At 40.0% G+C, this 576,716-nt stretch overlaps 3 protein-coding genes and 1 long non-coding RNA gene across 10 annotated transcripts; 3 read left to right on the plus strand and 1 right to left on the minus strand.

Annotated features, from left to right (window-relative positions):
- Positions 1–231: 231 nt before the first annotated feature.
- Positions 232–55,518, plus strand: PRMT3 (protein arginine methyltransferase 3). Its single transcript, XM_069016455.1, has 15 exons — positions 232–371; positions 1,003–1,085; positions 2,156–2,205; positions 3,353–3,455; positions 3,878–4,031; positions 7,294–7,435; positions 10,517–10,582; positions 15,911–16,032; positions 18,889–18,988; positions 27,063–27,141; positions 32,012–32,199; positions 34,204–34,290; positions 45,323–45,373; positions 45,577–45,664; positions 54,881–55,518. Exons 1-15 carry the CDS (start codon positions 232–234, stop codon positions 54,988–54,990), a joined length of 1,563 nt encoding a protein of 520 aa, XP_068872556.1. The 3' UTR covers positions 54,991–55,518.
- A 21,256-nt stretch (positions 55,519–76,774) lies between these two features.
- SLC6A5 (solute carrier family 6 member 5) lies at positions 76,775–103,924 on the plus strand. 3 transcript variants are annotated; one of them, XM_069018809.1, is made up of 16 exons: positions 76,775–76,943; positions 77,190–77,197; positions 77,998–78,136; positions 79,375–79,506; positions 79,805–79,978; positions 80,656–80,797; positions 81,221–81,353; positions 83,579–83,713; positions 84,225–84,328; positions 86,862–86,986; positions 90,209–90,321; positions 90,595–90,726; positions 91,978–92,077; positions 98,312–98,412; positions 101,322–101,489; positions 103,769–103,924. In XM_069018809.1, the coding sequence occupies exons 3-16, from the start codon at positions 78,067–78,069 to the stop codon at positions 103,922–103,924; spliced, it is 1,785 nt and encodes a 594-aa protein (XP_068874910.1). In that variant the 5' UTR covers positions 76,775–76,943; positions 77,190–77,197; positions 77,998–78,066. The 3 variants fall into 3 exon arrangements, with proteins under 3 accessions (XP_068874910.1, XP_068874911.1, XP_068874912.1); XM_069018810.1 differs by lacking the exon at positions 77,190–77,197 and having other exon boundaries at positions 76,775–76,949; positions 77,996–78,136; XM_069018811.1 differs by lacking the exon at positions 77,190–77,197 and having other exon boundaries at positions 76,850–76,978.
- A 7,929-nt stretch (positions 103,925–111,853) lies between these two features.
- On the plus strand, positions 111,854–410,142 carry NELL1 (neural EGFL like 1). Of its 4 annotated transcripts, none has more exons than XM_069016456.1 (20): positions 111,854–112,475; positions 117,371–117,499; positions 138,644–138,794; positions 159,374–159,544; positions 177,827–177,923; positions 184,772–184,844; positions 185,085–185,167; positions 188,457–188,591; positions 189,414–189,516; positions 192,866–192,939; positions 200,135–200,234; positions 209,028–209,156; positions 257,776–257,901; positions 290,724–290,846; positions 341,285–341,380; positions 391,047–391,187; positions 399,870–400,063; positions 404,955–405,131; positions 406,772–406,996; positions 408,228–410,142. In XM_069016456.1, the coding sequence occupies exons 1-20, from the start codon at positions 112,361–112,363 to the stop codon at positions 408,276–408,278; spliced, it is 2,493 nt and encodes an 830-aa protein (XP_068872557.1). In that variant the 5' UTR covers positions 111,854–112,360; the 3' UTR covers positions 408,279–410,142. The 4 variants fall into 4 exon arrangements, with proteins under 4 accessions (XP_068872557.1, XP_068872559.1, XP_068872558.1 ...); XM_069016459.1 differs by lacking the exon at positions 111,854–112,475 and adding an exon at positions 113,195–113,358; XM_069016458.1 differs by lacking the exon at positions 391,047–391,187.
- Positions 410,143–495,329: 85,187 nt separating this feature from the next.
- LOC138112124 (uncharacterized) lies at positions 495,330–532,962 on the minus strand. Of its 2 annotated transcripts, none has more exons than XR_011151557.1 (4): positions 532,813–532,962; positions 503,209–503,274; positions 496,656–496,797; positions 495,330–495,883 (listed from the first exon to the last, which is right to left on the minus strand). It is a non-coding gene; the product is annotated as an uncharacterized lncRNA (long non-coding RNA). The 2 variants fall into 2 exon arrangements; XR_011151558.1 differs by lacking the exon at positions 532,813–532,962 and adding an exon at positions 516,341–516,407.
- Positions 532,963–576,716: the final 43,754 nt, after the last annotated feature.

The following is a 576,716-nucleotide window of genomic DNA, read 5'->3' on the forward strand; positions in this document are numbered from 1 at the left end:
CGCTGAAACAAGGAGCACCCTCCCGTGCCGGGAGATGGCCGAGGGACGCTCCTGCGTCCCTGCGTCCCGCTGTCCCTGCGTCCCGCTGCCCCGCTGCCCCTCTCTCCCGCAAGATGGCGCCGGGCTGGCCCCTCAGCCCGGGAGCCGCGGCCGGAGGCTGCGCCAGGGGGCGCGCGAGGCCCCGCTCCGTCCCCGCCGCCGGAAGCGGCGCGCGCGGGGCGGTGGCGGGATATGGATCCCGAGGAGGAGATGCCCGAGCTGTCCGACGGCGAGGGGGCCTGGGACGACGAGGAGGAGGAGGAGGAGGAGGAGGAGGAGGAGGAGGAAGGCGCTGCCGTGGCCCAGAGGACCCGCTGCCTCTTCTGCGACAGGTGGGGGGGCCCATGAGGAGCCCGCTGCGCTGGGTGCGCTGCGCTGCGAGCGCCCGGGCTCGGCCCGCGGGAGGGAGATGATGAATTCCGGGCTTGTAGCCTCGCTCTGTAGCTTGTTGATCGCTCACACGGCCTCTGTGGAGCCAAAGGTGGGTTAGATTCAGACTGAAGGAAGGAAGAACGTGGAAAGAAGGTAACCCCCTTCCCTCGAGCTGAAGCAGTGTGGAGGATTTTCTCTATTCTTTTTATTTTAGTCTTTTTTACTTCGCCAGTATGGAGATGAGAGTTTTGATTTCGATGCTGCAGATCAAGCTGTTCCACCCACGTTGTGTTGGTGTGGTTTTTAGGTTTCAGGTTTAACGCAGTCTTTGCTCTCAAGGAATGTTTGGAAGTCCACAGGAGCTGTGGGTTTGTCAAACAAAATTTTTGTCTTCATTGGCTTTGGTTTCAAAATGCTTGACAAACAAGGTAAAAGCTTCTATGTGAGGCATATAAGCCAGTGCCTGGTCATCCTTTCTCAAAAGCAGGAAATGTGTCTAAATTGCCCAGTAAGTCAGAACAGAGCATATAGCACTAATAAGTTGGAAGTTAACATGTCAGTATTGCATATTTAACAGTTTGTTATTTACAGGTTGTTTAGTTCTGCTGAAGCTGTGTTCTCCCACTGCAAGACAGAGCATCAGTTTGATATTAGTAATGTGATCCAGAAACACGGTAAGTTTTTGTCATGACTTATCACTTCCTTTTGTGTGTAAGTATCTCATTTAAAATACATTGCAAATATTAATTGGTTTCTAACTGATCTCTCTAGCTGAAGCTTCCAAGATTGGATAAGATGAGCTATTGTGGAAAAATGCTTATACATTTTCTTGATGCTGGCTGCTTCCTGTATGCTTTTTTTTACTGGTAAAGCTCTGAGCCAGTGACAAAACTAAAATTGATCTCTGCTGGCTTGTGCTGATTCCTCACTGCCTACTTGATCGACCTGAGTCAGATACTACCTGATTGATCTAGTCTGCTATGATTGATCTGATCTGATCTGCTGGGAGCTCTTGCCTGAGCAGTGATGCTGCAGTTGGGCTCAGTATTTAGCAGAGCCCCATGGCTTGTGTCCGTCAGGTGATCACAGGAAGGCATATCCTCCCATATCTGTTTAATTCTTTCTAGTCAAGCTTAAGCTAAGCTTTCACTTGAAGCTGTCACTATAGATTATATATTGTAAGGTATGGTCTGGTCTGTTTTCTGTCTAAAATCCAGAAAAAAGTATTTTGGGTTTATCTTTGCTGTTCCTGGGGCGAGAACACAGTTAAACTACTATTACTTTGGCCAAGGTGGCAATTTTAAATCAATATTGGTAGGTATTCTTGATGCATAGCATCAATTTACGTTCTCTTAAGCAGAAAGCTAAGAATATGAACAGGGGAGCACAACAGCCTAAAATAACAGGTAGCTAGTAGGAGATAAAAGAGTGGCTGTCCTGATGTACTTGCTTGCCAAATGAGTGAAATCCCTGTTCATAGTCCCCGTTTGAAAGTGTTCCATTCTTAATTTGTGGCAAATGTATTTGTCCTTTTGAGGGTGAGGATTTCCTGGTTCAGTCCTAAGGAGAAGAAAAACATAGATGGGAAACTTAAGATAGGAAGTCTGCTCTAGATAGTGATGTACACCCCAAGGGGAAGTTTGAACCAATTACCAAGTGAACAGGTAATTAGTATTCACATAATTATAAAATATGTGTGCTTTTCTGTAATACAAATGCTCTCTCCCTTTTTTTTCCCTCTCAGGACTCGATTTTTATGGATACATTAAACTAATAAACTTTGTCAGATTAAAGGTAGGTGTGCCACATACTACTTCTGTATTCTGATTCTGGAGAATAGGAAGTCAAAGTGCTGTGCTTTCAGTTTGCCCTTTTCTAATAATTGCATGAGATTTTGTATTGTAGTTTTAGAAAAAGAAATCACAGAAATTAAAATAGCTGTTGTTTGGTTTATCTAGATATGAGGCTGTTTTAATTCTAAATATGTTTAATTAATGTGAAGTTTTGTTTTCAGAAGGGAATGTTGAGACTTGCACAAAGCCTCCATGCTATGTAGTATCATCTTGTTTTGTTAGTTTTTCTTGGCCTTTGACTCTGCTGTCTCACTTCAGAAATGGGTTCACTTCTTAGTAACTGAAGTTTCTCAGTCCTTGCATCTGTGTTGGTGTAAAGCCTTTCCTGAGGGTGTGAGCTGGCCAGACCCCTATGCAGTAAGGACGATACCTGATCTCTTAAGTTACAGAACTTCAAACTCTCCTAAAAAGATACCTGAGTCAGGAAAGCTAATGGGAACCTACAGTTTCAAGATAGGCCTCGGTATGTTTTGTGTGTCTTGTGACTTTGTTCCTTTGTAATTCCCTAGAAGTTTAGGTTAAAATACAATACCATCTTACCTTATTAAGTATTTTTTTTACTCCAGTCTTCAAATTTTAAATCCTCAAGTAGTTATTTAATGCATAACTACCTATGCAGAGTAAATACAGAAAGGCAAAAACTGAAGTCCAAATCTGACTTCTTTTTTCCTAAGAAAGTATTAACTGGATGCAAACAGGGGAGAATACAGTGTGTCTGACATTTGTCCCTACAGCACTGTTCATGTAAAGAACACCTGATGGGATCAGTATCTTGGATTTATTGATTAGCTCTGTTGTAAACTGTGGGTCTGACACAGCCAAACACCTGAGTGAACTTGGTTCCTGAGAGCAGTGTAATCCTGCAAGTATCCTTCAGTATCTATCAATGTGCTGTGCATTACTGCTTGTCCTGAATTCCTTGATCCTGGGGCTGCCTGGGCTTTCCCAGGCTTTGCTACAGAGCTCCTTTGATAATACCCTGCATATTTTACTGTGTGAAAGAACAGGTCTTTGCCTATTTTCTTGAATGAAATTGAAGGGCTAGTGTTTTCAAAGAAACTCAGCTTACATGTTCTTCTCCTGTCTAGAAACCAACTGGAGCATATTTGAGTTCTCTCAGCAGCCCACTGCCTTGGGAAGGAGAGGAATATTTGAAACCAGAACTAGAAGATGATCTCCTGCTTCAGTTTGGTAAATAACTGCTTCAGTATGACTCCTGCTTTGTGGGATAAATGTGGTATTGTCAGAGTTCATGTCATGTGAAGCCTTGTCACTGTTACTCAAGTGATGTATGTACCTGAGAAAGTCCACATACTAACTATATCTAATTTAATTATATCTAAACCATATATGTCTTCTGGAAATAATCAAACACTGGTATTTAAGAGAGCTTGAATTCTGGATTTATTTGCCTTAACTTAGAGCTTGCTTCTAGGATATTTGCTTTTTCTGCCTAGTCTTGTGTTCTGTAGTTAGTCCTGTCAATTTCAGTTGTGCCTTTTTGTAAATCAACCTGCTTGTACAAAGCATCCAGAAATAGCATTAAATGTTTATGATCTGCTGTGAAGCCATACATGATTGGTAGGTATTCTTTTTCCTCCTTGTTTCATCAGATATAGAAGATCTTTGTGAACCTGTAAAAGTTTTGCCTTCTAATGGTTTAAATGATACCATGGTGCTCCTTGAACAATTAAAACGTGCGGAACACAGAGCCAGAGCCGCAGAAGCAGCCTTGGCTAGAGCACAGGATGATCTGCAAAAAATGAAGTAAGTGTCTGAACTGAAGTTTTGGGATGTTTTTATTTGATGTGTTTTAGAGGAGATGTTCATGTTCAAAGACCAATAGAAATTGAAAGAAGTAGTAGAATGTAACTATGGAACAAACCTTGTGGTGGGACTGTAGGTTTGACTTTGTTGTAGGTGATTAGTAAATGTCTTGTAGATGGTTAGCAAAAACTGCACAAAACCTGCACAGATTGAAAGAACAAAGTATGCTTAGGATAGCTAAGCAAACACATGACTCAGAAACAGGTATTTTCCTTCAGACTACTCTTTGTTTATGCGACACCTTTCTGTTAGTCCTTTAGATAGGAATTTGAACACTGAGGATGTACACACTGGAGAATAGGGAGAAACTGACAAATCCAGGACTCCAGATATATTCAGAGTTGGCTTCAAACAATAGTTGTTAGTAGAGTTCAGTTACACTTTGGAGAAACTCTTAGTGAAATTAATAAATCAACTTTTTTCAGCCAATTTTGTTTTCAGTGTCAGATGAGGGTTCTGGTGGTAAGAACATTCAGTGCATCACAGTCAGGAATCAGGACATCCTGATTTAGATAAGCAATTTCTAAATCTTGAAGTCTGTAAAATATGGATTGATGATGCTCATGGATAACATGGAAATACAAACTTCATTTAAATCCTCTAAAAACATGTCATTTCAAGATCACACTGACTGGGCACTGAGGAACTGAAATGGCATTTAAGAGACTTGGAAAAATAATTCATGTTCTTTTGTGTGAGAAGTTAGTCAGCAAAAAAACTTGTGTTGTATAATACATTTGAGGGTTTGTTGTACATTTTGACAGTACACACTTGGTGCTACAGGTAACACAGGTAAGTGCACCAAAATAAATTCATGTATTCAAACCCTCTCAGCTGTGAACAATTATTTATGCCAAAAGTGGTCAGTTTTGTCTTCAGGTGAGTTTGAATTTTGCAAATTGTACTTTATAGCATACAGTGCTTTTCTGGTATCTCTGTGTACATAATGCATTCATTGATCATAAACAGTAAGAATGAAAGAAATTCGTCAGTGTGCTTCAAAAACTTGGGCATATTTTCTGTGTGTCTTTTTGCCTTCCTCGTGTTCCATTCATTTTCATTTAAAAAAAAAAACCTTCTCAGGTCATCAGTAGCCATTTCTTTTGAGCTCTCTAAACATCAGTGAGGCTTACAGAGTTTTGATTTTTTTGGAAGTTAGTCTATCAAGTTATCTGCTCTTGTAAGAGGGAGCCTTTAATTTTTCTTTGTCCATGCAGCCTCTTCAATTCAGCAGGGATTGGCTGGCAGCAGAAATACCCAGATGTAGATCTGATGAAGCAGCACAGTTTTAAATTATGGACAGATGAGCCAGTTGCATTGTAGTAGTCTAAATGCTGTATTTCAGTGGTTTGTGCTGGAGGTTATTCCACAGAAAGAGATCATCTTCTCCCTTTCAGGTAAACCTCTGTGAAAGAAAGACGGTAACAGTTCTATAAATCAGGTCGCCTCTAGCGTTAGATGTAACTTAGAGATGTAAGAGCACAGCTTGTCTATGTTGAGTTTTTTAATCTGTCACCCATTTAGAGGTGATGGCTTTTGTTTTAACTTGTCTTTTTTCTTGATTAAAAAGACAGTAGGGCAGCTCTGTCTCTGGAGTTTCTTTGGTGCTTCTGTTGCGTGCATGGGTTAGAGGAACTATTGGCTTAAAGAATTTTAAATTAAATCATTTATGTCTCACACAGTGCTAATTATACTTAATTGTGTCTCATAGAATCTATTTTATTAAATTTTAAAATTTTATCATGTAGATATTTGTATAAAAGTAAAGAAAATGCAAAGTACTATAGTAAAGAGCAATATTAAAAATAAGATCCTGACAGTTTCTGTGTAGGCAAACACAGGAAATTTCTGAAACTGACAAAATGTCAGTACAAAATCCCTTACCATATTCTCTTCCCCATCCAAACTAGCTGAGCAGGGAAGTATTTGAAATGTCAGGAATGAAACAGTAGTTTTGGTTTTGTTGTTCCATAAGGAGGGTACTGGTAATGAGACTGTTACCTACAGTTTCTATATGTGAAGTTCCCATTTAAGAAAATATGATTGCTGTTAAAGGTGTCAGTGGTCTAGGATGCAACTTTTGTTGCTGTTGGACTGTAGACCTTGGAGGAATATTGTCTGGCTGAAGTGTGTTTGCTATTTCACTTCATTGTGGGTGTAGTATGATCTGTTTGTTAACATCTAATAGTGTTTTCATTATAAACCCCTGGTGTATTTTGTCATCAAACCTGCTTTGAGGAATGAGAACATGGAATCATGGAATGGTTGGGTTGGAAGAGACCTTAAAGCTCATCCAGTTCCATCTCCCCTGCCGTGGGCAGGAACACCTCCCACTAAACCAGGTTGCTCCGAGCCCCATCCAGCCTGGCCTTGAGCACTTCCAGGGATGGGGCATCCACAGCTTCTCTGGACAACCTGTGCCAGGGCCTCACTGCCCTCACAGTAAAAAATTTCTTCCTAATATCTAGTCTAAACCTACTGTTTTTCTGTTTAAAAGCCATTTGTCCTTGCCCTATCATCCCATGTCCTTGTCCAAAGACCCCCTCCATATTTCTTGTAGCCCTTTTAGGTACTGGAGGGACACAGCGGGGTCACCCTGGAGGCTTCTTTTCTCTAGGCTGAACAATCCCAGCTCTCCCATCCTTTCTTTATGTGTTGTAGGGAGTGCAACACCAGGGAGGAGGGAAAATAAGCAGCCTGAAATTAAAGTAATAAATTGAATTTTAACCTCTCTTTTCTTTTCACCCGGATGCCTCAGTTTTAAAATGCTTTCTTCTACCTTCCAGTGGTCACCCAGTGTTATGTGGACTGCAGTTCTTGTGCTCTTTGTATCAGAGTCCATATCTGCAGTACACAGCCTGAAACACCTTGACCACTGCAGTGCTGGCTTTTGTACCAGCAAGTGCAAAATAGATAATTCTGCCTTAAAAATAGAAACTACCCCCCAGTATTTCACTGCTAATAGTTGCTTGCTGTAAGCAGAAAGCCAGGCTTGCAGGATGGTGCTGGAGGGAGTGCGGAGGTGCAGCAGCCCCGAGGAGCCTGCAGAGGGAGGATGTGCACACCCAAAGCTGGTCCCATTGTTGCCAAAGCCCCTGGCAGCCTGGATTCCTTCCCTCTCCCAAGCCCTTTCTCCCCCCGGCCAGCCTCCTTTTCATGGTCCCATAAACACGTCTCAAGGGTATATTTCAATTGATTACAGACAATTTGCTCAGGATTTTGTGATGAACACAGATGTCAGGAGCAGCTCGTCATCCAGCGCCATTGCAGACCTTCAGGAGGACGAGGATGGCGTTTACTTCAGCTCCTATGGGCATTATGGGATACACGAAGAGATGCTAAAGGTTAGAAAGTCATCTCCACTGCATCTTGGTAGGACTAAAGAGGAGAGGTGGAATGAAGTGGGCCGTGTGCCTGTAAATATACTGCAGAGCAGCTGCATTTTTAACCCTTTCTGTCCAGGAGAGCTTTTTGGTGGCAGTTGAACTGAGAGATCATTTTTTCAGTTTTATTTCCTTTGTATAAATTCTCTTTACAGGAAGCATTAGGAACATAAAATCATTTATAGTTATGCTTGATATTACAATACCTGTACCACAGCTCTACTTTGCCAAAAGTAGCTTTTTCCTGTTTGTTTAAAACTTGAAGGATAAAACATAGTACAGACAGTGAATATTTTTCTTTAGTTTTATATTTTCCTCACAATTTAAATTTGTTAGGCAAGACCATTTCTCAAATATTGCAGTTTTCTCTTGCACTGGGTAAACAGAAATTGTTACTTGTGCACAGTTCAGTGTATTAATAACGTGACATTGAACAGCTGGAACAGTATGCTCCTTTTATATGCTAAAGATGAAAAAAAAGTGATGCTTAAAACTTCTCAAAGGGAAACCTATGCATGCCCTTTTAACTTTAAAATAAGAAAAAACAAGCACAAAGCCCAACAGCTTCAAATTAACTTGTAAATGAAAATCTCTTAATGCTTCCTTTCAGAGAAAATGTCACAGTTGTGAAAGTTATGAGCAGTTCTATCATTTTAAGGCATAAATAAATAAAATTCCTGTCTAACGTAGAGTAGAATACAGAGTTGTGAAGTGACTTTGTCCCTGCAGCTAGCATATAAAGCTTTCAGCTTTGTAAATCATTTAGTTGCCCCAGTACAGAAATACACATGAATCTGTGTTAAGAACAGTGTGAGTGTGAGGTTAATATTAAGGGGAGGGGATTTTACAGAAGCGCAGAAATGGCTGCAGAAGTAGAAGAATGTTTTCCAAAACGTATGGTTATAAAAATACAACTGAAGTCTTGAAGATAAATAAAAATGATAGGTGTTTGGTTTTGCAGCTGTATAAAGCTGTCATTTGACCTGATGTAAGCTATAGGATGAGGAAGCCTTTCTGCTGGCTAATAAAGTTTACAATAAATCTGCATCTCTGCACGAGGAAATTGGTACAAAATTGCATTTTACTGATTTCAGGGTATGTTTGTCAGAATGCTTTTAAGAAGACTTTTGACTTTTTAAAACATAGGAAAACGATTGTTTTTATTCTGTGCACATTGAAATTTTTTCTTTTTGCTAGGCATTCACTTTGATTTTTTTTTTCCTGTTTACCATATTTACATAAATATAGTGGCTTACTACATGAACATTTTATAGAAAGCAGTCTTGCTGTCTGAATTGTAAGCCCATTTCTGAAACTGTTCAGTCTCAAAACCTTTTTTTTCCTTATGCCTGGTAGTGGTAGAGACAGAGTTTCAATTTTGTTTTTTTTTCTGCAAATACTTCAGAGGTGGAGCAAGAATATTGTTACTTCACAGTGGTCAAGTGACTGGTGTTTCCTTTTTTCTACCTTTTTGCTTGAGAATTTCGTAGATGACATCTTAATAAATTTTTTTTATTAAATATAATAAATTATTTTAAAATGATATTTTTAAAAATTAAAAATAAATATAATGAACCAAGAAATCATCACATGGAGGTGTTGAGTAGGAGAAGGGGACTGATGAATAGACACCTGAAGTGCTTGGCTGTGGCTACAACTGCAATGAGTTGGGGCAGTGCTGATGCAGTGTGAGGGGCAGAATGCAGGGCTGAAAGCTTTCCAGCTGGCTGCTTTCTCAATTGATTATTTATTTTTAAACTTTTTTGGTCCTTTCAGCAAATCCTATTATATACTGCAGTAGAGGTGAAGTACTAAAAATAGTTGCTCTGAATATAATACCGTAGCAAATGCAATATGGTTTTAAAGGATTGGGGTTTCTGTTATTAATATTAATTATGTAGGATTTTAAAGTAGAATTTTCTGAAATAAACCCCAGCTGCTTCTCTGGGTCGTGTGTGTGTGATAGTACTTTCACACCTAAAGATGGATTTTAACATTTTCAAGCCTCAAAATAAATTTTTGTCTCCAGAATTTTTATTATCATATCCTTTGTTTTCAGTCACTGTTTTCGATCTCGTTCTTTTATCAAAATAGGCTTTGTTCTTTCTCACTGTAGAAAATTTCTGTTTCTCTGTTGTTTCTAGAAATTCTTAACTTGCTGTAGTAGAAAAAGACTAGATTTAATAAAAGCACTGGGATTTTATACTTCAGCATTATTTGCACTAGACAAAAAATTGCTGAAATTTTTTTTTACATTTTCTGCAACACTTGAACTGCAACAGCAACTCCAAAACGTGTATTTGGCTGTCAATTTGTGGACCTGCTGATGCATGTTAAGAGAATCAATGTTTTAATAGATTACCTTGCTGGTAAACTGAGCTATGCTGCTGGCTTTGATATACTAAGTACCATATATGTTTTGTTCTATGCTTGAAAATATTCCAGCTTCTCTGGCCCTGTTGTATTTCAGTTAAACTTATTTACTGTGTTGGACTTTCATAAAATGGGCTGTACAGCTTTAACTACTAGCTTGTCATCAGATTGCGAATTTGCAGCTTGTTCAAAAGGAAAAACAAGTTAATTTGATGCTGAACGGGTTTTTTTAAAGAAATCTTGGTGTCACAGGGGTGTCAGAGAACAAAATATGATGCAAAACATTTTATGAGCTTGTGATTCAAATTTTCACCATTGTATGGGAGTTTCTATGTAAAGTTGGTGTAGCATTCTCATTCTGTTACTGCTGTTCCTGGATAATGATGAACAGGTATTAAGAACTTTGAAACATTGAAAAAAGACAAAAACAGAATCAGGAAACCACAAAATAGTTTCTTATTTTTCCTCCAGCTGAGGCAACTGGCTTCATTTGCCACAGTAAATTCTGAAATATTATCATATGGAAGTGTCACGATTGCAGGGGCCATGTAAGTACAGTATGCACAAAACATCCTTAGGCCAAGTTAAAAAGCAAGGTGTTCAGCATTTTTGAGTTTTATGCTGTACCTACGTAGAAGAAGTGAACCCTCTTTGTTCTTTGACTAATAGGATAAAGTCCGTACAGAGAGCTATCGTGACTTCATCTATCAAAACCCACATATCTTCAAGGACAAGGTGGGTAAAACTGCTCAGAAGATACAGTAATTTCTGTGGTTTATTTTGTCTCAAGTGGTAGAAAACCTGCAGGTTAGCTACTCTGTAGCTCTGGGAATGGAGAGTCGCAGTGCCAGGATTTGATTTAATGTGCGCTGGCTTTATTAGGTGGTGGAGAGCTGTTGAGCTGCTGGAGGGTGCAGCATGCTGATAAGAGCAGTGGTGATCTCTATTGTCATTGTGCTGTGTGCCATGGCGGGGGGTTCATTAATTATCTTGGTGGGGTGAAGTTGGGCCTCTCTTGTGGAGGATATTAGGTGGAATTTCTCTGAGGGCTCTTTACCAGGATTAAGTGAATTTCTGTATATGCCTGATACAGTAAAAATGTCCTGGAAGCCCAGGAAAGAATTCATATGTAACTGATTTTTTTGAATTAGTGCTGTTTCGTGTCTCCAGACTGGGCTGTTGTTATTACAGGGCTTGGAACTGTGAGCTAGTATTTCATTTGCAGTGAGGAGGGATTTCACTAGGATCTTACAGTGGTTATGACCCCTGTACAGTAATGATCCTCTTCTTGTCTTTTGTATTTCTGCTGTCTGTTTCTCATGAGTTCGTTGTGTTTTGAGTTCACAGAACCGTAGAATAGTTTGAGTTGGAAGGGGCCTGCAGGATCATCCAGTTCCAGCCCTTCTGGCCTGGGCAGGGACACCTTCCACTAGATTAAAGTTGCTCAGAGCCTCATCCAGCCTGGCCTTGAATGGTTTTTTTCAGGGATGGGGCATTCACACCTTGTCTAGGCAACCTGTGCTGGGGCGTCACCACTCTCACGGGGAAGAATTTTTTCCTAGTATCCTATCTAAGCCTACTCTCTTTGATTTAAATCCATTCCCTCTTGTTCTGTCGCTCCAGGCCCTTGTAAAGAGTCTCTCTTCATCCTACTTTTAGGTTCCTTTTAGATACTGGAAGGCCACAATTAGGTCACCCCAAAGCCTCTTCCAGGCTGAGCAATCCCAATCCTCTCAGCCTTTCTTTGTAGGAAAGGTGAGAGAGATACAGTTCTGTCCTGGCAGGAAGTATTTCAGTGTTTGATAATGCCTGTTCTTTGTATGGTCTACCTCAGTTTTCAATTGGCAACTACAGCAGGAAAAAAAAAAACAGTTTTCTTCCCTTTTTTGCCTGAATTCATGTCATAAGCCTGTTCCTACTAAACATTTCTACACCCTTTGATTATAGTGAGAGAACAAGCAAAAATGTTCTAGAATTATGCCGCCAGCTGCCTAAAGGATGCAGGTGAGTGCGTAGGTGGGCAGCTCATCTAACAAAGCAGAAAGATCAATAAAGGAAAGAAAACTTTCCTGAGAGAAATTTAGTTTCACAGATGCCCCTAAAATTGATAACTGCAGGTTTTCACAGGGTAAGACTGATCTGAAGTTACACAAAATGTGAGGCCTTGTGGAACAGTAATTTTTCATGATTGATAGTGTTTCTCCTGTGCTGTATGGACACGCTGGGAACATTCAAAGCAAAAAGTAGATTAGCTGTTAGAGTTGATGTTGTTTAACCCCCGGAGTAGATACACATGCTCAGGAAACAGCTTAGACAATGTGTGCACTTACTCTGTTGTAAAAGCATTCAACTTCTCTGAAGAAAATCTCAGTTATTGCAACATCTGCAAACTGATTTCTGAACATGGTTTTTGCAGCAGTTTCTCGATCAAGGTTACCTCAAATTCATGGTGTATCCAAACTCATCATGGTGTGTTGAGGTTGAACTGAAAGGCAGATTCTCAGTTGCGTTGAGTTCCCAATATCCCCCATCCATGTGACCAGTGCCTTGCTTAACTTCCTTGTCTGGCCAAATGATGTAACTCTCTTGGTACCCTGATATGGAGAATATATGGAGTTTTCTGCAGAAATCTGGCTTTGAAGTGACATCTGTTACACACTTCTGCTGAAGGAGCTGTGTAAGATACTTTGCTAACTTAATGTATTGTATAATGCTTTCAGAACCATACTAATGAGTGGAAATTCCAACTTAAAGAAAAAGGCTGTTTTCACTTCAATTTTAATTACAATTAAAAAAAAAAAAGAAAAAGTCTGATACTGTATTTCCTGGAACTCTCTTATGGTATTCCTCCCTGGAAAACACATGATGATGCTGCTGCTTGGTTTTTTCTGAATGGAGAATTGTGAGGTAGTTCAGGAGAAGCTTTTTCAAAGAGTTGAATTTGTATATCCACTTTTGATGCAAGTCTGCATCCTAACCTTTAGGATACTAAAGAGGATTGCATGGTGATAGATGATAACAGAGTATCTAGGATTGTTTATTGTGCCATGTGTGCCATTGTGCATATTGTATTCAGAAGCAGCCAATTTGTTTGTTCTCTGTCAGCTTTCAAAATAAATAATTAAAACTTGAATGAATCCTTCTTGCTTCCTTTGTTTTCAACCTGTCAAATGTATTTGAGATGAGAATGGGACAATTCAGGTTACCTGACAGGAGTAATGAAGGTGGATGTACTCAGCAAAAGGAAATGTGGTCCATTTTACAATGAGATTATTTTTAGGTGGAAAAATAACTGTTTAGTAAAGCATGTTGCCATACTTAGTTTTTGTTGAAGGACTGAAGTCTGAGGCAAGCATCAATGCCACATTCAGGGAATAAAATGAGCTTTTAAACCACTGTGCTACTAAGAGTTCATTGATGAAATTAATTTAATTGGCCAAAGTCCCTGGCCTCCTGTTTTTCTGAGTTTAAAGTAATTTTTTCTGTCACTGAAAGTAGGATATCAGTTTTGCTTGGACTGCAGAGGAGGATGTGAAGCTGCCATGTGTTGTGGTGCAGTCAAATTGCCAGTCCAGCTGCTCCAGGTCTTTGGTGAGAGGCCATATGTGATCACTGCAAGAATGTGTGAGCTATAGACCCTTGTCCTTAGGCTAATTGATGATCACTCTGCTTGTCTTTCCCTTCCTCACACCTATTCCAGCTTGTATATTTTCTCTCCAGTGCCTCTTTCTCCACCCCATCCCCTGCCTAAGGCTAGATGAGTTCCATCTGGGTTTTTAAGTGACCAGGGCATCTGTCCAAAGTGGTGTCTGTTTTGATTTTTTTCCAATTTGTGGTGATTGCTCTCTTTCATGCAACTGTACATCAAGATCATTCTTTCACAGTGGTTTATTTTTGGCTGTGGCTTCCAGCTGTCATGGCTCAGTAATTTTGTTAACTACCATAGGTGAAATGTTAGAATAGGTGATGTTGGGGGGTGTGAGATGTCAGCAGCTGCAAGAATACTGATTTTTATTTTCTATTCCTGTCTCCAGCAGATTCAACTTAGGGATTTCTGTAGCCATAGCATGTTCTCATGTAACTTCTGAGTTGTAGAGTTGACTCCTTTTGAAACATAGCTGCAAAAGAGTTGCAGGTGGAACAAGTAACTCGATCAACAACTTACCTTCTTTCTGCTCAAGCTGCTGTAAAAAGTCATCATACTGATGCTTTTTAGTCTGTTTCCAGGTTGTAAATGGCTCTACCAAGACAGGTGGCAGTCAATTCTTCAGTCACTGCTTCCCAGACCGCCACAGCAGAGGCTCCTTTACACTGTACTGCTAGGGATATACAGCTGGTTTCATTCATGCTGGCTTCAGGATCGTTGTTCTGTGTCCTTCATTGGAATGTATAAAATTGTATGCAAGGAAGACAAGCAGACCTGAGGTGCAGAGCCCTCTGGTATTTGCTTTGCTGCTCTTTGTCAGGTGAAATGCAAGGTTTTGTTGGGCCAAAGCAAGAATGATCAGTAGCTTGTAAGCTGGAAGGTGCATCAGCAGCAGGGTGCATTATTGCCTTGAAACATTTTGTAAAATGGGGTTATAGTTCTCAAATGTGGGATTGATTACTGAGGGATTTGATGCCTTCTTTGGAAAAATGCTTAATGTAATGAAAGCTGTGAGGGCAGATTTTACAGCACTGTGCTCTGAGGAGAAGAGACAGTGAAATCAGTTTTCCTTTCTAATAAATTTTTGCTATCACTGTTAATTCTGACTCAGTATTCTTGTCAACTTCAGTTGTACTTAAGTTGTATTTGCTCTCATGTTTAGGTCTCACGTATGGGAAAGGAAGTCTGTCTTTACAGTTCTGATTCTGTTCACGCTTAAATGCTGTACATGATGTGAGTGCTTAGGAAACTTGTTTTGATTTTCAGACTTCAGCACATTTTTTGGTTTAGTGCTTAGGGTTTTTTAACGCCGTTAGTAAAGCTTAGCTGTATTAGATAGGAGTCTAACAATAAGACCACTGATGATCTGGCCAATTCAATAAAATACACCCTCAGAATGTCCAGAGATGTCTTTCAGCCCCCGTAATTCTGTGAAAACATCAAGCCTGGAACTCAGCTTAAAAATGTACTGTAACACATTTATTGTGTTTTTAGCTGTTGAGAAGTTTCCAGCCCTTAGAAGAAATACACTGTTACGATAGCAAGGCCTGGAAAAGGCTACTTGGTGAAATCTCTCTTGATGAAGCTTAAAACTGCTGGCAGCTCAACTCTACTTAGTAATAAACACAGTACTCTTTTCTTAGTTGCTTCACATTTTTTCAGTCTTCCTGTAGTAGCTAATATGTGATATACAAAAACCCAGGGATTTTCATGGATCTTGTTGGGCTGAGTGTACTTTTTGCAACTCTAGTGGTGAAATTTACTCTTTCATGAAAGCTCTAGGGATTCCATCTTAACTGGATTTTTTTTAGCTCTATTTTGATTATAAATAGTGTCAGACAGAAAGTATTTCTAGGTGTTAAACTGTGCCAGTGGCCATTTTAAAAATTAGTCATCTTGAGCCATAGCTGTTTTGAGGCACTGTGGCCATGTCTGGCAGAGAATTCCTAAATAAAGTTTCTGAATAGACTGTTAATTAAAAACTGCAGCTAGAATATGTTTTTCCAGTGCCAGTGCTAAGTTCAGTTATCAGTGATTCAGTGATTAAAATTGCTCAAGCTATAATTTCCTTTTTCTCCTGTTCGTGTAACATTTTAGGTGTTTCCCACATAATTGCTTGCTGTTGTTTCCCATGTGACTGGGTTAATCTGCAGTTGGAATTAGTGTGCTTCATTGCCTGTCTGGGAAAGGTGGTAGAGGGTGGAGTTAGAACTGCAGTTTGACTTGGATATCTCTGCAGTGGAGTAACAAATATTTATTGGAATACTAAACAACATGTTTACATTGTTACTGCAATAAAGTAAGACTTTATTCCTTCTGTTGGAATATGGTATCCATATCTATATGATGTAGAAAGAGGTGTAGAAAAATCATAGCAAGGGAAATAAGATGGTTTTGCTTTCATTTATTCGTTTCAGGTGGTTTTGGATGTTGGCTGTGGAACTGGAATCCTCTCCATGTTTGCTGCCAAAGCAGGCGCGAAGAAGGTGATTGGAGTTGACCAATCTGAAATCATCTATCAGGCCATGGACATCATTAGGTAGGAAAAGTTGTGGTTGTTAGTTTTCTGTTTCTTTCTAGGAATTTTAAGTAATTTCTGTATTTTGTCTGTGTTACAGAAAATAAAAGCCTCACGCTGTCAGCTGCTCTCCCCTAATTCAGCATTGCTGAAGGTGCATTCTGTCCTCTTCATTAGTATCAGAACTAGCACTGAACCCTAAGAGACACCTCTGGTACCTGGCTACCAGTTGGGATTTGTACTCCTCCTATCAACTCTTGAGCCTTATGGTATAGACCCATCTCCTGGTTCATTTATCCACTCCATGTGTCACTAATTTGACTAGGGAGGATATGTAGGGAGGCTGAGCATAGGTAAAAAGCAAGCAATGACATCTGAAGACTTGCAAAGGATTTCCTAGGGTGAGGTAGGAGGAGTGTAGGTGTACATGTGCACTGTTGATACCTGAAGCCTATAGGTTTTTTCATTTAGGTTGATTTTGTAAGAGCAACTGTGAAAAAGAAAATTCAGGTAGATGCTGAAGAATTTGGGAGTGACAGGTTTTTTTTGTGCAAGCTCAAGTGGTACAGAAGTAATGTTGTCTGTGCAGAATTTGTTAGGTACCAGTTACACATTGGTGGTGCAGCACTGCACACTTGGATGCTGTAAAATTATGTTATTATGCTGTAAAATAAATATCTGCTTGGGAAAAGCACCATGTTAAACATTAAGTGCATTTTGACTAAAATGCTTTTCTAGCACAAGAACTCATTCCTTAAAGAGAACTTTTCCCATGAGTCCCTGACATTTTCAGAATGGTTGCAAATGTGAAATAGTGTTTTATATCTAATGTACTAGATAACAAATTCAGGGCTGTTACAACTTGCAACAAGTGCACAAAGTCCTTTGAGTGTTATTTATACTTAAGGGAGAGTAGAAGTAACAGTCAATATGTATTGTCTTTGGGGAGGAGAAGGGCAGGCCTCTAAGAAAAACAATGAATCAAAGCTCTTAAACTCTTAAGAGTGATGAATTGCCACTTGAAGTACACAGCAAGTCATCAGTAAGGCTGCACATTTATAGGTACCTTCTGCTATAAAAGGTTCAATTCACAATAAAGTCTCCAGTTCACATCAAAACAATTTATATTTGTCTGGTTAAACCTACTTTTGCTAAAGGAATAAAGCTGACAAAGTTGCAGTGGAGTAACAAATATTTATTGGAATACTAAACAACTGTAGCTTAAAAAATGACTGCTGGGGTGTGCTTCCACCTGTGGCTCAAGTATGTGCTCAAGAGCTTTTGTCCCTCCCAGAATTCAGGTTAATTTCTAGCATGCTAATTACTGGAAACAGTGCAACCCATGTGTGTAAGTAAACCAGAATACATAGCCTGAGTAGCCTTAAAAATAAACTTATTTTAAACTAAATGATTGCCTTTTCTTTTTCTTGCTGTGAATAGTCCCTGTAAAATTTCTAGCACAGTGAGTGACTTGATTTTTGTCACTCATCACTGTTAAGCTAGAATAGAAAGTTGAAGCAGACTTCCTAAATAGCATCTCAGTTTTTCCTACAATGTGTAAATTGCCTTGGTTGGTTTGGGGTTTTTTGAACATTATAATTGAAAACAAGTATGTAGTAAATTAATCCTTTTCCTCTCTGTTGTTTTAAATCATGTCCTTGGATGTGGTTGTTTAGAAAGTTATCTTTAGATCTCTTTTAGTCCTTCTTAAATTATTGTTGTGGGTGGTAGCTCTTTAACATTTCTCACTTTGAACTTCTGGTTCAAATGCTCTAACTTCTGTTTAGAGCATTAAATAGGATATTAGTAATGAACTGCTGCCTTCTAACAGAGGACTGTCTTGTGTAGAGGATTTAATTGATCTTTACAGCAGCCCACGTGTTCAAGGAGACCTTTGACCCTTTCCTTTCCCTCCCTTCATACTGATCGTTCTTCCATTGTCTTTTAGATGGAATTTTTAATGTCATTACTGGTCTGTATTGAAAACCAGACAGAATGTAAGAGCAAGATATCAGGATAGGGAGGGAAGGGGCAGAGATAAGAACTGCAGGGGGAAGATAAATTTCTGTGGTGAGAATACTTTCCTGTCCTCTGTAAGAATAGCCATGGTAATAAAGATAAGTGCAAGAAAGACTAATATGATTTGCCAGGAAGAAAACCAGTACATTTCAAGCATTTACACACTTAGTGATTTCACTGTCGTGCAGTTCTTGTTTCAAAACCTGTCGTCCTGTCACAGTCCCTCCCTCCTTATGCAGGATGGTTGTGCCATGACGTGCATGTGAGGTAGTACCTGATCACTGCAGGTACTGAACATTGCAGATGCTTTTGCCCAAATCACAGTGGGGAGGGTGCCTTTATTGTGAAATAACTGTAGTACTGATTTAGAGGGATTTGTTCTCAGTGACTTTGCAGCTGGTTTGGTTAAATAAAAAACCAAGTCGTGCAAAACAGCTTTGTAAGGAAGTTAATTTCCATTGCTATCCTGGTGTGGTGAGTAGGCTCTGATTGCTGTGGAGGTCAGAGGAGGAGAAATGGGAATAAGCAGCTTGTAAATGAAGAGGACTAGCAGTTTTAAATTGTCCTCTTCTCCATTTTCCTGGTTTCTGAAGCTTGCACATTTGCATGCATGGCATGTTGGAGGTATACAGATCTATTGTCTACCATCTTCTCCTGGCACTAAATCTGCTGCAATTTTTAGCTACTTGGAGATGTTCCCTCTGAAATAAAACCAAGGAATAGTACATTCCAGTGATTCTTGATTAGTTAAACCAAAAAGTTTGTGAAGGGAGAAACATGAAATACAGACGTCAGTATATCTCTCTTGACAGCATAAATTGGAAATAGAAACTAATTTGTTTATGTTTTGACTTATAGATTAAATAAACTTGAAAACATTATTACATTAGTCAAAGGAAGAATCGAGGAAGTTGATCTGCCTTTGGAAAAAGTGGATGTAATCGTATCTGAGTGGATGGTAAGGTGCATGACTGTTCTTTTAAAGTTATTTTCAGGAAGAAGATGTGTTTAATTTAATTTGAAAAGTTATTCTATGAGTGATGCTATTTTTTTTAACCAGAGCATCTATCATGCTTTCAACAGTGTCACTGACAATGTTAGAGATGGGATGGCAGTCCTGATTATGTGGTACTTGGACACAATTCCTGATCCCTCTTGTTCAAGCTCTTTCAAGTCAAGCTTCTCTGAGTACAGTTGAGCTGCTGTAGGTGCACCAAATTTCTGTTATGTGGTTGGTTTGCAAATCCAAATAAAGTGCAAATAAAGCACTCAGTCATACTGTTCTGGCTGCTCAGGTGAAAGTAATGGAGAAATATTGTATTAGTCATCTAGCCAGCTCATTCTGATGGGTAAAATACCTTCAGTCTGCAAATTCAGCTAGGGACTGTCCTGACTGTGCAGGAAAGGTGATACGGAGGGGAGGTGGTGCCTCTGGAAATCTGCAGATACTAGGAGAGCTTGAAAACAGCATTGCTTTTCATTGCTGGGTTTTAGTATAACAGTAAAAACACTGATTTTAAAAGTACAAAATAAGTGTGATGAACAGCAGGAAATGCAGTGTCTGAATGAGCCATCTCCTGGAATCCACTGGGTTTCAGCTGTTGGCCTGTTACCTTTTTCATGTGGTGGCTGATAACTGTTACACACCTGTCCTTGCTACCTGCTGTTAATCCTAATAAAGAAATCTGTGTTGCAAAAGCCAGTGCCAGCCTGAGTTTCACAGTGACATAGGAATGCCTGTTCCTTTCAAAAATGTGGTAGGAAACTTCTCTTGGAACTTGTTTTTGGTAAACTTCTGCTATTCGGTATGCTCATATCACAGGCCTTCAAAAAGCACTTCGAAACACAGGTTTTCTTCATGCTAATTCCATCTGTTGGGACTTAAAAATGCCTTTCTGCCTAAAATTTAAGATCAGTTATGAAAACTTATATTCAAGGTTACTTGTTTCTTTGTGGGGTTTGTTTTTTAACAAACTGTGGCTATTCTGCTATATACAAGGGCCTTTGGGGGGCTGCGCTCACTGTGGATCCACACGTATCTACCTGTTTTTCAGGGAAAGATGAAAATAAATTGGTTTGCTTTTTTTTAAATCTTTATTTAATATTACATATATCAGTGAACTAGAAATCTGCAGTTTTTCCTCCACTGCTATAATGTACATTATTTGAAGCATGAGCTTAATTTAGTGTTGAGGTCGCTAGTTTCAAGGATAGATTAAGCCAATGGCTTAAACCAGTGATTTAAAAATAGCACATTATGGTTGGTGATTTCTGACAGTATGGTGGCCTCACTAGAAATGTAATTATAGTCTTTCAGGGAAACTTCTGATCAGCTGCCTAATACATGCACCAAGATTAATGTTCCCAAAATCATATTTCTCCTTCTGGAGCCCAAGATTTGGTTTTAAAGGGAACCTGGGCAAGTAAGCTGAAGACATGTTGTAAATCAGTGCCTCTAAGGTGAAGTAAAGGATTTCAAAACTCAGCTCTTCTAAGAAATGATGTATTTAATGTTGCATATTTTTCATTTGTGTGCTAATTTACCTTTTTATGTTGTAGTTACACTGCCATGTGCATTTCACTTAATTAGGTATTATAAATATTTAGGAATGTTAGGATAGTTATAGGTTGCTGCAATACAGAGATAAAGAGGACAATTCTGTGGAAGTAAGATTGATAGCTGGACAGTGTGCACACTGTTCCAACACTGTCCAGAAAGGAACATTATGTTACCTGTATGCAGATGAAGATTCCTCTTCGTCTCTCTTTCTTGGGTGAATTTGCTTTTTCATTTCCTTCCCTACATGATACAGTGTGAAATCTGTTCTTACTATGTGAATGTAAGTGCTTGGAAATGTTGGAAATACTGATTCATGAGAGCAAAAAAGAATTCAGTATATGTCAGGCTTTGGCTCTTTATGTAGAGAATCTCTATGGAATGGCAGAAAAATTCTCATGTTTTGCTTTGTAAGAAGAATATGAAAAGTTGCAGTGCAGTTTAGAAAACAAACTACTTCTAGATTAAGTAATGTCAAACCCTTTTGTGGAGCCATAGCTTTGTTTTGCTTGGTACAGAGTGCTGCTTAAGACCAGTACACAATAAGCTTTTTTTTTTGCTGTTTAGAGCTGTGTCTGGAACATTAGAAAATTAAAAACAAGTATGAGGCAACAGAGAGGAAAAATACTGCATTCTCCCAGGATTGTTTCTAGATTAGGCTTTCTGAAAAAGCTGTCACATAGAGCAGTGTCTTGTAAAAGGTACAGCATTGCATTATGAGCATCTCAGTGTGATGGTTTCTGATGATCATTTACTTAATTGCAGAAGTGACCTATGACTGCCACAAACTGCTTGCTATTCTTCCCTCTCTTTTCATTTGTAAATTTGTTCCCTTAAATTATGGAAAAATGGGAGAAGCATCTTAAATATTAAACAGTGGGCAGGTGTATGTGAGTGCATGTGTGTCTATGTAGAAATTTATATTTCAAATGCATACTTATCATTTTCCAAAATAATATTTTCCCCATTTAAATTCCTCTGGATATGTTTTTTTCATGCTCCAGGGTTTAGAGGCTGAATGAAGAGCAACTGTCTCTTCAGTGGTTTTATTTAAGCCTGTGGAAGAAATGAGCAGTGAACTTGTTTGTAAAGTACTAAATGCAGTTTGAGGCATCTGAAGTATGTGTGTTTGACATGTTACCATCAGACCCAGACATTGCTGTGATAGTGTTCAACTAAACCCAGTGTGTAAAACACAGAGAAAGGCAGTGGGAGGTGTGATGAGCTATGAGCTGTTCTCTTGCTGTCCAGAAGGCAGGTTGCTGAAGATGGAGGGCCTGTTGGATTTCCAAAGGCCCAGATAAAGCTGTTCAGACTTTCACTCCAAAGACAGCTGGACTTTCTTTTTAGCAAAACTTTGGTGAAGTCTGCAACCTGACACAAGGGATTTCTTGTGTGCTGTGAGCCGGGAGCACAAGGGAGAGCGGGGGGGCTGAAGGGCCACTTCACCCAGCAAACCACATTGCCTTGGGAAAGAATACAAGAATGGCTGAGTAACAGCCCATTCTAATAACCAAACAGGTTCTCTAAGGAGAAAGTCTTTCAGTTCTTGGAGAAAGGTTATTTGGATGGAAGAATGTGTGGATTTTATATAAAATACCACTCTTAACCTTGTTTTTGTGGAGGTTTCCCTGTCCAGGATTGTTTGATGGTCTGTATCGGGGCTGCAAGGGCTTCTGATGCATCATCCTGCTTGCCTGCCTAGAGCTCTGATGTGTGAAACCTTAAAAAACCTTAATTTGTGTAAATAAAAATTTGTTTACTACTACCAGGCTCTAGTATTTTGTTACTTGTCTGCTTGTAATAAGTCACCTACAGATAAATCCCTTATTCAGGCTGTCAACTTACACGCATTCCTGGGCAGGAAAATACAGCATACAAAGGTGACTGTGTTACTGTTCACATACTTAGGCAGGGTAAACTCATTGAAAAGATGAGTGCAGAAAGAAACAAAATGTATGTAATGCTTTACTGGAATGTTCTTGCACAGCTGCATCTGTGTGCAGATTTTTTTGCCATCAGTATTGCTTTTGCATCCTTTCTCTAGTAAAACTATAAAGCTAAAGGTTGCAAGTTTTATTCACTTGAGAATATCTGCATTTCTTGTTTGTAAAGGGGCTTTACTGTGAGAGACAATTGCCTGAGATGGTTGTCTCAAATGTAGTGTTAGTGTACAACATGTACTCATAAGTTGGGGTTTTTTATGCAGTGCTTTATGGTACTGAATGTGCAGTAGGGTTTTATACAAGATACACCTGGGGAAGAGATGTACTGTCAGATTAAAATACACTGACGATACAACCCAGTACTTGTCTTTAAATCATATCTTTGGTCAGATAGCTAATATTTTCTTTTCTGCTTTTTGTTTTCTTACTTTTTATTTCTTTCTCTTTTTTAAAAATAATTTTGGAATTATGTGAGGATAGGCTGTGAACAGAGGCATTCAGGACCTAGGGAAAAGGACAAGGAAGTGAGCATATCTGAAACACTGGAAACCATCTTTTCTCTCCTTCCTCCTTTCCCCTGTTTCTGTGAGAGATACACAGTTATTTCCTTGCATGGTTTTTTTTTTGTAAACACCAGTAATGGGTATCACCTTTCTGCTCTTCACATCTTCCCATTTGCTGTTCTCACTTTTGTTTAAGGAAACAACAGGGTGTGCATAATGAAAAAGTCAAACTGTGATTCTGAAATTTATGAGCTTGCTTTGTCAGTAATTAATTATTTCCTTTTTTTCTTTTTTTAATTAAATCATACATGAGAGAACAGCATGAAGGCAAACTTAGCATGTGGGAGATGGTGCTGCAGCAGAGCATGCTGAAGAATTTATGTGTAGCTGCTGCTTGTCATTTAAATGTGCTGCAGGTTTGGAGGGAATTTGGTTAAATAAAATGTAATTTTTCATGACACTGAGTGGGCCACATCAGTTCTGTGCATCTGTTAATGCCAGAGTAAATTTTGTATTAGAAATCAGAATCTGTTGTCCAGTCTGTGTTGCATACCTTCTGTAACTTGTTCTACTCTGTAGGCCAGTGGAAATCTTGTAGTTAGAAACTTCAGTTTAAGAAAATAATGCACTTTTTTATACCCCTGGGGATTAAAAAAGATAAAGTCGACTCTCTGGGCCAGTGATTTGATAGTTTTTTTTATCTCATTAAATATTCAGTATTGGGGCTTACTGAATCTGGAGAACCAGACCAGGTTCAGTAATGTTACAAAAAATAATAAAATGCATCTTTGATAGCAGGCAGAGGGGAAACACAATGCTTACTCCAGTAGTTAAACATTTCTTCTCAGTTCTATCTTTACACATTTTTTTTCTGCTGTACCAAAAATTCTGCTAATTCTTGCTGTTGTAAACACACTGATGCCACTTTTTGATGCTTTGAAAGAGCTTAAACTCTTTTTCTCCACAAAGATTATCATGATAAATACTGAAGCACTAAAGCTGAAAGAACTTGCAATACTTTACATTTTGATCAATTGGTAAAATATTTTTATGTAGCTTTGCATTAAAATGAAAGTAAATATGAGAATGCTTTAGTATATTTGCATAATAGGAAAAAATCAACAGCACAGGATATTAAGGCATCAAAGATTTACGAGCCTGATATAATTCTGTAAGGAATACAGATATAAAGGACATATAAGAAATGTAGCAATATTCACATTCCTGTGGATTCAGTAGGTGTCTCCTTGGGCAGACATGAGGCAGGGCAGGTGTGTGCTTGGACAGAGTAACTCCACAATGCTGTGTACTTCTGTTCTTGTCCAGATCTGTTTACATGGGGCTTTGTTGTTAGCTGGAGAACATTTTGTTTCAGCTTTGCAAATACAAGAAATAAGGATCTTCACGTTCCTTTTGAGAAGGAAATGGCCAGCTTTTTAGTAGGAAATGCATAATGCTACAGCATAAAATTTAAGGTGTTCTGTGCATTTGGGTTGTCTTTAACAGAGAAAGTGTCACCTTTTATATGTCTTAGTTTAGCCACCATCAAGATTGTACTAATAATATGCAGCTCACAGATTTGTATCCTAGAGATCCAGAGATCTCTGATTGATTTTGAGGGTGTCACTACATGCTTAAGAAAAAATAAACCCTTGACCATTTTTGGGGGCGAGGCAAGAGTCTCCCATAGCATCACGGGGAGAAGGTGTCAGGTGTAATTCTCCTTCCGGAAGGCTCCCCTACAGGTGGGGCAGCAGGCTGGGAAGTTGCATTCTAATTTACACTACAGATGAGCACAGCACACTGAGCAAAATGCTTTGGTCTAAGTAGTAAATGATTTGATTCAGTACCATTGATGCCTTATGTAACTTACAGGAATGCTGTAATGAATTGGGGGGTGAGAAAACTGGGACTGGGGAGAGAGCCAACAGTGCCAAAGTGGAAAGGTCAGGGAAAGGACGGTGAGAATTTTTCTGTGTTTCTCATGAGAGAGTGCCTCCTAGCTCTACTTCTTGCACAGGTTGGCAGCCATAGTTAGTGGGCAGAAAGAAGGAAGTAAAGAGCTGAACCATAAAAATGTCACTTTGGGAGTTATTGACTCTTGCTGGTGACTAGTCTTAAATATGTCCTAGAGGTTAGTTTTAAAATACTGTGAAAACAACTAATTTTCAGTTAAAGGCGTCTAAAAATACTTTTTGTGAGCTAAACATGTTCTATTTTTAAGCCATAGGAATAATAGTATAAAAAACAAAACTGTGGTTCCACGCTGTGCTTTTGGCTTGCTGTGGGCATTGAATTATCCCTGCCTGACGCAACTGGAGCTCCTGGCCTTTTCAGCTGTTAAGCAAAGCTTGCTAACTAACAACCCTATTGCTCACAAAGCAGTAGTCTTCCTTCTGGGACTTATTCTAAGGATGTACAGAAGTTGGGCAGTAAAGTGGAAGAACAGGCAAGACTGGGAAGAAAAGTTTTCAGTGGAGCGCTATTACCAGAAGAAACAGGCTGAGAAAAGGACGTGGCCATTATTTTCACACTGTGTTCTTGTTGAATACAAATATGTCATGCTTCAGGTTTCTGGGGTTTTCAGTTTTGTTTTTCGTTCTCAAGGCTGCAGATGGTGGCATTTATAAGCAATTCTGAACTTCAAGCATTTTTTTAAGATCATTGAGTCCAACCATTTACCCAGCACTTCAACGTCCAGCACTAAACCATGTCCCCAGGTGCCACATTCACATGACTCTTAAATCCCTCCAGGGATGGTGACTCCACCACTGTCCTGGGCAAGCCTATTCCAGTACTTGATAACCATTTCAGTGAAGAAATTTTTCCTAATATCCAATCTGGAACTTCCTGGTGCAGCTTCCTAGCTTTCCTTTGTTAAATTACTGCTGACTGGGCTTGCAGGACTGCAGGTCCGAAGTCTGGACTTCAGTTGTCCATTTTGTTCTTGCCTACTGGCAGTCAGTGTATAAATTAAGCCATGTGGCTAAGCTGTGTTTTAAGCAAATTGAAAATTAGGATGCTAAAGGAAAATTCAAAATCTTTGTTAGTATTTGTCTCGATTTGATCTTGTGAGGATGTAGATGAAATATGTTACAGTATTGAGTAACAATGATACTCAGACTTGGAGGACAGGAAAGGTATAAAATCAGTAAGTAAACTGGAAAACAAAGGGCTGTATATCTCATAAATCTGCAGTTTGTTTAGAAGTAGTTGAGAAAGTGGATGTTCTCTATAAAATGCTAGTTTTATTTAATACTGCTATATGGTTTTTTTTAATTTCTCAAATATTTAAATAAGTAATGCTTCCCTGTTTCAGAAAACGACTCACTGAAGTTTACAATAAGTTACTCTAAACACCAATAGCAGTATGATTAACCTGCCATAAAATTAATTCCAACACAAAAAAGCCCTATGCAAATCTAGTTCTAACCAGTTTTATCCTGGAAATTTGGCGAGTCTGGGTGCTGCTAAATGATACGGAACACCCAGAGAACCGATGTCTTTGGTACATGATTTATTTCCACCTCTCTTAGTGAGCACTGTCCAGGGTGATACCGGGCACCACGAGGTTGCAAGTATGAAGAAGCAAAGGTGCATACCATTTGGCCTTTCTCTGACAATAGTTTTACTGTTACTTGCAGATGTGAAGGGGAAGGGATTTTTATTATTATTTATTTTTATTTTTCTTGGAACTCCACAGTTATTACTAAAAAATCAATACATGCAGCTTTCCACTTGGTCTGAGTTGAATTTGATGTCTTTTGATGTTGTAGGACCCTTGTTGGGTAATTATTGGTGTAGCTGGCATATTTATTCTCTCTGTGTGCTACATACTTGCAGTTTGGGAAATTAAAGATGATACTTTATATAACAAGTTTTGAAGTGACAGTGCTGTTGTTGAGAAACTCTGGGTGTATGGGCTTAAAATGTTCTTAAACTGTGTTGATAAAGTCTATCTGTAACAGGACTAAGTAGGCTGCCTAAGAAACACAATGATTTCTAAGTTTTCTTTTCTATAAACAGGGTTACTTCCTTCTCTTTGAGTCAATGCTGGATTCTGTCATCTATGCAAAGGACAAGTACCTGGCACAGGGAGGCTCAGGTTGGTGCTCAATTCTTTTAATAAATTTAGCTCTGGGGGGAAGCTAAATGAACTCGGAGACTTGGAATAAGCTATGCATGGATGAGAAAGTTGCCAGTCTCAGTGAAAAATGTTTCCATTAGTGGAAGCTTCAAGGCATTAATTTACTGTATGGGTAATAGAAGAACATTAGATGGGGTACCAAGGTCTCAAGCTAATGGTGTTTTTAAGAATAGAGGGGGCTATTTATTCTTAAGTACAGACTAAATTTTTCCTCCCTAATTCTTCCCACACATATGGGCATTTGTTTTCCTCTCCTGAAATCCAAGTTTCTGCATAACTAGGAACAGAGGAAAATAAGTTTTACCTTGTAAGATGTGATACTGTTCGAGCAAGCTACTGTGGATTAGAAGAAAAGTGGATAGGGTGTTTTTCTGAAGGAGGGAAATTGTGTGGGGAGGACATAGCTTCAAACACATGAAATAACTAATGGAATTACACTGTTACAGTTCAGCATATTTATCCTGATGGTAATATGCTCTTTATTTTTAGGGCTTGAGGGTAGGGTTGTGAGAAAACAAAAGGGTTTGCTTTGAAGTAGAGTTCTTTTGCCCATTTAAGTAGCTTAGATAGTGTTGTCTTAAGCAGTGTTTAAATGCCTGTAAATATTTATTCCTCTTGTGATGCAGCTTTGTGCACGAGTTCTGCATGTGCTTAATTCCTTTGTCAGTATTGTATTTCATACTGACCTTTTCAATTGTAGTCTTCAGTCTGGGGTTTTTTTCCCCTTTTGTGCTAACCATGCACACTGTTTCATGACACTGACCTAATGATTGGATTAATGACTGTGTCACACTGCTTGCTGCAGTGCTTCCCTCTGATTGCAGTGAGCTTTTGTATACTACAGAGCGGAGCAGGAAAAATGGGGCTTTATGCAGTTGTTCACAAAGCTGAATATACAAGCAAGAGATGTCTTAGAATATTTAGTAGCCACTTGAGCAAGGCACAGAATAAGAGCTTTTTTGTTTTCGGTAATGTAGAATAGTCCAGCACATCAGGAACACAGGTGTGTGCTCTGTGTAGCTATATGCTGATAATTTTACACTGCAATACAGTTAAATCCAGGGACAGTAGTTATGTTTAACTACTACTTCCAAAGCTTTCTGAAAAGGGCCAAAAATTTTCAACTTCTGTTTAAACTCTATTGTTGGTAGGTTTGCTATTGGTTTGTAACTCCCAGAGATTCCTTTGAGAGATGGGGTATCCTGGTTCTGCAGTACACTCATCCTTTGGGGTCTGTCAATGGTCTTGGGCACTTCACTGATTCTTGACAAAGCACACAGTGTTGTACAGGCGCTGATGGGATTTTCAGTTCTGTTAACAGTATCATTAAGGTGCTTGCAGTTGCTGCTCCTCAGCCAGCTTGTCCAGCAGGTGAATTGGCTGTCCTCTGGGTCCATGAGAAGGGTGCTCAGCAACACAGACTCTTCTGCAGTGTAGCTGAATTGCACATCCAAAGCCACATGAGCCAGAACTAAGAGTTCACTCTGAGGTGAAGCCTTACCAGAGAAACTCCTGAATCTGCTTAATTTTGTCTAAAGCCACTTGGTACTATTGAGCCCAAAATCATTATTACAGAGAATGTTTGAAACCTGGAAAAAGCAATAGCAGCAGCTGCAATTTGACCAGATCTTTCAGTGACTGAGCCGGGAATAGAATCCAAATTTCCAGATACGTGTTCAGTCAGTCATATCGTCATTACTTCAGTTCAGCCTATTGGCATGCTGGAGTGGATTGTGCCAAACTATCTAGGGTAATGTGTACGGTATAGAATAGCTTTATTTGGGAACATAACATTTTTGCTGCCCAGGGCCCATCTGTTTGTTCTTTAGAGCTGTTGCTCAAGTATAGATTTTTTCACACACTTGAGTCCAGCTCACATTGGCAAGGGGTGACAAAGGTGAGGAAGGTGTCATTCAAAACATAATACATTCAAAGCATAATGCTCGTTCACATCAAAATGATGATGGTATTCACATGGAGTAATTTCTCTGTATCTGGAGGATTGCTGTCTTACCCTTCAGCGTCCTGAAGTTTGTGAGGCATTGCTAAGGGCTGAAGGATTTCCCATCATATTCTCCCCACCACGTGAGCTGTTCCTGGTGACGGATGGCTCATGGGCACCGAGTCGAGAAGGACACAGATGGTCAAAGCGATGAATCTGGGAGAGCTCTGAGGAGTGTGTGCTTTTGTCCAATCAGCATTTTGCTCATTTCACCTGTGAGAAGGAATAATTATTGAATTATAGGCTTAATGGGAAAAAAAATGACCAGTCTGTCAGGATTGCACAGGAAAATGTTACCGGGTTGCAGATAGAGCAGAGGATTTCCAGGGAGATCAAGGATAACGGGGAAACGGCAATTGCATATTTATGCAGATGCTTTTAAACATGTACAAAACTCCTCAGTGTTTAGATGATTTAGGCTGATCTTCAGAAAGCATTGCTTACGTTTTCAGTCAAATCTCAGTACAGTGTATAGGACATGGGTGGGTCTGTAAATTTGGAAGTTAATGAATCGCTGTAGTCTTGTGCCTGAGCCCTGTTGGTGAAACACAGATTTCTTTTTGTGAAGTCTGAATAGACATTGTCTACGTTTGTGGCTATTAATAGTAAAAATGCAGATTAAATTGGAGCATTTTGTGTTTACATTTTCCCTTGTTCTTAAGCACATTGTATAATCCATCATGAGTTCCAATGCTGATTTAAGGATTTGCCGTGAGAACAAAGATTTAATGAAAACCGATTATGATCCAGTTCAAATATTTTATGCTTGATAGAGGTGATTAAATTTCTCTTTGGTTTACAGAATGTCCCAGAAATTTGGGCTAGTTAGAGGAAGGAAGTTTATAAAGTAGTTGATCACGTTTTGTTGTGGGTTTCATTTTCATTTCCAGTAGCACTGCAATGCTCCTGTGTGTTTCTGTAACCAGGGACTGCCAGTCTTTTCATCTCTCTACCATTGCGTCCTATGAAACCTATTCCCCTAAAAAATAATCCCTCAAAGGCTGTTGTCCCTTGCTTTTGTTGTCTGTATCACACTGTCTTTTAATTCTTGGAGCATCAGTGGTTGCTGTTGAAGGTGTGAAATGCTGTGAGGTAAAGGCAAGTGTAGTACACACACACAGTTAAACAGCAATGGGAAAGCTTGGAGAAACACACTTCACTTAGAGATGGCTCCAGAAACTACCTGCAGATATTCCCACTGCCAGATGGTGATGTTTAGTGCTTGTGTGACAGCTGTCAGGTGTGCTGGAACCGAGTGATTTGTTTGGGACAGGACAGTTTGAATGCCTTCCTGTTTGGATTCTCCTCAAACTGCCTTTGTATTGCTGGGTTAATTGTAGGCTGTTCCTGGAGAAATGCTTCAAAGTAGGGGTGATGATAGTTTTACCAATGGGATTCCAGTTTAAGCTTGCTGCTACTTATTTATTCTGCTTTAAACAGTCAGCAAGTGAGAAAAATGTCAGCGTGCTTACTTTACTGTCTTTATATAACAAAAAAAATTAGAGAAGGTTATTCTTTATAATCACTATTTGTAAGAATATTTCCTTTGGGCTAAAGCTATTCTCACTATATGAAAGGTCTGATTTCAATTTGCTGCTTCTATCTTTGGTATTTTGCAAGATAGAAAGTACTGCTTTTCTGACCTACCATGCTATACCAATGATTTCTCCATATTCATTTTGATAAACTATAATTTCAAATAGAGCTGAAGACAAAATTATTTTTACAGTTCACCAGATTTTGGGGAGGAAGAGAGAAACTTGGCTTCAGTTGTATTAACACTGCCCCTTTCATGTATTAATATAAAATAAAATTAAATAGGGTGTTTTAGTTGGCATTTTGCTCTGAAACCAGGTCAAGAATTCAATGTATATGGCTTTAGAGCCTTTAAAACTCTGAAGAACAAAACATGGGAATTTCTTTGTGAAAAGAAACCCAGCTAAATATAAATTGAGCTCCTTTTACTATTTGTTAGGGTTATAGACAGCCATGTACATACCAGCTGTTCTTTGTAGGTTTTCCAGTCAGTTGAGGTTGCCAAGAGGTTGACTAACTTTGTTGGCAGCTGTTAAAAAGGCAAATGTCAGTCTTCCACTACTATTTGTAAAGGCTGTAAATAGTTACTTGTTCTGAAGATGTTCTTGGGAGAAGGAAAAGCGCAAATGTGAAAGTAGTGTAAGAATGATAGCTGTTATCCTGAAAGTGGGAGAGAGGGAATCAATGAGGTTCTCTTCTCTCTGTTGGGTCACTTCCTACTCTTCAGGTGCAGACAGAAAAGTGGTTATTTCCAGTACCCAGAAATAATTTTTTAGGTTGTAAGGTAAGAATCAGCCAGAGCTGATGGCAAACAGGAATAAAATTCTTGAGTAAGAATACTTGCTCTTTTCAGAAAATGAGGTCTTTTCACAGAGACTTCTTGTTATTACAAAGCCCTCACCTGAATTTCTGTTTGGGTGTCTGTCTCCAGTTATGAAATATATTTTTAGTCTCTGTATAGAAGCCAGAATAGGCTGTTCCAAATTATTTTCTTCAGTCATCAAGTTTCCAATCATTTCCTGGTAGTGGGATTCAACTGCAAAGAGATTTTGTCATGAATAGGAAATACCAGAGTAGTGTGTGAAAATTAAATTTTTGTGTCTAGTCTCTTCTGTGGATAAATGGGACTCTAAAAAGTAAAGTAGTAGAAAAAGTGTCTTGTCCAAGAGATAAAAAAATTCTTTTGTTTATTCTTTTAAGATGTTAATCCCTTTAAGACAAAAGAAAAAAACCCAGTCCTCTTTATTGTGTCTAAAATAAAATTCCACTACTCTGTTTCTGTTGTTACAGTTTATCCTGACTTGTGCACCATCAGTCTAGTAGCTGTTGGGGATATGAATAAACATGTGGACAAGCTACTTTTCTGGGAAGATGTGTATGGCTTTGACATGTCTTGTATGAAGAAGGCTGTCATTCCAGAAGCTGTTGTGGAGGTGCTGGATCCAAACACACTGATATCTACAGCCAGTGTCATTAAGGTACCATATTACCTAATACTTAGTAGGCAGATTAGAAGTTTCCTTGGTTTATGGAGGAGGGGCAAAAATTCACATGGCACACAAACTTTGGTATCTTCAAAATTATAGAAGTGCAGTAAGGTTCTTGCTGTTAAGACTGGAAGGTTTGTATCAATTGCTTTTTTTGCCAACTTTGAGCCTTTAGTAAGGTAATTTTCCCACATTTAGACTGTTCTGTTCTATGATTTCTTCTATCCAAAACCAAATTTACTTTATGCTGTACTGGTAATAGTGCATGCATGTCCCTTTCTAATACATGCTGTCACAAGCAGTCACTGTTCAGCTCAGGTGTAGGTGCTTATCAGATTTTGTCATCATGCAGAATGTAGCATAACTGTTGTGCTGAATGGCTTTATACTCATTTGTTCTCATTTAGCCATCATGGTTTTTAAAATAACTTAAAATCAATGCATGTGCTCGTTTGCTGGAGTTACAGTACAAAGTAGTAAAATTAATGAGTTGAGGAACAGTGGCATTATAGGTAAATTGTTTTAATCAATAGCTATCCCACAGAACAAACGGATTATATTTTGTAGGGAAAGTTTTTAAATGTTCCAATTCATCATTATGATTATTACAAAAGGTACTTTTGTGTATTTGCTCAGATCAGGTGCTGCTTGTTCTGTATAGTTCATAATGTAACTTTTCAGGAAGGAAAACATTCCCTAAAGAAAGACAAGGCAGCATGAAAAATCGTAAAAGGCTTTGGGTTAAAGATCATCCAGTTCCAACTCCCCTGCTGTGGGCAGGGACATCTTCCACTAGACCAGGTTGCTCAGACCTCCCTCCAGTGTGGCCTCAAACACTTCCAGGGATGGGGCAGCCACAGCTTATCTGGGCAGCCTGTGCCAGGGCCTCACCTCCCTCACAGGGAAGAATTTCTTCCTAATATCAAATCTAAACCTGCTGTCTTTTAGTTTAAATCCATTCCCCCTTGTCACTCCATGCTCTTTTTAAAAGTCTCCCTCCATCTTTCATGTAGGCTCTGTTCAGGTGCTGGAGGTCACAGTTAGATTACCCTTAAGCCTTCTCTTTTCCAAGCTGACCAATTCCAATTCTCTCAGCCTTTCCTCACAGGAGAGGTGCTGCATCATCTTGGTGGCCTCCTCTGGACTCACTCCAACAGGTCCATGTCCTTCTTGTGCTGAGAACCCCAGAGCTGGATTCAGAAATCCTGCAGAGAGGAGGACGGAATAACCCCATGTACTAAAAGAGGCTGGGGGCCTACTGGCTGGAAAGCAGCTTTGCAGAGAGGAGTCTGGGGGTGCTGCTTGATGTCAAGCTGACCATGAGCCAGTAACTCACACCCTTGTGGCAGAGGCATCCAGCAGCATCCTAGGCTGCTTTAGGAAGAGGACTTATCACCAGCAGCTCATGAGAGATGCATCTCTTGCATCCCAGGGAGATGACTTTTGGAGTGCTGTGTCCAATCTTGGGTTCCCCAGTGTGGGAGTGAGATGACTCTCCTGGAGTGAGTCCAGTGAATGACTGCAAAGGTCTCTTTCTTTTCCAAAGGTCTCTTTCAAACTCAGTTATTCTGTGATAGATATAAAGCCAATTTGGCAAATCAAAACCCCCCAGTTTTAACCCATACCAGTTTCTGCTGTAGTTTACCATGTGACTACATGAACAAGGTCAAGATGCCTGTGAAAGCTGCTCCTCTCAACAAGGGGCAGCTGCCATCAAGAAGCAACTTTCCTGAACAGACTGAGCTACTATGTGTAGTACCATACCACTACTACTCAAACTGTCTACTTGTGCATGTGAGGAAGAAGAGTTTCAGGTGTTTTGTCACATGGGATAAGGTAGTTTTTTAGTCTCTTCCCATTTTATGGAAAGCTGAAATAGTATTGCCGTATAGAAGTTGTCTCATAATGAGAACAATTGAACAACCTTCATCTAAAGGGAGATCTGAATTGACATTCCTCACTGTCACTGACAGAATTTTATTACCCTTTTTAACAGCATATCAACTGTAATACTGCATCCACTCCAGACTTGGAATTCTCTTCAGATTTCACCCTGAGCATTACAATGAGCACACAGTGTACGGTAAGACAACCTTAGTTTCTTCATACGTGGTCAGTATCACATTGGACTAAGAGACAATGTATTAATTATCCTTAATTTATCATCAGTCCTTGCCTTGAAACATTAATTTCTGCAGTATAGAAGTGTCAAATGAGCTCTTTCTATAGAGATGGATGTAAAATTCCAGTAATGGTGTTAAGGGATAATGCAGGTAGCTGAGAAAAGGGAAGGATAAGAAGCCTTAACACTGGGATCTTTCTGTTTTGTTCTCTAGCCCATTTTCTGAAATACAAGAAAGTATGGTGTTAGCTTGGCTAAGTAATGCATTGAGTTTTCCAACACTGCATTATAAGCAAAGGCAGGATGGCCTAATTTTTACAGTAATTTCACTAATTTGCTTCTATATTAAATACAAATTATAAGTGCTTTCTACCAATTTATTAAAATACCATCGTCAGATTTGACAAAAGTTTGCATTACACTCTGAAATCTATAGTAAAAACTGAAATTTTTGCAGTCTGGAGTATTCTGAAACTTTTGGGAGTTTCATGCTTAAGTCACATAACAAAATCAAGTGTAAAGGGGTAATTTTAAACCTACTTCTAATATATTGAGATTAAGTCTGCTTGAGCAGGTTTATTGTGCTTTTGCACGAGCATACAAAGAAGAGCTGCAGGCTTCCTCTGACATGGACACAAAGAATATGTTTCTGTATGATATAAATTGCTTAGGCTGATGACAAAATCTTGGATGCCTGCATCAGGCAATGTAATTCCTGGTTTGGATGTTAGTTCATGCTGCTGCGTTTGCCAGCGTTTTTGCAGTGTAACAGTCTGCATAAGAGTCTGCTGGTGTTACAAAGTGGAATTTTCCAATGTGTATCATTTCAATCATTAGCATTTTTAATTAGTAGGTGTGTACAGATACTTAATATTTATTTGTCAGTTATCACCAAATTAAGTAAATACACAGTAACATTTTCTGTTTTATTAAATGGAAGTATGTATATTTTATTGTGCATGCAGAAAAAACCCCTCCTGTTCCAAGATATCATAGGATAATCTAGTTGCCTCAGGGCAGGGTCAGATTTGATTTGAGATCAAGCTCCCCTGCAACCCTGGTTTAATTTTCTTAATATGGCCACATTTGAGTAACTGATTAAGCAGAGATCTTTACACAATGTTGGCCGTCTTTCTGATGTTGGGTAAAGCAAAATAGCTTATTTTAGAAATATTGTTTTCCCCAGCACTAGGCTCTTACAAAAACTTCATTTCTGTTCTGTGATTCTGTGGTATCATTGGCATATAAATCAAGATGTATACCTGCATTTTATGACTTCCAAGAATAAGGGGAGGGAAGGGGGGGAAGAGCAGTGTTTCTGAAATTTTGCAGCGAATGCAGGTTCTAAAAAATGATCAGAATGCTGTAAAGTATTTTGCAGTTCATAATTTAGGTTTATTGACACTTAGAGTGAAATTTCCACAGTTTCTATGATGGATTGTAGAAGTTTAGTTGAGGGTTGACAGTTCATCCATCATATCAAGCTGCCTAACCTTGCAGTAAATGAACAATAAAAGTCCATTATTTATGTTGAGAATTTTTGAGGAGATGCTTTAAGATTGCAATTTGTCCTTTGAAAATAATATTTGATGTTTTTCTTATTTGCATATGTGTTTTGTTGTTCTGCTGGCTTTTCATTTTCTGCACAAAAAAAGAAAGTTGCCTACATTTCCCAAAATTCTAGGATTTTGTACTTGTCTGTTACGATTTTTGGGGGAGAGGGGGGTGTTTAAATATGAACATTTTAAAATATCTCTGCTTTGTTTACAAAAAATATTCTACAAAAACAGCAATTTGGAAATCCATCTTTATATGCTTGTATTTCATTTCAAAGCAGCTTTTCCTCAGCCATGGAAGTGTGGAAGCAGATTTGGTTGTCGTGTTCCTCCTCTTGTTGCCATCAACATTGCTGATACCAGAGCAGTGCTACCATCAGAGCTAGGACTGGTTCTGTTGAATAATCTGTCCTTAGAAACCAGGCAGCTGGAAAATGTAGGGGCACATAGTTCTGTTATTTGCTCTGGGGATCCTACTGCAGACCAGCTCCTGGTTTGCAGTGTCCCTGGCTGTGGGGGGTGGGTTTCCATGCTCCCTCCCACGGCACTGTGTGCATGCCGAGCAGTGTGAGGGAGACATTGCTACACTGAGGTGTGTCAGCAGCATGGAATGCAGGGCTGCTGTTGCTGAACTTGTTTTTGCAGGAGCTTTGCACTGATGGGATTTAGCAAGCAGTTAGAAAAGAGAGCTGTGGGCTCTTCTGGTTGGAGTGTGCAACATAATGGTTGAAGAGCTGAACTCTCAGCTGGCATCTCTGGAAGTAACAGCCACATCAGGGTGTGCTGCTTCTTCCATCAGCCTGTTTGCGTGTCTGTGCTAACAGGACAGGATGCTGGAAAAGCTGGCAGGAGACAGAACCATAATGTAGTTGTTTTAGCAACTCATTACCACATTTGCTCTGATCATGACTTGGAACACCCCCAGGATCCCTCAGTCAGGAGAGGCTGCACTTCATGTTTCTGTGGCAAAATCATAGAATGCTTTGACTTGAAAGGGACCCTATAGATCATCTAGTTCCAACCCCCTGCCATGCCCAGGGATCCCACCCCCTGGATCAGATTGCTCCAAGCACCGACCAGCCTGGCCTTGAACACTTCCAGGGATGGGGCAGCCACAGCTTCCCTGTGCAGCCTGTGCCAGGGCCTCACTATCTTCACAGTAATAATTTCTCCTAGTAACTAATCTAAATCTGTCCTCTTTTAGTTTAAAACCATTCCCCCTTGTCCTAGCACTATCTGCCCACATAAAACAATGTTAAATTCTTCTAAAATCTGTCCTTAGTTTTTCCTCAGCTGTCTGTTTTCTGGATTTGAATTGAGTGTACTAAGGACACTGAATTCCCAGCCATCATGGTGAGCTTGTGTAAAATAGAAAAGCTGTGCAGTTCACAAAACTAAGAGCATAGCATCGATGCATCTGATTTGCTTGTCCTTCCACCTATTTGAAACTACTGTCATACTTTTTTATGACCAAAAAACAAAAAAAACCCCTAGCAGAGTATTAAGTCGTGCTCATAAGAGATCAGCCTCATGTCTTACTGTAGGTGCATCTTGAGTGTATTGCAGATGATCCTGTAATACATTGAGTCATAGCCTAAAAAATTACTTAGGCTCTAAATAGTTTTTTTCTTCCAGATGTTCAAGAAAATAAATAAGTCTTCAAAAAAAAAAAGTGTATAAGAAATACAAAATGATTAAGCAAAAATAAATGTTTTAAAATGACCTTGTATATGCTAGTTAGTCTTTTAGAAGTCCTGGGACAGGGTGGGGTAGGTAAGGCTTTTTTTAGAGCACATACTGCTTCTGTGAATTTTTCCTTTATTCCTCACATGCTTTGCCACAAAGAAGTATTTTCTAGCATTAATTTTATCTATCATTATTTTAGCTTTCAAAGATTGAAGATTTTCAAAGCGTGAAACGTTTGCATGGAATCATTATATGAAATTGTTCCAAAGCACTTTTATTGCAAGTTGACTTGATTTCAGTCCTACAAAGATAATAGCAAAAAAAAAAAAAAAAAATTAATTAGCCTGCAGAAGTTCATTTTCCTAATAAAGAGCTAGGGTTTGTCACTGCTGATTTTAATGAGACATCTGGCTAATATCAGTTAGTAGATGCTGCTAGAAAAATACTCCATTAATTGTATTCTAAGTTGATCACTGTGTGAGCTTTTGAGATAAAATATAATGGTGATTACCCTCAGTATAGAAATCAATTGACAAACTTTCTCTTTTGTTTGCAAGCGTTTCCCCTGTGAGTCCATCAAGGTTGATCTTTCCTAGCTGAATAACAATATCCCCTGAGAGGAAAATGGCAGTATCTCTTCATTGCTCCCAGGAGATGTTGTCAAAGAGCAGGGGATGTGTATAAAAAGTGGGAGGGAGGAAGGGGGTGAAAGAAGGATAGTGAACTAGAGGACGTGACTGATGTATTAAAATCTTCAGGAGGAAAAAGGAAGTTGAGTTGACTAGAGAAAATTATTCTGACTAAGGAAAAATCTTTGCTTGTTAAAATTTAAGTGTTAGGCAGTTTCATTTCTTAATATCTGGTCTTCTACTTGGGAGCCAACAAGAAGTATTAACATAGGAATCTTTGGTTCCAACCTTATGTGAGAAACTAAATTTTTTAAGCTAGAAGTTGGAAATCTGGTTTGGGTACCACAGTTAAACCCAGCTCAAATGCCTTCTTTCTAAGTAAAGGAAATACTACTCTACCATGTTACACAGCAGGTTTAGTCCTTCTCATCTGTTTACTTACCTGTAGCCTCCTCTGCAGTGATCTCCAGATTATTAATCTTGAAAACACAAAATCACTGGGTTTTAATTGCCAGGGGTTTCTTTTCCCTGTGATAAAACCGCAGCAACTCTGCTGCATGGATGACAAACATTCCATCTCCATGCTTGGATAAACTCCATCAAAAGCACATTATCTCCCACTTCTGTGGCCAGCTGTCTAATTGTATTTGTTGTAGCCACTCACTGTTGGTACATGATACTACTGAAGAGCAAGAATGATAAATTACTCACTGTAGGTGATAGTGATGATGATAATTTTTAATTTCCTGGTTCCTAAGTGAATTGGTAAGGTTGCCTGTGAGTTCTCATAAGGAATTGAGCAGTCTCATTTGTTTTGTCCTGTTAAAATGCTGCACGTACAGCCAGCCATTTTCTTTAGGAAAAAAGCCTTAGTATTCAGATGTATTTGAACTAAAATTTAGACTTTTCTTTGTGCTTCTAAAGGCTCTGAATGGAGGAGTGTAAATAATATGTACCAGTACTCATTTATTGTATGTTAAAGCTTTTTGTGGTTTTATTATATTTGGTGTATGTTACGTAAATAAATGGGGAGGAAAAATAGTCTTGAAATCATTTATCTGGGAGGGAAGAAAAACAGTTTGAAGACAGGTGAATCTTAGTGGGAGGACCTGCTTAATTTACAGGTTTTTCATATGTTTGCGTGGACACCTTAGAAACCCTCAGTGATGGATGAAGACCTTAAACTGCATGAACTCTTCATGAAAATGTGTGGTCGACAAAATTGGGTGGGAGTTCATGGCTGCTATTTTAATTTCGGGAATATTTTATTCTTAGTTGAGGGAACTCTTTTTTGACCTTTATAGGATGTTGCTGTGCAGTCTCAGTAATGTATATCTATTAATGTATATCTGATCCTAAATGTTTCTTTCATTCCTTATTTGGCCACCTTAGTTCCCTGGGTAAATATATTGGCTTTGTTCTGGGGTTGGAGTTTTTGTCCTCGTAGCTCAGCTTTTCTCCTGGCAAGTTATTTGAGAACAAGAAAAATAATATTTTGGTAGTGTTTCCCAATATTTACTGTCTTTTGAGGCTCAAGCATGTGTCAGGCTGGTGTTGTAGTTATTTATTACCAGTTTAGAAGTCTTTTTTTTTGTTTTCCTCTTTCATGGTATTCAGGAGACTGGCACTTGAAAGATTTTTCCAGAGAAGATTTAAGTTCTTACTGATTAGTTGTAGGTGAAGTTGTAAATGAGCTGTCAAAGGTAGCAAAAAGATGAGAGAAATTGCAGTAGGAGAAATAACTGTTATCATTATCCTTTAAAAAAATTAAAAACAAGAAGAAAAGAATCCTAGGCAGTAGTTGTAAAGCATCATTTAGAATTTATGGGGAAGTTATTTGCTTGTTCCTTTTCTTTAGTTTGACTTCTTGTAAAAGAAACCTTTAATGAAAATCTGGCCAGCCCTATGTTTCATTTTAATATGCACGTGTCTGTGATTGCTTCGAGTGTGCCACTTGTGATTTTTTTTCCTTATATTTTGCTGCATGTGATAAATTATACAAGAGGGGAGGACCTAATCTTCCTTCAAGTTGTAAGCATTGGAAATCTCTTTGTTTGTAGTATTGCATATTTAATAGATGCTTGTGATTATTATAGCTACTGCAGTTTGGGATAGTGTTCAAAAGTGAAATGAAAGGAAAGTATTTTGGACTTCACTTTTACAGAAGTGTTTTTCTGAAATGCACTCAAACATAAAAGATACATAATTGTGCATTTAGACATAAAACACCAAGTTACAAAAAGAAAGAAGGTATCAATTCCTTAAAAGAAGATTGTAAACAAGCCCACCATTTTACAGCTAGTTTTTTATTTTCAAGTATTTCAACTGTGATCTGTGGCGGTTTTTAGATTCATGAGATCTTGTTTTTAAATTTACAGGACTAGCAATTGTAGATAAAATTGAAGAAAGCATCATCTACATGTACTTTACTTCTACCTTCTTTTTCTTCTTTTCCCCAATACATCAGTGTGGGATACCAGATCATTTCTGATGTGGTGCAGTGCATACACTAACACACTGTAAGAGTGGTGCTGGTTGTTTTGGTTTAGGGGTTTTTGGAGTGTGTTGAAACAGACCTGTGTGATGCTGTCAGAGATTTTAGTTTTGCACAGCTCTTTCAAGGAAGACTGAACCATTGGCTCAGTTGGTCAGAGCATGGTGCTAATAATGCCGAGGCTGAGGCATCAATCCCATATGGGCCATGAACTCAATGATCCTTGTGTGTCCCTTGCAACCCAGAATATCCTGTGACTCCCACGGCTTCGTGCAAAACCAGAAATCAAGCCTTTTGCAAAACACCAAGAGGACAAATAATTTGAACTGTGTTGCCCCTTGTATCCTTCAATACTTTTCCAGAGGCACAGAATTGTTTAGATTGGAAAACATCTTTAAGATCATTGAGTCCAACCACTAACCCAGCATTTCTAAGTCCAGCACTAAGCCATGTCCCCAGGTGCTGCATTCACATGACTTAAATCACTCCAGTGATGGTGACTCCACTGCTTCCCTGGACAGTCTGTTCCAATGCCTGACAGCCCTTTCGGTGAAGAAATTTTTCCTCATATCCAGTCTAAACCTCCCTTGGTGCCACTTGAGGCCGTTTTCTCAAGGCCTCTTTTCAGGGAGTTGTAGAGATTGAGAATGTCCCCTCTAAGCCTCCTTTTCTCCAGACTAAACACCCCCAGCCCCCTCAGCTGCTCCTCATCAGGTTTGTGCTCCAGACCCTGCTCCAGCTCCATTCTCTTCTCTGAAGCCTCTTCAGCACCTCCAAGTCTTTCTTTTGTCATTTTACAGAATCACCTGGCAGGTTTTAGGAAGGCTGGGTGTGCTCTTTGTAAGGAGTCTGCAGGCATCTGTGTAGCTGGCTTGAGATCCCTTTGGCCTGGGGCACACAAAATATGACAAAACAGCTCAAAAGCAGAAATATCTCAAAACACGAACAATATAATTAAAATGTTAAGCATAGCATTGTGTTTGAATGAGCATATGAATGTACAACAAACTGTGGAGGACCATACAAAACATGAGAACAGCTGGTGAATTTATTATTTCCTATAGGGTGTCTGTTCAGAAATAAAACTGAACTTACCTAATGAAAATAATGTCTTATTTGGATAAATTGAGTGCCTTTCAAAGTGATGTTACTGGCAGGGTGACACATGCAGTCTAACACTTGAAATCTTCCATATGAAATCAGGGAGAGGAAAAGGAGGTAGTTAATGTAGGCTGGAGTTACTGGGAGGCTTTGGCATAGAGTTGAGATGGATGTTATTACCTGGATATATGCAAATAACTGTTTCTGTTGAACAGAAGGTTTAAACTTTTTCAGTTTCTTATTTTAAAAGGGTGAGCCACAGGCTATGTGTATCAAAGCGAGATATATTTATTCTGTGCTTTTTTGCTTTCTGTAGTTCCTCAGCTGTAATTGGCTTGTAGAATAGCTGTCATAAGGGAGTATTAGACAAATTTTGCAGGTGGTCAGTAACTGCTGGGTTTGGTATTAGACTTCTAATTTTCCCAAAGGTTTAAAATATGAGAGAAGAGTTGGAGATTAAACGCACTGTTGGTAAAAACCAATTACATAGTTGTTTTCAGAAAGATCATCAAACCATGTATGTGTGTGTGGTTGCTTCTTTTAGTTGGCTCAAAAACATTTTGAAAATTATTAATGAAAGATACTCATTAGATTTCTCAATTGCAATAGGTGCTCTTACAGTTAGTTTTCAAAATGTCATTTAAACTCTCTCCTCAATGTATTTAACTTTAAAAATATAATTTCTGTCTAGCTAAGCAGGGCTGGGGTTGCCTCTTTACACAACTCACCAGAGTGTGTGGTGTGGTTTTGGGGTGCCTCCACTGCCCAGTTTTTAACTGACAGAATTTTGGGGAATGCCCAGAGCTGTTCACAGGAGCATATCCTCAGGAACTTGAGCAATAATATTTTTCTAGTTTTGGTTTCTTTTGGCTCAATGATTATTTCAGTGTTCAATATTGAAGGACATCTATCCATTTTAGAACATAACAAGAAGAAATTAATGGATCAATGTAGAACTCTTGTTCTTTGTAATCCCTGGAGCTCTGATTAAGGCAATCTTTGTGATGTGTAATAATTATTATTACTACTCTGGATTAGCTATTCAAAGTCGGTGTTTCAGGTTGTTTCAGATAGGGAAACCACTGATATTATAAAGAATAAAATAGTTATTCATCCTAGTCATTTACAAAAGGTACAAATCCTGTTTCCCTTAATGCAGGGGAGGCGGCAGGGAACGCTTTCTTTGCTTGTAGCTGAGTTTCTTTTCAACCTGAACTTGACCCCAAAAAATAGTTATCTGGGGCCTTTTCTCAGGGTAGCATGTAGGGTGTTTCTGTCACCTCTTGTTACCAAGTGTATGGATAATTGCATCCACTTTAGCTATGGTCTGTCTACTTGGAGCTTTTGGCTTTTTCATCCAAGATGTAGCTTAATTGTTTAGTTTTCTCTGGAAGCCAGATTTTTTTTCTCCTCCATGTATTTTTGTTGTCACAACCTTGTTTTCCTGCAGTAATCATATCCTAGGTGTTATATGTAAGTATACCAGCAGTATTGAGCTGATGATTGAAAAATATTTTTATGACTTGGTAGATCTCTGACTAATGTCCAGAAAAGATTGTGCATCAATGAAAGTAGTCTGATGGGTCAATAGAACTTTGTCAAAACCTTCTCAGTCTTTACTCAAAAGGCATATTAGAGACAAGGCTTTAATTCGCTTGGGAATGAGATTCTCAGATTGAGTGATAGGACTTTACTAAAGGGTTGGAAGAGTCACTCTTTCCACTGTCTGATGCTCATTTGTCATGAAGGGCTCTCAGTGTCTTCATAGGTTTTGTATTTTAACTCTTTAGCCACTCTGGAATTTGGAACTTGCCAGGCTTGTCTGGAGTGCCCTTCATTGAAAAGCAGGTGCTTTAGCATAGTTTTACTGCTTTAACGCATAGTATTCTCCACTGTGTTGGCAACATCTGGTTTGGATTTATACTGGAGAGGAAAAATACCAGAATTACTTACTCATATTATGTATTTAATGATAAAACCCTATACCCTAATTTTGTAAGCATGTTTGACTTTTTTTTCCATCACAATCTGTGTGTGAATCTGTATGAAGAGTGTGCTATAGAACTTGTCCTTTTTAACTCTTCAGAGCAACCAGTTTCCTGGTCCTGGACTAGGAGAAAACCCCTGGTGCAGTAAGAGGGAGGTTATAATAGGTTGTTTGCAGTGAGTGTTCATGGAACAGGCTTGCCATCATTGCACTGGTACATACTTTGTTTGAATGCTCTCCAGCTGATGTGGGGAGAGTCCCTTCCTTCCAGCACAGGGACAGAGTCCCCAGCTGAGTAACTTCAGCTCAGCTGTGGAGCTGTGGTTACTCAAAAGCTCTGTTCTGGGTCATTTCTTCAGGCTGATGTGATAGAAAAGCCCAACTTGGCCTTGGCACCAAGGTCTGATGTGCTTTAGCCTTTCCATAGGACAGGAGAAAGCAAATAAAGGTGAACATGGACAGGATTTCACAGGTGGAACTGGAGTGGATATTTTATTATCATCTTCCAACTATTTATTTGGGCTTTCTTGGACTCTCACAAGCCACTTTTTGTCCAAAAAGCAGTCCAGCATTAAAAGGCTGAGTGACTAAAAGTGTCGATATACTGCTTTGTGTGTGAACATTTTGTATCTATTAGGTATTAGGAAAAAATTCTTCCCTGAGAGGGTGATGAGGCCCTGGCACAGGTTGCCCAGAGAAGCTGTGGTTGCCCCACCCCTGGAAATGTTCAAGGCCAGGTTGGATGGGGTTGGAGCAACCTGGTCTAGTGGAAGGTGTCCCTGCCCATGGCAGGGGGTTGGAACAAGATGACCTTCCAACCCAAACCAGTCTATGTTTTCTTTTCATATTCAAACTGGAAGAAAAGTCCCACTAATAAATTAGGCACTGAAGAGAGGGGTTGTTGAGGTTAGGAGTGGGATGGCAGGAGGGACAGAGAAGGAATCATATGAAGAGTTACAAACTATTAGCTGCTGGAAGGGCCAGCAGGAAGCATTTGTGAATGTTTTTCCTTATCTGTGCGTGTAGAAGAGGAAGAAAAGTACTCCCTGCCTGCTTTTGCTCTGCCTCTGTTTGCAGGGAGCTCCTGTGGAAATTCTGTTTAGCCACACAGCGAGTGAGCAAATCATGCAGAATCCCTCGTACTTGGTGTGTGTTTACTGAGGGTCATGGGCAGGACAAGGACTGAGTTTTGTGCTTGTGGGTTTGCACATCTGAAAGGCTGTTTTCTCATATATGATTCTGGTTGCAGTTAAGGTGTGTGGGTTGTTTTGGAAACTGATAATAAAATCTGGTATGAAATAAAATGCAGTTACAGTGGGCTGAATATTCTCAAGTAGAGCAAAGGTGTGATGGCAGCTTTTTTTTTTTTTTTTTTTACTTAGGATTACTAGCATACTTGAAACCATAAATATAAGCTTGTTCCTCTTGGTAAACACTTGAAAAGGAGTAGAAATTCCAGTAAATGCATATATGAATCACAGAATTTGAGTGTCACTATTATTCCTTTATTGTATTTACATTTTCACCTCTTTTTTTATAGGCAATTGCTGGTTACTTTGATGTATTTTTTGAGAAGAACTGCCACAACAAGGTGGGTATTTGGGGTTATGCATTTTAAAAATATCATTGAGAGATGATGATGGTGGTGTATTTTATTTTGCCTCAAGGTGTTTGACAGTGGGTCTGTTTTGCTGTAAGAAAGACTTCATATGCATTTGTGTTTGGTAATTGATTGATGTGGTGTGATATGAAAAAGGTTGTTTTTAATCAAACTCTTGAACTCTCCCATTGCAGGTCTTGTTTTCAACTGGTCCCCAGTGTACCAAAACACACTGGAAACAGACAGTTTTTCTCCTGGAGAAGCCAATTCCTGTAGAAGCAGGTATATTTAAATTCAGTTGTGGTGCAACAATGGTTGTGTTACAGTGCTGTTACCATTAAATCTAGATACAAAATACTTCCAAAATTACATATGTGTCAAAAAGAACTAGTAAATAAATCTTTCAGCTGCTCTTGGAGGAATGTTTTTGTCTCAGCAAAGCGGGGAAGTGTCTGTGTACAAAATTCTTGTTTAAAATTACGCATAAGTGTATGCATAAGTACCTTGTAAGTGGGCATATATCTTATACTTGTATAGCTCCATACTGTAAATTTGGTGAGAAAAGTTCTGTATCAAAGCATTTCTGACGCAGAAAATCATAAGACCAGAACACTGCTATTGACATTGTCTTAATTTTGACATTGCTAATATTCTGAAGTGTCAAATTTGTCAAGTGGTTGAACAGGATTTCTTGTAGCCCTCCTGAACTGTCCTGTGTTTAAAAGGATCATGAATATATGCATAGGTTGTATCTGTCATGGCGGGGTTACTCTGTAAAATGAAAACAGTTTAAAGAACTCACAGCCATGAACTTGAGCTGTTGAAGTATTGAATAGGTTAGTTTGATACACTGTGAATTTTTATAAATTGGTTAAGTACTGTAATAAGTTTCACCTTGAATTTGATGCAAGTAAAAAGGTTTTTGTTGTCATCAGGGATAAACAGAATTCGGATGATAAACTGTTGAGGTGAGGTATTGAAGACTAAAGTGATGCTTGTTAGTGGTTTAATTAGTTCTATTTGTGAAGTCTTGAAAGCACATTTTATACAAGTAGTGAAGTATTCCTTGCTTTAGAGACCTGTATCCATGACCCTCATACAATGGTCATGCAAGAGGATGGACGTACAAGTCAAGAATTATAAGCCTTAACCTCTTACTCCTGTAGAACTTTTTTTCAGACTCTCACAGTCTTTTTATAATCAAAGGAAATTCAGTAGTTAAATTTTTATGCTGTTATTTTGTTTTTGTCCACTTGGCCACTAGATATTTACTCACCACTGTTGAACTCTCACCCAGTGATGAATCACTTGTCTTTGAGGGCCATTTTTCTTCACAGACTAGCAGGACCAAAGGAGGAGCCTCAGAATGGGGCTCATTTCTGCTGGGCAGTTAATAAAGTGGTGGTAATAAGTGGTCCTGACCTGAACAGTTCATAAATAGATCAGACATATTGGGGGAAAGGAATAGAAGTTGTGTGGATGCTTCTGCACTCAGTTGAACTTCCACAGTTGCCTCTTCCAGCTATCAGACATGCCAACTTTTTACCAGGAGCTTCTTTCCTAGAGGCACTGAGGTCTGTGATATCTGACAAATCATTTCTGTCTTTCATGCTTTGACTTTATATTCTTAAACAATTTTTATTTGCGCTTTCTTAGGTCCTATCACTTCTTGGGGTGCACCCGTGCTTTTGTGCATTCATTGGTGGCTTGTGTTCTCTTCAGATTCTGTTTCTAGACAAGGCTGACTAAGATCCCCTTGCTTCTCCTCATTAAATCTCAATGTCATAGAGTGAATTTTTTTTTTAAGTGCAATGACATTTGTTAAAATATGCACATTATTTCATATTACAGAGATCATTTGACATTTTTCAGATCTGTGAAATTACTGGGAGGTGTGCCCCAGCCTAGAGTTCTAGTCTAGGTGTGGTGACTTTCTGAAGGCAGCTGCAGAAACAATGTGCTCTGAAGCAGTGAACACAACCAAGCTGACCTTCAAGATCACTTGTGCTGTAACTCCCTCCTTCCTATTTTTTAGCTCATATTTCTTGACATTATTCCCATAACAAATCTTGTTACAGCTATGTTTCTCTTTCTTTCTGCCTGTCTCCTTCTCTTTGTTGTTTTTTGAGTTCCCCTTTCCCATCCTTTTGCCCATTCTGTCTGGTTTTATATCTTATATGAAATTACCACTTAAATCTAGGATTGTCTGCCTTTTGCTTCTAGTGTTAGAGAAGATTCTGAGAGAAACTCCTGATGTAATTTCCTTTTCTTTTGTAATCCCAGTCTTAATTTCTGTGGGATATTTGTTGCTCATGGGTGACATAAACCCATCAAGCAGAAGGTGCTTCCTGATACTTACATAGGAATGTATGTTAATTTATGTGATTTTTCTGGAAAAGCCATTCCCTCTGACTTTGATCCTTCTCCTTCATTGTTCCAAAAATTTTTTTCCCTCAAGACATGTTGTTATAAGTACAGATTTCCCTATCTTACTTTTTTATATTCTTTTCTTTGTCAAAATAGTGACTTGAATATTCATCTGGATAGTTTGTGGTTAGCCATATTTTGTTTCTTCAGTCTTTCCATTTTATCAACTAAGCCAACTGTTCAAACTCCTTTTGCAGTCTATTTGAAGTTGCACTTCCAGCTGTTTCTCTTGTCCCACTTGTTAATGAATTAGCACTGCTTATTACCACTTCTCATTCAGCCTGGTGTGTTGAACTGAGCTCCACTCTGAGTGCACTGAGCTTTTGAGGAAACTTTCTGTCTTCAGAAGGGCTTTCCTCGATGCAGGTTACCTGGAGGCAAAAGTAACTGTATTAGATTAAACGCATTGGCATCATTTGAAGCTTTTACATCCATCCCTGTGTTTACCAGCATTCATCAGCCCTCTGTCTAAATTCTTAGATTCAGAAATACATTATGGCAATGGGAGAAACAGCAAAGAAGATGCACTTGTGACTAAATATATTCATAGAACCATTAAGGTTGGAAAAGACCTTTAGGATCATCAAGTCAAACCATTAACCCAGCACTTCCAAGGGCACCACTAAACCATGTCACTGGGTGCCACATCTACACTTCCCTGGGCAGCCTGTTCCAGTACTTTACAACCCTTTCCATGAAGAAATTTTTCCTAATGTCCAAGTTAAACCTCCCCTGGTGCAACTTGAGGCCATTTCTTCTTGTCCTGTTGCTCATTACCTGGGAGAAGACCAACTCTCACCTGGCTACAGCCTCCTTCCAGGGAGTTGTAGAGAAGCCAGAAGGCTGCAGAGAGCCCTGAGCCTTCTTTTCTTCAGGCTGAGCCCCCCCAGCTCCCTCAGCTGCTTCTCCTCAGACTTGTGCTCCAGAGTCTGCCCCAGCTCAGTTCCCTTCTCTGGACATGCTCCAGCACCTCAAAGTCTTTCTTGCAGTGAGGGACCCAAAACTGACCCCACGATTGGAGGTGGGGCCTCAGCGGTGCCCAAAACTGGGGGACAGTCACTGCCCTGGTCCTTTGTCCACCCTATTGCAGATCCAAGCCAGAATGCCATTGGTCAAGATAAACTCTTCTTTTTTCTGATAAATATGGGGAAATAAACAGAAATAATGCAATTGGACTCTTGCAATAATCTGACCAGTGTTCCCATGATGGCATTTGCTTGTAGCTTTTTAATAGGTTGTGAAAGAGAAATTTGCTGGTAGAAAACACATTTTGTATGTTCTTTTGAAAGGATCTTTCAGATAGGGCAGTGGCTGTTTTTCCCCAGCGAAGAAAAATTGTTCCCTCAGATTTTTAATTCCGAGTAAAATAGTAAGGCTGACTAAAAGTCAGATGCTTTATAGCTTTTGGGGCTCTGCCTGGAGTGGTTATAAAGCACTGATTGTATTTGGTTTTGCTCTGTAAAAGAGGTTGAGCTTACAGATATCCAAACCTGCTGGGTATTTAACTGGAAAATGCTCCTTTATGCCATGGCAAAATTGTTTTGTTCTGCAGTGTGAACTAGCTAATTTTCTCAGCTGTTTGATGCCAGGTTATTTGTTGTAAAAATAGATCTATTTTCTCAGCCATAAAAAATACTGGATGTTTTGATCTATCCTAATGATAACAGAATCAAGACAGATGCAAGCCAAAGGATGGGCCTTGGAGCTCATCCTGCTTTCTTTGCCAGTCCTGCTGCAGCCTATATTCCATGTTCGATGTTTATACATCTCTGGGATAAAGTGGGAGAGGTTAATTGTGGAGAGTGAGGCAATAAAATCTACACCTAATTAATACTTATGATTTGCTGCTGAGTTTCAGCTTGATACCTGTGGTAGATAGCTTTGTATATAGTGGATATATTTAATGGATAATTTCTGTTCATTTAATTTAGATTTAACGTGTGAGTGGGGGATAGCCTCTTACTACTCATGTTCTGAAAAGCCAGTTTTCTTCTCATGGACTGTGACAAGAGAATTGAAACTGATTTTCAGTCAAGTAAAACAAAATAGCATCAGCATGTTGGATATGCTTTAACTGTTTAGCAAGCAATTAAAATTAAAGAAACTGGAGAAAGAAGCAATATATCTTGGGTTTTCTCAGACAAAACAGTGATGTATTATAGACTCCCCACAGAGTACCACCCTTCTCTTAGAGCCTTTTTAATAGCTTGAACATGTCTTTATTTTGAAGATTGAAATTGAGATGCCAAAGCAGTATCTTTTCTCGTTAATGGTCCAAAAATGAGTCCCTTCCTTTTGTTGTTTGTTGAAATATTCCTGTTAAGCAAACAAAACATTACATCATTCTTGTTTGGTTGTCTCAAGAATTTAGTAAATAAATCAAATGCTTACAAAAACTATTTTTAAAAGCCCACAGAATCTTTTCAATAACAATGCATTAAGTTAAAACCCAGCTCTGTATGCAGGCAAATTCTATTAGCAATAAAACAGCCTATTGTCGGCATTTCCTGTTCTTGATATTGCCTTGCAGTGAAAATAAAACCTTGATTTGTTTTTCTGTGGTGTTAAAGGGGCTAGCACGGCAAAGCTGGAGCAGAACTCACATGACTAAGCTCCTTTAAAATCCTTGATTGTCTTTAACTCCCCAGTTTCTGTAATTGGAAAGCTGTTTGTAAATTTACAGACTGAAAAAATGATGATTTGTCTACTTAGACAGCACTATTAAAAGTAGGAAAACAATGCCGGCACGATTAATCTGTCTGAACGTTTTGATCCTATACTGAAATACTTCAATATTGTGCATCCCAGTTGGATAATTTGGTTCCTAATTAAGATTTTAGTGTCTGTTTTGCCTGTCTCCAGCTGCAACATGGTGTCTATAGAATTCTGTCTCTTGTTTATTTACAAGTGGCACCTCCAAAAGTGATGCTGGCTTTTAAAATCTAGTAAATGTTAAAACCTTAATTTTGAGGTCACACTAAGTCTGGCAAGTCTTATGTTGTATTTATCAAAATCTGCATTTTAAAATGATCCTGCTGACTTTTCAGAAACATTTTTAGGTGTTTTAGTGAGTTTCAGGCACTAAATTGAGAGAATCTCTTCCCATGGCTGTTCTGTCTCATTGAAGGATAATAGAAATTCCATATTTAGACAGGAAAACTGGGATGGACTGAGGACACAGATGCCATTCTGTGTGCCTCCCTTTGCAAGTTCTGCAGCTGTAAGGGAATATGGTTCAAAGAGCAACAGCAATCTGGTTTTCTCGGAATTTTGTCACATTGCTGAGAGGAAGCTTGGGACAAGGCTATACAGTTTAGAATCTCCACTACAAAAAGTGGTGAATTAAGCCTAGTTCTAGGTGAGTGAGTTTGGCCACTGCAGCTCTACATTGAGGAGAACCTTGCATTCATCATTCATGTGGCAACTCTTTGTGGTACCTGAGCTGTCTGGGATTCTCTGTCACCTGCAGTGCACACAGGTTACCTCAGGCAGCCACACCAGCCTGCCTTGCCTTGCTCAGCTGGCAGTGCAGACTTCTTCACAGCAGCCTCATTCCTAGGTTGTCTTGAGCAGTTGCAACACATCAGTTTGGTGCAAAAACTCTTCAGAAAATATACTCAGAGCGTGAAAGGAAAAGACAGAACCTCAGGATAGTTTCAGCAGAGGGTGAACAGTGATGCAACAGAAAGGATTTGGCAAACAAAAGTAACTTTTATAAAAGTAGCCAGCCCAGCAGAAGGGTATCACAGATCAGATGGATGATACCAAAAGGCAATGGCTGCTGCTCAGAACAGAAACTGCTCGCTGGATCACACTGGGTTGGAGATGGAGTAGAAGTGGCCAAAGGGGAAGGTGGCAGTCTCTGCACAGCTGCAGGTGCCTGCAGGTTAAGAAGATGAATGGGAGGATTAAGGATAAGTTCCTGAGTTTAAGGGAAATGCTCTTGGTCCCACCACAAACTGTTTCAGTCTTTTCTTGTTTTCCATTTTCAGAAGATAGATGGTATCTGGAAACTCCCTTCTACCCAGCTCTTCCATACTCTTTTGAGACTTGCTGGTTTTTCTGTTGCATGCTAGAGCTCAGTGTTGCATTAGATAGCAGGTCCGGTTATTTCAACTAGATTGTGTTTAAATTGTCAGCCTCCAGCAAGGACAACCTCACTGTGAAGAGTGGTATCAAATCTTCCTGCTTTGTGACTGGGAGGGCACAAACCCACTCAGTGGTTCTTTACAGTGTAGGGGATTTGTAAGGGTACTTTTCACCAGCAGTTCAGTAGTTAAGGTGTCTTTAGCCCAAAGCCACTGCAGTTTTCTATAAGCTCTCTGAAACAATTCCAGTGAGCTCTTTCATAAGTTTCTTAAATTCAGAATTTAATAATTTAATTTCTGGGGTTCAGAATAAATAATGGTTGGAGTACTGTGTTCTTACTTGTCCCACTGTTAGCTTCATCAAACTCCTCCATGGGAAGAAAAGAAGGAAACCTGAAAGACCTTGATTGCTGGCTGCCTTTGGTAACTCTTTGAGTCTTTTTCGTGATCGAAGAGGGAGAAGACACCAAGTTGTATTGGAAGGCAGGGTAGCTCCTCACGTTACATGCCATGGGGCATTTCAAGCTTTAAGTGCATGTTATGGATATGCATGCAAGGGACTGTAGAATCTTTGGTTTTGATCAAATCCTTTATAGACTGAAAAAACATGATTTGTTGGGCCTGAACACTCTTGGTGATCCCGGGATCTCTGCACTGAGAGAGACCTTGGCTTACAGACTGCAGGCTGGCCCCATGTGTGATGGTATTGCACAAACATGAGTGACAGATGCAATTGCTTACAGTTTTACTGGTGGTAAAAGTCAGAACCAAAATAAACTGGTTTGAGTGTCCAGAGCACGTGCACTGCAACCAGACATGCATTATGCGACAGGGAGTCAGTATGGACATAGGGGTGTATTTTTCCTGCACTTGCCAAGCTTATACAGCACTTCTCCTGAACTCTTGTGCTTTTTCCATTTGGGGAAAAATTTCAAGCCTCCCCAGGGGATAATAAAAATGCAGGGAGGGGATGGTAATGGATTCAGTTTTGTCCTAATCAAGCTGCAATGGCACTGTGTGGTTTACTTGCATTCAGCTGAGCGTGATAAGAGCAAGGTGATGCAGCTGAGTCCCAGAGACAGCTTCCTCCAGGCAGCTCCTAGGACAGAGAATGGGGGAAAACATCCGTCATTTTCTATCTACATGACATTGATTAATTGTTCAGAACTGCCTTTCTGTTACTGCTGTTGTTTGCTTCAGCCCTCGGAAAAGGCTGCTCAGAAAAGCAGATTTAATGTGGTTACAGCATAAGGAATAGCTGGGGAAAATTGAATGGAATGCTTTGTTTCATTAACTGTTTTTGCAAGCAGAATCTGGGGGTTCTGTCCTATGAAGTCAGCTATTTATAAAAATTGCATTTAAGTTTTTGCTTTGTTTGTTTTATTGTTTTGTATTAATGTTTTAAATGGGAAAATTGAAGTATGGATTAATTGAAATAATAGAATTTTAGTTCTCAGAGGCTCTTTACTCTTACTGAATTGTTATCACAGGATGTTAAAATAAGTCAAGTAGGTAATTTTGTAGCGGTTTTGAAAATCCTTGTCTTCAAATTAGGTTAAATTTCCTAGCTGGAGTGAGACTATAATGCCCTTTTTGCTTTATCTTGTCCTTATGTCTGGCAAACCTGTCTCTGTTTAAATAATCTGTGAAACCATTTTCACAATTCTCTGCAAATTGCATTGTGTGATGTCAGTCTTTTGATTCCTCATAACAAAACTGCACAGGAATTGTAGTGGAATCTCCAGCTAACTGTCACATGAGGAAAAAAAACCCAAAATGATAAAAAAATTTTTTTCTCCTCATCCTTGGTACTACAGTCATTCTTGCTGATAAGCCTTCTTTGATATTTGTACTGCAGCCTTTGACAAAATGTCCTGCATTTATAGTTCATAATTTGAACTCTGACAGTTTACTGTTTGTGGATGCAACTGAGAATTCTGCCAAATGGAGCCCTCCAAAATTCTTCCTGAATTTGAAACCAGCTTAGTTTTGAAATTACTATTTGTTTTCATTTTTGCAGTAAGGAAGCTTTTTAGCAGGATATTAGCAATGGCTTTTAAAATCACAGTGAGTAATGAACAGCTGGAAAATACTTTGGATCCAGTGAGATAGAAAAGTAGCAGCAGTGGATGTGGCTGGTGTGAGGGATGAAGATGAATGGGGGCGAGGGAGGCCTGATGGGAGAGGAGCAGGGAACTTACTGCTGTAGATTGGGATCATGGCCTGCTGTAATGTGTTCAGCAAATCATCTGTTAGGATGTAGCTCTTCTGGGTATGAAATGATGGGATGAGGTGGCTCAGCAGTGGACTTCCTGAATGTACAAATTTACAAATGTGTGTGTGTATATTTTATGGGTTCCTAATTTACAAATATTCCTTAAATGAAAGGTCTTAGTAAGGACTGAAAAGGAATTGAGAGTAAGTTTTTAAAAGCATTTGCTCTGGATGTAACTGAAGGACATACCTATCAACTCAGGACACTGACACTTTGTAAAACAAAACCTGCAATTAATAATGTATATACTTGAAATGCCACAGAGATTTCTGTGGTAGTTTCCTGCCAGATAAAAAAGTACCCAGTCAGAACTTAAATGAAATGCAGTGCAAATACAAACCACATGGCCTATACAGTAGGAAGGGAATAGGTTTCTGTGCCTGCATGGTTTCACCCCGAGATGGTGAATATATCCAAGGGATACAGTGGCTTTCCCCAGCCACGAGTGAAATATTTGGCATATCAGCAATTTGGGTGAACCTCTGAGAAGTGAAGCATCCAACACAACTCAGCACCTCTCCATGTTTAACTGCAGTTAGTTTGACTTAGGTTTGTTATCAAGAGCTTCGAAAACTTAAACTTCTGTAGACTTTAAAATTCTGATTAATTGGGAACAGCTTCTCATGCAACATGGATGCAATGCATCTTTGTTGTTACTGTGAGTCATTCAATGCTGTAACCAGAGCAATTTCCTTCTTACTTTTGCAGGAGAGGCCCTGAGAGGAAAGATCACAGTCCGCAAGAACAGAAAGGATCCGCGGTCCCTCTTCATCACCCTTTCAGTGAAGGACACACAGCAGACCTACAGCCTTCAGTGAAACTCTGTCCATGTCTGGGAAGTGTTCAATTCAAATGCTATGTTTGACTGCTGATAAGTGTTTTGAAAGATCCAAAAATGGTACTCTTTGGTTTGTGTGTGTGTGCACACACAAGGATATGGAAAAGTTACCTAGAACCGAGATTTACGACAAAAGCAGATTCTGCTGCTTCACATGATGTGAGGAAAGCAAGAAAGATGGGTTTGGGTTACCTGAGACTGCTGGGTGAGGAAAAATGAGCTTAAAGTCTTGCTGTAAGGAACAATAAATATGATCTCTCAGTAGTGTTTTATTCTTCCACTGGCAAAATCCTTGTATAGTATTTTTTTATGAAAGAAGCAGCTAAATCATGTGTCAGTGCACTTCAACAGTAGCTGGAAAATCCCAGTGGGAATAATTTTGGAATTCCAACTGCAAGACAGCAGCAACAAAGAAGATATTTTTATTACACTTCTGCAATTTAAAAGTTGTACACATTTCAGATACATTTGTCTAAATAAATGAACCCAGTGTGATATATATAATGCAGTTGCTGCTTTCCTTGTGTTCTGTGTAATTGGAAATTCTGTCTATCCTGTGATGGCTCATTTATTTGTGCCTACAGTTTTTTCTCTACTAACCTGTTGGGGCATAGGTGGATGGAAGTGTGTATTTTAGCAGCTTTAGGAAAAACACAACAAACAAATAGCAGTTGCTGGAAGGGTGGGTTTGGTTTCACTCCTGTGGACAGTCAGGGGTTGACTTCAAGGGAGGGGGGTGCATGTAGATATTCATTCCTATGTGAAAGCTGTTGAATTCCCTTTAGACCACTTAAATGCCCTGATTAACATGTGGATGTTCAGGAGCTCAACTCACATAGCAGGAATGCTCAGGTACTGAGCACCTGGCCTGGGCAGGTCATTCCAGAGGTGTGAGGCAGAGCTCAGCCACCGTGTGGGCACCTTGGCTGTTGTGTTCACCCAGTAGTGAGTGTGAATTCATTGCTCACACTGATTTTAGATCCCTAAGTTTATGCAAGTGAGACTGCACACAGTTTATAAATTCTATTTTCAGGATAGGCTTTAGTATAAAAAAACCTCATAAAAAATGAGACAGTTGCACACACAGAAAAAACCAAAGATGCAAGTTTTATTTCCCAGTAGTCTCTGAGAATGCTCTACAGTGATAAACACATGTGAGTCTCAGTGAGCTGCTAACATTTTTCCTGCTTGGTGACATATATCCATTTTGGTCTTGTTCAGGGCTCTTCCAGTTTGAATTTTTTTATACATCTGCAGATTCTATGTTTGTGTAAATGCTGCCATAGAAGGCAAGAAAGGAAGAAAAAGAATGAAAAGGGATAGCAGTGCAAAGCCTGGTAGAGAGTTTGTGTAGCCTTGGGTTGCAGGGCTAAAAATGAAGACAAAAAAAGCTTGAAAATGTGTAAAAGAAAAAGGTAAATGCTATTATAAAATAAATAAATAAACCCCCAAAAACCCAAACTCTGCCAAGAACAGAGGATTTGGTATCATCTAACCAGCAGGAAAATGTTCTGAAAAGACTTTCATTAATGTAAAGCCTGAGGAGGGTCATTTGATAAAGGCACTGGATTTTCAAAGAATTTCAAATACAGAAGTGAACGTTGATCTAATAGCCAGTGTCTCACAGCATGCTGTGGAAATAACCCATCAATTATAGGGGGCTTTTGTCAGTCTAGCACTTGAATAATATGGGATTCATCTGACAGCACAATCAGTTATTTACATTTCCTAATTGTTACTCAAAGAATTGAATATTGTGGGAAATGTGATCAATAACTACTCTCTTAAAGGAATTTTAATGATTGAATCTGAGGCAGAAAAGTGGAAAGTAACTACTTAGAGTAGAAATGCCCTTGAATTTATCCAGTAAGAGATGGTAATCCTTCATACAAATGTGATCCTTTATTCTAAGGCACATGGTCAATGTGGCCAAAGATGCAAATAATCTGTAGTCGAATTAAAAATTAATAAATAAACAAAATAGTGTGAAAATGGCTGGAATTCTGCATAACTCATGGAAACATTTCTTCCTCCAGGTGGTAGGAACAACTTGTTCGTCAGTCACTGGTGTTTCAAATTTTTAAATATTTTTTAGCAATTAGGGTAGTCACAATTTCAGACCTCAGTTTATTACTTCAGTGTGTGCTCCTGTATTGAGAGCAGAAGGAAAAAAGTAAACTGCAGAAAATCTGAATTTCACTTATCTGACAGCATTTGTCTGTTACACCAACTGATATAAATGGAGCTGGTTTACCACACAGGTTTTATTTTCTTAGCAGCAACATCTTACATGACAAAGTCTTTTCTTCTTCCTGACTAGGAAGTATCAAAATTATATATCCTATGGGTTAGATCTCTAACTTTGAAATTCAAGTGAGGCATTTATTTACCTGCCTCTCTTAGAGGTCTGCTTTCTCCTGTTTCTTCCCTCTCCTTCCCCAGTACTGCTATGGACAGATGCAGGTTTTGATGCAGAAGCAAAAACCCCATTGGAGGTGGCTGCTCTCCCCTGGATTCTTGTCTGACATGATGCACAGAGCTGTTTGCTATTGGCTCCTTTCCAGAGCATCTCTCTTGTCCCTGGCCTTTGGCTTTGTCCTGCTCTGGATTTGGTGCTGGTTTTCATTTTGTTTGAACTTCTAACATGCCCTGACAGCATTCCCTGATTTCTGATGACCAGGTCTCTCCCATCCTAGGCTGCTCCTCTTCTCCCTGATCCTTTTCATTTGAAATGTTGAATGTGCAGCTGATTCTTGGGAGGTGCAACAACCCCTGTACAAATTTAATCCTTGCTTCAGCAACCAGGGCTGCCCAGAGCATGCTTGATTTGCAGGCACAGCAGAAATGGGATGCAGATGCAATAAGGCAGATACAAAGGATTGTCACAGGCCTTGAAATGTATGAGTAAGTTGTTGTTGCTAGTGGAGACCTGCTAAAGCACATTAAAAAATGTGGGTCTATGATGCATGTCTAGGAAGATACAAAGAAAAAATGAATACAACGATGGGTAATTTCAGGTCAGTTGTCAGGTGCGTGAAGAAATACAAGATGGAATTATGATACCTTCCTTAATGTGTAATTTTATGCATAAACAGAGCCTTTTCTTCTACATCAGAAAATTTAGGACCCTTAATTCACTTTATATAAATTCATTTTGGGAAACTTGCACTCAGCAAAAGACAAATGAATACATGGGGGTAACGGCGTGTCTTTTCCAAGAGGATAAAATTTGCCTGCCCCAAATTGCAGGTGGCAACTACAAATTTAATGTTCAAGTGCCTTCATTTGCAAAACCAGGGAACCTGCATGGTAGGAATTAGCAGTGTCATGTAAGTTTGTATATGTGAGTGGTTTTGGGGGGTTCAGGTTTTTTTTTTTTTTTTGAAAGTGTGTTTTTGCTGTGCTTAACAATGAAGTCCAGCACTTCTGAAGAGCATTGCAGGGACAGAAGTTTTGAATGTTTAGTCCCATAGTTAACCTTTTTCTCAAGGAGTGTTCTTAACTAGCAGTTATCAATCTCTATTCATGCTGAAGCAATTTACATTATACTTAGCCCAAAGTCAGAGGAGTTAGATTGACCAGTGATTCATAAAAGTTCTCTTATTATTCAGATAAAAACTGAAGGTTGGCCTGCCACCTTCTTGCAAATCTGTGCCCAGAGTCTGTGTACTTGAAGATAAATAACCCACCTGAAAACGGTGTGAATGCTCACAGCTCTGCTTCTTATTTAGATGTTAATGATATGTTGTTTTTTGGTTTGTTTTTAATCTTGTCTTCTGCGGTGCTTTTAAATGTTTAGCTAAGCTGTAAAATTATCTTGCTGCTTCTACCCATCAGAGAGCAGCTGAGCAAGACTGACAAACTTGGAAGCTTCTGGTCCTTGGTTACTGAATGACTCTTCAGTGAGCACCATGCTGGGGGCTCTTAATAGGATTTTTGTGTGTACACCTCAGTTTGACCTTCTAAATTCTGTCCTGTGGGGTGTGCTGTAATGAGACAGATCCAGCTTCTGTGATCCAGAGAAAAGCAAAGCCTCAATTTCAAATAAAGCTCTACAGAGGATTCGGAGAGCTGGTTTGGGAGATATAGCCTCTAACTAAAAATGTAGGCTGCCAGCAAGGTTTGAAGAGTTTTATTTCAAGGATGTTTCTCTGCTCTCTGTTTAATAGTGCCTGAAGTCCCCAGTAGTAATGACTCTTAGCATTTTCTGTCCCTGGTTTAAATTATCTGAAGGAAAAATTGCAGAAGTGTCTTCCCCGAGGTTTGTGGAATGACACAGCCCAGCTATGGCTGGCTGGAAAAGGTAGGAGGGGGAGTTGGAAGATGAAGGGTTGACAGTAAAGGCTTCTCTGAAGACTAAAGTGATGATTTTATTTTTAGAAACCAGGTTTAAAGACATGGTTTGCTTCTGCTTTTACTACATTGATTACCTGCATAGTAATGGCACTTAGGAGTTTTCAAAGGCAACCAAAAATAAAGTCATCGGCATGTATCTGAATATACAAACTTTGCAAGAGATGGCAAAGACATTTTACATTATTTTGTTTATCCAGGCATTGACAGATGTTAAAGCTGGTGAAGCAGTGACATCTAATTGAAAGACAAATACCTTGAAACATGGAAAGGCAAGGGAAATTAGAGGGAAAATCTGGCTTCTTAGTGTTATGAGCACTGCAGACAAATTTGCAGAAGGACTTACATGATTAAATAGGTGTAGAAAACATGCAGTTTGAATTGCTTTTATATAATTGGGCAGAAACCTGAAGATGGTTCAGTTTTCCAAGTTTAGTAAAAGTTTAAACAGATGCTGTTTGATTTTTTTTTTTTTGACCTTATATAAAATTCATAGGTAGATAATTAACTTCACAGGAAAAAGCGGTATTTTTAATGATATTGCTGAGCAGCAAAGACAAAAGGAGAAGCCTTCCTGCTAGTGAGGTACCATGCACACAGAAATTGTTAATAGGGTACTTAAAAAGCTCGTGCTTTTTCAGCACCTGAATGTGTGTCTGTTTCCCAGTGCCCACTTGGCTCAGAATTTTTATCTGCTTTGCTTAGTCCCATATATCAAAATAGAAACAAACTTCATTTCTATCCCTTTCTGAATGGCAAGGGTATTACTGGGTTTCTTTGAAATACTAATGCCTCCAGGTTCCAGCACTCTCTGAACTCCTCCATGATGAATGAAAAGGACTCACTCATCCCATGGAAAAACTCTACCATGAAACAAAACAATCAATTTCCAGATTTATAACATTTCTGTTGCTGTTCCTCTAACAATTAACCGAAGTAAAATAAAAGACTCTTAATGACAGCGATAACAAATTAAAGAGGAATAAAGCTTACTCAACATGTTAATTCTATTTTCCACTTGGGTACTACTCAAAACATCAGTGCAAACAGAGTGAGAGCAAATATGTCCCATGGAAAGCAGACTGGCTGAAGTTAGCCTTTCACAAGTAAGAACTACAACCCAAATAAAATTATTCTCCTTGGATTCAATTGGCAGATGCTAAAATAATCCCCCTTCACATGGTGATTTGTGAGGCTTTCCAAATTATTTTGTTTTCTTCCAAGGAGAAATGGGTGAAACAGGGGGTACCCATTTTTTCAGGGTTTTTTTGCTTACCTTTTTGGCATTTTGATACATGATCCCTTCCTATACAAAAGAAGGGATAGATTTTTCCAAAGTGAATTGCATTAACTGAGAGAGATCACATCTGCACCCCAGAGCAATATGCAGTGAGGAACAAATTGTGAGTGATTCAAGTACTTAGAGGATGCTCACATCTGGGAAGTTACCTCTGGTGAAAACCCTTCTCATGGACATAATGCCAGTGCTACTACAATATAATCTGTGCCAGGTGTGCTCCTCTTGGGATCACTGCACCTGGCTTAATTTGTTTAACACTTGAGCAGGTGATATTCATAGACTAGAATTAGAAATAAACAAATAAACAAATAAATAAATGTAAATCTGTAAAATTGACACAGTTCATCCAGTATTGTCCAAACTAATTAATAGACATTTGCTTCACCCTTCAGAACAGTCGCTCTCTAGTACCTCTGATTGCAGTACTTTTCATTATAAAGTCAGTCTTGCTAAGAATTTTAGCTTTTGCTTCTATTTCCCTGAGCGTTGCAGGCTGCCTGGATGAAAGAAGGAGCTCTAGGGTGGCAGGAGGGAAAGTGAGCTGGTGGGAGACACACCAGAAGACCAAAGGTCCTGGGTGGCACAAGGAGCTCCCTTGAAGGAGTGTTGATCCACTTTGGGTAATGATGATTTAGGTAATTAAACCTGAAATACAAGTAGGATTCTGTAAGTAGAATTGAATTTTGATTTAACCTTCTGATGGGTTATGCAAAGAGAGGAGCACTGAAAAGAGGGAATTTCTTAATAATATTGACTCCTGTCACAGCACTGGACATTCTTGGAACAAAGGCTACTCAACTGGAAAATTGGATATGAGGAGGAGGAGGAGGAGGACTTCTCTGTGAGTCAGATGTTAAACTGTGCTGTACTGCTTGCTTGGGAATTAATACAAAGCCTTGCACTGAGGAGAAAAAGCAGTGCAAAGTTAAGTTTCTTGCCTCATACTAATACGTGCACTGATGTTAATTTGGGGAGCATTGTGCCTGTAGAACAGTCACAGCTCTTGTGTTTGTGGAGACCCCAAAATGGATTTAGCTTAGAGAATAACAGATGTTATGGGGTGTCCCTAGAGGTAGAAATAATGCTGTTACCATTGGTTTGCAGTGAGTTTGAGCTCCTTTGGGGTGCCAGGTGACAATGACCTGGGCTGAGCAGCCTAACTGGGACAGGTATCCCAAATCTTTTTAACTTCTCACCTGGAATAAACCGACATCCTTTGCAAATGACAGCAAATTGCAGCAGGGAACACACTGCCAGCTGAGGAAAATGGAAGGAGAGGAGTTTGGTTAACCCAGGAAGGTGAATGTTGTCAGAAATAGAGGATGTTGAGGTAAAAATGCTAAGATCCTTCTTTAATTATCAAACTATTCAGCTCTGATCAAAATTTTCTGAACTGACTAGGGATTTTAATTCTCTTTTTGTTTTATTGCTCTGATGAAACTGAGATTTATATTTTTACAAAAGTTTGCCTTTCTGAATGCAAGCTCCTCAAAAACCTGAAGGCAACCTCCTTTGTAGTGCCTTTAGTGACAGATAGTTTAAAATTTTTTCCTCTAAAACAGACTTCCTGAATGCAATTTCTTCAGAAAAGGTTGATCTATGTTCTATATTTAAAAGATGTCATGCTTTTTCTCATCTTCCTATGTTGAAAAAGCCCCACAAGCAGATGACATGCTATAAGGGTGGGAGTAAATACTCAATCTTTCATGGCTTTCAGATGTCCTTTTAATCCATTGTTTTGGTCAATTCTTAAGTTAAAACCTAAATGCAACATCTGGCTAAGGAATAACCATGGAGTTAAGTTTGTGGCTGAGCCCAGCCCTTAATGGAATTTTGTGGTTTTCACACAAAACTACTTTTCTGAATCAGATGTTTCATGCCTGACTTATTCATCCATGTGACAGTTAATTACTTTTGAAGTAATTGAGACGTTATTGAAGGAAGTGGGTAAGAGAGCTGTCAGCAGGAAAACCTCCACAAAATCAATATTATAACATCATCTGGCACAGGCTGCCCAGAAAAGTTGAGGATGCCCCATCCCTGGAAGTGTCCAAGGCCAGGCTGGATGGGGCTTGGAGTAACCTGATTTAGGGGAAGGTGTCCCTGGCAGGGGGGTTGGAACAAGATTAGCTTTAGGATCCCTTCCACAGCAAACAATGCTGTGACTCTCTGATCCTGTAGTCTGCTTTTGTAGCTGCCATCTGAAAACTCTGCTTCAGTCAGTGGAATAAACAAGCAATGGCTGAGCTGTAACCACAGTGTTACCACATTTCTCTGCTCACATGGATTTATTCCCACAAGAAATTGTGATGGCAGTCTACAGAGTTGAGAAAAGACTTTCCATGAACTTACAGGGGAGTTTTTTAGGTTTTGATAAAAGGCTGCTCTTTGATATGCCTGCCAGGACATGGGTGCTTTTCCTGATTCTGTTATTGCTCCTCTGGCACTGCTCTGTGCTTGAATGTTTTTAATAAATTCCTGTGTTTGTACCTCATGTTACAGAACTGAGAGCAAAATGAAGCCATTCCCATTAGTCAGAATGCCCAGCTAATATATTACCAATAAACCTTGTTTTCAGTAGGTCATGGCTAGTCAATCTGCTCTTCAGCATGTTCTGAGGTTGCTGACTGTATTTTTAAATCACTGAAGTGTTCCTTTGGAAGAGGACAAATACATCTTTTCAAATCTCCTTCCCCATCTGCATTCACAGTGGGATATGTGCAGCTGTTGTTATCTGGGGAGGAGGGGAAGGGGTCAAGCATCAAACTTTGATTTGTTTGACATGTGCTATGCATTAAGCAACACTTCACCAATCTCTTTGAAAAGGTGGTATGGTGGGGAAACAGAGAAGCTGAGGCACTGGGTAGATCTGTCATGTGCTTTTTTACATAAAATATTTTAAACATATAATCTCTTTCCAGAGTGCCTTGTCTCTACCTGTCTTCCATAAGGAATAAAATCTTAGATGGGGTTAGCCAAGTGTAATTTACCATTTCTCTAGAGATGAAACTGGATTAAGGAGAGGAATGCATAATCCTAGCTGGTAACAACAGTGTAGGTGACAGGAAATGTTAATAAAAGGCAATAAAACGCCTTCCTGCAACTTGGTAATTACCTCAACCTAGAGCAGCGTGTGGTTTAAGAAAACATCACCAGATCCTATTACATTTTTCTGTGCTTCACAGAAGCCTCTGCAGGTCATATTTCTCTTTCCTGCTCACTCCCTGCAGCCTGTTGCAGCTCACACTGTGAAGCTATTTTTCATGCTCAGTAGCATGGAAACAGAAGGGAGAGAGATGAGCTATCACCTGGAGGATCTTTGCAGGGGTTACGCGTGGATCTGATGAAGGGCCAGGGGAGATGGTGCAGATGACATTTCATCTTTCTGCACTACATTCCAGGAACTACGGTTTGCTCTAGCTTGCTTCCTTCTGATTGTGTGGGATTTGAGAGGGACAAATAAACCACAGGTGTTAATACCATGCTGCCATGGGTGTTAATCCTATTCTGGCTCCACATATGAGCTTTCCAGGCTTGTACGCTCAGCGGTAATCACACCAAAAGTAAATACTGAGCATGCACATGCCCCTCTTCCTCTGCCCCTCTGTCCAAGGGGAAGCCATATGTTCAAGCCCTCCTGCCTGTTGTATCTAGATCTGAGTTTTCAAGCAGGTTGTGGTGACCTTGCTAGCCTAAAAAAAATAATTAGAGATCTGGATCAGCCCTGTTTGAACACTGATGACTCTGTCAGCTGATATCAGGAGCTGCTGGTAGTTTTCAGATCATCTCTGCAGAGGAAACAGTTCTGGTTTGCAGACCTTATTACTGCTTCTCCTTGGAGTGTACATTCATTTCCAGTCTGGTTCTGGTTTTTTTGTTTCTTTCCCTGTATCTCACACCTGCTCCCAAATTGTGATTGTCTCAAAGTTGAAGTGTGTGTCTGTATGCTCCTTCACTTTCTTGGGGGTTCTTTGCTTTTCCCCAGGATCAGTGCTGTGTGGTACATGGAATTTGCTTCTCTGCCTGCTACAGACCAAGCTGACTTCTTTTCTCTATGCCTGAAGAGTAACCACTAATAATTGTCAATCCCAGCAGAAAGTTGGAGAAAGGAACATATGGCCAAGTTCTGTGAAATTCTCCAGGCTAAAGTCTCCAGAAATCAAAATCAATTTAGTTTGTCTGTCTAAATGTTTTTACTCCAAGTTGAGTAATGATGTGTTCCTTGAAGATGAACAAATTGGGTAGAAAGAGGCAGGAGCCCTCCTCTGGATCTAAGATACCTCTTTGTTGTCAGTTGTGTAACAATTCCTGTAAAGCAGTGAAAAATTTCCTCTGGCACAGAAGAGATGAGAGAGCTGACATTGAAATAATTGGTAGGTCCAGGTGGTTATACTGCAGATATCTGGGCAGGCATAACTTGTCTCTGGGGTTTGACCCTCTGGCTCATCATCCCCATGGCCATTCCCTTGTTGGGGACTGGAGTGGGGAGAAGGCAGCTCAGCCCACCTCATCCCACCTGACTGCACCCGACATCCAATGATGAGGCAGCAGAATGGAAAAGCAAATATTGCCACTGTCAAGAAGTCTCTTCAAAGGATATCATCTCACTAAACATGTCTTTCCCATCCATCTGCCCTGTTGCAATTAAAGGGGAATGTGTTTATGATTGTAAGGGAGATGTCACTGTCACACTGCAGGTATGTGAACAAGGGCTTCTCTCAGATTTTTGTATCAGCTTGAAGAGAACTGAGGGGTCAGTCTCAAAGCACTTTAAACAGACAAGCAGAGTAAGAAAAGGAGAAGGGAAATAAAAATGCCTAAGAAAATTCTTCAGAGTGTCACACAGTGAACCACCATTGGTACATCTGGTAGCTGTAATCCAAAAAGTTACAGTTCTGCAGGAAGGACACCTGGAGATGCTCAGATGCCAAGTTTCAGCAAAGTCCTGAATGTGTAAGCTCCAACAAAGAAGAATTTGATGCACTTAGAAACTGTGCAAGGTGGACTGGAAGTAATCATAACCCCTGCATCATACCTTGTCAGGGGACAAAGGTGTATTAAATCATTATTTTTGGTTGAAACATTTATTTAAATGTTAGGAATATCTCCCATGGAAATAACTGGAAGTTTGGACTAAATTATTGCAGCTACTTTAAAAAGTATTATGTAAAATTCTATTTACAAATTTCTATTCTGTAAATTCTATTATGTAAAATTTCTATTTACAAATATTTTGGATTGTCTTTCAAAAATTATAAGATTCTTTTGCTTTTATAGCATCTGAAATGGAGAATACATATGCAGAGGTACATGAAAGATTAAACCAATCACCATACTGCACACCAAGCCAATGGTGCCTGTCAAACATGTCACCAAGCAAGATTTTTCTAACTTTAGAACAAAATCATACAGAAAAAGTAAACCTCATAAGGTATTAGCTATATTAAAATGAAGAGTGCAGTAACAAGGGCAATCATACTGATGAAATATGAGAATTATGCTTCAAATATGTGAGTTTTGACTTATATTTTAGTATGTTTAAATAATACAAAAACTGGTAGTTGGCAATGGATAGTGCTACCATCTTCCCAAGACCCAGTAAACTGATTTGCTTATAAATCTGATAAGTTCAAACTAAAAATACACAGTTAGTTTTCTGGCTCATGTTACTGCATGTATTTTAAAAAGACAGATATCTAAAATAATAAATTAGAGGGAGAGTTTTTTAATATGATTTCAAGTTTCATTGTAAAGCTTTGTTTGGAATTAAGATGGATTTTTAAAATTTCTAAGGAGGGTAGGCATCTAACGTAGCACTGTTTGATCCTAACCCCACTCAAAAACCTTTAAATGCTTTAGAAGTCGTATTTAATTTTGTGGTTTTAGGTAGTGATGTGTAAGTGTCTTGGGACATATTTCAGGAAAAGATGGAATGGGGAGTGTGGATAAAGAAATATAAGCAGAGACCTGGGAAAGCTGAACACTAAGGAAGGAAGCAAGGAGTAGGGTGAGGCTGTTATTTTAGTGTAGGGAAGAGCAAGGGACATGAAACTTCTCCCATGACTTGAAAAAAAACCCCAAACCAAGCATAAAAATTAATACAAATCCATGAAAGTTTGAGGGCCTGTTTGGGGGTGTTTGGAATGGAGAAATCTTGCTTTCTGTGTGTCTCTTGGTTTTTGCATAGATGTCTTTTGTGTCAGTGAGCCATATGTTTCCACTTTTTTAAAAGGGAGTCGGTGTGAGCAGTGGCAGGACAGCATGGCAAAGCCATGGAGATCCCTCCATAACTGATGTGTTTATTGAGGAAAGGGGGGCAGGAAGCTGGGAGTGCCTGAGCCCAAAGGTATTGGTAAGAGATGCTTAACCACTTTCTCTTGGTTCAGCTACTTAACCATGTGGAACCTCCCCCTGGCTGCCAGCATAACCATATCCTCCTGCTTTTGCCTAAAATGATGATATCTAATAGGTTTTAAAGTTAGTTACTTAAATGCTTTTATCCCAGACTGTTGGGGTCCACTGAGAGGTCACACAAGGGGATATGAAATTGCATGAAGCCCGCGGAATCAGACCTGATCTCAGAGGAGATATTGCTGAGCAGGAGCAGAAAGAATGGAGGTTGCTGCCCATGTTCACTCAAATTCTCAGGTGAAGTGATGTGCCTGAGGTCGCCTGGGGGCTTTGGCAGCACTATGGTCCAGTCTCACATCATCCTGGGTAGGTTCTTCCCTTCTCCAGTTCATCCTCTGCCTGCCCAAGCTGGGCCTGTTTGTCTGCTTCTTTAGCTGCAAAAGAGAAATGGTGCTATTTAGCTGTATTTTGTTAAGTCCTTTGCAATGTGATGAGAAAACATCTTTTGAGTGTCCCAGATAAATGGGGCTTTATTAGGAAAGGGCAAAGAAAAAATAAATGAAAAAGGTGCTTGGGACAAGCTGATGACTGAAGTACCTCTGGTGATTATTTTTTTGCATCTCTTACCATCTCACTAACAAGGATAGGAGTGGGCTGAGAATCTTGATAAGAAAATGATCTTGACACTGTAGTCAGGGTTCAGTTTTCCATTATCTTAGATAGTGGAACACCTTGAATTTTTCATATGACAAAGGCATCAAGTACATTAGGAACTCATTGTTGAAGCTACATAGAAAATGAAGCACAGAAATTAACAATGTGAGCATTTAAACAATGAATCTAGTACCTTGGGAGAACAGTGTCATTCTAGCTGGAAATTTTTGCTCAAGGGAATGCTTAAACCAGATGTCAGTATATAAACTGGTAGAGGCTTACTTGCCTTTTCAATTTTTAAGCAATTCAATGTCTTTGATTCAAACCAAATACCCTAAGTGAAATGCACAGATCATCCAAGGATATTTGACTTTTTCTGTTGTGAATAATGTTGGAGTTGTCTCTCCAGAATTAAAGTTGAAGGGATGCTGCAAGTCAGGTTTAGTTCAGCATGACCAGATCAGCACGAGGGATTAGAGAGATGGTTCTGTGGGATTCCGGAGCTCTGACAAACAGCTGAGGAGGCTGTGAGTAACAGCCACATGTGCACGAGCTGTAAGCCAGATTCTCTGCTGCGATGCCACAGCCCCTCTGAGCCATCTGACAGTGTAATGGAGCTGAAAAGTGGCTGTGTAATGCATCCCTATCTCCTGCTCCTCAGCTGTGGGGATGTTCCCAGCTGCGAAGTGCTGGCATTCCTGGCACTCTCAGAGCTGAGGCTCAGACCCCAGGATAGGGGCTCTCTCTGGATTTACACTGGGACTCTGCTGAGGAGGGTTGGAAGTGTTTGTACCAGTATATTCCCACTGACCTGTTCCAAGTATACTGGGACAAATTTGCTTCTGAAAGGGGAGTGATTATTAATGCCCTTTGAATAGGTAGCCCAGAGAGAGAAGCTGTAGCTGAAAGTTTGCCCTCAGCACTTGTTCTTCAGCCAAAATAATGCTATATTTAACTTATGACCTGAAGAGTTCACTGCCTTTGAACATCCTACAAACCACTCACTGATTTAGCCTTTCATCCTAGTACTGGGTTGACTTATCAGCCCTGATGGGTTTCTTCAACTGGCACTCTGCAAGATGAAGGGTGGGATTTTTCCATGCTGACAGAGGATCACAGTTTTGTTATCCCTTATGACAATCACCATACCCACTTCACTGTGTTGGGGCATTTCCCCTTTCACAGTGAAAGAGGAAAAAATTTAATTGAAGAACTTGAGTCTACACAATGCTAGAATTTCTCATGAGAGACCACGGAAATAGTTTCAGGGGTTTTTTTCCCGATCAGAACCCAAATGACTGTCACGACTTGCCTTGTGAAATACTAAAGTAGGTACATCACTAGGTTTGTTATGTTTTTTCTTAAAATGGGACCATGTAGTCAATGCTGCTGACCCTGGAGAAATCTCAGCCTCACAGAGGTGCATGCTGTGATTTTTCCTTTTGACTCAGCAGTCAGAAGTGAAAAAGGCAGTGGGTGAATGATGTTAAAATGCACTGGCTATCTGCTAGAATCTGGTCTGTGGGGTGGGTACTCATGGTGTCCTCCCAGGGAATCTGCTTAGAAAATCAGCTTTCTCTTGTTTTGTGATATTTGTGATATTTTCTTTCCAAATTTCTGACCAGGAGTTCAAACCTTAATGGTACAAGTGAGCAAGATACCACAGTTTGAAGAGCTGCTCTTTTCAGGTGGTGTTGTTCAGAGTGTTAATCTCTATTAATATTGAAATTTGGCTGAGTTGATGCTTGATGGCTCAACACTGAGTCAGTGTGCCAAGCAAACCCACCTCTGCAGGTGGTTTGGATGCTTTTCTGCAGGTGAACCTTCCCTGTGAATGTGCTATGATCGAATGTCCCCCCCATGTCCAGTTCTTTGTCCCCATTTCCCTGTCCTGCTCTGTCTGGCATCAGGGCTGCTGCCACACTGAGCCAGGATCTGCTGCTGCCCCAGCCTCTCTGTCCCACGGTTGCCACAGCCACTGTCCATCCCCCCTCTCAGGTTTGTGCTGAGACTGAGATAAAGTGACCTGGCTGATGACATCCAGAAAGCACTTGGATGGCTCTGCAAAGCTTTCCTGGGTGTGTTGCTTCTGCAGCTCTCCCTGCATGCAGCCAGCATGGATTCAAGGGGTCTTCTCTGTCTGTTCTTGGTCCTAACACAACTTACTGTGTATTAGTACGGTTGGAAGAAACTGCTGCTCTTAATCCAGTTTTGAGCACCACTAGGACAAAAAGACGCATTTTTATTTTGTTTGCAGTATAGGGACAGGGGCAATTTTTCCTGAAGAGGGGGATGTGTTAAGTTCAGTGACTGGACTAGGATCAGTGTGGAGTTTACTGTGGCACCAGAAAAAGCCATCCTTGACTTGCTTGCTTATGGGTAAATCATGGAAATCTATTTAGAGGTCTAAATAGCATCTACTTATCTTTTCCTTCATTAAATATATGTTGTGGCTTTTTTAAATGCTGTGTTCTATTGCAAAGTGAAAGTTCAGGGCTGTGGTTATCATGTCCTATATTGAGCTCATGCCCTGTGATTAAGGCAAATGTCTGGACAAATGAAGAAACATGTATATCTGGGGGAAATAGCTGTTAGGAGCATAAATGCCTGGCCAGTGGTGCAGAAATTTCCTCCAGATGCTTCTGCTTTCCCCCCACCTGATCCCCCTTTCTTTTGAATCTGTTATTCACAGTGGTCTCCAGAGAAGAAGTTAAACCTCTCAGGGAAGCAACTCCTTTTACAATCAGGATACCAGACTTCAATAATTATCTGCAAATCCAGGGGCTATTCAGTGAGTTATGTGAGCTAAGACAATTGGAAAGTGTACAGGAGAGCTAATAAATAACAGGATGAGCCTGAGGCATTTCACAGGATGAAAATAACAGGTAATTATCACTTGAAAGATTTTTACAGTCTCTTCATTATTTGAATATAATTAACTGAGAGAGGCAAAATATTGCAGCCTGGTAAGGTGAATCTCTGCCTTAAGAAAGGGGCCGTGCTCTTTGCTTGGGAAAACTGTTTGATGGAATTAAGGCTATACAATTTTTTGTATATAGATAGAATTTAAAGGGAAATACAAGAAATTGAAGGTGAAGTGTCCCTTGGCAAGGTCTGGCTTATTGATATCTGCTTTTGCTGGCGTATATGTGTAACTCAGCTGAGTGAATACAATATTGTTCTTGGCTTTGCTTTATGGATTGCTATGTCACAATGGTTTAAGACCATTTTTGGTTATGAGAAAAGACATAACCCTTTTTATACATACATTAACTCCTCCCTGTTATCCAAAGCTGTAATTTCTCTGCAAGATCCCCAAGCCCTGGGTGAGGGCAGGTTTATTCACTGGGGAGAGCTGTGCATCCTCAGAGCAGCGATGGGGACCTGCCCATTTCTTGGACTCCTGAGCTGCAGCGAGAGCCCTTCGCACTTGCTGAGGACTTGCCTGAATTCATCGTCCTTTCCCCATGGGAGGGGCATGAACAGTTGAGAACCACGTTTGACTGCAAGTCAGCTCCACAAGGTCCTTGGTCCGGACTGAATCAGAGCATTTCACAGCTATCGTTTAACGCCTCTAATCTGATTGCCTTTAGCCTGTTCGTTCGCACTCAAGTGGATGTTTAAAGGCATTCCCCGGGGTCTTCACACTCATCTTCATCCTCACTATTGTATTTGCCTTTTAGGTTTAAGGGAGCCAAGAGTGTAAATGGCCGTCCGCTATGGAGAACTCCAGACAATGCTGTATTTCTTTGGATTTGCCACGATTTCCCTGCCGCAAAAACAACAAAAAAAGAGCCCGAGGAGAGGAGGGAAGAGGGAAACCTCTCCTCCCGCGAGGTGCACGGATTAATGTGCCGTGGGAATTGCTTCCCGGGACAGGCTGTGACTTCAGAGGGTGGCACTTGCGGAGGTCGCAAAGGCTGCGGCCGGGGGTCGTGGGAGAAAACAGCAGGGAAGAGGGTGGAGGTTCTTGCTGCAGCTGTCTCCACCCCTTTTAGGCAAACTTTCCAGCGGGAAGGGAGGAGAAAGATTTAAGATCAATAGCTGCAATGCTTAACTCCGTCATAAAGAAGACAGGAGGGGGGATTTTAGCTCCGGGATTGAAACTGCATGGGTGCCGGTGGGCGTGTTTGGGGTGTTTGTGGAGAGGTGTCATCGCTTGCTCCTGTCGTGACTTGGCTTTTTTCCACTGAGGCACGAATGCGGCATAAAGCCGGGAAAGTGCCTGTGATGAGGGAACGGGGAGGCGAGGGAGTCAGCGAGCGTCTTCCGAGCCCGCGGGGCCGGGGACGCGGTACAGCCCCGGACCCTCTCCCGGGGGTTCAGCTCCTCCGCCTTCGTTCGTGTATTTGTTCATCTGCGAAGATAAGCAGGGGAAGAGGAAAGATGGCCAGCGAGGGGAGAAAAATAAATCAATTGCTATTTTTCATCTTTGACAAAGTAATTAAGACTCGTTCGTCTGCTCCACGGGCCGCGGAGGGCTCGGTACACGGGCAGCCCTTCCCCCGAGGGGGAGGCACCGCTCGCAGGGGTCCCGAGGGGCTCCTCCGGGGAAGGGAGGGGCTGTCTTCCCGTCTTTTGGAAAAAGTGCGACCCCCGCCCTGGAGCAGCCTCCGTCCCTCCCAGCTATTCCCTTCGGGAAGAAAACAGGGATCCCTCCAGGCACAAGGGTCTCACGTCGAGGGTGGGAGACTTCCCCAGAGCCCCCGAGGGAGGGGTGGGCGGTGTCTGGTGTGAGCTGCAGACAGGTGCTGTTCCTTAATCCCTTGGTACACCATGTGGGCTGGGAGGGTGGTTCGCCTGCGGGACAGGCGTTCGGGGGGGACGGTGAGAAGGAGCTCAGAAAAATCATTTGAATGACCCTGACGGCTGCTAGTTGGGGCGCTAAACCCCCATATTGGAGGGATTTGATTTGGTTTTCAAAGGAACCGTAAATCCAAACTCGGAGTTTGGACTAAAGCAGGTGTTTCCATCCCAAACCGCGTGTGAGAAGGCGGGGGTGGTGGGGAGCTGGGCTGTGCGGCCCCGAGGGCCGGCCACGGACGGGGAGGACAAAGGAGAATGTTTGCAAACCGAGCCGTGTTTCTGCGTGGGTCTCCCTCTTGACCAAGAATGGATCCTTGGCTCCGGTGCTCAGCGAGAGCCTCCGGCCGTGCCCCTCCGAGGGCTTTCCCCGGGGTACAGGGGAAAGAGGGGTGCTCTTGCCTTTTCAGAAAGTAAAGGAGATCGATTCCCTTTTCCAGGGGTGAAACTTCGATTTCACGTTTCAACGCTGATAGAGAAAGCAAAAATAGAGCTTGGAAAAGAACGAGAAGAGTGACTTTTCCTATTTTTGAGAAAACAAAATCAGCCAACCCAGTGACTCTAGACGTTTAGGGGTCTTCCCGACCAAAATACCTCTTGGACTACTGCCTTGTCACTTTTAATTCGGCCCGTGCCTTTAGAGGCATTAACGTAAACTGGAGGTCAGCATAGCTGAGCTAACAACAGATCTCTCTGCGTTTGGAGGATGCCTCGAGAAGGGAACACTGCAAAACACCACCAGCTTCTCCCCCTCCCCGCTAATGCCAGCTTCTGTGACCGCCCCTCGATTTCTAAATAGACCCGCGGAGAGGACATGGAATCACAGAAAGGCTTGGCTTGGAAGGGATCTTAAAGTTCATCCAGTTCCACTCCACTCCTGCCGTGGGCCGGGACACCTCCCTCGAGACCAGGCTACTGTTCTGCATGACAGAACAGAGGCAGAAAAGTGACTTTAAAGATAGGAACGTACAACAGTCTACAGACAGTGTGTGTGAAGGTGTGTGCGTGTAAAAATACCTATACGTGCGTGCTGTAATTATACACCTACGGCACAGGGAACCCCCACGCTCGAAGGAAGATGTGCGAAGCACCATCGTGGGTTAACGACAGCTGTGCTGCAAACGTGCTCTGCCGCTCTGCTGGGAGGCAAAAGCATTTTTCAGCTGCGAGACTGACTGATCTTTTCGGCGAAAACCGATTTTCGCCGTTCTGCTTTGCTGGCCCCTCGCTCCTCGGCTTTCGTGGGGCTGTCAATAATTCTGGCGAGTGAGTTTCAGCTGCCACCGCAGTGCCGAGGTGTGACGGAGGGAGCCGGGGCCGCAGCCGGGCGCTGCGGGCAGCTCGGCCGCCTGGGCTGGAACAAAGCTGCCCTGTCCCTGCCGGGCGCTCCTGCTGGCACCGCGCAGCCCGCGGCTCTGCAGCGCTGTCCGGGCTACCGCGAATTTTTTATTCACTTCGTCCGCCGAAACAAACGCTCGTAACCCGTGTAAAAGCAAGGACGCAGAAGAAACGCGTGTGGTGCTGGCGAGTTCAGCCCCCGCCTCCCTTCCCTTCCCCTCCCCTGCATAGGCGCACGCTCCACTCTGCTTACGCTAAAATGTGAAATATTCTCCGAAGAAGCTGACACCAGCAGGGTCTATGCGGATGAACAGCGTCTCTGACGCTGAAACGACTGGGAAGGTTGCGTAGGGAGCATTTTTTTGTCAGCGTGAATAAAATTATCTTGTGCTCAAGAAATCTTTGAGAAAGCCCCTCAAGTAGCAAATCACACCTACGAGAGGTGATTAGGTGTGAATTACTTCGTTGCAAAAACGATTCTCAGCTAACACCTGACTTTTAATGAGGAATAGTTCCCCCCCCCAATAATCAAACATAATCGCCTTCATGGGTGAGGGAACAACACCAGCAACTTCAGGGCTGTTGCCGTCATCTTTTCTCCCACTTGACTGCTCTTCGGACAGTTTTGATGAAAGAGAAGTTTGCTTTATTGTGTGTATCGTTTAAGTTTAATTGGAGTTTCCCCCATGAGGCACAGTAAAAATAGACGATATAATGCAATTTTCTGCAACGAGACCAAGAAAGACAATTTAAATGTGTTTTTGTGCTTTACACATAGTGGACTTCTCACTCCGTGTATGGGAATGTGGTTAGATACAAAATTGATCATCTCTATATTTTTATTTTTATATCCACGTATATGGATATATAAAATGATAACATATATAAACAAGCTGTTATAATATCTGATCTGCGAATTGCAGAAATGCAGATTTTTAAAAAAGGGAGCTGGATCACACTACAATAAGAGGGAGGAGGAAGAGGAGTAGAAATGGAAGGTTTCTCCTCATTTCTCTCTTGCCTTGGGTGCAGGAGTACGTGTTTCTCACATGTTCCCTCTCATTATCAGCAAGAAAGTTCTTCCGTGCCCCGGCTGGCTGCGGTTTAGTAATCAGCCCCCATATGAGTCACAGGGAACACGCAATGCCACTGCCGCGTGAGTGACAGCCAGCCGGCGCTCCGGCTTCTCGGTGTCCCTTTAAAATCTGAAACCAAGGGTAATGATTTATCAAACTCTTATTATCAAGAAAATGTCACACGAAGGGCACCTCGCTATGCACTGACGCAAACTCAGTCTTTCCCAAGGAAGTATAGAAAGCTTTGCTCTGAACTGGGCAAAATCCAGTCTGACAATCGCCTGTGCCGCTGTTTTTACCTCTATCGACTCGATCTGTGGCTATTTAAGACATGGTAAGTGCTTGATTTCTTCTCTTCCATACCGAGACGGGCTGGAGGAGCAGAGCTGGGGCGGAGGGGGAGCTGTCCGCGGTGCTGCCGGCGGAGCCAGCGCGGAGCCTCCCGCGGACGGGGTAGGGATGCTGCGGGGGAGGGGGCGAGCACGGGGAAAGCGGTGATACCCCAAACCGCACTCATTTAGTGACCGAGTCCTTGCAGATCTTGTCCCTGGTGCCGGGAGAGTGGGACTACGATGGAGAGAAAACTTGTGGCCGAAATGGTGACGGGGGTTTTGTGAAACACTCTGAAAAAAGAAAGTGTATTTGTAAAGCTAACATTAAACTGATGGGAAGGTAGGGTTTGCCTGCAGGTTGCTTAATGTATAAAAAGAAGATACATTTTAAACTGTAGTTTTAGGCTGGAGGGAAAGGTAGAGGTGAGTGTGGGAGTGTCTTCAGAAACCTATTTAATGATTAGGGGACACTTAAATAAAATCTTTAGCATTGTGTGAGTCGGAAACACAAGAAAAAGAATAGGAGAAAGCTACTGTTAGTGGCGTTAATCTCTCTGTGGCAGTGCGGTTATATTTCGGGTTTTTTTTTGCATTTCGCTGTCTTGCTGATGGGCTTTGAAGCGTGGCAGCCAGCTCAGAAATGTTCACCAGCACTATTTCACTTGTTTTTTAACATCCCCGGCTGCCTACAGGGCAGCTTGTTTCCTGCTCATATATATTAAAAAAAAAAAAAAAAAAAAAAAAGTCGATGTGCATTGTTGAATGACAGAAAGGAAATGGGGCGTAAAATTAAAGAATCTTTCTACACTGGTGATAGGGAAGGGAGCATCCTACAGTCGTGATGTGAAATCTAACGAGGTCTGGCGGCGCAGTGCTGTAGAAACACTTATTTAAACTTGAATTACGGGTTTGCAGATGCTGGTGTTGTTATTTGTTTGAGGTTTGTTGTTTGGGTTTTTTTTGGGGGGGGGGGGGGGAATTGTGTACCGTACTCTTTTTTCCCCCAGAGTATTAACGCTGAATGGGAGGGCAAGCAGGCGAGCCGTGGCTCCTCGAAATTCTGCAACACTCCTGTATCCCGGTTTTCTGGCGCATGCGTTTCCTGCACGAGGACAAAAATTCGTAGAATCACCGCAGCGCCAACAGTTTTTTTCTCTTCTTCTTTTGGTAAAATATGTGACGTTCTCATTTTAGGATTACGCCAGTCAAAGGGATATGAGCAAGCAGCTTGTGAACAATCCTGAAGCGGTGGCTCCCGGACCCAATGAAGGTGCGGGAGTTGTAAGAATCAGCCCCGAAAATGAGCCGCAGAACGCCCCTCCGCAAGCCCCCGCCGCGACGGTCAGGCTTTCCCGGTCACTCTCTAACGACAGCAAACCCCTTCCCTCCGAAGAAGCGAAACCAAACGATTTTGAGAGGACCAAAGTCGGGATCTGCAAGCTCAGCAGCACCCCGGTGCAAGCCAACTCCACCCTCCGGAGGGAATCTGTGGAAACCTTTCCCTGCAAGCCTAGCCCCGGGGCAGGGATCGCCGGGCAAGCTGCTATCCCTCATTGCAAAATTCCCGCTTTGCAAAGCACAGACGGGGACGCTACCCTAAGCCTTGGTAAGAGCACGCTGGAGCAAAACAACGCCAAGGGCGCCTGGGTGACCTTGAGCCAGAGTACCGTGGTGCTGGGCACAGATGGCAACACTTCTGTTCTTCCTGGCAGAGTGGAGGGGGTGAGTTGTCCCCTTACAGGCTTTCTTTCCCCCGCTTCAGCTCGTGCGAGGTCTTTGCCACTCAGCACCGATTTGGGGTGGAAGTTTTAAAACCAGGTGCAGATGAGTCGGGGATGGGGCTGTGCCGCGGGGAGGAGGGAAGCAAGAAGGGGAGAAAGGATCTTAGACCCAGTGCCGTAGTGATGGCGAGTGCTAATTATGTAACAGCGGTACAAATGAGCATTCTGTGTAATTCCAGTTGGTTCCCGAGCCCTGCCTGTAGGTGTACCCCGGCTCTGACCCGCCGTGCGCGGGTGCGCACGTCCTTACACCTCCCAGCCTGAGGTCTGGTCCTGTCCCCAGCGTCAGCCGTGAAGGGTGCCTGTCCCTTCCCCTCCTCAGGCTTGTCCGCCCGCCCAAACCCCCGGGGACTGCGTGCCTCGGACCCTGTAACCAAAAACAGGCCGAAATAAATCAGCCCAGTGCCATCAGAGGTCCCCGGAAGGGGATGCCGCCGGTGGGTGCGAGGCCGGGAAGGTGCCGCTTCCCGCTCCCGACGCTGTGCCCGTCCTCCTGCCTATCTGCATTTTCCCTGGGAGCGGGCTGGTGGCGGTGGGGGCTGTTCCTTCGGTAAAAGCGGTTTTCACTTCGCCTGGATGTGCTGGGAACCGCGGTCGGTCCTGACCCTCCCGAGGGCACCGAGGGCTTCCCATCCCCAGGGGAGGCGGGGGCTTCCATCCCTTGCAGCGGGGGATCAGGAGCCGGGCGATCCACCCCGAGCGCTCTGTGGAGGGCCATGATTTAAATCCCTCTTTCGTGGTATTTTTTGTTGTTGTTTTTTTGGGTGGTGGTTTTTTTTGGTTTTTTGTTTGGGTTTTTTTTTTTTTTTTTTTGATAAAGGAGAGACCTGGCAGCGGCGGCGGGGGCTGCAGGGGAGAGGGCCGGGAGGGTCTCCCGGCCCGGCCGCTGCTCGCCGGCTCTCCCTCTGGTGAAGCCGGCAGCACTGCCGTGCTTGTTTGCTAAAGTGGCTGGTTTCCCATCTCTCTCTCTTCCCCCCTCCTTTTTTTCCCCCCTTTTAGGAAGACGATGTGGGGGATGAAAATAAAGCCCGAGGGAACTGGTCTAGCAAGCTGGATTTCATCCTCTCCATGGTGGGTTATGCAGTGGGGCTGGGCAATGTCTGGAGGTTCCCGTACCTGGCCTTTAAGAATGGGGGAGGTATGATGGCTTTTTCCTGTCTCTCTACCTGCAGTACCGTACGGGTCTGAGCCAGTCCCTGCCTTTTTGGCGGGGACAAACACGAGGGAAGCGGGGGCCGGCGGCTTCCTATTGCCCGGCAGCCAGCCCCGGGCTGAGCCGAGGTGCGGGGGCATCTTCAGACCGTCAGGCACCTGGTGAAACATCTGCCTGGGTTGTTTTTTTTTTTTTTTTTTTTTTTTTGTTGGTTGTTTTTTTGTTGTTGTTTTGTTTTGGTTTTGGTTTTGGTTTGGGCTTTTTTTTTTGTTTGTTTGTTTTTTTTTTTTTTTTTTTTTTTTTTTGATGGTCACCTCTGAAAGCAGGAAAGCCCTGACGAGATTTCCTTAAAAGGGAGCGCTTTCCTTAAAAACACCTGCAATTGGTGCTGGTGGGAGAGGGAGGAAAATGAAGAGGCGTGTTGATCACAGAGGCAGGGCTCCGGACGCCTCAGTTACACACAGTCGGGTTTGAATCCGCAATCGGTGCGATGGGGAAAGAGGAGGGACTTTAGAGTCGGGATAGTGACAAGAGGACGTTTGACCCCCAGTCGAGACATTCCGCTATTTCGTGAGGTTTGGGGAAATTGTTTCAATGATCCGATTGAAAAATAATCGTTGGAAATAGAGTGAATGTCGATCAGTTGAATAGAGGCGACGAGAAGTTGGAAGAGGGGTTATGCTGTTAATAGTTTAAAAGGGGAAGAAGAAGAAGTTTATTTGCAGGGGTTCTCCTACCGGAGGCCCTTCTTGAAACGGAGAACCGGTGGATGATACTGGATGCAAACCCTTGCTGCTGTAAGCCGCATCCCTCTTCGAAAGGGCTCTCAGCAGAGGATAGTGGTGCTGTGATCATCGAAAACAGTCGTGTAGAGCCCGTAAGAGCCGTTTTCTGTGAGGGAAGAGGCAATTTTAAAGATTTATTTTAAATTGTGAGCTTTTTATTTTTACCCTTTTCATTTTACATGTAAAAACTTTCAAGTGGGAGGTGTTAAATACTGATTTAGCAAAATGAGTATTTAATGTCTGTAGCAAACGCTGGAAATGTAGAAAACTGCCGCCCATTTTCTCCCCCACCCCCCTTCCTCCTGCCTGTCGAGGCTGGAGGCACCGGGAATCGGTAACAAACCGAAAAATTTTAGTAGAAAAATGTCTTGACGAAGTTGTCCCCAGTATCACGGGGTGATTCAGGTTGCTCTCTCTTCTCTCCCCCTGCCCCCTAAGGTGCGTTTCTCATCCCCTATTTGATGATGTTGGCTCTAGCTGGGATCCCCATTTTCTTCCTGGAAGTCTCCCTGGGGCAGTTTGCTAGTCAGGGCCCCGTGTCGGTCTGGAAAGCCATCCCCGCCTTGCAAGGTGAGCGGAGCAGGCTCCGGCCCGGTTTTGGGGAGCATGACCTGCGCTCCGTCTCTTGCATGGCTTCAGCCGCCTCCCTGCGCCCCGCTCCGCCGCATGCCACGGGCGCTCCGCGGGCTCCGCCGCTCAGCGCGCAGCTTGCGCGGCCCTTGCGGGGCCGCCCCCGTCCCACAGCGGGGCTGTCCCCGTCCCTGTCCCTGTGCCAGAGGAAGCCCATGCTTTGCAGCCGCCGGGCCCCGCTGCTCCCACCGCCCCAGGGACTAATGGCTTTTCCTCCTGTCTCCCTGTCTGCCCGCAGGCTGCGGCATCGCCATGCTGATCATCTCGGTTCTGATAGCCATATATTACAATATTATTCTGTGCTACACACTTTTCTACCTTTTCGCCTCCTTTGTACCCGTGCTCCCTTGGGCTTCCTGTAACAACCCCTGGAACACGCCAGACTGTAAAGATAAAAACAAACTTTTGCTAGGTAAGTCGGGACATTCTTACACTCGGCTTTAATTTTTTTTTTTTTTTTTAATTTGTGGCCATGGTGGTTTTCCAGAGCTTTCTGCAGCTCAGCTGCGCCCCTGGGAGATGTCAGAGGAGACTGCGGATGACCGTGGCCGGGAGAGGTTCCCGGCACGGAGGAACGGTCTCTTCTCAAGTCACTTTGAAGTGATCTGTATCCCATGGGCACTTCCCCCTACTTTTATTTAAATTTTTCCTCTCCAATTTTTCCTCACCAAGGATAAATGAGATTTGTCAATTTAAATGCTACAAAAGTCCTATTTTTTTCCTTCTCTCTCTCTCTCTCTTTTTTTTCCCCCTCGGAGGAAAACTCTGTGCATGCAAGAAAGCACAGAACAAAATACCACAGCTGGGAGCCTGGGGTGTCTGCTAAAGACGAATTATTTGTCTATAGAAAAGCTTCTCTTTAACGAAAAAATCCAAACCCGTTTCTGCAAACGGCTCCAAACACACAATGACATGAAAACGGAAAAAGCAAACCTAGTAAATGACCTTTGGAAAAAGGTGTCGGCACCTGAACAAAAGTTCAAGAAACTAGGCGTGATCTAATGCATTCTTGTCATTTTACAACCAAACTAAAAAGAAAAAAAATCTCTACACTTTATTTTTCTATTCCCCCACCTCATTTCTTCCTAGATTCCTGCATTGTCGGCGACCACCCAAAAATACAAATCAAGAACTCTACTTTCTGTATGAGTGCCTATCCAAACTTAACCATGGTTAACTTCACCAGGGAAGGAAACAAAACGTTTGTCAGTGGGAGTGAAGAATATTTCAAGTAAGATCTTTCTTTGTTTAGAGAAATTACGTTAATCTTCCTGTAAAATCCACAGGCAACAAATCACTGCTTGGAAAACCAGAAATACAGTAGTCAAGGGCAGTGAATGATGCTCATTTTTTATGCTTAGGAATGATGAGAGCTGAATTCAAACACTGGATTACTTGTTTTCTGTTCCTGTGGTGCTTAGCACAGCTGGGGTGTTGGCCCATGCCCGGCAGTTTTATCTACTACTGCAATGCAGATAAATAAAATAATACACGGTGAGAATCACTGGAACCTTCTAGAGAAACTGCTGAGGATGCTGAAGCAAAGCAAAAAAGGAATTTGAGCTGAATTACTGCCTGTGGTTGCTGTCGTTATTTCCTGGCCCCCCTTTCCCCCCCAATTTTTTAAATTTCTTTTTTTTTTCCTTATTTTTAGGTACTTTGTATTGAAGATTTCAGCAGGGATTGAATATCCTGGTGAGATTAGATGGCCCTTGGCTCTATCTCTTTTCCTAGCTTGGGTGATTGTTTATGCCTCCCTTGCTAAAGGAATCAAGTCATCAGGAAAAGTAAGAACAGTATTTGTGATTGTACACTCACAAGAGAGCAGGGTGCTGTTTTTAGAGACTCACACTCTCATTTAAGGCTGTGAATTATTGAAAATACTTCCAGTAAATTACTAAGTATTAATTGAAATGCCTTTTTCCTGTCTGTGTTTTCCTTTCTTGCCAAAACAGAAACAATTTTTGTGACTTTTTTTCTCCGATCTTCAATAAATTTAAAATGAGCTTTTAAGCTGCACTCAGCAGTGGGATGGCAAAAATGGTACTTTCCAGCCTTCCCTATTCTGTGTGGTGTTCATCAAAATTCTGCAATCATCTCACATTTCACTGGGAACTTGTGATGTAAATCAAGATGTTAAGTAACATATTTTAAAATCAGAACTGAACCTTAAAAAAGCTCAGTGTGTGTGTGAGGAAAATAAGTATTCCTGGGATAAAGATAGTGGAAATGGAGACATGAATTTCCTAGAACTGGTCACAGAGCTCCAATTCCAAGCCATCCCTTTGCTTCTAGAAGCTGACTTCACCTGTTGGGAGGTCACTTGGCAGTTTACAGAAAGTCCTAGAGACTCAGAGTGCCAGGGGAAAGTTGCGATATTTTTTTCCCCTTACCTTAGTGGGATAGATAAAAATATTTCATGAAAGGCAAGAGACTGGATAATAATGTGGGTTTGGATGTGGCAGTGGATATTTCTCTAAGTGACTCTTGCTGGCCAAGAAAAATACTGACTGATGTCAGAGACAAAATTATTGACTCCTTGGTATTAGAGATAGAAATCCTGTATTTATGTAGAGATTAGGTCAGTATATTGACTGCACAGAAATTCATCAGGGCAACTTGTTGAAATACCTCTTGAAACAAGAAAAGCTCAAGAAGCAGTTTCAAAAGTCACTTCAGCTCAGACCACAGGCTGAGGGAGGTGATTCTCCCCCTCTTTTGCTGTGAGAAGCAACCTGGAGTCCTGTGTCTAGCTCTGGAGCCCACAACATAAGAAGGATATAAATCTCTTGGAGCAAGTCCACAGGAGGCCACAAAGATGCTCAGAGGGCTGGAGCCCCTCTGCTATGGAGACAGGCTGAGAGAGCTGGGTCTGTTCAGTCTGGAGAAGAGAAATGTCCTAGGAGACCTTCTAGCACCTTCCACTCCCTAAAGGGGCCACAAGACAGCTGGAGAGGGGCTTGGGACAAGGACATGGAGTGACAGGACAAGGAAAAATGGTTTCAAACTGGCAAAGGGAAGGTTTAGATTTGATATTATAAAGAAAGTCATCTCTGTAAAGGTGATGAGGCCCTGGTACAGGTTGCCCAGAGAAGCTGTGGCTGCCCCATCCCTGGAGATGTCCAAGGACGGGTTGGGCTGGGTTTGGATCAGCTGGGTCTAGCAGAGGGTGTCCCTGCCCATGGCAGGGGTTGGAATGAGATGATCTTTCAGGTCCCTTCCAACCCAAACCATTCTGTGGTAGAATCCCACAATGTGTTATGATATGATTCTGTTTTGTTTAACACCCAGATGCTAATGTGAAAAATATTTGAAGTGATTTTGTGTTGAATGTAAAGCTCATAATGGCCATAATCCAACCGTTTTATTTGACCACAGAGAGACCTGTGTTCTATATAATTATTAAAGCATTAAACATACAACCACTGTTGTGTATTTAGACCTTGTGATGATTAGGTCTGTCTAGATAATTTCACAGACTTACCTTTTTTTGAATTTGGACCAGAACTATCATCATGGTGATATGTAGTTATTAAGAGGTACAAAAAGTGATAAGAATTCTTTAGTCTTTTTTTTTTTTAGTTAAATACAGAAAAATATAGAAGAAAACTACAGAATTGTAAGTGTTATTGAGTGGCACTTCTCATTTCATTTCCACTGAACTGTGATAGCTCACTCTGGGCAACTATCAAAAGTGGTATTTTTCCTTTAGCTCTAAATTCCTGTTGTTCCTCTCCAGACAGAGAGAGGAACCCTCTTCCCTTCTCTGTCTAGAATCCCAGCTCTTACCTCTGTTGTTGTTGATGTTATTCCTGTTTCCAGCAGCAAGAAGAGCTGTAAAATTTCAAATTTCCTGGGAAATAACCCTGTTGTTTTCTTAGTTTATCCCCCGACTGTTGTCTCTGAGCCTGAGTTGTTGCCTTCTTCAGGCAATGGTGTAGCACTTAGATTTCCCCTCCTCTCTCCTTATCCAGTTTAGCCCTTTCAGTAACCTTTTCTCTGCTCTGTGCAGGTTGTGTACTTCACAGCTACATTCCCCTACGTAGTTCTCATCATCCTTCTCGTAAGAGGAGTAACTCTACCTGGAGCTGGAGATGGGATCTGGTACTTCATCACACCCAAGTGGGAGAAGCTGATCGATGCTATGGTGGGTTTGCTACTGCACTTAAAGCTGCTGGGGTGAATAAATCATACAGATCTCTTGGGGTCTGCTGCAAGCATTTTCCATGTGCAGAGGCAGCGTTGTCATCTGTGGAAACTTGTTCTTTGTCTTATGTGGGTAAAGTATTGTTTAGGGTCACTGGCAGATAAAACATCAGTATCTGAAGCAGATTTTCCCTCCTGGTTTGTATTTTTTGTTTCTGAATGTATTTGAACTGATATGTATCAGACAATACAGTTTTTGTATTTGTGCCTTCCACATACAGCAAGGTTTATATTGTCCTTTTATATGGGCTCAGCAAGAACAGTGCTCCTTATCAAATGGGCCTGATGTATTTCCTGGCAGGATTTTGCTTTTAAATATTCTATTGACATCCATCAGTCTAAAGTTCATTTAAAGTAATTAGGTGTTAATCCCCTCACAGCAATATTTAATAGTGCTACTGAACTTTCTAACATTCTTTCCTAAAGCTGATGCTATTTTCTTTCCTACTTAGGTTTGGAAGGATGCTGCCACTCAGATTTTCTTCTCCTTATCTGCAGCATGGGGAGGTCTAATTACCCTCTCTTCATACAACAAATTCCATAATAACTGCTACAGGTGTGTAAGAGTGCAATGTATTTGTTTCATTAAACAGGTTTGTCCAAAACCAGTTGTCCTTCATCTTGCAGAAATCTGGTTTATAAGACCCTTATCTCTTGAGTTTTTTACCCTTGTCCTTTTTTTCCCCTCTTGTCCTTTTGCCCTTTTTTTTCCTCATCTTTTTTTTTTTCACTTTTCCTCTCTTCTGTTTCCATTCTTTTTCTTTCCTTTTTTATTTGTGTGTGGATTTTGTTTACATTTAGCCCTTCCTGGTTTTGTATATTTTCTCTTCTCCCCAGGTCCTAATCTACTAGTCTCAAAATGAGCATTTTGGTTTGTTAAAGTTCCTACTGGCTCCTCAATTTCAGAATCAGGAGGTTGAAGTGCAATCTGGGAAGTGTCAAGAGCTGTGAGCAGTGAAACAGTCACTTGGCAGTCTCTGCTGAAGGACAGCCCATGTGTAGAGTGGGCTGAAGTTTGCATTGTGAAGCATGCAGGACTTTAACTTGCAGCTTCCATATACGTGATTCTTACATCTCCTAAATGTTCTTTCTTTTTCCAATTACTCCCACTGTGGTTTTACGTGTACAAAGTTATTTCATGTTGCGAAATTTGAAACCACTTTTATTTGAAATCACTGAAAGCAATTTTTGCAAGGAAAACCACCAGTGTATAGCTTTTCATCCAAAAGCCTGCCAGCTGAAATGTCTGCAGATGGAAAACACAAAAGCAAGTGGCATTAGTGGAGTGCTTCCCTGTACAGTCTTTAAAGCCAGTCTGGAGCAAACCTTTGCCGATTCCTGCAGTGCCAGAGGTGCTGATTCAGGACAGTCAGCAGCATGCACAGGGGGTGCTCAAAAACTTTCCCAGATCAAGACTTCAAAGCAAACACTCCTTGGGATTTCCACTGCCATGTCCTATGACTTCCAAGGAGAGAATACAAAATACTTAACTTTAAAAAGAACCGTGATCAGAATCTTAAAAAGGAATCTCAAAAACATTTTTACTAGCGCTCAAAAGTAATTTAATACAATTATCCCAAAACGTGGATGAAAAGTAATATTGTTACATAGTCAGCAACTCCCACCCAGCAATCCTTTGGGTCCTATTTGTGAAAATCCTATTCCCGGGCTGTGATTTTTTTTTTTGTTGATGAATGAATACAATCAGAATATCAGGGGAAAAAATGGCAGAAGAATCATGTTACCTTTCTGCGTTAATTTAAAAATGTTTTGTGGAGTTTGGAAGATGTTAATGAAAATTTTGAAGGGACTACATGGTAATGAAGTATAAAAATCTTACAGTTCTAATACCAAATACATGCTTTATCTGTGTTAGGGAGAGATATGGGAGACTGAAGTAGAAGTAATTAGAAAAGCTTAGTTACTTCTAATATTTTTAATTTTACAACACAACCTTGAATACTGAAATGAAGCATGACTATTTTCTCTTTCAATTTTTATATTCATTACATTTTAATGCTGCAATTGTACTTTTCAGTTACACGTTAATTTTAAACATAGTCAAAAATCTGTAATTGCAGTAAATTTACATAAATTGATTTCATAATGAATACCTGAAATATTTCAAACCTATCTACGTTTTGGAAGAAGGTTAACACATGATGATTCCAAACAGCACATTGTCATTTTTTTCTGTAGACCCAAAGAATTAACAAAATCATTCCTGTTAAGAGATGCTCTGTTGGAAACTCTTGAAGTTTGCCAGCTCAGTGAGGTTCTTTGACAGCTTTTCAGGTTGTATTTCATTCTGTTCCTGACAAATGAATAGCAGTAGGAATAAGCAATTCTAGCCAACATAAAATGCCCAAACATTTAAAGTGAGTGACCTGTTTTTTCTAAAGTTGTAGTGTTTTATGGGGGAGCTCTCTGGACACACATATTGTTAAAAAAAAATCCTATCAAGAATGTAATAACTATGGATGGGGTTCATAAGGGCTGGTTTCCTGTCAAGTCTTGACATACCCACCACAGTAAGACATTCAGCTATAGATTTCTTGAGATTCTGTTGACAATAACAATGGAAAAATGTACCAAGGAATCCTCCCTCTGCAGATGGAAAGTGTTTGAGTGAGTTCTGCAAGGTACAGAGAGCTTAACCCTGAAATTCTGCATACAAGAAAGATGCAGACAAAAACCATCTTACCTGGACAGCAGTGGTCAGCCCATACCTCACATGGAGAGCAGATGTCCTCATGAGGCAAAGAGTTAAAAAATGTGTTACAAATCATGTCACCGTGACTGCCTCTCTTCTTCAGAGAGGCCAAGAGCAGATGTGCTTGCCCTCCTGCATGCCCTGTGGTTCCTACATGGCACATGGGTGATGGAAGCTTGCAGAGCTGATTACTGGTGGTGCTGTGAAGACTTCTGTGCTCCCTGATCAGCATCCAATGCACCTGATGAGTATAAAAGTGTGCCTTCACCAGCATTCCTACAAGATGTGTGTGCTCGTGAGAGACTCCTGAAATATATGTGTATAAAAATGTGTTCCTTGTGTGTATCCCAACAAGCTTCTTGTGTTTTCTTCGCAGGGACACATTGATAGTCACGTGTACCAACAGTGCCACAAGTATATTTGCAGGCTTTGTCATCTTCTCAGTTATTGGCTTCATGGCAAACGAACTCAAAGTGAATATTGAAGCTGTGGCAGACCAAGGTAGGGCTCACTGGCATTTCATTGCTTAGGCAGGCACCCCGTGGCACTTCCAGCTCTGTTGTTAATGCTAACATTGATGTTGGAGGTGGGAATGATGGCTTCAAACTGGTGTGGACCAGTAAACCACATGTGGGCATTTCTGTACAGGAGAAGGTACCCTGGGAAGTGAAGATTTTAGTTAAAGGCTGTTAATCACTTGTTTGGTAAGAGAAGGAAGGAGGTTGAGACTCATTTAACTCTTTGTGTAAATGGCTGATGGAGGGTAGGGTGGGATGGTCCCTTCACATAGTCTAAGGGATTATTGGTTTTCTCATTTGTCTCTGCTGCTGTTTGTCAACTTCTCTTCAAGGTAAAAGTTATCTCTGGTGGTGGCACTTTTGGATGAGAGGAGGGTGGGAGAAATCTGGTATGAGGGGTGGATTGTGCTTCTGAACTGTGGGGAGCAAGGAGATGTCTCCATGGAGGAGTAAAACATTTCTGAAGAGCTGATTAGAATCTTGGTTAGTGAAGAGAGAAGGTCATTAGTGGGGATATGAAAGGTCTTAATTGGTAGAGCTGAGCACCACTATGCCAACTAAACCATACCTCTAAGTGCCAGTCATTGCTTGAACAACTCCAGGGGTGAGGACTCCACCAGCTCCCTGGGCAGCCCAATCCAAAGTTTAAACACCCATTCAGTGAATAAATTCTTCCTGATTTCCAGCCTGAACCTCCCCTGGTGCAGCTTGAGGCTGTGTCCTCTTGTCCTGTCCCTTGTTCCCTGGGAGCAGAGCCTGACCCCACCTGGCTGCACCCTCTTCTCAGGGAGTTGTAGGAGCTTGTAGGAGTAATGTTTACATCAATATTTTTATTTTAGACTCCACCTCCATTCTGGAACAAACAACACAAGCAGCCCCAAAATCTAAACCACACTGCACTCACCAAAATTATTTGTGAGGAGTTAGAGCCAAAGATGCTGTGCTTGAGTGGAGCTGCAGTGGAAGCTCCAAGGAGATGGAGAGAGGTGGGATGAGTGACGTGACTGTCAGGGATGGTGGAGGGAGCACTTGGCTCAGCTGGTACATCTCTCGTCCTCAGCACAGGAGGTCAAAAACCCTTCTCTGCTGAGTGCTTGCTGGTGGTCTTGGAGTGAGCAACTAGTGCCAGGCTGGAGCTCTCTGCTCCCAGATGTTCCAGGGGTGTGGAAACAGCTGTGAGTGCACTTGTCAGAGCCTGTTCAGACTGTCCAAAATTATTTCATGAGGGTGAGGCTTTGCTGCTCTCCATGACAGAGGGAAACGAAGTTTAATGAAGTAATAGAAGATGAATTTGCAATAGGAAGAGAGTGAAGATTAAGGATAATTGTGGACTGAGGCAGTGCATTGCATAACCATAGTTAAAAAGCAGACTCAAGAATTGGTGAAAAGAACCAGTTCTTGCCATTGCCCCATTTTAATTTTAATTTTAAAGTTGTATTTCTTTCCTCAGCAAAGGAGAAAAAAGCAAAAATGATGATGAAACATAATCTCCCTTCAAGTTTTCAAAACCTTGAATGAAAATGTTAATGGAAATAAGAAGGGGCTTTTCCCTTTTCCCCCCCTTTTTTTTTTCTCCTAAAATATTAATCCGAAAAACATAGAATGTTTTTTTGTTTAGAATTTTCATTTCAGGAAAACCTCATCTATCTGATGAACAATTAAAACACCATGAAGGGAAAGACAGAACAATCTCTTTTGTTTCTACTCTCTGATTAAGAACATAGTGCAGTTGAAAAATGTTAGTAATTTAAAATGAAAGTTCATTTGAACTTTAAAATTTTAACACATATAAAATATATGGAGTTTTCCTGGCTTTAATAGACTTTTATAAAGAGTTCATACTAACCTAAGTCTCCAAAGATGGAAAGGATGGGAGCCAGCCTCCCTGTGACTGTTGTCCTGTGGTTGGATGCTACCAGGCATGTGTTACCTAGGAGAGTTATGAGGGGCTGACATGGAGACATGTGAAGTTTCACATTCCATAATTTAACTTCTCCTAAAAGTGTGATTAATGGGAACTCATTACTCTGAGACTTAATTAAACTTCTATATGCAGGCAGCAAGTGTAAACAGAGCCCCTATCTCCAACAGTCAAGAAAAAATCTTTAATCAAGAGATTAAAGAGGTGTTTGTAAATAAAATAGTAGTTCTACATGGAAAAAGTAATGTTTTTTGCAGCACATTTTAAAGGCAGCAGCACTTACTGAGTGTTTTTTACTGTGTTTTAACTCCTGCATTTGACTTTTGTTTAGAAGAAACCCCAAGCACTTCACAAGTTGCCCAAGGAGACGATTTTTATGCTGCTGAAACTGTATTTTTCTCAGTACATGAGCAAGCAGGAGTTTTCTCTTGAACAGAAGCAGCATGTGCAGCTGGAGGAACTGGGGTACAATGATCTAAATTAGAAATGTCCAGGGCAGAGCGAGTGGGGAGCCCATTCTCTTGGCATGAGGGCAACGTGGCTCTCATTTGTATCTCACCTGGCAGGAGGCATCTTTCAGAGTGCTTGGAGTGGGCGTTCCTATAGCTGGGATAAGTAGAGAAGAAGTGCCACCTACTGTAATGCTGTCACCACAGCCCTGCAGCCTTCGCTCCCAGGCAAATCCAAGCACTTAGAAAAATACATTTCCTTTAAAGCAAATAGAAATTAAAGCCCAATATATCAAACAACAACAACAAAACAATGGAAAATTCCTAATTTAGGCTTTAAAAGATTCCATCTCCTTATTTCTGGTGCTCTGCATTATTTCAGGTTTTCCTGTGGATTTGTTTAGAATTGCAGCAGTTATTACCTTCTGTCTGGTGTCAGGTCTGGGCATCTTTTATATTCTCTCCTCATTTAACAGCGTGGCAATGAGTTGAAGAAGAGTATTTGCATTTCCATTCATCCTTGTAGCACAGAGGTGTGGGTGTTTGCCATGGGTTGCTAATTGGCAGGGAAGTGGCAGGAATTTGATCACAGAGCAGGACAGAAACATGGATGCAGTACACAATTCTTGCTAATTTTTTTTTGTTTTTAATTTGGATCAGTGTGTTGGTATACTGGTTGAATGTGTGTTCTGCTTGGAAAGTTGGAGTAAATAAGTGATTTGAAATTTGCAGTGTAAATAGAAATTAATCAGGTAAGGCTAAACTCTGTAATGGTTAAGCCTTTCTGTAAATAAGAAAGATCAGATCTGATAACCTTTATTTTTCTTATTTCCAGGTCCTGGGATTGCTTTTGTGGTTTATCCAGAAGCCTTAACTAGGCTGCCCCTCTCTCCCTTCTGGGCTATAATATTCTTTTTGATGCTTCTAACCCTTGGATTAGACACTATGGTAAACTGCTTTTGTGTCCCATTCTTTTCCTTTTGATTTTCCTATTTATTTGCCTGGAGGACCATGCAATAATTGCTATTTCCCATGTGGGCAGTGAGTCATGAAAAAAGAGGAATGAAGTAAGGCCATCAATGCTGAAATAATTTTTGCAGAGCTTTGGTGCTGCCATCCAAGCATTTAACACCTAGGATTCAAAATACTCTCTCCTCTTGTTTAATATCCAGCTGGACCACTCTGTGTGCACTGAAATGAACCCTTTATTTTGTCTTTCAGTTCGCCACCATCGAGACTATCGTGACCTCTGTGTCAGATGAGTTCCCCAAGTACTTACGCACGCACAAGGCACTGTTCACTCTCGGGTGCTGCGTGTCCTTCTTCATCATGGGATTTCCTATGATCACTCAGGTAATGACACAGTCTTTGAGCATCACTGTCTGTCCCCAGTCCCCCTCTGGTGGCTGCTTTCCTCCTGCACAAGCTGCAAAAGCTTCAGCTGAGTTTTGCCACGTGTGACACCTGGTGTGTCTGAAAACCCTTTTTCTAAAATTTTTTTTAATGGATGCTCTGACTGAGATATTCTTAAAAGAGTTTGCTGTTCAAATCTTTCTGAGAATCAGGCCTTTAAAATTTTCTCTAGTCAAACATCTCCAAAATAGTGATATAAATTAAATATTCAACCCACACTGACAGGGAGCAGGGGTAGATTGGATATTAGGAAGAAATTCTTCCCTGCAAGGGTGATGAGGCCGTGGCACAGGTTTCCCAGAGAAGCTGTGGCTTCCCCATCCCTGGAAATGTTCAAGGCCAGGTTGGATGGGGCTCTGAGTAACTTGGGATAGTGGGAGGTGTCCCTGCCCATGGCAGGAGGGTTGGAACAAAATAATCTTTAATGTTCCTTCCAAACCAACCCAGTCTATGAATTAAGGAAAAAACCCCAAAAATCTGATTATCATATAAACATCCACACCTGTTTTGAGTGCCTTTCCTTTGGGATTAGCCATGTTATGATGGTCTTGGCAAACTGCAGACTTAACACTGGAATTCCCGTCTACCAGTGATAATCTTCAGTATCTTCTCTCCACTAATACCTCCAGCATTTTAAACTCTCAGCAATTTCAAGATGAGACAGTAAAAATCTTAATATTTTATCCATCCTTTCACCCCTTTTTTCTTTCTTTTCTTCCCTCTTACCTCATCACCACCAGCCCAACTTTCCTGTTCTAAAGCCCAGGATGCATTCAGTCCTTTATTCACTTGAATTATGCTGCTTAACTGTGTCATGAAGACAGGATATTAAATCCTTTCCAGACAGATGAACTGGACTCATTATTATGGTATTTCTGCTTTCAATGGTGATTTTGCCTTTGCCATAGTATTATGTAGTTGGAGACACTGCAGGTGGAAGGTCTGATCACATTTCAGTCCTTAATCTTAAAGGACTGAATTCAAAGTCTTCCCAAGCTGTCCTAGCTACCAGAATCAGGTGTACCTCTGCTTTTTTCTTGTTGGATTTGATATTCATTCAGCCAGGAGGAAGAAGCTATAGTGCAACATGACTTTGTGTCCAGTTGATGTTTGGATGCTTACTTGGGTCCTGTTCCTCTTCACTCTGACTGCCTCAATGCCACAAGTAATCTTTTATCTTTCTTTCCTCAGGGTGGAATGTATATGTTACAGCTTGTGGACACTTATGCAGCCTCTTACTCTCTTGTCATTATTGCCATCTTTGAGCTTGTTGGAGTTTCCTATATCTATGGTAAGAAAAAATATTGTTATTGGACAGCCTATACCAAAGCAACATTTTAGCATATGATAAAGTGAAATTCTTAAGGAAAGAAGTAGTTTTTCTTTGTAATAAAAAGGCTCAAAATTATCTTATTTTGGACATAAGCATGATAGGACTTCAGGATACCTTTAAATGCATGTATTCAAGAGACTTTCATACCGTCTCAAGACATTTTCCACTAATGGCTCAAAGATATGAGTATGAAAACAGACCAAACATTTGGTGACACTTTTCCAGGGGTGCTTTTGTTCTTCAACAGTTTTAGGGACAGAGACCTCCTGAGCCAATAGAGGTATTTTTGCATTTTCAGTGGGTGACCCTGGCTGGATGCCAGGCACTCACCAGAGCTGCTCTATCACTGCCTTCTGCAACTGGACAGGGGAGAGAAAATATAACAAATGTTCATGGGTTGAGATAAGGACTGGGACAGATCACTCAACAAACACTGTCATGGGCAAAACAGACTCAGCTTGGGGATATTAACTGCATTTATTGCTAAGAAAAACAGAGCAGGATAATGAGATATAAAATAAACCTTAAAAACACCTTACCGTCACCCCTCCCTCCTTCCCAGCTCTATCTCCTCCCCACAGAAGTGCAGGGAGATGGGGAATGGGGGTCATGGTCAGTCATCAGAGGTTGTTCCTGCCACTGCTCAGGAGAGGAGTCCTGTCCCTGCTCCAGTGTGGGGTACCTCCCATGGAGACAGTTCTTCATGAACTTCTCTAATATGAGTCCATTTCATGAGCAACAGTTGTCCATGAATGTCTGTAATGTGGGTCACTCTTCCATGGGGTGCAGTCCTTCAAGGACAGGCTGCTGCAGTGTGGGTCCCTCACAGGGTCACAAGTCCTACCACGAAACCTGCTCCAGTGTGAACTCTTTCCACAGGTCTCCAGCTCCCTGCCAGGACCCTGCTCCAGCACAGGTTTTCCACAGGTTCAGAGCCCTCTTTTGAGCATCCACCTGCCCCAGTGTGGGCTCTTCCATGGGCTGCAGGTGGACCTGTGCATCCCTGTGCCCCTCCATGTGCTGCAGGGACACAGCTGCCTCACCACGGGCTGCAGGGGAATCTCAGCTCCAGCACCTGGAGCAGCTCCTGCCCCTCCTTCTGCACTGACCTGGGTGTCTGCAGGGCTGTTCCCCTCCCATACTCTCACTCCTCTCTTCTCTGCTGGAATAACGCCTGTGCAATAACTTTTTTGTCCTTTTTAAATCCGTTATCAGAAATGTTGCTATCATTCCTGATTGGTCTGTCCTGGAGCCTCCAGGGATTGCCTCTGCCAGACATGGGGGAAGCTTTTACAGCTTCTTACAGAAGCCACTCCTGTAGCCCCACTGCTACCAAAACTTGTCCCTGCAAACCCAACACAGCATTTAACAACTTTTGAAGGCCTTTTTTTCCATGTACACATCCAACCTTCCCTTTTCCCTATTTGTCCATAACATAGACTCAAGATTCTGCAGCTACTTGGAATGATTAATTATCCACAGGGGTAACACCAGTTATATTGACCCATGCTGATGTACATTAAACTGTGAGGGAGTTCCTCAGTTAGTATAGAACAGTGCAATTGCCACAAAGCTGCAGTAGTTACAACTGATACCAGCCAGTGATGTGCTTCCAAACTTGCCCAAAGTGTTTTCAGGAGACTGATTCTTGGAAATGAGAAGATCTTTCCACATACCAGATGATTAATTTATGGCTGGAGTGTGAGGCTGTTTCTGCTATTGCTGTGGACAGGAATGAATTATATAGCTTAATCAGCTAGGCATAAATATCCAAGATGTTCTGCTGAAGGTGCTTGTGTAGCCACATGACCTTGGGTTTTGGTCCTTTTCACTGAATACTTGTATCTGCCTGTGTTGTGGAGTCCACTCTGTAACATGAGTGCTTTAAAATATAGTACAGGTTTCAAATCATGCAGAATTCAGTGCTCTTGCTTGAGAAATGAATGTTATAGACAGGACAGGGAATCAGCCATTCCTTGTCCTCTCACATTTCATGGAAATTCAGCAGTGTATTTCACCTCCACTGACATCCAATTCAGTGAGTATGCCTGAGAGATTGACTGGTAAGCCAGACATGACCTAGTGAGGAAATGTTACAGAATATGATGGAAAAAGTCAAAATACAGAGAGAAAAGTTGATTTAGGCCAGTTGTGTTTTGGTTGATCAAAATTCTTGGCTATTTTTTATGTCCCTGAAATGTAAGTAATTCAATTACAGTTGGTTTAGAAGTGACATGAAAGGCAGCTTCTTTAAAATCAATACAATTTCATAAGAGGTGATGAGTGGGGAGGCTTAAGAAGAGTTTAAGGGTTTGTTGGGGATTTTTTTTCCTTCCTTCTCCTCCTCACTTTGCTGACAGCATGCCTGAACAACGCTGTACTAGATGTTTTCACTGACCACTCACGTGGTCAGTGCCAAAGATTTCCCCCTTTAAAACCATTACCATCAGTGTGCAAAATAAATATTTTGTGTTTAAAATATTTTTAGTATTTTAAAAACGACGTAAATCTGTAAAATTTCTTTGCTCTGCATGATTTTAAGTAAGGATGAAGGTAAATAGGGGAGAAAATACAGGCTCTGTTCCTCCTCTGAACACTGTGTGGCAGAAGCACTGCAAACCAGCCTTTGTGGAATGACATTAGCTTTGGAAGAAAAAACTGCTCTGGCCAGTGTCTGCTTTCCCCAGCAATTCCAGTATCTCTTAAAACATTAACATTTAAGAAAAACATAAAATAATACAGAAATAATAATAGCTCTGCAAAGGAAGGACCTGAATAGAGGAGAAGGCTTTTTAAAATTTAGCTATTACTATAGTGTAATCAGATGTGGAAAAGATTTGACAAATTACAAATCATTCTTTTTATGCTTTCTGTACAATTGATTGTTCATCAACAGCTGTTGGTAAAGCCTTTGCTGTAATCTATTTCAAAGACTGTTCCCTGGAATTAAACTTTTGCTAGAATAAGGAGCTTCCAATCTTTCAAATGAAAAAGGAAAGACTTACTTTAAAATCATTACCTGTTTGACTAATATACCAGAGCTACTTTTACTGTGCTAAAGCTACTTTTGTAAGGACTGTTCATAAAAATACATCTTGTGCATTTGTGATTTGTGTGTCGTAAATATAAGCGAGGCTGCTGCTCTGGTTATATTCCTTCAAGCAGTGCTTAAAATTGGCACAATAAATTTTCAAGGTTGGGCAACTGCTGTTTGACACTCCACTGACACCTTTCTCTGTGTACTTGTACTATTCATGGCAGGCAGGTTGGCACAACAGTGGCAGGCACTTTTATGATGAAATAAATTTGTCTTTAGTTCTTGTTACACGTTCTGCTTGCTGAGCTTGCTGAGATTTTTAAATGAAAAAGAGACACGTGGTTATTTCCTTGTAATCACTTATTTTTCAGTAGAGTCAGTGCTCCATAATCCAGTCAAATGCACCTTTTTATTTCACATGCTGTCTCAGATGTTTATTCTCCAGTTGTTTAGATTATGACAAATGATTAGTAAAGAACAGCTCAGAGGTGGGGATATTAATTTAATCATCAGCATAATTCCCACTGTTGCATTTTGTAGCATGAAGCTAAAGACAAAAATCCCTCTGTTTGAGTGAAACACTGCTGGAAACTGAAAATATATGATGGTAACTTTGTTCATGCTCCTTCCAGATCTGTTTTTTGACAGTTTGTTTTCGGGAAGGTTCATTGTCAGACTGAGTGGTAACTGCTGCTGTCTATTTGTAGAAAACATTAGTAGTTTTGAACATTTTACCTGTGGCAGAATGGTGAAGTAGTTGTCTGGCTAGGTTTGCAGTCTCCTTTTTAATGGATTTTATATCTCCACACTTACGAATACATCATTTTACTTTGGAGAGGGAAAAATCATATATGGAATATCATGTGTTGTTTATTTCCCTAAGTTATTCAGCAGGCCTGACTGATCTAAGAGGGAGACTAGATTTACTAAGATATGGAAAAAAAATTGGTGTACTGTTAATTAAAATATCCTTTGCATTTTTCTGTGGAACTTTTGCTGGAAAGAGATAAGTAGTGTGTAATCCCTTTATCTGTTTACATGCATTTGACTCTTAAATTGCTAATATTTAAGAGTGCTTTAAACTGTGAATATCTACTGACCATTCCAGAAAGGAACTAGTTTTTAAAATTGCAGTTTCAAACAAATCTGTGCAGGTTTACATGAAGGTGGAATGAATTTTGGAGGCAGAAACCCCTGGTAATTATCCAGTTAGGTATCCCTCCCTTGCAGCAGCAAGTGTGACTGAAGTAGACACTTTAAACAAGATTTAAACTTTGTGCAAATAGCCATCAACCTATACTTTGTGCTGCTGCAATTAGTTTAAGACCAGCTTTGTTCCCAGCACAGCACAGGGCTGGCTGCTGTGTGAGCATCTCCCCTGAGCTCACTGCAGGTGCTGCACAGGTAAATAAAACACAGAAAAATCTTTCAGTAGCAGCAAAAATCTCCTTTCAGGTCCATCACACAATGACCTTGGAGGTTATATTTTGTCCAGACATACAAACTTCTATTACAAAATGGAGAAGAACCCAATGAGTCAGACTGGTGCTGAAGTACAGTGATTCCATGAGCCATAAAAATTACATGTATTTTGCAGAGAGGAGGCTTTCTGAAGAAGAACACTTGTGGTAGTCAGTAGAAAAGAGAAAAAGAGGGAAAGAAATTACAGTTACAGAAGAAAAATGTGATCTCTGGGTCACCTTGGCTCAGTTTTCTGAGCTTACATTCACTGCAGGTTTTAACTTTTCCCCTTCCCTAAATACAGTACTTGCAGTAACTTTTTCCTGTTTAATTTCTCTATTTTTCTTCTCTATTCCTTATCATAACATGGTTCTTTAGCTTTTCTCTCACAGCCTGAGCTGGCTTACTGTGTGCTCACCCCCTGGGCTGGGCCTTCAGGGCTGCCAAACACCCAGCCCTGCTCCTTCCTTCAAGATGCATCAGAAGGCACTGGGTGATGAACCAGTGCTATTCTTTTACCTTCTTAATTCTTGCAACAATCAGGTGGATAGATTTATTTCTACTTGATATCAACAGGAAGGCTCCCAAATTAGGTGGATCATGCCTGGGGATTATCCCTTCTTATACTCAGCAGCTGCAGCAGCTGACTCTATACAATAAGAAGTAAAGTAGTTTATTACTTTTGTTCCAAGTATTTCTTCCCTTACTCAACACATTTTCTCCAGTATTGAAGCTTTCCCCACATCATGCAAGTTGGACAGAATGCTGCAGAATAATGCTTTGCAAAATTTAGATAAAATTGGCCCAATTTCTTAACATTTGTGTGACAGATCAGCTCAGACCTCTCTCTTCTTATTACAATTAGAAAAGCTGGAATCAATTTTAGTTTTGTTTTTATGACTTTTGGATAAATTACTAGTAATGAAATTACTAATAGCTAAATTACTAATAACCAACAGGGAATAGCAGCTGCTGACCAACACACCTTTTCCTGTCACATGGCATGGCCAGGGAAGGAGCTGCAGAGTGACAGGAATACCATTTTCCAGTCTTGCATGTTTTATTAACTCAAGTAACTTTACAGATGCAATCAATGCAATAATCTGAAGAACTAACACATCAGTTGATCTTTTTTGTTCAGACAACATTGAATATAATTTAAAATACTTACAGGTGTTCTCTAGCAATTTTAAATATCACTTATGTATCAGATGAAAAATAACAGGACATCACCAGTTTCAGTGCTAAGGGGTACAGCTGTAATCCAGTCATGTAGCAGGTACAGAGAAGCTGAAATATTGCCTGTGCTGAAGCAGATATACAGATATTAATAAGGCTGATCTTCACAGGGAAATAAAACAAATAAAACAAATAAAACAAATAATTGCAGCTGCCCAGTACATATTATTAATGTTTTTACACAGAACACACTAAACATCTAATCTCAATGTAAAAGCTCAATTACTTTAATCCTTAAGAAGGAAATATTTTATTGGAATGGTTCCCACCCTATCAGTCCCATTTTTTACTGTGTAGTTAGATCCTCCATGGAAGTTTTCAACCAAAAAGTCAGAGTTTGTTTTTGTTGTTAGACACAATTTTGTAGTTAGACACAAGGGAGGGCACCAGAGCTCTGTTGCAGACTGCAGCTGGTTTCTTTCACACCTAATTGCTTTTCCATTTGCCGTTTACAGGATTGCAAAGATTTTGTGAAGATATAGAAATGATGATTGGATTCCAGCCAAGTAAATTCTGGAGAGTCTGTTGGGCATTTGTGACCCCAACTATTTTAACAGTAAGCAAAAAAAAAAGAAAAAAGAAAAAAAAAAATTATGTCTTCTCCAAAGAGTTTTGTTGTTGTATGTTCATTATTGTTCATATGGTGATTCTGGGTGCTAGTAGCTAGGACTTGGATGCAGATACTTAAACACAATGCATGTGTTCTTGCCATGGGTATGTAGTAGAAACAGTGTAAATAATGGTGGTTTTGGTGGGGAGGGATGGCGAGTCTACCAGGAAAATGGTGTCCTTTTCCTGGCCATGCAATATGCTGCTATGGCATGCCACTGCACAGCAGCATTATGGATTATTTTATTTTTTATGTGTATATATTTATGTGCGCGTGTGTGTGAGTGATACTTATGTATGCACAGGGAAAAGACATGATCCTCCTGTCTGCTGTCAGATTGAGCTAGCGAAAAAAACATTTTATTGACACATAAACTGATGTGAGAGGGATGCTTTGGAAAGGCTGAGGTGGAAACGCGGGCGAAAAAGAGGGGAAGACAGGAGGAGCGGGACTCTCCCGTCCCCAAATCCCCGGGCCCCGGGAGGTGGCGCTGCGGGCCCGCGCCGCGTCCAGGGGGAAGTGTAGGAGCCCTGAAATGCAAAAACTGAGCGTGTTCGGTTTATTTTTGTTATTCTTCCTATCTCTCTGTCATTTTCATTTCCTCCCCAACACCTTCCTTCGAATTTAGTTAGTATTTACTTCACCTTTAGGTCTCAATTTAATAAAAAAAAGTCACAGTCTCAATTTCACCATTGCTATGAAAGTTTTTTCAAGTCCAGGGGTCCAAATCCAATAACTGTATCTACATTTGCTATCTAGGTTTCTAACACAGTGCTTCCTTCACATTTTAACCGAAGTGCAGATAAAATCTGCAATCACATATAATTTCTTTGACGCAAGAATGAAATAATTCCAGCCATTTCAAAAGCTTTCAGCTTGACAAATCAGCACAAAACAACAGAGCCTTCTTTCCCCAGTATTTTCTGTCTGAGACCACGTACCTCCACTTGGATGTCCTCAAGCCTGAACCACAGGTGCAGCAAGATTCTGTATTTGTGTAGAGTTTTAAATACTCATCATTTCACAGCTAAATAGTTCCTACAAGTCACACAATCACAGAATGGTTGGGGTTGGAAGGGACCTTAAAGCTCATCTCATTCCACTCCCCTGCCATGGGCAGGGACACCTTCCACTATCCCAGGTTGCTCAGGGCCCCATCCAACCTGGCCTTGAACACTTCCAGGGATGGGGCAGCCATAGCTCCTCTGGGTGAGTATTTTTGGCTGTTGAGGTACAAGATAAGTAAAGTTTCTGGAATTTCTGAAAAGACACACATTTTGAAACAGTAAGTATGAGCTCAGCTGGTGGGTGGAGAAGCAAAGCAGTGACTCTCCAGTCCTTTGCAGTAACTCCTTCCAGAGAAGGTATATTTCAGGTCATGTGCTGGGAAGTTCCTGTGTGTGCTGTTCTTTAGTGAAGTGTAAGCTTTGGCAAATCTTTCTCTTCCTGGAGGGGGAAGAAAAAGGCACTGGATGAAGTTAACAACTTCTTTTCAGTATTGCTAATTCAGGAATGAGGACATTTATTTCTGAAAACTGGAAAAGGTTTAGTTTTCGCAGACAGGAATACCTGTGTGAAGGGACCAATGAGTTTTGGTGAGCTCAATAAAATCCTGACTTGTGAAGAAACGAAATTTTCTATGGTGAGAATAATTTCTCCAATGGGTAAAATGAAGTTAGTCTACTTTTCTCACTCTCACGTAGGTTTTCTTTACCAATTGTCTTCACTGCACTACAGTATTGCTGTGTGGGAAAACCAGGTAGATCTGTCTTAACTACCTGCTGTTTGGTTGTGGCAATGTATGGCTATAGTTTGCAAATCACTCTAAAAAGTTTGAAGACATAGTCCAGTTTGTAGTGTTAGGATGACATCGTGGTATTTCTCTTCTCTTGGTGACCTTGTTAAAAATGAAGGCATGTGCACATGGGACGTTTTAGCTCCTTTTTTTTTTTTTTCCCAGTGGTTATTTTCAAGATGCTGCCTTAGACCCTGTTTTATGCTTCTGAAGGGAATTGTAAGGCTTTTCTGCAAATTGCTCAGATCCTTTATTAATCAGACTTGTGCTCGTAGCTACTGTCAGTAATCACAACCAGGGAATAGGAAATTATGTTGTTTGTTAAAGAAAACAAATTTGAACTGACCGTGTTTACTCTCTAAACTTGCATGTTCTGTTGTTGTTCCCTCCAAATGCAATATTTAGTGAGCTTACAGTGAGAAATAAATTGACACTGATCAGTCATAATTCAATCTTTATGCAATGGAAACAGACAAAGCAAAACCAAGCAATGAATTCTTTTCTATTATTGCCTCTGTAAAGCTAATATTTGATACATTTGGATAGCCTAATATTAGACTTTCATTAGACTCCACATCTCTGGAACTAAAGCTGATCATTTTTGTATGTGCCTTCACCTAGTTATAGTTCTATAAATCTTCTGTGTGCAATTATTGCAAGCACAGGCATTTCTCAAAAGTTACTGAATTATGCACAAATGTAAGCAGATGTATTGCTGTTCATACAGTAAGTGAAATGGAGTAACTTAGCATAATCACATTAGGTAAAACTGCCAATAGACCATGTAATAAAGCATGTTACTCTAGGGACAAGATTCTAATTTCAATTATTCTGGCACGAATACAGTGATTTTTGTGGGATTTTGCAAGATTTCCTTGAAACTCATTAGATTCAGGCTCTGACCCATTTATTACAGCTGGTGGCAGCACCCTGCCTTAGGTGTACTCACTTTTATCTGTGTTCCATATACACCAACTCTGTGTGTGGATACTCACCATTTGTTGCATAGCAGGCTTGTTTTGCTTATTCAAACATATTTGTTTTCCTTTCTTGTTCCCAGTTTATTCTCTGCTTCAGTTTTTACCAGTGGGAACCCATGACTTATGGAGCTTACCACTACCCAGGCTGGTCCATGGTGCTCGGGTGGTTGATGCTGGCCTGCTCAGTCATCTGGATCCCAGTTATGTTTGTGATAAAAATGCATCTAGCCCCAGGCAAATTTATTGAGGTAATTCTTCTGGTTTTTTGCTGTTCAAAAATATGGCCTCAGGAGACTGTCTTTTATTTTACATTGATTTTTGTGATATTGAATGTCTAATACTGCTAAGATTACTTTCTGGTAAACTAGTTATTGTGTTGCAAAGAGATGCTCAGTTGATTCAAAATGCAGACCTTCTACTCCTAGTTTCTCAAAAAACACAATCCTGAATTGTGGAGTGGCTTGTTTCATGAGATCTAGAAAAATTTCATGAGGTTTTGCATGGCTTTCTTGGAAGAAAGTTGTTCTAGCTTTGTTGGCCTTCTTGCAAAAGCAGCGTGTAGCCATAGGAAGCATCAGCAGCTGGTGTGTATGGTGCCCAGGGAGCCTGGCAATCAGCACTAGGAGAGGTCAGTCAGGAGTTGCCTGTGTGCAAAGTACACACAGGTGGTTGGGCACTGGAGTCATCCAGGATGTGCTTCACGAGGCTGTGCCACTTGCTGAAGTCCAGGAATAAGATGTAGAGCAAGAAGTCCTTTCATGCATCTCAAGCTACTCATTATAAAACCTAGCTGGCAATCTTTGCTTTCACCCTTCATCTCTTTATTCTTCTAGAATAAGCTGATCCTTTCTGGCACCCGGGCTTAAAATAATTCCAGGTGGCAATTTATTTTTAATTTAAGTTTCTTTTGTTTATTTTGCTAATTGGGTTCCTGACACTTCCGCCCACTGCTTCAGAAACGTGGTGGTCACCTTCTTCTCCCCATCCCTGTGTTCTGTCTCTGCCTGTCACCCCCACCTTTCCCTGGCTGTTCCCATCCTGCTGGCTCCGCAGTCCCTGGCAGGGTGTGGCACAGCAATGTCAGCATTTCATCCCTTCCTTGCCTTGCTCCTGTCTTCTGGAGAAGCTCAGTGCCCTTTTTTAGGTCTTTGAGCCTTTCTCGGTTCTGCCTTCTCATCACTGCCTGCCGCTTGTGCTGCTCCCACCTTGAGAGAAGGAACAGACACTCACTCCCCTTTTTGTAGCTGCTTTTGCAGTTCAGCTTCCCTGCAAATCCCACCGGGGCTGTTTCCTGCTTCAAAAATGAAAAGGAGAGAAAATGTACTAAAATAGTATAATCTTTTTGGTCTCCCAATATGTCACACTACACATGCCTAAGGGAAAAGACCACGCTTCTCTGCTTCCCATAGAGCAAAGGAATTTCATAGGAGAGGAATTTTCACAGTGGTGGGACACCCTAGGGAGTGCATCCAAGCACGTGGTTGGCAGTAGGCAATGAGGCCACTTGTCTAAAGGGCCATTCAGCCCTTGTGTAGAGCAGATTGGAGTGTCCGGGTCAGGAGACAACTGCTCCTACTGGGAATGAGCTAATGTGGGACTAGATTTACTTGGTCCTTGTCTCATAAGCTTCTCTTGCTGAGACAAATGGTTCTGCTCCAGAACTTCTAACATGTAAAAGTGGCATACATATTGTCACAAAAATGGGGTGCTTTCCTTACTGCCTCTCCAGGTGTGCACCCAAAGAAACACCCAAGAGCTGGATGTGTTTTGAAAGGGCTTCTGCTGAACCTATTTCTGGTAGTTTGGTATCTCCTCAATACTGAGTCTGCTGCATAAAATTATTATGGTTGATTTGGGAGGTAAAAGTTGCAAACTGGTAATTAAGCAGAAATTAAAATAACTGATCGAGAGGTCTGATTCACTTTATTAGGTAATAAACATATAATTATTCCCTCTTAAGTCATCAGAAATATGTTTTCTTTCCTTTTTATCTGTGAATGCACCGATCAAATTATATATTCAATAAAGAACTCAGTGGAAAGATCAGAAAATTTTCATTGTTTGCCAGGTTGACATTCTCCTCTTTCTTTATTCCTGCAGATAGAAATGAAATATTTTGTCTCTCAAAATTAAAATCTTTGTTTACTCATAGTGATGTACTACTTTTTGGTCATTTGTATACTTTTGGGAAATATGCTAAATAGAAATCCAATTATTTTAATGCATTTAGCCACTGCTTAGACCATTGGGCTAAGTAATTGTGCACGTGTCCTTCAGTAAGAGAGCCTCACAGTCTGTAGCAGTGGTTCTGAGCTCCCCTCACACGGTGTGGGGGAGAATGTATAATTAAAACCTGGGCACTTTATCCTCTATTAATCTTGAAAACTTTGTGCAAAACAAATGCTGAGCAGTGGAGCATTGCTGGGCCGTCATCAATAATCTTAAATGAGCCTATTCTCACTTCTTCTGCATTGTAATTCTGCTCCATGGCACCAAATGAGACTCTCTTTTCTCTCCCCCACTGCAGCGGCTCAAGCTGGTGTGCTCTCCACAGCCTGACTGGGGCCCGTTTCTGGCCAAGCACCGCGGTGAACGTTACAGGAACATGATTGATCCGCTGGGAACCTCCTCCCTGGGACTTAAACTGCCAGTGAAGGATATGGAATTGGGGACCCAGTGCTAATAATTATTACAAAAGGGTGGCAACAACATTGTCAGCCTTCTCTGATTTTTTTCCCCCCACTGTTTCTTCTTTTCTTTTCCGCAGTGCCTGAAAGTGGTTGCTTAGGAAAGCAGGATTTACTGTTGCATGCTGTAGGGAAGGCCTAACTAGACCACTTCCAGGTGTAGGTGATGCCCATGACGTGTTCTGTACCTGGTGACACAGCAAAAGCCCTGTGTGGGACAGGTGACATAACCAGGTGTTGTCAGGTGATGTAGGAATAAACAAAACCAAACCTAAAAATCTTAAGAGAAAATGATGTGCGCAGTTTGACCCATTTCCCACAAGCACCCTTGTAGCAGGTGGCTGTGATGGAACTAGGCTTTTGCTACCAGTGTGTTCCAAGGAAGGTTCAGCCCTCAAATATGATGGAAGTGAGCAAGGATCTCCTGAAGCCCTGATGTAAATCCAGCATAAGGCTCCTATAGCAATGGGGTTGCTTTTTCTACACTGACAGACAACCTTGGCCCATCAGGTCTGCGCACCTCCTTTATGATTTATACTAACTTGGAGAGATTGTTAAGTTAATTAAACAAGTGGAGACCCTTGAAACAGCACACCAGGAAGCAATATGTGGGGTGAGAACAGAAGCAGGATAATCCATTTGATCTTTTCAAGTAGAAAAATAAGAACAAAATCTTTAAAAATGATCAACTGAGACCGGGACTAAACTGCATTTGAGTCTAGAAGTGGTTTGGAAATGGTGCCAGAATTAGTTGTATGGGCATCACTGCTTAAAGTCCTGTCATATGTTTCATTTGATAATTTGATATCTGTCATTTCAACTAGGAATGCCTCAGTTATACAAAGTGTCTGAAAACTTGCTCCACTCCAAGTGCACCTGTGGTTTTACTCACTTTACTCCAATACTCTGAACATAATTTTCCTTGTTTCTCTGCTTTTGTTTACAGTATCTCCTCAAGAAGCCATCATATAATTTGTGCCTAACTTTGTATTCTTACAGTGGTAAGTGTAGTCTAGTTACCACCTGAAAACAGTTATTAGAAGTTAGATGTGCTGTTCAACTTTGTGACTCCCCATTAATTTGCCTATAAGCATCTTTATATAACCTGTAACCTTTAGATGGTGTATTCTTCTCTTTCAACCAATGGGGAAATAGCAGGACCCCACTTGTCTATATATTATATATATAGCACGTAAATTCTTCAAAGCAGTATTCTCTCTGAAACGTGCATAGGGTATTTTTTCCATTAAAACATTTGCATTAAATAAAAACCCCCAAATCCACAATAATTAACCACTACAGTCATCCATACAGATGCAACATTAGATCTAGAAAATGCAAGGGTTGGGGGGAGAGGACAATTTAGTAGATGGCCATCATAACATTGCATAGCACTAGGACATCCTAAATCATTACATTTTAGAAATCAGATATAAGCAGTCATATGAATATTAGACTTATATAGTTTTGTTACCTATTGGGCAGAGTAAAAAATAGAGCTTTTTAAGAGTACATTTATTTACCTAAATAGAAAATCAGCCCAACTTATTGTAAATGCACTAGAATGAGGGAGAAAAATATATCTTCAATAATTGGCAAAATTAACATTTATTATCTTGTTATATCCTATACATACATATACGATATTTTTTAACAGTGATCAGTGTTCATGCAGTGTGTGCTAGTGATGTTTTTGTCCCTATAAATATCTTACCAATCAGTGTAGAAATGATGAGCTTAGTAGTTTAGCCAGTTTTTTCCTCCCCACAGACACTACTGTAGTAGCCTGTAAATGTTCTTTCCTTTCAGGGGCTGTTTTTATCCCGTTCTTTTGTCTGTCTGTCTTCATATTACAGGGTCTCAGGTAAATCCTCAGTTCATGTGTGTCCGTAGATCAGTAGGTGTGTTGTTTCATCCCGTTGAAGAAAACAAAAAACTAAACTTTACAGTAACACTTCCACAAATTGTTAACTCCTTTTCTCTGTGTGTGTGTATATATATATGTATATGAAATATATTACTCATTTTGCTGAACTTCCTCTTTCATGGGGCAATTAGTGTTGCCAGTTCTAGGCACTGCTGGAGACCTTTAATCCTCACACAGGACAAGTGAAGCACTAGCAGGGGTTGTCACCCAGGGCAGGGAGGGCAGATTCCACAATATTTTACACTGACGCCTGAATCTCTGCTCCACGGGCTCTTGTTGGTCCCTGTCTCACACAGCAGCAAGACAGGACCCTCCTGTGAGCTTCTCTGCCTTAAAGCTGTTCCCCCTTCCTTCAGCTTTGCCTGCTGTTTTAGTAAAAGACATGCTATTCTTCTGGCTTTAATTTTCCTGACAGAGGCAGGTTTGAGAAGCCGTGCTCTGTTTGACCTCATGAAGGTCTACAAGGATGAGCTGGAAATTTGGTTACCACATCTAGGTGGGGCTGAGGGACCTTCCCTGGGTGCAGAAAGGAACCTAATGATTCCATGATTCTAAGTCAGCACCTCTCTTGGGAATTACTCATTTCTGTTGGGATAAATCACTTTGGGTCTCTCTTGACCAATATTGACTCGCACCTCGGTTTGATTTTTGGAGTCCAAGCCAGTTTGCCTTCGCCACTGCTGTCACTAAAACCCAACAACAAATATAACAAATACCCATAGGTTTGGTCCTCTTTGAAAAAGAGAAAACACAGTCGAATAGTTTGAGAGTACTGAATCCTTTCACTTAGCAGCTTGTCTCAAGGCTTGCACTGGAACTGGGATTAACTCATTGCCATAAAGTTCCCTCAGTGTAAGGATGTCAGTTACTGCCTACCTGAATTATGAAAGAGATATCATTTGAAATAATACTGCTGGGGTATGATATCTTTTGGCTTGGATTACCAAACCAGACTGCATGTGAAATTGCAACTGAATTGCTTTCCATGATTTATGTAATTAATCTGCTTGCTTTTAATTTAGATGTTGTTCCTGTGCCTGCTAAGTCATTAGCACAGGATTAAGCTTGAATTTGAAACTCTGTAAACAGATGATAGTGATTTTTTTGCTAGCTGATCTTTGTCTTCAGCTTTGACCCCATAGCTAGGCTTGCAAAAACCTTTGGAAAAGGGGAGAAATGCATATAAAAATCACAGAAGATGTGAAGTCTTCACTGTACGTGAAAAGCAGGGGTTTTTTTTGGTCACATGAGACTTTTTCTAAAGTATTTTACTGTTCAAATCTGAAAGTTGAGATTAAATTAACCAGCAGTGTCTTCTTTAACTGAGATGTTACCTTGAAGTTTGGGAATGCACTTCACTTACCATGTTCTAAGGAAAGTTTGCATGTACTTTGATAATTTTCTAAAAATAAATTTAGTAACTAATAGCATAACAGTAAAGATCTTTAAAAGAAAAAAAAGGAGGGGAAAAAGCCATATTAGTAAAAATGTGATGTATGTACTTTCAGATCTATCTATCTTGTGAGTAAAAAATGTTTAAATTTGGTGAAATTATGATGCCTATTTTTTCTTTGAAATTAAATTGAATTTCTGGATGAGCTGAGATGCATTATTGTATGCATTAAAGATTATACCTAATGCAAATGCTTGCCATCTTCAAATTCTTTGGGGTCTTCCTAGTGTTTTTAATATGCAATGTTCAAAACCTGTGTTTCAGCTAGACAAGGCAGCACTTTGTTTCCAAAAGAAGGGTTTAACAAAATGACCTTTAATTGAGAAAGACTTGGATTGTCTTTATATGATGTTTCAATTGAGTCCAAGTAGTCTTTTGATTCGTTTCTGCTCCACTGACCACATTAGATGTGCCTCCACACTGAAGATCATTGCTTCTGATACACTGTGTGACTAGCTCTTGCCATCAAATTCCAACACTGATTTTAAATACCTTTGGTCTTTTTGTTATGTACAGTTGTATGGATAATATGACTTCTTTTTGCCTGTGTTAAAGCAATGTTTATGCATGGCAGTCATTGGTCTCCTGTTTTTTTCTTATTCTGCAGCTCCAATTCTTCTTGCAATCAAGGACAGACTTGTAGGAACTGTGGGTTGCAGACAGCAGAGCTTTCTGACCAGAGGCATCCCAGAAAGCTTCTCTGTTCTGCTGTTGCAAGACACACTTGTTGCTTGGTTTGTAGTTAGATGGTGTGCACATAAGGTACCTGTAAGATGATCAGAGCTTGATATTCTTGACGGGCTCAGGTTGGTGACTTGAGGCGGGAGGGGATTTCTGCCTTTGTCACCCTCAGGCAGCCTATCACTAAAGGGAGAAGGTTTTCCTGAGGGGTTTATCATAGTGTGAGAACTAGGTTGGATCTTAATGCTTGCAATATTTTTATTTGCCCATAACATTTAAATACATCTTCAGGTAACCATTTGCCTTATAGCTATCTTCCATTATTAGGAAAATTGACTAAAACATGTTGTTATCCGTCCTTTATATTATGTAGTATTACCTTGTAAGGTAGATGCTTGGCTGGTATAAACTGTCACAGCTTTGTCTGGAGCTGTGACAATTTACACCAGCTGAGAATTTGCTCCCTGTGTCCTATGGCACTTTATTACAGACCCATCGCTGATGGGTTAAATCTTAATTACTTGCGTAATGTCATATATAAATATATATATATATATTTACAGGCATTCTATGGGGTACTGCTGCCTATGGATAAAGATTTGTACCCTAACCAGATCATTAAAATTTTTGCATTAGCTGTATGTGCAAAAGATATATTGTTACAAAGAATGCATCATATATATCTCATGTAGTACATATTATGTTGCTGTATGTTGTTAATTTCAGATATCATTACTCTTGAGGCCCTACCTCAAATTTTGTATTTATGTGTACAAATGCAATTTATTGTATTATATATTTGCCTAATATATTTGGATGTGATAAATTAAAATTATTCAATAATGTATGGGCTCTAAAGACTCTAAATAAATGTCCAGTGTTTAAAACAGAAATTACATCAACTTTTCTGGTGAATGAAATGTCTCTTTTTCCACCACCTCCTTCTCCACCCAACACACACCACAAACATCATTCTTACTTAACACACAGCCTTAAGGTATCTGCAGAATTGATCCATTTGATTGTTAGAAACATTGAGCAGCAACTGGAAACAGCCCTCCTGGGAAATGGGGATGTTGCACAGCTGCAGAAACAAGTATCATTTAAATGACTGGTTTCTTAGCTATTGAGTGTTCTGTACCTTGTGGAACAATTGATTGCTTAACAGAGGACCAACTGGATTTGCTTAAATCCTTCTTATCCTATCAATTCAATCATCCCAAACGTTGTTAACTGTTAAAAACAGGAGAGGTTCATATCTACTGGAGATGTAAATGGAAGGCTGAAAGGAGGAGCAAGTGAAGAAGGAAAGTGTAAGGAACAGTTTCGGGTGTTATCGTACCTTGTGTTTGAAGTTGAATTCCTGCCATGTGGTGAGGGCCATGTGCCACAACACTGATTTGGAAAGCAGATTCTTTCCTTCCCACCCTGCTATGGAAATGGTACTTGTCCAACCTGTTTCACTGTCGGCAGACACGAGCTTTAGAGAAACTTTCCCCAAATACAGTAGCTGAAGCACGATGTCAGGACGTGCCATCAAAAGTGGTAACACAAGAGATACCTGTGCCAAGTGCATGATTCATTTCAGGCGAGGGTCTGAGCCTGAAGACTCTAAGCTACATAAGACTCTGCTGTATAGCTAAGTGGCAGGACTGTTTCACCACTTCTGGTACTTTGTGCCTGCGTGGGTAAAGGAGCTGGTAGGACCTGGTGATGGGAGACTACAGTCACTCTTTGCACGTTATCTGTGGAGGTGGATTTCATTTTGGGGAAGTCCAAAGTTACCAGCGAGCATCATGAGAGTCCTGAGAGAAAGCTAAGTGCCATTAATACCCTTTTCAGGAGGAAAAACTGAGGCATATGGAATGTGTCAAACACCCAAAATCAACCAGCGTAAGTCAATGATACAACACACTGATTTTGGGAGTAAGAGACAGTCATTTGCTGTCACCATTAGGCATCTACTGCATCAAATCTTTAAACTCATGGGAACAGATAAAAATCCATGTCCTTTTAACTTGGTTGTATGGATTTACCATGGCTACAATTTAAACCAACGCATGTTACTTAACAACTGCAAGAAAGGCACGTGTTCTACTACAGTGCTCACAGGTCTGCTTAGTCTGAAATAGTTGTACTCTTTTGGTGCTGAAATTCCTATGGTCAGTGTGGAGGTTGAAGGACACATCTTACACCAAATAGATTATTCAGCTGTAAAGTTTAGTTTAGACTTTTCAGTCTTCGAACATTAGCTAGCCATGTGTTTGGGAATTAAAAATAGTAAAAAAAATGAGCAGTAGGTATTGCTCCATGACTGTGTACAGAAGTAGAAAAATGATTTCTCTTTGTAACGTTTCGCTCTGATGGATTTGTTAGTTACTTATGTAATTATAAACTCTAACGTGGATACTTTTAGCCTGCTGAACTGATTCTATAGTCCCTTACAAGTATTTGTCAGTGGGTAAGGCAAACACGGCGCGTAGTAATCCCCCCTCCCTTTCCACCTATTCCTCTTCACAGCAATTGGGTGTAAGCGCTGCTAATTCTTGCCCTCTACTGGCGGCAAAGCAAACTTGGCTCTTACGGATCTCAAGTATCCCCGTGCGGCCAGGCTTTCCAGGGACGCAAGCCTTATTTGTGAATCGAGGAGGTTTTCTACCCCATGAGCTACAGGCGGTGGGCTTTGTTTTTCTTTTATTTTTCTTATTTTTCTTATATATATATTATCTTTTTCCCAGGTGGAAGCACTGCTGTCTCCCAGCGTTTGCAGTGCAGCTGGCAACTGAGCCCACACGTGCTAAGGTACCCGTGAAGTAATAGTGCTTTTAATTGCATTTTAGCTGTGGCACACAGACAGCCCTGCAACTGCTCAGAGAGACACTGGGCCCGCCCAAAAATCCTTCCTCAAACTACAAAATGTCACAAGCTTTGTGGCTGGCAGGACTAGTGGTTTAACACCACACAGTTAGCAACTTCACAATAATTTAGGTCAAAACCAAGATGCATTCAATGACCAACGGAGAGTGCAAGAACAATATTCACAGGAGTATTATCTGAGCTGAAATCCAGCTCAGTTTCCAGGACAAACGTTTCACTATTGCAAAAGTACCTTCAGATTTTTTTTTATTGCTATGAATATTCAGGAACACAGTTTTAATTCTTATCTGGAAGTCAGGCTTTTCAGCTATTTATACTTCCCATAAGAACATATCAGAAGGTCAGATTTTCTGGCCATAAAGGAAGATGATTTGCTGCCATTAGGGGAGGTGTAAGAATAGTGTTGGCTGTAAAAGGGGATTTTTTGTTTTCCATCCATTTTCCCTATACTTTCTCCATATGAACAGCTGAACATACGTGCTCTCCAAATGCTCTCCAAATGTGTGATCATTTGGGCATTGAGCTGGACTACAGGAAGAGCCACAACTGTGGGACCAGCCTTTTTCAGAGCACTCACTTTTTACCAAGCTGCTTGTGCTACTTGTGCAGTACCTGTGGGCTTTTGGATGCTTATGGTGAACAGAAGAACAAACCAGCAATGGTTAGGATATTCTTTATCCATGAGATTGCTCAAGATGTGTTTGAAACTGGGCTTTACAGCTGATACCATGGTGCAAATTTTTGCATGTACCCACAGTAATTTTTTTATAAACGACATTTAATCCAGACTTAGGTTAAACAGATCTGTCTGAGAATCATCTACAACCAGTTTAAATTGTATATCCACTTAAGACTCTGCATCAAGTGGAAAATGGAAAACTTGAATTAGATTCAATTTGGTGTCTAGATAGACACAGGTTTTACTACCAGATAAGCACAAACAGATCTAAGCTAATAAGAATTTGATATACAGACCTGTTCCACAAAAAGAAATCTCTAGAATCAGATAGTAGCTGCTATGCAGAGCACTGATGTTTCCAGGATGGAATAGAGGGGTGTGTCTTCACGTGCTGAGGTACCATTGCCTCTTTGTCTTGTTGCTATGGTTATGTAGAGTGTCGGTGTATATCCACACACACTTGTACACCATGTGTGTCAGCCCCGTGGCTGACAACAGAGCACCCTAGCCAAAGGGAAGAAGCTGCAAAGTTACAGTCGAAGAAAAAAAGTTGTTTTGGTACACTGGAGATAAATTACTGAGGTGCTTTCTGAGTGGCCACCCCAGAGGTTTCCTGGAGTGCATTACCTTGCTGGCAGCCAGGAACAGCTGTTTCCAGACATCTCACTAATTAAGTAATTAGGCAACCAAGTCAGACTGTTTGCTCTTGCCAATGTAAATGTGTATAAATGCAACTGCACCCTTAAGATGGGCATGATTTTTATGGTATCATCCTAACTTTGTCCAAATGTACAGCTTATTATTTAACGTTTAAGATGGCTGGAATCTGCACTGTGCAGCACAAAATCACGATGAGGGGAAGCAGCAGAGAGGATGATCCTGGGGCTTTGAACTGTACATCAACTGGAAATCTCACTCTGCTCCTGTTCGGTAGGGTGGGAACATCATCTGGGGCCAGTAAATTGTCCTTCAAAATTAAATGAGGTGTTCTGCAGGGAAGAGTCATTGCATAAAACTGAGGCATGTGGTACGCTGCTCCTTGCCAAGGACCGAGCCAAATTAAAAGGCTGGAACGAAGAAATATTTGAAGACAGGTTTTAGAACAGCTATCAGAGCAGATTCTCATATGGCTCACGAGTATCTTTAAATACTTTACCTCCCTTTTACACGTTAGAGACATGAAAGCGCAGTTACAGGAGTTCAGCAAGGACATGCAAGAAGCCGAGGAATGGCACAGGTTTCTGTATTATATCTCAGAACTTCTTTGTGTTTATTCATACGTGGCATAAATTATTACTAAGAGTAAATAGTTAATGAAGGTTGATTCTTACGCCGAGAAGAAGGGGAAGGTGCCCTGGAGCCGCTGGCGGAGCTGCGCGGCCGCACCTCGCACCCGCCTGGGCCGCGGGACGTGCCGCAGCGGGCGGCGGGCACCTCTCGCTCGGGGGGTTCCCGTTCCGGGGGAGCGGGGCCGGGTGCGCCGCGCGGGGCTCCCCCGCTCCGCTCTGTGCGCGGCCGTGGCCGGGCGGCGGCGCTGGCGAGGCCCGGGGGGGCCGCGCGTCACGGCGGGGGGCGGGCGGGGAGCCCCCGCTGCGGGGGCGTCGGGGCCGCGCCTGGGCAGCGGGCGGAGCCGCCGCCGCCTCCTGCCGGAGCCGCTCCGCGCGTCGGAGGCTGCGCTCGGCTCCGCTGGGCTCGGTGCGGCTCCGCAGCAGCTGCCGGCGGGCGGGGAGGGAGCGAGCGGGCGCCGCCGCCCGCGCCGCGCCGATGGGTCTCCTCCTGCTCCTCTGGGCGTGTGCGGCCGCCGCCGGGGCAGGTGAGGGGCTGGGCCGGGGTCCGTGGCGGGGCAGGTGTCCGCCCCGGCCGCCTCCCCGGGGAGCGAGGGCCGGGCTGCCGCCCGGAGTGTGCCGGCGGCGGGCGGAAACTTTGCGGGGAGGCGGCGGGGAGCGGGAGCCGCCCCGGCCGTGCCGGCAGGCGCCGCGGCGGGGCCGGGCATCCCCCGCTGCGCCGAGCGGGGCGGGCGCGGGGCTCCGCGGGGCGCAGCCGGGCTCGGCCCCGGCGGGGCGGGCGCTCCGCGGGGCTGGGGGCAGGCGTGGGAAAGTTTTGCGAGAGCGGCGTGCGGGCTGCGCCCCGCGGGGAGCGGGAGAGCGGCGGGCGGCGCGGGGTCCGGGCGGGCGGAGCGCGGTGGCGGCCCCGGGCTCTGTCTGGGCGGTGCGCGGAGCTGCCCGCGGTACCGGGCGGGGGGCGCGGCGGTACGGGCGGGATGCGGCTGCGAGCGCGTTATTCCAGCCGGTGCCGTGCCGGCTCCGGTATCTCTCCAGCCTTGCGCGACCCAAGTACCGCTTCTTGTTCCTTGCGAAGGCTTTGTTCTTGGTCCCCGGGTACCGCTCCTCCTCGGTTGGAGCTGCTGAGGGGCACGTTTCGCCGTGGCGCTTGTAGCTATTCTCAAGGAAATCACCCGGCACAATTATCAGAAGTGCAAAGGAATTAATGTTTTATAATTAAATCCTTATAGTAATTATAACCTCATCAAAACCTACAGAGACATGCGGCGTAAAAATAGTTGGAAGAAAATACCGCCCGTCCCTTTCATAGTGGTGTTACCCCTGATAGTGCACACAGAGACTTTAAATGGTCAACAGGACCCAAAACTCTACTACTCGGAAAGTTCTTTGTATGCAACAATTGCCACTGAAGTTGTGAGAGGAAAGAGCAAAATGCCTCTTCTTTACCATTTGAATGTTTTCACGTGGGTACGTGCAAATGGCTTGGTTGTGTTGAGTGTGCTTTAAGTAAAAGTTTTTCCATCCCCAAATAGCACGTTACACATGTCGAGGAGATTATAAATGTGCTCCATATGTTGCATGGCTGCACATTAGCTAGATGGAGCGTGGCATGATTGCTGGTGCTTGGGTGTAGGTGATAAAGGCAGAAGCAGAGAATAAAAGCTGTCAGAGCTGTAAGGCAGAATTAATTTCTTTTAGGGATTTCCTAGTGACATCATTCATAATTATATGGCTTAATCCTCTAATCTACTGTAGTGCCTTCAGTTCACATTGGGCCGAATCCACCAAGTCCTGAGATGATTTTTACTCCCGCCCACCTGCCTGAAGCATTTGGAGTGTTGCTTGTGTAAGCCACTGATTGAAGGGAAATGGCCCAATTACTTTAAATAGGAATTGAAAGCAACATCATCCAGAATCGGGCCCAGGCGTTGCACAGCTCTCCAGTGAGAGCAGACGGCTTGATGCTTAATTTTTACTTCAGAAAGAGATGGTAATTCCAGCTGCTTGTTCCCCTGAAGAGAGACAGCATAAAATACTAGATGCAAGTGTGGTTGATATGCCTGTGGTATCTGTCTGATAGACTGGGGGAGACCACAGGGGAAAAGGAGACTTGGTTATCATACTGAAGCTGCTGATTTGTTGTTTATTAATTATTAACTAGGTTTTTGAGTGCCTGCTGCCGTTTGAAGACCCAGCTCAGGAAAATGATTAGGTATTTAAAGCAGTGTAGACTCTTGCTAAATAGTTACTGTGACATTAGAAATGGTCTCTTTTTTCGAAAGTATTTTAAAAGCTGGGAGGGAGAACACCGAAGCTGTCACACAAGGTCCTTCACTGGCATAAATTGAAACCTGTGGAGCTACAGTGATGTATACTTGTTGAGCCTTGGGTATTCAGGCTGGAATGAACAGCTTTAATAGAGCAGTGAAGCTACTGTGATTTATGGGAGTGCCTATACTTGCTCGCTGTGGTTTCTGTCCCCACCCTGTTGATGGCTGTGACAGAGCTTTCACTTAAATGGGGTTGAGATTTGTCTTACTGAACACAGCTTGTCCTTTCTGTTGAGCAAGTTTTAGTACCTACTTGACCTCCCTTCATATTAGTAGATTATTGCTGATCTGAATAGATGTAACCCCTTTCTAATGAGGGACAGCATACCCTTGTTTCTCACAGGGACGGCAAACACTTGTCTTTGCTGATAGGTAAGTTCACACCATTTACATTGTGCTGCTTTTCTGTTGAATGAAAACCTTAGAAGAATAACAAGTCCTTTCTTGTTTTGGTGCTGGTCTTTATTCCAGGAGGGAAAGGTGTTCTTGGTGCACCAATGTGGACAGTATCAGTTGTGGTCATTCAGTGCCTGAGTGTCTAGGGTGGAAGTCAAAGATAGTACTAAAAGCCTGATGATGTTGCTGATTATCTGGGAAGCTTTTACCTTTGGAGAAGTTTATCTGGGTTCTCTAATATTCTCCAATTCCAATTTTCTAAAAAAGGTGTTTATCCCCATATCCTTATGAAAGCACTGTGTATGTATGGATGCGTCAACACTCTTGGAGCTTCAGTTCCATCAGATGCCTCTAGATGTTAATTTTCTTTCTAGAGTAAGGTTGCTAGAGACCTCCTAAAGCTGTGTTTTCAGTATTTTTTACTGCTCTGTCTCTTGTGGAGTAGAATCCTCTATGTTAGCACAACATGTTATTCCAACAACTTTTAATCCTTGAGAAAAAGAAAAAGTGCTGGAGTACAGAAGATTTATGAGTAGTATATGTAACTTCTTGTTCGTTCTGTACACCTCAGTAGTTTCTCAGAGCCTTTCAAAGAATCGAACTAGATTACTTGCTGCTTAAATGATCCAGAAGTATAGTCCTGGAATAACAAATCAATCAATTTAGACCTAAGTGTGAAGTCTACTTAGTGGAAATCAATCTGGACATGCCTTACAGGTAATGTCCTTGCTCCATGGAAGTCAATGGGACTTTTACCATTGACTTCAGCTGTGTCAGGATTTCATTCTTGGAGCCTGTTCCTGTTACTAACGATGTTACTGAAAAATTTCATTTAGGAAAGTGTTTGGATTCCACATGAGGTGTTTGACCTGTGTCTCAGGCAGATCTCACGTCCCTCTTAACTGCTGTGTTGAGAGAAACACTGAGGTCAGGCTGACCTCTTCCCATCCCTGGAAAAAAGGAGGTATGTTTGATGAATTTGGTGTGCTAACCATTAAGCTGCCCTGAGCTCATCAACATGGCATTTTCAAACTTGTGGAGTTTGTGTCTTTTCTGCCCATCCCATCAGGTCCCTACCAGATTGAAGAGTACTCAGGCATTTCCTGGGCATAAGCCTTTTATGAATTTCAGGTTTAGGTTTGTACTTTTCCAGTAGGCTCTCCCACAGCCCAGAGGTGCTGCAGCTGGTTTGGGTCAGTGAATATCTGCTGTTTGTAGGTAGGCTTTGGCAACAACAGAGGTGTGCTCCAGAAGCAATATCAAACACTTTGGTGAGTCACCCAAGGCTCTTAGTCTACAGGATGGTGTTATTTGCCCTGCTACCATATCTCCTCCAGGGTCCTTTGGTCCAGCTGGGAAAATGGATTACATTTAGGCTATGAGCTGTGGCCTGGTCAGTTGGTTGCAGCTAGGTAGGAAATGTGAGAGGAATTTTCAGTCCTTACATTTCCCTGGAAATAGTGTGGCCAATAGATGAATGCAGCAAATCTCTCTCATCGTTTTACATAGGTGGTTATGTTTTCCTTTATTTATTACTCTTTCACCTTATGAAGATACTGGATAAATATATCAGTTTTAGAATGTTTTAACACGTGTGTAGTAAGAATCTCTGGGAAGGAAATAGTTTAATTGAAAGACTTGGAATAGAATATATTCTCTTTCCTGCAGCAGAGCCACTGTCTTATAAGTAATTACTGTGTACAGTGTGTGTGTGAGTGGGAAGGTACTAGAAATGTCTGTGCTAGGTACTCTTCTCTGTTCTTTGCATTACGTGATTTGAAATAAAAATTGATCTAACGCTCTCTGCCTCCAACAGCTGTAGGATTTGGAATGGATCCTGACTTACAAATTGATATCATCACAGAGCTGGATCTGGTGAACACAACCCTGGGGGTAACACAAGTGTCAGGACTACACAATGCCAGCAAAGCATTTTTATTCCAAGGTGAGAGAAATATCTTCAATTTTCTTATCTCGCTTCTGTCTGCATGAGGTCATAAGAGCTTTGATGTTTAACTGATTCCCTGTAATGGTGGTCTTACTTAACTGGTGCTTTCTTTCATTTCTATTTATTTGATTTAGTTCTTGAAGTACAGATGATACTCTTGTCTGTGTGTGTTGTCAGGTAGTTGCAAGGAATATTTAGGGAAATATTTCTGGGTAGGTTTTCAATGCTGCCCAATATTTATTTCTCACTAAATATGTCTGAGTGGTTCCAAGGGATGGACTTCGTTGTGTTCTTTTGTTTTTTTCCTCTGTGATCATATACATGCAGAGAGACACACAGTAAAGCTGTGTAACTATGAGAAGGCATTTAATGTGTTGACACTGATTGGTAATGTAGCAGGTCTTTCATCAACTTTGTGAAAACTGCTAAAGTGGCCAAATAGAACGCTTTTGTATTTAACTGTCCAAGCTGAGTATCAAGGACAGGATAAGTCACTTTGAATTGTGATTTTTTTTTTTTTTCTTCTCCCTTCATTAAATCTTCTAACATAAAGTTTGTGAAATGTTTTAAAGTGACATTGGTTTTGTTTGTATTTTTACTGAGTGAAATTCTGGATGTAGTTTTACAATGTATTTAAGTAAGGTCTAGATTAAGGGACAATGTCCCAAGGAGTGGAAGCAGTGAGTTGCTACGATATACTGATTAGGCAAGAAGGACATTTCTATGACTTGAGATTAACATGGGAATTAAAGCACAATTGGGAACATTTTTATTGTGGAGACTTCCTATGTTTTTTCTTTACTGTGCTTTTCTCAGTGTTGAAATGTGCATGTTAGTGTCTCCCTTTTTCATATCTATCTTCTGTAGCTGTTTTTAGAGGCAAATGATTATGATCTCATTTAGCTTCAGTTCTGGATCTGCAGTCCAAGCTGACTTTACTGTAAGTAATAAAGGAAGTGGGTCTCTAATCTTAGTTCATTCTTTATCTGGCCAAGACCAGTTTAGGAGTCAGAGCAGAGAGACTTCTGGAGAACACCTCAGGATTTGTTTCCTGTCTTTTATGATACAAGGAGCTTAATTTTCACTGATTCCCAAATTAGTGTCCAGAAGAGCAGCATTGACTCCTTTCATTTAAAGATATCAGTTGTTTTTCTTTTGATACCCTGACTCCAGGTTTGTGTATTATGTACAAACAGTATTAAAGTATAGTCATTCCTCTAAGAACTGCAGTGGCCTAAATATGTTAATAATTCCAATTGCTGTTCCATGCAGTTAATTGCAACCATGCTGATGAGCTGTTGTGGTGAGTTTTCAGACTGGTGGTCAGAGCTGTAGGGAAGAAGTCCAAGATGTGTTTGTCAGGACTTGGATTGAGACCATTGCGACTGAAAGCAGCTTTGAAAGGTTAATGGCGAAGATGTTTTGTTTATTCTCTTATTTTCTCCTTGGAGTTGCCCACCTGTAGTTTAGGAACTGGTGTAAAAAAGGTGGAACTTACAAAATTCATATGAACAGGTAAACTGAAAGATAAATGTTCATGGGAAGCAATAAACAAACATTCACTGTATGAAATGAATAAACAATGTGAAGACTGTAGTTAGGTAAATAAAGCTTTTTTAAATTCCCAGAACAGAAGCTCTTCTTGCGCGGAACAGCCCTGTGCTTGAGTATCACCTCTAGTGTAAAACTTCCTGGAAGGTGGCTCAGGAAAATGACTCTTCAGTAAAGCTCATCAGCCCTTGGGTCGTGAAAAGACTGAAGGCCTTTGCTGTCAGCTGGGATGGAAGTCTGAGGCTGCCCTGTTGTCTTCTTCCCTTCTTGTTCCTATCTGTTATTTGTTAAATGTCAGCTGTATGTTGGCAGCTGCATGCATTCCCTTTTTAAGTCACAGAGGTGACTTACTGTACAACTACAGTCTGGCTGTGTGCCAGGTCCTTTGGCTGGAACCAGGAGATACTCCTGGTTTGATTTTTACCTTGCCATACAGTAAAACCAATATAGAACTCGGAGCAATGTATGGACGATTGCTATGTTGAAGTTAGAAGTAATACTTTCTCCCTTTACAAAAAAACCCCTTGTCCAACATGACACTCCCAGAGGAGAGGAGAGTCTAGAAGTCAGTGCTTAGTTTCAGAATTACTGTATCCTCTTGGACCAGCTATTCCTGCCTGGAAGATGTGGTCCTCTCAGCACAGCTCTGCTCTGGTTTGTCCTTACCACGTGTGAGCAGGTCATGTGTGCTGTGCCTTGCTGTGCCTTGCTGTGCCCCACTGCTGCAGTGTGCCCTTGGAGCCTCTGGGCAGGGCTGGACCTGGTTCACCTGGCAGCACGATTACTGCACATGGAGCGACATTACAAGACCTCTTCCCTAGCAGGCTTTCACTGCTGAGGATTCCCTAGTTTAGGAAATAAAAAGAGTTTGTATGTTCTTTGGCATGTGGTTTTTACAGTGACAGTTTTGCCTGCTACCTTTGACAACAATGTATCAGGGCTCTGAGCTTACATAAAAGTTCCCCATGGAATATTTTCTGTCTTGTGAGATGGCTATACTGGAGCTGTTAAAACTGAAGGTGTTCTTTTGCATGTCCCAGCAAGTTTACATCTTTGAGGTAGAGAAATGGTAATTTTTCCCCAACCCGGACAGTTACATGTCCAGGGTAAGTGAAAATATGGAATGTTCTCCTAAGTGAGATTCTTTTTCTGTGAATTAAACTATTTGAAAGAGAAAGCTCTATAAGTTTTGAGCATTCTTTCAGTTGCCTTTAGAGGCAAAAAGAGGAAATGAAAAAGGGGCATGATATGAAGATATGCACAAAAGAAAGAGTAACTATTATTTTTAATTAGGCTTTTGATCTCTTACAGTAAGTGACATACTGTTTGTTATGTAGTTTCTGGGGAGTGATGTCATGATTTAATTTATCCTAGAGAAAATGTAGAAAGACTCTTTTCCCTGGAGAGTTTGTGATTTCAGTCTGAGACCATCCCAGTGAAGCTGGTGAAGTATTCTGATTTTTTAGTAATATTGATACTAACAGCCAAACCTCAGATTTCTGTGTGAAGCAGCTTTATAGGCAAAGAAACAAATTCAGCTCTGTTGCAAATTGTGTGACAGCGTGGTAGAACCAAAGTGGCAATTGAGAGATGTGGGCTGCCTTTGGGCAAGCAAATCTGTTCCTAATTCAGAAAACCATAGAAACCTATAATTAAGTGTGGTCATCTGAGTGGTCCTGCTGGGCATGGACTTTGATTGTTAGAGTATTTCAGCTGGATTTTTGATTGTTCAGTTCCGTTATTTGTATGTTTCAGTTCAAATGGGGATGAAGAAATTTAAAAAAGCAGTGTAAGTGCTGACAGTGTGAATTAGAGGAAATGTAGAAATGTAAGTCATAATTGCAACTCTGCAAACAGTCTGATTCTTAAGATCCCTAACATTGTGGGGTCTTAATTATGTGTGTTTTATACACACAAGAGTGGGGAAAAATGTCTTTGTGGGCAGATGAGTTGCTCTAGCATGAAGGGACAAAGGAGAGCAAGTGGAGATGCTTGACCAGAGTGCTCTTGGGGAATGGGGCACCCAGGATCCTGATGTCTGACCCCTATCTCCGACCATGAGGCCAGTGAATTCAAGGAAATGGTTCTGGGGGTGGGTGGAAAATCTGCCTCAAAGAAACATATGGGAAATATGAATTTTTCGCCTAATGCCTTACAATAACATCTTGCAAACATTGAACGTAAGACATCTGTAAATAGTATCTTAGAGACATGACAAATTTACAGGATCAGAACAGGATTATCATGTAAATTGTAGTACATTGAGAAACCCTGAGCTATGGCTCCTTTGATGGGGCTCAGTCCTGTTCTCTGTTTCAGATAGCAGGGAAGTAGGGCTTGTCCCGACTCTGACTTATCAGGCTCTTGAGGTCAGTGGCAGAGGAAAGCTCTGATGATAAATAACGCAAGAGGATGTTAAGTGGTCATCTTGTTTCTAGATAGACTGAGACCAGTTTCTAGCCTAGTTGTTAAATTATGTGATTACTTTAACCCATCTAACTTTTGTTCCATGTTCAGTTCCTGTTGTGGAAGTAAAATTTTTGCAACCTGCCAGCTCTGCCTATTTCTTTTTAATTCTTCCTGCAACATCTCTTTTGAGCTAACAGACACTTAAAGCCTTTACTTAAAAAACAGTTTCCCCCCACCCCCGAAAGTTTATTAAGGCTTTGCTGTTTCCTTTCCTAGCAATCTGGCAGTATTTTTCAACTTAGCCTTTAAATTAGGAATGGTCTTTTTACTATGTATACTATGTTTAGCACTCAGCAAAAGGAACCACCAAGTACTGTTCAAAGTCTAGAGATACACAGTGCTTTGTTCTTGACCGTTTCTTGACTTGTATTAAACACCCACTGGATTTCTAAGAGAAACACCTGGCCTGGAGCTCCTGCAGCACAGAGTTCAGTCATGTTCCTTATTCCCACTTTGTACTAGAGACTGCTGAGTTCTTTTCTGTGCCATCACGGCTCCAACAGGAGAGGTGAAAAAATAACAAGTATCTTAAAGCACAGGGAAAGGCAGTGTTTTTGTGCAAAGAAGAGTGAAACTTGCTGAGTTCCTGAAACAAAAGGACTGTCCTGCTTCAGGCCAAAAGAGAGATCAAAGCTGCACTTCTAAGATGGGTAGAGGTGCCTCCCGGAAGACTCTCCTGAGCTTCCAGATGAAGTGCAGTCCTCTCTGTTGGTGTTTTCCTTCAGTGTTTTATGAATCCTGACTTTTTCTAGACTAATTCCTCACTTAGAGAGTAGAAGTGTTTCCAGATCCCACTCCAGGAATCTCAGTCCAAGAAGTCAAGTTTTGCAGTGCCAAACTGAAAGAGGTTTGAATGCTGGCCAGCTCTGCCATGTTTTGGTGGATAAGAGCAATTGCCTAAGTTGATCTTATCATCAGGAGTGGGCACATATCCTTTATTTCAGGCATGCTAGCTCTGCTTCTGGTAGGATAGTCCTCAGCATATGTTTGTGCCCTGGTGATGTGCTTGGGGCAGCAGCTCAGCACTGAGCTGTGCTCACTGAATTCCAAGGCCAGGTGAAGGCTGCTGCCTTTGTCCATCTGTGCTGAACTTCTCACCCTCAGTCTCAGTGGCCTGGGTACTATGGCCAAAGTTTTAATCCACTTCAAGTGTTAAACTCTGTTATGCCAGCATAATGTGCAAGGTGTGTGAGCTGCAGAGCTCAGAAAATAGCCAAGGACTGGATGAGAGGGAGCAGATAACAGCTGAGGGAGGAAACATGTCATTACTCTTCCTGGGGCAGGTGGTGGGAGGTCTGCAGTGAGCAGGAGAGATAAACTTTTAATTTTGGAATTCAGGCGTCAGTCCCTCTTTATGTGAGATAATGAGACAAGAGTCATTGCTTTCCGTGGGATCTCTCCTGCTATGTTTATAGGAAATATTAAGTATCAGCAGTGTTGTTTTTACAGAGCAGAAATATTGCAGTAGCAGAAAAATTAGGAAGGCACAACATGGGTGGCTGGAAATCTTAGTTCTGCTTTCAGCTGTCACAGGAGAGAGTAGCTCTAGTATCTTTTGCCATGATGGTGTATCTGGATATCCCACCTTGTGGGAGTGCTGGGGCTTTTGGGGCAGACTCTCTGGGCACACCTGAGGCTGCTGGCAGCCCCTTCCTTCATGTGCTTTGGGACAGTTGGCAAAGCAGCTGATGACCCTTGCACTGTTGGAAAGGAGTGTCTGTTTATTATTTTTTTTTTTTTTTTAACCAGGTATTACCCACTGTCACTTGGACTTGTGGCTGTGTGCCTGCGCAGCTGCTCCCCTCCAGCTGGACAAGATTTTTTTTTTTTTCCCTTTTAAAATACACTTTCCCTGAGTTACTCCTGGCCTGGGCGAGGGACTGGACTGTTCTCTGAGGTGGGTCTGGCCAGAACCAGCAGTACATCCCCTCACAGGGGTGTCCTGCAGCTCATCACACCACACAGGTTTATCTTCATGGAAACTCTGCAAGCTCCTTGAACTTGTGAGCTTTTATTTTATTTTTGAAATGTCAGAGTGAGGTATTTTGCCATTGCTGCGTCATGCTGTGTAGGCCTACTCTGGTTCCTACAGGGGTGAGTAAATTTGGGGTTTTACTCCATGTTGCCTGTGGGATGCCTGTCCTGGGCCTCCTGGGAGTTCATGAGGGAGAGGCAGCTGCCATCAGATAAAAAGCTTTTGTATGTGTCAGTAAAAACGCCTTGACACCTGAGGTGTGGATCAGCCTCTTGCCCCCGTCATGCGGTAACATTCCTTGGTGCTTAATTTTGGCTGTTTCTCTTGTCTTCCACTGAGGTGTCCCTTCTGAGAATCCCTCTCTCACCTGGGCATGGCAGAATTGGTGGTTTACTCAAAGCTGATCTGCTTTCAGGGCTGGCTGGCTCTGAAGGCAGCCATGGGCACCTCTCTTACCAGTGTGCGTCTGGTAATGATGGAGACTTGTGGGGTTGTGAGAAATAGGGCCCAGCCCATCCTTTGGAGAGTGATATCCTCACTGGTGCTTCACACCCATCCCTTGAGATGTTCCCTTGTTTTACCAAGCTCCAGCCTGGTCCTTAGGAGCCATGGCAGCTGCCTACCATCCCAGAGTGTTGACAGAGGCATTAGCCCTTTGTCAGAGCTGCTCTGTGAAGCACAGCTAAAATGAGAATTTAAATAGGATGCCAACAGCTGGGCTGACTGCACCCAGCAGGATGGAGGAAACTGTGACTTCTCTGATGGAGATGGTTTCTGGGCTTGTGTCCACCAGCAGGCCTTGATCTCTTCTTGGGGTCTTGAGTGCTTGTCTTGCTTTCACCCCTTCCTTCCCTGCTTTTCACCCCTTCTTCCCTCTGTAGAAGCTGGGAATGAGGGGGGTGAAAGCTGGAGGTCTAGGGACGAGGACTGAGTGACAATGACATGGTTGGGATGAACAGGCTCCCCTGAGAGCCAGGAGTGACACAGGCTGGTGCTGGGCACATGGGTGGAAGCAGCTGGATGAGGTGAACTCTGAGAGGCAGGGCAAGGAAATGGCCTCAGATGGGCGTGGGGAGGGGAGAGGTGAGAAAGAGCTGTATGGAGGAGCTGCAGGCCAAGAAGGAAGCAGGTGATGGCCAGGCAGGAAAATTGTGACAAGGATGATACAAGGACTTTAACTTGAGGAAGAAGGGAGAGAGGTGCAGGCATCAAGAGCATGGTAAGGGGAGCTGTGCACAGCAGCTAGGAGAAGCAGCCTGGAGAGAGAGAGGCAGTGGCCTGGATGGGAAACACAAAGACTGCAGCCTTGGACCAGGGGAGTAGAGTTAGGTAAAGGTTTGCTTATGGTACAGGCTGCATTAGGGCAGCATGATCGGGAAAAACACAGAAAGTTTAGGTTTGATGTGGCTGTAAAGCACCCGTGGTATTTGACAAGTGTGCTGCTATTTAACAAGTGTTTTTGGAGGATGCAGCTTGGATAGTGTGGGGGTTTGTGTTGGTGAATTAGAACCTTACTTTTGCTGTGTCGCTCACCTGTAAAATTGAGGTGCTAATGCCCTTTTCTCTAACAACAGTGGTATGGAGAATTCATTAATATTTGTAGAAGGCTCAGATACTGTGCTGGAATAATTAGCTTGGTCATGGTGTGTTCTGCCTTCAGAGGAGGATTTGAATATGGTAGATTTACTGTTCAAGGTGAGCCTTGAACAATAAAAATAAAGCAAAACTTAGGATCCTTGTTTGTTAAATAGTTTTTACTTTGTTCTTTCCTTTGTGCACTGACTGTGAGACAGGAGCCCCCTGGAAAAAGGTGTGTGATGCAGTAATTAAGAAAGGTTTTGGAATATTCATCCCCAGAGGGTTGAGCAAGGTTTGCTTGTGATACTTTAATTCAAACATCTGCCTAACTTATATAAGTTATATATATATATTTTAATATAGCTAATATTTTAATGTGTTTTGTATACACAATGTAATTTTTTTTCTTTCAGTGAAGCCATTAGTCTACGTGTGGGTTTTTACCTTTGCAAAAACCATTTTCAGAACAGACAAATGATCTGGAATTGAATACAGTGAGCTTGGAGGGGTTGAGTGAGATGAATCATCTTCAGTGGAGAAAATTAAAGATCACCTGAGACACAATTATTAAACAATGCTTTGAGGCTTTGAAGATACATAAACTACTATTAACTTTGTCAGTTCCCAGAGGTAGTTTTTAAAATACTCTTATATACCCATCCTGTCTTTGGCTGTTTCTTGTTTAATGTTTGAATTGTTAGAAACTTGTCTAGGTGTAAAATTTATCCAGTGTATTGATATGAAGGTACAACTTGTAAATCATTTCAGAGTTTCTCATTCTGTATTCTCTTGTTTAAAACACCCCTGCCCCCTGCTTCGGAGTAAGTTTAGACTAAAATAGAAACCTAGTCACACTAAACAACAGTGACCAATTTCTACTTTTCCTTTTTTTCCCTCGTCCTGAATGCTGTCATGCTGCCTTCTGTTACTTGACATTTTTTGAATTTCCCATCATGTCTGTAATGATTAGGAGAGAATTCTGAGCACACAGCACACTGCCTCTGTCCTTGACAGTTATTTTTGCTTTCCTGGGAGGCAATAATTGTGCTACTTGTCTTGTCTTCATTTGCCACAATGGTGAGTACAGAGGGGAAGTGGGATAAGCACTTCAGTACTTCTGTGGTGTGCTAAAAGCCTTGAATGCTTCTGGCTACCTGTTGACAAAGTCCTATCATAAAGATAAGCAGAAAGGAAACAAAAGTTCTTTGCTCTTTAATGGGCTGAGAGGGGGATGCAGAAATTAGTTTCTGATGCTGCTAGTAAGGGTGTTCCACACCATGTGAACATCTAAGTCCTTAAAATGAAAGTAGCTCAGATGAAAGTAAGAATAACAGTTTGAGTTTCTTGTATCTTCATCAGAATAGGAATGCAACAAAAATTCTTTCTCGTGCAACAATTTTGGCAAATGGATACTCTTAAGTCATATCATACTGTAATTAGCTCCTTGTTTAGTAAACAAGTATTAAAGTGGAGTAAGAATATTCGATAGCATCTTGTCAGATGGGCCCATGTGCTTGTGAGAGCTGTGGGAAGTTGGAGTGGAGCAGAGTTGGCACTGGGGTTGTGCTGCTTTGGGGCAAGTCCCTGAGTAGTGTGGGTAAAGAATCCTGCCCAAGCCCCTGCACCTCATATTGCAGCTCTGGGTTGCTGGACAGGTGCTGGGTTAAAAGAGGACAGAACTGGAGCATTAGTAGGAACTGCTGAGCTAAAACTGCTTGAAATGCAGAGGATGGGAAAAGCAATGCTCAAGAATTGAGTTCTTACTGTAGGCAATGAAACAAAGTGGCCCATTATGGTGTATTTTGACCCCAAGGGTGAAATCTTTAATTTTAAACCAATTTTAGCAGAAACTTGTTAATAACTGAGAAAAATATTTACACTCGGCCAACTTGATTAAATTACTTCTAAACACAGCTACATCTTCTGCCTAAAAGGAAGTGGTGTTATTTGAAATTACTATCACATGAGATTTTTTTTTAAGATTTTGTACCTTAAAGAAGTACACAAGGGCAGATACAACCAGACCTTATGAAGGAGCCAGGCATGGACCATTTCCTGTGGTGAAAAATCCTGCTGTCTTGAACTATCAAGAATAAAGATTAGATGCTACTTGAGACCTCAACCTACTTCTTCTATGCCAAATTGTAGAATAATCCAGCCACCTGCCATGTGGGTGTATAAATGACACAGAAGGGGAACGTTTTTTCTGTTATTTTTTCATTTTCACCACATAAATGGCATGAAGCATTCATGTCATACTGTGCTGGTTTTGTGGCATTATATCATGTGATTGCCTTGCTTTTTGTGGCCTATTCAATGATACAAAGTGCAGAACATTAGGTTTTTATTTTTTCTAATATAATGGGCAAAAATTGGTTTTGGCACCTGATGCCCATTCTAACATGGGATGAAATGCTTAGTTATAGGTTGTGTATCTGCTAAAATAGCAAAGTTGGTCCTGTAATTCTGACAACAGGGATCTGGGAATCACTGTTTTAGAGCAGTAAGTACTGTAGCTCAGAATTGATTTTGCTTCCTAAAAACCTCTCATTGCAGCTTTTCTGTCCCCCATCGTCCCTCGTTTGTGGCAACATTTCTTACATTACAGCAGAGTTTGCTGTGGGTCCCCCATGCTGTAAATAGGAAAAATAGTATAGGATCACACAGATGCAGGGACTGTTTTAGTCTGTCTTCCCTTGCACATACAGGTGACTCCTCCCTCTGCCCTCTGAAGCTGTGAGTTTTCCATTTGGTATCGGTGGGAACAGATGCTTCCAAAGGAGATAAATTTGTGTTGTAAAGCTTAGCCCTCTATTGTGTAGCCCCCTTCTTTTATTTTTTAATTTTCATTTAAAAAAAAAAATTTGTAAACTGGAACATAGCAAGGATCTTCTAAGAGCGAAACACACATAAAACTGGATCTTGGAGTTTAAATACTTGTTGCTTCTATGATGGGCTGTCTACAGATGGCATTAATATCCCTTTCTACTTCAGCTCATTGAGAATAATAATTTTGAAATTTTACAGCCTCTTCCTGGAGACTGGGGAAAATAACAAAGCCAAGATGTGTGGGTGGAGAGTGGGATTTGTGTGTGTATGTGTCATAATTTTTCTTCGTCTGTGGAGGTCTCTACAGATGCTCATCATGCTTTTTGGAAAGTGAAGCAGCACAGCCTTGAAACATGGTATTTGTGGAATAATTTGGTAAATGCTGATGATTTGGAAACCTCGTGTATTGCTCTTACCCCAAGCCTTCCTTTTAAGGAAATGTACTGACAAGCTGTGGTAGGACAACCCTGCAGTATTAGGTACAGCGATCTTGTTTGGGAAATGGTGGAAGTAATTTAGGTTTCCTTCATTGTAACTAATTATGGAGCCAGAAAAAAAAGTTTCTCTTTTGTAATAGCATTGCTCACATATTTAAGTTATGTCCTCTGCTTTAGCTTTTTGTTCTCTGATACTGGCACTGCTTTTAATGTTTTTTGATATCATGTGAGGGCCAGCTTTCAGACGGGATATTCTGCTCGTCTTGCTTCGTGCCATCCTAATCGCTTCGAAATGTAGTCATTAAAAAAAAGAGTAAACATTATTGCTGGTGTTACTGCTAATGGCAAGAAACACAGAAAAGGGGGGACACATGTGGCAGTTCTATTTAAATAAAAGCTTACTTTCAGAAACAAAGGCTTATGGAGAAAAAGGGAGCTCTTAGTACCCCAATCACGTTTTCTGTTACGGATGAACCCACAGCAATGGATGCTATCAAAGTTGTCATATTTTATTCATGAGTTGTGGTATGCTTGGGTGAAATAAGAAAAGCAATGCTCCAAATCATAATTATGGTGTAAAAAGATAAAACAGTTATTATTGTGACTTTTTAAAAGAAATTATTAAATCTCTCAAATAAATCATATAAAACTCATGGAGAATGACTAAGTATGTTAGCTATTTATGGTTCTTTGTTGTGGGTGTTGTGAAACACTTCACCAATAGCGTTTATACTTATTCTGGGAGAAAAATATAAATGTGTGCTTATGTATGTTCCAAGAAACAAAGACATCTAGAATATTGAGTATAAACATAAAGAGGCCGACAGCAGAAATTATACTTCAGTAGAGAAGGGCTCTGACAAATGTTATGCCTCATGCTATTATCATGCAGTTAATAAATAAAACAGACACCCAGGATTTAATTTGCTTTAGCAATAACACGAAGGGATTTTTTCCTCAGGGAAAGAAAAAAGGGAGAATTAGTTCGTAAAACACGTGTTGTTTAATGCTTGTATAAATCATATATAGAGTATAAAAAAACCCCAAATCATAACATTTTAGCAATACATGACCTGTGCTTTAAAAGTAATTAAAAAACTGTTTAGACTGTCAAGTCTTAGGGAGTTTTTGAACCGAGAGAGCACTTCAGCATATGCTTGCTCAAACTCTAGGATAATTTCATTGTCTTTAGTTGGATTATTCATGTGATAAAATGACTGGAAATGAAAACCTGTGTGTAGGTGTACCCAGGTCTGTTAGCTGCATTAGGCATAGTAACCTCTCTCCACAGTGAAGAAACCAAGTCAGATTTCTGCTTAGCTGAAACGTCCCTTTTAATGAACTATTTCAAGTAGTATTTTGGTTTACACATTTAAGAATTCAGGTTTTCACCAGGGAGGCAAATTGTAATTTCTGTGTGGCCTCACTGAAGCTAGACTGGGATTTTCAGCGAAGTCAGTGTCATTTAGGCATTCAGCTTCTCTCCTGCTCCAGTGGAGTCTGGTACTTAACATTTTTTTGAAATGTGTTACCTGTTGGCTGTATCTCCATAAAGCACTTCAGAAGTACTTGTGATTATTTTTTTAAAATATTGTTGCCATGAATTATGAGCAGTATTTATTATTACCTGGAAGAAAGAAGAGTGCTAAATGAGAAATCAGAATGATTACATATTGCTTACAAATATAAATGGATCAATCTCTCTGCATGTTCTATTAAGCTTATATTTTATTTCTGGATTGCCAACACACTTGGAGTTATAGTGGAAGGAAGTAAGACCAAACCTACAGTTAGTACTTATTTGCAAAACTTGCCTTCTGCGTCTGATTTTTAGTTCTAGGGGCTCCTCACCTTCTGGTACCACCTTAAGTTTCCTTTAAACAAATGCAGAACATGCTTTGCAAGTTTTGGTATATATTATTATAATTTTTAAAAGCAACCTCTAATATTTTTGTGTGACTTCAAGCATACTTGAAAATGCTTTGTAGAAGGTAAAGAAAAAAGTTGGTTAGCTTGCTTTTGCATGAAGCCATATTTTTGAGTGGCTCATTATTTGTGTGTGACATTAGTATTTATTATACCCTTGAAATAGATCCCTGAAGTGGCCAGTACTCCTCCTGCAAACTGGACAGCACACTGGGAATGATTCTTGGCAATTACTCCATTTTCCTGGTGTTGCCACTGGCTCTGTTCACAGTGTTGCTGGTATAAATCCATGTTCTTTCTGTTAAAATGTTTTAATTTTCCAAATTTTCAAAGAGCAATCTTTATAGGCACAATAACGTGATACCTTATCTAATGTAGGTAAAGAGCGGAAAAGATGATACAGTCAGTGACTCCTGAACTAATTAACTAACAACACATGTAATTTGATTAACTCACATGATTTAAGAGCAGATTATGTACTTTTAGTGATAGTGAACTTCTGGAGCATTTCAACGAAGAATTTAATTTAAGGGATCAACCATTTGTAAACAGTCTTGATTTCAGCATGAATCCCTTGAGGAAACAACAGGGCCTACTTGAGAAGACGAGCTCAGCAGCCACTTAAAATGCTTGGAGTAAGTTCAAGGAGCTGCCTTGAGTAACAGGTGATGTGTAGCCTCAGCAAGGTGATGTCTGTTGTTGACAGCAGGAAACCTGCCCCAAAGCCCCTTGGCTGGGCGCAGGTTTCTGATTTTGGTCCATAGCAGCCAATTAGTTTGATGACAATGTCAGTCACTGGGCTTTGAGTGTAACCAGGCTACTGCTTCTCCTTGTGCTGCCAGAGAGGTGACTCCAGTGCTTTCCTTGGTCATTCTGCCCATGTGGGTGGAAAAGACAAGGAAAAGCCCTGGGGGCAGGAAACCACTATGAATTTTCACGATACAGGATTTGCTACAGCTCTCTGCCGCTGTGGTTTCTCTGCCACTGAAGGCACCTTTGGCTGGCTGGGGCTGGAGAAGCAGAGGTGGCTTCCTTCACTGTTGGCATGTGTTCATTTCCAGGTCTTGTGCAGTATCTGCTGCTCTGTTTGTTCCAGAGTACTCAATTGCCAGGGTTCAGTTTGAAACGCTGATAAAGCAAACAGAGGACTTAAGACTCTCTGATCATACTTAATTAGCATGAGTGTGGTCATTCCAGCTGGTGCTCAAGTCAAGGCAATTTTCAAGAAGTGAAGAGTCTGACACTAAGCCATTAAATCAGCTAAATTAATGGATGAGGAGAAACTGTGATTTGATAAGTATTCTCTCATTTCTTCAGTGACTCAAAATGCTCCTGCCCCTGGCATGTGGAGTTCTAGGACTGGGTTTGCAATGGCTTTCTGAAAGGATTTTTATTTATATGTATATATAATTTTAAATGCTACATGAATTTTGTTAGGAGAGACCTATTTGTAAACTAGTTTACAAACATGTATATCAAAATGACAGCAATATATGAGCATGTATAGCCAAGGGTAGTTTTGCATGATGCAAAAGTAGAGTTTACATTGAATTACTATTTTTCCACCTTCTCTAGCAGAACTGCTTTTGCTGTATAGTCATGGGAACTTACCTTTGTGACATTAGCTGTTCACCCTGGTAATTGCTCCATCCTCTAATTTAATGAAAACCCATTAAACCAAAACAATAATTAAAATGAGACATCATCTCTGTAGGAGGCTTGCATATTAAAATCACCAAACATTTCACTGCAGACGGATCTTATTCTTGAGAAACACTGTTTGAAGCAACATGTAAAAAGTGATTTACAATGAATAATCAGAATTTAGAAAGCTGTGCTGTTGAACATGATTTCCTACAGTTTATTACTGACTCTGAGTGGAGCTAGCAAGGCAAAAACATTTACAGTGTCTTCTCATGCTGGTGAGAATACACAGGAGCAGAGATGTGCTTATGAGAATACATCATGCCCTCTTTGGTCCTCCCTGGCAACATAGTTTTTCAGAGGAGGGTAAGGTGTTTTGACCCCTCTCTTTGGGTTGCTGGCAAGTAGAACAGATGGTCCTGGTCCCCACTGTTCCCGTGCAGGGGCCCCAGAGAGCAACAAAGTGCTGGCTTAGCACCTTAACATAAATTTACATTTATTTTCCCTTGGCAGTACCCCCAGCTTACTGAACCCCATCATTTAGCTTGGGTGGAAGCAGTGCAGGCAAGTGGGTCTCTGCAGCACGGTGGGGGCTGTCTGCAGCCTTAGTGCTTATGGCTCAACTGAGCTCCCAAAATGCTCAGAGGGATGTGCATGGCTTTGTGCCTGTGCTAGTTTGAAAACAAACCAGTGAGAGGCACCAAGCCAGAATAACAATTTAATGGAAATTAAAGAAAAGGAAAAGGAAGTAAAAGAAAATACTGACAGAGTCAAGATACAACCTGAGTCCCTATTAGGCAGGGTAGTGGTAGCAGTCTGGTGGAATGGTGACTGCAGTCCTCTGAAGTGGTGATCCTGTAGTAGAAGGGGTCTGCTCTTCCTCGGAAAATCCAGCGGTGGCTGTGTAGCTCCTGTCCTCTGGAAATCCAGTGGAGTCCCCCGTCCGTTTGATGCTCAGAGTCCCAGTTATATCCATGATGGGATGCTTGGTTCCTCCCTCTGGGTGGAGCATCTCACAATGAGGTAATGAGTCATGAGGCCAGGTGTTGATTAGGCTCGTTAACAGAAGATAGTCCGGAGGGAGTTATCTCTGAGTCATGCAGCAGGGCAATGATGGGCCATTAACAGAAAGATAGTCTGGGGGGAGGAGGCAAGGAAAACACTGCCCCACCTGATTTCAACAGCTCATGAGGATGGTAATAGAATACACCTCAACCCAGGACAGTGCCTTTTCCTGCAACAGAAGCATGTTGTGAAGTTTTCTATTTTCTTTGCAAATAAAGAGAAATTTATGTGAATTTGTCCCCATAGCTTAAAATAAAAAATTGGTGGTATCTGCAAATATCTGCATTTTACTCTTGATAAGTAGGGAGGGACAAGTACCTGAAGCATTTCTCTGCTTGGCAGTGAAATGATTAGTTTTGGAGAAGATCCCCATAATTAGTGTTAGCATCCCTTCTGGAAATTTTTGTGACTTGTGTAGACTGAGGAATGCTTCTAGGAGGGTGGAAACGAGTGGGAATGGGCATTTATCCCTGGTGTTTTGTGTTGTTGGTTGGTGGATTTTTTGTTGTTGCTTTTTTGTGTGTGATTTTTTTGTTGTTGTTATTGTGGTTGGGTTTTTTTTTTTTGGTGGTGGTGTTTTTTTTTTTTTTTTTTTTTTAACCAGTTCTTCAAAAGACATTTTTTCAGACCAGTGTGCGGGGGCGGGGGAAGTAGGTCCACCGGATCCCACTTGACTCAGAGGCTTTGGTGAAGCAACTGCTTCAGTGGACAAGAATGGTTTTGTGATGCTGTTGTGTGTTTTCATCCTCAGCAACTGTTAGGAACTGCCTACACTGAGAGTTGCTAGTTTTGGATCATGCTTCTAATCTTGGTTTCATTTTTGTAAAGCTGGTGAATTAAAAAAGTGGGGCACTGGGTGATTTTTTTGTTTGTTTTATTTTTTTAAGTACAGTTTTCAGTTTTATTGGATTTTGCCCATAGCAAGGTAAAAGCCAAAAAGCTGTAATATTCAATTCTTTAATTGCTACAGCTTAAATCCAGATTCTCTGTTGTTGCAGGATTAATTTCTACTTGCTTGTCCAGAGTGACTGTTCAGAGGTTCTTCTGAAAGCATGTTGAAGCAAATAGCTTTAAAATGATTGAAGTTACCAATAAAGCAATATGTTCTGCAGTATGTTCTCTGCCAAGGGAAGTAAAAGGTATTCAAGCAGGCTAGTGAATGATAAAATGTACCTATTGCTTTAGCAAATTAGTTGATTCAGAACTGAATTTTAGTATTTTTACTCTAATGGAGGCATGTCGTCAAGAAAAATTATTCCCCAGATGGATTAGGATTCAGCATTTAACAACTGGTGAACATTTTTCATCACTTAAAATTCCATCCCAAATGGTCATGTATTTCCCTTTGTACCGTGGATTGTTGTCACTGTCAAAGGAAGCTTGGCAAGACCTTTGCTTTCTTCCCTAGCATTATCCTTTTCCTTCTTTAACTCATTTTGTCTGCTTCTGTGTGGTGGTGATTTTCTTACACTGTTTCTAATGGAGCTGATGCCAACTCCTCCATTTCTCTTATCTGGGACTTCTAATATGTTCAGGGTTATAAATGGCAAAAGCCTGAGGTTTTAATTTTTAGTTGCTAGAGCTGGTGATGCATAGAACATTGAATCCACACAGGAAGATGTGACTTGAGGGTCTAAATCAGGTTGGGTAAGGACTGATGGTGACCCTGAGTTATTGTACCAAATTCCATTTGTCATTTAGGGCTAGTGTGCGCTGAAATACCTGCACAGTTCATAGATATGAGGTAAAGCCAGGCCTTACATCGTTGGCCCCAGAGCAGCATCGCCATTCATTTGGTTTTAAGGTGAGGTGAAAACACCTATGTTAAAATATAAGTTTGAGACTTATATGGAAGGTGCTGATAGTGAGTGTTGTGAGTAGTTACGGGCATGGGTAAGATTTCTCAGGGTGTAAGAGCTTGCTGCAACTGGGCAGGGTGCTGTGGTGTGCTCTGCAGCCAGAGCTGTGCTGTCAGTGTTGGCCTGGGTGCTGCTTCCTCTTGCAGCTCTTTTTGGCTTGGCAGGGCTGTGCTGGTCAGGGTCTGAATGGGCTCTCAGGGGACAAGGCATCCAGGAGAAGGCAAGGTGGCATCTCTGGGTGTGGGGGAGATTGGGCCAGGGAGGGGGGGGATGGTAGTGACTAAATGGCTATTGTTGTCTGTCCTGGCAAACTGGACCATTGGTTTGTGTTTGGCACTTCTTCCTTGGACGCACAGCTTAAAGAAAAAAGAATTAAAATCAAGCAACAGATATGCTCTCTCTGACATAGGTGTGTCTTGTGCTTTTGTTTTGCTGAAGGTAGAAAGTTGCCTTTACTTGGTACTCTGAGATGATTTGTGTCTCTTGGACTTGCCTATAACTGAGTATGCTTTCTTTCTTTCCTTGTTTAATTTTAGAAACAGTCTGGTATGTTTTAAAAAACCCTCCAGACAGTCACTATTTCAAATTAAGAAAATATAATCACATAGAAGGGCATATGAAAGTCGTATCTGTGTTTGTTTATTTTGCTGAGATTGCATTATCATTCAAGCATGAAGCAATGTTTCAGTGAAGATTGCTGTATAAACCTATGTTGTTCTATATTATGTAGGAAATATGACATTTCATTACAAGCAGACAGTTATTTTTATAGAGAGCATAAAAAGTATTTTGCCTTTCAGGCACCTGTGGTGAGGGGGTGTATGTATTCTCAATTTTTCTTCTTCTTTTTCTTTGTTGAAGTGTGAAAATCTACCTGGAAATAGAAGGCTCTTATTCTAAATGGATTCTACTCCCAGTTCATTTGTATGGTATTTTCTGCAGAAATCAAACAAAACACAAACACGACGTTCCTGGGGAAGGTGTGTGTGAGGGCAGACACCGCCAGAGAGGCGTGGGGGGCTGTGCCATGTGGGCAGGAGCTGGGTGATGTAGTGTTGTCTGCAAAGCTCCTCCTTCCCAGCAGCTGGGTTCCAGGTTGCAAGCTCAGCACTGGGACAGTCTCAGCTCCAAAATCCCAGGCTGTGTGCCCTCTCCATCCCCACCAGCCTTGCTGGGCTTCTCAGCTTACCAGTCCAGTTGCATTTGCCATCTCACCGTGGAACTAATGGGAGAGTTGCCTTGTAGTTACTGAGATTGGGCTGTGAAAAGCAGCATTTCTGTAGACATTTTTGCTCCTGCAAGTAAACTTTTCACCTGGCTTGTAGTAGGGATGCCTCAAGGTGCTGGTAATGACTGGACTTGCTCCCCAAATACATAGCACTGTACTTAGAAGTGTGTTAGTTTCCAAAAGCCTGCAAACTTTGGTACAAACTTTGTTTGTACCAATTACACTAGCACAGCATTGCAAAGCAGTCTGTCAATACTATTTGTTACCCAGTAGTTTGGACCCAACACTCTGGAATTTCAGAACTTTGGATTTTACTGGTTTTAATCAATAGTGAACAAATATCAGTGTTTCATGTGGTTTTGGTATACTCATATCTAGGAAGAGGTGGTAGAGACTAGCAAAATATTTCCAAGTATGTTTCTAGCTGAAGTAATCAGTGCAGTGATGAACGAACCATGGATGATTCTGAGCAAGGAGCCTTATATTTTTGTATAAAATTTGATGGATAGGTGGTGGGATGTGGCCCTTCCTATAATGGGAAACTGATGTACTTTGCAAGGCTTGACTGAAGTTTAAACATATATGTTCCACTGACAGCACTGCCTGTGCTTTCATGTTAAAGAATTTTTGAAAGCTTTGTTAAAGCATATTTTATTTCTGGTAATTGTGACACCTTTAAGAAAAAAAAATTGTAAGATATGAAGGTTTTAACCTTCAAAAAGTGATAATTATCTTCATCTGTCACTTCTTGGACATTTTACCTCTGAGTCTTACTTGTGCCTTGGAACTTGCTACCAGTGGGTTGTCTGTTTTTGTAGATACCAGACTGGATATTGGCCAGTTTATGGGTCTGTGGGAGACATAGTTCTGTATCTCTTGCATCAGCTTTTTAAAAGGAAAATACATGATATTTATGACCAGTAATAACACCTGCTAGGTGAAGGTAATTATACAGATAATGAAAGCTAATAGATAAGGACAAAATCTGGTATTCTATGCTGGATTGTTTATTCTTCTATTCCACTATGTGATGGCAGTGGAGATGATTTCTGCTCTTAGAAGCTTTATCCTCTGCTATGATAAAAGTGGCACTGGACAGACGAATAGTTTATTGCTGTAAAATGGGCACTGTATTTATTCATCAGGGGAACTCGAGCCCCTAGCAAAGATTTTTAAAAGATGACTAGTGTTTTGGATGTCTGATCTGTAGTATTTCTCAGTGGTGAGCCTTTCAGAGTGCAAGCATGTTACGAGTCTGGGTGTGTAAGCTCATTTGGAGGGCTTTAAGTGGCACAGGAAAAACTGAGACACCCAATTACTAAACATGCTTGAATACCTTTTCCTTGGAGTTTGGTTTCAGTCCATGGCATTCCCTCAGTAGTTGTGTGTTTGAGGTTTTAGGTTGTTTTCCAAGCCAGTCTGTCTCCTCTCAGTCAGCAAAGCCTCATTTAATGACACAATGGGGCCTTTTTGTAGTGTTGTTTTGTTGTGTTTTTTTTTTTTTTTTCCCCTGCAGTGAAATTCTGAATTGTAATTTTCATCACTCCTTTGTGTGTTACATCATGCATGCTGGGCTGGATTCTCAGCATTCAGTGGAGTTATCTGGTTTTTCACCAGCTGAGAATTTGTGCCAGCATTTTTGGCTTCAAAGTAAAACCTTTGGAAAGGAAGCACACTGGGTTTCTAATTGGTTGTGACATCCAGGAACTGCAAGTGTGTGACAAAGGCCCAGCATGAGAGACATGGCAATGGGCGGGAAGGTGAAATGCCATGATTTCTCTGTTTTGTTGTTAATTGTCTTTCATAATGATGATGTATAGTGAATAAAAGGATGAGTTAAAAAAGAATATGGTGGGAGATGATGCATTTGAGTCTTAGAAGATCAACTATGAGAAGGTATGCTGCTTGGACATCATCAGGATTAGTGAGGCTGGAATGCTTCTGCATATGTCTGGTCAGGCTGTGGTTTAATAAATATTGTATGAGCTGTCATACTTTGCTTGTTTAAACTGAGAAATCCCTGAAACGGCAGTGGATTGCAAGTGTGTCTTGTATTTATTTCTCGGGCAGGAGCGCAGCCGTATAGCATTATTAGCAATAATACATCTCTGCCTTACACTGTGCAAGGACGGGTTTCCTGTGATGTACGAGGGAGAGGTGGTAACAGAGTCAGTGGTAAAAGCTGAAATTGGAGCTTGGTGAATTGTGTTGGGAGAGGCAGTGCCTGAGATTTCTCAGAATTTAGGAGCCTATTTATCTGGCTGCAGCAGAACTTATTTACAGCAACTTAATCTGCTCGCAGCAGACACAAATGGCTCAGCATCCTGTCAAAAAATCCATCAGAAAATCAGTAGCTGACCAGTTGTGAACTTGTCAAAGTGACAAGTGGGCATGCTGACAGAGATGGCATTTAGGTTTTTCATTGAAAAAATGCAGTGGTGGACCATGGTAGATGACTCTCAAAAATGAAAAATATTGATGTGAAAATGAAAAATGTGATCTGAATCTTTCTGACTTAGCATTTTTACTAGACTGTTATTTCCCTTTTTTTTTTTTTTCTTTTAAAAATAAAATTCTTAGATACAGAAAGAGAAATCCACGCAGCACCCCATGTGAGTGAGAAGTTAATTCAGCTCTTCCGGAATAAAAGTGAGTTCACGTTTCTGGCCACTCTGCAACAAAAGGCATCGACTTCTGGAGTTATATTGTCCATCCGAGAGTTAGAGCACAGGTAAGAGGAATTTGTTTCTCTCTTGCAGCAGCAGCAACATAAAAGATACTGAGTGCTCAGTGGTCTGTTTGGACAATGTGTTGAAATGGTAGATGGAAAATCTAACATACAAGTTAGAGCCTTTCTTCATAGTTTGCAATTTGCTACTTTTTTCTAGTTCTTTTTTGTTAGAGGAGGAATTCATTATTTATGTGTCCCAGTCTGTAAAATAACTTAAACAGAAAGATCAAAGCCAATGTAGTATAGATGCAATGCACTTTGGAAGTTACAAACCTTGTAATGCAATTTTCCTTACTAGTTTATTAAATGTGCTTTGGAGTTTGCTTTTTCATAAAAGTTAAACTTGCACGTTTCTTGCTTCACTATGTTTTATAACATTGTAAAATAATACGTTTTCTTTGAGATTCAGCAACTACGCTATTAAACAATTAAGCTACTTGTGCTTCCATATAATACTGTGTATGTTTTCTTCCCAACATAAATACATTGTATTCCTATTTCATGTATGTCTCTTCCCCCCCTTTTTTTTTTCTGGTTGTCAGTGTAGGAAGAAAAAGAGGTCTCTTTGATTATCTGTTTCAGTGGCAGTCATCAGTTTACAAAAAAAGGTGTACTTTGTATTATGGTCCATAATACAATTCCAATGACGTTTTGATGTTTCAAAGTCTGTGTTGCATCAAACAGTCTCCTATTTGTAACTCTGTGAATGCTTTTTTAATAATTTCTTCGGTCTTGAAGGACCTTTATGTCTAGTCTGACACAAAATACTCGTGCAGGTCTTTCCTGTTGTAATACAAGTAATGGGACATTCTTTGGTTGCTCCCATTTCAAATCTAATACCAGTTATTCTGCAGCACTTCTATTAAAAAAATCCTATTGGTATTTGTTGTAATCATGTATGTCGCAGTGACTGCTCTCTTCAGCCCGGCCAGCACCTGCAGTGTGCGGCAGGAGTGGGGAGCAGCCGAAGGCTCGAGGCTTTAAAGCTGCTCCTCTGGAGTTCAGCTCTGCCCAGGGGAGCTGAAGCTCCAGGTGCTGTGGCTGTCAGCAGCCCTGATGAGGGAGAGGATAAAAAGTTGCAGGGAGGCCTGCCTTTGGATACAGTTTCAGGTTTATTGCCCGAAGGGAGTCCAGGGAGAACAAGCACAGAGTAACGGTGTGCAACAACTTATAAAGGAAAGTTACAAGGGGGAATGGCCCGGCCATGGGCCAATAGGGATTTCTGCGGGAGGGATATGGATAGGGATGGACATTCACACAGATCAATGGTCTTAAGGGGCAGAGGGAAAGGGATCACATGCCCCAATGGGGCTTCGAGGTTTAGGGGATTTCCAGAGGGGAGGTATCAGGGGCAGGATCCCAGGGGATTGACAAGGGCCATACAAGGATAAACCGGGAGGGCTGAGGTGATGGACACCAAACTTTCTGGAATAATGGGAGGAGTTTGAGTGATTGATGGAGAACTGACTAGGCAAGGAGAGGAGAACAACCATGTAGGGAGCACTGGGGGAGTGGCTAGAGTTTGGGGTGTACCAGCTGGGAATGGGGACAAAGGAGTAACCGGGTTAAACCATTGAAACATATGAAACATATCAGCATATCATAAAACACCACATCACCACATCGCCCCCTTTTTTGTTTTTTCAAAAAAAATTTTTTTAAAACTGTCTCTCAGTCTCACATATCCACTCCAGCGGAGGTACTTCCACATTTTCTCTGCTGTCTTCTTTGATTTGGATGTGGTTCACTTGAGGGGATGCGGTGGTGATAACCGAGAAGCAAAGTCTTTTTAATAAACTGAACATAAATAAAACTACCAGAATGATGAAAACAACCCAAAGGAGATCCCTGACAATTGAAGAAGTCCACCCGGAGAGTCCCCACTGGTCCAGCAGATTCTCTAGCCAGCCCTTGGATTCGATCTTGATTTGCTGGACTAGATTCTGCATCTTTTTCAGCGTCACTCTCACATCTGGGACTTGGGATGACAGGTTCATGCAGCAAAGACCCTCAAATTTGGTGTCCTCATGGTGGTGGATGAGGAGCAGGTAGTCAATGGCAGCCCAGTTCTGCACTGTCGCCTTTCTGGTGATATCCTCGTCTTTGAAGAGGTTACTGATGGCAGTTGAGGTCAAGTTGGCTTGCTTAGCCACCCAACACTCTAGGGTGCCCAATTCCCCTAGAGCCTTCGCTGCAGCTACCCAGGGTAAGAAAAGGGAGGCGGAAGAGTGTTTTAGATGGGACCAATGAAAAATTTCAGAGTTGCAATTTTCATCCAATTGCTCCATGCTTCTCCTTTTGCGAGCCAATCCGGTTTTATTCTACCAGTTCTCAATTTGAAGCAGGTTGGGGGTAAACAGCGACAACCACCCAAGTGTACATGGCCCTCCGAGAAGGCGAGAGGGGATGCCAGCCCAAGTGCAATCGCCGCAGTTTAGGAACACCCCCTTTGGTAGCTGCCAGGGTGATCCATCCAGGGTGGATGCCATTTTTACATGACCTATCTTTTTGCACCACTGGGCGGCCTGATATTTTGGATTGTGCTGGGCAACAGAAATATTAAGTTGTTTATGGGTTGGAGGGTTAAACATAAATTGAACACAATAAGGGGCAGATGAGGTACTTATAATATTGAACTCAGCAGGCTCATCGGGTAGCTTCGGGAGGTCTCCCACCCAGTCCCGCCAAAGGACTAGGGGGTTCCTCACTGGGACTTTCACGGTCTGAATAGCGAAGGACTGGGCTACCTGATGAGTCTGCTGCTTCCAGTTGTTTTGGATGGAAACTAAAAGGGGAGGGTATTCTGAAACATTTAGAGGGATCCCCACCAGGCAGGTCGGCATGGGCTCATCTGTGGCTGTCTTGCTCAGGCAAATGTGGTCCTGCTTGAGGGTCTTTGCTAGGAGTACCCAGATGTTGGCCTTCCGCTGTGGAATTATCCACGGTGACTCTGAAAGGACCAGGGTGAGCAAGATGACCAGTTGGCTCATGTCTGACATTCTTTGGGTGGTGACTTCTTAACTGAGGATTAAAATTAGAAATCATTACCAAAGAAATCAAAACATAAGCAAGAAAACTCAGGGAGAAAAGGTGATTTGGGGAAGTCTTGGGGATGGTGGTGCTGCTTCTTCTTCCCGGTGCAGATGTCCACCTGGGGGTCTGGGGATCTCACTGGATGTTTCGGAATATAAGGCTTCACCCACTTTTGTGGGATCTACCTCACACCCAGGGGTGTGGACACGCATGCATATCCATGGCCCTACATGACTAGCTTGTATGGCCCCTCACTTTACCACTCTCCGGGTCTTTGATCAGGACTGGTGCATGTTCTCTTAGAGGGTGGTTGTTTTGTGGTCCAAAATGCCGTATCAGTGGTGGGTTCAAGTTGTCAAAAGAGCAGTTCAAAAAATTGATGGTAAAGAGAGCCTTGCACAAATGGTTTTGTGGGGATGACTCTCTACTATCTGCCCACTGATGTCTCAGAGTGGCTTTGAGCATCTGATGGGCACGCTCAATCACAGCTTGACCAGTGGGGGAATAAGGGATGCCTTTCTTGTGTCTTATTCCCCATTCATCCATAAAACTTTCAAACTCCCTGGCACGATATGTAGGGTCCTTATCTGTTTTGATTTCTTTGGGGACCCTCAAGACAGCAAATGCCTGCAGTTGGTGTTTTTTAGTGTGTGTTGCTGCCTCCCCTGCATAGGCGGAAGCATAGACTGCTCCGAAAAAGGTGCCAATAGTGACATGTACATATTTTAGACAGCTGAATTCAGGAATATGGGTGACATCTGTCTGCCACACCTCGCCAGCCCTCTGGGGTTTACCCCAGTGCCTAATGAGGGGAGGGCTGACCGCTGACAATTCGGACACATGTTCACAATAGCCTTGGCTGACTACGCATCAGGTGGAACTGACGGACCAGTCTGGGCACATTTTGATGAAACATTTGATGGTTCAGTTTTGCCTGTTGGAATACCTTGGGCATCCTGGCCATCTCTGCGGGGGCGGCGAGGGCATCTGCTCTTTGGTTGCCCTCAGCTATCGGGCCTGGTAGGTCTGTGTGTGACCTCATGTGCATTACAAAGAACAGGTGCTCTCTGTGGGAGACAAGATACACTAATCTCAAGAGCAGCCAGAAGAGGTGGTCGTTGGAAGCCTCCTTCAAGATAGCATTTTCTGCTCTTGCTACTACTCCTCATACATAAGCTGAATCAGTAACCAAATCAAACGGTTCAGGAAGCCTCTCAAAAGCCCTGACGACAGCGGCCAACTCAGCAACTTGAGGGGAGTCCTCAACATACTCAATATCTGTCTTCCACTCCTGAGTTTGAGGATCCTTCCAGGTCATCACAGATCTATAAGATGCTCTGGACGTGTCTGTAAAAACTGTTATGACTTCTAGAGGTCTTCTGCTTCTTATATCTTTTGGTACCAGGACAAACTGTTCCTGGAACAATTTATGGGCAGGAGCATGGACTGAAATTTGGTGTAGCTATCCAAGGCTACCCGAATGATGTCATTTTCAGCCATAAGCTGTTCGAACATCTCTTTGGTCAGCGTGGCGGAGGACAATTTGTCCTGCTTCAAGCAGACTGGCAAGTGAATACATGCAAAGTCACACCCAGCCAATTCCCGAAGCTTGCCTGAGCCTTCCGGATCAACTGGGCCATCAGTTCCTGGGGCTTGGTGATAGTTTTGAACCTGGTGTTGCTCAGGAAGACCCACTCTATAATCAAGAGGTGGTCTTTCTGGCCTTGGTCCCATTGGAAAATGAGTCTGTTGAGGTGATGCAATTTTCCCATAACAATGAATTTAAAAGGCAGACCTAATTTACATCAATGCGCCTGCCTCTCGCACATCTTCACCTCCACCTTTTCCAGGGAGGCCCTTGCCTCCGGGGTAAGAGTCCTAGGAGAACTCAGCTCCTCTCTCCCCTTCAATAAATTGAAGAGGGGGGCTATGTCTTCTGTTGTAATCCCTAGCCAGGCTCTTACCCAACCTAAAGCACCACACAGGGAATGGAGGTCTGCTAATGTCTATGGATTATGATTAATGGCCAGTTTTTGAGGAACAGTGGTCTTCTTCGTGATCTCCAGCCCCAGATATCGCCAAGGGGGCATCCTCTGGACTTTATCTTCTTGCAGGGTAAACCCTGCTTTGGTTAAAACGCTGACAACCTGGTCAAGTGTGTCTCTAAGTAAATGATCATTGGGCGTGCACACTAGCACATCATCCATATAGTGTAGGATGATGGCTTTCCCCATGGTGGCACGGATCGGGGACAGCAATGATACGATATACCACTGGCAGATTGCTGGGGAGTTCTTCATCCCTTGTGGGAGAACATGCCAGTGGTAATGCCTCATTGGGGCTTCTCAGTTATTGGTGGGAACTGAGAAGGCAAACTGTGGAGTGTCGTCGGGATTGAGGGGAATTTTGAAAAAGCAAGCTTTTATACCAATTATGGCCGGATTTCAATTTTGGGGGAGCATTGCTGGGGAAGGCATCCCTGGTTGAAGGGGCCCCATGTCCACAATGATTTTATTAATCTCATTAAGGTTGTGGAGGAGCCGCCACTTGTCTCTCCCCGGCTTCTTGATAACAAAGATCGGAGAGTTCCAAGGGCTGAAAGTTGGCTCGATGTTTCCTTGAGCCAACTGCTCCTCAACGAGTTTGTTGAGCGCCTTTGTCTCCACTTAGCGGCCACTGATCCACCCAAACAGGCGAATCAGTTGTCCAATCAAGCTTTTGAGTGGGGCTCTCCACAGTGGCCGTAATTAAAAATCCTGAGGGGTTTTCGGGATCTCCAGTCTCATCCCCCATTGTGACATGACATCCCGTCCCCACAGGGGTGCTTGATAGTCTGTTACAAACGGGCGTAAGTTGGCCAAGTTTCTGTCCGGTCCCTCAATTTGCACAATGCTCTTTGAGATCTTTGCCAATTTTGTCCCTCTGATTCCCTGGATACATCCAGCCATGGGTTGCAACTCCCAGTGTGACAGCCGTTCCCTGCAGGGAACGATTGTGACATCTGCGCCTGTGTCCAGCAGGCCTTTGAGACAAATAGCTTCATTGCCTTGCTGGACATTGAAATAAATAATTGGTTTGTTTTCACCCACCACTTCTGCCCAGTAGACACCTGGTGCCTTATGATCTACTGGGATTCCTGATGGTATGGGGATGGCTTGGGCGATGATCTGCCCTTTGGCCAAATAGAAGGGAGGGTTCATGCACCGTGCCACAATTAGAAGTCCTGCCAGGTCATTCGTGAGAATGGCTGGGCATACCTCTAACTCTTGGGGTGTGTGCTTGGTATCTCCGATGGCCATGCACTTACAGGTGATCTCTGGAGACATCAATCTTCCTCCCAGTGGGTCCACTGCAACCACCGTCCATCAATCCGTTCGAAACCACTGGGCTCTGTCAGTTCCACCACCAGTGGTGGTTGAGGGTGCCATATATCTTTGGGGTCCCTAGAAATAGAAAGAGACCCTCCATCTGAGTCATGGTTTGGTGTCCTGTCATGTCCGGTAGTGTATGTCCTCCTTCTACTTCTCCCTTTCCCCGCAGGTCCTGCCTCATTTTTGTCCTCACGCAAGGCTGGACTGTGCTGCGCTCCTAGATTTTTTTTTGGAGCATTTTTTTTTTTTTTTGGCGCTGGTGGTGGTGGCGCTCCCCCCCTTTCCTGTACTGCGTCCATCGGTGCACTTGTGCAAAACCGAGCAATGTGCCCCACCCCCTGACATTTAAAACATATGATTCCTGGAGTTCCCCCCCTTTGCTGCTGTCTCGGCTGCGCCGGTCTCAGGGACGTCTGTGGGGGGGGGCTGGCTGATGGGCGGCCAAAGCTGCAGGTGGAGCTGGTCTTCTCGATGGAGGCCTGGCATCTATTGCAGTAGCCTTTTTCATGCAGGCCTCCACCAATGCAGGGAGCGATGGTTCTGGGTAGACCGGCATCCCGGCGATTACCCTCTTACACGCCTTGTTGGCATTCTCCTTGGCCACTTTGAGGATGATCGTCGGGTGCATTGTCTGGTCCACAACCTCCCTCTCCACCTGTGCTCTAATTTTGTCAACAAACTCAATGAAAGATTCATTGGGGCTTGTCTTATGTTAATAAAGCTTTTAGAGGCCTCTGCGTCGGGTGTGGGAAGGGAAAGGAAGGCCTTCTCTGCTGCCCCCATGACCCTTGAAAGAACGGCCTTGGGTATTACTCAGGCCTGTTCTCTGGGTTCTCTCCAGTCCCCCTCGCCGCACAGGTGGTCAAGTGTTATCACCGATTGGTCGGCATCAACAGCCGTGTCTCGGTTTCTGCAGAGCTCAATAAGGAGTGGCTGCAAGGACCGTTTCCACGTCTGCTCCCACAACAGGTATTAGGTTGGGGTAAGCAGGCATGCAAACAGGTCCTTTATGTCCCAAGGGACAAGCTCGTTAGAGGAAAAGGTGGCCTTGAGAAGACCCTTGAAATACTCACTTTTCCTGCCAAACTCCCTTTGAGCCTTGCAGAGCTCCTTTTTGTTTTGGTAGGAGAAAGGCTTCCATCCTCGAAGGCCTCCCCCTACCCCACCATAAGTAACTGGTGGGGCGTGGTAGACTGGCTCAGGTTCCAGGTTCCGGGCCCCAGGCCCATCACATCTGGCTCCGATGGTGTGGGAACCAGAAGTTGGGAACGGGTAGGCGGGGTCAACAGAGAAGTGGGAGGGGTCAGGGGCAGGACTGGTATTCCCCTCGGAAAAGGCACACTGGTCGTGGAGGACATCCCATGAAGGAGGAGGAAGGGGATCAGGGTCCTGGGAAAAGGGGTGTGGCTTCATTATGACCAAATTGTCAGTGATGCCAGTGCCACAGCAGAGATGTCCAGACAAGGCTCCCCAGTTAAGGGGAGGACTTTGCTATTTCCCTATTCTTTACTCTTCTGTCACCTCTACTTTCTTATTGTTCTTTCTTTTACTTTATTCCTTTTTGCATTTTTCGGGCCATTGTCTCACACTAGAAGAATATCGTTTTGCATTACAGAAGGATCCCTCCCTCCATCTCTTCCCATTTTCCTTCTCTTACTCTATCATTCCTTTTGCATTACTTTTCAATTTCTCCAAGCTTTTCCAGGCTGTTGTAGCTCTTTGAAGTCATGGTTAACAGGATCAGTTTGCCATGTTAAGAGTTTGTTTATTATTTATTTGAGAAAGAGGACATTGAGGACAGTCACTGAACAGAAAAATGCTGTCACATGCTTGCACTTAGCAAAATCCAAGGTCAAACTAGGCAGGCAGTGATGATTATACAATGCAAGGCACACGGATTTTTAGATATGGCATCTATGCAGCTCCTTGAGTCCTCTATCTTGGCAGGCAGAGGCCTGTAGTGAGATGTGCTGTGCAGGAGTAATCTTGGTTGAACAAAATACACTGAGGCTATCTATAATATTTAAAATGATGACATCTGCTTAAAAATATGAGTTGAAGGATTGCCTGCTAGTCTCGGTTAAACCTTTGTAGCTCTGTGTAGTAACTGAGGAAGTTTCAGTCTCTGTAATTCCATGCAGGAATCAGAACAGGCATGTCTGGTGTTGCTCCTGCTGTTACTTCAGATGGATTACTTGTGGGTATTCTTCTTTTTTGGACTCTCTGTGTATCCCTTAAAGCCATTGCTTGTTTCTCAAGTTGCTGCTCAGACCATGGTAAGGATCCTGCTTTCAGTGCCCCAGGTCTGTGATGACAGATAATAAAGTGGAAGACAATGGAGAAGGAACTTTTTCACATGATGAGAAGTAGAGAACAAATATTTGGGCCACTACTGAAGAGGACCCTGCTTACATTAGATCAATGTAATAGCAGAACTTTCAGGTTGATAATTTTTGATGTTTTCTCTAACAGCTCTACTCACTCTATAGCTTTGCATGGGAACTGAAATGGGTGCAGACCCATGTCACAGGGGAAGCCTTTTATTAATTGTTGCTCCTACTAAGCTTTTGATCATTATCATAGTTCTGTTTGTGATGACATCCACTTTTTTAGTCAAGCTTTTGCAATTTCCCCTGTGTCTATGAAAACAGACACTGCAAAGAGAATAATAAAGAGCATCTTTTTTTTCATCATGAGTAAGATGTGTGGGAACAAGTATAAGGGTACAACTGTTACTTAACCAATATAGTTTTTGACTATGGAAAAACCAAGAACTCTCCTCAGTTTCTTCTGTTTGCACAAAATAGGAGATGTTCTAGTTAAAGGCTTGCTTTTTTAACTTACCAGAAGAGGCCGAGTTAAAAGTTCAAGCCTTCATCCTTGACCTCATACAGGAGGTCAACAACAACGGGAAAAAAGAAGCTGTGTTAGCTGTTGGTACCAGAGTTCATATTTCTATGGCAAATGTCTTTTTTTTGTTGTGCACAGATTTAATAGATGAGAAATAGGTGTTATTCCAGGCAATGAAAAGGTGTGTGTATATATTCTGCCTTTTGATGTAGTGGAGATGATTGTCCTAAGGTAGTAACGCATAGAGTGCCCGGTTTAAATTTCATTTCTTCAGTAAGTTTTAGCAGGTTTCTGTTTTCCAATAGAATGGAGCTCTTAAACTGAAGATAATAAAATAAGGTTAATACCATTTTTTCTTGGAGTCATTAATTTAGATATACTATTTTGTTATTCTAAATGGATATTTCCTAGCAATTAGAGATTTGCTGTTAATTTATATCATCATTTGGTGGACAGGATTTATACTACAGTGATGAGAATGCATCTTTGTTAACATTTTGTTGAATCAGTTTAATGATAATAAAGACTTTGTTTTCATGCTTCGAATGTATTAAAGTAAATCTTGGAAAATGGAAATCTTCATTAACACAGGTAAGTTCTAATTGGACAGTCTGATAGTTTGTGCAGTCTGTGTATATAGTTATCGGTGTACAGTGGTAAATCTGAAGATTATATTTTCTTTCCTAAATTAGAGATGATAAAAAATAGTGTAGGATGGACAGACATGTGACTTGGGGATGCAGAAGGTAGAAACTATTTTCTTCATTGGAGAATTATGCTAGCCAATTCTTCCTAGATGACCTTTGTGAGCTATTTTGCTCACAACCTTTGACTCTTTAGACCACTAAAACACTTAGAAAAGGCCATCAAGATATCTAAAATCCCACCCACAATGAATTCCTCATTTCAACAGTGATTTAATACAGTTTCACCTGAAGCTCTCTGCCTGCTCCTTACCTGCTCTGGCCTTGCATGGTCCAGAGCCCAAGAACATAAATTAGATGGAATCAGCATTGCCTTTCAGCTGTTTTTTCTCTGGGTTTGAGATAGGTTGATGGTTCTTCTCCACCACTGGCCAAGATCAGCATCTGGAGAAATATGTCAAGGAATGTTCAGGTACCTATATGTCATTCTTTCTGAAGAGTGTTTCATAATGGGAGATCTCACCATTATAGAACACAGGACGGAGTCATAAGATGATTGTTTCAAAGATTTTCTTACAGGAAGTATTGAAAACTTAAATTTTTTTTTCTAATTTTTTTTTTTTTAATATGCTTGTAACCTATGTCTAGGAGCTGAACTTCAGAACTTTATGCCATGCCAAATATTTGGAAATATGTAAGCTGATTGTACTGCTATAGTGAAACGGATTTACTGAGTCGAAAATCTGCCCCTTCACTATGTAGCAGCAAGCTGTGTTGATATAAATATTCAGGGAGATTCTGATAAATGTGTCAGGCTCATAGTGAAAGACTTCTATTCCTTGCAGGTCAGTTTTGGGTAGGGAGGTAAAACAGGTATGGAACTCTCCAGTCCATTGTTGGTACTTCCCCCCAGGTGACACCGTAAACAGCTCCTGAGGCTCTTGAGCAGCAGATAGAAAGCTGTGTGTTCACAAATAACAGTGGGAAGGCTACCGGGCCATTATATGTTTAATTAAAAACACAAAGGGGTAATAAGCTAGTTAAATTTACTGAAACCTAGCTGATGAAAAGGAGCCTGAGCCAAGTGAATTCTGACCCTAGTTGTAAACCTGAAAAATTGGATTTACTCCCTGCTATGTTTTAGATTACTCTATGCAAGATGGGCATACACATATTGGATTCCAAGATGCCCAGGATTCAGAAAGGGAAGGAAAAACTCTGCAGATGTATCCATTAACCTTTCTCTTTTAGGGTAAAGGGCACATCTTTATGAATATTTATATGTTGAATTGCTAAACTGGAAAGCTGTAAAGAGCATATAAAGATTGAGCCTTACTTCCACCTCTCTGAATGAGGTCATGTGAAATATGTGTGGCATCTGCATGTTTTTTTCCTTCTCAAAAGGTCTTTAGAGATGCAAATGCGAATAGAATTGTGCCCACCTGCTTCTGTTCTTGGGGTTAAAGTACGCAAAGAGTAAAGTGAAGAAGAGCTTTACATAAATCTTCCACTGATTTAAGCATTGTGAGAGAGGAGCTACTACTGGAGGAGTTACCTTCCATCCTGTGGCTTCCTGCTGAGAGCAGGTGTTTTATGTACACTAGGCTGACAATTGTTGTCTCTCTGAAGCATTAACATGCTGCTCATAACCAGCTGTTGAAACACATTCATTGGGCCACGTTGGCAATTGGAGGAGACTGGCTGACAGTTTGAAACTCTTTAAACCCAAATTTGGACAGTGCAGAAATGTTATGGTCAGCCAGGAGCAGGATGTGTGGGTCCCCCAGGAGTCTGCTCCGACATGCTGAGTTATTCTGTTTGATTGTTTTATGACCTTCTGATACAGGCAAAGAACCAGAATGTCTCAAACTTCCACTAAATGCAACTTTCTGAAAACTGTCTGCTGAATTTGGGCTGCTCATTAAGAATGTAACTTCCCTAGTTAATAAGACAGATGTCTACAACATGTTATTAATGTTCATTTTCATGGTTTTTGGTAGTCTGGGTGATGTGTCCATTTTTTTGGGCTTTGTTTGCAGTTTTGTAACAATGCCTGTGTGCTTTCTTTGTTCCAGGCACTGTCTCCAGAAAGGGAGGGGGCTGGCAGTGCCTGCCCTGATGGTTGCTGGCTGTGGAAAGCTGCCACAGCGTGTGGCAGTGGGGCAGGGAAGAAGGTGGAGGCTGCCTGGGACTGAGGGCATACGGATGGAGCAGACGTGTACTGGGCCTTGGGAGAGGGCAAAGGAGAAAATTTTTTTTTTTTCCTGAGAATCTAGGAGAAATGTGTTTGTGTGTGTTACCCAGTGTGCAACAAGTCAATAATTACACACTTGAGAGGAACATCAGTTATTTGTTTCAGATCTGCACAAGCCTGGGTGCTCGGTGGTTTCACACAAAGCAAGCACACCAACAGGACTTTCCACACCATTATTTAGACACAGAAGTTCAGAGTTGATAACTTTCCAAGTACAGCCCCCTCTATTACTACTGGTTAGTAGTTTCCATACAAGTTTTGTAGTCACAGCTAACTTGTGTGCAATGCCCAAGGGAAGGGTCCTCACCTGGGCAAGGGGTCTTTTTGACCTATAGGTGTGATGTTTTATGTTGTAATGGAGATAGTTCAGCTAAGGGATGCACAGACCTTGAGTTTTTTGCCAAGTTGGCAGTGTATAAATAGACATACAAGGACATATTGATTTACTATATCCTTACAGTTTATTAGTTCCAGGATGCTCTTCACTAAGGGATGGTAACTGTTCCACTGATTAAGTGCCCTTTCTTGCTGATTAGAAAAGTCTTAATTAGCCAACTTAAAGTATCTAAAGAATACTGACCAGTCCAGACCTAAGATGATTTTGGCATATTCCACATTTTGCAACATGTGGAATTTGTCATAATGTAAGAAATCACTGAAAAGCTGCTGAATTTGAGAGATTAGAGGGAAGAACCTTTCTTCTAAAGACACTGCAATTAGGGTAATTTGTTTTCAAATACTGTAGTTTCACTCAGGTGGCAGACCTCATTAGTCTAAAAAGCTGTTATCCTCTTGTTTTATTAAAATCTGGTATTTAGAGACTCTGGATTTGGGGATCCCCTGAGCTGAGCTGTTGCTGCAGTGATGAGCATGCAGGAGGGAGGGTGGAACTGGACCGGGCTGTGCTTTGGTTACAGCTCTGCTGGGGGCTGTCTGGTCACACTGGCATCTCTAGGCTTCCACATACCCACAAAGATCCCTGGGCTAATGCCAGCTCAGAGTCCCAGGTTAGCCTTAAAAAGTAGCCAGCCCCCACACAGAAAGTCCTCAGAAACCAATGCTTTGTGGATTGCAAATGGTCCACTGGGGAAACAAACCTTTGGCCAAGAGTTGTGGGTGATGAGCCCTGCAAGGACCCCTGCAGGATGGAACTGCAGGATGTGAGTGTACAAGGTGACTTGGTTTTGGAGTGGTAATATGCCAAGGAATGAAGTTTTTCTTTTGTCAGGTTACTTTTCAGTAAAGTTAAGACAGTGTTTCTTGTGAGGGTGGTTTTTCTGTTGTTTTTGTGTGGGTTTGTCGGGACTTTTTTGAGGTACATTTAAGGAGTCATAACTTCACCTTACTACCAGGTGATACTCTTTTCTGTCTTGCTGGCTGTGCTAACTCTGAAACCTGCAAAGATGCTGTACTATTTTTAGGTGCAGTGTGGTACTGCCTACTTGGTTTATTAGGACTAGGAGAGAAAACAGGCATTTTTTCAGATAGTAGGCAGGTTGCAGCCATGGTGAAGGTAGATTTTTAGACATATGAAATGGAAACAAAAATGCTTAAGGTCAATCCTTACAACACATGCCATGGAAATACGTAGCTGCTTTGTACCAGCTCTGAGTCCAGCTGTCATTTACCTGGCAGGCAGATGTTGGGGTTACTTTTTTCTTTATATGATCAAAGAGGAAAGTAAATTTACTAGGATGACCTTTGCCTAGTTGCAGGTACACAAACACATCATAAATGCTTAATGCCTTGCAGCTTGCGTGCCCAGCTGCCATGTAGAAGATGTGTGGAACAATAGACAAAATGTTAATAAATATTCTACTAATAGAAATGTCAGTGTGGGAGTGTTTATTGTTAAATGTTTCAAGGTAGGCTGGTAGAATGCAATTACTGTTGTTCTCAGAGTGGTCTGAATAGAAAAAGAAAGTCATTTAATTGACTAGATTTAGTTCCTTTTGCTTGAAATGAAAGGATAGAAATGTTTGGAAGAATCTTATTTAGGTAGTCAGTAGCACAGTGATGTTGAACTTTCAGGCTTTTACTTGAGAAGTTTGAAAATGTTTAGTATTACATTTTGGTTATACTGGATTTGCTTGCATAGAAGGAATACTTTTGGAATAGAGTAGGTGGTCAATATACGGGATTCGGCTTTTGTGTTTCCCTTTGCAGAAAGTTAATTTGATTTTTCAGCAAGATATTTCATTGTCACAGGTGATCCTTCTGTTCACACCTTTTGTGCTGCCTGGTGTCAGTCTGACTTTGGTGATATCAGTGTGTAATCTCTGCCACAGCAGTGAGTCTTTAGTGCCGCATGAGCGATGATTTGCCATGTGTGGTTTTGCTGTGCAGCCTCTGGGTCTGTCTTTATTTAAACCAGCTGTAAAAAGTAGCTTTGGATGGTTTGTAAGTATGGATATTAAGGAAGCTTTCCTGTCTTACCATCCAGGGCCACTCTGGCACTCACAGTTGCACCACACGAGACTTTCAGTGCACCAAACGTATTCCTCAAGATGCACATGTGGTGGAGGAGTAGATCTGTGCACTTGAGCATGTTAAGAGCATTTCTTCAAAGTCCCATGTTTCACAATGCTTAATGCCTCAGAGCTTGGGATCTTGCCGTGTCACTTTATAGTAACTAGGGTACAAGAGCAGTGCCCATGGAAGCGACTGAAATATTTGCCTTGACAGCTGTAACTTGTTCTAGTTTTGCACCCACATAGAACTGCGGTGGCAACTGCAAAGTGAGTGTTTCCTTTCGTTTGAAGAGATGTATTTTTTCTTTCAGAGGCACTGCTTTTCCTCACCATGGCTTCATCACTGACAGGGGCAGTGCCTTGGGCAGATGCCTGCCATCTTATCTGCAGCACAGTGCCCAGTGCCTGCTCCTGGCCTGATTTGCTTTGCACCGAGATCTGCTAAAACAAGATCTCAGTTACTTTCATGTCGCTGTCCAGACTGAGCCGCTTGGCAGCACACCCAGCACAGTGTATCCCACTGTGCACACAGATTCACTTGGTGGTAAGGGACAGCAAAAGGCCAGAGGAGTAATGGCCCGTGATTCATCACAAAATCCCTGTAGATTGAAAATCCTGAAATCTGTGTGATAATGGATGCAGATTTGTTGCCTGTCTCTAAATGCAGCAAGAAGTGTTTCTACAAAGATGCTAAAGCACAGTCTTGCCTGAAGCCATTTTTATCATGAAATAGCACAATGCTACTGTGAAATGAAAAAGCTATGTGCACAAACATAGTCCAGATAGACTGATTTGTGCAGAAGCTTGCTGAATTTATAGTTTCTAGCTGATGACATCAAAATGACTGATCTCTAGACTTTTCCTGAATTTGCATTGTTATTAAGAAAAATTAAAAGTTGTGCCTTGGCCAGACTCACAGATACTTTCCAGAAGTTTCTGTGCAGTAACAGTTTGTTTTTTATGGCAGTGATTTTTTTCCCCAGCATTTGAGAGGCCTGGCATCGTCGTGTTGCTGCAGCATGTGCAAGGTGAATGGGGCTTCCATCCTTGGACTCCTGTGGTTTTGTGACCTTCTCCCATACAATGTTAAGCAGATGCACAATGTTTTGACTAGATGGCAACCCCAAGTTTGTACATATTTGCAGGGATGCCATCTGTGCCTGCTGCTTTGCCCTGGGACATCTGTTCAGTAGCTCTAAGAGCATCTGCTATAAGTGCTGGTGCTGCTCCTTGAAAGAGGCTGTGGGGCTTCATTTGGCACTTGATCAAGGATGACGGAAGTTGTAAAGTTAGAATGATAACTCTGCTTTATTTATGTTTGAATATGATAAGGAGGAAGGTTGCCAGAATTGAATGCAAAAAGTAGTTCCGCTTTAGTTCCTAGAGCTCTTATAGGAGCATTTAATCTGCTTACCCGATTGTGCTGCTGTCTTCATTGTGGGATATTTTAGTGTTTGGTGATAGGTGTTGGGTTGGTAAAGATAAATAAAATAAAGTGCTGTGTACCCTAAGGATATTCTGGAGGACACCTATCCCACAGTTCTTCTTGGGGCCATGTCTTGGGATGCTATAGTCTGTGAGCTGTCCTTCCTTTGGCCACTTGCATAATCTGACAGCAGTAAAATCTTTGAATGAAACATGGTGGTGTTTGCCACAGGATAAGATCACTTCTGTGGGTTGAGATGATGAGTAGGTGAATATGTTTCTTTAATGCAGATGGTGGATTAAGCCAACTCACCTTATAGAAATACTTTGCCTTTTCTGCTTCAGGTGTCGTACGTGTTCTTATTTAATATTGATAGTGACTTTTCCAATTTTCTGTGGTCATTATATCCACAGCAGGTGTTTCCAACTGAAAGTGTACTTTAAGGAACCTTTCTATCCTGATCTGGAAGTGAAATGAGCAGTCAAATGTATGGTTTAGACACTATGGTGGTGACTAAAAGAAAGGGGGAAGAAAAAAAAGTCATGAAACATAACTGTGTCAAGCTTTATCCTCTCCTAACAATATTTGTATGTGAGGTACATAGGGGTTGCAAAAACTGTCTGAAAGAATTGTAAAACATCTTGAGTCAATTGTGGAATAATACTGTCCTTCTGTGAAGTACATTACATGACCTTAAAATATCCCAACTTTTTTTTGATATGCATAAAATCAGTCTGAATTTAGCAATGTTTTCCTCTTATACACTGGGATTTGAATGAGAGACTGCAGATAGACCTATAAAAAGCATTTGGATTCTATAATTGTACAAAAGAAGCCAGCAGTAATTTACATGCTTAGCAAATAGGGAAATTCTTCTAGTGGGAAAATTTCAGCCAAGGTCAAATTGTATTGCTATTTCCTAAAACACAAGCTTTCTTAATACATGCATTCTGAGAACTTTATCTGTCAAAATACATGTTAACTTTTGATCATGCCTTATTTAAAACATATGAAAGTATAAATTGTTGCTGAAATATAACAAATAAAACAAGAAACCATCACTCAGTGCTAAGAAGTTGACAAGGAGATTGCTGTCTCGCACCTTTCTTCCTTTAAAAAGGTCTGGAGGAGGGTAGCAGGGCCCTATCTGTAGGACAGGCTGAAACAGGCTTCATGCAGACGTGATGCAGAATCAGAGATTGTCACAATACTCAGGGATCTCTCTTGGGCTTTTGGTATGGATCTCATGGCAGTGTTGAAAGTTCACACTGAGCGGTGATACATATATTCAGATGGTCCCAGATACTGCAATCTTTTCAGGAACCCTGATTCATTCTAATCCTTTCAGTTTCTAACAAAATATTGGAAAGTACCTTCAAAACACCTGTTAGAGATCAGTTCATTTTCCTGCCTCTTGTATGGTAGCTTCTATTAACTTCCCCTCTCCCCATTTTTACCTGTTGTTTTATCATAGATAAAAACTTGTGCAATGGCATTTGAAATTGAAGATGAGATAGTGATTAAAAAAAAATCCATTTATTTCCTCTGGCTTGACTAATTATTTTCTCACTGGTTGATGATTTCATGCCTGAGTTTGTTTTCCCCCTCATTCGTCTTCCATTCCCCAATTTGCAGAGTAGAACTCTGAAACAGAGCAGGTGCACTTATTTCCAAGAGTGAATGGCCTTCGTGTCATTGCTTTGGAAGAGGCTTCTTTCCCCCAGAGTCTAGTAGAAGGAGGAAAGAAAAGATGTTTGCTACTTAGAAAGCTGTTTGCATGTGACTTACATTCTGGTGGAGAAAAGACAACTTCTGAACTGAGAACATCATGGAGTGTGTATGTAATCAAGGTCTCAGTGTGAATTTCTGCATCTTAAAAGAGTAAAATCAATGCAAGAGTGTTGGTTTACATTGCCTTGTGTTTTTTAAATACTTGAGAGAGAGATGTGTTGGGGCAACCCAGCTAGTTTCTGCTGTTGGGATATTCTTAACTGGTGTTTACTGATGTTTGTCTACGTGTAACTGTTTGAGATTTGCACTTGTTGAAGGGTGATGAAGAATAGGTGCAGAATTTGTCTGTCACCCTCCTTTCCTGCCACTGAAGAGGTAAAACATGGTGTTTAATACAGTCCTGTGGCCCTTACTGCATTAGGTGCACATGTATAAAAATGTTAGCACTGGCTATTACATGAAATTTGAAGTAATCTGTTCTGTGCTATATAAATTAGTCAGGAGATTGGCAACAAGCTCGATGCCTAAGCACCCAGCTGTTCTCAGTCCTGAGGTAACTATTGACACTAAAGCTTGTCAGGTGAGAAGCTTTGCAATTCCCTATGCTGTACCAATAACAGAGCACAGATGTGATTAAGTGCAGTATCTGACTGACCTTTCCACGGCTGCACTGTTGCCTTTACATTAACAAAGAAATCATTGTGTGGAGAGTGATTAGCTCGGTGGCTATTGGAGATTATGAAGAATGACCTCAGGAAGCAATTTGCTTCCTGCAGCAGGAGCTTGTCTTGTTTTTGGGCTCTTAAGCCTCTGTGATCAACCATATATATGTGTGTCTGTATATATATATATATGTATGTACACACAAATACTTTGTGTGTGAGGTACTAGAATGTTATGTACCTTTCCCTCAATTTATTTTTTTGTTAAGTTTTCTGTCTCACTTTCTTTTGTGCTGTGACAGCAGATGGAAATCACAAAATGTTTAAGTATGACATCACTGACAGTACTTGTGCTAGCGCTTTTATGGCTTGGGAACACCAGCAGCAGTATCTTCTGGATATTGACTATATTGTTACTGAGCATCAAAATAAAGTAACAAATCTTCTCCAGATGTTGTGTGATGAATGTAATTTAGGTATTTTAATGGGTGTTGGCTACAATTAATCAACATTCTCCATTACTATTTAGAAAACCCCTCTTTCACTGCCCTCCTTGTGCCATTATGTGCATGGAACAGGCCAGTTCCTTCACAACAGAAGCCTGATTTTTTTTTCACTCTGTACTGCATGTATTTATGCCTGCTGTGTTTTTATTCAGTGTTGGTTTTCCCTTTACCTCCTTGTGTTTTTCACTTTGTTGCTTGAGTCTTTGATTCATGTGACCCAATAATACTTTTATGTTGCATGAAAAATACGATGACAGGGCATTGGCAGGATGGAGGAGGGCTTGAATTTCGCTTTTGGTGAAGACTTACTGTCTTTGTGTTCCCCCTCCCAGCCTGTTGTGACCTCTTGCACATGTTCCCAGCTAGTGTTTTATGTCATAAGTTTTCTCCCAAGGAACTCTGTTTTTTGGTTATGTTCAAAAACTTCGACTTCATTGGTAAGATCTAACCTTGAAAAGGTGCACAACCCCCATGTAGTGCTTGTGCACACAGGCTGTTAGGGCCTGTGTACTGCCAAGCAGTGTAAAATGCTTATGGGGAAATGAAAATTGGCACTCCAATATTTGTTGGTTTGTGCTGCATTTATGTTTTGGAAGTGGATTTAATTCCTGCAATTTTCACCACCCTATCCCAAATCAGCACCTAGTTCTCAAATGCCATGTTAAGTTGGTGTTGGCCAATAGGGGAAAAGGTAACACTGTGGAGGTAGATGGGGCAAAGGGCTATCTGGACAATCTAACATCTTCACTTTCTTGTAGAGCTATTTCTACTATAAAGGGAGGTCTGCATCACCCTGTTTCTGTATACACAGCTTCATTTTGGCAGGAAAGAGGTGCAAATACTTGGTGAGGTCAAAGAGGAGACATCACTATTTACACTGTCAGTGTGCCCTGGAATTCATCCTAGAGAAGGAATTGGCTCCCCCCACACCCCTGAGAGGCCAGTGAATAGCCACACTTCGTTAGCTCTCCTGTGAGTCTGACAGCTGTATGAAGGTTTTGATTGTTGGATGCTTTATTCCAGATGTGGAGACACCTAATCCAGCCAGGAGGTTTTGTCCTTCCCTTGTAAAGCTGAACAATCATGGCAGTAACAATAAAAGTCAGAAAATGAGTTAAGCACAATTGCATATAGGGGAGTCCTAAAAATAAACAGTTGTGGTTTTTAAACTGGATTTGCAAGTAGTAAATACAAATTTAATGACTACCTGATGGTTTCTTACCTTACTGGCTTTTTATTTGTTTGTGGTAGTGATGTATGTGCCATTCTTTATTTTTCAATTTCTTACAAAGCCTGCAGTCATACAAAATATTTTGGTGAAAAGAATAAGGTTTGGTTTCTTGTAGTTGCACCTGCTCTATGGGTGAAAAGAGGACTTCAGTTTCCTGAGCTAACAAGTGGTACTTTGAACTGTTTTCACCTAATTAGTATTGCTGGTTTTGTACTGCTCTGAATGTATAGTCTTATCTCTCTATTTCTTTTAAAAAAATTAATTAGTAGCTAATCCATGCTGAGTAACCTTTTTAGATTGTGGTGTTTGCTTAAAGAAGTCTATCAATTAAGAAGAAAGTGACAGAGACAGTGATTATATCCAAAAGTGGAACTGGTTCTTCTTAATGTTTTCAATACAGCTATTTTGAACTGGAGAGCAGTGGCCTGCGGGATGAGATCAGGTATCACTACAGGTTTAATGGGAAGACAAGAACAGAGGTGTTCCCGTACCGCCTGGCAGATGGACAGTGGCATAAGATTGCTGTGTCACTTAGTGCATCCCATCTTCTGCTCCACGTGGACTGCAACAGGTAAGAAAATATCTTCTCTAATTTATACGTCTTTAAAAAATAATCTCTATTTACACCCAGGAATAAAATTGGAAAAGGAGATTTTTTTTCCCCCTATAAATACCTCGTTCAAGAAGCATGCTAAACTGCCATAGGATAAGAAAAGGAAAACAAAGTATTAAAATGGAACAATTCATTGTGATTATGAACAAATGTGGAAAAGGTTGATTGCTGACTGGGGAGTATTAAATGCATCTCTGTAGTTTAGGCAGTAGCTGATGTTATGTTTGCCAGTGATTGCATTTAAGTGTGATGGATGGGTGTGCAGTCTGTTCTGTTGTGAACTGCTTCACTCAGCATACCTGAGAACTTGGAGACTAGATAGATACATCAGAGACGTTTTAATTTTATTTTAGATAATCAGGCAGTGCACTTGTACTGATTTTTTCCCACATGCTGCCCCATTTGGAAACTTCTGAAAGCTGGAAGCTTCTTTTTGCATGTCTGGAACCAGTGCTTTTTATTTTCTGCAGGGTATTCTGTCTGTCTTTTCCATTAGAAGTTGTGAAGACTGTGAGATGGCACATTGCCAGGATTTCAAGAAATGAAAAGCAGCAAACCTAGAATCTATCCTCCCTAGAATCTCTCTTGCCTTGGGACTTGATCTCACAATGTATTGTAGACTTCAAACATAGTGGCTGATGAGGAAATTCAGAGAGCTTGAAACTGGGACTTTCAAAATAGTCTTTATGAATGAGGAAAACAAACCATTACTTTTGTACCTTATTGCACCAAAATGAATGAAAAAAATATCCTTCTCATTCAGTGAGAGGATCAGCAAATGCATTTTGGTATCGTGGCACTTAAATGGATTGGGTGATGATAGCAGATATTTTTTCGGAAGTCTTCATGTTGTTCAGACAGGCAGAATAAAGTTAGATGAGTATTATAGGAGTCTGCAGTTACTGGAACGTTTGAAAAAGTTTAAATTTTGACCCAAGTAATTATGAGATACTGTTTTGAGATGAATGTTACAATTGTTTTCTGCAACTCCATTAACTACTGAAAAATCTAATCTGAAGGAGTGTTGCTTATTGGACCTTATTTCGACCTCAGAAGCAATTAAATCTTTAGAGTAATTTTAATTTCATTGAGGCATGAAATCTACAGTTTGCAAAGATTGTCTGAATTTCAGTAATTTGATTTATTTATCTTCCCATTATTTATCTGTTATACTGTTTCTTCGTCTTCAACAGAATGCCCTTTTTTATTGTTTACTGGGTTTTGGGACAGGTTCTTTGTTATCTACTTTGAGTTGTTTGTTTGTTTGGTTTTTTTTCCATGAACAGCAAATGTATTTTAGGAAGACCCTTTTTAGCAGATTGTTTAGCTGGCTGCTTTCTTGCACAGAATGTAAAATGAAGACAACACAAAACGACTGCCTGGTGCAGAATTCTATCCAGGGACAGGAGAACTGCACAGAGTCATGGTTGTGACCTGATTTTCTCCACAGTAACAGGCAGAAATAGATAAATACAATTATGGAATGAGCTGTGCTGTCATATGAGGTGACAGATAGATACAGCCATCTCTGTCAGGTAGCCCTAAACAGGCCTGATCCATCTAACCATGTCCCTTAAGGTGGTACATCTTAAGGTTGCTTCCAGCATAAATCCATACTGAGATGTCTCTATTTGGCTGTGTATTTGTGGTGTTTTATGACAACTCCTGTGGAAAAGTAATGGAAATAGTTCTGAAAGCATGACTTGAGGACAGATCATAGTAGAAGTTTAAATGAGAGGGGGAAAAAAAAAGGAAGTCTCTAAGTTCCTGAGTCAGCAGTGGCATCACTGTTCAGTTAATCAGAGAATTTTGTGAATGTTGGTGTTAGTTTGATTATATCTTAACCTTTTCTGTTTTTGCACTCAGAAAAGGAGTCATGTTCAAGTCAGTCTTGTTCATCTTGGCATTTTCCTATGACAATGCAGTAAATGTTGAAGCTGTGAAAATAAAGAGCAAGTCAATGAGGGGAACTTCTGAGCACTACTGGAAACCCTAAGCCTTCCTCATGTTAGTGTTAGGGAAGCTGCAGCTGATAAAGTGTGAACAGAGTCTAGCGTGAAGAGCTGTGGACTCTACGTGTAAACACCACCATTTTAGGCTGGGGTGGTGTCTGGCTCTTGGCCAAGTGCAGGATGCCCAGTGAGAAGTGATGCTTCTGCAGACTTGAATGAAAAGGAGGAAACAAGATATGAGTGCAGTCAATATATTCACCTGTCCCACCTCCTGCAGAGGTTTGGTGTCATCAGAACAAGAATTTAGCTTCCTGTGTACCTATCTCTAGTTAAAGAAGTTCTCAGCTTTTTGTTTAATATTTTTGCCAGCAAAGCAAAGCAAAAAGGGAAAAGAAAAAAAAATGACTGCCAAAATGAATCCCGTGAATTTCTACTGTATTTCTTTAGGAGTTTGCAACATTGCTTCCTTACAGTCATGCCTGAATTTGCGTAAATGCATTACTACTTCTGTTTAGGGCTGTGGTAATGTGTTATATATTTGGACGGCTTTTGTGAGCGAGCGATTTGCTAATGTAGTGTTATTAAAGTTAATCTGTACCTGAGAGTGCACTGCAAGCGTTTGCTTTGGGAAAAATATCCAGTCACAACCTAGTTTTGCTACAGGATTCCTGCTGTGATACCCAAAGCTAGTCTCTGGCCTCCAAAAAATGCAGTTGATCAGAAAGCATTGGAGACAAAGCTTTTAATTTGTAAACAGATAGTCAAATCTACTTTTATTCTTCCCAGCCCTATCGCCCACATTACTCTGATTTGTAAAATTGCTTTGACATTTGTACTTGATTATCGTTTGGATTGAATTCAAAGTCAGCTTGGTTCTTCAGACCTGGATAGGCTAGGGAAAAGTACTTGAGAACTAGCAAAAACCTGTACTGCTTTAAAGCATCACCTTTAAAACAGTGCAATTGCCTTTGTTCTAATGAGATGTCATATGGAGGGGGAAGCATATGTATCAAAGGAGGTTTATTTGCCCAAGTACATGTCCTTTTGAAATCGGCTCCTGCTGCTCTTACTTGCTCCTTTTAGTGCTCCTTCAAGAATAAGGAGTGGGAATTGTAGCTGAGTTTGGTGTTAGAGCTTAGAGCTGCTGACTCAGGAATCATAGAATGATTTGGGTTGGAAGGGATCTCAATGATGCTCTCATTCCAATCCCCTGCCATGGGCAGGGACACCTTCCACCAGACCAGATTGCTCCAAGCCCTGTCCAACGTGGCCTTGAACACTTCCAGGGATGGGGAAGCCACAGCTTCTCAGGGCAACCTGTGCCAGGGCCTCACCTCCCTCACAGGGAAGAATTTCTTCCTAGTATCTAATCTAAACCCACCCCTCTTCAATTTGAAGCTATTTTCCCTTGTCCTATTGCTTTCCTTGTCCAGAGTCCCTCTCCTGCTCTCTTGTGGCCCCTTTAGGTACTGGAAGGTGCTAGAAGGTCATCCTGGAGCCTTCTCAAGGCTGAACAGCCCCAAATTTCTTGGCCCATCTTCATGGAAGAGAAGAAAGATACTTCAAAGTCCAGACTGAAAACCTGCTGAATGTCACTGGACTCTCCTCACTGACTTGAAGAGCTTTTGTGCTGGGCCTAGACCGTAACCTCTAGCCAGGGATGTGTCTCAGAAAACTGACATAAGAAGCCACAGGTGCACTTGCTCGCATGCTTTTAACATTTCAGTAAGGTTCTGAAAGCTTAGAAAAACGAAAAAACTGCATTAATTATAAATGTACTACTGATGCACAAGTAAAACCTGTGCTCAAAGTAACATGGAAATGAACTTTCCTGCTCTTGGTAGGATCTGTGCCCCCCTGCTCTAGGCAAAAAGGAGTTGTCAGGGATTTTCTGGAGAATGTTTAGATTCAGCTCAAGCAACTGTGTCATTGTCCTTAAATAACCAGTGGTACTAATAAATACTTATATATATGTGTGTGTATGATCAAATAAACTCTGCCGTGCATCTTCCCAGATTGGGCCTCTGTTCGTGCCTGTGCTGTCGGGAGATTTGCAACCCCTAGAGGCTGTCAAGTCCTGCAAGATCTGATGTTTGTCTTCTCTAGGAATTAGTTTCAGCTGTAGAGTCTGTGTTGTTTCCCATGGCACCTGACTGTCCCCTGGGATGCTTGCCCCCTATGACAGTGGCAGCACAGAAATATGTTGCATTTAATTGTGTTGAGAAGAGTAAGGGAATAGCATGGAGCCTACAGTTTATGAGGTGGCAGGTACTGTATCAAAATGTATTTATTGACAATTTATTTGCAAAATAGAGATTCCAAGTTGTTCTCTGTGTGTCTGATTAATCTGGAGAGGCAAGCCTGAAAGGTGTTTTATTTTTTTATTCTTTTATTTATCACCAACCATAGGTACTCGCCTATTCAGACAGTATCCATATTCCTTTACTTGAACTCTGTCTGTGGGCATAGAAGGGAGAAAGGCGCTTTGATGAAAAAATTAATGTTCTTCAGTGAAAATCTGTGCTGGAGTGCCTTTTGCTGTGAATACAGCCTGTGGTTTTGATGGATACTCTTAGCTGTTTGATGGAGGGGGTTGGTAAGAGCATAAGAGAATAGATTATAAAACTGGAGCAGGCTTGGAAGTAGTCTCCAACTGAAAAAACATCTTGTCTTCTTCTTTTATGTTAGAACAGCGCATTAGGGAATAAAAAATGCATGAGCAGTGAGAACTTTTTAATTGGAAAAATAAATAAATTAAAGTAACATCCTCCAAATATGGGAATCCAAGACCTCTGAGTTCTTATAAATAAGATATCCTGGCTGCCAACCTGAGGTTTTCAACTGATCTAAACAAAGTTCTATGACTTTAATTAAAATGTAATAAATTTAAAGAAGGTTAAGGGATATATTTAAAAGAGGGATTTGCTGCTTTAGTTACTGTAAAACAATTCCTCTTGAGAGGGAAAATGGTGTGGTGGCAGTGCTATGCAGCTGGGTAATTTAGTTTTGCTATTTGAATATGAGTTTGTGACCCAGATTGCTTGTCTGCTCTCCAAGCTGTAGCAGAAGCTGTCAGAGAAATGGCTGCTTGGGTAGAGTGGTGTAATTGTGCATCATGGGTGCACCCAACTTTAGATCTGTGGTATTGTGGACTGGAAGTTAATTTTCACCTACCAGTTTTCCCTTTTGTTTGGGAGAAGGGCTGTAAACTGTTTAGCATGAGAGAGATCTCCAGCTGGCATACCACATCAGCTGCCATCAGTCTCTATCATTACAGTTACGGCAGTTAACTGCAAGGAAATGTTGAGGATACATTCAGCATTATTTTCTTTTTAAAGAAGCTTTTAAATAGCCAGGGTTTTTCACTGAATAGCTAATGCATCAGCAGAACCGTAGGACAGGTGTGACCAAAGCCTGAATGATATGTTTTAATCCAGTCCCCAATTACAATGAAAATTTATTTTTTTATCCTAAAAAAATCACTTGAACTCCTTTGTGTACTGCATTGAGAGAATTGTGAGAATGCATGAGTGTTTATGAAAATGCTGAAAAAGTACTACAGAAAAAAAAGGTAACATTCCATATGTGTGCCTGCCTTAGAGCCTTTGACCACCCCTAGAAGGCAGCAGTCACTTGTAGAGGTACCTGGGCACTGAGCTTCAGCAGAGAGGCCTCACAAAGCTCCTGCCCAGTATGGAATCTGCACCTGCTTTGGGCTCCTTCTGGGAGCTGATCCAGGTGCTGCTGATGTCGGTAGAAGAGGAGCAGAAGTCATTCTCCAGGAGTTTGATTACCGGTCTTCCGTAGGAGCTTGGGGCAGAGTTTTAGGGACCTGTGGATCCAGAGTTTGGTACCTGCAAAGCCCAACTACTGCTGAATATAGACTCAACAAAGGTTTTTGTTTTTGTTTTCCAGCCCCCCCCCCCCCCCCCCCCCAAAGTCAGAACTGGGGACCTGTGGTGCTTTGTGGTGAATTGTAAATGTTGGCAGACAGGTCGATGGCTTCAATAGGATAGGAATATTATGTTGTGCTTTACCATTAGCATCTTGCATTTCTTCTATTTTTATGCTCTGGGTGTGTCAGAGAGAGAGGATGGATAATGGTAGAGGGAATGATCTTAAAACAAGACTGGGAAGCCTCAGATAATTTAGTAATTTCCCAAAGTGTGTGGCTAGGTGTCTTATCAAATTCTCAAGTATTTCTGCATTGGTCCAATATACATGTGGATGTTTTTAATGTTAAAAGAAATAAATCCTTAAATTGGTGTGGTTAGTTACAAGAGCAGTCTCTGAAAATTTAGCTTGCATATGAAATATATCTGGATATTTTTCGATGATTATTTTTTCAGGAAACATTTCCTGTTACTTGGGTCTATTTTCTTTTTATTTGTTGGTGTGGGGGTCATATGGACAGAGAGGTGGTCATAGTAATTTAAGGGTAAACCAGATAAAGCAAATGTTTTGAGCTTTTTCCTTTCAGATTGTAAAAACAATTATCTTGCTCCAGCCAAGCAGATTAACCGAGATCTAAGAAATAAATGAACTCTTCCATTTGAAGTGGTTAGCTAAACTCTGGAGTTTAGAACTGCAAGTCACATAGGATAATACTGGAGCTGAATTGAGAAAATGATAGCATAATTCTAGTTAAATACTTTTGTAAAAACATTAGATCTTTGCCAAAGAGCAGGTGAGAACCCCTCTGAACTATTAAACAGCAGACTTGAGATTTGAGTCTTCATATAGCAAGTAGTACAGAGTCTTTCCACAAGATCTGAAACCTCCTGAGTGTGGTGGGGCATGAGAGGGCGATTGGGCAAACAGGGTGGAGACTGTTGAGATCTGAAACCAGCCCAGAGTTTTATGAAGGGATTTAATACTTGAGGTGTCTTCCTTTGGCAGTTTAGCACAGTTACCCAGAAGGTAATTACTTTAGGAATCCAATCTTTACAAAATCCTCAAGTTGACTGCTGGGACATAGAGACTGCTTGACTGCATTTCTTAATACCCCAAAACCTGACAGTTCTCACTAGTTCACTATGATTTGGTGACAGAAAACTGACAGCACTCTTAAGGGCTGTGGTGCAGGATCAGTCACATTTGTTCCTTGGGTGTGAGGAGCTGGAGGCAGGTGGGCTGCTCAGAGGTGGAAGGTGTCAAAGCTTGGAAACACCGAGTGGGGCTCTGAGGTGCCACGCAGTGGCACGAGGCTCACTGCAGCAGTGGTGTGTGAACAGGTCCAGCCAGGTCTCTGTGGTGTTTGGATGGTCCTGCAGTATGTAAGGGGGTCAGGTAGGCTCAGTGCTGAGTGTGGGGACAACAGAGTTTCTGGTTCTGTGTCGTGGGCATGAGCTGCTTGGCTAATGTGCCAGCTGAGGGAATGGCAAAGGCAGTCCAGCGTCATGCTTCAGAAGGGGAGGTGTTTCTGTGAGTTGAGGAATGCTCCATTTCTACCCAGGTAAGTGTTTAGTGAGCTGGTTGGTGTAGTTTTTTGGTGGTGTGGGTTTTTTAATGGGGAAAAAAAGGTCAGATATTAGCATCGGCTTCCACTTGAAACATTTTAATGATATGAAGAATCCTTGTTGTGATCTGTGTTAGCAATGTAATGATACATTGAAGAAGCACTAAGGAGGAAGATGGTAGTTTGATCCTCAGCACAGGAACAAGGTAACATGCAATTGCCAGTCCTGTAACTTGTCCTTGTATCTGAGACAAGACAGTACATGAAAGAATCAGTGAAACTGCATTACTTAATTGTGCTGCAAATTTAGAGACATGCTCTTCAGCACATCAACAGTGAAAGCAAGTAACTAATAGCTACCACTGTGCCAACTAAGGCAACTCAGACTTTCTCAGCCCAAGATGAATTTTTCTGTGTCACACCAGCTACTTACCTTAAACTTCTCTGAAAGATGTGCCATTCAGTATCCCTGGGGGACAACCCAGTGCAGTCTGCAGTGGGAACTCTCACTGACTAGAGGGGAACCATGCTTTCACCTCCCCAGTGTGTCAGATGTTGTGAGAAATGTGCTGTCCCTGCAGAGTGCTTTTCTGCCTGTCTGCTGGCAGTTCCCATCTAAATTTAATTTCATAACCAATATAATGGCTTGTTCTATGTTTACTGTATGTTTCATACACCTCCCCAGTCACGGCCAATTAGTTATTTATTAGTTATTAGTGGAGAGAGTGTAATGTTACCTTTCAAACAACCAAGACTAAACTGGACAGTTGGAAAATACCATGGGAAAAGGGAGGTGTGGGTTATCTGATGAACCTGCAGGAAGAACTGAGGAACAGGAATGAGGCCATGGCTTTAGTGTTACAGAGGCAGTGGCTAATGGGGAGGAGGTGTGGCAGCTCCAGGGAGAGCCGAGTGCCTTTGCGCAGTGCTGAGACAACACCAGGGCACTGGCATGACTGTGGCAGCAAAGGCAAAGCAAGCGATCCTCAGCCTGCAGTTGCCTTCAGTCACTGCAGCAAATTGGCTCTGGAATATGGATGAGGTTATTTTATGATTATATACAAATCCTTTAGTGGTGACATGAACCCCTTGATGAGATGATCCTGTGACAAGATACACTGTAAAGCAATTAACTTCTCGGCAGATGTGTTTTTGGAAGGGGGGAAGAAGCTGTTCAGTAGAAAGGTTTCTTGTGGCTGACTGAATTTTAAATTTATCTTTTGTAGCAGTGCAGAAAGAGTTGAAATCAAAAGCCTGGTTCTTCTCACAATTGCACCTATCTTATTGTACTAGATAAATCAACTTTGGGGTTGAGAGGAGCCTGAGACAAAGGAAAAACAAAAGGAAAGACAAAGGCTGCATATATTTTGTGAAGAGGGGCTGTTCCAAAGCTGTAAAAGCTTATCATGCCTCAGGTTCTGCTGTAACTGCCAGAGTGAAGATCCGTGTGCTGCGGGTCTTGGGCCAGGGATCAGCACACCCCTTTATGTGGCAGGCAGATGAAATAGAAGCAAAGTTTCAGCGCTGCCAGTTCTCATTCAATAAATGCCTTGTGACAAACCCCAAAAGAAATCTTAGATTTTTTTTTATTTTTTCATGACAAAATGGAGATGGAATAAGCCATTTAATCGTGGTTTTACCTCTTTGTTCTTGCAGAATTTTATTTTGGGGTTTGTTTTGCTGCACGACCTTCTTTGTGCCATTATTTTGATGCACATTCTTCCTCTTTTGCTTTCTGATGTAAGATAGGCTTAATTGGTTACTACTTGTTTCATAGATACTCTAATACAGTTTTTTTATCTCAGATGTATCTTGCTCTAAGGGTTTCTTGTTTAATTTGTGGGAGAGGAGCTTTTCTTCTTTTTATATCTTGAAAGAACCCATTGAATTAATTTGTTCCTCTTATTTCTAGAATCTGCTTTTAATTGCTTAGACTTGTTTTGATGATATTTTGCATCTGGGATGTACTTGGAACATTTGGTTCATCTGAGATGAGGTTTTGGTATGATATTTGGTATGGTAACAAATGAGTGTGCTGTGCTTTTAGCTTTCTTGTTAACAGTTTGCTTTATTCAGTGTTCTGGTTTAGAACCTGAGCTTCAAAGCTTGCTGAGGTTAAAGGGTGTCTTTTAGGGACCCTGTGAATTTTAGTATTGTCTCATTTATAAGTGTATTTGTCTCCTTGATTGTAGTGGTGTAGTGGTTTGGTCTAAAATAGTCATTACTGTTTCTGTCAGGTCACAGAGGAAGCTGTAAGCACCCCTTTGCAAGAACATAACTTCTGGGACTGTGCTTGCTAACCCATAACAAATGGATATTTGTGTGCACCATAAAAACCCTACTGCTATGTGTTTTATGCTCCAGTAGCCAGATAGTGATAGTTGCTCACAAGTGGTTAAAGAGATGTTAAAATGCCTTTGGAGAGTCAGATATTTGTTTGAAAAGTGGCATTTGATCTATGTAGCTCTCTGCTCTGTTATAGAGATGTTTAAAGTCCTGAATTCACATTAATCCGTAGAAGTTGTGCACACTGATTTTTATAAGAAAAGTCTGTATGTGTAGATGACATTCACCTCAGCACTTCAGAGGAGAATTCTTTTGACCTTAAGTTCTGCTGAATATGGCAAAAATCATCATCTTCACCAAAACCTGTGACAAGGACACTGCTCTTGTGCTTCTATTACCTGTAGATTATGAACAAGTTTTATGGGCAATGCCAGGACCAGGAGCCACATGCTATTGAGCTCAGATTTACCTGAAAGAAAAAGGTTGCTGTGTGGTTTAGTGCTGTTAGGCAGCTGAGGACCACACAGCTGCTACCTCTGCAGTGGGATGGGGAAGAGATTCAGAAGGATGAAAGTGCAGGGGGGGAAAGGTGTGTTGAAATAAAGCCAATTTAACAGGTAAAGCAAAGCAAAATAAAGAATTAATTCACATCTCCTATCAGCTGGCAGGTGTTTAGCTGTTTTCCTGGAAAAAGCAGGGCTTTGTCTCACATCGTGGTTACTTGGGAAGACAAATGCCATAACTCCAAACATCCCCATCCCCCTTCTGTTTTCCTCCAGCTTGTATTGCTAAGTGTGATGTGGTATGGCATGGGGTATCCCTTGGGTCAGCTGGGGTCTGCTGTCCTGGCTGTGTGCCCTCCCAGGTTCTTGTGTGCTCCCAGCCCCATTGCTGGTGGGGCAGTGTGAGGAGCAGAAAAAGCCCTGACACTGTGCAAGCACTGCTGAACATCAGGTAGAACCATGGGTGTGGTACCCACACTGTTTTGGTCACAAATCCAACACATGGCACTATACCAGCTGCTTTGAAGAAAATGAACTCTGTCCTAGCCAAAAGCAGCAGTTGCCAAAGCTGAGAAGTGTGATAACCTTTTGGGTATCAAACCAGCTGTCTTGACACTAAAATCCCTGCTCTGGATCCATCACATGTAAGATACAGTTGACCTCATAGTTTGGCTATTTTTTTTTTCTCTACAACTCTTGACAACCCTAAACAAATGGCCAAATTTCATCTCTGCTTAGTGTCTCACTCAACCTATTTTCTGGGTTTTTTGCACTTTCAGAAGTGCTGTTTTTGTTATATGAAGATGGGTAAACACTCCAGCCTTGTAGACAGGCTGTTAGGGCATAGACACTCTTTACACTGTTGTTGTCAGGAACCATTTGTATCTGTTTTGTCATTTGCAAAAAAGTTCATAATATTGACCTTGTTTGTAAAGGTGTTGCAATCTGCCTCAGGTTCTCCAGATGAAAGCTGCCATAGAGGCAACAGATGCATTTCTGTCCTTCATGGGGCCACTGCTGCGTCATATAATGGGTCCAGTCCTCTGCTTTGGGGAGATGATGATTTGTTTTAGTTTAGTGCTTAAGAAATGCTGATCAAATTCATGGGTATATTTATAGGAAACTAAGGAGCATAATATATTTTGTAATGAAAGCCCCACACAGGCAGATAATACATCTGTGAATTCACCCTTACTTAATTGATGTGTGGAGAATAAACGGCTAAACTTGACGGTGAAACGTGTTGTAACCATTGTCACTTGCGTTTGTGTCATTTCCATTTTGTTAGTTACTCTGCATTTTTCTTGAATGAGAAAAAGGAGATTTTTTTAAAATAGAATTTTATTTAGGTGAATTTTTATTTTTAAATTTGGATTTGTATTTGGAATAATTAAAGTGAAAAATAGAGTACATTAACTTTTCTCTGTTATTATACAGGAAAATCAATGAAATCATTTGGGTGACAGACCTTGAAGAGAACGTAAACTGAGTATGCACTCTTGAGTCTTTTACCTAACATATGCTGTTACTGGAGACCTGTTTTTTTTCTCCGAAAGCTGTACAATAACTTGATTAAATAGCTGGCAGTTACTATTGTATATTCAGAATTTAATAAGAAAAGGCTTTCCTCATACCCCAAGATTTTAATCTAAATTGCTTTCCTCTGTTAAGTGATTGTGAACTCCTATACTATGGCAGAGGAGATAGCACCAAAAAAATCAAAATTTCTCTCAGGAAGTTTATTTTTCTGAAAAAAACCCACTGGAAACAGAGTGAATAATTCAGTTAAAGTTTTTCCAGAACTGAAGGCATGTCAAATAATGCATCCTATCTGTAAACACTATCGAGAAAATCCAATCACATTGGTATTGACACATTTTCATTGGGAAGCATATAGAAAATGGGTTGAAAGAGAAATACATAAAGATACCCTAGTATTTATTTTTAGAATAAATTCTTAATCTCTTTGGAAGAACAGATAGAAAGACAAATGCCAATATTGCACCTTAAAGCTAGGAACTGATACAGTCAATCAGTTTCTCTGTGCAGGTGGGTTTGGAGAACATGTTGGACAAACTGCTTGAAGCTGCTGATTTTTTTTATACAATGGGCTGTGTTAGGAGGCCTCAATTGCTATTTCAGAGGCATACTGTGTTTTTGCAGGCTCACCTGGAGATGATAGCAAGGGTCAAAGGTGGTCAACACCCCTGCAAATCAGTTCAGGAGAAAGATTGATGCAAAACAGGGAGAACTTCCTTCTCTCCTCTGACTTTCTTTACAGAAGTTGAGAGTGCTGTTTCAAAGACTGCCATGAACAGAACTTTTCTATACCCTTCAGTACATTTAAAGGATCTGAAGATCCAGATGGATGTATACAGGGTAATGAATGGTTGCAAGAGAGTGTAATTTTTGAGCATCAGGCTTTGAATTGCAAAAGTCTGTTTTGATGATTCACCCTGATGTCAGGAGGGGCTCCTGTGCAGCTGTTGGAGGGGCCTTCAGAGAGTGATTCATTTACTGTGAGATGAATCACACCCTAGAAACACTTCATTAAATAAGTGAGCCTAGAGAACTAGCTCCACTGTAGGTATGAACTTTTGAGACATTTAAAATTGGGTGTGATGAATTCAACACCTGTTTTCTACATGGAAATTTATAGCTTCCCTCTGAGGAGGGACCCCAAAAAAGGGAACCCCTGGGCTTTTATACCCTCACAGTCTAAACCTCTGCTTTAAGCCTGATTAATGCAGTTCAGGGCTGTGTGTGTTCACAAATTCCACAGAATATTCTGAGTTGGAAGGGACCCGCAAGGACCGGAGTCCAGCTCTTAAGTGAATGGCCCATAAGAGGATCAAACCTTCAACTCTGGTGTTATTTAGCACCATGCTCTAACCAACTGGGCTAATCTCAGGGTTTTCATATGCAGCCTGCAAGTAGAAGAAGGCATGTTCCTATTTTAGTAACCTACTCATATTTTAGACATGGAAGAATTTGAAGACGTCAGGATTTGGTGTGGTGCTTTGTAGTGGCTGTTGAGTTGCAGTCTATTTTATGGTTCAGAATTTTAGGCAGTGGCACCTCCTGATCAGTCCATGTTGGCTGATGTATCCTAATGTGAGCAGACATAAAGTTTATTTTCATGTTCTGCATGAATATTGCAGCAATTTCAAAAATGCTTCTGGCATGACAAATACTGTATGTGTGACATAGAGCTGCATCTCCACAAAAGTGGAAATACTCTTCAAGGGTTAACTTTTGCTTGTGAAAGTTGTGTGTAAGAAGTCATCTCCACTGCAAGAGACAATTCCATGTCACATTTTTTCCAGAGGGAGTGTGACCCAGTGTGTGAGGCAATGAAGAAGCCTCAGTCATGGCCAGTCTAAAGGCTTAGATCTTGGGCCGAGACTCCGTCTTTGTGATCTTGGTTAATCAGCCTGTCTATGTTTCAGTCTGCACATGATAAAATGAGGGTATTTCCCTTTTTTTCTATATTAGATATATACCTTTATACCTTTGTATATTTACACAGTACAAAGATGCTAAAAATAATTTATATTGAGTATGTGGAAGGGAGCTGTCTCCTTGTCCAACAGAGCTTGATTTCTAGAGAAGTTCTTCCTCTATGCAGACCAAGATATGTGTGTGTATATTAGGATGCAAATATTTTAATTAGGCCTTCTTTCAGGAATCCACTGATTATTTTATAGATTTTCTATTTTCTGCATATTGTCCTCATTATGGCAGAGACGCCTGTTTGGAATGTGTCCATGAGAGAGGTGTTTCTGGTGATTGCACAAGAATACTTAATGAATCAAAGCGTGCAGATAGGGTAGAAATACAGAAACAAACCATGAGAATATAATGGGCATTTTTTGATTAACAGGTGTTTTTCTTACTATATTTTGCTAATCTGGTCAGTGGTTAGTGAATGTATTCTGAGTATGAGTGTTTCAAGACAGTAGGATTGGTTCATTGTTCTATTAGCCAGGTTCTATGGTTTAGCTTCTTTGAAATATGTTGGCACAAAGTAGGGGCAAATCAAGCTTTCTCCTGGAAAGTGAGTGCAGCAATCATAAATCTGAAAGCCTGAAGTATGTAGTAGAGCTTCCATTAACCTGGAGACCTGGGTCTCCTCATGTTGGAGGGGCTATTCAGTCTGCAGCAGTTTTAGTGACCACAGTTCCCCTGAGCCCTCTTTCTGAGCATTCCTTTTCTTGTGAAGTGTATTGTGCATTTCTCTGTGTTGGTATCAAAGCCAAATGTGTTGGAAATTGGTCTCCAAGGAGCTCTAGACCAGTGCTTCATAAGCTGAAGTGTATAATTTAGCTATTCATATGCCAAATACAGAGTATTGGTCACACAGGTATAAAGCCATAGAAGGTGACACACCTCAGCCCAGAAAGTCAAGTAAGGGAAAGTGAGTGATGTGGAAGCTTAATGTGGGGGGGTTTTTTGTTTTGTTTGTTTGGAGTTTCTTTGTTTTGTTTTGATTTTTTTTAAATTTTTTTTTAACTGATGTGCTTTTTGACCTTTTCAATTTCCCAAGAGTATAGAGGGGCTTACAGGAGTAGCAATATGTTGTGTGTGTACTTGCCAGGGCTTTTTTTTTTGCTGATATTTAACAGTACACAATAATAAAGTAAATTCACATAGTTTGTAAATCAAATGGTGTCAACCAGAAAATCTTTTGACATAAAAAGATAATCAAGGACTGATCTACATCTGATGCCCTCTCTTGACTCCTAAGACTGTTACTTCATGGGCACATCTACGGAAAAGAAAACAAACCGGCCTTGTCGATGTATGTGGAATAAGGCACAAACTAACTTTAATTAAGCCTTTAATTTCAGGTAAGTACTGGCTTCAGAAATGTAATTTGAATTAGAGTAGAACAGTAGAGGAATCTTGAGCTTTCGTGTCTTACTGATGACACTTTGTGAAGAGACTAGGAAGAAGGTCACTACAGCCCTTTCCACGTAGGTTGAAAGAGTGTTAAATCATCAGAAAAGACAAGATAAGCCACATTTAACCTGTCTCTGATTTGTCTTCCTAACTTGCTATTGTTGAACTGTCATATAACAATGTCAGGTTTTGATTTTTTTTTTTAATATGCAATTGCAGATAGATATTGTAGAGTTCCTTTATCAACTTTAACTAGGCCAGGTGAATAAAAATGAAATATTCTTCAGTAAGTAGTGTTGTTGAACCTGGTCAGCACTGGGATTTTATCTATTAGCAGAAATAGTGTTCTCCATTGAATATCGACTAGTCTTTTTAGGAGATGAGAAATTTTCCAGCGAGGGCATTATTAATTGAAATCATGAATAAAGCTGTGCTATATATACAAAGATAAATTCCTGATATGATAGAGCAGTTTAGTGCACGTGCTCTTAAGGAGCTCATGCTCAGGGACCATGTCAATTCTTTGTTCCTCGTTCAGTATTTTGCAGCAGTTCTGCATTTGTGTAGTTCAGTTTTGCATGAGATATGACAGAAGGCCTCTATTTACACTTTAAATTATTGATACAGTGCATGCAAGATTCCTGTAATTCTCAAAACCTGCTTTAAAAGAATATCGTCTTGTTTTGCTGTTTGGACAGGTAAAACAGCTTAGCATGGTAATTTTATAGATAGACCTAATTAAATAGTAGAGAGAAGAATTTCCTAGAGCACTGAATGTATCATGCTCATGAAATGTGATGAGTTAGGGCTGATGATAATGATAATAAACTTTAGCGATGAAATTATGAGTATTACGAGAAGTCTTCTGACTCCTGTACTCACATTCTTAAGCTGTAATTTTCATATCACTATTTTGTCCTTAGGTTTGAGATTTTTCTTGTTGTTTCTTTAAAAAAATGTAGTGTTAGCCTTTAGTTTTCTATATTGCTTCTGTTTCATCTTGACAAATGGTTTACTCCTTGTTTTGATAAGCAAAAGTGTGTGGAATGTAGGACTCTGTACTTTGACATAACTTTTTAGATCTTTCTAAAAGTCCTTTAATACTGGGATGTTATTCCAGACCTCTGCAAATATATGAATTTTCCAATAATGTGATATGGTGGGTTTGACCCTGGCTAGACACCAGGTGCCGATCAAAGCCACTCTGTCACTCCCTTCCTCAACTGGACAAGGGAGAGAAGAAGATCATGAAAGGCTTGTGGATCTAGATAAGGGCAGAGAGAGATCACTCACCAGTTACAGTTGTGGGCAAAACAGACTACTTGGGGAAATTAGTGTAATTTGTTACCAGTTAAATCACCCACTCTTTTCTTCTTCCTGTGCTTATCTTTGCTCCTGATGTTTCTCTGCCTCCTCCCCACAGATGGCACAGAGGGGATGGGGAATAAAACTGCAGGGGAACAGCTGCCTCCCCATGGAATCTCTGCTCCTGTGCCTGGAGCATCTTCTCCCCCTCCTTCTGCACTGACCTGGGTGTCTGCAGAGCTGTTTCTCCTATGTGTTCTCGCCCCTCTCCCTAGAAGGAATTGCTGTTGCTCAGTAACTATTCTCCTTTCTCAGATATGTTATTCCAGAGGTGCTGCCACCATAAATGATGGACTCAGCCTTGGCCAGTGCTGGATCCATCCTGGAGCTGGCTGGCCTTGGCTCTGCCAGACATGAGGGATGTTTCTGGCAGCTTCTCACAGAAGCCACCCTTTCAGTCCTCTGCCACCAAACCCTTGCAATACAAACCCAATATCCATAGCAAGTACAACATGAAAAATCACTGATTACACTTAGTGAGCCTCTGCTAGAAACACCTGGAGTGTAATTGGGAAGATAACTGTGTGATAAGTTCAGTTGATTGACTTCTGGTTTTTTTTGGTGTTCGTTTTTCATGTGTTCATTTTTTAAAAGCCATAGCTTTAAAGAAAGAAAAATAATTTGACCACAGATAATTTCACCTCTTTAAGCTAAGGGTCTTGGCAGACTCAAAGGCTCTTCTCTTGGCTGTCACACTGGTGTGATTACACAGCAATTCATACTCCCTGTACACTGGACAGTAATAGAAAAAGATTTCATCATCTCCTCCATAATCCTTGTTAAGCATGCTGTTTTTGTTATGAAGCAGTAAGTTCATGGCTCCCTCTGATGTGACATGGCAATATGAGAATCCACGGTCAGTAACTCTGGCCTTGAATTTTTCATGTTCTGAAATGATATCATTGTAGTGGCCTGTGCTCCTGGAAAAGTTGTTATGGAAACTTCATTACAGCTTTTCTAAAAATGAACAAACAAAACCCCAAGCAAAGCCTTTTTAGAATTCCAAATACTTTGTTAATTTAAAAATTGTGTTACAGCATTTTCTCATGAGTTAATTTTAGAAATTTGGTATGCAGATTGCTGCAGTCATGTGCGAGCTTATGCAGTACATAAAGGTTGGTTATGGACCAGGCATATATAATGAGGTCCCATTCTGTGCCAGACCTGTGCTAGTGACAGACACAAGCTGGATGTGCAGTAGAGGCACCACGCGTGACCACCCTGCCTGAGCAAATTCAGTAACAAGGGGAGAAAGTGCCACGTGCAAGGATGAATGGCACAAATAAAGAGGGAAGAGAAAAAGGGAGTAGAGTGGCATAAAGTTGTTTTGTGAAGTCTATTCAAAATTCTGACCAGTCTGAAAGCCCCAAGGGGTTGTTGGATTTGGTTGGATCTTGTGTGTGATTGCAGTTTTTCTCTATGTAGGGTAGATTTTGAAAGACATCCCTAGACTAGGATGGTCCTATTTTATTTTTTTCCCTACTGTGGTGGGTTCTGGCATTGTATTTCTTTAGTCTAGTGCTGCACAGCTGCACAAGAAGAATTTCATTTTTATGGAGTCTTCATATATTTGTGATTTTATTTATTTTTTTATTTTAAAGTTGTAATATAATTTCTTCACCATGATCAGTGATAAATACTGTCTTTAATGAAAATTTTTTTAGGGGTTTTATTTTTGGTTCTGTTTTCCATCTTTTATTGTTACCTTATGTTGTCAAGGAAGTTTTCAGAGGAAAGAGAAAATCCAAGTAAATGCAATGTATTCCCTCTACAGGATTTATGAACGTGTCATTGATCCCCCAGAAACGAATTTGACACCTGAAAGCAATTTATGGCTCGGACAGAGAAACAGGAAACATGGTTTCTTTAAGGTAAGCAGATATGACATGGCATGGGAAGAAGGAAAGTAATGATGGGTCAACAAGATTCTTCCAATCAGTTGTCTGAGACTCGTATAATATGGTATGTATGAAGTTTGGTAGGAACTGTGGACAGTTTGTAAACAGCTTGTTTACAAGGTAAAAGTTTCTGGTATTTATTCCAGTTTTGGATAACAAGCCACAGTGCAAGTGTTCATCTGTGAAAGGAGTCTATAGAGCAGCAATAGGCCAATCTGCCTATCCTCAGTCTGGGCATGGATTTGTTGCCACGGTGATTTACCACCCACTCGGCTTCCCTGTGAAGCTGTCAGTTCCTAAGACAATTTTACAAGTTGCCTCTTTTCTGAGGATTTCTCCCCAAAGTCCCCAGATTTCCAACAAGCTAGGACAATTATGCTAAACTTACTTCAGCATAGTGGGTAACAATTTTAATTGTGAAAAAGAGGTAAAAGCCAAGTTTTAACTTAAATGATAGTCTGAGGGTTGCTCTGAACCTAGAGTGCATTTCATCCTCCAGCAGCTGAGCTGTCACTGTGAAGTGAAATTGATAGTATTATTTTATTCTACAGCTGTTGGTTTTTTACCTCAGCTGCTTCCCACTATTCCACAGATGGTAAACATATGTTTATAGCTATACAGGAAAAGGAAGAAGTTATACTGGAGTCGCCCGTCTTAAATTCTTATTTTATGCAGGCAGTCAGAGCCTCAGAACTCTGGGATATTATATGTTTGTAAATTAATATTTCTACGTGTTAACACTTTGGAAACAGCAGGGTAGCTAATGATATGCTAATGAACTGACAATTTTTATTGATCATAATGAAAGCCGACAAGTGCCTTACTTTGCTTTATGCATGCTTGAATATTTTACTAACTTTCTTCAGGGCAGAAATATAATTGGTTGTGGTTTTTTTAATCCTGCTTGAGAGTTTCAGAAGTCTTACTTTTTTATGTTACTCATTGCAAAAACTTGGGATTTTGCCAGTCTGTGAAGAGTACACATCTCTTTCCATGTATTTATATGCTCAGCAGGATCTCCCTTTCTTTTTCAGAGCAATTTGTTTCACTGTTTCAGCATATAAAAAAATAGATATATTTTCCTTAATGTAAACAGAGATCTGCAGGGAAATAAGAGCATTAAAAAAGAATTAGCATTTTTGTATGTGTGTTGGAGCCATGAAAATGTGCATAGGGAAAAGCACTGGATACTGTTCTGAATATCGTCTCTGCCATTCCTGAAGTTTTCTTATTTTAATGATAATTAATTGTTGTTTCTCTCCATAAATGAGTAGCATTAAAGCACATTTTGGTCATATTCTCATACCTATATTAGGTTTTAATTCTTTGGTATATCAGAAGGGGCAGGAGGGGGTATGATAATCCTAAGTCACTGTCCAGAAGCTGCAATTTTTTGTGTCTGTGCTTTTGTTCCACATCATTATTTACAGTGATTATTCCACAAGCAGTCCTGCTGTGCCTGTGGCCTTGCTGGGGAATGAAGTGCTCTGTGGTGTTATCAGGGGAACTGAAGTCTCACCCCTTGCTCCTGGTATCTCTTGCTGGTTGTAACTTGCCTGACATGGCCAAGCACTCGGAGTTCAGCCAAGACAGTGGTTGTAGCACAGCAGTGGTGGGAACAAGTTTGGAGCGGGCTTAGGAGAGCTTTTCTGTTGGCTTTGAAGGCAATCCCATGAACTACTTAGTTTGAAAACTATGTGCTGACCCTTCAGGTTTGTTTGTGTGGCTGTCCCGACTCTGTCCAGGACAGGGTTAATTTTCGCAGTAGCTGGGAGGGAGCATGGCTGGGACATGGAGGTTATTCTGTACCTCCTCATGCAATTGCAGGGGGTGAGGAGAACACCTTCTCTTCCATGGAGAAATGGTTCCTTCTGGTCGAGAAAACACAGTGGAAGGAGCCATCCAGTATTGTTATTACTGGGAATGCTTGTTGTGTGAATAATTTATTTTCTCTACCTTTTGTTACTGATATTGTTACTGTTAATTTTTTTATCTCATCACTCTGTGATCTTCACCTTTTGTGCCTCCAGTTCTCAACTCCATCTTACCACAGCAGGGAGGGGTAGAGGAAAGGGATTGAGAGAGAACAGCCTGGGGCTTGGGAGAGTCTTGGTGGGGATACTGAATTGGGGAGTACCGTTCCTAAAGCAGGACAGCCTTAACTGGTGGCCAATGTGTGGTACAAAGGGTGGAAATAACAGAGCCTGAGCAGGTTGAAAGCTACTTTGATTTAAGCATCTGTGGTATTAGGTGTGGAGCACTGGCCACAATGTTGCTTGGCTTGTTCATGTGGGTGTGATGCCTAAGCCTTGTATCTATTCCCTGATGTGCCCCTCGCAATGTTCTTTTTCAGTGCAGGGAGTAGGATCAGGATTGCTTTGTTGCTGTACTGTGTGATACCTGCTTATGACTTGATAACATCAAGGGCAATGAGGGTCATTTTGGATGTGTGTTCAGTGTTGCTCTCCTACCCTTACCTCAGGTGCTTATGTGGGGAGTCCATTAATAATCATAACCAGTCTGCGGGGTAAAGAGGGGAGGATGATTTTCCACAGCTTTTCATCCCCTTTTCCTCCTTCAGGCCTGTTAAACAGCTTTTGAGAATTTTGAATTTCATTTGGATGTTAAGGAAAGCACGTTCTTGTTGCAATGTCTGCTGTGTTTTCTCAGTATGGTCTACAGTACCACGTTTAGAGTCAGGACAGAGATTTCTGGGAGGTTCATTCAGAGATCTGCCCCAAGGGGCAATAATCATGAGTGTTATGGAACGTGGGAGTAAATGGGCTGGTATTTAGAGAAATTCTCCAGTGTTTTGGGAGTTCACCACTGAACAGCTACAGGACTCTGATAAAGTGACAGTATTTGCAAGAAGAATGCTATGGTGACTCCAGAGAGGAGCAACTCGAGCAAAGGCAAACCGCTCCATGGAAGGAGGACCTGGGTCCTGGGTGGGTAATGCAGGGACAGGGAAACAATGCGTACCACAAGGGGATTTGACTGACTATAGAAATGATACCTGTGACTGTGTATATTTATGTATCTGTATAGTTGGAGGGTGTAGGATCTGGGTGGGGCATAAATGGTGTAGAATAAGAGGTGGATAAATTAAGGCTGTCGTGGTTTATGAATGGTACTCCCCAATTCAGTAACCCCCCACCAAGAGTCTCTCAAATCACACCAAATCACACCTTGCTCTCTCACTCCTCCTTTCCTTCCCCTTCCTCCCTGTGATGGAATGGAGTTCAGAACTAGAGACACAAAAGATGAAGATGATGGGTGTAGATAAGAAAAATTTACTGGAAGGAGTGATGAGATAAGAAAATGAACAGTAACTGCAACAATATTATTAACAAAAGGTATAGGACAAGAAATTATTTACACAGATAAGCATTCCTGATAACAGATGGTACTGGATGGCTCCCTCCTCCACATTTTCTTGACCATGAGGAACTCTTTCTCCATGGAAGAGAGAGTCCCTTCCCCTGCTTCCTGCAATGGTGTGAGATGCTGTAGAATAATCATCATGTCCCAGCCATGCTCCCTCCTGGCTACTGCAGAAACTAACTCTGTGCTGGACAGAGCCAGGACAGCCACAGAAACTCAGGGTTTGTTTCAGGGCTAGAGAATACATTATCATCAGGTTAGGAAGCTGAAGCAAATGCAACTGAACGAAGAAAAAGAGTGCTGCCAGATATCCATGGAACACTCTCTAGGATGGATCTGATTGCTGCCAGGATCAGAATTACCTGCAGAATTTGCTTTATTGCTGAGGAGAACCCTTCCCCCTAAGGGTCCCTCCAAAGAGCTACTGCAGAAATGAGCTTATTAATGCATTGGTGAGAAGGTGATTTATGTTGCAAGACAGTAGTTTTCATAACTACTGGAGCAGGCTCTATTGATCCTGCTCATGTCTGGGGATTGTATATTAGGTGCTTGAGAAGCATATTGGTATTTTTATTGCACAGTATCATGTATATAATTTATATAGTCATATGCCTCTGTAATAATTTTGGACTCAGTGTTGTATGGACTAAGGTGAAACTAAACATAGTGCTGAGGGCAGCGTTGAGGTGCCTGGCATGGCTGCTCTGAGTGGAGCAGCACAGTGCTGATGGAGTGGAAGCCTGGGCGTGTTGGCATGGCTCTGCCAAGGCACAGGAGTTCCAGGCATGTCTGCTGGTGCCACCACGGAGAGCCTTTCACAGCGCTGGCCAGTGCAACTTGCACAGCTGTTTGGCTCACATTATCTCTGTGGGAGAAGTAGGTTTTAAAGAGGATGAAAGGCAATGGAGGAAATGAAAATGCAGAAGTGGAGAGCTCATGGAATATATGAGCCTTTTCACAGAATGTGGGAGGACTGTTCTATTTAGTAGATATCTGAGAAGTGCAATAAACTGGGCTTTTTGCATTATGTTCTCATGGAATGGGCTTGATATTTAGTGCTGCAGACCTGGATTTCATCTTGTAGCTGGTAATCTGCCTGCACCAGATGAAGGCTCTTCAAGCTAGTAAGCCCTGATGCTGTGCTGAAGCTTTGATTGTCATTAGCCAAATGTTTTTATTGATAACATAAAGGTGATGTCTGCTTGGGAAGGGAAAAACTGGAAAGATTTTGACCACTGACATCACACTGTTAAGGACAAAATCCAAGCTCTTGGGAGCCTAGACTTAATGCTGAAGCAGGAATAATCAGAGTTTTTTCATATTCGTTACAATAATTATGGCTGTAATAAGTGTTTGCCTACAATGAAGTCTTTCTATTAAAAAAATACATCAGCAAAATTTCTGCCCTTGGAAAGTTTACTTCTGTGTTTGATCATAATTCTGTTTCAGATGGTTTACAGACCTAAAAGTCATCTGTGTTAGTGAACTGAAGTTCATATTCTTATGTTTTTCCAAAGTCATATGCTTCCATGTAGCCAGAAATTAAGACACATAAAATAGTTGTGTTTCCTCTTCAGGCTGTGTCTAAATGCAAATCTGTCCAAAAGACAATTGAGCAGTATGACTCTGATGCAACAAACACATTTGAAGTTGACGATGCACCCAAAAAACAACAACAAAAAAAAAACAACAAAAAAACCCCAACCTCCCCCCCGCAAAAAAAAAAAACCAAAACCCAAAATGCAAACCAAACAAAAAACCCCAACAAAAAAACAAACAAAAAAACCCCCCAAAACCCTGAAGAAAAAAAATCACTTCTCTCTGGATGGTGTCTCATTAGTTAGGTGATATAGTCTGGTGGAACTTCATAATCTCATTTACTCTTGGTTGAGCTTTTCACTGCAGAGACTTAAGTCTTGAAATATATTTTTATGCCTCACCTTCTAATTTCTCACTGATGACTGCTGACAGAAAGTATGTAAAATGGCTTTCAGGATGTTCCATTTCCAGTGACAGTATTACTTCTCATTACTTATGGTTTCATTATTCTCATAGATGAAAAGGTTAATAAATGTATGTACTTATGCAAGAAAGACAGGGTGATCTGGTTATCTCTATTAATATTTTCAGTTAATATTTGATCATGAGACAGCAAGCAGGAAACAGTGCTTGCTGATTACATTCTGCTCTTTTAACAGATGATATAAATGTTAAATGTTACTTGCCAGGCTTTAAGGACTATCTGAGGCCTCTATTTATGGGTGGAGAGTGAGTGCCTATGAGCAAGTGATGATGTCCTTGGTCTGCAAAATTCACTCTATTGCAATTTAACTGAAAATTAAAGCACAGTCTGGCAAATCAGTAATTTAATTAGATAGTAACTGCTGCATGATAAATTTCTTTTCAGATGAAATAAATTTTTCTGTGTCTGTGAGGACATAGAGCTGTGTCACTGATGCCTTAAGGCATCATCACAACATCTGACTAACAGAGGAAGTGCAAATATCAGCACTAGAGGTCCTTTGATTTCCCTTGCTCCTCTCCCTCAGTGGCCACGACATTATTAAAGCCAGTGGATCCTGTGAAGTAAGTACATTGCACAGTCAAAGATGCAGCAAAAGCTTCATCCTGAGCTTAAAAGAACAAACACAAGCTTCAGCATTTTCTGGTCTGTCTGAAGTGTCCAGGCTTCTTCAGGGCCTGGGTGTGCAGGGACACTGGCCATCTGCTGCTTCCACTGGGGATGTCCTTGCAGGGCAGAGACAGCACAGGGTGCAGCAGGCACTGGACCTATGGGTTCTGCCTCCCCACTGTCATGCCTGGTTTGGTTTAGGAGCCCCATACAACCTGCACTGACTGGCTCTGACCTTCTGCCAGTCCTGCACAGGGCATCTCTATCTGCCTGGGCTAGAGAGAGGATTTAATTCTGGCTGATGGCACGATTACCCGAACTGCCTGTTGAGATACAGAGCAGCTAGGAGGCTTAATGAAACCAAGCAATGGAAGTGTAAACTGTTACTTACATCTGGCACTATGTACTTGTCTTTTCAGTGTTTGATTTCACAGCCTTATTTGGCTAAAAAAATAAAGAGTTTTACTGTGTTTTCTTTTTGTCTTTTGGAAAAGTGTGTCATCGGCTTGAGCAATGGATATTATTTCACTGCTTTTTTCACCAGTCTCACCCCATTTAAAGACATTTAAGGAGCTTATATTTGGTGATTACTAAAGACAAAGCAGTATTATCACTGTAATATCCAAACACTCAGAAAGATAGGAGGAGTTTTCTATTTTGTTCATCTTCAGTTATTTTCCTCACAAGTAGAGTGAGCTGGTAATCTTTTTTTGTATCCACTGAAGAAATGACTTGTGAAAGAGCCTGTACAAATTTAAGTGAATGTTTGTAATCTGTATTACCAGTTTTCTCTTCTTTTACAAAGGGTATTATTCAAGATGTGAAAATCATCTTTATACCTAATGGATATATAACACAGTGTCCTAATCTGAATCGCAGTAAGTAGCAATCTTTTTATTCTCTCTGTTTTAGATTTTTCATACAGATTGTTTCTTTGCTTTAAAAATAATACTTTCAGGCTTGTTATTTTTGCATGTGCTGACTTCCAGAAGGCAAAAATTCCATATAAACAGATTGCATTTTATGTTCAGATAAATCTAGTATGATAGATGGTTGGTTATTTATGGTTTATTGTGTCTTTCCTTCTCTTCTCTTCTTTTTAATCTTTCTCTATTGAGCATGCCCAACCTGCAGTGATTTCTTAAGTCTGGTGCAAGGAATCATGGATTTGCAAGAACTCCTGGCAAAAATGACTGCAAAAGTAGGTACCTAAGCTTTTTTGTTAGTTGCCCGTTTCCTTCCTTTCCTTCCCTAAGACAAAGATATTCTATATGCCATTCCTTATACCATGAAAATTATTCCAAATGTTCATAGTAGAGTCATTTTTTTTCTTACTGTCTGCATAGTCTTATGGATATGGCTCCATGGTTGTTTCTTAAGCTTAATAATGTTTTTGCTCTCTGCTTTATTATTTGTAAGGTAGTGACAAAATACGCAGAGTCTGATGTTTTGTAAGAAGCCTTAGCTTGGTTTCCCTTTTCATGCTGAGGAATAAATGCAGAAACAAAAGGAATAAATGCAGAAACAAAAGAGTGAAATCCCTCAACAATTTCCTCAACCAGGGGAGATGTTTTCTTGTGGGAAGTCCTGTAAAGTCTTCAGGACTGGTGTAGTCTCCTTCCTGGGAATTGAAATGAGGCCCCAAAATGAAAATGCCTGTGAACCTGCTGACTGTGCTAACCTTGATATCACCTTTGATCTATGGTTTTTATCAGTGCAAAAGTTAATTCAGCTCCAGGTGATGTGGTGTGTGCTTGGGTTTGGTTTTTTTTTCCTTCCTTCCCCCCCCCCCCCCCCCCCCGTTGGATCATGAATAGGATGAATGGGAATCTATAGTGTTGGGGATTTTTTGTTTGTTTGTTTGGGATTTTGGAAATTTTCTTTAGGCTCTGCTCCTACAGGACACAGGCAACCTCAGCGTTAGCCAAGGCCATTCAGCAAGGCTGTGCTGAAGTGCTGGGATAGGAAACTGTGTTTTAGAGGTGACCAAACCTTTGATCTGTGTCAAAGGAGAATCTGAACACTTTCTGAGGTTAATGTTGGTGAACCATCTGGTTTGTGGTGGAGGGTAGTTAATTGTCTCTTTTGAAACAGCACTTACATGTTAATTACTTAGATTTAAGTGCAAATGCAACCAACCTGTAGATGCCCTTACTCTGAGTGTAGTTACTGTAGGAATTTCCAAAACAGGATTTGCATAGCAGTGCTGCTTGTGTAAAAACATTATACTGTTTACTGCACTGCCTTGAAATGCTCTTTTCCTTCCCAACAGGAAAGGGGAAACTGTTTTTTGGAGAGTGTGTGCATTATCCTGGCAGTCCTCTTACTCAGCTGACATGCTTTGGACAGGCTGGATCCGAATGCGAAATGTGAAGCTTTTAGTTCAGTTTTCTGCTTGTACTGTGAAAGGGAGGCAATTATTTTGAGCCCTGCTGGTGGTATGAGCAAGTTCCAATTATGCAGTGTACTGAGTAACTTGCTTTCTCTGATGTTAATTATAATTTTGCTTGCTAGTACTTTATGAGGGGAGGCAAATAACACAGTATTTGTACTGCAAAGACTCTGTGCTTTCATAAAGTGGTGCTGGCATAATCCTTCATTGCAAATTCCTGTTACAGCAGTCCACTGACTGTTTTGTTGCAGTTGTTTCCTGTTGCCCAGGAAAAATGCATGCAGAAGGAAAGAAAATCAACTTGGTAGACAAATGCAAGTTAAAAATGGGGAGTCTGCAGGGAAGCATTAAGATTTGTATCTGCCTTTTAAGTCCTAGCCACAACAGCTGCAAGTGGTACTAATGCAGATACAAGTATATTTTGTGGGGATGATACATGTCAAGCTTTGCAGGGCTGTGCAGATGCCCACAGAGATCCTGTTTGGCAGGGCAGGTGGTCAGAGGAGGGCTTGCTAATGTACAGCAGCGAGGATCCCTACAGATCTGCACCAACAGATGCAGAGCACGAACAAGATGTTTTGAGAAAGTGGTTTGGTGTCTAGTTGTTGCTTTTAGGCTCCTCTATATCCAGGATTTCATCCTCTCTCTCAATCTGTGTTTAGTTACAGCTGTATCCCAGCATCGAACAGATGAGCAAGTGTTGTTTGCAATGAATGTGTATGTGCAGTTTATATAAATTAAAATTATGGAGACTCAGGGCTGGGCTTGCCTGGGAAGGAAGTATCTGGCTACTGGTTTCAGACTCAAATAATTTAAGTAGCTGTGCAAGTTATGCAGAATGAAGGCAGGAAAGGAAGGTTCCCTCCTGCTTGGGCTGTACCTCTCCTGAGTCTGGTGGGCTTGGGATGGGACACAGGTTCTATGTAAGTGCTCCAGCAAAGCACTGTCTATGGCAGGTTGTCACAGAATGCTGTGAAGGGAGCATTTGATCATGACTTGTAGCAAGCTAACCACCCTTATGTCCTCTTCTTACCTATGTTTTGTAAAGACATAGCTATTAAAGAGTAATAAATTCTAGCATTTAAAACTTATTTTATTTTTGTCATAATTTGAATAAATTCTGAACCTTTCCAGTAGATATCTTCAATTGATTTAATCTTGTGTCCTTAAGTAGAGACACACTGTATGTCAGGGTGTTAGAATCTGGCTAAAATGTTAATTTGCTGCAGGAGAAAAGGATTGTGTTACATTGCAGCATTCCCTACTGCTGTGCTAGAGTACTGTTAGTTCCTCTTTAAAAATAATGGCTAAAATAATTCATGTGGCTTTAACAATCTGCTGAGATCAGTCTGGGCATCTCCTGCACTTCTCTGAGTGGAATATAACTTCTTTTGGTAAATTATGAGCCTCCACTAGGGTGTGCTTTGTATTCAGATGTGTTTGTTACACGAAGACTTCCAGCTCAAAACTTTCTACTGAGTCTTTCCTTGCTGGAGGTCAGAAAGGTTCAAGCTTGACTTTGATTAAAATCAAGAAAAATTAAGCAGCTGAGTTCATTTATGGACTAGGCAATCTGGTTTATTTACGTCATGGGTTTATACAGCCAGGAATAGTTTTATGAATCACAAATTTTGACAGTCTGAGGTTTTTTTTCCTTTTCTTTTTTTTTTTTTTTTGTTAATTTTTTGTTATTTATTTTGCCAGAAAAAAATACTTTTTTTAACAGAGACCTGTCATCTTTCAGTTATTTGGACGGGCAGGGAAGGAATGCACATATTTGCTGCTAAGTATTAAGCTTGTATTTCTGTTCTAACAGCAAGGCGTGTTCAGAGCTAGCCACAAGCTCAGGGTTTACTCCAGGAGCATGGTTTCTCCATTGATCATAATGTGGGATGATCATGAACTAACTCCATCAAAACCTGAGGAATAGGATTAGTTTATACCTGCTGATTTCCTGGTTCAGTGTTTTGAAGGTTGTAGTCAAAGTTGGTTTGGCTAAAAATAAGTATACTGGTTTTTGCTTTTTAAAATAATGTGTTTCATGTGTTTTTAAATAATGTGAATTGCAAAAATCTCATCAAGTTACTTTCATTTATAGTTAAATTATGCAGAAACAAGACTGAGTCAATTGGAAGACTGTCATTGTGAGAAGACTTGTCAAGTAAATGGATTGATCTACAGAGACAAAGACTCATGGGTTGAAGATGATCACTGCAGGAATTGCACATGCAAAGTAAGAATTTCTGAAGAGTTTCAAGGATAGGATCTAATGGAAATGTGAAAATGTCCTTTGAATACATAACATTCACTCTGAGAATTATTATGTATTTAGTATGCATCTAGTGGCATTGTGGACAATAGAGAGGGAAATGGTAAAATAAATAAAATTTTGTCATTGCTTATTTGTAAGCTTCATACATAAAATCTGCTTTCCCTTGACAATACTTTCTTATTTGTTCTAATTGTAGCTGTGAGGACTTTGTGGTTTTGGGGTGAAGGGGTGGCATTGTGTTTGGATGGAATTGTTTTTACTGCAGTAGCTTTTTCAAAAAGGAGGCATTATCTTAATAGTATTCATAGATGCTTAGTTGCATCTTGCATGGTAACTTGCAGATTTGTTTTCAGCATTTATCAGAATGAAGAATACAAGGAACAGAAAGAGAATTAGTATGTAAAACTTGTATCTTTGAAATTATTTGATAAATATCTGAAGAGAGCCTTTGTTTACTCAAGAAAATAGAAGCCTGATTGTTAAAAATCTCAAAGATGATTGGAACAGCCTACAGAAAGTAGGGCTTATGTTCTTGACTTATGTTTTTCAGTTAATGCATTTTGGGAATGGGGGGTAAAACCAGTAACATGTCAAAATGAGGCAGTTCACCTTCAGCTGCATTTGACTCATCTTGTAGCTGGGTGGGATTAAATTTGTCAGTGAAGGATGTTTGTAATGCAGAATGCTGTTTTCATTTACTTAAATAGTTTTTAGTGTTTTGTACAAAGTATTCACTAATAGCAGTGGCAGTAGTTGAATTTTGTCTTAAAACCCTTTGCTTAGAGCGGAGTTGTGGAGTGCCGAAGGATGTCCTGTCCCCCTCTTGAATGTCCCCCTGATGCCCTCCCAGTGCATGTGGAAAGTCAGTGCTGCAAAGTGTGCAAGGGTAAGTACATCACTCAGACCTCTCAGTTTTGCCTTCTATTTCAGCAGAGTTAAACTTGTCCTGGCAGCAGGCACATTTTGTAATGATTTTCAGAGGTCCTGGTAATTCAGGTAACATGAGTCATAGTGGCAAACATGATTTAAGAAGAAAATAAGTAATTGCTGAGAAATGAAGAAGCATTGCAAATTTCTGAGGTACTGTTTTTACCTATTGTTAGTGTAAAATTATTCATCCTGTTGGGGGCTGGGAAGACTGACTTGGCTCCAGTTTGTATCTCCTGTTGGTGTTGAGGAGCATCAAGCCTATGGTCTGAAGTTTCTTTTGTGATGAGTAACTAACCGAGCTGTTATCTTTTTGCCTCTCTTTTATTTCAAGTTAAAAGGCTGTTCTTCAAAATAAACATAACAATATCAGACCCACGCTTAGTATCACTGTGTGGAGCCGTAGTTTGCTGTAATTAATTTCAAAATAAATTAATGAGAAGAAAGAAAAGCTAAGTAAATTTTGTGATCGGTGTTATTGTCAGCTTTCAGTTCCTTTTTCTGGAAATGAAAGCTGTTAAGTAACGTTCATGGAAGGAATATTCAATATTTGTTACTTTAATAGTAGTGCAAGGAACAAAGACAATTTATGTATTAACATTTTAGCTGTGTACTAATGCCAGTTGTACTTAAGAAGCACAAATTCTCTTTCCCCTGATCTGTTCTGGAAGATGAGTAAACTTCATGCATGAGCTTTTCAATAATTTATTAAGACAGGGATGTTGAATTATTTTAGGATTTATTAGGAAAATAATAACACTTTTTTAGCATTCTGTCACCCTTTTTCAGTCATTGAATTCATTAGTTCTGTGCACAAATATCCTTTAGCTGTGATCTTGCACTTGTTCTTGTTTCTTACGTAATCTCATTTCTCTCAGCTGTATGTCAGCATGAATATTCTGCATACTAAAAGGAGTTTATGAACAAAGTACTTGGGTGGTAAAATGACCATGCTGGCCTGTATTTCTTTGTCTCGAAATATTTTTATTTGTAACATTGAACGTCTAGGAAGTTTTTTCATGAAACTGGATGCATGCACAAGAGTCAAAATCTGACACAAAGAAATTGGAAGGCACAAAATTGTAGATTCAGTGTATACCCTCATGAGTAAACTGTTCCTGTTATTTGTAAGATGAACAATCAAACTTGCCTTTTGTCAGTGATTGGCACAAACTTGACTCGTTATTCTGACAAGAACTCAGCATGTCAGTCAATGGGAAGAGATGTATGGAAGTTGATTGAAATTGATTGTAAACGCCAGCTCCTTGACAAAATGATGTGCTAGGACCACAGTTAGTCACCTCTAGGTAGATAGTAGTAATTGCAGAGGTTTTCCAAAGAGCTGCACTGCAGGTGTTATTTTCTCTGTGCTTTTTCTATTTAGCTCTGATAGAACTATCAGTTGTAATTTGCTGTCTCTAGGGATTATTGAATGGCTGGGTTATTGGGCACTTTCCCGTCTTAGCTAAGGGTTAATGAGCAAAGTAGCTCTAATGTCTGATGTGTTAAGGGGTTTAGGCAGTTCAGTTTTGATCCCTGCCACCTTGTGTTAGCATTTCAAATAATATTTGGCAAAAGACTATAATTTTGTTTTAAATATCATTTTTCTGAATCAGACATTAACTTGCTTTCTGGTGTGTCCATTCTTGTCAGGAAAACAGACAGGAAGTAAAAGGAAACGTTTCTAGTTCATATTCTCCTAAAAATAGTTACTGGGATTCCTAATTTAAATGAAGCTTCCTCATCTGAAGTTTTCTTCAGAAGTGAGATCACAACAAGTCGGGCATAAAAACTAGGGCAGCTTTTGAAAAACAAAGAAAACTAGGATACCAAAAGGAAGAAGCCTGTTTTAAAATGCTTTAGTGATGACGAGAACTGAGTTATCCCGAAAATCATAAATCATTCCTTTTTTTTGGAAGAAATGAGCATTTTCACAAAGAGTCATTAGAAGCAAATTGATGTCTGAAGGTTCATGAAGATTGATCTAGCAGTCTCTTGCTTAAAATTTGGGAATCAATCTGGCTGTGACAGTTGCTGCTGTGGAACTATTGGCATCACCTGTAAGAGGGACACACTTGCACCTGTGAGTGCTTCCCTTACCTGAGCACTCAGGAAGGAAATTGAGGTAAAACAGTCTTAGATAGTGTGTCTTTTGAGGACAGACTACTCGTAACACTTGCACTGTGCATGTGTCTTGACTCTGCAAACTTTTGAAGTTCAATTGCAACATAGGATTCACATCTTCTAGCTTTCCTTTCAGGGTCCCAGGTCAGACTTTTACTGGCCAAGTACAGAAAGAGCTGAAATGCCACAGCAGAAAGTTATTTTATCAGTGTTTAGCATTGATCTGGCTAGTAATGTGGGGTGCTTTTATGCTGGATACTTGATTTGTGTGAGTTCGTAACAGTCCAGCTGTTCTCTTTAATTGATGGATTTACTGTCCTTCTCTGGAATTGGAATTTGGACATGTAGTTGTATGGGGACTGTGATAATTCTGGTCATAATTGACCAAGCTGTTTGCTCCTGTGGCCCTGCTGCAGGTTGCCTTCTTCATGGTGGCAGTAGTCCTGAGCTAGTCCACTTTGCCTTGAAGTGAATGAGGAATGATCATGTGTTCCAGTCTGTTTATTTATGGAGCCACTTGTCTTTTGGCAGAAGGGTCAAAACTTCAGACAAGAATTTTGTAGTAGGAGCTCTCAGTTTCTTGGGAAATCTGCGTATTTCATGTGTGCTTGAAGAATATTTTTCTGAAACAGATTTTTGCAGTTTGTTAATTTGGTACAGTCATTTGCTGCATCTGATCTGTTCGTGCAGTCCTCCAGCAAGTTGAAGAGTTCACCTTTGTGCCCACAAAAAGTGGGAAGGCTTAACTGAAATCTGTGCTTGTATTATTCTCGTGATGAACTGTACGCTAATAAATGTCTCCAGTTCTTGAAGTGAGTCATGAGGACCTCTAGTAACACAAATACTGTAGCTACTCTATGTGATGTCAGTAGTGAAAATATTTTCTATTGAATGGTAGGGAGTTTAGTCCAGGACACATTGTCTATGCTCCTATTCCCTCTCTTTAGGTTGGGTGAAGATGCTACTTTTTCTTAAAATGAATTTATTGTTTGTTACTTTGTTTGTAATTATATGTGATACTGACTTCTGATGAAAGCAAAATGTATCATATTTTTAAAGTATTCGTATTTTTTCAGTGGATGTGAATACTGGTTTTACTTTCATGTTATACCTTGCATTTATTTGCTGCTTAAATAGTGATTTAATTAATTTTTAATCTCCCTCCTCCTTCTCTCGAATTACAGCCAAGTGTATCTATGGAGGCAAAGTGCTAGCAGAAGGTCAACGAGTATTAACCAAGAGCTGCAGGGAATGTCGAGTAAGTTTCAGTTGCATAAACTTTTCCTGATTTTAAATGTATCTCTGGTGTTCAGAAGTGACAGTGTAAACTTAGTGCATTTCTTTAGGCTTCCTTCATGCAAATGTGACATCTGTTGTCTTGAAAAGGTGACCTTGAAGTCAGTGAAAGCCACAAATATGAAAACAAGGCAGGAATATGACCCTTGCAGGATAAGAAAAATATGGGCAAAATTATTTGGAATGATGTTTTCTCTTATCTCTGCTTTCATGAGCTTTAGGAAAAAAGTAACAGCATCTTGACCAAATGACTTGTTTCAGCCAAACTGCGAAAATTTGAAGCAACCTTTGTGTTATATTGTTTGAGTTACTCTATATTTTCGTTAGTATTGTTTAAATTATATATAGCATATAGCTCTTCTAATAATTGAGGTAAATTACTGAGTATTGGAGCAGACTGAGGTCTTTCTTGGCAAATTCTTAACATTTGGACTACGACAGTCAGTATTTAAGAACACAGGTGAACGAAGGCTGTGTTAGATCCATTCAGGGAGTGTTGGTGAATGTGCATATAGGAAAAGATTACATTGATCTGGTTATTGTTGTGCTTGGAGCTGAGTGTACAGAGTAGCAATTTTATGTTCACTAATGGAAATGGACAATAACTGGCTGCAGATGTTGTGAAAACAGCTTGTTATGCAGAATTACTTTGCTATTGTTACCATTGAGCTGTATGGGGTGTTCAGCACTGCATATACAAATACGTGGGCAAGGTCGTTGCCTTGGAAAGCAGACTAAAATGCCTGTTATTTATAATATGACATAGAATGTTTATTGGAGAGGGGGAGTACCTGTATAAAATGAGAACAGGAGTGTTTGCACATTAAAGTGAAACCAGAGAGAGTGACCTGAATTATGTCTGCAGAACTTCTCTGTGCTATAAATAAGAGCATTATATTCATCATTAGGAGTATGATAATACATTCATGAAGATTAACAGCAAATACCAACCATCAAATACCTGTCATTAGGAATGAGTAAAATAATGGAAACAGCTTTTGTATTTTGCTTATTGTAAAAGGAAAATGATACGGCAATGTTAATTACTGTAACATTGCAATTGGTATTTGCATCTTAATCGACAGTATTGATAAATATTCAAAATGGCATCCGTGAATGTAACACCATTAAAAAATGTTTGATGCATGCCTTCAGAAAAATCCCAACAAACTGAAGTTCTTTCCACAGCTGTGCTTCAAGAAGATATTAAACCTCACTGTCCTGGGGAGAGTTTTTAAGAGGCTGCTTGCATCTGTTTCTGTGGCGTGTTGAGTCTCCGTGCAGGAGGTTCATTCAATATGTCTTCAGCATGATCTCCTAAATCTGGCCTCAGTTAGGAATGCTCACTAGGATGAAGGATGAATGGTGATGAGTCAAACTGTGGCTGTGTCACTGTTTTCTGTCCTATGTGGACAAGGTGTTGTATGAATAAAGGAAGGACTTTGTCATAAGGGACCATACCAAATTTAACATGATTTAATTTTCCAGACTTGAAAAACTGACATCAAGTTTCAAAAGCTGCTGCTCCATGAAGGAATATGTTGGAGGGTACATCAGTGTAATAGTGTTGATAAAGATGACTTAAAAATATTTGTAGAGGAGGATATATCTGTAAGTGCGGTGATGTCAAAAAGATTAAGTTGAAATTTCACATTTCAATTTTTATTTGAAGATAGATTCCTTATTCTTTGCATAGGTACTGATCCAACCTTAAGAGGCTTTTAACTTTCATAGTTTTTCCATCTAACAAAAATAATACTACTACTGATGGATCCAGCTAGATTAAAGACTTTCTTTATCAGGCTGAGAGACCTTTTTTTAATTTTTGGAAACTAATCCAGACTAAAAATATTTATGATGCATATCCTCTTAACCATAAGCACAGATGTTACTCATGAACAACCACTCCCAGCTGGAATCCTGCCCACAAACACTCTCTAGATGAATCTACAATGACAAAATGAGCACACCGCTATTTCTAATAATCACAGAACAGTCCAGATTGGAAGGGACCTCTGGAGGTCATCTTCTCCAACTCTCCTGCTTGAGCTGGGTTACCTGGAGTCAGTTGCCCAGGACCACGTCCAAATGGCTTTTGAATATCTCCAAGGATGGAGACTCTACAGCTTCCCTGGACAAGTCTGTGCTAGTGCTTGGCCGGCCTCACACTGGCAGAGTGTTTCCTGATGTTCAGGTGGACCCTGCTGTGTTTCAGTTTGTGCCCGTGGGCCCTGGTCCTGTCAGTGGGCACTGCTGAGAAGAGCCTGGCTCCATCCTCTTCACACCTTCCCTTTGGGTATTTATGTGTCTGTAGAGTCCCCTCTGAGCCTTCGCCCCTTCAGGTTACAGTGCCAGCTCTCTCTCAGGCTGCACTCCCAGCTCTCTCAGCCTTTTCTCCTGTGAGATGCTCCAGTCTATATTTATCCTCATGGCCCAAGGCTGATCTCTCCCCAGCTGTTCCATCTCTCTCTTGTGCTGGGAAGGCCAGAATATGCGAGTGTGTATGAAGTTTTGATAACTGCACCTTTTTGCATTTAATAAATGTTTGATTTTTTTTTGTTTGTTTGTTGGTTTTTTTAGGGATTTTTTTTTGTTTGTTTGTTTCACCAGTGTGGTGATGTGGGCCATTAAAAGTCAATGGAAAGATTTTTATGACTTTTGTTGGAGTGAGAATTTGCAGTTGAGCAGCTGCCTGTGAATGACATGATGCCGTTCATAAATAGACGACATGCTTGACAGCAAAGGGTACAAAAATAAATGCCTCTTCATTAATGCTGGGAGCAGGCAGTCACACTGTGCCATACGAGATGGACACGGCCCACAGTTTTCAGGAAGGTGGACTAAGAGGTTTTTTGTAAAGTGTGAGGAATGAGACAACTCTTGGTTCTTAATTAAAATAATTAAGAACTATTTATTAAAAGAACGATCAGCAAAAAAAAATTCCAAGTACAAAAGAATTATAAAGCAAAAAAAAAACCCCGGGTCTGCAGTGATTAGAGACCTTGTTGGCCAAACTGGCTTTAAAGTCCCAAAGCAAAGACCTTACAACGCTGGGGTGACTTCAGCTAGCCCAAAGTCTGAATGGTTAAATTCCTTTTGAAAGAGGTAGAGGCCTGTAAGCCCAGCACTTCACCACCAGCTAATGTGAGGTGAAAATGGCCCCTCTGATTTGGTGTCCAGCAGTTTTATAAAGTCTGGGTCCCGCCCATGACCGCCCACTGTCCAGCCTCCATGGTCCTGGATGATTGGTGGTGTCTTGAGGTGAGGTAATCTCAGTCTGCCAATGGCTCGCTATTGTCTTGGGGAAAAATTGTCATCAGCTCCAAGGGCGGGAAAAGTCCTCATTAAAATTCCAGGTTGCCATGGTGCTGAGTTGCAGGCCAACGGCCAGGTTCTAAAAATAGCTCCCTGTCAATTAGAAGTCTCCTTTTTGGCAAAGCTTAAAACTCACTCAAAACTTACAAAGGTTAAGAACACTTGGTAAAAGGTTTAAAACTGGGCTATAAGTATTTCAGAGAACTCTTAAAAACAGGGTAATTAACTTGGACACATACAGGAATTAAGACATTGTGGGTTTTTACACTTTTTAGGGACGAAAGAGGGGACCAAACTTGTGGAACTTTATTAACAGGGGATTTTTAACGTGGAATTATGTAAAACACTCTAATCAACTAATCAGGGGAGTAACTTTGGAACTTAATAACTGTCCAATTGGGTTGATGGGTAATTTGAATAAGCAATAATTCAACAATTAACAGTTAAAAGTTGAAAACACTTAATATGTAAAGGCCAACACTTCATTTCATGTATGACATAAAGGTAAGGAATTATGTGCTTCTTAGAGTGACAACTAAGGCTGCTGTTTGAAACTTTGTCCTGAGAGACTGATCAATAACAGCTTGTTGTGCCTGAGGAATGATATTCCCAGGTGTGGTGCTCTCACTGAAACCATGTCTCTCTCACTTCCCCTGGGTGGGATGGAGAGGAGAATTGGTGGCACAAAAGGTAAAGATCACAGGTTGAGATAAGAACAGTTTACTGGAATCAGCAAGTAGATAAGAAGATAAACAATAACAGCAACAATACTGATGACAAAGGGTACAAGGAAGAGGTGATCGATTCACAGGGAACAACAATACCCGACTGCTCCCTCTCCTACCCCACCACCCCCTCCTCAAGATGAGGTGGTTATAGAATAACCTCCTGTCCTGGCCATGCCCCTCTTGGCTACTGCAGAGATCAACCCTGGCTGAAACCAGGGCACAGCTAAATTCAGACAGGAAAAAAACCCCACCAAAATAGCCTTATCTGAAATCTTGCTATTAATTTTCAAAGCCAGTCATGTGAGATGAGCTGTTTGTTGTTCAGATTTTCACTGCATGTCACTGATTAGGTTTAAATCCAATCCTTTTTTTATGTACTTACCTTTGTAATTACAAGAAATTTAATTATCTTGTTGTAAATTTTTGACTCCAGATCTCATTCTTGTGGATTGTATGTCACAACTGAAGCTTGATATATTTATTCCAGAAAAAAAAAAGTCTTTTTGACATCTATTTCTGTTCACATTCTATGACTGCTACATATGTGAATTGAATATAAAAAGGAGTAATTTTTCTAAGGCTGCCTGAAGCAATGGTTCTGAAGTGTGAACTCTTCTTATCTCAGTGGATAAAATCTGAAATCTGATGATGATAATTCTTATAATTGGATCTGTACTAGTTTATAACAAATTGATTTTAACTCAACATGGAAATGTTTTAATTGTTTTAAAACTTAATTACAAATAAGTTTGATTTGTTTTCCCAAGATGCAAATTCTGCAGAAAATAGGAAACTTAGGGAAATAAAATCTTACTGTCGTTAAATTAATGGAATTCTCAATTTGTGTTCTTTTATCTCCTTGCGAGTCACTAAAGAAGCTGTGAGCTTGGATTAAATTTGTCTTTAGCTTTTTGACTCATCCTCACACTCATTTGACTTTCATACCATTTCTTGCCATATTTTTTGGCCAGATTTTTTGTCAGTCAACACTTTTTGTCCGTATGCTGACGTCCTTTACTCTTTCTGCTGTAATTGTCCTGTCTGAGCTTAAATAGACAATGAGTTACAGCCAGAGCTATTCTAGCTGGTTGTTTGATAACGTGATAGTAAATGATGGCTCAATGTCTGGTTCTTTTATCACCTTTGATACTGCAGTTGCACAGGCAACCGTGGGGGATTCTTTCCTTTCCTTTGTGGAAGTGAGATCAGGAGGAGACCTAATGCCTCCATTAACTTCACTGTTCTTGTGGGCACTTGCTCTGATGATGTATGCTTTCCATGCTGCTGTAGGGAGCTGCTTTTTCTTACAAAAAATAAGAAAAGCAGATGGCTGTGGGGATTTTTTTTAGCATTATTTTTCATGACAGCAGCTGATGCAACTTGCCAGTAAAGGCAATTGGCCCTGCTTAGCCTTAAGATTGTAATGTCAAGGGCAGTGGCTGCAGAATGGTCAGATTTGCATTCCCTGGGTCGGCTTCACTTCTCAGCTGTAAGTCTTGTAGGCTGCTGGGCACCCCAGGCACATAACTTGTGCCTTGTAGACTCAGCAGGCATTTCCTAAGTCTGTAGGGCAGCTTGATGCTGTGAGAACTCCTTCTGGAGCCTGGAGGGACATAGCTGAATTGGTGTGGTGAGGCAAAGTGGCAAGGCTGATTATCAGCAAAGGTTTTACCTGTGCTGGTTCTGGCACCTGAGGCGGTGCTTTGGCATGGTGTGGCACAGTGTAGTGTAGATAGGAAAGCAAGCTTATACACTGAGGTGTTTCTTCATACAGGGTGGACTCACAGGTAATTTCTCCTCAGATTATGAGAATGATGGCTTTAATAAAGTTTTGTCTATTTTTTGGTATTGGTTTTCTTCTGCTTTCCTAGACCAGGATGTGTTTGGATCATATTTTTAAACTTGTCTCTGCCATCATGATAGCTGGAAAATGAAATTTCTTTGTTTGAGGAAAGCAGAAATTGTTACTCCACCTTTTCATTCCACGATCTGAGATGTAATGAAAAATATTTTGGGAGGAGTGGGGACTAGACTAATGTTAAAAAGGTGTTTTGGCAACATAGTAGGCTGCCTGCTCTCTTAGTGGAGTTTCACAGCTTGGAAAATGAGATTACTCAGGTATGGACAGTCCTGTGGGGTACTTGCTGTAGTTCCTACTGAGCAAAAATCCTTGTTGTTAATTTCTGCTCCACTTGCCGGTTCTCAGTGATGGCATAGCTGCAGAAGGGGTGCTGAAGTGCTGAACAAGTAAATTACGGTATGAAAAAGGCTAGAGGGGGGGATAAGGTAAAAGAGGAGGCTATTTTGGGACAGGATTTTAAGAAACAACAAACTAAAGAGCTGGAGAGCTGTTTGGTCTGGAGATATAGTGAGGCTGATCTGCTGGGTGGGAAGAAGATGGATTAAAATTTGGTGCAAAAATCTCCCCATGAACACTCTATGTCTAGGATTATAGAAAATTTCTACCAGCTTCTAGACCTCCTATCACAGTCTTATTCTAAATCTAGAAATCAAAATCACAGAAATGTCTTTAGCTTGGTTTTACACAGCAGTTTCTGTAGGGGTATCTCAAGATGAGCTTTCTTCTTTGAAGGACCTAATTTTGGAAATAAAGTGATCAGTAATTCTAAACAACAGACTCTTGTAATTGGACACGACAGAACAACACAACACTTGAAAATACTGGTCTTGCTGTGTATATTGGCATTGAATAACTTGTCAGCGAAGTATGTAGACTGTGAAATAAGAGGAATAAAGCTCAGACTTGCAGAAAGCAGGAAGGTTGTCTTTAACTTGGAATGAAATTCTTTAATTCCTTCAAATACTCAGAAAGAAGACAACTATACTTTGAGACTACATATTTGGTAAAACTAGAATAGAATTTTGAGCTGAAGTGCCTTATAATCATTTTATTTTGATGCTGAGCAGAGAAAAGCACAGTAGATTATTCTAGATTTGACATTATGGTGGAACAAATGAATTTAACTTGCTTCTTCTAGTTTACCAGTGTTTCCACTGGAGATTACTAGTGCTGTAGATGGAAAAGTATGTGATCCTTGCCACTGCATGTGTTTTCACCAATGTAATTTTTAAAAAAATGTTGTTTATTTTCAGAATGGAGTTTTAGTAAAAGTAGCGGAGACTTGTCCACCACTGAACTGCTCAGAAAAAGATCACGTTCTTCCAGAGAACCAGTGTTGCAGTGTTTGTAGAGGTAAGCCAGCTTGTAAGGAATATAAGTTGTTGGTTCAAGAGGGGATTGAAAGGAACAATTCCTTTGTAATACTAAGTACCTCTGTAAGCCTGATTCTAAAACCAGTCTGTGATACTCCTTTGGTTAGAAGACTTACCAGATACAAAGCTGTAATTGCTCTGAATTAGAGAGGAGGAGGGAGAAAAGGAAGAGCTGGGGGAGAAAGGGACCAATATCTCCTAAAAATTCCTATTAAAAGGATGCTATATTTGAAAAAGGAATATATTTTGTTGCAACTGCAGGGTTTTGAAAATGTGTTTTTAAGGTCTCTATTTTAGAATTGCAAAAATAACGTTAAAATTCTAGTTTGATGGATATTAGGAGGTTGATTTAGATTTGAGCACTCTGAGGACTAATTTATGAATTAAGATGGACAGTAAAATAATACCAATGCAAAACAAAAATGAAAAAATTAACCCTGGAGCCCAGAACCCCATTTTTCCTCCTTCCAATGGGATGTTGGGATGGAGGTTCCTCTTGCTTGTTTCGTTTCAGCCCCGTGAGTTCTGGATGTAGGCTGGACCAGACTGAGCAGGCCATAACTAAAATCTTAGTTGAGGAAATCCTCTTAAATGAGAAATGTGCAGGTATCACAAGGTTAAGAAACTTGAACAAGCTTTCTTCTTAAAACGTGTTCTGATCAGTGAATTGCTGAGTGAGTAATCATTCCCTATGTATTGTATATCTGTTCTTTATCTGTCCCTTGGCGCTGGGTCTCAGCTGAGCTTAAGGGGAGCCTGGTGTCTCAGGACTCACATCTCATCTGCCTTTAGTGATGCACCTCAGAATTTCAAGCAAGAGGTGTGCCAAATGAGCATCAGACATTTGCAGGCTTAGATGGTTATTGAGGTCTGCTGGAATATTTGTCTTGCCTGCATATAAATTCCTCCAGTGCCATTGCAGATGGTGATGAAGGGGCTCTGAATCTCTCCCTCTGCCAGTAAATATTAATTAGTAAATATGCATGGTTAAATATTTACTTAGGCCTTGAACTTGAAAACACATGCATGTGGTTGCAGGGACCAGCACGTTCGAGACTGCCTATTGGGTCATGGTCTAAGAATAGACACATTAATGTTTTTAGCAGTTTCTAGAAACATCTGCAACTATTTAAGCAAGCGGTAAATGTTGCTTCTCTGTCCCTCAGAGGGCTGGATGTCTTAATGATACTTCTTAACAGATGGCCCAGTTTGATGTAGTGCAGTACTGAAAAAAAAATTCATTACTTAAAAGGATTAGAAATACGAAAGCTTCAAAGTTGATGGAAGATAAGTTCCGTAATTATTCACTTCCATATTATTGTTAGTGATAGGTAGTCTTTTTAGATATTCATCCTCAAACTGGCTTCATTATTTATAAGATGAATATTTATATTTATGTGATGGTCTCTAGAAGCAAGGGAAGGAATTGTATTTTTCCTTCCTCGGAGTTCTGGTACATGATGCTTTCAGTTTGATACATTAAACTTCCACTTCAGTTCTCCTTTACTGGACTGCTAAAACAATACCACCTCCTTTTGTATTTCATCATTGCTTTTTAAAATTCTTTTGAAAATGACGCCTAAAGATATGATTAATTTTGTCAACTTTACAAAGGCATAAATTCAATTTAGCACTCCTAAGTTGCTTTTTATATCTTGAAGTAGAATATATGCTGCTTGACACTTTTGCTTCAGTTGCATGCAACCCAAAGTAGTAGTATATAATTTTATCATGTGCTGTTGTTAAAAATGGATATTTATTAAGAATTTGATATTTGCTATGGGTTTTTTCAAGCAAACAGGTGCTCTCTGATATGGCATGCAGGCCACAGTTTCTGATCCTGTCATGTGCCAGCATATCCTTTACTGGGAAAGGATAGGCTGCTTCTCTTGTTTGCAGAAGTGACTTCTTTCAGAGACTATATTCAGCTTTTTTTTGTCCAAGCCAAAGTAGTTAGGAAGACATAGTGTAATAATTGCTGTCCTGAATAAGCAGAATTATTTGTTGGAAGGGCACATGGATCATGTGCACATTATATGCAAATTTCACATCGTATATATGATGATGCAGATAATTCATTGCATTAGCCCTTAGCTAAGCCTTAAGTTACTCAGCAGAATATTTAGTAAGCATTTACTAGCAATGTTAAATGAGAACATTATTTCTGTGTTAAGTTTATCAGTGCATGTTAGTGACTGGTAGGTTCTGGGCTTTTATCAGTTTGTGTTGTCTATAGTATTTGTAGTTGTGGGAACAGAAGACTTCTACTGAATTTCACGTTCTGTAGAGTTATAGAATATATTTGCTGAATTGGGCAAGGGTGACAGGTTTGCATCTTGTGCTTTTCTAGCTGCAGCAAAGGAATTTCCATTTAATGAAAGGATAAATACGAAGGGATCAACAGAAGTAAAAAAAAAGCCCACAGAGAAGCACAAAATCTTCACGGTGCTGTGGTATGAGACTGTACCCTCCTCAGCGATCTCTGTGGTACTTACTGCAATAGTAGCTAAGTGCCATAGGTTATGCAGGGTAAAACGTAAATCTGTGGTGTTTATGGAGATGGAAACTGAGCCAGCAAAGAACAGAGTTGAATACTGTTATGTACAGAGCTGGTGGGCTTCCTAGATAGTCATTATTGTTTGTAAATGGTAGGAAAAATAAAGACAGCAAATAATGCCTGGTCTTGTTTATGTTTGCTACATGAGTTTATAGTGCAGCAAAAGGTAATAGTATATTGCTAAGAGGCAATTTCTAGATTTCAGGGAGATGATTGTGTGAGGTGTATAGCAAGGTGAGAGTAGTATGGAAGAGCTCTGCTTTAAAATAACAGCTTATTTTTGTGATTTGAAGTACTGAATGCATAAATGGGCCTCTCCACATCTGTATATGGGAACTATCCTTGGCTGTTATGTAGAGTATACCCAGTTTTTCCTTTCATCTGTGTGCTTTAATATGAATGTCCGCTTAAACTGTATGGCTGCTTTATACTTTCCAGCAGGACAATGTGGTGTTATTAAACTGTCTTTTAGGCTTACAGAAAATTTAGTTAATTTTCAAGTTTCACAAAGAATCATTGTGTCACAAAAGACATGTTTTACTACTTCTGAGAATCACCCATTTTTCTTACAGCATGCCTGCTACATTTTTTATGGCCCAGGGACAAATCTAATACAAAAAATAGTGTCCTGAGAGTGTTTTATTGTTCCCTTTAGCTGTTTTTCTCCTTGCCAAAGACAGTGTATAATTTTGAAAGAGGGGATTTTTTTTCTCTTTTGCATGAGTGATTCAAATAAAATTTCATGAGAGAATTTTTATGTTGTTGTGCTCACAATTTTAAATATGTAAAAATAGCATTAACAGCCTTAGCAACTTCAGATGTGCTCCTCTTAAAGAGTGTGATGAAATAATGAAGTAGTGAGAGTGGTTTTGTTTCTAGAGAAAATAATTATTTGCTGTTCTGCAGTATGGTGGGACTGATGGATTTAGATTGACTGCTGACATGCATTAGGAGGAAAGGGAGACTTATTGATGAGGTGAAGCATACATGCTGCAGGGAGCAGCATTTAAATCTAAAAATGGGGCTTCTGCCTCCCTTCTTTGTGCTACTTTGCTTTGTTTTGTTTTGGGGAGGTTTGTAGTTGTTCAGTTAGAGGGTGAGGAGGCTCCTCAGTTGTGCATGTTTCTCATCTCTTCCCGCCCGGCTGTGAAACTCAGATTTGACTCTTCAGAAATTGAATTTTTCCCATTTATTGCTGTAAGGTTGGAGTTATTTCAAGCTTTTAGTTTTATTAAGATTTAATGGCAGTTGATAAATATGAATTAGTTTATTTCTAAACATAGTTGTAGCATTACTTAGGATTTAGAAGAGCTTTCTATCTGAAAAAAGAAGAAATCTTTTTAAGCTTGTTAGTCTATGTAGTTACCATTATTCTATTGCACGCAGATAAGCACTGTGTAATAAGCTCTGCATTCATAGAGCAGCTTGAAAGAATGTAAGAAGTTGCTGTTTTATGTCAGACCACTGAGATCTGGGACCACAGTCTCTGAAGGTGTAAAAGCTGCTGCTCAAAGTGCTGCTTTGCACATGACTCCTTAAAAACTGAAAGGCATAATTGGTAATGCAAATTTTAAGACTCTTCTATGACTTCTCCCTCATATTTACCTTACATACTTATATTGTAACTGTGGGGTTAAACCCTAACAGTAGAAAAGATTTTGAGGTTGAAACTACCTTGGACTTTTGAACGTTGCTGGTGCATTTTAACAGAAGCATTATGACAGTTTTTGGTTTTTTTTAAGAAATCTGTAAATGTGAGACAGTGAAATGAAGGACATCTTCTTGAACAGCAAGAGAACAGGGGTTTTACAGTTTTTGATGTGAACAGCTAAGGCTTTTGTAAGAAGTATAGAAAACAGTACAGAAGTTACAAGGAAATCCTCAGAAACAAGGAGAGGAGCATTAGTGTTGGCCGTAAAAAAAGTGAGAAGAGATAAGGATCTAAAATGTATTGATTGCAGCTGTAGTCTTGAATGAGTTCTTGCATTTTACAATCAATAATTAAGCCAAATTACCAAATATGTTAGGTATGTAAAAAACCGGATGATAGCACAGAACAGCTTAGCATGGTGCTCTGCAGAAGTAGATTCTGGTAACCACAGCTTGGAAGATGTTGCTTGGAAAAATAAAAGTAATGTTCAGGTGTCCCAAAATGGAATAAATTTTTAATTGAGATATTTGACTTGGGGCCACCAAGGCCTATCCAGTTGTGCAGTTCCTGATGCTGCAGAAGTGATAGTTTTATGGCTGCTAGCATGTGTCTGTACTTTTCCTAATTGTTTTAGTACATTTAATAATGGTCATTCTGTAGTCAGAATGAAGGAGTAGAAGGAAACCTGTATTTCTTAAGAAAAACATGGAGCAAACATTTCAGCAGCCTTGATAAAGGAAGAGAGTAATGTTATCAGAAATGTTTGGGGAATGAACAGAGGTCATCAGGCCCATCAAGAATCTAAACACACTCTTCAATATTTAATTCCCCTGGTAGTATCTAATTGTGTTTTGGATGACTTTGAAGGGCTGTTGTGCACGTTTGTGATTGTGTGGTGCAGGGAAAATGGTTCCTGGCATCTGTTCTGAATGCATTCATCTGTTATTTTAATTCATACTTTACTTTTCATCTGTGCTGGCCTGAAATTAGTTAAGGTTATCAGAACTGTTTAAGATTTTCTGTGGTTTTGTTAAATACTCTCCAATTGCCTGCTTGCTGAGATGTGATGATTCCATTTTAAGCCATTTCTTATATTTAGAGGGGAGCTGAGCTGTCTCAGATAAGACTGCTGAATATTCTGAATGAATTGTTATTTTGGCTGGACAATGGGGATGCATGCCCTCTGCTATCTCCCACCCATCTGAAATGTAGAGATCCCATTGCAGTATCAGTGGGTGGTTTTGGCATCTCTGTAGGTATCTTTAAGGAATCCTATGATCCATTTCACACCAAAGAATTAATAAAAATCAGATATTTAGCTCCAAAGCTCCAGCTGGGGAGAATGGAGACCAATGTCTAAGAAATCCAAGAACCACACTTTCTTGATACACATTTTTTCGCTCTTTTGAACTGCTAATTTTGCATTTTTGCTGCAAACAAACAAACAAAAAAAAAGTACTTTGAGAAACATCTGATCCAAGCAGTGGTGTGCTTTTTCTGACAGAGGCACGGTGAACCCCTGCTCTTCTGTTCTATCAAGCACTTTTTTTTTCCTGGTGTTTAACCTTAAATTACAGTTGTTTTGTAAAAGCTTGGTAACATAAAGTGTTGTAGCACCATGCGTGCTCTTAAAGGGAATGGCTTCCACTATCCACTTACAGAGGTATTGGACAAGTTTGCTGAAATGCTATGGGAAAGTAAAGTGGAGTCACTTCTAGACAGCAATTTTAACAGATAGGAAACAGTGTTTCACAGGTCTTTTATAATAATAAATGCCAAGGCAATCTAGAGATGTAGTAGATGTTCTGTGATTGTGCATTCCTAATAACAGGAGAAACATGGAATGTCCTTTAGAGCCTTTATTTTCTCAAGTTACAGAACTGGAGTGTTACTTTAAAAATTTAATTTAAAAAATCAAATATTAAAATTAATTATTAAAATATTAAAACTATTATTTAAATAAAATATATTAAAATAATTATTAAAATTTTTTAATTTCATGCTCTTTTAATAGCCTTCAAGCTTGGCAACCTGATTCCGAATGGAGGCTGTTCGCATTTGAGTTGATAAAGGGAACTAAAGCAATGCAGGTTTTTCCAGAGAATTTTTATAAAACAGGTGACAGCTCTAGTGGCAAAAAATGGATAGCTAGGGTATTCATCATATTTACTGATGAATTTCAGAGGTAGCAAATAAACAATGAAGGATTCACAGGGCTGTGATGTGATATTGAAAATTAATCATTGGCTTGTATTTGGGAAAAAGTGCTGTTAGAGAAGAGTGGTTGATCTGGGACTTGGGACTTGTGATGACAGTTAACTCTGAGAGGCCATCGATTTGGCTAATTGTAGGTCTTAAATTTGCCATGAGCTGATCATAAGATAAAACATTGACTCACTGGGATAAAAAGAGCCTAGAAACATAGAATTTTGGTGCAGAAAGTTGTACCAGCACTCTTGTAACTAAAACATGCTGAGAAAGATGAAATATTTTTAATAGGTTTGGATGAGAGGGAAATAGAAATAAATATAAACAAAATACCCTGAGACAGAGTAATAATCCATGTGATATTTTCAAACTTGCCTGGCTTAATACACTGATCTGTTACAGAAGTTCTGACCCAATAATAATCAGATCAAATCAAGCTCATACTCTGTGTGAGCTCAAAGGAGAATTATTATTCTAAAGAAGCAGGAAACAGACTAGGATGTCATAGTCTTAGGGGAAACAGTGACAAAGAAAATATTATAAAACTTGTTGTCTCTTGGATGTTATCTAGAATGCCGGTAGAATAGAAATCCTGCGTGGGGAGCATAAATTAGATGCTGGATGGATAAGTTTGAGGAGATGGGTTCCAGTGTTCAGTTTCAATGATAGTTGTAAAGGCAAAAATGAGAAGTCAAATATTGTGATTGCATAAATGGCTAAAGGCAGTGTATTGGCACCCTGTTTTACCAGTCTAAAAGGTACCTGGGCTTGACAAGGCTGAATCTGGAATACCTGAGTTGTTTTTATCAGACTGTGAAATGAGTAAAGACTAGAAGGGATAACTGAAATTTTCATTAAGGGAATTGGTTCTTTCTCCCAAGCTGGATTACAATGAAAGAAGGAGCCAACTGAGCACAAGGAACATACCTTGCCTGGTAATAAAATTAACTTGAAGTGTAAAACTGGATGTTGACACTGCGAGTGTCCTTCTTGCTAACAGGTGTTAACATTTGAAAAAAATTACCTCAGAACTGAACGTTAGATGATCAGATGCATAAATCTGGAGTGCACTAAACCAAGACAACCCGAGTGTTAAATTAGTAGACAACTAAAGTGTGTATGTAAAAACAAATTAAAATAGCACATCAAAGCAAGGGGTATGAACAGAGACCTGGATCTGGCATTTAGATGTTCAAAGTCCGGGTCGTGTTTATCTTAGCTGTTTTTAGGGGATGTTAGGAAGTTTATGATCAATGAACTAAAACTTTTAGTTTGCTTCTTCATGACCATGCAGAACTGGCAGAAACTCTTCTTGTATTCAGATAAGCACAAGTTGTAATACCAATAGATGATGGTATGCCTGGGTTTCTGCTTTTCCTCCTTCCAGGACAGAAAATGGAGACAAAATAGGAATTACCAAAATGACTGCTTATATATCTCAGGCAAATAGAAATTGACTCTTGGATACTAATAGGGAAAATCCATAAAACATACACCAGTGGAGGGAGGAAAAAAATTCTGTTGTCAGATTCTGTAAGTTATTTCTTAACTTCCAGTGGAGTACCTTTAAGAGATGAAGTTACAGTTACTTTCGCTTTAGACTTAAGCATAGAAAGATGTTGACATGTCTCTGAGAAATATTGAAAATCAGAAAGAAAGAACTTCAGGCACTTGTACCTTTACAGAAGGAAGTGGGAAAGTTCATCCTGTTTTTAGAAATGACTCTATGGAATAGAAGACTCTGTTCACAAAAAAACTGCTGAGAATTTGTGCGAAGGGAAAAGGAGACATTAATAAAAATTCTTCGTGATAGAACATGATGCATAGAATAATTATAAACTGTAGAAACCAATCAAGCTGGTTTTGGATGACAGAATTACAAGGCAGTGTATGAGGTTGCTTTGACTACCGGTTCAGTTTTGTGCAGTGTCTCATTTTGGTCTACTAAAAGCAGATGTGCTTATGCATAATAAGAGAATTTTGAGGGATTTTTTTTTTTTTTTTTGATGTTACACTTCATTGTCCTTGTGATGTAAGTTAGCATTGCACTTCCTGACAGTCAGAGACTTAATGCTACGTGGGTTCAGTAGAACACTAATGAATTGTTGTTGCTTCCTGCTTTGGAGTTTCTTTTCTTCTGAATAATACTAGTCATACAAATATCTTTTTGAAGAAAATGTTTTTTCTGAGAATGAATTGATGGAGAAATCCAAAAAGCCTGTGTGCACCAATGAGGTTTAAGGAGAGAATTTGGAATGTGAAATGCCGAAGTTTTTGAGTGATACAGTGAATGCAAATATCTGAATATCTGAACTAAACATGTTTTAAAACTCTATTGTATGTTTCTTGTATTTTAGGCCATAACTTCTGTGCAGAGGGACACAGGTGTGGTGAAAATTCAGAGTGCAAAAACTGGAACACAAAAGCTACTTGTGAATGCAAGAATGGTTATCTCTCTGTCCAAGGGGACTCTGCATATTGTGAAGGTAAACAAAATATTCAAAGACCCGTTCCCTGAACACCTTACTCAAAAACATAATATGAAATAAATGGTAGGTGAATGAATTTCATTGCAAAGTTCAGTTTCATGGTGGTGAATATCACAGGGACCCTTTTTGTTCATAAATGTGGATTGAAGATTACAAGTGGTGCTAGGCCACCCTGTCTGTAGGCATATTTCATTGCTGCAGTTGTGTCTTTGCACACCACGGTCACGCTGTCAGGACAATTTTTAAAACACTGTTTTTCAGGCAGTAGCACCTGCCTTCTAAAATGCTTTTTAGAGAACAGTGATGTTATAAGATGCATTAATTTAGGAAGTGGAAATTCTGCAGGCATTTGTGAGAACGGTAAGTGTGAAGGAGTACAGAGGCTCGGATGTAAAAATGATGACCTGCAGTCCTTCCTGAAGTACTTCTGTGGGACAGGTACTTTACTGAAATGGTTTTCCTATGATACGTAGGAGACCTATTTCTGAGAAGATTGTAGCTGAGGTAGTTCTGTTCATGTGTTCTGCCATCACAGGAATGAATGCAGTGGGGTATTATTCTCCTTTTTGTTTCTCTGTTTTCTAGAGCTTGTTATTCAGAGCTGTGATGTACTTCTTAAAAAGTAAATTGATGATTCAATATATACCACATTCCTTCCTGCCTTTGGATTGTGGGTTGTTTTTTTTTTTTTAATACCCTTGTATGTCAGGCTGCAATATTTAATCTTTTGACCATCATAGGAAGTTTTTGAACTGCTCTGTAAAAAATATTTCCCTAGATTGTTTTCCCAATAGTGCTGGTGATGGAAGGGGATGGCATTTTTGACAAGCTGTTAAAATACAGGATTAGAGTTGGAATACTGAGGGCTGAGGATGAAAGAATAAAAAAAGACATGTGTGGAAGGTGCTTAAATGATCCTGCATTCATAAAAAGGCTTTTTAGTATATGCAAGTGAACAGGATGGCTTGAAATAGCAGTTTATAAATGTGCTCAGTAAAGTGCAGCTTTAAGTCTTACGGTATTTAGTCTTTTCTCTACAAACAAAAATTTGAATGGAACTTTATATTCACTTTCAGTGCCTGGGAAAACAGTTCCCACATGTGTTCCTAAAGGTAGGCAGCAGATATATTGTGTATAGAGAGCAACTTTTTTGTACAAAAACCTGTGAGAAAACTGCTTTATAGGTACTACAAAGACTTGTCATACATCAGAAGACAGGCTGTTTATCAGCTGTGATATATAATCCAGTATTAGTTGTTCGGGGTTTTTCTGCTGTTTTAAATAATGACAGTGCTTGGTGTTTTTATTTACCTAGACAAAGACTATCCCTTTTTTCTTCTGTGGAAAAAATTTAAACATCTTGACCCAAGCAATTTTGGAGATATTGGCAGTACATTAGTGGTAGTGATGGTGAAAAAAAGAGCTTTTTAAAAGAAATTAACAGGAATTGCAACATACGTGGGTCTATGTTGCATAAATTTTTGGAAGGGCGAATTAAATCCCTGATTTCCATGTATGTGTGTGAAACATGAGGCAACAGAACAAACAGCTGCTTTTGCTGCCTGAGACCTTGGGATGGATGAGAGTGTTGCTTTCTGCATTTTAAGAAATTACAAATTTGCTAGATGGAGTGTCATTCTCTGAAGGTAACACAGAATAGAGGCCCTTGAGGAAGGGGAGCTACAGACTGACAAATTGATTAGCCAAGAGGTGACTCAGCCCTGTGAAGAGCTTCCTTTCACTCCTCAGAGCAGCTTTCTGCAAAGTTTCTTTTTATGCCTCTCTAACCTCATTCCTCTCATCTACGTGTTTAATCTGCTAAATAGAATAATTTCATAGTTGGCTGTACAATAGTCTCAAATGCATGGTGGAGCTGTGATTTACACAAATGAGGAGAAAGGCCTGTATCTGAAGGTACAGTTCAGCAGAAGGTTGATATAGTATAGGGGTGGATTTTATCTTTTACTGTTCTGAATTTCTGTGTGTAAGAATTAAATACTCAAAACACCTGTGGAAACAAGGAAGATCTCATGCTTAGCTGTAGTTCTGAATTTGTCTTTGTCAAGCCTTTGAACTTAAGACATGTAAGATTACTGTTTCCTTTGAAATGGAAGGTTAAATTATTTCAAACTCATGGTATGTGCTGGTGGCACCTTAGTTTAGCGTGCTCCAGATCATTAACTTGGAGCTTTCCAAATTGCTCATCTCTTCCAGTGTGCTTGAAGTAGTTGTGCATGTGAATTGTGATGTATAGTATTATTTTACCTTACCTATGATTTTACTGTTTTTTTCTGCTTGCTCTTATTCACACTCTTCTATCATGCTGGAGTTTGGTGTCATTTTCATTTTGTAAGATCTCTGAAGCATTGTGTTTGAGTCTGCTCTGCTTTTTGATAAGTATTTGTCTCTTTTTTTAACTTTGCATATTCACATTGACAGTACAGTGGAAAAATAATTAAAAAGATTCTAACTTTTATTGGAGAATTGGCATCAACAAATTTGTAAAATAAATAATAAAAAACTGAGAGTCTTTTACTATTCATTCTCAGCAACTGCTTTTCAAGTACTTAGAAGCTTCTTAAGTCAAGATGTACATATAAGATAACCACTTATATGCATTCCATTTTTGAAAGAACAGAGATGTATTCAGGGAAGACAGTTTCTGAAAGGAAACAAGTAAATGAAGCTTGTAAAAAATGAAGGAGATAACTGGAGATTCCTCTGTGTTCTATAAAAACAAAGTATTTTACTTAAAAACAGAAAAGTTGGTTTTTTTCTGATATTTGGCTGCTTGTCTTGTGTATGTAAGACATAATTACAGCATTTGTCTTTTGAAAAGAGATTTTTATTAATCATGTGGTCTGAGGTTTACCTACAGCTGTGGATACTTAGACACAGGTGTTGAACCGGTGTCCCCTTGTCACATATTCACAGATAAATCCTGGGAGCCATGCAAGTAAGCTAGCCAAATCCAAGGGCTGTGGGACTCAAACATCCCCATTGCAGCAGTGTGTGCACACTTGCCGCTCTGGCATCTCGGGATGTGACATACGGGCACCTGCCTTGAGCTGTGGAAGCTGCACGTGTGTTAGTGCCACATGGGGCAGCAGTTTGTGGCAAAACCAGGACCAAAATGGGGAGTTCATTTGAGTCTGCCTTATGCTGATTGTCCCAGATGTGTTATGTGATGTGTGCAGCAGACATGCAAATACTTACTTACGCACTTAGGTACTTCTTCAAAGCTGAGAAACTCTGCAGTCTGTGGCTACGTTGCAAATAATAGGACAGTCTGCATATTGTGAACTAAGAGACAGGAAAGTGTCAGCACATGGAGAGTCTGAAGCCCAGAGATGATAAAGAAAGGAAAATGAAGCCTCCTCAGCTGAAAGCCAGGCTTGTTGCTAGCTAGCATGCTGATGCTCACTTTTTAGATGCTAACGGGCAAAGGGCCATCTCTTCTGAAAAGCATGTGGTGATTTTCTGCTATATATTTCATAGTGAAGAGGAAAGGGGTAATATTTTTCTGCCACATTTCAGCTCCCCATTCTTTATTACCTTCTTAGCTTGAAACATTTGCAGCCCCTTTCTACCTGCAAAGTTATGTTGGTACAAAAGTGATTTTTATGTCATTGCTGTTGAGATCCCATCCATTGTGAGAACTGGTAAAATCTGAAGTGGGATAGATACCACAGGACGAATCCATGCTTCTTCTCACTGGCAAGAGTGCATGGAACAAGAAAATTAATATTAACCTTAGCCATCCTTTCTGCCCACTTACTTATGCCCCTGAGAAGCATCTCATGAAAGTGGTACAGTGGCATACCACAAGGTGTCTTGTCATGTTACACAGCATGTGCTCAGCCAGTGTCACCAGAGAATGGCCTGTGATATATAGGTGTCATATAAGAAAAGATCCATTGATTAAAGTGGACCTACAAGATGAATATTCTCATTTAAGGATGAGATTGTATTTTTTCCCTGTATACCTGATTATGTTCTCTAGGATGATTCTTACATGACATGACCCTCACCTGACCCAGTGCTGCTACATCAGCTTAAAGAGTGATGAATGAAATACCTCAATATTTGTGAAAATTCATTCAATTTTTGAACTTGATAGAATGCTCTGGAAGCACACGTGACTTTCAGAAGGAACATGACTCAGTCGCTCTTTCCCTTCTGTGCTCTGAGCGTGTTACTTAATCTGTTCTTAACAAATTATTACTCATTTCAAAAAAATGTCACATAAGCTCTGAAATGCTAGCCAAATTCAGAAAATCTGCCTACTTTGTGCTCTAAGGAAGAGTTATGATAATTTTACTGGGCTTGGCAGATTTTGGGAAGATGAAATAAAGACGAATGAAAGCTTAGGGAGAAAACTGAGTGCTCATTTTCCACTGAGCATAGATCCAAGCATGCAGCATGGGCACCTGGCAGAATGTCTGCCTGGTGTGCTTGAAATCTCAGGACTTTGTTGCTAGCTATTGTAAAAATAGCTGATTTCCTTGTGATCACATTTAATTTCCTTGTGATTTGCAAGTATGTTGCAGACACATACAGTAGTCTTTATTGCTTTCAGTTTTTTTTCCTTTGGACTTGATTCCAGATGTAGTCAGGAAATTCTTTACAGAAAGGTACGTAAATATATTGAAAATATCTGTTCTGAAGATGCATTAGTGTAGGCTTGGTCAGAAAATGTTTATTTCCTGAAAGTCACTTAGCAAAAAAAATACAACAGAAAAATAAGATGGATTTTTTCCCCATTATTGCAGAAATCAGGAAAAATTAACCTTTTTAGATTAATGATTTATTTCCAAATTCAAAGACATAACTCTCAGAATGCTTTAATGAAAAAAAAAGTTTAGATGGGTTTTTTTTCCCATTATTGCAGAAATCAGGAAAAATTAACCTTTTTAGATTAATGATTTAGTTCCAAATTCAAAGACATAACTACCAGAATGCTTTAGTGAAAAAAAAAGTTTGCTTCTGTTGCAAAACATTGTGGAACAAAAAAATCTTTCATCATACAGTGTGGCTTCTGTTACGGTTTTGGAGATGAGAGAGCTTTATAAAGCTTACCTCTAGTATTTAATCCTTTGACTCATCACATCCTGTGCATAAATAACTGTTCAGTGTGCAGAACTTTTCTCAAGCCGTTTGAACTGAAAAAGAATAAACCCAGTCCTGCATATGGCCCTCAGAGTAGAAGTCTGCTGGCAATCCACTGAGTTTTCACAGCTGGCGTTTTTCTTGCTCTATAAAATAAGGTGAATTTTGTTGAGTTTTCCCCTCCTTCTCTGTAGTGATTTCACTGCAGCTGTTCTAATTTCACCGCACTGTGGCTTGGGAGGTGACATTAACATTATGTGGTACCATATAAACCTTCTGTGTGGCAGTGATGTACAACTGTGGTTTTGGATGGTGTCCATTGACTTGACTCCTGGGTCAGCTTTTAATGATAATCCTGCTTGCTGTACTCTCAGAAAACCTGCATCACAAGATGTGTGTTTCCTGCAGATGTTGTTCAGTGTGCTGTAATAAACTTCCATTCTGTGCTGCATAGGTGTGAAGATGCAGATACATAGACAGAACTGTGCATACTTCAGGTAATTTCATGAAGTTAAGGAGTTGGGACAAATACTGATGGTAAATGCACTGATTTGTTTCTCTATGCTGAAACCATAGAAAAGGGGGAGGGCAGGAGAAGAATTTGAAAGTGTTACAGTCAAATCATCATCTCTGTTCCAACTGAAACACTGCCATTAATGTTGTCTTTGAGACAAAGTCCTCATGGAGATTTATAAAACAATACCCAAAACCACCTCTGCATGCCAAAAACCTCAAACAGCCCCTCCGCCCCTGCCTTTTATAAACACATAATTTGATGCCAAGTTGCTTTTTTAAAAGTTCACATTTTCTTTGAAAGACACTTCTTAACCTACTTTTTAACATTTCAGTTACCTAACAGTGTCAAATTTAAACTTCTACAATGTATGTGATCCTATTTACCAGTGAAAGTTGGTTTTCTTGGTGATACAAGACAAATAATACATTTCTCCTGCGTACTGTTTTCATAGAGAGAGACTTTTTATTTAAAATTACATCCTTAACCATCACATGAACTCAAATTCATCTTTTATATCATGATCAAAAGGTAGGCACTTGTCTGTCAGTGTCCTGCCTTTGTGGGTATATGGACTTGAATAAATGAGACTACAAATTCCTTGTGCTATGAGCTGCTGGTGGAGGAGACTGAATTAAAACCAAAACAGACCCTTTCCCTCTCAAGTTCACTGGATGGTGGTAAATTCAAGGCAGAGATTATATTTTTGCCAGTGGACAGAAAGATTTCAAGCAAAATACTAAAATTTTTATCCTAAGAAGATTTAAGAGTTTTTTGGAAGGTGATGTTTGTGCCTTATATGGCTCTAGATAGATTATTTCTGTTATCAAAGCTGCTTTTATGTTTACAAGTTAATTAGTTCAAATTCATGTTCCAACTACAGAAACCTGGAAAGTGGAATTATTTGCCATCCCCTGGAGTAACTTCAGTTCTTTTGGTGTAACGTCATGCTGAGATTTATATGAAAATAAATTCTAATTTCTAATAAGGTAACCATATGTTTTGGTGTTGTTGTAATAAAGTGTCATAAATAATTATGGCTCCTAAGGAATTCAGGCTTGCAACTGTCAGTTCTTATGTTAGTAACTCTCATATGAACAAATTATAATCATTGATTTTAAAGGAAAAAAACATCCTCACCCCTTCAGGATGGCGATGAAAATCCTGCTCTGAGGCTGCTGAGATTTTTGTTCACGTGAAGATTTGGGATCTTGTGTCCCCAAATCAATAAATGTTCTTACATGTTAGGGTTGCATTCTTCTGAAATTGTACAGGACATAATTTGATAGATGGATTAATGAAAACTCAGTGCCATGTTGTTGGCTACTGATCATAGTAGAATCTGACTTAAAAGCTGACCAGTAGGAGAAAAAAGGCTATTGCATTTTCCTTCTGTGTCAGTGTAATTATCTTTTTCACTGTAATGACCATTTGTTGTGTGCAGACTGGAAGCTTCAGACAAAGTGTTTTAGAGAAACCCTCCTCTTTAGTCAGGAGGTGCAGAAAGGACCCCCTTGCTTTCAAAACTTCTCAGAGAGGAGTCTGGGTGCAGCTGGATCGAGGCTTAGCCCCAGACTTGGTCAGAGGTTTGAGTCTAAAAGATTTTGTAGGTGTAATTGTACCTTAGTATGATTCTGTTCCACAGGGTTAAGGATGGCAAACCAGATAAATTTATATAAAAATAAATGATTTATCATGATAGTGTTTAAACTAAAAGATGTTAATCAGAATTATTTACTACACAGTAAAGGCAGCTGTGATTACTAGTACAGTATAATGCACTATTTTTGAAGCAATATCAAAGGAATTATATTAAAGTTAGCAAAAGCAATTATTCAGTAGAGATTGATGTTACTCACCCATACCAATGGCCATGGGCAGATCTCTTTTGCTCACCCTGCAGGATGTCCCCACTCAAGGGAGGGGTCCCTGCATGCACTCCAGGGAGGGGTGTGTTAGAAGACCTTGCTGCTAAACAGTGGGATCGGGCTTTTATAGGACAGCGTGAGTCATGTGTCTCCTGGCCAGCTGTGTCAGCTCAGCATCTTTACTTACCAGTGGTATCACTGTTGGTTCCTTTATCAGGTACCTTACCAGGTCTGCCACATCTTCACCTCTCTGTCAGGAGGCTGGAATTTGGGATTGATGGGTCAGGCTGGTTTCAGCATTATTCAACACCAAAAGCAGCAAGAGATCCCTTCTCCTGTCACCACAGACAGCTCTGTAAACAGGGCACTGTTCCAGTTGTTTCACCCCCACTCCAGGCAGAGCATCCTGCTACACCCTTACAGCAAATTGTCCCCATAGCATGTTCCAGCAGTGAAAGAGGGAGAAATCCATACAATCAATGGGGATGTGTATGTCCATCCTGTCAGCAGAAAGAGCTTTTGCTGGTCTTTACTCATTAAGCCCCTGTATTGATCCTGATATTTCCAAAATTCTTTTTTCAAATTATGATACAGTATAGTTCATGTCACATTCCTGCTGGCATCAATGAAACAGGGAAACATTTGAAAGGGTTTTTTGTTGGATTCTGGTGGTTTAAACAAGGTAAGTGCTTGCATCAAACATTTGGTAACAAAGGAAAGAAAAAAAAGAGCATTGTTCTGCTAGTGATGATCAGAATTTTTCTTGTGTTTGAGCTGGACTTAAAAAATACTGAGAAATGTTTGTATACAGTGAGGAGGTTTTGCTTGGACTTGAATGGAAGCCTCTTACCAGTACAAGTTGCTAAAAATTGTGTGCTTAGCTCTTAAAACTTAAGGGTTGGGGTGCTGAAGTTCTTTTTAAAAATCTGGAGCATAACTGGAATAGTTAATAATGTGTGTGCACGTGTGTGTTTATGCATATATGGGGAATGGAGTTTTCCCATTGCAGCCCTACAGACTTTGGTTACCCAGGATCTGGCAGAGTTGCATCTCTCTCGGGGGTCTGTGAAGTCCAAAAGGGAGTCAACATAGAAAACCTCCAATTAACTTCCAACCTAATTTTTTTCTGATTCTGTCATCTTGACCTGCACTGGAGCACTGGAGGGACATTTTAGATGCTGTTCAGTCTCTGTGGTTACCTTTTTCAGTTCTTGGGTGTGCAGACAGGGCAATTATTTTGCATTGTTTAATGTCTTGAAATGAGGAAAAGAGAATGTCTTTTAGATGCTGGCACTGAACAGTTTTTCAGCTACTTTGAAGAAACTTGGTGTGTGGTTTTGATGCTCAATCTGTCTCTCTTTTACTCTTAAAGAACGATCTGGGGGCATGGAGCCCCTTTTCCAAATGGAAGTTCTCACAGCCAGTTTACAGATAACATGTTGGACTGGGCTTGATTCTGACTGTGCAAAATTGTGTGTTGTAAATGGTGTCATCTGCCTGCTTCAGAGTCTGTGCTGGCAATAGCAGAGCAACAGATCTGGTTTTGAGGCTGCCTAAATGTTGGCATGGGTGGGTCAGAAGAGGGAAACAAATGCACTTGTCCTACAGCAGGATCTGTTACAGGCTGAAAGGAACACCATCCACCCCCACAATTGTGAGAACATAAGAAAAAAACCTGATTTGCTGGAGAAACCCATATGAAGGACATGGGGGACTCTGATCTAAGGCTAGAGAATGTAGAGACCAGAGGTAACATGCAGTGAAGTGAGTGTAGAAAATCACTTTGTTCAGGTTTGTATATAGATGTTGGGGATCTTGGGAAAAAATAGCATTAAACTCCTTGGGAACTGTTCTCAGTGCTATGGTGTCTCAAAGAAATTTTTTTTAAAATGCTTTTAAGCAGTTTCAGCTGCTAGGGTACAACAAGTGTGTCTGAGGCTCTGGTGCTTCCTGAGCAGATGCTGAGCCAAAGTGACCCTGGGGACACTGTGGCACTTTGCCTGGCTGTGAGGCCACAGCACCCCGTCTTGGGAGGAGGTAACAGATGAGGAGAGTGACACCTTTACAGAGAAGGTAAAAATGAAAGGTGAGGGCTTTGGGGAGCCAGGGGACTTACAGTGTGCAGGGTCTGTAATATAAGCCACAAATACAGCATCTTTGCTAGATCCAGGAAAGGACATCTAGCAGATAGTCTGTGTTGACCAGTTGTATGATTAATCTTAAAGGATTTGCTCCACCTAAAGTTAGTTGCAGAAGAAAATTAACAAAAGGGCAACTAACCAAGCAATCACTCCTTTTCCCCCACAGATGTTATGGATTTTTTTTTTTTTTAAACTACTGAAGGAAATTAGGATTTTATCCTTCAATAGATAAAACCCCAACAAACAAAACACCAAAACCAAATGGAATCTGGCTTATTATAAAAATATTTTTAAAAGTTATTTTTAATAGCAAATAGTTTTGCCCTTGGTGATAGCATAGCTGGAGGCTGTTCCAGTAAATATTAGCTATTGTCTTTTCCCTTATGTGAATATATTTTGTTTCCAGTAGAAGGTAAACAGAATTGGTTCTAAAAGTACAAGAGTCTCTAAACTCATGACCAATGTTAGTTTATACTGGCACATTTCCCCCTGCAAGATTTAGTAAGGAACTTACTGATTTGGTTCTGGGTATCTGAAGTTGATGTACATGTGAAAAACAAAGCACAGAAGTTAAGACATTATTGGAGAAGGCATTATTGCTAACCTCAGGCTTTGCTACATGGTTTGCTCTCTACTCTTTTTTTACTATTTCAGCATGCATATTTTTCATCCTTGACCAGTATTTCTCCTTACAGCTTCTGTTCAGATAATTTGGAACTGAGTTGTATGCTGATGGTGCAGGCCATGTCTGTATTAAGTGCAATCTATTCTGAATTTATTAAAAGTCATTGAGCTTTTGACATTATCCAGATGTAGCAGGGATACACTGGTATATAACAATTTTAATATATTTAGACAATTTTAGACAACAAATTTAATATATACAGACATATTTCTTTTACATATTTGTATCAAGTTTTATTTTCAAATAAAAATTCAGTTAAAAATTCAGTCTTTTTTAGTGCAATTCATTTATGGAAACACATTTATAGATTTAGTTAAGCAAAGCAACAACATACTATTTGTTGTGTTGCATGAAGAGCTGTGTTTGAATTGAAACTAAAAATAAGGCTCCTTTTTTCCACTTGCATTGTTCTAGTAAGAAGAGGAAGCTGGGCCCTCTTGTATGTAAGATCTGTGTGTTTACTGGTGTGTATCTGTGCAGGTTTGTCTGGGTTGGTTTACTGCCTAGAAGCTGGGATAATAGTGTTAGCAGCATCCTTTGTTCTTTTGCCAGAATATTGTGAAGATTACTGGGTGCAGGTACTTTATGAGGAACAGCACAATAATACCACAAAATCAGCTGAAGTAAGTGTAGAAAAGTAATCAAACTGCTTACATAGCAAGAAATAAGTTGTTGGGTTTTTTTCCGGTTTTATTTTCTAAATGTTATTGACAGCTGAGGGGAGACTTTCTATAAAATATTCATGTACATATTTAATTTTTAGAAAGAGAATTCCTCTTAGTCTGTAAGATTTTTGACAGACAAATCAATTTCATTTAGGTGGGTAGCTGCCTCTAAAAAATCTCTCAAAAATGTATTTTTCTAATACATCTACCTCTGTTTAATGATCTGCTTCTGTGTGCGTCTATTTTTTGGAGGTTGGTAAAAAGAGTTATAAAAAAAGTTGAAGTGAGACGTTGATTTAAATAATTGAAATCAGTACAAATGTATGTACAGCATCTACAAAGCTAATCCTTATATTGATGTTGGTTTCCTGTTGATTTGCTGACTCTTACAATAGTTTTAGTATTCAGGGTTTTTTTCCAAAAAACATACCTTCTCATTTTTCCAGTTGTTCTTCATGTCTAAAGAGTAAATTTCAAAATACCTTTTGGGTGCTCACTAGAAAATTTTTCAGTGTCTGTCCTTAGCGCTTTCTTTTCATTTTTAATTTTCATTTCTAAATTAGACATCTTAGTTTTCCTTCCTGCTATGGATATTTTCTGATAAATTGCATTATATTAACCCAATTTTTTATTGCTTCTCTTGAAGATGTTTGCTGTGTTTATATCTTGTGTTGTGTTTATATCTTGTCCTGACCTCACTTGCTGAAGCTGTGTATGCCTCATATGCATAAGGCATATAACATGTCCCTGTAGGGATCACTGTGTTTAGTTGTAGAAAATTAATTTCTCTCCACTTACAGGCTTAAGAAAATGCTTGAAAATAATTAGGATAAAATTGGCAATGCAAAAATGCAAACTCCTTTTTGTATCTCATCTTCCTTAGGATTGTTTACGTCTCAGTTTTAGTATTTTGTTTCCATAATTCTTATGGCTCATGTTTTCCCTTCAAGCTTTCACCAGAGGAGGTGTCTGTACGTCTTGGTAGCTGTTAGTGCTGAGATGACTGTATGAATACATTTCACATCTTCAGACCCAAATGTGAGTTGGAGTTAGCTCAGAGACATGCTGTGTTTTGCAAGAGAGAACATCCAACTTGCAAAGAGTTTGCACTGAAAAATCCCTGGCTGCCTTGGGGCTGGCTCTAGGCATAGGCACAGCAGGTGATTTCCTGGGGCAGCAGACCTGCATGGGGCAGGTTGGCCACATGATCCCTCTGCTTTCCCTGTGCTGGAGCCCAGAGCTCAGTGCCTAGTGGTGCTCCTGCTTCCCAGGGAGGAGATCATGAAGTAAGACCTGCCATCGTGGCAGGTATTCAAGAAGTAGCTGTTGCTGGTCCCACTTTTTCTGTTCCCTCAGGAGAAGATCACTGAGGGTTTTGTTTCCTAACTTTTGAGTCCCCCATCCATAAGGCAGTAAAACAGTTTTGTGCAGAGTTGATTCAGTGCTTCCCAGTGTCAGCGCTGTATTGTTGGTTGGCTTATGTGAGGATGCCATGGCAGCCTGAGTTTGTTGCTGATGCATTCGCACCTCCAGGAGTAGGAATGATCCTGATTAATTTTTCTCCACAAAGCTCTTCCTCACCGCTAGAATATGGGCATTGTTTTCCACTGTGAGTTTTCTTAAGCAAGAGGAATTTTGCTGTACTTACATGAACTTGTATTGTCACTTAAATGACAAAATGGAAAACCAGGCAAGCCTGTGGGAAGATGAAGATCATTGTTAGATATTGGAATTTTTGTAACCAACAGTTGGGCTGGTTCAGACTCTTAAGACACCACTCATGGAGGTGCCAGGTTCTTGCATGTGAGTTATTTTTCAGTTAAGCACTTTTTTTAGCTGGAATTATATAATATCTGTTTAAGAACCACTGTTTTGGTCATGGAACATTTCCTCTATTTACTTGGGCACAAGTGACATTAACCTTTGAAGGTCAGGCTGTCTGCTCTGTTCTGGAGGTTTTTTTAACCCATTACCCCTTTGGTGACTTTATTTGCTTTTCAACTTTCAGTCTAGTTAGCTCAATCAGTGCTGTTGTAAAAAGGTCAGTGGCAAACTGAAGTGAATCCAGTTTGTGGAAGAATGTAAGGCACAATTTCTAGTCGCTTTTTTCTATGAGAATCAGTTCAGAGCCTGACACTCCCACTGTGTGTGGTTTTCATCTGAAGATTTTTCTGTACAAACAACAATATCAGATTTGGCTAAAACGTGACCTGCCTTGTGGCTGGTGGGGCAGCTGATGCTTGACAACACTGGAGCTGCAGTGCCTCAGCATCCTTTTTAGCAATTAGAACTGTGCTAATTTTATATAAAAGGCTACAGAACATTGAATCTTAGGAAGATGTAAAGCTTTTGCCAAACACTGTTTTGGTTGTCAGGAGTACCTAGCTTTGCGTTTTGGGTACACCAGGAAATTGTCAGCTCAGTCTGAGAGCTAACAGGTTGTGCCAGTTGTTTCTTGGTTAGGTATTGGCATTACTGGATATCCAATAATGTGCAGCAGATGATGAATTTGGAGGTGAGCTGAACCATCCTCTCTCATTAAGCATTTGGAAACAAATGAATTTTAGTTTCAGATGAATAGAATTTCTTTTCCTTATTTAACACAATATAAACAACTGGAGCTTGATTATATCTATTTTGCAATTCACATAAATCTTGAAATGAATTAATGAGGAACATGGAAAAGAGGATGGCATCTTGGACACAGGAATATAATCAATGTGTATTCCCCTGAGCTGTATCTGTTTTGTGCTAAGTTCCCATTGATTTTGTAAACATTTTAGTGTTAGCCATAATCCCCTTTGAATATAAATCATTCCCTGTTAGTTTCTCCTGTCTTTTAATTAATTCTGAACTGACTGGCTTGAGAACTCTTCCTTCAATATTATTACTAAACCTGGTAAATTCTCCCTTATTTTCTTCACAGCCTTACTCTGACCCCTGTGAAATCTGTAGGCATATAGAATTCCCGAGAACTGGTGAAGCTTAGAAAATCTGAGGCAGCCAGAAAGTGCCAAAATTAGAGACTACAAGAAAATCAGAAATCTTGAGGGAAAACCAACTGATTTTGTAGTAAATTATTTTCTCCATTTGAATTTGTAGGAGTTCCTTTTACAGGTGAAAACACCCTATCCTTCAAAAGAAAAAGGAGACTGAAATGTTCCTTCTGAGACTGGAGAGTTGGGACAGGGGCCTTATACCCTCATTCTGGTTTAAGGACACAGGGAACATGAGCTTTCTATTCTCTTTTCAAATGAGTTAGTTGGAAAAAAATGTTTTGGGGAAAAAAATTTTGGTTGATTGGTACAATTTCTTGGTTTCAGTCTTGGAAAAGAATATTACTTAAAGAGATGATACTGAAATAAAAATAAGCAGCAAAAAAGTAGCAAAGTAGCAAAGTACAAGTAGCAAAAAAGCTGGCACTGTTATTTCTTGAAAAATACATATATTGCAGTAGGAGGTATTTTGTCCTGTAGAGTAACAGAGTGTATCATCAGGTAAACTGTTTGGAGCTACAGGGGATAAACTGAGTTAGGAATGTTAAGTGCAGCAACATCAGACACTCTTCTTTGATATTGCTGCCCCAGGGCGGGGAGGAATTCTGTTTGAAATTACATCGCTTTCAACTTAAATACTCTATTTTCACTAATCCTGACATGTCAATGGAGGTTGGTTCATCATCCATCCAGTAGGCAAAATTCCAGAATTCTCACGGTTCTCTTGTGTAGACATCAATTCTTCCTGCTCGTTTCCCAAAGAGCCTGTTCCATAGATGACAGTCTTGTGTAATACCACATGATACTCCAACATTAGTAGCAATGATAATACAAGCAGTAAAATAACTTTGGATCTAGTCTAACTCTACTGCAGTAGGTGGATCTTTTCATTACAGTATTGTATTTTTGGACAGGATTTTGCAATGGTCATAACTCTTGGAAATCAAACCTGTTCCTTACAGAATAAGATGAGGCATTGCTTCTTTTTGACACTCTCCATCTTTAAATTGCAACTTTATAATATTGCCCATTTTGATAATTGGTCTATTCATATTTGGGTACCAAGATTCTTTCTGAAGTGGAAAAGATGGAGAGTTGAGAGTTCTTTAAATAGCTGATCAACATTTCCCTGCCTCCCCCGCCAAAGTTCTAAATCCACTTTTGCATAGGTAGAAGGCAAGAGCTTGTGAGCTGGAGGTTACTATTTCACTATGTATTGCTTGTCTAAGACAGCAGTTGGACTTGATGATCTTAAAGGTCTTTCCCTGCTTAAATGAGTCTATGATTGATATTTAACCGTGGAGGTTGTCTTGAGTGGCATGTGAATAGTGAGGTGTAAGGATGAGGATAAATGAGAGAGTATGATCAGTCATTGTTCCTCACAGTTTGTGTTGCACATTTCCATTTAATGATTACAAGTATCTCTCAACAAGTTTCCTGTGTTTCCCTCATCAACTTTTTACCCCCATAAAAGAATGAGTGATGTTTATTCATTACCTGGAAGCCACTTTGTTGTGATTAGGAGCAATTTTGGAGGATGTTAATAATGTGAAGGTACCACAGAAGTGTTCTAAGCTTTGATTATGTGAGTTGCTTGTTTATGGAAGGAAGCATCGTCCATAGCTGTGTGTGTGCTAATACATATTTATACACGAGTGTATTCTAGATGTTAGCTACATCTGTACCTTTAGGCTGTTCTTTAGTCTATTGTAATCATGTTACAATAATTAAAACATCAGAGGAACAAACAAACAAAACCTCATTTTAGTGCAATGGGGCTTATGATGCCTGACAGATAGAAGTAATTAATTTTTTCCATGAAAAGCATACAATAGGAATGCTATCAAAACAACACTAGCCTAACTGTGCATTGAGGAGGCAATAATTGCACTTGAACTGCATGGAATGTACTGATACAGGACATACTTGGATTTTATTGTTTGTTCCTTTCTGGTATTTTGTTGTACTAAGAGGCTGCATTATTTGAGCAAAGCTTGGTTACTCATGCATAGCTTACTAAATTCTCATTTACTGTAAATAGTATCTTTCCTTTCAAAAGGTGCCAGTCCTGTGTTTTTCTAAACGTCTCACCAAATTTGATGCAAACTTCAGGCTCTCACTGTGGGATTGATTCTTGTTACTTGTTTGGAGAGGTTAGCTGTGTAGTAAAGTAAAAAAAAAAACAAACCACTTTTTTACTTTTTCAATAGGCTTCTTGATTTTTGCTGAGATTTCTGAGCACTTTGCTGCACCCTGTGATCAGCATATGTTTTCTCTGAAGCTTAGACCAGCAGTTTTAGTTACTGGCACTAGAACTGGAAGTCAATAGTTAAATACTCAGAGTTTGACTGTGCTTGCCATGCTGCCTCTGGCTCGGTGTGGTGTGAGCGATGAAGAGCTATTTACAAGTGGTTTAAACAGAGTATGGGTACTTTCCCAAGCCTTTTATAAATTTTTTCCATTATCTGTGCATTGACGTTTTTTCTAATGTCTTACTGCTCAAAGTTACTGAAAAGGCTTCTTGGTCTCCCTGTGGGCTCCTTAAATTCCCCTTGGAGTGGAAGCAGAACTCAGTATGGGCCCACAAAAGCAGCAGCTGACTGCTGGGGTGCAGCATTGTTGGGTTGCCGCAGTTCCCTGTGTGCTGGATCCCAAGAATGCGTCTCCCAGGGCACCAGGAATCAACTTCACAAAGCAGTAATGATCCAGAGACTTGTCCATTGCCACAGGGGCAGGAGCAGTGCTCACAACCAACAGATAAAAATCCCATCTCTACTGTTGGCAAAGTAGATGAAATAGATGATATGTTTTCACAAAAGAAAACTATACTTAAGGGTGTAATTGGCCACTGCAGGCATTAAGCAGAAGACAAAAAATTAAGCAAACACTCCATGAGCATGACTCTTATAAGTCAGTAAGGCAGACTTAATTCAAGTTACCTGAGATTTATTATGGCACTTCAAATGACAGCAATCTTCACTTCTCAGGTGGCAGCCTGGGTCACTGAATGTTGGTTTGAATTTACAAGTCACGACAGATTGCTTTTGAGGTCAGCAAATGTTTTCTTTTTTAAAGTGAGAATGCATTCTATAAGAAGAAATTTATTAAAATCATAAGAGGACGAGTCTAATGACAACTTCCTGGTGGGGCAGTTGGAATTAAGTAATCCTTAATTATGTTTTATGTTCCTTCCCCTCATCATCACTGTGTTATTCCAATGTTTTGAAACATGTGGGTCTGGATTTTTAAAAAAAACCCAAAACTTCTGCAAAAGTGTTTTTAGGATCCTCAGCTAATCAATCTCTGTTTTTGTTTCTTGAGGGGATGAAGGAGCTTACAGCTCCTTTAGGACCAAACCTTTTGATTGTTGTGAAAGTTGCCATGTAGTTGAGTAAGAACATGCTATGTGAAAAGGAGAAAATAGTTAAGTTTTTCTTGTGTACATAAGTGCACCAGTTTCAGCAGGGTATGAAAGCAAGCACAGTGGAAAGAAAATAAACAGTTCTCTTGTTAGAGAGAGCAGCTGTCAGTTCTTCTCTGTTTGCCATTGGCCTTACAAGGGAAATCTCACTATCTCCTGATGAATCCCTTTTGTGAGCAAACTTAAGGTGCTTCATATTTCACCTGCAGATGAGTTTGCTCTGATTGTTGGGATGGTGGCCAGGGAAATGACAGTGTGAATCCTCTAAAGTGGAGGAGTGATCTGGGTGCTCAGTGTGTCAGAACACATTTAATGGTTGGGCTGTTGCACAAAGGGAAGAAGCTGTTTCTTTCTCTGCTGTCTAGTGGAACCAGCAAAAAAAAAAAAAGATAGAAAGAAGGTTATTGCCTTTTGAGAGAGAAGATCAATCCCTAAAGATGCTTCAGCTCTTAATCTCCAATTTAAATCCTTAGATTCTCATGACTTTAGTGGGTGTTTTAAGGGCTTAAGCAGGAATTAGGAGCCTACATGCTTTGGCCCTTTGTGCCCCTTGTGTTCTCAAGAAAATGTGAGGTGGAGGTAAGTGTCTTCCTGTCAAATGGAGTGAGACCTCTAAGCCTGGAGGAGAGGTGGGGTTTGAGCTAAACTCTTGCTATTGCATTTTTTTGTCAGCCAACATGGGCAGATTTCTCCTCAGCAGGCTCGCTGATGTGAACCCCATGCTGTGGATTGCCCTGATCTTATACATGGAGCCTTGGCAGCTACCTCAGGGTTATAGATTTTGGTCAAGAAACCAGACACCTGTATATTTTAGGGAGTTAGTAATAGTTATGTGGAAGTTGTGCCTTCTAAAATAGCTGTTTGGACCCAAGCTTTTATGTCTACCGATGTTAGTTGACTAAATTTTAATATTTGGAAAAGCTGTGTGCATATGAGATGAGTTGTCCTTCTTAATACCTCAGGGTGTAAACTTTCAATGATTATTTAAAGATAGCAGAGTGTGTCACTCTTGCCCAGCTCAGAAGAAAGAACAAAATGTGGGTACTAGCTTAGGAATGTGAGTAAGTGTCCATATCCTTAAAGGTGAGGGAACCAAGATGAAGTGAGCCAAGCCTTGGCTGAGGTATGTTGTCTGAACAGGTTGTTCAATCCAGCAGTAAGATTTCATGAATGCACCTGTTAATAAATTCAATAGATGTGATTTATGTTTGTGTTTCTATTATGAGCTGATGCACAAACTATCTTCTCCATGTGAGATACGCATGCAGCTTGAGACTAGTCCTGACTTAACATCTTAAATTAGGTGCACAATGTAAGGTCCTGATGGTCTCAAAGTTACAGCATAATTCCTTGTAGAATTTTATGTAACATTTGGATCCATTTTAAGGACAGGTGGGAGACCTCCAGTTTATATTTGAATGATGAAAGACTTAGATAAAAGAGTGGTGACCAACTGAAAGGTTGTTCATGTGTTTGCTGGTTTAACTTCTGAGGCCTGTAGTAACATCCTTGGGATCCTTGTAAAAGTTGTCATATTTTCTGATATTAATGAAAGAAGATGGTAATAGGAAATATTTAAAAAGTGCAGTTGTTTCCTTAGTGCAAAAGTTAAGGAAATGCTCTGTGCCATACTTTGCTATTGTCCTCACTCTTTGGACATACAGCTCATAAAAAGTCCCAGTGAGAAAAAAAACGTGTTAAAACCAGTGACAGAAAACTAGAAATTTGTATCTATATGTGTCCTGGAATTTCTTGTCTGAAAAGGCAGTGTTCTAATTACCTGCATTGGTGGTGTGATGGTGGGTAGGTGAGTATTCTGGTTGGTGATACCAGAACCAGCAAACAAAAGAAAGTAGAAACATCATGTTGAAATAGAAGACACTGGAATGTGGTGTTATGCTAAAAAGAAAAAATTTTATTTCATCAGGCATCTATAATATTCAGCTGGTTTATGGCTCATGCTTCATTTACTGACTTGATATCCTTGATATAATGTAAAAAAGATTCCAAAAGTAAAACTGAGAATTGTTTGGCTCAGAGAGTTAATAAGCTTGGTTGTCTGAATTCTTTTATTCCCTTTGAGAACACAGTGCTCTTCTCTTATTGTCAAGTTTCAAGAGACAGATTTACAAGTGCTATTTGTTACTATCTACAGAGATCCAAGGTCTTTTAGAAGTCCTTCCAGTTTTTTTGTGGATTGTGTGAAACAGAGTATTGGAGACAGTTTTGCAGCCTGGAGTTCTTGTCTGTACCATGTTTTACCCCTTACAACAATGTCTAGGCAGAACCATCACTAGTACCTAAGATTTTGTACCTGTTCTCACAAATCAGCAAACACTCCACTACTTGTGTGGCCTCACCTCCGTAATGAGATCTGAGCTTTGTGGAAATGCCAGTAGATGTTCCACCCACACATCAAATATCTCTTGGTGTTGAAGTCAGGTCCTGAGACTCTGAAGTCAGGTCCTGAGGAACTGAACACAGTTACCCATGATTTTTTGCAATTTTTACCTTTTGTGGATCTTCTTCAACGAGAATTTAAAGAGAGAATTTTGTGTGAAAGGGAAAAAAAGACAGTGAGTATATAATGTTTTATAAAAGCACTGTTTTTTCAGGTCAGTGCTGTTACTTCCCCATTTGCTTTTCCTTTAGTATGTTCAGGTCAAATTTTCATGAGATGTACAAAATTTCAGGAGCTGGTTGTGAGTATGATTTTTCCCTGTTTAGGATTAGAGTGCTCAGATGCACTGGCACAGCCATGTAGCTGTGACAAATGAGAAGTAATATTAACCTGTTTCCCTTCCTATATTTTTGTATCTCTAAAATATGCTTTTATGGGAAAAGCCAGTGCTGAAAGGTAGAAAACTGATCTGAGAGATCAGTACAGTACATTTTGCTTGCTCAACAATGGATTAGCTTAACAAAAGGATTCCTGACAGATATTTGCCTAACATTGTCTTAAAACCCCCCTAGAGATGGAAACTACAGCTTCCATGTGGAAAGGTATTCCAGTGCTTTGGTGCTTTTACCACAAGAAGACCTTTTGTAATACCTAATCTCTGCTGCAGTCTCAATCCTAATTTAATAGGATAGTGCAAAAAGGAAAAAAAAATGTGTTCTAGAGAGTCACTGTTATATTGGAGGGTCCAATGAGTCACTATCATATTGTTGCAAAATTAGGCAAGTTCCATTGTGAAAGAAGTACAAAACATAATAAATTTTTTGCTTCCCTCTGCATTGCAACATATCACTTAAAGCATTTCCTTCAGATCTGGACAGATTTGGAATTGCTGAAAAAAGTCCAAGGAGTAAGCAGATGTTGAGCTAACATAATCTTCATTCACAGAGCTGGTGGTGTTAGGCTATAGAGGAGGAGAACACACCGTAACAATCTTCAAATGCATAAAAGGCTGCTGCAAAGCAGCATGAAATAGTGCTTTTTAACCCTCGTGTTTGATGTGTTGTTTTTTTGGTTTTGTTTTGTTAGCTGTTTTCTGGAAAAGCAACTGATTTATCAATTTCATTTGTGCTCCCACCCAGTATCAGTGCAGTTTATTATTTCTGTGTAGGTGTATAACCTTGCCCTTTTCAAATTGCATTCTATTTTCAAAGAATTGTGTCTCCAATATGTCAAGACACCTTCAAATTCTTATGTCCACCAACATTTTTGTAGTTCCTGCTAGGTTAGCACTGTTAGCAAATTTTGTCTGTATACCCTTTCTTTCATCATCCAGGTAAAAGCACTGAGTAATATCAGAGTCAGGACAAGCCCTGTGGAAATGGTACTTAATAATATTAAATTTGATTAGTAGAACAAACACGTGCTTCACACACAGCCCAGAAATTCTTTTAGAACACAATGTAAATCACGAAATATCCTTAGATTCTTAGTTGATCTATTAGTGTCTTGAAATAACTCTGGGGGTTATCACTGACAAATGAAAAAGGAAAAGGGCTAAAAGCTCCCTCGTCCCACAATGAACAAAACAACTACTGCACTAGGGCTTCCCAATACTGTTCATTCTCAGCCCAAAGTATGCTTCGTATTGACTATCCATGGCTGTGTCAATGCTCCTGCTGTTCACTGCATCCTTTGGGTGTTAGGAAGGAGGATGCTTTGCCAGTCACTGATTCACTGCCTGACTCCCATGTCCCAGTTTCGCCAGAGAAGCAGCCTCAGTTCAGCTTTTAGTCTTGTAAGCAGTCCCATTGAGTTAGCTGGAAGTGGCGAGGTGCTTCAAGTTGAAAACATGAAGTGGTTCACCAGTCTGTGCCTTTGCACTTTGTGACAGTTGAACGCTTTGAAGCGGTTTCAATTGAATGGAGACATTATCATCAAAATTTTGAGCTTTGTGGGATCATGACTTCCTGAGCTTCTGCCATTAGAAAACTCCTTTGTACATGAAACTCTAAATAGCTTGCAACTCCTACTGGCTGCTGTAGCTCTTACTGTAAAACCTCCGTTAATAGTGATACAGAGAAAAGTTGGGGCCATTTTCGTTCTGTGAAGAAGCTTAATTTACTTCCCTTGTGCTCTTTCAGTCATTGTTGAACTATGTTGTATTTGTCACCAGCATTTTAACATTTTAAACAAGTTCACACCTGGGAGCAGTTTGGAATGTAAGGTATTGTGTCAAAAAGGAATTAAAGCAAATTGACTGCAGGTATTGGTGAAGATGGTTAAAGATCCTTCTGCATGTTGAAGCCTGACTGGTGTGGGCTGTTGGTCATGGCTGTCAATCTTGGAGAAAATCCGTATGGCAGTTGGTTTGCATTTGGAGCTTCCCATCACTACATTGTTAAAGTAATGTTAGTAAAAAACTTTTACATCTTCTATACAAGCAAGTGCTTTTTCTTGTAGATGCCAGACGTGTTTAATAATGTGTGAGACAGATAATACACTTGCAAGTTAAACAGAAGTTGGATTACATATGAGAAAAATAACTTTTGTTCTGACTACATAAAAAGCAGTTCATATAAATATGTTTTTTCAGTGTTCACCATCTTGTGTGGCTTAAGCTTTTTCCATTTATAAATTAAATGATGACTGCTTGATTCAAGAATTGCATACTATAATATGCTTGAAAGAAAAGATTTAATTGTAGGATTTTGACACTAGTAAGAGAATTAGTAAACACATTAGTTGAATATATTAATCTTCTTTCATCTATGGTACCTGCCAATAGCAAGCGTCTAATAGAATGTAGAACTGTGATTTTTAAATGAAGTTGAAGACCAAGGGAAGAGAAAAGACTAAGAAATATTTTAACCATTATAAGTGAAAGCTATTCCTGAGTGCATGGTAGGGAAATTATTGTTTTGCCTTTTCAATACAAACCAGCAATAACTTCATCTAAAATGAGATGGAAGGTGGGGATTGCTAGTAGTGTTTCATCTCTTGGGTCCCAGTTTGTCTTTGTTACTAAGGGCATGAGTCTGCACAGTGATTCCAGGCAAGGTTTTAAAGTTTAGGTGAAAGAGAGGGGAAAGAAAAAAGTTTAATAAAGTGTTAGCATTACAATAAGTGAGTCTGCTGGAAACACAAAAGTTGAATGTCAGTCGGTGACATTCATAAATTGCAAGTTAAAAGCACTGGAAGTTTTTTTGATATCAGAAAAAGAAGGTAATTGGTGTCTGCCATTGTCAGCAGTATTACTTATCTTCACTATTTTCCCTTTTGTTGGTTGAGATGATCTGTGTAATTTTTTTCTCCCATGGCCTTGAGAATGGAAAACAGAAGGAAAGCCAGAAAAGCAAGGGAAGGGAAGCTTTCTTAGAGTGATGTGTTTCAACCCTCTCCCCTCCTCCCCTGCCACTGGTGGTGTATAACAATACAATAATGTAAGTCTTCTAAAAATGGTAGTTGAGATAGGGTGCACTCCAAAATAATGCATTATATAAAATTATTTTTCAGAATAACAGGAGTTTAGAATTGCTTTTTTCTCAAAAGTTGACTTAATCACTATGTGCAGTCTTCTGTAGAAAAGAGCTGAGCTAAGGCGAGTGCACTATTGGTCAATTTGACATCAAAAGCTCTCATTCCAGTGTTTTTATTTTTTCATAGCCTAAAAATGTTCTTACATGCAGAGAGATCTATAGCTGATATTTTCCTTTTTCTTTTCTTTCTCTGTCCCTTGGTAACTAGATTACATTAGGCTATTTCTGCGTATAAAACTTCTAAATTGCAGAAAGAAGTCTAGCTTATATTTTTCAATTTAAGCTACATTTGAAGCTAGGAAGGGGGGCACATGCCCACTCTTGGCTGTTTTTTTAGGGAGTGCAAGGCTCAGTGTCTTGGCTGAAAGAGAGGCTTGACCATTTCATTGTGGCCTGTTTTTACTCTGCTTTTGACACTGAAACGACATTCAGTATTACTGACTTCTTTCCAAAAAACATTGGGTTGTCTCTCAATTGGGCTGTTCTAAATGAAGTTAGATATAGAAGTGGAGAGTGACTGGTATAAGTTTAAAGCATATATTTTTCTGTGTTATATTTAGAGCTTGGTTTAATATAGATGTTTTTGGGTAAAGAAATAGCATTAATGAAGGCCTGATTCTGGAGTTCAGTGACTCTACAGTCACTGGAGCTACTTATCTGGTTTAAAAATTACTTTTCTGTGGCACCCTTGGAAAATGATTTTGTTTCTCAAGGGAAGGCGTGCTGTTTCTCAAGAGAACACTGTACCCCAGGTGCTGCTGTGGTTGCCATGGCAGTTTGCTAGCAAGCAACCTCTTAAATATGTTACTACTGGCAAAGAAATGGTGTCTTTTTGATCTCTTTGCCAGATGCTCATTTTGTAGAATACTCTACACAGAAGTAGAAGAATGGTTTGATTTTTGGGATAAAATGTCTGTTTCTGTCCCCTGAAATGTCGTTACTTTTGAATAAATAAATTCTTGAGCTAGTGTAACTTTTTTAAAAATAAAAAAAATATATAAAATAAACCTCCTATCCTCTTTACCCTTTTTAGAAGCTGTTTTGGTAACTGATACGCAAGTGTGATTGAGCCTAGCTGGCTTTGCTTACATAATCTTACTCAGAAATGAATTTCAAAAATTGCTTTGCTTGTTGAGAATACCTGCTTCAATTCTATTAGGAATCTGTCCTTTTTTCCTTGTCAGGTTCTGGGATGGAAAGCAAAACAGCTTGTGTGCTTGAGTGCTTGTGTGGAGAGAGGGTGGGTAGGAGGACAAGTGAGCTACTTGCTGTTTAATAGCTGATTCTGTTGTTTTTTGTTTTTTTTTTTCTCTTTATATCTTCTGAGCCGCCCAAAGAGGGTTGAGGGTTCGTTTATTTTGTTTTGTTTTAAAAGAGTTTTCTTCAGATAAGAGTGTTGGGTAGTGCTGTGTCTTAACAAGCAAAGGAAAAGATGTGAGGATGTCTTTTGACAATGAAGGTATTGGTATTCTTCACACCTAAGCATCCAAGATAATGGAATACAAATGAAAGGACTTAAGGCTAAACTGAACCTTTTGGCTCTTGTCTGAACAAGAAGTGCTGCTTAAACCGAATAGCTCAGGATTATCACAAGAGGTGCCGTGGCCCAGGGGCCCCTCTCTCTCCCTGAGACCTTGTTCCCATGTTGCAGGGTTTTGCAAGCAGCAGGGAAGTGGTGACACACTTGCAGCAAATTGTGAGGGTTGTGCTGGCTCCTGTGGAAAGCCAGAGAAGCCATTGTCTCTGCACATCCTCCACATTTCTAGTCCACCTGCTCGGGGTGGGAAGTGTTGGCATCTATTGCATGAGAGGATTTATTATGACATATAGCATAAGGAAAAGTCACAGTCAAGCCCTTAAGCAAGGTTTGCTTTAGCTACTCACAATTTTTTTTTTTTTTTATGAAGGCTGTAGTGAAACTTATTCAGAAGGTTATTCTAATCCTGTTCCGCAGCATGAAAATAAAGGTGTAATTTAAAACAAATGACTTGCCAGACATTGAACACCTAGTGAGGTTGTGCTAGTCCCCAGTGCAGAGGGTCATCAAATCAAATATTGTGGCTGAATTTTTGAAGTGCTTGGATAATTTTATGACCAATAGTAGCATTTGTAGTTATGAAAGGTAAGATAAAGATCATCAGCTCTCATGCTTCAAGGCATAAGGTAATCACTGCAGCGTTACAGGAGGGATATTTCCCTGCTGAGCAGCATTACACAGTTGGTTATGTACATTATGAGGTGTGTTCTTTCCTTTGATATAAACCATTAGCCAAAAAGGTGACACTTGATGGCTGAACAGGTTACTCAGACAAAACCTTTTATCAGCTGCCAATGGGATATGTTTCTGTGTGAAAGGGTTCTGTTACATCACATAATCCAAGCTGTTGCTTGCAGGAATGTATATCTCTAAAAATCATAGAATGGGTTCCCATTTTGTGCTCAGTAACACTTGAGCTGCTGTAAGAGGCTATTGTTAGTGTGTGTGTGAAGGATTGTTTGTTGTTTCACTTAGTCAGTGCTCTCTTCTGCCTTGCTCCTGCTTGAAGGCAGCTTCACACACGGTCTGCAGGGTGTACACTTCAGTTTCAGTGTTGGCAATAGACACCTGGGCTCGAGAGTCAGAGCTGGGTTTGGACTGTGCAGTCAGTGCTGGGGTCATCAGACGCTGCTGGGTCCTGTCCAAGGCATTCTCTGTCCTGATGGGTTGCACCCAACTTCCACATGGCCACTGGATTCCTTTGCATGCTGTCCATATTTAGAGCTAGCCATGAGAAGAAGCTAAACTTACCAAGGTTATATGTAACAGTAATCAAATACACTTAAATACATTCTCAATGTTTGCTTAACTAGGCGGGAAGGATCAAGGTTTCCTTGGTTCTTGTCATGAAAGTTATTTTCCCATTCTTGTAATCCCCTTAGAAACCCTTTTTTGGGCATACTTACAGTTTTGCTTTGAAAATAGGTGATCAGGAATCACCACACTATTTCATATGAGATCCAAGTAGTCCTCTGAGTTGGCTGAAAATGTCTGAGATTCCCATAAATTCATTAGGCCTTTTTACAGCTGGTAAATAACAAATAGGCACCTCTTAATCATTCTGTCCACCAGCTTGCTTCTCCTCCATTTCTTAAATCTGATGAACCTCCAGTTTAAAGCAGAAATCCTCCTTACTTTGTCTTGTCATGATGTACTTTTTGGTTTTAAACTTCATCCCATTCAGTTTTCCAGCTCACAAGGTCATCTCATTCTCTCTGTGTGATGATCTTGTCCTCTTCTGTGCTCATAATTGTATCATCTTCACATTTCATAATCCAGTCCTTGGATCAAGGTTGCTAATGAATGTATTAAGCAGGATCCATCCCAGGACTAGTTCCTAAGAATACTTAGTAATATTTCTCCATCTTCAGAACTGCTTTTTTTTTCACTACAGACTCTTGTAGTGCCTCCCATAGACAGGTTTCTGTCCATATTATGATGTATTCTTATATTGCTCCTCATTGTCTGCCTTTTAAATAAAGATTTCTTAGAGAACAGTGCCAGATGCTTAATTCAAACATAGATGTATTAGTTGCACTATATTGCCCTTGTCTAAGTAGTCATCTGTCTTACTAAGAAACTCATCATGTCTCTCAGGTGATCTATTAATAATGAGAATATATTTCTTTTTATGCTACTTCAAGCCTACCTCCATGCCCTCGATTACAGCCTCTTCCAAAGTCTGCCATAGTCAGTGTCAAAATCACATGAATATGTGTTTATCTCTTCTCATTTCTTGGAGTGCATCTATATTTAGTATTCCCCAGTGTTACTTTTGCTTTAGCACTATGATCAGGGATGCCCAAAGAACAAAGTTTTTGAGTAAAGGTTTATGAAACTAACTGGTATATTGGGAAAACTCCAGTTCCCATTAGTTTATAAATTTCATTAGAAAACTTGCCACTGAATTTGTGTTTTATATTCTGGCTCTTTCAGTATACTTTAAATGTTCCTATCCTTATGGCATTATTCTTACGAGAAAATGGAATATTTGTCCGGGTTTGGGAGTACACAGTTAACTTTCATTGAGTCTATATGAGAATAAGAGTCCTTAACTAGTTCTTCTCTGTATTTTAATCCTCTTCTGCTTAGGTGAAATGAGCCTTCCACTGTTCAGTCTGTTTTCCTTTGAAAGATTGAGCTGAGGTACTACTTTTACTGTGTTGCTAATTTAGGACACACGTCTTACCTTCTTAATCAATCTCTCTTTTTCCATCCTTGTAAGTTTTTTGCTTACTCCTGATATCTTCTTTGAAGTGCTTCTTATCATTGCTGTGCTTTTAAAAATTTCATTCCAAATAGTTTCAACCTTTTGTTAAAGTTACATCTTTATATTCTTGAGCTCAATGCAGGCCTATCAGTTGTGTTAATTTTCTTATGCACTCAGAGTTGGCTCTGTTGAATCCCAGACCTTCTTTGTAGACTTATTTTTATATATATTGTTATATACCAACTTCTCAAAAGATGAGTTGGTCACAATCATTAGATTAATTTCTTAATTTAACCAGATTTTTTGTAGGGTCATTGCTGCTTTTAAATTCTTCACCCCGCTGTTGTCTCCAGTGAGGCTCAGCTGTGATTGGAGGTAAAGAACAAGGCTGAAGACTTCACATCATGGGTTAAAAAATTGCAAACTACTACTTAAATAAAGAAATTACTATTAAAAAAGATGAGGTTTTCAATCTGTGCTTGTCTTTTGATTTACTCCTGGTCAATAGGATATGATGACAGGATTCATTACTCTAGGCTTCATATACATTATATAGCTTTCTGTTTTCTACTCTTTATTTCTGGAGATTGATGACTGTCTGATGTTGTAACTTTTAATAAGGCATTTGATTTAGAACTGTCTTCATTTTAGTTTCAGATTTATACCTGTAGTTAATCAAGTTTTACTGCACCTTAATTAACTTTAAAAATAACTTTTAGTAAAGAGATTATGAGTTTTTAAATTTTGGACATGCAGAAGAACCTCTTTGGTTGAACAACCTGTAGTTTTAAAGGGAAACATTATATGTATGGTGGGCATGCTTTTTAGTGCTGAAACACATCATAAAAAATTAGATAAGTGAGGAGAAATGAAATACAGACTGATTTGATGTGCTGCTAAAGCAGGAAAAAAGGAATAATGGTGTCTTTCTGTGTAATTGTTGTATCCAGAATTAAATTATTTTACTTGATACAATTCTGTTTCTTCTGTGGAAGGCCATGGCTAGCTAGTGTGTAACAACTCTATGCCTGTGCTGCATAATTCTTTTTGTTTCCTGTTGTAAAACATGCCAAACCCCATTGAAGTCACAGTTTGAAAATCAGTTGTAAATTGCTGTCACACAAGTATGGCAAAAAGAATAAAAACCCTTTGGTTCTTATTAACCTTTTAGGTTAATTGCCTACCTAAGAGAGCTCATTCCCAGACAGCTCATTCCCCAGGACAGCTGTTTCTCATGGGCCAGGCATTCCATATTGGTGGCCCAAGACATACTGTTTCGTTCAAGATACCTCCTACCTATACTTTTTAAAGTTTTCCTTATGAAGTCTGATTTTTCTGACTGAGATTGTGGATCATACAAAGGTTTTTTTTGTGCAAGTTTGCCACTGTTGTTTTGCATAAGTTGTTTTGAAGACTGAGTTAGTGACAAACTCTGCATCTTAAAACATATTCCAAAATGAAATACGTAATAAAGTTCTAGAGAAATACCTGATCACAGAAATTGCCCAAGTGCCCTACATTTGGCCTGCTCAAGGGAATTTAAACAGTTACAGTTTAGGCATTAGATTTAGAGAATGTCTTACAATTTTAAGCAATGCTCTTATTAAAAAGTATAGACTAGACAAGAAAGAGAAGAATATAGGGGCAAGATTACCTGTGCAGATAGGCTCAGGCTGAAGGGAAGAAAGGGATGATTCAATATTCGTAAGAGCTTGTCTCTAAGAGAAAGTATTGTCAAATTTGATAAAAACCCACTGATGTTGCAAGCAATGCAATGTGCAGGTTGGAGGGATCAGAGAGCCTATAATGTTGGGTGAGTCTGTGGGCTCAAAAAAAATTGCTCTTGGGAGAGAAATAATAACTCAAAGGTCACCTGAATAATGTGTGCTTCTAAGAGGCTGTAATTTGGTGTCACGAGAAGGCCAACCTCCTGCTTCTAGTAGTGGTGGTTATAAATTCTATTTTTAGAATTTGAATTATGTTTGTTTACTTGCATAAAGCCTGTTGTGGCTCCACATATTTGCATAGGAATTAGTATCTCTGAAGAAGGTATCAGAAAATGTATCTCACAAAGTTCTTACATTTAAAGTAATTCTACAGAAGCAGTAGTCAGTGTTTCAGCTTTTTACAGAGTAATTAAGATGTTATGAAATATATGGAAGTGGGATGAAGAGTTGCAAATGCTTGGAGAGTGCTGTAAAGCAAACAAAAAAGTCTCAAGAGAGGAAATGCACCCCCTCAAACAGTAAGACCTTTTGATACTCTGTTTATGCTTCTCCAAACTCTGGTTGGGATGGTCTCCTGGTGGGAGAGACCCACGTTCAAACCTCTCCATGCTGTCTTCTGTGTGTGGCACTTGTTCCCTTGCAAGGCTGAAAGGTGTTATTTCAGAAATATCACACTCTTCAAAAAGTATTTTATTTGTATTAACTCAGCTCTACTTCCTTAATTTGTTCTAAATTAATGAATACTCTATGGTAAGTCAAAACCATATTTTTGTCATGTGATCTATTTATTTAAAATAAAAATAAGTCATCAATATCTGCTAAATACCTTCCAAAAACCCCAAAAATGATTTCTAGTTCTGGACTTACTTGTTTTTTTTTTGATTTGTGAGCAGGTCAGGTTCAGTGAACTCTCTGTTCCTGAAAAGCTGCCTGTTCTGCATTCCCCATCTCCTGCTTTTCTTGTACCAAATTTGTCTGCTTTCATTCCTTAGGGAGAGATTCCCAGGTTGTATATGTAGTCTTTGGAAAGCTCTCTGAAATATTTAGGAGTCTGAGAATGACTGACAATCTCATTGTTCCTAACAGTACAAACTGGATATCAGCTTGGTAGGGAATAAATACTTTTTCATTGTGCCTGTATTTAGCCTCTACAAGTATATTTTATCTTTCTTTTTTTTCTTTCTTTCTTTTTTCTTTTTTTTAGTGGGTACTTTTGGCATAACTAACAGATAAGAAGAAATTAGTGTAGTATAATGATCTTTTCACACTTTCTTGTCACAGCTATAGTACCACATGCTACAGTAAACTGTGAACCTTATAACCTCTGAAGAAAAGCTATGAAAATATACAGGTGGAGAACTAAAGCAGGATATTGCTGCTCCCTGACCACTGTCATATGTGTATAGTGACATTTACTTAGGAAGGTTAAGATCCAAGAGTAAGTCTGTATTCTAAACACAAATGGCTGTCAGCTTAAGAATTTGAGAACTTGCCAGCTGTGAAGAGAGAAATTCCCCCATCTGTCTTTGCCACTGAGTAAAAGCAATAATGGCAGTGAGCGAGCATGAAGGACTGAACAATGCTGAATCTCATAGTCTTGACCTCCCTCTTTTTCTCTAAATGAGCAGAGTTTTTTCTTTCAGAGGCTGAGGGTGAAAATGGCAGCTGAACACTGAGGCAAATACACTTTACCAAAGGACTGGTCATTGCATGTGAAATAGTTTCACAGTGTATAAACCATTTGTTGGTGTGCTTTCAGAAGTTGTCACTTCCTCTGAGACACTGCAGGTAGGGTATCTCTTTGAGATCTAGGGTTGAGACACAGGGGCAGGGACAGACTGATGTTCAAAAGTGCTTTTAGAGTCCATGGTGATAGTCCAGGCTCTTGTCACATATCAGGGAAGACTTACAGACTGATTTCCAAAACAGCTCCTTGATTTTGGGTGTAGGTTGCCTTTTCTCTCTCTCAAATTTGAAAGGAGTTAGCCTAATTTTCTCCTCAGTTTTCTGAGACACCACATTGAGTTGGGCTATTCCTGGTGGTTTCCAAAGGAATCTGATGGTCTGCAGCCTCCTGCCATCATGGCCCCAGTGCTCTGCAGTGCTGAGAGGAAGGATGTGACTGATGAGGTGAGTAAGGAGAAAGGGCAGATATGGCCATATTCCTCCTCTCCTTTCAGGCTGGACAGAACATCGCAGCCACGTTCGGATTCAGCTGGGCACCACGTGTTGCAGTCTAGGCACACTGTCAAATCCATATCTGGGAGGGCTCTGCTCATGTGAATTACATTACTGCAGTGGCAGCCAAATTGTCAGGGCTTTATTTATTTATTGTGGGAATGGGGCTGGTGAGTCCGGCGGGTTTGTTATTACACTTAGTCTTATGTTCCTGTGGTTTTTTGCTGTGTCTTTGCTGTTTGGGGCAAACAGGAGGCTCATAGCAGTGAACCAAATAGTCTTTGAATTGTGCAGCTTTTCTCTCTAACAACATGATGAGATGATTTTATATATAGTAGTATAACTAAGATATCAAACCCCAGACCATGTACTTCTCGGCTTGCCTTTTCTGTGTAATACCCTGCAGGTGATTGTTGTTCAGGTGCAATGCTGAGCTAACATCTCTAGTTGGATGGATATTCCAGTCCAGCTGGAACATCCAAAGAACATCATTGCTTTGGTCTGCAGCCATCTGTGCCCCTTGTCATGGCAGACTTCAGTTCTTTGCTCTCTACTATTCTTTTTACTTTCAGACACAAAACTGCTTACAATTACCTCTGCTGAAGCTAAGACAATTATATCTGTCCAAAAGTGCTTTTGAGTTAAGAAATGTGTCTTCTGTGGCTTATGGTTAATTCAGAAGTCTAGCAGGCACAGAGACTATTCTCTCAAGCCACAATACATATTTCTTCATACCGTACATCAGCTTGTATCAATAGCTATTGTCAAACCATCAATTCCTTTATGTCTTCAAGATGTCTGGGCCTTTTGGGTGGGTTGTAAGACATCAGCTATCAGTATTTATTTACACAGACACCAGATAAAATGGCAGATTAAAAGCAAGATTGATGAATTGCAGCACTGCAGAAATAAAAACCAGTGAGATTTGTACTCAAAAATATGAACTGTTTTCCCATCAGAGAAGACAGCAGAGAGCAGCCATTGAGAGATGCTGTCAGTAGAAGAAAAAAATAGTTTTTCAAGGTAGTAATAAGCTGGCTGTACCTAAGGGAAATTTGGTGAGAAATATGATTCACTTTGGTCACCTCGGAAACAAGCTGTTCATGTTATTAGATATTTGAATTATTATTAAAATATTTTGTTATTACATCAAGAACTTGGTTAATCAGATGTTTTAATATGTGATACTCTAACATGCTCATTTTCTGACATAGAACCAAATGTGGATTTTAGCATATGGATAATGATACCCTGAATATGCTCTTGGCATTTACTAGCCAAGGCTTAAGAACTGCCTGTGACTGAATGAAGTTGGATGTGTCTGAATTTTTATCTACCTTTTGTTAGTGCCTGTCTTTTGTTACTGATTCCTGAATAAACTGCAGTATGGGATGTCCCTTTAATGGTATGCCTGTGCTTAGGATGCTCAGACAGAGACCTCAGGGGTTTGAAGTGTTAAAGGATGCCTTTATTTAAGATGAGCACAGCATGCTCAGGGAACATAGCCCCTCCTGGATCTGTGTGGGAGAACTAGGGATTGTTTTAATTTATTTTGAATTTTTATATATGGTTACATGTGTGAATACCAGTTTTTGTAACAGTATGGATGTCAAATACTTGGTTTTTTATCAGCTGCAAATTTGGTGTGCAGGTGTTCTAGTGCACCTCATGAGCTGGGTCTTGTCCTTAAGCTGAGGAAAATACCCTGTACCCATCATCCATGATGATGTGTCTTCCTTTTATTTTAAGTAGTAGCACATTTGTGGGGGATTTATCAAAATACAAGAATCTAGCACCTACTGGAAAACAGCAAGAAGATTTAAATAACCTAGAATCAGTGCAAATTGTATGCTATGTAGTTGTATTTATAAGAAATTCATATCTGTCTTCTTTTGTTTGGGAAGTCTCTATGGCCCTACATATGCCTAAAAGTAACTCAATGACAGTGATTTCACTATTCCTGTATAGTTTTCTTCCTTCATGCATTCTCTAAAACTGTTTTAACAGTTCTGGGATAGTTTTACAAGGTCAAAGCAGCATATAATTTTACCCGTCCAAAATCTTTGTGATGATTCAGAGCATGTGATGCATTGGGTTAGAAAATGTAAAATTAATAAATAGAATGCTATTCAGAAAGCACTCTAAAAATGATGAACAGCTTGTAGGAACTGATTTATGAGGCAAGAACAGAAGTTAGATAAGTAGAGGTTGGTTGAATGGATGGACTGAATGTGTCTTCAAATCTGTGCCTGAGCAGTCAAAGAGGAGCTTTTTGTGTATTCAGGATTGTAGACTAGACAAAAGAGGTGTTTAGGGCTGCCAAGATAGTAAGAGTGTAGAACTATGGAACAAAGTTGTTAAGATTTGTGAAAAACTGGAAGGTAGATAGAAACTGACTTCTAAAGAGAAAAACTTATATATATGTATATACACATATATATACATACATATTCAGCTTTGTTAGACTGGTCAGTCTATTGTGTTGATAGATTATTTCACTTCTTTGCAATCTGGGTTTGTGAAAGCACTATAGGAGGATGAGAAGCTGTTTTTTACTGGAAGAAGGTGGATGACTTTTTAAAAAGTCTTTTTAAATCTTGAATATCGGTGCTTTGTGAGAAAGCAGCATGTGCTCTGTGTACAAGTCTTGTTATTGTGCATTACTAATTTTTTCTTCACATTTATTATACCCAGAAATAGGAATGCAGTCTAGATACAACAGCCACTCCTTTTCTGTGATTTCACAGAACATCAAGTGAATTGAGTCAAAAAGGCTGGCAGATGTGTTAAATGATGGGTTTATGACTCAATAGGGTTTCAGTACCTCACTCACCTTAATGAAAAACAATGCCTATTTAATTAAAATTGCACCTATCAGCTGTTAAATGACAGTTTACTAGCACCATTCTTAAGGACTTAAGTGGAGTGGAAACTTGAAAAATCTTGATTTTGCCTTACCATAATAAATGTCTCTGATTCTTCATTCTTTAGGCACAAACATGGTGATAAAATTGTTTACATTACTTTTTTTGCATGCTAAAGGAAATAAAATTCCTAGTGTACAATAAGTAAATTAAGTGGGTTGACCTTGGCTACCTGCCGGGTTACTGCCAAACTGCTTTATCACTCCCTTCCTCAACAACACAGGAGTGAAAATAGAACAAAAGGCTCATGGGTCAAGATAAGGACAGGGAGATATCACTCAGCAATTACCATCATAGGCAAAACAGACTCGACTTGAGGAAATAAATTTAATTTATTGCCAATCAAAGCAGAGTAGGATAATAAGAAATAAGAACAAATTTAAATCTCCCCCTCCTCCCCCTTCCCAGTCTGAACTTCACTCCTGACTCTTCTACCTCCTTGCCCCAAGAAACAGGAGGATGTGGAATGGGAGTTATGGCCAGTTTATAATGCCTTGCTTCTGCTATTCTTTCCTCCTCACACTCCTCCCCTACTCCAGCATGGGGCCCTTTCCACAGGAGAAAGTCCTTTATGAGCTGTTCCAGTGTGAATCCTTACCATGAGCTGCAGTTCCTTGTGAGCTGCTTCAGTGTGTGTCCCTTCCGTGGGGTCACAAGTCCTGCCACCAAACTTGCTCCAGTGTGGGCTCCTTTCCATGGGGTGACAGGTCCCAACAGGAGCCTGCTCTGTTGTTGGCTGTCCCTGAGGTCACAGGGCATATCCACATGTTCTGATGTGAGTCTCCTCCATGGGCTGCAGGTGGATCTCTGCATCCCAGTGGATCTCGATGAGTTGCAGGGGCACAGCTGCCTTGCCCTGGGCTGCACCACAGGCTTCAGGGGAACCTCAGCTCTGGCACCTGGAGCACCTCCTGCCCCACCTTCTGCCCTGACCTGGGTGTCTGCAGAGCTGTTTCTCACATGTTCTCAATCCTCTCTCCCAGCTGCTCTTGTGCAAGGTTTTTTACCCTTTCTTAAATATCTTGTCATGGAGGTGCTGCCAGTGTTGGTGATGGGCTCAGCTTTGGTCAGTGATGGGTCTGTCTTGGAGCTGGCTGGCATTGGCTCCGTTGGACATGGGAGCAGCTTCTGGCCTCTTGTCATAGAAGCCACCCCTGTAGACCCCCTGCTACCAAAACCTTGCCATGCAAACCCAGTACAATAAAATGAGTTTCTTTTCTGTAGAAAGTCATGCAGTACACGTGACAGTGGCATAAATTCTGAAATTCTATGCTTTCTCAGCAGAAGGAGCTCTGACTGTGGTTTTGGGGAGGACAACCACCTTTGGATTGTGATACAAGGGTTTTGACTGTTGTGGAAATGTTTTGTGTTCTTCTTTCAGTTTTACAGTCATCTCAGTGTTGTGTTACAGCCCATCAGCAGGAGCTGTTGTCATGTGTGTATATGTTAACATCTAGGCCCTTACTTCCCTCTTAAGCTCAGTTTCATCTCTTCCCAAACATTAAGGAAATGTCTTTTTTTCTTGTTAGCGTTGTTACTCTCAACCTTTTTAAGGCGCTTCCTCTGCTTTCCATCAAAGGGCAGACATTGTAAGGAAGGAAATACAGGCAGTGGCTTCTCCCTTCACTTCTGTTTGCAGCAATTCTAGAAGTGCTGTTATTCCTCTTGTGAGTAAGTAGGAGGTTTTCATGATCATTACCTTTCTGGAGGCGATTTTTTTGCTGTTGCTGTGCAGGAAAGCAAAGGATATTCAGGATAGGGACAGGTGCACGGAGCACAGATTAGTGGAACAGTGTACCTTAGCTTACTAAAGGAAGAAGTGTGAATTACTTTTTTTAACTCTGGGATTCAAACTTCATGTAGTAATCTGCAGCAGCCGGGTGTGGTGGGGGACCAAGTCCTACCAGTGCCTCCTAGCTCTCTTCTGTACTTGGCAGCTACAAATTAATATTCCACATTATATGCTGGTATAGGCGTGTTGATTTGCACTGACAAGAGATTTGTATTCTCAAAACCTTTTTCAATTACAAAACTGAGAACTTTGGTCCAGGAAAAATCTCAGAGACTCTTAAAAGTTGGGTTTTTATTATGTAATCTCATGAATTATATGTGGAGCAGGTTTACTTTCACAATTATCACTCCATGTTTTTCAAAGTCTCTAGCAGTGGGAGTGTGTTTTCATAGTGTCCTGTCTGGCTCTGCTGTGTGGGTGACCTCATGCTGTGTGCCACAAAGTGACAAGGTTACACTGCTGTTAATAAAAAGTGAAGAGTAGCTTGAAATGTATGTGGAGGGAGGAGAAAGCATTGGAAACCATTGGGATGAGGAGTATTTTGCATTGATTTTTGGTATTGACTTTCTATCCACAGCTTGTCTAGTTCTGCTATCTTTATTTTTTTCATCATTTATTTAAAACTAATGTAGAATGACCAATGAAATCAGGCCAGAATTTCCTTCTTAATCAAGATGGTAAAAATGCATTAGGTATCTATAGAAGTTTCTTTATATTGGTAATGGAAGCTCACATGGTTTTCATAATGGTTCTCTGCAGAGACAAAATACATGAAGGTTTCATCGAAACAATCTAAGAGTTACTATTTTGCTATTAAATAAAGTTTAATCTAGCTTAAAATTTGAGTCAGAACACAGCAATTGGAATCAGTAATAGTCATTCAACCCTCCTTTTCTTTCTCTGCATTTAGGGTGAGATCTTTGTTGATTCACCTCCCTGTGCAGTGTACAAATAAGTATATGCACACACAAACTATTCAGTAGGTTGGTTCAAAGCCCATTAAACTCCTAGTGTCTTTCTGTTAACTTTCACGAGGATTACTTTAACCTCATGTATGCCTTTGCCACTGCCCTGCTGTGCAGTCCTGTATTTTACAGAGAATTTTGCTGGGTTTTGGAAGAGCTGGTAAAAGCCAGATATGGCCATGCTGGAATCGGGCCTTATCGCTGATAACATGCTCTGAAATTTATGTAATGGTGCTGGCAATAAAACAGTAATTTACTATCACAAATAACAACATAATGCTGCCTCTGTTCCCAACCTCTACTCCCAAAGGTGTCCTGTGTACTACAAATTAAAACCCTGCTTCTGGAAAGCTCAGGAAGCTTGCTTGCAGTAAGGCTCTTGGCAGGAGAGCAGGTGCCCGTTCCAGATCTTCCATTAAAACATCAACCAAGCAACACACTCCCTCACAGATAGCTTTCATGGCTGGGAGGGTCTGGCTCTGCACCTCTCTGCTCCATACTTTTTTTGTGCTCTGACCACTCGTCTTGGTGGAAGTCAAGGGAATCTCTGAGTGTATTCCTCAGTATCTGATACTGATAAAGGAAATACATGTAAAACATACATTGTAAAACTCTCTATGATGATGGGCTATGTAGTAATTTAGATGAAGAGTTACTAGAAATTAAATATTAAGGACCTGAGTGTTCCAATTTCTTCTTTTCTTAACTGCAGCTAAACATGTGACCATGTTATCAAAGGGGAAAGCATTAAATCACCAGTTCAATTTCATAGCCAAGAGCAAAGCAATTAAAATAAAATTCATACTAAGTGTTGAGGCAGAACATAAAGTTGCAGGTAAAGAATATTTTTATGATCAGCTGTTGGATTCCCCTCCCACCTCCTCTTACTGTTCCTCTTGCTTATCTCACCTCAGGTTATGCCGAAGGAATGCAGTACTGTTGCAATCTCCAAACCAAAAATGCCTCTTTTACTAACTAGTGCTATAAATCACACCTGATTATCATATTTGCTTGGGAGAGAGATGCATCTTGCACTTTTCAGTTATGACAATTAAGATTGTGTTTATAGGGAAAAATATTTATAATATCTAAAATTAGGTTTTTTTATTCTGCTGATGCTTCATTGTTTATTTTTACATTGTAGATGAAATTAAATTTTAAAAGGCACAAACAGTAAGAGTAGATTGCATAGCAAGGATGTGAAACACAGAAATGTGCTTAGCATGGCTCTGAGGGATACTCGGAAAGGAACTGTTTTGCAATGATCCATAATTTCCATATTTGAATATGATATTTGTCTCTGATCCTCTGTGGAACCTGATTAACAGGGAATAATTTGGGCCCATGAAAATAAAACCAGTAAATCCTCTATCATGTGGAACCACCTGGTTTGAATTATGTGGCAATGAAGAGGCATTGCTGCCAACTCAGCAATGGTGATGAGTCTGCCACTTCAGTGTTTCCTCATCGATTTTTCATCAGAGCTGGAGAGGGGAACAAGAGGTGATGGAAACAGCTGAATAATGAATTGTTGAAATGATGTTAAGAGAGTAGTTAGGAAAATGAAGGCCATAAATAGAGAAGATAGGGCCCAGTTGCTGTTTGCGGGCATGGGACAATATTGTTCTGTTACCTGTGTGCTGCACAGATAGTCCTTGAGTGAAAAAACTACTTCAGTGCGAAATTGTGGAGCATTATTTTGATAGGATTTTTGCTACTAAGATATTATCTGTCTCATTTATTATAACAATATATACTAAAAGTCATTATAAAACACCAGACTAGTAGCTGTCCAGTGACTGTAGGTTTTTTCGGACAAGATAAAGACACCACCCCAAAAAGCCCCATACAGTTTTCATAAGCATTTAATTTTTCAGAGAGCTACAGCATCCTTCAAAATGCCACAATAAATTGTTGCTGTGGGCACAAGAATTCTAGATCAATTACATGGGCAGCCTTCTACAATTTATCATTTGAAGATAGCATCTGTGTGGATTTGAAAGAGTAAGCCAGTCAATATGGCAGACGTAGATAGAAGGAGGCAAACTGGGTAAGAGTATTGGGCAAAAAATAGAGAGTGAAAGAAAAATAGTGGATGGTGGCATAAGACACGTGCTGATGGAATGAGATATTTAATATAATTGCTCTCAGTACAACAGCATGAAGAAAGAATTGCTCATTTTGATACAGTAATCCATTGTTCAACCCTAGCCATTAGTAAAATCAGATAGAGGGGACTGAAAAGGTAAGGTATGAGCTGAATGAAAATGGATAGAGTTATTTCAGTCTATTGTGCTGCTTGGCTAATACAGGTGAACAGAAGATTAGAGAAAAACAGCATTTCCCTCACCTCTTCCCTTCCACCCTCCCCCTGTATAAGCATCCACTGGTATCTCTCAGAATGTTTGGAAAGATTAAAAAATAACAGTAAATAAAGAGGTGAATCTGTTACAGAAATCTTAAATTCCTTTTCTGACAGCAGTATTTATTTCATTAGTGCTTGCTGAGATCCAGGAGTTTCTTTCATAAGTGAAATCAAAGCCAAAGCAAGCCTGGCTTTGGGAGTACATTTATGTAGTAAAGTAGGAGCAATCTTTTTAGGGAACAGAGCTACTTTCCTGAGAATGAGGTGATTATTTTACTTTGTTTTCTAATGGGCAGTAATATATTTGTGAGCAGTGGCAGCATAACCTTTTATTTGTAGTAGACTTTTGTAATGGCAGCTCTTACAGCTAAGCATGAAGTAGTTAGATTTAGCATGAATTCTTGTGCATTAAGAGCCTTTGAAGAAGAAAAATGGGTGAAAGAGTGGTGCTAAGGGAGAGTACTACTAAGGGAGAGTAGTCCAGTTAGATTTATTATATATAATTCTTCCCACTTCTTTCCCTGTAGTAATTTGGTGAGGTTTCCATCCTGGGTTCTAGCCAGGGGAAAGCAATTAGGTCCTTTTGTGTCCCAGGGAAGCACATTGTGCTGCACTGGTGAGCACCATTTCTGTAAGGGATTGGACTTCACAGATTTTTACGTGTTTGTTGGTCTGTGTGGATTCATGAGGGAACATGTTCAGATCAGACCCTTGTCGTTGTACTCAGGGTTTTAGCAAGGGAGTGATGGAGAACAGTGTCAAACTGCTGATTCCAAACTTCAAAGCTCACAGTTGCCCAGAGATGTGCTGTGCTGGCAGACTGGGACAGGATAGCTCACAGTTTACTGTTTGGCTTATCAAACCATCTTTGGTGGAAAGAATTTGTCCCACATACGCCTTGTGATAAGCCCTTTTATTTCCACTATCTTCTCCTCTACAGGTAGGAGATTCCCAAAACATCTCCTGCATTCTGGAAAAATATACAGCATACCTGATGGAGGACAGGAAAAGCCAGTGGGTTTTGATGTTTTCTGTACTGTTTAATTTCTGTTGAACTGCCAAATATGAATATTGTGGTGAAGTTAAGCAATATTTTCTTTATGGAGTACATGTTGCTATACCCATGCAAGCATTTATTTTATCTACAAGGATGAACCTTAGGAACGCCAACATTTTACTTATCACATCTGTAGAAATGTTTATTTATTCCTAAATTAACACTTGGAGAGAAGCTTTCAGAGGGCTTCTGTTCTGAAAAAGATAACATGTACGCATATGATTATTTACTAACATTGAAGAAGTTTCGGTGATGGATGAAAGAATTTATAATGTGAAATATTGAACACAACATCTTTTATAAAAATAATAAAAAGAACAGCAATTTTTGAGCTGTTCTTAAGATAAAATTTATATTAAAAAACAAGCTAACATAATGGGACTTACAGCTACATGGGTTTATTTCTAATTTCATATTTTTGTGAGAGAAGCTTTCAAAATGCATTATATTTGAATGGCATTCTTTTTCTGAGTTTCTGTCTTACCTTTCTCTGAATTTAGCTCTTACCTGCTGCAGAGTCCTTGGCAATATTGTGAGGACCATTGCTCTGACTATGGATAGAGAGAGCACAAGTCTCTGCTGGTTCATTATGTAATGCTCTTCTCAGAGGATATGGCAATAGCTCTGTAACCCCTGAAATCTCCTGTGTAAGACTCTATGAAGAGTAAGCAGCTGCTCCTGTTGTAGGCTTGCTCCTGCAAAGTTCCAAGACCCAGCAACTCCTGTAGGGCCAGCACCAGTTTATATGGGATTACCTCCATTTTAGTTGAAGTGGTCTCATTATAATCAGCAGAAGTTGCATAGAATCACAGACTGGTTTGGGTTGGAAGGGACCTTAAAAACCTATTTCCAGCCCCCCTGCCATGGGAAAGGACAACTTCCACTAGAACTGTTACAGGGATGGGACACCACGGCTCCTCTGGCTGTGCTGCTCTTGTCTCAGCACCCTCCCATGAAAGAATTTCTTCCCAGTGTCTAATCTAAACCCTCTGTCTGTTTGAAGCCTCAGAATGAAGCAGTTTCTCAGTGTTTCTCCCAGGCTACCTGTCATTACATCTTGCTCTTTTCAGAGCACTTAATGCAGTTCAAGAGGCATCTGTCATCATTGTCTTTCTTTCTTTTCCCTTTCCGAAGGACACCAGGTCGTTTCCCTGAAATACAAAATTCTTACTTCAAGTAGCTGCTGGTATTCCTGAGTATGTTAAAATACCCGGAGGTGTCAAAGAACCTCTCTGCCATAATGTCCATGAGAGGATGTAATGAATGTTCCTCATAATCCACAAATCCCTTATAGCAGAGTGTTCTCAAAGGCATTTATCTGCCTTGATGGAGTCCAAGGGGTCGGGGAGTAGCTGAAGAGCAGGGAAGGTGGCACTGACTTGGGTAAAAGTCCTGAATCCTGCTGGCCAGGCAGACTCCCAAACTGAGAAGTGGCTTGCTTGTTATGTGGCCTCTCATAAGCCATTGAGGGGAAGAGCAAATTCAGCAGTGTCTTTAAAGAAAAATCCTTACACCCACTCAGGCACACTTCTTAGTAGCCTGTTCTGTTGCTGTGCATTCTAAATAGAAATATCAGTATAGTTTCAAAGAATAATTAGAAGGAAAAAATTAAAAGGCTTGAATAATCCCTGATAAAGGAATCTTTTTTAACTTCAGTTAGTTCTAAACATCATAGCAGCTGCTACAGTAATACAAGCAGAATTTTGACTTGTTTTTCCTAGTTGCTTTGGCATGTTCGAGCAAATGACTGAGCTGCTGCTGTTAGCCAAAACCTGTTTCCCCAAATGTTTCATTCTGGTTTCTGTGATTATTTTTAATCTGTGTTCTCTTAAGCTGCGTTATCATATGTGAATGCTGGCTGCATATTTTTTTAAATAACTTATTTGCAACTGTCAGAGATACCTTATGAATAAGTTATCATCCATCCCTAAGAGCTGTAGCTGCAAACATTTTAAAACAGTAGTACTTAAAAGTCTGTGAACATTTTCTATTAATGTATTTATCAAATGAATGCACTTAGGGTTAAGAAAACAGCTCCTTTCTGTTAAAAACAACACCACATTACTTTTATTTTCTTTAGCATTAACACATCAGTGGCAGCTTTTCAACTGATGGAAACAATCTTTTAGGAAAACTTCAATTTAAATAAATGGTGTTTATCCTAAGAGATCTCAAGGTTCTTTGGGACCAAACCAGTGCAGCATAATTTACCAGTGTAATGACAGAAGGCACAAAGGAGAGTGGAAGTGCAAATTTTCAGTTTTCCTTAGAGAGAAGTAGAATTTAGTAGCATAATAAAAGGAAAAACTTCTTGCTGAGAGGGACACTAGGTAATCTGAACAGCAAGATTTAAAGAGCTGAGTGCTGCCTTTCAAGATAGGACTGTGTTGTTTTGAGGAGTATAGATGAAATTCCCTGACTCGAAAGAGTTTGGGAATTGGTCAGGTCATTGGAGATTCAGGCTATGGAAATGAATTTTAAAAAAAATGTTCATATTTTTCATCAAAGAATCATTAAGAAGAGGCTAATGACTTGTATATTATTGTAAGCAATAACAAGGATGGAGAAGGTGATTATATTGTACGTAGGCAATATTTTAATGTCTAAGGCTTCACTAGGACGGATTTTAGGAAACAACCACATTCCTGGGCAGTTTACTACTGTAGCTGAGAAGCAGGTAGCAAAATGTTGTGATCTCTTTTTGAGAAAAATCAATTGCTACCTTGAGTGTGAATGGTGAAAGTATTTAAACTTAACACTTGAAATAAAGACCAGGAAGGTACCTTCACTTGAATTTTATTTTTGTCCTTCTCAGGAATGTTATGATTATTCGGGGCTGGGCTGCAGTGGAAAGTATGGCTGTTCAAGTGTGATTTGCATGTGAATGTATGCTTTAAAATATTTATTTGTTTAGTTGTTTAACCTTATAGTTGTACAGTTTCCATCCCTAGAGGGGCAGTTAAATAGACAGAAAGCAGATTTGGAATATTGATACTCTTGTCCTGATCATAAAGTAGGTATATCAATGTAAAGCACTTCTATGCTGTGCCCAGAGGAAGAGGCTGCACCATTTTAATGATGCTCTAAAAGTCAAAGTGGTAATACTTCCTGATATTATATTGATAGTTATTTTATTGCCTTTGGATTCCCAGGTGATATTACACCAGGCCTAATTTATGAAGGCATTTTTCGCTAGTTAGTTACTTAATGACATCAGGGTGATATTTCTCAGCCTTGTTGAAAGGGACTTTTTGCTTTGGCTTGTCTGCTCTTGTTTTGGGCTCTTTCCTTGCCTCTGAATGGGCAGTAGTTCCATCCCCAAGGCAGAGAGTTGCGCTGCTGCCCTGCCTTGGAGAAGATGAATTGCTACCAAGGAAGCTGGTAAACAGTTGTTGGTAAACAGTTTTAAGGCTAGCCTAAACATTTGCTGCCCGTAATTAGTCTCTTCTTACTCAGGCAGCTGGGGGAGGCTGAGCTGCTTCCAGCTCATGGGGAACCGCTGACTGCTGTGTCTAATGCTTTATGGCTCCCTGAGGGTTCTAGTGCACAATTTGAGAAACCAGGCCTGTGCAGAAGGTAAAAACCAGGTGTGGGGTATGTTAGATGCATGAGATGTATGAGAAAGAAGACAGGCAGTGGGAGGGTGAAAAGGAAAAATAGAAAGGCAAGTGGAGCTGAAGTCAAGTGAGTCTGACCGTGGAAAGGAGATAAGATATGCAGGAGAGGACAGAATCAGGGAGAATTTGGAGAGCAAGTAAATATAGTGAACAAGGAGCTGCTAAGTCAGTGGAATGAAAATGGCATGTGTTCATTTTTGCATAAGCATAAGATGGCCAAAATTTCAGGACCTGTCTCATGCTCCAGTTGTGCTCTGCTGTTTTAGAAACTTCATTGATATGATTCCATCAGCTTGTGAACATACCTTAACATTTGATATTACTTAAATAGTAACAGGGTTTGATTTCACATTTTTAAAAATCCTGATTATTTAGACCAGGGTCTAATACATTTCAAGTCAATGCATACTACTGGCTTGAATAAAAAGAGGGGAGGGGAAGGGAATCCTCCCCGCCATTAATAATCATGAATTAGAGATCAGAGCTTTCTGCAAAGCTGAGGTTTCTTCCCCCAGTTTTTGATTTTCTGCCTTTGCTTCCCTACAGAGTTTCCAAAAATTCTAATTGAGTTTGGTAAAATATAGTCCCCAACCGGAAAGTAACTGGGAGATAGTTGCAAATAGAGTAATTGATTCTGATACAAATATGTAATCTGTTAGTGCTCTGGAACACTTCATAGTTAGTTTCATTTTGTTTTGGTTTGTATGTTCCTGTCTTTTAGTAGCTAAACTGAAAATGAAGCCCCAAACAACAGGTGATGACACTATTAATGTGTAAAGTGATTATTGTTAAGTGCATGCAAACAGTGGTGTACAATTCCAGAGGCAGAGAGTGCTTTGTTTCAAGATTGTTCCCTCATGGTTATTACAGGACTAACAGTTTAAAAAACAATGGGTCCGTTTCACCTTTGGCTGAATGGACAAAACTTCCACTGCCATTAATAGGAACTGTGCCTTCTTTGCAGCCGAAATTATTTTGGTTTGATGTGACTTGTTGGAGAGGACAAACAGTAAAGAGATGCTCTAGTTGAGCTCTGGTGTCTCACTGTCATCCTTAAACATTACAGATATTTAGCAATAGGATTCCAAGTCAGGCATGAAAAGAGTGAAGTGGTTTGGACAGTTTGTAAAGTACATTTGCAGATGAGAAAACCTCTTTCCTTGGCCATGGGTTGAACACCATTTGTATTGTCTTCCCCTCCCACCTTGTTCTGTTGGTTGGTTGGTATGAGGTGACACAGTGAGGCAAATCGCCTGTCAGGTGCTGAGCAGGCAGCTCCACTGGGATACTTTCCTTGTGTTTTAGTCCCAGTGTACTCACAGCATTGCTGAGTGCACTGGTACAACTAGTAGGTATCTTTTATTATTGCCTGTGAGTTCACAAACCCTACTTATTGCAGTAAAGAGTAATGGTGATAGCTAATTAGCTATAGGGTGTGTGAGTAATGCTGTAAAGAGAGCCCTGCACTGACAATGAACCCTGTATCACTGACTGCTGAAGAGACACTTGAACCCAGTGATACCAGTCACTTCCCAGGCCAACCCACCCTGTAACACACCAGTCCTTGCTGAAAGCTGGTGCCCAAATGTCTCTTGTTGCAAAGTGTTAGCTGATGTAGTTGGAAGCTGGTGATATGTGCATGATAATTACAGTGTGTCAAGTCTCATTTTAAAGACCATAAGTATACCTTTTTAAAAGAAAAACAAACTACTTCACCAGCCTAGGGAGAAACATAAATCATGTATTTTTGTCACCTCAGAAGACCACTAGAAGATGAGCTTTAATATTTCAAATGCGACAAGCAATCCATACACATGAATCACAATTTGAGTTCCATTACAGCTGAGCTGATATATACCACTGTGTGCTTTATGGGTTTTACTCTAACAATATTAAGTAAAAACCCAAAGCTTTTCGTGATGAGTACCTAACATTTTACAAGAATTTGTAGAACTGTGGTCCAGAGCAACAGATTTAGTGTTGCCCTACAGGCTTTAATAAGAAAATTCTGTTGCCAGTTTTGACCTCTCAATATTATTCTCTCTAAAGAAAATGCATGTATTAGTAGAAGGCTAATACTGCAAAGGTAAAAGAAAATCTGAAATGATGAAAGGGTTTATGGAAAATGTAACCCTTAAAGATTGCAAAGGCAGTTAAATAAATGAACAAAGTTTGAAGAGACAGATCTTTTTTTTTTTTTTTTTTTACTTCTGCTTCCTTTGTTAGGCCCAGGCTTTTTCTTCCTGGGCTCTGGAGCTTCTGCAGCAACCCAGTGCCAGTTTTTCTCAGTTCTTCTATTTATAGTCAAGTCATGATTTGAAGTCCTTAGTCTCCTTTTGAGATATTCTCTCATGGCAGTATTTTCATATAGGTTGTGAGTTTTCTTTTTATCTCTGGGAATTCTCATATGTTTTGTTACAGCAATCTGGGCCTTTCTTGCAATGAATCAAAGTTCAAATTCCTTCACCTTTGAGACTTTTAATCCTCTCACTTCCCCTTGGGAGAAGAAAGAGAAGTGTAGTGAGGGAGCTGGAGATGAAGGGTGATGCATAAGGTTAATTTTCAGGTGAATTGGTTGCTGTTTTGACGTTCTTGCTTTCTTTGCAGACATCTTTTCATTCCTTTTCCTTTTATGCTAGAAAATTATTAGATATGCAAGAGTAAAACTCCTCAAAGCTATGCTCCAAAAGCCTATTAAAAATAGTCTGCAAGCAGATCAGTGTGAACACACGTCAACACCTGAGTGTTTCCCAAGTGGCTCGAGCACTCAGTGGTGTGATAACAAGACATGTGGGAGGATTTTTCCTGGCTTTTATCTTTCATATATTGATGCTCCTGACTTTTTAAAATTCATTTCATCAAGTGGCACTGCAACTGAAACAACAGAAATGCAAGAATGAGATAGTTTAAGGTGTTTGCAGTGGTATACAAAGTATTTTGCCTCCAGGCCATCATTTCTAATTCATCCCCAGTTGGCAGCAGTCAGAAATTGCTGCCAACTGACAGCTGTTCACTGGCCAGCATGAAGAGATTTAACTGGTAGCTCCTGCTGGACAGATGTCTATAATGTTGAAAGTGTGAGTGTAGCTGGCATGTGTTTCATTTTCAGAGCCTGGGAAATGGGGCTGTATCTCAACTGCAGCTGCTTCACTTTAGGAAGGTTAAACAAGATACCTGATTTTAGGTAACCAAGAACTCAGCATCTGCACAATTAAACTCCCCCCCGAGCCCTGCCTTTCTGGGGCTAAGTGCTGATGTTTTGGTGCTCATCACTTGCTGTGTTTGCATAAGCACTGTGTGTGGAGGCAGAAGGGAGACTGTAGATGGCTGTGCAGAGGGATGGGATAGGAGACTGCTCTGTTGGGGTGACCAGCTCATTGGCATTCCACCAGCCGAGGAGGTTCTTCAGCTGTGTTGTCAATTCATACCTTTCTTAAATGTGAGCAATCAATAACAAAAAGAAAGTAATACGGGCAGAAAATGTCTCTGATTCATCTTTCTTTGTGTTGGACGTATGTAACAATAGAATTAATATTTTGAAAACCATGAATTACTTAATGTAAAATCTGTGCTGCTAAGCAGAAAATCTATCCTGCTGAGAAAAAAATAAAGAAAATTCTTCAGTATAATTTCTGGGTTTGTGGAAAAGGAAGGGGGAAGATTTTACAGTTTACTATATCACAGAGCTTTGAGATATTTAAACAGGCAAGTAAATGATAGGTTTGAGTCACTATTGTGAAAACACTTTTGGATTTTGGATTTGCAGCAGCAGTAGAGATTGCTTTAGCAGAGACATGAGGTCAAGTTTTTGCTGCTCCTTAATAATGGTTTTTTTTTGCTTTGACGTGATACAAACCATAGAATGGGCTTAGGTGACTGGTTCAGTCTTCTGCTTGTGTGACATGGGGAAGTGGCACAGAGCCCTGGCCAGTAACTCCTGCAGCAGAACCGTGTGTCAGGGACAGGACATTGCCAGAGCACTTGGGGGAATCTGGAGGTGTGGAGTACTCGCTGTTCAACTGGGCAGTGGAATCTGCTACTGCACTGTCCTGGCAAACATTGTGTGGCATGTCTGACCAGCACTGCAGCTGATGCCATGCTGTTCAGAGCTACTGTGCCTTTAAGAGTTAGGATTTTCAGTATTGCATTCCTTGAGACTATTTTATGTGTTTGAAAACTACATCAGGTTTTGGTTTTTAACATTGCAAAAAATCCCCTATTGTGTGTTACTTTTCCAGAATTAAAAAAGAAATAATGTTTCATGAAGAATGATGGGAAGGAACACATTGCTATGATACAGGAGTTTTAAACAGATTGCCTTTGGAGCTGTAAATGAAATTTCTGTAATGTCATGTTATTCATTTCACCAAGTCTGACTGTAACTTCCCTGGGTGGTTCTTCCCTGCAGACATTGATGAGTGTGCTGCCAAGATGCACTATTGCCACGCCAACACTGTGTGTGTTAACTTGCCCGGCTCCTACCGCTGTGACTGTGTCACGGGATATGTCCGTGTCGATGACTTCTCCTGCACAGGTGAGCTCTCAGCTACAGCAGCAGCACTCTTATGCTCTGTGTCTTGTGTGCATTCCCTGCCTTCTGACTAGTCCCAAATGCCACACACCAGCTGGCCCTTTGCAAGCATAAAGTTTAGGCACAAGTAGGGTAGATAAATGTGGTAGGAAGTGCCCTTCCCCTGTATGGGCCCTTTGGGATTAACTTGGAAGGTGGCTGAAGAAGGCCTGTGGTGCACCCACTGAGGGCTCTTTCCAGCCAAGACACGGTCCCTTCGTGTCCCACATCTGCCTTCTGTGTGCGGTGCAGAGGCTAAGATCACATGTGTTGTGAGAAGAAATAAGACTTCATCAGCTGTGGTTTGAAACTGGTCAGTGGATTGAAACAAGAAATTACTCAGGAGGAGAAGCTTTCTGGACAGAGCTGACACAAATATGCAAAAGGAAAACTGAAATATATAAAGTTCTCAAATCCAGTTATTGTTAGGAGGTTTGGAAATTGTTGTTAATGCTGAGAATTAATGTCTAAAGAACTATGACATGTTGTTTAGAAAAGACAGCAAGTGGATAGCATTAGACAATAAATCTAGTTGGTTTTTTTTTAAGTATCTATCTTCAAAATGAGCTCTAAAAATTCTTAGTGGAAAATAGGTAGGTTCTCATTTCCATTTAGGGGTTTTTAAGGGACCTTCTCTGGCAGTCTCAGAAAAATGTGAGAAGCTGCTGAACTGCTCATCCCAACTCTATCTAGCTGGATAACATCTTTTAATCACACTCCATGAAGTCTGATTTTGGGATGATTTTGATGGTGCACCTGTCATGCAAAGGAAGAAAATATCAGGTAGATTTATTGAAATGGGTATAAATCAGCTCGACACAATACCATGTTTAGAATGGTGTTGGGTGAGCTGTTTTCTGAAGTGGAAAGCTAGCACAGGAATATTCAATATGAGAACGATTTTCAGCCTGGATAACTACATTGTAATGCATGTTATCCTTAGGGAAGGTCATAGGAAATGTTGACTTTCATGATGACAGCATGTCTTTTAGCTAATATTATATAATTTATAAAACTGCGGGAAAGTCCTGCCCGCCTCTTGAGGGAGACTGATACTAAATAGCTGTCAGGAAGCTGATTTTTGTTTTGCCCAAAGAGTCATCATCTCTATGTAATCTGTCTCTTTTCAGTTTTTCTTGATCTTTTACAATGTGGCATGACAGATTCAGACCTTAAATTCTGCACTGTGTGAGGTATCAACCTTCACAGTGACGGGGAGAGTGGTTTTTGATAATCTGACTCTTGCTTTTCCATATATGCACTACTAATTTCCTAATGTGCCTTTCTTTCCAGTAGGGTACTATCATTAGGCATGCAAATGGCGTAGAAAGCAAGGTATTTGTGATACACTGAAAAAGTGTGAAGTAGCAAGACAAGTTGCTTGACAGTAATGGGGGAACAATCATTTAAATTGCATGCACACAAAAAATCCAGAGCAGGTATAAGAACAAATAATAGAATGAGGGAGACAACTATTTCTTGCAGGTTTATTGTCTTGCAAAAAAACACTTCATTTTTGACATCGTGGTTAAGAAGCAGAGCAAGTGCGTTACACAGATCAGGAGAAACTTGGTTCATTGCCTGTTGTACATAGAAATAGTTGTTGGTTATAATATTAAATGCAGTTAAAATAAATCCTGTGCAATAGAAGCACTAATCCTTTCTTTGTATTTCACAGTATGCTTCAACAGACTTTTAGCAGTAATAGCAATGATTTAAAAAAAAGCAATAATAAAAAAAATCAGGCAGCAAATACTTAAGTATATTTCCCCTTATACTAACAAATGTTTACAGGCACAGTAGACTGTAACTATTTCTCAGGTTTTTAAAATTTTGTTACTCTTCATTCGAACAGATGAGAAATTTTCTTGTTATTGAACCATGCATTTGGAGACAAATCTGAAAGCCTGAGATGGGTTGGTGTTCTGATTAAAATTGTGTGTGTGTATGGGGTAAGGCTCTGATGGGTTCAGAATAAAGATGAAGTTTCAGATGTGAGTGCTTAAGGCACATGCATGGCATTGCATATATTTTGTACACTGCTAACGCAAAAGCAGAGTTATTCCATAGAGCAGGAGGTACCATATTTTGGGAAGCCTCAGTCTAATCAAGGTATAAAGTCACCTGCAGTTGAGCAGATTCTGTGTGTTGCTGGGCAGGCATGTGCTTGGTGGCTGACCCTCCAGCTCTGGCAGCTTTCAAAAGGTGGAAAGCAGCTGTACGTGGAAGGTGTGAATCAGAAACAATTTTTAAGCTGAAGGAAATGTGAGGGGATTTTATCTTTTTAAAGAGAAATGGAGTGACTAGTGAAACACTATGTCAATTTGAGTTGAGCAAAATGAAATTCATTTGGATATTGCTGAATTTTAAATATGCTGCTTCCAGTGTTTTCTTTAAAACATTGGATCTTAATACATTTAAAGTAATTGTTACTGGTTTGACATTGCTGAAAGTTTTTTTCCCAAAACAATTTTTGGGTCATAGTTTCCAACTGTGAAGTAGGAACTTCTGTGCTTATCTGTAAGAAGCTACTGTGCTGGAAGATGTGCTGATTGTGTAGAAAATGCAGTCATAGGGACAGAGTGACTAAAACATTATTCTGGATTGTGGCGGTTTGACGCTGGTTAGGCGGCAAACACCACGAAAGCTATTTATTTATTTGCCTCTGCTATAGCTAAGCAGAGAAGGGGAAATTGAAACTTCATTTTTATGAGGTGAAATAAGGATTATTTGAGGAAAACGGAAAAACTTCAAGGCAAAACAGGCTCAAACTTACAGTAGAATAAAGAAAATTTATTACGAACAGAATTAAAAGTGAAAAGAATAATGAGAAACCAAAGCAAGCTTCCAGAACACCTTTCTCTTCCAGTACCTCCCTCTTTCCACCAACCTGTGCAAGGGAAACAAACATGGGGATTTGGTCAGTGTTTCATTTCTTAAGAGTCTTACTTTATGTTTAAGGAAAAGAGTTTCTTCTGCTGTGCTGTGGGATCCATCCCACGGGAGACAGTTCTCTGCAAACTTCTCTAGTGTGGTTTGAAACCCTAAACCACCACATGGATGAAGTCTACAATTATATTAAACTCTCACCTATGATTTAAAATCAAGTAGTGACTATTTTAATAAATAATTAGTGTTCAGTCTCAAATAAGCAAAAGACCTGGGATGATGATGTATTGAGTCAGATTTAGTCAGCCTAGTAATAACTTCAACCTGTGTTCACCAAGAAAGGTACAGTAGCGTTCTTCTGCTTACCTGTTCCTAGGGATATGTGCTCTGAATGTTAATTAAGTTGTTGAGTGAAAGACAGTTACATCAAGAAAAATTACCTTTAAATAGGAACCTGCTTTTCAGTCTCTTTCTGTGGCACTGACAGGTCGTTCATCTGTTCTCTAGTAAATCACAGTCTTGGCCATTCTGAAACTGGCAGCAAGATTTGCTGCTCCAGATTTTCTCATGTGCTGGAATCTACTGATTTAAAGCATTAGATTGGTTCCCACAGGTTTTTACCCTGGTTTCTTGTTGAAAAATAAGTTCTCTTGGGTTGCTTTCTTCTAACATAGCAGTTTGGGAGTTTGCTTCAGAAGTACATTATTTTGTTTTATGCTTTTTGAAGCATTATAAAGTACGCAATAAGAATGTAATACTTTTATTTTTGATGGGCTGCATCTGTTCTCTGGTATGATTTTAAAAATTAATTTATATGATTTTCTGTAATTTGAAACTAGAATATACAGTTTCTATATCTCACTGCCATTCAATCAAGCATGCAAATGCTTTTTCATCTTAATAAGCTAAAAGCTACCTGTAATGACCACATATATCATGCTGATAGGAAGGGAAAACAGTGTGGGTAGGTTTCATCTATTTTTGCATAATGTTGGCATTTTCTACAAAGACAATCACAGTGATCACAAAAAAGATTTCTGGCCTTTAACAGCTGTGACAGCCATTTAAAAAAGAATCACTAATTTTACAGTGTTCTTCTTGGGGCTGCATGGAACACTGAAAACTTCCTCATATCCTTCAGTCATTCAAAGAATAAGTTCATTTTCATGTAGTCACTACTGGGCTTGAACACTGTATTTTGGTTGGTTGGGGTTTTTGGTTTTTTGGTTGTGTTTTTTTTGCTAGTGTTTGTTTTGGTATTTGTTTGGGGTTTTTTTCTTTTTTTAATTTACTACAAATATTCGCTGATTATGTAATAAAGCTTAAAGAGCTTTTCAAATGAGAGTGCCAGGAGATTTTTCTTTCTCTATTTTCTTTCTCTATTTTCTTTCTCTATGTTACTTGCGGCCATTCTTCTAAATGAAGAAGCCTCCTTTGGACTGGAGAATGTCTCAGCCCATTTTGTCCAAGGTTTATCTTTCCAAGAAGTGGTACAGAAAGTTATCTGGCCATCCAGCATGTCAGTAGTACCCATTCTGCCAAAATGGGGTGAGACCTATGCAAGCACCCTCCTCTTTATGCACCAAAGCTCTGCTGGCAGGTGTTTTTCTCTGTGAAAATAATCCACCTCCATATTTTACTGTTCTGCATGATGTTTCAGCAGTGGACTGTGCTTTTAACCCTCTTTCAGTCCTCATTTGCCGTGATGAGGTTCCCAGAATTTCTTTAACCTTTGGCTTCTCAAAGCAATGAGTCGCTAAAATATTTGTACGTTCCTTGCAAAAAGCAAGTCTTTACCACAGAAACAGGAAGTATTTTCAAAACACGTAGTTCAATATTCTAATTCTGTGAAAAAGTTGATGTTACATAGAAATATATTATTTAGAAGAAGTCTTAGAATATAAATCTTAGTCTTGAGTTTATATTCTAATTTGATTTACAGTATGGGTAGAGAAGAGGAAGTAAGAAAACCTACTGATTTTGGCAGGTTATCCGGTAAGTCCCTTCACTTCCGTCCTGTGTGGTTTCTAGGGCAGCATTCAGTTTTGAATGTAGTGCACTGTTCAGAACAAACCCTTCTGCAGCATGTTATTAGAAAATTTGTTCTTAAAGCATTGAAGAACATAAGAGTGCTGAGAAATCTCATTTTCAAGGGAAAAAGTCAGAAACCCTTTCTCCTGCTCTTCCTTTCTTCCCCTCCCCTATCTGTGAAAGGCAACTCAGCTGCAGAAATTTCCTGCTATGGTTAGAACAAACGTTCAAATTGTTTGCTATTACTAAAATTGATGCCTTTGTATCTTTGTTGCTGGGGTTTACCTGTCAGGTTCAAGGTGGTGTAGTTGACCCCATAATAATACTAATAATGCAGCAAGTCTCACCACAGTGAAGTGGCAGTCTCAAAGGGCGGGTTACTGGCCTCACATCCAGAATCACTGTGTGTGTTTGTAAAAGACCTGAATAGAAGCTTTCAGGCAGACAATTGATAATATGGTCACTCTTTGAAAGATAGTGCTGTTTCTGAAATCTAATCTACTGACCTTCTTTTCCACTATTTCTTCTTGGTGAACTAAATTAGCATCCAGAAAGCAACATAGTTATCTTTGGTGTGGCACTTGCACTTTAAAAGTGCTGTGCAGGGTCTTGGATGTTCAGGGAGGTCAGTAAACAAATGTTACAGCTGTTCTGGTGATGGGCTGGGGCTGGTGAATTGATAGACCTGTCTGCTAGCTGAAAACAGTCTGGTGCAGCAGGTAGTGAAGACAGGTCTGTGGTGGAATAGTTTTCAGGTTTGTTTGGGGCAAGAGCTCTCTTTAGATCTTGGTGTTCTAAAGAATATCATTAGGATCTTGCTGTACTGGGGTGACCCTGGCTTCATTCCTGGCACCCACCAAAGCCTTTCTTTCACTTGCCTCTGCAGCTGGGCAGGGGAGAGAAAATATAACAAAGATTGATTAGTTGAGACAATGACCAGGAGAGAACATTCAGCAAATACTGTCACAGGCAAAACAGACACGAATTAGATATATTAATTGAATTCATTGCTAACAAAATTGGAGCAGGATAATGAGAACTAAAAACAGACCATAATAACACCTCCTCCCCATCCCTTCTTCCTTCCTGAGCTCCTTCCATCAATGGTGCAGGGAGGTGGAAATGGGAGTTATGGTCAGTTCATCACATGCTGCTCCTGACAATGCACAGGGACGAGTCCTTCCCCCGCTCCTCCAGCACAGGGTCCCTCCCATGGGAGACAGTTCTCCATGAATGTCTCCAGCATGAGTCCATCCCACAGGCAAGGGTTCTCCACAGAGTGGTGTAATGTGGGTCACTCTTCCATGGGGTGCAGTCCTTCAAGGACAGGCTGCTCCTTTGTGAGTTCCTCACAGGGTCACAAGTCCTACCACAAAACCCGCTCCTCTCTCCACAGGTCAGCAGATGCCTTCCAGACTTGTGCTCCAGCACAGACCTCTCATGGGTTCACAGCCTCCTCTCAGTCATCCAGCTGCTCTGGTGTGAGCTCCTCCATAGGCTCAGGGGCACAGCTGCCTCACCCTGGGCTGCACCACGGGCTGCAGGGGAATCTGCTCCAGCACCTGGAGCAGCTCCTGCCCCTCCTTCTGCACTGACCTGGGTGTCTGCAGGGCTATTCCTCTCACATATTCTCACCCTGCTCTTCTCTGGCTGCAATTATATCTGAGCAATTACTTTTTTTTTCTTCTTAAATCTGTTATCAGAGGCATTACTATCATTCTTGATTGGTCCAGCCTTGGCCAGCAGCGGATCTGTACCCACTGGCTGGCCTTGGCTCTGCTGGACATGGGGGAAGCTTCTGGGAGCTTCTCACAGAAGCCATCCCTGTAAGCTCCCCTGCTACCAAAATCTGGCCTCACAAATCCAATACATTTGCCTAATACTATATGATTTTTTTATAGCATCATAGAATAGTTTGGGTTCTAAAGGACCTTAAAGATCATCTAGTTCCACCTCCTTCTGCCATGGGCAGGGACACCTTCCACTAGATCAGGTTGCTCAGAGCCCCATCCAAGCTGGCCTTGAACACTTCCAGGGATGGAGCAGCCGGAGCTTCTCTGGGCACTCTGTGCCAGTGCCACACCATCCTCACAGTAAAGAGTTTCTTCCTAATGTCTAACCTAAAGCTTCCCTCTTCCACTTTTAAGTTATTGCCCCTTGTTCTGTCACTATGTGTCCTTGTAAAAAGTCTCTCTCCAGCTTTCTTACACTTCCTCTTTAGGTACTAGAAGGTGCTAGAAATTCTCCCTGGAGCTCTCTATTCTCCAGGCTGAAAAACCTCAACTCTCTCAGCCTGTCTTAAGAGGAGAGGTTCTGTAGCCTCTGAGCATCTCTGTGTCCTCTTCTGGACTCTCCAACAGGTCCATGTCCTTCTTATGTTGGGGCCCCTGGTGGGGTCTCACAAGAGCAGAGTAAAGGGACAGTCACCTCCCTTGACCTGCTGGTCACACTGCTTTTCATGCAGCCCAAGATGTGTTTGGCATTCTGGGCTGCCAGCACACATTGCTGGGTTGTACTGAGCTTCTCCTTCACCACACACCTAAGTCCTCCTACTGGAGGCTGCTCTCAATCCATTCTCTGCCCAGGGAGAATGTGTGTGTGCTTGGGATTGCCCTGACCTGGGTGCGGGACATTGCTTGGCCGTATTGAACTTGATGAGGTTCTGAGGTGCTGTGGTAGTTTAGCAAAATTTAGGGCCTTGGTTTGTAGGGGAGAGGAAAAAAAAAAAAAGAGGAAAGGAAAACAGCTGTTCGACTTCTGTGACCAGCACAGAGCTTATAGTTGATAGAAGGTTGCTAAACCAATTAAATAAGCCAGTAACACCTCTGTGATGTATGTATTTAAAAAATGAGGAAATGCGAGAAGTTCCTTTTGTTCCTGCTCCCCCGCTGAGGGGTGGCGAGGTGGGGAGCCCCAGGCCCCATCCCAGAGCCAGCAGGCCCCCCCTCTGGCGTGGCAGCCTGGGGTCGGGCTGCCAGGAAAGCCACCCTGGAGCAGTGAGCAGCTGCGCGGCCGGAAAAGCCCCAACTGAGCTGGGACCACATGGGCTGGTGGGCCCTCCCCGCAGCTGGCACAGCTCGCGCAGAACCGAGAAAAATCCCACACAGCCCACAGGGAGAAACATGGAAAGTATTTCCCCAATGCAGAGTCCAGACAAGATCATTTTCTCAGCAGCAACTTAGAAACATTGACTTTCTTCCAAGTCAGAGAGAAGGGAAGGTGGTATCATGTGAGGAGGCCAACATGGCGGCACCATGGTCAGTGGGGGAAGGGAAAGAGAAGAGGTGCTCCCAGTGCCGGAGCTGAAATTCTCCTTGCAGGCCATGGTGAAGACTATAATACAGCAAATTGTTCTCCCTATAATTCATGAGATAAGGTACATGGTGGGTGCAGAAATCCACGTGCAGCCCGTGAAAAAAGTACTCATGCCAGAGCCCATAGATGCTGTGAAAGGCTTTTAGAGATTGAAGAAGAGAGCCTTTGCTTTCAGGCTGGAATAGCTCATCATTAAAAAACTAAAACCCCATGACTATTGTGATCCATGCTGGCAGTTGTGGGGAGACTGTGAGATTCATGGGAGGGATATTTTTTCACTGCAGCAGATTTGGGAAGACTGTTTTTTATGAAGTTTGAAACCAGGCTACAGAAGTTTGCAGAGAACTATCTCCCGTGGGACAGATCCCACAGCACAGCAGAAGAAACTCTTTTCCTTAAACATAAAGTAAGACTCTTAAGAAATGAAACACTGACCAAATCCCCATGTTTGTTTCCCTTGCACAGGTTGGTGGAAAGAGGGAGGTACTGGAAGAGAAAGGTGTTCTGGAAGCTTGCTTTGGTTTCTCATTATTCTTTTCACTTTTAATTCTGTTCGTAATAAATTTTCTTTATTCTACTGTAAGTTTGAGCCTGTTTTGCCTTGAAGTTTTTCCGTTTTCCTCAAATAATCCTTATTTCACCTCATAAAAATGAAGTTTCAATTTCCCCTTCTCTGCTTAGCTATAGCAGAGGCAAATAAATAAATAGCTTTCGTGGTGTTTGCCACCTAACCAGCATCAAACTGCCACAGGTCCCCACCTCTCCAGCCTGTCAAGGTCCTCCAGGATGGCATCCCTTCCCTCTGGCGGACACCACTCAGCTTGGTGTCATCAGCAAATTTGCCAAACTTTTCCAGAAAAATGATGAAAATATCGATCAGGCTGGGGTCATAGTTATGTCACTGTTTATAGATTAGGTGTCAGACATTCAGGACAATAGGTCTGACTGGGGCTGAGGGCGTTGGGTAGATCTGGACCCCCCTGAGTCTGCTTGGCATCAATATATGTTCTCTTCTTTGGAATACATTCTGTCACTACACACTGAAGACAGACCATGATCTTTCTAGGAGCCTCATCATGATCTTTGTGCGTGTCTTCTCACTGCACATCTTCAGGACAACGCTCACGCATTTTCAAATGCGCTTGAAAATTGGTCGTAAGACAACCTGAATGGATGATACTTTGCGTGTGTTAACTCAGCAGACAAAATATTTTTACACTGATCTCTCCTTTCCTGAATCCTTTAATGTCAAGTGCCATAAGGCAGGGCAGGACTTATCTCCTAGTGTTAAGTAGGACTGCTTTGTTTGAGCTGCACTCAGTAGCAGCTATGTTCCCGGAACTGTGAAAGGAAATGTCATTTAGTTTGAGGTGCCTTGAAATGCAGAAACATTTGTTTCAAGTCCCTCAGAGGGCTGTTGGCCAAGTTCAGCAGCAGGTAATCTATGTGCCAGTGGGCATTGCCTGCATCAGAGAGCATTTCTTTGCTCTGCAGGACCAGTCAACAGAAGACTGGAAGTGTATTAAATCAATCCAGCAAAACAAAACCCGAGCAGTTCCACATCAGTTGACTGACAGTCACACAGGTTTTGACTCAAACCCCATTAATGTGGGAGAAAGCTTTCAATGGCATTCATTTTGGCTTTACATAAGTCCCACAGAGGTATAACCGGTGCACTATTGCCATAGGGAAGCTCTGTTTTTAACAATACTGAAAAGGCTGATTCTTCTGTATTGTCAGAGAATGCTGTACTAACATAGATAATGTAGCTTCTCAATGCATCCCTTGAAGCCTGATAAGTATTTAATTGCTCTTTTGGAAAAGGGAAGCTGAGGCACAGAGAGTTGGAGTATTTTGCCCAAATTCATGCAGAGACAGTGACAATCATTGGGGAGTCTAGTAAAGAGTTAGATAAATTAGATCTGGGAAAAACACAGACTTAGAGCAGCAAGAATTCAGTGAACAGTGAGGTTTATTTTTATAGATATTGACATTTTCACAAGAAACAATAGCAGTTCATTGAAGCACAGTGTGCATGAGCCCTGAGTAACCTCGTGGCCTTCATGTTATAAATCTTCTCCTTCCTTTTTCCATGCAGTTTTGTAACATCTTTTGTTGCTTTAGAGTTGAATTATTCCTCAGTCCTCTAATTTTAAATGCCATGTTACATTCTTTTGTTCCTGACTTCACCTTCATTTTATGGGCTTACTGGATTTAACTGCAACATTTTTTTACACTCCTTATTTAAAAAAAATGGCATTTGAAAACTGAATATTATTTGCTCCTAAGTGCTTTCAATTTGAGGAAAAAAGTACTAAAAATGCAATATTTGCAGTGATTTAAATTCCTCACTGGTAAATAGTTTAATTAAACATCTTTGTGCTTTCCTGTGCTCTAGGCGTGGAAGGGTTTCTAATTTGTCCAGAGCAGTTGGTAATCCTTTCAAGTCCTTTTGACACATTGATTTTCTGTAACTTTATTAATACTAAAATTAATTAAGCAGCTGACCGCAAATCATGCTGATGGTTGTATTTCTTGACTTAGGCATAATTAGCATTTTTACATTATTTCTTAGCTGCAGCCTTTTGTGCTGGTATATAAGCTTTCACAAAAATGCAGTATTTTAAAATGTTTTGCCTATGTATGATAATGCTTATGCATAAACTTAAACATTAGTCTTAAGCTTAAAAAGTAATACTATTGGTTTAATATTCAGTCAGGATTCATGAATGAAGCTGTCTATCTAAAGAAACATCAAGGACAAGCCATGTCTCCTGATCAGTGTTTGTCCTGAGCTCTCCTCTTACTGCAGGATTTCTCCTTGATACAATAGGACTAAATCCATTTTTATGGCATAAGAATTCTTGATTTCTAAGTGTAGCAATTGCTACAGACAGTGAGGTGAGGGATAGAAAAAGAGCCACCACTAATTTTTTAGTGGGAACGTGCTATCTCACAAATATGCAGCAGCTGCAGGATCGATGCCAGTGTCTGGAAGCAAAAAGCTCTCATGTTTTAGTCATCTGCTCCCACAGTAAGTGCGAACGCCTTAAGGAGTGCAACTTGCTTTTGGGAAAGAGTTTACTCAATCAAGTTCTGATCTTTTTGGAGATCTAACAGCCAGGGTTTGTCATCTCCTTTGTCCAAACAAGTAAAAAATTTCCCAATCTGTATTCTGTTTCTAGATACCATTTGTAACAAACTCTTTGTTCTTCAGACACAGAATTGAACTCTCCTACTAAATCAAGGAAGTAACTGAATCATAGAGAAGGGCATCAGGCTCACCATTCCTCAAGGCAGGATCCATGGACTCTGAAACATCCTTTATCTTATCTGTTCTTGAAAAACACAAACAATTTCAACAAGGGAAACACTTTAATCCCCTTTTTGTGTGTGTCCCCCCCTTACTCAGCCATTTAGAAAGGTTTGCTTTAATGGCTCCCTTAAATCTCTCTTGCCACAGTTTAAGCCTGTCACCTCTTGTCATATTCTCAGTGAACACGGAGAATGCTTTGACCTTTATATTTGCACTCCATTTTAATATTTGAAATACCTTTTCATGAGTATGCTTTATTCTTCTAATGTGAAACCTAAAAGCCTGTTCTTAGTTTTCGGGCCGAGCAGTTCAACAATAAGTGGTTTTCTTCATAACTTCACGTTTTCTTTTGAAAAAATTCTGGGTCTTTGCCCCCAGACTTTCAGTCTTACAGAAGTATTTTTTGTGTTGAGCTGCAAGATTGTTGTTGTGAGTCAAGGAAGGTGCTCTAAAGAATGGTGCCAGGTAAGAGGAGGTGCAATGTGTGTGAGGTTGGCAAGTCAGACAGATAAATGGGGCCTAAACCTCCCATACTGATTCTCAGAGGCCCAGGCTGTGTTAATGTTATCTTCCAGAGGCTGGTTAGCCAGGCCCAGTGCTGACCATGCTGGATAGGAGTTCTCTCTTTGCCCTGCTATGTCCTCTTTTTTCTGCCCAAACATATTGTTCAGCTGTTCAAAGAGGAGCTGTTGGATGACTAATGGCCAAGTACAGAATGTCTGTAGTGTTTGCTTTTGGTGCTCAAATAGTTTCTATGGCTTGTCTGATTTGAGTGATAATGAGCACATGGCTGCTGGAAAATATTAGAAAAAAAGGCTCAAATGCTCCTCCAGTATGCCTGTGTGTATCTTGCAGTGTGTGTCTCCTGTGTGACCAAAGACTGCAGTGTGGCACATATATATGCATTTCTTCCAAAGAAATCCTGTACACAGGAAGAGAAGCTCATTCCCATTGGATCACGAGACTGCCAGATTCCTATGTCTTCAGTTTAAGGAATGGTGGAAGTGATCTGGGATGCAATCACTGGACCTCTAGAAAGGCCAAGAACTTGCAATATGTATTTGGATTTGACAAGTGTGTATCTCCTGAATGGCAGAGTGTCGTGGTGGATGCCTGGCGAGTTAGGAGTGACATATCTGTGAAATGTGCAGCACTTTGCTTCTCTGCTGTTGTATCTTTGTGTTTGCTGCTTGGATTTTATGATTTCCAGAGTAAGGCTTTTACTTATGAAACAAAGGAATTCTATAAAGCTTGTTAAGCTGAACAGAAAAATTTCCATAAAGTTCGTGGTGCTTATGTCTGATGAGCTTTTCTGACAGTGAGAAATACGTGTGACAAAGGCTTTAGCATGTCTTGGTTTTTTTCCTTTTTTAATCTAAATCTGCATTTTATACACAATGAAAAAATATATTAACACTTCTCATTTTGCTATGATCTCATTTTTATACCTGTGCTGAATATTTCATAGTTGTGTGAATATTGATTGGGAGAAAGCTAATATTTTATTAACAGCTATTGATTCTTGAATGTCTATTACTGTATACAGGTGATCAAAGGATCACCTTCTGAACAATCTGAGATACTGAAAAGACCATAGGACCCTGGTTCAATGATGGGCACCTGTAATTTGTTTGAAGTGGCTAGGGTTTGGTGTAAGCACTCTTTACAAATGCATTGTAGGTCATCCAACTCTTGTTTTGCTGGTTCTGCATGTTCACAGATAAGTTAAAAAATGCTTTTTTCATCAGAAATATGTAAATTACGGAGATGGAGCAGAGTGCCTGTGGTTCTGAAGGTGTGCACTGTGATTTGTCTCTTTACGCAGAGTCTAATTCTGGTTTTGGAGGACCCTTACGTTCTGTCTATGAGCAAGAATATTGAGATACAGTGTAGGTAATACTGCAGGTGAATGTCAGTGTGTCTGATAACTAGATATCCTAGATGCCTAAATTTATTTCTGTATTTGTAAACATTAGTCAGTAACCATAAATCTGGTAGTGTTGCTTTTATGAAATATTTGTGAAATAATTTTAAAGGGTGTAGAGGAGCTGACACTGGCAAGCAGACTTGCTTGGTCCTTAAGAAATACAGCCTTTGGGAATAGCACAGGGATGGGGGAAGGAGAGGTGCTTTGATCTACCACTTTGTAGTTAACGTTTTCATGCTTTCTACTGTAGGCTTTTTGCCTCCCAGTATGAAACTTCCTATTTAGTTACATGATTGCACGTAATAATTGCTCAAACTGGGGATTTTTATGATTCTCACAGAAATAGCTCTTATTCCTCATTGTCAGAGAAGTGGGACAGAGCTGGGCAAATGAATGACACAGTCTTGCTAATTGTGTTCCCATTAGAATAGTCTTATTGCAATTTCTATGTGCTTAGATTTTTTTTTTTCTTTTCAGAGTTTACAAATAAAGTTCATTTTTAGAAAATACAGTTCATGCTGCTAGACTGAGATAATCAGGTGTTTTGGGGAAGGCTTTCCTGGTATGCCAGATGATAGCAGAAGGGGCCAGAAAACAGGGCTGCCAAGCAAAGGATAAGGATGTCAGTGGAGAGACAGCTTAATGGCCTGTAAGAGAAAAATACATTTTTTCTATTTATTTATGAAGAAGAAAAGTTTCCATGTTTTCAGGATCCTAGGGATTTGGTTTAGTGTCCTTTGTGCTTCTCATAATGGAGAGTTCTATTTCACAAAGTTTAATGAATAGAATTTTTCATAATGCTGAACTGTCTACCAACATTTGTCCTTAATGCTAGTTTTTGGCTGGTTTGTTGTTGGCCTTTTGCTTTCAAAATAGCACAAATGTTAAAAGTGGTGTTCTGTGGAACATCTGACACAGCAAATTCTTGTTCAAACAATAAATTAAGAATGTGCATATTTAGGCACACACACTCCCCAAAGGGGCAGAGGAATCCTCTGATCTTTGGAGACTTGATTTCAGATAGATTCCTTGGTATCTATCCAATTCTCAACTGCATCCTCTGTTATAATTGGGCCACAAATGTGGCTTTGCAATAAAGCAAAGACATACAAAATGTAGTCCCATTCTAGCACAACATATAAAGTTGCCTTTTCGAATGTGCTAGTACTGTCTTCTCAGTACACTTTTACTTCACTCTGCATGCTTTTAAGAGTCCCACAAATCCTCTGATGTTCATATGAGGGTAGTTAAATGTATGTAAAACACATTCCCTGTTTCTCTAGCTGGCAGGTTAAATCACAAAAATATTTTAATTCTCTCCACACTTAGGAAACTAGATTTATTCCCTCCGAGAAAGTTCAAAATTCACTATCCAAGTGACTCTTCTCTCCCTGGATCTGGGTCTCTAACTTTTGCAAGATCAAGTAAGGTGTATATGGCATCTGGTAATGTAGGTTCCTTTACATTTTTTCTTGTTGCTGCTGCTAGAAGTGAAACATCAGTGGGGACACTTCCAAGGGTGGGGCACCCACAATTTACCTATTCCAGTGCCTCACCAGCCTCACAGGAAAGAATTTCTTACTGACACCTAATCTGAGCCTGCCCTCTTTCAGTTTGAAGCCCTTCGCCTGTGTCCTGTCACTTCATGTCCTACTCCAAAGTCCCTCTCCATCTCTGTTGGTACTGGAAGTGAGTCTAAGGTCTCTCCAGGGCCTTCTCTTCTCCAGGCTGAACAGCCCCAATTCGCTCAGCCTGTCTTCACAGGAGAGGTGCCCCAGCCCTCTGAGCATCCATCCTTTCACTCAAGTCTTCCTATAAAAAACATGCAAATGAAGTAGTTGAAGGGTATCTATCCTTTTGCCTTCAGTGATGTCTGTATTTGAGTGGTTCATAGGTACCCACACTGCCCTTTCTGTGTCAGTGAAGAGACAGCAGGAGGAAAAGTATGGAATACAAACTTGGTCTCCTCCTGTGTGACACCTGCTGGAATGACTCTGAGTCATCCTACACTCTGGCATGAACTGCCTCAGCTGGGCTCAGATGAAGGCAGGAAGGCCAACTTGGAATTCTTCCTCCTTCCCACAACAAAACTGAGTGTAAGCTTGGTCTGTTTAGCAGCTGAACTCACGAAGAACAAATAATTAAAGTGGTGTAAGTTGGAAGGCCCATTGTTCTAGACAGCAATTCTGGATACCCTCCTGCCCAAGATCTCTTCAGATAGCAAGGTCCATGGGTTTATTTTCTTTCAGATAAAATGAATTGCTTTTTTATTAGAACCTGGTGTCTTGACCTGCAGTTGGCCTTATATTTATTCTCTGTCAGAAAAGTTGGTTGTTTCAGAGAAAACACAGGCCTCCCTGCAACTGTAATATATCATAGAAGGAATCTCTTTCCTTGGTTCCATCTAACGATCATTTTGCTCCTTGAACCACAAGAATCAATAATTTCATAATTAAATTCTAGCTGGCAAGATGATTTGTGCTATTCATGTTCATTAAGGGGCCACTATTTTGAATATTATTTGACTTAAATTCAATACCGCCTGAAGTATTTTATCAGTTAGACCTATTCTGTAAAATGACTGTTCCCATCTGTCCACCCTGATTTTTTTCCCCTTTAATTTCACTAAGCAAGAGAGCCTTTTTATTAATACTGGGTAAGAGTATTCTACATTCTGTTACTCATTTTACATACCTTTGTCATAGCTGATACTCATTTTCTCATAAGTACTGAATAATCATAATCTTTAAAATATTTTTATTCAGTTCTAAAGAAAACAAATGGGACCTTCCAAGGAAGAAAGTTAAGTAGATACATGAATATTGTAGTAATCTTGAAGAAATAATCATTTTTATCACTTTCATGCTCTACAAAGAGGAGGATAATTGCTGCTATGTGTTTAAATCCCTCAAATGCTATTTGTTGGTATAATTTCAATTGGCCACAATACATTATTTTCAGTGTCCTTACATTTTAAGCTTAATATAAAAATGTGATTGCTTTAGAGATGATACAAGTAAGATTGTGTCTGGAAAGGCAGTCAGGTTATTATGAAATACCTAATCTAATTAGATTAGGTGAACTTGCTGTGATTTAAACCAATCTGTTAGATACAACAAGGAATGTTAGAATAGTTTGGGTTGGAAAGGGCCTTAAAGATCATCTCATTCCACCCTGCTGCTGTGGGCAGGGACACCTTCCACTAGACCAGGTTGTTCAACCTGGCCTTGAACACTTCTGGTGGGGGGACAGCCACAGCTTCTCTGGGAAACCTGTGCCACTGCCTCATCACCCTCACAGGGAAGGATTTGTTCCTAATGCCTAATCCAAATCTACCCTCAGTTAAAGGAGAATAACAGTTGGAGAGTATTGAACAACACCACCACCAATAATAATTAGATGTTTCCATTTGAATCCTTCAAGATACTTCGAGCGTATGTTGAGTATCTTAGTATTTTTGTGAATTTTACCTTGAGGTTTTACAATAGAGCACAGATAGCACACAAAATGTTATTGCAAGGGTTTTTTTTCTCTAGTAAATATTTGTGAACTTCTCTTCCCCCCCCCCTTTCCTTTCTGTAAGTGTTCAAATTATAACCCTTAAACTGTGTGTAACTGCAGTGGGAGGGCAGGAAGGTTTAGACTTAGTGAAATACCAATTTCAGATATATAATGATGACATTGCCATTTTTTCTGTAGTTTCTTGACATTTGTGATCCGGTGCAGACCATGATGCTTCTGGTTCTCCTCCACCATTTAAAAGCTATCGCATCTTTTAAAATAACTGGAAAGAATATGAAAAACTTTGTTAGAATTACAGTTTTTCTTGTAAAGATGCATTCTTGCTTTGTTTAATGTTTTTATTTAACATATGAAGCATACATTTACTGGCTTTACAGAAAACTGTTAAATATTCAGTTCTAGCTTATCTCAATTAATTTTCAGTAGAGTTTATTATTTCTGAGCCTCAATATTAACTCTTATTTTTTTTTTCCCAGAACTGAGTTACATTTGTTTCTCCTCAGTGGATTTTTTTTGTTTGTTTGCTTTTTCCAGAGAATCTAAAGCTATTAGCATGCTATTGTATTGTTCCATGTCTTTGTCCTCCTGTATCTTTTCTTAATGGCAAGTGAAACTTGTATCTTATTCCACTGCTGCCTTCTCTTTCTGTGTACAGCTGATAGAAATCTGAGTTACGAGTTCCCTTCCTTTGTACATGTGATTCAAGACCCCCCCATTCTCAGGTTTGGGGTTTTTTTTTCCTTTATTGCTGTTCATCATCTTTTAATCCTGTTGTATTTGTGTGCCTGGCCCTGTGGTTATCGTACCAGCACTGATCTAAGATGTGGTGATCTCTTCCAGCCGACACAGAAGATGAGAAAGGCATGCCCAAGATGAGGTGATAATCCTGCTGTACTTAATGACTATCTCTTGATGTAAAATAAAATAAAAAACACCAATTGTTGTTGTTATTATTATTATTATTATTATTATACTACAACCTACATTGTACCTTCTCAGGCAAGAAATGGCACTTAGTGAGCATCACAGAATAATAAGTGTTTCCCTTTTAAAGGGTTTTGAAAAACCTTACAACACAACATCACAGGCTCTAATAATGCAAAGTAGATGTTTCATAGGGAATAAGCCTAAAATATGAACCTTCCCCATTAATTGTTCAGAAAAAGAATGAAAAAAAGGATCACAAGCTAATATTGTTACTGTTCTTTATGTTAGAAACAAAAGATGGGAATTACGTTGGGTCTGGAGCTAGTGATTGGTTCACCCAGTCCAAATATGCCACTTCCCCATCGGGGCTAGTGAAGTTTCAGGGAAACACTCAGGTTTAGAAGATGCCTTGTTTGGCTGACTCTTCAGGCTGCTACAGGCTTGTCTCAAGATGTCACCTCTCCATGTTAGACACGCTGTGTTTGTGAGACACATTTTCTCTGTATTATAACATAGTTATTTATTCACAGTTTTTGGTGAAAAGGATAGGAGGCATCTCCCAAAGCTTATTTTCTCCTTGTATTCCCTCATTGTTATTCCTCCAGCAGGGTTCTGCTGAGCTGTGCTGGGCAGACACAATCCTTTCTGGAATTCTTACTTTCAATTATGAATAGGGATAGGAACTATGCATTGCAATTCAAGCCTCTCACAGGGTTAACTGTGCTGAAGTTTTTTTCTGTTCTGTGTGGCTGCTTTCCAAAAGCTCTTGGAAAACACAGCAGTTTTGTCAGTGTTGGTATGGTCACTGGTGACAAGACTTGTGACATGTCGTTCATCTTTCCCAGTGTGAATACTTTTTAGGATGCCCTATCAATTAGAAAAGCCTTTTCTGGCTGAAAAAGATTACTTTCTTCTTATTACAGGAGAGTTAAAAGAAACAATATTGCATATGTATAATTTTTCAGCTCTAAGATTATTCCTGGTTGACCTTATCTTGCCTCTTAATAAATATTTGAAATGCGTTTCTATCCTCTTAATTTTCTGAACTGCATGTGAATCCAGCGAGGTGTGCCTCATAAAATTACTTCCTTGGGTTGCAGCAGCATGAGGTATTCCATTGAAATTCAATTTGTGGTTCCAGGCAATTGTTTTGTTACACTAATTTTATTCACCTGGCATCTTTTTCATGCTGTCACCTAGGATGCAGGGTCAAATTAGTATCAGAAGAAATCCTTTTTTCTCCTTCCAAATTAACCTATTAATATTTAACTATTCAAATTACTATTAATTTTTAACGTATTAATTGAATGATCTCCTTCTGTGGCATTGGAGTGCTTGTGACTGTTATGCATAAGGATCCTGCTTCTGTTGCTGCAAGATGGAGATTAGATTGAGGGCTCCTAGCTGACATCCATCCCATCTGTATGCATGGGAGCTTATGGCAGGAGATTTCCTCCAGGGAATTTATCACCGTGATGCTGCAGGCTCTGTGTTCAGGTTTTCTGAGGAACAGTTGAAGCTAAAAGCTCCATAGTCTTCTATGGGAAAAGTTCCTCAATTACTGTAATGCTAATTGAGTGCTGATTTCAGCACTTGTGCAGCGTAGCTCAGGGATCTGATGAAAAGACATATTCTTCTTTTACTGTGACAGTATTTGCTGTTACTCGCAGACATTTGTCACATGTCAAAGAAGTGACACACGAGACACCGATTGTTAATGATTGTAATTGGGTTTGAGCCCCTAAATGGAAGATGTTAAAAGGACTGAAATTACAGTCTTTATCAAAATTATGTGCAAGCCATACTTATATCACTTTACTCCCTTCCCCTGACTGTGGGACAGGAGCAGGCAGGGGACCTAGGAACCTTGTATTCTCTGAAGAGGGGTGTTCTTCTAGGAAATAGTCAGTGAAGACACAAAATGCCTTTCCAGAGGTTAGGAACAGTATCTAGAGCAGGAATGTTATTTGATGTGTAAAGTATATCTTCGTTTTCCTCTCTGGTGACAAATGATAGGACCTGAGGGAACGGCCCGAAGTTTTGTTAGGGAAGGTTTAGGTTAGATGTTGAAAAAGGCTCTTCCCCCAGAGGGTGGTTGGGCACTGGAACAGGCTCCCCAGGGAATTGGTCACTGCCCCAAGCCTGGCAGAGTTCAGGAAGCATTTGGACAACACTCTCAAGCACATGGTGTGATTCTTGGAAATGGTCCTGTGCAGGGCCTGGAGTGGGACTTTGATGATCCTTGTGGGTCTCTTCCAACACAGCATACTCTGTGATGCTGTGTTTAATTAGTTTGATCTTTTTATTTCTTGAAATTCTGTGAAGGTAAAGTCTGGGCATGTACCTCCTGACACCTTCCTCTAAATAATTTTACAGTGATTGTCTGTCTGATGCTTAACCTGTGACAGTAAGTTTATATCTATCACTTTCCTAATGGGCTTTTATCAGATTTGTTTGTGATTATGAACAACCCTTTTCAAATTGTCTCTTGATTATTTTATAGTGTTTGTACATGCAAGATAGCCCTGAAATGTCAGTGGTGCTCCAGCATGTCATAAAGTTTACCTGTCACCCAATAGTAAAAAATGTCAGGTTTCTCTTACAGTCTTTTGTTTCACATGGTTCAAATACTCCAAATCCAGTCTCTTTCCCATTCTTGTCTGTTGGTAAACAATTTCATTATATTGGATGAGTTTTTCATTGACGTAACACCTTTCTGACCATTTCTTTACAAACATATCTCAGTCACCAAGTCATGTAGCCAGTTAATGAGAGAGAGGGGTGGAATGTAGAATTCTGTCCTATGCTTTCACCCCTAGATTGTGCTTTCTCCTTTGAGTATGTTCTACAGGAAGATCTGTGCTCAGTTTAGCTAATAGAATCATTGCTCCCTTTTCTGAACTGGAGTGCTCTATGTAATGCTGCTTTTCTTCCCTGGAATACATGCTGGAATTAAATTTTAAGCAGTGCATTACCATGCGATGTGCATAGGTACATGTGTTTTGTGGGGGTTGTTCCTTGTGAACAATGAAAAATTGTTCTTTCCAAATTCATCCTTACCTGATTCTCATTTCTCATACTCTCTCTTATGTGACTTAGATCACATTTTCTGGAGAAACATTCTAACCCTCCTCCTGGAGTTTAATACTTCCTTTGTGACTTGTGATTTGATCATTTAGCCCCAGTTTCTCATCCTGTCCTATCTTAGCAGAGAAATTTTGGGCAGCAGTCTCTGAGTCAGTAGCACAGAGAAGGGAGCCTGGAAGTGGATGTGACTTTATCCCTTGGGGGCTCCTGCTCTGAATCTCCAGCGTATTTCTGCAGTGCTTTTGGTGGTGTTTGATGCTTTTAGGTACTTCAGTTTGCTGGCTCTTTATCCCCAAAATTATGTTCAAGTTTCTTGGAGAAAATACTCCTTTGTTGCATCGTCATCAGTTCTCTTGTAAAAGCCTGTATTCAAATTCCCTTTTTTTGTTGTACTGCAATTATCTTTTGGTAAGTTAGCTAAGCCTGTACAATGTATGGTATATAAATTCTGTTTGATCCATCTTCTGTCTTAGCAGCAGGATCTTCAAGCTGTGCACTGTTTTGCTGATATAAGAAGGTATAGTTGCATCCAAAGGAGCTCAGGTTGTGATCTTGTCAGATCTCATAAGACAAGTATGGCCTATTGTGATCACTATTGTGGTAGAATATCTCCAGGGAAAAATATAGATGCCCTAGGAAATGATGATGCACTAGTTTCTATTTCTGCTTTCAAATAAAAATTGATTCTCTGAGTTGAGAGTATATATACAATGCTGAATCTGCACATCTTGGGGGGTAAAGCAGTTTGATCACTTCCTTCCGTGTTAAAGTTCTGTAGTATTTTTGTGAGGCTAAAGGAGTTAACTGAAGACTCATACACAGGAGTGACATAAAGAACTAGGCTTACTTGTTTTGATTTTTTCTCTTTTTAAACTTTTTTTAAAGTGCTGAGAACCCATTTATCCTAGTTAAATCCATTGGGGGAAGTTAGATTTTCAGCAGTCTAAGAGAATAAACCATTTAGTAGTTTAGATGCCTAAATATCGAAAATTAATTTTTTCAACATCCATTTTTGAAAATGTCAGTCAGCACTCACTGACTTTCTTGGGGGAGTTACAACCAGGGTTTGGTTTCTTTGTCAGATTCATGTATTTTCCTACAACATGGTGATGTTTACCCAGGCAAGTAGTTGAGTCACCCTCCTGGAGGTATTTAGAAGATGGGTACCTGGGGATATGGTTTGGTGGTGGGTTTGGCAGTGCTGGGTTAATGGTTGAGCTTAGTGATCTTAGGGGTCTTTTCCAGCCTGAATGATTGTATGATTTGAAATTCCTGTTTGCTTTCAGTAAGAAGCAAGATTCCGTCTCTGCTCTATTAAAAGCTTAAAATGTACTGGAGTTTAGCCTTTAAGCAGCATTTTCTTATTAAAAAAGTAGTACATGAAACATAAAGGGAAACCTAATTGGCTCAGTTATGTCTAACTTTGTAACCTGAAAATTGGGAGAAATATGCTAAGTCTTTTTGACTTCCATATCACCTCTTACACACACTCCAGCACTCCTAAAGCCTTTTCTTCGCATCTCTGATAGGTGCAGAGAATGACTAAGGGTCCTGTCCTCATTATACTTGAACACTGCTACAGAACCCTCAGTGTGATTTTATATGTTGTTGTATCAGCAGATTGACACATCTGTCACATGTGCGAGTTCGTTTAGAAACAATTCCACCTTACTGTATTGCAATAGCACTAAGAGAATTTTGTGCTAGTTTGAAATGGGGTATGTATTGCTTTTTGAATTTCTTTTTCATGTGGTAGTTAAAGCATTGTGGAGTGCTGGAAACTGAAGCTCTACAGAACTTTTATCACCAATACAAGTTCATGAAGCTGCAATGAAATGTTGGCTAGAATTGCATCCAAAGGTCTATTACATACTTATTGTGTTACTGATTTTGAGATTTCTGCAGAGTAAAGCTTTCAGGTATTGTTGAACTGAAAATACCTGAAAGATGAGATTCTGATATCAACTTGATAGAAGCATACAGCTTTCACAATTTTATGGATAAAAAGCAGCCTGTCCTGTTATATTTCTATATAAATGAAATGAAACATATTGCTTGAGGGCTTTTTTCCTGACCCAGTGCAGGTGCTTGGACCGTATTCAGAAGCAAAATAAAACTGTATCTTAAAATTTAATGGTAACAAGCATCGCTCCTGAAAACTGTAAATTAGGCAGTGGCAATTGCTAGACAGGGTCTCAGTTACTTCAGACACTGTCATCATGTGTGATTTCTTTATTTTCCTAAGTCAGTGTCCTATGATTTAGAGGAACAGAGAACTTCATAGAAATGGTGTGTTGTTCTTGTTTCTATCAATATTAATGCCATGCTGCAGTCTAGTTGGAACTGCATAGCTGCTTTCTTTCAGCTTGGTACATCACATGTAATTCAAGGCTTTATTTGCTTTCTGTATGAAATTACCTACTTTGTAACTATGTCAAGAAAAGCAATAACTACATAGAGAAATTTGGAATAACTAGTGCTTTATAAATACACAAATCAATATATGCAATCAAGGTGCCTCATAAAAGTCCAGTGCTTGATGCTTAACTAGTTTATGAAAAAGCAAGTTTTAGAAGTTTAACATCCCATAGTAATAATCAAGATGATCATACTGCTTAGCATGTTCCAATTAAAAACCATTGTTCTGCGTTATAATTCAGGCATGATGACTTGTGCGAAGTACTGTGTGTGAGGGAGGGCTCAGAACAGAATCCCAGCACATGGACCTGTGCTCTGACTGACCATTGCACCTCAAGGTCATACTGTGTCTTTTATGAAATCTGAAATTTCTTTGGGATTCCTTAAGTAAATAAATAAGTGAATAAGAGACTGACATGCAGGCTAGGTTACTGCATATCTCTAGAAATGACAGTGCAGAAACTAGTATATAAATCCGGTAAGGAGAAAAAAATTTACCATGTTTTTGTTCTTGCAGATGAGGATATAACTGTTTGCTTTTCAACACATTTCCCATGTGTACAGTATTACATTTTTGTTGATTTTATGAATAATTTCCTGTTCCTCTGAGGCTTTGTCTTAAAAATGGGTTTCTATTGGAGGAATAGGTTGTATACTTCCTTCACTCTGTGCAAGAATTTGAGCGATTAATTCTGAGCTGTAGGACCAGAAATGAAGTTCCTATGCACTCTATTACCATTTAATTTAGGGATTACTCAGGGTCTGTAAGGTAGTCAATGTGCAATCCTTACTAAATTTTAGTTCTGAAAAATCATCTGGTGGATGATTTGTGGAATTCAGCCTCGCTCCTGAAGGCTCTTGAGTGGTTGCATATGCCAGCTCTTTGCTCAGTGAAAAACTGTTCTTGCAGAAGAGCTCATTCCTTTAATGATGGGACTTTGCCATTATAAAGATAACACAAGATTTTTTTTGACAATGAAGTATGGTTTCTTCCTTATGGAATCTTTTGTTTGCATCTCTAAATATACAACATGCAAATCTTCAAACTCTTGTAATGAGTATTTTGTGTAGATCCTGTCTGATTGAGTTCAATGCCTGTCTCCACAGTTGTGCTCAAAGTTTGCTGGCGAGTTTGAGAATTAAAGATACACATTGCTAATGACATGAAGAACCTGGCTTTCAAAAATAAGTCCACAAAACTGCAGTAGAGTATCCAGCTGAGAATGTCATGTAGACTGCCATTTTATTATCAGCCTCTGATAAGGATCTGTTTTGAAATTTCTGTGTATGTCAATATTACTAATATTTCACTATTATATAGGGCATGAAAATTCAGTGTAAAAGACTATGCTTTATACTGTGACTCTTCACATTAATAATCTTTTAGCTCGTTTTGATAATTTTAATATTACTTACTAATTTGACATGTCTTCTCAATTTAAATGGCCTTTAAGAGACTAGGGAAATTATATTTAAGTGTAAAGATAAAACAACCATGTACACTTCCAGTGATTCTTGAATTTTCAGACATTGATCTAGTTCGTTCAATGCTGTTTTTCTTTAATCCTGGTGAGCTTCTGATCAGGGTGAAACATGTCTAAATCTAAAACACAGTTTTTCAAGATTTCACTTCTTCAGATTTTCAACTTCTTACTTTTATTTCTTGTTTTCTTTTTTATGATTGTGTTCAGAAAACAATAAAACCAAATGTCTCTCTTCCCACTTCCTTCCAAATGTTATATAGGCATTTAAGGTATATGTGCAAATATTTTATAGTGTGCTAGCAAGAGGTCTTTTCTTTTTTCTTCTCCTCTTGGAGAAAACAAATGCAATGTTATTGTCAGCAAGACTACCTATTACTCATCTTGATTTAGTAAAAAATAAACTTTTTTATTACAAAAATTTAGAATTTCTTCACTGCTCAGTGAACTCATCTCATGGAAATTCAAATGGGTACTACTGGCAGTTGTTTTTATGAAGTAGTGAGGCAGAACAGAGGATCAGAGTATAAAGTACCTTTCCCTTGGGGGGGGAACAAAGATAGGTACATATACAAATGCTCTAAATTAGCTATTACCATTCAGAGAAGACATACTGAAAATGTCAGCTCACTGCTCAGCTGTGGTCAAAGCTGAGCAGAATAGTGAGATCCTTGGGGAAAGGCACTGAGAACAAGATGATAAATATTATTATGCTATTGTATAAATTCATGATGTTCTGGCATCTTCAGTCCTGTGTGTGCTTCTGGTCTGCCCATCTCACAAACTGAGGGAATCACATGGAATACTTCAGTTCAAGAGGGGACGTGATAGAGCAGAACTCCTTCAGGTTGTAGAAGGTTGTTTGATTCCATGAGGCAACTGCAGGCACATTTGGAATTTTATATTCAAATTAAATCCCACTATTTCGTCCTAATTACCCAAGAGTAGCATGTGTCTACTCTTTTAGAATGTAGTCTAAATAATTTCGTGTTTAACACCAGAAGCTGTTTGTTGTGTCATAAATTACAAAGGCATTTTAGTTTCTTATTAAAAGAATGGCAAATGGGATACTTCTGCCAGCATTTTTCATATTTAGGTGCTCATAAGGATAAAGTTGCAGCAGGAAACAGTGGGGCTTTTCTGTTCTGCACCCTGTTCCTTCTTCCTGTTTCCCTGTGGAAATGGGTAGGGTGAGCTTAGATGCTGAAGTTTGGAATGGGCATAGATAAAATTAGCTTTGTTAGCTTGATTGTCATGAGTAGAAAAACACAGTTTGATTTTGTTTTTTTACCCAGTTTTCTGGATTCACAATTAGCTATTATCATTCACCAGTTTACCATCTATCTGCAGTGTGATATCTTGTTTGATGTAGGCATCTTGTTTCTAATTGCCCTAGTTTTCTGTGGGAGATTCTTCCTGTGTGTTCAGAATAAAGCTTCCTTTTATTCACTCTGTTTAAAACCCACCCCTTTTGTTTCATCACAACTTCTTATCAGCTGAAATCCTGATTCCACTAAGTCCACAATTCTGCCTAAATTCAATTTTTTTAATCTATCATTTTTAAAGTCTTAGTTATTACATGGACATCTGAATCCTAATAACATGCAACAAAGGCTTGCACCTTTTTTTTAGAGAGCTGGCTTTCTCCTTTCTGAGTTTTCAAAGACCATTGCTTTCTGGTTGCCAGATAATTAATTTTACATGAGGCCATGTATTCTATACAAATGGTATCTGTATTAATAAAAAATGGTGGCATCTGATGACCTTGCTGTTCTGTGAGCTGTCTCTCTAAGTCTCTTGGTGTGTAGAAATGTTTGCTGCATTTGTGGTTCTGCACCCCACAAGCTGACTGTTATCTCAATAGTTTAGAGAACAGCTTAGGTTTCTTTTCAGTGTTACAAAAATATGAATAAATGGATAGTCAGAATCTTTGCACAGTGTATTCCAAAGATGAATGTTTTATTATTGAAGTATGAAGGCTTTGAGGAAGTAATGAAAGAGAATCCTTACAGTAAAAAAATTGTTTCTATCTTGTAAGCAAGTTTAAAGTGGGGCCTTTTCTTGTAATAAGAAGTGAAAGTAGCTATAGTGAAAGACCCTTCAATGGAATGTCTCCTGTAATTCCATCCCAGTGTCTGTCTTTTTTTGAAGAGCATCTCTATTTAAAGAAAATGAAGATAAACATTTCGGCATTCTCGCTTAAAAATAAATCCTGTGTTGAGTGTTTCTGTTTAGAAATTATAAGCTTGAAATCTGTTGCTGCCTGCCCTGCACAAAGGAGAGCTGTCCTGATTTTATGACTCTTGACCAAAAGCTTCTTAGCTTCACTATGTATTTTTTGCTATATATTTTCAACGTAGGGCTCTAAGTTTCAGTTGAATATTTTAGACAAAGCACAAACAATACAAATTCTAGAGTTATTCCAAGCATGCACAGACAAAAAAAAAGAGAAAGCTAAAGTTGTGTAGATCTTGCTGTTACAGCCCATACAAATCTAGTAAGTGTAACAGTGTTGTCTCTTTCAACATGGGAAAGTAGAGGCATCCTATAAATTCCATGGTACTTCTGGAAAATGCATTTTAAAAATATACAAACAAAATATAAGCAAAGGCCATATTCCTCTTAGATAATGAATAGAAAATGATTTTATTGAAAAGATCTCTTTAGTGAAAATATGGGTATTTATAGTACCCAGAACTTCAAGAGTATAGAGCTATGTTATTTTTTGACTGACACTTCTGATACTGTCAGAGCTGCCTAGAATCTTTCACAAGCACTGCATTTCATGTACATATGAAGGGAGAAAATTTGCATTTACCTGTCACTGTTTATGTATATGTTTAGATATGTGTGCATTTGCTTTTATAAATACATGACAAATCCTTTTTTGTACCTTACATGTGGTCTGAATTATTTTTTTGTGGTTGTTTTTACTTACAAACAGTTTTGCAGTGTCATGTGGGTGGTTTTATGCAGCATGTATTACCTCAGGCAGGCAAAATCTTTGTCTGGCACCTTTCCTCCTGCATTCTCCAGTTCAGTTTAGCCCAGAACAGAAGGTATTTTTTAAGTACCATAAAACAAAAGTATTGTTGTGATTCCTTCACAGAGATTAAAAAAGTGGAGGTAAGAAGGATTTGACAGAAATATGCGTACATGAAGGTTGCTGACTTTCTTTGTCCCAGTTTGAATATTCCAGTTTATACTTCACACTGAAGGGATCAGCCATCAGCAGTTGGAATTATTACTCATTTGAGGTGTGCAGGAGCTGCTACAGCCTGGTCTGGGTTAACTTCCTTAGCCTTAAATAGATACTTGTGTTTTGAAGACAGCTAAAAGTTTAGTTAAAATTTAAACAAGTGGTTTCACAATTGAAACGCGTTATGATTGGATGCTCTGCTGCTGCTGAAGGTGTAGCTAATACAGCTATTAGAGACCCTTGGCTTTTCTCAGCAAGTCTTCTCTGGCACTTGAGTTCCTGCTCTCCTTTGGCCTCAGGTGTTACTCATTTGTTGTTTTTACATAGTAGATGTTGGTGTGCTGGGCTCTTGGCTTGGTTGGGGTCCATCTCCTCAAGCACAGGGGACACAGAATGGTCACAGCTGTCTTGGCAGCCAGGTCGTTATGCTTACTTCAGCAATTTCTTATTCATTCCATGTCCTTGTGTCTTCCATGGGAAATGTTTTCCCACTGTCACTGGGGAGCTGCTGTGTGTGCTCTGGTATCAGCATGCTTACAGACCAGTCTGTGTTTTGGTGCAAGGTATGTTTCTGCTGTCTGTAGGATGCGTTGGGGCTTCTTAAAATAGGATGTGCAACTAACCATCTACCTGAAACTATTTTGTGGTGAATTAACTTTGCTTTTTATGTGATTGTTACCTCTCTTGGTATTGAGATGAATTCTGTCACTCTCAAAATAAACTTTGATTAGGCTGCTTCTGAACAAAGTAGAGGTAACTATAATACTCATCTTAAACAACTGTGCATGTGCTGGTATAAAACTACCCACATACAAACATTAGACCTGTGATACTGTTAGTGTGGACTTCTAAAGTGATGTATAGAATCATACAACACAGGTGATGGAGATGTGTTTTTGTAAAAGGATAATTTCTTACAAGTGATTTTGGAGGCAGATGGCCATTCTCAGGTGAAGGCTGAAGAAAGAATGAACTTCATAGTAATTTCTTCACAAGGTGGCCTGACCTGGGTGTGAACTAAGAAAATTCTCAGAAGATCCCCTCTAACATTTTGGAAAAGTTCATGAAAGCTTTTGGAGATTTTAGACAGTTTTTGTCCAGAAATAAAACATTCAGTTTAAATGTGTATTTTGCTGGCCTTAGCAGTAGCTTGGTGGCTAGGAAACAGGGCCAGGAGAGCTGAAGCATCAGAGATGATGCGTCCTTCCACCCCTCAACTCTGCTTACAGGAAGAAGAAATAAAGTAGAAAGGAAATGAGCAGTAGACATTTGATTCTTCTGGGTTTTTTTGCAATAGAACATTGAAATCCTTTAATTTTTTGTAAAATCTTCAGTAATTGAGGAGTTCAGAAGAATGAAAAATTCTAGGCAAAAAGCAGAATTTTGTAATATCCGTGTTTTATAGAGGGGGAAAGAAAGGCTCAATAAACTAACTGATCTTTAGTTGGCTTTACCATAAAGCATGAAATAGATGCAACAATTTTGAGTAACAGAAATGTGGAAGACAGTTCACAGAGACTTCCGAAACAAATTAACTTGCATGTAAGAAAAGAATGGTGCTGCTGTTGTAACTATTCATCAGCAATGGTACCTGTTCTTGAAATAGACATTAATAATCCAGGTGAATGAGAGCTGGGTCAAGGAATTCTGTCCTTCTCAGTAAGCCTGCCAGTTCTTTCCATCTTCGATCATGAGCTCATTTTGTGTATATTATATAGCAAATAGAAGTCAGAGAGATGGGTGACTTCAGTGGGACTTAATGATGACAGTATCATTCCTGAGCATGCCAGCTTGTTTACATGTACATGTATGTGTGTATAAAAAACTAAAAGTTACTTTTGTTTTTCTTTGTTAGAGTCTCTTTCTTGTGCTTCTCATTTCCAGCTACAAGGGAAACGGTCAAAATAAGTCAACTTTGGGCTTTTTGTCTTGGCTCTGCCCTCTTTGGTGCTTTGGAATGATGCTCTTTGTGATTCCTTTCACTTGCTGTGCAGGGTCCTTCTCTGCCAGTTTTGTTTGCTGTCTAGTCAGTATTTGCCATAACATTAAAGCAAAAGCAAGCTCTGTCTGATGTGCTTGAATGGGGATTTTTGGAAAGCAATGTGTGTAAGAAAGCAATGTTATTTGCAAATTAATCACAAACTCCTTTGGGTTTAAACAGAGCAGGAGCCCACTTCCCATGCTCACTTCCCATTGTGAACACACAAGTGTTCCAAAGGATGAGCTCCTGTGAGGGCACAGAAAACCCACTACTTACTACTTACTACTGACAGATTCGAAAGGATTTTTCATCTGGATGAAAAGAGTTTTGTACCTTGGCAGGAAATCAATGCTTTCTCATTCTTATTAGGCCTGTAGCAACATCAACTACAGACATCCCTACACCAGGGAAAACTTCATTTAAAGTTCCCATCATTGCAGCCATATTGCTGCTAAGAAATCTTGGGATTCCTCATGCAGATGAGGTTCCCCTAGTCCTCCTTCTGCCAGCAGCATCAGGATGTCTCATGAAGGGCAAGTTCCCACTTCAGATTTGTTGCCGACTCTTTAAATTATATCAGCTTTGAAAAAACTGACCTCTGTTAAACAAAGTATTTCTGTGGGATAGCTGCTCTGTCAGTGCTAAATCTTTTGATATTTTCAGCATCTGTAAATTTGCAGAAATGGTAAATAGTGATTTACATTGTCACAGTCCTAGAACAACACAGCAGACTAGCCTCTCTTGTGTATTTTGGCAAAACACATCTGGTACCACTGGGAAATCTTTATTTATACTTGAAGTGCTGAGAAGGTAATAGACAAATTTTGGCAATTGTTTGAGTAGGAATGTTCTTGTGTACACACATGAGCCTATCACAAAGGCTAACACAGGAAAGCTAATGACAATTAAAAGTAGGAAGAGAAGGGAGACATTATGGAGAGGGTGTCTCTTTTAAAAGAAAGCATAGTTCAGCTTCAGCTGCTGTAAAATGCTTCCTTGGAGGGTAGCTTGATACTTTCTGTGTCTGACCCAGCAGCCTGAGCACCATGAGACCAAAGCAGCAAAGAATCAGCCTGTGGTACAGTTTCTTTAAAGACGAAGGGGGAACCATCAGCCCTTCAAGAACCCTGGCATCCTGAATATTTAAGGCCTCTGAAAATTGGCAAGAAGCTGAAGTGAATTACTAAGCAGAGCTAGGGACCAACATAAACTAAGAAGTAGAAATGCAAGCCTGAGTTTATCAGCTGAAGCCAGGCACCTATGAGAGTGTGTGAGTTTCTTGCTAAAAGCAAAGAGTGAGAGGCTGATATATTGCTTTGATGCTATTTAAGAGAAAATAGTTGCAATCCACATAATTTTGCTGTCAACTGTATTTGAAAAATGGAAAAACATGTTGGATATATGTTCTGCAAATAGTTATCAACAGTGTTCCAGAAATATTTGGTTTTAGTGGATTCCTTAGAATTCACCATTCACATCTTACATGTGTCTTGAGTTATCTTGAAATTGGCTGTTGTTCTATACTGTGGCAGAGTGAGAGCATTGCAGAGGTTAATTGTAGCCTGTCAAAGCCTGTGATGCTGCTGTTCTCCATGGAGAGACTCTTCCAAAGGGCTTAGTTTAGTCTGCAAAAATGAGTATTTTGCTTGCGTTTTAGAGGCACTGCCTCTCTGTGATCTATAGAAGGCTAGACTTAGTCTGTAGTCCTTTGAACACCCTGATGCACTGGTGAAAAGCTTAAGCAAATCCTAATTCCAGGAAAGCATAGCTTTTACCTCTCAGCATATGCATATCAGCCTGATGATTGCAGTTGCATAAAGGAAGTCTACAAAGAAGGGTTCCAGATTCTGATTTTTTATTATGTCTGTTATCTGTTGTGTGATTTTAAGAAAACTCATTGCATCCTTTTGATTCCACCGAAGAAAATTGTAAAGGCACCAGTGTAAAAGTGTAAAATTCAGGCTTTCTTTTTGCAATCCTACTGTATGAGGGAAGCTCCTTGTAATTGCAGGAAGAAGCGAAAAGCTTTGGGGTCAGGTAGCTCATCACCTCTAACTCATGCTTTATAAGAACAAAAAGGTAGCAGGAGAGTGAAGTCCAGGAGCTGTGGCAAATTTGGCTAGGGGCAACAGTTAAGACTTGCTGGATGAAAGCAAAATACGGCCTGTTTGTCTGGGAGCCTCTTTGGGGCTTGATGGTATGGTTAGTGCTCTAAAAATGTGAAATGCTACTACGTGCTATTAGAGAAAGAGTCAGTTCAACATGAGTTAGAGCAAGCAGTTGTGACAACTGAACTGTGTAGTTAAAGGGCAGGCTGGTAGGGCCCCTCTTGTGTTACTTAGCTTGTATTTATGATTATTACTGTTGGTGATGGACAGTGATGTAAAGGTTAATCTTCACAGCAGATATTTTTCCCTGATAATCTTCTTCATAGCTTTTTGTCACAGCCATACTTCGCCTCCTCACCAATTCTTTTTTTTCTGTTTTTAAACCTAAAGAATTTACTGTTGCCATGCCCATACTGGGTTTCTGAACTGAAGCAAGCCCATAGCTAAGTCCCATGCCACACCCCCAGCACTCAACCATTGCAGCATCCTGGTTATCCCACTTGGCTTTCAAATGCCACATCAGCTCACTGAAAAGCTCACTGCATCTTCTAAATTTTTTTTTCCTTTTTCCTCCCCCCCATGTAGAGCATGATGAGTGTGGCAGTGGGCAGCATAACTGTGATGAGAATGCAATCTGCACTAACACTATCAGGGGACACAGCTGCACCTGCAAACCTGGGTACGTGGGCAACGGGACCATCTGCCGAGGTAAGTCTGCTATTGTAGAGACACCATAAACGTGTCAGGCTTTATTAATATTTTCTGACAGTCACCTACATTCTGGTAACTTATGATGGCTGGATTTTGCCGTGATTTGCTTTAAGACATCTTCTGGCAAATGGACATGATGGGAATTGATTTGTTCACAACTTCTTAGGAAGAAGGAAATATTTTTTGAATGCAAGGAGAAAAGAACTTTCATTTGCTGCACTGAATACTGTCATTTGAGCTAGTGTAATTCAGCTTTTGAGAGGTGTTCATGTTTTATAAACTGTGGATGGTATGTACTGTCACCTTTGGCTTTTAAGTTTTAATGAGATGCATTTTAAATTAGGATCATAGTCTTTTATGCTAGCATCATGTGGTTGTTATTTGACTACTTGCATCAGAATCATGATTTTTTTTAACATATAAATCTTTAAATGTGTATTTCGAAGATTTCTCTGTTATGTAAACAAGAAATAATGATAGCCAGCCATGCTTTCTGTGAAGTATTCATTTATGGCATGCCATTTTTCTTTTGGTAGAGAAAGAGAAGCAAATATCTCCTATAAGGACAAAGGAGGGTTGGATTAGTGAGGGCTCTGTCTTGAAGTCCTACTGAGTTGTAACTCATGCATTTGTGAATTCTATTTGTCTCTTAAACAGCTATTTTTTGTCTTGTCTGGGTTTTCATACTTTGCAAACAGAATTACAGCAATAGAAAACTAAATTTTAGGGGTTTTTTTGCAATGACAACAATTGAAACTGAGGAATGTACTGGATAAAACATTCTGCACAATTTGGGGCACAGCAGGCTGGATATTAATTTTTCAGTGTTGTAAATTGGCCAAACTATTCCTTAAAGGACAATGAGCTTTGATGTCATTCCTGTTTCAAGCTGAAGTACTTCACCCCGATTGTCCTGTCAGCTGCTGAATTAGCAACCATCAGATTGGTTTTGAGATGACTTTCTCTGGGTACTTTCTACCCATGCCAGAGCATCCCTGCACTTAAAACTAAAATGGTTTGTAAAGACTGAAGAAAACATAGAAAAATGTACTGAAGGTGTTGGGCAAGTTAAACCTTGGCCTGTCTATATTGAAGATCAACAGGCAATACCAGGGAGAAACTCACTGCAGTGTATTTTCAGTCTTTGATTACAGTAAATATGAATTGCAGCACAGGCAACTTGAGTTTCAGAGAAGTCCGAGTACTGAACAGCCTGACTGTAGTATTTTCTTTTTATTATTATTATTATATTAATTATATTAATTATATTTCTTTGAAACTAGGATGTTTGGATTAGTTAATGAAATCGATGTTTTCACACTGGTTTTCTTCATTTGCATATCGTTAATGTGCCAGAAACTCAAAGTGAAACTCCTACTGCATATTTATTAACCTAGTAATGTTGTAGTAATGAAATTGCACTAGAGAAATGCAATAATGTTTTTACTCTCAACGTTCTGTTGAAACCTGAGCTACTAGAGTATATGTTTTTATATCTAGAAATGTTGCATATTGTGTATCTTTGTAGTATGCCTTGAACTGTAGATGCAAGTGTAGTTGTAGTTGCCTTTTTGAGATAGATATGCATGAAAATATAGGGAAATGTGTTCTTATATTCTGACTGGGAAGCATCAACTGGAAAGACATCTGGAGATTATAGAAAAGGGTTTGCAGTCTAATAATTATTGAAGTCATTAAGGACAAGAATAATCCAGCACTGCATGGAGTAGTCATTACTGCTAACGAGCTACTGTTAGAATGATCCTCATTTCAGTAAATTATAAAACACAATATAAAGTACTGGTTTGATTTTCTGAGCCTATGGTTCTGTGGTTACTTGAGGTTTTCACAAGTTTGGATGATAATTGAAGAAATGTTCCCATTTTGCCCATGATAGCAGAAACATCACTTCTGCCTGTTTTTTTGCCAAGTTTAACAGTGATAGGTCATCAGTTACCTGCCACACAGTTTTCTTGCACAGATGCTGGGGCTGGCACAAGGAAAGAGGTGTGAGCATGTCAGGACATCTACAAACTGCTGGCTTGTAGTATTTTAGGACTTTATCTTCAGGCAATACAGATTGGAAAAACATAGATAAAAGTCAAGGTGATGTGTTTGCTGTAATACCATCTGAAGATAAGATAAATGTTTCTATTCTCCTTGAGACATCTGCAAGCTCTTTATAAATGTTTGCATGTTATAGATGTGTACACACACAAAACAGTGGTTCCAACTACTTCTGAAATAATACATCTCTGTAATACATAATACAGTAGGAAATCTTACTAATATTGTTCAGCAAAACCATAAACAGAAAAATGATGATTTTATGATGAGATAAAAGGACTGGCTTTGTTCATGATTCTACAGTCCATTTCAACAATCTATTTTAGCAGTGTTACAAAAAGTAAAATCACAGTAATGATCCTCTTTGGCTTTAGTGAATAACACATTGATAGTCTTTATTAAAAAAAACAGGATACTAGGTTTTTTTTGTTTTAGAAGAGAAAACCTGTGTAGTTGAATTAAATTGTATTGTGGACTACTGGCAAATATAACTCCATTACTCTGGCAGGAATTTGTGTTTTTTGCAATTTTTGTGAAAAGCACAGAGAAATAAAAAGGAACAGAAATAATATGGACATGAATATAATGATTGCTGGGGATTTAGGGAAAAAAAACCCAAACAAAACCCAAATAATGAAGAGGAAACAGAATATTTTTTTTAAAAACCCCGTATAATCAGACTGTCACATGTCTTGAGTAGCAAAAACTCATGTGCATAAGGAATTGCATTATTGTAAATGTAGTACACTGGGCTATGTAATTAGAGACCGGATTGTGTCAAAAATGTGGAAACTCTCACAGAGGAGAGTGGTGAAGAAAGGGCACAGACCAAGACTTGAAGGCACTTTAGCATTAAAAGAGATACTGCCATAGTTTAGGTAACACAAAAATGGAAAGAGAAGTGGAGATGAATGCAATAAAAACTTTACAAACACATGGTTATATATATATGTATATAGACAGCAAGACAATAAACTAGAGACAAATAAGATTTCCTGTGGATGGTCTCAGTTTCACTGTAAGAAGCAAACTTTAGTATCTCAGGCAGACACTTAAATTTGGGTACTAGATGAGAGCAGAATGAAGCTGAGGTGAGCTGAAGTGGTAAGGCAGGACAACGCTGTGCCATTGCCATCATAAGCTGGACAGAACAATGGACCCAGAATCAGGTAGATTATATCTTAGGATTTCTTCAGAAAATGATAAGTAAAGCAGAGAGATCCATTCTGGAAGAAATGACAGCATCAAAAGCAGAGGACAGAGGTATAACTACTTGAATAGAGATTCTGAACCTACAGAATTGTTAAATTGCTCTTTTCTATGAAGTAAACTTCTGAAAAAATAGAAAGAGGTAAGAGTGATTTGGGACACAGAAAATGTTATAGGTGGGTACTAGAAGACATGTCATGCCCTTTTACTTGAATTCTCTAAGTTAATTATAGAAATCATAGGTGAGGGTAGAATAAGGACAATTGGAGCAATTTCACAAAACTTCATGATAGGATGTAATAGTGCAGCACTAAGGCTGCACTTCGAGTAGAAAGGAAAGGTGGTAAAAATTGGTTTAGCACCTGAGTGCTGTAGGTAAAAAAAGTTGTGGTGGGCAAGTGGTGGCTACTTGGTACAGCACGGTACTTTGAAGTGTGCCTGTCAGGATGGACCTTGTGGGAAGTCAGTGTTTAGTGGCAATAGTTAGATGAAAGCAGTTTCAGTTTCCTGGGACAGTTTCGGTTTCCTAGGACAACCAGGTTTATGAGTAACCATAGACAGGACTGTGTGTGTGAACATAAAACACTGTCGTCTATAAAATGAATAAAACTTCATCTGAAGAACCAGGGATAGTGGATACAGAGATAAATACCATTTTCAGACCTTAGAGGCTCTTGGTCTGTGTTCTGTTCCAGTGTTTCTGTGTGTAATCTTGACAGGGCTTGAATCTGGGAGGCTGGAAAATGTATTGGGGGAAAATGTCTTTCTCTGCTTTTTGTCTTGGTAAGTTCTAGTTCCAATTTTGCTTGGCAGCCTTGCACCACATGCTGTGGAAGTGACATGCTGAAGTAATACATGCCATTTGTTTAAAACATAAAAGACTTTGTGCCCCACAGTCTCCTCTGCCTCAGTGAGAGGGAAGGCAGAGAACACTTGCTGTGGGATGTACAGTTCTACAGCTTAGCAGAGTTTATTATAGAGCTTGTGCCCTGTACCACAGACTGAAGCCAAAGGAAAGAACCAAGGCAGAGTGAAACATCATAAACTTTCTTAAAATGAGTGACAGCATTTGGGATTAAATGCCTTAAGTAAGCCCCCACCCACCATATTTTACCAGGAACAATGTATAAGTTGCCATCCAGGTTTTGTTGAAGTTAGTTGTTTTCTTTTGTACAAGAAGATTTAGATGTAGTGTACAAGCCTTGTCCTAACTCTTGGTATTTTGTTCCAAATGTTTGTTTTAAAGCATAAATTCTGCCCACAGACATCCTTATATGCTATCAGAAAGACAGAAGTGGCCTTGAACATATTCAGATGCTAAACAAGAGCAATTCTTCAGAAACATGGATGAGGTGTGTTTGCTAATCTTTCTCATGTAGCTTTGTCGTGGAGAATGAACAGAAGTCTAGCACTTAATTAAGTGCAAATACTGTTCACTGTACTTCCATATTTTACATGTATAATCTGTCTAACAGGTATATTTAGTGTGCTATTAACCTCTCATTTAGTGGTTTCTACTGAGGTGTAGATTTATTGGAATGATTAAATGAGGTGGATTTAGTTACAATCATACACCGTAAAGCAAATGTGTGCAATATGACTGATGCCTGGGCAGAAAAACATCAGGTATTGTGAAATAAAAATCAAAACAGTGTTTATTCTAATTAATATTTAGGCGGTATGATGGCTTATTTCTGCCAGAGTAAAGACCATGATTATTTTTCCTGTATTATATTTTTCTGCAGCATTACACAGGAGACTCTTAAGGGATTACAACTCAGTATATAGTGGAGTCTTAAAGACTAGAGCTGTTATTTCTAAGTGACTCAATTCTGGTGTAATCTGGAAGTTTGTTTTCTTAGTTGCACTTACGTATTTTTTGTTTGGGGATGTGTGTTTAGGAGTGGGCTTGTTACTGGAGGACTTACTGGTCACTTCAGGAGTAAATTATTTGGACCCTTATACAAAAAGCAACTCGATTTGGAGCAGATACTCTTATTTTTTGTATGGTAGTGGGGATAATCATAGGGAGTCTTTATTCATAATACACCTAGAATGTTTCCTGACAACAAGAGTACATCTCAGGCTTCACAATTGCTTCTGTTTGATGTCAGTCAGTAAGTTGGCCTCTTTTACACTGTTTTAATCACAAATTATAATTGGATGGACATGTTGCTTTATCCAGTGACACTCTGAGAGCTGTGTTGCACTTCTGTTTTGTTTCAAAGCAGGCATTTTTATATTTCTTAGTCTGAAATATATTTAATAATCTGAAAGATGTGTCCCTGAAAGGAGTTGTATATCTCCCAGTTTGTAGCAGTGTAGTGGTGGTGTAGTAAACAGATGATTAAAGAGAAAGAAATTTTTATGTGTTACAGAATTTCTCCTGATACGAAAAATACTCAAGAGTATTTTTAGTAAGAGCTAAAGAAGAAAAAAAGTCATTCTCTTTGGTTATTTCTGTACTGAGTAGTCTGCTTTTTGTGTCCCTTTTACACTGACATCAGCAAAGCTAAGGTAGATTAACTTTAAATGTCAGCAATGGGAGACAGTCAGACATGCTGGTATCTTGATATTAAAGCATATCAGATCACTCTAAGGTAACTAACTGCCACTTAGGTTTATGTTTTTTGCATGCATATGTGTCTTCTGGAAGTGGAGTTGAAAGCCTTTAGGAAGCATTGGAGTGAGTTATGAATAATATGTAGGCCAAGATGGAAAGAAACAAACATGACTTTCCCATAGCCTTGGAATTTTTTGTGGCTATAAGGCTTTGAACGGTTGATACGCCTTATCATGGCTTTAATTGCTGTTTTGGTGTACTATTCACCAGTCTCATGAAAGAATAAGTGAGTCTTGCTCACTTATTCTTTCATGCTGAGACTTTTATCTTCATTCTTCACAGTCTTGAGCTTTGTATATTTTTTCACAGCTAATATATAGTGAATAAATCAGTGCAAAAGCAGGCAAGTGCATTCATGTGCATTTTGGTGTCACATGGCACATGTGGAAAATGCCATGCCAAGTGTAAGACACTGGGATAGTCACACTTTTTGGGTGAGGCAGTCTAGATATAATTGATTTAATAATTTTAAACCAGTATATATTTGTACAGCAATGCAGTTAGAATTCTTATAATTTTTTTTTCATTCTAAAACTAGCATGGCTGGACACAGACTCAAGACAGTATTTTGAAGCCACTAAATTTTCTGTAGTCCTAAATCCACTGTACTAATAAAAATGAAAATTTGAAATTTTAATATAAGAATCTTTGTATTTTTGTTCATGATTAGATATTTGTCAAATGTGGTACGGTCATTGTAATCGCTATGTTTATGTTTGGATTTTGAGTTATATAAACTCCCTTGTGAATTTGCCACGTACTTTTTAAACTCCTTCAGTTCTAGTGTTGTTCTTGGTTTGGTTTTGTATTGCAATGATTTAAAATATTTTTTATGAAATTAAGATGATTTATAATAACTTTTTCTTGCCCTTAAAAGATCATTGCCTAGATTTAGAGGTGTTGAAATTCAGATGTAATTATTTTTGTATGTGTTGGGTTTGTGTGGCCAGGCTTTGGTAGTGGGGGGGCTACACCCCCTCTGTTTGTGCTCCTGAGGAGGAGGAGATAAAGCCTGGGAAGGGGTGAGGGGTGGGGGAAAGATTTATTAAGGTTTGTTTTATTTCTCATTATCCTTTGATTTTGTTAGTAATAAATTCAGTTAATATCTGCAGGTTGAGTCTGTTTTGCCCATGAAGGTATTCAGTGAGTGATCTCTCTCTCAGTCCTTATATCAACCCATGAACCCTTGGTTCTATTTTCTCTCCCCTGTCCAGGTGCAGAGGGCAGTGATAGAGCAGCTCTGGTGGGTGGGTGCCTCTCAAGCCACTACATTGTATTGAGAGCTAAGCTCTGCACATCCACCACTGTGCAGCCCAATTTTACAGCCTCTCTAAGGGCCCAGTGCTTCCTGGTGATGGGATCCTGTTCTGTGCCTGAGATTGTTCAAGATGATATAGAATGCACATCAGTTATGGAAATAGCTCATTTAAACCCCATGATTCATGTACCTTGTCAGAATCCAGATCCTGATCTCTTTGCTGTCACAGATTTTCTCACCACTGTAGATTTATAACTAATTTAAAAGGAGTGTAGCAGTGATTTGTGCTTGCTGGAGAAGTGGTCCAGTCCAGAGAACTGTATAAAAGGAAGGAAAAACTGTAGTTATGTGAAATATTTTGAAATTTAATCTGACAGGTTTTTCTGCCTGTATGAATAAGTGCAAAGGGCTCAGCAGACCTACTCATGAGTGCTTATGAGGGTTCCTAGGTTCAGGTGCTGAAGTGGAGAGTCTCTTGTTGACTCAGTTGCTTGTTGTCTCCTGTTTCTTTCATTTGCAGTCATTGCTTTCAGGTCAGCTGTTCACTTTGGGGTCATGGTCCTGTGCAGCATGCTCAAAAGAATTGCCTGGTGATGACAAGTTAACAGATATGTTTTCCACAATCTCCTGGCCAGGAAAACTGGGTTGTGTAGAAGCATGAGGCTATTTCAGTATTCATTCCTTTCTCTTTTAAGAGGATAGTTAATAAAAGAAAAAATGTGGAGGTGTTACCTTATAATTAATTTCTGCTCCATACATTGTACTCATTTTCTACATTGTGTTTGAGATCATCTTAGTCAATAACTCCTGTTTGCAGCAGATACATCTCCTCCCAGGTTGCTGTCACCAAAACATTGAGAAGCCCCGTCTGGAACCGTCTGAAGTCAGCTCTCTAATGCTACAGGAATGCTTCATTTGTGTTATACAAGCTAATACTTTCCTTTTTATTCCTGTAGTGTTGAAAACTAAAATTATCAATCATTAGCCCTCAAACATATCCTTTATTGAAAGAACTCATTCTCTGTGCTTTACTGCCTTTTTGACAGTAGAGCAATAGGCACCATGGACAGTGGTTTGGTCAGCAGTACTGCCTGCCCTAAACTTGCAATCCTTATGAGTGAAACCCTGCCTTTTTAGATCTGTTACTCTCCTGGCCTGCCCTGGGAGCTTGACATGCAGTTATTTGGAACAAAGTACTTATTCTTTGATGGTGGCTGAGAAAAATCAGTTCATTAAGAGCATCTTCAAATATATCATTGCACAAAGCCGATTGCAGCGTGGGCTTGGCTCAGAGCAGCACTCGGAGCACAATAGCAATAGCAGTGCAGAGTTTCCTCTCTGTGAAATCAGTTACAGTGTGCAACCATTTCAGGATTCATGTTTATGGAATAAGCACAATAAAAGGCAAGGAGATGCCAAATAACGTGAAACTATTTCTATTCCTTGTAGAACAGAACCAAACAATTTTGAAAACATAATATAAATATCTTGCTCAAATGTAAAAGAGGGGCCTTGCAGTTGTTGGTTTTGGCAACAGTTTTGGTAACACTGTGTTGGCACCCCAGTGCAGAAGAAAGTGGCTTAGTTAATCTGGAGAGTCCTTGGTCACACGGTGGCGAGGATGCTAGACAGAAGAACAGCCCAAATAGGGAGGGTACCATATTTGGTTTGAGAAGGGTGATGGGTAATCTTTATGCACCAGATCCTTGCCCTGTTCTTCTCCTTGATGTTTGCTTCGGGCTGTAGTTGCAGAGAGGATGTTGGAATAACCTAGTTGATTGATTTTTATGTTCTTCTGGATGGAATTACTATTAGAGCAGTCCCTTTTAGGTGAGGATAACATTTGTGTATGTTCTATTTGTACAAAGGTTTTTTGGGGGGGCTATTCTTTGCCATAGTAATTGAATAGATACCAGCCAGAAAACTCTTTTCAGCCTCCTCTTCCCAGTAATTTCCCCCACTACAATGCATCAAAGTAAAACCATTGAGTGATTTGTCAAATGCGACATCCATGATTGGTACCAGGATTCAGACTCTGTTCCCAGTCTGATAAGTCTGTTCTTAAACCACTGGGCCGTGATTGCTTCACAGAAACTATCAAAACCATTTTTAAAATACCTAAAGAATCAAACAGAAGGACTCCAACATCAAGCACTTGTGGATATGTAAAATTTAGATTACCTATTCAGTGTTAAGTCACGTGCATACAGTCCTTGCTAATAAAATCACAGGTATTATGGGGGTTTTGGTCCTTCTGCATCATTCAGTGCACAGTATAAACATGTAAATCCGTGAAGGAGATGAAGTCCTGAAAATACGTGTTCTGTGTTTATTATTTTTATTGTTCATTGTGTGACCCTATTTCTATTAGTTACTGTCCCAGTATTTGTACTGAATTTAGGATGTTACCAGGTCCTTCAGAAACCAATATAAACTGTTTTTATCAAATGCTTGCAATGGAGTGAAGATACACTTTGTGTGCCTTTGCATGAGCTCTCTGGCGTAGTGCAGTGATTTAGTTGTTTGAGCAATTGTCTGGGTTTTCAGGCCTGTGGCTCTCACCCTCACGTTTTTCCATGACTTGAGGAGTACGATATTACTCTTATTATTGGGGGAGGGATTGGGGAAAAGGGGCTCAATCCCAGGTTCCCAGGTGAGTGTATTACAGTTGACTTTCCTTTCTGCAGCTCCTGCAGTCCTCATAATCTTCCCATTCCCTCTGCTCCCCAGCTGGATCTCTCTTCTCTTTGTTTGTCCTCTCCTGGCTCAAGCACCATTGTGAAACATGATGGATGCTGTAAGATTAATAGCGTGTGATTAAACATTTACAAACTGAGTTTTTTCACAGACATAGCAAAAGGCATATCCTTCAAATCTCTTGTGCCAAAGTGGGGGTCCTGGGCTAGTAAAAAAAAGCTACCTGATACTTATATTGAGAAACACATGGATTTTTTTTTCCACAGTGCAGCTTCTGGTAGATATCCATCAGAGGAAAAACTTACTACAAACCCTTTACTTGACCACATTACTGAAAAGGATATTTTATAGTAATAAAGCTTGGATTGCCCTGCATGTAGTTATGGCTCACTTTGTGTGACACATTGGCTGGCTTGCTAGTTTTGGAGATTGCATTTATTTTTTGAACACTGGGAAAGGCAAATCTGGAAGCCATGCAGGATGTTTGATGGGACAGTTTGCATCTTTTTATCTGGAAAGATTCTCCAGTTCAGCTGTTTCACAGTGGTGCTGGTGTTTTAGCCTGTGCAACATGCTGAAAAGTTGAGGCGCCCCTGTGTGTGTATGGAGTTCTTACCTAAAGTGTTCAACAATAAAAATAATGAATGTGGCTATGCCAAGTAAGCATATGCTAAGTACAAGACTAACAGCAAGTTTAAACTCTATACTGAGAATGGTACCTGAAAGAAATGTTGCAGTGAAAAAGAATCTATTCTGGAACCTACTAAAAAAACAACAAATGATGCTTTGAAGATTGTATCATCAAAATGAATTATTAGGTGAATTCAGTACACAAACTACAAGAATAATGTGAATTAAAATAGCTCAGAACACATTATGTGCAGAGGGAGTTAGAAGTTAAAGTAAACCAAGCAGAAGTGGGAATTGAAGGTGTCCTGCTTTTCAACATAATTTAAAATTCAGTCATCCAAGAGTAAAAATGAGCAATTTGTATGTCATAAAACCTAAGAGTTTTTATTTAAGTATTCCTGAAGGGCCAGAGCTGTGTGACCTGTGTTGTTATTCTGTCAATAAATACTCAAACAACTTAGTGTGTCACCTTGATGGTGCTTGCAGTTTTCCCTGCCCCCGCCCCTGGTTTTTTTTTTGGGGTTGTAACCCCATGAAGAGGGGAATTGTCGATCTGGATTTTTGAAGCTGAACTTCAAAACTGTTCATTTATATGACTTTATTATACACAGGCACATCAAGCAGGGTTTGAAATGTTAAAATTATGTAAAATTCAGAAACGTACCTTTTGTTTTTCAAAAATGCGAAAGCAGTAGACATCCATACTTTTGTGCACGTCCATCTTATCTGTCTTCCTCTGTAGTCTGTTAATTGTGTTGTAACCTTTAGGGTATAGATTATGGGATGCATTTGCTGCCACTGATGAACAGACTGAATAACTGTTCTCAACAGTCACTTGTACTATTAAAATGTCTCTCTCCATTCCCTTGAGCATATGATTTCACAGTGTCTGATGGCTTTGTGAAGGAGCTGCTACTAGTGGAAAGCCCTGGGATGGAAAAAAATGGCATCTGGGTGTGGAGCTGCTAGAACAGTTGCAGAGTTTAAGTAGGCAATATCCATTCCCCTGCATTAATTGTAATGGTTTACTGATGCTCATTAATATGCCACTTTTATTACCGAGACACATGGTTGTACTTTTTCCTGACACCCATTATTCCTCCCTCTGAACAGAACAAAGGAAACAATAGTCATCTGATATTGCCATGACATTCGTTATTTCCCAATAAAAGATGGAGGCAATCAAATCAGTCCTGCATGCACCGTGCAGTGTTCCCTTAGCCTTTGGAAAGAGGCAAGTGAGACAATTGTTAATGTGGTAATTTTACACCTGACTGAGCAAGGTATGTGTCTAACTAAAAGTAAGTGATTGACTTCAGTGAGACTACTTACATAATTAGGTACTTAGTTTGTTAGTTCCGTGCTGAATATGCTTTGCTGTGTTTATATCATGCATACAATAAACACAGACAAACAAGCGTTCATCTTCCGCTGTGGGTATCAAGGGCAGGTTGCATTCATCATTTCTGAAGAGAGAACTGAATAGTCAAATCCACCTATTGCTTATCTTTGAATCCCTGGCAGATAGAGTGAGCTTAGAAGAAGATTTAGAAACTAATTTTCAGTGACATCACAGAGAAGTAGTTGAAGCCAAAATAAAAATGAGTGGGAATCTATTAGTAATTGCTAATGGTTATTGCCAAGTGATTTTTAGTGCTGCATTATTTATTTATACTTCTACTGCTGTAAAGGCCCTGAAATTCAGAAATAGCTCAGATGTTGAGGTTTCATCCACTCAGTATTTGTGCCCCTTGCATTAAATGTTCATCAGATGAAAGTAAAAGGATCAAATAAGCACCTGCACACAGCTGGAGTAGAGAACAGGCAATATATTTACCATCTTACAGCCACTTGCTGTAACCACTAACCCCGAGGAAACATGATCTGTACCTCAAAGGGCTTTGAATTTTGGATGAGAGCAGTCTGTAGTGTTGAACTGTAGTTATAATACTGGTTGCTGAATGACACTGTCACTGTATGTCATAATTGCCATGGAAAGTGAGTATGGACTGCTCCAGATGCACCCATTGTGGGTTCCTGATGCAGCAACCAGCCAGCAGCACAGCAGCCCTCCTGCCCTGGAAGACATCTAGGGTGGATAGAACCCACAGTCACGGACTAAATGACCTCAACAGACATCTTGGAGGGATGGCCATTGAGTACAGAAATGATACCCATTATTTTGTGTGTATCTTATCTATCTATCTATCTATCTATCTATCTATCTATCCATCTATCTACCTATCTATCTATTTCTAATTAGAAGGTGTAGGATACGGGCTTGACATGGATGGTATAGAGTAAGAGCTGGTTAATATCCTGATTCTAGCCAGGACAGGATTAATTTTTACAGTGGCCAGGAGGGGCCTTGGTTAGGACATGGAGGTTATTTCATACTAGCTCACATCGTTTCCCAGGAATGGGGGAAGGGGTCCCTTCTGGGTTGCACAGTGGGACCTTGCAGTTGGGTTTTCCACAGGGGTGAGCACTCACGTATGAGTTGTTTGTTGTACCCTCTTCTATTAATATTGTTGCTGCTACTGTTAATTTTCTTATCTTATTGCTGTTTCTAGTAAATTGTTCTTGTTTCAATCCGTGATCCTTGCCTTTTGTGCCTCCAGTCCTCTTCTCCATCCTGCCACAGAGGGAGAGTGAGTGAGCAGCATGTGATTTTGAGTGTTTCAGTGGAAACACTCAATTGGGGCATGCCATTCCTAAACCATGATTAAAACTATGGAATAGCATTTTTAGATGTAGTTACCTAAATTCTGTCCACATGGCATTTGAGGCATGCAGGTGTTTGTTTTGTTTTGTTTTTTAATTTTCCCTCCATTGTTTTCCTTTGTGTATTACTTCTGTCAGCATTCCTATTGGTTTGGTTGTCTACTGGGGAGAATTACACCTCGTGACAGAGTAAGTTATGCCTAATATATGAAATTTGTTGCATGAACAAAAGGGTAATTACCTGTCACTGATAAAGGCAGATGTTAGAAATTTGTAAGCAGTGTTTCTTTGCACCTCATACTTGAAACTGAAGATTGCACATTAAACAGAAATACGATACATATCCTGAAATACGATTTCAGGTACTTCTATGATGTGTTTCTAAGCTCTGAACTGCATTTTTTGTATGTGCTTCAAAGTCTTTTATATTGCTGTGTTCCAGCAGTTGGTGAGAAATATGCTGGCCTTCAGTGCAAATAAACTGCACTGTAGACTGTGACTAAGCTTAATGTTAGCAGATGTGGTATTTTCATCTGGATATAGTTATTTAATTGTTATTTAAACCTTTATGTTCTTTCTAACACCATGACCCTGATAAACCTCATTAATTATCTCCTAGGTCATACCAGCTGGGTCCAGTCAGGCTCCATCTCTTCTAGACAGGCATGCTAGGCACATGTTAATGAGGTAATACATGAGGACAGTCTTCTTTTGTCTTAAAAATTACATTTGGCAGATAAGATGTCAAACTGTTACAAGAGCTTAACCTGTTACTTCTCATTAAACTTTGCAGGTATCCTGAGAAAAAGTATCTTCATCAAAAATTTGTTCATACCACTTAAAGAATGCATGTACTCTTTTGACACTTCCCACCGTTTATTTGGAGCATGCTGCAGTGCTGAAATGCTCTGCAGGACTGATTGCTCTGGAGTGTCATAGGTTGCATCCATGGGTCTCGTATTAGCAGCTTCAACATACAGTAAAAGCAACATTTATCTGCACTTAGCTGTGCCATTTAAGCACTTCTCTCATCCACAGACTGACTGCTGCACAAGGATGAAAATTTAAGGGAAGTTATTTTAATCCTACAGCTGGAAACATACTAGTTTATAAAACATGGAATAGATGGAGGATGCTGAGGTTGGTGCCTGTGCAGGCAATTATTCACATTTGTGTGGATGGTGACATTTGTTCATGGGGACTGTTGAACACACATTCAGAGGCTTTAATGTGGCCTTTTTAGTGTGTGCAGTGATAAATGGCTGTAGATGTGGAAATGTCAGAAAAGTATGTGGTCTTACTAGAAAGGAGGAAAGTAAAAACTTTCATGCAATGATATTTGGATTCCACTTAGACTCACCAAAGAGGTAGGTTGTAAGGGCCCCTAAGGATCATCCCATTCCAACCCCTTGCCATGGGCAGGGACACCTTCCACAGATCAGGTTGCTCCAGGCCCCATCCAGCCTGGCCTTGAACATTTCCAGGGATGGGGCATCCACAGCTTCTCTGGACAGCCTGTGCCAGGGCCTCACTATGATCTAACAAGAATGAAAAAAAAGGCTTCACTGCCTTCAGTGTCATATCTTGCTGTTAGCTCTTTGCTACTTAAAACAAAGGGTCATATCTGAAGGTCCATTTCTTTGCATTTAGTAACCTGCAGTTAATATAACACTCTCTGTCATGTTTCCACTATTACTTTTATGCAATTAAGATTCCAATGTAATTGCCAGAATTATTGTTGAACCCAGCTTACCCACCTTTTCATGAAAGTCCCCTGTTAAATCATCAGCTTTATTCAGTCATGTTAGGTATTTCTCATTAAACCATAATAATGTGAGCTCTTTTCCAGTAAGTCAGGTGAGACTTTGTCATGAATGTATGATATTATATTGGTGATAGATCAAATAAAAATATCTTCTGCTAGCAGGGTTATTTGCATTTCACTCGTGATGTTGAGTAGCTGCCATGAAATCTCTTCTCTTTTTATTGCCTTATTTCAAGGATGCAGGGAAGTGAGTACTGGGTATAAAATGACGTGAAGACAAATAGATCTTGTAAGTTTTAACCAACACAAACCTTAATGTGATGTTTGTTTTCCAAGCCCAAAGTCAGTGCAGGCATTTGGAAGGTTCAGATCTGATCCTCAGCAGATATGGATCATATTTATTAATCTCATAATGTAGTTTTGCATTTAAACAATGATAAAATAAGCATTTATTAATGTCTTCTTTTTATTTTTCACTGAGGCATTTGCTATGCTTGTATAGATATGATACATTGATAACATTCTGTGGAATTTGTGTTAGGACAAATTTTCCAAAACTGACACCAGTTTTTGTGGTGGTGTTTGTAGAATTCTAGGATCATTTAGGTTGGAAAACGCCCTTAAGACCATTGAGTCCAACCCTATGTGGTTGCAGTGAGGGTGATACTGAACCTACCTGGCTTATGAATGCAGCCACATGGATGGGCTGCCTTTGTGTTCATCCATCTTTTCTGTGTTACTCCTTTCATATCCGGGCTGTGGGAGTTCTGCCCTGGCATGGCGTACTGCTGAGCTGCTTGGTCCCGGGATGCTTTTGTTTAATGTGATCAATATTGACTTGATAAATATACAGGGAAGGGAGAATCGAGCAGGTTCAGAGCAACTCAGGAGTCTCACCCATGCTCCACTCTGAGCTTAGTGAGTCAGTCGGATCGGTCAGGTCAAAGCTCTGTGCTCTCCCCTGCAGGAGCCTCCGTGGGGCGGCTCAGCGCCTCTGAACACAGAATGCTTTTCCATACACAGAAGCATTGGGACTATATTTTGTACAAATCATTGTCAGTGTCTTGGAGCACCAGTTACTAAGGGCATGGCAACGAGTGTGTTACTAATGCCTGTCCCTGCCTGCAGCCATCGATGTGGCATGAGGGCTGGTGAGAAGCAGAAGAGAGGGTGATTCAAGGAAACAACACAATGCAATTGTCTGTTTCCCTTCTTATCTCATCTCTTCCTTTCTGATTTTCATGACAGAGACAGTGGACAGGCCCTAGCCCTTGGAGTTATTTTGGGTTGTCTGTACCAACATTTTTTTCTTCTTCCAAATTGCTGCCATCATTTCTCAGGAGCCGCTGCTGAAAGGGCAGGACCTGTGGACTGTCCTGAGGGTATCCTTTATACTGGTTGATGGAACAGCCAGTTAGCTGAGTCGTAGAGCAAGGGCTTTGGGTTTGCTCTGCCACAAAATGAAATACATTAATGTATCTTAGTGCATTTTTCTTAAAGAAGCATATTAAGGTCACTTTTTCTCCTAAGTCTGCCAGCTGGCAACATGAAATGTTACTTTACCACCAGGACAGCATTTCTTCTTCTGTCATCTGATGCTGGGGGTTAGTCATGCTTTTCAGCTGCTTGGGTAGAAGGATACCTCAATGTATTTGGTTTATTGATTTTTGAAAAATACATGCTGTGAAATTAAATGAATAGTTAAATATTAAACTGTTAGGAAGAAATGTCCCTTTAGTGTCTCTTAGATTAGAATTTATCAGGCAAAATGCTTCCAATTCTGAATTCAGCATACCACCACACAGACTAAATAGACAATTATTTTCAAATGTTTTTTTTTAATTTGCTAGTTGATCTAGTGTGAACAAAATCTATATTGACAGTCCTAAAGGCAGAATTCCTCAACTTGGTTTATATATAGTGTAACATTGACAGTAAGAAGGGAAAGCGCTGTTCCCTTGGCAAGGGGCAGGCTGTAAACTCCAGGAGGTGAATCTTCAATGACCAGCTGCACACTTAGGAAATATGGTCAATTATTTTTCCTTTTATTTTTTCTAATTTTTTTACTGGGCCAAGGAGTACTGGGATATATGGATTACTTTACTTCTGCAGTCTGTTTTAATGTTAGTATCTTTGTCTTCCAATCTACATGAACCTTTGTCTATTTCATGCATTTTGATCTTTGGTTCTTCACTCTCTTTCCGAATGAGAAACTTGTGAATATTTGCTTGGAAATTTACATTCCAGAATTCTTTGCCACAAAAGTTGGTCATAGAATGTAAATTTTACACATTCAAGAAATACATTTTTCTCTTATGCTGATTATTTCTTTTTCAACATTAGAAGCATCTCTAATTGTGAACTTTAAATAGGAGTACAAGTGTGGCCAGCTTGTACAGTGAGAAAATGTTTAATTTCCAATTAAGTAGTGGGGCAGCAGTGCCTTGGGGGCAAAAAGGCAAGAGGGGAGAGGAATTTGTCGGTGGTATTTGCTGACTGGGTGACTATTAGCAATAGGAAATACTGAAATTTAATTAGAGTTTCTGATCTGGAACAGTGTATTAGGTTTAATTATGTCTGGAAGTCTAATATTTTACACTTTTTCTTTTAATTAAAATGCATGAGTGTAAGTAGAAAGCTTTTAAGTTTTACAGTCTGGGAAGACCAAGAGCGGGAGATAACTACATTGTCTACATAATGCCATATTAAAAAAAAAAGCAAAACCAAACAAACCAGTGGTAAAAGCTGAGGAAGCTGGAATAAAGGTGAGCTTAAATATCTGACCTGTAAGAATTGAAATGAATTTTAATAGTGGACAAAGCTAGGCTTCTTGGCAGGACTCCAGCCAATATCTGTGCGATCCAATATGTAGCAATTCATCCTAATCCTGAGTTGTCATGGGGTCACACCATGCTGTTGATTGTCCTATCTTTGATGTCAAACATGAACATTGAAGATCCAATATGGAGAACATTTGGAGTCATACAAATGTTGTCCCTGAGTGTCCTGGGGAAATTTGAGTTGCTATGTAGCACTGATGAGCTCTGGTGACCTATATATATAGATGAAATTATTCCTCTGCTAGTATTTTACAGTATGATACCAGGTTTAGCAGTGTTACAGAGTAAGATGCTGTGTGAGATAAAGCAGATGATATAAAGCGCACAAATTAAGAGTGAAAAGGAAGAAATAATATAGGGAAATGCACACTTAGATTGATGAAAGTTCTATTAAGGTTACTCTAATTACTCTTGGTAAGAAAATACAGTAATAAAGATAACATACACTACAGTATGAGCTTAAGTGATGAGCCTCAGCATTCATTCTTACATTTTAATCTCTCCTGAATGGAGTTTTCCACTCCAGCATGGCCGATGGTGGTGATAGATGCAGACCATTTCAGCAATCCTCTCTGTTTTGACAGCTCTACTCACTCATCTGTGGCACTCAGACCACTGGGATAGATCTCCCCGGGGTTAGTTCTTTATCTCGGCAGATTTTCCCTCTCAAGTGATGCTTTTGTTTTATGTTGTGAGAGGTTGTGTTTATTCCTCCTTGGAGTCTGGATGAAAACGGCACAAATCCAGTAGCTCGTCACATAAACCAAGTTCAGCTTCTTCTTTTTTCTGTTTCTGACCTTCAAGTGGTAGAAGGTCTGTGTTTAGGACAGGTCAGGATTTTGAGTTGCATGAAGGTGCAATAATACATATTTTATTCGGAAAAAAAATCCAGAAACAGAGCATGAGGCGGGATTGTAAGCATTTTAGCTGCATTAATACAGCTGGTGGAGTTGGGTAGGAAACGGAAGTGTGGAGGAGGAGAGCAAATACAAGCAAGCTATCAGGAGGTAATGAGAAATGGCTGATGTGCCTGTAGGTTTGTGAGGGGCTTTCTTCAGTTGTGGGAAACATGTGGAAGAGAGCCATGCACTACTGGGGGAAACTGATAAGCCCTAACACCATGGTATACTTTAGAGATCTCTGTGCTTCTGAATCTCTGCACTGTTATTTTTATACTGGCTGTCTCCCTGCGGTCATGAAATGCCATTCTTAATTGCAAGTACCTAAGAGTAGTTTCATATACTCCACAGAGGCTATGCTGATAAAACTTGTGTTGGATTAAAAGTCTGTGTGTTATAGGGACATGTGGGAAGAGAATAAAGGCCAGAGAACAACAACAAGATCGTCCTGGGAGCATGGAAGTAAATTAGTAGTTTTATTAATGTTCAGGATCTCTCTTTGGGTTTGGCTTGGACAGCAGCAGTCTGTGCATCTCTGGAGAGCAGGACAAGCACATGGAAACAAAAGGTGGTTGTTTGGAAGTGCAGGTATTGTTTTGCAGATGACTGCTGAAAAATAAGTAGAGCCAGTATTTATAAACCCTGAATTTTAGTGATAGTAATATAAACTAACTTTAGGACCTTATTGCTTCCTGTGTGTTGGGGTTTTGGGAGCTCCCCTTCTGTTCTTTTTTTTCTCCTGAGGAATTTTTCCCATATGGGGTGACAAATTGCTGGGTGCTTGGGAGAAACAAAAGACCAGGCCACAGAGGGAGGGGTCCAACTGGCTACTCTTTTTTCACCTGGGCTTGTGGGGGTAGTTCTCAGTGTTCGGACAGAGAGAGAGGCTGGAAGGAATTTGTCAGCACTGCAGGCTTTTGGGTTTTTTTTCGGCTGCCTTCCTTCTACCAGAGAAACCCTGGGATTCCCAAGCCTGCCTTTCTCTGCCCCGCTGGGAGCCGGGTTCCGGCCGCTCTGCTGCCGCCGTTGCTTTGAACCTTCGCCACTCTGTAGCCCTGCACCTCCTGCCTGCTGAAACCTCCAGGGGTTCCCATTGCAGCTCTGGAGTTCGATACATCTTGTCTGCCACCCGGGATTTGTGCTTGTCCCTGCTGTTCCAGCCTGCTGTTCCCGAGGGTCCGGTCAGACACCGGGATCGGCTGCCCAGGGGTTTGTGAAGCTTTTGTTCCATCCCTTCCCGGGATCCCAGGGCACCTGTGCCGCCTGCTCCCTGAGCTCGCTCCGGAGCGCCCCCTGCAGCCGCGGGGGAACCATGGCACCTGCCCTGCTCACCGGGAGCTGCCAGCGCCCCTGCCGGCTGCGAGCGGAACTGCACCCGAGGGGAAACGGCCTGACAGCCGAGAAGGCTGGGACTGGGTTTGTGTTTGCTGTTACTGTCATAGTTATTGTTGTTGTTTGTTTAACTTGTTATACACATATATATATAATAGTAAAGAACTGTTACTCCTGTTCCTCATATCTTTGCCTGAAAGCCCCTTGATTTCAAAATTGTAATAATTCGGAGGGAAGGGGGTTGCATTTTTTTTTCATTTCAAGGGAGACTCCTGCCTTCCTTGGCAGACTCCTGTCTTTCAAACTGAGATACTGTGTTTTCTTGGTTTAAATTGCATTTGAATATCATAGTACAGCAAATAGCAGTCCAGGAGTTTGTGGGGAAAAAAGGAAAAAAGGGAAAAAAACTCAGCTGAATTTATGGCAGTTACATGTTTATAAAGTGCAGTGATTTCTACATCCTCCTGTTGCAACAATCACCTGAAGAGTAAGGTCTTGAGGATCACCAAAATTGGACCTAGGATAAGTTTTTTATTGAGAGGCTTGCAATTGTTTAAAGTTTCTTCGTGGATCTGGGCTTTGTTTCAGAGTCATTCTTGTCATCTTTACCAGTGCAGAGTGTCTTTGTGTCTTTGTCTAGCAGCTGTAAATGGGGAATAACTTATGCTTGCATTATGTAAGATAATTATGTTTCACGCACAAAAATTGGTAGAAAAGCTTACACATGGTGGTGACAGCACCACCCGCTGCAGTACAAAAGATGTTTCTTTTTTTAAAACTCAGTCATTGTATCCTACAATGATTTAAATGTGTTACAGCAAGGTTAAAACTTTGTCCTTGATAATGTCCATAACTCAAAGCTTTCTTGTAATAGTATCATATTGCTGGAGAAATGATGCCCGTTTGTAGCATCAGGGTCTCATATATGTTTACAGACTGTGCTCTATATCTTTTTCATTTTAGAAAGTCAGGTGCAGATAAAAAAGTACCTTAGCTGAAGATGTTGTTAGTGAGTTAATTACTAAAATCAACATAAAGATAGATCCAGCCACACTTGTAGTGCAGGCATGTATCAGTTTTGTATTATTGTGGGGTTTTGTGTTGGGTTTTTTTCCTCTTGATAAGGGGTACTGCTCAGTCTGTTTGTAGAATCATAGAATGGTTTGGGTTGGAAGGGACTTTAAAACATGATCTATCTCCAAGCCCCTGCCATGGGCAGTGACACCTTTCACTAGACCAGGTTGCTCAGAGCTCCATCCAGCCTGACCTTGAACACCTCCAAGGATGAGACATCCTCAACTTCTCCAGGCAACTTGTTCCAGTGCCTTACCATCCTCACAGTAAAAAATGTCTTCCTAATACCTGATGTAAATCCAAGCCATCCGCCCTTGTCCTGTCACACCATGCTCTTGTAAAAAGTCTCTCTCCATCTTTCTTGTAGGCTCTGTTGAGGTGCTGGAGGCCACAATTAGGTCATCCCTAAGCCTTTTCTTCTCCAGACTGAAAAATCCCAATTCTCTCAGCCTTCCCTCACAGGAGGGGTGCTGCATTACCTTGGTGTCCCACTTCTGGACTCACTCCAACAGCTCCATGTCCTTCCTGTGCTGGGGTTGCAGAGCTGGATGCAGCACTGCAGGTGGGAGCTCACCAGAGTAGAGGAGCAGAATCCCCTCCCTCTACTGCTGCCCATGGGGCTTTGGATGCAGCCCAGGACATGGGTGGCTTTCTGGGCTGCACTTGCACATTCCCAGCTCATGTCCAGCCTGTCACTCACCAGCACCCCCAAATCCTTCTCAGCAGGGCTACTCTGGATCTGTTCATCCTCAGCCAGGATTGACCCAAGGGCTAACCTGACCCAAGTGCAGCACTGGCACTTGGTCTTGTTTAACCTCATGAGATTCCCATGAGCCCACTTCTTGAGCTTTTCCAGGTCCCTCTGGATGCCATCCCATCCTTCAAGTGTGTCGCTGCACCCTCAGCTGCTGACATCTGCGAACTTGCTGAGGTTGCACTCATTCCCTTCATCTGTGTCTTTAATGAAGATATTAAATAACACTGGTCCTGATATGGGCCCCTGGGGGACACCACTTGTCACTGATGTCTGTAGGGACTCTGAGCCATTGACCACAACCTTCTGGATGTTACTGTACAGCCACTTTTTTATCCATCTGACAGTTCATACATCAAATCCCATCTCTCTCCAATTTCGGATGTTGTGGAGGACTGTGTCAAAGGCTTTACAGAAGTCCAGAAAAATGGCATCTGTAGCCTTTCTCTTGTGCACTGAGGTAGCCACCCCGTCATAGAAGGCCACTGGGTTGGTCAGACAGGACTGGTGCTTGGTGAGGCTGTGCTGGCTGTCTCAAATCACCTCCCTGTCCTCCATGTGCCTCAGCATCTGTTCCATGAAGGAAGATCTGTTCCATGACCTTCCCAGCACAGAAGTGAGATGGACAAGTCAGTAGTTCCCAGGGTCTTCCTCTCTATCCTTTTTAAAGATGGGTCCAGTCACCTGGGACTTCACCTGACTCCATGACTTTCCAAATATTATGGAGAGTAGCTTGGCAGCTACATCAACCAATTCTCTCAGGACTCTGGGGGGCATCTCACTGGCTCCCACAGACTTATGTATATTCAGGTTCCTCAGGTGCTCCTGAACCTGATCTTTACTTAGAGTGGGAAGCACTTTGCTCCCCCAGTCCCCATCCTGCTGTCCATCCACTTGAAAGGTGTGGGAACAGAGGGGTGCCATTGAAGAATGAGGCAAAAAAGTTGTTGAGTACATCACCCTTCTCCTCATCTGGAACTTCGAAGTTGAACTACCCCTTTTTCCTCCTGTTTTTGCAATACCTGTTTTGCTTAGTCACCTATTATCCTGATTTTATGTGTTCGTAGCTGTGTTTATTGTAGATTATAAATTCCTAATAATAGAAAATATATTCAGTTTCTCTGTGAAGAGATTTTTGCCTTGAAATTTACTTAGGTATTACTGCATGCCAATACACATGAATTGGAAAGATTGATTTTTGATAGCAGCAGTTTTTATTGGTGGTGAACTCTATATGGAATTGAAAAAGAACAGTAGACTTCTGTTGTCTATCAGCAGCATGACAGTAATGTTAAAAAGCAATCTCTATCGACAAACGATGCTGTAGGAACAAAACTTTGTACTCAATAGAATAGCCAGAGATCTGCCGGGATGAACCACGCTTCTCATAGAGATATGATGGAACTCCATTTATTCTACTGTCAGACCCATAGTTAATTCCTCAAGCACGCATAAGCAAGCTCCATACTATTGGGTTGCAGCTGCTGTTCACGTGGCCTTTAATAGCAAGTGACTGGTTACAGATTCATATGCACGTGACTAACTAACGTAAGTCTATCTCTTTCTATGGTCAGCATCCCCCTCCTCAACATCCTGTCGGCTTGCCACATCAGCATTGCTCTTCTCTTTTTTCCCTAGTCAAGGACAGTTCACTAATATAGCTTGGATTGTGCACGTACACATGTCCCTGTTCACTCAGCCATTTCTCTACAATCCCCCTTTTTCTTCTTGCACAAGCCAAAAGCCCGATGAACAACTTTCTCTAAAGCTTTCCGTATGCACCCAAAACCACAACAAATTATTATTGCTACAATTACTAGTGTAGCTAGCAGACGTAATCCTTCTTGAATCAGGTTTCCAAACCACCCTGTCAGACCGAGTGAGGACAGCCACTCAGAGAAGCTGTCTGTATGGACCTGTATCTTTTGAAAAGCATCCTGCAGTTCTGAGAGCTGTCAATGGATACTTTGGGAATGGTCTGACAGGTTCATACAGCACATATCTTCAAACTCTTTGCAACCATGGCCGTGAGCTAGCAATAAAAAATCAATCGCAGCTTGATTTTGTAGTACAGCAGGCCTAATGCTATCTACATCAATTAAAAGCTCATTTAATATATGGGAAGTCCTATTAAATTCCTTTTCTGACCAACAGGCCAACTTTTTCAGATTGTTATAGCCATGAGCTGCAGCACCCCCTGGGTTAAAAATAGCCAATGGTATAAACGCACTCAAACTCATAATGTTTACCTTATCGTTACAATCTTTATCAAATGTGGAAACACTACGCTGGTATCTATTTTGCATCCCATTTTTCCAACTTTCTGATGCTGTAATGTTTTTCCATGCTCGTATAGAAGGGGCAAACATAGTTAGCTTTCCCAGGTAGCAAGGACCCCCAATCGCACTATGCTGAATCCCATTCCATGCTCTATCTCCGCATATCAAAAACACTCCAGGAGATAAAATCTTTCCTCTGGTTGCATCAATATACTCAGCTCCTCCCAACGTGGCCGGCACGTTCCAGCCTCCAATGGAGTGTCCTGATACGTTCTGTTTCCATGGAAAGGAGGCCATGCCCTGTCGTGCCTGGTAGTCCTCCCAGGGATCTCCAAAGAAGAAAAGCCCAGACCCATTGGCATATTGCATTGGAGGCACCACATTGGAACAGTTGGTCCTTGGTGTTATGTTAACAAGTGTACTGGGAAAGAGGGACCCATAAAGCTGTAGCTCTTGAAAGAGGCAAGGTTGCATTTTTTGTTAAATTGGCAATAATACGGGTTTGCTGCAAGGAGTGACGATAACTAGACCATCAACCTAAGCACTCGCCCTGGTTTCTTTTGCTTTGCATTTGTTGCTCCACTTCCTCATTGATTTTCCCTATATCTGTCACCCATTTTTGAAACATGTCTTCGAGTGAGATCCATGGCACGCCAATTAGACACGTGCGAAATGGATCTGGTGCCGACCCCATGGCCAGACAGAAGTCTGTCTGGTTCGCCTGGTGAACCCATGTTACCCACATGTTTTTTCTTTCTGACACTGAAGTTATCACAGCTTTACTCAGGGTGAAAGTACTTGAGAGGAGGAGCCACATGTAGGGCACCATGCCTGGGTTACAGTGGTCTTTTTACTCACTTGCAGACGTCTGATGGCTTCCTTCCCTGCCCACACTTCCAAGCTTAGTAAAAACTCGTGTGTATCCCTAAATGAGCTAACTCTAATCTGTTGTGGTGGAATTCCGAGCACGATAGACGCACACTGCCTAAAACTTCTTGTCTCAGGCACTTGATAACATTCTCGGCATAAACTACCTCGCTCATCTACGTTCCAAGTTCCCTCAGTAAGCTGTTCCCCACAGCCCCCACAGCATAAGCACAAGCTATTATAACAGTGTAAACAATTTCTGTGGCGATTAGCATGCACACTCGGTGACTGTTCCCAGACTCTGAGTGGTTGTCCAAATGTGAGGTTGTCAGCCACCAAGCGAAGGTTCCCTTCCCAAAGGTTGGGAACATCTGCTGTACATGCCACGTCCTGGCTCAAAGTCGGGGGGTGGAGCGGAGGGCTCGACTTCAGCCCATTCCTGTAGCTGCAGGGCTGTCTGGGCCACACTCTTTTGGGACTCAATGGGACCCTGTTGTGGTTTCTGCTTTCAATTGAGCTTTTCTTCCATAGAAGACAGAGCACAGTCAAAGTGTTGTTTCATTTGATGCATTGCCTCTACTACTTGATGAGCCCATCTTTCCAAGGCTTGTGGGTTCACACAAGATCCTGGGGGATGAGCACGTAGCTCATTTGTCGCCTCTGTCATTGGTATGTCATCATCTGGCAGAGGAACAGTCTGTGGCTCCGGCCGAAAAGCAGTCTGTGGCTCTGGCAGGGAAACAGTCTGTGGCAGAGAAACAGGCTGTGGCAGAGAAACAGGCTGTGGTCTGGGATGAATCTCTGCTGGCAGCGGAGGTGGAGGGGGCAGGCAAGCAGGGTAGAGGCGCTGCTGACAAGAAGGACTGCCCGCTGCTCCGCCCATTGACTGGTCGACTGCAACTTCTGTGTTTGCCTTCAGTTTGCTCTGAGGCACGGTGGTGGTAACTTCCTCTTTTGGCTCTGATTGCAAGAGCTCTTTCTCCTGCTCCTGCAGGAGCTCACTGACAGTCTCAAAGTGCTTTTCTGTTTTCTGCCCCTCTATCGCGCTCGGGCTTTTAAACAGTCCACTCAACTCTCTGCGCTGCGTAGTTCGGGCAGGAGCGACAACTCCAGCCAGTGTTGCAATTGCCTCCACTGCAGCTGCAGCTACTTTTGACTCAGCTTGCATGTTTTTCAAGGCATTTATAACAGTTCTCCAGGTGGGCCCTAAGTTTGTAATTTCTTTCCCTTTTCCCTGGATAGTACAGTCCCAGAGGTGATCCCCTACTTCCCTCCACTCGGCTGCATCAAAGAGGAGGGGGAGAACTCGCAAATGTCCATGCTCCCATGCCCATAAAATGAGCTTATTTAGATTCTTTTCCTTGACCTCCTCCCCTTGCTTAGCAAGGATACTGAGGAGTAATTTCTGTCCTGCCACAAACTAAATCCTTGCTAGCAAGGTATCACAGGGGGAAGGTAGCGACCCTTCTTACCAGCCTGACCGACATCCTTTGACTCACGGTCGACACTCTCCGCCCGCAGTATCTCTGTCGCTCGTCGTCGTCACCCTCCTTTCAGCGAGCGTATCTTCCTCTGAGGAATGCTCCCTGGTTGGGCACCAGAAATAGCCAGAGATCTGCCGGGATGAACCACGCTTCTCATAGAGATATGATGGAACTCCATTTATTCTACTGTCAGACCCATAGTTACACTCTAATTCCTCAAGCACGCATAAGCAAGCTCCATACTATTGGGTTACAGCTGCTGTTCACGTGGCCTTTAATAGCAAGCGATTGGTTACAGATTAATATGCATGCGACTAACGAACATAAGTCTTTCTCTTTCTATGGTCAGCATCCCCCTCCTCAACATCCTGTCGGCTTGCCACATCAGCATTGCTCTTCTCTTTTTTCCCTAGTCAAGGACAGTTCACTAATATAGCTTGGACTATGCATGTACACATGTCCCTGTTCACTCAGCCATTTCTGTACACAATAGGCTCCCTCATTATTGCAACTTCTGCTAAAATAAACAAATACAGAGCACTTCATTGGAAAAGCTTGAGCTGCTCCTGGACTGAGGCAGGTACTTGCAACAGAAAAGTGTGTTGCCTTGGATCGGAGGTACGTTTGTGGCTGCCTTGAATAACAACTTGGGAACTTGGCAGTCGAGAAACATACATGCTCAGTATCTGCGGCTTATATTGTAGTAGCCTGGTTGGTTCCCAGCAGGTTTCACAGGCATCCTGATTTCTGACATTCTTACCCTGTGAACAGCTCTTGTTGGGTGAAATTCTTTATTGCAGTTTTTGGAATGACCAGGAAGCAAAGTGTGTTGAGGTCTGTGAAATTACTGAAGCAGTCTCTAAATGCAAAGTGCTTCCTGGGAATGTTGATGTTCCTGTGCGCCAGAATGAATAGTGCTTATTTCAGCAATGTTAACTGGGCCAAAGCTGCTGTGGGCCTCATACAAGTTTTGGAATTCAGCAGAAGCCTTTGTGGTGAATTAGTCAGGATAGATTGGGGTCTGTTGCAAGGTGTTGTTACTCAATTAGAGGGTAGTACTGAGAACTCAATGTGAAAGCTAGTGGATAGCATGGTAGGTCACCATTCAAAATGCCAAAAAGGCCTCATTAACCTAGGACTTATGGGGGGCTTGGGAGGACTTTCACCCTGAATTCTCCTCCAGGAAGAATTATATGATCTTGTGGATTAATGTAATCATCGACTTTAAATACTGTAATAGCCTAAGAACTCTTAGAAGCTGATTACAGGGATTTTTTCTATAGAGCTGGGGCTTCTAATTTTGAAGTAACATAGAAAGTGAGGTGGGGTTGGTCTACTGCTTTAAGTAAGAGTGAGCTGCTACTGTGAACCAGCTCAGTGAAAGGTGAAGTACTTTTACTAGAAGCAAAGAGGCTTTAATATTGTACAAAAATTCATGTAAGATCTCATTGAAGATACTGTATGTAGTTCTGTCATGTTTGTTCCAGAAAGATGATTTAAAATGGGGAACGTGTTCAGTGATGACTGTGAGGGTGTGGGCAGAAATGCAGAATCTATCTGATAAAAATGGATTAAAGAGAGTTGCTTTTTTTAGCACAACAGTATGAAGCTTATGAAGAGTTGTTTGTACCCTGTACAAATCAGTGAGAAATAAACATCAAGGGAGAAGAAGAAAAGTGTAAAGGACACTGTAGTTACAAGAGCAAATGATACAAAATTTTGAAGAATAAAGCAGCTTGAAAGTAAGAAGATTCCTGAGCATCCAAGGTGTAATAATGCCAGAATTTTTTAATGACTGATTCCGTATATAATTATTTAATAGACAGATCTCAAAGGGGATGAGCCTGGAGATGGCAAAGTGCAGAGATGGGCTGAAAGAATTTGGTGATTTCCTACACTGCCAGTTTTAGCTGTAGCAGCACTTGTGAGCAAAACTTGACATGTTCTGCTTCACTGTGAGCTGTCTGTATATGAGTGGAGGGAGGGGGATCAGCATTAAAAGTCTCTGTGGTGTTAATGAAAGATATTTATGGGTAAGGTCTTACTGCTTTACTGCATCTGTGTGCCCCTGGAAGGGGAGTGGGACATCATCTGCATGAGGTGATACCTGCTGACATCTGGCACCAAGCAGCTTCTCACAGGCCCTGCCACATCCTCTGGCACCATGGAGGAACAAAACCAGCTGTGGTGATGTCCTACTGGTTGGCATCCTCGCCTGGTGGCAGGAGCTGGGGTGATTTGGGCGTGGGAATGATCTGTCCCTGTTGATAGGCACTGTAACTGGATCTGCCCTTGCACATAGAAGTTCTCCATGACTCCCTGGCATGTCATATTTTCTACTTGATGACAAATCAGGTGGTGAGGTGATTGATTGGCCAGACCGAGACAATGCCAAGTATCTGTCAGACCATGACCATGATTCCAAAACACAGGGAAGAGTTTTCTGACACTGATAAGTTATGATGTATTGACTGGGTCAAGGTCTTTCACTAAGGAGGAGGTGCAAAAGAAGTGCTTTTTAGGTAAGCTGTTTTATTTCAAGGTGTTTAAAGACATAATAAAGACATGGTTTGCATTTCAATGAAAAGGATCAAAGCCAGAAAATCTCTATGTGCGTTTAATACTTGGATTATTGAATAAGAAATCCAACCTAGGAGTTAATGCACTGAATCAAAAATGAGAGTGAAACTATTAGGGGAAGCAGTAAATGAAGAGATAAGAACATCAATATCTTATTTCAGGCAGAAGCTAGAAGTTTAGAGATACAGAGGTTTGGTTTCATGGCACAAACAACTGTGCAGGTGAGGGAGCACAAGGACATATATAACAGAACTCTGGCTCTCTCCCCAGAGCGTGCTCTGCCGTGTTTCTGTTCTCTGGTATCATGTCACAACCTTCCCAAAAGTGCCTCCAAGAAACCATCTCGGTGCAGCCAGCACACTGCACACACACACCCCGGACAGCCAGCTAAAACAGTCTGTCAGTGAATGAACAAGAAGAGTTTTCGCATAGGGTTTTACAGGAGAGCTTTAATGCATCCGCACTCGTGCAAGGTTTCAGAGAGGTCCTGGGGGAGAGCAATGGGGGGTCCAGGGTAAGGGAACCAGTAGAGAAACTCTGAGGGCGTATAAGGTGACAAGGGTTGTGGCAGCCAACCAAGCCAACCAGGGGAGCAGAACTGGGGTACATTAACATAACAGAACAGAGCATTCTGGGGGAAGCTCTTCAGTCACCATAAGCTGGAAAGGAACCTAGGACTTATCTCACCATAGGACTCCTTTTCGTTCCTTGTCCAGCAGGCCCACTGGCCTCCACAGTGCTCCTTGTGTTAACTTGGATGTGATCAATGTGATGGTAGTTGTGGTTTGAGGTGCTAGTTTATTGTGCTGTTACCATTTGTGTGTCTGTGGTACAGGATCGGCACATGGATCTCAGTATACAAGTAGATAAATGAAAAATCAAGGAAAAAAATACAAGAAAATGCTTATTGTATTATTTCATTGAAAGAAAGCTCTCAGTGAGAAAAGCCTCGCATATCTACTGATAAAGTCCAACTTTTATGCACAGCATCATATGCAACAGCCTTGAAAGAGAGAAATGAGGGCAAGTGGCCTGTCTGAGAAGAGCTTAAAAACTCAACCAAACAAATCCCCTATACCCTTCCTGCTTGTACATGAAATACCAGTGTGTGGATTGAATTGATGCTTCTCCATGGGAATGTTTATTTTGAACTATATAAAGAGAATCTAAAACCAATATCAAAGTCAGTGACCTGACCTGGATGAGGAAAAATTAAATTCATGTGGAAAAAGTTCTGATCTCACCAGCACATATGTAAATGTTTAGAAATCTATACAGCTCAAGTCAGAGCAGTAAATAAAGATGAGCGTCACAGTCAGCTCTTGTATCATTTAAGCATCTGGTCTACTACTGTCAATGCCAAATTTAGTTCATGTAAAATAGATGTAAATGAATGTCTGTTGCAAAAGAGACTATAAAGTGAATAGCTGCTCAATGGAATGTTGCTGTGGCAGAGTGACAAGAAAAGAGATTTCAGAATTGTGCAGAAATTCTAAAGGCCAACAGGGTTTTCTGCAGCTGCAGTTGCGTTAACAAAAAGGATTCCATCATCTTTTGGGGAAAAAACATAGTCAATGTTCAGAAAAATGCATTTTTGCTATTTAAGAGACTGGATAAGCCATATCTATTAGTATAATTCCAGTCACCCTTCTAAATACGCAGTTTCTCTTCCAGAGCTAAAAGCATGCAAACAACAGTATCTGTCTTAGAGAAAGATCTTCCTTTCTGCCTCATGACACAATGTCATGGCAGCTCCAGCACAGACCTGGGCAGAAAGGGTACGAGCGCTTGAGTGCGTAGTGCTCTCGAGCAGATGGGCAGGCAAGCAGCAGTAAAAGCAGGGCTGAGGCAGGAGTGAGGCAGTAAAAGCAGGGCTGAGGCAGGGAATTGGCCAGTACCTGCAAGTACCATTGAAATTCTTCCTCTCCTCTCCTCTCCTCTCCTCTCCTCTCCTCTCCTCTCCTCTCCTCTCCTCTCCTCTCCTCTCCTCTCCTCTCCTCTCCTCTCCTCTCCTCTCCTCTCCTCTCCTCTCCTCTCCTCTCCTCTCCTCTCCTCTCCTCTCCTCTCCTCTCCTCTCCTCTCCTCTCCTCTCCTCTCCTCTCCTCTCCTCTCCTCTCCTCTCCTCTCCTCTCCTCTCCTCTCCTCTCCTCTCCTCTCCTCTCCTCTCCTCTCCTCTCCTCTCCTCTCCTCTCCTCTCCTCTCCTCTCCTCTCCTCTCCTCTCCTCTCCTCTCCTCTCCTCTCCTCTCCTCTCCTCTCCTCTCCTCTCCTCTCCTCTCCTCTCCTCTCCTCTCCTCTCCTCTCCTCTCCTCTCCTCTCCTCTCCTCTCCTCTCCTCTCCTCTCCTCTCCTCTCCTCTCCTCTCCTCTCCTCTCCTCTCCTCTCCTCTCCTCTCCTCTCCTCTCCTCTCCTCTCCTCTCCTCTCCTCTCCTCTCCTCTCCTCTCCTCTCCTCTCCTCTCCTCTCCTCTCCTCTCCTCTCCTCTCCTCTCCTCTCCTCTCCTCTCCTCTCCTCTCCTCTCCTCTCCTCTCCTCTCCTCTCCTCTCCTCTCCTCTCCTCTCCTCTCCTCTCCTCTCCTCTCCTCTCCTCTCCTCTCCTCTCCTCTCCTCTCCTCTCCTCTCCTCTCCTCTCCTCTCCTCTCCTCTCCTCTCCTCTCCTCTCCTCTCCTCTCCCCTCCCCTCCCCTCCCCTCCCCTCCCCTCCCCTCCCCTCCCCTCCCCTCCCCTCCCCTCCCCTCCCCTCCCCTCCCCTCCCCTCCCCTCCCCTCCCCTCCCCTCCCCTCCCCTCCCCGCAAAGCGGTCACAAGTTTGGAACCTCCCTACAGTTTCTTCTTGGAGCATGAGGGAAAAGCATGAGTTTCAGATCTGGACTTGAGGAGATGACAAGCACCCTTTTTGCAGTATTACTAGGAGTATTTTATGATAGGAATCTACAGGTTAATTGTGTTTATGTCGTTGCAGCATTTACAAGTTCAATGGTTTGTAATACTAACCCTTGGAGTCTTCCTCTTGTGTCGGGGAATGGGTTCATTGGAAGTTGTGTGGAAAACAGCAAATCCTGGGGATTGCCTACACACTGATAGCTTCTTGTATTTCCAGGTGTCATCTTCTCAAAAGATTCTAGCCTAGCCAAGATAAGACAAACCATGAACGCAAAATGTAGAAATTTTTGGACATCTGTTCAGTGAGGGCACTTTTCAAAAAATAATAGAGACTCAGTGTTTATACCCTCCTTTATTCCACTTACATTCCATGACAGTAAGATGGAGATTTATATCCATTTGACTGACTGTTCTTCTGTGTAATTTCTCTACCACTTTGGTAAAGAAAATGTAGCTCCCCGAGAGACTTCAGAGAAGCAGATGAGAAGGACTCTTGGAAAAAAAAATCAATTTTTGAAGCCCCCTTTTTAATAACCTTATTGATCGTCTTGGTCAATACTTCTGCTGGGAAGATGATGCTTGTGCTGGGTATTTTGGTCATGGAGCGGAACTGAGGCATTTCATCAGTGCTCTGGCTACTTCCCAGTGACTCCTCTCATTTTCAGAGCAGCTGGTAACCTCCATGGAAACACCAGTAAGATAATGTGTGCTAAATTTGTTGAAACTTCTTTACTTAATGAATGTCTCGTAGATGACCTTTCAGCCTCTCTTCAGCTCCTATCTCTTTCAGGACTGGGATCACTGCTGCTGCTGGGCTTTTAGTTCATTCTTCTGCTGACAGTATGATTGACTTGTTTGGGCAGCAGCTGTGTCCTGGAAGAAAGGAAATTCTTTAAATGAGGAGAGCCCCTATTAGAAAGCCTTAACTGTTGAAGTAAGGTCAGAGTGGAAGTAGCAGAAGAGGTTCTGAGTACAGATAGACCAGACTGGTTAGAACCAGCTGAGCTGCGGTTTGTGACTTCTTTCCTACTTTTAAAAGTTTATAGCAGCATACCAGCCTATGTCCATAGCAGTTCACTTTACTCTCACTGAGTGTTCTGTTCAGTTTCACTAAAGTTCGTCTTGCTATGAGAGTTGGGGTTTTTTTTGTTTGTTTCAGTGTGTTAGGGACTAAGAATTTGCTGCTGTTTACTTCCTTACCTTAGTTCTTCTGAGGTTTATGTCTTTTCATGCTAAGACAATCCCTGAGCAGTCAAAGGTGCTCTGTGTCCTCTTCTTCACGTAACTTTATGTGCAAGGTGGCCCCTGGTTACTGACAGGTGTGTGGTATGTGCTGTGGCAGCCAGGGCTGGTCTAGATGTGACCTTAGAAGTCCTTAACAAGCAGGATTCTGTACAAGCCTTGTTTTCTTACTTGTAATAATTCTTTTCTAATGGCTCAAGATTTTTCCCCCTCAATTCTAGGAGAGAATAGGCTGGATTGTAGATTCCTGTAGATAATATTTAGCCTTTCTCCTCTCAACTTAAACATTTTGGTGTTCATGTCTCAATTCTGACTTCTATTAGACATTAAATGTTGTCCATCAAGGAAGGATACGTGTACTTGTCAAAGCTTCAGCAGACTTTGGGGAAAAGCTGTGATGCATATTAGAAATAAATGATGTTAGCTTTATTGCAGAGCTGTACCACTCAAATTTCCACCCCTTACATCTGTGGCCATCGTTAAATGTGCAAAAGGCCAAGCTGTAACTAAACAGTACTGTAACTGTGTTGGGGATGTGCCAGTGGCATAAATGGGGAAGACAACAGCATGTAATAGCCTTCTGGAGTTAAAAGCATTATGCCTTAGACCGATCTGCCAACTCAGATGCTTATTTGGGAGAGCAGTCATTGGGGTTTCAGTCATTGGAGCTGATGCACTTTATTTTCTCCAGACCTGCAGAATGTTCTTTTTCAGTTCCTTGTGGTGCTTTTGCACTGATGGTTCATGGAGTTCATGTACATGTGACATTTTTGGTACAAAATACCTTGAAGAGCTGTAATCATTAGTGAATGATCAATTTGTGTCAGAAGTAGCAGGACAGTATCTTTACTCTTAATTTTACATGAGAAGCCCTTTCACAATCTGTACAGTTAAGAATTCTAATTCTTAAACTGAATCAGGACCATAGATTTATATGTTAAGATTACCTTTTAGTCATCAGAATCTGTTTTCAGACTCTTATGTGCATCATATGTGTAATGACACAGTGACTTTGGTGCCTTTTCCAATGATAACAGCATTTTCTTTTAATTTCTGTACAGTTTTAGGTGTTGTAAGCTAGTTCTTCCCTCTATGGGATTCTTCTGCCTTTTGAAGTCAGCAGGCACTTCTCCTTTGATTTTTAAAATTTAAATATTAAAAGATGTGACCAGGATTCCTGTGCAGCCCCTTTTCCCTTTTTCTGGTGATTGGTTGTCAATGAGATTTACAACATCTGGGGCTGTTGTCATTTTTCCATGTGTTTTTTCAGTCTGTCACTTCTTCCACACTTCCACACATCTCAGCTGTTTTGTTTCATTTACTTTCTTCTTCCTGTGTTCCTTTTTACTTTCTTTGTGGTACTTCCCAGAACTTTTGGAAGAGAAAGATACAATGCATCTGTTGCTTCTCTCGCATGGAGTTTGAGCAAAGCTCCAAGTTTCCTGCTGGTGATTGTCCCTCCTCTTGAAGCCCTGCTGGCATTCCTTCATTCTGGCATTCTTCAGAAATAGATCAAGGGCTGTTATTCAGAGGCCCCTTGGCCACTTTTCCTTTGGATCTGGGGTACTTCATCCTCTCTCATCTCATTTAGCGTGTGCTTACCAAGCAGTGCTCTCTTCAACCCATTCCAGTGACGATGGACCCTTTTCAGCAACAGAGAAGAGAGGTGGAATCAGTGCCTTGCTGCCAGCCAAGGACTTCCACAATCCATTTATACAGAGGAGAATCCTTCTAATGAGGATTGATTTCTTTCTGTTCATTTAGATCAGTTCTTTCTTTTGTGTGCAGTAACTCCCTATCTGCAAGATAAGCTAGCAGATTTTGTATTTGAGATAAAGGCTTGGATTGAATTTGCAGCTCACATGCTCTCATGATATTATCATTACTTAGCTGCAGTTATGGTTTTAATACGAATTGGCAGCAGCTTTTACAGACAGGCTGAAATTCATAGAAACCTAACTTAAAATGCACAGAATGAGAAAAATGCCTCTCTTGAAAGGCTCCTGCTGAGCTGATAACAGTCTACAGGAAGACATCTATTTAAACAGAAATAAAGAAATATCAGAAATACCCTTAGGTTGTTCAGATCTTATTTTCAGCTTTATTAATGCTGTGTTTAATTTTTGCAGCATTTCCAGCCCCCTTAATTTAGTTTGCACTGCATTTGGATCAATTAGTACACTTGATGATGCACTATTTGCCTCTGCCTATTTAAAACAAGTGAAACAACAGGATGGATTTTCAGTGTATTAAAGAAACTGGAGTTCCTCCAAAGACTCTGATTATTCCAAATGGCAGATCTCAGAGGCTGGCCAAGTAGAAACAAAAACTCCATGCTGGGTAGGTGTCCTGTGGGCTTATTTTCTCACCCCAGAGACTTCTCAAACTGATTCTTCTACTGACATCTTGGCTTCAGGGTTTCTTCCCCCTAAATATGGATATTCTCATGAAGATTGTACTACCTGCAAGTTAATAGAGGTAGGGCCTCTATTCAGCAAAACAAAAAAAAAGAAAATAAAAAACGCTCTTCAATACTGCAAGGATTTAGAGAGACTTCCTGATGTGATGGCAATACTGTTAGAAACCAGTTGAGATTACATTGAGCTTTCCTTTCATCACTAAGCATCTTTACATTTTTTTCTTGGAGACTAAAACACCCAGGGATTAGGACAGTAGAGAAGGCAACCTCTCTGAACCTGACCTGCATGATCTTACTCAGCACATAATCAAGGTGCTAATATGTTAGATTTATGCTTTGTTGAATCTGTGTGCCCTCATGTATGGCCTGTTTTTTTGTTGTTATTGGTGGTGGGGGATTTTTTTGAGGGGGAAGTATTTGCTATAATAGGCAGATGTAAAACATGAACTTTATTGCAACACTCTTCTAATACAACTGGATATATTTAGAATTGTTTTAGGTCACATTATCAACTGTTCCTGCCTTCTGCTCAAAAGTATTGGCAGCATCAAATTGTAGTTATTAATGTAAAGCAATGCTTGCTACAGACTTATTTGGCACATACAAGTTACTGAAGCACCAAGATTCAACATATGAATTTTATATGCTAGGGAAAAGATTAAGATGTTTCAGCTTGGAGAAACTTACCTCTATTTATCTTTGTGTTAAAATTACTGGGGAGGCTGTTATGTTTTGTTATTTCCCTGTGAGGTTTTGCTTTTTCATGAGTGAACAGTATCATTCTGCCTCAATGTTTTGACTGTTTATTGTTCCCAGGGGATACCTTGTTTATTTGTCTTCCTCCTGGTCTGTCACAGCATTTGTAGTTTGACTCAGATTTCTTGCAAGTTTGCACATGGCAAATCTTGTAATCTCATTTGATTCACCAAACTTCATACACAGCTCTGAGAAACATTCCCATTTCACTGAAGTACCTCCTTAGTGGCACAACAGAGGTAGATCTAAGTCACTGTAAAAGTTGCATTGTGGTGCTGGGTTTGTTGATTTATTCAACAATAACAAAATACAACAGGTGAATGACCTAGGCTGAATTCCCTTGAGTATCTAACCGATATAGAAGTATCTTATTCCTTTATGTGTCTTTTGGAAACAACAAAAATCAATTCTTTCTTAAGTATCTTCATTCAGCTTCCTAATGTCTTAAATGTGTATTTAAATACCCTGATACTGGTCAATTGAGTAAATGGGGTTGTGGACCCTGAAAAAGCAAAATCCCAGTATTATTTGTATCTGACACTCCACTGGAAGAAATGCACTGTCTTTATCTTGCCCTATAGCTTTTGATGTTCTGCCAACCCCCTGGAGCTTGAGAATTACTGTGCTGGCTAATGTGCCATATAGACCACAAGGTAAAAGGTTTATTTTAGGTGGATGTAATAGTCTGTGGCAGTACACTACAGGCAGGGCAGTCTGAGGAATCTTGCCCTCTTGCTGACACTACCTATTTTGTGGTTAACTAGATGACTTCAGACTCTGGATTACCTTTCAGAAATACAAGCCTGTCAGGCTGTGCACTCCTGTGCAGCAGATTTTTCTCTGTAAAGGTTTGGTGTTGCTGCCCATTACTTTCTTTAAGCCCATTTGGTGGCTGTACAATTACCAGATTTCTGGTCGGATAATAAAATGTCAGCTCCTGAAATGTTGACATGTCTGCTGCAGTGCGCAAGAGTGATAGTAATTTTAACTAGAAGCTTGCTTTCTGTCCAGTATATATTTTTATTTCAAGTTTTCTGTTTATACAGCAACAGGACATATTATTCCGGTGCTACCCAGCAGAAGTAGTTTTGTTTGCTACTAATGACAGATTGTGTATGCTTTAAGAGATTTATTTTCTTTTTGCTATGCACTATTATTCATAGTGTAGAACACACCAAGTAATTTTACTGACAGACTTTTTTGGAAAAAAAAAAGAAAACAGCAACGACATAACAGTAGTGTGCATAAAGCTTCACAGAGCTGTTCAGAGCATCTTTTTCCCACAATTTGACTTTTGTCAGTGTACATTAGAAATGACCACTTGAGTGCTGCTCAGTGAAACCATATACTTTTTTTAAAAGTCAAATCTTATTTAACTCAAAAAGTGTCTTTAAACAGAAAATACTTCTGTACATAGCCATTTGTGTGAGAACACTTGAAGTTTAAGATTTCAGTACTTTTATTTTCTCTGGAATGCAGAGGAAGATCTTTCAAAAGTTCCTTTAGTCTGCTGGAATTTGTATTAGTGAAGCAATACATTACTTAAGTACTTGTAGTGCTTTGTTTTTATTTTCTGCTTGGTATTATTAGGCATATTTTCAACGTCACACTTGTGTAATTGGAAATAGAATCACAGAATGGACAGGATTGAAAGGGACCACAGTGGGTTATCTGTTCCAACCTTCCTGCTTAAGCAGGGTCATCCCAGAGCACATGGCACAGGATTGCATCCAGGCAGTTCTTGAATATCTCCAGTGAGGGAGACTCCACACTATCTCTGGGCAACCTGTTCCAGTATACAGTCACGTGCACAGTAAAGTTCTTCCTCATGTTCAGGTGGAACTTCCCATGCATCAGTTTCTGCCCATTGCCTCTCATCTCATTGCCTGGCACCACTGAGCAGATGGAGCCTGGTCCATCCTCTGACACCTCCCTGCAGATACTGACAGACATTGATGGGTTCCACTCTCAGTCATCTTTTCTCGAGGCTGAACAGGCCCAGCTCCCTCAGCCTTTCCTCCTAAGAGAGATGGTCCATCCCTTCATCATCTTTGTTACTGTCCACTGGACCCACTCCAGGAGCTCCGCGTCTCCCCCATGCTGAGAAGTGCAGAGCTGGACACAGAACTCCAGGTGTGCCAGGGCTGAGTAGAGGGGCGGAATTGCCTGCCTTGACCTACTGGCAATGCACTTCCTAAGGCATCCCAGGTTACCATTGGCCTTCTTGGCCACAGGGCACTGCTGACTCTTGGACAATTTGTTGTTCATCAGGATCCTCTGGTCCTTCTCCACAGAGCTGCTCCATCAGGTCAGATGAATGTCTTCAAAACAAACACTGTCTTCAAAATAACCAAACTTGTTGTATCTGATATATGTATCTCCACACTACACATGTATATATCTCATTCTTGGCTTGAGTAATGTGCTGTGGTGTTAAACAAACTGTCATGTAGAATTATGCTTAGCATAAGCTGATTTCCAGTAAGGCACATGAAGACTAGGTACTGCATGAGGGAATATACGGCAGTGTATTATGTTTCTGATTATTTTATTGAATCATGACATGGCATTGCTTTATTTCTTATACCTAATGAGTGACATTTTCATATGAACAAGAGTATCAAAATAATGTTCCATTGCATTGCAAAGTACATTCTTATTTACCATAGTTTATACTTGATAGATAAAATAAACATGGCCTGAAGCAGTTTCCTTTCTAGTCCAGATCCTGGTTGCTCATGGTGCTGAAATATTTGAGATGCCTTTGCATCAACACTTCAATCTAGTAATTTTAATTTTGTCTTCAGGTGTTTCCTCCATAGCTGTCTGTTTATACTTGAACCCGAGTATTTCAGTAAAGTTAATTCTCACAGAAGTCACTTCTATGATTTGTGACTTGTTTCAAAGAACACGCACTTTGTGGAGCTCATTTGCTTGTTCTTTTAAGAGGTACTTGCAGATTCAAGTAATGTGTTTTTGGAAACTGTTTTTAGAAGATTTAGTGAAACCACTCACAGATCCAGTGAGCTGCATCGAAGGGCAGGACTGAGGGGGTTGAATTTGTTTATGTGTTATAAAGTCAGGCGCTCATCATTCGCCAGAGCTGCTGTTACCAGATTGCAGAAAGTCTCAGTATGAGGATATTGAGAACAGAAACATGCATGTACAGAAAGAGCAGTGGTTTTCAGAAACACCTCACTCTCCTTTGTCAAAGCCAGTCACAGCAGGCAACTGGAGAAAGCTAACAATCAAATGAATCTTACCTTATTTCATATCACAACTTACATAGGGGAGAATTTCCACAAATCAGGTCATATAACTGTCCCTTTTTCTTCTTCCAGATCGCTTCTTGGGCCTTATTTGTAGGATGTCTGCAGGATCTGTGCAGTGGTATGACTGCTGTGTGGCTCTGATTGGTCCCCACAGTCATTCTTCTCAACTGTGAAACATATGCACATGGTTTTCCCTGAATTAATTAGGAAATATTGTAATTATGTTTCTCCATCCTAAAATTTTTCAACCCAGAGCAAAATGTTTAACCTTGATTTGGGAAGAGGGCTAACCTCTGACAAGCCAAAGGCTGAATTTCATTTTGTAGAAAATTTCTTGATATTGCAGTTTTTAAAAATTACTTATTTATTTTAGTATTTTTTTTATCTATAAACAGTCTTGTAATTCTTATGCACTTTAGAATGCATAGCTGGGACACTTCTTGTGCATAATCACAAAAGGTATGTAAGGATATATATGGCATGCATGTGATTGAATCTCTTAAGAGCAGTCAAAACTAAATTTGTTGTTATTCAGGGAAGCAGGATGTTAGGAGCAAACAGAAGTGTGTGCCACAACAACAAAGATAAATGCCATAGCTTTGCTAGTTCCCCACACAGCATTTATGGATATGAAGCAGTTTAGTCATGATATCAGGCAACTGATACATCTGTTAAGAGAAATGCATTTTATGCACCATAAAATTAAATGTTGCATTGCCAAGAAATATAGGAAGTATTCCTGTAGTCTGTTTTTGCAAACTAAACATCGTAACGTGATATCCTAAGAAGGTGGAACTGAAAATCTGTTTTGAAATCATATTCCATTAGGAACGCACACTGTACTTTATGGAAGGATTACAGCTGTCTTTTATGGTGCCTTATTTTTTCTACACTGAGACTAAACTGTGTACCATTAGCAGACTAATGCATAAGGAAGATATTTCAAATTTATGTTGAACTATATCATCCTAAATGAATCCAAAGTACTAAAAAAATCTGTGCAACATCTGTCCCCTGGTGCTCCTGAAGCGCTGTTTCCAGTTTGGGAGGCAAACAAACACTATCTATGTTTTGCATGTGTTAGGAAAGAAAATTTTGGCCAGACACTCCAAGCTTTGAGTACTGTGCCTCTGGAAAGTTCCAGCACCTCTGATAGAATCATAAAATCGTTAAGGTTGGAAAAGACCTACAAGATCCTGGGTTAACAGAGTCCCACTGTTAACCCAGCACTGACCATCCCACCACTAAACCATGTCCCCAAGTGCTACATCCACATGTCTTTTAAATACCTCTGGGGATGGTGGCTGGGCCACTGTCCTGGGCAGCCTGTTGGGATGCTTGACAACCCTTTCCGTGAAAAAGTTTTTCCCAGTATACCCAATCTAAAGGCACCCTCAAACTAGTTGTAGGGATTTCTCATAACTTTAGTTTTTTGAAGTACAGGACATTGTGCTGGAGCCTATATGGCAAAATGGAGAGTGCACTGAGGCAGAATCATTGAAGTCAGATTGGTGACCAAGGTGTCACTGCTCTGTAAAATCAACCAAGGATCTGTATATCATTTTCCTTTGGTCTGCCATTCTCCGACATGTTACTACTCAGTGCTCTACAGAAAATCTAAGTAGAGACAGGGAATAGGTGGCAAAATCAAGTCAACATTGTGCATGTTTTCTAGATATCAGCTGAAATATTTGCACGGTTACATGTGCATGCAAAGACACAAGTCAGCAGTATGGTCTTATAAGTAGTGACAGTGATGTACTCCTTGGAGTCTTGTAGCTCCAAGAATTTAGAGGGTAAATTCTTAGGCACTGTGTAAATTGGTATAGATTACTAATTGACACTAGCAGAGAGGGTGGCCCCTTGGGTTTCTAAAATGCTCTTGGCTCATTCAAAGATTATACACATGAAGATTATATTTGCTTTTCTGCTCTTACTTGTTAAATGCGTTCTTTATTAAATTATATTTCTGTAGTTAACTCTGTTCTGTAGAAGTGCCTGGCAGGTTCAGGCTCTTAATGCATCTTCCTCACTGGGGGGTTGTAAGGCTTAATTGTTCATAATGTATAAAATGACATGAAAGGATTTATTTAAAAGCAATGTATTATGATGATTATAAAGCTGATGGTGATATGTATAACACCTGCTGTCACACCAGCCTCAGCAAAAGCAATCTTTGCTTTTAGACTGGAATTTCTCTGGAGCAGTAAGAACAATATCACTTTTCAGGGCTTCTTTTTTCCCCTGTTGAAAAATCTGGTTTCTCTTTGAGAAGGCAAAATATTGGAGTTTATTCTCTTTTCTAATGGGTAAAACTAATTTGGTAAGATTATCTCAGGTAAATCCTGGTATTGAGGTGAACATGTCTTCTGCCACTGAGAAAATGAAAATAATTGCTAAAAATACACTTTTTTATTTTTTGAGAAGAATCTGCTATTGTGGTAATATTTTAGCTACTGAAAAGGTTTATAATATAAAGTGCAGATAAGAACTGAGATTGTCTCAGTTTTATAGTTACTTGCATTCTCCTTTTGATCCATCAACTGCAAAAATCAGAAGAGGTGTGGTAGTGCAAAAGTTATCCAGACCTACATAAGAGAATTCATTATTTAGTGTGGTGTGTGTTTGAATCTCTCTTCCTCTACCTCTCAGACCCCTCTTCATTGTTTTCTTTGTTATTCTTTCTTTGCCTTATATAAACTTGAACTGAATGAGACAGAATGCCCTGGGGCATTGCTTATGGGATTCTGGGCTTTTCATCTCTTGATTGCCTTCTTGGCAGCATCTTTAGTGAATTCAGACCTCTATCTGTAAGATACTGCAAGGTAAGGTAGATTCTGTAAATCGAGATTAACTCTTAATTCTGTTCCTTAATGGGGAAATGTCTATATCTAACATGGCATCTCTCCTGATAAGGAGTGAGGGCTGGAGGGTATTGTGGGGGAGCTCTGAAAGTTTCACCTACTGAAGTCCTTCCTGTTGTGTAAGCAGAGGATTCTGATCTCTGGAACTGACAATTCCCATCCTTCTGGTGTTGGTCAAGAGAATGTGATCCAGTTTTGAAAAAGAAATTTTATTTTGAGTGGAGTGTCTTGGCAGAATGAATGACATTTGAAAGGTGATGAAAAAGCCCATTAGAAAATGGTTTCAGAGACACCACTGTAGCTGTTACTTGCAGCATAAGTATAATGCTAAGACAATGAGAGAGAACACCTGAATTTTAGTGTGCTTGTTTAAAAAGAAACACCTCAAGGTCTCTTAATGTCTTTGTAAATTATTTGTAAATTACTTGTCTTTACACATGCCTGATCCAGACCTGAAAGTCCCATTGCCTTTTTATTTCCCATTTTCATCTAATTCCTCCCAGTAATGTCACCTTCAGATAGTTAAATGCTATCAATAATTCCTTGATTTGCTATTGCGTGTTTTGTGCAGCTATCAAAACAAGGGATTTTTTTTCAGATTCAATTATGTTTGCAATAAGGTATGAGCAACCTTTAAAAAATACTGCTGAGTTTGAGACTTTAGAGGCTATTATTGCACACAGGCAACATCCTCACTTCCAGCCGTGACTGAAAATGCTTTCTTAAAGTTTCTCTACAATTTCAAAAGATAGTGTTTCTTGCATAGAGAATTACCATAATATAATGTTTTATTAACATTGTAGGCATTTTTATTACAGCTTATTGAACATGCTGGTGTTTCTCATAACACACAGTTATTTGAGGGTGCTTGGATAGATATTTGTTTAGCAATATAGAGTAAATCTCTCCCACTGAGACAGAATGTTTCTTATTGGTAACCAGGCTTGTGTTTTATTGGTGAGGATGCCTGTCAGTGCTAGAGGGCAAGGCAAGAAGAGTGAATTAAAAGTGTATACCTGTTACATTGGGGGTAATCCAGCTGTTCTTCTGAATGTGTCTACAGAGTGTGCTTGTATGGATTGGAGCACTGGGATGAGAGATCTGTAATATGTATGTTGCTGGAAAATTATTTTTGTATTGTCTGAATATTCCATATACTGTACTACAGCCAGGCAGACCTCAGATTGCATGTGCTGTTATTGAATTCAGTTTTCTTTACTGAGTTCAATGAGATTTGAAGCAATGTCTTTCTAAAGTTGTGATAATAGATCAGGCAAGAGAAAATGCTTCTGTTGTGCTTCTGGAATATGCTTCTTTATCCTTAACTTAGGATTGATTAAGCATTACTGATTTCTAAAGAAACTATGTTATGCTTGTAAATATAAATTATTCTATACCCATTTGTTAAAACAAATAGGGAGTATAATAAGCACATTTATGTGATGCAAAGAAAAACTGCAGTGGTACCATGTGTCATGTCTCAAAGTAAATTTCAGTTTGATTTTGCAGTTTAAACTGTTGACTTGAATTTTGAAAGATGATGTTGGATTGGTTTGTGGAAGAAGTATTCTGCCCTATTTTGTCATGCTTATTATTAGATTATTAGAGAGACAGCTGCAGCTGGCTTAAAATGGTGCACTAAAAATATTGAAGAGTCTGGCCTTGAGGAAACAGAGTGGTAGAATGGCAACAAGAATATTCATTTAGCACAGAGTTATCTGGGGATTTGAGAGATGCTTTCAAAAGCATGATATATCACAGGACAAATTTTATTATATTGCTTTTGTCCCTTACTGCTTCTATTGATCTTTTTCAAATACGTCTTTCAAAATTGTCACATATCTGTCTTGAGAGCCATAAAATAAGGTTGACATTAATAAGGGTTTCGTATGTCATTTTACCAGAGCAGAAGGGACAGATTCTGTCTATTCAATATGCTTTCAGAATTAATTTCATTAAATATAGCTTGTTTGCTCATTAGAAAAGATTTTCAGTGAAAATGTGTTCATCAGGGTGAATAACTTACACATTCAAAAGTAAGCTCCATTATTGGGGTAGTACAAAAGAAATTATTAGTATTTATCACGGTGATTCATTGTACTAATTTTAAGGAGTTTAGGTCTCATTTTTCAAAATAATTCAGCATTTCCAGCTAAAAAGCACGTGAGCCGACACTGAAAGCACCCAGATGAATGGCCTCCTGCTTGCCTACAAACGGCCACGGCTTGATTACATATCAGTCAAGCAAAACACCAAGCAACAAGAGAATTTAGCATCATATAACAGTAAAGAAAGGGCTCAGAGTTCAGAGCCTTCTGAGAGATATGCTCAGCCTTCCAAATTCGCCTAAATCTTAATTTTGCAAGTGCTGTGTGACAGAGCACTGGGAGCTTGAAAAGATTCACTGCTACATCAGCTGAAATAGCCTACTGACAAACTCTAAAATATTAGTTCACCACTTTGATAAATATTATGTAGCATGCAAATGTATACCCAGACACACAAACTAACATATGTGTGTATGCCTATTATACTTGACACAATTTCTTCCTGATGTATTTGTTATTCTTCATAATCCTGCTAGGGACTTTTCTATTTTGCTCTTTTTTCTGTCTTTCACTGTGTGTTGCCTGCTAAATTTGAAGGAATTCCTTCACACTTTTCTGAGTACTTTGAAGAACCCTCATCTCCTAGACTAAATTCTGAGTTCATTGATCTTTATTCAGACTTAGCTCTCATACGCTTACACATTTTGTAGTGCCAGGATTTGGAATTTTGACTACACTAGGCAGCAGTTATGCTAATTACTTTTGCAAAGTATCTTTTGTATGTGAAATTTCTAGAAAAATAATTCAAGAATAATAACTTTACAATCAGCTGATAGAAGACATGACATTTATAGGCTCTTCTCAAACTGAATAACCCTCCTACATAGCACATATAAAATTGGAAGCATAAATTGGGTTGGAAATCCCAAATCACAAAAGTGAGAGCTGCCTAGCTGAGGGTTTGTCTTCCACTCTCAGATGTGTTTGCATCCTACTGCCAGACTGACCCACACTCCCCTTCTTGCTCCAGTATATTGGAAGAAAATTTTCCAGGACAGTTCTTTTGCCTAAAGTTCACTCCTGCCAGATTTGTCCTCTGAGTCCAGCCAGCTGTAAAAGGACTCCAGTGGCATTTGACAGACTGTGTGTGAAATAAGTCGCACCCTGTGTCCAATGGATGTAGTTCACTGAACCAAAAAGAGCTTTGTACTTTTACAGATGATAGCGTCACACTTGAGTACAGAGAAAAAGACCAGAGCCTCTACTGCTGCCTTTTTTCTTTCTCTTCACTTTCTCAGCTGTCCCCTAAACCCACCTGAGCAACTGGTATCATCTGATTATTCTGGTATTTGGCTTACATGGTTGGATTGCTATCAACTGCACCCCTGTGTGTGCTTGTCTGAGTAAATCCAATCAGCTAATGAAATTGTGGTCCTTCCATCAATTGATTAGCAAATTCCTTGTATAGTTACACTGCCCATCTCTCTTCCAAAGCTGCATATTTTTGTTTACCCAGACAGTCTGTGCCTGACCCCTTCCTTGCGTTTCTGGAACGCCCCTTTTTTCACTTCACAGGCATTTAGTATATAAAAAAATAATATATATGATTTATTTGAGAAGGTGACCTTTGTATCTCTTCAGAGCTAAGCAACATTCCTTTGAATTTGTAGGGTAATTATTGGATTTTATTTATTTTCTTTTACTAAAACAATTTTATATATTCAAGTATAAATGTTTTGTATTATCTATTGCATTACACTTGAAAGTGAGAGGTATTTGCTGGACTTGAGGGTTCCATGCTGCAGTATCTCCTTTGCTAAAGTAGCCCAGTGGGGTAGTGTGCTGTGCTGCCTTACAAAAACCAGAATAATGCAGCTTGTGCATGTCCAGGAGCATGGTGCATTCATGATGCTCTTTGTGGAGCTCTGCAGTGGCACTCCCCCACCCCTCCAACATCATCACAAAAATGACATATCAGCAGACTTATATTTTTGGCTGTTTCTGTTCTCTACAGATTCATCATCAAAGAGGATCATCAAAAATAAAATTCCTCCTCTGCAGAGAAATTATGTCTATTTAGGAAAGGTCTTTATATAATAAAAGCTTTTATTTTGGAGTAGAAAATCTGTTGGCATTAGAGAGATCTGTTCACTTGGGCAGAGGCCTCCTGAAATCAATAGATTGTTTCTTTTACATACAGAATACTGAATAAGCCTCTAAACAATAGAAGTTTACTTGTGTAGACTTTACCCTACTGGCATCTTCACTTAATTTTCCTGATAAAACCTTTATGGTAAATTCAGTAACCACTCTCCTATTTATCAAGGTTCCAGCCTGCAAATAGTTTCAGAGACAGGATCTACTTATGGGAATACATTAGCAGTATTCGATCCAGCCATGATTTGTCTTTCTTGTGTTAACTTCGAGTACGAGGGAGTCTGCAATCAAGATTTATAACTGCTGGTTCTGTGGTACTGGTAATTCCATCACCCCCAAATTGACTTCTGATTTTGGGGGGTCCAAACCACAGTGGAAGTCTATATCCCAGAGTCCATATGACATATAACAAAGCATAAGCCCCAAAGCAAGTAGCTTTGGGAAGGCATGGGCACTCCAGTTGGTTTCCTACTCAGTCACTGCTCCCTGTTGGGTCCTCTTGTCCATAAGGCAGAGGTACAGAAGGGATGTAAAGATTTTATTTATTTTTCTCTGCTAATGCTGTAAAGGAAAAATCTCATTATTGGAAATGAATTAATTTTGAGAAAATGTGTTAAAAGACTGCAGCCAGAGGCAGGGCTATTAGAGAAAAGAGTTCAAATAAGTGAAGTTTGGTAAAACTGCTAGCAACTGAAACTGTATATTGAAATGTAATTGAAACCTATTATTAGAGGTATTGAGCATTTTTAGTATTCAGAGTAGTGCTATCAGTACTGTCTGTAGTACTGTGGGCTCTTTTTTTAGCAGTGTAGGACAGTAGCCTTTAGTCTGATTTTTTAACTATGTTCTGAGACTCGTGGGTTTGATGTTCTATTTCCTGCAAGCCTACAGTGCAGGAATGAGATGGTTTGTAGAAGAACCATCTGGGAAACAGCAGGATTATGCTGGCACTCTTCCTTGGGATTTTCTTCTCTTGCATAAAAATGTGAGAATGAACTACATCCCCCAAATCTACCAAAGGCTGAGCGACAAAGACAAGCATAGTTAGTCTGTATTGCAGAGGATCTTTCAGCATCTACAAAAATTGAGAAGGAGAGTTGAATTCTTTCCTCCCGCAGCCGTTGCTCAGCTTCTTCCTCAGCTTCATCGTCCAACATCTGTGTAACAAGCTGGTGCCTGGGTAACTCCTGGGCAGTACAGAGTCCTTTCTCACAGCAACCTGTAGTGCAGCTGTTCCTTAGGGTGTTCCTGAACAAATATTTTGATTTTGGTTTTTTTTTCCCTGTAAGTTGCTAAGATGTGCGATATAAAGGGTATCAACATTTCAAATTACTTGACAAGTAAGTGCTAGCACATTTGAATACACATTTAGGAGGGATAGTTGTAGGAAGGAATAGAAAGATAGAGTTTTGGCCCATGACAGGCATCCCAGCCTTTCTCCCAGATGGGAATGGTACGCTTGGCTGTGCCTGTGGATATCAAGACCTGGCTGCTGCACTGACATAAGGGGAATGTAAGTTCTAAGGCGAACATCTTTTACATGACCAGCCCTGTTTCATAATCTTTCCCTGCTAGAAATCTCAAAAGAGAACAGAAGGAAACGCCACCTCACTCTGCTGACCTCCTGACGGGATTTATTGTAAGCAGATATTTCGTGTTACTAAGTTGGTAGTATCCATTATGGTGGCAAAGAAAGTGTATGAGAGCTCTACTGAAGCCTTCTTACCTACCTATCCCTGTCAGCACTAATAACTTTCAGTGGACATGCATGATTGTTATAGACAGTAAACATCATCTGGTTTTCCCCTTTATGAATTCTTTCAAGAGCCCTGTGTGGTTCTTTCCCAGTGTAATATGGGATATGTTAAGGATGAACTATTCACTATTTTTGCCAATATTTTTCTTTCTTTTTCCTTTATATCTGTTTTGCCAAAACTCTGCGTCTTTTGATGTTGTGCGGAAATGTATTACTTCTTCACAAAAGTCTGTGTTTACTCACAATTTCAAACCAGAAAACATGTAGATGCAGAATTTAACTTACACCTTCTCTGAGAATGCTGAGACTAGAGATGAGTAAACATTCTTTCAAGAGCTCTGGAAGGAATCTTTTGAGTCTCATTGTGGTTTTTATATACTTTGAGTTGTATTTTTTACCAGTACTTTCAGCTTTCTGCACAGTTATACTTTCTTAAAAATATTTATATGCAAAAAAAAAAAAAAAAAATTACTACTCTTAAACCATATTTCTCTTCTTCTCATTCAGAAATTGGCTGCTTTCAAATAGATATATTTTAGAAGATTCCCATATGGAGTGTGTACATTGATGAGGAGGAAGTGTGACTGTGCTTTCTCCACACCACTGCCTTGCTTCAGGGGTGCTTATAATGTTCTACGATGATCTTCTCTAAAGCACTTTAGCATTCTCCTCCATAAAACACTATGGCATGCTATGAATTATATATTTACAGTAAGGCAGACGTGTCTGTCAGTTCAGTCATGAGATATGATGATATGCTTTTTTGCCTCTAAGTGGTTAACAATTGCAAAATATTCTTTTTAATGCCTAGAACTCTATTTACTTTATTTTTCTTTTTGGGTATTGGAAAATAAATCTTAAACATTTCTTCTGTTATCTAGCACTTTAAGCCTTTTCATAGCATTTGTAACATCTCTGCCAACACTCCATCTGTGATTTTAGCTTGCAGGAAACACTTTGCAAATCTGTTATTAGCTTAGATGCAGAGAGCTGCTGTTTAAATATTAATTGTAACTTCTCTCGTAAGTGCTGTCAAACCCACTCTGTCTCTTATGAAGTTCAATAAATATTGGGGGAGGGAGTGTGTCAGGGGTAGGGCCTGCTCATAGCTGTAGCAAGGGTCCTACTCAAGTTACCAGTATAAGGTAGAGAAGTGTTCTGATGCTTGTCCTCTCCTCTCTTGACCTCAGTTCCACAACTTGCACATACACGACAAAAAAAATAGAAAAGAGTAACTTTAAACAGTGAGCAAACTTCAAAGTGGACTTTCTGCCTAACTGGCTGTGAGCAAGAAGAACATCACACAGTGCTCACAGGAAAAGATGAGATCCATTGAGATCCATCAGCTGTTTGAAATCCTAGCTATTGGTCACATACACTTCTAAAGTACTTCAGTATTGCTCCATCCAGAATCACATTCAGTAGAGGCATTATATTGGGGTAGAGCCCTTCTCATATTTTCAGTCATGATCCTCACCCTATTTAATTTCTTAATTTCACAAAACATACTTTACACTTTAAAATAAAAATTTAAAAAGCAAAATATTATGTGTTTACAGACATTTCAGTGAAGTATTTGATAGAAGTGAAGAACACAGTGTTTAACACCATCCAGCCTGCCTGTTTTCTGTGGATTACCAGAGCATTATAATTGTCATATGCATATTTGATATAACTGAAAGATGATCAGCCCCATTAAAATCATATGATGTATTTTTTCCTCTCTTCTTCTTCCAGATGGTTACTAGTCTTTTATTGGTGAGGGGGTTTGCCTACGGTGTAATCTGAGATTTTTTTCCTCTTGTCATTTTAGTGAGTTACTTCTCTTTGTGTTTGCAGGTGGACTGAATTTTAATATGCTGAATTCTGTTAATTGCTTAGAATGTAGATGTTTTTCTTATTATCCTACAAATATATATTTTAAAAAATTAAGTATTACCCACATATTCCTTTTATCTTGCAGCATTCTGTGAAGAAGGGTGCAGATATGGTGGAACTTGTGTAGCCCCTAACAAATGTCTCTGCCCTTCTGGATTCACTGGAAGTCATTGTGAGAAAGGTAAAGCTTTACTGAAAAACACCTTCTTTGGTAATGAGAAGTATATGTGGAAGAAGTAATGACTTTCCATTCTTTCATTCTGCTTGATGCTTTCTCTCTGTTGAAGATATGGCTGTTCCATTTCTGCCTTTTCTGCACTGAAAGTTCATCTTGTCTAAAACTTTCCATGTTGAATTTTATCAGGGATATATCTGCTTTTGCTTCCAGTGTGCACTTCTAGTTAATTAGAAGGGACATTGAATGAAAAATATTTGCTCCACCAGTTTGCTGTGGTGCAAGCTCAAGGTTTCCTTCTGCTTTTCCTGAATTTGTTGTGCAAATTAGACCAGAATTTGGATGCTTGCTTTTCACTTCAGGTTATTGAATTATTAAGATTTGATTTGTTTCTTAGTCACAGTTTTTATAGAATCACAGCCTATTCAAAGATGTCTCACTAGTCATGATTAGATTCTACCTGTTCCCAGATTTTTCTTTTTCAAGATTTGTTTCTGACAGCCTCATAGTTCCACCTTTCAGTTTGTTTCACAAAGAGCTGGTTCCTTGTCTACCTTAAATGAGGAGAAAGGGATCTCACCAAACTTCATATAGGACTCATTATTTTCTTTATTTAGCAGATTTGGGATTTTATTTTGGTTTGTGTTTATTGAGGTTACATGTCACTTAACAAACTCAATGATGAGGGTTTTTTTGCACTGCATGTTTGTTAATTAACTGTTTACACTTGTATTTATTTTTGGATATGAAGTGGATTGTTAATGCAGGTTGTATGCTGTAGTATGGATGAGATTATAATTGGTGAATTTTTTTAGGAAGAAAAAAAATGAAAACGGAGAAATAACTGCTACAGTTAAATTAGTGGAACCACTTGTAACCCAGAGATTGTGCAGTAATTTGTGTGTTTATTGAAGTCACTTAAGCCCAGTTGTCAATAAATCTTCTTTAAGTAGCTTCTGAAAACTGCTAAATACTTCTATGGGTGTAGCCAAATCACTGTATACTAAAAGCCTGTAGTTTCTAGTTGTCAGCATTGTTTATGATTATTTAAGAGTGAACTAGGACATTAATATTTTCATCTCATCTAGAATAAATCTGGGTACTTATTTTTCTTTTGCCTCTAGCCTTTGGGTTATTTGTTTTAAATACAAAAACAACCTCCAGAGTCTCCTGCCATTCAGCAATGAGTCCCGGCAATATCATGGGGAAGAAATGCAAGACATTCCTACCTCAAAGCCCCACCTGCCGTGGCTCCCCAGCTGCTAATGCTTCCTGCTGGTTACCCATGTATAATTTGCTCATTCCTTTCTAAAACACGTGTTGCTCAGAGACATCAGTACATTCAGAGGGGTGCAGGATGCTAGAGATCTGTTCTGTGTATGTGACAGTATGGTAGTGCAAAACCAGTACCAGCATTGCCCTAAGGTGCCCTCCCTACCCAGGGCTCAGGCCAGATTTTAGCTCCTCTGCCTGTGATTCTGTCACCCAAGGATCTTAGAACATTATTTTTCCTTATAGCTATAAAGGGACTTTCATATCTAGAGTACAGATTCTCTAAACTATTGAAGTGATGGTTTAAAATTGATAAATGGAGGACATAACCATTTTTGACTTGTATGTTTCTCATGTCTTTTGTATTGTTTTGATCTACAGTATGAGTTAGCACACCAACTAAAGGAAGCATTGCAGGTATGGTACTCTCATTATATCAAGCAATTTAGAGGTAGATGTCAGAAGGCGATAGCTTCTGTGAATAAAATCTATACAACTTGAACCAGAAGTCAGTTTATTTTTTTCTTTGAAGATGTATAGGGTTTACTAGTATGCTACAAATCAAGATAATGATGCTAACTTTGAGAAATCTGACATACAAGCTAGTTTGACAATGAACAGGGCGTTGTGTATGAGAATTTGTCACATTTGAGTTGTGTTGGAGGGTTTGAAAACTTCAGCAGATACATCTTATGTCATATGCATATTTCAGTGGCTAAGTCCACATCAGATCTGTGAGAACAGCTTCAGCCTCCTGAAGGTATGTGTCCTGGCCAGACTAAATGTTCAGAGTAGAGAGGTGATGAACCACCTTTGAAGAGGGGTTCTTTTTGCTTCACTGATTACCCCTAGAAGATGTAGTGCTTTCAGGAGCAGGAGGCAGTTAGTAAAGGCTTTCCTCATTGTCTCACTGCAGTTTGCTGCAGTTTTTAAAGGACACCTAAGTATTCTAACCCCATGTTTGTTTTTTCTCCTGTCATCTTTAATATTAGAAATAAGCACTTTGTTTTATTTAGTATATGGTACCACTCCCTCAATCATTATGGCACAGACATAAGACAATGAAATGGTGGGGCAACATTTCAAATCAAAGCCTAAATGTTCTTGGCAAAACCTTGTCTGGTGGAAGCTCGTAGTGAAGTGAGGCATATCAGAAGTAAAGTGATGTGTTTTGGTAATGTGTTCAATTTGCCATGGTGCATTTGAAAATATCCTTCAAACTGACAACACAGCAACTTCTTATACATTATTTGTGAGATGAAAGGACTCATCACTAGCTAAAAACAGTATGACCCAAATTGGCTTCAATGCCATGTAAAGGGTAAAATGAGCCAGTAATTAGAAATGTTGTTGAAAAGCAGGTGTGTTTACTTCTGAATATGATTCATATGTTACTCATCGTTTCTGACTGCCTGGCTGAAATGGCTGAAATTATGATATTAGGTTAATTAAAAATTCAGAGATATTTGAGAAGGGTAGGATTTATACCAGTAATTTACTCAGGTGAAATTAAAATACACATTTAAGGCTTATGTATAGATACATAATTCAATGTGCTGCTAAGAAGAATTACCTCTTGCCAGTCGCTTTGGCTGACATGAGAAATCATCATAACAGTTGTGGGGCTATCTTTCCTTTTTGAAGGTGAACTGCAAATTGATATTCACAGATACTGTCAAGTAATTCCTTTCTCCATCCATTCTTTATAATGATGTTTCTTTAAGTATGTGCTTGATGCTTTTAACTGAATTTTTGTAGTATTTAGGATCTGATTCTATCTTCAAATCACTTCTTTTTTGTTGATTTTATGTTTTTCTGGCTAGGGCTGAAATCTGTGATCTCTGTGATTCGACCATTTGATCGTTGTGGTACTTGTGTTGGAAACCTTTCACGTTGGAATTTTTAGTGACATTGCTGTGTGATTCCAGCATGATGGCTGAGCTAGAGATAGGCATCCTTAACTGTACATAACACTGTGGGCTTGAACCCAAGTGCATCCTTGGCAGGGATCCCTGTTAAAGGCTTTTGAGAGACATTTTGGTGTGCAGAGAGGAGTACAAATACAGTACTCTGTGAGAATTGCTGGCAGCATGAACTCAAGTGCCCCAATTTTCCATTCATCTCATATTTTTGCAATCTTTAAAACAGAAAAACTCTAGATCATTCACTGAGCTGCTCTTTTCTGTCTGTGGATGAGCCACAGGTCAGTGGAGTTTCCATGCTGGTTTTGTGGACAGGTTCACAGTTATTTTGTATTTGTGGACTGTTAGTCACTGCAGCTACTGATGAAGTGGTGAGGATGAGATAAGACAGGACAATCTATGATATCAAAGGTAGGTGTAAACAGATGATTGAATGCCTGGAAATTGCAGGCATTCCTTGAACACCTGCCTGCATATGCTGGAGTCCTGTGCATCGGTCTAAGAAATACATCTGAACAGCTCTAGGATCTGCCCAGTGCTGGGGGTTATTTAGGGTGTCTGTCTCTACAAATCATAATTTGAGGTAATGAGCAGGAAACAGCAGAAGGGTTTGAAGCAGTGGGTTCCCAGCTAGGGACATGGAAAGGAAAGTGCAGTATTTTTCCAGGGGCTGCAGGAGGGCTTTTGGCAATGGGAGGGCACTGCCTCCAGAACAGATTCAAGACAAGTGCACCACAGCTTTTCTCCCCTGTCTTGTGACAGCTGCTGTCTGAAGTGGTACTCAATAAATGGGGAATATGTTTCTGGTAGAATAGAAGGGCTTTGCATGGGCTGGAGCTCATGGATGTGGATATTTCTGTGGTAGGGGTACGTGTGTGTGTTTAGTCTTTGAAGAGCACTGGAAAGAAAATATGCAGTCACATCACATACAATGATAGAGAGGTGTCAAAGAATTACCTGCTGATGATAAACAGAAGCAAGGGTAAGATACGACAGCAGAGCATCAGGATGTGATAATTACTAGGGTTATTTTTTCATGTTGTTTTGGGCTGTACCTGCAAAGAATTGTCTAATGTTGGGGTGAGAGGTCATTTTTGAGTATGTACAGTGGCTGAGAAATGTGCTTTGAATCTTATTAATCATATTGCGAGTAAGTAAATCAAGACTTGCTGTGTTGCACTAGTTATATATGGATTCTTCAGCACCTCACTGATTTCACAGGTGTGTAATGAAATGTTGCTGTGCTTACATCTTCAGTATGGGTTGTTACATCATGGAAATGAGGTCTTTAACTGATTGGTTTCATCATAGTTGGCAGTATCTGCAGTTGTTGTCTAAGAGGCTGCATAGCATCTGTGTTCTTGTCTCTTAAATTGCATCTTCTGGAATATATTGTCTTCTGCAGTCCTTTGGGTAAAACTCCCTATAGTCTCTATTCCTGTGGACTGTACAGTTAGAAAAAATGTGAGAATTTAATTTCTATGTGCAATTTCTTTGATTCTTAGGCTGGATCAATCTTTAGGTGTATATCTATCACAGACATTTCAGTCAAGGAGCCTGGTTTAAAAAATGAGCAAATAAAAACCAAAGCAAAGCAGAGGAAGAGATTTTTCCATGAGTATGGTAAGCTAAATGTCAAAACTCCCTGCCTTTTCTCTACCTATGATCTTTTTTGTAAAATAAGAGGTGAGGTTTATTTTGGGAAACAAACCAGCTGTGCAGTTGTGGGCTCAAGGCTTTGCATGAGATTCTTTCTAAAGCCTCTAATTTCAAGGTGAGGCAAAGCCAGGATAGCGTGAGACAAGAAGGGTGAAGCAAGTGACACTTAGTTTATCACAGAGAAAAGTGGCTGTGGTTGATATGTCATTCCTGAGGGTGTGACAGAGCCAGAGAAGGCAGATGTTCCAGGTGGCTGAGGTTGTCCTGCTCCATTTGCTGCCAAGCTGTTTGCAGCATTTGCCCCAGCAGTGCTTATTGCAAAATCACAAGGGGTGATATCTTAATATGATGGAAAAAACAAAGCTGTCATTTGTAAAGATACCAGGGAACAGATCAAAGAATATTTACTAGAAAAACCTGAGTAAGGCTGTCTCTGAGGATCAAGGGGACATCTGTCTGCAAATCAACAAGTAACTCTCAATGGAAGAAAGAGTTCTCAGTGTCAATCTCCCAGACCAAGAACACTATTCACCACCCAGCTGACCCTCACATGAGGAGACAACTCATCAGTGTTTACTCTGCCTCATAGGCTCTAACAGTTTGATTTTAAAAGCCAGGTAAAAACACTAAGCAGACACTGGGTTTGGGGTGGTGGTTTGTTGGGTTTTTAATGCAATAAATATTTTTATCTTCCTGTGTAGTTTATTTGTTATGTGCAGGTCTTTGGGTCTGTGTATTTTTCTTTGTTTCTAATTAAAGGAATATCAGCTATATTAATCTTTTATGTTACCCAAGACGGTATCTTGACAAGTAACAAATGGTTCTAACGTTCTAGTGTTTTACTAGTTACATGACTTGTGGTCATATGTATTGGGTTTGTATGGCAGAGTTTTGGTAGGGGAGAGAGAGCAGGGAGGCTCCTCTGGAGAAGCCACCAGAAGCTTTTGCCCTGTCCAAGACAGACCCAACAATGGCCAAGGCCAAGCCCATCGGTGACATTGGTATTGCCTCTAGGATAATGTATTTAAAAAAGGCAAAATGTTACTGAACAACAGCAACTGCAGCTGGACAGAGGAGTGAGAACATGAGAACAACAGCTTTGCAGACACCCGGGTTACTGAAGGTGGGGGGGAGGTGCCTGTCTTTCCTAGGTGAGACAACAGCATGCTGTGGGGAGTATTGGCTATCCTAGCTAAACAGGCAGAAAAATGTTAGGACCTCTCTTTGCCATATACTTAGCACCTGGAAATCACCAGGGGAAAGGGAGGTTGGTTTGTTTCTGTTTTCTTTGTTAATTTTGGCTGTTGCTACACAGTGTTGGATGTTTATTCATCCATAAATTCTAATTAAGTACTACAGGAGGAACATCATGTTTAGATTAGGAGCAGCAAACTCTGAACTCTAAATATAAAAGCCCTGTGTTTCTGCTGAACTTCCTACAGCTGAGAGACTATATGGCCAAACTTTGTGCAAAAGCCTTGCTCTAACTGAGGCACTGGAATTGGTTCTCTGTTGGAGGCTGTGTTGCTTTGGTCCTTTCACAGAGCGCTGAGTCCCTAATTCAGCATCTGTCCAGTTTATCACCAGGAACATCTCTCACATGTTCTGTGTGCAGGCATATCTGCTTCAGGTTCCTCTTAGATTCTGAGGACCCAAACAATGCAATTTAGATTTGTTTCAAGGGGCAGAATCACCATTGAATCGTTTTAAAGAAAACAAAGAACTACAAAACATTCAAAATTCTGAGCAAATACTTGTATTTGAGCAAATATTTGTATTTGAGCAAATTCATATGTTAATGAAATTTTCATTTTGCAACTAAGAGGTTTCCATATATGAAGCTTTCCTTGTGATGTGAGCTGTACAGAAAAGACAGTTGCTTTGAAATACCAACTTCATGGTGAATTAACTACAAATGACATCTCATTTTACTGTGATTAAAAAAAACCCCAGCAAGTCTGCTTTTGAGTGCAGTGCAGTAATGCTAATTTATGACTTAGCTTGCCAGGACATTACAAGCCCTTTTTTTTTTTTTGACTTTTTTTCCAAGCAGATGCCTACATCAGTAAAAAACAGTAATTCTACAGAGAATTAGGTGGTAGACCAGCTAAAAACTGAATAAAAACTACCTCAGGCTGTCCAGCTATAGGCACTATTTAGGGAACATTACTGAGTTTAATAAGCTCTTTGCCACCTTACTTTTTCTTATTAATAGCTGGCTCTGGACTGGAGAATCAACCATGAATATTTAAGTTTGCTGATAACCTAGAAATAGAACTCCAGACTCAATAAAACTCAAGCAGGCATAGAGAGGTAGTTAAAATTTTTAACACAGGAATCCTCTTGGCTTCAATGGGAATTTCACCTGAATCGAAGCCTTAGGATCTGGTGCAACTGAATTAGGTGAAATGAATAATAAAGGGCTCTAGTGAAATAAAAGAGCAGCTAGAGTGGAGTTTTTGTGCGTAACAATCTGTGTAACTTGAAGCTACCAATGATGAATACACCATTTTTAACTCCTTGATCTAACTAGCTAATCTAGGAGTAAGATCCTGTTCAAACAGTAGAGAATTCAGCCTCATAAGAAAATTTGTACAACTCTGAGAATGTTACTGTGTGGAGCCATGTTTCTGCTGAAGTTTAAAATAGTGAATGCTAACATATTTCATGAGTGATCTCACTGAAATTAATCAAGGTCTAGTGAGGGAGAATGTGCCTCATTCATCAGAACCAGCATATGAAACCAATTTCTTTTTGAGAAATACTCCAACAAGTGAAGGGAATGGAGAAAACCAACATGCCAATTTGTACAGGTAATTGTGTGTTTAATTCTGACAAAAAGTCAGTTTTTCTGCATTTCTTTCTTTTTTAAGATTTTTTTCCCCTGAAAAACTTAAGGTACAAGAATACTCTAAGCAAATGAAGTAAATGTAACCAGCAAGCTGGCACTGACTGTGGGAGGTCACTGGGATCCCACGTCCTGTCCGCAGTCTTTCTCCCGTGGGTGGCTGACACTCAGCTCAGCCCTCCGTGGCTGTGCAGCCCACCAGGGCCAGCAGGACCCCGATGGCCAAAGCCATGGCAAGCATCCTCTCAGGACAGGCTGGCCCACTCAGGATGGCAGAATCCTGTGGGAATTGGGCTCTCTGGGCATCCTCTCTGCTTTTAGCTGTTGCCAGTGTCCTTGTCCCGCAGATCCTGGCTCTGCCAAGTACCACCGGCTTCTCTGGGTGCTGAAGGGTATCCAATGGGGGAGGCAGAGTGGTGCGAGGGACAGTGATCTTCCATTTGGCATTGCTGGGGACAACTTGGACGAGAACAATATCCATGAGGCTGTGGCATTGGATGGGATTCACCCCAGTATCTCCCAGCAGGAACCCCCTAAATCATCTACCCAAGCTCCTGAAAGCCCAAGGAGGTCCATGCTGGCTCAATGCTCTCCAGCTGTATGCGACTTGACAGCAAGGGCTTGGACTTTCCAGGAAACTCCAGCCCTCTTAATCTAATCTTGATAGCAGGAAAAATGGTGGAGAAGGTCATACTTGGCACTACTGGGAAGTGATGGAAGGACAATGCCAGCATCAGCCACGAACAGTGTGAAATAACAGAGGGAAATTCCTGTCTAACTGATTGATTATCCTGCTTCCATAAGGTCACCTGTCTCATGGGTGATGGGAAGGCATTGCAGGTTGTATTTCAGGATTTTAAGAGGAGTTTTGATCCTGTCCCTCACAGAATCCTTCTGGAACAGGTGTCCAGATGTGAGATGAGCAGGGACAGGGTGTGCTGGGTGAAGAACTGGCTGATGTACTGGTTTTCAATGGGATAGGATCCATTTTCTTCCCAGGAAGTGGGACAGAGCTGGATTTGGATTCAGGATGGGAATGCGGTGGATAGCACGTGGATGGTTTGGATGTTGCTGAGCGGGGCTTGCCCTCCCCAAGGACTTTACAGTGTCCCATTGGACAAGCCATGTCCCATGCTCTGCCAGCAAGGAGGTGACACCATCATCGTTCCCCTCCTCAACCCTGTGTCCTACTTAGACAAGAATCTTCCACCCACTCTGCTCCAGGGGGCCCTCAAGTGCCTCACAGAGGAGCCAAGGAGCCCCTGCGGCTCCCAGGTCCTCCAGGCCTCGGGCCACCCCTCGCAAGCGGCCACGTGCTCCCGCGAGCCCCCTGGACAGCCCCTGCAGCTGCGGCCCCTGCGTGGCAGTGGCCCAGGAGCTGCAGGAACTGATGCTGCTGCTCTGGGCTCGCAATGGGACATGGGTGCCGCTCTACTCTGGGATGTGGCAGGCCTTGTGGAAAGAACTGGAGGAGCTGCTGAAGCGAGGCCACCTGCCCTGCTGTGGCTCGGCCAGCTCCTCCAGGAGCCTCCATCCCTTCAAGAGGCTGCTCCCAGCAAGATTCTCCATCCCTGGGAAAGCCTCCAACCTTTCAAGGACTTCGTTCTGTCAGAGATCCTTCATCCGTCCGGGAACATCAGGCCATCAGAGATCCACCATCCTTCTGGGAGCTTCCATGGCCTCTGACAGCCTCCAGCCATTCAAGAGGCTCCAGCCCTCCAAGAATCTCCCTTCTTCCAAGAGCCTCCCTCCCTCTGAGAGCCTCCCCATCTCTGAGAATGTGCATTCCTCTGAAAGCCTTGACTTCCAAGAGCTACCGTTCCCTCTGACAGCTTCCAGCCCTGAGAGTCTCCCTCCCTCTGAAAGCCTACCTGTTTCTGAGAACCTTCAGCCCTCAGAAAACCAGCACCTTCAAGGAGTCTCCATTCCCTCAGAGAGCCTCACTCCTGAAAGTCTCCATCCCTGCCAGAGGCTCAGTGAGACCTGCTGGCCTGAGGACAGTGGCGACCCCATGGAAAGGTCTCCCAGCTCCCTTGGAGCCAAGAATATCAACCACACGGGCACATTCCTCAGTGCTGATGTGGCCAGGTAAAGCCCAGACATAAAAATGGGAGTGCAGCCTGAGCCAGGGGAGCCTTCTCAGGAGGAGCAAATAGAGGAGCAGTGAGTGTCCTGGAGCCAGCAGTTGCCGGCCCACAGCTCCCAGGACGCTGTGCCGGCTGCGCCAGCTGGCAACAGCTCTTGCCTGGCAGCGGAGACAACCCTCAAGAGACCCAGGAGGTTCCTCCATCTCCAGGAAGCTGCTCCGAGACGGCCACCGACCACCAGGAAGGCCTTGCTGGTAGCAGGTGAGATCTTCTAAGGAGCAGAACAACTGAATAAATTAGGATTTTCCCAAAGAGCTGTCTGAGTGTTTGCACTGGTCTGGATTGACTGGGATAGGGTTCCTTTCTTCCCAGGAACTGGTGCAGAGCTGGTTTTGGATTCAGGATGGGAATTCGGTGGATACCACACAGATGGTTTCATTGTTGCTGAGCAGGGCTTCCCCTCCTCTGGACTCTGGAGTGCCTAATGGGATAATCCATGTTTTTCGTTGGGAAGAGAGGGAGGAGTGTTGAAGACAGAGGCAAAGAATGCATTAAACACCTGTGCTGTGTCCCTGTCCCTGTTTGTGAGGTGACCATCCACATCCTGGAAGGGGACAGTGTTACTTCTGCAATGTTTTTTTCCACTGATATATTTAAAAACACTCTTTTTATTGTGCCCCACATTTCTGGCCACCTTCCTCTCCAGCTGAGCTTTCACTGCACCAAATTTCTCCCTACAGTGGCAAGAAACATCTCTGTATTCTTCTTGTGACCTTGCTTCCACTGGGCACACAGCTTCCTTTTCCATCCTCTTTGCCAGAGAAGAAGCCTTCTGCCTCGCCTGCTTGGCTTCCAACATTTGGGAATCTCCTGCTGCTGTGCCTTTGGAGGTGATGTTTCAAAATTGACCAGCACGGATGGACCCCAGCACCTGCAAAAACATTGTCCCTGGAGACCCTGCTTAGCAGTTCCCTGAGCAGTCTGAAGTCTGCTCTCCTCATGGCCCGAGCTGAGGTTTTGCTGGCCCTTTTCCTCTTGTCAGAGGTTTGAAACTCGATTGATTTGTGGTCGCTGTGGCCAAGACGGCCGCCAGTCCCCACCTGGCTCAGGGCACGTGGGACTCAGAGGGCGGCCTGGCTCCAGGGGGGCTGAGCTGGAGAGTCCTGGGCTGCGGGGGGCTTCCCGCTTTCCTGGGAGGAGACTCCCTGGGGAGGAAGAAGGGTCTGGCATGAGCCACAAGGCCCCTGGCCGAGGGACGGTAGCGGGGGACGTGTCCGTAGCGGATGCTGTCTGGGAGGAACTGTGGCAAGGAGTGGGTGTGGGGCTGGGGGTGTCCCAGAGCTCAGTGAGGGTGTTCCCCCAGCCCAGCAGGCAGAAAGCCCCTGGCTCACAGCAGGAGCCAAGTTCCAGGTCACCAGGAACAGCCCCCGCCCTCACCAGTGCTCCCAGCCTCCCACAAAGGTTGGTTATGCCCATGGGTGCTGCCAAGGTTCCCCATGGGAACAGGGCTGGACACCCTAAAAAGGGGGGTCAACACCCCAGGGGCAAAGCCAGCGCAGGGGAGGATGAGTGGGATGAGTGTGAGAGGACCACCTCTACCCCTCCCATCCCGCACCAGGGAGCAGGGACCTTCCTGGGACAGCTCCAGGAGGATATTCAGGACCATCCTTGCCTGGGACAGGGGTGCCAAGGAGATCCAGGAGGGATCAGTGTCCAGCTCTGTGTCCTGGGACACCCTGCACCCTGTTCCCCATAGCCCTGATTTTCAGGAAGGAGCCACAGGAGCCTCCTGGCCATTGCTGGATTTTTCTTTCAGGAATTCGCTGTGGAGCTCGTTTGTCTTTTTTTTGCCTCTTTCTGAGCTCCTGTAAACATGGCATGGAGCTGAAAGGGGCAGAAGGGAGGGAGACCACACAGCTGGGGGACTCTTGGGCAAGATCTTTTCCCATGTTGATCAGAATGAATCACCACAAAAGCCTCAGCCACTTGCTTTCATTGGGCTGACATTTGGAGGAAGAGATCATGTCCCCATTCATGTAATCCTTGAAAGGTGAATAAAATGGGATAAATCACTTTCTTAGGTGATTTATGTAGATTGTAGCATATGTACAATGAGGATAACTAATCCAGTTATTTTGCTTGAAGGACTTAGGGTGAAAGTGTGAGTTAAACCCTTGAAGGGAGTGCCATCCCCTCTTTACTGACATAGCCTCTGTAACATCCACTAATCTGTTGAATTTCAGTCCTTCATAGTATCTGTTTTTGCAAGAGTAACACCCATGGTTTTCAACAGTTTGCTCTAGGAAGAGTTATAAATTGTAGAATACTTCACTACAGGGAAGAAGCTACAATCAAAGGAGGTGACTCTTTGCAGAATCTGCTGAATTACATTCAGCGTGTGGAGTCCAGACAACAAGTTTATCTTTAGGATTGTACTCATATGTACGTAGAGAAAAGAAATGAAATAGGAAGTTTTGCTGATACCGAACCTTAGAAAACTTCCTTTTCCCCTTCCAGGCTTTTTCTCTATCAAGTGAACCATTTTTATGGTCCATAGTTTCTTTGCTAGTGATGTGTCAGTTCTCTGCAGAAAGTACATGATGTACCCAAAGACTCCCCTTCACAGTAGACTTTTTCTGGATAATCCAACATACCATGCCTGGTAAAATATTAAAAATAAATAAATAAATCAATAGAGTAATACCTGTTGGGTGTGAAAGAAACTTGCAAATCTGTCTCTTAGAAACTGTGGCATTAAAGCCTGTTCCAGATTCAGTGCACACTAACTCACTGTGCAGATTACTGTTGCTTTTGTTAGGCTTTTGTTCATGCCTGTTGTCCCCAGAGAAGGAATATGCAAGATGTTAAAATAATACTGTGCTTAATGTAGGGTAGGTATGAAGCATAAAAGGAAACTTGTATGGTTCTGGTTGAATATTTCCTTTGCTAGTTCCATTATGATTGAATCAACTTTAAAATAACAGTCATACTCAACCTCCAGGAACTATATGTCAAAGTTATTTTCCAACTTTTTATAATGTTACGATAAAAATCTGTTCAGTCCTTCACATTTGCAGAAATAGAGTTCTTCCTAAATACATCAATCATTTTCTTGCTTTTAAAAAGGAACCTCTGATTTAGCAACTCAGGCAGTTCAATAGCTGGAGTTTCCTACTACTTAAGATGTGCAACATCTGAATTATTTCTTTCAGCGTTTAGTATCTACTAAGTAGATCAGTCATTTCAGAGACAAGCAGAATGGTAAAGTTTATATGTGAAAGAGTGACATTACCTTTCTTAGTTGATTTTTTTTCTGAAGAGACATTCTCTGTATGTTGGCAGTCTAATCTTTGGAATGGTACTCATTTATCTTTTGAATGAGACATGAAATGAAAGCCCTAAACACTTCTGGTCATCAAAGATCCAGTTGAGTCTGTATCCTATTTCAGCCTGGGTAATTGAATTCTGCCTCCTTTAGCAATGTCAGTCAGAGAAATTACTTGAAATAGCTGTCTGGCTAACATGGAGTGGCACCCATGTCTTAATGTCATAGATGGCCGTGTTTCTGTGATAGGTTATGGATCCTTACAGCTTTTGATGGTAATTACATGGTTTTAAATGTGAATGACTCTTAGGTGGAGTACAGGCATGTGGGTGTGTGAGGGTGAGGTCATCCACTGTCCTTGTGATTGCACTGTCTTGGAAGCAGTGATATCTCTGATCTGGACAGCACAGTTTAGCCAGGGCCATTTACAGGTTCTTGCAGTCCTACCACATCATCTTGTTGTAAGCTGGTTGGCAGAGGTGCTCTTGGAGCTGAGAAAACTGGAAGGGCACTCATATTCTGATCAGGATCCCATGCATCACTCCCGCATGTGTTGTAGCCACCCAGCTTCTTTGTAATAGCCTGCTGGACCATTGCCAACTTGGGCTGTAGGCACGCTCAGTTCAAGAGAGATTAAATAGATTTTTCTCATTTTCAAGACAGTATTACAACAAGTTGCCAGGATGGGCCTGTCCTTACTTTTGCATTCGAGTCACTGACCTTGAAAACCAGTGGAAGTTTTCAGGCTCAGAAGTGAAATTGCTGTGTATTCATGAGGAGAAGGTTGGTTCTTCTCTAGAGTTTTATCAAAGTATTGACACTGTTTATCAGTCAATGTATGGCCAGTATGTGTATTTTACTTACTTACATGACCACTTAGGAGGATTGAATTCCAATCTACAGATGTTTTATGAAGATCTCCTGCATTTTCATTGGATGTTTTGGAGCACGGGTGGTACTGCAGTATGAGAGAGATGTTCAGTTATTGGTAGTGGTTTTGTAAGGAAAAACTTGTCTCTGGCAATTGTTTGTGATTAGATTTCCTGGAAGGAGACTGTACTAGTTTGAAAACAAACCAGTGAGAGGTACCAAGTCAGAATAACAATTTAATGGAAATTAAAGAAAAGGAACAGAAAGTAAAAGAAAACACTGACAGAGTCAAGATACAACCTGAGTCCCTGTTAGGCAGGGTAGTGGTAGCAGTCTGGTGGAATGGTGGCTGCAGTCCTCTGAAGTGGTTATCCTGTAGTAGAAGGGGTCTGCTCTTCCTCAGAAAGTCCAGCGGTGGCTGTGTAGCTCCTATCCTCTGGAAATCCAGTGGAGCCCCGTGTCTTTCATGCTCAGAGTCCCAGTTATATCCACGATGGGATGCTTGGTTCCTCCCTCTGGGTGGAGCATCTCACAATGGGGTAATGAGTCATGAGGCCAAGTGTTGATTAGGCTCATTAACAGAAGATAGTCTGGAGGGAGTTATCTTTGAGTCATGCAGCGGGACAATGATGGGCCATTAACAGAAAGATAGTCTGGGGGGAGGAGGCAAGGAAACACTGCCCCACCTGATTTCAACAGCTCATGAGGATGGTAATAGAATACACCTCAACCCAGGACAGAGACCAAGCAGTTTCTCTGGTTTTGGGTGGTTGGTTTGTTTTCTCTTTACCACAGACTGGGTAAAGAATGTGCTGTGAGCTATGTCAGCCCCTGCAGAAAATAAGTTTAGTAGTTGTACTGGGTTTGAGGGGCCAGGTCTTGGGAGTTGTCAAGGCTACAGGGATGGCTTCTATGAGGAGCTCCCAGAAGCTTCCCCCATGTCCAGAGCAAAGGCCAGCCAGTTTCAGGACAGACCCACTGCTGGCCAAGGCTGGGCCAATCAAGAATGATAGTAATGCCTCTGGTAACAGATTTAAGAAGGGGGGGGGGAAGTTATTGTGGAGAAGTAATTTCAGGCAGAGAAGAGCAGGGTGAGAATATGTGGGAGGAACAACTCTGCTGAAACCCAGGTCAGTGCAGAAAGAGGGGCAGGAGCTGCTCCAGGTGCTGGAGCAGATTCCCCTGCAGCCCGTGGTGCAGCCCGTGGTGAGGCAGCTGTGCCCCTGAGCCCATGGAAGGCTTGGAGATGCACAGATCCACCTGCAGCCTGGGGAGGAGCCCACACCAGAGCAGGGGGATGCCCAAAGGAGGCTGTGAACCTGTGGGAAGCCCATGTGGAGCAGAGTCCAAGCAGGACCTGCAGACCCTTGGAGAGGGGAGTCCATGCTGGAGCAGGTTTCCTGGTAGGACTTGTGACCCTATGAGGGACCCATGTTGGAGCAGGATGTACCTGAAAATACTGAACACTGTGGAAGAGTGACCCACACTGGAGAAGTTCATGGAGAACTGTCTCCCATGGGAGGTATCCCACACTGGAGAAGGGACAGGACTCTTCTCCCAGAGCAGCAGCAGGAATAACCTGTGATGAACTGACCATTACCCCCATTCCCCATCTGCCCATGTGCTGTGGAGGTGGAGGAGGCAGAGTGTGGGAAAAAAGGAGGGGTCAGGCTAAGGTGTTTTTAAGGTTTATTTTACTTCTCATTATTGTGCTCTGAATTTTTAATTGATAAATTCAATTAATATCTATAATTATAGCCTGTTTTGCCAGTGGTGGTATTTGGTGAGTGACCTCTCCCTGTCCTTATCTCAACTCATGAACTTTTGCTATATTTTCTCTCCCCTGTTCAGCTAAGAAGGGAAGTGATAGAGAGGCTTTGGTGGGTGTCTGGCATCCAGCCAGGGCTACCCACTGCAGTAGTGTGACTGGACAGGGGCTTTATTCCCTGATACTCATTCTCTCAGGACAGCTGTTCTGTCCAACTCTTGTGACAGCCATAGCTCTGGAACACCTATTGGTCTGTCCGAAATGAATTTAAAATGGGAGAAAAATCTTTGTGTATCACAAGAGATTTTTGTTTTGTGTCTGTTACAACTCTGGCAGGTTGTGAATTCTCAAGTTAATGGAAGCTGCTTTTTGGGATGGGACTTTAATTTTCTAGAAAAGCCTTTCTGTCCCCCACCTTTAATTGTTTTGTTTTTCACCCTTGGAATGTCCAACACAGAGTTTTTCAATTCTCTCCATTAACTGTGTGGAGAAAGTAAATATTTTATTCATCCCTCAGAAGTTTTCTTCCATTTTCCCATCTGAAATCTTGTTCTTTTATAGACAAATCTCCAGCTTTTATAGCAGTTACAGCTGATGCCATTTGAGGTGTGTGTGCTGACAGCAGTAACAACTCCCTCAGCGATACCATTAATCATTTGCAGGTTGGGGAGTCAGATATGGTGTGATAATGCCTGGCTATTCCTAAGGCCTCCCTTTTGAGATGACTGAGTCATGAGTCATAGGTTTCTTTTTGAAGAGAGATTTGATTTTTTTTCTTTTTCAATCTCTCCTCCCCTTATCTTTTCTCAGCAGGTTTTATTAGGTGTATTCATTACTGAATAAGATGAAAGAAGGTCACATGTGTAGATGGATGGTGGTGGATCACTGAGGATGCAGAATCTGATCAATATTGAGCAGAATTTCTCTATATCTAATATCTGTCTCACTGAATTGACTGTAGGGGAATTTTTCAGATCCTCTCCATGATATGTATAGTTTTCAAATGTGAAAAGAATTAAGTACATTACAGAAGGAGGTAGACCACTACTCCCTCATCCAGCCACTATAAAAAGACACATCTCTGTTAAAGTTGTAGGTTGTCCTAGTTGTGCTAAAAGTTTCCTTACTGTGTGTTAAATAAATTAACTGCTGTGTTAAATCCATTATTATATCTTCTTGCTACAATCTGCAGAATTAAATTGGTCACTTAGTCGATTTGCTGTATAGCTTCAACAGTGAACTGATTCACTGTAAAAATAAATTGAAATAGCTCCTTTGGAGGAAATTCTTCCAGGGAGAAGGAACATCCAAAGCGAGAAATGTGATATAGTTGACATTGCTACTCTGTTAACTCGTGGAAAAATGGAAGACATGTCACCTTATTGCATTTAATGGGATTTTTCATGAACGCTAAATTCAATCTAGTTAAAGAAACTTATATATAGTATATTCACATTTCTAGATTTCATGTTTCACTCTTCTTTACACTTCTGTATATTAAGTGCCAGACTTAAAGGGCATAGACATTTTTTCTAAGCCAAATTGAGAAGTAAAATGAGGGAAGAATTTTGTGTCAGTCAAACCTAAAAATAACTGCCTGTATGTGCAACAACCAATTTCTGTTTTCCACTGAAGGAAAGATAGCTGTTTTAGAGTCATGAAGAAAAGGGTCCAATCAAACCAGGGAGTAACTCCATAAATGTTTTTCTTTTCATTACTAGAATGTCTTACTTTTGAATATAAATAGAAAGATGATACCTAACGTGAAGGACTGACCATATCAAAAGCATAAGGTAAAAATCAAAATACTTTATGAACCCGTAAAGACCCACTGACTTTCTGGTTTCCGTAAGCTTTTCATTTGTACTGAAACAGGCTGAAAACCCTGACCTATTAAATTTGGGGAAAAGGGATTTTGTGAAAACTTAATTATCTGAGTGATAAAAGGCTTTGTCAGTCTTTACCCCAGTAAGTTGTCTTCCACTACGAGTAGTCATGTGGATTTCAGTTGTCTAATAATGATGTAAAGTACAGCTCAGTGTAATGCTAACCAAGGAAAATTAATCAAAAAGATAGAATTAATGAAAGGAACATTAAGTGGTAATATGTATTCAGAAAACATTCGAAAGTAACATTTGATTCAGAATATATGAGTCACTTATCTGACATTGTGAGCATCAAGCTTTACAAATATTGGGATATATTATAAGGTTGCAGTTTGTCTATTTTTAAAGAAGTTGTATAGCACTTAAGAATTATAGTTGGCTCCTTCCCAGGTCAGTAGACAATTCTAAATTTCTGGACTCAGAATGAAGCGGTTGTTCAGTCCTCCAGTTTCAGATTGCTCTAGTGAATGAATAAGCACTGGTGGGAACTAGAAGGATAGGAATATCTTCTTTTTGTGGCTCGGAAGATTTTGGCTGGGTGAATTTTAATCTTCACTGGAAAAAACCCTTGTATTAGTGTACAGTGTTGCAAAAATGCTTAAATTGGATAGAACAAAGGCCACATAATGCTGGCATTCTGACTTATAAGATCATGCACACACAGAAAATTTGAGGAATGTAAGCAAAGAAACGAAACTTAAGAATGGAGGGTGTAATTCCAGTCTTTCTCTCTGTGTGTATATCATATTGGCACATGATGTGAATATTTGTACTTTTTGGGAATGCTGCCACAAGTAAGGCAGCAGAACTTGCTTAGCACAGAGCATCTTTTCTCTAGATTGTGTAGGAAAGTATATGTATGTATATGAATGTATGTAGTGTTATTAGTTTGTTTTTACAGCGTCGAAGGGGCTAAAAACCAGAAAACCCTTGACAATCCTGAAAGTTGATTGAAGAGTTTCTGTAGAATGTGTTTTAGGAAGTGCATTGCATCAGACACGACTATATACTTTGTTTATAATCCAGTTTAGGGAGGATAAACAAGAAAAAATACGTTGAAAATCATATAATTCAAGCAAACTTTAATGGATTCCAGTTTTGAGTAGGTCAACCATAACAATCTATCTTAATTGTCATGTTGTTAATTCAAAACAGAATCTTTTTTTTGTGGTGCTGTTAAAATAGCACTAATATGATGGGCAATGACAATTTGTGGGCATGGAGATTTTTTCCTGATTGGAAACAACTGTTAACAACTGTTAAAGTATTTGTAAATATATGTTAAAAGGGTGGATATTACAGTTGTTTATCAACCTTAGTAATCAGCTATTTTATGAAATTTGCTGCAGCTGTTCCCCAAGACACTAGGCTCACACATTGTAAGGCAAGGGAGGAACCTGGCAAGACCTGGTGTAAACTCATCACAAGTCTTGGGTTCCTTTATATGAGTAAAGATCCTGAGAATTTGGCAAAGTCATCTCCAAGGACACAGCTGTCTTAAGACAGCCAGACAGAAGATTTTATTTCTTTGGGTTATTAAAAGCCAAGGTAAAGCCTCCTTAAAAGCCAAGTTTATGCTGGAAAGATGAAGTGATTGCTCTGTTATTAAGGGCTGACTTGGCTGTATATGGTTCCTCCTACTTAGAAAGAAAATCACATGCAGCCCCTTTAGTTGCACCTATATTCTTTGTCGATGTGTAAAACATGTGTAACACAGCTTATATGTGCCTGAGGTGATGTCTTTTAAGAACACCCAAGGCAGGAGTTCCAAAATTGCTTGTAGATGTTGGCAGATAATCACAGTATTCATGAATTCTCATTTACTTTTCTTCTATTTCCCTCTCAAAAATACCCAGTGTTGTTGTGAGCATTCTGTTACTTCCAGAAATTAATTTGAAAGTGAGATAATCTAATCTAAATTCAGCCTAACTGTAAATACTGCTAAAATATGCTTTCAGGACTAGCACAGCATTATATGTGTACTGTGGGGTGTAGGTCATTGCTTGTTTTCAGAAAACAAGGATGTCTGTGTCTAAATTGCACATTACTGATTCTAAACCACAATTTGTGATTTTTATGTACATTTGCTTTATGGAGATAAGTAAGAAAAAAACAACAACAAAAAAACAGCCTACATATTTCTGCATTTTCAATGTATTTTTTTGTGTTTCATAATAATGGATATCTGTGCTGAAACAACATATTCTAGATCTGTAGAATTATGCAGATGAGTCTGAGTAGCCCCCATGGGGAGGGATTCTTATAAAGTAGTAAAGAAGTGGAACAGAAATCATATTTTCATTATTCTAATTCTGTATTTTAATCTGTGGTTGGCACAGTCTTGTGCACGTGTGTACATTTAGAGTGGCTTAGGTGGGAGAGGATGCTTAGAAGAGAACATAAGGGCTGCACCCATCAAGTGAAAATACGTGAGGAGAAGAGGACTCATGGTATTTTTCATCTGGTCACTCTTGGTGCGTTGTTGCTGGGGGCAGCACCACTGGGTGCAGTGTTCATGTCATGATTTTTACAAGACCGGTGGCATTTTCCCAAAATGTTGTTTCTCTAATAGCACCTCTGTAGGAGTAGAGTCAGCTCTGCAAGAAGACAACTGATATGGTGCTGATATGGTGCAAAACAGTTTCTAGTTATGTATTTTACCTTCTCTCCGTGATTTATTATTTTACAGAGCTGTGGATAATTAGAATATAAAATTCCTTTAGATGATTGCATTAATTCCTTTCCTTTGGAGCTGAGGAAGGGTCTCTAATGCTTGAGAAATAGTAACCACATGGTGAAAATAATTGAGATGCTCTTGAATTTTTAATTTTTTTTTTCCTCTGCCTCTGGTTAGATGGATGTGGGTCATGGGTAGATAATGTAGAATAGCTAGTTCTATCCTTGTGATGCTTCATAGATTAAGCTTTTTATTTCATTGTTAATTTTCTCTGACAGCATCACAGCATTTAGATGTGAGGATTTCTAAATTTATGTACTGCAAATTTGGCTTCACATTGTAAATGTATTGGAACTGTAAGAATTATCAGGTGAATAATACTATGGAAATAATTTGGGATTTTTTAAAAACAAAGAACACCTATGTTGAACTTCTTACAGTAATTTAAAATTCAATACAAACCTCAACTTATTCATATTTTAAAAGAGAGTCTTTTCTCTAAAAAACAGTGAGTAGATGTGATTATTTGTTTTAGCAAAGGGCTTTAAAAATAAGAAAATCATCCACTGGTGTGAAACTGTCCTAATGCCTCTGGCTATGAATATATTATGGAGCTATATCTTTATAGAAAACATTTCCACCCTGTCATCTTCATTTAATTCAGTCATTTTCTGCTTTATTCATTTCACCTGGGTTAAATTTTGTTTACACTGTAATGCCATTTATGTTATTGAATGTGGTTCTCATAGGTCCCTCTGAGAGATACATATAGCTCCAGCCTGCAACCAGTCTTCCTGTTTGGTGTCTTCATTTCTGGAAACTGCTTGCATCAGAAGTATATAAATAATGGAGCTGGCAAGAATTTAATGTCATGGAAAATATGTCAGAAGCAAAGGCAGTTTGTGTGTGTATATCTTTGTATGACCTTTTAGACCCTCATACTGCACTGCCCATATTACTTTTTGCACAGAAACCAAGAGAACAGTTTGTACTGGAGATACTTCTGCAGGGAGTGTTCAAGGTTTGATAATTAAAAGGCGTGTGTTTCCTCTGATTAGCCTTTTCTTTGACTTCAAGCTATTTTGGCAGATTTTCTTACTCCACGTAATTTGCTCTTGACATCTATTATTACTTAGTCATGCTTTCAAATGCTATATATTGTTTCTAATATTACAATACAATATATAATTGACTTTCAAGACTTCTGAGAAGAATATAATTTTTCACAGAAAACAATGTAGTCTTGTGACTGCATATTTTTATGAGAGAAAAAAATACTTTCTTTCACATCTCTTGTTTCAGGGAATTCAGACAGTTGCTTGGGTTCACTTTATTTATTCTTCAGTATTTTGGAGACCTTTGTTTTGCTGTTTGGGTAGATCTGAGGTTTCTGACAGCAGAGTACCCGTGGAAATGGTTAGGACTGAATATGATGTATGCGAGTGGCAGGTAGACATCCCGCACACAGTTCTTGTCACCTGAGCCATCAGACTTCCTTGACACCCTTTCATGCCACATTTTGTACCTGTTGTTTTTGTCCACTGAGGGCAAATCCCAGCTGTCACTTCCCCATACATTGTTCAGTGTGACCTGTCTGAAGCAAGGCTTGAATAAATCTCTCTGCTCAAAAGGGGAGCAATTTTAAATCACCAGGCTGCAGAAAGGGTGGAACAAACTGTTGGATTGCAAATATAAAGATTCTTAACTTCTCTGCAGAAGAAAGCTCTTGTGACAGTCTTGTGACCTCTTCTTTCCACCATACTGATAGGGAAGAGTCTTTGTTGGTTGTTCAATTACTCTGATATAACAGGTGGATGAGTAACACTGAGGGGCAGTAAATTTCAGACATTTAATGTCACCCCTTATGTTCATTGAGGCCCATTACGATCTGTTCTGGGTTTTATGTGTGAGCAAGATATAACAGAGATCTAAGCAGAAGGGCCTCCACCTACAGACTAGCAGTGAGAATGCTCAAGTATTTTCTTGAAATCAAAACTGTGGGACATACTTGTCCAAAAACACGTACTGCTTTCTAAACCCCTGTTTTATTGTGTGAGAGATAGATGTTAGTAAATTATAACAGGATGCTGTGAGGAAGAAACTGTAGGAAATATATCAGTGGTTTGACTGCTGGAAGTCTGAGTAAGAACAGTAAGTTTGGAACTGTTCTCACTGTCCCAGTTCTTTGAAACAAGATTATGCACCTCCATGAGTATTGTGGCAGCTACTCCTCTGAAATGCTGTTTTTTCTTTGTTTTTCTGTTAATCCACAAAAACAGGCAAACAAACAAAAATGGGTTGTATAAAACCCTTTGATACGAGCATAAACTATAATTGTTCTTTCTTTTTTGCCTCTTCCTACTTTCCTCTGTGAGTATAGATGAAAAATGGTCACACTTCCAATTGAAATGAGACTATGAAATTTGCTCTGTCAACAGAGGTCTCTTAACCTCTATCCCTGTTTCTTCCTACTGCAAACTTTGTGCTAGATTTTATGGACATACCTGGAAATAGAGCATCTCATGAATCTGATGGCAGTCAGCTTCTATGTGAGAGTGGTGTTTGTGCAACTGAGAATTGGGAATTTCTCGGCTGTTGTTTGAAATTGTTCGCTTTATTGAAAGGAAGTTGTTGGTAGAGCTAGACATGGCTTTTCATGGAACTGACGACAACACAGTCTTTGTTGTGGCTCACTCTTCTGTGGGCTGTTGTCTTGGTGCAGAAAGACTGATTTGCCCAGAGAGGAAAGAAAACAGATGCTTTCTTCAGGTTTAGGAAAAACAATTGAATGTGTTGGTGTGTGACTGATAAAAGGAGGCTCCTAATCAGCTTTAAAGCACTCTGATTGACAGCTTTCAACTGTAGTGGAGCCTGCTTGGGGCTGCATGAAAAATGTTGTGATGATAACTCTCACTGACCTTTTTGCCTGATTTTATTTGTGCTTCATTCTTGGTAACCCAGGACATTTGAGTTATTTTTCATTCTCTCACCCACCTCCTCTGCCCTTGACCGTTGTTGTTAATCTCTGCAGCTAAACAGTAGATTTCTTTGGCATTTGTCTTATCTTACAGAATCACCATGGAAAGAGAAAAAAGGGAGCGAGACCTTAAATATTTTTAACAGACAGCTGAGCTAGAGTCTTAGAGTGTGTCAAATCCACATAATGCTCAGAGAATGCTACATGCACTTTAAAAAATACTAATTAGATGTGATCCTCCATGTGGGTTTGTGTGTCTGTTCTTAAAATGCAACAAGTAGTCTGATTGTGAAAGGGTAGAAAGAGGCTGCTTTGTGAAGACAGCTTCTTGTGCTCTGTGACTAAAATAAATAACGGCACTTTTGGGCTTGAGGTGCACATTATTTTGGTTGCTCATAGATCTCCTGCTGCTCAAGCACACTGGGAAACAAATACATTTCTTTAATAAAAAAATAAAACCCAGAGTTAGTTTTCTCAAAGCTTGTTTTGATCCTCTGCTGAGGATTATTGTGTGTTTCCCTGGCTGCCCCATGGTCTCCTGTTTTTTCCTTATCTGGTCTGAAACCATGTAACAGAGATGAAAAATGACCATATTGAGGAAATCTGTAGGTCCTGAGTTTCAGGAATCTTGCAAAGAAAAGAAGGCTGTATTTTGCCATATCAAATTATTCTGTCGTTGTTCATTAAATAATTTTTTTTGAGGAAGGAGAATAATCTCAGATTTATGGAAGGCCAAAACTTGAATCTCTTATTTATAAAAAAACCTTACATGTTTTTATATGTATACTATAAGATTATGCTGATTTGGTCTTTCTGTTCAAGGATATGAAACAAGAGTACTGGCTGTGCTAATCAAAAGACGTATGTAATCCTCTGAATATCAGATTATTTCTCCTGCTACCTTGAATTAAATATTTTGGCTGCTAAAATGTTATTATTCAGTTAATACTGTTGTTCTTGCTCATGGCAGGTATGGATGGAGTTCTTTTATGTATAGTTCTCTCACCTAGAACACACAGGGTGATTTAACCTTTTCTCTGAAACACTGTATTTTTCTTTTTTTGGAGACTTTTGAGCCTAGTGATGTCCTAAACAAACCACTTGAGCACCAGAAGAGCTAAAGAAATGGTAAAGAATGTGCTGCCTTTCCTGAGGTGGGCAGTTGTGCATTCGGTATCTTCTTTCCATCTGACTCACAGATCTGAAGGAAAGGTAACAGGTTGCTGCTCAGTATGGACCAACTGCTGAAGAAACAATCTGGAGAGTCGTGTGTGGGGTAGGCAGATTGGTGATAGCTCGGGTTCAAACCTCATCTGCTCCAGTGCTGGAGAAATACAAATACTCCCTTGGAAAACCATGGTCAACACAGGAAGTTTAGCTGAATGGTAGGATAATAAGCGTGCTAATAATAGTGGAGATTTGGCAGTACGTTTTGTCACTCTTTATATGTTATCTGCATATTTTTAGCTTGAAAATGCTATAGAATTTCAACAGAGTTTTGTGCACTCCATGCAGAATGCTCAGCCACTGACTAAACACAGTTTCAAGCCCCAGCTCGCCCCATTTCTGTTTCAAAGTGCCTTTCAGGCTCTCTATGTGAGCAGGCTGGGAGTCTCTGGGTGAGCTGGACAGAAATTCAGTCCTGAGCAAGCGGTAGAGAAAGGGCAGAGCTGCTTTCTGGGTAGGTTACAAAGCTTATGTTCCACAGGTCCGACCTGGTCTGAGGCTTGGAATGTTGCACAATATTTTTATTCTGTTAATTACAAGAATTTGTGTCAGTTCTGATTTTGTGAGTATTTCAAAACTGTCTGCATTGAACAATGTGTTGACACATTTTGGATGTCAAAGATGAGCAAGGTCAGAAGTGCTGCTTCTTTACAGAAGAATGCAGTGCTGTCATTACTGCTGTTAAAAATCAGTATCTCCACAAGGTTCCCTACATCCAATTCTGGTATGACCAGTTGCCTATGGAAACACTTCATGAAAGCTGACCTTCCCAATCCTTTGATCTTGCCAGATCTCTTGGGAAAATCAGGGCTTTTTTTACTGTCATTTAGGATTATGTTTAGGCTGAAGGAAAATGTAGTTCTGTTTACAAAATCAACGTGGAGAGATATGATAGAAATTCAGCTGTTAATTCATATGAGAGCACTGTTCATTCGCATGAAAAAGTTTTTTAGAAAATGTCTTGTGATTAAAAGGCAATGATTATATTCAAATTCAAAATACCACCCCGCAGCATGTACGTTTTGACAAGGTTTATGAGTCTTACTTCTGAAAGCACACTAATGCATAACCTTCAGAGGTGATTTATGATGATTTTTAGGAGACTATGTAATGCTGTAAAAGGACGAGGTGAAGAGAGAACCATATCCAATTTAGAAGTGATTAAAATAAGGCTATGCAGGAGCCTCATTTTCAATATGTTCAGTTCACTTCATGAAGAGTAGGAGGCATGAATGCTGGCAATATCCCGAGTTCCTGAATGAATTTTCCTGGTCCTAGAGATCTGCAGATTAGCCACTTAGTATTGCTGCATATGTTGCTTTAAAAATCTAAATAAGTACCTGTGTCATAATTTGGAGTGGAAGTAGTTACAGACTGTGACTGACACTTCTATTAAAACCCTCTGGTTTTCAGGGTCCATTTCATAGCCATAAAAATCACTTGACATTCAAGGTTTCTGCCTGAGAGCTCTTTTTTCTTTCCCTAATACAAAAGTCCAAAATACGTACTTTGCTGTTTTTTACCTCCATAATAAAAGAAGAAATTATATTGGTTTTGAAGGTATCACCTGCTCATATACAAACCGCTGCCAAGTTGTAACCAGAAATTTTGATGGTTTGATCATAACAGTGTTTCTTCTTTTATAGGAGCAGCCCCAATAACTGGTTATGCTTCAGGCTTGGCTTACACTGAATTTTCTCTCTGTCTCCTGTAAGGCCAGCCCAGCTGGAAGGTGACACCTGAAAAGGGTTGGCTTCTTTGCCCTGCAGAGAGCCACTCTGTGGGTCAGCTGGTCTTGGTGCTGTTCTGGGGAGGTGGGAGCACTCCTCCTGTTCCCCTCCCATGAGCAGAGCTGGGGCTCCATTGCAGTCCAGCCAAGAACCACAGCAGGATTGGTCCTCCCCACCATTCCCCTGTGGAGAGGCAGTGGCATTTCACAGCCAAGTGAGGCATCTGTTGCCTCTCTGAGATGGGAGGGAGGGGGAAGAATTCTGAATTTCCCTTCTGGCAGTGCTTAGAAGAGACAAATAATAGTAGGGAAGCAGCAAGAGGCGTTTCCTAGGCCTCCTCTCACAAAACACATCCTTTTCAGCCAGCCTGGGACTGCTCGGCAGGCATAGTATGGCTTGAGGGCTTGCACTGGGAAACCATAGAATGGTTTGGGTTGGAGGGGGCCTTTAAAGCTCATCTAGTTCAAACCCCCTGCAATGAGCAGGGACATCTTCAACTAGATCAGGTTGCTCAAGGCCCTGTCCCATCTGACCTTGAGTGTTTCCAGGGATGGGGCATCTACCACCTCTCTGGGCAACCTCTTCTAGTGTTTTGCTATCCTCAGCATAAAAAATCTTTTCCCTATATCTAATCTAAATTGACCCTTTTTTAGTTTAAAACTATTACTCCTTGTCCTATCACAACAGGCTTCTCCCCATCTTTCTCACGGGCCCCCCGCAAGTATTGAAAAGCCACAACAAGATCTTCCAGGAGGCTTTTCTTCTCCAGGCTGAACAACCCCTGCTCTCAAGTGTTCCTCATAGGAGAGGTGATGAGAAAGGGCATAAACTCATGCTTAACACCACCTTTGCAGGTGCTGCACTCCAAAAACCAAATTGAGAAATGTAGGTGGTGGTATGGGGGATGGATTTCTTTGTTACCTTCTTCCACACTGCCTCTGTGTTGGCCAGGTTTGTTGTTAAAATTTACTCTCTTATCTGATCTTTCTCACTCACTGCTACTCATGTACAAGAGCTTGTGTTTCTTTCCACCACAATATCACCTGCTAGCTAAAAGTATTTTTGGAAATTCATTAAAAATGTAAATGGAATATGCTTGTGTTATTTTAGTTATGAATCAGATGTTATCTAGGAGTTAACAGACAGCTTTCCAGACAATAACAGGGCTGTCAGTTTCTTCAGTGAAAATGTCATGGTGATATCCCTCAATATCTTGTGATGTAATTTATATATTCCATTTTATGTATGTGTGGTTTGTGGCATTTGGCATTTAATACTCTTAAAATTGCTATTTACCGCATAAAAAATGTAGAGAACTGCCTTAAAATGGGATCAAACATATTGCTGCCTTTGAGGGAAAGAATTTGATTTTATTCTGATCAAACTGGTTTTACCCTTCTGTAGCTGTGTTGAGTTAGCTGACAGTAATGAATTAGAGTGGAGTACATTTTCTTGGAATCCGTGACTAATTTTTTTCATTCTTCTATTGATGTTTCTCCTTGGCACAATTAATACTTCATCTGTGAACCTGGCTGAACAAAGTGTCACCCTCTGCTCAGGAGATTTTTGAGATCCTCATTCTAGGGAGCTGGCAAACTCTTAATTCTCTGAGGTAGAGCTCTTTAATGGGATAGTTCTTCAGCAAAATTCCAGATACCTTGTGATCTGTGAGACACCTTGGGAAAACCAAGGTAAGAAGCTGAAGTAGAGAAGAATCCTGCCAAGCTGGCTGTGGTAGGCTACTGAGTTATTGCCAGAAAGAGGATTAGGAAGGCTTTTAAAAGTATCAAACTGTGCTTAAATTCATAATAGAATATATAAATGTATCTCCTAGTGGGCCAGAAAGAATTTTAAACACAGTATCTGGGGCATTTGGCTCCTCCTTTTCTTCGATGCCAAGATCTGAATTCAGGAATTCCTATTGCTTCTATTTCCTCCCCAATTAGCTGCATTTACCAGAACACAAAAGTAATGAGAGATGTGGAAGAAAATTAGTATTTTCTCGCTCCCTGAGTTTGCTGAAGTCAGTAACAGAATAGGAACTTGAGACCTAATATCTTAAATCTGCGTTGCTGTAATTTAAGCATACTACTTCAGTTCTCTTCAAAATTAAGACGTATTTTTGTATCTTCAGTTTATATTCACCTGTATATTCTTTTCCTCCAGTATTCCCTTGAATCCATGTTTTCTAGACCTCTCATCATTCTTGCTATCCTCTCCTCTGGATCTTCAGTTGATCCACATTGCCATTAAGCTTGTTACCTGCTCTTTGGTGGACATAATACTGTAGGTAAGACCCTCTCAGGAATGTGAACATCAGGAGAGGATACACAGTGCTTTTGTCCATTCCTTCCAAGGTGGTGATGGCTTTGATTTCATTCTGGTATGGCATCACACTCAGGCTGTGATCTGCTCCAGGTCTTGCACTGCTGCATAGTTCTCTCGGCATAGATGGTCAGGGAAGAGGAGCTGGGCCAGGAAAAATGTTCAAGGTAGAACAGCCTGAGCACAATGACTCGACTCTATTTCATCTCTATTAATTTCTTGAAAATTGGCCTGCATTATTTACCCACTTTCTGCTAAATAAATCAGAATATTTCTGTATGACACTGCTGCTCAGCAGTCCTCTTAACGAGCATTGTGAAATGATCATTTGTAACCCTGAGCCCTGAACTTCCATTAATTTCAGTAGTCAGAGGTACCTCTGATTAAATGAGCTGTTTCCAGGAGAATAAATCTCTGTGCACACATAGAATAATTGACAACACACCAAGATTTCATGTATGCCTATTCCAATTGTAAGGGTCCAGTATAATTTTGTATCTGTTTGTAAACTTAGGAGTAGCACTGGAAACCTCTGCAAATGTTTCCCATTTTCAATGTGAAACAGCTTTTACAAACCCTTGAAAACATTAAAATAATGCTAAAAAATAAATGAAGCATTATTTGACCTGAAGCATGGTGTTTCACTTTCCAATGTTGCAAACAACTAAAAAGCCTAGTTATTTTGACCCACTCTATTTAAAATGTTAATTGTGTAATATAAAGTTTAAAGATCTTCTGCCATTGCTAATCTCAATCTTCATTTCTCTTCTTAATTGCACATTTGAACAAGAAATCGTAATGTTTTTAAATTAGCTCTTACAATCTATTGGGCCTTATGTGAAGGAGAAGGTAGTTACTTGGAGGCAATGAGGTTTATATCTGGCTGGATCTGGCTGGTTCCCAGCAGTATCGCAGGAGAAGTTGCACGTACAACAAACATTTTTGAAAAATACATGTGGAATCTTCATTAGTTTTCCTTTCCTCAGTCCTTCCTGTCTAAAGAAGCCTATGTTTTGTAGTCAAAGTGCTGTCTGGCTGGTCTGGGAAGAAGCAAGTGTTCTTGGTACGTGGTGGCAAGGATTTGATAACAAAGAATAAAACTACAATGTAAATCAGGCAAGTTCAGTTTAGACAGGAAAGGGAAAATGGCTCAGGGTTTGCCATGTGGTATCTACTATCATGAAGAATAAACAGTGTTGTCTCCTTTAGAATTTTATTGTATATTAACAAATATTATTAATAAAATAATGTCTCTAGCATTTTATAACTGCATAAGGAGCATTCAGATGATCTAATTTAGTTCCCACTTACCATGGGAGACTCTGTCACATAGTCATTTTTATGGATTTGTCAGATCTGTCCTAAAAATAGCTATTTCTTTAAAAGTAAAAAGTTACTATTTTGCTCCTCAGTCTGCAATGATATTTCAGACATTACTTTCTTATGCCTAGGAGTCTTCCACTGATTTCCATTCAAGACTTATTCCTGACAGGTAATACTCACTTGTATTGGTGTTCTGCCACTTGTATTCTTCCTCTTAAATGAAAAAAAAACCCCTTTTTATAACTTGTCCTAATGAGTTTACATAAAGGAATAATATCTCCTCTTGGCTTTGAATGTGCCAGGCAAAATAAGTGAGGAGCACTACTTTCCATAAAATAGCTTGTTGTATGTCCTAGTGCCTCTCTTCAGTTCTTGCCTTTTTTTTTTTCTAATTCTTGAGCAGAGTTAGAGAAGAATTGTATTGAGATAAGCATCACTGTGGCTTGTTTCATGGCCTTAATAGTTTTATGTTTTTGTTACAAATGCTTCTGTAGATAAATTCTAGATAGCTTTTGCCTTTTTCAACAAAGCTAATCTTCCTTATCCTATCATCCTCTGATTAACATGGTCTTCATCCTCCCCAATAATTTCTCACTGGTAATTTCCCAACTTTTAGTAGAAATGCTTATTATTACTAGGCTCTCAAGCAGAATCACAAAGCACATATATCACTACTTTTCATTCCATTTTAATTAGCCAAGACTTTTCCCTCCTTTCAGAATGAAATTCTGGCATTTCCTGGCATTGGCAGAGTTATACCAGTCATACCCACCAAAGCTGTTCCGCCTTTTTTGTGTCTTTGGTAAAAATACGAGATGAGCTCCAAGATAAATGTTTAAAGACATTACCTTTCCCAGTTCTCATTGTTTTTATCAGTAAGCTGCCATGAACTTTAAGGATACTGTTACTCTGATTTTTTTGCTGAGTATACTGAGATGGCGTAGTTGGAAAAGCGTGGCTCTCTTGTAATGAGGCGGTGAAGAAGTAAAGTTAGATGTCCTACTGTGTAGTCCCTCATTTCATTCTGTAATTGTATGTCTGTGAATGCTCCTGTTTTCACAGGTAGAATGTCCTGGAGGCCCTAAGTTCTGCTTCTGTATGTATCCAATTTATCTACCTTATCAGGGATGCCCAGCCCTGCACTTCATGCCGAAGCCATTGTAACTAGAACTCCAGAATAAGCTTTATTGAGACCCAAGAGTGCTCCAAGAATCCTGCCCTGGAGTTGGGCTCTGGGAAATACACCCTTGACCCAGCTGTAGCTGCTGCTTTTGATGAGAGACATTAGGCAGAGCATTTCCGTTTGTGGTGGTGCGTGGCTTACAGAGTGGCTGTTAATATTTTTAATCTCAAATTTTTGATGTAGAATGACTACCTGTGCTGGAGGTGTGGCACATCTCCCCTCCTCCCAGGGAAAGGTCTGAGGGAAGGTCCCTTTTAAGGTCTGCTGATGTTGGTGTTCCACTCTGAAGAAACCAGTGAAGGTTGGTTTGCCCAGAGTGATAAACATGGACGTCGATTCCTCGGAGGGTGGTTGGGTGCCTCTGCTGGCCTCCAGTAGCAGTAACTGTTTAATCCAGGGATGGCTACACCTCCGTGTCTCTCACTGCTCATCTCTCCCTGTCTCTCGTGTGCTGCCTGAGGATTGAGAGTGATGCTCCTTTCCCCACCCCCAAATAGTCTTTGCAGGATACAAATTCAAACAATATGTCCATCATTACCAGGAGATCAGTGGCACAGCCAGCAGTAGGACTCGAGCACCAGAATGCTTTCTTTTTTTGCTTTTTCTCGTTTTTAAAAAGTTGGCAAAATGCAGTGGGCTGGAGAAGGAGGGCAAGGGTGTTCCTAGTTACCTCAAAGTATTGTCCTTTCTGTGTGGATGGATGAGCTTGTGGCTGTTGGAGCTGCAGGAGTGAGGCATGGAACAGCCTTCAAAGAAAGTTTTACAAGTAGGCTCATTTCAGAGTTGAAATTTGTTATTTATTAGAAATACTAATATATGGAAATACATCTTTATAATGATAGGCTCTTTGGGACTGGTCTGAACTGTTATCATCATTTCACACACGCTTGTTGTAACTTCACCATTTGTTCTCATTTTCTCTTTTCTCTTTCTGGCCACCTTGCTTCCATCTCTTTGCTTCTCAAGAGATTAAAGGGCCAAAATGCTGCTCCCTAAACTTATTTCATTATCCACAGAAAGTTTCACAGTATAATTATAATGCAAATAGGAAATTACTTACATTTTGAAAAGACAAGGCATTTAATTTAGTACCAAATAGCAGGAATGAAAGGTACTCTCTTTTCTATCTATGAAATTGCCCAGTCTTTTCTGGATTACAAATTTTGTTCAGGTTGCTTAATAGAGTTTCAAGTTGTATATTAATTATTACGCATGATCCAAACTGTCACATTTACGAAGTGTTGCTGCAGTGGTGTAATTGAATGTCTACTGTCAGGAAATAAATTCATAGACACTATAGATTTTAGTCCTGACTAGGCCACTAACTTAAGTGACTGGAGGTGCTTCCCTCATCGCTCCAGGCTCATTTTTCTCTGTCTGTGAAACGTATATTATGGCAAGTACCTATAATATCTGAGGTGAATGATGAGTTCTTGATGCAGCTAAGAAGTTGGAATTCACTTTTAGAGAAAATACTAGTGTGTCAAAAGCTAAGTTTTGGTATGTTTTGAAGTATTTTGTCCTGTGAATCTGAAAATACTTCCAGAAATTCTTCAGGAATGGGGATATTAAAATTTCATCTTCAGTATTGCTGTTGATATATTATTTCTTTCTTCTCTTGTTGGCTTTTCATGGCTTAACAGTGGTACTAGTGTGTATATTAGTGTTAAGCCATTAAATTATACTATACATTGGAGAAACTGTAACAAGTAGCAACAGCCTAAGAACTAAGCAACTATCTTAAGAAACTGAAATTAATTAAAATCCTTTATGTCTGCACAAAGACTCCATACTGTGTTAAGAAGTAATATTAAAAAAAGAAAAACATGAAAGTTTAAAATCATCATAAAATAAATTTTCAAAAGGTAATGATGAAATATATGATTTATCAATTTTTTTTAATGTAAGCAAAAATGGCATTTGACAACTAGTGCTTCAGAATATGGATCAGTTATTTTCTGACGTTCTTCAGATATATTTTCAATATGCTATTGAAATAGACAGCTGTTTTTCTGTCCTTGTGCTAATGTATATCAGTAAGTTGTCTCTAACTATCAATATAGTAAATGGTAAGCAATTATAAATCAATGGAGACCACAAGCTTTAGAGATGAACTGTGCAGAAGTAGAGAAAAAAGATAAGTAATAGCATTATGATGTTCAAGAAGCAGAATTTTATGAGCTGTAGAACCAAAGGGGATGTTTAAAACCAGAAGAAAAATAATACGGTGTTTTGCTCAAAAGGGTAGTGTAGACAAATAAGAAGGTGGTGAATAATGAGAACAATAATTAATGGGAATCTGAGCAATCCAGCTGATTAATTGCATGTGAAAGTCTATTCAGTTTTCTTGGAAATGATAAAAACTGTTTCAAGTTAGAAGGATAAACTGTCAACTTTATCTTTGTTTCTCAGCAGCTTCAGAGTGGGTCTTCTGTAGAGCTAAAACAAGAATGCATTCTGCTATCCCTCACTTCTAGTCATGTGTTGGAACTATGTAGCAGAACTAAAAAATTAAGAGAATTATTATTATATTGGATTTGTTTTTAATAAAATTTTCAAGACTGTGAAGCCTGAAATTGACTTTCTAATCTTTTGCACAGGGAAAAAAAATGAGATTTCAAAGAGATTTGAGTGTAGTGGGTTGACCCTGGCTGGATATTAGGCACCCACCAGGTCACAGAATATTCTGAGTTGGAAGGGACCCATAAGGTTCACCAAGTCCAGCTGTAAAGTGAATGGCCCACACAGGGATTGAACCCACAACCGTGGTGTTACCAGCACCCTACTCTGACCAGTGGAGCTCATCTCAGAGTCAAAGCCTCTTTCTTGCTCCCCTCCACAGCTGGATAGGGGAGAGAAAATATAATGAAGGATTCATGACTTGAGATAAAGACAGGGAGAGATCACTCACCAAGTACCAGCACTAGCAAAACAAGCTGTAATTAGAGAACTTCATTGAGTGTATTACTAATAAAATCAGAGCAGGATCCAGCCACATCCATCTAGGAGCCTCCAGGGACTGGCTCTGCCAGACATGGGGGAAGCCTCTGGCAGCTTCTCACAGAAGCCACCCCTGTAGCTCCGCCGCTACCAAAACCTGGCCATGCAAACCCAATTCAACACATTTGGAAATTGTTCTCCCTGGAGATCCAAGGCTGACACATATTCAGTTGAATGTTTTGATTTCCCTTCCTACACATCCCAGTGTAGCTGAATATGTGTCCTGTTCTAGAGTCCTGATGGGAAGGCTAATTGACCCCCTGATCTGGGAAGGGCTGGGAAGAAGTTCAGTGTTCTGGGAGGGATGTGCTCTCTTCCCTTACAGATGCAGGAGCTGCTCTTTGTGCTGGGGAGCAGAGCCAGGTCTCTGCTACCCAGTGGGGGAACTGGGGATCCCCGTTTTTATGTCAGCTTCTGGAAGTACCTGTTTTGGAACGAGATCAGGTATGATTTGATGTTAACCTGTGGAGACGCAATTTACCAGGGGTAGAAGATAGTTCTGTGGACTTGTTCTGATGGACATATCTTGTCACAGGCTTCAGGCCAGTTCTTCATGCACCAGTTCTTGTCTTCTTTAATGTTTGGCAGAGGATGAGAATGTCCCTCAACTCTAATTTAATCAGAAGGCACCTGAGTGATATTCTTTAGCCCTGTCATTGTTCCCCTGCACATTGTTCTCTGATGGACACACCAAAAACCCCTCCACAGGAAATGTCTGCATTTCAAAAGGTTACTTTAGAGTCTGTTTCCATCTTGCCTGATAAGATGTCAGTAACAGTCATGTAATGGTTGGGGTAACTTCAGTGACGTATCACAATGAGAAATTATAGTTGGGTAAACTATTTATAATATTATGGGTTACTAAGTAATTACTGAAGTGCTTTACACACACACACACACACACACACACACACACGTGTAAGTACATCAAAGCATTTCTTATTAGTGTTGCAGTGAAACAGTTTGACACTTCAGCTTCAGTACAACAGAGCCAGGAGATGCTTTGATCCAAGTCCAAACTGCACCTTTGCAACATACAGGGCATGCTTTGATGTAGTAAAAAAAAAAAAAAAAAAAAAAGATGGAATTTTCATTCAGAATTAAGTTTTCTATCCTGACTTTTTTTTAATATTTATTTTTTTCTGACGTGAGATACTTGGAAGGTAGCACTCTAGGGGATTGCATCTCCTTCCTGAAAGTGCAGTCCATGGAGCTCAAATATGGCCCTGTAACTCCACATCAGGATGGGAATTGCATTAGGGAAAACGGTACCTTTACAGGTGTTAGGCAAAGGTGAGTGCACAGCAATCTGAAATTGGAAGCTGAACCAGTTTTCACCACAGTATGATCTCTGGTGTTGACACAGCCAGGGTTATGTTCTTGAAAAACTTCTCTCTGGAATATTATGCTCTTTAAAGTAAGTCTAATGTTTGTGGTCAGGGACACTTTCTCTTTGTCCTTGCCTGCATAACTATGTGTCATGAAATAGCTGCTGTAGATAGCTCCAGGGCTGGCAGCGATTGGAAAAGGGATTTCTTTGTACACTATGTATTATTTTGATGGCCTTTAATGGAGGAAGCAATTTTATTTCTTTTAATATTTTTGAAGCATCACAGTGAACCTGGAAAATAAAGACATAAATATTCAGTTCTTCCTAGGAAACCCAGTTCTCATTTCATGTTTTCAGTATTCTAACAGGGCTAAAAGAGACGCCTTTGACTAAAAGCAATATAAATGAAGGTAAAAGTTTAAACTTTGATGAGAAAGATTATAAAATATGAAAGCTCTTAAAGTAGTTCAGAAGATTCTAGTCCCATCTTGGAAATGGAGGAATGTTCTATGTGTGCTTAGGCCAAAAACTCTCTGTTGCAGAGGTCTTTGTAAAAAAAAAAGATTTCAAACGAGGTGATGAGTGATCACTGGCAGGTGCAAGAACACAAGAAACTTGATCGAGGTTTTGCCAGCAGAACATGTATGGTCTGTTTGACTTTGAAAGGGTAGGAGTACTTTTCTGGAATAGTCAAAGCAACCAAAAAAGGGCCAGCCTAGGACAAGGCTCAAAGCAGAGTCTGTAAAAAGGCAGCATTTGTGTTGCTCAGTGTATGGAATATTCTTCCTTGTGCTAACTTTTCTTTATGTGTCACATGCGCTTTTTATTCTATATAAGAAAATAAAAAGGAAGGAAGAAAACAGGAAGATACAAAAATGGATAAAAGAAAAATAAAAAGCAGGCTTACTGTAAAATATATCGCCCTTAAAACATTGTTAGAAACTCTGTTTTCATAGCTTTTAAATTCTTTCCTCCATCCAGGGTTTCCCATTGGACCATTAAAGAGGCCAAACCAGCCCCAGTAGCTTACTTGTCTACATGCCCTGAAGATGAGCCCTTCAAATTTACGTTCAGCTTTCTGAGAAGTGGCCTCCCATGGGTGTCTGGAGCTGTTCCTCACAGCTGGTGTGCTCTGTGCAGTTGCTACTGCTGCTCCTGCAGAAATGCATCAGCCAAGGAGGGTGTGACATCTCCAGGGGGCACATCTGAGCAGGGTTCCACACCTCCAGCTCTGAGCTGAGCAGCTCTGGTTTGCCCTCACGATGGGGGATACAGCAGCTTGGTTGTCAGACACCTCTGACACCCCAGCCAGTCTGAATTAGTCTGGGATTCTGATACGTCATTTAGATTTACAGACCCCTTCCCTTTGGCACAGTTGTCACTGATTCTTTCTCATGTAGATGCATGCTTTGCCAACTGAAATAGAATTGTTCTTACCCTGTTCTAATGAGAGGGATCATGGCTGTCTGCTTTTGAGGTAGTCATCTAAAATTCTTGTTACAGTGAGTGGAGAGAAATAGGTGTTTCTGATGCATGATGCATCTTCTCCTAAGGAAGTATCTGAGGGATGTGTTAGATGAATTGTAGCCTGAAAGCACCCAACTCTCCACTGATGATATGGTTTCAACTAAAATTATTCCTATAACTGAAAATCTGTGGCACCAAATTTTCAGTTACTGGAAAATAAGGTAGTTTTACTGAGAAAGTATCCATAGGAGAATAATAAATGACCCCATCTTAAAAGAAATATACAAAATCTTTATTTTGACTAGATATTAAAAAAAGTAAGATTTGCATCTAAAAGACTGCTGAATTTTGGTGTAGTATGTTAGATAACTGAAGGATAAGTAAAGAAGGCATCTTCTTTTACTGTATTTCATAAATTTAGATGACAGTCTGTAGGATTTCTAAGTTGGCACGTTAAGAACCAAATAAAATGCGCATCTCTCATTTTGCCTTTTCTCTGCTGTGTTTCACCATCTGTAAAAACCTTGTTTTGGAAAGCCAGATATTTTATATTCTGCTTTGGTGGTCCCAGGTTTCTTGCCAGTGGCATGCCACGTGCTTTACTGGTATTAAGTGCTCATCTATTTTAGAGCCACCATTGGCCTAAGTCACTGTCAGGCAGTAAGCATCTTTTTTACTGACTCTCAAGTGATTTAAATGTTACAGACTACAACATACTAGGTGATTTCATGTGGTCCTAAGAGTAATTTCCACTGTCTGTTGCTATTTGTTAGCTGAGGTCATATTTTCTACTGTGGAACAGTTTCCCCTACAACCCTCTTCTTGCTCATGTCCTCTTGATGTTCATGGCTAAGCCACTGCTGCTGTTGTCCTTGTTCATGACATGAGTCACAGTTGTCACACTGGAGTCGTTCACCTCACCCAATCTCTGATCTGGATCTAATGTGCAGGATGGAGGCCACAGTCTCTGAAGAAAGATGCATAGCCAGCACAATAAAGGAAAGAAATCTAAAGGGACAGGATAAGTGCTCTGTTTACACTGATTTTTTTTTTCTCCTCAAAGTTAGTCTTGCTCCTAAATGCATAAATATGCAAAGGACAGCTTTTTTTCAGAGATGCTCACTTTTTTGTTGTTGTTTGTTTGTTTTTTTGGTTTTTGTGTTTTGGGGTTTTTTTGTTGGTGGTTGGTTGGTTGGTTGGGTTTTTTTTTTTTGTTTTTTATGTTTGGTATCCCCTGTGCTACAGATCAACCTCATTTCACTCATAATGGAGCTCTGAAACACAGACTGTGCATATACTTACATTCATATATAAAATCTCTTTGTAAAATGATAGCATTTTTTATATTCATTCTTTCATCTACATACTATCTGAACTGTATATGAAGAGCTACTAAAGGTTTTTTTAGTATCAAAAATATTTGCTTGCAGATAAACAGAAACAGAGAAATTGTTTAAGATCAAACACAGGGACAGTAGTAGCACCAGTGTTAAACCCCAAGTAGCTGTTGCTTCTAATCCCAAATTTACTCAACTTTCCAGATTCACTGAGTCTTTCCAACCACCCCAAGCCCCCAAGCACTAATATTTAGACCATGCAGCTGTTTGAGATCCTACAAAGTTCAAGGTGATCCTCCTAGTCCAGTAAAATCTATGTGCCAGCTTTTGCAGATATATTTTTGGGGGACAGTTGTATAGGTTAAGTGCCTTTGAAGGGAGTAAATTATATTGTAGTCTTCAAATTGTAAAATCAACTACTATGAGGAACTCCTTCCTTTGGGAATGCTAATGAAAACAATTGGATTCAACTTAGGTATCATAAAACTTTGTTAATTTAATGAAATGAAGGGCATAAAACCAATTTGGATAAATGTATGGTTTTAATGGAGTGGAGGTCTTACTCATGCAGCAAGCAGTGACTGTATCTTCATCATGAATAGTTAAACCCCTTTCAGATAATCGAATAAACAGAGGCTTTTTATGTTTTTCTTTTCTTAACGAAGTATTGTGCTATTAAGAAGTATTTTGAGATCACGGGATGAGGGAAAATATAGAAGTGCAAGTTATTATTATTATTATTATTATTATTATTATTATTATTATTATTATATGAGTCCACTGGCTTTCCTTTTAAGATTTTCTACTTGTTTCAGTTGCACATTTTTAATTGCTTGGAGAAATGATGTAGTCATATCTTAGAGTTGGTTTAATTAGAATTATTGATGTCACCCAGGCTGGGGAAACTGGGGTCTGATCAAAGTCACAACTAATGGTTTAGTGAAGTTAAAAATTCAATCTGTAATTAGCATTGAAAGAGAAAGCATATGCTTTCAAAAAGCACATTTTATGCTAAGGAAAAAGGCACTTCTCATTTACTTGGAAATATTCTTTGCACTATTTAAAAAGCAGGGTAACAGTAATGTCTGAGTTTTTCACCTAGAAGAAACGCTGGCTGCAGCACTGTGCTTTCACAGACACTGGTATACATTACTCTCCTCCATTAGATTTAGAAGTACATGTAAAATAGGAAGTTCACTTTAAGAAGGGTTTTAAGACTTTTGGAATTTTGAGTCTTTTGTGGGGGAAATCTTTCTAGCTTGACTGAAAGTACATATAAATGTTTGCAATTTTAAAATGTATTATATAAAACGAGTAAGTTTAACACTGGAACGAATTCTGATTTGAGTTGTTGAAGAAAACATTAAGCAGTCAGGATTTTAAAGTCTGTGTCTAAGCTCATTGACTCCTGACGATGCACAGGACAGTTGAGCTTCTGGGATGAATCCTCACCTTTATTCTGAAGATGTCAGTGGATACATTATGTTGGTTTAGCAAATTTTTGTAGACTTTTTTACAACACATTGACTCTGATTATGTAGTGAAGTGAAATGTGGCAGTGTCCAGGTTTAACTGGAAAAAGTACACTTTTTTCATGTTTCTCAGACTCACTGGGTTGCGCATGGGGAATCACGACACCAAAGCGCTTTTTATGACTGTCACATGGTGTGACAGAGTTGGGAACATGGGTAAATTTAACTGCACTGGAGGGGGTGGTGGAGGTAACAGATGGAAGGTGGTGGGGCTGGAGAAAGTTCAAGCAGACCAAAATAGAGAATGAGTTTTACTTGCATGATGAGCACAAGGAGATAGGCAAAGTGGTGCAAGAGTCTGGATTTCCCTTAAGCAGCCCTTCCAGCCTTCTGTTATTTGGTATCTATTACAGGGTCTTTTTGTGCACCCTTCTTACTATCAGAAATAAATATATATATTCCAAGGTGGCTGGGGATCTTCCCTTGATGAGAGCAGTTGCAATTCAGCCTGTTGTGTGGAAGACCCACCACAGATTTCATCTTTTTATGAAATTGTGTTCACACATTCTCCAAAAGTATGCATTTTTCATCATTTGCACTTTATTGATCAGCCCTTCCTGAACCTTCCTGAATTTTCATCCCTAATTAACGATGCTTTACATTATTCTGCTTAAAATTTCAAGAGCTCATTTTATACTGCTTGTTTGGGGATTTGCTTCCTTGGGAGAATTTATTACTGTATGAATGAAAATGCTTTTCTGAAGCTGTTAATCAGTTCAAGATTTAAAAAACTAATTGAGACTATTTCTCATTATTATTAAATTCTCAGGGGTGCTATAGGGTGTGCACACTATTATAATCTAAATCTGTAATTTGGATTTTCTTCTTGTGCCCTTTGGCACAATGGTATACATGGGAATTTTGAGGAGAGTGGCTGACACTCAGCCCCCCCAGCCACAGTGAAGAAAATGTGCTCTTTATTATTTTCTCATCAGCTGCAGCCTCCTGTTAGCAGTGAAGTTGTTTTGACAAGTGCTGTTTTGACATACTCATTTATAGAAGGGCTCAAACTAATCAGAAGAACTTCCTAACACTGTGGACTGTTGGGCTGCAATATAATCTTCCCAATGAAGTGGGGGAGGACTCATCATGTGCGTTGTTCTAAAATTGGTTGAGGCAAATCACCAAAGAATTTATGGAAGGGAACATCTATTCTCTGTCACAGGATGTTCTAGATAAGATAATAGTCTATTTCTATCACTCTTTGATGTTGAATTTTAGCATTTCAAGTGCTAGATGGAGTGATAGATTGCTTGAGCATTGTACCTAAAGACTGTGCATGAAGTCTGATGGCACTGGGTAATAATGCTGAGGCTCATCCATGAAGCTTTTATACATAGAGCCAGTGTCACCTCAGTGATTCCTTCTGTGCAGTGCACTGGATTGCAGACAGTTGGTAAGTTGGGTAGAGAATGCCGTTTGTCAGCGTCCTCTTTTATAAGAGGTTTCATTCATCTTTTGTAGCTCTGATGAAACAATTTGCAGCCTGCAGCCTGTGTAGTTCATCAGTTTTCATTCAAGTGAGCATTCATTCCGAGGCACAATCAGTGAATGACAGAATGGCTGAGGTTGGAAGGGACCTCTGGGGGTCACCTTGTCCAACCCCACTGCTCAGTTATGGCAACCTGGAGCCAGTTGCTCAGGAGCATGTCCAGGTGGCTTTTGAATATCTCCAGGGATGGAGACTCCACAGCTTCCCTGGGCAGCCTCACACTGGCAGAGTGTTTCCTGATGTTCAGGTGGACCCTGCTGTGTTTCAGTTTGTGCCTGTGGGCCCTGGTCCTGTCAGTGGGCACCGCTGAGAAGAGCCTGGCTCCATCCTCTTCACACCTTCCCTTTGGGTATTTATGTGTCTGTAGAGTCCCCTCTGAGCCTTCTCCCCTTTAGTCCCAGCTCTCTCAGCCTTTCCTCCTGTGAGAGATGCCCCAGCCCTTACTCATCCTCATGTCCCAAGGCCGGTCTCTCCACAGCTGTTCCATCTCTCTCTTGTGCTGGGGAGGTCACAGCTGGGTCCAGCACTTCAGGTGTGGCCTCACCAGCGCTGAGCAGAGGGAAAGACCACCTCCCTCACCCTGCTGGGAATACTTTATTTAATCCAGCTGAAGGCACCATCCACCTTGTTCACAGCAGAGTCATCTTTCTGTTTCGTGTTCAACTTGGTGTCCACCAGGACCCCCAGCTCCTTCTGTGCCAAGCTGTGTTCCAGCTGGTTGGCACCCATCAGCTATTTTGGCTTAACATCTATCCCCTTTAGACGATTTTTCTTAAATTTTGTGATCTTGGCAGAGAATGTACAACTCTTTAATTGCAGGATGCCAAAATCCCTTGCCAAAAGTACCTTTTATTCTCATTGATACATTAGTCTTTTTATGAGATACTTAATGTATTTTGCCATGCAGATTTTCTGAAATGTAATTCTGCAATCTGTAGTAAGTTTTTCTTATGGTTTTACCAGTCATTGTAAATTCAATGAATCTGAATTTACAGCAGTTGTGGTTTCAATAGGCTTAAAGCAGCTGTGTACATAAAAGTACTTTGCTTTAGGAATGGGTTTGAACTTTCCTTTTAAAAATCTGTATAATCCTGGCTGTGTAGAAGAATACCTCTGTGTATAGAGCTGAGGGCTCTATTGATTAAAGTCCATTGACACAACAGACCTCTCCTATTGATCTTGTTTTTTCATTTTATTCCAGTATGCATATCTAATATTCTGAATAGTTGCTTATATATAATAATGCAGATACAACCCCAGGATCACAATTTAATTGAATTAGCAGTCATGGATGAAGATACTGAATGTTCTTAAAAAATAAATTCCGTGTTCATGAATCATGAAGGTAGTGAATGTTGGCCTTGCCTCTACCTGGTTGCTTGAAAACATTTTTATAGGGAATAGAGAATGGTGACTTAAATGGCAGGATAGTGGACTGGAATTACAAAATTGAGAAGTTTCTCACAGTTTGGCTTTGGACAGCTTTGGAAAGTTCTTTGTATCTCTCTCTGCCTTATTTATCTCACCTGTTAACTGCACATTATATCTCTCTACCAATAAATATTTATTGATATATACTATATAAATTAAATCATGGTGGTCTATAATTTACTAGTGGTCTGCAGTTCAGTTTCTCTGCAGAAATGCTACCAGATTGATTTACATGGGTACCTGTAGCATGAAGACCACACACTGTTCCTAAATGGGTAGAAAAATACTAAATTTGGAGTCCTGACTAAGTGCTCCAGTATATTTAGGAAGAGCATAATGTCAAAAAGAGTAAGAAAGGACATTCCTGGAGAACTGTGGGATACTGCCAGCAGGTACAAGGTGTTGGTAGGCAGTGAGCTAAACTCTGTCCTGAAGCTCAGTGTCATTAGTTCGGTACTGGCTGCAGTTGGCAATCAGGTTCTTTTGAACTGTGTGTTCCCCACGCCCATCTTCAAATCAGCTACACTATGCATGATCAGCTTGCTCCAAGAGCTGAAATGCATTAAATACTGTGCTAGTAGCCCTGCTGTTTTCAGGATGATGTAGTTTGAGAGACATATTGACCAAAGGCCTCAAATTTGACAGAAAGTCAGTTTGAAACTTAACCTACTAATTGTGAAGACAGTCTGTTTCTGGCTTGTGGAGTGATAATTAAAATCCTGTTTGCAATGAAAACTCAAAAGCAGTACTAAATATGAAGTAGTTCTTTACTCTGCCGGGCTTTATACTGTATGGTCTGGCTCCAAGTCTTACGTCCTACATGACCCAGTAATCTTTAAATATGAGAAGAAAAAATTCTTTCAACTCCAGTCTTGTGAAGTGATATTTATTTGAATGACCAGGACCTTTCAGTTGCATACTCCAAGTGTGCTGTGTATTTAGCATGGAAATCGATGAATATGAGGGTATGAGAGAGACATGCACTAAAATCATAAAGACATCATCTTGGACCATGTATAAATCTATAAAGTATTAAAATGAATTTAAATAAATTATATGTTATATATTAAAAGAATTAATCTTTAAAAATTCTGGTACAACTAGTCTGTGTTGTTATTCTGGTATTGGTTTAATTCCATTTACTTTTGATGAACTCATCTTCCTAAATTTGCACATGAGTTTCAAATGATTAAAAATGTTTATATCAGTCCAAAATTACACAATAAAGCATATTATAGCTGTTCTTTAATTATAATGGGTGGTGGGCACACATTTCATCCCTGAAAGACATTTAGTACTATTAAACAGTTTGTGTGGGTTTGATTATTCATGAACGTGAGTTTTATTCACTATCTTAACATATCTAAAGTTTTATGGTTTACCACTGTGTCCTCAAAATAGAAAAATGGATCTAAGGCTGTACCATTTATACAGGCAAAACTATTCCTGCCTGAGAAGGAACTGCAAAGGCCAATATAAATATAAAGCAATTTAAATCAGGCTGTGAAAACCTCCATGACTGCTGAGGAGAGAGGAATATGTTATTTGGTTTTGATTGTTTGCCCAAAATCTCCTAATGAGTTAAAATGAACATAATTAAAAAGGAGGCTAAATGTTAAGGAAAAATTTCCTAAGCAGTTATTCCAAAGCTTGCTGCTGGCTTCAGGCAGAGGTGGGGGCAATCTTTATAACGTGAGATGTTTAAAGCTGTGAAACTAAAAACTGATGATTAAAAATGCCAGGAGACAGTTCTCAGACAGATGTCTTTCCTGTCCTTTCTGGTGTTTAGTATCTCTGTTGTCTTAAGAATGAAGTAGCCCCATGAGGTTGAGCAACAGCCACCAGTCATTAGTCAAATGTAACTTAATTACAGAGTTATCTGTGTTCTCTAAGTTACCATTGTTTAACAGCTGAATTGCAGCACCAGCTGTATCCTTGGTATTCCAGGCACACTGGGTTGCAAACCTGTGGCAAGGTTAGAGTGTTGTAGCCTCCCCTACTTTGCACTGGGAAAATCTAGTAGACTTTAGGGGGGGTGTTGGCACTGTATTCCTGCTTTGTATTGCATGTGTTCAAAAATACAGGCAGGGCCCTCTTGTAGTGAGCTGTCAAAGCTAATCTAGAAATTTAATAATGTAAAAAAATAAGGGTTAATAATAAAGGATAAAATTCAGCCTTTATATAAGTTTATGCAAAACTGTGGAGGTAGGCAGATGGGAGGGTTTGTTGGAGTTTTTTAGAGAGAAAGAGATTTTTTCATCTGTTCTCATCTGAACTAGTTGTCTTTGCTTTCAGAGTTTATTTGAAATAGTTGAATGAATCCTTTGCAGCACGGACACTTTACATAGTGCTGTCAGTGCCATCCCTTTCTTGCTATCTCTGTCTTCTGGAAGTGAGGCTTAGGCTGGAGCTGGAGATGAGAAGAGGCTGTATTTTAAATATATATAACTCCGTTGGCTGGGTACATTTTTCTGGTGGTTTTATGTTGAAGAAAAATACTGTAATGTGGAAAACAAAGCTTTAATGCTCTGGAAGCAAAGGAGTCAGCTCTCAAGGTGCAATTTTAATTCAGGAAGCTTGAGACCTGTGTGATCCTTTCTTGTTAGTACATGCTTTTCCTGCTTATAGGTCTCCTAGTCAACGGAAACTAAAGATAAGGAATGTATATTTTTTGCATGAAAAAGAGTACAATAATGGTTTGATGAATAGACACTTTTATAATAAAACTCTTCTGTCTCATTGAAACTGTAGATTGCTAGCTGTTACATGACACTGAACAGTTTTCCTTTTAGTATTATCACACAGTGACTTAAATGTGATGGGGCATTAGAAAAGATTGAATTATTTTAATTTTACTTTTTCACGGGGTTCTGGAGCCATTGTGTTTTATTTTGAGATAAATTACCCTATTTATCTTGTCTGCATAAATACCTTTGTGAATAATGCAAGAAGCTGGAATGCTAAAAGTAAAAATTATGGACCTGTTCTTAAAGGACAGGATTAACATCCTACAAGAGCTTATACAAAACCAACTGGTGCCTTTATTCTTCAATACAAAAATGTGCCATTTTGAGCATTTGCAAAGCCACTATAGTGGAGTGTTGCCAGATCCATTAACAATTTTCTACTAATGGTAGTTAAATGACTGAGTGGAGTAAAAGCAGGCAACAGGATGGTCTGCATGAGATCTCCTTTTACATGGATGTTATAGCAAGGCTTGAATGAAAAAAACCTACAAAAATAGTTTCATGGTGGTAAGAGCAGCCATTTCTTAAGTTGCATTAGAGCAAGAAGTGAAAAATACTACCCTTAATGCAAAGGTAGTGCAGATATTTAGCCAGAGACTGCAGAGGAAAATTAAGACAATGAAAATTTTCAGTTCCCAAGGAAACCTTAAACTGGCAGGTTCTCACAAGCACTCAGTTTCCGACTTTCTAGATATTAACACAGGCATGCAGAAAGCCCATACAAAACTGCCCATCCTGCTGCCAGCAGCACTGAGAACAGGCAACACCTACAGCATGGGAACACAGCCAAAAGATGCCCACCAGTTGTTTCTTCTGGCCTGTGTGAAGTGACAGAATTTCTGATCAGGTTTTAATGTGCTCCTTTGAAAAAGATTAGAATTTTGACACTGTTTTCACTCACAGGTCAGAATTGTACACTATTATTTCAGCTTAACATAATTTAAAGAAGAAAGTACAGGTAGCACATTCTGGTAAGCATCTGCACACATAAAACACACAAAAATAGTGTGTATATAACTCAAATTCTATAGCAAAACCCCAAACCAGACTTGGATAGAAAGACTTTTATCCTGAGGCAAGTATGCAAGTATAGTGCTAGAATCTAAAGATGGAGAAGGAAAGATGAAGATAAGTGAATTGATTCTAATTCCCTGAACTGGCTCTTATGTATATCAACATTCTTCTGTGCAGAAGAAAGCCTCAAAAGAAGTGTTTTGAAAAGACACAGGATGTCTAGCTGGAAATGGTCTATTAAACGAACTAAATAATGTCATGGTATATGGCACACCATTTTATAAAGCTGTTATTTGCTTTTCCCTCTTGGTATTCTGAGCATCCTAAATCTGAATTTCTGAAACATCCACAATATTTCCCTATTCCTGCAGACCTGTGTTTATACACATGCGACAAATAATGCACAGGATCATAGGAGAAGCTTACAGGCCTCATCGTGATATTTCCAACCCTTTTAGTGTTTATCTGCACCATTTCAAGAAGCAGTAATGTGTTGGATAAGTGGAGATGCCTTTAAGGGTTTTCCCTGCTGACACTGCTCCTCATGCATACCATATCACATGGTGCTGCTAGTGATGTGCTGCCAAAGGAACCCTGACTGCTGCAGAAGCAGAGGGAGAGTTGCTTCCCCATTCTCCTTCCTGCACCATCCTCCCAGCCTGTATCAGCACCTGCATGCAGGAGAAGGCTGGGCTGGGGAGCAAGGAGGAGTGCTGAGCTTAACCTCAGGTGGAGAGGCAGTGGTAGGAAGAAGAGCTTGAACAGTTTTTTACTAGTTGCTTCCACACCAGTGGTGTCTGTCATGGCAGATTTTCCCAAAACACCCACACAGCTTCTCTTGTCCTTTGCCCATTGCCCCTAGCGTGGGTAGGACAAAGCTGGCATAGCTCCACTGGTTTAAGGAGATCAAGGAAGTAAAGGAGAAACCTGTAAGACTGAAAGCAAGTCTTTTTTTCCTAGCTCTGCTGGTTGAAGAAATTGGTTAGTGTCTCCCTACACATCAGGGAACAAAAGCTGTAACAGGCATGGTACTGCCACAGTAAAGTAATCTAGTCTTGAAAGAGTTCTTTTTGACATAATGTAGAGACATAACCCAACTGCTCTTCCTCCACTGAGTAAAGTGCTGCTTAGTTTTGGTACCCTGGCAGACAGGCTTTCCGAAAGGTAACCTGCTAGTCAGTTAGTGTCCTTTACCATGAGCCTAAATCATGTACTTTTGAAAGGGCTTCAGTTTAGAAATGAACTTTAGGAACGCTCTATTAATTTTGTAAATTAAAACTGTAAAATTGAACAGATAGAAGTCCAGTACAGGACTGACACAAGAAAGCAGTCTTTAAAAAGGAACATCCTCCAATCCAGCACTGGGAAAGAAAGGAAAGTAAGAAGAAGGACTCACCTGTGATTGACCTGCAGTAGCAAAGTCATTCACTTTCCAAATAGGATTAAACTTGTTTCATCAGCCATGACATGTGAAAAGATCATGGTTAAAAATTCCATTTTCTGTAATGAATTGAAAGTGTCTGAGTTTGCAAGCAGCACTCACTGTTGATGGACAGCTAGATTCGTGCAGTGTTTTAACACTAAAATTAGCTTCCACAAAGTAAAAAGTACAGAAAAGGTGGCAGCAGTGACAGATCTTAAAGCATTTAAAAATTGACTTTATTGTTAGATGGGAGCTGAGTAAAGCTAGAAATAAATAGTGTTTATGACCCTGTTATGTAGATAACTTGGTTCATGCTTGAGTGAGGGCGATCACGAATCTTGGAAAACGGCATTTTTTAGGTTTCTCAGCCATATTTCAACAAGACTAAATATTGTTACTGAAATGAGGAAAAATCGAACTTCTCTATGGTATTGCTTGTAAGATGTAAGAAAATGGGATTGTGCTGAAGGATACTTCATTCAAATCTATTTCCACGTACATCAACATGACTCCAGTGCAGTCCATGAAAGCATATTGGTGTATGTATTTTGGAAATTGGGATAAAAGCTACACTCTCTGGTTAGTTAATAACCTTAACTCAATCTTGCATTAGGATGATGAGACATTTGCCCTTTGATGCATGTAGAGCTAAATGTAGTTTCCAAATGTATTTTCACCAAGTTTTTTTTGTTTGATGTGCACAATTCTATCCATATTTTAAGTGTGCCAAGAAAAAAAATCTCCGTGTCACTCCGTGACAGTGGGAATTACTTAGGAATAATTTGATTCTCCTTTTAATTGATAAGCTACCCAGCTTAAAATTGTCCAAAATCTTAAAAAAAAAAAAAAAAAAAAAAAGGCAGCTTGAGTTGAATAGAGGAATGAAAATATAATGGCCTCTTAAATTACCACAAGGTTAACATATAATTAATTTGCTAACTTTAATTACAACCCTACACAATGTGCTGAAAAATGCTCAAAGGGGAGAAACAGCCAGGTGCCAGCCATGATTAGCCAAGGTTACTGGCAATTACGAGGTCTCTATTAAACATGTTACAGAAATTTGAGAAACCCCTTTCTGAAAACAGCACATTTACTGAAACTCAGTAAGGTGTTCATCATGCTGTATCTTTCCATTGCTACAGACTTGCTGTCATTTGCCTCACTCTTTTCCAGCTAAACGTTTTATTGCAGCTGAAACGTGGACTGCTTTTTCTGTTTGTCACACGCTGTTACACTTGTACTGGGTATTTATTTTGATAACATAAACAAAAGAGATTAACCAGTGTTTGCGAAGTGTTCTGAGCACCTTCAGTTCCAGGTAGCTGCCAATATCGCAGCTGAATGCTAGAAACACAAATCCTGAAGAAAATGCTTTTTCTTTCCAAGGTGTCCTGGAACATGCCGTTTGTAAATCAGGAATATTGCTGAAACTGCCTTTTCAGTGGACAACCTGTTCTGCAACGCTTTAAATGCACAGACAAATGTAATTTCTGAGTTAAAAAAACAACCCAACACAAACAAAAAACCAAGGAACAAAAAATCTGCATGTTTGCTTTGCATTCTTAACAAATCATGGTGTAAAAGAATGTCTTGTCTGTAACAGATTACATGATGTATTACTATTAATTTTTGCTGTTGTTATGTGAGTCATGCTTTAAATGTTTGTTGTTGGGAACTGTAATAAAGCTTGATCCATCTATTAAAGAAAATCTTTAAAAAAACTCCAAACCAATAAGATTTTTTTAAAAAACAAACCTACAGTATTGGTGTCAAAGGAAATTAATTTCCTGGCTGGCTTGTGTTTTTCTCTGAGGCAGATATTGATGAGTGTGCAGAGGGGATCATTGAGTGTCACAACCATTCACGCTGTGTTAACCTCCCAGGGTGGTACCACTGTGAGTGCAGAAGCGGTTTCCATGACAATGGAAGCTATTCTCCTTCCGGGGAGTCCTGTGTTGGTAAGCAATGATCAGTAGAGCCTTTTTTTTCCCTCCTTGTGCATGGTGTTCCCAAGTGACTGTCGAGCCGCTGTCCTGAGCAGTGGCTGTGTTTCAGGCCAGAACGGGGGTGCACCCAGCGTGTCCGTGTCTGCCAGCACCCGCAGCCACGCAGGGGTGCTGGGCCATGGCACCGCACGGGTCTGAGGGCTTCCCACAGGAGGAGATCCAAAGCGCGACTTACTGCACTGCTCCGTTTAGCAGAGCAAGGGGCTGTGAAACCTGAAGTGGAAGTGCACTTGCTGGGGAGTATAATTGGCCACAAAAGGGGAAGAGGTGGTTTTCCAATTCCAGGTTTCAACAGAGTGGTAGAAGAACATATCTGTGGTGTCTGTGTTGCTTTGGTTTGCTTGTTTTGCATTTTTCAGCATCTTCATAATTTAATTTTTAGAATTACGCAAATAGCATCAAATTCTCTATGCACCATATTTGCAGAATAAGGTCCCAGGAGCATGAACAGAGAGGGATTTTTAATGGGTGCAAAGGGGTTTGTCAGTTGTTTCTATGGGAGGACAAAGGATGAGGCTTCATGAGGAGTTAATGCTGCCTCCTGCAGTCTGTGTGCCCTCGACTGGCTGTAGGACTCTGGGTGCCACTACAGCAAGTGAGCAGCAGTAAAACCATAGTGAAGATGGTAATTCTGCCTTACCCCTGCCTTACAGTTTTTCCACCTTTTCAATTATTTGCCTTACACATAATTTCTATGTGGTATTTTATCAGGTGAGTTTAAAACTGTTTAGAAGGGATCCCATTTTAACTTCTGTAGAGATGCGGATCAACTGGCTGATAGTGTGATGTCTTTTCTTTGGAATTTCAGTTAGCTTCATCTCTAGTCAGTTATATGAGTTTTCTATAAAAGCTCTTCTCCTCTTTTTGTGTTTTTTTTTTTTTTAATGCTGTAAATTTCATTTATCATGGCCATAACTTCAAAGGGTGTTTTCTGTGATTTAAAGTCTATAATTGAAATAAAAATTAAAAGAACAATTTGTAACAAAATTATATAAATTTACTTGTAAAAAACATTCCATCTTTTATGAATTCTGGCTACTAGAAGTACTTGGGATAAGGTAGTATAATAATTTAAAAATGCAGAGGAACAATAATGATTTTCAAAGCAATATTTTGTAGGTTGTCCAGCTAAATTATTTTTTTACACATTGTCCTAAGCTGATGGGGAGCTCAATAAAATCAGAGCAGTGAACTTCTTCAGAGGGTGGCTGTGTAAAAAGTGGCAAATTTTACAGCATTTCATGATTCCATAGATAAAATAGTTGAAAGTCATGTGTTTCTAAACAAATTCTCAAACGTTAAGACTTCTCCTCTGGTTTATTTAAATGGTGTAAAATGAGTGATGAATGTAGCAATGCTGAAGATACCTTCTTTATGAGAAGATGAAGCAACATGACATAACCTTCAAAAAGCCCTGAGGCAACTGGGGATGAGAGGCATGTTTAGCATTTCTGGTGCTTACTTGTACCACTCACGTGAGGAGCCCCATCCCTCCTACCTGGTGTAGCTGATTTGGGGAGCAGATGAAGAGCCAAGCTGATGTCAGGAGAAGACAGACACATAGGCAGGACTGTGGATGACCCCCAGGTAGGCTCAGCTGCTGGAAAGGTCAGTACTGCTTGCACTGAAACACTGCTGAAGGGTTGGACGCTGCAAAAAGAAGCCCCAAACGTTCTGTGTTCTGGTAGAGACTAGAGGGATAAGATTTCATGAAAACACACTGCCCTCATTTTGACCTGCACAGCATGCTGGAAGTTTGTGAGGTTAGGTGCTCATCTTGCCATATGCAAGTTGTAAACAGAATGTGAAATTAGTGGGGTTATTTTAATGAAATAGCTTCTCTGAACCATCTGCTGTAGGGTACCAGTGAGGAAGAGAAATAAACCAGTTTGCTTCACCAGTATAATGAAATAAAATAATAAAAAATTGATTGGAAGATTCTGCTAACCCATATCGACAAATTTCAAACCATGATGTTTATTTTAAAATGCAACTAAGAATTGGTTAAAACAACAGAGAGAAAACATTGCACATTCTAGCTAATACATCACATTACAGAGCTTGTTTGCATGGTGGAGCATTTAGGGTCAGAACCGGTGTCTTTCACTCTGTTTCAGATAAAAGAGGGTTCATCTGCTTAGCAACAGTATTTTTTCCTGGTGTATTGTATACTGAATTTGTAGTGTGTACATGAGGTGGGTATGAGCCATTGTCTTTCAGTATGTTTTGAAACATTTCTTCTTCCTCCCTGAAGGACAAACTTGGAGAACAATAAATAGACTGAAAACATAAGTAAAATAAGATTAAACCCTCCCCTACAAAATAATAACAATAAATACTACTAATAATAGTAATCATAAAGAAAAGAAGATCACAAGACAGTGAGAGGGAGTACTCATCTCTGACAGATTGCCCAACGCACAGGCAGCCAGTTGTTTTTGCTGGATACATTTATGTATATATTGGTTAACCTCTTTCCCTCCATTTTTGTGTAGGTGGTCTTAGAGCTGAGTCATTGCTTACACTGTCTCTGCAGTGCTTGCAAAACATTAAGAAAAACATCATCTATTTGGGAAGTGTTGTGATACCTCAGTGCTTCTAAAAGCTATATTCTCATTGACAAAGAGAAAACAGTGAAGTCTGTCACCTGGCAAGGGATAGTTGTGTAAATCAGTAGATGTGGCAGGGAAGGTCATAATTTTGCACCAGAGCCTGGGTAATAAGGATGTGTGGCTTAGCCAGGCCCCTTCAAGATAGGGAAAATTCTTTTATTGCTCAAAATATCAACCGAAGACAGCTTTTATCAAAGATGTCAGCTTCATGTAGTGACGGTGAGCAGGCTTGAATTAAGAGAATGTAATTTGATTTCCCACAGGAGTGTTTTTATGAGGCCCTGGTCTTTCACAATGTGTTATTAAGAATACTGCTTGCAGACAAAAACAATTGCTGTACAAAGTTGCTACCAAAGTTTGCTTGGCAATTAACACCTGTAGGCTACAGCTGCTGTGTTGTTTGGTTGGTTGGGTTTTTTTTAAATTTTATAATAGGAGCTTTGCTGCACTCTGAGGTAAAGAAGCAATAATACTTCATAGAGAACAGTGAGCTGTCATGTGATGCAGCATTTGTGACTATCTACTGATTAAAAAAAGAGCAAAGCACATTATACTTTTGAATCTCCATCTCTCTAAGTGACGTGCTTCCAGTCTGTAGAGTGATGTTCAGACCCTGGAGTGCAGATTTACTGATTCTGTTTTTTTCATGATTTGTGTATCTGGGTCCCTACATAGGGACTTGCACACACGGAAGGAACAACAACCAAGGCAGCAGTGCCTGTCAGGTTTTGTTTATTTATTTTTTTTTTAAGAACCACTACAAATTTTGCAGGCAGGCTTAATGTGGATCCTCCTCCCACCAAATCCCCGCAGGATTCACCATTTATTTCTGCCTTAAAGGTAGTGTAGCTAGACCTTACTGCAGGATTACTTTGGGGAAATGAGAGCTGGAAAAATGTAGGACTCAAGAGCTCATGAAAGAAAACTCCACAGGGATTAGTCTCCCACAAAATCTGGGTGCAGCAGTGCTTGAGGGTCAAACCTGAGTGGGCTTTAAATCAGTTCCTGAAGCTTTCATGTATTCCATGGTATGCTGCAGTGGGGTCTCTTATCTAGATTAGAAAGTAAAAGCAAAGGACATTAGGTTTTGTTTCTTTTTTCCCCTTTCTGTGTCACACAAAAAGGTAGACCCATCCTTTGAAAATCTTCCCATATGCCTGAGAATTGTTTTCCTGTCTGTTGGTAGAGAAGTGCTATGTAGGCAGAAAGGTTTGCACATGGTACAGAGTATCCAAGACCAACTAGAACCTACTATTTTACGACTTTGTTCTGTTCTGCTCATAGAACTTCATAGAATTTCTTAAAGCTCACAGTATCAGAGTTGGTGTCAGTAGATTTTATCCTGTAAAATAAACATTATCTTACTTACTTTCCATTTAGTAAATCCTAATTTTTGTATTCTGACAGAAAGTTGTGTTCCATTTCTTCAAGGTAATTGTGTTTAGTCATTTCTGTATTTTTAGAAAGCTTTAGTAAATTCTATATTCAGAATCTAATTTACTAAGCAGTGTTCTTTAATAGACCCTTATGTCTCTATAGAATAAAAATTCTACATAAAATATTTTCTAGATAAAAATTACTCTGTTTGGTGATATTTTTTCAAAGACAGCTCCAAATAACTTTGATTTAGAAAGAAGGCAGAAATCATTAAGTGACAAGTTGCCTGTGAAAAATGATTTGTCAAAACAGTGTTTAGTTAACTTGTACATACATTGGTTTGGGAGCCCAGCATACATTTTTAATGTTAACAATATACTGTAATGGTTTAATGTACCATAACAGTTAAAATTAGCACATTAGTAGGGTTCTTTCTTCTGCCACAGCTTATCATGATAATACAGAGCACCACACTGCATTGCTTGCTTGTACACATTTATTAAGGTGCTATGGAAAAGTCTTACAATTAAAACCTGAATAGCCTTGAAAACTAAGAAATGAAGTAGCTAGGGATTGATTTAAAATTTCAGTGAAACCAAGTTAATGAACTTGTGTTGATATGTACAGTCATGCTTGTCTTCTGCCCGATTCAAATGCAGTGGCCGTGGGACCTCTCATAATATCTGAGGAAAATTACTTCTCATTACAGCCAAAAAGGATGGAAAAGGAAATTGCATCTCAGGGGATTATTTGCTTCCATTTTGCTTCTGTTTTTTTGTCTGCCCGCATTACTGAGTTATCCATGTATTTTGAGAGTATGTTGGAAATGAGCCTGTCTTGGGTGGTTTGTTTTCTTTCTTTTTTCATCCACAAAATGGGACTGGTTCCTAAAATGTGTATGGTCGGGTACATATGGTTGTGCATTTGTTTATAGAAGCACTGCCTGGAGTGTTTGAAGAGTAAAGATCTTGGTCAGTGGTATGATGGTCAGCATGTCTTGGCAGCAATCCCTTGGCTGCTGGCTATACATTGTTGATAGAAAATTGCATAAGGCTTTGCAGTACAAGCAAGTTTCTGCTCAATATGGGTGTTTCACCTACATCCTCACTTCTCCTTGAAAAGGAACTGTCTGGAGAGGGGAAGGAAAACTCTGCAGCTTTTATTTGGGTTGATTAGTAGGTTTTTGCCACAGAGAATTTCAGTATAATGAATAAAATTGCAAAATCCTATTTCAGATGTGAAAATCAGATTATTTCCATAGGTTGACAGGATACATGAAAGAACTAATCCCTCCAAACCTAAGGACAGACACTTTGTTCTTGTCCTTTATATATAGGGAAAGAATATGGAGTCTCCTTGCTATTTCCAGTGTTCTTCAAAGTTGCTTGATTTATAAATTATTATTTTATCTCCTTCCTTCTTTGTGTTGTTATAATGGGAAATGAGATTTGTCTGCAGTTTTGCTGTGCCCATCATTAAATGTTCCGGTTTTGAGCCTGCATCTTCTGAGAACAATTGCGGGAAAGCAAATGAAACCTGAGGGGATGTGGGAAATTTGAGCTAAGCAAGGATTTGAGTACTACAAAAATAAGCTAAGTGCAAAACTCTTGTCATAGTTTTCATGTTCACTAAATTATTGGTTTGGACTGGGCTAATTTTTCAACACCTAAGTTGACACATTGATTCCAGTTGTTAAGAGAAATTTCACACTAAATACAAGTATTTTCTACCATGCTTTGCATAGCCCCCTACATGCTGATCTCACACTGATATGGCCATTTGATCTCCATTAAAATGAAATACTTTCTGTACCTAACTGAGAGCTAACAATGTGGGAGCATTTGGCTGGGGGTTTTTCCTTCCCCACCCCCACAATCTGGTTTAAGGCTGAAGGAATGACAGGGACAAAAACATGTTATGCTTATAACTTTTTTCCCTCAAGTTACTGGTAACATTGTCTGTTCTGACTTTATGTCTGTTCTGACTTTAGGAAATGCAATCAGTGACGACAAAAAAACTGCCAAAGGGATATTCTCAGAAAATTAGTTCTGTTAAAAGTACAGCTGAAAATGAGTGCAGTGTCCAAGCCTTTTATATCTGATTAATGGCTAAAACTTTTAAATAATAAATGCCATAAAAAATAATAAACTATTATTTGCATAAAGAACCAAAAAGCTGTGTAGCAATTAGGAATTTATGTCCATGCTTTGCTTGATTCTTCATCAAGAATCTGCCATTTACCAGTCTGGGCTGCTCGTAATGGGGACATCCTTTTTATTTGTGCTAAATGGAGAACAGCAGCAGAGGTACGTAAATAGGGGGTTCTTCCCTTCTGCATATGCATAAGAGATTAGGTTGGCTTTGTGAACAGGTCCGTACTACTGAGAACATGAATAATGTTAGTTTCTATAATTGCTAACATCTGGCTTTCCATAAATCTGTTAAATTACATGGAAACAGAATTAGATTTCAGTGTCATAAGTAAAGCAATTAAATGCAACTCTGTAGGCAATATGGCTTTATATTCATCTGTGAAATCCTTTTAGTTTTGAACTGTGAAAGCTACCCTTCTAATCTGCACTGTTATTCTACTACATCCTATACAGATTATTGTCAAGGAGCTCTTAATGTGGTAGGGAAGGCAATATTGATGATGCTTGTTGAAACCACCAAAGGCGAAGTGAATGCTTCATTTATACCTTTGTTTTCAACAAAAAATACAAGTAAAGTCTATTGAAAGGAAAATGGGATATCTTTAAGAATGTTTTAAGTTTTACAGTAGCTATTTGGATATAATTCATTTGATACCAGTTCATTCGTAGTTCTCTTCATGTCAGTCTTCATGGATTTTACTTCCTGCCATACTCTGGCACCTGTTAAAAAAATGAACTACAAGCTTTAATTTCTCTTAGTACTGCACCTTTTACACCACCAGTAGTGAATATTTCAGGTACTCAGGTATGGCTAAGGTGTGCACTAGAGCAATAATGTTCTTTCCTGGAAATTAAGACTTTCAGGACAGCAAAATGTAACATTTTTAGGCAAGTCAGAGTGATGAGCAATTGAGTCATGCTATCAGGCCACTGGGAGCATTTCTGACAAAGGACTGGCCCATGGGTTAGCCCAGGAGTGAAGCCCTCTGAAGGCAGTGAAATTGCCTCCAGCTTCCCTTTGGATCTATAAGCACAACAAGAAACAGTCATTTTCTGGCAGCCCAGAGCTTTGACTCTGTTGTGCAGACTGATTTTTGCATTTAATCAAATCCAAGGGCATAACCACATTTCCACTTGTTCCTTGACTATTTATGAATTGAAATCAGAAATTGTACTATCCAGACCAGACTGAATTTAGTGATTTGATTGTTATAAAGAGTTTCACCAAAATGAGAGAATTCTTAAAGTCTTTTTAAGATAGGACCTTTTGAGGTGACGACTTGTGAAGCCGTGGCACTTGTCCAAAAAGTAGGGCAACTGGCCATCACATCCCACCTAAATTAGACTTCAGGAAACTGTTGTTTGTAAATTCTTCTGAATTTTTTGGTTTAGAGAGAAGTTAAAAGTATCATTGGGTAATACTGAACAGTTAAAATTTCACCCTAGCAATAAGGTCGTTTCGAATGATAAGTATTGTGGTTCTTCCTTGCATTTTCTGAATTCATCTAATACTATTCTGGAACTAGCACAACAGAAACCATCACATGCTTCTAAAGGATTTTCTTTTCCAGCTTTCCTTCCACTGTTGCTTGCAGTTTTCATTGTTCATGTTGGAACAAAAGACACTGGTTTACTGGTATTTCATCTGGACAATTTGTCAATACATTGTTTAAGAAAGTCCAAACTTATTGTCTGAAAGAAGCACCTATTTTTAACAATGTGCTTAAAAATCAAATAGCTTTCACTGAAAGAAAAAGAACACTGGATGAACTCCCTCGATAAATTCATATTGCATAATTATATTTTGCCCTCTAAAAGCAAATTTAATAGGATGCTGTAATTCACTTTTCTCTGGTGTATAATGATTTTCTCTTGTCACCTATTCTTTGTGTCATTGCTAAATCATACTGCATAGCTTTAAGGCTTTTTTTTTTTTTTTCTGTATCAAGTGCCTCAGAGTTCTTTTTATTTCCTTTTTTTTTTTTTTTTTTTTTCAATTCGCTTATACCTTCCAGCAATGGGAAAAGGATGCAACTGACTGCTTTTAGTGTGGGGAATGTTGCTTGTGCTAGGAAATTATGAAGAATAATGCACTTCTATTTTGATGTAAAACCCAGAACAGAGAGTGGTCTAGTTGACAGAAAGTCAACTCTGCTTGCTGGTTTCCAGTCACTGGGAAATGAGTATGCACCCTTATCTGAAGGTTCAAGTTTGTCACTGATATATGGTTCCACTAGGTACATCAAACTCAGCATTTACAATTAAGCCTGATAGAGATATTTTAAGAATTCTTGGTGGAATCAAAATAAATGCTGAAGAATAACCTAAAAACCATCAGTGCTTAAAGTCTACCAAGTAAATATGGAAGATACAGAAAGGAATGCTCCCTCATCCACCAGCAAGGCAGAATAAGCAATAATTACTTAATGCAGAAATAAAACATGCCCCATGAAAAATGTGCCCAAAGCTTTTATAAATCTGCTGTTTTGCAGATATCGATGAGTGTGCCTTAAAGATCCACACCTGTTGGAATGATTCAGCCTGTGTGAACCTGGCAGGAGGGTTTGACTGCCTTTGTCCTTCTGGACCATCTTGCACTGGAGACTGTCCCCATGAAGGCGGCTTCAAGCGGAACGGGCAGGTGTGGACCCTGAGAGAGGATAGATGCTCCGTTTGCTCCTGCAAGGTGAGATCCAGCTGGCCTGGGTTTCAGGAGTCCTTTAATTCTCTGGGCTTGTGTCAGAAACCCAACATTGCAGTGTTACTGTTGTTGGCAAAAATGTTAGCCTAAGCCCAAGGCACTGAGACAAAAGGTAAGCTCTGCTGTGGACTCTGAAGCTGGGATGGGGATATTCTTCTGGGAAAGCATTTCTTTTCTTATTTTGCACAACCACACACATAACTGAATAATGGCTAACCTTTCTGAGCTTCTACCATGTCACCCTGTGGGCCAGAGCATTTCAGAGTGTGCCTCGAAGAGGGTCTTGCATTACCCTTTAACACAATGTGCAGGTTCCAGCACGCTTTCTGGAAATGCTGAAAACTGATTTTAATTTCTCTTTCATATGGGTATGCATCTCTCAACTTCCTGTTGGCTGTGTTTCCCTTTGCTTGGAATACATGTGAATTAACTTAGTGAGAAGAAAGGTCTGAGCATGAGTCAAAGGTTAGAAGACCCAGCAACAGGCACTTTAATTTCCTCAAAGTGAAGAAGGGCAAAGGCCAGCTTTTTCAGCTTTTTCCTTCTTATCTCAGCTTGGCTGTGTTGCCAACTCTCCCACTTGAGCAGTGCAGCTCTCTCTGTATGTTTGGAGAAGCCAGGTTTAGTATCAGTGGATGTACCTTAAAGAGTTAACATTTAGATCAGGGTGGGGGTTTTTGTTGTTTTTTTTTTCCCCTGGAAATTATGTTTTGGATTTTTTTTTTCCAGAGTATAGTAACCAAGTTAGAAGAACATTTGGCTCTGCTTTCTTGATTTTCACTAGTTAACAGAGGAATGCTGTCTTTGAAATCAGAAGAATTTTAGAAACACCCTAATCTGAGATGTGGTTGGTTTTTATGGTCACGTTGCGCTGATTCGTTCATAGCATGGGTAAAGCTGTCCAAAGGCACAGCAGAACACTATAGGCCCAGTTCAAGTGAAATTAGGTTGTGGCCTCTGTAAAAAGCTGAAGATGGAGTATGGGAATTGGCCTATCAGTCTCCATGTCTCAATGCTTGGGAGCCAGAGAAGCATGAGAGGGTTTTAGGGGGAACAGAGGGAAAGAGGTGTTTTGAAGTTGCAAGAAGCTGGAAGCCTCATCCTTTCTGTTTTGCAGTGGTGTTTTGCAAATGTGTTTTGCAAGGAAAAATTAAGACTTCAGAGTGAGTAGAACCTAAAAAGTACACTGCTGGTTTGGTCTCAGTAGGGAATGTGTTCTTGTTAGTTGCTATATTTGTTATTTCAAGTAGCCTCAAGCTCCCTAAAACTCCTCCTTTCAGAAGCTGAAGTGTACAAGTTTACTGACTATATATCAAGCTTTTATGGTAATCTTGGGGAACCAGCAGGCTTATGAAAGGATTGCAGTCAATAGAATAAATAGTTTAATATATGTGAAGACATCTGGTCTGCCTTTGCAGAATTATTACTATTAGTATTCACATTTTAGATTGCTTGTAATTTGTTTTATTTGCCATTTCTCATTGCATGTATTTCTTATGTTGAGTGTTGTTACTAGTATATGAAAATACAGAAATGATTAACTAGTACATAGTTTAAACTAAACTTGACACTGTTGTTATGACTCTTACTATGTGTCTTCCTCAGTTCAGTTTTTCCCTCTGTGAATTAGCATTTGCATTTAATTTCATTCCAGTGGCTGCCCGTTTCAAGAGCAAATTTGTGTCTATAGAACAGGGGAAACAGGAAGAGCTCCTTGCCTACCACATCTCAGGCAGAATATAAAGTCTTCACTCAGTGTTTAATGAAATACATTTTTATACATCCTGATAGCTTCCAGTACACCAGACTACTTCTCAAACCTCTCCTTTTCATGCAGTTGCATGGAGAACTGGCCCTGCTTGATCTTTTACAGCCTGCTCAGTTTGCAGTGAGGAAAAGAGCAGAACGTAACTAAACAATTCCTTATACTACTTACTCAAACTTTGCAATGATCCTACTTATTTGTTTTATCCAGGATGCAAGTCAGCATTTTTGAAATAAAACTGGCTTTTCTTTTGCTATAATTATTCTGGCAAAAGTCAGGTGGATATATTTTGTTCATTGCCTGAAGCACATAGGTACCATCTTTAAAAAATTTTAATTTATAACCTGGTGCAAAGGAAATTAAATACCTTACTTAATGAACTTCAAAGCTATTTGTGAAGTAGGATACTGTGGAATATAGGAAATTATATTGCTTCATTTATATAATGAAACAAAGTGTCATTATTGAAGCACAGGGTATTTCAGGGTTTTACCAGACCCAGTGTCTTCAAACCATTCTTGTTCATCTAAATGCACATAAAGTTTACAAAATCATAAATTCTCAAAACTATAAATTAACACTGTTCCTTATGTATATTTGACATGTCTTGTATATGTCTTGTATCTTTCTGAACTGTTGTGGATTTAAAAGACCATCAGATTTAAGGCTGGTAGGATTTGGAGTGGGAAGCTATTGTGCTCTCTCATGAAAAAAGCAAAGCCTGGGTGTGCAGTGTGGCCATATCTGGGCTTTTGAGTCTGTCTTCTTTTTAAGACAACCCTCCCTTCCCTCTATGAAAAAAGCCTGGGAGATACACACAGCACTGGGAGCAGGGGGATCTTCCAAGCTAATGTGTGTTCCTGGGGGTGAGAACCATTTGGTGGTTTGGTTTTTGCAGGGTCTGATTTCTTTCCAAACTGGGTTTGGGGCTCTGTGAAAACTTGAATCACTCTTAACAGTGATTCTCTTGTGTGTCAGTTTTTCCTTTGATAAGAACGATTTTATGTTCATACCACTTTTGAAGAATGTAGAACTGATTCAGTGAGGAAGGTGGGAAGGAAGAGGTAGTAATAAGATGCTGTATGTTATTACTCACCTAAAGAAAATAAGGTTTTTTATATATATTTCACAATTTTCTATGTATTTCTCAGGGCTCCTGCTGAGCTGCAAAGATGCACATAAGATAGTGTAGCTTAAGAGGCTTTGTGTCACTGCAGTATAGGGATAAAAATGTTTTTTGAAAGGTATAGAGCTAATGAGGTTGTACACAAAACACAGATGCTTACAGACAAAACAGACTAGCAGTGTATTATGATTACCAAGAGTTCTCTGGCAAAGTCATCAGGTTTTTTCAGTGTTCTGAAATATGGAGAGTAAAGGCAACGTAAAACATGCTCAGGGAAGCACAGAATTAACAGCACTGTCACCAGGGGAATTTGGAAAACTGGTCTTGAAAGCTTAGAAACTGAATTGGATTTAAGCAGACGGGCTGTTGTTAGCCATTATTAATCAGCACAGAAGAGGAGAGACACTGCCATGGTTGAGGCTCCCTGGATTCCTGTCACAGCCCCACACGCCTGGATCTGGTCATCCTGACAGAGCTCCTGGGCTAAGCTGGCTTCCGATGTGCATCTGCAGCTGCCCAAACCCATGGCTAAGGAAATGGGCTACTGCTGTTCTTCCTTATGATTAACTCAGACTGCTGAGTAAGGAGATAAAGCTTGTTTATCCCTCCTCCCACATCTGAAGTGGCTATCTAGCCACTAGTACAGAGTACTTAATTTGATACAACACTGAACAAAGCTTGTAGAGTAATATATGCCCTGCAGTTGGTAAAAGTGGTTCAGGTCCATGTTAACCTGGCATGCTTTCTACTTTCTCATAATTCAGTGTAGTCTTCAGCTTTGCTTGTTAGGCATAAGAAATAATGTTAATTATTTTTACAGTAGCAAGGAATATTCTAATCCATTCAAAACTATGATGAAATGCAGCAGTAACACTGAGCTGACATGGCATTGTGATTCCCTGATGCTAATTTTGTCTATGTTGCATTGTGGACAAGACTGGCTTTGCTTTAAAACAGGAACCAAACCCTGGTTCCTACATCAAATAATAAGCAGTCATCCCCCCCATGCTGCATGCTGAGCAACCTGGTCCAGTGCAAAGTGTCTCTGCCCATGGCAGGGGGGTTAAAACAAGATGAGCTTTTGAGTCCCTTCCAACCCAAACCATTCTGTGATCCTATCCTGCTTCTGGCTGTTTTGTCTGCCTGTGGAAAAGACATCCTGGGCTGCATTTACTCTTATTAGAAATAAGTTGTTTTCAAGGATCAGAAGAAATAAATTCCCTTGCATTGAAGAGTGTTCCTATATTTGGTGCAATGAAATTTTCTTCCTTACATCAGATAATAGACTCAGAACAAGGTTCTGATTAGGCTAGGAAAAACTGCAATGAAATGAATGAAGTTGCTTTAGGAATAGTATAGCTGTGATGCAAAGCAGAGTATAGCTTTATCCAGGCCCTCTGTAATACATGTACTGAATTATAATGAATGATGATAAGTTCTTTTATCTTTAAGCTGGTGTACTGTAGGTCCAGATGTGGGACAGACACAGAAGTCAGAATAAAGAACAATTAGTGCTACTGTGATTGTGCTATGTTTTGCTCTGATTAAGTTAAAGGGACCACCTTTATTCAACTTACTTTCTTCACAGTGGTACATTCTGTCAAAATAGTGCTAAATAAATATTATATGTATTAGAGTGGCAATCGCTTGAAGAGTTTGTTGATGTAACCAATGAGATACGAAATTGCTTCACTGTATTTCACTGAGATATTGACTGCTTTTAAATTCAGTTAGCTGGAGACAGGCAAACAGTGTTTTCAGATTCAAGACAGAATTGGATCCATGCACTGACAGAAACTGGGATAGTACTGGTATTCGTTGTATTACGACAGGCAAGATCCAGTCCTTATTGGCATGGAATACACTAAGAAATTAATATTTCCTGATAAGCCAAAGATGTGCCCTTTGATGTATGCACCCTGTGACCTTCCCTGGGTTGCTGTCTGGCAGTTTGTGGTTGACATCAGGGCAATGTGTCCTCGCAGGACGGGAGGATTTTCTGCCGGAGAACAGCCTGTGACTGCAGGAACCCCAGTGCTGACCTCTTCTGCTGCCCAGAGTGCGACACTCGTGTCACCAGCCAGTGCCTCGACCAAACTGGGCACAAGCTCTACCGCAGCGGGGACAACTGGACCTACAGCTGCCAGCAGTGCCGTTGCCTGGTATGAGTAAAGCAGTTTGGGTAGGAGTAAGAATAATAAGGATTATGACTTTTAGAAAAACAGACCTGGACGCAGGCTCACAGCTATTTCTTCACCTGCTTTTCAGACTGGGGGTGATGGTAAAGCACTTACTGAGCCCCAGAGAACTGAAAGCTACACCATCAGTTTTCGTCTTACTGCTGAATAAGTAGGTCTAATGAGCAAAATGAAAAGCTTGAGAGAAGCACTATATTAATTTTAGCATTAGTCTACTTTTGAGAACTTCTGTAAGGTTGTCTGATCTTTAAATGACATTTTCAAACCTTTTTCGCATGCGATGGAGTTAGTTGGAGAAATTTCAGTTTTTAATTATGTCTGGTGGGCCTGTCTTGTCAAAAAGGGACAATGATTTTATTTATTTATTTATTTATTTATTTATTTATTTGAATTCTGCAAATCTGGAAACATGGAGTACCAGTGCCACTGTGTAAATTAGAAAAAAATAACCACATAAAGAAGGATAAAGAAGACTGAAATTACTAGAAAAACATACAAAATAATGAAAACTTATATTCTCATTAGACACTATAGATTATTCCCTTAAAGCTTTAAGTTTTCCATAGATATACTAATTAGTCCATCAATGAAGTTAATTAAAATTACCAGTTTTCCATTTATAGCTGCCTGTATAACATGGTCTTTATATATGTTACTAATCAAGAGGTGTCTGGGCATCAGGAAGGAAATTAGATTTGAAGCTAAGTTATTGTCATGAGGTAATTATCCATAATGCATAGAGTAAGTATTGAGGTTGTGGCTTACAGTTTCTTGCCTAATTTTATGATTGGGATAACATCCAGAGCTGTAAGACAGTGATGCCCTAAATCAGTGTTGTATGTAAGGTTCTGTGCAGTGTGTGATGTTCTCAGCATCTGAAGTGTTTACAGAGCAGTATAATGGAAGTTATTGAAGCCCTTTCCAGGTTAAATTTAGTCATACAGAGCAATACTCTGCAGAAGTGACCTGATGTTTCTGTCTTCTCCATGTCTCTATCTACTAAACTGTTGCAGATTTTTTTAAAATAAAAATAATAATAAAATAAAAATAAGTAAATAATGGAATAAAATGAGTCAGTGGAACACAAATGGTATTGCTCTAACAATTCCTTTAGGAGCTGACAAAGTTGGTATTGGCTGTTGCTGCTTAGTTCAATGTTCAGTGCTTCTCAAACGTACTGACCTACATCTATCTGCAGTGTTAATTTTCTATTTAAATGTTTGCTGTGATCCTGCAGAGATGTTTATCTGACCAGGAGTAAAAAGAGTGCATGAGTCTGCAAGGCAATCACAGCAAAAATTATAGTCTGTAGAAAATACTAGGACCCAGTATTTAACCCTGCCTTCAAAAACCCCAAAGAACTCAAGTTCCCCTGCTACGATGATGACAGTGTTGTTGTTTAGTCAAGGATCAACCAAATTCTACATTTAGGAGACTTCAGCTCAGTATTCAAACATGTATTTGTGTGATCAACCAAATGGAGATCTGAACCATTCAGTTTATTGAAATTTTTGCAAAACAATGCTTTTCCATTCAAAAGGGTGCAAAGTTACTTGGTGGTTCATAAATGGCAAGTTCAATGACACTGGCTTCAATTTTTATAGGAAGGAGAGGTGGATTGTTGGCCTCTTCAGTGCCCGACTCTGAACTGCGAGTACACAGCCATCTCAGAAGGAGAGTGCTGTCCTCACTGTGTCAGTGACCCCTGTCTGGCTGACAACATCACCTATGACATCAGGAAAACCTGTCCAGATGGCTATGGAGTCACGAGGCTTAGTGGCGCTGTATGGACGATGGTGGGATCTCCTTGTACAACCTGCAAATGCAAGGTACCATGGGCCAGCTGGAATGGTTGTGGAATGTACCTGAATAAAATCGGGGTCCCTTTCTGCCCTTGGAGGCTCAGATTAAGATCTTGGGAAAGTAAATGAGACCTGAGAGCCTGCAGAAAACCCATGTGTTTTCTGTCTGGCAGAGTGTAAGCAAAACAATTCTCTCCTTGTTGAAAATATTGAGCACAGATATGTTAATATCCTAGTGCAACTTTCAGACATTCTGTTGGAGTGCCCTTCAGGCATTCTCAGTATGACTCAAGGGTAACATTTCAATAATTACCTAGTGTGGATGTTCATGAAAATGTGTGTTACAGAGCTGGTAAGCTGAGGGAAAAACACTAATATAAAAGTTTCACCAGCAAGTACACAAGTAAGGCATTGCAGCTCCAAGATAAAGGCACTCCCACAATAGTGATGGGGAGGGAATGTCACCGTTTCTGTTCCCTGATCTCATCAAGATGTATTTCATCCAATGGCTCTCATGAAGGAGTGCAGTCTATTTCCCTTGCTTTGTGCAGTGATGACCCCACTGTGCTAATATCAGAATTATGAAAATGTTGTTTTGAGTTACATAAAATGTTCTTTTGTTCATTCTGGGAAAGCAAGCTATTGCCCCAGGGCTTTGAATTATTGAAGGTAGCTTTTCTGCTATTTTGTTGAGGTTTTTTCTGTAGATTTGTGATGGATTAGAAAAAGAAAAGTAAAAAGAAAAACTCATTTGGGCTTTTAGTGGTTGCTGTACTTTTTTATTACATAAAGTAGCTTTATAAATGACTGGATGTTAGAAAAAAGTTACTTAAAAATGGATTAAATTCCAAAACTGTGTGGTGTTTATGTTGCCCCCATCCCCTCCATATCTGCCATGAACCAAAAACCTGAACTGTCTGCTAGTTTCAGACAAGCAGAAAGCTTTCCTGTGTGGATCACATGAAAATTCTCTCCATTAACTTTTTGCATGAGGGAAGAATGCAATCATCTTTGTTGTCATTGCTGTGCTGTATTTTATTATGGGGACCACATTCAGGTTTCCTGTGGTAGTTCAGGCCGGTTCAGTGCTATTTGGCAAAGTCGGCCTCCTCAAAGAGCCACCAGTGGGAGCAGTGCTGACACTCTGGATGCTGGGGGCAGGTGATTTTAGGTGGTAGATGAGCCAGGGATACACCTATCTCTGCCTGCTGCCAGCCCTTTGCTCTTTGTGATCTGTTCTGCTTGTTTGTCTGTGCAGAATGGGAATGTCTGCTGCTCGGTGGATTTAGAGTGTCTCAACAATAACTGACCTGGTCAGACTGGACTGTGTCGAGGGAGGAAAACTACTGGAGTTCCCACCTGAAAGGAAGCTGTATGCATTGGCATTTTATACAACAGACAATTACCAAAGTCTCCGAGCAAGGAAGATGTTTGGGAGTTACCTTTGGGACCTATCACGATGCTCATCCTTGCTAGCCTTGTCCGGGTGACTTCCAGTACAGCGCATAGAAATCAATGGTTGCTACAAGTTTTCAGTGTTGTAAATTACACACCTTTCCTGTCAAGAAATTTGCAAATATGTTTAAATTATTTCATGGGTAAACTAATGCTGTATTTTTGTTTTAATTTGTGTATTGACAACATTAATAGAATTCAGCTCTTCTTACTTTGAATCTAGATTTTACAAATAAGACAGCCTGTTGTGATTTTGTCCCATGATATCACATACTTGGTTCCAAGGTCCCTGTTAGATGTATTTATGAAAATATGTATGTATGTACAGTCAGATTGCATAGTACTTATATTTCACAGCTGTCCAACATTTTAAAGCATTCAAAGGTATGGACAGAATAAAAGTAATCAAAATAAGTCTGTCTTAAACTGTAAAATTAAATGCCATGAACTGAATGAAATGGCAGAATAAGCACTTTCTTCTCCAAACATGCAGAGCAGCAACAAGACTCCTATAGTGAGAAATGGAACTAAAACCCCATTTCACTGCCAATTCAACACATAATCAAGAAAGAATCACCAGTCATTATCAGTGTTCTGTTGAGTATAATTCCTCTGGATTATACAGTGAGTATATAAGTAAAACAGTCAGAGACCCTTAAGATGATATAGTTTAAGCTGACTAGGTTAGAATTTGCTTGCATTTTAACATCATTGATGAGTTCAGAATTTTTCCTCTTTTGTATTTGCAGTAATAATGTCTGTTGTCCTCAGTTACTGCTGCCATAGTGACAAAGTGCAGAGGCACCTGTTCCAGCAACATGCAGGACAGGAGACCTTAATGCTTGGTAGCTTCCATTACCTAATTAACAGCTCAGAAACAGATTTTATCTTTTCATATTTTATGACAGTCAACAATACTTACTGTGTTGTTGAGGACCTAAGTTTAGACAGAAATATAAATCAAGACTCTTAGCCCTATAAGGAGGTTAGAGCTTAGATTCTCTTCAGCTAATGTCTATTTTTGTCATGAGGCTAGAAAGTTTGTGGCATTACAACAAGAATATATTTCTATGGCGATGCATCTACAGCTTAAATGTCACATTTTTAATGTGCTGTTGTGTTTTGTTCTGCTCATTTGTGTAGTGTTTCTTTTTTTTTATTTAATTAAACACTGAATATATGGAAAAGATTGCAGAAATAAGTATAGTGGCTACAGTTTGGAAAGTCTACATTTGTGAGTTTTTCATAGTTTCATGCAGAAAATGTGAAACTGATCACTAAGAACGATGTGTGACTATACAGTGAAAAAATCAGTTGTCTTTTAAATGAATTACTATTATGTTTATAAGGGAACAGTGGCAAAGAATATAAAATTACTTTCAGTCATTCAGATAACTTTATTCCAATTTTTTAAACACTTTTTGTTTTAGTTAACATCTCTGTGTGGTAAAGTTAAATTTATTTTCTTAAAATGCCCCATCATTTTCAGCTACTAATGTATTGACTCTATTTGCATTGCCCTGATGATTGTATAATAAGGGAAAGAGTTGTGTTTTATATGATACTCAAAAGATGTTTGTAAATCATAATTTCAGCTCATTTTGTATATCACATTGTAAAACCCAATGGTAATTCAGTTGGATAAGATACCCAGTGGGCTGAGATACGAAGGGGAATGATTTAAAATTTGTGGGCATCTAAATAAACTCCTATGTACAGATTGCTTTCCCTTAGTTTTATTAGCAGAGTTCTAAAACACTGAACAATGTCCTTTCCAGCTTGAACTCATGATGTTGCAAAAAGGAGAAAAAGTGTTTGCCTAGAGGTGAGTGGTAAGAAATATGTCATTTATAGTCAGACAGAATCATATATTCCAGTCTGTCATACTGAATTTCGGAAGCTCTGTAAATGGATTAAAGACAGTGCAAGCTCTGAAAATCATTATTTTCCCTTTTACCATGTAGTAGTGAAGCCCTTTCCCAGGATGCCTTCTGGAAGCTCCAGGTCTTGTTAGGATCATATTTAACAGGACCACAGAAGACTGCACTTTTCCACTGCAGACCAATTTTATTCCAGAACTCAAATGCAAATTAATTCAGTAAAACCCTTTCAGAGCATTTTATACAGCATTATGTGTCATTATCTCCAGAGTGATGCAGCTTGAATTGTTTACACAAAGTCAAAATATTGACACAGACCTGTTTATGTTGCTTTTTAAGCAGTTGCCCTGACTGTGATGAACTTTTCCTTATGAAGTAATTTGATCACTAGTCACATCACATGTTCCTTCAGAGTACTCAGAAGCCCCAGCCCAAAGAGCACATTATGGAGGAAAACTTAATTTCCTGTGTGACCAAGGTAAGTAAGAACTTTCAGAACTTCTTTCTTGATGAAATTCCCTATTCCCTATAAAGATATAGGCACTAAAATTAAAATGCTGAAAATACCAATGTTTATTAAAATAATTTAAGAAAATGTTTCTCTTTGTTTGTGACATGGACATTGTCTCTGCTCAGTAGGATATATATATATATGTCATATATGTAGTGTATATTTGTAGTGTAGTATTAACTTGAGGAGGGCTACCACTAACTTCTGTAAAAGGAAACTTGCTGCTAGTTAAGGGGCTTGGTCAAAGTTCTGGCTACAGACAGTTGGAATTTTGTAGCTGTTTCTATTTATTTATCTTGTGAAAGAGTATTTTCTCTGTAACCCTTCTGATGACAGAAAAAAAAGTAAATGAGTAACAAACAGAAAATGAAAATTCCAGCTCTGGTAAAATGTGTTTGCCCTCCTCCTTTTGGTCAAAACCTCAGCCTAGGTTCTCTAAACCAGAACCTTGTGTTATGTTTTGTGAGGACCGTGACTTTTCAGCTCTGCTCCCTGTGTGCTTGCAAACTCATCTCCTGAGTTAAAGCACGTGCAAATATTCCTTTGTAGTGGTCCCTAGAGTCATGGGCCACTCTGAGCCAAGGTAGTCACTGTGAAAGGCCAAAGCTGAATTATTCCCCACAAATGCTGAATAATACCAGCCTCACACACAGGAATGTGTGTGGGATTTATTAGTGCCTTGGTGTTGCCTCAGAGACCTGAGTAACAACTGTCTTCCAGTAATATATCTTCCCCCAAGAGCTGTCAGTGAGTTTTCAGGTATAACTGTGTATAAGATTTAATTAATAACATCTTTTCAGTCAGATTGCAATGACAACCAAAATATCATATTTTTTTTTTCCTGTGACAGACAATAATGTTTTACAAAACAAAAGGTAAAATGTCAGGAGTGATTACACAAATGTTGGAGTAGATTTTAGCAGAATTAAATCATAACTCCTACGAGCAATATGGGAATGTCTCACATCTAATGGTACTTACATAATCACCATTAATGAGAGGTTTTTAAAAGGGCCCCATGATACAGTTTGATATAAAATTTTAAGTGAGTGTTGTGATAAGACATAATTGTTTGAGGAACACATTCTGCCAGCAGAAAAATGTGCCTGCCAACAGCTCCTCTTCTTTTTAAGGTACATCTTTGGAGCTCACTGAAATTTAAACTGGTGTAAGGAATATTCATGGTAGTAGAAATAAAAAAAAAAAAAAAAAAAAAAAAAAAGAAAAATACCCAGTCTGGGGTGTCTGAATGCTTCATATCCAGTTCTTCTCTGTTACTGGTAGAAGTCAGCAATAATTCTGATTCAGCTGTCATTGACCTTGGACGTGTTACTGAGCTGCTGGTATTGCATGTAATCTGCAAATTACTTGCAGGTGCTAACAGGATTATTTTTTGCTACTAGCTGCCAGTGGATAGTCCCCCATGCACAGGGTTAGGTGTATATCAATAAGCTGATAAAAAGGGTCAAATTCAGGGGGTTTTTGATGAAACCATTATCAGGAAGTTGACAACACATGGATGCATGATGCCAAAAATCAACCCCAGTCAAAAAAAAAGTACAAGCAAACAAACAAACAACCTAAAATAAAGTTCCCAAAACCATGTATCTGTCATTTAAGTTTTTTTACTGCTACTTCAACTGTGCAGTATGAGGGATGCACTGAACTGTGATGGGTAGATTTCTGACTGGGAGCCAAATCTTTGCTTCAGCAGCACCTTACACTTGAATTTTTAATTTCCTAAATTTGTACGTGAGATTGTTTCATTTAAGTGTTTTGATTGAAATTGAGTGGTTTGGGGAAGTAAGTCTTAGTTCTCTTTGAGACAGAAGTAGCTGCAACAGGATCTGAACTGATTAGGCTTCTTTCTTGTATGTGCCTCTGCCCTCATGGGGAGAAATCCCTTTGGGAAAGGGGAAAGGGCACAGAGTTACCTGGCCAGGGGCCTGGTGTTCAGGTGGTTCTGTGTTTACAGCCACTGGTTCTGCAGGGCTGGACACTATTTTACAGGAGATAAACTAACCCGCTGATAGTTGTCCTTCTCTCTTCTGTAATTTCTTTCAAAATGACTCCTCACGTCATCCCTACACATATCCCAAAGCTCTTTATTATAGAGTGCCTGGTAGTTATTAATGGAGATCCACTTCAGTGAGGAAAGGCTTAGAGGTTCTGCAGCAGATCACACCATCACTCAAACACAAAGCAGACCCAAGGCCTTTTCAGAGCTGAAAAATCCTGCCTTCTAATAATGCAGTTGATTGATTGCCGTTTGATTAAATCTACTTTTCCTTGAGCAAGAATTGGAAATGTATTTGATGTAATCCAGTGCTTCTTTGCACTGGTTTTGACAGATTCCCTTTGGTAGTATTAAATATGCAGATTTGTTTTACTACCTGAATATTATGCCAAGTGTTCATCCAGGTGCTAGAATGTGTGGTTTTGCTACTGCTGTGTCTCTAGAGCCAAAATAGGAAATCCTTACTTAATGCCTATGAAATTAGAATCAGAGAATCACCAAAATATGTTCAGGTGAGCACTAATTTTAATGGTAAGCTTACCTGCTAAGGTTAAAGAAAACCAAATACATATTTTTAAAGTACATTTTCAGCTGGAGAGGTGATTTTTCAACCTGAAGACAGTTTTGTCCATTTACTCACATTTGTATTAAATAGTTAGCTGATTATTTCACTCCTTAGCCACACAAATTTAATTTATGATTTGCAGAGTAGAAAACAGCTTTGAGAACTGCTGCATGAAGCCTCCTCTTGTGCAGGTTTCCATAAAAAAATAGTATTTGTTAGACTCTATGGCCAGCACTTTCTCAGAATCAGAAGGAAATACCTCTTGTGTGGTCTTAGGCAATGTACTTTGCAGTATTTTTCTCTTTTTCTACTGTTACAGCATTGAAAGCCTTTGGAGAATGTCTGGGCTGCTGAGACTCAAGCCATCAGCTCCCACTGCCAGCAGAGGGGTGGTGGGAGGAGGTGGGTGCTGTGGGTGGGATGTGCTCAGGGTGGGATGTGGTGGTCGCAGCACTGGAGCGCCTGGAGGATGCCCTCACAAGTGAGAGCAACACTGTGGCAGCAACTGTGTTCTCTGTGGGTGAAGCAGAGCAGGGCAATGAGCTTGATTCCTCTGCATCTTCCCAACTAAAATCAGGAAAAACTCTTTGGAAGGTGTCTTCTGCTGGTGTCTTAAAATTATGCCAGAAACGCCAGGAATTACCTGCTTTTCTTAGTGTTTTGGACAGTAGTGGTTAAGGATGAGCTTCCCAGGACCAGAGGATAAGTAAATGTATAGCAAAGCAGTTCTTACCTCAGTGGGCTAATTAGTAATGTCAACAGGTATTACTATATTTTCTTTTGAATTTGGAAGTATTTTAATTCTAGACAACAAAAAGTGATTGTTATTGTTCCCTTCTTTACAGTTTATTCTTTACTTTCCTTGATTATTTTGCTGATCTCTCAGGCTGTCTTACAACCTGAACAGGGACTGAGCAGATAATGTGAGGACTAAGCAAAAGAAGTTTTGGGGGGTGAAATTTGGAACCATAAGTGTTTGGATTTTTTTTCATATAAATGTCACTTTGTTTTATACTACCCATAGCTAGAATTAATGCAGAATCTGGGCCTCAGTCTCAAAAAATCTGGTTTTACTATTAAAGGAAGGCAGTTACCTGCCTTTCAGGCATCCTTTTTTTTAATGATGTCTTGCTTAAGTATTTACTGTCTCAGGGAACAAGAGAACTGTATCTCTGGCATTTGAGAGAGTGACTCCACTCTGTCCCTGAGAATGGTCTGTTCCATGTCCTTTCTGCCTGGAGTTCTCAGAACTGGCTCAGCAGTATCCAAAAATTCATGTAGTAAACCAGGAACACAGTTGTATCTGAAGACAAGTTGATAGACTGGTAGAAGGGAGGACAGATGAGCCTGAGAGCAGTCTCACATCAATCCATAACAAAGCCTCAGGCATCATCAGGAGGTATTTTGGGACATGCAGGATGGTGTAAATCACAAATGTTGGCCGCAGTTCTGTATGCCTGTGGAGTTCAGGGGAGTTAAGTCGAAGGTTTCCTATGTCTAAGTATTGCTCAGCATGAAAGTTCAAAGCTATTTCTCTTCCTGAATTAAAGCATTCCTGTAAGATAGATGGGATTATGGTGTGCACATATATATCCTCTAGAATTGGGGAAAAAAGAAATTATCCCCAATGACTTTTTTACCTGAGTAGCCATCTCATTCTAAGTCAATTGCCAGTGTTTGAGATACTATTTACAGAGGAGCTTTTCTAGTGTGAGTAATACTATTTCAAGTGAAAATAGATGGATGTCATCTATTTCAGGTGAGTTGATCCAGTGCGAGGATAGCAATGAGAAATGTCAGTCCTACATGTTCAAAAATTATACCCCAGCTGTGCTAAAATTAAAAGCTAAGCTTTAGAAAAATGTATGTGTTTGAAAATGTACATTTTTCAGTGATTCGGGATTGTCAGTGCTGAACTTACATTATTACTGCCAGTAACTCTACACCCTGCCAGTGCTGTGGGCAGATGCCCAAGGAGGCAGGCCCAGCATCATGAGGGGATAGCTGGTGGAACAAGCTGATGTATAAGTGTCTTATTGCACAGGGAAGTAGTGACAGGGCAAGGGGCATGGTCTTAAATTAAAAGAGGAGAGATTTATATTAGATGTTAGGAAGAAATTCTTTCTCAGTGGGTAGCAAGGCACTGGAACAGCTTGCACAGAGAAACTGTGGCTGCCCCATCACTGGAAGTGCTTATGGCCAGGCTGGATGGGGCTTTGAGCAACCTGGCCAAGTAGGTGGCATCCATAGGTGGTCCCTTTCAACCCAAGCAAGCCTTTCTATTATTTCTCTGAGGATTTCTTTGGTGTGTGCCTCTCCCTTTGTGTCAGCAGAATAGATGAGGAGAGCCCAGGTTCCAGGGGTGGGCTGAACTGGGGGAGCCCAGCTGCCCCCCCAGGCAGGCAGTGTTTGGGCCACTTAAGGAGGGTGCATTGGTGGTCTAAAAGATTGATATTTCTGGTCCAGACCAAGCTCAGTGTGTATCTGAGCCTTCATTTAAAATAATGGGTTAGAATCTAACTTTTTATGGGAGTTTGAGAGCTTTTGGGAGGCAGCTGATGCTGGAGATGGGTCTGTGTTTGGAAAGCAGTGGTGCCTGTACTGACCTACTTCCCTGTCAGTGTTTTTGCCCTAAATTTGTGCCAAAAGGTGGCGAGCCCTGGTGCCTAACTGTAAGCTGGAAAAAAAGAACCTGTGAGGACCCTGCCCCCAACACCCAGAAAATAAGGAAGAGACCCTAAAGAGAAACACATTAAGTCTTTAGCACTGAGTAAACAAATACAATAGTGTGTACATTTAGTGAATTTAGTTCATAATGGGAATGCCACAGTGTAGGAGTAATGCCAAATTCATAGCACTAGCTCTAATGGAGAAAAACTACTCACCTAGCACTCCTGCCATTAAGTCATGGTGGGGTCTTAACTGCACCATGGCCTGTTGTAACAGTGCAAGCAGACACATTTTTATGCAGAAAATACATCCTATCCAAAATGCATCTTTCAGCAAGTGTAATCAAAGTGAAATAGACTGATCAGGAAAACAGTAAATTTATAAATTTGTGATGTGTGACCGGCCTGTGTGATTATCAGATTGTACTTTAAAACAGATAAAATGATTTGTGATAGCTTAAAAATAAGGATAGGGTTAAGTGCTTCAATGAAGCCTCTCAGTTCAGAGGTGGTCAAAATTTGCAGCTTTTACAATTGCAGAATTGTAAGAAAGATCCTGGTTAATGAAATTTTCTATATATGTAGGGTGATGTTTAGTAGTTGAGGCAAAAGAAATCATTAAGTCAAAGCCTGCAAATGGAAGGAAGAGAACCAAAAAGAAAATAAAGCATTATGTCAAGTAAGCAGGAATTTCAGAATGAGATTTCTGCATTTTTTATGACGTGAGAGTACTGCCTGTAGAAAAAATAAATGGTTTATTAAGCTTAGGCTGGCACCAGATGCAAAGAAGTGGTAACAGTTCAGGAACTGGAAAACCATTATCAAGTATTTAATGGAACATCACTGAGTAATCTAGGTTATAAACATTCCTTTGGCTTTCTGCATGAGAGAAAAGTTGAAGCTGAAATCAAGCAAATAAAACTAATATTACTTAATGTTGAAAATATGATGTCATTGGGCAGTTTAAATTGGAAGAGGAGCATGCAAGAGAAACACATGGGTGGAAGAGCCAGGTGATATCAACACAGGCGATGATGCTTTTAGCAAAGACAAATGAATTTGTGAAGCTGGTGACACTAAATGTGGAAGTGATTTATAGGAAAGGCTCCTAAGCCAAGGAAGCAAAGAAAAGGAATCCAAAGGAGTCAATACACTAAATACAATTCGATTTTTTTATTTATTTGTCTTTAGAATGTGGACACACAAGATTGGATACTACTACTTCTGCCTTTTATGATTTTATTTAGAGAAGAACCTGATCCTGGCCACTGGGACAATGTCCAAGAGCAGGAACGTGGATCTTGGAGCTGTGACTGCCCGATGAGAGTGCGGCTGTGCCAGGGCAGGGGGCCGGGAAGGCAGAGCAACCAGCCAGCAGCATGGCATTCCCTGGCTGGAGTTGTAAAGACAAGATTTATTGCAGAAGCAAAGGGCTGTGGGTAAAACAGAGCAGGACTAGGATCTCAAGTCTACACTGCCCGTTTCTTTCTAATGAGCAGCCAACTCGATGACTCTAGTGGCAGCCTAAAAGTGATTACTGGAGGCTTGGAGCTTGGTGAACTGCTTGCAGTTCTGTCTTTCCCACCCCACATCCCCACTTTCATCCCCAGTAGAATGTTTCTTGAATATTCTGTGGGATGCATGAGACTTTACAATGACGGTATAGTTCTTCCCAAGTTGTTCTCAGGTGTTAGATATTTAATGAAACTGTGCCTTAAAAGAGTACCAGGAGCAGGAGCTCTTTGGAGTGAGGTTGGAGCACATTGCTCTCAGCTACACATCTTGAGCTTGCTCCAATTTTGTGATAAATGGTAATAATAAAATTGCCATGTAGGATCTAATAACATAATAGACCATATAATCATAAACTCTGAGTTTGAAAGGTAAACAAAATATCTTTCTGGCAAGAGTGTAACAGGGAGTTACAATTTATCCCTCTCTGCAAAATCTCTGTACAACCCAAACATTCCATATATTTAAATGGTGAGGCGATTAGAAAGCTTTTGATACAACATTGTCTTTAGACATTATAAAGCAAATTGTTTGTTAGTATGGCAGTAAAGGCTTTGCTGCAGCAGAGCATGCTTTGCAATGATAGAAGCAGATGGTTTACAAAGTTACAGAATAAGAACTGATTATCGATTTGCTATCCTCTAACAACATCAATGTCTAGTGCTAATGTACTCTACTGCTTGTTACTGAGTAAATAGCTATTTTTATATTACTTGCTTTCTTGCAAATTGGCTACTACCAGGAAAAGTAAAATATATGGCTGTCTAATATCCTGAAGCAGTAAACAAATTGCTTGGGGAGAACATCAGTGAAGCACTGAAGAATATTCACTGATATTTATAATTTTTGCATCTGTCAAAAAACTCCAAAAGTTCACAATTCTCATAATACCAGAGATAGTCAGAGCCCTGTTGCTTTACCATTTACTTCTAATACATACAGGTAATTTAGCAAAACATTGAATATATTTTATGTTAGCAGAACTCAAAAATCACAGGATTTTTAGCAATCACTGAGCATACAATGAAATATTAGCTTCTTTATTGTTCTCTTTTGGCTTGAAGAAAAGAAGATTCCAGAAGGTTAAAAATGCAGCTAAAAGCAGAAGCGATATTATAATTCAAGGTGACTATGTAGCATGTATAAATAACCATGCAGTAAATATTTTGCCTTTTATATTCTGGTAGCTTTTAATAGCTTTCCCCAGTTCAGGCTGGGGAAAGGGAGGCCATTATATCTTGACAAGATTGTTTTCACTCAAGCTGTTGTTCTTCAATGAAAACAGACTTCTTACAGGTCAGTGACACACACCCGCCGTGATTTATGCACCCAGAGTGTGGCAGGCATGGGAACTCTTAATAGGTTTTTCACTGTCAATTTAATTCAGTTTTTGATCATTGCCTCTTTTGCAGGTTAGACTCTTCAACTTTCCAGATGCCAATCCAACCTGTGAGTTGTTGCACGGTGTTATCCCAGTGGACATTCCTGGAGGCTGTGGTGTGGTCCATGGAGCCACGTGGTCTGGTGAGCAGTGGCAGTTCCGTAGCCAGAGAACTGGTCTGGCAGTGCCTGTGCCCAGCTTCCCCTCCACCCCAGCTTGGGGAGCTGTAAGAGACGGCCCCAAGATCCCTCATCTGCCTCACGATCATTGCTGAAGACAGAGACTGAACACAGGAGTCCTGGCCTGGCTGAGGTGGGATGTCTGCCAAGTGTTGCCTGCGGGTGTGCCCGCTGGGAACTGGTACGCATTCCTGAGGAAAATTAGTGCAGGCCCAGGCAGGAAGGACTGTGCTGAAGCGGAAAGGAATGAGCTGTCTTGTACACCTGTCCTGTACCTGTTTCCCAAAGCAATGGGCCTCATACAGCTAGAAAGCAGAAGCGAGAGCACTGCTAAACTCATGCCAGCTAACGCTGCTAGGCCGCAAACCATGGCAGGCAGTACTGCCTATAAAAGGCATGCTTGGTATGTACCTGTGATAGTGCTAGCTTTTAGTTTTGCAATATTATTACGAAACATAGATATGGTCTTGACCAGTTGCCCCTCGCTTCTGAAAAGGGCTATAAAGGGACTTTCTGAGATAATGGAGATGAGATCTCCCCACAGAAAGAAGGTGAATCTATTGGCAGAAGACCACAAGGACTTCGTCTCATCCGTTGGTAGCTATTACCCCCTTTCTTCCTCTCTACTCTTTTACTTTGTTTTCTTTATCTCTCCTCTATCGCATTACTGTGTTGTGGGCACTTAATAAAGGTGCACTGTTTTGATTAAAACTGAAATCCCTTGTGTCCTTTTGCACTCTGAGATCTATAAATGAACCTTCACAACCCTCGCTTGTATTAGCGAATCGTGACAGGAGCCCCCACAAGGCATCCCCAAATGTGGTTCCTGTGTCTGAGAGGTAAATGGCTTGTTCTGCCTGGCACAGGCATTTTAAAGCTTAATGAGGCACTGAGTAAAGAGAGAGGAGGAGAGGAGAGGAGAGGAGAGGAGAGGAGAGGAGAGGAGAGGAGAGGAGAGGAGAGGAGAGGAGAGGAGAGGAGAGGAGAGGAGAGGAGAGGAGAGGAGAGGAGAGGAGAGGAGAGGAGAGGAGAGGAGAGGAGAGGAGAGGAGAGGAGAGGAGAGGAGAGGAGAGGAGAGGAGAGGAGAGGAGAGGAGAGGAGAGGAGAGGAGAGGAGAGGAGAGGAGAGGAGAGGAGAGGAGAGGAGAGGAGAGGAGAGGAAAAATTGGGTTTGCAAAAGAAGAAAGGATCTGTCTTCTCATGATATTAATCCAGAATGAGGACCAGGGTCTCTTGTCTTGTACGATTTCTTCACTAGTGGTTAAATAGGATGGTTTACAGCTAGCTCAGGAAGGCAGTTACCTGTCCTCTGCTCCTGTGCCAAAGGGAACACATACAAGTTATTAGGACATAGTATACTCACTGATTAGGTAATAGCATGGCAAAGCAAGTGAAATATTTTATGACAAACTTAAATAGCAGGGGATTCAAGTTCAGGAGGACTGGAGATTAAGAAAAGGGACTTCATCTGGTGAAGGTAGATAGTGGCCATTAAACTGCCCTCTGGAAGATGAGCTGAGCCTTGAATAACAGGAGTGTATTTGTGTGTGTATGAGTTTCCATACCTTGTTTTTCCTAATCAATTGCAGTCTCAAGAAATTCCTAAATTGTGCCTTCCTCCTTCCTTGCCTCACCCCCTCAGCACCCCTCCCTACCCCGTTTGTTTTCCTTTAGTCTGTTTATGGGCTTATAAGTGGAAAACAGAAATTAATCGACTGCTTATGCTTTATTTAAAATGGTGACATACCTAAATCTAATTACGCAGGAGAAGATAATGAATGCCAACTCACTGGTGCATTGCCATCAGCAGTGTCCACCTTATTTTCTTTTCTTTGCATTTCCTACCGGGACTACAGTATAGGTGGGGGAGGGGAAAACTATTCCATTCTAAATACTGTAAAAACACCTTGTGCATAAACCTATCTCTTCCTATTGTTGTGAATTTAGAGTGCTCAAACTTAGATAAGATCTGTACTAATTAGAATGCTGCAACAAAACCTTCCCTACTACTGGTACCACACTGATAAATCCCAATGCAAATTTGAAAAAAAAAGTGTTGATTCATTTCTTAAGTGCATCTTTTTTAAGCCATGCAGTTTTTTGAAAGTGTACTGGGATTTCTTTTGAAGCACATCTTGACTTTTAATAAATATATCAAAAGTACTTTAAAATATATCATAGCTAATTTTGCTCTCCCACAAATCCATCACTTTTTATTACCTTTTAACTAATTCACCCTTTTCCACAGCAGAGAGGAAATAGTTCAAATCTCTTGATGGTATGTTTTTCTTTCAATTTTTCTGGTTGTAAATGTGTGGGAGGAAAAAATCACCTAATATATCATTCTTAAAAGAAAGAACAGAAATGTGTTCCCTCATGACACCTTGGCTAACTGGACTATAATACATCTAAAGATACCAGGTAAAAGGGCAATACTGGGGCAGCTTACAGTGCACCACGGTAATTTAGGAAACCAACTTCTTATGGCTGGCTGATTCCTGGGATGGAGAGGTGCAGGACTAAAACTAACCCTGACAAAACACTGGGAGCTAACCTGGAATGTGTTTGCATAGCAATCTCTTGTATTTCCGCTGTCTCCTGTGAGCTCTTCATTGTTGCTTGTGCAGGAAGAGAAATACCTGCAAGTCCAGCTTGGGCCTTTAATGGCATTTAGTTAATGCTTGGCAAGTATGATATGATTTGCAAAAATCATCTGTTGCTTAATCCTCTTCAGTGCCAAGGGTTATTAGGAAGGCACTGCAAACAAGATGAGAAATTGGAACGTTTATATGTTATGGACTGAATGGGAGAATCTTCAAGTAGCTTAAAAATAATTGAAGTTTTACATTTAACCTGTGGTAAAATTTGGATTATCAAAACAAGTATTAAAAAAATGAAGATGACCTCTAGCTGAACAAACCTTTCACTTAAACCTTGAGAAAAAGCACAGAAAAATGACAGCAGAAGCCAACTGCTGTCTGTTGCCACAGCACCGAGCTGGATGCACAGAACTGTGCTGGGGTTTAAGAAACAGTCTGAGTGAGTTTCTTTCCTCATATACACACCTAAGACATATCTCCAAGGCACATATGTGAGATTTCCCACTTTTTGCTCTCCAGAAACTTTGCAATCTGTTACATAGTTCACAGGGGGAAGAGGAAAAGCTTTATTTCATGAAAAGGAATGAGGCAATGAGTTAAGAGCTGTCATTTTGGGCTTGTCATCTTTGCTCTTACTGCCCAGGCTGAATAGCTGTAGGGTTTCTGAGCTGTTGCAAACAGAATTTGCAGCTGGATATGAGCTATGATAGACAGCTGATAGGTATTTCAGAAATGAGCTGCTCCTGCGTAGTGCTTTCTTAGATGCAGTCTCTGTGAGCCCAGTTCCAATGCTTGGGAGGATGTGTGTGAGAGGGGAAGGAAAAATGTCAGCAAGATTGCTGGATACACACGTTAATTTGTACTAATCTGTCTGGGAGGAGTTCTGCCTGCAGCTATGGAGCCTGTGATCCACAGCGAGAAAGCTGCCTTATCAGGCATTGAGCCACCCCGTCTCTGGCGGTATTCCAGAAGCATCTCACTGATGAAACGGGGGCTTCCACATACGAAGCAGACGGCAACTTTAAAGGAAGATATTGTATGACAGGGAGCTTTAAAGTTACTCCCTTTCTCTGTAGTTATACAATTACGAATTCTGTAACATGCACCGTGCTACAGTACAATGACACTAACGCAATCTTGCTTCAGCTTACAGGTAAGATGTGGTAGGAACTGAGATTTCCAGGACTCCGACACGCTTCTGAAATATCAGTGGGTTACCAAAGCTGCTTGATTTACGAGAAGGTCAGAGTAAAGCATGGGACACCTGGACTAATTACCTGAAGAAGGCAGCCTGAGGCTGCTGAAGCCCGAGCTGATTAGCATTCATCATCAGCGCTGGCAAACGAGAAAGGAGCTCACAGGGAGGATGAAAGGGTTGTGTTTCCTACGTGTCCTTCGGGCTCTCCCGGCAGTGAGGAGAGCAGCCCTCCCCTGCAAGCGCTCGCAGCCCGTCCCGGATGAGCACGGGACACGGTGCTGGCTGAGCCCGGGCGCCCGCGGATGCCCATTGTGCCAGAGCCGCGTGTCCAGCGGGCTCCGGTGACCATCGCCTGCTTCGGGGGGGAAGGAGAGCCTGAGGGATGGAAGGACGCCTCCCATGAGAGCAGCCAGCCAGCATGCATGGTTAAAGAGGATGTAAGGCATTGCAGAAGCCAAGTAGTAAATGCAGGGCCAGGCAAAATCAGGATAGCTGTTGAAGGAGTTGGATTTCCCCAGTTGCTTCGGTGTCTTCAGTTCGCCTGGGGGAGGATTTCTCAAGGAACACAAGTGCTTTCTGTCCAAAATGTGAGGTTAAAAAAAAAAAGCAGTCATTTTCTTTTACTATTAAATAATTTTTCACTGTTATTTTTAAAATCTAATAACTGCAGCTTTGACTGGCTAGTAGGAAACAGAGGCCCATGCTTTGTGCAGGATGATTATTTATTTATTTTATAAGCAAAATCAAGGCTGTCTGAGATTTGGATCTAATTTCACATTTATTTTTCATAGTTTGTTTGCTTAGTAGCTCTGCAGTAAGACGGTGATTAGTTAAACCAGTTATACATAAATTCAAAGACTTGCTCTTCATTTTAGATGTTCAGACTTAATTGGATTTAAATCAGATTAAAAAGTGACTTCTGAGGGAAAAATACCCCCAAGCATGCAAAGATGGTTGCTTTTTTAACTTATCACATAAATGGCAATAGAGATTTCTATCTTTATAACATTTATTCCCTCTTACAGCTTACAATTCTATTTAACTTTTAAAGAGAATACTTGTATATTAAAATGTTAGCAGGGCAGAATAGGAGGAAGCCACTGACATTTCTTTCTCAGAATAACCTGTTTCCTACTCCAGAGTATTTTCTTTAGATTGTAATGAAATTTAAAACTTAAACATTATGAAAGGAGGTCATTCTACTATTTTATTTAATGTATTAATTGCTGTGAAAATCACATGACACAAGCTGTATTAAAACCATGGAAAAGACTTGGTGTTTCTCCCAGGAGATGCCCGGGTAGATCCAGATAGTTTCTCCCTTGGGGTTTAAGGGACTATCAGGGATTAATTACAGGCTTGAGCCATATATATAAATAGGAATTACTGAATAATGAAAAGCAGGGTTGGGAGAGTTTGGATGAAGACAGAGATGGAGTATTTTCAGTGCTATGGTAGTAGTTTGGGATATCCAGAAGTAACGTCTGTGAATCCAGCAAATAAATATCCTTGCAAAGGAACAGAGCACAACTCAGTCCTGACTGTCAAGCACAGTTTATGCTGCAGGGCAGTAGCATTTTGCTGCCTGGCCTTTTTCCTAAATTTGAGCATTTTTTGATAGGCATTTGGACAAACAAGGCTTCTGCAGGATCAGCTATCTGCAGCTTTGCAGCCTCCTCATGATGCAGAAGATTGAGGAGTTTATGCAAAATCAGGTACTTAACCATATGCAAGGCAGGATGAAGGTACAGCTTTTGGAGGACAGAGCAGAGATTTGTATTCAGATAATTCCCCCTCTGGACTGATACAAGGGGAATTCAAGTCATCTCCCCCAAAAGGTGTGTTTTCTAGGGGCCTTGACAGAGGCTACTACTGCAGAGATATGAAGAAGCAGAAGGAATAACAACTGCTGACTCCAAATGCCTCTGCTTATCTTTCCCATCAATTATTTAGACAAGAAAAATCTACATGAAAATTAATCATTAAATTTTGAATTGCTGCTTTACATCAATTATGGAATAGTTGTGCCAAATAAGAGAACAGGATAAGAAATCATCATGAATACACAAAAGGAAAAATAGTATTTGAATGAAACTATAAAGCTTATTACTTCTTTATGGCAGAGGGTTACTGTCAGTGACCTAGAATAGACAGCTTTATATGCCAAAAGTGAAACCTCCTGTTTAATCTATCATAAGTGATGTTGGCATATTAAAATTGTGTGAGCTGATCCTGCTCCATAAACTAGTCATTTTTGGTACAATAGATTTATATTTGGTACAATATAAATTGTACCAAAAAAAAAAGGAAATTTTGGTACAATAGCTTTACAATATTTTGGCAAAATAGCTTTATAAATAAAAAATTAATTTTGTTTGTTTCATAAAATAAAATTTTACAGATTTTAATACAGTCTTAATTTTAATACAGGTTGTCTTTCAGGTGTGAGCATCCAGAAGTATCATGGTAGACACAAAATTTCAATATTTTAATTGTTTGAATTGTTTAAACCAATATTGTCAGGTGTATTTGTGGAGAAAAGAGACTGAATCTGAGACTGAGCCTACAAAAACCCATTTAATTGTTAATATTCAAATTATTGCCAATTGCTACAGTTGTATCATTAACCTAAAAATTCTGGGCAGAAAGGCTTGGTATGCTTCTTGAAACACTGAAACCTCAAATTTTAGCTTCTTTCTCCCCTACTCCCAAGGTAAATTTCTAAGGCTCCTGTCCAGAGAAAGGAGTGTGGAAATCATGGAGAATAAGCAACCTGTATGCATCAAAATCTGCAAGTAAATAAAATGAATTCATTATTTATTTTAGTTAGATGATGTACGTGTTATATATAGAATTTCTGAGTGCTTGGTGATGAGAAAACTTCAAACTAAGTCAGATACAGCACTGACCTAGAAAGCATTGAGACCCTGCAGTATATGTGATAAGTACAAATGCTTTTCTAACTTTATTTACTTTTAACTTGCTGGTCGATCTTCTCAAAGCCTCATATGATAGAATCAGCTCCTAAGGCATACTGTGGCCTACATCTGTGAATATAAAGTAGGGAAATGGTAAGTATGACAAAATAACTTATATAATTTTTAACGTTATGCACTATTCCTTGACCTGCTCCAACTCCTTCATTTACTGTTGTTTTCATTTTGATATAGATTTGTCTTGCCATTTCCCTTCTGTATTTCACCAGATTGCTACCTGTAGTGAATTAGAGGGAAGACAAGCATAAAGTCAATTCCACTTGCTGTAATTCCCCAGATTTTAAAAGGGAAAGACATTTATTTCATTTGCTTTGCAACCTATGAGCTCATGGGGTTCATTAATTTCTCAAGAAGTAAATAAGTTCCAGTGGTTTGTTCTCCAATTTATCACTTTTTGTCTGTTTCCATTTTAGCTGGTAATTCAACCTCTACTTCTTGCTTGAATGAATTCTGTGAGAGAACACATCTGGGCTTTTTCACCTTGGGGCACAACTGTGCAGAAAACAGGCATTTTTTGCTTAATTGCTCTTGTAATTGGCACCACATGGCTTCAGAGCACAGGTAGCACTGGAGCATGGGTTATATTGCACTGACAGAGACCAGTAGGGACTGTCCCTATGCTAGACCATATTTTACTGGCACTGGGGTGGGTTTCTTGGACATAGGCATTCCTGGTCTTGCATCTCCCACTGAGCGGTATGAGGAGTGCTCCTGGGCATGCCAGCTGGGCAGGCATTGTAGACATTGAGAGGAAACTGTAGCTTACTTGTCTGCTGTTTTAGGCAGAAGGGAAACACAGTTGGGTGAGGAAGTCTCATTAATGAGGGCACTTTATTAGCAGCTTTTGGTGGGGTGGGGTGTGGAAATGTTAGATTTAGAAGATAATCAGCCTGCATTTTTATCTCTACTTAAAATAGTAGAATGGAAAATTATCTTATCTCCATAAACTGCTGTTTTTCACTTATTAAATTATTTTACCACCCAAAGCAGATGCCACACAAAGAGTTGTGGTTGGGAGGCATATAGTTATTTATCTTGGTCAAAGTGTCTCAGTTAAAAAGCTGTCAGTAGGAGATAATAATAATAAATACATATGACATTTGGCTAGAAGAATACAAGATTATATTAAATAGAAACACATTTCTAAAAGAATAATTGTAACTAATTAGAAATCTCCAGTTATGCTTAGAGTTGTAAGAAAGTGAAATCAAATTTAATTATGCAAGGTCCCAGTTGTGCCAAAGGTGTTATAAAGAATATCTTTATGGAGACATTCAGTATAACAAACTGGCTTCTGTTATTATTAGCATGCTCAGTTGCACATTTTCTTTATATTAGTTTAAAGTTTAATGATGGTGTTTGTAGGACTAATTACCAAGAATCTGCACAGCACTCATTTGGATAGTCACCCAAAAGGCTTACATTTTTGCAATGTTAAGTTATTGATGACTCCAAAGTCTCTTTGACTAAATTCTTTATATTCTGTATCTGTAGAAACAGGTACATAAAAGTGGATATGCTCACAGGTCCTTTAGATGCATAAACAGTGAGTTTAAACAGTTGTTCTCTCGTTCCTGCATGGTAGCAGAGGATTGCTGGCCAGCACCAGGATTTACTAGGATGAGTGCACCACTGGTCTGGGACATTGTCAGTGAAGGATTGGTTATCTTGGGTGATAGCAATGGTCCAGAGGCTGGGAGCTGAGAAAGGGAAATGTGGACAACAAAGACACACAGTAGCCATACATGTTTTCTGACAACTAGTTGTCTAGGCATACTGAGGAGGAAAGCTAATTCTTCATAGTAACTCCAGATAAAAATCTTAATACACAGTGAGAATATTGAGGAAAAGGATTTTGGCTGGGCAAACCTAACAGTGAGCCAAGGGCTTTTTCAGTAGCACTCACTGTGTCTTCACCTGGGGAGTCATTATCTCCCATGGTGAAAACAGATCTTAGGTACCAATGTGGTCATGGGGGAGCAGTGATCATGAGAAAAATGCTGTGATATTAGAGGGATGTGGGAAGATTTGATGTAAAGAAACCCTGCTAATTTTGGAATTGACACAGAAGTCAGGAAAGGTTTCTGGATTAGGCTGTGCAGTCCAAACCATTTTCCCATTCTTTCCTGGCAGCTCAGTTTCCCACTGCAGCCTCTCTGGAGATGACATGGTGACATGGATTAATGAAGCTTTCAAGTTCATGCAAGTCTTCCCAATTATTTTTTCAGGCCCTGCAAGGTTAAGTATTTTCTTCTCTGTTATAAGAGCATTTCTTTCCAGGAGCACAATTTGCTTCTCAACCCCAAAGGTGACTTTCCTGCCAATAAAGATCCCTCCAGGTCACCACCAGGCAGTTTTGTCTTTAAACCACCTGGCCTGACACACTGGGACTCTCTTCTTCCCTGAACATAATCACAAGGCAACCATCTCTATTCCTACAGCTCCTCTCCCCTGCTTTGCAGGATCACAATGAAGTGTTAGTCTTGGGAGCTGACTGTGGGACTGACCCTTGATTATGGCAGGAGGAGGCTGGTAGGAACAACAGGAACACCGTGTTCCGTGGCCACTCATCTGACACATGGCACTTAGCTCTTCTGCAGCATTGCAGGTGTGGAGCTAGGGCTGAAAGCCTCAGCTTGAGTAGCTCTGATCTCCAGGAGGGGCATACAGCTCAAACGTACCTTAAAAGAGAAAGGAGCTGTGTCGTGTGTCTCAGCCTTGACTGTCATGTTCCTGGGCTTTGCACTCAAGTAGGGGGAGGCAGCCAGAGAAAGGCAGCAAAGCACAGCACAAGTATTTGTTCCAGTGGATCTGCAGGCACTGTTGGAAAAGAAGGAGTCATTCCTGCTACTGACAGTAACCTGGGATAGGATTCACTTCCCTCCACCTCAGACACCTGTGATGTATATACATTTGCAGCTGAACTGGGAGCTCCAGGCTTCCCTTATTAGTTAATGGAAGTGATTATCTATTTTTAGGCATGACTCACCTGTCCTATTTTAGCTCTCTATTTTAGTGCATGATGAATTGTATGATGTCCATTAACAATTCAGGAGAGAGTCTAATCCAAGTAGCTCAGATGTGGACCTCTTAATTGATTTATTTGGATCAATTCTACCCCATCTGCCTAGGTCCTTAAAGCACTGGGTGTCTTCCAAGGCTAAAACTGAGGCAAACAGTGAGAGAGGGAGTGCAGAAAGCACTTTTGCTTTCTTTGCCCAGATAGCAGCATGTTTTCAGGTGTGACTTTGGCAGCTGAATACTTGAATTGGCTGTGGTCATTTTGTACTGTCAAAGGTATCATTGGTCCTTGTCTAGGAGCAGTATGGTCTCCATCTGTACAAGCTCCATCTAGCTGGAAAAAGAAAAGCAATTTTAGTTGCCTTACCTCTCAAGTATCTACTGTTTTATTGACAAATTCCTCTCCCTTGCCCTATCCCAGCCCTCCTTTTCCTTATGGCTCTCTGTCTGGACCCCTCTTGATGCAGCCAGACCTGGCAATGCTGTGTAACTCCTCCAAGGCTGCTGACTTTCCTTACCTTTTGCTGACACTAAGCAAAGAGGCTCCCTGGCATAGAGGCAAGAATGTCAGCTACACCTCAATATTCACTACTGTGGGACTTGGAATAACAGATCCCTGCACGTGACCCACGCACCTCTGCCTCCCACATCATAAGGAGAGCTTGCTGTGGGTTGGAAGAGGCAACAGTAGGGAAGTCTGGGTCCTACTGAGCATTTCTAAGCTAATGAAAACAGCAGGAATTCCCCAGTGGTTGTCCATGTGCAGGGACCAGGTGTAGGCAGCAGAGCATGTCCATAGGGATGAGAGACTGCTGTGTCTCCCACACCATTTTCCCACAACTGACATGGGCTCAAGATGTTTTCTATGGGAACAGAACTCATGTGTAGCACATCTGTGAGCCTCTGGGTACTCAGGGAGCTGCACTCCTTGAGGACACCACAGGCCAGAAGCCATGAGTGACTGCTGGCTGCCCACACCCTGCCTGGTAACCTCCTGGGAAGATCAGTGGCCCACCACTGAGGGCTCTTACAGGTGGGGTGTCTGCTATGATAGTGTCAAGGTGAGTTGGCCCTAGGGGTGGGTTATATGGAGACTGAGGAATGAGACATTTGTGATCAGTTCAGATGTCTAATAGAACTAGGATTGAATTTCTCATTTCCAAGCCTTGCTTGCAGCTTGAATATGATGCATCTCTTCCTGCCCTTGCTTTTTAATCTGAAGGGTTTATTTTCAACTTGTTTCATCCCTATTCACACCATATAGTTGTCAGTGGTGTACAAATCTGCTGGATATTTATTTTAATGTCAGTTCTGACCTGAGTGTGCATACCAACTGTCTAATGATGTCATGAGCTCTGAGATCTGCCATCCCTAAACTCAGTCTGAATCCAGTGGCTGTTCTAAACTGGAATATCTGTGTACTCACACACATAGGATGGGTTTCCTTATCCTCTCTTGCCAGCTAACACAGTGAATCCTGGCTGGACTGAGAATACTGAATCACACTTTGTTCTGCTCACTGTTTGCATTTTGTTTCCAGGCTGTCATTCCAAGATAGATGATGAACTTGGCCTGTGATGAATTGCAGAGGCTTTGGATAAAGGGTGAATGTTGATCTTCATGGATAGGATTTCTTCACTACAGGAGAAGTGCAGATGTCCAAGGATGTGTAGGATGCAGAGAATCCATCTTGTGACACTGATACTTTATAAGCACAAGTTCAGAGTACGTGTCCAGCTCTTATATCAGAACACAGCAATGATGAACAGCTTCCTGTTCCAGTGCAAGATGATCCTGTAGGATGTCATATAACATGGAGTGCTGATATGTGTCGTGTCCCAGGACTGATTCTCAGTAATCCTTCTTGGCGTAAGGAGAAAAGAGCACACACAGCAGGTTCTAGCTGTATCAGTTACTGTACATCTGAAATGTGTCCTGATTCTAGAAGAATATCTGTTAGGTAGCATAAAATACATGAAATGCAAGTCATTTGGCACACTTAGGGAGTTCTGTCCTCCTTTCCCCTTCTGCTTCTCTTGTTGCTAATGAAACAGCTGCTTTTTGGTTTCAGGCTTTAACCTATTTTTAGAATCCTTTTATGCTATTGGCCCTTTGAAATGCATGAATTGCTGTGAAAGAAAGCCAGTGTCATTTGCTGTGAGGCAGGAGGAAGGCCTATAGGTGAAGTCATGTCTGGTGATGAGAGACTGTCTCACCTATTCATCTCCTCCCTTCCTTTATTTCTCTAAAGCAACCCAGTTCCCCATGGTACATGGTTCCATACCTTTTCTGCTTTTATTTAAGATTACAATTATATCAGCCACAGCCCTTCATTAGCACAGCACCAGCAGATAACTCCCTCCTTTGGGGGAAATTTTTTTTCACATCTAGGTCCCCGTTCCCACTGCAGGAATGTGCCGGCGCAAAGTAGAAAAGGAAGTGGAGGAGCTTGGTTTCCAAGGAGAGAAGCTGGAGAGCAGTGCAGAAAGAAGGAAGCTGTGAATGAAATAGGGGGCAAGTGGAAGGTAGAATCTATTGATTGGATGAGTATTAAACCTTGTTTCTGTGAGCAGCTGTGTTCTCAGTGGGATGTCAGATTTTGACACCGTGCAGCAGGATTTCACTGGGAGGGCTGTGGGTTGGCAAGTAGAGTATATCATCATCTAAAGAGTCAGGTTATCCTAATGACTGAGGATGCCAAAGATACAAGTCCAGAATCACTGAATTGGTACGTACTCTGATCTGCCCAATATGACCACAGGTGTGACTTTAAATGTGAGATAAATCATTGCATTACTTCATTAGTTATTTACCTTCTACAATTAATTAATTCAGCACTAAACTAGCCTAAGCAGCAGCTCCTTACGGGATTTGCAGTTTGTAGGCTGGAGGCCCATTTGTGTCTCAGCTGACACAAATGAACATGCTGTGGTTAACTGAAGTGGGAAGAATCATGCATAGCGTCTTGGTTGCAGTGTTGACAACTTACTCGTTTCTTTTAAAATCCAAGCCATGCTCAGCTCACTTTGGATGATTAAAAAAGGGGGTTTTATTTTTGTTTCCTGATTTCTGAGTTTTCTCCTGAAAAATGTTTTTGATCTGATCAAACAGATTTATCCTTCCAGACAGACCTTTATTCTCATTGCTGCAGCCATTTCTGCCTTGAGGCAGTGAAGAGGACTCCTGTTTCTCTGCATCCCTGCACAGTTTCACTACAATTGAGTCATCTCCAATGTATCTGCTAAACCCTGGCTAAAGACAAGAAGGTCTGAACACAGCAAGGTTTGGCTTTCTTTTTTATGGTTGAAAAATGTGTTTTGAATTCTGTGCAACAGAGATCTCCGTATGTAGTATTGCATAGACTGCAAATATCTGCCATGTTTCACTCTGCTTAGAATACAGCCACCTGTGACACCTGTATAGTGTCTTGTGTTCTTAGAGCACGGTAGACAATGAAGTTTAGGAAGCACATTTTGTTAAACAGACCATCGTTAAGGAGGTAGATGGCTGGGAAAAATAATTCTCCCTAAGATTGTAAGTATTAATTCCTATCTGTTTTTCTTGCCCTTACTCTCATTTTTTTAGGAAAAAATCAGGCATTTGCTTTCACATCATATTGCAGTTGAAAATTCAGTGTTAAAATAGTGCTGTATGACTGGAAGGGACGGCCTAATGAAAGTGATGGATGGGAGCAGCTGGAGAGATAGTGAACATGTCTGTGATTTTTGAAATTAATAACCATGGTATAAAATAAGTTATGTGGTTTTATAATAATGTGTTTGACACTGTCCCCAGCAGTAACTCTGCTTTATGTCTTTGTACAATGCTCAGCAGAGACTCTTGTTGTTATAAATGAATCGCTAATTTGGTGACCTCAGCTGATACCCTGAACAAAGGGCCAGTGACTGGTTGGTCTCAGATGACCCCAAGCTGAAATTTTGGGTACAGGGGTAACTCTGTGTGATAATTAGTGACTTCAGATGACCATGAGCCAAAATTTTGGAATAAAGGTGACCTCTAGTAACTCCATCTATTAATTGGTGATCTCAACTAACTCTCTGTGCTAATTAGCAACCACAGATGATGCCCGTGTTCTAACTGTTGACTTCTTCTGCCCCTAGACATACATGCTGTGCATGTGATTTTGGGGTCATCACATTAGCACCTAGAGGTCAGTTCCAGATGCCCATACACCAAATCTAACTCCGCAGATCAGCTCAGGCCCATCCTGTCCTGTATTTCTTTCTCAGAAGTCCCCTGAGATGTCCCTATGAGCCCACAGTGTCCCTTGAAGTTACTTGGGGACCAAATGTGCTTCAGGACATCCACTGAGATCATTCTGATACCCAAAAAGACCTTTGGGTTCCCCTGGGACTCAAGAATTTGGCCCTACTATCATTTGTCATCCCCCACTTGGCTTCTTGGGGTCATTTCTTACAGAGGTTACAGAGGTACCAGTTATATCCCTTGGGCTGACCCAAGGTCAGTTCCTGCTGAAGTGTAACATTCTGGCTGCTTTCAGAGGCTCTCCAGATCCAGTGTCAGTTGGAAGGAGTGTGAGTGGGATGAACCCACTAGAAGATTTCCATTACATACTTGTCCTGAGAGCAGCTTTCAGGCAATACCCTCTGAGAGGAGCATGTGAAGCGTAAGAATGGTGACCCCCATGCATCTCCCCCTCTATTTCCCCCTACAGAAAGCACCATGTAGCAAAAACACAATGTTGAAAATGGAAAACGGAGCAGCCCTGTTTTATTTCGGGAGAGAAGAGTAAGAGGCAGCTGCTTTTCCTTGGAAAACTGTTATGGAGTTGATAGAAGGTGTCTTCCATCTCTTTACATCATACGGAGTTTTAGCAGAGTCTCGGCCCCAGCAGGACTCTGATGTCATCCATCACCTCTCACCACAGTGCCCTCCTTCTCTGGGCCTCTTGGAACTCATTGCCTGAGATCCTTCAGCTCCCCATTGTTCACTTTAGGGTTTTGGCTACTAAAACCAGTTAATGGCACCTTACTTAGCAGTTGCCTTTTAGGAGGAAGCTACAAAGAGAATACATTTCTCAATGTCCATGCACATTTCTGTAGGAGCAGCAACATCTGCTTGGAGACTTTCTGCCCTGTGCAAACACATGGGGCCCCAGTGGCAGACCCCTGTGAGTTCTGAAAAACTGGATTAATCTTTGCTTCAAGTATTTTGAGATAAATTGTCCCAGCTTTCATATGAAAAAAACCCCCAACCAAACAATTAAAAAAAAAAAAAAACAACCACACACACAAAAAACAAAAACCAAAACAGTGAGGGAATTGGATGGGAAAAAAAGACCATAACCCAAATTATTCCAAGAGAGGAGGGAGACTGGATTATAGGGAGAAAATGAGACAATGCAAAGTCCAAATGTGCAGTTCCAAATGCCCAGCTCTAGCTGAAGCCAAAATAGTTCTCTTTACACCTTTTACCTCCTCTCTTTTTTGTAACCTACATCCTGCTGGGGTTACTCAGAACATGGAGACAACAAAAAGCAGAAGCCCAAGATGACCCAGCTTCTGTCCCGGTACCAGGTACATACAAAGGTGCTTCCACTTGGCTTTAACCTGTTGAAAAACCCGAAGGAGACCATAAGCACCAGCAAACCCCCAGGAACTCCTAGGGGTTGTCCCACATGGCAAAGAGCTGGGGCAGCACACGGCAGGCTTGGGGCAAGGCACCATCCCACACCAACCATGCATGTAAGAGGCACAACTATGCTGAAGACAACAAATAGTGGTGCTGCATTTCTTTGATGCCTCTTAGAGGATGAGTAAACCAATACTTGGTGCTGCCCTGCAACAAAATCCAGGGCAAAAGACCAGATCCTTCTTCCTTCAAATCCGTGTTAAAACAAGTACTGAACCTACTGCAACCAATACAGAACCATTTTATAAAACAGTCAGCTCTTGGGACAGTCCCCACTCTGTGTTTAATGGGTTTGCTCATCCTTTCAGAAAAAATTTATTCTGGTGTGACTCTGTCAAAACCAGTGGTCAGAGCAGAGCATCAGATAGTGTCCATGAACTTTGAGTCTGCCAGAATGCCAGAAGGAAAAATACTACATCGTCAGGTAAACTCTGGGCAAGCTAGGTAATACCAGTGGTGTTGGTCTGATTGAAAATGTTATTTGGGCCTTTATTTAATAGTTTTCTTCCAGAGCAGACTGCTTTTCATTACCATTTTAAATAGACACTACCACCATAGTTAATAACTTTCATGGTATTTTTACCCTCCAGCAACTTTATTATTTATTCTTAAATTATAAATGTTCTGCTTTTCTCTGGCGTGATTTTTTTTTTTTTCCCCAGAACTCGATAATAAATTACCCAGGAGAACCATGCACTTTTGAAAGAAAGAAGCAATGGAACTGAGACTGAACACCTACCTGGTCAGCAGGAGATCAGAAGTCATGTTCAGCTCCCAGGAACCTGCCTGTCAGCCTGGAATATTGCTGTAAAATCCATGCAGTTATGCTGCCTTCACAGCGAAGCCTCCAGCCAGGTGACATTTGTATGTGTGAGGAGTTTGTGCTGGGTGGAAATACCTGAAATACTGCAGTTACCTGTTGGTTGCAGAACAAGCATCCGCGAATAAATGTCATTTTGAATTGTCCCATTGACTCACCAACACCACACAATAAACCAGTCCCTTTCCTTCTGGGGCTTAGCAGTGCTGCTGTCTCCATGTCTGCACAGACAGCTGCATAAGCTGTGAATTAAATGAGAAGACAAGAAATCACCTTAAACATCAAATGTTCCCTACTGGTTTGTGTTTATGCAACAGACAGAGCCAAGGAGAAGATGTGACCCATATACTCTGGTTATAGGATTAACATCTTACAGAAATTCAATGTTTTGGTAATCCTAGGTACTGCTTTGGGACTCTGGCCTGTGTTGATATCTCAACCTGTAGGAGCTGAGGCCTAAAACAAGTTTCTCAGATAAAATGCCATAACATTGCCAAGCCAAAGGAAATAGTGGTGGAAGATCACAGAAAAGCAAATTCAGTGGGTTACTTGTAGGGAAGTTGTAGCTACTCAGACATGTGAAAGGAAGAATATTCATTGAAGAAGCAGAGTGGAACTCTCTTCTATTTAAATGTATTGGTTGACTGAAGTGGGGATATTCAAAGCTTATTTTTCTCCTATTAAGCAAGTACCAGCTGCTGGGACAGAAAGACGTGCAGGAGAGTGGATCCAGCTGGTTTCCTCCCTTGCCATGCTCTTAGAGCACCTCAAAGGCTGCTCTAGGCACTAATGTCTGGTAAAAGATCCCAGAGAATGAGAATTGGTGATGACAACTCCAGCAAAACAAACACCTATCTCCTCTCCTGCCTGGATATAACTTCAGAGGAATTTTCTTAGGGATGTGGGATGCCTTTCAAATATAACAAGAATATTTTAATATATGGAAAATTCAGTCAAACCATGGTATGTCCAACACAAAAATAGCTAGTTCTTCTCTACCATGCCTGCATCAATAAAGCTACTATCGAACCATTGGTGTTTATTCAAAGAGCAGCAAAACTTACGGGGAGCCAGAAATGACTTAATAATAACAGAATGAGTTAAAGTAAAGTAAAAGGCCTAAAAGAGAGCTCAGACAGCTAAAAATACAATCAAAGAGAGAAGATTAGAAACAACTGAATGAGATCAAAAAACAGCAAAGCATTGGTTTTGGAGCAGAAAACCTTTCTGAAAAAAATACCAGTATAAGTTTACAAAAGCTGTTTTCTACACAAAATGCTGGAAGCATCGATGGAATATTCAAATTTATGGGACCACTAGAAATTCAGTGCAAGCCAGAAAAATTGTTTGGTAAAAGTCCTCTAAGAATTGCATGCCATTTCTAACTTCTGTTAGTGCTGGGTGCTGTGGGACCTCGAGTTCTGAGCAAGATGTAATTAGAAAGCAACACAAGCCTTAGAAGTTGTTCCTATTTCAGCTATTTCTAAGGGCACTTTTAATTGGCAATATTCAAATATAAACTCCTCCAGATATGAGTAATGACACAGTCTTCAACTCTCTCCTAAATTATTCTGAGTTTCTCAGTGAAAGATTATTTTAGTATGAACTAGTTATCTCCATTTAGAATAATAAGACAGCAATTTTGGTAGATTCTGAGCTAAACCTTCTTGAGACTGGTGTGTAATGAAAGAGAGAGAAAAGTAGCTCAGTAAAATAATCAGCAACAGAAAGACTTTTAGACAGCTTCAATATGTTCAGAAGACTCTGAGCACTGAAATATATGTATAAATACATATATTTATATCTTCATAAACACCTCAGAAGGGGATGAAGAACCACTTCTTGGGTTGATGGTCTGGCTGAAGCAATGCATGGAGCCATGAGCAGAGAGCTGCTGTTTGTATCGCTCTCAGATTTAAAACAGCACATTGTCCTGACTAAACATAATTTGTCAAGGATGTCTGACTCTATCACCAGTTTCTACACTTAATCAAAATATATCATTCTTTCATTAGTCACTTGCATCAAAAGGATGAGAAAACTTACAACAAACTCCTTATTTTCCAGAGAACTCTCTGTTAGGTAGTTCTTACTATGACTACTCAGGATGCAGTGACTTTGAGCAATGACTTTCTCTTACTGTATATTTATGAAACAAATTCATATCCTGATGTAAATTAATAGTGGTGGCTTGTAGGAAGAACAAAACCTACACATGTATGTTATTATGAAACATGCCAGCAAAGCATTTATTTTATTAAGCTACCAAACACCCTGCAAGACATTGAATGTACGATAAGGTAAGAACGAGGGGGAAAAAAAGCCTGTCCCCTAATCAGCTCAGAAGTTTAACAACACTGAAATGTTACAGACTCATGCCATGTACCACTTCACAGAGAGCTGCTGCAGAGGAAACAGGGTGTGAGACAGGTAAGGGTGGGTCCCCACTGGAATTCAATTAGCAGACTGCTTGATGTTTTCTAATTATCATAGAATCATAGAATAATTTGGAAGTTGGAAGGCGCCTTAGAAGATCATCTCTTTCCAACCCCATTGCCATGGTCAGGGACAACTTCCACTAGATCAGGTTACTCCAAGCCTCATCCAGCCTGGCCTTGAACACTTCCAGCAATGGAACATCCACAGCTCCTCTTGGCAATCCGTGCCAGTGCCTCACCACTCTCATCCTAATTATCTGAAACAAATCTCAATAGCAGGCACTACTGAAGGACATAGAGCTATTTATGTTTTCCGTAGAAATCCAAACCTCTAACAGCTTGAAATAAAGGTGCCCTTTGTGGATTTATTGACAGCAGATGAGGTTCTTGCAGTTTCAAAACAGGCTGTGAAATTCCTGACAGAGGAACGGGCGCTGGCAGTGTTGCTGGAGCCATCAGGAAAAGCTGAGGGCCACACTTCTGCTGCATCGCCCATTTTTCACCACAACAGGGTCACAAGGACCAAAATGGAGTTCATTTACCTTAACTTGTTTTCCCTTTTGCCATGGGATAACGCATCTTCTGAATGCCATTTTTTCTAAAAAGGATCTCAAACAAACTGAAAACCATCTCCTGTGGAAACTCCATGCTATCTTAGTATAGTATTTATAATATAGTATTTGTGGAATAGGTGATACATCCATCAAAAGGTAAAACACCCCAAGTATTATATGAAAAAACATACAGTGCTTGCATTAGGTTTTGGCAACATTTTTAGGAAATCTCTGAAAATCTAAAGAATAATAATAAAAAAGTAATCTTTTGAACATTTATTTCATATAGACTTCCAACCGTACGAGCCCCACAGTAATTCAGAAAGCATCTCTATGCATGGCCATGTGGGAGGTCACATCCTCCCCTGACTGGCATGACTCCATCTCCTTTTTCCCAGGAAGGCTTCAGAACCTGAGGAAACACAGGCTGGGTCTCTCTCAGGTTTCCCTTCCCCAAAGACTTCACTTTGCTCTTCCTTGTTAAGTGCCATAAATGGCTCCTACAGAAAGAATGAGAATTTGATTAGGATGCATCACACAGGCCAAGGAACATGAATCAGCATCATTTATCCTGCTGCAGCACAACACCTCACAATGAAAACCACATGGGAAATCTGAAAAGTGACAGTCAGGGCTCCAGATTAAAAGGATTCTTGAAATTTCAAGGAAATTAAGCCTGAACCTTAGGTTTAATTAATTAGTCAATTATTACACACAAATATTGCTTTCAGCTCCAGAACTAAGTATCTCCAAAATATCAGAAGCTGTTATTTTTGTTAAGGTATGCTTCTGATAGCAACTTATGCATTTTAAATATTAAAATTACAAAATAATATGAGAAAAAAGAACTTATAAAATAGGTGTTCATTCTCAGTATTCTTCTCAGTGTAATGAGGTACAATATTCTGATATCAAGGTCAGTTCTTTGATTCAGTGGTGTCAAGTGCCTCCAAAATGCTTCTAATTAGGCACATTTATCAATAAAATTCATCCATTCGTATTGAATCCTTTTTATAGTGGGTAGCTCTGGTTGCCAGCAAAATGAGGTCAAAGTGAACAGAGGGGCAATGATGTCTGTATTCCTGGCCTCCACTCATTTAAAAGCTCATCATATTTCTACTTCATTGTGTTTAAAATAGAAATGAATTTCACAAATTAGATTGAAATCCATGAGCAATTAAAAACAAAATGTGAGTCAAACGCTGTTATCACTCTGTTAGAAAACTGGACTATCATTGCTTCGGTAACACAGCAAAAAATGGTCCCATAATTGACACTGGATAGATAGCTGGAAAGCAAAATAATGAAGTTGCCCCGGGTGAATTTGAAGAAGTGAAGTCTTTTAACTAAAGACAAAATAATTGGAAAGTTTTAGCTAAGAAATAATGGGGAAATGAACAGAACACTACCATAAAAAAAGCTTGTGTAGGCTTAGATAAAAAATAGAGCAGTTGAGACTTGAAGACAGCATTGGCAGTGATTAGAAAAGAAAATTAGAGAAAATGACAAAATGTTATGCATAGATGTTGCCTTCTTTAAAGTCAGAGTTTTCTGTGGAGTTGTTTGAAAAGAGAGGTAGGAGTTGGGGTGAAGAAATGTGACCACATCATTGCACAGGCAATCTTGCTTTAATGAAGAGCAAATCACCTGTGGATTAATGGTTTCTGCTGGGGCTGGGGTGCACAATGCACCGCACTGTTTTTCACCAATTCTTCTTCTTCATTAAGGATATGGAAATTTCTCAGCAAATAAACCCTCCTGTGTTCCAGCTGGTCCTTAGTAATCAGAGGGGCTGGGTGTGCCTGCACTTAATTTCTGATTGTAGCCAATTCAGCACTGTCAGTCTGGTGGAGTTCAATAAGAACTGGCATGATCACAGACTCACAAATAGTGCATTTTACCAGTCCAGTACTATAGGTCTGGCTGAGTTCAATGAGAGCTTTCAAAAATACAATGGTTTATTGAAGCAATGGGAAAGGATATTCAGGATTACTGGTTAAAAATGCACTAACTTGCAGAGTGTTACTCTGTACTGAGACAGAGGTGACAGAAGAGATATTAGTGATGCATATATGGAGATATATATTTATAGATATAGATAGATAGATAGATAGATAGATAGATAGATAGATATAAATATAAATATTCACAGGTTTGCTTCAATATGGGTGGAGCTGGAAAGCCCACCTAAAGACATCCCATCAGGAGAGAAGGAGACACACAGTCCATCAGCAGGCCCTGAGAAAGCAGAGGTGTTTCCCCCGCTTAATTCTCCTTTTTGTTTCCTTCATCTGTCAGAACTTGGATGGCACTGCAGGCACACACCACGGTGTGCCCAAGAGCTGTGTACATGCATCACCAGCGTTAAAAGGTCCCAGGCACTGGAATTAGCTCCAAGGCAGACCAAAGCAGTTGGCCACAAATGTGCCAGTGAACCCTGCACATATATTGCAGCCAAAATCTGATGATTTTGAGGTGCAGCTCACATGGGTTCAGGTGATGGTATTTTCTTGCAATGCTCAGTTGAAACTACTGTCTCAAGTGAGTTGAAGTGAGTTGCTCAACATTCAGAAGAAAGGGGTTGTACTAGTTTGAAAACAAACTAGTGGAAGACACCCAGTTAGAATAACAATTTAATAGGGAAAATAAATAAGGGGAAAAAAAATAAAGGCAGAAAACACTGGGTTAAACTGACTGAGTCAGGATACAACCTGACACCCTGTTAGTCAGGGTGGTGGTAGCAGTCCGATAGAATGGTGGCTGCAGTCCTCCTGAGAAAAATGGGTCTGCTCTTCCTCAGAAGGTCCAGTGGTGCCTATGTAGCTCCTGTCCTCTGGAAATCCAGTGGAAAGGTTGGCTCTGGTGTTCAGAGTCTCAGATTATATCCAGGATGGAATGCTTGGTTCCTCCCTCTGGGTGGAGCATCTCACAATGGGGTAATGAGTCATGAGGCCAAGTGTTGATTAGGCTCATTAACAGAAGATAGTCCCGAGTGAGTTATCTCTGAGTCATGTGGCAGGACAATGATGGGCCATTAACAGAAAGATAGTCTTGGGGGGAGGAGGCAAGGAAACACTGCCTCACCTGATTTCAACAGCTCGTGAGGATGGTAATAGAATACACTGCAACCCAGGACAGGGGTACATCACTAATTTAATATCTGTCTTTTTTTTTTTCCCTGGGAAAATTTCTGGGATCTGTGGGTTTCTTTCACTCTGTCACCACCACTATTTCACTTCTCACATCTCTGTCTTCCAACCAGCTAAATCATTGAAACAAACTGGGTAAGAGAAACAGAATCATGTAAGCAGAATATTGTTCTGTACTCTGCAACCATCTTGCAAACAGATCACACTGATTAAAATACCAGACTCAGTGTTCTGAGTGGGATGCAAAGGTGATTTCTTCTACTCTATAAACATTCGTTTTTCAGGAGTAAACCATCATCTGTTGTGACAGTAAGCAGCTTCAGAGAGTCCCTGTTCTTTGCTTCCTGAGGTACCATTCAGCTTGGTGGGAAGATGCACACTCCTGTTGCTGGGTACCTTCACCCGTACGAATGACATGGCCTGGTGCTCTACCTCTGTCATAGATCTACAGCCCTATACTCCCCCAGGAAAGTTGCACTATCTTCCAATTTCATTCTTGCAGTCCTGCTAGGATGGCATGGATGTGCATTCGGGGAAAACATCAGAAACTGACTCCAGAGGAACAAGTAGGTAAAGTTCCACAGACTGCTTGTTTGTTATCAGAGAAGGAAAAACCCCCAACCTGCTGTTACATCCCTTGTGCTCCTTCACAAAGACACTCTATAAACTGGAAGTACATAAAGGGCAACATTTAGAAGAATGTAACAGTGTTGGTGCATTGCGATTCTGTGAGAAACAGCCCACCTAATCTCCTCCTATGATACAGATACAGCAGTAATATTTTTTAATCAGCTAATCCCACTGGTTCCAATTTTCTTCAGGTTGTCCAGTTTTTGCCTGTATTTTACTCCATATTCATTTTCTACTCTTGCAGAGGGATTTTTTCATCAATATATGCTATTAACTCACAACTAAAATGTTTTCAGAAGGAATATATCCTTTTAAATAGATGATCCTGTCATAAAATATGCATTTTAAACCATCAGCAATACCCAATAAATAAATACCCAATTAATACCCAATATATATCACTGTCGAGGTGGGTCATGACACATATACACACTGACAACTCCAGGCAGTGGCAAAAAGCATCTTTAATTCTACAAAGCCTCTTTTATACAGTTTCTTGGCACTTGTGCTGTGTCCCCATTGGCTTCTACGTTAACACCCCACAAAACTACTGGTTACTTGAAATTAACATCTAAAATAAATCTAAGCCAAATAACAGCCTCCCCAGTGCAGCTGTGCATTCTTCATCTGTTGTTTTGGGTTCTTGTTTCTGTTGATGTTAAAACTTCTCACAGGTACAAACCAAATTTGCAAGGGTACAAAGTGATTGTGTCCAAGTCGAGGTCTGTGAAACTTTCAGAGCAGCTTGTTGGTTTCCACAAATACATACCAAATCAATATAAAATATACGTATATAATAGAAATATCCTTTCCTACACAAGTTAGGAAAGATCTCAAATAAAATATTCTAAACCTTTAGCTTGGTAAGATGCATATCTATCAGCATCTTAGCGTATTTGCTCATTCAGCATTAAAATTAATTGAAGGTGGTTTCTAATAACCACATCATTTGCCCCTCCCCCTTCTCTTCACTCTTTTAAATACCATTTAAATCTTTAACATAAGATTTTTCCTTTGCTGTTTCTATCCCAAGGTTAAAAGTTTTTATTTCCATGCAGTAGCTGAAAATGGGCTTCTGAAATAAGCAATGTGGTTGCAAGGATTGCAGCAAGGTTGGATGTACAATTAAGATAATGGTGGCACTATCCATCTGAATAATCGTTTAGATAATGATTACTGTGTTGGAACATTTTATGAGGTACAGAATAAAAGGAAAATCAAAAGGAATTCCCTTTGAATAAATATTTGCCATGGTTGAGTGCTGCAACAGCATATCTGAATGATAAAGGATGTTCACTAAGCCAAAGCTGTCTTCTCTGCTAGAGAAGAGGAGGATTTAATTTGTTGCTTTTTTCCCTCTCCAGAGTTATATTTTAAATGAAAAGTGCTGCTTTCATGAATGCTCAGTTATTTCTTGAAAGGACATGCTCCAAAAGGAAAATAAAATAAAATAAAATTTTTTTTTAAAAGCTTTTTAACCTTTGTTGTGCTAGGGAATAAAATAGAAACAGGCTGTTTCAAGAGATGATGTTCTGCACAGGAGGAACAAATCTTTGGGCCAATTCTCCCCAAGGTAGCAAGAAGTGTCTTGAGGCAGAAGGCTGTTGTGTTTGATTACTTGGCTATCTGGGCATATAGACTTCCAGAGCAGGGCATACAGACTTCCCTGGGAATATACATTGCTATTGTATTCCCTGACTTGAATTTGTCAATCCAGTCGATTTACATTCTCTGAGAAGTGAGACTCCAGACACATTAACTACACCTTTTCTCAGGGAGCCAGGTCATAACCTTTCAATTACAGCTGCTGTGAGTCACCCAAGTGTCACAGTCAGAAATGAATTGGGATCCTTAAGTGTTTATTACCATAGCACCATCTTTTGCAACCCAACACTTTTCTCAATTACATTTGTAGATTTTTATCACTTTGAATAGGTTTTATCTTGTTTATTGAACTGGTCTTAATTTCTTGGTTGGTTTGTTGGGGTTTTTTTGTAAGAGTTTAATAATCAAATTTCAGGAAGATCCTTGTTAATACAGTAGGTTCAATTTATAGTTTAAAGATCTGCTACTTTGGATCAAAGGATAAAAATATGCACTGTTTTGCTTCAGTGTCCAGGAGAACCAACCCTTCCCGTTTCACTAACCTTAATGAGGCAGCAGTCTATCCCCAAAGCCCAACTGACATTTTCTGAAATAGTTCAGGCAAGAATGTATGGAATGTGCATCCCTTGCAATATAGTTGCTAACAGAAGTAAATATTTCAAATGACCTTTGCCAGGCCCTGTGTTTACCAGGGGTATTAATTAAACTTCCATGAAAAAGTCCACAAGGATTACATTAGAACCAAGAATAACAGCCCTCTGACATACCTGGCCTATTTTGGGTGTCATTTAACCAACAGTAGAAGCTACTTGTGACCTGTCATCCCTTTCATTAGTCAATCTTAACATCTACACAGAATTATAGATCTCTAGTTTTGCAGTAGCAATTCTCCATTTTGCTCAGCATGACACAAACAATCAGATGCTCTGAAGGTGCTTGGATATCTGCTGTGGCCACTGTGCTTCTTGTGGTCTTAAGCAGGATCACAAGAAAAATCATTGTGCCAAATGATTTAACTGTCAAGCCAAGGCTGATTTTTCAACAGTTCCATAAATACAGTCTTTAGCATTTATTTATAACCTATAGTTTTGGATTAGACATGTAAACCTTACATGCCTGAAAATATGCAAGCCTTTTGATTCTGGGAGATGTATCCCCCTATTCTACAAAGCAATAACTTAACATATATGCTCAATATAAAAAGTGTATGATGTCTGTCACCACCACAGTCTTAAGTGAATCCTGTCTTTGGGAGCATCTTGCTTGTATCACGTGGCAGACTTGCCTTGCTGGACTTTGCAGAGCTGGTTTTGGAAGAAGGAAGGTTGATTTTGTGAAAAATTAATAATTAATAATTAATATTTCTATTTAATTTTGCATTCCCAATAAATTCATAACTCACAACAGACAGGAGTACATAGAAGCTGAACACTTCATTTAATACGTTAATCCAATGGTTTACATTTTTATTTGAAAAGGAGTGTCAAAGCACACTAAAACTGGATATACAGAAGACAGAGGGTGAAAACAAAATCTTAGATAAGAGTAGATAAGCTACTTCAAGATAGGAAGAAAATCAAGCCTCCTGCAAATACAGTGGAAAGAAACATACTGGAGAATTTAAATGACTAACTGAACATAATTTCTTTTGTTATCTCTCTCCATAAGCAGAGATATTTTTTTTTGTTTGTTTTCCTCTCCCTTCATGTGTGTATGGAATACTCTTAGTGGCAATTTAAAGACACTTAGATGTTCTTCAGAGAAGTTGGAATCATTGGCCTCTTTACATTTATCCAGTTTACAAGAGAAAGGAAAATTCCACAGTAGGGACAAAAGGAATTTTCTCCTAAAATGATGCCTTGTTGAATCTTATAAAAATGAAAGAATGATTAAACCATATTAGAGAGGAGATATATGTGTACAGAGACCCACATTCCACATAAACACAACTATAACTCACTATATTTTATTTGATCACAACTCTAGTACAAATGTTCTCCTGGATGACAGCTTGGATCCAATAAGACATAATTGGGGATAGGTGCTAATGTCTTGTCAAAGTTATATAGCTTCCTTCTGAAAAAGACATCTGGTTTAATTGCTCAATGCCAACTGAATCCTTATAACCAAAGGCAATAATTGCTTGCTGCTGAATTATGTCTATGAATAATTGAAGGACTTGCCTTTCTCTATCCTTACTTTGGCTCCTGGGATTGAAGGGACCCAGGCTTTGCATTTATTAAATAGATACAATCTTGGCTTTATTTAATTTCCATTTTTATTTTATGTTCTCAATTCTCACTTATGTTAAAATTCTTCCCCATTGTTACACACGGAGTTGTGTGTGTAACAGCACCAAAACACAAAGGTGCCTGAAAGCACGTCTTGTTTCTAGTTCTTGCCTTCCTTTAAAAAACACAGCTTAGTGGGTTTTTCAGGGGAACCATGTCTGAAATGTCTATTGAAGAGATCTTCAAATGACAAAAAGGCATTTACAACAAATCACACTCGTCAGTAGGGTTTTCTTCTAAATGAAGAAAGTCCTCATAACAAGCCCTAGTGTTACATTTCACAGTACTTTTTTTATGCCAAGAAACTGCAATTATGATGATAAGCTAAGCTTCCTTTTCTTTATGCAGTCTTAGAATATTCTACAGGTTAGAAAACTGCTGTTTCCCCTATGTTTATGAAATCCAGTGGTCAAAGAGGTATGCTTATTCTTGAGAGACAGCTTATCAAAACCTCTGTGTGGGAATTTTATAAGAGCATTTTACCTTATCTGTTGAGCAACACAGTCATTTTCATATTCAAGATTATAAAAGTGACAAGATAATTTTATTTACACACATACCCATGCACACACACACATCTATATGCAAAATATAGGGATGTTTTCCTTTATAACTGCTTAGGCTCAGACAAGGGTTGTTAACAGGTAATCTTCATGGCATTGACTAGACAGCCAACTATGAATGTCAACAGTGGGAGGAATTTCACCCTTTTCTAAGCACACAGTACGAAACAATTGACTACTTAGCTGAGGCTTGCTCCTGCTTCCATTTAACTTGGAGTCAAAAGAGTCAAGAGGAATAATATTAGATTCATTATATCCTTAAAAAAATATGCAAAATGCTGTGTGTCAGCTTTTGACCACTGCTAAATGCAATTTAATAGGCCAAATGAATGCAATATGCAATATTTATATGTCCTTACAATTCCTTAAGAATATGCTATACATTATTTACAGAGTTATGTTAGACTTTGTTAGCCATTATGAAGGATTAATTATCTGCAATTAGCAAATAGCTGAATATGCCAACATACTTGTTCATTCCTTTTAATCAGTAATTTAGGAGAAGTTTTCCACCTTAATTAAAACCTTAGTGTATTTTTGCACATATTCAGCACTCCCTTATCAATACAGGAAAGAAAAACTCTAACAGAGCAATCTCCAACTCATCCCTTCTTTTCACCTTATAAATTCTCAGTTTCACATTCAAGAAAGAGATGTACAATTCCTAGTTAAAGAAGGATTAAATAAATATTTGAGATTTTTTATCTGTTCACAAATAATCTGCCGGTGAAAACAGAAGTTACTTCACTGGCTCTGGAAGTTGTCGTGAGCTTCCAGTGGCTACTTGGTTTAATACTCAATAGAGTTATTTCTAAAATAGATGCTCAAAAGGACCTCTGCTCAAAATTATGTGTAACATCATGGTTGGAACATTCACTTTTAGTATTGGACCACTTGGTTCCAATCTCTGCTCCTGACCAGGTAAGAAAGGGATATCAAAAGATCAGATAAGTATTGTGCCATGTGAGTGGAGGAGTAACACTGGCTGCCTCCTTCACTCCAGTCTCATTTCTGAGGAGGGAGAGGACTCCAAGACAGTAAAATGGCACAGGCACAGAAATAGCTACTGTGAGACACAGAAAAATTAAATGTTCATATCCCTGATCAGAATGGCATGAAAAAGAAATAAACTACTTTGCACTCACCAACTTTATCACAGGAAAAGAGCATGCACGTGGAAGTTAATCACAAAAACAACTACTTTAGTGCATCAGCAGCAAGTTACCTCCCAGTAACTCCTTCTACCTCAAAGCCCTCCTTACTTTCATGGGTAGGATTTAATCTGCAGCCTCTTTGGGGGCTATCTCAGATATCTCTGCTCAATTCAGGTTTTTGTCATGCACACTGGTCTGGCAAGTACCATTCTTGCTGTGTATAGGAGAGTCCACATCCCTTACACAGAGGTGTGCAGTCATCAGTGCCTCCTGTGCTTCTTCAGTATTGCACAGAGCTGCTGAAAGCTTAATCTGCCACACAAAAATCAAGCAGGCTATTCTCATTCTGTACAGCATGCCTACAAAAAGCCATTCAGGACCTGCTTTTAAAATGCTGAGTGTAAACACATTACATTAACAAAAGTGGAAAACAATATTTTTGATGGAGCTTATTTTGATCTGGTTTACTGCCTTGCCTTGAAGATCTGGAGCCTATTGATAAGAACAGTCTGTCCTTGGGCTTAAAACTGAAGACATGACGTTTTTGTTAATCCTGTTAATCTCATTAGATATCTGCCCAGAAGTTTGTCTACAACAAAATGAGTCAGAGAATAGAATGGTTATGGATTTTTTTGTTAACTTTTGAGAGTTTTTCCCTGGCTTTGGAGCATTCATAGCTACTAAAATGAAACAGCTTATACTCTGTAGAACCCTGTCAGGCCAGTGTAACTCACAATGTAAGGCAATTCCAGCTGATTCAATAACGTGAAGGCTACTTTCAATTTGTTTGAATGGTGCCTACACTGCTTTCTATACAGGAATAGCTTGACAATTTAGGCTATTTCAATGGACTGTTCACATTCAACTCAGTTGTCACCATCTGTTCCACCTTGCCATTATAAATGCAAGCAAGCATTGTTCACAGTTTCAGCTTGGGTACATTCCTTACCCTGCACAGTGCAAATCTTCCATCTGTTTTCTGGCACGGAATGTAGACGCAAACTGGGAAAAATTTCCTCTTCTGATACTACATATTCTTTGAGAAGACCATAGTATTTTTTAGATTGTAATATGGTGGGTTTGATGAGGACTAGATAAAGTACAAAGTGTTTAAACGATGTTTGAGAACACCAGTCCCCTTCCACGTTCCCCCTTATATTCCTGGCTCTCTCTACTCATGTGCCTGCTATATCATAAAATATATGGTTTTTCTTCCACCAGTGAGGAAAAAAAATATAATGTGAAAAGTATCAAAGGGGATACTGTGATATATTCTCCTTGCCTTTTCTATTGTAAAATATAAAAAAAGGGAAATGTGTAATCTCTCACTATGCTGAGATTCAAAATAATGTTCATTTTCTTTCTGGGATTATGATTGCTAAAAGAATGAACTTCAATGCACCAGTCCAAGTAGATCTCAGCCCTTTTATACCAAAAAAACTGTTGTATAGCAGAATCAGCATCTATGCACATTGATACACTTTCTTTTCTAAAGGAGCTCATCTTTAAATACACAAAATGAGCTGTCATAAAGAAACACAATAGGATTTCCCTGTTTGTAATTTTTTTTTCTTTCCATTGCCCATGCATAGTATTAACTTCTAGCTGACTCTGCTTGCCAAAGGCAGCCTTACAAAATGATAGGTGGGTCACACAGGACTTCCATTTACTGAACTGTCAATATTCCATTGTTAATTAGTTGCTAATGATGCAATTTGCCCTGACAATATTTCAGCGATGGAAACTCTTCTGTTTAAACATCCTTGACAAACTTATTTTCTTGATATATTAAGACCAGAGCAATGAAGTCTCTTATTATTTCTGTCTATTTCTTCACCCAAAGATTTCCTTTGAGACAGTGAGGTGATGGGTAGTTAGAAACAAAGCCTCTCATCGGTAGGACTCTGGCTTGGACTCAGACAGTGATGCTGGTAACCAGAAACCTGTGATTTTTCATTACTAGATTTTAGTGTGTCTTGCAGCACAGAGACATTTCTAGTACAATGTCTATCACAAAACCTCACCATTGCAATTGATGTCTATCCTAGGCAGCCTTCCTATCTAGGCTACAGAATTCACTGCTTTGCCAGCATTACAGATTACAGACAAGAAAAGATTGGGATGTGTCCTTATGGTCCTGCTGTTCTTTGAGGACACTCCAAACCAGAGCTAAGCAGAAGTGGGCCATTCTGGAGCTGACTGCATTCTCCATCTTAAACAGAAGAAAATCAGGTCTTAGGCTGCTGTGACAGCTCTTGTCTTTTTAGAGATGACATGTTGAATTCATCCCAGTTCTCACAATCATCAAGATACAAAACTTAAGCATAAATAGTTGTGTTCACCACCATGTCCTAAGCAGTTTTATTTTGTATTTCCTCTCCAACTCTAATTTATATTGGAAACATTGTTCTATATTTCCTACTACAAACTGTTGTATAAGCAAAAGGTTTTGAGACACCAGTTGGATTTTTAACAAGGGAGGACTGAAGCAATCATCTCAGTGACTTGATCCACATAAGAGAACTAGGCACAGCTTCACCACACCTAACCCTAAGTGCCCTGCTATTGTCCACACCATAATCTTCTCGATACAAGTGCTAAATTTGTGTTAATCCAGAGATGCTTGCAGTCTCTATTATCTAAACTCTTGGCAGGGAATCCTAAAGAGATGGGCTTAAGTTCCACCTCCTAAGAAGGAAAGGGCTGCAGGAAGGCTTTGATAGCAAAAATGGTAAGAAGTTTATCTCAGACTGTAGAAGCGCATGCTCCTAGAAACAAACTCCTGCTTTAAACAAACAATAGGAAGATTTGAAGCTCAGTTTCTTATCCTTTGGGTGAAACCTATAGATACCAGGTTCTAAGTAAAAAATAAGGAAAATGCAGTACACATTTCTTCTTCCTCTCCCCTGTGTTCAGCATGAAATCTCACCTGACTATCTGCTCTAAGTGTATTCATTTGATCAATCTTTGCAGATATTATGGGAAAGGAAAAATTTGATTTCTGAATCCTGCAGGAGATTAAACACCATGCTGCTCACTAAGAAAAGACTTCTGTGCTGGCTCAGTGGATGACTACTGTGGTATCCTAGTTAGTGGACAAGTAGGTGTCTGCAGGCTTAACTAGTCACTGGGAAGGCTTTTGGGAATCTATATCTTGGATTTAGCCATGATTCCATAAAACGATTTGGAATCCTGTGTAGTGAGATGCATTTCTGAAATTTATTTCATGTCTGTTTTGATAAGTACTGTAACATCTACCCCAATGTTATGGTAACAGGTGCTTTACAACAGTGACTGTATGTGGTTGTAGTAGTCTAGATTGCACTTATCCTGATGGAAAGGGATCAAAGAAGTTACTTGCTAGTGTTTTTTTCAGTGATTTTGTAATGCGGGCTGGTCTCACCCTAGTACCACGAAGCATGTCACAGAAACTTCCCCTATCTCTACTGATTTTCTTTCTCACTATTCTTTACAACTTGATTCTGGAAAGAGATCAAGGAATTTTCACATAGTAATCCAAATAGCCCCACAGGTGTGCTCATGCTGAGGGGAAAAAAAAAAAGGTTTACTCTTTTTTGGTTGGGGTTTTTTTGTTTGGTTGGGGTGTTTTTGTTTTGTTTTTGGGGGTTTTTTTTAAGTTTTTAAAAGTAAAAAAAAAAAAAAAAATAGGTCCTTCCAGGAGCAAAATATGACTGAATGACGATTTCCAAACCCAAATTAAGGATTTTCAGTCACAAAAGGGGAAGTGATAGGTAGCAAGAAATTAACTCTTTTCTGTGGTGATGCAATGTTTTTATTGTATTTTGTATGTTCTTTGTACCCTAATGGTTCATCCCTACCTTCCCCACTTCTACTCTCAGTTGGTCTGCTCCAGATCCAAGCCGCTCCCCCAGTGCTCCCAAAAATGGTTATCCCCTCCCCTTGTTCTGGCTTCTTCCCTGCCAATCGCCCAAACCCCTCCCGGAGTTCTGGACTGTTCTGTGCCTGTCACCAAAGCCCTCCCTAACTACCCCTATATGGTCCCCATCAATCCCCTGAGACCCTGCCCCCTCGGGTACCTCCCCTCTTGGAAATCCCCTAAGCCTTGACACCTCATTGGGGCATGTGACCCCTCTCCCTCCACCCACCAAGACCATTGGACCAGATGTGAGTCCTTCCCTCCAGCGTCCCTCCCTCCTAATCCTCCTATTGGTCCCTAGTTGGGTTACGCCTCCTGTTCAACCCCCCTTTATAAGGTGTAGCAGCACTGCCACTGTTGCTTGTTCACTGTGGATCCCCTTCAATAAACCTGGATTATCTCCTGTGGCAGGCCTCCCCGCTACTTTTTATCTTTCCCTTCCTCAAGGGCTGCTGACTGCCACAGTGCCTGGAGCCTTCGCTCCCCTGGGTAGAGCAGAGGCTTCAGAGGAGCAGCCTTAAAGCTCCGTGCCTCCAGCTGCTCCCCACTCCTGCTGCACACTGCTGGAGCTGCCTTGGGCAGTGGACAGCAGCGGTCACTGCGACACTTTTCCCTTGAATTTTTCCTTCTTTAACCATACAAACAATGTGAACAGATATTCCGATTTTTATTCACGTAGATCTGCCATCAAGGACTGACAGCTTTCAAAAGAATCCACAAATACTAAAATTTATTGGATACGTATATATATTATTATTGTCGTACATAAAAAGAGAAAGAAGATTTTTGGTGACACCATTTTCATCTGCTACAACCTGGCATAAAGACTTTTTTTGTTTGGGCCTGTCCAGAGTCTGCACTTTTCACATTTTAATAGTTCTTTTTCTAGTTAAGAATTCCATGTCTTGTTCTGGTTGCCGGTCACTTTGCAGTCTTTCAGATTCCAAATCAGTTATCTCCTCCTTTACCTGTAATTTATGGACTTGATTACTTTTTAAAGTAGTGGAATTAAAGCATATTTTCAACAGTTTAATGTATCCTGACTAAAGCCATTTTAAAGAGTGCTGTGCCTTACTATACCTTATCTGGTCAATTCTTATTTTGTATTTTGTACTCCAGATAGCATTCTATACAGTCCTTTACTGTAAATCTAAAGTCGTCTGCATTTTAAAATCAAAATCCAATGCTATTAACTTGGGGGATACAGGCCAGTTTTTAGGATGAGGGTTAGTTATGTACTGCTTACAATTCCATTGTGGAGCCATCAAAAAAGACCTAACTTTTAAAGGGGAGAATGGTGCTTTTTTTTTACTCCCTCATGAAAGGCCTGAGCATACAGTTTTGTGTAGTAGGACTAAGTGTCATTTCAAGATCAGAATTTAATGAATTGCCATTAGTCAAGGAAAAATCCCAACTACTACTAAAACATATCTCAAACTTTTAAGGTTCAGCCTCTTTCTCATTTTCCATGTGAATATCCTGTACTTCACTCCTTGGGCAATGGACAGTCTGAATTTTCTCTTGGTTTATTCATTCACTATATAATCCTTTCTAGAAGACAAACCAGGACATAATTGGTGGGTGTGACTGTGACACCTTTAGTTAAAAGTAGTTATTTGGAAAAAAATAGAAAAAATATTTATATATACACACACAAGCCTCAGATATATCTGTGAGGCAATAAAGCTAGATGTGAATTTATGAAGTTAGATTTTAAAAAATGCATGCATAGCATCAATGAACAGTAATTGCAATATGTAACTACATGCACAAACACAATTAGACACCGAGACTTGAATGTGTAAATACTCTACTTGTTTATTCAGGAAGGATTTCTCTAAATGAACAGCAAATAATAGCACATTTGTTTTGCAATTATGTTATGAATTTTGCCTCTGACTCATTAACCAGGCTTTGTTCAACGTTAAAAGTCAAATTTCATTCATATATATATCCTTGGTCTAATACTGAACATAGTATTAACTGATACATTTTAAAATGCAACCTCTGCTTTTATATTTTTATCCCTTTTTTTGCACAAATTGTTGTGTGAGAAAATGTGACAACCCATGTGTTAGGTTAGGTGCTGGAGAATGTCCAGAGAAGGGCAACAGAGGTGGGGAAGAGGGTGGAGCACAAGGAGGGGCTGAGGGAGCTGGGGGAGCTCAGCCTGGAGAAAAGGAGGCTCTGGGGGGCTTTCTCTCTCTCTCTACAGTTCCCTGACAGGAGGCTATGAACAGGCTGGAGTCAGTCTTCTTCTAAGTAAGAGGTAGTAGGATGAGAAGAAATGGCCTTAAGTTGTGCCAAGAAAGGTTTAGATTTGTTATTAGAAAAAAATGCCTCACTGGAAGAGGGATCGGGTACTGGAACAGGCTGGCCAGTGAAGTGATGGAATCACCGTCTCTTGGCGCCCCCAACCATGGGGCCTGAGGACATTAAGAGAGAGAGGTGAAAAAGGAATAACAGTTCCTGGATAACTTAATTTTGTGTGCTGGATATAGGAACCTTGCTAGGCAGCACTATGTGGTCTAGTTTACCCTGGTTCGGGTGGCAGGTGGTTGTGGCTGTATTCTTCCCCTTTGCAGCTCCTTACCTAAACGTGGGTTCTCTGACTAAGGCTACCATTGCTGTTATCCAGCTTGCGCTATGGGTCGAGAAGGTGAGGAATTCATGGGTTTTTAACTTCCTCGAGAATGTGGGTACATGGATAAAGGGTTATCACACACTAAGTGCATGTTATGTTAAAAATGGTACCTTCTGTGAGGAAATTACACCAGGGGAAGTTTTCTCCCAACCCCTCAACCAGTTCTTTGGGCCCACCCCACCAATTTTTGAAGGGTTTAGATTCCCTCTGAGTACTAACCAACTGGTGCTGGTAGGCCTACTCTATTTAGCACTCAAGGATAAGTTGAGATTGGCTTGGTAACTACCCAGACAGCAGCCCCAGAGACTCGAGATCCTACCCCAGAGCCTGATCCTGCCCCAGAACTTGACATGGCCCCAGAGAGTAGGGATCCTATCCCAGAGCCTGATTCAGCCCCAGAGCCTGACACAGCCCCAGACACTAGAGACCCTGTCCCACAGCCTGATACCACCCAACAGCCCACCTCAGAAATGTACTACCCGAACTGGGTGGGGGTACTGGCGAAAGGGATGCAGGAGATGTGCCAGGAGATGGGCCAGGTGCGCAAGGAGATGTGCCACGAGATGGGCCAGGTGTGCCAGGGGATATGCCAATTGCTAAGGGAATACACCTCCTCAGCTAGTGAAAAACCCTCTCCCTGCCCCAAAGAGGGTGAGTCCGATGGTGCAGCAGTGGAACCCACAGATGTTACAACCGTCCAGGTTTCAGCTGAACCACAAAGACAACCACAGCCAGCAGCAGTCGCCCCTGTGCAAAGGAGGAAGTATAAGACCAAATCAGTACGACCAGTTAATGATGATGGGGAACCAGGGCCCTCACAACCAGCAGGAGAGCCAGAGCCGGAAATCATCACTGAGTCCCTGTCATACGACAGTCTCCATAATATGCGAAAAGACATTGTGCGAAGGGAGTGTGAGCCTTATACAACCGGGCTACTTTGGGTTTGGGACCTTATGGGCACAGGCGTGCAACTGGATAGTGGTGAGGCAAGGTATCTGGGATTGTTGACCCAGGACCCAGGTGTGGACCAGATATTTGTGAGGGAGCCAGCGCCCCTTTCTCTCTGGGAGCGGCTCTTAATGAGTGTGAGAAAGATTCATTCATAAAGAAAGAATGCAGGAGTACCATCATAGAATGCAGTGGAAGACACTCAAGGAAGGGATCCAACAGCTAAGAGAGGTGGCAGTATTAGAGGTACTCTTTGGGAGGGATGGACAGCATGATAATGACCCTGATAAGGTCAGGTGCCCAGGACAGATGATGTGGAACCTGGCAAAGCTAGGGCCACCCCAATACACCACCTTCACTGCAACGATTGATACGGACAATAACTGAGAAACAGTGGGCTCTGTCGCCAACAAGCTCAGGAATTATGACAGTATGGTCAATGGTCCGCTGAAAGCTCATGTCTCTGCTGTGGTCCAGGACCTCAAAGAGGAGATGAAGGAGATGAGGAAGGAAATGAGGGAGGAGATGAGGAAGGTCAGTGTGGCACCAGTGCAAGTCACAGGCCCCCAGGTAAGAGCCCGTCATCCCCCTGCTAGAGAGAGAGGGTACACCCCACGAGCTGAGCTGTGGTTTTTCCTGTGCGAGTAGGGGGAAGACATGAGAAGGTGGGATGGGAAACTCACCTCTGTCCTGGCAGCGCGGGTGCATGAACTCAAGGAGGGAGGCACTAACCGAGGGGGTTCCGCTTAGGTGAAAGTAGCCTCAGCCTCCCGTGACCGAGCTGCCAGGTATTACAAAAGGGAGGATGATATGTCGGATCCCCTTGAAGGTACCTCGAGCATGAATGCCCAGGGAAAGAATGATAACCAGGGCTAGAGGGGCCCTGCCTCTAGCCAGGAAGAGGTACGGGAGAACCGGGTTTTCTGGCCTGGCACATCAAAGCCACAAAAATATGATGCGTTGGTTGATACTGGGGCACAGTGTACTTTAATGCCATCAGGACATGTGGGGGCAGAACCTGTATCCATCACTGGGGTGACCAGGGGATCACAGCAGTTGACCCTTTTGGAAGCTGAGGTGAGCCTGACTGGGAAGGAGTGGCAAAAGCATCCGATTGTGACCGGTCCAGAGGCCCCATGTATTCTGGGCATAGACTTCCTCCGGAATGGCCATTACAAAGACCCAAAAGGACTCAGGTGGGCATTTGGGATTGCTGCTGTGGAGGCAGAGGGCATTAGGCAATTGAACACCCTGCCTGGACTATCAGAAGCTGGGCTCCTGAAAGTGGAAGAGCAACGAGTGCCAATTGCCACCTCGACAGTGCACCGCCGGCAGTATCGGATGAATCGAGATGCTGTGATCCCCATCCACAAAATGATCCGTGAGCTGGAGAGCCAAGGGGTGGTCAGCAAGACCCACTCACCCTTCAACAGCCCCATTTGGCCTGTGCGCAAGTCTGACGGGGAATGGAGATTGACTGTGGACTATCGTGCCTTGAATGAAGTGACTCCACCATTGAGCACTGCTGTGCCGGACATGTTGGAGCTCCAGTATGAGCTGGAGTCCAAAGCAGCGAAGTGGTACGCCACTGTTGACATTGCCAATGCATTTTTCTCCATTCCTCTGGCAGCAGAGTGCAGGCCTCAGTTTGCCTTCACCTGGAGGGGCGTGCAGTACACCTGGAATCGACTGCCCCAGGGGTGGAAGCACAGTCCCACCATCTGCCATGGACTGATCCAGGCTGCACTGGAAGAGGGTGAAGAGGGTGAGGCCCCAGAACATCTGAAGTACATTGATGACATCATTGTGTGGGGGAACACCACAACAGAAGTGTTTGAGAAAGGAGAGAAAATCATTCAAATTCTCTTGGAAGCTGGTTCCGCCATCAAGAAGAGCAAAGTCAAGGGACCTGCCCGAGAGATTCAGTTCCTGGGAGTAAAGTGGCAAGATGGACGACATCAGATTCCCACCAAGGTCATCAATAAGATCACAGCAATGTCTCCACCGACCAGCAAGAAGGAAACACAAGCTTTCCTAGGCGTCATAGGTTTCTGGAGAATGCACATTCCTGAGTACAGCCAGATCGTGAGCCCTCTCTACCTGGTTACCCGCAAGAAGAACGATTTTCACTGGGGCCCTGAACAGCAGCAAGCCTTCGCCCAGATCAAGCAGGAAATCGCTCATGCGGTAGCCCTTGGCCCAGTCAGGACAGGACCAGAGGTGAAGAATGTGCTCTACTCTGCAGTTGGGAACAATGGCCTGTCCTGGAGCCTCTGGCAGAAGGTGTGTGGTGAGACTCAGGGCTGACCACTGGGATTCTGAAGCCGAAGCTACAGAGGATCTGAAGCCAACTACACTCCCACAGAGAAAGAAATCTTGGCAGCTTATGAAGGAGTCCAAGCTGCCTCAGAAGTAATCAGCACAGAGGCACAACTCCTCCTGGCACCCCAACTACCAGTGCTGGGGTGGATGTTCAAAGGAAAGGTTCCTTCCATGCATCACACCACTGACGCTACTTGGAGCAAATGGATCGCCCTCATCACGCAGCGTGCCTGAATTGGAAACCCAAGTCACCCTGGGATCTTGGAAATAATTACGAACTGGCCAGAAGGTGAGACTTTTGGGTTATCTTTTGAAGAAGAAGAGGAGCAGGTGACACGTGCCGAAGAAGCTCCACCATACAACGAGCTACTGGAGAGTGAAAGACAATATGTCCTCTTCACTGATGGTTCCTGCCAAATTGTAGGTGCTAGCCGGAAATGGAAAGCTGCTGTATGGAGCCCCACACGACAAGTTGCACAGGCTACTGAAGGAGAAGGTGGATCGAGCCAATTTGCTGAACTCAAAGCTTTTCAATTAGCTCTGGACATTGCTGAAAGAGAGAAGTGGCCAAAGCTCTACCTCTACACTGATTCATGGGTGGTAGCCAATGCTCTGTGGGGTTGGCTGGAAAGGTGGAATAAGGCAAACTGGCAGCACAGAGGAAAACCAATCTGGGCTGCTGAGGAGTGGAAAGGTATTGCCACTCGAGTAGAGAAACTGTCTGTGAAGGCCCGTCATGTAGATGCTCATGTCCCCAAGAGCCAGGCTAATGAAGAACATCGTAACAACAAACAGGTAGATCAGGCTGCAAAAATAGAGGTGTCCCAGATAGACTTGGATTGGCAACATAAAGGAGAGTTGTTCCTAGCTCGATGGGCCCATGATGCCTCAGGCCATCAGGGCAGAGATGCCACCTATAAGTGGGCACGAGATCGAGGGGTGGATCTAACCATGGACAGTATCTCCCAGGTGATCCATGATGTGACACATGCGCTGCAATCAAGCAGGCCAAGCGGATGAAGCCCCTGTGGTATGGTGGGCAGTGGTCCAAATACAAGTATGGGGAGGCCTGGCAGATTGATTACATCACACTGCCTTAAACCCGCCAAGGCAAGCGCCATGTGCTCACAATGGTAGAAGCCACCACAGGATAGCTGGAGACCTACCCTGTGCCTCATGCTACTGCCCAGAACACCATTCTGGGCCTTGAAAAGCAAGTCCTTTGGAGGCATGGTACCCCTGAGAGAATTGAGTCTGACAATGGGACTCATTTCAAGAACAGCCTTATAAACACCTGGGCTAGAGAACATGGCATTGAGTGAGTGCACCTTACCATGCACCAGCAGCTGGGAAGGCTGAGCGGTGTAATGGATTGCCTAAAACCACCTTGAAGGCACTGGGTGGGGGGACTTTCAAAAACTGGGAGGTGCATTTAGCAAGAGCCACCTGGTTAGTTAGCACCCGAGGCTCCACCAGCCGAGCAGGCCCTGCCCAATCCGAACCCCTACAAACAACAGACGGGGTAAGGTTCCAGTGGTGCACATGAGAGGTATGCTTGGAAAAACTGTTGGGGTTACGTCTGCCTTGAGCAAAGACAAAACCATCCGTGGGGTTGTTTTCGCTCAGGGACCAGGTTGCACCTGGTGGGTGATGCAAAAGGATGGAGAGAGTAGATGCATACCGCAAGGGGACCTTGTTTTAGGGTGAACTACCCCTGGCTCTGTACTTGTATCAGTATCAGCATGTATATATGTATATAATTCGGGTGATGCATGTATTTATTATGGTTCAAAGGGTTAAGTTTCATGTAACATGTTAGTATGGGAAAAATTCAGGGTAGATAATGTTGGGGTTTTAAGAGGTCTAGTTTTTTTGTGTTCAAGGAATTTTCCCCCAAACTGTTACTAAGATACAAATTGCTGGGTGCTTAAGAGAAAACAAAAGACCTGGCTGCTCCTTTTGTTTCACCTGAGTGTGTGGGCAGTTGGGTCTCAGGCGTTCGGGGGAGAGAGGAGCTGCTGGTTCTTTTTTGGCTGCTTTTCTTTCTGCTGGAAACAACACTGGGATCCCAAGCCCACCTTCCCTGCCCCGCCGTTGCTTCGAGCCTTCGCTGCGTTGTAGCCGTGCTCACCCTGCCTGCCCAGACCTCCGGGGGGTTCCCCGCTTGGATACATCGCGTCTGCCACCCCTGATTTGTGCTCGTGCCTGCTGTTCCAGCCTGCTGTTCCCAAGGGTCCGGCCAGGGGTTTGTGAAGCCTTTGTTCCATCCTTCTCTGGGACCCCAGACCACCGGTGGCACGTGCTCCCCGAGCTCACTCCGGAGCGCCCCCTGCAGCTGTGGGGGAACCATCGCACCTGCCTGGCTCACCGAGAGTTGCCAGCGCCCCTGCCGGCTGCAAGCAGAACTGCACCCAAGGGGAAAAGGGCCCAACAGTCGAGAAGGCTGGGATGAGGTTTGTGATTGTTTGCTGTTATTGCCATAGTTATTGTTGTTTGTTTGACTAGTTATATTTATAATAGTAAATAACTGTTATTCTTATTTCCCACATATTTGCCTAAAAGCCCTTGATTTCAAAATTATAATAACTTGGAGGGAAAGGGGTTACATCTGCCATTCCAAGGGAGGCTTCTGCCTTCCTTAGCAGACACTGGTCTTTCAAACCAAGACACCAGCCCTGGACGGGTTCAGAAATGTATGGTTGTAGCACCTGGGGACATGGTTTAGTGATGAACATTGGTGGTGGTGGGTTAATGGTTGAACCTGATTAACTTAGACATCTTTTCCAACCTGATTCTGTATACCAGAGGACACATAATTCTGATCTGGTTCTGGCCTACAAAAAAGCAGGTGTACCTGTGGAGCCCCAGGGGATAAACCTGTTCCACACAGTGGAGCAAATGTACACCATTTTCTTGAGTCCAAAAGTCCTCTGCACCTACAGAAGTGAGGTCAAGGGGTCAGGCTTTGCAGTGCTCTCTGTCAGTGACTGCAATGTGCATATCAGGTTTTATTGTGCCAAATGGGGGAACATCTTTTTTTTTCACTGTGTTTCTGAGGAAAAAATGAAAGCCACTGATTGTGAGTATTACATTAAATCCAGCTGAGCTAGTGTCATAACCCCATCATTAAGGGCATGTAGCCACCACATAGAAAATACCAACAATTATGTATCAAGTTCAGTTAATGAGAAAGAGAAAGAAAAGTACTGCTTGGTTTTACAAGATAGTTGGAAATCAAATTAGCTGCATGGATACAACTCTATTTTGCAGGCAGAGGAAATACACTGTACATATGAATCAGATAAGAAGTACATTGCCAGAAAGAGTAATTCCAACAAAGCATATCTACCTCATTCTTCTTACATGTACAATGCAATGAATTTGAGAAAACCTTTCCATCCCACAGCATGATAATCTCAGAAAGTTCAAGCATCTTATTCAGACTGGATTCAAGCCCCAAGTCTGGGGGCATAGGATGATTTTAAACGACAAATTTACTGAACTAAGCTCTCTTGTCAGTGCTGTAAAACTAGCATTTTGCTCCCTTCAGTCACTGAGTTAAATTGGAAGCCTAGAGAGAATAAAGAAGTCTAACAAGGGGGCCAGATACAATGGTGAATCTAGTTTAACAAACTGAGAACATCACAAAGGGCAACAGCTTACCTTTGCTCCCTCCCTTCTCCTAGAATGTTTTGAAAAGGAGAACAGCTGGATGAGTTTTAGCAGCTTTTTGACCTTGAAAAGCTGTGTCCTGGATGTCACCTGGGGAAAAAAAAGGTAATTTTGCTTAGTGTGCTGGGCAAGCTCAAGCATCCTACAGACCTGCTGGCTTGGGTTTTCATTGTGAGCTTTTATTCTTAGGAATTAATCATTCCTGTACATTTATTCAATCTTTTAGTTGTGACAGGCCTGAGCTGTGAAGCCAGAATTGTGAATAAGACCTGAAATGCATCTCATATGCAGCTAAAATAGGAGTCTTACTATTGCATTCAGAGTTATCAAACAGATGTGAAATTATTGAAAGAAAAGTCAGTACCAAGTGTTTCCTGGCCTTGACAGATTAAACATGCAGAGCTAGCAATCCTGAGCCACTGTGCTTCCCAATTCTGTCATTTTTTCATTATTTTCTTGGTCTAAGACAAGAACAAAACAATTTTCTTTCTTTCCTTTTCCTTTCTGCCCTTTTTGCAAGGGCAAAACACTGAGTCCATTTAAAACCACAACGCCAAATCCTGCCAGTAGAGGAAATCACACCACTTTTATTGTGAATGCCTTTAAATCTATGCTGTTGCAAAATACCCAGCAGAACTTGCTTTGAAACTGTATTTCCCCTCCCTCTGCTTTCAGTAAGAATTCATTACAGTACCTTTTGGGGAAGCAAAAACATGACATTTTGTACTTCTGTTTGATAGATATGAGGAATACACATATGAAGAGATTAGGCAGTTGGATTTACTCCTTCAGAGTGATGGAAATGATTTTTTTTTTTTTTTTTATTATAACAACTTGATGGGACTGAATTGCGTGGTGAAGCAATATACTGTGAAATGTAAACACTTCTCTGCACTGTTGTTTGGAGGAGAGAGGACCCCAGTGCCTCTGTCCCTACCACAATGCTGAGCAGTATAAGTATCCTCACTGCCAAGAGAGCATTTTGTCAGGTTCAGCTCTGCAGGAAAACACAGAATGTATGTTAGAAACTTTGAGATCTGTTTTAGAAAACCCAGGGGAGTAATCGCACAGCTCCTGCAGTTCACAGACGTTTAAGTTGTACAGCGCTACAATCAATTGCCATCTTAGAGTCTGCTGCACGGCTGTCAAAAAAAATTTGGGTTAGAAATACAGCCCACATGTCTGCCTTGCTCTGCCAAAGATCAGTCAGAATAATGAGAGAGGAAAATGAAGACTCAGAACAGGCCTTAATCTGCTGACTGTACTCTTACCAGATTGGTTTTCTGTGAGTTCTGTTCTTTCTGTGAGCTTCTTGTTCTTATCTTCTGTGATTGTTTGAAGAAGAAAATAAAAGGGAAGGGAAGGGAAGGGAAGGGAAGGGAAGGGAAGGGAAGGGAAGGGAAGGGGAAGGGGAAGGGGAAGGGGAAGGGGAAGGGAAAGGGAAAGGGAAAGGGAAAGGGAAAGGAAGGGAAGGGGAAGGGGAAGGGGAAGGGGAAGGGAAAAAGGGAAAAAGGGAAAAAGGGAAAAGACCTTTCCAATGAGATCCAAGCATTTAGATTGTCCTAAAAACCTGCATAAGAAAACTGATATTTAATAAAATTATTAGAGAGATCTGGCAGGTTCAACGAAGTGTGACATGGCCTAGTACAGAATAAAGACTTGTGCTCTTTGAAAGACCACAAGATTGAGATGAATCCGAAAAGCAAAGAAGCAAATGCTCCATGGGGGACTAGTACTGCAACAAGCTCTTCTGGGTTTATGAGCCCTGCAGCACTCGTGTTCCTTGGGAGCCCCCACCACACTGGATACAACAATTAGAGCTGATCTGGAAATGAGCAGGAAGGAGCAGCACATGTGATGCCAAACCCAGCATTTCAGCCCACATGGTGCTGAGTCAGGATGGAGGAAAAAACTGAAAAAATGCAGCAGAGCAGAAGCTCTCAAGAACCTGTTAGTCACTCAAGGTTTTATGTAAGACCTGCTGATTTTAATTGCAGCTTTCCATTGCTATTTAACTTTACAACAACTACAGTGATAGTGTTGGAGCTGGGGAGGACCCCCATAATGAAGTTAATTTTATTTTGGATGTCCCCACTTTTAGCCATTCACATTTTTGCTAGCCAAGTAAACTCACATGAGAGCCAGTAGAGAGAAATGAGCATTTCTGGAGCACAGTTCATCTGCCTGTATTTACATATCCACTACAAGAAGAAATGAACTGTGCTCCGTAAGTAGCTTTTTCTTTGCTCAGAATACAAAAGAAATCTAGACAATTAGTTCAGATGCTGATAACAAGAGATATATTATGATATAAGTGATACATCATGATATATCTAAATGATACAACATTATTTAAGTCCTAACTCAAGCACTTTATTTTCACACCTTTTCACCTGTAGGTCACTTTCTCCTTCCCTCCCAAGACTACTCTAGGCGGTTTTTTTCCTGTTAAGTATTCAAACACTATATAGGACTGCACCTGTGGGAAAAAGGTAACCTGCGGGGTTATGATGCAAGAAAGATGGACAGTTACAGACACAGTTCTAACAGTATGGAAAATATAGGGGGGAATGTGGTTGCTACTCACTGGATGGAATGCAGTCAGCATGTTCTACTTCCCCCACACAATAAAATCTAAAGGGGACTAAAGGGAGGATAGCAGAGTGGAGACCCCAAAGCCAAGTTCTGTCAAAACCACTGCAGAGAAGGAAACTCAGTGGTACTTTTAGCTGATAAACAGCACAGCAACTGAAAACCAAGGGACATAAAAGAGGATGTCTTGCTGTTGAGCCAGTAACCGTGGTGAAATTCCTCTCCTCAGGTGTAATACTGACACATATCTCCATCCCAAGCTTACCTCAGAGGTAATACTGACGTTACCTACCTCCAAGGTACAACCACCCCTCACTGAGCATGATGTGTGACTAGAGTCACTCAAGCTCCATCCAAATGTAAAGAAATAGTATAAAAGGGAGTGAAGAATGGGGAGAAGTCAAGGAAGACTCCATTGTAACTTCTGGGATCTGTCAACAGGCTGAACGTGTCTTCTCCCCAGCAGGGATGCCTTGGATAAGAACTGTCCTCTATGTGTGCTGAATGATTATCTCGGGCTAACTTTGAATTACTGCTTTGAATATGTTTTTGCAGTCAGATACTATCACAGGCAATCCTTGAGCCTTAACCTGCCACAATTTTATTAATAATGTCATTCCATAAACTGTTAGTATGAGTCTTTCAAGGTTGCTGGCAGTTGTTGGCAGCAGGTAACACACTCAAAGAAAGGTGTGGAGACCCAGGAGGAGGTGTCTCTGTTGCTGCGTGACCCTGCACAAGTCAGTCAAACTGCCCTCTGAATCCAGCAGGACTGCTCAGTGAACGGTCCTCACAATGGGACGCTGACAGATTGGTTGGGTACAAGGGTCTCAGCTTTCCTGGGGTGCTGACAGAATAATCAAATACTAAGGGCTTGAGGAAATCTCCCCTTTTCATGTGACAGCACCACTTGATTTCCCCATCACACATAATTTCCCAGTTCTGCTGCTTCTAGACTCTTTCCACATTCTCTTGCACTCTCATCTCTCTCTAATGTTCTGGTTACTACCTTCTCTGTAAGAGTTTATTTCAGAATATTTTGATTGTGGCAAAAAAAAAAAAAAAAAAGAAAAAAAAGAAATTATTTTGACCAGCAAAACTCAAAAGGCAGTGCAGGATTTTATATAATCCAGAACTGTCCTGCACTGTGGTCACTGCTGTACTTCCTTTACATTTCATAAACATTTACAGAATGAAACAGCATTGGTTAGTGTCTTTTGATTGTAGATAATGATAACAACCAGTGCATAAGATTAATGTATATTCATGAGCAGAATTATAGCTGTGCATGAAAGTACTACATTAGTGCTTGGTAATCAACATCTGCTTTACTCTTTTTTTATTTTAAAGTTAGCACAGTCACTAATCAAAGATAATTACATCATTGCCATTTGAAATATTTATCGCAAGTTCTACAGTAGGAAGAACAAGAAGTACAGTTTTTTCTGTACAGTTACATGCAGTACTAAAGCTGGGCCAATAACACTGTGTTTGGCTTTGAAGAACTTCTTGCCAGAGTTTTGGCATGGAAATAATAATTGCAAAGAAGTAATATTTTTTTATTTGAATACAACATTCTACTTAAGAATCACAAGTTGCTAGTATATATTAATAAGCTATCTGCAGTAGGAAGTACAGAATCACTGAATCCCCTCATAATGGTAAAAATAAGGCACAAAGTGGAGTAAGCTTCTGAAGAAGTGACAAAATCAAGAACAGCATTCAGATCCTCTTGCTCTCACTCCTCAGATTCAGACAACCTTCTGAAAATAAGAATGAAAAAGAAGGATCAATTCCATTCTTTCCAAACCACAGAAGAAATGACAGTAATGTTTTCATTGTGGATGACAACATATTAATTATCTAAGTAGGATAAGTAAGAGGACAGCATAACAATAGTTCATTTAAAACTAAAAAATGCACAAATTCATACACAAAATTCATACACAAAATACATAGGGAGGATAGTTTCTAAATTTGGATTTGAATTAGATAACATTTCTGTCTGCTCAGATTAGATGGGTAAATTCTTAACAAAGAAAGAACAAACCTCAGCCTCTCCTCATAAGGCTTCTCCTCCAGACCCTTCACCATCCTTGTGGCCCCTCTTTGGCCGCTCATCTATGTATTGTAAAGGTGCATATATGTTTGCTCATGTATGTAAATTATTTAATTTGGCTTACAAAATTATCCAAATATTAGTTACCTCTTATTTTGGGGGGATTTTTTAGCTTTTTTAACTGAGGGCAATAATTTTCCATTTGTGTAAATCATTGAATAGGAATGTGCAATCATAATAGGTGAAAATTATAAACTCTTAATATTGTCTATTGTACCAGGAAGCCTTAAACTTCCACCAGCACTGAGATGGGATACACTGCTTTTAAAGAGTCCCATCTCATCAGTTAACACCAAAATGATTTTATCCCATTAAAACCATCAGGCCAGGAGCTAGTCACTCGAGGTGTACCGTACTGCAGTGTCATTATGTCATTATGGCTTTATTGGCACAGCCCTGAAGCTCGCATCACCTGGGCCCCTGCAAAATTCTGCTTCAAGTCCTGGCAGTGCTGCCTCTTCCCTGTGGCTTTCTGGAGCAGTAAAATCAGTTCCGTGCAATTTACTCGGGAAGGGTCGTTCAGGAAGGATCCTAAACCCAAGATGCTATCAACAATCTGTGAATGTAATGATCTTCTGGCACTTTTCAGATCAGTCCTGTTTGAACATCTAGCCATAAAATTAATTTGTGAGAACTGTGCTCCAACTCTGGTGCCTTACTTCTTCCCATTCTGTGATTCTTCTTTTACTAGCAATTCAAACTCCAGTAAAACCCCAATGAAAGCCACAGCATGAAGTTTTGTCTAAAATGTGATGTGCTGCATAGGTGTCGGTTCAGATTTCTCAGTGGCAGACCTTGGCTCTTTTCATGTTGACCATTAAAAAAAGCAGAGCAGTTTAACACATCACCTTGGAAATCAATGGCCACATGCAGCAAAAGCTCAAGGTCTGTTCATGGGCACAACATGCTCCATGACCTGCCTGACAGCCATCCAGATGGGTGCCTTGTGACAGACTGCACTCTTCTGCTCCAATGGCAGAGCTGCCGCAGCTGCCACGGGCATGGAGTTCACGCTGCCATCCACAGAGAGCCTCCTTACCAGAGCAGCTCTGCTTTAGAGGGTCCCTGCTTCTCCAGACAGCAGTTCTGACTGAAGAACTGCCCTCACAAATCAAGGTTAAGCATCTTTCTGAATCAATGTTTGAAGGCAAATTTTCACTGTGCTAATGCAGAATGAAAGAGGAGTCCACATCCTACTGCAGCATGGACTAAGAAGCATCTGTGTATCAACCAGTTGCCATATTTTGGCAATGGAGCCAGGTCTGGATCTTCTGTCAATGGCAGTAGAGGGACATCTGCCTCCAGCAGATGGCAATTGCAGCAATTACGAAGTCCTATGCACTCGGGGCCCACACAGAGTCCATGCTGGCTCAAAAGTGGCTAATACTGGGAAACAAACATGGATGATGCATCAAATAGGCAGGAAACCAGTGAAGGGTTACAGTGCCCTACCACAATGTTTTTCAGGATTAGTATCTTCTCCATCACATTTATGAGAACACTTAAAGCTCTGAGGTAGCAAGGAATACAACTGTACTCTTTCCCAAAGACAACAATTAAAACATAATCAGCAATCACTGTTTGAAATTGAATAATCCTTAAAAATGCTTAGTTTGAAACAGAAATTCACACAACTCTCATATTAAGGTCTCTCACAGGTCTGAAATACTGTGACTGCTTGAAAAATTAGTGACAGAGAAAGTTTGTTTCTCTAGGCATCAACTTCTTTAGGTCTTAGAGCAGCTTTGCTTGTCTGTAGCTATTGAGGTGGTGATGAGCACTGCAAAAAAAGATGAGAAATAGTCCTGAACTCCACTGCAGAGCAATAGACACACCAACATGCCATTTATAAGCAGAAATTACTGCAATCTCAGTGCTTGAAAATTAATGATGGGGGGAGGTGACGCATGCACAGCCACTGAAAGCAGGGCAGGATTTTTATTGGCAGTATCAACTCATTTATGCTGGAAGTTCACATTCCTCATATGCTTAAGAATTAGGGTCCATTAAGTGGGAGGGAGACAGAAGAAGAATCATACTCATTATTTGTCACAACACACTGGGGGGGTGAAGAAGAGGAATACACCACTTTTTTGTTTTCCATAGAACAAACCCTCCCATTTCCATGAAAATGTGTTTAATTAAAAAAAACCAAAACTGTGTGTTCAGAATCACACTAGTCAGGGTTTAATAATAGAGCTGCTCTGTGGATCTTCATGTCCCCAAAAAGGCTAAAGCAGCTGCCTGTAAAAACTGGATTGGGAACAACCCACAGATGTGAATATACTATTTGTAGCCTCTGAATGGGCGGGAGAGCCTCACAGAGAGCCTAGAGGCAGTGGCAGACTGTGGATAACTCTATTCCCTGGCAGTGGTTAACCTCAGAGTGATGTGTAAAGCTACAGGAGGTCCTGGGAGGCATCTCATTGGGAAGGGGAGGGGGCAGAATGGCACACAGCATTTCAGGAAGACCGGACTAAGAAACAACAGGTCTCAATTTCTGGATATGCTGGAACTTGATCAAGTCAATGCCCCAGTGTGTCCAGTTTCATATCATGAGCAGGAAAAATAACAACTTGAAGTGATCAATTACACAGCTAATTGTGTTACTTAATGCTGCACTATACATTGAAAATATCCTCCAAATGATGTGAAATGGTATTGAATAACCTCCAGGTCCTAGCCACGCCCCTTCCTGGTTACTGCAAAAATTTATCCTGTTCTGGCTGGAACCAGGACAATTATTCACAGCAGCAAAGGTTTTGGATCTACTCTGTCTTTCTAGATGGACAGGAAAGAAGTGAATTTGATGGGCTGGAGGAAGGTCTGATTAATTGTGCAAATTTTCTCACAACACTGGCATATATGGTTAGGTCTCAGTTAAAAATAAGGTATCGTGGTCCAATCAGTGTGGAATTTATTTTTAAAAACAGCCTGGAAGTGCAGGATCCTATGCATAAAACTAAAAGTAGTTTTGAACCAGGGATCCAATACATGCAGAACAAATACATTTTGCTTACAAACTGAAATGCTTTTTTGCCAGATCTAATATGCCATTTATGATGACACATCATTTATGATGATACAAGCCACATGTATTAATTACTGCTAATTTTTTGCACTGTCCAGGGTAATTTGGGTTGCACTGTTATCAAGCATTTCAAAGTTTCCACAGTCTCCTAGAAGTTACACCCCCTGATGAAAGTTGTGGGTTTTTTGCCTGGAAAAGAGAAGGTTGTGTCGGGACCTCACAGCAGAGTTCCAGTACCTGAAGGGGCCTGCTGGGAAACCAGAGAGGGACCCTTCACCAGGAACTGTTGTGACAGGACAAGGAGTACTGGATATAAACTGAAAGAGCAGAGATTTAGGCCACGTATTAGGAAGAAATACTGTACTGTGAGGGTGGTGAGACATTGGAACAGGTTGCCCCTCTGCTTCCCCTCATGCAGGCGCGTTTGGGATTAGATGATCTTTAAGGCCCATTCCAACCCCTTAACATTCTATGATGCCATAATTTTTCATTAGCTTAGTATGCATTTCAAAGTGCAGTGAACTGTTTCTGTTTTACCATTTTGATTACACAAGACTATAAGCTGCTTTATGAATTATATTATAAAAAGCATTTTCATTCTTAAATTGGAAATTACATAGCAAATGTGAAATCAAATAAGAATGCTGGGGTCTGAAGTCAGATTAGCAGAAATACAGACATTTCTAAGCGAGATACCATAACCAGGGCCAAAAGATGCAAGTAGGTGCAACTCCTTTGAGTTAACTTAATGTCAGTAGTAAGTTCAGCCACTGTTTGAAAAGGAATTTACCTGTTTTGCATCTGCTAGAGAAAGGTTTGTGGCTGCTTGTAGGGCTCCTTCTTTACTCACATCACCAAGAATCCTTCATTCTCCATTTCTTTCATGCACAGACTAAATAAAATCCTGACCTAGTTCTCTCCTGAAAGTTTGCTGCCCTTTGTGTGATCTGATTCTGATCAACTGAGGCGAGGAGAGAGCAGAGATGAAGAGTGAACAGAATTACCAAAGCAATGCTCTTGCCACTGAAAGGAGAGGTACTCTCCTGCTAGTCATCACAGAAGTGGTGCAGGGAGGACAAGGATTTCATTCTGAATGCAGAACAGCAATAATGTCAAGATCTATTAAAGCTCTTCTTGGAACATGAAAATCTCACACAGAGAATCCCTAACAGTCTCCCACAAGTGAGGCATAACATCTTCACAAGTTGGAATAAAATGCTTAATTTTTTTTGTACAAGTCTTACATTTTCAGAGGATAATTCTCCACACCTGTCATCCTAGCTTCTGATAGCAAAGTCAAAGATTCTCAGAATAATACTTCAGAATGCATTATAGGAAGGAAGTATTATAAGAAAATGCCCAACAATTGCAGTGTCTGAAAGCAACAATTAAAATAAGGTCAGTGTGAAACAGAAATGTACAAAGGCACATCTTGATTCCCATGCCAAGTACCTGGGGCTCAGTTATACCAACCTATCAGGAAGACGGTGCCTAAAAATTCATAACTAGAGAGTTATTTACAGCTTACAAAAATTCCAGGTGAGCAAAACCAGAGGAGTAATTCCAAACTATTTAGTGGCTTCCATCAGAAGTGAGAACAACATCAGAAAAGAGATGTTTGGCCAAGATGTGAAGAGGACATGGGAGAAGAAGGACAAATTAATCTCTTTTGAGGGCCACTACACTTTTGGTAGTCAAGACTCTCTAATTCTTCTTCTATATACATCAATCTCTTAAAGATATCTTAAGGAAGCAGCTTGAGTAGATGCTGTAAATGAACAAGTGTGTTGGCCTTGTTGCCAACACAGCAAGGACTAAGACCAACCAATATGAAGGAATATAGCCCACAGTGTTTCTGTGACTGAGCATTTACAGTGACAGATAGGATATAAAGCCTGAGGATTTCTTTCCATGCTTTCTTTTTAGTTTACTTTGTGGAAGCACAAAATAATCCTCTTATTCAGAAGGACAAAAGGAAAACAAAGACAAATCTTTATTCCAACTCCCCAACTTTATTCCACAAGCAGGAGCTATGCTAATTTATTCCCTTGGCTTTGACCTTTTTGAAGGAAATAGTCTTATTTTGCTACAACATTTATCACTGGACCAAAATGTCAGCACTGTCGGTGGTGTTTTTTAGCAGCACTTGTAACAATGGCTTGCATGCAGTTCTGGAAATGGAGATTCTGCTGTGCTGGTGGATATGGTATCTCCTCCTCAAGGGGCACAAACAAGATGGAGCATCACAATCACTTCTCCCCAGTACAAAGACTTACAACTTGATTAGAAAAAAAGTCATGGAAGGCTATGAAGGCTATATGGCTATGAAGGCAATAAAGGCAGCGGCAAGTTAGCCTAAATAGGTTTTCTTTACCATTACTGTGATTCTGACGGTTTCCTTACCTATTTCTTGCACTTTGTACTGATTTGTTCAATAATCTGAATGGCTTCATTCATCTGAACCGTGGTGCATTACCAAGACTGCCTTGTTCTTTTATTGGGTCCCCCCCACTAATGCTGTTTTTTAATTCATTGTCTGAAGTCAGTACCACAATGAATCAATATAGTGGATGTTCTGATAACAACACAGACTTCATCAACCAAAAGGGGCATTTCCCATGTTAGCAGTCATCTTGCATACCACTTAATGAGGTACCTATATTATGACCAGCAAAACACTTATCTATGGGGAATTATAAGAGAGAATTGGGTTGTGAGCTGTAAAACCTGCCTGCAGAGGCACATGGCAGCACAAAGGAGCACATGGCGGCACAGAGAAGCTTGTCTCCACTGGACCCTGGGGGGAGGAGGTGTCACACGGCAGACCCCTATGGAGAGGAACCTGCCAGGACCTGACAGATGGGTGAACAGCGAGTGATCATCCCATAGAAGGAAGTGTGCTGCTGATGTGGCAACACAGGATAGGTCACGTCATATAAGGAAATACTGTGAAACGATTCAGATTCACTGCTGGTCTGGGTCCGTGATTCAATCTGTGACACTTATCTACTCTAATTGAGCTGTAAAAAGACTATGCTTTATACATATATATAGAGTATGTTTTGTGGTTTGTCACCATCAGTAACCTTGTCAATATACTGGTAATGTCATGTTTCATTTATAGGTCAACAAAAAAGAATTTGAAGCAAAAATTGCTGCAAAGATTTAAAGCAGGTAACAGAACATATCTCACAGGAAATACAAAAGGAAAGAGGTACAGAAGCTGGGGACAAGGAAGGAGATAACAACCAGACTTGTTTTCCCCATGTGAATTGATGAGGGGTTATGATTGTTCTTAAAAGATTTTACACCAACTTCTTGGGTTACTGTAATTTTATCATTCTGCAAGGGATTCCCATTTCTTGGAGTGCAATACTGGAACCCACTTCTACTAGCTTGACACTAATTTGACTAGAGTGACTCTCACTGGAGTCAGATATGTCCGGTTTAACCAGTTTCAGTCAGTTCCTCATGTTTGAAATTAGGCCAGACTCAATTGTTTATGGACCCACTGTCAGGCTCTATTTGTAGTCACATCTTTTCAACATTAAGTATAATGATGACTATGCTAAAATATATTAGGTGTATGTTCTATAACCTAATTGCTAGGAGATACAGCCTATTTTTAAGTCTCCTGAATCTCACCTCTTCCCTGGGTAGACCATTCATTCTTCAATGTACAGAGCCCTCTACAAATTAAAATCTACTTTCAGGCTAACAGATGCCTGGTGACTGACTGAGAAAAAAAAAGGTATGAAAATAATTGAAGTTTATATTACAGTTTGCCACAGAGCATCAATACAGAAATTAGAGTTATTTAAACACCTTTGTGTAAGGATAATCTTTGTTTCACTATTGTCTACAGGTTACACTCTCAGGAGGGACATGTTTTAATCAATAAAGCCTCAGCATTACCAGGCAGTGTGATAAGACTACAGCATCTGCTTTTTTCGAGATCCATGAGCGTATTGCAGAAAGCCTGTGTGTGCCTCCACGGACCCTCTCCACTCTTCATCCCCACACCCTTGGTGCTACTGTGATTTTATGAGGATGCCAAGAACTTCTTTCAGCTATCAAGGTGCTCAAAGCAGGACTGAAGTTAATAGCTCAGACCATACATGCTAATGATTCTTAGTAAATTGATATGTTATTATTGCTTAATTTTGGTAAACATTCTTACAGGAAAGTAGTGTCTCAATTGCAGCCCATCTAAAATAAGCTCATTTATGCTAATGTCTTTCTCCTTGACACTCAGTAAATTCTTCCTAATGCATTAATTATGACTCCAGATAGACCAATGATTATTTCATATATGCTAATTAGGAATCATTTTATTCAGTCTGCCACACATATCAGTAAACAAGTGGAATGAATTCCCCACAGGGAGGATAAAAAGACAATGATTTTCCTTCCAATGAAGCTTAGAGAATTTACCCCACAAACAAGACGTAATTAGAGAGAAATGAGAACTTAGAAAAATACACTTACCAGGTGTGAGAGACACCAAGAACATGTTCCTTCTCAGTGACAGAATAAAGCAGATTCTTAGCTAATTCTTTAGCCAAATCTCATTCTCAGTTAATGAGTTTCTACTATATATGATTAGGAAGTGCGACCACCTTCTACAAAGTAAATAAAAATTACAATCAAATTAGTTCCATTTGTGGCAGAACAAATCGATACCAAAACAAAGTGTAATTTCAGCCCTAGGTTTGGGAGAGATAGAAGGCTGAAGAAAATGGTGTGACCCATCACTGTCATTTGCACTCACTGAATGTCAAGGTTAAAACATGGTGGAGAGAAGTTTTTGCTACTAATACTTCTTACCCTTACTGCTACTAAATCCCACAATTCTACAACTGGATCATGTACACCTCTTGTTCATGATTGCTGTATAACTAATAAGGATATCTCCATAAAAACATAATTTCAGGCTTGAAAGCAACCAAAGAGAAACATAACATGAATGATAAGAAGTAACATCACAGGGTTATATATTGTTAAGAACAAACTCTTAGAACCTCATGACATAAATGATAATATATTGTAGGATGAAAGCTGGCAATATTTATGTGCAGGTCAGATCCCTAAATATATATTTAAGGTTGAACTTGGAGAAAAGTTAATTGTGTGTAGATATGACAATTTGTACTTGATTTTTTCTCTTCATGCCTTACATCAAGTTAACTCTTTTTAAGTTTACACACTCCGAGCCTAGAGTCCTGCTGAGTACTTTCTGAAAACATGAATAAATATTATAGAAGACTGCAATCTAAATTCAACTAGCAATTTTGATGCGTGAGCCAATCTACAACCAAATTTGGTCTTCCAAAATCAGCTGTTTCTGTGTTTGAAGGTTGACTGGTTGATATAGATCTAACAGTAACTCGTACAAATAGGAAAATATCAAAGTCTAAATGAACAGGCCACATATGGTTCAGAAACAGATAATTACTCTGAAGGTATCTACTTTTTGGGATATGCCATTTTCTAGAAACTCTTTTTCAATCATAAGCATAGACCTATATTTAAAAAAAGCCAGGCAAGTGAGAAATTGCCTTTAAGAAATCTGCACCTAATTCTATTGTGAAGCCTATGACCACAGAAGTGGGATGAACTGCTCTGTCCTAAGAGAGACACATACTATTGCCTGCAAGGGAGCAAAGTACAAATTTTAACCTTAATTATTCTAGAGTCTGGGAGTGTTGGGATGGAACCTGAGCCAATTTCTAGAATCTAAAAAAATGAATGGCATCCTACAAAGATCCAAAAGAATATCAACCTTATAACAAATTAATGCTATCAGATGTACTTAACTGTGTTAGTTAGGCTGAAGAAAATGAAAGTACCTTTCTTTAGGCAGATGAATCAAAACTTAAAGTGACTACAAATAAATGCACAAATTAATGTATTCTTAATCCTTAAGAATATGTTAGTTCTGGATTTTGTGTTTCACAGCAGTGAGCAGTCCATAAAAGCTTCCAAATTCATCTGGCAAATAAACGGTTGTGAATTATTTGTGGGTTTGTGTTTGTTGTTGTGTTGAGGGTTTTTTATTTTCCCTTTTTAATTTTTTTGGGAATCTGAAGAACACTTTTGATCAACTGTGACACAGAAAATACAGTAGTATAGATATACCATCAAAAGCAAACATCCTTGTGTGAAACCATCCCTCTACATTTACACCATCATCATCATGTTTTTTCAAGCAAGGCAAGCCCTTACCATAAGGATCAGCAGGCATACAAAGTTATTCCTAATCAAGGTAAAAAAAGGCTGAACTCTGCTAATGACTCTCTGAAACATTAAGGGGAAAAAGTCTAGGATTATTAAAATTAACATCAGTTAGTTTAGACAGAAAATCCTTAACTGTCCAGTTAGATTACTCAGCCATTCAGACTCCATGCAGATAAAGGCTACTTACAGGCTGTTTAAACTCCACTACAGTTCTAATGAATGCAAAATGGATGAGTTTGAAAAGCAGGCACCTTAGAAAAAAATACTAGAAAATGTAAATTTAAATTTCATTCATGTACTTCTGTGTATGGGGGCTGATATCTGGTTGAGTGGTTGCTGAAGTTTATGGAAAAGGTAATGAAACATCAGATGGGTACTGTTCAAGAGCATTACCCATAACGATCACATTGTAAGCTATTAGCAGTTTTAAATATATAAATATATTACAGCTAATGGGATGTGTGTTTACGGCAACAAAGCAAGGTTATTTTGCCACTATTTTTTACAGAGAAGAAATTGAAATACTAAGTTATCTGCTTACTGTGCTATTTAAAAGGGAGACCATTCCCTTAATGTTAATTTAAACAAAGTTATGAAGAGAAAAGTTAAACTTTTGTACAATGTATTGAAAATTGATTAAATGATAATGATGGTCCCTTGCTGGTAGTAGAGCAGTAGCACGCTTCACTTGTCTTTCAATACACTACCTTAATATTCAGATATATCTATCTCACAAAACATCAAATGAAACCCCATGGAAATCCAAAATTTTACTGAGTTTAATATACAGAAGTAGGGTAAATTTCAATGAACTAACTTTTTTTTGTCCTTCACAGAAAATCAAAAGCTACAGGAAACATTCATAATTTTATTTACATCTCCAACAACCATCTTCTCAATAGATGTTTTACACGGTTTTGTTAGTTTTCTAAATTTTTAATTTATTTTTGAAAAAAAGAAATGAACGTCAATAGCTGAAGGTACACAATCACTGTATTAACACCTATTTAATGCTACTCATACTAGTTTCTGACTTCACGGAAGATAGGACGGCCCAGTAGATTTCTTCACAACATGGACACGAAATTTTCACCCACATGGTTGATCCTGCAAGCACAATGGCATCTGTTTGGAGGAACAGTGAGAGTGTGCAAGACAGGGATAGTTTGCTACTAACTCCACTATCCTCTGCAGCATTTCATACTTTTGGGGGTTTCACTACTCACTCAGATTTGGGTTCTGTGTTTCTAACATACCATGATTAAATACAGCATGATTAAATCAGAACTTTGCCACATAAAATGGGTTGGAAACAGGTGGATCTCCTCAGTTGGCAAGGAAGACAGATAACATATTAATAACTCCAATTAATAAAAGCCTTTTGAGTGCAACTCTGCTGAAGAGTCAATGTGAATGCAGGTTCTAACCCCAGGTGGCATTTCTAAACCCATGACAGATGGTGCATCTCAATGTCTCACAGCTCACTGCTACACATATATGACTAATTTTGCTATCAATGTTTTTATATTAGCAACTGGTTTTGAACTACTTTCTACTTTTCATAAGTTTCATATGAATATAAAGAAGAAATTGATTTCCTGATCAAAAGTTGCATTTATATTCTGACATCCAACCCAGTTACTTTCATTTGTTTATGAAAATTCTTGTTCCACTACTAACATTTTCAAGAAGAGTCACTGTGCTCCTTATATTCCAGAGGGAAGGATCTGAAAATGCTTTGCTACATTTCAACTTACATTTGTTTAAAAGCACAGAATTTATTTGCAAGCCATTTAGGATTTGATTACTTGTTTGTGGGGGTGGAGAAGCAGTGCTGAGGGAGCAAGAGGAAGCAGTAAAAGTCAGGTACTTAATTTTCAAATCTGGGAATTATATTCTTTTTCAGTGGACACAAAACTTATCCTCTGGACAAGACTAACATCAATTATATGAGAAGTTTTCATTAAAATGGATGGTAGTTTTAATTACTTAATACATACTTGCCTCACGATTAAGCCCAGTCATGTTTGTGGAGATGATGTTGGAGGACCAGTGGAGCACACTACAGTTTAGACAACTAAACTAACTCCTGACACATCTCCTGTACTGAGGTGAGAGAAGGTCCTACACTAAGGCATCCTCCCGGCACCTTGCTGGAGAGGTCCCGGCAGAAACCAAGTCTCTGTTCAGCTTTAATCTTTGGCATTGCATGACCAACACAAACACACTTTGATCTAAAGTGAGAGCTTGACTCACATAAAAATGTCAGATGATCTGTTAGGAGTATTTATGAAAAGAGTGTGGACTTTGAGAAACACCTAGAAACCCAAGTCATATACCACAGTTCTCTTATGCTAGAATCTGTGCAAATGTAAAACCAAAGATTGTTGATATTCTAAAAATAATTTAGAAATATACACAGGTAACACTGGAGAAACTTCACTTTAGTAGTTTGTTTAGTAAGATGTTTGTAATGTGTTGGTTTATGAGTAAAACATTTTAGTTTAATTTAAGTCAGAAAGAAAAATCAGGAGATGGAGAATGTAAAGAAAACCTTAGCAAGGCATAGTAGGAAGGATGAACTCTTTACCTCCATGCTTAGAAGCAGCCAGGAGAAAATAAACACACCCATTATTATATCCATTTACTGTAGTTGAAATAAAATGCCTTGTATTGGTGATAGTGTAATCAGAAATGCTTTCTGTCCTGGAACAGGGTTCCTCTGACAGTGAACTCAAATCCAAGCTGAGGTTCCCACCTGCAGGTGCAATGACACTCTGACACACTTCTCTCCTTTCAGCTTACCACATATCAGTCTCAATCTCATAAAATATTCACTATTAGGACTTTCACATTCCATTAATTTTATAAAATTCTCTCTATTTCATATTTCTTTAAGACCATTTCTATAGATATTATTTTGTTATATTTAATGGTCAATTCAGTAAAGCGGCTTTTAAAAAATCTCTTCTTTGGAATATCTTATTTTGCTAGGGGCTGTTTTCCCCACTTATATTTAGGAGTCAAGAAGATCCTGCTTGACCAGCAAAGTTGACCATTTTTTGGTCTCAGTGAAAAAGAAAACAACATTGAAACAAAACTGGTGTGATTACTAACCAGTATGATTGAGAATTGAGTTCCATTATATCCATGTATGACAGCAAGAGCATTCAGCACTCGTACAGAAAAAAAGAAAAATAAATATTCAGCAAATATAAATATTCTACGTATTATGTAGAGCAAAATCAAAAGCCCACTGATTAGAAAGAGACTGCAGCAAATTGTAATCAAAGTTTTGATTTGAAATTTTTTGCTTCTTTGGCTGTTTCAAAGGCTTCTTCATTCTCTAACATAATATTAGAAAATTTAACAAAAGGAAGCTGAATGGGCATCTGAAATTTTGGAGCTTCTCTTCACCTTCTCTATCATTATTCCTAGAATTTCAGGGAAATGTATCCAGCTTGAATGCATCCTCAGATTACTTGGCTGAAATGCTGTGTGCCTACAAATCACCAAAATGTACTTCTCTGAACAGAACATCCTTGGGGAGAAAGGGAGGTATGGAGTCTTCCTGCTTCCATACAGGATCAAAAACCTGAAAGAAGAATTAGTTTAACATATAGAACTAATCCTAATAATTCATGTCTTTCACGCGTGTTAGTTGAGCATTCCCATTGCTCCACACCTGCCTTGATAATCACTACAAAGTATGACTTGAACATCAGACTATGTTGTCATTAGAAAGTAATTAGTTTTAATTTGTTGTTAATGATAAAAACAGCGATGGGGGTTTGTTTAAAACTCTGCACCTCTTTTACTGTGATTTTTAGTTAGCCCCATTTTTATGATGCTATAACACTACCATTCCTGATCACATTACTCCTTGTTCATAGAGGTATTAATCTTTCACGGATAACGTGGCCTGTTTCTAATGAATGCCTTAAGCCTTAGAATAAAAGCACTCAATTTGTGTTCTTTAGAAATAGTGTCTCATTGAAACCGCATAGGAGATTGATTAAATACCTTGCTGTCCAAATGACTTCGGAAAATTAATGGACCCAATCGAAGCAAAAACCTCTATGTTCTTTTCTTGTAACAAAATAAGGACAACCTAAAAGTAAAAAATTGCCAAGGAGATTATATAAGCAATCAGCTGCTAACAATGCTTTTCTGAATGAGCCAATGTATCAACATTATACAGAATTCAGGCTTTATTCAGGTTTCATTGGGAAGAGCAATTATACCAGAGAAATAATAGTAGAATTTTCTCTCTTGTTAATAAAGGGTAGTAGTAGAATTTTGGAGATGATCATAAAACCAGTGAGAAATTTTCAAACTGAAAGAGAGGATATTTAGCTTAGATATACAGAAGAAATTCTTTACTGTGAGGGTGGTGAGGCACTGGAACAGGTTGCCCAGAGAAATTGTGAATGCCTCATCTGTTACAACCCACATCAGAGACAGGGTAACTAAGGTTCCTGATAATAAATCCCTTGGGGTGAATTAGAGTGAAAGAACACTGAATGGCCAACATATATATGAAGAAGATTTGTTTTTAAACTATGTAATTGCAGTGGAAAGAATGCATGTGGCCATTTTGGTTAGTTTCTATAGAAGTATGAAAATTCATGAAGAATATATATGTGATATATGTGTCCTAGGTTATAATGTAAGATGCAACCAAAAGCATGTATTCTATTATCATTTTCACAAGCTGTTAAAGCAGGTGGGGCAGTGCTCGTTATCTCCTACCATGACTCATCCCTGATAACTCCCTCCAGGTTATCTCTGTTTAATGGGCTATCAAGAACCCACCACATGACGCACAGAATTACATCATCCATTGTGAGATGCTCCACCCAGGGGGAGGAGCCAAGCATTCCCACCTGGATATAATCTGGGGTTTGGAACAGCATGGGTAGCCCTTACCTATGGGATTCCCAGAGGACAAGAGCTACCACTGGACCTTCAGGTGAAGATCAGACCCTTTTCTACAGGATTACTGCTTCAACAGGACCACTTCATCTGGACTCCTACCACCACCCTGACTAACAGGGTGTCAGGTTGTATCCTGACTCTGTCAGTGTTCTTGTACTTTTGCATCTATTTTTATTTTCCTATTAAATTATAACTCTGACTTGCAATCTCCCACTGGTTTGTTTTCAAACTAGCACGATAAAAAAAAGAAAGTGAAGGAAAGGATAGTGGATAGTAGTGGAGAGGAAAGATATCTGTGGATCTAGCAACAAGACCTGATCATTCCAATTTTGATGTCTGTGGTCAGAGTGATGGTCACAGTCCTGCTCTGTTGGGTGTGGGGGTCCACAAAACAAAAAGTTCATCGAGTTGTATACTTTCAAGCTGGCATTGGGAATGCCTAGATCCCTCCCCATGGAGGGGATCCTTCATGTCTGATGCAATGCTATGGGGCATGTGTAGTGTTCTGATGGAGAGTTTCTGGAAAGAGTTGGGGGGGGGGGGTGCTTTGGGGTCCTCGGTGGTCCATAGCCCCCTCTGGGAATATGACTACTGTTGTCCCTGCTTCTTGTGACCATGCAGCTGGGTGCTCTGTGGTCATCATGGACCTGAACAGGAAAATTTGCTCCAGAAAGGTACTGCCCTACCTTCATACAGCCCCCAGCTTTCCAGGCACATCCTGTTCTAACTTGACTGCTTGAATGCAAAACCAATACAAATGGCCATTGGAGTTTGAGGCACAGCAATGCATTAACTCCTTGCCACCCAGCCTTCTGCACCATCCCTGGCAGTGTTCAAGGCCAGGCTGGATGGGGCATTGAGTAACCTGGTCTAGTAGAAGGAATCCCTGCACAGGGCAGTGAGGTTGGAACTACATGATCTTTATGGTCCCTTCAACTCAAATCAATCTAGGATTCTATGATTCTAAGATTTAAGTTTAGGTAGTTTTAGAATCAGACATGAAAAAGCAGAAAAATGTAGATCCATTGCTTATTCCTATCTCAAATAGCTGGATGTGGGTTTCCAGACTGGCATCAACATCAGCTTCTGAGTTCTCTGCTGCATGTTACATGTGCCTAAATAAGCATGTGGGGAGCTCATTTCACACTGCTCTCTAACAAGAAAAGGCACATATCACCTTACTGGAAGTGCACAGGAAAAACCCATCAGGACAGCAACCTAGTTCTACCTTACTTCTTTACATAGAATGCCTTGACACTATGTATTTTGGGGACCAAAAGTATTTCTCTGTAATTATTTAGTAAGTGATGCAATGGAGTTCCCTAAGATTCATTGATGCTACTGGACTGGAACTAATAACTAAAAATCTTCAGACAGAACTGTCAGTAAGGTTAGTTGCTTGCAGAGAAAAGACTTCCATGAATTTGGAAGTATATTTTAGATTATTTTGCTCTGTGCTCTTACACGCCTACATCTGAGAACAAACTGGTATGCTGACAGTCAAAAAATGAAGGAATTAAGAGTGGAATTTAAGTTGCTGCCACTATCATGTGAAACTGCAGTAGAAGAGTCTGAAGTTTAAGAACAAAAGATGTAAAAAGAGGTAAGTGACAGCAATACTCTCTGAATCAGGCATTTAAATGAGTGGCCAAACAAAGGCACTGAGGGCTCACAGCAAAATGCAGGACATAAGGACATTTTGCAGAAGATAAACCTGGGAGACATGCTGAAAGCCTTTCTATAATATCTGCCTTAAAATATGCCAATTTGGTAAAGGAAGACAGCTTTAGACAAAAGAATACAAGTTGGCTATATGTAGATATGAACAGGAGAGTTCCACAAATAGGTGAAGAGAGCATCCCTTTAAACCTCAATGCCCCAGGGTGCACAGGACCAACCTGGATAGAGAAGTCAGCTGGCTGGCATCCATATGATATATATCTAGGGAGATGAAGTGCACAACGGCATATGCTGTTGTGGAGCCAAGCTGAGTCATCACTACAAGTGGCTTCCCCTCTTGCTTGCCATGTTACTACATTCTGTCCCTCTGCTAAAATTAAAAGCCAGGCTCCCACTCCCACAGTTGAATAGGTTGTTGTGTTTAAATTATGTCCATTAATTTCAGGATTCCAGTCTGCAGAAGTCTCTACAAAACAGCTCATTACAACTTTCCAAATTTCGTAACAAACTCAAGAATTATATCCTTAAGTTTCCCTCTACCAAAATATGCCATCAGAAAATGCAATATTCAAAGTATTGTAACATTGTGTCAAGTAAAAACTGTGAACTTTTCCTTTCTTGAAAGAAAGCATTACTATGTTTAAAATGTTTTATGTTCTCCAACAGCCCATCTCTAATGTGAAAATTAATGTGCCCTGCCTGAGAGCCTCTGCAATGATATTGAATGCATTAAAAATTGCTGTTTCTATTCGATACTTATTAGTTGGCTTTTAAAGTATAACATGGCCAGCCACAATTGAATTTTATTGATTTACATTTTTTATTGCATTTTACATAGCATAAAATTAATTTCCAAATTATTATCTGGTTAGCAAACATTCTAGCTAATTTGAGATTTTGAAAAATCCTTCTTATGAATTAACATAGGAAAAAGTGTAGGAGGACTTGAAAAGTGTAGTATTGTGGTAGCTGCCAGAAGTACTTCAGCAGTGTGGCAATACTGATGGCTAACCCTAAAAGCCTCATCATGTGTCAAAGCATCACAACAGTTAAAATAACCACAGAAATCAGTGCTTTTTATCACAATCATTTAAGAAAAAATTTATTTTGCCTAAAAATAATAGGCTTTGTGGCTTTCCAAAAGGAAATCAAAGAAGTGTTCTAATGATTGTCTTTATTTGATTCTAAGTTTTTTAATAGAAAACTTCATCATGTGAAGGAATTACTAGCTAGAAGGTGTTGGGAAGAGGATTAGATCTGTCTCCCAATATTTCCATTAATCTGGCATATTTTTAATACACTTGAATCATGAAAAAATTAAGAATAATAAAAATTTTGCAGTTTCAAATAAATTTACTTATTTCTTTCAAATAAAGTAATAATAAAAAAGAGTTACAATGTGAAGTTGTATGGGCCTAGGATGTCTGAGTCATCTTTAATGTGTTGTAACTAGTCAGCACTGAAATTTAGACTGATGAAATTAATTTTACAGTGGCATTCCCAGTTTTTATTGGGTTTTTACAATCATTTTTACAGCCTACAGCCCACACTTCTATGACCTACATCTATTCCAAAAGAGAAGCTGCAACTTCATGGACCATTTCCTTGGTGTGGGGGGCAGTCATCCCCAAGGAGTGGCCTCTTTCTGGCCAGGCAGGCACTGGTGCAAAGAGCAAACCACCCTCCTCTCCTGAGCAGGGCATCTCCAGCACCAGCCAGGACAGCTGAGCCGAGCCCTTCCTGCAGTGGGGCAGTACTGACACTGAGGTCTTGCTCCACTTCAACTCACCTTGGTAGAAAATCCAGTTTCTTCCTTCATCTAAAGTGAGACTTTGTCACAAGAAGAGGGAAATGCTATGTAATTATTGTAGCTGCCTAATTTTTTTATATGTAGACTGGCACCTTTCCATGACTACTCTAGAGGTACAAGCCAGAGTTGACCCAGTCCCTAGGAAAGTTACAGGGGCTTCTGTTCAGCTCTAAACTTAAATGAAACCCAGCATTGCTTTTTACAACCAAGTACCATCTGGCTGGGGCTGAAAAAGTTCTTTAGTGTATATTGTCTAAAACGTCATCTTAAATGTTGCATCATGAACTTTAAAACTAGGGAAAAATAAATGTAAAAGGAAAAGAAATGGTGTTTAATTATTTTAGAATTACTTTTAAAAGAAATCCTCATGCTGGCATGAAAATCTTGGAAAAGTACTGAGTACTGTTTCCCAGTTTTAAAATTATTGAACCACTGTGAAAACAGCAATTATTGAAGCAATGTGAAGACAGGAACAGGTTGCTCAGAGAAGTTGTGAATGCTCCATCTCTGGAATTGTTCAAGGTCAATTGGGACAGGGCACTGAGCAACGTGGTCTAGTATAAGGTGTCCCTGTCCATGCCAGAGACTTAGAGCAAGATGATCTTCCAACCCAAACCATTCTACGATTCTATGAAGATCTAGGCCTGGTGAACTCAGCAAGTGGAAATATGCCTCTGAGGGGGTAGTGAAGGCACGTGTTGTCTACACATGAGAGCTGCTGAGCTTGCTGCCCCAATGATCATATTGATGCCAGAATGATTTTTGCTTTTATATTTTCTTCATATATAATCATAGCTCTATTGTTGTGTAGTTATATAGTTCCTAGCTAGCCCCAGACCTTTTCTGTACCCTGATAGGTAGAAAGACAAAACACAGTCCAGAGGCTCCAAGCTGGGGGTCCAAGGCCCCTAACCTATCTTGGTTCTTCCTGGGAGCCAACGTTGAAACCTGCTCCTTGAGACATGTTTCCATAAACAAAGTTTAGTTCCTATCTAAAGGGGGGCTACAGTGAGGTGGAACCAAAACGGGGAATTACCTCACCACTTATGTCTCTAATTGGGGATTTTTGTCAATCATGCTAATTTGCTAAACATAAAACTGCATTCACCCCAGGTGGGGTTGGGCATTTTCCATATCTGCCCCTTGGAGGCCTCCAATGAAGACCAGCCTTTATATTACCTCCTATACTAACATTGTCTCAAAAGTGTGTTGTTTTATTTCTAGGTCTTTAAGGCATCAATATTTAGTTTGCATCCAGAGGCTTAGCAGGGCCTGTAACTGAGCAGTAGTACTCAGACTAAGTACTAAAGGACAGCAACATCCTTGGTTGTGCCTGGTTTGTTCCCTCTGTTGGCACAAGTACGCCTTGCATTTGAGTGTTTTATCGTCTGTGTGCTATGCTGATGGATGATGGAGCCCAACACTGACCATCCAGTCCTGCTACCAAACTGGAATAGACCTGTCCAGACTCTCTGTACTCCAAAGATTTTCATTTAGAGCTCTTAGCATAAGCATCTTCTGGACACCCGAGGTCTCCTAAGGTCTGCTATTGAGCACAGGGCTATGCCTGAGCAGTGTGGATGCACTTTGAATCCACAGAACGGCTTTGGGCTGGAACACAGGCTCAGGATGGTACCCAAATATAAATCCCACCAGACTGCAGAGGTATAAATGAACTCTTCATGTGTATGTGAAGGAAAAGCAATCAATCTGAATGTTAGCAGCTGTTCACAGAATCAACTATCCAGAGAGGGTTTGAAGTATAACATCTGAGAAGATTTTGTAAATGAGGATAGCACAACATCTACTTGCAAATTCCAGTAAAGCATTCCCATCTCTTTTATTGTATCTGATATTCTAGAAATGTTTCAAGTCTGATGCTCACAGAAGTGGTTCTATTTTTTGTAAGAACAAGAGAAATAATCTGCAGGTTTTTTTCTGAATTGTACCAAATTATTTCAAAATGGCATAGCACTGTCTCATGCTTAATCCTTTCTAAATTTTGTTACGCTTTGATTTATTTTAGCAAAATTGTGATAATACTGTGTATTTTTTTTTCTTTAATAAAACAAATTTTTATGTACTTATTTTCTTCAGAGCCTCATAAAATGAATTACTAAACAAATTAAATCTCTCTCTCACCTGGTATCTGATCTACTTTGGAGTTGTCCATGGTATGGCAGTAACTGAAATGACCTACTTGAGAGATAACTTCTCATTAGCTGGTTATGAGGGAGAGGAGCCTCCCCAGGGAATAAGATTAGTAGAGTCTTGGGAGGGTATGTCTTTCGGTTTGATGATTCAACTTGCACTATTCTTATCCCTGAGGCACACCAACATTGTAAGGGGCATACCCTACTGTTCAGAGTGCCACAGGGAAATGTTTGCATTTGCAGTCTAATATTGGACTTCTTGTGGATATTCTGGAATAAGATGTCTGATTTCTCCTGGTACATGTAAGGAACAACAGATTATGTACAGCTCCTTCACCGCCCAGAATGCTCCCAAAAAGTCCAGAGGATAGTTTGACAGAAACTACATGGTATTAGTCTCTTTTTTAACATGTACTAGTTTGAAAACAAACTAGTGGGAGACACCAAGTCAGAATAACAATTTAATGGGGAAAGAAAAGGGAAAAAAAATAAAGGCAGAAAACACTGGGTTAAACTGACCAAGTGAGGATACAACCTGACACCCTGTTAGTCAGGGTGGTGGTAGCAGTCCTCCTGAAGTGATGGATGTGATTCTGTTGAAGCAGTGATCCTGTAGAAAGGGCCTGCTCTTCCTCAGAAGGTCCAGTGGTGGCTATGTAGCTCCTGTCCTCTGGGAATCCAGTGGAAAGGTTATCTCCGGCATTCAGAATCTCAGATTATATCCAGGATGGAATGCTTGGTTCCTCCCTCTGGGTGGAGCATCTCACAATAGGATAATGAGTCATGAGGCCAGGTGTTGATGGGCTCATTACAAAAGATACTCCAGGCGCAGTTATCTCTTAGTCATTCAGCAGGGCAATGATGAGCCATTAACAGAAAGATCAACCGAGGACAGGACCCAAGGAAACACAGCCCCACCTGGTTCCAACAGCTCATGAGGATGGTAATAGAATACACTGCAACCCGTGGGAAATTAGCACTCAAATTCATATATTGCTCTCATGTGATTTGTGGTTGTTACTGTCTTGTCAACAAATGTCATAAAACACAGAGATAAGGAGCCATGCAGGCTACTGAATTAGAATTAGACAACAAATGTAATAGTAAAACCCTATATCGCATTTGTAAGATACAGGAGAACCACCAGACTGGGTTCAGGCAATGAGCCAACCTCTCAGCAGCAGAATTCAAAACGTAAGAACAAGTGTGAGAGGCTCTCACTGGTATCTTCCCTTATTCACCCACAAAGTACCAGGGCGTGCTTCCAGCTCAGGGTTGGTACTAAGGTCAAAGTCTGACAGCCAGGAAAACCTCCTGCCCAGCCTCACGGAGGGACTTCAGTACACTATTCCAAAAACATAAGCAACCAATCTTCATGATGTGTAAACCTTCCTCCTTGGAAGCAGGAGTAAACCTGCTGCATGAGTGGAACTACAAAGGCACACTTCAAGATATCAGGAAGACTACGGTAGCATGACAGAGCCCATTACACAAGATATTGCTAGTATAGCAAAATACCATAGGTGAAACCTTAGGTGAACAGGGACCCCAGCCTACGAAATAGGTTCACAAATGAGTAGCCAAAGAAGAGCTCTAAGCACAGCAGGCAGCATTGTGGCCAGAGGCAGGTGCAGAACAGCAGCTCATTGACAACAGCTGAGTGACTGTCATGCTCAGGGAGCTGCAAGTACCAACCATACCTGAATGCTGCTGCCAAGGGACAGACAACTAACACATGGACAGAGACAGAGGCAAGCAAGCGTACAAAAATCCTAGCCATCAAGTGATCAAAACAAAACAAAGAAACTGACCAAAAATCCCCAAACCAAGCCCAAAAATAAACAGTGAAGCTGGTGTAACAGAAGCTGTGGAGTCCATGTTTCATACTTGCAGGCAGGCTAAATAATGATTGCATGTCAGGGCCTGTTTTCTGTTATTACCTACTCTGTTGTACAGGACACAAACTCAGAGAGAGGGAAGATTCCAGGTCATGATGAGGGGATTTGGCATTCTAGGGCAGATGGCAATGTAGATGCAACTAGAGAGGACAAATGAGAAACCTCCCAAAGAAGAAATGTAGTCATAGTGCTGCGAAAATCCTTCATCAAATTTGAGAATACAGATGATAAGCTCGATATTTGCTTCAAAAGCCAGTATGCTGGAAGGACAATGAAGGCAGTGAGGACTCAGTGGTCCAGCAGCAGACTAAGCCTTTGCAATCCCTTGCAAGAGAACCCTCTGGGTAAAGCAACTGAGCAAATATTAGGAAAAAGAAGGCAACTGTGCTTGTTTAAAACAAAGAGGTTGCAACAAGAGTGGAATTTGGAGGGACTAGCAGAATAACAAAGGGTTTGGAATAGGCACCATGAAGTCCATCTGCTGGCATTAGGTTTGACTGCTAGCTGCTGTCGACTAAATTATAAAAAGTTCTGTCATTAAGTAGTTAGTTTAGATTTAGATACATGCAGTCCTCTCAGTTTATTATCTAATGTGAAATACTCAGAGCAGCAGACACAAACAGAAATGTTATGTTCCCTAAAGCTCACAAAATGAAATGCCTTTCAGTTCCAGACTTTAATTTATAGTCTTTCTTCCAGGTGGTGGCAAGGCACAGATCCAAAGTACAGTATGGCTTGCACCAGATGTTGGCACTCATGCAAGCCTAATTTTGGCAAGCAGCAGAAGAGTCAGGGCATTGAGATGCTGTGGCAGCCATTCTGGTGTTGGCCTGGTGCCTTGAGAGTATGGCAGAATTTCATGTGTGTGTGTGTCAGCTCCAGATACTTCTTCCAGTTATTTTATGTTCTTTAAAGCAAAGCAAGTCTCCAGCTGTTATAGTGTGGAGAAGCAAACTTTAAGCAACCCAATGAGTGTATCTGACACAGAAATACATAGAAATGTTAACTTGCAGAGTCTGAAACTCTGTTTCTGCATGTCAATGCATTGTGCTCTTCAGCCTGATTCAGATGGGCAGCAATTTACATGACAATGATGATGTTTTAATTACAAGTATTTCTAATTCCGGCTTTTACTGAGTGCAGTGTTGAGTCAAGATAGAACTTGAAGATTTGTACAACAAAATTGACTTAAATAGTACTGTAAACTCCAAATAGTTGGCCTATCAAAAACCCACATGAAACGATGCTCTAGTGCTGATGTCTGAATTAGCAGCATCATGAAAAAGCAGCCACAGATTACAAGCTGAAGTGAGCAAACTCAATTGCTAAACACAGATCATGTGCTGCTTTACTACCTGCCTACTCTCTCTTGAGCATCTTGGATTGAATAGAGCAACTTCCAATTCAGCACTGGCTGACATGAAGCTAAATAGTATTCCACTGCTACAAAAAGCAGGTGAAAAAGCAAGCAAAGAATCATAAAATGAAGAGCTGAACCAATGTTCCTCTAATTCAGAGCTGAGAGAATGGAGAGTAAGAAATGAAAGACTACCTTCTATACATGTAAGGGATAGGGAATTAAATAAAGGCATTATATGGACATATGGCAAGGGCAGTTGCAAGGCATGCCTGAAGCCTAGGTAAGTGTCCAGGTGGTAACATGGCAGGAGGACATGATTTGTTCGTCTCTCAAATTTTGGTGCTGTAATCCTCACTGAAATTTTGTTAACTATCACTGGTAGATATGCCTTAATTTAACTTTAGTTCAATATAAATCCAATTTCAATAGGATTATGTGGGGGTTGGCTCTCTAGAAAAAATATGGAAGGGAATTAAGATACTTCTGAGAGAAATCTTCATCTAACGTGTCCTAGTTAGCAGAAGAGACACACACCCTCTTTCAGACATGCTAAAAAGCCTTATCCTGGGGCAACATGGCAATGATTCAGGAACATAGACAAATCTTTTCACATCACTGGATATGCCTTGCATTTTAAACATTTGACAGAGACGACAGCCAGGGGTCTGAAGACAGTAGGAGGCAAAGTGTGGGGTGGGGCTTTATTTGGTTCACTGGTCATGGATCAGTTACCTGAGGCGAAAAAAGACTCCAATAAGAGATCATGTAATGCTACTAATGCCAGTTCTATTTCCAGGTGCATCAGAATTTAGCCTCAAATTAAGTCAGTAGTATGGCTCCATAGTTACCCTGGTCTAATTCACAGTGTATCATTGGCTTTGTTACCAGGGAAACTGGCTGCTAGGAAAGGGTTGAGGTTTAGGATGAATATTCTCTGCTGTGGACAAGAAATATGTAATAATGGAATAGTGTGCATCAGTTGACAGTGGCCAGTACTTTTTTCTCTGAAAGAAAAAACAAACCCTGAATTCAACTCCCTCTTTGATGATGACCAAGATGATGCTATAACTTTAGCTAAAAGCCACCTATGACAACTGTTGTACAAGCAAATGTACGTAACTTTACAAACGACCTTAAAAATCACCAGCACCAGACATTGCTGTGTTTTATCTGCAGTGAGCACTACTGTTGGATGCTTGAGGGATCTTAGCTACCAATTCTAAGATTAGTTTTGAGTACATCACATCATTGTTTATCCAGCATATTTAATATCAAATAACAGATCTCCATGCATTTATCTGTTTCTTAAGATTTTTAAATTAAGACACCTAAGGAATCCCTTTAAGTAGAGATTTGTCTGCAACAACCCCACTAAAGGTGTCCCTCATAGCAACAATTTCAAATGAGGTGATGGTGGCAGGCTGAGAATTCTTTTCATATCTTCCTCTGCTTTTTTACTGTTGTTGACTTCTCTCTGAGAGGCACATGAATACCTTGTTTATACCTTTACCTTGTGTACAATACACCAAACCAGATCACCCAAAACACCTGAACAGTATTGCTCTGTGGACATAATGAAAGCCCACCTGAACTGGTGAGAGCTAGAAAAATCAGAAGCTTAAAGAAAAGTGCATTAATAACCTCAAAGTAAACACTACGGATATTTTAAATCCACATCAGGGATGTAGCCACTACTTTTAGTAATACAATTATAACAGCAAGGATTTTGAAAGGAGACTGATGGATTTAAGAACCACTTATACTTATCTATTAAGTCACCAAGAGCATTTAAACACATTAATTTCATAGCTGATGTATAAAGTCATATTTGTTAAACTTGTTTCTATTTTATGCTTGTGAACTGCATGCACATAGAATAAAAACAGTTTTGAAACTGTCATTTCAACAATACGTACTCGGTTTCTTTCTACAATGTTTCAAAAAGGAGTCTACAAAACACAGAGGTCCATTAAAATATTTAACACCTCTCCATAAACAAGAAAGACAAACTGCCCTCTATATATAATTTCAGCATCTAAACACTTAAGAGAAAACAACAGGAAAGGACATAATCCATGGCTGCGTGCTGGATATGGGGGTATGTCTGTAGGAGTGTGTGCACTGTGTTTGGGTGTGCACACTGAGAAGAACCAACTTAATTAGCTGGATCTCTGTACTAGCAAACTATTTCTACCTGTGAAAATTACAGAAGCCTTTGATCTATGATTCCAAGGGGAAACCAACTTACTACCTATCCAGTCATTTCCCACACTGTCCTATGCTTTCCACAAAGGCCCCAATGAGGTCAGCCCTTTGAAAAGGGAATATACCTAGGCTACAGGAGAGAGAATTATAAAGAGCATTTCTCAGAAGGCAGTTTATCAACAGATGGCTTGAGTGGGGCTTGCAGCCTATGCAAAAGGAACAAACACTTCCCTTGTAATTTATTTCCTTATGAATCTGTTAAGAATTGATCTCCCCAAATCCCCTGGAAATCAGTTCTCTCAGGTAAAAAATCCAGGCCTTCACTTTTTTGTCCTTACTGGACCAATAGTCATGTCTAGAGCTCTTAATTCTTATGTTTAAAGGTCAGATTTCTTTAAAAACATGAATATGCCACAGTGCTACATAACAAAAGATCCTCTATCCCAGGATCCAAGTGCCAAAAGAGGATGCTAGGGCAGGACTTCAGAAAAAGGAAATCACACTGTATTTCAAGTACTTTCACTATTTCCAGATCAACAGATCATCTCTGCACACATATAGAAACCCTTGGTGGATTTCTCTTCCCTGAAAATCCCTGCTTTCTATTGTTCCCACATGAAGTTTTAGCATCCCCAAACCAATGAGCCTCCTATCTACCTCCATTTGACAGCATCAATACAGGCATAAAAGAATTTATACTGACACCACTAGTAAAAGGGATTGACAAATAGCAGCTCTTCAGCTGCTGAAACAAGAACATGAAAAGAGGCTGATTTAAAAAGATTTCTATCACATGCAATTGAAAGAAATCAAGGTTTCTGAACAAGAATGACTCTTAAATCAACAATTAGAATCAGGCTCAGCTTTAGTTGTCTAAAAGTTACATGCCTAATCTAAATTATCGTTTCTTTATGCTATATCTACAGATAGGAATACATAGCAAGGCAACTTGCTCCAGATGACAAGTCAAATCCTCCCTATGATAGCTGTTTCCTGGAAGTGCCTAGAAATTTAATAGGAGCACATCTGTTCTCACGGCAACTCTTTTAGTATTTGCTTCATTCATTGAAAAAAACCAAACCTTGATTACCTAAAATAATTCCTAAATTCCTAAAATATATAAGAAAAGAACAAAATTGTATCCTACTACAACATTCCTTAATAAACTGCTCAAAAGAGGAATCTCCAAAAACTATAGGATAAACCACTGATTTATCAGAAGGATAAAGTTCAGACAAAACCCACATAATTATAACTTACCTTGTTGCTAAAAGAAATGTCTGACAACAGAGTTTTTCTTTGACAGGAAGATTACCCTTGGTTACTAAAGGAGAAATTTTATCACTAGAAGCCCACTGCTGGAGTAATGTTTATGATACCTTCACACCTAAATGGGGTCCCTGAGTAATGCTACAGAACACCTGGCTTCCCAGAAATATGATATCATCTGCTACCCTGAACTTGGTGGAACATTCAAGAGAGGTTGTTCAGGTGCAGCTTATCAGCACTCTAGGATCTATGTATTTATATACAGAATTGGGTTTTCCTACATAGGCTTTTAGTTCTAATTATTCTCATCTCCTTGATAGATATTTGCAACTCTTATTACAGCAATTTTGGAACGAGGCACATTATAGCTGAATGTAAAGCATCACACAAAATCAGAATCCTGGTTACTTCACAGTAGAATAAATGAAATAATTTTTCTCAACAGTTAGGCTAACGTTATAATTCTCAGGACTTTCCATCTTTCAAAACTATGGCAATGAAAAAATGTCTGAAAATAAATCTTTTCTTTGATATACAGGGTCATTTCACCAGACAGTGACAGATGTCTTAAAGGATGCAACATATGGATCACCTCAATACGAGGGAGGCTCAAGGTCCCTTTGCTTTGTTTTTATTTACCAAAGAGATTTTAAGATAAATGTATACCTTAAAAAATTGCCTTATGCTCTCTATGTATTCACATTTGTAGCAACACAATTGTTGTCACATACTTCTTAAAAAATACTTTGCTGATTAACACAAAAGTACAGAATTTGGGGTGATAGTCTGTTATTCTGTTATTAATGTTTATGCAGAAAACAGACTACCTTAGGAGACAGCAGGAAAGCCACCACACTTGGAAATTAAATATAGTGATAATCTGTACACTTACCATCAGAGATAAATATCCATTTTTATGCCTCTGTGGAAAAAAACCACCTACATTCATCACAGCAGTAGGTGCAGTTCAATTTGCCAGTTACATAATTTTAAATTAGGATTTACTTTTCTAAAGCCAGTGTAATTCTGCTGACAAAGTGACATGAAACAAGAGTTTGTCTGATTTCTCAGCTTGTCTGGATCCCATGGGTCAGGTTCATTGTGTGCATGACAGTTATCTCCCAGGTGCCAAGTAGGATCAAAGAAATCACTCAGCCTACTGGGGTTATAGAGACATGGCGAATCTTGGGTGAAAATGGCATGGTTGTATGAGCCAGAGATCCCTCCTCCAGGTGACTGGGTCATCCAGATGGGTGACCTCAGGCCCTCACGTCTCCTTCCAGGTTAGGAAGCTTTGGTTATACAAGATACTGCACCACTGTGGCTGGACCTACTCTCCCCCAACCTGGCCAGTAATGTGCACCAAACTCTACTAAGCTCTTTTCTAGGATCATGCAAGAGGTTCTTGCAGTACTAATCAGGTTTACAGGCTGTCTGTACTTTTGCACGAATGAGTTGGTAAGATATTTTTATTGCGTTTATATAACAATAACCAAGTGCTGAACTTGAACTGACAGACTGTTCAAGGCTTTTCTGTCTGCACTTTCAGTGCCCACACCAGAACAGATTCCTCTTTCTCACTCATCTTTTACACCTTGGATTCATCACTTCCAGTCTCTTTCCCCAAAAACTCACTAGCAGCTCTTTCTTGACTCAAAACAGAACTGCAAAGAGAACTACCTATTCCATCTATCAGCAAATCCCCTGACCACTTCTTTTCCATGTTGGTGCTTTTTCTTCTGAAACTAATGAGAATTATAAGCTGAAGATAGATTTCATCACCTCTTTGCCTCAGAAATCCTTACATTTTAAAAATTAAGTCAGACATCCATGTCATTACAACTCATACTTTCTAAGGAACTGAGAGTGTACCTTGAGTGCTGCATCCAGCTCTGGGGTTCCAACAGAGGGATAACATGGACCTGTTGGAGTGAGTCCAGAGGAGGCCACCACAATGATCAGAAGGAGGAAGCACCTCTCCTGTGAGGAAAGGCTGAGAGAATTGGGTTTGTTCAGCCTGGAGAAGAGGCTTTGGGGTGACCTCATTGTGCCCTTCCAGTACTTAAAGGGAGCCTTCACAAAACATGGAGAGAGACTTTTTACAAGGGTAGTGACAGGACAAGGGGGAATGGATTCAGACTGAAAGACAGTTAGTTTAGATTACATATTAGGAATTAGGAGGAAATTCTTTACTCTGAGGGTGGTGAGGCACTAGAACAGGTTGTCCAGAGAAGTTGTGGATGCCCCATACCTGGAAGTGTTCAAGGCCAGGCTGGATACTCACTAGGGATATATGATTTGGCATTATATACATTGATACATTATGAAAATTACTTAAAAATCATAATGATGACAAAAAACCCCAGAAAGATTTGGAAAAAGAAATATGCAAGTACCACCTTTTGTGATTCCACCAAACAGATGTCAGTGTCAGGTTTCTTTCTACTAATAAGTTAATGCTAAGTGTCCTTATGATCTTAACATATAAACTGCATGCAACCCTTGTAGAAATCAAACACATGCACAAGAAGTGTTCAACAATAGTGGCTGTTTACAGTACAAAATAAATATAGTTAAATCTTAAAGCTTAAAAGTATGTAAAGTCACTCAAGAAGAATTAGTTTATCCTACATTTTTTAAAAAGTGCTAAAGTTTTGGTTAAAAGAAATTAAAATCAAGAGCTTTATAAGAAAACTGTGAATTTTAATTCAAAAAGTACTTTTTGTGAGAGACAACTGGGCAATTAAATCTCAATTTTCAAGAAAACGGGCTCCCTTATTTTCTGTTTTGGCAACCAACGAAAAATGACAGATCCTAACCACAATGAATCACAGAGATGTACTATAGATACCACATGCAAGATAGGAAAAGAAAAAATCTTATCTCTAACGACCAGCAGCACATTTTTTCAGGTGTAATAACAACCATGAATATAAATTATTACTTTCTCTTATTCATCACACCCAACATCATGAAGAACATCAGAGATGTTCTTATATTGCATTTCTACTTTCAGGCACTGGAAGAATGAAGCCTTTGAGCAATGTCTATCACACCTGGAAAGGTGAGGCAAAAAGGATTCTTCCAAATTGAAAATCAGAAAGCCAGCTGAAATTTTAAAACTTAGTATCATAGATTTAAAAACATTAAGTAAGGTGCTTAGTAATTTACTACATGGGATGTGACTAGTGCCTGGTTTAGAAGTTGTTCACATATGCCTCTGTGACAATATTAATGATCCTAGTTAATGTGTGCAGTTATATGCCTTCAGCCTCAATCTGAATAATTCCTTTAGTTAAGGAGAACCCCATACTGTTACCTTGGGGAATTTTAAAAGTCAACAATAAACGATCAATTTTATCCATAATTCGAAAAGTACCAGTCAGGATTAAACTGTAATCACAACTTGTTATTAGATCATTATATGTCTGACTAATGCTTGGCTGCAGGAGGATTTATCACAAGTTCAGTTACATCTAATGCTTTCCCACTTATATTGCTCCCTGCAGAGCTAATCGGATCTCAATGGAAGTTTATAGGAAATCCAGCTACTAAAGTGACAGATATATAAGTCTTGTCTGTCCCTTCTTTCTGACATGTATTTTCTCCTTTCTTTACTTTTCATCAAAACAGTCCTTTTTTTTAGGTTTACTTCTCCACTAGTTCTGGCTTATATTAGTTTTCTTTTGTTCCTCCTCTCTCATTTTTTCTTTATTATTGTTTCAGTTTCTAATATAGCTAGCTCATTGTGGCACAAAGTTGAGGCAGACTGTAGCTGCAATATGTACCACAGAATATTCTCTCTCTTTTATTTTTCAGGTGTCCACATAATTCCCTGAAGAGATACCCTTGTAATGACTTAAAGGAGACAAACTGAGATGCACTGGGAGATGGCCATTCTTCCAGGGGCAGTGATGCACACACACTCCCACAAAGGCCCAGAAGAGAAACTAGGAGCTACTGGTTTCTGTATTTATGGACAGTGCAAGCAACTGTCATAAAACATCTGTCAAAGACCAGGCAGGATATAGCCTTGAAAAATAAGGATACTTATGGCACCTATACAGTCTTCCTTGTGTGTTTTGGATGACTAAGTTGAAATGAATGAATGAGCAGGCAGCTGGAACAATTTTCTCTGGTACTGCAATTTGTATGATCTGAATTTTTGTAGACTCTGCACATTCAAGGAGGCCTGGAAAAATATAGGCATTCAGTTATGAAAACCTCAGTATTGAAAATACATTTGAAATATACAGCTACACTTCTGCCTGCTGTAAATCAGCCTCTCTCTTGTTTGAAGTTAAGCTCCATTTCATCCAGCTGCAGTTGAAAATGACTCAGGGTAGACACTGTCCCAACACACTGGCTAGCAAGGGCACTATTAGCGATCTAGATCTGAAACGCTGAATTATTAGGACCCGGAGTCACTGTCAGATACAATATTAAAGTACACCGATTCCTGATTCCCAGCAGTAAAATGAAGTCACAAGCAGGTACCTCAGCATACAAGGATTTATCCTATTCCTTGTGAGGTTAACTTGCAACTGATGCTGCACACAGAAATAATCAGCCCCACCACAATTCCTTAAATATCAGGGATTAAGTTCAGGCTTATTAAATGTGGTACTGTCTCACTTCAATACTAACAGATAAAATATATAAAACTCTGCAACAGAAAAGAACAAATAAAAGGAGCAGTCTGCCAAAATGCAGGACTAGCATTTAATAGATTAGAGAAGATGTGGGTTTTTTTGTTTAGCTTTTTTATAAAGACGGAAGATAGGAGAGACTGGAAGAGTTGGTAGGGGGAGCACGTAAGTTGAAGATGAGGTGTTTTTCTAGAAATGAAGTGATAAAAAGTCCGTCTCTGAAAACAAGCAAATAGAATATGCCAACTACTGTAGGAAATAATGAAGAATATACTTCTTAACTGATTTTAATTAATCAAGACATGCAAAAATATGAATCTAACTAAAAACTAAGCATATCTAACACAAATGTTAGGAATTTAAAATGGAAAAAAGTACACCAGTAGTTTAGTGGAAAGATTATAACAAAAAAGGGCAATAATGTCAGAAAATAAAAGTACCACTGAAAGCACAGTCATGCCAACAGAGGAGGATGACAAACAAAAGTTAAAGAACTATTATTGTCTATTGTCAAATAATGTAAATAAGTGAATGCATCAAAATACAGTACACATGTGAGGCCAATTAGTGCTCAAATAAGAAATTTTGTGTTACTGAAATACCTTATCAAAATAGTACAGAAACAAGCAAATGTGAAGGAATGTAGAGAGGCTGTGAAGGCAGTCAATATATCTCCAGGTAAACAACATGAATATCATATCAGATATTAATGTGTAACATATTATTTTTACACAACAAGTAATAATTTTTCTTCAACATTTATTATTTTTTTAATGACTCTACTAGCCAGAGAACCCATAGGAAGAAGAGCAATTCCTGATGAAAAGTGTATAGCCAGTACCACATACACAGAAGCTTCTGGTAAGCTTTGACTAACAAAAGTAGTTGTACAATAATGACTATGAAATACTTTACTTTTTTTAAAGAAGGAAAAAGCTACCCTCAGAACTAAGGGCTAGCTCTAAAAGTAAAAACGAGATAGTTGCAGTAACAATAAAATAAATAGCTAAAAGGATAAAATACAGAGGCATGGTGTTGGTTATAGGGTTTCATCAGCTTATGGGGATGTATAGCTCACTTCAGAAATGAGTAAAATGAGACCAAAAGTACATAGAACACTTACATTTGAAAACTAGAGAATATTTCAATAATTAAAAATAAGTTATGCTAAAATGAAGGAGCTATTTCAGTAGAAATAAATCCTTAACATTTCAGAACCATGTTGCAATTTCTCAATTTCCTTCCATACCTCCCCATTTAGTAAACAAGAAGTGAACAGACAATGTAACTCCACAGAACAGCCACCTCTTCCTCACATACACACATTCATCACATGGGAAATCACGAAGCAGTCAATTCTGTTTGAGTTTTATCATCTCTTTGCAAAGGGACAGTGCAGAAGAAATGGCACACATCCTATAATCTTGGGAGGTACAGGTTTGTGTTTGTTTTGCACGGTTTTTGGTAGCGGGGGGGCCACAGAAGTGGCTTCTGTGAGAAGCTGCTGGAAGCTTACACCATGTCCAGCAGAGCCAGTCCCTGATAGCTCTGAAGATGGACATGCCACTGGCCAAGGCTGGCCCAATTAGAGATGATGGTAATGCCTCTGTGATAACAGATTTAAGAAGAAATCAAAACAAAGTGGGGCACAGTTTTTCTCCTAGCCAGAGAAGGGGAGGAGGTGAGAACATGTGAGGGAAAACAACAATGGAGACACCAAAGTCAGTGGAGAAGGAGGGGGAGGAGGTACTCCAGGTACCAGAGCTGAGATTCCTCTGCAGGTTGTGGTCAGGACCATGGTGAAGCAGCTGTGCCCCTGCAGCCCATGGGGATCCACGCAGGATGCTGAGATCCACCCACAGCCCGTGGGGGAGGTGCCCACACCTGAGCAGGTGGATGCCTGGAGGAGGCTGTGATCCAGTGGGAGACACGGTGGAGAGAGAGGGCCCTTGCTCCCAGGCTGGAGCAGCCTGTCCTTGGAGGACTGCACCCTGTGGAAGAGTGACCCACACCACAGCAGTTTTGGGAGGACTGTGTGCCCATGGGAGGGACTCACATTGCAGCAGTTTTGGCAGGACTGCTGCTCGTGAGATTGGAGCCACACTGGAGAAGTTGATGGAGAACTGTCTCCTGGGAAGGGACCCCATGGTCTCACAGGGGAAGGACTTCTCTCCCTGAGCAGTGGAAGATCTCAGGTGACGAACTGACCAAAACCCCTGTTCCCTGTCCCCTGTGCTGTCAGTGGGAAGGAGGGAGGGGTTGGGGGAAGAAAAGGTATTTTTAAGGGCTTATTTTACTTCTCATTATCCTCATCTGATTTTGTTAGCAATAAATTCACTTTATACTTCTAAGTTGAGCCTGTTTTGCCCTTGGAGTGTTTTCTCCCAGTCCTTATCTCAACTCATGAAAGCTTCATTAATTTTTTTCTCTCCTCTGCCCAGCTGTGACAAGTGAGCACCTGCCGTGGGTGCCTGGCATTTGGCCAGTGTTAAACCACAACAGGGTCACATATATTTCAGTGAAAAATCATATATTATGTGAGCAGTCATCTAGATCAACTGCTCCTAGACCTAAATCCTTCGCCTTCAGGATGAAGGCAAATCAGCAGCAGAGCAAATAAAGTTTCTGCATGTTCTCAACAGGTTGAGGCTTGAAATGACAGCATAAAATAGAGAAGCCCTAAAGCTGCTGAATCCAGCAACTCAGCGTGTCTCCTGCCACCAGCGCCTGCAACATGGACCAAGACATGGATTAACTTCACAGTGGTATCTCTAGGTCTTACAATAGTAAGTATTTATGAAGAAACTTAATCAATATTGTCTTTTTAATGACTTTATTATAGCAAGAGGGTGTCCAAATCAGGAAACCAGGAGAGCAATATCAGCAACCCAAAGCCGTGCCAGCAGCCTCAACAGAAAAGCTGTGTTTAGGTCCCCCCAGACAGATGAGGGTGTGTTAGCAGAACAACATGAGTGAAATGAGCCCTGCTGACAATGACCTTACTGATGTCATGGAGATAGAGAATTTCAGTCTGTAGATCTTTCAACTTCAATGTTTTTAAGCAACAGTAAACAGTCACGCTTCCAAAATAACTACATTTTTAGACTAGAAGAAATAAACAGGGAATTCCTTAACTACTTTTTAATGGGTATTTCCATCTTCCCCCCTTTCTCTTCATAAAATTACCAGCACATTGGCACTTTTGCAATTAATAAACAGATGGATATCACAGCAAAAAAAATTAAGATTAAAAACTATACAAATACAGACAGAGAAAATGACATTAAGCACTTTCACCAGTTCTGCTATTATAAAAGAATATAAATGGGAAAGTCCCTGATATAACTGTTCTATTTTCTCTTTAGCATATTAGATTTGTATATGTAGTGATCCATTTCAGAGCTGAACCATCAAACCCTAGGAGGCTAATTTAACCAACAGAATGTTATAATCAACCATATCAAATGCTAAGATCTTTGGAGACTGTAGGAGTTTAGCAAAACAGGTGTTTACATAAGTCAAAAGGAAAAAGGATAGAATACAATGAAAGAGATCAAGGCAGAAAATACTGGTTAACACATGAGTGATGTGCTTCTCTCTTATAGCTGGATTATTCCAGAAGCAAATTGGAATAATAATTAAAAATAAATAAGCCATTATTTTTCATTAGATGAAGCACTGGTGTTACACAAAGGAATATGGAATATGTCTTTGTAACAAAACAAACACAGCCTGAATCCTGTGCTGCTTAATACCTGAAACAGTTTGCAATGTGCTGCAAAGAGAGGGCACTGTTTGCAATAGAGTGCATGTCTGACATACTGAAATCACAAAATAGATAGAAATATATAGAAATACATTAGAACTGTCTTGTTGTGCTCTTCTTTTAACAGCAGTTAACCCTATTATTTAGCCCTGTCTCTATATCTCCACAACAGATTTTAGAAAATAAATGGAAACTTTGGAAGAGATACAAACCACCCTGCCAAGAACAAAAGCCCCAAACTGACATCCCCCCAACCCCACAACCTGTGTGAATAGTGTAGGCAATCATATTGCTGTTGTTTAAATCACCCCTTGACATCAGACACATAGTTAACTGAAATAGTCTCATACCTTGGCAGGTTTCCTTCTTTAGGAAATGCACATGGTTTAAATAGAATCCTAGACATCTGTCAGGTACCTGAAAACTGGTTTAAACCAGAATGTTTCTGTAAACAGCAGCTCTAAGCCCCATCAACATCTGTGGACATGTGCTGATAAAACAGATGAGGTCTTTTGTCCCTACCTATATCCCCTCCAAAATGGCACCCTCTCTTTTTCTGCTGTGTCACAAGGACATACTTTGTAACTCACTTAAACTGAAGCTTCTGAGTAGTACTCTGATGATCTTAATCAGTTATTGTTATCTTTTTGCTCTTAGGAGGCAGGTACTTTCTAATAGCTTCTGTTTCTTCACATGTTGATGATAACCAGCAATTTCCCTAAGTAGCACTAACTCCAGCTCAGGTGAGATCATTATTTTGAGGATATATTAAAACTTACTACATCACTTGGTTAACTGATTATATGGCCTGCCATAAAAAACAAACAAACAAAGAAATAAACAAACAATCCCTCTCCCCCCCCCCCCCCCCCAAAAAAAAAATACCCTCAAAGTAGAGAAAACCCCACAACTCCTGACTTTCATGCATTAAATTTCAAAGTATCATGTAATCTTGATTTGGCAGCCCAAGAAAAATTACAGAGCTCATTACACATACCAGTGTGCATCTATTTGTCTATGTTATATACACATACTGTTTTAAGTATTTCCTCCTTTCTGTAAGCCTATTCTTCCAACAGATTTAAATTGCACCATTTCCTCAACACAGCTCCAAAGAAGAATAAGTTTACCTATACTGAAAACAATCTCATACTAGGCTGCATGCAAATGTGACTTAAGAAAACTTTTAGAGAAAAATTATGGGGAAGTTCTCATTTGTGGGGAAAAGAGGAAGCATTAAAAACTGCAAGGCTGATCTGTGAGGTGTTTGAAGAGACTCACAGGGTTCCAGTGTTTTCTCAGAAGTTACCGGCAGAGATACACTAATGAACAGAAAACAGCTGACCTATTGAAAGATGCATGGCAGTTACTTTTCTCACATAGCTTTTATTATAGAACTCAACTCTCATAAGCAGTCAGTAGTCTCCCTTGTAAATACTTCAGTTCACAGACAATAGATATCTTATATTTGGAAGCAGAGCAATCATCCTAGAAGATTATTATGGTAAGGTAATGGAATTTAAAAAAAAAAAAAAAGACAAGCTTACTAAAGACAAGACATTTTAAGAACTTCAGAAAGGCTAAGGGAGGAGAACTAAAGGATTTAGCAAAAAAATCCAAACTACACACCACCACTCTGTCCCTCAAAAAAAAACCCCAAACAAAACCAACACACACACACAAATGCAAAAAATCCCACAACCCCCCAAAAACCCAACAAAAAACAAATGCACACACACACAAAAGGGCTATTAAGCTCTTAATTTTGTAAAAAGATCTATTATATTTTGCAGCAACATGAAGGCATGTTTGCCAAAAAATTTACTCTGGAAAGAAACCATTGGGATACGTTACAGTGCAGAGTGAAATGTTTTCAATTCATTCTCTAATAACATCCTGTGATGCAACATTCATTTTTAGCCATATGGAGTGAGGTCATAGATATTTTGTATTGTATACTGCTGTATGCATAGGCAGTGTAGTGGGCCATTCATAGGTCTCTTATAAATTAAAAAGGATTTAAAGGTAATTTATGGAGCTTTCATAAAACAAGCATCCCTTTTCAGTTGGAAAAAAATCAATTTTGGATTTTGTAATCTAGTATTTCTCATTAGTTTATGATCCCACTGCAACAGAAGTGCAAGAGTTACTGAGGAAAAAATGAAGAAATATCCATCCTCTCACTTACTGTGTGTTACGTGTTCTGTGGTGTCCAAAGGCGCCAGGCAAGACTGAAACCTAATTGTGCTTGGATCTGTAAAAACATGAAATGAGATCACATTACTGTCAGTAACCTGAATAGAAGATTACACCTGGGTCCATTTTGGGGAAGTTGGCAGAACTGAATCTTGAGGAGATTAAATGAGATGAATGTCAAGAGACTGGTGCAATAAGACAGCAAATCACTTCCAGGTATAAGGCACATGTGGCAAAGGAATAAAGGATGAAAAAGGTTCAAGGTGAAAACTGATCAAGCTGTTCTGGGCCTTCACACAGAGGGATAAGGAATTGAACCTGGCAGTAAATCTACCATCAGGTAGGACTTACCCAAAGGAAGCCAGTGAAATAATTTGGAGGCAGAAGTATCAACTCAGATAAAGAATATTATTTTAGGAGTTGAGTGACGTGTAATTCAAGAGGATTAGAAAGAAATAATAGACAGTGCAAAATACAACCTACCCTACTTAGACAACAGTTTTGCTTTTAAGAAGCAAGCTCCCTTCTCAATATGGCTTGTTATGCATTCCTGCTGTCCAGATATGCAAGCAAGGTCTATGTCTTCTACTCTGTTACAGCTCAGTACCTAGTAATTCACCACAGAATTTAGAGAGCAGTTGGTTAAAAACCTTGGTCTGGTTCTTTAGAATAAGGAATGTCATAGGCAGCAGCATCCTTAAGCATCGTGATGGGATTGTATCTTTAATTAACAAAGTTTAGTACCTTACCACATTAGTCCCGGTCAAAATTAGTGAAGAGAATTTAACAGAAGGGAAGAATCTAAGATTCTTGAACAATGAAAGGACAATTAGAGCAATCAAAATCCACTGACCTTTATGTTGTAAGCATACAGTTATTACACTTATGATCATAGATCTCATCGTTCAAAGCATATGGACAAAAGCTCCACCAAAATTCCATTTAACTGAAATTTATTGATTATTCTTCTAAGCCCTTTAATACTTTCTGTGAAATTTGTACACCATTAGTTTTCACTGAAGTGGTTTAGATGAACACAATAATCAGAGAAGTTTTTTTTTAAGAAAAATCTACCTTTTTATTTCAATGTTACACTCTTCCAGAAGAACCATAGCCAACAATATCTTCCATATATCTGGACATGGAGCCAAGAACAGACAACATGGAAAGAAGGAGCTAATATGAAATTTGATACTTGTAAGGAAGTATCATCATTGACTATGTTGACCTTAAGCTTCATTAAGAAACCTTATTCAGCTCCTATCTGCCTTCCTGTAATACTATGTATCTCCCATTTTTACCCTAAGGCACTGGCCTCTCAAGGCTGTAAAACTACTTAATTTATTAGACAGGAGGTCAACTTTTGAAACATCTTCTTTCCTCTGAATCATGGTTACATTGTACATCTCTCACACAGGATTGGTACAGAAGGATCCCAGTTTCTCACTTCCATCTTCCAGCCCTACAGGGTGTCTGAAGAGGAGAGCAGCAGCTGCTTTATGTTTGCACAGGCTGGCCTTGCCAGGCTGTCACAGTATGGATGGCTTTGCTCCAAAGCCAAAATCTGCAACGGAAACTGCTGCAGTACCTGGCATGGAAACCTCAGGGGTGACCTCCTGTTTAAACCTAAATATATATTAGTACAGACTTGCCCTGTGTTCCAGATGATAAATTAATTTGTTTCACTCCGTTTTCTGTGTTTATTGATTTTGTAAAGGTGTAATAGGAGAGCAGAGTTTGCAGACCTTGTTTCCAAGCTGTGTTACAAACAGGCAAGAAGGGCTGTGTGGCAAATGAGCCTTCCAGCATTGAGGCCCATGTGACTGCCAACCATTGAACCTGTGAGGACACAGCTGGCCTTTGCCAGTTCCAAAGCCCAGGAAACCAGCAGTAAGGTATTTAACAGAGAGCAGCACAGTTCCTTTTGCTTTTTACCGTAACTATAGACAGGTGGAAAGTTTAACAGGAAAGGAAAGCACAGGAGGCAGTAAGAGCACAGCTTTTTCATACCTCAAGAGGGACAGAGAGCAACAACCAGCACAACTCTAACAGTTAATGATATGTACTGCTCAGATTGTGGAAGATTAAAAACTTGTACCTTGTACAATTGATAAGTGAACTAGATAACATCATAAACTAAATTTTTTGTTTGTGGGTAGTAACTTCATGCTTCATACACGTGTCCTTGTTTTACATCAAATGTTTGAAGCATGATAGACTTTTGAAAGGGCACAAAACCAAGGACCTTAAATTTTTAATTCCCTGGAGTTTTTCAAATAGTCTAGCTTTAAAATACCACTATGCAAAGCTACAAAAGCCTAAAATTAATTGAAGACACTAGCATTCAGCTAATAGAATTTGGCTTAGTCATGCTTAGTAGGGACATAAATCTGGAAGTCAAAGACAACAATTAATTTAATCGAAAACATAATGTTACATTAAGCAATTTACCCAATGCTTAATTTTTAATTTAACCAGAATAAATTTTGAAAAATGCCCTAGCTTACTTTGGATTTGCTTTATAAGCATAAAGCCCTACAACCAACACTCTGGCACTCTCAGCATCTCAGCTCCAGATGGAAAAAAAAGTTCTCTTCTGCACTAAGTACTTTATGTATGTTGAAAAGAAAAGAATAAATTCTCCAAGTGTGGATCACTCTTAAATTGGATGTTAATAAGAAACTGGTAGTGTAAAACACCATTGATGTATTGCCTAGCATAGAATTACTCAGGAAAGTGAGTCTGTGGGATGAGGTACACAATCCATTAAAAAGAGTTGTAGCAGTAATTCCAGTGGTTTCAGCTGATCTGAGTCTACTTAATTTCTCTGATACCTTTGAGTAAAAATGGAAAGAATAGAAGCCTGGATTTTTCTATTAGTCTTCAACAAGGGGAAAGAAGTAGAAAACCCAAGAGACTGGTCACAATTAAAGAAGTTTAAAGTAAAGTATTATGAGGAAGACTAAACTAGCAGAGTTACTGGAACATTTCTCACTCAACTTCTTAACCCAGCAACAGCGAAGCAATAGATGGACACCAAACATTTGTCAAATAAACTCATGGTTCTATGTAAAACATGTATTCCTTAAAATATCTCTGTGCCTGAGATAAAATACCAAAACTGGATCATAGACCGATCAACAGTTAGTTACAAATGAAACAAACACCTTTTTGAGTCAGCTGGTTACCATAATAAAAAATCGGCACTTAATTGCTGCTAATTCAGTGAAGAAAAAAATTATTTTAATACTAAATCCCAAGGTTTATTATTAAAGAGAAGAGCAATCCTGCCTCCCAAACCCCTATCACATAGATGCTGGAGATCAAAACTGGAGCATCAATTGTTACCAAGTGGTACTATGTCCTAAAACAAACTCTATAGCCTTGAAGATGTAGTTTACCTGGAATACCACTGCAGCTCTGTGTGGATTAGTCAAACATCAGCAAAGTGCTCTCTGCTGTCCCTGTATTAATTAAAGATGGCCAATAATTTCAAAAGAGAAAGTAGCACTTAAGCATGCATATAATCATTAATGATATAAAGCTGTTCTTAATTATCTAAAGGTTCAAATTAGGTAGTCTAAATAATTCAGCCCTGCAAACACAGGAGAAAAAAGAACCCTACAATTTCTCTCACTGAGATGCTATGTGAGCTTTATTGAAATAGTCTGTCAGCTTGCAAACTGTTTCTTCCTGCGAATGTCACTATTTTTATGGCTATTGCCATCAAAGTCTGCTTGTACAGGTAATTTTCTTAATGAATTACTATTTTCTTTGAGTAGAGTTTAAAAAAAACAGCACAAGAGCTAGCAGCAGCAACAAAACAAAATAAAAAAAAACATCTGAAGCGTCCAAGAAAAGGAACAGAATCTAGAATACATAATGAAATATTTACCAAAAGGAGCCACAAAAGTATCATCAGCTGACATTTACTCAGGCTTAAGACTGTATAATATTATTGTTCAAGGAAAGAAGATGATTGGTGGATAAATCTTGCTTATGTGAACAGCCCTACTTGAATCAGTCAGTGCTCTTTTCAGGAAGATGAATGCTTTTGTTGTAAGTATATTAGCACTCATAAAGGACCAGTATGTGAAATTTTGCTGTATTGAATTATTCCAATGAAACACAACAAGTCTTTCCATGGTACTCTCAGAGATCATTTACCCTCCACATACTACCACTAACTTATTTACCTTTCCTCTCTATTCCCTACACCTTTCAGTTATTTTGTTCTACACTAATCAGTGTTTTGCCTAGTCATCATCACTCATCATTTGCCTACTCCATATTTTCTATGCACTGCTAACCTCAGTTTTGAGTCTTGCATGTTACTAAATGGTCAAAAAGAAGTCAGAGAGCCTTATAAATGCATGGAATTCCCAGGATCTCACCTTAAAAGGAAAAGAAATAATACATACTATTACAAAGTTATTCTGGCACCATCATCCAGGACATCCAATTTCAATTCCAGGAGCAGGCCAAATATTTCAGAAGCAGCACAGCAAAATGAAGAACACGAAGAAGTTGTTCAGAAATGGAAATTCAGACAGTTGGTGTCACGGTGATATTAGATGGTAAGGTGCCACAACCTTCCCAAAAGCGCCTCCAAGGAGGAAGCCGCTGGGTGCAGCCAGCACACTTGCACACACACGTACACACACACACCCTGGACAGCTGGCAGAAACAGTCTGACAATGAATGAGCAGGAAGAGTCTTCGCATGGGGTTCTACAGGAGAGATTTATTGCAGCCACACTCGTGCAAGGTTCCAGAGAAGTCATGACAGAGCAATGGGGGGTCCAGGGTAAGGGAACCAGTAGAGAAATTCTGAGGGGGTATCAGGTAACAAGGGATGCAGCGGCCAACAGAGCCAACCAGGGGAGCAGAACTGGGGTACATTAACATAACAGAACAGAGCATTCTGGGGGAGGCTTTTTCAGTCACCATAAGGTAGAAAGGGACCTAGGACTTATCCCACCGTAGGACTCCTTTCATTCCCTGTCCAGCAGGCCCACTGGCCTCCACAAGTTGGGAGGCAGAGGTCAACTCCAGAACACTACACAGACACAAATGACTCTAAAAGACCCCTCCTTTTATTGTGATCCTGACCAAGATACACAGTGCAAAAAGTGTTTAAAAGAAACCTTAGAGTGGGTAATTCTTATCCTTCTCCAGCTGATGTTAACAGAAACACCCTGCAAAGAAGATCTGCTGCATTCCCTGAGAAACCTCTGTGCTGGCCTGGCCCCAAAATCCATAGGCATGAGTGAAGCACAGGAAGCTCTGCACACTGCTTAGGAAGTTATGAGTTGGAGAGAGGGGAATTTCCTGGTTTATATGAAATGCATTCATCATTAAGGTGTTCATTACATTCCTGCAAGCAGGTTCAATTTCAGTTAAAGGTATTTAATATACTTTTCCTTCTCTGCCGTGTTCCCCTGCTAAATCTGACTCTCCAACCCATCAGGTGTTCAAAACCATCTTACAAGTGTGAGGAGGAATAAAGAAAGTCAAAATGGCTGGTTTCAGAGTATTGGCTGTACCGTTATCAGTAATTCCTGAGTCATCCATCTTACAAGCATGACTATCTGCAAATAATCTGCAATTTGTAAATGAGCTGCGTGAATGCACTTGCTTTTATTTATACCCATCTTGTCAGAGTTTATCTTTTACTGGACTCATCAGTTCAACATCATTCTAACTGCTTCGGTCATCAGGTACCAGCAGTCTCTTTTCTAGGACGCCTACCAATCTCCTAGAACCTTGGGGCATGAATAAAACTCACAGTGAAGATAAATTAAGGAAGTCATTGGCAGTAAATAATCCAGACTTCTGTTGTTAGCCACTCTCTTCTGTCCTTTCAAGGGAAACCTGAGCTGCTTTTGTAAGGAGAAGGTTTAGTGGTAGTCTCTGGATATCAATCACCCTCTGCTTATTTCAGCATTTCATTAAAGTTTTCCCAATTTTTCTGTAGTCCTGGAAGACAATGCTTGTAAATTTTTCATGTAGCAGGAATCCTAGTCAGTCTATCAAAGTAGCTGGTAGGTCCCTTTCTGCAACCCATTAGACTCTTCTCTTTTCTAATAATCAGTTCTGTCCTCAGGTCCCTAAACATTTCCGCTGTATATATATCACTGGCATAGCAACTTGCCTCACAACTTTTCACCAGACTGAAACTTTTGATAATTCTGACTTCTGTTTGAAAGACAGCCTGAAAGCAAAGGAAGAATTGGTGCTTTGAAGCTGAGAAGAAAAAGCATGAACAAGCCCCACTCACTTATGGTCAATCATCATTATGAACAAGTTCCTGTCAGTGTAAGCACAAATTCATCCAGCTCTTTTCCCAGTGCACAAACGGCATGAGATTTTGGATAATGCCAGTTCACTTATGCTTCCTGTGTGCTCCCAGAAGATATAAAATAACATGAGGCAGGTAACACAGACAACAAATGTCATGCTTAATGGAAGTTTGGGGTTTTTCCATGTTTTCATGTGGGGTTCTCTTGGCATCTTGACTTAGTGGAGTCACATGTCCTTGTTTTGTATAGCTTTACATTGGTACAGCAACACATTCTGTGAATACAATGGCCATTTGTTCCATCACTGCTTTCCTGCCATTTCCCTTAAAGAAATTCCTCTAAAACTCCTGGATGAAAAGTTTTACTAGAACCAATAGCAAGGAAAAACATAGATACATTGTAAGGATTAATTAGTTACTCAACACAGACCAGAATTTTAACATGGCAATTTACTTACTATAAAGTGCAACTGTTCTCCCTTTTTGGTCTTTTTACTATAAATGAAAACTAAATGACAAGCAAAAGACAGGGAGAAAATTACCTTAAATTTTCTTATAGATACTATTAAACCAGAATGGTCCTTCCAAAAAATCAAGAATAGTATTTCTAGTTGCTTACAAATACTCAGCAATTTGGAGGGTATTTTAGTTCATTACAGAACTGATGTTTATAATCATAGGAAATTAAAAATTGTAAACTTAGTTGTTCACAAAATCTAATACTCATACAAGTCTGTGATCAGAATTTAATCCTATAACACGAATCAAAACCCATGAACCAAAAAAGAGTTGCAAATATTCATAAAAGACCATTTTCATACCATTCAAGAATTATTAAAATATTGTGAACAGTAATTTCATATAATGAAACCACAGAATCATAGATTACTCATCTAGGTTGGAAAAGACCTTTAAGATCATTGAGTACAGCCAGAAACCTTACACTGATGTATCTCTTTCTGGCCAATTCATAACCAGAGAAAAAAAGAGGAAAATTCATTAGCGTTGTTATTAATTTTATATTTGGCATCATGTACTGTTCAGTATTCTTATTTTAAAATTAAGAATGATGGTGCTTCATTGTAAGGAATTAAACCAGCCATACACAATAGAAACTTGCACAGAGTTACAAGACAATGAGTTGCTCAGGACTCACTGGATTCACTTCAACTGCTATAAATTCAATAGACTTGAAAGCAGTATCAAACAGACCTTCTTTTCCTCTTTGTATTCCTGTAGAATAGTGCTTGGTATGGCAAATGCATTCATCACTGGTACAGTAAGGACCAGCAAAAGCTATAAAAATCAAGTTAATAACTTTTTGCCTATGACAGGTCCATCAGATTTGGAATCCATTTCATTCACTTTTTAGTGATGATCAAACTTTTTATTCTATTGAATTTCTCATGTAATCTCTCAAGAATTTTCTGGACATTGATAACCTATTATCACAAAGGTGTGGTAATTAAAGGCCTTGTTTTGACAAAATTGTTACAATTCTGGCACCATGCAACAAAAGTGAAAAAAGCAATTTACTTGCAAACTAGAAGTTAAATACCTTCACATAAAGACTGGAAAACATCACTGCTATATTGTGAGGTGTAATTTTACATATTTCTATAATGGCTACACACAATACGATTAATTTATTTTCAGATAGCAGGAGAAGGAAAAAATGAAAAAAAACTCCATGAATGGTCATTTTCTGTCTGGACTAAAACGTTGCCATTCAGAGTAAATAGATGCCATTACACATTTAGTGATTTATTCATCAGCATTACCCAGTGAGGGCAGACTGCATTAATACAGACAAACAAGCAAGACTGCCAGCATTATGTTTTGCTGGAGAAATATATAAGAAATAAGTCTTTAAGTTTTATTTACTTAATCTAGTTTGGGGGAAGAATATGAGCATATTACTATACAGCAAGTTTTGAGAACTCTAATATGAAGTGAGTATATGAACTCCCTGCAGAGGGTCTTGCAAGTTATTAAAGCAACACAGAATAAATGCTTTTTCCATATGAGAAATTCTTGTAACTGCTAGACAGTGAACTCAGAAACAAATTCTAATTTCTGAGGTTATACTGTTCTATCAGTCTGGTAGTAATTTTCTGCATTTTATTTTCACTTTAAGGATTTACCTTAGCTCAGCTATAAGAACTGAAGAGTATAATAAGATCTTATGTATTTCAAGCTACCACCCAAACTTGTAGACTGGATAACAAAGGATTATCTGAAACTTGCTCACCACCTTTGAATTATTTCCATTACACATACAATCCAGCAGATATAATAAAATATAATAAGGAACAAGGCTGAAGAATCACATTAAGATGCAATCTCATGAAAGATTAAGAGGCCATGAATGAAGATGCAGTGTTTATTAAGGACTTGGGATTATAAACACAATTATTCACAAATAAAACCCATCCATCAAAAGTGAGTTGAGATTGAAACTGCATTTCAGTGGAGCCCAGCTCTTCAGTGTAATGCTAATAAATACATCAATATATTCAATTTAGATTACGGTGGGAAGAGAAAGCCACATTCTATGGCAGGAGTGGGCTCAGCACCTTGTAAACCACCACCTGTAATTTTTTGGTACAAGTTTATTACAGAATAGACTTTACTTAGTAGGTTCAGTCTCAGATTGTATTTTGCCTTGTTTGAAGATGATGAAAAACCTAGTCGCAAAATGGAACTCAGTGATGCCACAGCTACCTGATGCAAGTACTGTCCAAGGATTTAGCCTGGCTATGCAATGTAGGGCCTGCATAGGCAGCATTGGCTCTGCACCCCTGGGATGGATATTTTTACCAAGAAAGCAACTCTATTTCTCACACAGCGTTCCTGAAGAAAACAGGTGCACAGCTGGCAAGGGAGACCCTTTAAATCAATGCTCCTAAAGTAAGAAAAATATAGCAGTCTGCAAAGAATATCAGTAAGAAGTAAAAAGAAACTCTGTTAAATGCAGATATTTAGAAATAGCCTAATGACTGCTTCTAAGAGACAGAGATACTTTAATCACTAATATATGCCAGGGAAGCTTCATATGAAATTATATATATATATATCTATATCTCTCTCTCTATATATATATCTATATCTATCTATATATATACATACCTCCAAGCCTGGTTCACACTAAAGCACTGTTTAAAAGGTTTGCTCTCTTTTCAATTATTTAAGTGTGGTCTGGTGTACTAGGTTATTTAAAAACTGTAGTCTCATTACTTCAATAGCCCAAGAAGTAACTGACATCATTCCCTGATCATATGTAGCATCCTGAGCTCGTGGAAGTCAGATATTCTCTGTGCATTGCAGTTAATCTCAGAGGATGAGGCTAAAAAAAACTTCTGTCCCTAGTGCCACTTAACGTTCCAGGGAATTACAGTGGGGGAGAGGCACCAGAGTTAAATGATCCTGCAAAGTCCTCCGTGTCAAGGGTTCTGGCTGCTTAAATGGGAAATCTGCAGATGGGGAACTTTTTTGAAAGGTCATAAGGGTGACTCAGACATTTTGGTGTACCATCTAGACACCATTTCTCAGCAACTCTGTTAAGTTCTTCCACATCAACAACATTGTGTCTGTGAGGACAATAAAATTAACAAACCCCAAGAGCTTAAAAAATGAGTTCTAGAGGGAGATATCTGCATGCTGCAGACCCAGATACTCCAGACTGCTTTCTTTTTACTCCAACTTTATTCACTCCAACTCCCAGGGGAAAATTCATGAGAAGAAACTCATCTGTCACATTGCACTTGACAGTCCTTGACTTAACCACTTTTACTGGCTTCTGTTGGAAAGCTGATACTGCTTCTTGGAGCAAAGATGAGGATTGCCAACAAAAGAACCAGAGAGCCATACAAGCTGCTATGCACCTGACAGTTCGTTGGGAATTTGTGAAAGGATAAAACAGGAATGAAGAAATTCTAAACTTCAAGAATTCTGCAGCTAGTAAAATACAGAGTTTGTTATATTATAACTTGGATTAGGAGAAACTGCATTCTTAGGCCAGTACAGCACCTGACAATACAAAAAATTTACAACTTCCCCTAGATAAATTATTGGTTTTGACCTCTGGAAAAAAGTACAAGATTTTCAAAGCCTCTGGTACAATTTCTCAAAAAAACCCACCCCTGACTTTTCTTAAATTTGTTCGCTTTCCTCCTTTGTTTCTGCTTATAAATGATCCACGAACACAACTTTGATTTATTACATCTTCAGCCATCTCAACAGGAGCATGTACTGCTGAACAGGAAGGGACCACAGTACAAATATTTAGTTATGTAAAGCACTGTATTTCACTTTCCCATCACACCTTCTGTATGGGCTTGTTTTATTTTAATAAAATTATTTAACTGTGTTTGCTACTGGGAAGTTATGCTATATTGCTACAATTTCTTGTAGAAATCCTTTCTGCATTTTAATTCCAGTAAACAGAATTACTGATGGTAATGTTGATCAAGGAAGTGGCAGGTAGGGAATTGTTGAACCAACTAACCTTACTTTAGTCTAGGTTACTCTAGGTTAGTTAGTGAGGTCTGACACTACATTATGTCTCTCTAAGTTTACATTAGGGATAACATAACAGTAATAAATTGCTGGGACTCTGTAAATAGCATTTGTCAACAGGGTTTGGGGTCCTTGGTAAATCTGAAGGATTTGAGATATGCAATTTCATGTTAGTCATTTTTGCTAGTGTGGTATTTGCAAATTTCTGTGAAAGCTTGGGGAAAAGTCCCATCATAAGCAAGCTGTATTTTATTTACTTATTTTCAGTAGTATTGTGCTTGAAAAAAGCATAATTCTTCTGACATGCACAAAAGTAGTATTAGAAATAAATAAAGTCAAAGTAGACCTTCTACCCTACACAATCTGATTAAGGCCTCAGCGGAGGTCCTGGGTAAAGACTGGGACATCTCACCTTAAAAAATTTGGGACTCTACTTAACAAAATCCATGGAAGAGCACTAAAAAATAATCAAAATTCTAGAAGAGATGAAATATACACAGTGAAAAACAGGAAAACCTCTCAGTCAAGTCTAGACTACAGACAGTTGAGGAGACAGCTTCAACTATTAAAAGGTTGCCACAAAGAGGAAGGGAATAAACTATTATATATATTCATCTGAACAGGGCCAAAAATCAGTGGACAAGAATTAATGAGGACACTTGGATGCCATGTTAAAATAAATTTTTCCTAGCCATAAACATAGATAAAAATTTAAATATTTCACAGAGAAGGACTACCAGGAGCTTTGAAAAACCATACTAGAGAATGACAGTGCCATAAGCAGCTGAGTAAAGACTACATAGCTTCCTGCAGTCCTTTCTCACTTTTTGCTTATGATTCAGTAATGTGAACTTCTAAAATGAGATTCATCAGCGAAGGTGGACTTGGGACATTGGCTACACAACTCTTTCTTCTGTTGAAGGAAGCAAAGAGGACTAACACAAATAAGAAAAGATTGGGACAAGAGTGGATGGGTGCACAGCAGCTGTTTGGGTTTTTTTCCAGTACAAAGATCCTGTTCCGAATATGCCTTGCAACAAGAAACTACTTACTTAGTTACTTCGTCCAATTATCTGATATATTTATTACCCAAAAATGCTCCCCAGTACAGAGAGAGTGTACTCATGAGCAGAAATAACTGATTCTGGGCACTATATATACACCCAAAGTGGCAGTGACAAGTGACAGAACCTTCCTCTCTGGAAGAAGGAGGCCAAAAATTGGAATAATTTTCTTCTTCCACCACACTGAAGCCAGGACAGGAGAAGAAACTAGCTCTAACCTTATTACTTTGGGGATTTCATGGCAGCAGACTCCAAAAATGACAATCGATTTTCTAGACAGAGGATTCATAAAACTTTTGAAGCCCAGATAGATCTAATCTACTGCATTTCTTAGAAAAATCAGTTAGCACACTTAAAGCTGTTTGATTATTCAGACACAATCTATCTTTGGCAAATCCTTGGTTCATCTTCTACCCTTTTTTCTTTATCTCTGTTTCTTTAATTACAACTTGTCTGGTGCATATCCTTCACCCATAGCAATTATAACAAGCCCATAACTGCCTTCATTATCTCTTCCTTCAAGATCTCTTTTAAATCCTTGCATTATGCTGAGGTCAGACTAATGACACTACAGTTGTCCAGATCACTATTTTATGGTGTCACACAAGGTTGGACATGATATGGATTAGAATTAAAAATAAACATGAGGAAATACAGTGGGTACAGCTGAAAGGGGAATATCTGGCTGCAGCTGAAGACCTTTATAAAACTGTAAATTTTCATTTCCGATCCTTGAAACAAAAAGTACAAATCTCCTGAAATAATATGCAGGCAATAAGCAGTTAATAGGTATTTCCAATCTTCAAGAGAATAAATAGCTCATGCTGCAAAATCCTGGAATAGAAATTAAGTTCAAACATGCAATGTGCAAGATCAACCTCTGAGCAAACACTGCAAGATTTTTATAAGCTCAGAACTCATCAATCATATAACTAAGGAGGAGAATGACTGTTAAATAACAAAAAATTACCAAGAAATGCAAAAATGGCTATAAAGACTGAACATAATGTAATGCTTATTTAGAAAAGCATGTCCTACCTATTACTTTTATATCACTGGTATTCCTACAGAAAAGAAAAGATACTTTACAATAGAATTGGAAACATTAATACAGCTCAAGCAATGATGAGATTAAGATACACTTAAGAGCGTGGTGGTGCAAGTGACTCCAGCCACTCTGTCTCCTGAGGAGAACTCAACCAACTGTGGTGGTTAGCAACCCAAGTTTAGCATGTAACTTACAGTCATGGTGAGAACCCATGATTCCCTTGTTTTGCCTTTTGCATGTTTTCTCCCAATTGGTTCATTTTTTCCCCTCCCTCTTTTATGCATGAGGTTATGTATATTCATTTCCCTTCTTTAATATGTATCAGTTCTAGAAAGTTCTTCGTTCCTCAATGCCCCATTGGATCCTTCCCTAAGTCCCTCCTATGTGTTGTTCCCATTTGTTCCCTTGCTGTCAACCCCGCCTACTTGCCCCTATCCCATTGGCTGTGATCCCTCTCCCTGCCTATATGTACCCAGTATAAAACCTCTGGACCCTCCTACCAGTTTGGCTCTTTCTCCCTGTTTTTTTGCTGGAATAAATCTTTGTGGAACAGATGCAGAGAGTCCCCTCTCTTTACTTCTTTGCCTCTGCTACTACGTGCTTAGAGGGAAGCTCCCTTGGATGAGGAGCTCAACTCTGTCAGTCTTCTTTACCTGTGAGCGTGTGACTGCTGTAGTGTGGATGGGACCATGGCTAGACCTCCGGACCCCTTTTAGGCTAGCACGCAGCTCCCCAATATTAGAGTACTGTTTTACAAATAGATAAACTGAACTGAAACAAGTACAAGGGCCTTCTTAGATTTTGATGGTAATTGAAAGCCTACTTTGGAGCAGAAGCTAAAAAAGACTGATCTGATTAGTCAGTGAAAATTGAGGCTGAGAAGTAATATCTTTATTTGCTTAAATATATTTCTGTGAATACAAATGTAAATAGGTACAGAACTAAAAATAAATATAAAATTCAACAAGAGACCAGATTAAGTTTCATCATTTTTGGTGTCAATATATGACATAGCCTTTGAGCAGAAAGGGGTGTGGGAGACCCTGTCAGGATGGTAGGAATAAACTGAAGGGCAGATTTAACATCACAATCTTCCATCCCTCAAGGGAAATAGGTAGCCTTGGTGGAATGACCAGATCACCTACTTTGAGGGCAGAAACTTCCCACAGCAAGGAAGTCAGTGGGAAATCCAAAAGAGGGAGAAAAATAAAGTTAATCCAATACTTTATACTTACATAAAAGCTTTTTAGATTCACATTAAACATGCTGGCACCTCCTTGTAAGTTAAGCATGTTCCTGTAGTGAAAAAGTAATGAAATTTAAGGGACTTAGATATTAGTTTCAGTGACATACCTGTCAGGATGTTGTGATTTCACAGAACCGCAGAATATTTTGGGTTGGAAGGGACCTTTAAAGATCATCTAGAGAGACCCCCCTGCAGTGAACAGAGACATCTTCTGCTAGATGCTGCTCAGAGCCCTGTCCAACTTGGCCTTGAATGTTTCTGGGGTTTGGGTATTACCACCTCTCTGGGCAACCTGTGCCAGTGCTTCACAAATCTCATAGGAACAAATTTCTTCCTTCTATCTAACCTAACTCTCTCCGTTTAAAACCGTTACCCCATGTCTTATTTTAACAAGCCCTGCTCAATAGTTCAGGCCCATTTTTCATGTAAGATCCCTTCAGGTACCAGAAGGAGCTCTAAGATCTCCCAGACCCTTCTCCAGGCTGAAAAAGCTCAACTCTCTCAGCCTTTCTTCATTACACAGGTGCTCCAGCCCTCAGAGAACCTGGTCTGCTCTGGACTTGCTCCAACAGGTCCATATCCTTCTTATGTTGGGGGCTAAAAAGGCAGACACAGCACTGCAGCTGGGGTCTTACCAGAGTGCAAGAGAGAGGGAGAATCACCTCCCTGGATCTGCTGGTCACATTTCTTTTGATAAAGCTCAAAATACAGCTCTTGGCATTCTGTGCTGCAAGCATGTTGCCATGTCATGTCCAGCTTGTCATTCACCAGTACCCCAAGTCCTTCTCAGCAGGGCCTTTCTGAATTCCTCCACCATCCAGCCTGTATTATTACCCTGAGGGCAGGTCCTCAGGGAGTCCTACTTATTAATTCCTTGAACGGCTGGAAGTTTGCTTTCTTAAAATTCAGGGTCCTGACTCTACTCTTACTCCAAATCACTCAGGACTGCAAAGTCCACCAGTTCGTGATCACCACAGCCCAGGCTGCCTCCAGTCTTGACATCACCAATCAGCTCATGTTGGACCATTAGGTCCCCTATCACATCCCCTCTAGCAGGGCTGTCTATTAAGAAGTTAAGATTTAGAGACACAAGACTTGCCTACAGCACTACAATGAAATAAATTTTAATTTGCACTTAAGTAGAGATTGACTGATAAGACTAGTTCACTGCATTTTCTCTTTTTACTCCCTAAAACTTGATATACCAGGGAGGAAATGATATACCAGTGGGAAATGAAACTGCACAATAATTTACTACAATTCCAGTAAGAATGTTGAATTGTCAGGAAGCGGACTTCTTGCATGACACCTTAAAATACCCTTAAAATATTTGATAAGATTGAGCTTCTAACAACTGATTCAGATACTGAAGTTTCCAACTCAAATATAGTTATAAAAGGAAATTATGGGAAAAAAATTAACCTTTAAGAAGTAAAAATACTATTGGCCATGATTTGCGTCTGAATGTGAATCTGGGACAAAACATTCAAATGTGAATGTGGTTGAGCACATGTTTAAATTATATTCACAATAGAGATTATTCTTCATTTGTTTCAGGGCTGTTTTCAATAAGAATACAATACTAACCTATTAGATAAAAATCAGCGTGAACACATTGGTATTAATGGAGAAACGTCAGCTTTTGCACAACCTGAGCCAAAACTTCACCTTGTGAATTTTTCAAGGACATCTCCAAAGATAAGATCTTGGCCGTAACAGCGATCACACACATCATGCACATTGTTGTCAGGTTAATTTTCACCTTGTCTTATTGGGAAAACAAATGAAAAAGTATTTACATCTTTAGTTAATGTTTTCATGGAAAAGTTCAATTAGTTTTGTAAAATGAGATTTCATGTTATGGGTATTTTAAGATGTCATGCAAGAATTCCTTTTCCTGACAATTCAACATTCTTACTGGAACTGTAGTAAATTCACAAGTAATTGAGCCTTAGGATAATATTAACATTATAACATCCATTCTTTGCTCTTCTAATAAACATACAGATGTCTTTGTTGGCTGAGTGACTACATTTGGCTTTCAAGATTTCCTTATCTAGAAATTGTACATCCATTGACTCTTCAGTGCATAATTCAGAGAACACCTCACACATACGGAAATAAAGTTGTCTTGCTGATTACAGAATCATACACTTTTAATAGGAAAAGTCTTTTCAATTTAGCTTCTGTGTACAAATAAAAGTCATCATTCCGGGTATATTAAGCACAGATTTAGAAAAAAAAAGCTTTATGTGTATAAACAGAATTACATTTTCTAATTACAGAAATGTACATAATTTAAGAGGTAATTGACCAACAAATGTTGTGTGGGAGTCTGTTTAACCCAATTACATAAGTCATTTATAAAATGGGAATATAGCTAAGGTAATCATTTGCGGAGGCAGTATAAATAGTAATTAAGAACCGTTTAGATGTTTGCCTGTTTTCCTATAATCTTTCCATATAGATGTCATAAGCACACAGGAGGAGAGGACCCTAAAAACTGCAACAAAATCTAAGCATGAAGTTACATTTAAGATTTCAGTCAGACACTTCTGCAGGAAGCTCAGAGATTTGCCCAGAAAGATTCAACTGCATAACCAGGTCCTTAGGGAACATGTTTCCAAGCAAATCTAGGAGCAACACAACAGCTATTCACCTTCAACACTAAGCCAACTGTGTACATAGTGCCAATGCTGTCACCTTCCCAATGAGAAAGAAACACAAAGTCCTAACAAATCCAGACATTATGAATGTCACTGCTCTTTGCCCAGTAACATGACAGCCATCATAAGCTCTGTCTCAGCACTGCCAGGGAGTTTATTCATCAAAACCAAAACAACCTTAATTGGCAAACTTCCCTCTTGTGGTCTGAGGGACCACAGGATGTTTAAAAGCTACTGGCTCCAATTCCACCTCGATGATAAGCAAAAAGAGTATGATGAGTACCCTTCATATTTAACCAATGCCTTTTTGAAATAATATAAAATCCATACAGTTATTAGGACAGTCCAAAAATCTTTTAAACCTGGAAGATTGCAGGATTTGAATGTTTGCATCAGGCTTCTATAAGTGCTGTTTCAATCTCACGTGGGCTCTCTCAAGGAATATCAATTTGCAGCAAATGGAAAATCTCCAGAACAAATAAAAACATCAATGTATCAAAAAAAGCCAAATTCAAGTCCAATTTGAATGTGACTTTGAGACCTGACATCACAGGTAAATGTCTTTACCACTGGATACTCTTTCCATCTTGTTTCTCACAGAAAGCTTTGAAAAGCCTTGGGTTTATCCCACTGTGGTACATAATCACTTCTGAAATCTCAGGAAGAAAATGCCTGGTGTGGAAGAGAGTTCCTGTACACAACTGTGTTAGATTCTGGATTGAAAGCCACATTTGTATGTCCTGCCACTCTGTCTTGGCATCTTCTTCCATGCTTGGTGGCTGTGCATGTCTGAGCCCTGAGCACTCCTCTGGCAACACATCAGGCCCTCCTCAGGTAGAAATCAAGGTGTAGTTACTTCTACATATAACAGGAAAGCACTTCTGCTCAAAGCTTGTGGTGCTGCTTCACCTTTGTGCCTTTCCAAGACTATTATGAATAATAAATTCTCAGGAAGTTTCCTACTGGGTCCACAGCTCTGCTATGTGCTGATTTGGCTCACATACCCTGTGGCAGCTATACTTACAAGGTGTCCTATAAAGCAAAAATGCTTGTTGTTAGCTATTGTTAGTTTTTAGTTCCCTCATTTATGCTTACATCTTTCAGCTGGAGGTATAAACCTGTACAGAAGGGTAAAGAATAACCTCCCCTAAGAATGGAGCACAACAAAAAAGAAGAATTTAAGGAATTGGCAGGGGTGGTGGGAATGGGGGGAAATATTCAAGCCTCATGAGAGAAACCACTGTGCAAGAACCTAAGCAAAACAATTTGATCCATATAGTACAGAGGGAAATTCTGCAGGTATGTAAGAAACAACGTGTTCAGGTAGTATGGGGTTAATCAGATGAAGAACTTGGCATGGCAGGATGTGCTAACTTGATTATAAATCCTTATTTATCTTCTTCTGAGACACATGAATCCTGCCTTTGTGTTACCATTGCCTGCCCATACATATCCCTCTGGAAAAAATGCATTTTGTGCAAGTCTGTACTTAAATCTGTACACCAAGTCAGCCACCAGATAAAAAGTCTTAAGTTATCATTCGGAAAACCACTGGTAACCTTTAAAATGTAATTGTTTTTGCAAACTGACAACTAATTATCCAAAAGCGAAATGCACATTAGGCATTCAAATAATGAAATGTCAGTCAATATAATAGAAGTGTCACTTTACTTTCAGAAATTATTTTAGTCTTAAAATTAATCTATATATGCATAGACAAATGTATTTTGCAATTATGCTTATTAACATAAAATCTTACAAAGCTGTACTATTTCTACCTACAGACTGCATGCTTACATCCTTCAACTACCACTGGTATTTTTAAAGGTGCAAATACCACTACTACTACAAGCTGCTTCAGGCCTGCATTTATTTTTAAGTGCCCTCTGCAGTATTTTGCTGCTTGCCAAGGGAATTTTCTGTCCATTGATGCTAGAACATACTTACTTTACTGTGTAATCAATCTGGAAGTCAGACAGAGTTTGTTTCCTTACACAGAAACAAACCATTAGGATAGGTCTGAAAACATGGTTCACCATGAAGCTGCAAGAATTGGTTATCTCAAGAATGTGTTCCATTTCCCTAAATAATCACAACTAGATTTTGTACAAGGCAAGATTAAGGCATGTTTACTTAAAACATAAGTTTTTAGCAGTGGGGAAGTGATAAGTGCACAGTCAAGACTGTTCAGCAGCATCTTCCCTAGACATCTTCACATCAGATTCTTTAAGATCCCAGCCAGCTCTGAGGCTAATTCACACCTGCACCCTCCTCACTGATGCTCAATGAGGCTGCCTTAGGGAAGGGAGCATGTCTCAGTTACACGTGCCTTGGACCAGCTGCTAAACACTGCCAACGAGAGCAGATGTTCAAGCTTTCTTCCTCCTTGTGCTTCAGGGCAGAAAGGATGCTTCTTACCCCTGTGTTTCACTTCACAGACTCGCTCCCTGAGGTACGGCATGGCTACGTTACCTGGAAACACACAAGACCCAGGTTTTTTCCACTTTAAATGATCAAAAAATATATTAAACATGGCAGTGCAAATAGTGCCACTGAGAATGCACTCCTCTGAGTACTGTGACATTTGCATCCCAGTACAACTGATTTTTAGAGAGCCCTAAGTACATCACGTATGGGTAGGAATAAACACCTCTGCTGTAGATTCACATACTGGTTGTATAGATTCATGTAGACAGATGCAGATTAAAGCAATTAAAATATTTTCCAAACCACATATTTTATACCTATGTGTGTATACATACTCATCTACACATAAATGTATTCTCTGTGAAGGTACAGGCACAGGTGAGTGTATACACAACAAACCAGAATTCAATGTGAGCAAAAGAAGCAAAATAAGTTCAAGATGAGCCAAAATAATACAGATGTGACACTAGTACTCATGCTGTAATACCATATTTTAAACAATTTGGAAGTACAAAATGAAACATGGAATATTTGAATGAAGTCAGAAATGCAGCCCTGTTCCAAACATATCTGTCATTTTACCTGTAAAATTCATTCTGTTTAAGCAGTATCCCTGCTTAGGGTAGTGGGCACAAAAATACACCTTCCATATATTTTTGGTAACAGTAGTTACTCTAACAGGTTGCCAATTTTTTTTTTATAGCTAGCCACTTCTTAGTCCAAAATGCTTTACTTCCTGTCTCTATCCATTTCTATTTAATGATTTATAGAACCATAGGATTATAGAATGGTTTGGATTGGAAGTGACCTGAAAGATCCTAGTTTCAAATGCTCTGCCATGGGCAGGGACACCTTCCACTAGACCAGGTTGCTCAAAGCCCCATCCAACCTGACTTAGGACACTTCTAGGGATGAGGCAGCCACAGCTTCTCTGGGTAACCTGTGCCAGTGCCTCACCACTGTCACAGTGAAGAATTTCTTCCTAATATCCAATATAAACTACTCTTCTTCAGTTTGAAGTCATTTCCCCTTGTCATATCAAATGCATAACATTTGATATGAATACCACAGAATATGCTGAGCCAGAAGGGACCCATCAGGATCAGAGTCCAACTCCTGGCCTTGTACAGGACACACCAAGAGTCACACCGTGTGCCTGAGAGCACTGTCCAAATGCTTCTTGATCTCTGAAGGGCCTGGTACTGTGACCACTTCCCGGGGAGCCTGTTCCAATGCCCAACCACCCTCTGGGTGAAAAACCTTTTCCTGATATCCAACCTAATCCTCCCCCATCTCAGCTTCAGGCCATTCCCTTGGGTCCTGTCACTAGTCACAGGAAGAGACTGAAAGAAGAGAGTAGTGAAGAGATCAGTGCCTGCCCCTCCTCTTCCCCTCATGATGAAGTTGTGACTGCAATGAGGTCTCCTCTCAGTCTCCTCCAGGCTGAACAGACCCAGTGCCCTCACTGCTCCTCACATGGCTTCCTCTCTAGACCCTTCACTATCCTTGTGGCCTCTTTTGGACACTCTCTAACATCCTGATGTCTTTTTTATGGTGCCCAAAACTGCATACAGGACTCGAGGTGAGGTCTCTCCAGCTCAGAGCCAAGCAGGACAATCCCCTACATTGCCCACCTGGAGATGCTGTGCCTGATGCCCCTCAAGACATGGTAATTCTTTGTAAAAACAATCATTAGGCTACAGGTTAACATGCTCCTGTGGCACAGCCTCCCTACAGAGGTTTGAGCTTACACACCCTGCAAACCTGTGTTAAACCCTTTCAAACACTCAAATATTTCACAGGGTTGTGTTGCAAAACATACTTCACTGCCATCAAGCATGAGAGGATATATCAGCTGATTCACTGGCCCTGATGAAGCACATCATGGGCACCTGTGGTCCTGCTGCCGCAGCTCTGTCTGTGCAACCCAAGGACTGGAGTACATCTGGCCCCAGCACGGCTCTGCACTCCACCCAGCCCTCTCATCAGGGCCCATCTGAGTCATTCTGCACTCATTTTTGTTTTGATGAGAATAAAAATAATACTTGCTACATTGTAAGGGAAAAAGCAGAGATTTTGCTGGGCAACATTTTAACTTAAATAACCAAAAAATTTAAAGAGTTCTAATTTGTCACCATAACTCCTACTGAGAAACAGGTATAGCATTTTGGGAAACAAAAGGCCTTGACTGGTCTAAATTATAAGCTTTTGGGAAATGGTGTGCAGAGTTTTTGTTAAACTTACTAGGTAGGCACACAGATTTGTAACTTTACACTAACTCAGACACTAATTTAGCCACGTATTTTACAGGAAAAGCAGGAACAGAAATAGGTTAACTCCTTTCACCCTTCTTATTAATTTTTCATTACAATAGCTCTTCAGTCAATTAAAAACCCAAGAATTATTAGTTGCTCCATCTCCATGTATATGCAAATTACTGAACTTATTTATTTAGTATATATAGCTCTAATTTAATGAGCTCACAATGAGACTCTTGCCTGATTCATAACATAGAAGAATAAAAACAAAATTGCCTTGTAGTTGTGAAAATTGATAATACAAGTTCATTCTTGATTCCCTGGAGATGCAGGCGCCATCTTTTAATCATCCTGATCAAGATATCTGAAAGACTTCACTGAGCATCTCTCCCTCCCCAAGTATCTGCATCTAATACCAAGGAAAACCAGATAGCACAGCAAGAGCCACAGTCACATCTTGTCAAAGGAGTAGGTGCTCATCTAAGAACCCGATCTATAATCACAGAAAGCATACAGTTTATGTATGGTGGCAGATGCAGGAAAGTGTTCTTTTGATGTTCTCACAAGGACAAAATTTGGAGTTTTCTTCAACTCTGATATTTCCTATTTTGTTCTGGTGCTTAAACGTACACCCTTCCTTCTTTGTATTGGGCAGATAAACCACAGTTATGCTTTTCTTTCATTAATGGAAGATTCATACTTACTTCCAGAAAACATTCACATAATAAAATGTAGTATTAATAAATACTAATGATGAAGGCTTGAAACCTATTTTGATGAGCATTTGTGCCTGCAACATGCATCAAGGCAAACATCTGTTGTAGACAACACAAGGGAGGGGGAAATATGACCATTCTGTTTGCAAAACAGAAATTTTAGTAGCTGATTTTTGAGCTATTCATCAAGCTCTTTTTTCAGCAATAGAATAGGAAAAAGAGCAAGAATGGTTGGGTAAACATCCCCTCTCTGCTTCCTCTGTAAAAAGACAGAGCTAGCTCATGCATTTTAAATATCCACAGAGCCAGTTGTTATGAAGACTCTAGCTTTGATGCTATGATTATCTGAGTCATTTGCAAGGAAAAGGAAGGACCAAGGAACACTCTCATATATTATTCCATGGTAAAATGGGAAGACGGAGCAGCCATGAAGCAGATATTCTCACTGAACTGCTTTACCCTCCCCCTCACCTTCCCACACATATTCCCAAGATTCAGGATATGTAAATAGTGCTATTTTGGAGATGAGTGAGCTGTGACTAGTTCATAGCAGGCTTTTTCAGTGAACCAATTTTAATTTTTAGTAATACTAAGCAGAGCAATCATAAACAGAATCATTTCGTGATGACAGCAATTAATTTCTTGCCATTTCCGCTATCACTGTAAGGAAATGGGAAATACATCTAAAAAACATTTTCTTCTGCAGATTCATCATCATTTGATCATATTTTATTGCTCTTATGTGAACACTGTATTGAGATACTTTTGCTTAGAGAACACCTTCTCATTTTTGCAATTTCACTTTTATAACTATAGAATTCCAGCTAATTTCTGCCTCATTACTTTGATATAATTCCTCGCTGATGAGAATCTTAGGAGAAGGGACACATTTTATGACTTCAGTTTCTCTTCATGAAAAGCTTGTAAAAATATGTATGAAAGCAATTGAGTCCAACAGAAAAAGGACAGGCAGTAGAGGCTCAGCCCAGATCTATTTATTTTTAAATATTTTTCTCCCTTATGGCACTGAAGGACCAAAGGAAACAAAAAAGAAACTTCATATATCAGGTAAAAAAGTTTAATAAAAGGAAGAACATAGTATGAGATTGATTTTGATTTTTTTTAGTAGAACTACCAGCTCCTCCTAGGGATAAAAGACCAAGGGTGAGAATATATGTTAAAATTAACCTGGTAAGAGACTCGGAACTTTTGCAACAGATAACCACAGTACTAGTTTGAGACTTGAAAAAATAATTAGGCCTCACTACTGCAAAATTAACCCAAAGCAGAAAAATTAACAGAAAACCCCCAAAACAAGCTAAACTCATTTTTGAACATCATAGTCTTTCCTCATTCACAATATGCAATTAATTATCTCCTGCTATTTATATCCCCAACATCATCCCATAACGAGCACTCTTGGCACTAGAAGTCACTTAGAAACAACTAACATTCAACTGTCCATTTCTCAGGACTGTGTGCTTTCTATGTTTTATGCACGAGGAGCAGCTGTCAGATCCACCTTTCAGCAGCTTAACAAGCACTTAGATGTTCTCGCCAGGTTCAGTAGCTGTTCACAGTAAGGCTGCTTTCAATCCATTCAGGGGGTTGAACTCTTGCCTCTTCCCTAGCAGTAGCCTTGCAAAATTATCACAGCTGGAAGTCAGTCACCACTCCCTAAATTTTCATCTCTGCCTTTAAGTTATGGATTTTGTGGAAGATTGTGCAGCAGTTTCTGAAAGTGATTTCAGGACGTGGGAAATTCATGGTCTCCAACGTCTCAGTTAGTTGATGAATCCCAGGGGTCATCTAATAACGGCATGATCAACAGTTTCAGCACTACCACTGCGCAACTAACACTTACTTCTTAGGACATGAAGTGAACAGAAGTACTTTTATGGATCAGGGAAATAGGGAGAAAGTAGGAAGGCAAGAGATCACAAGTTTCACAGTACCTCTTCCCCATAGCTCTGTTCAAAGTACTCTGTGCTGGATGAACCCTAGCACAGATATGGAAGTAGTAGGAGTGGGTCTACTCACCAAAATACTGGGAGAGAAACACTCTATAAGATGAGTTCTGCTGATTACAGACAAGAGGAAATGCAATTATAATGAGTTATTCTGTGCTCATATGCAGTTACCCTGTGTTTTTTGGCTGTGCTAGCAAATGTCATCCTTGGAAGCACATAAGTAAGTAGAAGCATATGGATCCCCTAGTAAGCACCTTGCTAAGATTACCCCCACAAAGAAACCCCTCTTTGTCTTGTGGTAAATTTCCAACTGAAGTAGCTGAACTTCCAACTAATAGTATGCCTTCCCCAGGGCTCTGTGAACTGCTGTTTGTAACACTACACATATTAAGAGTGTCTAGCAGCTGAGCTGACACCTACAGCGTGTGGGAAACAGGGCTTTAGTTTGCACATCCTTTTCAACCATTTTAAGCATAGACACTGACCCACAGATATAAGGAATAACAGTTGTGGAACTTCCTCATGAAAATGCTGTAGCTAAAATAAAGTTGACAAAGTGTCCTGATACAGGCCATCTTGTTTCTTGCATAGAACCTTGTCACAAAACTAAATGCTACAACAGGAGCAGAGAGCATGGCAGGCAGACTCTGCTGATCTGAAATGTATCCAAAATAACTAAACCTCCTGAGCCTGTAAATTCTGGCTGGAAATTCCATTACAATAAACTTTCCAGCACTGGCCTTCTGAGATCTAGAAAGTAGTCTGTTCTCTTGGTTTTGTTAATTCCTTGATTTATACTCACTTTTGTGTTCAGCCCCAAATAAGTCAGATTCTACTCAATTACAGTCTGAACTAGAGAATATTTCCCTACTCAGCTGAGTGGTGTTCCATCACAGTGAAATAAAAAAGAAATACACCAGATTAAGACAAAAAAACCAAAACAAAACAAAAATCACCACATCTGCAGAAGAAAATTCTGCCAATAAACCTGTTCTGGTGCAGGTATAGCAGAGAGAAATTTTTTCCAAGCAAAACACAACTAGACCTTGACTAATCCTTCACACTGAGACAAAGTTGTATTTGTGTACCTGGGAAAACTCTAGCAAGTATTGTAGTCAAAGAAACTATTCTGATAGAGAAGGGAAAGTAATCCAGTATTCACATGTTAAAAAGTCTTGGACTGGTTCCTCAATATTTGCCATTTAGAATTCACTTCTAATTTTCTTGCCCAGCACAGCAATCACAGCCAGTCTCAGTAAAAGGTGCATTGACAGATACCTAAAAAATGCTGAGGAACAGTCCTAAGTTCATTTATGAGTCCAATTCTGTTCTCAGAATGATAGTATCAGTTTTCTCCTGTCCCTATTTAGTTTTCTTCCATTATTTTCAATTTCTTAGAAGCAAAGTCCCAGACTCCCACATTTGTTCTTTCCTTATTGGAAGCCTCCAGAGTGAAGATGAGGCATTATTAGAAGATGTTATAACGCGAGAATCACTGATTTCTTAAATCTTTGTAATCCTGACACTTACATATTAAAAGATAAATGTAAACAGTATCTTTTTAACAGTAGTGATATATAAGAAGAAAATTTGATCTGTCAAATTGAAAAATGTAGTTTAATTCCTGTATACCATTAAATAGATAAGTTAACCATCAATTCCTGAGAATGACTCATTCATTTATTTAGCCAGCAGGGCTGATGCCCCACTTTCTGGAGGATTATCAGTAAGAGTCCCAATTAAAAGGAAAACAGCTGTTCCTTCCACACGTTTATGCAAAGTTAAGAAAAAACTGAGCTCTCACACTGAAAAATTTTATCGAATTTCATATAGTAATTTTTGTAATATAGTAATAATTTTGAATGCCATGGTAGGAAGTTGATTTGATCTGCTCTTAAATCAGCCCTGTGAAGATGCAGTAATTTAGCAAAATTGACATTTAACTCTTACTTATTTATTATTTTAATAAAATCTTGAAGCTTGAGCCTGTAAGCTCAGGGCAAAGGCAATTTCACTGAGGAGTGTGAGAAATGCAGTTCAGTTTCTGAAGTCAACCCTTTGTCCATAACAGTGCAGGTAGACCGATTTTTATGAAAATTACAGGACTAGAGGGTGAAAAATCACGTTGGCCAATGTCCATTTCAAATTCCTATTTATTGCTTAAGGCTGATGAATGGGTTTCACATGGAATTGTTACACTGCAAGCCCCCTGTGAAGCCTATCCTTCCATACGAGGGAAGGAGCACAGCCTGACAGTGCAGGATCCCATCAACGACTGTGTTCTTCCTCAGTGTTACAGGATGCTGCTGTGGTCCCCTCACTTGTGACCCACTCTCAGCTATAACTATAACTACACTATAACTACAGCCAAACAGGTGACCTGGAGCAACAGGTGGTCACACTGGCACTCTGAAGTATGTGTGAGCTACACACATCATGCTACAGGAAAAACCCACATAGGTACCATATGAACATATGTATGACATTGACATACTTGTCCACACAGTTCCCATGCAAAGCCAGCACATCAACCAACTCTTTTCGCATTGTATCACTCTGAGATATTTCATCCTTTTAGAGATGAAGAAGGTACTTCATGACACTGTGACAGTTTTGTTATTCTCAGTTTGCTTCCAGATCTGAATCTCCTCATAGGCTGGAAGAGGAAAAAGGGGTTCATCTTCAAAACTTACACGCACAGCAGGTGCTTCACAAGACCAGATTTAACTGCTGGATCTCCCTGTCATACTCAGATAAGGCTTCTTTAGAGAAAAATGACAGCAATTGAAGAAGAAAAAATATCAGTTAGGTAATATTTTTCCTTTTCCTAAAATCGGAGTATTTCAGCTAAGGCAATGAAACATATTGTGGTGTTTCAAGTGCTAACTACAGGCTGCAGTGCTGCTGGCCAGGACGATCTGCAGAATTGTGGCACTTGTCCCTGCACCCCCTCATCCAAGCTGGAATGTTCCTGATGCTCCCCAAGCTCTGTGAGCAGGAGGATGACATCACTCTGTTCCCGTGGAGGGACAAGGCCTGGCCCTGGCTGCCCTGACACTGCCTCTTGTCACCTGCAGGCAGGGGGAGGAGGCATCCTGGGATGGAGGTGGCTGCTTCGGCATAGTACTGGTGAGCCCTGTCCCACCACTGGCCTCTCCCTCCCGCCCTGTCCCTCACCTGGTGCCTCCTCTTCAGGGGCTGGGTTCATCTTCTTCATGGGCATCCTCTCCCACCAACCCACTGTGAGTGTCCCTGGGAGACTCTGCCTTCCAAGGGAGGTGCTCTGCTCTCCTGGAGTGGTCCCCAGCAAAGTCTCCTGATTGCACACTAGAAGATATCCATAGGTAGGCATCTGTCCACCTAGCTACATTTAGATTCCATCACCTCCAAGCAGTAGTACTGTGCATTTCTCTCCACCATCTGTCTTTACTATGACACCATCTTAAAACATATAATGTGCTTACTGAACAGTATCAGAAAGAAAAGAACCAAACCCATAGTTCAGAATGTGTATTTCCATGCCCCTCCAAACAATAGAATTCTTTAGTTTGGAAGAGACCCTTGAGATCATCAAGGGTCATTTGCACTAAATCCAAAGTGGATTTAGTGTTTGTATGAATTTCTCCACTATAAAAAGCAGTAATGGAACAAGGTAATCCATCCCTAAACTTTATCACCTATGCAGAATATAGATTAAAAGTCATAGATTGGATGGGACCATAAATATATTAGTTATTTAGCATAGTCTGATTACTTGTTTAGAAACAAAAAGTTTTTAATTAGTGCTAGGAACCTTGCACCTCTATTGGACTTCTAATTTCTCCTTTTGCCATATTTTTATTTCACCAGTTCAATTTTTTTTGTCAGCAAACCTGATACATCAAAAAATTTGTTCAACTGAGAAGCTCAATCTTGAAGTGCTTCTGCTACCATATAACAACATGCAATGTTTTACTTACACCCTGATAGTTAAAATTATTAAACTTTTATCCTACCTAGCAGGTTGACACAGCATTACCAGGAAAGTTCATTTTGTCTACACATGCAAAATCATGAGATGAAAGACATGGCAGAACATTTTGACTGATACAGCAAAGAAGTTCTTATGACATAGAAAAGTAGTGTGTGTGTTTTTCCTGGGTTTTTCATTGTTGTATCTTTAAAAAAAAAAAAATACTCAAAGTTCAGTCATTTGAGAAAATCATCACAGAGTAATTGCCACACCAACACTATTTAGCATGTTCCTTTCCCTTTCTATCCCTGGTTGAAATCCACATCAAGTAATTACATGCAATTAAACATATTCTTTCCAATGCTTTTGCCTTGTTTTCTTTTTTCATTTCACTACAATTACTGTGAATTTCCTTTTACTAATCAACTCACACTTTTCAAACAAATTTGCATGCATTTTATGCATCAAAAGGGCAAATAACTCAAAGGGAAGGATCTTTGTAGTCTGCCCTGATGGAGGACCATTTCATCCAAATTTCATCATTTTCATCCAAATTTGTTCTGTGCCTCATCAAGGGTCTGATAATAGGCTTTACACAGCAGAAATAGTCAAATTGCAGTTTGAACTGGAGAAATTTTTTAATTTGTTGCATGGTAGCATTTACATGAATCTTCAACTACAAAAGGGAACTTCATAAACAACAGTGTTGTAAACAGTTTGTTCACTTGAAATAGGAAGCTAATAAGAGAAAAATACAAGAATAATATTCTTCAGAAGAATACATTCCATCATGGATTTTTTAGGCTGTTTGAGACACAGACTGCTTTGGATGCCTAAAGGGGTCCTAAGAGCTACACAGGCAATGCTATGATGCAAATAACAAACACACGTAAGTTAGCACTAGGTAGACATAAAGGGCAGGATCTCTGTCCTTTATCAAATCACTATTGTTAGTATCTTCCTAGTGTCAAATGTTTTAGGAACATTACTTTTTAGCCTCCATTAAATAACACTTCTCTCTGCACCAAAGATAAAAGAAATGTGCTACAGCCTCACCTAGAGTAGTTATAACAACTCCCATTTCTAATTTTCAGAGGTGACATGTTTAATTACTAAGTAAAACAGAATAACAGCTGTTACACCAACAGAAATATATTCAGAGACCAACAGAACTAATAAAACTTTTCTTCATGGCTTCTTCCACAGAATATCATATTTGTTTCTGGTCCTTTCTGTAAACCAGTTGCCACCAAAAACATATTGGGAAACCAGAGAGCCTGAAGAAATCCATTCCTCCATATACCTCTATGTTCTTAGCACACAACACCACCACTGAGTTTTCCTTAAGTGCATAAGGGTATGGTAACAATGCACTTCAAGACTATTACTGCTTGATGCTTACAAGAAAACTATTCAAACAGACAAATTCACCTTAACATCAGCAGTTCTAAGCACAGCCGAACACACCACAGGAACAAAATAACTCTCCTAAAGCTTGCTTCTATATATAGCAGGGTGATGAGCTCCATCCGGTGTGCTGCATCCAGTGGTTGCCTGGCAGTGATTTCAGCTCTCCTGTTTGAATTTCTGCTGAAACGAAAGGGCAGGTTGTTAGCAAAGGCTGTGACTAGATGGAAGGCAGCACTGGAATCACCTGGGAACTCGGGTACTCAGTAGCTCCCCACCTGAGAGGTCCTCACATGTTTTTTGTTTTGCTGTTAATCTAATTTTGTCACTGCTCTGGAAAGAGGAGTATTCTTGAATCATTTTCATCTGAGAAACAGTCACAAGTCCCATATTATAGAAAAATATTACTATCTACCTGTGGGATGCGCCTTTGATTGCATCATAATTCTGAACAAAAAAATTCTATATGTGAGGAAGATGCCTTAGGCATGGTCCTGAGCTCACACTGTGGTTGGGCCAGTGTGAACATATCCTCAGGGAAGCCACTGGAGTATGGCAAGGGGTCACACTCACTAGAACAAAGATGTTCCATCCTCAGGCATATGTGATCCAGAAAATCAAGTATTGAATCTTTTTGTCCTAGGATGGTCCTTGCTTGGAGTCAATCCAGTAATGATCATATAACCAGTCAGAAGCAAGACATTATGATTAAAACCCACAAAACCAATAAAGTAATACTTTTATTCTACATATAAACTACCATGTACTGGCAACTTAATTGAGCTGTGTTTTCTTTTGCATAGAGGCATAGTAGCAGCTTGTATTATTGGGGTTAGAGTTCACCAGGGTTTGGAAAACTGCAACTGCAGTATCTGAGATAATGCTTAGATTCTACACATGCCACAAAATAAGGAAAATGGATGATGTTAATAGATTCAATTGTTTTCCCCCTATACTTCCCTGGCCATTTTAATATTGGCATTTCAGTTTGGTAAGGGTAAAGAGTAAAGCATGGGATTTAAGATGTGTGAAGGAGTTTGGAAAAGATAAACCTTTTGTCCTGTACACAGTTAATAAGTTAGGAAGAGGCTTGGTATTAATACATTTCAATCTTTTTTCTCTAGGTGTTAAACCATTTATTTTTGTCCAAGTATTGGTTCTCTGTCTGAAATTAAAATAATGAATAGTGGATACCTTATGGACAGTGGAAGCTTGAAAGTCAAACTAGGTAATAGATGGACCCTGAAAACTCAGCAGAGTTAGAGTACTGAAGTCAAAAGGCTCCAATAACTTACTTTCTATTTTAACCTGAAAAAGGATAGTCTGGTGATACATCAGGTGAAAATTGAGGTCAGGGTAAGAATTAGAATTTTAAAAAGTAAAATGTCAGAAGTTCTGTATGTGACTGGAATCTACTTAGTCCACACAGCTATGAAGAGGGTGATATCAGCAGTAATCAATTCCTAATGTTATTGTTCCCTGTGGGTATAATGAGTTATAGGAGCATAAATGCTCAAGAGTGAAGTTTATGTTTGGGTTCTTCAAAATACAAACTTTTAGGGATTATAATAATGCTTGGCTTTTCCTTCTTCCTCAGAGAATTGCATTGAGTTGTAATTCTGGTCAGGATAAAGGTTTGGAAAACAGAGCAGATCTTAAAAGTAAAACTGGTTAGTTGCTATATGCTTACAGAGTTAGGAAGAATGACATCGACACTGGCCAGTTCCAGTGTCAAGCTACGTCTGTGGTTACTGTTGAGACTGGGCTTAGAGCTAGAGTTCAAGAATAACAGCCTCACCTCTTTCTAGCTGGATTGCAGTGGATCCACAGTTTTGGAGGTAGTTTTGTTTTGAGAAGACACAGCAGTGTTTTCCTGAGTTTGACACACAAAGAAAATTACTTTTCTATGCAGATTATGCTCAAGGAAGTCCTAGAGGTCTTCAAGGGCTGTACTTTGGCTTCTAAAATCTTTTTACCCCACCTCCAACTGATACATGTGGGCCTGGCCAAGTGGCTGCCTCTCACAATTGCCTCTATGATTGGTGCCTCCAATGCCTCCCAGTCTTTCACTCAGAAAGAACTTAACACAGAATCATTATTCTCACCTTGTATTTTGCTTTGACAATTTATGCTTCTATTTTTAATATGAAAAAAATCATCAATAACTCAAATGGGCATAGGAAAATATATTATTTTTTTCCCTGTCAATTTATGATACTGCCAAACAGTTTTACGAGGAGAAGTTTCATTTGCCTTTCAGCCATCAGGCATTGGCCAGTGCTCAGGGAAGCATATCCATTCAGACAAAGAACTGGCTTGTTTCAGTACTGAGCAGCCACATTCATCCTTGGAATTATTAATATTTGTATAGGATATACAGCAGACATTAATTTAGGCCCTTGTAAGAAGCAAAAGTGGTGTATCTTAAGCATCCTGGCAGGACATACCAGTAGATTATATTCTACAGAAAACAGGTAGGTTTTAGTTTTTACAGAAAATAGTAGTGTGAAACACAGGTTTTATTTTTAACTTCCATAAAAAAACAGCAACTGAGTTAGACATAGCTCTATAAAGTGTTTATCTCCATGAAGAAAAACTGCCGAAGTACCCACATTAAGCATCTTTCCTCACCTCATTTTAGACAGCATATGGATAGAAAAATGTCACAAATATCTATATATAATTTAGTAAAAAAAAGCATTGAGCCTGTCTGCCTTGCTTCAGAAGTACATTTTAGACCACTCATTCACAATCAATATTAGTGCAAAAGCAAATACTGAAGACTAAATCTGTGCCACTGAAGGCTGCATTCTTTATGGAGCCTTGTGGTGACTCATGGTTGCCCTTTGGACAAAGGAAAACACTAGGAAATCCATATGCTAGAGCTCACTATCTCCCATGTGGGGAAAAAATATCATATTTGGAAAAGGAAGCCACAGTGAAGGAACATGCCATGGAACTTGCATCAAGGAACTATTCCAGCCACTGTAACTTAACAGTATCCCTGGAACTGTGCTAAATTACCATCTGGATTTACCCTCTGTTGACTTACCACAAGAAAGATTATTAAATTTTATTATTTGGGCTTTTAGGGATACCTGGTCACAACCTTAATGGCATAAACAGTGTTTTAATACTTATTGGGAAAAACAGTAAGAAAATTACTGCTTTGTCTTCCAATGGCAGAAATTAATTTTAAAAAGTGGAGGATGAAATTCCGTGCCCCAAAGACCACAGAATTTTCTTGTACTTCAAAAACTGTAAAGCAGTGAGGAACAGAGAATTTCTGAATCAGGCTGACATTCTTCCATGGTGTCTTGGAGTGACAGGAATAGAACTTTCAGTTATGTTTGCTGTGTGGAAAATATCAATAAAAAAGAGATCTTAAGTAAATACCATTCAGAAACTAGATGGCACTAAGTAGGGCACCCATATCCCTCAGGATTGCAATGCAAACTCTGACCCTATTTCCAGCAGGAAGGCTTATTTAATATGGGAGCCCATATATAAGATACCCAGACATCAAAATTATAAAACTTTGATAGTGACAAGTGGCATATTATACCAGCTTCAATTACCCACCTTTCATTACTGCTATTGGACCGGAAAATATGATACATGCAGCACCTGCATTATTGAAGTATCAACAAAAGGGAAGAATAATAGATATATTTTCTGTAAAATGCTGTAAAACACATGACACCTAGCTCTTTTAAGCATCTGACTCATTCTTGCTTGTAATAAAGAATTTCTTACTGGATGGTGTTGAATACTGGCAGTGTATCATGGAACAAGCCTTTTAAAGCACAGTTCTGGGCACATCAAGAGGAAGAAGGTGATCAGGGGACAGTCAGCATGGATTTATCATAGGCAAATAATGCCTGACCAACCTGGCTACCCTCTATGATAAAATATCTAGATTTGTAGACAAGCAGAGAGATGTGGTTGTCATCTGCCTTGGCTTTAGCAAGAGTTTTGACACTGTCTCCCACTATACTCTTGTAGCCCAGCAAGGACATTATGGTCTATATAGGTGAACAGTTAGATGAGTAAAAAATCTGGCTGGATGGAAGGGTTCAGAGAGTAGCAGTTAATGCTCATTCTCCACCTGGATGGAGTAGACCACCTGGCAGGGGTCTGTATGTCAAAGTGGTGCCTTAGGAACTGTACTGTGACCTCTCCTGGTTACTCTGTTCATCAATGTTCACTCACCTCCTCCAATGATGAAGAAGAGATTATGGAGCTCAGCAAATGAGCAGGTGACTATAAATGAGGGACCAGCTGAGGGTCTCAGTGGTAGTGTGGGCAGCGCTGCCATTCAGGACTTAAAAGAAGAAGGCTGGAGAAGAGCCAGCTTCTGGAGGACTGAACAACAGCTTTTGAATACCTGTGAAGAGGTCCTCAAGAAGACAGAGCCAGGCTGTTTGAAGGGCTGCCTGGCAGCAGGATGAAAGGAAATAGGTATCTGCCTCTGATGATATTAATTCTATAATACATACTCATGCAGGAAACATGAAAGGAATTAATCCTCAGGTTTTACTGAATGGATAAAAAACCTTTGCATGGCTTTACAATCTGTCATGCATTTCAAAATGCTGTACTCAGGGGATTTCTGACATAGCCCCCATAGGCTGAAGATGTCCAAAGGATTAAGAAATTTTTAAAGTTTGTCTGAACCACCATTTTTCTTCCTTGTCCCCTAATCTGCAATGCATAAAGTTTATCTTTAGATGAGGATATGAACCACAGTTATTACATACATCTCGCAGTGGTATAATTACTAATTTTTAGCTTTACATAGTCATGTTGTATTTCTGCATTATGATATTTGCAAAATCACATTTAGGAATCATTCATCAACACTTTTTCTCAGCAGAGCAGATGTTTACCTAAAGAGTCTGATTCCTTTTAACTTTTTCTGGTTTGGGAGGAAATAAGCTTTGGGGTCTTCAGGATTTGAATGCAAACTATTATTTTCACTTTTAAGTTTGGGCCCTTGCTTGCTCATGTTAACTGTTTTCCAACTGTGAAAGGGCATTTCCTTCTCTAGCCACCCAGCTCAGAGGGTTAAGATGAAAATTGTACATTTGAGAAGAAAGCAGAATAACTTTAAAGCTCAAAGACTCTGACCACTAAGTGCAAAGAACCACTTATCTGAGATCAAGTCACAGTGGAATCAGCATCAGCAGAAGGAAAACACAACCAGAGACTTTTCATTATCTGCAGAGACCTGATAGCACCTTCTAGTACCTAAAGGGGCTACAACAGAGATGGAGAGGGACCTTTTACAACAGCATGGAGTGATAGAACACAGGGGGTTGGCTTCAAAAGGAAAGAGTGTCAGATTATATCAGATATTAGGAAGAAATTATTTACTGTGGGGCGCTGGCAAGGTTACCCAGAAAAGCTGTGGATGCTCCATCCCTGGAAGTGTTCAAGGCCAGGTTGGATGGACCCTGAGAAACCTGATCTAGTGGAAAGTGTCCCTCCCCATGGCAAGGAATTTGGAACTAGATGATCTTAGAGGTCCCCTCCAACTCAAAGCATTCTGTGATTCAATGATAATTTGGAATTTAACAACAGTTATGTAATAGTAAAAGATGAGACTGAATTAAAAAAAATCTAGTGATTTTTGCTTACCTTCTGCAACCAGACCAACAAGGTGAAGCAAATGTTTAAATAAAGGAACATAATACACATTATATCTTTTAGATTTCAGAATTCTGAAACAAAAGAGGGGTTTTTGATCAGATGTATGAAACCTACTCTTCTTTGTAGATAGGAAATACAAATGGGGCTTAAGTGGAGCAGCACATTCATTCTCTGCAGAGGAAAGTGTTCTACCAAAGGCAAGCATTTCTTGAACAGATGACTAAAATACTGCTGTAGATGATTTATTTGTGTAATACTCTTCTTTCTGCATCCTATATGCAAATTATTACAAAATTGGAAGCTATTCCATAACTAAGCCAAAGTCCACGGTTATAAGGTCACATCAAAGCAGTACTGCATACTTATAACAAGGTGGGGAGGAAAAAACCCTCACAGACCATTATAAAGCAAAAGGCTAAATGTTGCTTTCAAAAAGCCAGTTACATTGGGTAGGATTTTTGATTTTCAAAGATGACAATGGCTTTTAAATTATATATCAAACCCCATATATTATGTCCACTGCTGTTTATCCTCTGTTTTGAGGAGTAGAATCTCTGTGTAGAGATAACATAGGTGTTTGGAGAGACCTGGAGGTGCTCTCACAGACATACTTGAGCTCCTTGTTTTGGAAGAGAAACCAAGCCTCAGAGATCATGAAAAGCTATGGGGAGATCACAGCATGTCCTGTGCATGGGCCCCTGATAAATGGGTGCAAACAGCAGCCCTGCTGCCTGTCAAGATGGACTGAGACTGGTGGTGCCAACTTCCCACTTGTGTGTCCCCACCCAGGTGTTGCTTTGGGATCCTCCAGTTAGCAAGGTAATGAAATAAATTTACTCTTTGCATTTCAGCCATGGGTTTGTGGTTGTTCCAGCTGCCTGCCTGTGTCATATCACACAGGAACCAAATGCTAAACTTGAAGAACATCTTTAATGCACAGAACAGTCTGGCTACAAAGAGCAAACCAGCTTCAGACCCATTAAAAGAAACTGATTCATGCTCTTCTGATTTCAGTCCAACCCTGCTGCTTCCTCCATTCCCTTTTCCCTACAGTAGCCGAGACTTTGATCAATTGACTTCTCCAAACCCAGGTGGACTTTATCAAATCTCATACTATAATCTGTCAGGCACTTCTAATCATATTAGTGATTTCCCATCATACAACATCAGTAATTATATTATTAGACTTGGGTTGGGTTTTTTTTCCCCCCAATCTGATATAAAACTGCCTCTGCATATTAATAACTTTTCTATCATGGGACTTTAATGAAGCAGAATATCAATGAGATGTGATGGGTGGAAAACTGTTAGTGATATAAAAGATGTTCGCATTTGGGTATAGACATGGCACTATTAGAAATGGTTTCCTTACAATGAGAAGTCTCTCTCCGTTTTTTTTCCTTTCATTCCCCTCAATGTAGGACAACTGTAAAACTTTATTTACAATTCATATGGAGAATGATTAAATAGCTTTCATTCTCTGAGTGTTGAGCAACTCTGCAAATCACAAAGGCATTCACTTGGTAAGAAGAAATTACAGTGATATTGTCTCATCCTTAGCATCATTTGTTACTTTAAAAAACTTAAGAAAGTATGTCAAATTATGGCAGAGACTGTAGCTTTATCTAAAATAAACTTATTAAAGAAGACAGGTTTTTTATTAGCAAGTCAGAAACCAAATGATTAAACAGCTTTCTCTCTGTCTGAATACCAAATAGAAATCAATGTACATTATACAGAAGTGGCAGCTGAGACTGCAGAAGATCCAAGGACAGCATAAAGACTGTGATTTACTGAAAATATTTCACCCAGGCAACAGCCATAAGATGAAGTCTAGTTTGCCCACATAATACATTCCCTTGCTCTTTTCAATATGAATTTAGAAAACTTACTTGCATAAACTGTAGAAAGGTGGTATTCTTGTCACAAATCCATAACTGTTGAACTAAAAAGAATTGTTTCTACCTCCTAAGCAGGCTCTCTAGAAAGCTTTTTGAAATATCATGTGTTGCTACTCAATGGCAGGCAATGTTAAATTTTTATTGGTGGTTGTGACAATTGCAGCAATCGAAAACATAACTGCAAACCACTGTGTTTCTATAACCTGCTTGCAACACTCAAGAGAAAACATTATAAAGTGTGTTGACCCAGTGATTCAACCATAGTGGTTCCCAGCATGTCAGCTTTGTGGAGACCTTCATGGATTAAGTGTACAGAGAATCTGGATCTATCCATTCACATTATTAAAGGATGATTTCCATTTAACATTACTATGAATGGACCTACAACATAGGGCCCATGCACATCTGACAGCTAAAATACTTCAATAAAACATGCAGGGGTTTTGGTTTCTTATAGATTTCTTTTTTGCAAAGATTCCAAATGGGACACAGGAATTTATTTTCCTCAAACAAAAATACAAGATTTTTATAGTTTCACAAGTTATCCTTGCTCCATTTTTTCATTTGCTGGATATAAGCTGGTAGAACTGGAAAAACAGATAAATGTGGGGCAGAGTATCTGAAATTCAAAAAGTAAACAAAAAAATGGCAGAGATACATCATGGAAATAAAAAGATTCTGGATAATATATACTAATCACCACAAAATAAATATTTTTCTTTGTATCAACTATTATTAGAAATCATATTCATTCTATTACTCTAATTTTACTGATACAATTGGAAATTATTTACCATTATGTATTACCATATGAACTGAACAACATAATATCACACAGAAACCAGTGCTTTTCTGAATGGCTTGGAGAAAAGATTCATATACATCATACAGCTAATATACCATCCACTACACAGTATCCATGTTTGTGTGCCAAGAATCTTGAGAGGCCCTGGATTAAATAATTGTACTGTAGGTGATAATCAGGTAGGAAATATTACGCCTGTAGACAGACATCAAGACAAGCTCCACACTGACTTATGGTGTGTAAAATTCTACCAGCTACAGTGAAGGACAGTTATAATATGTCAATGCAGTTTATAGATGATGCAAAGCAGAACAAATGTTTGCCAAGTTTAAGTGATAGATTTTATTGAGGTAAAATTGCAAATCCAGAGAGTATGCAAACACTCAAGAACATGCATTTAAGCTGCAAGTATTTATAGTGTGCAAAGATAAAAAGCTTGCTAGGTGTGCCCCTCACACTTTCTCAACTTTGTAAAACAATATATTCACCATTTGATTTCAGGTGAATACATCCAGGCTGTGTCTGGTCTAGTTTAGGGAAGGAGGTGAGGGTTTTCGCTCTGGCTCTGGTTTATGTCCATGCAGATGAACTGCTTTAAATCATGCCGAAGTCAGGGGAATCACACCTGAACTGTGGACTGTAAAATGGCCTTGAGTGGTGGCTGTGCATTTTTTGAGACAGTGCTACTTGGTCTAAGCCACCTCTGCTAGGAAACACACTTTAATGTTATGGATGTTTTGGGGCAATTTTCCTAGCAGTGAGGATGACACCTTAGAGACCAGTTTGGTTTAAGTCTACACCAATCTGTACCACACACTATAAAAAGTCTGAAAGGGCAAAAGTAAACTTGGTTTCAAACAAGTGAATTTCAGGCAGCGGACAGACTTTACAGCTTTTCCTTACATATAGGGCTTTAGCTAACAATTTTCCTCAAAAGTTTAATGCAGCCATTGTTGTGTATCAGAAGTTTATGCTACCCTTACAGCACAGAGGCAATAAAATTCCCTAACTGGCTATACCAGGTCTTGTCCTCCCATGGCAGCGCACAGTAACGCCCAGCAACCCCGTGAAAACTGCATTTACATCTTGCAGTGGGACAAGAGTGTTATGATAGCAGAATTCTTAGAAATTTAGGAAGTCCACTGTAATTGTCAAAGACTATCATAATTTATTTTATTACAGTAAATAGTCAAATATTTTGAAAAGGTTACTCCCACTCCTGTGAATTATAGACATGTTATCTCTAATGCTTCTTTTGTTTCTAAGCACAATTCTATTAATATCCAAGTAATAAAATCTTGTTCTGTAAAATAGTTGTAACTATTAAAAATACACAGTGACTACGTCTAAAACTTGGAGATAATTTCATCATAATCATGAAAAAATCTGATACATTTCTACTGAAAATTTCAAACAAAAATATGGAGCCTTGAAGAAACTGGATTATCTGGTGATAATTGTTTGGCTTGCAGTATATACTCTACCTTTTTTCTATAAAAGCGTAGGAAAAGCAATGGGAGGAAAGGCCAGACATCTGACTCATTCCTAGAAGAATATGAATGAGGACTCCTCATAATTTCATTTGATGGGGTTGTCACTGGCTGGAATTACTCACAAGGCATATAGGCCCAACTCATATGGGCATCACTCATATTATTAAAGGAATATTTAATATTATTTTAGTGTTAAGAATAGTGAAGGATTCATTCTCAAACTTTGTCGGGTAACTCTCTTTGCAGTTACAGCCATAATCTACAATATAATTTTAGTGGTTTTATATACAGATACATAAGAATATACTTAACAAACAACCACAGATAAAAATATATTTGAGAACACACAGAAAAGTATCTTTATATTGTAAAAATTATTAATCCCTACACATTTCAGGTAAAATAAAAATCCCATAAAACACTTTTTTGGAGCAAGTCAAACAGAACAAACATTCACAGTCTGAAAAAGACAAGACATGTAGAATGTGCATAGATAAAGGAGAAAAATAAAACACTTATCAGGAATACATTGCAAACCAGATAGCTGCAAAAAAGCTTATACAATGAAGTCCATGTTAGCTGTTATTTAGGGCACCTAAAAGTAGGAAAATATTCAGAAAAAATTAAATGGGGCCTGCATAATTTCAGATTTTTGACAGTGTAGTAAATGGGCCTTGCTTATGCAGTGATTGAAGAAATTTCAGAGAGGGTGACTGCAGACATGGAACGTAGAACTGAAGCAAATAATAGCATTTTTAACAAGATAAAAATAAATTGGTTTAGAGTTGTCACATTCCAGTGTTCTTTCTCAGTACATGAAAACGATGAAGAATGTTAGCACAACAAGAATATATACAGCTAAGAGGACTGACTTGCAAAGGGGAATTGAGAGAAATTAGAGTACAAGATATGACTGAGGAGTAACCGAAAGACGTGAGAAAATGCGGTAAGGATTGATTAGAGCAGACCACTGATCTATAAAATCTTGAACTTGTAAAGAAAAAGAAGTATTAGCATTGAACAAAAAAAACAAAGTGCAAAAAGAGTCTATTACACTACAATATCAGCTAGCTATTCTAAAACTAACAAAAGCATTTGAGAAATAGTGATGGGTTTCAGTATATAGTCTGACATGTCTAATACTGTGTTCTTTGCAGGAAAAGTCACTCTTGGGTATTGACTGATAGAGTGTGCTACAGACGATTTTTTTTCCTATATATGAACATCACAGAACAGGGAACAAGTCTCCCGAATTCCTTTCTTCCAAATAATTTCTGATGTCATTTAATATGTCTGATAGGACTGCAGCAGTATTAGTGGGATGGGAACACAAGGCATGTCAATACTGAAGTAGGAGTGCAGGTCTGGACCTCACCAGCCAGCACTTCAAACCAATTTGCTTTCCACATGTTCTGTAACTGTAATGCTGAGAAAACCTGAGCTTTCTCTGATCCAGCAGCCTTCAAGTTCCAAACAAAGAGAAAACACAGATGCTATTGGGAAAATTATATGTGTATTTAGTGTCTAAAGCAAATAATAATCAAGAAAAATGTCAACACAAAATAGAAGGTAATCCAGATTGCCAATTCTTTTTGTGTTTTTTTCTTCTCTTCTTATAAGCAGTCTAATGTTAAGATTCAAACATACATTAATGTTTGAAAAGTTGTTTTCCTCTGAGCTGAACCTAGAATCCCCCAGGCAGCAATGCAGTGTGACTTGTACGATTTACCTCTGTTCCAAAAATAATAATAGAAGGCTTTGAATAATTATTCAGCAGTGTCAAATATCTAATACTGACTCCTTGCAAATATTTATAAAGCCCATCTTCTGGTGCCCAAAAAGTGGAAAAATCTAAGTCAACTTGAAGAAGCAAGTCAATTCAAATAGTTGCCTAAGCTGGAAATTAAAACTTTTTGGAACCCCTTTTTCTGTATGCTTCATGGACATAATGAACAGCACCAAAACACCTTTGACCTTACAGCATTTGGAAAGCATCAGGGAAAAAAAGACAGATGTTGTCCTGCCTACCACACAATAGGATCATGTCATCCTCACTGTTAACATCCTCCACCCATTGAAATGACAACCTAAAGGTGGCAACACAAGTGTGATCTTTGTTTGGTGCCATTTATTCAGGATGTGAAGAAAGCGTTTCTGAAACCACTAAGAAATATCTTCCAAACCTTCCTATCAGTGGAATGCCTAAAAGTGAAGAATATATGTCAAAATACTGCTATACTAGTGTGCCAAGGAAATTATGTCACACCATACTACCATCTAGATACCCAGCAGATAATTGGAAGGATGGTCTCATGAACAGCTAGTGCTCTTCAGCTGCTGTTTGTTTATACTCCAGATCTCCTGAAACAACTTACTTAGCATACAACGTAGGCTTGGATGACTAAGGAAACAGTGATGTGAAAGAGCCTTTCAGGTGAATCCTGATATTTGTTCTGCTTTCTAAAAGGGGAAAAAAAAAGAAAATACTTTCCTTGGTTTTATTCCTTATATTCATTATTTCCATGCTCATGTTTTAGCATATGTGGACACAGGTATTATTTTTATGTGCTTTAATTACAGTAAGAACTACATTCATGACATGTAGTTATGAACAGAATTGGACAGAAGGCTTACTGCAACTAATTCTCAAAAGAAAATATGTATAATTGTTGATCTATCATGAGTTTTTCCTGTTGGGGATTCACAAAAGGAAAAGAAACATTTTAATAAGATTTAAGTAAATAAGAATAAAACTTTTATGTTTGCAAGACTCTAGGCAAGAAGTAAAATAATATTGTCCAGCTCTTAACAAAGGTTAGTATTTAATACACAGCCCTTTTTATTTGTTCAGTCAACAAAAATTAATGTCAATGAACTTGACATCAAGTACAATGATATAACAGCGAAATAACATCATAATCTCAGTTTATCCAGGAGCCTAAAGAATAAAATTTGTTGCTTTCCATGGCTATGGCATTTGCTTTTTTTCTTGGCTCAAAAAGGATTAATGGGTTATGCACACTCACTTTTTCAGTGTTGCATTGATCATTTAATACAAATGCTTCTCCTGAAAATTGGGCTGTTTTCCAGACTGTAAATTATTCTTCCAGCTTCACAATTAAAGACATCATGCTGATGAATGAGGTAGTAATGCTGATTTACATTCAGCAGTTGTGTGACTCAGAGATATGATATGCACTATCTTTGTCTCCTCAGCAGAAGCTGCAGGCAGTCTCCAAAAAACCTTTGTCCACCAGGTTTGTTATCGCTCTCCCTGAAACACCTGTAATGCTTCAGATAGCAGGAAACTTGCTAATATGAGAAATAGTTTCCTTCTTTATGACCTGTTATGAAAGCCAAAGAAATGTTTATTGATAACATCAAACTGAGTGTCTTGAAGACATGTTTATTTTACTCAGGGGATTGTGACACCAGAGGCAGAACCTGGACTAACTTTCTTTCCCACCTCAGCAAATAAGTCTTGGCCAGAAACAGCTCTTCTGAAGAAGGTGGAATGTATTCATCTTCAGCCCTATTCAGTTCTGGGTCTCACTATAGAAACTGCCACCAAACATTAATTAGAGAGAGCCTAATCCTGTAGATGCTGCTGCCTTTGGAACAGAGGCCATAGAACTTGACCAGTGTCTATCATTTGAAAGAAAATGGAAAATGCTCCAAAAGCAGCATGTGAGAACCTATAATAGATAGGTAAGGGCTTTCAGCTGTGACCTCTCCATCTAGGGTAAGTTTCTTTGCCATTTAGAATGGAGACCTGTGCTCTTTAAAAATAATCAAGCAGCTTCCAGGTTCAAATCAGAATAGGTGAGGGGTGGTAGGAAGAGAGATGAAGAGGAGAGTCCTACGTCCTCTGGGTCAGAGTGGGAATTTTCCCAGTCTAACTGTGACGATTGCAGAAATACAGGAAAATGAGGCAGATCTCAGAAAAAGTTGCTAGTAGGGATTTTTTTCCTCTTTCTCTTCACCTGGGAGACCCAAGGCTGTTCGAGTAGAAGGAGAAGGAAACTCTTGCCAAGCTAGGCTGATCTGGGAAAATGTAACAGTATTGTCTGTTTTACACAACCAGCTATGCTTCTGACATCTGCTTCCAACAAAGGCATTGCAAATGCTTATACTGAGGAGAAAAGTGCAAACCGAACCAGATGTCAGCTAATTTGAGCAACCTGGCCTAGCTGAAGATACCTCTGCTCATTGCAGGTGGGTTGGAACTAGCTGACCTTTAAAAGTTCCTTCCAACCCAGAAGTATTAATTACTTTAAAAGTATGTGGTACATGGTTTAACTGCACTGAATTCAGACTGTGACTGCTCACATACTCTCTAGACAGATATTCAGTATGTATTTTTTGATAACTATGTTGTTATAGAATCAGAGAATATGCTGATTTGGAAGGGAGTCATCAGGATCATCGAGTCCAACTCCTGGCTCTACCCATCACTGTGTAAGTCTATGGTCTTCATAAACTTCTAGCATAAATAACCAACCTTTCTTGAAACTAGGAAAGAGCAAAGAATACATTTATGGTTTAGTCCTCATAGATGGCAGAACATGTGGAATTTCAAAGGGTTACAAACATTTTTAATGAATTCCTCAGAGTTATAAAAAGTCCATAAATAAAATCAGAACTCCCACTGAACAACCAGTATGCTTTCACTTGAAAAAATAAACACAGTTGCAATTTCTATATAACTCAGAAACATGCTATGTTAATTAACACTGGGCCCTTGTTCTTTTAATCCCCTTCACCCCAAAACTGAAGAAAATTGAAAGAAATATTTAAGGATTGTAGGCATTATAATACCAACATCATATTCAGCTTATTAAACCTCTTCTTCACTAAGGTTTAAGATCCTGCTGAATAGCTCATCACTTGTCTGTAGTTAATATACTTTTGGTGCACTTTGACATAATTCTAGAAGGGATAAAGGCTTTTGGTGCCTAAGAACAAGTATTAACATAATTGCTCTAAAAATATTTAAAGGAGCTGAAGGTCACTTGCTGACTCTTCATGTCTAAGACTATACTGCAGTTGGCTTTTGTCTCTTGACAATAAACTGATCAAGACTGTTGCAATATCTAGATATAAATGTCTTCCAGTGCTGCGAAGTTAGGGATTTATCACAGGATTTTCCTTATCATTCCTTGGTTTTAGAGACTCATAACTCCATTAATCATCCTTTAATATTCATGCAGTAAATTTGCCATGATGTACAACGAGGTTTAATTACTAGATTTTTTTCCATTTTTGGAAGGGACAATTCAGATTATTTTCAGTTTTCAGAAGACTACAGCATTTATATTAGAGATCAACATACAGACCCTTACAGATATCTAACATTCAGAACTCTGTATGGAATACAAAAGAAAACCGCAATTAAACCGTTAATTTAGTTCTGCACAGTCTTGCATACCTGCTAAGAAGCACTGATGAGCCAATAGATCTCTCACACACAGAGATTTGTTTCATACCAGATCAATTCAGAGCCTATGCAAAGGATGCTGGATTCAGAAGTTTGAAAAGCAGCAACTGCTCCCACTATAATTATTAGAAGATCTTGGCATTTGGTACTTTACAAAATCAGGAACTTTAATGTGGGGCTTTTTGAGGCACAAGAACTACAGGAATTCCTGAACAGCACCTTTGAACTAGTTACAATTAATTCTTTCAGGGGCAAATTTTGCTCTCAGTATGTAGAAATGAGATTCTTAATGCTAGTATGCATATAAAAATATACTACAGGTCAATGTACGGGGAAGAATTTCACTCCCTATGCATGATGAATCTTAATTGCATTCTCCTCCAAGTCTTAGATCTCCCTATAGGAGAGCTGCAGTCACTCATTTAGATTGGTGAAAGGATCACTTGTCTGAATGGGTTTCATAGCAACAAAATCCTGTCAGATCCAGTCAATAATGTTGCGACATACTGGCCTAATGAAATACAATTTTGTATAAACAAAAAGATGCATTTTAGACAATATGTTATATTCAGTTGTAAGGGAACACAGGTCATGATACGTGGCACTTATTCTTTGCTTTCCATCTTCAAAGTGCTTCAGAAGCAAACTAATTAATCCTCTAAGTAATTAATACTAATTATTTAGTGGATGATAATTATGGTAGTCTATTGCTTTAAACTAATTAGTTGTAAATGTTTTAATGATATCCTATAATGTTTTATATGCAATTGCTATGGTCTGCTGGGTTATAATGTATATCTTATGATATTTATTCCCAAATGGTCCACTGTGAATTTGTACATCCTGTAACAGATGATCAGATGAAAGCACACACAGGTTAAAGGACCGGGTTCACAGCAGGATTCATCTGCTAGGATTGCCATTACAGGAACTGGAAGTCACAGCAAAGAATAAAGTATTTAGTCCTCCTTATACCATGCACAGAAACAGTGAGGACTTCAAAATTAGGGGCTTGACCTCAGTGTGGTAATGCACAGCATACCTGAGCAGCTGTGCAAGGATGCCCAGCATCCCTGTTCATACTGTTAATGACTGCTGGACATAAATCAGCTTTAGGACGTAAGGACATAAATTAATGTGAGCTTTCTTTCTTTTTCTTAAATCCAGGAAGGGCAATTGCTTTGTATTACTCCATAAGTAAAGAGAGTCCCAGTCAGCAATAGGTATGAATGGCCATCTGAGACTGAGAACCAGAACATCCTGTGTAGCAAGAGGGAGCACACTCGCTTGCTTGGGTGGGGATAAGGACTACAGTCCACTTTGTCAAAGAGGAATCAAACCGGGTCTCCCACATGCAGCAGGAAACCTCTTACCTCTATGCATTCCAGGATGCTTTCAGCAGAGCTTTTCCAATGGATTCCATCAAGTGTTTTCCATGGCTGAGGTGGGTACTGAGGTGCCTTTTTTGTTAGACCCAGCAAGGCTTAGGGATGAGGAAGACACTGAGCTGCTCAGCACTGCCAAGACTAAAGAACATCTAAGCACATGCTGGAGACACTGGCAGATTTTCGCCTTTGACTATTGCTCTGACAGTAAACATCTTAGCATCATTTGAACAGCAGTGGTACTTCAACAGCACAATGAATCCAAGTATTAGCTTTAAAGTGTGTTTCAAGTAAGAAAAGCACTGTGTCAGAAATTACTTCATAGGGCTCTATTTTTTGTTCTCCCTCAGTGACTCTACCTCAAATCCAATGGGCTTGAAAAACAAATTTTGAAATGTCATCTCTAGCATACAGAATACCCAAGATCTGAAAGACAGCCTGTGTTCATTGTACTTCTTCCACCATTACAAATAATAATTACAAATAATAATTTAGCAGTTCAAATCTGAAATTTCAATTTTTGATGTATTGAAATTCAGCTCAGCTCACAAGAAAATCACTGGTTTACTACCAACTATAATAAAAATATGGATTCCCGCTGCAAATCAAACATAAAAAATTAAAAAACTCAGGGCTACTTTTTTTTTTTTAACATACATACGTTTTGAGTATCCTCTTCAAACACAGATTTTCACCATTTAACTTACTCCAACATAAAAGAATTGTCATGAAAATAATTTAATATAAGACTGAAGCCAGAACTGTTGCTTACTTATAAAGAGTACAAAGGGAATTAATTTACTGTGTTCACAGCTAGGTATTGCAATGCTCCTCTTTCACACATTACAGCCTTTTAAGTCTAGAAAAACCCATTTTAACTGTGTACTCTAACCTCCTGTTTCGCACTAGCTGATGTTCATGCACTAGTTCCAGCTTCACACTTGGGTGTGGGCAAGACATTTTCTTTCAGAAATATAACCAGTCTTGATTTTACTGTTTCCTAGTGATGAAAAAATATAGAACTCTTTGTAAACTGCTCCCTTTTTAGTTATCCTCAACATTTAAAATATTAACAGAATAACGTAACATTCTCAACATTCTCTCTCTGGACTTTTAGCCTTTTGATTTTCCTGGACTTTTCTGCATGACTAAAAAGCCTTTTCTTAACAAATGTAATGCTTTAATTGTATCACTGCCCTTTAATTGTTTATAAATAGAGTCCTATATCAATCCATCCATTATTTTGCCAGAGATCCCACTGTGAGATGTCTGGACGTTAATTTAAACAAACAAAACTGTCATGGTACAACCTTGATTTCAGCCCTTGAAATGTCTGTGTTTTTCCAGTATGTATTAAAAAAATCAGTGCTCACCATCCAGAAAGTTCTTTTGCTAGCTATTCTAAAACTCATTTGATGACAGTTAGGTTTTAAGATGTTTAATTTATGTAGATAGTTTTATAAGGGAAAACATGTAATCACTATTTTAAAATGCAAATATCTATCTATATATATATATATATATATTTCATATATATATACATATATATATATGTAAACCCTATAACTATTTAGAATTTGTACCGTGAAGATCAATGGGATTTTTAGAGCCACAACTCTAGCATAAACTGAGTATAGATGTGTAAGTGACACATAGGTATTACCTAGAAACAATACTTTTGAGGGATTCTTTATTACTTTCTTGTTTTTCAAGAATGTCCTATTCAATATTTTTTACCACTTATCAGTATGTCTTCAAATAATGTATGTTACCTGGAGCTATAGCAGTGAACTCTGTCAACTGAACACTTTCAGAGAACAGTTTTAGATCACTCTAGTAGCTTTTAAGAGGCTCTGTAAGTTATGGTTCTAGTCATGTGACAAATATAAATCTGAGGTAGAAAGTGCCATCAGTTTTCTACAGGTAATTTCTTGCTTAAGTTCACAAATGGTGGCATATGCTTTGTTTTCTGGAGAAGCCTGTGGAAATCTGGTTCTCTTTGCCCACCTACTTTGAAACAGAGTTCAAGTAACTTATACTAAGTGAAATGTAAAGCAAAATTCTAATGTAATTTCAGGGGGCTTCTGGTAAGTATTCACTAGGTCAAGAATTTGGACCTTCTTTACCCTTCAGATGTGTTCCATGAAGAAGCATAAAACACATGTTGACTGTGTTTAATATTTAGTTCTCCGAAGAGTTGCTGCACCCTGAGAAATCAGCATCCAAAGCATATCTGAAATTCCAGAACCATGTTTCTAAATAACCTGTTGGACTTTTCATATTATCTCTTCATTAGAGGAGTTTAGAGAATAGACTGTGCATTTTAAATTTATCTATGAAGAAACACATCACAGAGAAACTTGTTTTTTCTCCAGATCTTGACTGACATTTGAAGAAAGTGGTTATTAATGAGATGACCGAACCAAATGAAAGCAGGTGAAAGAGCTTTCAAGGTACCCTTACAGCAGAAAAAATCTACTGAATCCAATACTAATGAATCCAGCTGGATGATACTCATTTTTTATATAGTTATTCCTCAAAAAAAAAATCCTTTATTTTATACAAATTGTGAGATTTCACACAAGCTTTATTCTTGTTATTTTAGGGTTTCACTTAGATTAGTTCAGTTCTGTTGGATGCTCAGATAGCAGTGGGAAGCCAAGAGAACATTTTCTCTCTTATCTAGCAAGAAAATTGAGACTGCCTTTCCAAAACAACCCTCTTTATAATAAACCACGTGTTCAATGTCACAACAGGATTAAAGCCATTGTGTTAATTCCATATAATATATGGGAAAGTTTCTCAGCAGGCAGTTTCTTCTTCAGGCACAGTGAAATTTTGTCCTTGAATGTTACTTCCCACACAGGCACTGTTTCTATCAAATAAACTTTTAAAACCTTAACTTGATGGTTCTAAAAGTACTTTCTTTCTCTTCTTCCACGGACGCACAATGGAGCTTCCTCCTCTTGTACTCCAATGCTGGAGCATCTTGCCTTTCCTTCTTATTTTCCCTATTTTTTACAAACTGTAGGTCTTCCATTCCCATCAAATCATCCTTTCACCCTGACTTGTCTGAGTGTCTTCAAGGCATTCTGACACTCCCACTACCAGTATCAACTCCTCATATTTCCGTGAAACATTACATATACATACATACATATATATGTATGTCATTCTAGTGACTTAAACATCTCAGCTTTCATGTCTTCCTCCCATCCTCTGTATTCTTGATCTCCACCATTGTTTCTTCCACTCTCCTCATTCTTGTTAGTAGCTTCCTTACATTTGAACTATACCCTTTTTCCCAAGAAAAAAAATACTTTCAGATTTTTTCTCCAAGATCCTAATCAAATACAACTTTTTAAACTTTCTAGCACAGAAATTCTATCACTTAATAAGCCTTCCTGCAAGAAGTACCTATCTATTCCTGTGCCTCACCATAAAATAAACATCCTGGCCACTGTTCACTGGGAAGATTATCTTCTTTCAAGACTAGTTTTCTCTTTCTCCATGATCAGTTTCCACCATGTTCTACTGCCATTCTCTGTGTAATAAGTTTATAAATGTGAGGCTAATATTATTAAATATATGAAGTGCAAATGACTTTTCTTATTATTACCTTAAAATCTGTCCTGAGAAGTATGATTTTTTTCTGAACAAAAGACTACCTGTGTCAGGATTATTTGTCTATTTCAAATTTCAAGTTCCTATAATTCATTGTGATATTAGAGCTCTTAGAAGTAAGCATAAAAATATTATAATAGAAAGTACAGAGAAACCATATATAAAATTTTCTCCCATTTCTTGAAATAGAGTTTCTTGAGCTTCATTATCTTACCACCAGGAAGAATACCTGAAAAACAAGCTGAATTTTGCCAAAAATCATACAATTTTAACAATACCAATTATAGTGCTTTGTTTGCATTCCACAAATGAAACTTGCATTCTTTTCCTTCCAAGGGAAAGTTAAAATTCTTTATAAATCTGAATAAGATATATTTTGACAATGCAACAACAAATGCTGGTAACAAATTTCAGCTGCTCAGCATAGCTGTTGTTTTATGATAAATACTATGTCACAGTCACCTTATATCCAACCTATGAAAACCTCACCTGATCCTTAAGTTGGTAGAGAAAAACACAAGGGAAAAAAAGCCCCCAAAATTTTTGACTCTTCTTATTATGAAAGTTGCTGCTCCACATTGTTGAGATATGACCTTGCAAGATCAAGGAAGTACTGTGCAGGTGTGGGCTGTAAATGCACAATTATATATAGGTTTACCTGCAGCAATGGATTGCTTTGATAATTCTAGTAACTGCAGTAGAGGTAGTCCATACTTCTAATATTCTGTAGTGTGGTTACTGGAATTTCTTCATTAACTATATTGCTTTTTTATAAGCTTACTACTTCAGCAATTTAGCTGAGCTGACCACAATATCATGGTGCTGCACACTGAATATTAAAATTTATAAGAAATTAATAGGAGAAGCACACACCTTTCAAGTGGGTTATTAAAATGGACAAACTGAAATTAGAACATTTTCCTTTCACACAGAAAGCTTTTGTTTCCTAGTCTCAACTGCCTTAATCAGCCTGGTCCTTCCAGTCTTCCAGAATCACACTTATTCAAACTCAACCTCACTCCAAAAAGCTAGACCAGTAAAACAATATATTTTTGTAAACCTGGCTCTGTAGCTGGCTGCTTTTCACCCTCATTTTCCCGTGTGTGGAAATGCACTGCAAATCACTGTCTCTCTTTGCCACCTAGTGGGAAGCCTGATTTTACAATTGTCTTTGAGTTACTTCGGTTTAGAAATATGATTATGGCATCCTACATCAACATAAAACTTGCAAAGGATCTCTGCTGAGCCTTCTGAAAGCATGTGAAGGTGTGAAGTATGCCTAGGGTCTCAATTACAGAGAAAGTTACACAAAGAAGAGTTTGAGATACTGCATTGCTGTTCCAAAGGTAGCTTTTGACATAAATAAGAGATCTTTTCAAACCCTTATGTAACAGGTAGTATCAAAGCATGATTCATTTCTGAAAGAACCAAAAAGTCTTGGCATACTTATTGACATTGTTAGTTTATGTTTGCTTGTAGGTTCCTCTGTTCTAAAGTTATGTTGGAATATTGTCAGGTCTGTCCTTCCTCAAATTATGTATGCCTGTAAAATTGATACAGATAAAGGTGAGAAAGACTGTTAGAATTAAATTAAAATTTCTTGTATTATTAGGGAAATTATGATGTTGCTGATCTATGCCTCTAAAGAAAACAAAACCTAACTCTTCCATGTATCAGTTAATTAAAGTCTTTCACTTTCCAACTGAGCCAACATTAGAATCAAACCCTGGCAATTGTCGTCAGTGCCCCAAGGATTCAAGCAGTAAGGACTCAAGTCCTGGGCAGTTGTATCTCCTGCACGTCCTTTGCTGAGGCACCAGTTACTTAAGCCAACAGCCATTTTTATTTTTCACATAACTGGCATTAAACTGTTTGCAAATGACCCAACATAACTGAACCAACTGAACCTATGCTGTCAGTACTTCAGAGTATTTTTTTATTTAAAAATTATTTCATATACCTTTGATCTTTAAGGCATGTTACCAATACATCGCAGTGCTAAAAGCACAGATTGCTAATAGCTGAGCACTCTCTGCTTCAGGATGGGCTGAACACACACACAAGATAACGTAAGGACACAGTTTTGAGCCACTTGACTGCAGAGGTCAAGCCAGCAGCTTGAATCTGGAGGTTGGCCTCAACTGTCCCAAGATGTATCTGTACAGTCCTGGCCAGGACAGAAGCGCATATGCAGTATAATACCACAGTGTTGTTCCTTGGGAGCTACATAATCAAAACTGTGAGGATCAAAGGGTCATGAGATCTTTTCGGGGTCAGAGTATGTAACTGCTATAAGAGACTTACTTCAGGGATTAAAAAAATCATTAATCATGAATTTGTGCTTTTATTTCCAACCAGTACTTGAACCGGTAGTATATCAATAAACCACAACTTTTAAGATTTACAGAAGAACTCCAGTATATATAATAAATAGAACTCAGGTTTGTGAGAAGTTCACAGATACAACCAAATGAAAACAAGCACCTACTGTTTAGTGGTATTCAAAAGAGCTTGAGTTAAATGCTTTATATATCTTTACTCTCTCCCATTCCAAATGGATGCCATCCACATAGCTATTTGTTACCAGTCTTCTTAAATATTCAAGTCATATTCTATAAGATGTACTCAAATGTGCTGTGCTACTGCTTGTACTATCACAGGTAAACAGGATGACACGGCTCTCTCATCTGCTAGCTAACATGAAGCACCATGACATTTTTCAGGCTGCTACACAGAAGGAAGATTACCCATGTCCTCATGTCCCCCTCCTACAGAACAGATTTATTTAAACAGAATTATCTTCTCCAAATTTCCATCTTGACTTAATGTCATTCTGATGCTGCATTTTCTCTAGAAAAGGGAACCAAGCAGTTATTTAATTCTTAAAATTTAATAGACTTGGAAATGGTGATTCATTACTTTGTCAGCTCTATATCAGCTCTTCAGTTTGGTATTTTTCAAGTATTCCAGTGAAGACAAGGGAAATCAAAAAAAGTCCTTAATCATGTTCTAGAATAACACTGTTATGCTCAGCTTGGCATTCATTGAAATATTACTGGCATGAATTCATTGCCTGAAGATGCAACTTGCAAGTGGAAATGTATCAAGGAAGACCCACACAAAGGACTGCTTTGATGAAAAGAGAGAAAATGCATTTGATTCATCTTCCATTTCCCCCAATATCAATCCAAGTCCATTACACAAGGGTATGTGATTAGAAGAGAGAAAAAAAACCCCAACCTAACAGCCTTTTTGACCCTTTCCATGCACTGAAGACTGTTTTGAAAGCACTTTGACATTTGTAATAATTTCTCCTTTGCTAGCTTGTTTCCATTCCTTAGGCCATTGTGGCATTTAAGTAAAACCTTAGAAAATGAAGGCCTTGTTGCCTTTGTAAAATTATGGCTCCGGCCTGTTACTTTGGCTAGAGAAGGACTGTGAGAAAAGTCCGTGAGAAGAAAAACAATTCGTTTTCCCCATGAGAATGTAGTACCAACAGAAGCAAGAAAGTTAAACAGTAGAAGGAGAAAACAGCAACATATCCGCACCTGTTATTTTTCTGAATGCTTGAACGCTTATGCCATAGGTAGCCAAGGGTAATATATTGTGATCAATAATAGCCAATGAGCCTATTGTAGTAGTTTAGCATCCAATGAATCTGTAACACAAATAATGACATACAAAAGGTGTATAAAAGAGGCTGCTTTGTGTAATAAATGGCTTTTTGGCCCTTAAAAGAGGCACTGTCCGTGTGTGTCGTGACCGCCCCAACAGCAACAGGCCATATTTGGATCCATATCTGAATTACACGCACCATACAGTGTAATAATAAATGTGATTTTTAGAAATGCTAAGCAAATAGTTTTCTTGATCTCTGCAATATTGACTTGTACCATTATTATGAGTTGTGGTGTCTTCTAGCTCCGTAGGGAATATTCTGAACAAGGACATAAACCAAATATGCAGTTATTATGATTTGTGGGGCACTCATCCAAATTACATCAGCTCAGGCATGACAGTTAAACGTGATGCCTGCTGTCAGGAAGGCTAGACTGGCATACCATGAATAGGTGAGGCAAAACAGGCTTAAGCCTACATCTGCACGAGGGCTCCTGTTACAGCTGCTGCTGCCAGCAATGCAAATACAAGATGATGGCATTATGAAGCCCCCAGAAGTCATCTTCTTTTCCTTCTTCTTTTTTTTTCCATGTATCCTCAGTCAAGCAGACTAATTTTTTGTGTACATACCTAAATAAATAATTTCTCCATGCCAATCACAGTTCCTAATTTTTTTTTAACTTTTTAATGGCAATTTCTGTATCTCACATGTTAACTTAGTATGCAGCTCCCAGTGAAGGGGTTCCAGATTCTTCAGTTTATCATATTTCTCCCCACCAAGAGGGATCACAGTTTAAAGGACAGTTTTCAGTTTAGTTACCAAATTATTCAAAGGACTGGAGTGAAAGTCACTGCAATCCATTGAAGCTAAGGCAGCAAAAGAACACTTCTAAAATACAAGCTAAATTTATGCACTTAAGTGTCCTACAGTTATCTGGTATGTAACATGGAATTGAGAAACTGTTAAACTGACCTTGAAATGCACTTATGTAAGAATTAGGAACAGTCAATACAAAGCAGTAGGAGAATAAAATTTGGAAAGGCTTAAATTGACTTGAAGCATGGGAACACTAAGTATTTCAGCATTGGAAGTAGAAGGTAGTGAGCTGTTCGGGAAAAATTATGGATGGGAACTTTACTGTTAAAGGCAAATGTAAAAGTTTGAACATGAGTAGAATGTAGCACAGTGGCAGATAAAACTAAATTCTCTTGGCACTGTGAGACTGTTTAAAAGAAAATCAAAAGATTGCAAGATCAAGTTTCAGAAGATATTGGAATAAGATCAGATCTGATGTGAGAAGGTGAAACTCCCACAAGGAATAGTTCTCTGGTACAACATGAGGTACTTTGGCTGAATACACGCCAGTAAGATGCAGACAAAGTTTCAGGACATACAGAACTTTAATGGTACAAAAATTACCAGTATGTGTCTATATGAAGACTGCTATTTTCTCCATTTTACTCATCATTCATTAACATTTCATGAGCAATTCTTGGCTTTGACTGTGCAATTCACATAACTTATGCAATAGGCTTCCATTCTCTGAGCAGAATTTTTAGAATGTTTTTTTCCATTGAAAAAAACAGCTTTGAGCAAACTTTTGATGTGCTCTGTCTAATTGCAAAACTGTTTCCATGATTATTGATAGCACTGGGCTTACTCACTATAATATTTAACGAAAGCAATATAATAAAAGGGACAGACCCACAGAGTCTTTTCTGGTTTTCACATACAGACCTTTTCTCTTCCCAAGTATAAATCCTGTAACATCTGGACATGAAATAGGTGGTCTAAGGAAGCCCAAGTATTATCCTTTCTTTCATTTTCTCTGATTCAATCTGGCCTGCTTCTGTTCACATCATTCCTTCACAGTTGCAGCCACATGGCTGTAAGTGTCAAAAGTTCATAAGTGCTCAAAGGACAATATTGGCTTCCATTGCTTCTTTTATCATTATTTGGTAGCAATTTGGGCCACAATCTTTCAAATACTCAATTTCAATTACTCTTTTGCTTACTGAGAGGTACAAGGAAGAGAAGTAAATAGGGATTTCTAGTACTCGGTAAGGCAGTGGAACTGCCATGGAGACCAGATGTAGTAAAGTATTTCTTTACTTCAGAGCTACTATCTCTATTAAGGATGAGAGAGCCACCATAAATAAAGATAACATCAGGGCTACCCAAAAGGATCACAACATTTTATCAACTTCAGTATTTTATATCTTATCTTTGTGTTTATATTTTCTTTCCCTGATATGAGCACATTGCCAAAAGTAATTAGATTTTTATCTACCCCTAGCTCCATAGAATGTTCCTATTTAATTTAACTTAACAGAGCCTATGGTCATTAAAGATATACAGAACTCTCTTGGTCTTGTTCTGCATTTTCCTCAGCTTGATATGCTGTTAATATATGAACACAAAGACACCTAATGGAGAATACAACTAAGAGAAAAAAAATAATTAGAGGTCTCACTGCTGATTGTATTCAAGCCTTGTTGTCACTTTATTTAAATTCTATTCTGCTTTAGGTAAAGAAGATCTTGTACTGGACTATTTGTAAATATTGGTATAAAGTAACACCAAAGAAACAGTTTAGATTTTCTTTCGATATAAATTTTCCTACACTTTAAGTAATAAAAATACTACACATTGGAACAATGCATCTGTTTTGGAGCACTCTGAGTGTCTCACAGCAATAAAAGGCATTATATATTTTCTCTTGGGGAATGGCATGCATGAAGTTGATAATGTAGTACCACTTACTAAACTCAGAAATCCCAATATACAAGATCTCAAGAAAAGTAGTATCTATTTCACATGTCCCTGTACTGAATAATATAAAACTTTATACTATATTTTAAATAATAATTAGTATAGAAAAAAAAGAAAAACCCTTTTTTGTGACATCTTGTCTATTAATTAAATAGATATTATAGAAGTCCAAAATTTAAAAATCTGAGACTGATAAAATCAGGATAAATGCCTATGCTCTTTGCATTTCTCCGTATTAAGAATTTTATCATGAGGCAGACAATAAAAATTCTAGAATTTTTATCCAAAAAATACAGTCCAACAATTTCTATTAGGAACTGTGGACTCTTGAAATGTTCCACTGAAATACTGTGGATTGTAGACTTAACAATTTTGATGTTTTCAGAGATTACTGAAATAGAAATACATTCAAATCCAGACCTGTCAAGTTAAGGTAACCTGAATGAAGCTCAAAATACAATAATTATGACTAGAATTACTTAGCTGAAAAAATATTTAAAACCTGCTATCTGTATAGACAATGTTTAGTTATTGATCAAAAAAAGTTAAACAGCGCCAAGAGAACCAATATTTATAGGGAGATCATGTCTTTGGGTCAATTAATTTTCAGTTCTAATTCATACACTAGTTTAAGTGTATCAGAAAAGAGCAAGTCAAATTTCTCAGTAGCCTTCTGTTTCATTATTAACTTGGCTACATTTTAACTCATTGTCACACACGGTTCCTTGAAATCTCCTAATTTTTTTTATTACTTATTTTCCCCCTTTTCATTCCTTATATTGTTTCTACCTAATATACCCTTTTTTATTCCCTAAGATTTTGGCTACTCTGAGCCACAATTCAGCTTTATAAATCTGCCATGACTGTGCTAATTGCAACATAGGAAAACTGAGACTTGTGATTTCTTTCTACTTTATTGAGTGGGATTGCTTGCAAATACTAGTCATGGGCTTTTTAAAATACAGATATAGATATATACAGCACTACATTTGTTTTCACTGATTGGTTGGTACAGTGCATTGACATACCATATACATCCATTCAAAATATACCTGGGGTAAACATAATCTTTTGCTGATTAAGAAGGGTCCAGGTTTACTCCAAGGTAAAGGATGCATTAAAATAGAGTCATCATTCATTTAAATTATGGCAATTTGGTAAATTATAGTAAATGTGTGATACAAACATTTATTATTAACAATAAAAAATACAGAATATTTTGGGCTACTTGTGCTTTCTGAAGACAGAAAGGTGCTGCTCAGTACTTCACAAAATACTTCACAGTATTTTGTTCATCAAATTTTTTTTTGTAGGCAGCATTTCTGTCTCAAGGTTTTTAGACCCAAATCTTCAAATTGCTTCCCTCATGCCTTGGGTACAATCTAAAGTGCTTTTGCAGCACTGTTTAGCAACAATTGACACCAACAGCTTCACTTGAAGACAATGAAAACTACCAGTGTATGGTACTTACTAAAAACCTTGGTCCCTACAGTTGAATGCTCACATCTCCAAATATGACCTGATAAAGGACTATATGTCAAAAACTAGAAACATAAAATATATAAATATAAAATATAAACTCTACCAATTAGTCTGATGAAAATGATAGCTGCTTTTAAATATTTTCCCATTCTAAATCAGCTTGTGTTTCCTCAGGTAATAAATAATCTTATACAGAAGAGACCTTAAGCACCAAAATAAAAGCCTCCACTACTAAACCTAGAGACAGCAGCTTTTTCTGCCCTACTTGTACACTATCTGCACACATACTCTTTCCTTTGGTGAGAAACATGTAACACAGAGGTCACCTCTGCATTAGCATTTTAGTGTACATCAGGGGAGCAGATTTTATGCCAATCTGTTAAACATTCCCATTTACTGTGCTTTCATTCTCACAGCAGTGTGATTTTGGACTGTATGAATTGGTCCTTCTTCAAGTAGAAATAAATCCAGAGGTGTACTCCAGGAGGACACCTAGCAACACCAAAGCACCTACATGCATTCCTTCCACAGAAACCAGAACTAGACTACAAGGAAACAAAACCTCCTGAAATCCATACAGCATGGACATTAGCTCCTCCATTCCACACAGCTGCTGCTGCCTGCAGTCTGCATCACTTGCTGACATAGGTGTAGCCACAATAAGCAAGTGGCTATTCTTCCTATCTCCAAAAATCTGTTAACCCTAGAAGTCTTTTTCAGTACCCAGCAACAGAATACATGCAAAAATTTTGTCGTTTAATAACTTTTCATGCAGTGGTGCATCAGCCCTTTACATATGGGTAACTTCTATCATAAATAATAACCTTCTTGAGCAAGATATTCAACTCTAACTAGGAAACACTCTCCAAGTGGAGAGCTTCCCTGTGTCTCAGTGATGTATCTCTTTCTCTGCCCAGGACTGCAGTGGTTCTGAAGCGTATGCCTGCTTTAGCCATAATGTACAGGTGGATTGGATTATAATCCTGAGCAAATTTTAGGATCCTGACTTAAGGAAATGCATACATTTTCAATATGCCTGTAGTTTATAATATGGAGGGGAAATGTTTGGGGTTTGTTTTTTTTTTTTTTTCTTTTGACAGGCAGGATTCATTTTAAACTGTGGAAATTTTTATGAGGCTGGATGATTTCTCAGCATCTGTTTTCTGTGCATCATTCATTCTTAATGGCTTTCTCCCCATATTTACTTTTCAGGCTGATTTCTATATTACACACATTCCCTCCTGCTTCAAAACTACTGTCAAGAATAAGGGGATATTTTCAGAAATTTAAAACTTTATGTAGTCAGATTAGCCTTTCACTTACACAGTTGAATTCTGTATAAGCGTCTCCTAGAAAAACTACATCATTTTCCACCATCCCATCCTATCTCTGCACTGTCAACTCACCAAGTGCCTCAAATATAGTGGAGCAGTTAATTCTGCTGGAAATTAAAGCTAATAATATATTCAGAAATCCAATCCAAGAAATGATACAAGCATGTATGTACTGTGTATACAGCAGCTGAAGTCATATCAAAAGAAACAGTCATTTCTTGCCTTTCTGACTCAAATTCAGACCTGTAAACCTGGAAAAGAACAAGTGTTGGAATGATTATAAATTAGGAGAGCAGTTCCTCCAGCTGAAGAACAGACAGTGGTGCATAAATAGAAAAAATTATAATAGCATTGTGTATATGCCTCTAATTGAAGGGAAGGATATATGCTTAGTAGAAAACTTCCACTTTGAGTCATTACTGAATTTCCTTAATGTTGTGAAATTTAGATACGTACTCTTTGACAAAGGTGAATTCTAGAAAAATTTTTAGAAAGCTGGAATAGCAAATAACCACTCCTTATTTCCTATGAGGCCATATTCCAACAAACCTTTGAAATGATTGGTACTGTTGCAAGATTGTATGCCCGTCCCAGGTTGTTTACAGCTGAAACTTGAGCTTTTTCTATGAGTAATAACTATTTCTAGATAAACTATTTAAAAAGCAGAATATTTTACATGACAGGAACATCATACACTACAAAGTTGCTCTCTTTGCACTTGACCCTTGACTTCCAGCAACCTAGAGCTAAGTTTAGCTTTTATCGCTCCTCTGCTTTTGTTCTGTATAGTTTGATATATTAATTTTCTTATAGAGAAATTCAACAAAGCAAGATTCATGGATATGAGGCAGATGGAATTCAATGCTTTTCAGTTAAGTCTGTCTCTTAAATAAGTCTTTCAAAGTGTCCAGGTTTCCATGATGTACATGAAGAAAACTGAGACATTCACTAAGAAAGAGGGTAGAAAGCAGGTAAAGAATCTGCTGTTCTCATGGGAGGGAAAAAAAAAAAAAAAGAGAGACAAAATTACTCTATTAAAATGAAGGAAGCCACAAGACTTTATGAAATAAAGAGATTGTTGCCATGGTACCAGCAAAATTTCTCCTTCCCTTATATGCACACGAAGCTTTTTTGACAGAATAAACTTATAAATGTGTAAGGAAAAATATTTTCTATTATATCTCCTCACAATATTTTAAATAAATATTTGCATTATATTTAGATTAAATCATACAGGTGATCATCTCTTGCGGATCTTTTCCAGAGCAAAGCAACAAACACTGTATTGGCACTGAAATGCATATCCTCAGAAGACACTCAAGGCACTTAGAAAGAAGGGTATATCACAGAATCACAGAACAACATGAGTTGGAAGGGACCCGCAAGGATCAAGTACAACTCCCAGCCCTGCACAGCACCATTCCCAAGAGTCACACCATGTGTCTGAGAGCACTGTCCAAATGCTTCTTGAACTCTGCCAGGCTTGGTGCTGTGATCACTGCCCTTAGGAGCCTGTTCCAGTGCCCAACCACCATCTGAGTGAAGAACATTTTCCTGATATCCAACCTAAACCTCCCCTGACACAACTTCAGGCCATTCCCTCAGGTCCTGTCATCTGTCACAGAGCAGAGATCAGTGCCTGCCCCTCCTCTTCTCCTCATGATGAAGTTGTGACTGTGATGAGGTCTCTCCTCAGTCTCCTCCAGGCTGAACAGATCCAGTGCCCTCACTGCTCCTCACACGGCTTCCCCTCAAGGCCCTTCACAATCCTTGTGGCCTCCTCTGGATGGTCTCTAACAGCTTAATGTCTTTTTTATATTGTGGCACCCAAAACTGCCCCAGCACTCCAGGTGAGGCTGCTCCAGCTCAGAGCAGAGCAGGACAATCGCCTCCCTTGCCCAGCTGGTGATGCTGTGCCTGCTGCACACCAGGACAGGGTTGGCCCTCCTGGCTCCAGGGCACTGCTGACCCATATTCAACTTGCCATCGACCAGAACCCCCAGATCCCTTTCTGTGGCACTGCCTTCCCATTCCCCAGTGTCTTATTCCCCAGCCTGTCTGTACATCCAGGGTTGCCCCATCCCAGGTGCAGAATCTGGCCCTTTCCCTTGTTGAATTCCATGTGGCTGGTGATTGCCCAGTCCTCTAGTCTGTTGAGATCTCTCTGCAGGGCCTCCCTGCAGGCTCCTCCCAGTTTTGTATCATCTGCAAATTTGCTTAGTATTCCTTTCAGTCCTGCATCCAAGTCATTAATGAAGATGTTGAAAAGCACAGGGCCTTAAATGGAGCCCTGCAGAACCCCATTAGTGACAGTCTGATGCCACCCCATTCACTGTCACCCTTTGCACCCGACCCACGAGCCGGTTGCTCACCCATCACGATGTGTTTATCAGCTCTGTGCTGGACATTTTGTCCAGAAGGTCACTCTGAGAGACAGTACTGAAACCTTTTCTGAAATCCCAAGAGATTACATCAACTGGTTTCCCTTGACCAACCAGGTGAGTTACCTTGTCATAAAAGGAAACTAGTTTTGATAATCAAGAGTTTCCTCTCAGGAAGCTACGCTGCCTGTGACCAATGACTGCATTGCCTTTCAGGTATTTTTCAGTACCTCCCAGAATAATCTTCTCCATAACTTTACCAGTGACTGAAGTTAGACTGGCAGGCCTATAGTTTCCGGGGTCCTCCTTTTTGCCCTTCTTGAAAATCAGAACAATGTTCACCAGTTTCCAGTCAGTTGGAATCTTTCTGGATTCCCAAGACTGCTCAAAAATCATTGAGATGGGTTTTGCGATGACATCAGCTAACTTCTTGAGGATTCTTGGATGAATCCTATCAGACCCCATAGATTTGTAAGGATCCAGCTGCAGCAGCAGATCCTGCACAATTTCAGGGTCAGCTGGGAGTTGATCATTCTCGAAGACATGGTCCTCCAGCTCAAGGTACTGAGACACCCTTGGTCCACCATCATCTGTGCTGAAGACAAAAAGGCACTGCTCCATTTTCATTGCACTTTAAATAGGTAGGTGTCTGTTTAGTGCACAAAGATTTCACACCAGTCACACAAAGATTTCCTTAATGTCAGTACAAACACTGATTTTATGTAACGACTATACCACCTTATACCTACAACTGGTCCTTGCAGAGGGTATTTAATGACAGACATTTTGAAGAATAGAGAGATCACCTACTAGCACTCAAATGTGTTCTTGCATAACAGAACATACACTGTTCCTTATGCTAATTTAGAGATAATGAAGAAACGTATGTTCTCAAATAGGTCACTGATTCACTGAAGACCACAAATTCCTAAAAAAATCACCCATCTTTGAACAAGGTCTTACAATGGCTTTTTTAAGTTTATAATTTCATTTAAAACGTGAGCAATTGTAATTTCACTAATGCCACACACGCAAGTAATATAATTTCCCAATTCCCAAAGGAAAGTTCCTTCTTCTCAACACACGTGTTCTCACAGCCGGAGCTCTTCAGAGAAGATTCAGGGTGGGTTGATTACCCAGTATGACCTGAAAATCTTTTCTAGAGTCAATACTGTCTTGAGCACAGTCCCTCAAGTCTGACAATATGACCTACATTGTCATTGTTCTTCAATGCATAGCATTGCATTTGGTTATGCTGAAGTTGAAGCTGGACATATTTGAATAGGAAAGCAAGCTGTTCAGATCATGCTGTATAAGTGATTTGTCCCCCAGTGGAAACAACTTGAAACTTTACATTCCCTCTGCAGAATCCATAGCCTTTTTCTGTTAAGAGTTATGTTACCTTCCAGTGCTCTCTACTACACACCATTCCCACCAGCATGACACTCTTAAAACTAAGCAATGAGAGCGAAGACAGAATGCAACTTCATATAGTCATATTGGACATAATGATCTTAGAGATCTTCCCAATCTTAATGGTTCTTCTGTCAGTTATCAATCCATGCCCTACCATTTCATCCTCCAAGTGCTAAAGCCACCCACTTCAGATGGATGAACTGCGCTGCACACAGATCTGGAACACATATTAACTGCAGCGCCCTATCATTCCTCCCATTTTCCTTTCAGCAAAAAAGCAACAGTTAAAACAGATGCAAGTGTTGTGCTTTACTGCTTTCTTTCTAACAGGCTGCATGCTACAGGCTGACAGGAAACATTATAAATATAACAGAGCTTCTTTCTCATTACAGTGATTTGAAGGAGAATGGTAAATGGGTTCAAATGAAACCATGCAGGCTCCAGTTATAAGATCTCCATCTCTTACAGTGCTGTATCTAACCCAACTCTGAGATGTCATTATCTTCCCTGAATGCAATTTAAAGGATCAATCTTAGTATATATTCTATATGCTGTGATTTCTTCAGCACAGGAAAACTGCCCTCACGTGATCTTCATTATGGCTGTACTTCTAGGTATTTCTGCTCCGAAATGATAAAATAGCTAACTACAGATTAACACATACATTGTTTTGTGCATGCACAAGACACTTATCTCTTGGTTGTTGTTTAGTCCTAAAAAATCAGAGATCTTCTGTTATGACTTGTACGGAGATGAATAATGTAATTAAACAACACCCAGGAGAGAGAGTAATAAAAAAATTCCTGAAGTAAAAATTCATTTAGTTTTCAGATTTTTTTTAAGATTGCCAAATTTTAAGAAGGCTGCCAATGACTACTTCATAAGGAGTACAACAATCATCAACACAAAGCTTAAAAGTGCAAAATAGATAAATAATCCTGAAACTTTGTGATAAAAATAAATCAACCAGAAAGTTAGAGAGAACTCAAACCTCACTAGTTACTTTATCAGCACAGAGAAGTCATACATCAAGGTGAAAGAAAAGCAGGCTAAAACTTCAGTGATTACAAGGTAAAGACAAGGATTTTTACCACAATTAAATTAAAAGCTATTGTTTCCTGTCATCAATCCAAGAAATTGTCTGAATTGCTTTATGTTTTTCTTGGTCCCAGAACAAAAAATGTAGAACAGATCTGCAACACTGTGTTGTCACCTTCCGACAACTAGAGTATTCATACAACTCTGAATTCTTGAGATTATCAACTTTTTTGGTATATCTAATGTTTTCACTTACAGTTACTTGTGCAAGTGTTTATTCAAGAACATTTGAAGAATCCTAACCCTGAGATTAGCTCACTTTGTTAGATCATGGTGCCAAATAACACCGAAGTTTTGAGTTTGATCCCTGTATGGGCCATTCACTTAAGAGTTGGACTCAATGATCATTGTGGGTCCCTTCCAACTCAAAATACTCTGTGGAAAGTCACAGAATACATATTCTTTTTCATACCTTTTTTGGGGAGCCTGGTTAATTATTCTTTCTGAAAGAGGTGGTGTAGGGAACTGTGCTGCCAGAGCACTGTTTCACTGAGGATTTTGTACAACATCCTTGTATTCTTGGTAAATGACAGAAACTGCTGCAAAAGTAAACAGCCTTACAGATTTAAGAGAGGTATTTTGGGAGAAAAAAACATTCTCCCTTTATAATTTTACCTTATTAAACTTAAAGGAGCCATAAATTCATAATTACTTATAAACATGGCTCATTTGTCATATTCTTTAATTAGTATTGTAGAGTGCACAGTGGAGAGGGTCACAGTGTATTTATTCACTTACTTACTTGAGCTCAGTTCTAATTCTCTAGCCTGCTTTTGCAATAATTGCAGCTGACTCCAAGCTATTCCTTATGAGATTCACAGGGAGGATACTGCCTATCCCAGGATTCAATCAGATTTTTTCATGAATCAAAGTCCTTGAATGCTTTCTAGTCCCTAATCACATCTGTGAAAGCTGCACTAGGAAGCCTTTTTTTGACAGCTTTAACCACTCATCCTTTTGAAGTGGACTGAAAACATTACATTTAACCATGTATTTTTATAGAACCTAAAATCCATTTAATGGAAATGGAAAGAGGGAATAGTTTTCCTATTTCTCTTTCTATTTCTGTCTCTCTTTCATGTTGTGTGAGGTGGTTATATAGCTATGTCTTTACCTGTGTCAGTCAGCAGCTGGTTTTTGTCTACTGAAATGCTCTCTATTGGTTTCCTTCCTTCCTCTTCTCCAGATTTCTTCAGTAGAGATAAAGGAAAAGAAGGTCAAAGCTTAACATAAAGCTATGCCTGCATTTACAGGTTGTGCAGCACAACCAGAGCACATTTATAGAGCAAAACAATTCTTGCTGAAGAACAGACATCCACACTATACAAGTTTTGAAAGTTTTATTTCAGAGGAACTCTAACTGAATGCCCACTAATGACTACAGTACAGTAGATTCAAAGCTTAGATATGTTTACCACTTTAATTTCATCAGAAAGGGAACCAGTTTGTGTTCAGAGATTACCGTGTGACACAAAATATAGTATGGTAAACTGTGAGCTTATTGGGAGATTTGCTTTGAAAACAGACTCCTGAGTTAAGTTGTTCATGTATACATACCTGAAGTCACCAAATCTAAAGTAAATCAAATCCCAAAATTACAATTTTCATACACCCAACTTTATCAAAACCCCTACATTTTGGGGATGATGGACTTCAGTTATTGAATAATAACATAAACCATTTATCTGGAAGACACCTGGGTACATTTACCACTTCAACAGGAGGGACTTCATTCAATATCCTACTGCCACACATAGCACATAATGACTGGCTAATACAGTAACAAGGAAAAGCAACCTTGATCCCTTCCACAGAGGATGAACTATTGTGAGACCATAAAATCAAGCTTCAGCAGACCAAAGCAAATGTAAACTAAGAGACAGGTCAGCAAGTTAGGAAGAAAGTCAAAAGGCTTGCATTTTTTTTCTATGACTGTTTGTGTATTTTAAATTGCCCGGTCACTGGCTAAAGAAAACAGAAACCATACTGTGAACTAGCTTCAAACAGAAGTAAAGCAAACAGTTCTCCATCTGACAGAAAGCAGGCAGTATGTAAGTCTTGACCTGAAGGACACTTATGCATGCTCAGCTATTTAGAAAAACTGCACCTTGCTTTTGGACCACAGAAGGGCAAGGCAGGTGTTCCACGCATACACCTTTCTCTTTGCTTTTGCAAACTTGTTAGTGTTTGTGTTCAAAATTCTACTTCTGAAAGCAGGCGTTGCTAGGGTTTTAGGGGCAGTGGGAAATGTTACCTAGCCCTGGGCATCTAAATTCCACATATAATGTCCTACAGACAAAAAAAAAAGAGATATTGTTGGCTTCTTTCCTCTGACCTTTTCGTGTTTGCTTAATTCAACAACTTGCTCTGGTCAGTAGGGAAATGGAGATGGAGTCCTTATTATCATTACTACTGAAGCATCACTCTTTATATTCCTCTCTCCTCCCTGTTTTTCTTACTTACAGTGAGAAGCTAGCAGTTTCTCCTATTTTTTGCTTTCAGCTTTCATTGCAGTGCAAAGTCTCTGTGGATCACAAGGAGGTTTGTTAGTCTCTCTCGTTCTGAGTCCTAACAGTGAAAAGTAAATCGCAGAGCAGCTAGCAAACAAGAGAGGCCTCAAGATTAGCTTTAATTTTAAAAGAACTAACTCTTGTCCTAGTGGAGCTTATTAATTAGCAAGGGATGCTTAAAAATATGAGGAAGTAAAAGTTTTCTTTAGGGTAAAATGCTGGACTGCAGCATTTCATTACAAAACACAAATATGAACTTAGGAGGGGTTAATTGTCAGTTGTATTTGAAAAGGATTGCAGGCACCGAGGGAATGTTTCCATTTGTTGTTTTAAAAGGCCTTTTAATCTGCATCAAATTTCCTCTTAAATTTTCAAGCTCTTCAGCACAGTCTTTTCACACAATGTAGAGTCTGATGCATGCTTTGCCCATAATTTTACCCTAGCTCAGGCTTTGAACTAGCTGCTAGTGGTAATGGAATGTGGAGCTGACGTGTTCTGCTATTTCAAACTCAAACTGGGAGATGAGAGACTGAAAATAGTTACTCTTTTGACTCTGTGTGGTCTGTATCACAGAGGTTTGAATTTCTCATTTAATATTGGAGAAAATCCTGTGAAGTATCACCATATGTCCTGCCATTCTTTCCCCTAGCCACCCACTATTGGCTACTGGCAAAGAGAAGATGCTGCACTGGATGGTCCTGACAATGACTACTGTTATGCTTTCTATGCTTTTCTGAAATTTTTGTAGATCATAACTACATCACATTGTCACAGTCACCCTTAAATTATACTTTTGGTTGATCTCAGCAGAAAGGCCAAGGCCTGATATTCTTCCCATCATAAGCAATGCAATTGGGCTTGTTACCTTCAAGGAAAGCTGCATTAGGTTTTTACATAGAAGAGTGAAAAATGAAAGATCATAAGTGTTTTCTCCTTCTCCAAGTTTATCTTCTGGATCAGACTCAGGTTTTTCAGAGTACAATAATCTCCATCTGTTTTCTGCTACCCAAGAGAAAAGAATACGGGTGCTAGTCATATGAGCAACAACTCCTCATGTACCAGCATCATTCCTGAGAGGCTGGCAAAGGGATCAGCACTTAGTTTCTGTGTCAGCTGTACTACCATAAAACATGGCCAGCCAAAAAAAACCTGCAGGAACTTATCTATACCTTGTGTAAGAAGAAAGAATCACTAACCAAACTTTATCCTTGGGTCTATACAAAGAAACTATATTACTATCAGTAAGATTTATATGTATAGACCCAAGGACAAAATAAATAAATATGCTGCCAGACAGCATTTTATAATGGAGCTGTGACTATTTACATTGTTATTCTGAAAATAATTTCAGATCAACAAACGTAAAACTATAGCGAGTAGAGTATTTTCTACTTTCCAGACAGAACAATTCCAGGCTAAGATGCTTCATGAAGAATAAGCTAGTTCTGTAGTCAGTGAATCTGTGACATGATGTTGAAATATCAATACAGTCTTTTGGACACCACACAGAAGAAATGCAATGGGTTATTTACTTGGTATTCAATATTCTTTTGTTATGGAGCTCATTTTGTATTTCTTTCCAATTAGAGGGGAAAGGTTCACACAAAGTCCAATTTGAGTTTAAATTACATTATCTACATGTTCACAGGCCTTTTTTGCTGTTTGTGATGTTACCTGCAGGTGTCAAAGACCCAGTCTCTGGCATTCATCATGACTCTGCACACAAAAGACTATTTTCTGAACTCAGCTGTACACTGCAAATCCAAAGGCTATTACCTGTCTCACAACCAAAACTTTCCCATAATAAGGATTCAACAGCCTTTGTTCACCAGGCTTTGCCAAAATCCCTTCATCTGGCACTCAAAATGATCATCTGGCAGAAAATAGCATGACTCCAGTGGTGTACACAAATATCAGCTGGGGCTTAGGGCAAATCTTGGTCCTAATGAAGTTAACGGCAGAATTCCCACTGATCACAGTGAGACCTGACACAGTCTGTGACAGCTGCCGTGTAAGCCAGAGCAGACTGGTAACAGCCCTTCAGCTCATTGTACGTCCTTGGAAACACACAGAGGCTTTCACAAGTCCTTTTGTCCATTCCAGCAACTCAAAGATTTTAAAGTACCCCAAGGCTAATGCTGAGAAATACAGGTACAACTGATTTCAGTTCTCTGCTGTATAACAAAAATAAAAATGAAATGTTGTTTCAAGATTCTCTTAGATGAATATTTCATGAACTTTATAGACTACTAAAATTCTAAAACTTTCTAGCATGGCCAAATCTGCTCAATTTAAAACGTTTCGCAATGCAGTTTAAAAATAAAAAAAACATTCTTATTCAACTAAACAGAAATTTTAAATTTAAATTATATACTTATTATACATATATTTTATATATATATAAACAGTTTTTCATGTTTGAAATGAGCAAACTGGGACAACGCATATAAAAGCTGTTAAAATTTCATTTCCCAAAAAAAAGTTTTTGTTAAAAAAGATCCTAGCTCTTTTTTTGTAGATTTGACTTCTGGATAGCATGGGGCTGGCAGAATGGATTAGAAGCTGCTTCTGGACTTCTCTCCAAAACAAGTGGCTTGTGGTGATCTAAAAACATCTCAAGACAAAATACTTTTAGTAACCCCAACTGACAGAATTGCTCCTGTTGTCAGGCAGCTACTGTACCCAAAACTGAGGGGTAGTTCAGGACTCCTAAGACAAAACAGATATTGAAAAAGGACCTGCCTTTCAGTGCTTTCCCCTCTACTGAGTTGCATGGAGCATTATTCAGAATTTCCTCCTTGCCCTTTGTTTTTTCTGGTAGCAAAGTGGTTAAGTACTGCTATGCTGAGTCCCACTACTCTGTACGGTTACTTAATTAGGCCTAAAAAAAAAGAATTTTACCTTCTCTTCAATCGAAGAGGTATTTATTCAGTGGAAAGAATAAGGTCAGAGTCTTCTATTTTTCTTTGAAGAGGGTAGCACCAAGCTATCCTGTTTTATCTTGATTTAATTACCAATTCTATGAGGAAAGCTGTCACACAGGTTCTGTTACTGTTACTTTGTTTTAGTTGCTACTTGGGGGCCATTGTAGTGACTGTTTTGCATGTGCCTCCAGGCAGTTCTGGCCTGCTGAGATCTTTTTTTGACACCCTGAGAACTACTGATGAGTTTTCATACCCCTGCGGCAGTGCAACCTGTCTCCTTGGCACTAAAAATGACACTGCACTGGTTGGACTGCTCTCTGGTATGGTTCATGGATTCTCTTCTTGGCACATAATTACCAACAGGTGTAGCCATGCTCTAAGAGGCCCATGGTAGCAGCCTGTAATACACTAATTGCTTAAAGGAGCTGTTCTTTTAGAAGAAATGATGCTTGCATTGTCATGCAGGCTGCTGATCATTGCCTGGCACCTCTGTGCTCAAGGCAGGAGTCCAAACAACTTGTGACAAGGCACTTTGCCATCTCAGCAGATGGACATGAGCATAAGCAGCTTAGGGGCTATGCCTGCACATCAAGCATAGGCATTGAGGGCATGATTCCTAGCCAAGAATGCTGCAACTGCTGTTTATCTTCTGCTTACCAACCTAGAGTTGTTTATCTTCTCTTACCAACCCAGAGTTCAGGGAATATGTCATTGCTAATTAAGACCTGGGCTGGACTCAATTTCAAAAGCATAAAATACAACTGTGCAAAACAAGTGTCTGTCTGGCTTGAATTGAACCACAAGTCCTAAGAGAGGTCAAGGGAATTATCAGAATGAAATTGGTTCTGGGGCAGACCAATATGATACCTCAAAATGTTGCCATCAGATTCAGGAAAAGAGTATGGGAAGTGTGAACAGGGAAATCACTATTAATATATGGGTGGATTTATATTTTCTCAAAAGAAAAAGTAAAACTTGGCATCATAAAGATATGCAGCTGGAATGGGAAAAAAGTAGGGACCAATATGAGAAAAAGTCCTGACTGAATTTACAGAATAATCTCAGAAAGGCAAGCTTAGGGGCATTTTTGTTTGGCAGTTGTAATACTGAAAGAAAAAACTTCTTCAAAAGCAGAAGACAATAATGTATTCACTGTGAGAAAACACAGACCCTAAGGGATCTTTTCTTCTGCCAGTTCCATAAGTCAGATAAGATTTTATTACCTGAGGTGCAGTGGTACTACAGGTCCTAGAATGCCTCTGAAAGCCTAAACTAGCATTTAGTGTTCAGAGACCTTGTCCATGTACAGAAAAGACACGAAGTAGAGGAATGGGCAATATATTATTTAAACTATGACATGACGTGCTTCTGCTCATTGGAGACAACTGCAATATCAGATGACAGGATCAAGGACATGCTGAAAATATATTGGAAATTTATTAAAACTGGATTTTGATCTTGCTACTGTTATCCAAGCTGCAGGCCAAATATTCATGAAATATCCTTCTTTACAATTTTAGTATCAAAACTGATTTGTAATTAAGGTAAGAAAAGAGGTAAAGCATTCACTTTTCTGATAAAAACCAAAATAGATAGAAGGAAAGCAAGTGAATAAAAATGCAAAACTAAAACTGAGAAGGATTCACCGCATGACACTTCATTGACTACTTGAAATACAGTACCTTAATAGGAAAAGCTGTCCCAAAAAGTAAAACCCTGACAAAAAGAATTCAGAAACCAGGCACAGCAAATTTCAGTGCTGATAGAGTCTCAGTCTAGTCATTATTTACACACTGTGAGTAACAGGACCATGCATTTTACATTAATTTATTTCACCTTCTTTTGCTTACACCCATGAAGCAATCTTTATCAAGCAAAGGTTGAAAGACATGATGCCTGTGTGGAAACTGGGATACAAGAAACTCAAATGTTATTTACAGCTTAACAAATCAATATATTAAGACTAGTAAGTTTCTGTATATTGTATGTTGTTTTTATCATGCACTGATTCTAAGAAGTTAGTGTCTTATATCCTCTTCCTCTTATATTGGAGGTCAGGAAATAGGAAGGACAGTGGGAAAGGAAGTTTTGCTCACAAGGAAACAACACTGAAGAATGAGCACAGCTTGCACAAATAGATGCAACATATTCCAACACCCTTCTCTAATGATGCAACTAGATAAATTACATCACTTCAGATTGTTCTCCAGCTCTATGCAGAAAGACAGATGGGATTCATTTGTCATCACCAAAATGTCTTCCTACAGTTCTACCACCTTTCAAGACCAGTGTAGCCCTGACAGCTACTTTCATTATCATTACACTTGTATCTATATCAGGTTTGAATCTGAATATATATATATTTATGCTTCTGTCAGGAGACCTTAATTTGTGAGAAAATATTTTGGTAGTATCATAAAAATGTTGCAGGGTCATCACATCCCCTTGCATTGTTTAATGTGATAATTTTGGGATACAAAGTAAATTAGAAAAAATCTGCAGTTTGCCTTTGTCTGTTACCATGCACTTTTTCCTATTGTAACTATTTAAAGTCTAAATCAAAGCATAGTGAAGTTAGAATTTGCTCAATGGAAAAACCTCTTCTTATTTATCATACTTCAAGTCACCCTGATGGCCTGGAGTTACACATGCATGTCAGCTGAACCATTCAACTAATTTTCTCAGATTGCTCAGACTGCTTTGCAGTGCAGCCACAGCCCCCCCACCACCACACCAAAAAAGTAAATTAAATGAATATCCCTTTCTTACATATAAGATGAAGGTCAGCTACTAGGTTGAAGATGACACATTAGTCTTGTCTTCGCTGCTAGCTGGAAGAATATCTAATTTCGGGAGGGCTGGCTTGGAAAAAAATGCAGGAAAGGATTGCTTTCCATCACAAATCACAAATACCATATATTACGGTATCCCACAGTGGTAGGGAGGACGAGAGAGATGCAACAGGCAGGAATTGTGCAGCAAGATTGATTTATTTAATTATTTTACAAACTCTTTTATAGACCTTTTTCTTCATAGTCTAATTGGTCAAAGGATCAGCCACCCCTTGGGGTAATTGGCTAAAATCCTAAAACATCCATTGTCAAAATATTTTTCTGCTGTACTATAAACAAAACTTTGCAAGGTCACAGGTGTTCATAGTTTATAGAACTCTACTAATGTCTTCCGTGAGAGAGAAAAATATCTCACGGCACTGGAAAGAAGCAAGAGAAATTCTTGCTAGCTGTATTTTTGTATTCACAATTCCCCCTTTTTGTTTTATAAGATAAGAATTCTACTAGGTATTAATCCTAAATAGAAATTTACATCAGTTATCAATTCTAAACACAACCTTAAGGGCTTTAACTATCTGACTCCATAACAAGAAATTTAAAGTTCAGTCTCTGCTTGTGGAAGGACCATCCCAGTCTTTGCTTGTGGAAGGGCCATCCACCCGACGGCTGACATCCTGGTCATCATCAGAAGAGTCATTAGGCTGATGATCTACATTCTGGTTGCCATTTGGATGGTCTGCATTCTGGTCATCATTTAGAGGTTGCCTGTTCTGCCTCTGTGCCGTAGGTCAGGGAGAACACATTTTGCAGGTATCGCACCCCAGTATCTGTGGAAATGCAAGCATACCCATGACCCCAAATGATAAGCTCATGCAGACCTTCCCACTGGTTAGTGAGTAAATTTCGTACCCAGACTTTTGTCCGGGGAAGTTGTGTCTCGCCTGAAGACTGCAATGAGAGAAAATGATTCAGAATAACAGGAGTATTTGGATTTTGTGGTACTGTAAAGTGATTGATTGTATACAAAGCTTTTTCTAGTCGTCTCTGTGGGGTTTCTCCATGCATTCCCCTTTTTTGGTTTTCCAAAACACGCTTCAAAGTACCATGAGTGCGTTCGACAATGGCTTGGCCAGTAGGAGAATGTGGGATACCAAAGGTATGGTCCACACCCCACAAGTGCAACAACTGCCGCGTCTTCTCCGAGGCGTAGGCAGGACCATTATTGGTTTTCACAATAGCCGGCACACCCAGGACCAAGAAAGCTAATTTCCAATGGGCAATGACATCACGGCCCTTCTCTCCA

The sequence above is a fragment of the Aphelocoma coerulescens genome, chromosome 5 (assembly GCF_041296385.1).
Source record: "Aphelocoma coerulescens isolate FSJ_1873_10779 chromosome 5, UR_Acoe_1.0, whole genome shotgun sequence".
Taxonomy (NCBI): Eukaryota; Metazoa; Chordata; class Aves; order Passeriformes; family Corvidae; genus Aphelocoma; species Aphelocoma coerulescens.

What these genes read in the sequence shown, in the direction of transcription:
- PRMT3 (XM_069016455.1), top strand. Translation starts at nt 232, where the DNA reads ATGGATCCCGAGGAGGAGATGCCCGAGCTGTCCGACGGCGAGGGGGCC. An exon ending in TAATGTGATCCAGAAACACG is followed by an intron (nt 1,086 to 2,155) that starts GTAAGTTTTTGT and finishes TTTCCCTCTCAG; the next exon opens with GACTCGATTTTTATGGATAC. An exon ending in CTACAGCCAGTGTCATTAAG is followed by an intron (nt 32,200 to 34,203) that starts GTACCATATTAC and finishes CCTTTTTAACAG; the next exon opens with CATATCAACTGTAATACTGC.
- NELL1 (XM_069016456.1), top strand. Translation starts at nt 112,361, where the DNA reads ATGGCTGGAATCTGCACTGTGCAGCACAAAATCACGATGAGGGGAAGC. An exon ending in GCAGGAATTGCACATGCAAA is followed by an intron (nt 188,592 to 189,413) that starts GTAAGAATTTCT and finishes CCCTTTGCTTAG; the next exon opens with AGCGGAGTTGTGGAGTGCCG. An exon ending in TGGAAGTCATTGTGAGAAAG is followed by an intron (nt 341,381 to 391,046) that starts GTAAAGCTTTAC and finishes TCTCTGAGGCAG; the next exon opens with ATATTGATGAGTGTGCAGAG.
- SLC6A5 (XM_069018810.1), top strand. Translation starts at nt 78,067, where the DNA reads ATGGTGGGTTATGCAGTGGGGCTGGGCAATGTCTGGAGGTTCCCGTAC. An exon ending in GGCCTTTAAGAATGGGGGAG is followed by an intron (nt 78,137 to 79,374) that starts GTATGATGGCTT and finishes CTGCCCCCTAAG; the next exon opens with GTGCGTTTCTCATCCCCTAT. An exon ending in TTCCATAATAACTGCTACAG is followed by an intron (nt 84,329 to 86,861) that starts GTGTGTAAGAGT and finishes TTTTCTTCGCAG; the next exon opens with GGACACATTGATAGTCACGT.